This window comes from Geotrypetes seraphini, chromosome 2 (genome assembly GCF_902459505.1).
Source record: "Geotrypetes seraphini chromosome 2, aGeoSer1.1, whole genome shotgun sequence".
Lineage (NCBI taxonomy): Eukaryota > Metazoa > Chordata > Amphibia > Gymnophiona > Dermophiidae > Geotrypetes > Geotrypetes seraphini.
In genome coordinates, this window is record NC_047085.1 from 417,655,182 (window position 1) to 418,231,897 (window position 576,716).

The window sequence follows — 576,716 nt, forward strand, 5'->3', positions numbered from 1 at the left end:
CTTGGTGATCCCCACCAGCCATAGCAAGGGTCAGCAGTACTTCAACACAGGAGAAATAAAAACAAAAATGCATTTCCTTTTCTGCTGAACACAATATAAAGACATCTGCTATTTCCCAAAGCTAACATATTTCAGTCAATAAATTCCCTTTTTTCCCTTTGTTGTCTGGAGATTTATTTTTCCATCAAGTTGGTTCCAGTTTCTCTTTTTTTCTGCTTTCCTACCTTCTGCAAATTCTTCTTCAAGTAGTTTCTGTCCATTGGTTCCTCCTACCATGGTCCAGCATTTCTCTCTTCCCTCCCTCCCATTTTGCAGCATCTTCACTTCCTTCTATCCTGGATCATTCACCTTCTTTTCCCCCTCCCCATTCCTGCACAGCATTTCTTCCTCTCCTCCACCCCCATGTGCAATATTCTCCCTCTCTCTTTCACTTTCCACCATCTCTCTTTCTCTCATTCACTCCCTAGCTGCAAAGGGAGTGGGGAAAGAGAGGGGGTCGATCCAGGGTGCATCTAACCCACCCCCTATACTGCCACATCCAACATTTGTTGTTCTCTCATCCCCAATGTTCAGCATCTTTTGCCCCTACCCGCTCATCATCTCCCCCTCTGTTTCTGTATACATCCCTGTGTCCCCAGCTTTTCTCCTCTCTTCCTTCTCCACACTAATATGGTCTCTTTTTGACTCTAACCCCACCTCATCTAGCTTCTCTCCTTGTCTCTTCACTCCCTTCCAGCATTTGGTTCTCATGCCCACCCATCCTACCTGCCTCTCACCCTTTTTCCTTCCCACTATGGATTCAATATTTGACTCCCTCTTCCTTCATCCTTTTGGTCCTGCATCTCTCTTCCCCTTCTCCTGCAGGTCCAGGACCTCTACTCCTTCCTTCCAGATCCCCTCCTCCTGCAACTCCAGATGCCTCGAGCCCCCTTCCTCCCACAGGTTCAAGGCTTCTCCGCCCTCACCTGCGAGTCCAGAACTTTTCTCCCTTCCCACCAGCTCCTTACTACTGCATGTTCAGGAGCTCTGTTTCTTTCCTCCAGCCCTCCTCCTCCCACAGGCACAGCTTCTCTAACGTTCCCCTCAAGCTCCCCCTCATCTCGTAGGTCCAAGACCTCTCTCCATCCCCACCCGTTCCCACAGGTCCAGCACCTTTCTCCCTTCCCTTCTGGGTGAGAGTTGCATATCTACTCCGGTCTGGCATATGCATATCCCCTCCCCCAGCCACTCCTTTCCCTCCCCCTTCTTGCGGCTCTCTCACATGCACCCATCTTCTTTACCGGTTTGTGGTGCGGGATCGCGCTGCACGTTGGCCGCCGCCCCCCCCCCCCCCGGGCCTTTCTTTTGCCTCGTTCCGCCCTAGCATAAACAGAGGAAATTAGATCAGCGAGGGAGCGACCATTGTGCAAAGTAGACGCGCCGCGGGGGGAGCTGGGCGCATAAGCGAGAAATGTACAGCGCTGCGTACGCCTGTCATTGCGTCATAGGGGGCGGGACTTTACAGAGAAATTCCCCACTGAAAAGACAGCCTGTTGCTGTCATTAAAAATGAGCATTCCATTCTTAAGGTGGTCTGCCCTACATCCTGGAAATCCTGAGAATCCTGCAAATCCTGGTTATTTTACCATGTTCCAAAGAAGTCGGACGTGCAGGCTGCAGTCCCTTTATCAGGAGTCACATCTGGGTGGGAGGGGGGCGAGGGCGGCCTCTGGTGGACGCTAATGCGCAGCCGCTTTTCTGCACAGCTGGAGAAGTAGCGGTAGCCGCGGCCCTATTCCCTTCCCGGGAGCCCGGCGGACCAGGATGAGCGGGTCGGCGGTTCTTGGCACCTTCCTCCTAACAGGTTCGTGTCCGCACCCTGGGGCCGATAGCCGTCGTATCGCCACTGCTCTCCAGTCGGAGAAGAAAGGGGGCGAAATCGCCCCCCCCCAAAAAAAAAAAAAGCCAGAGCGCCATGCAGAGCTGGGGGATGGGCGCAGCTGTGTTGCCTCTGGGCAGCGCGTGCGTGGGAGCCAACCCTCCGTGGGTGAGAGAATCTGGGGGCCCGGAGTGGACGCTGCCTGCTCGGGGGGTCCCAATCACCTGTGAAAAGATCTGGACGTGGGATGGAAAAAAAAAAAAGGAATGCAGATGATAGAACATTAACAAGCCCTCTTGTTTTTCTCTCATCGGCTTGCTGTTCCAATGAAAGCATTTGTCATCTAGATGGGTTGTATGTAGATTTGTACAAACCATATCCTCAACAAACCAAAGAAGCATTGATTGTGGAACTAGGAGAGCATAGGTGCTCGGGTACTGTGGCTCTCGTTGCAGAAGTGGGGATGCTTGGTACACTGTGGAAACTTAAAACGTAGTCATAGATAAGGTCAAGGACCATGAGGACTCTTTAGTTTGCCCATACATCCCACCTGATCTCTTGCTTCCCCCTAATTTCTCAGCTAAGGCTTCTCATTCTTATGGTATGTTTTCTTGAATCCCCTTACTATTTTTCTTTGCTCAGTAATTCCTTTCATGGCTGGATTTTGGCACCATGGGCCTGCCTTCACATCTAAATGAGAACGTTTCCTGTTTTAATAGACTCCATCACTATTGCTAAGCCATCCATTACAGCAGTGCTGCTGAGAAGACTGGAACTGTGCATTAGACTCTTCCAGGAACCCTGTATCACCGCTTTAAATTTGACTACCAGGTGTCATTCATAGTGAGACAGGGACTCCCAATACTTTTGCAGCATTCCTGGCCATTCCTGGGATGCAGAAAATCTGTCCCAGCAATCAAACCAGGAACCTCTGCATGGCAGCATTCTACTGGGCCCCCTGTTTTTGATCCATTCTCTCCTTTGGGAGGCTATTTAATACACCCTTCTCCCTTTCCATAAAGAAATATTTTCTGAATTTGCACCTGACCTGGAACCTCTTGGACTTCATATTTTGATTTTTTGTTTTGGATCATGTTTACATCTGTAAAAGATTTGGGTTGTTCTTGTTCATGCCTTTATGGTATTTAAATATATCTTATATCGCCTCTTGTTTCCTCTCCCTTTAAGTATACTGTACATGTCTGTTGTATTCTATTCATACACTTATGAATGGCTTAATTCCCCAAAATGGGAACCTGAAGTGTTCCTTAACTCCCATATCAAACGGGCTTTCTGCTGTAGACCTTGCTTCAGCCTGGTAGACTCTCTGTGTGTCTTCTTCACCGTTTCTTGATCAATTTGGAGGCATTTGTTTGTTTATTCAATTTTCTATACCGTTCTTCCAGGGGAGCTCCGAACAGTTTGCATGAATTTATACAGGTACTCAAGCATTTTATCCTATCTCACAATCTATCTAATGTAGGGAGATTAAGTGACTTGCCCAGGGTCACAAGGGGCAGTGTGGGTTTGAACCCACAAACTCAGGGTGCTGCGCACCCCTCCCCCAAATTTTATATTGAATATAGAGATTATAACAGAGCCACACAGGATGTTCTCAGTTCTAGTGATATCATAGAAAAGGCTATATCAACACAATTTTTTCAAAAATACCTGCAGGGGTGTGCATGTATGTGCTGGCATGTACAATGTGAACAGCCATTTAAAAAAATATACAAGTAGATAACAAGAATAGCATGAACCCAGCACTTCAGATAGAAGTACTGATTTTGCAGCTTCCATATTTAAATGGTACCACTTCATATGTATGTGTCCCATTTTACAAACCAATGGCATATTGGGTACCATTCCATTCAAACAGTTTTTCTCCCTATCTCCTCAGTATCTAGAACTGTCTCAACCATCAGTGCTTGTTTACTCATATAAGTCTGGACTTATTTTACCAAAATTTTGATCATCTGTACTCATTGCCTTCTTGATATTTCTTGCTTTGTCTATGTAGCTCCTCTCCCCTTCAGGAGGTTCTCACTGGTTTTCTCCATTTAGCTCATCTGTTTGATGGGGTGACATTCTAGTGTAATTAGCTTCAATCTGCCAGCTCAAAGATATATGCATCATTGTAAGATTGATGATATTTATATGAGTGAGACTAACATGAAGTTCTAGACACAAGCCTTGCTGCCTTTAATATGGTGAGACTGGAAGTGAGTTTCCCACATTTTCAGAAAAAAAATAAGGATATTCTTACATGCCTTGTTGTTATTGTTTTGTTTGCGGATAGTTTAAGTGATGTTTTTATTTTTGATCAAAGTTTACTGGTTTTGTTGTGTGTTTTATTATTTGTGTACACTTCTCCCTCTGTATTCGCGATTTCAGCATTTGCGGTTTTGATTATTTGCGGTTTTTAGCTTGCTGACTCCCCCTCCCCCCCCCCCCAAATGGCATTAGCTTGCATAGAGAAATCGATGATTCCAAGCGTTTACAGAGAAAAAATCGCCGATTCCCAGCATTTTCTTCACTGTGATTTGCCTCTCCTTCAGGAACAGGCCAGATCTCCCACCATGTTATTCGCGGTTTCAACATATTCACGATGGTTTTTAATAGAAAACAGCAAATAACATATGAAAAAGTTATTTGCGGTTTTTCTGTATTCGCGGGTCTGTTAATTCCCTATCACAGCGAATACGGAGGGAGAAGTGTACTGTATTCTCTGTTTTTATTATATTGGGATGTTTGTATAAGGTAGTATTCAAATCCTGACAAATAAAATTAAATAATGTGGTGGATTGTGGATTACCTTAACAAAGGTGGAAAGATCCTCTTAATATGAGTGGCTTGTACGAGGGTAAATCAAAAAGTAAAGGCAAAATATATTTAACGGCTTTACTTAGAAGTAACTGAGCAATTGAACATATTTTTTCCACATAGTCCCCATGCAAGATGACACATTTGTATCATTCAACTTGCTTCTGCATTCCTGCAGAGACATTTTTCAGTTGCTCCCAAATCCAGGTGAGCACCGTTTCCTTTTACTTCATAATGCTTTGTCTTTTGCTATCTGGGTCGCAGCGATGCACCCGTGTCTTGTCGGCGGTGGCAATTCTCTCCAGTATACTCGGATCTTCTTCATACTGTCTCAGGAACTGGGTCGCAGCCTCCACACACTGTTGCTTGTGCAGATCAGTAAGTTGTTTGGGAACCCATTGTGCACAGCCTTTCTTGTATCCCAAATCATCATGCATTATAACAAATTCAGATCCATAGATGATATCCAAATTTGCAGCTAATTGAGACACCATCATCTGTCAGTCTTCTGTAATCAAGTCATCTGCCCTGTTGATGTTCTCTTGTGTGTATGATGTTGATGGGCAACCAGAACAACCTTCGTTGGTTACACCTGTTCTTCCTGCTTTAAACCTTTTATACCCAGTCATACACCATTTGTTGATTCATAGTGCTATGTCCATACCGAGTCAATATCCAATGGTGAAATTCCACAGATTTCACTCCCTCTGCCCAAAGAAAGAGCACTATTACACGGTCTTCGATGGTGCAATCTTGCAATGGAGCGTCCATGTTTCTGACCTCGTGGCTGCCAACGATTAAAGGTCGATCACTGCACTCTGCGTGGACGAACTATCCAACAGGCAATTTATGAGGAGATAGGGTGCATTTTGCTAGCTCTGTTCCTATTATTGTTATCCAGGAGCTGCTATTTACCTGGATATAGGTTCAGGAGAAGTGCCACAGAATGGAAATTCCTCTCTTAGACAGTAAGAGAAGAACTTCCCGTCCTGAGGCTAAATTGGACACAAAACACTGAAGGCTTCAAGAGCAGAATATTCAAGGTTTATTTAATAAATGCAAAATAAATATAAAATTAAAAGTAATTTTGTGTTCAAGGAAGGAATAAGAAAACGCATTACATTCTGTTCTAATTCCTTTAAAGGCTAATCTGAAGAGCTATACATTTTATCCTTTCCCTGACATCCCTTTCCAGCATTAACATACAATAGCATGATGTCCAGACTTTCCAAACATGTACATCCTGTGGAGCCTGGTTCATTTACAAAAACATATGTTTTCAATGTAATTATTCAGTTAACTCTATATATCCTGGACCGAAAATAAACTCACAATGTAAAAGACAGACCATGCACTTACTCATCAAGTCCCATAGATGTCAGTGTTACTCTCCATATGACTTCCAAATGACTGTTGACCTATGTGACCTGTTCAGAAATCAATCATGTCAGGATAGGCCTACTGCTTAATCTATAGAAACAGAGGCATCCGTGTCTATAGAAATGCTAACATCCTTTAGAAATGCAGGCATCCTTTTTGGTTGTTTGTGATTCCATGTACAAGAACAAATTTCCTGCTTCCTCTGAGAACCTTATCTTTAAATCCCATGGATGTATATGAACAATGGTACATAAATTTACTCTTGTCTTACAAGTCATAAAATTAAACTTTTTCAACTTCCTTAACATAACTAGAATGCAGATACAACAATTTAGACATTTCAATCTGTGAGCAGAGGACTTTTACAATTATTTTAATCTTTAATTACATGGTCTCAGGCTTTTCACTAGATCTCATTCCCCAACCTTTAATAAATATTCAGTTTTGATTCATTCACAAAAACTAGTCCAACAACTCAGTTTTCAAATCATCTGTGACACCTGTCACACCTGTAAATTCCAGGAATTCTTCAACATTGTGTAATTTAACAATTGCTTTTAATTTTTGATTCACCCTCGTATATACAGGAAAAAAACAAGTATTGCTTTTTTCCCCCCAAAACTAAAATAATTTTTATATTGTTCCAATTATATTCTAAGCAGATTACAAAAGCACAACACATAATGCAATAGCTAGATAAAAATGCAAATAACGCCAATACAGAATAAATATCCAAGACCTAAAGCCTCTATTAAACTCATCCTTTGGAAGACCTACCAGAATCTGAGCTCTCTCGGTTTCCCGGGATGTATCTCATCCAATCAGATGAATGATCTCACGAAACAGTCCAAGACCATTAACACTTACCGTATATACTCAAATATAGGATGAAATTTTTGGGCGGGACCTGGTGGCAGCCATTCTGCTAGCGGCGCAGGGCTCCGCAGGAGCTCAAGAAGCTCGCCCCTGTGTGCCTGTGCACCGCGAGCCCCGATCGGCGAGTGAAAGGAGGTGCGCAGGGCAGGAGCGTGGTCCTGCCCATATACCACTGGACCACCAGGGATAACTAAAAAGGTTCCGGGGGGTTGTTTAGCAGAAAAGGTATGCAGGGGGGGGGGGTGTAATTATTTGCATCAGCCAGGACAGGAGATGGGAAGGATCTCTCCTGTCCTGGCCCGGCCTACCACTAGAGCACTAGAGGTGGAAGAGAAGGTGGGACAGGGTGCAGAGCCTAGCAGGGTGCGCTGCATAGCATGGCAGGGAGGGGGCAGGCTGCATAGCCTGGTAGGGCAGGGAGGGAAGGGCTCTGGATGCAGAGCCTGGTAGGGAAGGGGGCTGGGTGAAGAGCCTAGTATGGAAGGGGGCTGGGTGCAGAGCCTGGCAGGGGAGGGCGTGAGGGAGAGGACACTGGGTGCAGGGTATGGCACTTGAATATTAAGCCCCCGTCTTAGAGTAAACCATTTTTCCTCCTTTGGGGGAGGGAATGGGGGGGTCTCGACATATTCAGATCGACTTATATTTGAGTATATACGGTTATCAGAGAGGTCAAGATCTCAGCAACCCTGCAGGCAATCCAATAAAGATAAAAATAAGTCTGCATAACTTGGGTTCTGTTGTCTTTCATTAATCAAAAACCTCTGTTGTCTGTGTATCTAATAGATTTTTATGAAAACTTTTTTTCTTTATGTGTATTTAGATTTAAAGATGGTGGAATACAAAAAAACAACTTCAAACCTGACTTATCTTTGTTGTGTGGTGCACATATTCCCTCTGCACACTCACTGGAATATTGTTTGTGACAAAGAGAGCTGCTTTTCCTTTTTTTTTGGTCATCCATATCACTCCTAAATAGGTTATGTAGACAGGTATGGTGGTATCTCATTCTTTAGACTCTTAGGGCTCCTTTTAAAAAGCCGCGCTAGGGCCTTAACGCGCGGAAAAGCGCGCTCTAAATTGCCCCGCGCACTAGCCGCTGCCGCCTCCTTTTGAGCAGGCGGTAAATTTTCGGCTAGCGCGCGCTAAAACGCTTAGCGCACCTTCTTCGTAAAAGGAGTCCTTAATGTAATAGCCACAATGTTGTGGTTTGTTACTGATTGGTGAGTTAGGTTAACTCTTTTTGTTTTCTTTTTTATGTAATGCTTTTGCTAGAGGTGACATCCTGACCTTGCTCTCTTCTATCTGCCATCCTGTACCTCTGGTTTAAATACCTGTCCACATATTGCTTGAACTTCTCACTTAACATCATTTTTTTCTGCCCCAGAAAGATATGTACTGACTAAATGTATCTTTATTGTAACCCACCTGTACCCCATACACTGACAAAATGCACCTTGATAGTAAACCACTTGTATTGTAACCCACTTACATCCCAGGTACTGACAAAATATATCTTTAATGTAAACCACTTTTATCCCATGTACTGACAAAATAAATCTTTAATGTAAACCACTTGCATCCTATGTACTGACTAAACGTATCTTTATTGTAAACCGTTTCTATCCCATGTACTGTCAAATGTATCTTTATTGTAAACCGCTTCGAACTTCACGATATAGCGGTATATAAGAAATAAGAAATAAATAAAAATAAAAATAAATAATTCACATTACAGTATAGCTTCTTATTCCATGTATTGCCCCAGCCACCTGTACATTTAACCTGGTTTACACCAGGTTTGGAGCTATGTTAAAACTGGTTGTGCAATCAGCCCCTTCCCCCCTTCTCCCTTCCCATGAGCAGGTAGAACTTCTGAAAATGCTGTGACTATGGTTTCAAGTCTTTCCCCCGTAATCTGGAAGTCTCTTTTTGTTGCTGAGGTGCTGTTTTCAGCTAGGTCAGTTTTTCCCAGAAGGATACCATCAACTTTTAAAATCCTTATTTTCTTCTCTTATAATTTGGTTTGTGTTTCTGTTTGGCAGAGGGATCCTGGGAAGCATTAACTTCTTTTTTTTTTTTTTTTGTCCCATTAACCGCAGTAGTAGTTTTCCTGTTTGGAGCTCTTCTTGGTATGAGGGATTCTAGTGCACTGGGTATCGCTCTTCTTTAGTAACATTACTTTGGATTGTATTCTTGGGACATCTTCATTTTTCCAAGACAGAGAAGGCATGAATCTTTTGGATTGTTCCAGGATTACTGCAGGATATTCCCAGGCTAAAAGCCACCAGTGCCAAATTGGAGCACAGTATACACTGCTCCCTCTGTATTTGCGGGGGGATGCGGGCGGACCATGGCCGCGAATATGAAAAAAACACGAATAACTTTTTATATGTTTTTTGCTGTTTTTTTGTAACAGCCAGCGTTTTTGCAACTGAAACCGTAAATAACTAGAGCTGAAAGTACCTGGGAGTGTGCTGGATACCGAATATATGAGCAGCTCTCTCTCCATCTCGCTGGTTGGGCTGGCTGGGATTTGTGCAGGCTCTGCTTCTGCTCCGTGTCGCAACGAGAAGGTGGGCGGGGCGGGCGCCCGCGTGAATGACGCGTCTGTTTTCAAAGTGCCCGGCATTTGCGTTTCCTGCGCTGTCTTCTTCAGTTCTGTGCTGTGAGAGGCGAGAGCGGCTGGCGAAGGAGACGATGCGCTGGGTTGGTGGAGGAGATGATGCGCTGTTTCTGGGTAGGAACTTTACTCATGATGTAATTTGGGAGGGGGGCGGAGTCAGCAACTGAAAAATCGCGAATAAGTGAATCCGCAGATACGGAGGGAGAAGTGTACAGTGGAGTAAAATAGGTTTTTCTGTGAGCAGGAAGGTGGTGGTGTTGGAAGAGAGGATCAGGTTGGCTTGGCAGTGAGCGGAATAACAGAAGGTGACACAGTGCAGCAACAACTGTGACATCTAAGGCTTCTACTTGCCGTACCCTTCCTTATCAGTATTGTTATTCTAGCTTTAATGTTGTATTCTGATTTCTTCTGCAGCATCGAGTTGGAAGCCAGCAGTGAGAGGCAGAAAGAAAGAAATCTTTTCAAAAGCATGAACGTCTGTTTCATAGTGCTTCTTTGGTTTCTGGTTTTAGTACTGCATTGCATCAGAGCTGGGGGAAAAATTTTGATCTGGGATAGACATTTGCTTTGCCGGACCGTTATTAATGTAACATTAATTCATTTTTTTTTTTTTTTAATGTTTCTTTTCACATTTTATTTTGGAAAGCTATTATTTTAAGCAGTGCTGGTGACAAAAATGACCCAATTGTGTGGACGGCTGAACGACTCAACAATTATATTATCAGCAGAATAAAGACTGCTGACAGAAATAATGGTGAGTTCAGGTTGCAAACCTAAGTCCCTTCTTTGGACTCAGTCAGCTACTGCCTGTTTTTAATATTTGCTCTGCTTTTAAAGCCCTGTGTTCTTTGCATCTATTCTTCAGTATCCCAAGGACAAATAATGTTTTGCTGTTTTCTAATTCTCTAAACCCTTTATCTTCTGGTTTTCAGCTTGTTGCTCTAATCACTCAAATGGTCATAACCTGTTTGTGCCTTACTAAGTCCTGGTTGCTTGAAGCTGACCTAACAGTTCATACATGGCTACATTTTAAAATAGTTCATGTGAATTATTATGTAACAGATACAATCATATGTTGTGTAACCGCAATACACATCTACATACAAGGTGCCTTAAAACATACCACACTTTGCAGTGTGTGGCGCAGTGGTTAAAGCTACAGCCTCAGCACCCTGGGGTTGTGGGTTCAAGCCCACGCTGCTCCTTGTGACCCTGGGCAAGTCACTTAATCCCCCCATTGCCCCAGGTACATTAGGTAGATTGTGAGCCCACCGGGACAGACAGGGAAAAATGCTTGAGTACCTGAATAAATTAATGTAAAACCGTTCTGAACTCCCCTGGGAGAACGGTGAAGAAAAATTGAATAAATAAATAAATAAAAATAAAATAGTATTGAGCCACAGAATGGAAAGTTTTCTGTAACTCCTACTGTACTTTAAAAATATGGTGTCGGTCCCTATGGGGCGATATGTGTTTTACAAACTCTATGTAGTGTAGATAAAACCATAATATCTTTCTTTGGATTGTGTCTGTAAATATTTGTCACTGGCTTTTTTTTTTAGCACCATCATTGTTCTGTCTACACATAATTCTCTTGCAGTGTTATGTACCGTCCTGCCCACCTAGCACGAGCAATGCTTTCTTCTTCCTACTGTGTGCTGCCACTGCTGAAGGCCCAAGCATTCATTTTCTACAGTTCATCACATAAACATACAGTAGGCCTTGTATTTATAGAACAGTATTTCTAGTGCATTAGGCACATCATTCCTGAATTCTTGGGTAGTTGGTCCCTTCCCACGAGTTCTGTGTAGAGAGCCTCATTAGTATTTTCTTCAATCCGCCTCCCATCACTCTGGGCTGTCTTGAAGTTCCTCTGTTTGTCTCGCTACACGCAAGATGGTAGAAGTCTATTTGTTCTGCTCGAGTTTATTTCTCATTTAATTTAGGTATTTTTCGTCTGATGGTGAGGCTTCCAGCCTGGGACATATCTGGCTGCGGAGCGCTCAGACTCTGAGGTCAGAAGTCGGTAGCCAAGGGGCAGACTGCTTTGCAGTGCACCCACTTGGCCTGCTTGCACTAGCATTGATGACAAAATGATATTCAGCCATCATGATATTCATTTTGTCATCAACGATGAACTTAAAGTGACTTCATTTTATCAACGCAGGAGTTAAGTCCAAGCAGCACGAGATTTTCATTGACATTGTGAAAGAATGGACTTTGAAGGGTTGAATACTGATGGACTGATAGTCCAGGTTTTCTAAGTAGCAATATGTTGTTGCATGATGAAATGTTGGATGTTTTATGGATTATAAGAGTGGGGAAACAAGCATATTTATAAAATATAAAAAAGTATTTATGGTAGTAGGGGGAAATATTTAATAAATAGACTTTATATATTAAATTCATATATGAGTTAGCTTCTTCTGTTTTTTGTAAGACATGGACTAACATGCACGCGTAAGCATTTAGCGCATGCATTAGCGTTTAGTGCGCACTAAATCGATTAGTAGCAGGGGACTCTGCATCACATCTGGGAGAATCGGCTCAGGATCTGGGAGAGGATCCGAATCTCTGCAGGCTGTTTAAGCCCTCAGCGCTTCCAGAGATAATTATGGAGACTCGGATGCATGGTGCTCACTTATGAGCAGCACTAATGCTCAGTCCAAGTGCTTCCCCTCACATTAGTCTTCCTAAGATGGTCAATTTCATATATTCATTTATACTCGTGAGTTATGCAACAATCAATTAGTATAGTATATACTCCGAATCAATTCCAACCTTATATAGCTTTAACTTTCTATATTTATTTTGGCCTCAGTTGCACCACCTCTACCGCTTAATCATATTTCTTTTAGCGGAGGACTTCGGCTGTTAAATCGTCACCGGTCTGAAATGTCTTAAACAAAAACTTTAGGATTAACCCTATTTTTCATTTTTTAGAAATATAATTTTGAACTTATCTTAATCTGTAGCTTCATCACTAACAATAATTACGACCTGGGAGACATGAAATCCGACATGTTTTGCTATCGCTTTTTCAAGGACCCCCTAGGATAAAACATAACATTCAAAATTACTTTATGAATATTACCCAACTTTATTTTGATTTATCCTAGAATTTTCTTTCCATAACTATTTAAGAAAGGCAACTAAAAGTTACCTACCAATGCCGCTAATGTCATCCAACTCTCCCTAATCCTCTGAGCAAGATGGCGTCGTCATGCTTACTTCTGTTTAAATACCCTAATCTCTAATGAAAATTTAAAGAGACAGCTCCCATTCAAACCCCCGGAAAAGATCCATGGGAAAACCAGAACAGCCATATCAGATTAGATTAAACTAGCCCAGAGGTAGGCAATTCTGGTCCTCGAGAGCCAGAGCCAGGTCAGGTTTTCAGGATATCCACAATGAATATGTATGAGATGGATTTACATGCACTGCCTCCTTGAGATGCAAATCTATCTCATGCATATTTATTGTGGATATCCTGAAAACCTGACCTGGCTCCGGCTCTCGAGGATCGGAATTGCCTACCCCTGAACTAGCCCATTCCTCCTTAATATTTAACCCCCTCGATCCATCTTTGTTCTTCCAAATTTAAAACTTTCTCAATATTACCTCCTTCCCTCCCTGGTTGTATTTGGTCTATGACCCGCCATCTGATACCTTCCACAGAGTGTTGTTTTAAAACCCAATGCTGGACTATGGGTGCCTGTAAATTTTTGTTTATTATTCGTGACTTATGCTCATTTAATCTTAACTTTACTGGTCTACTGGTGCGACCGATGTACATTAGCTCGCAGGAGCATTCGATTACATAAATAACATGTGAACTATTACAGTCAGTTTTCTATTTTGATTTTATCACCGTCTCTTTATGAGGTACAGTCCAACAGGCTCCTTCAATGGTTTTTGAACACCATTGACACTTCTCACATTGAGAAAGTTTTAAATTTGAAAGAACAAAGATGGAGCTACAGATTAGACACGGTGGAACCAAGGGGGTTAAATGTTGAGGTGGAATGGGCTAGTTTGATCTAATCTGGTATGGCTGTTCTGGTTTTCCCATGGATCTTTTCCGGGGGTTTGAATGGGAGCTGTCTCTTTAAATTTTTGTTAGAGATTAGGGTATTTAAACAGAAGTTTTTGATTAAGATATATAAGGCCGATGACGATTTAACACCCGAAGTTCCCCGCTAAAAGAAATATGGTTAAGCGGTGGAGGTGGTGAAACTGAGGCCAAAATAAATATAAAAAGCTAAAGCTATATAAGTTTGGAATTGACTCGGAGTATATACTATACTAATTGATCCCCTCACATTAGGACATTACTAGGATGTTAATGAACCATTGGAAGTCTCTGGAGGGGCTCCATCGGGTGGCAAAGCTTTACCCAATGGATGTGGACTTTAACCATTTGTCCCACCAAAGGTGGATTCCCTGGTGGTGGAAATTACCAAGCATACCTCTTTCCCCATTGAAGGTGGAGTAGTGTTAAAAGATACTCAGAACCCAGATTTTGTCCACAAGATGCAGTTTGAGGCCGTGGCTAAGGGATTAAAGGCAGTGGCGTTGTATGTAGCATGTACCTGTCACTCCAAGCTTTGCCGTGATCTGAAGGCTGAGGTCGGGAGGAATCAGCAGTTCCTCATATCCGGAGTGGTTTATGTAGTGATTGCTCTTTGTGAAATTTTCGGAGTGTTGAGCAAAGTATTGGCCTATACTAGCGCTACCTGAAGAATGCTGTGGATTAGCAGTGGGCAGGTGACTCTTCCTCCAAGGTGACTCTTAGCAAATTACCTTTCAAAGGACAATTGCTGTTTGGTTTGTGATCCTGCACACTTGCCATGAGGTCATGTAGACCTTTTCCAAAGTCTTTACCTGACAGCAGACCAAGAATCCCTAGGGAATAAGGTCATAGAAACATAGAACATAGAAGATGACGGCAGAAAAGGGCTACAGCCCATCAAGTCTGCCCACTCTGCTTACCCACCCCCTGTCTATGCCCTAATGACCCAATTTCCTTATCTTGACCCTCGTAGGGATCCCACATGGGTATCCCATTTATTCTTAAAGTCTGGCACGCTGTCTGCCTCGATCACCTGCACTGGAAGCTTGTTCCAATGATCAACCACTCACTCTGTGAAGAAATACTTTCTGGTGTCGCCATGAAATTTTCCGTCCCTGAGTTTGAGCAGGTGCCCTCTTGTGGCCGAGGGTCCCTTGAGAAAGAAAATATCATCTTCCACTTCGACACGTCCCGTGAGGTACTTAAATGTTTCGATCATGTCTCCCCTCTTCCTACGTTCCTCAAGAGTGTAGAGCTGCAATTTGTTCAGTCTCTCTTCGTACGAGAGACCCTTGAGCCCCGAGATCATCCTGGTGGCCGTCCGTTGAACCGATTCAATTCTGCGCACATCTTTACTGTAATGTGGCCTCCAGAATTGCACACAGTACTCCAGATGAGGTCTCACCATGGCCCTGTACAACGGCATTATGACTTCAGGCTTTCGGCTGACGAAACTTCTATTGATACAACCCAATATCTGCCTTGCCTTAAATGAAGCCTTCTCCACTTGATTGGCAGTTTTCATGTCTGCACTGATGATTACTCCTAAATCTCGTTCTGCTGAAGTCCTAGTTAAAGTTTCTCCGTTCAAGAAGTACGTCCTGCATGGATTTCCGCTTCCGAGGTGCATGACCTTACATTTCTTAGCATTGAAGCCTGGCTGCCAGGTTGAGGACCAACTTTCCAATGTAAGCAGGTCCTGCGCCATATAATTCTGTAAACTGCATTCACTTACTATATTACATAGTTTGGCGTCATCGGCGAATAGTGTTATTTTACCTTGAAGCCCTTGAGTCAGATCCCCTATGAATATGTTGAAAAGGAGTGGACCCAGGACCGAGCCCTGCGGCACTCCACTGGTCACCTCCGATGTTTTAGAGAGGGTACCATTAACCACCACCCTCTGAAGTCTGCCACTTAGCCAATCATTGACCCATGCAGTTAGTGTCTCTCCTAACCCCATCGATTCCATCTTGCTTAGCAGCCTGCGGTGTGGGACACTGTCAAAAGCTTTCCTGAAGTCCAGGTACACGACGTCCAAAGACTCTCCCAAGACCAACTTTCTTGTTACCCAGTCAAAGAAGCTGATGAGATTGGATTGGCAGGACCTACCCTTGGTGAATCCATGCTGACTGGGATCCCGAAGATTCCCTTCATTCAAGATCGTGTCCAATTTGCTTTTAATTAGTGTTTCCATGAGTTTGCACACTATTGATGTGAGACTCACTGGTCTATAATTCGCAGCCTCTGCCCTGCAACCCTTTTTATGCAGAGGAACGACATTAGCTAATTTCCAGTCCAGGGGAACTTTCCCCTTACTTAGGGAGAGATTGAATAGCTCAGCCAACGGTTTCGCCAGGACATCGCTCAATTCTCTGAGCATTCTTGGGTGCAAATTGTCTGGTCCCATGGCTTTGTTCACCTTGAGTCTTGCCAGTTCACTGTAAACTTCACCTGGTGTGAACTCAAAATTCTGAAACGGGTCTTCTGTGCTTTGTGTTGCCTTCAACTGGGGACCGTGTCCCGGTGCCTCACAGGTGAAGACTGAGCAGAAGTATTCATTCAGTAGTTCGGCTTTATCGGAATCTGCTTCCACGTAACTTCCGTCCGGTCTTCTAAGGCGTACTATCCCGCCTATGTTCCTTTTTCTGTCACTAATATACCTGAAGAAGGATTTGTCCCCCTTTTTAATATTTTTTGCCAGAATTTCTTCCACTTGAAGTTTTGCCTCCCTAACTGCCATTTTGACCGCTGTAGACCTGGTCCTATATTCTACTTTTGCCTCTCTTTTCTCCGTGCGCTTGTAGGAGAGAAACGCTTTTTTCTTCTCCTTAATGAGGTGCGAGATCTCCGCGGTGAACCATTGGGGTTTATTGTTTCTTTGTCGTTTATTTACTGATTTTATGAAGCGGCTAGTTGCTTCATGTATGGTTGATTTCAGTGTTAACCACTTAGCTTCTACATCATCGGTCTCCGCTTGGTCCTGCAGCTTCTGATGGACGAAATCTCCCATGCGTGCGAAGTCTGTGCCCCGGAAATTGAGTACCTTTGTTTTCGTGTTTGATCTAGGGAAGCCTTTCCTAAGGTTGAACCATACTATATTGTGGTCGCTGGAGGCTAGCGTATCTCCTACTGAGACCTCTGAAACGCTTTCCCCGTTGGTGAGTACCAGGTCGAGGATCGCCTGGGCCCTAGTGGGCTCCGTTACCATTTGTTTGAGACGTGCTCCCTTTATGGAGGTTAAGAGCCTCCTGCTACCGCTGGTTGTCGCTGAAAATGAGTTCCAGTCTGCATCAGGTCATGGTAATTTTCGCAGCTCTAGGTGTACTCTCCAGTATTTGGGAAATGCAATAGTCCAGAGATTGTCTCAAGGCACAAGACAGAGATTTGGAGGTGCCAGGTGACATCAGTCATTAGGATCTCACCCCACTCCTGTTCCCAAGAAGCAGTTATGACGTCAGCTCAGTAGCTAGACCTCCCAAAAGTCAGTGGGAAGTTAACCGCCTATTGAAGGCATGGGCAGAGATCACTTCAGACTGCTGCGTACTGTAGAAAATTCAGGAGTGGTACAAGCTCGAATTCTTTTGTCTCCTCCCAGACCTTTTTGTGGACTTTCCAGCTGGAAGACCAGAAAAAGCAGTCAAAAATCGAGCAAAGGCTGCTGGATCTAGTGGCCATGGAACCATTTAATCCATATACTTTATAGTGCCAAAAGAGACTCGGAAAACTGAAGGCCCTCAAAATACCCCACTTCTGCATGGAGATGGTGCTGTCGGTCATTGCTTCAGTGGTGCCCGGGAATTTCTCACCTCACTGGATTTGACAGAGGCCTATCTGCACATTCTCATCTTTCTGGAGCACAGGAGGTTCTTAATGTTCCATGTTCTGGAGCAGTGCTTCAAGGTCTTGGCCCTGCCATTTGGTTTGGCCATGGTGCCACACTAAGGCTTAGCATTTTTTTTTTTTTTTTTGCTACTTCAGTTTGTCTTCTGTGTTCTTTGCTCACGTGTTTAAAGACAATAGACTGTTTTCAGTCCAATGCTTTATTTGTGAGTTTGCAAACCATTGGACCCCTGAGGAAGGTGTGTTCGCCGAAACACGGACCGTGTAGGGTCCAGTTGGATTTTTATCACAGTATTTTTTATCAATGTACTTTTTTAATTTAATTTTCATGGTTTTATATGCCAGTGTTTAATAAATTATCTACTGAACATCTGTATCCACAGTTTTTGTTTTTGTTTTCATCTAAGCATATAGGAAACAATTCTCTAATGGAGTGCTTACATTTGCATATGCATTATGTACATAGATGTACAGAAAACCGATATTGACATTTGCATGCACATGCCTGAAATGTCAATATTCGGGGAATTTTTGAGAGCCAGAGCACAATCGTTGGAAAGATCTGAAGTGTCTACAGCAATTTCTGGCGATACCAAATAAGTTACGCATTTGTGCACATCGGGCGGCTGCCGTTTCACTTAGAGACTACCATATTAGAGATATTTTAAAGTGGAGTTTTTTTGCCTATGATAAGAACAGGCAGCTTTGTTTTATATGTTGTAAAGTGCTGACGGAATACAGTCTTGAGGCTTTTTCTCCACTCAAATGTGATTTCTATAGTCACTAGTGATGGGCCATCCATGAGACACTTCTTATATATTATTCTGTAGTTGAAATATTCTTCCTAAACCAGGGGTGTCCAACCTCAAGGACCGCAACCCAATCAGGTTTTCAAGATTTCCCCAATGAATATGTAAGAGATCCGTTTGCATGCACAGCTTCTTCCATTGTATGTTAATAGATCTCATACATATTCATTATGGTAATAATGAAAATCTGATTGGGCAAAGGATGAGGTTGGACTCCCCTGCCATAATCGCTATTCTGTAAGAGCACACCTAAGGGGTGTGGAGGGCATTTTCAGTATGATGTCTAAATCCAATTTTGGACGTTTTGGAGAAAAAATGGCCAAAAATCCAGTAGAGAAAATGGCCATTTTCAAATCAGAAAAATAGCTATCGAAAATGGCCATTTTCTAGATGTGTTTGTCCTCGGTGCATCTATCCTTTTGAACTATTTTTAAAAAAAATAATGTCCAAATGAAAAACCCATAAAAACCAATGGCCATCTGGTCAGTTTGGCCATTTTTGGGGCATTTGTTATTGAAACAGGTTTTGCCCTGTACACACAGGAGAGGTGATAATCTGCAAGCACGGAGCAGACCAATAGTACTAGGAAAGTTGCACTTTATTATATAAAACCTGACATGGCCATGTTTCGCCTTCTGGCTGCGTCAGGAGTAGATGCTAATAAGGGATAAATACACACCCCTCCTTACAAGCAACATCTTTTAAACACATAGTTTAGGCAGCATTCCAGTACTCAGGCAGCATTTGTCTCATGTGCCAGCTTGACTTTTGAAACAGAACAGAACCAGTTATTATCCAAATACTGTCATAATGGTTTCCCATGCCAGTTTGACATTTGAGAAGATTTTTTCCTCCCAAGGGGCATTCTTGCAAATGAGTCATGCTGATTTCTTACATTGACACACATGTCATGTTGAAAGAGACATATAATCATCGTGCAGGGTACGTAATAATGGGTTAAGCTGTTACGTTTTAATGCACAAATGTGTTAAATTTTTTTAAAGTAGGCAAATAAAATACAGCATCCCATTGGCAAAACATTTGCCAAATAAATGCTGGCCATGAAAGTAGAACCTGCACAGAAAAAAAAAGGCATAGACTGTCTGATATTCAAAGTGATTAAAGCAGACAGCCAGGCCCCTGCCTGCTTAAATCGCTTTGAACTGCCCAGCTACTGATATTCAGTGGCACTAAACCCGAGCAGCACCGCTGAATATCATCTCTAGCCAATGGCATGTTCATGTTCTCTTGTTTTTGAGATTGTCAATTTGTGCAGCAAGGGACAAGAGTTGATTTCCTTAGACTGGGCTTCCCTGTCCTATACTGTAGCACCTTGATTGCATACCAGCTAAGGGGGTAGAGCCACAGCCTTAATTAATAATGGAGAGGGGGGGTGGGACTCTAACTAGCATTCTAGAGCACATTGGCAGAGCCGGGGCTTTTTCAGCTCTTTTTTTTCTGATGAATCTTGAAGCTGTGTGGTTATCTCCACAAATGGAAATGTGTACTGTATGAATTTATATACCTTGAAGGTAGAGATGATGTTAAAGCATCAGCACTTGCTGTTAGTGGAGGAGCATGTCTACGTGAGACTGTGTTTTTTAGGGGTTGATGCGGGATCTGTTCTTCAGTCACAAATTAAAGTTCTTATAAGCAAGAGGTATTTGTTTTCCATCCTTCTTCTGCATCTTTCATCTTAATTTAGCAAGGCCCAGCCCATGTATTCTCTGAGGTCCTGGATATTCTTCTTGGAACGGTTCCTTAACTTTGGTTCATATCACTTGCATACCATATTAGCAAGGGTGTGGAAGGTAAAAATGCCTTATTTATATTTTTTCAGTTTCTTAGTAATTTGTTCCACTCAGAGTTCACATTTATTTACTCCCTTAGGGCTTGGGGGTTTCCTCGCAAGGATGGAATAATCTCAATAATATCCAGGTTTAAATATTTTCTTAAGTACATTTTTTCACAGGGGTGTGCATGCACATATGGCTTGATTGCTTTTCTCTGAAGGCACCTTATCTAAAAAAAAGAAAAGAAAGCTTGCTATTACTACAGTTGATCACACTTCAGCTGGTGGGAGTAACAGTGAACTGAGAAGGATTAATGGATGAAGCCATGGAGGGGCATAATAAAAAAAAAAAGTCTAAGTCCCCTTTTTGGCCTAAGATCTTAAACGTTGAAAGTAGAAGCAGGGAAAATGTCCATTATCAAAAAAAAACGTCCAAAAGGAGGGTTTTTTTTATAATGACCTGCCTCTACGTTCAGCTGTTTAAACGCCCAGACCACCACTACGTCTAAACTTACATCATATAATCAACCTACAAAAAGCCTAAGTCCCAAACGCCCAAAACCCCAAAACAAGGGCTTTTAGGCGAAGGAGGAGCCAGTCCTTGCCTAAAAGCTGGATTCTGTAACTGGTGTCTGTCAAAAACAACACCGGTTACAGAATCCCAACCCCCCTACAACGATCCAGGCAGGAGGGAGCCCAAGCCCTCTTGCCCCAGAGGCATCCCGACTCCCTGACTACGTTCGGGGCAAGAGGGAGCCCAAGCCCTCTTGACCGGCGGCACCCTGACTACCCCTCGCCGAGTCCGATGGGGCCAGGAGGGAGCCCAAGCCCTCCTGGCCCGGTGACACCACCTAAGCCCTAACCCCCACTAAAATACGAGCAGGAGGGATCCCATGCCCTCCTTCCCTCGACGCAAACCCCCCCACGACCGGCCCCCTGATCCCCCCCGCTGACCCGCGACCCCCCCCCCCCAGAATGGCTGGCCATAGGGCCTGATTGGCCCAGGCGGATCAAACCCTGCCCACAGGAGGTGCCTAGGCTGACCGGAATCAGCCCAGTTGTCTTAGGCCCCTCCTGTGGGCGGAGCCATAGGCACATGGACCTAACAGCGATAGGCAGGTTGCTGGGGCCGCTGAGCTGCAGCGATCAGCTGAGCAGCACCTTTTTCAGCACTTATACCTGTTTTGCCTTGGTCTAAGTCAAAACGTATAAGTGCCGACTAGGCAACTTGCCTAAAGTTTTGGTTATACCTGCTGTACGCCTAGGTCTAGGTCGGCCCACCTCCAGCTCCTCCGCCCGTACTTTCCCCTCCTCTGAAAACGCCTCTTTTTTCTCTATGAGTTTAGAGCAGGGGTGTCCAATGTCGGTCCTCGAGGGCCGCAATCCAGTCGGGTTTTCAGGATTTCCCCAATGAATATGCATGAGATCTATTTGCATGCACTGCTTTCAATGCATATTCATTGGGGAAATCCTGAAAACCCAACTGGATTGCGGCCCTCAAGGACCAACATTGGACACCCCTGGTTTAGAGGCAGGGGAAAGGCCTAAGCTGGTTTTAGATATGTCTAAAATCAGCTTTGATTATGGGTACTTGGTCGATCAGGCTTTTTGATGCTAATATTCTGGCTGCATACTGTTCTATAAAATGGTACCTAAATATGATGGCTTATAGATTACAGGTGGGCAGACACATGGATGGAGTTTGGTATGGAACATCTGAAGGGCGCATTGTTATATAAATTTTAAAATAGTATAGTGTACCTTTGTTTCTTAGCAATTTACATAAGCCCTGTTGAAAATGGTTGTGCCTAAAATATACACATGTACTTGTCCTGCTACACTAGTATTCCATAAAGGAAAATAGAAACCTACTTTCCTCAATAGACTAGGTTCCAAATAGGCACCATCTTGACACCTAAATATAGGCACCCTCAATATAGAATTACCTTTGTGTGTCTTGCATTGAGTTCTGTAGTCTTTTTTTTTTTTTTGCAGGAAAACAGTTTACTGTGGCTTTAGTTTTTACAAATATATAACATTCATATCGTAGTATTTTTTTTGTTTATTTTTTTATACTCCCGTAAATAATAAATGTGCTCATGGTTTCAAATATACACGAATTAGCGATATGCTTGCTTTTCTATATGAAAGAGGTGTTTGTAGGTCAGCATGACGTGCTTCTTTCACATGCTGTTGGGTAAAGCTACATGGCAGCCACTCTTAACAAACAGAGGCTGAGCTTCCAAAATCCCTTGCATGTCTTGTGAGCCAGAGCATGTTTTACTTCTGCTGTTTTCTGTCTTCTTTCTTTCTGCTTTTCAGTGTACACCATTCTTTCTAAGGTGCACTCTGATCGGAATGTTTACCCTTCCTCTGGAGTCCTCTTTGTTCACGTTTTGGAGAGAGAATATTTTAAGGGAGAATTTCCTCCTTTTCCAAAACCTGGTATGGGGTGCTTTGATTCTGTATATTTATGAAAGTATTGTTGTGCTAAACATGCTGTTATGTGTATTCAAGAATTTATTTAGGGGTGGTTCCTTTAAAGCTATTTTTCCTATTTAATGTTTAACTTTTGAATATGAAAATAAATATGTCTGCTTTATCTAAGTCTACTAGTTGTTCTGCATTATAGAATGTTAGCATAAGTTGGCATTGGTGCATGCAAAGTTAGGTGCCTCCCACTTATGCAAATAGCAGGTGTAAATGGGCGTGCCTAAATGCAGCACTTAGGGCCTGATTCTCTAAAAGTGCGTCCCGATTTTAGGCAGCTGTAGGCGTCCTACAGCTGTCTAATCAGCCAATCGGGATGCACGTTTTTAAAAAAAAATGCTCCCCAGGCAGGCCGCCTATATTGAAGGCGAGGCCTGCAAGACACCTAAGCCCTGATTCTGAATAGGACGCCCGGGAGAGGCGTCCTATTCAGAATCGGCCTAAACTAAACCCCGATTCTGTAACCGGCGTCCATGTTACAGACGCGGGTTAGAGAAACGGGTTAGATTAGAAACAGCCCGCTACACTTATCACGGCAAGGGATCTCTCTGCCGCTATAAGTATAGCGGGCCGCGGCCCCCTGACCAGGAGGGTGCCCAAACCCTCTGCCCGGAGACGCACCCCCCCCCGACACTACCGACCGCCCCCCCCCGACATTACCGATCCCCCCTCCCCCCCGACAATATCGATAGCTGGCAGGAGGGTGCCCAATCCCTCCTGCCCGAAGACGCACCCCCCCCGGCACTAACCCCCCCCCCCAAACCTCCACTCCACCAAACCTGTTCTTAGAAGGGTCTTGCACGTCTTGAGCCGGCAGGCACGCCTCGTCGAAATGAAGCGGGCCCGCCCCTTCCCGGCCCATCCCGCCGAAGCCTAAGGCCTGATTGGCCCAGGCTCTAGAAGCCTGGACCAATCAGGCCTTAGGCATAGCGGGTCCGCCCATCCCTACTAAGTCTAAGGTCTGATTGGCCAATCAGGTCTTAGATAAGTGGGGATGGGCGGACCCGCTATGCCTAAGGCCTGATTGGTCCAGGCTTCTAGAGCCTGGGCCAATCAGGCCTTAGGCTTCGGCGGGATGGGCCGGAAAGGGACGGGCCCGCTTCATTTCGATGAGGCGTGCCTGCCGGCTCAAGACGTGCAAGACCCTTCTAAGAACAGGTTTGGTGGAGTGGAGGTTTGGGGGGGTTAGCGCCGGGGGGGTGCGTCTTCGGGCAGGAGGGATTGGGCACCCTCCTGCCAGCTATCGATATTGTTGGGGGGGGATCGGTAATGGCGGGGGGGGGCAGTCGGTAGTGTCGGGGGGGGGCGGTCGGTAGTGTCGGGGGGGGGTGCGTCTTCGGGCATCGGGTTTGGGCACCCTCCTGGTCAGGGGGCCGCGGCTCGCTATACTTATAGCGGCAGAGAGATCCCTTGCCGCGATAAGTATAGCAGCCGCGTCTACTTACAATGTAGGCCAGCATTTTGCTGGCCTACATTTTAAGCTTCTCCTCTACTAGGGAGACGCGTAGGGCCGCCTAGGTTCAGCCTAAGGCCCGCCTAAGGCCCTTAGACGAGCTTAGGCATCTTGCGGGTCTCCCTAGGCTCCCGGAGGTGCCTTCAGGCTTGCCTGGGGAGCATTTTTTTTTAAAAAAAACGTGCATCCCGATTGGCTGATTAGACAGCTGTAGGATGCCTAAAATCGGGATGCACTTTAGAGAATCAGGGCCTTAATGTCTGCAACTTACAGTATTCTATAAGTTGTGCTCATGACCCGCTCATGCTTTGCTCTTGCATTTACTCACTAAGGGGGTCCTTAACTGCAAAATAAAAAGGCTTACTGCCTTTCTGTGCACTTACACCATGCACTGAAAATATTCTTAATTTTCTTCTAAGGGGGTGTTAGAAGGTAGACAGTGGGCCTGACATTGCTAATCAGTTAGTGAGTGGGATATTGACGTGGTAATTGATTAGCATGAGGTTAGCGTGTGGGCCCTTAAGGCCATATTTTATAAACGGTTCCCTATTTAGGCACTGTTATGCATCCTAATTGTGGCCGCCTAGCAATGCCTAAGTTCAGTATCTATGCCAAACCTAATTTTTTTAATTAGCTTAATCGGCGTGGTAATTGACTGCCGATTTTCAAGCAATCCAAAAACAAAAATTAAGAATTTGGTGCAAAACTCTTAGGACGCCTAAGTGGAGGCACCATCCATTACCTAAGGATGCCTAACGATGCCTATGTTAAAAAATAGGCGTGGATATGGGCGTAGAAAAGGCGTGGTTGACTTAGGTGTCATGAGGCGTTGACTTAGGTGTCTGACATAGGCGTCAAATTAGGTGAGTGAAAAGCTGGCCTAATGGAGTGCGCCTATGTCTAGGATGCCTAGCGATGCCTGTCTGCTTAGGCGCTGCTAGGCATGATTCTAAAAATGGCGCAGTTTTTTTTTTTATTGAGAACCGAGTTGCGCCATTTATAGAATCTAGCTCTTACTGCCTACAAAATAGGTGTTGGTAAGGGTTCATGTGGTAAAGTTTTTTAATGGGCGCATGTTACATGGGCTAATGGCAAAATTAATATGTGGCTATTAATTCAGAAAATGGGAAAATGGGCCATTTTCCGGCCATGACACAAGTGGTCTTAACATGTGGGAAAGACAAGTATAAAGAATGCGCTAAGCCACCTTTGCCAAGACTTTAGTAAAAAGGGTCCTTTAGGCAGTTATGTGTTCACATTTTAGAATACTGATGAGTGCACTGCTCATGTAATTACACATTATCAGAAGAATTTTAAAATTGCATGCCCAACTTTTGCACGCAATTAAGTAATGAGCCTATTAGTGTCAATACTTGGGTGCTAACAATCAATTGTTGGTGCTAATTGGCCAAAATTTGGATTTACACACGCATCTTACTAAATGCTAGTCTATAAAGATGTGCACGTAAATTCTTTAGTGTGCCACTGAAAACAGGGTGTGGCCTGGTGAGAGGCATCGGCAGGTTGGGGGCGCTCACTAAAGATGCAAACAAACATAAAATTGGGTTATCTGCAACCTAATTTCGGTGCAGGATTTCCACAAGGATTCAATTGGTGTAAATCCTGAAACCTAAAAGTTGGGCACGGGTCTCAAGCTATGCATTATTGTGTAAATGGAGCGTCTTTTATGGAATAGGACTCAACATGCATTTTTTTTCAGCACTTAGATTTACAAATGGTGCTTAACTATAAGTGCCTCGTTACAGAATAAGGGGTGTTCGCTTGTGAATTAATGAATTGTAATTATTAGTGCAGGTTGTTGTTAACAGTTACCATGCTCAGAACAATTTAGTTCTGAAGGGAAAAAACAGAAGGAAAAAAATCTTACATATCCTATTGAAGAACAGAACAGTGAGGAGATGTAGTCCAAAACAAAAATGGCAAAGAACTATGGTTATAGTATGGTTAACTATGGTTTGTTAGTACAAGGGATCTTCAAAAGGTTTCCGCACTTTTATTTTCTTAAATACTACCGTGTTTCTCTGAAAATAAGACCTACCCTGAAAATAAGCCCTAGCCCCGGGATTTGCTGGCAACTCTTCAACCCGCCCCCCCCCTCCCCACCATGCAGTCAAACCCGTGCTGACCGCGAGTGAGCTCTACCTTTAACTGAAGCAGCGTCGGACCGGCATCACTCTAAACAGGCTGCTTCGGCCTTGTCTGTCAGGAATTTCACTCTGCTGCATTACTGATGACATCAATAACGCGGCAGAGTGAAATCCCCGACGGGCAAGGCCAAGCAGCCTGTTTAGAGTGTTGCCGGCCCGACGCTGCTTCAGTTGAAGGTAGGGCTCACTCGCGGTCAGCAGGAGTTTGACTACGCGGTGGGGGGGGCGGTTTGAAGAGTTGAAGGTAGGGCTCACTCGCGGTCAGCGGAGAGGGAAGGATGGAGGGTCAGCAGGGGTTCGGCTGCGCGGTGGGGGCGGAGGAGGTGGCTCAAGGGTTCTGCACAAGGGATGGGGGGAGGGAAGGATAGAAGCTGGGCACGGCTTATGCTGCACGAGAGATGAGAGGGAGGGAAGGATAAAAACTGGGCAAGGCTGCACAAGGGTTGGGAGGGAAGTCTAGAAGCTAGGCAAACTTCTGCTGCACAGGGAGATGGGAGGGAGGAGAGGAAAGATGCTGCACATGTGGGGGAGAGAAAGGAAAGAGGAAGAAATGGGATGAAGGCGATGGAGGGAGAAATGATCATGTACATACCCGAAAATAAGACCTAGTACCTTTTTTGGGCCCCACATGAATATAAGACACTGACTTATTTGGGGGGAAACACGGCATTTATTAAATATCTCAAAAGCAAATGACATCACTTTTCCACATAATCACCCTGTTTTGTCTGACCGACTAGTCACATGACATTATATGACATGCTCTCTTACCACTTCTCCCACCCCAATCATTTCCCACTAAAATATGAAAGTGTGAAAACTTTTTGAAGAACCCTCGTATTAACGAAAAAGATAACTTCCACTTCACTAACATTCATGATATGAAGAATTGGGCCGTTGAAGAACCCAATACAGTCATGTCTTGGCAATGATGCCTGCATCTGGAGTTGTTGTTAGGTGCCGTCGTCTCGTGTTCGAGTCCTAGCAACTTGATGAATTACAGATCCAAAAAAGAAATCCAGTTTTGTGCTAGTTCAGTAAGGTCCTTCAGCATCATCCCCATGGTTGTTTTCAACATGTCACAGGTTGCCCTCTTCGCCTGGTTCCTATGATCTTCTCAAACATGATGTCTTTTTCCAGTGATCTCTCTCTTCTGACAGTGTGAACCAAATAAGGCAATTATCTGATTTTGTCATTTGGACTTCGAGTGACGTAGCCGGTTTGATCTCTTCCAGAATCAGGAGTTAATCTAAAAAGAAGGCATTTATCCCAGGAATGCATTTGCTTGAAATAGATGGTTATTTCAAATAATTTTATTGACCAAACAGAGCAAAACAAGCAGCAGAACAGAATAGAACAGTACAATAATCTGTTTGAACAATTTGTATTAGCAATTCATCCCCTCCCCAACCACCAAAAGAATAATAAAATAATTTTTTTAAAAATGGAGAGGGGAAATTGGAAAATACATACTGAAATGAAGGAGGCGAGACAGAGAGAGCAACCATACCCGAGAATAAAGATCACTCAATTAGATATTCAGAACCTGGACCTGGACTTAGTCATACTGCAAGTATAACCAAAGGTTTAACGAGGCTTCCTGGATGGAACTTGTACATTGTGACTTAGACGATGTAAAAACAGGTCTAAGTGCCCAAAAGGTATCCAAAGTGATACCTGCAGGCACAAAGTACAGACTCCCACACACTCCCCCAGTGATCACTGACCGTCCCACAACACCATAAAAATTTGAAAAAAAAGTACATACCTGCCTCCAGAACATCATCAGTACCTGGCAAAGGAAAGCCTAGTAGAGCAGCACAGAGGTGGCTTAAGTAGTCTGGGGCTATTGGGGTTGTAGACAGGTGGTTCTAGTAGGTTTTGGGGTGTTTTAGGGGCTCATCATGACCTATAAGGGAGTTCTGGTGAGATGTTTATATGGCACCCTTTTTGTGAAGTTTGCAGCAGTGCCCTGTAAGGTGCCCCACTATTTTGCCATGTCTGGGTGTCCAGTCCATCACTTTGCTGGCCCCTCCCATGTCCAAAAGATCTTGTTCTAGGCGTTTTTGACTTGGACAATTTTTTGGACGAGAATGGGGTATAAAGATAGACGACTTAGCGGTCTGGCCGATCAAACGGCTGGACGTATAATTAGATGATTTTCAAAAAAAAAGAAATATTTTGGACGTATTTTTCGAGAATGGACTTTAGACACTCTCGACTTTGGGCGACTAGCGACTTAGGCCCAAAACGGACATAGACGTATCTTTTGATTTTGCCCTTCCACCCTTCTTTGATATATTATTACGTTGATGCTTTACACATTTAGAAATTGTACTTTATGTAATTGTATTGTTACTGCCTACTGTATATTATTTTTTAACTTTTTTGTTAACATGTACTGTATGTGAACATAAGAATAACCCTACTGAGTTTGATCTTTCTAGCCCAGTATCCTGTTTCCAACAGTTGCCAACCCAGGCCACAATACCTGGCAGAAACCCAAATAGTAGCAACATTCCATGCTACCGATCCCAGGGCAAATAGTGGCTTCCCCCATGTCTGCCTCAATAGCAGACTAAAATGTTCCATTGCTGTAAAGAGATGGAATGCCTGCTGGTACATTATATATATTTCACAATGTCAAAAAAACAAACCCAACCTTCCCCCACCCATGAGCTCTATAAAAATAAGATTGTTCTATTCATATTATGGTTTACCTTTTTACAATAAACTTTTCTCATTATGTTCAACTCTTGGTATTGAAGAGTCTGATACAGACAGAAGTCGGCTCCCCCCCCCCCCCCCACCTTCCTTCTCCTTCACTCAGCTGCCCACAGAAGCCCTCCATTCACCCCCCTCCCCCCCCCCCCAAGTGCTGGAGTTCACACATCCATCTCCCCTCTTGCTTACACACTAATATTTTGTTCTTGCTGATGCTGTTGCCCCCCTCCATCCTCTTGCCTCAGTCATCGGAGATGGAGAGCCTGCTGAAGATAGGCAGCCACCTGCCTGAGCCCAAGCGCAGCGACTCGGACCCACTCGCCCGAGCTGAGCCGCTCAGGTAGTTCTCGCTGTTGGAGAGCAAATCCAGGGTCTGGGGTGCGCGTAGTATTTAGTTTTTAGTCTTAGGGCTCCTTTTACTAAGCTGCAATAGCAGTTTTAGCACGAGCTAGACACTAACGCCAGCATTGAGATGGCGTTAGTTCTAGCCGCATGGCGCGGGTTTAGCACGCGCTAAAATTCTGTATGCGCTAAAAAACATTACCGCAGCTTAGTAAAAGGAGACCTAAGTGTTTTTTTTATATAGTTATTGGCTGCTAGTTGTTTTAAATTTTTACTCTATATGTTTTTACACAACTATTTTTTGCAAATGTGTTTATGAGGTAAATCTCTCCTTACAAAGGGCTAGAAACGTTGCAATGCCTGTCAGTAACTATGGGCTCCTTTTACGAAGCTGCGTTAGGGCATTAACGCACGGAATAGCACGCGCTACATTGCCGCATGTGCTAGACGCTAACGCCAGCATTGAGCTGGCGTTAGTTCTAGCCACGCGCAGTGTAGCTCGCGGTAATGTCCTGCGTGCGCTAAAAATGCTAGTGCAAGTTAATAAAAGGAGCCCTATGTTTATGTTTCTTTAAGATTTGATCTACCGCTCCTGCATTTTGCTACCCTAAGTGGTTTACAAAGTATCAAATTCAAATGAAATTAGGTCCTTGAGAAAAACTACCCTGTTTGTCCCGAAGGCTCGCAATCTAGCTAAAGTACTTGATTGGCTAAAAATATGTAATAACAACATATAATACATTTCCAAGATCAAAAATCAAAGAAATAGAAAATAGAAATAATGAAAGAAGATAAAAAATTAAACAAATTTAAGAGATAGAAAAGTCTGAAGCGGCCTGATAGCAAACAGTCACATTTTAGTGCAGGTCTTAATTAATACAACTCCCAGCACAGCACGCTTCACAATTTTTTAAGAATAAATACAATTTATACATAGAACAAGTTAAAAGACATTAAAAAATTTGGAAAAATAAACCCCGGATGGTTTTTTTTAAAGACTAATGATAACTAACATGAAAGGCAATGTACTAGTTGAATCTATTGGCAGAACCTGTGAGCGCTTGAAGTCTTTTTCCCCTCACGGGCAGCAGTTACTGTAGGGCATCGCAACGTTTCTAGCCCTTTGTAAGGAGAGGATTGCAATTTATGAAGTAAATGCCTTCTTTTAAGACTGAGTGACTCCTGACACAGACATCTTTGCCAAAACGTGGCCGAGTCAAGTCCTTTAACTGTCTGATTCTTCATATCATGATCATTTGCAGTGAAATGGAAGTTTCTTATCTTTCTCAATGACACTAGTACCCTCTTTAAGAGCATAGGGCTCTTTGCCATTTTTGTTCTGACCCACATCTCCTCACTATTTTGTTCCTCAAGCGTTGCCATGTTGGCATGACAGTACATTCTAATTCACACACTGCATACCCTGATATGGAATGAGAATTGGATATATATAAGGGCATATATGGGTATATTGGGTATATATGGGCAGCGAATGTATATTGCAGTTAGCATATGTTCAATTTCATGTCACTCTTGCAGGTGGCTCAAATTGCACTTACCGCTTCCTATCTATAACTACACTTGCTCCATGGGAAAGTTTTTTTTTTCTGTGTGGTAACTGTATTTTGAGATGCTGGGAGCCCTGGTGGAGTAAGAGGGGGTGGAGTGAGGAGGGGTGAGCCGTCCCAGGTGCCATCTTCCTCAGGGCGCTGGCACCCCTCCTCCTCTCCACCCTCCCTTCCCACTCCTTCCCCTGCCGAGCGCGCGCCCCTTCCCTTCCCCTGCACCTTTTTAACGTCATCATGAGCAACTACCAATTTACTGCCCGCGTCGGCTTCGGCGCTCTCTCTGACGTTGCTTCTGGGAAGAAAGTTGGTAGCGGCTCACGCTAAAGTTAAAAAGGTTATGGTGAAGGGGCGCGCACACGCGGCAGGGGGCAGGGACGCTCCCCCTCACTACGCCACTGCTGGGAGCGCCTTCAAGTTACTGCTGAAGTTTTGCACTTACCCTTAAATTCTGTATATGGTGCCTAAGGTTGTATATGCAGGCAATGTGTGTGCACAACTTAATTGATTAATTGGCCTAATTGGCACCAATAATTGGGAATTAATACCTCATAATTGGCACCAGTTAAAAGTTATGCACACAACTCAGCATGATTCTATAAAAAGTGTGTGCCAGTTGGCATTTGAAAAGGGGGTGTGGTCAAGGGCAGATTGTGGGCATTCCTAAAAGTTATGTGCTTTGTTATGGACTACGCCCAATGCACACACAACTTAGGGGCAGGCATTTAGGCTTGGTTTTAGCTGACCTAAAAGTTTTGTGATGCATAGGCGCTAAGCACAATTATATAAAAGATAAGCATATCTTTTAAAACTGCGCTTAGCGCCAGTCTAGTTGGTGCTGAATTTTTTTAGGCTCCTTATAGAATCATGTCCACACTGTGTGGTAATTTGAGCACATACTACTGATTAAATGCAAAACTTTACTAGACTTATTCTGTGCCATCCTGAGTTTACTATTTGTTTCTTAATTCTAATTTACCTAAGCTGTAGCTGCTTCCTATTTTTCTGTAGAAGTTGCAGGACGAAATGTCTGTTAATCTTGGCATTTGCACTTTTTGAAAACCATCTTTCTCATTTAGGTGAGATAAGTAATGATCCAATAACATTCAACACAAATTTAATGGGTTACCCTGACAGACCAGGCTGGCTTCGCTATATTCAGAGGACACCATATAGTGATGGGGTACTATATGGATCACCAACCATAGAGAATGTGGGCAAGCCAACTGTCATTGAGGTATCTTTGGTTTTTCTATGGATTCTAAATAATTGTAATTCTGGTCAGCTTCAAAAAGTCCCTTTAAAAACCAATAATGATTATAGAGGTACTCTTTGAAAACATTTTTATAATTTATTCTCCATGTTTTGCAAACAGAAAATGACTAGTATAAAATTGTGGAGTAGTATGTACATTTGCAGGTACAATGGCTATTTCCAGGGTTTTTTTAATTGGTTGTTTGTTTGTTTTTGAGGGGGAGGGAGATAACATTTGGGTCGAGTTGGCTGGAATTGTGAAGTATGTGCATAGTTTACAAAATATGTACACACTCACATAGAACATATGCACAAGAGTGCACCTGCTTAGGAGTAAATGTAAGTTTGCATGAGTACACGTGTGCTAGGGAGCTTATTTTATAAAGAGAGGTGCATTACTATGCTACCATTTTAAAACAAATTATTTTACTGTATGCTGGACCATCAAATCTCAGGAGAGAATTCCAAGAGAGAGGTTATGGCCTTATGACTTTCTTCATCATAAGCCCAGGTACTTTAAAACACTTTACAATATATTTCATTCAATTCAAATAATACAAAAGTCTTAAATGCACTTCATTGTATCCAGGGAGGGTGATTTGCAATGTATTTAGCACACTTAATCATTTTGAAATATTGCGCATCTGTGCTTATTTCAGTAACTGAAATACTTATTTCCAGAATCCTCTATGTTTGATGTAATAATATGTACTTAGCAGGTTTTGGTGAAGTCATCTGCCTTGGGGATTTATCCTCACAAAATAGGAGAGTACCTATCTGCCAGCATATTTCTTATTTCAGTACTGTTAAACCAAACTGAATCACAGCGTTACTTCTAAAAAAAAAAATGGTGATAACATTATTTATCTAAATCATAAGCTCTTACTTTCACCAATCAGCAACAGTCATCAGATCTCTCCAATCATGCTATAGACAACCAATCAGTTTCCAGATTTAAGCCAGCACAGAAAGGAATATAGCAGAAGAAAGGTGATGTTCATGCCTCTGTACTTGGAGTATTGTGTTCAATTTTGGAGGCCTTATAGTGTTAAGGATGTAAAAAAGCTTGAAGTGGTTTAGAGAAAACTGATGAAAATGGTATGAGGTTAGCGCCACAAGACGTAAAGGCAGAGGAGTGGCTTTATACATTAAGGATAATATTAAAGTGACAGAATTGCAAGATATAGGTGGTAAAGAAGCACTGTGGATTAATCTGGAAAGAGGGATGGAAAATGTATTTAAATTGGTGTAAAATATAGGCCTATTTCACAGTCAGAAGAAATGGATGAGTATTTAATTAAAGACGTTCACAAGATAGCTAGGAATGGGAAAGTATACTGATAGGTGATTTTAATATGCCCAACGTTGATTGGACCATCCCTTCTGTGAGGTCAGCTAGAAGCAGAGAGAGGTCTTCCGGCAATTAGTTTCGGAATCCATGTGGGATAGTTCTATTCTGGATGGTGCTTAAAAATGGGGAAATTATTTCTGAGGTCATGGTGGGTGATCATTTGGCATCTAGTGATCACAGAATGGTGAGATTCAATATTAAAATTAGGGTTGAGAGGACTTATTCAAATTTAAAGGTTCTAAACTTCAAAAGAACTTAACTTTGTCAAGATGGGGGAATACCTCAAGGAGGAGTTAATTGGATGGAAACAGCTGAACGAAGTAGAAAAGCAGTGGTCAAAACAAAGGAGCTATTCTGAAGTTGACAAACCTTTATGTTAAGAAGGTACAAGGAAAAGAAGACTACTTTGGTTCTCAAATGCAGTAGCTCAAGGGTGAAGAACAAATATGCAGAAACCGATAAGGATAAGACTGAACTACTTAACAATTATTTCTGTTCTGTGTTCACAAATGAAAGACTGGAGGAAGGACCACAGAAAACAAATGAAAATGGGAATAGATTCTGAGAGAAAAAAAATGATTGACATAAACTTGAAAGAATAGAAGCTAGATGAGATTCAGATTATGCAAACAGAATGCCATCATGAAGGAGAGACTGATTCGAAAGGGACAATTTAGAGTATGAAAAGCATTCTGTATGAAAGGAGTAAGAGAATTAAGAATTCTATAAATTTGGAGAAAATCATTCAGTAGCGTGAAACGTGAAAGCTAGACTGAAGAGAACTGAGGTGGAGGGGAGATGTGAGGGGAACGGCATAGACACATTTGATGATAACCAAGTGTATACTACTTTTTCAATAAGTTTAGAAAGGGAAAGGAGAAGAACGTACTGTAGATGCTGTACTTTTAGCAAACATCATGTTAGACTTTTGTTTATATAGGGCTTACAAGTGCTTTCCTGAAATTGGATTGAAAAATATCCGAAGAACATGAGTTGAGCAGGAGACGGAAGCGAATCAACATAGAGCAGAATTGAAAGGAGAGGGAATAGGGAAGATGATCAGAGCTACAAGTTATGACAAAAGAAGACTCATAGGTCAAGGAGAGGGAAACTGAAACATCCAAGTTGAGAAGTGCACAGTTTTGTGTTTTACAAAAGGCTCTACTGAATATGGACTCTTTATGTTAATAAAAAAAAGGGCATGCAGGAAGGAGTACATGTCCATTTGCTGGCACATCCAGGGGGAGCAGTGATTTTATAAATGAGCAACACCAGAAACAACAGGTTTCTTGCTGCAGATAGTGGGCCCCAAATCAGGCGCACTATGTCTGTGTGTCTCAAACTGTGTGACCCAAAGAGATTCCAAGTGTGCCATGAGAGATTCTGGAATTTTACTTTATTTTTAAGAATTCCCTTCATAAGTATACACTAGAATAGATGACATGTACGTCGCATAAGCAAGAATCTGTCAATGTTATGAGCGCCTGTGTGCGTAGCTTAAGGATACAACCGTCCAGGCAAGCATCATTCTTTGATGTGATTGGTCCTTGAAAACTAATAGCAAGTAATTTTATTTTTATGCAGTAGTTATCCTAACTTGAGCAACATATTCTGCTTATCTTTGTAAACTTGGATTTTCAGCTCTGACAGAAATTAAATTGAAAAAGATAATGACTGCAGATGGTGGATGATGAAATGCGTGTTTGCTTGTCGACTATCGAGCCACGTTTTGAGTTAATTTGCACATTTGCACTCAAAAACAAGTACACCCATTACATTAATTAAGCAGTTTTATTCTATCTACTTTAGTTTCACTGTTGTTACAAATATCCATACATAGCTTAAAGAACTTTAAATAAATAACTCGCAAATTTAATTTTATGTTGGTTTTGCAATTTTATAATTTCAATTATAATGTTCTACGAAAAACATTTGCACGATTTAGTGTGCCAGAGCTAAAAATGTTTGAGAGACACTGCACTATGTGGCAAAGAGGCCTTTAGTGGGATGATGTCCCCTAATCCAATAACTTCACCAGACCTTTCCCATTCAGAACCTGGATCCCCCTTCTATACCATCACAGATGACACCCACCACTCCCCAATTCCCCTTCCTGGGGTTTCCCTAGTGATCTTAACAGGAAGAAGGGAAATCTCTAGTTCCTCTGCTCTGTTAAGCTCTTGGGTTCAAAATGACACCTTCAACACCTAGTGGGAGTCTTGTGGTACAACCACTAGGAATCAAGCTACCAAATAAGAGGTATGCACTATTATTTAGAAGCTTGATCCCTAAAAGTGGTTTCATGAAACTACCACTAGGGGCCAGATGTACCATTTTGAACTCTGACACTTGACACAGCAGGAGTAACTGGGGATTGTTCTTGCTCCCTGTTAGATTATAATCAACTTGCCGAATTTATTGACAAAATTCATGCCCTTCACCCACATCAAACTGGTTTTAGTTCTTCTTACTCCACTGAACTATCATTATTAGGTCTCAGCTCAACTATATATTATTTTCTTGACCACCAGAAATCTGTACTTATCTCCCTAGATCTGTCCGCAGCATTTGATACTGTTGACCACTCTCTCCTCATCAACCGACTCAAAGACTGCGGCCTTACAGGTTCTGCTCTTTTATGGTTTGCCTCATATTTCAATGAACGCAGTTTCAAAGTTCACTCGAAAGAGGAAACCTCATCTCCCGTAGCACAACCTTTGGTGTCCCACAGAGTTCGATTCTTTCTCCCTTGCTATTCAACATCTTTATGTCACCTCTCCTTACTCTAGCCCAGTCAATTATCTTCACAATCTTCACTTACGCAGATGATATTCAATTACTTCATCCCGTTGATACTTCAAATATCTCAGAAATCCAAGAAATTAACAATAAACTAGACAAAATTAGTGACTGGCTTTATGCAAATAAACTCTCTCTTAACCTCGATAAATCTTGTGATCTACTTTTTCCAATCAAAAATAACGAAACAATAACAGGAAAGATTTCCATCAAATCCCACCCCATAAAAATGGAAACTAAAATAAAATTACTTGGAGTAATCATCGATAAAGATTTAACGTTTCATGACCAAATCAGCTCAGTGGTAAAAACCTGTTTTTATAAGCTTCGTCTCATACGTTCCCTTGCTTCTATTCTTGACACGAAAGCAATCACAACCCTAGTCCACTCTTTAGTTATCTCTCTCACCTTGACTATTGCAATTCTCTCTATAATGGACTCCCTCAAAAAGAATTGCGACGTTTACAGCTAATTCAAAACACAGCAATAAAACTAATATACAAGCTAGGGAAATACGATCATGTGACTCCTCTCATGAAAGAAGCTCACTAGCTTCCCATCACACATCGAATCATGTTGGCCTTCAAAATGAAATTTTCCCACCAACCTTCCTTCCTCGATAAGCTTCTCATCCCTTTGCGCCCAACACGGACTCTTAGGTCAGCTGACCAGAACCTACTCTCCATCCCTTCTATAAAGGAATTTTTCTATACTAGGAAATAAAATTTTTCAGTAGTAGCCCCAACCCTATGGAATGCTTTACCATTTCAACTCTGTCAGGAAAAATTAATCGATAAATTTAAGACTAACTTAAAAACTTTCTTATTTCAAGACGCATTCAACTGCTCTTGAATCTTCCCATCTTCAATCAACCAACCGCTTTAATGAAGCGATCCTATCCCTATTGTATTTTCCCTTTCCCTCCCTTTCCTTTCAACCCTTCTTTTTTTTTCACCTCTAATAATTTAACTTTACCCCTTCCCTCCTTTTTAACCCTCACTTTCAAGTTCGTCTCATCAATGTCCTTAACTTACACCTCCCCTCCTCTCTTAAAACATCACTTTTACAAGTGTTACTTTTATCTCTATTTTTAGCATTTTATTGTAAACCGGCTAGATACTCGTTGATGGTCCGGTATATTAAAAATTAATAAACTTGAAACTAGATTGCCAGAGAAGCTCCCAGTAAGGGCCAGGGACAGGTGTCAAGGGTGGGGTGAGGTCATCTGAGATGGCGTCATGGTGGGTCTGGGGTTACAGGTGGTGTGTAGGTGGTACTTGCATCTGTGTCAGGTGAGGTGCAAAAGCCTGTGCGGATTTTTGTTGCTATAGACGTGGCTTCCTATAATAAAATGCGAATTCTACGTCTGTTTGTTAAGCACACTCAAGCCATGCCAAATCAATGCTCTTACCACCTCCCCCCCTTGAAATCTCTGTATCCTTGGGTTCCAAAGTTGCTATTGTCATATGTATATACTTTTAAAATAAGTGCCAAATATTTTCCCCTTTACCTCTTTTAAGGGGTCATGGATTTTATATACTGACTTTCTGTAGTACTGTTTCTGGTGATTATACTCAGTATCTTGCTCTTTGGCATATTTTTTACTTTTAGTGTCCTTTTTCATGCAGATAACTGCTTACAACAGACGTACATTTGAGACAGCAAGACATAATTTAATCATTAACATAATGTCAGCAGAAGGTAGGTGCATAAAAGAATACATTTTGTTTACTTTCATATTTAACCTGTCAAGTTCAGTAGGCTATAACATCCCCTCCCCCCAAAATAATACTCTGTGATGGAAAAGTTTTACCAGTTCACATCCAGCAGGTGGAACCCACTGGGCCTGTATCCAAGTGGTCTAGGAATACCTGACGAGTAGGCCAGTGTACCGTAACCTGCACCAAAGGCCTGCAGCACATTTCTATTTACATTTTCTTAGGGTTACCAGACATCTGGATTTCCTCAGTTATGTCCTCCTTTTCAAAGACATGTCTGGGGGTCTGAACGGCTTTTCAAAACCCAGCACTTTGTCCGGGTTTTGAAAAGCTTCCTTCAAAATTGTGTCGGGAAGGGGCATCCGTGCATGCGTGGATGCAGTGCGGTGACATCAAGTTGTTGCGTCCGCGCGGATGATGTCATGGCGGAATGGGGCAGGCCTGGGGACGTAGTCATGGGTCTGGATTTTCCTTTAGAAAAATCAGGTAACCCTACATTTTCTTTAGTTTGAATCAATAGTGAGGCATCTTGTGATAAATTGTAAGAAGTCCAGCAATCTGACCTAACGCAAGGGCATTAATACAAAAAAATAGAAAATGAGCCATTTTAGGGTTGCAGTAAAAATGACCTTGGCACATGGAAAAGATCCCATGAAAGGGCACACTAAGGCCATTTTCTACTACAGCTTAGTAAAAGGACCCCATAGTAATTTATTTGATCCTGTTTTCAATATTTAATTTTGCTGTTGCTGGTAATTTTATATTGGCTGAAGCAAAAATGTTGGGGGAATATATCACATAAAGATAAGTGAATGAATCGTCCACTTACCTTTCTGTCTGATATTCAGTGATCCTATCTGAATATGTGATCCTAAACTCAAATGCACCCAGATCACTACTTGCCCCTCCTTTCCTTAGGGCAGGGGTACGGCGACCTATATTGGACGCAGTACTCTAGATGCGGGTGCACCATCGCCCGATAAAATGGCAGGATAACGTCCTTTGTTCTGGTTGTAATACCTTTCTTGATAATACCTAGCATTCTGTTCGCCTTCTTAGAGGCCGCTGTGCACTGTGCCGACGGCTTCATTGTTTTGTCCAATGAATATGCATTGTCTAATGAATATGCATTGAAAGCAGTGCATGCACATAGATCTCATGTATATTCATTGGGGAAATCCTGAAAACCCGACTGGATTGCGGCCCTCAAGGAGGGACTTAAAACCCCTGCTCTAGAGGCTGATGCCAGCACTCTGCAGGGCTGAAGGGTCTTGAGCATCTGCGCATGCTCAAGGCCTGCTGGCTTCCGCCCAATCCAGCAAGCCTTGAGAATGCGCAGACGCTCAAAGCCTTCACCTACCTAGCAGAGAGTGTTGGTGACGGTTTCTAGAGCATCAGACCTGTAAGTGTGATGTCAGTCTGGGGCAGGGGGGAGCGGGTAGTGGAGGATAGGAGTGCCTAAGCCACTGTTCTTCGATTCTCCAGTGCTGCCTTTGGCCTCCTCTGTACTTTTCTTTTGCCGCGGTCCACCCAGCTCTGCAGCAACTTCCTGTTTCTGCTTGGGTGGACCACAGCAAAAAAACGGTGCAGAGGAGGCCATGGGCAGTGCAAGAGAATTGTTCCTACGCCAGCAACCTCTTTGTAGCTTTCGTGGTGAGGGGGGCTTCAGAACCGGGTGGAAGAACACTTGGTGGAACCGGGGGGGAGGGAGAAGGGAGAGATGTTGAATGGGAAGGGCAGAGAGAAGAAGAACGGGGATATATGGATAGAGGGGAAAGGAAGGCGATGGTGGTACAGGGATGGTTTTGAAGAGGAAGAGATGGCGCACATGGATGGAGGGAAGAGAGAGTTGTAAAGATAGATTTGAGATGGAGGCAGAAAAATTGCAGAAAAAACTGAATATGAAAATCGGTGTCAAGGATGTAGAGCATAAAGTAAAGGAAAGGAAAGAAACAGCAAATGCATAAGGAGGCCTTGAAAACAGAGTTAAGAGCACATAGGCAACAAGATGATCAGAAAAAAATTACCAGATAACAAAGGTAGGAAAGATTTTATTTTCAGTTTAGTGATGTAAGTTTTTATATTTTGGATTATTCAGGAAAAAAAATGAATTTTTTTTATTTCTTTTGTGATGTACTATGTTCAGAGTCTGGCATATTAGGTTTTCGTTTGTGTACAATAGTACTTTTATTTTGTGAGTTTGTATTTGAAAAGGTTTTTTTTTCTGTTTTCTGCACGTGTGACTGAGGCCAGGTGTTCTGGTGGGGATAAAAGTCCAGAAACTTTGGTTGGTGTTGTGGCCCCCAAGTATGAAAATATCTGTTGGCTTTCCTTCAGCTTTTTTGGACTCGAAACAGCCCCAACTGAAAAATTAGGGATTACTTATGGCATGATCCCTAACAAACAACGCTCATGCACCCAGATTTCTAACCTCGGTTTATATTCAAGTCAACCTTTTTTCCTCCTTTTTTAGGAAAACCGGTTACCTTGGTTTCTATTCGAGTATGTACGGTGATGTTTGACCTTCCATTTTCTGTTTTGTATGTGTAAGAACAAATTGAAAACTTCAGAATGCTTCATTTCAGTTCCCTTGATTTTAAAACAAACACTCTGAGCAAGCGAGCGTCTCAAAAGATATAAGTGAATGGGTAAATTTAGAAACAAATGAGAAGAATGATGAATTAAGGGGGCATAACTTAATGATCATTTATTTCAACTACTTCAGGTCCTATGTAAAATATGCATTCAACACCTGAATTTTTATTTGCTGATAACCATTTATCTTGGTGCTATTTCTGTAGCTACTGTGCATTACAGAGAGTAGCTGTGGTTTTCAATTATATGGGAGTCCAGGGAAGTAGGAAGCTGGAAAAATTATAGAGAAAATTTTAAAAATTCCTTTATTTGTGTTGCTTGAATAAAAGCAACTTAAATGAATCAAAAGAAAGCAAGTAAGTAAAAGTAAGAGAAAAAGAAGGCCGCTTTGGTTCTCAAAAGTAGTAGCTGAGAAGGTAAGGAATAAGAGGTTGGCTTTCATAAACTACAAAAGATTGCAGCAAAAAGAAGATAGACAAAAATATCTGGAAAAACTAAGAAAGCATGTTCGAGTAGGCAGGAAAGCAAAGATGCAAATGGAAGAAAAAATAGCTGATACGATAAAATGGGGAGATAAGACATTTTTTTTAGATTATATCAGTGATAGGAAAAAGTGCAAAAGTGGCATTGTGAGACTCAAAGGTGAAGGGAAGAAATATGTAGAAGCTGATAAAGAAAAAGCACCTAGAGCACTACTTATTACCATGGGGAGATTTTTTGTGACATTGAGGGAAAAATAGCTGATGTGAAATCAAATCAATCAATGATGAGAGATGAAGAATTCTCTGCTCCGAAAAGAAAAGTCCACTGCAGCCAATGGTCAAGCCTAAGCAGACCATGGGAACCATAAAAAAAAAAAAAAAATAGAGAAAAACTTATAATGTGCTGAAAACCCTAATGAAATAAAAGGAGGTAAGGGAAAGGATAGAAAATAATTTTTTTAAAAAGAAAAAAACCTGCAGAGCACGAGGGAAAGCACTGGTTAAAAATGATAACGTTTAATGAACTGAGAAGTGCTCACAAAATGCAAACAAAGTCTGCTAGCCCTATACGCTCACACTGGGTAGGAAGGCACTTGTTCATGCTCAATGCATTGCTGCCAAAGAGTTTTTAAAGTTATAGAATGCTGGGTAGCATCCACACTGGGCTATGTTGGATGAGGTGACCCCCTATGTAAGAAACACTGTCCCGCTTGCCCTCAGACAATAAGACATTCTCTTACTTACTCAGTGAGTGTCACATGTTTAACTCATTGATACATGATAGCAACCTTGTATGAGAGCCACAGATTCTGCTGTTCTTCTTGGTATCTGACAAGAGATTACATAGAGCTCTCTCACTTGGTTTCATGAATTCCACAGTCCATCTTCTACAAGGGCAACAACCATTTGAAATACATACTTGTTTTACGTCTACATAACTTACCTTGAGCTCTGGTTGGAAAGATGGGTAAATCGTAATCAAATAGAAAATCCAATTTCAGTCAATACTCTTTTTCTCACTTTATAATTAGATCTCTTCTTACCGTATCAAGCTGAGTTCTTTATCAAAAATATGAATGTGGAAGAAATGCTGGCAAGTGAGATCCTTGGAGATTTTCTTGGAGCAGTGAAAAACGTGTGGCAGCCCGATAAACTGAATGCGATAAACATTACCTCAGCTCTGGACAGGGGAGGCAGAGTTCCACTTCCCATCAATGATATGAAGGAAGGGTACGAGAACATTTAAATCAAATGTACTGTGAGAGCTGTGTGCACTGTCTATCATTTAGAGACTTTAACCTCTCTTTTTTTTTTTCTTGCCTAATTTTGAGAAATCACAACTATTTCCTAAGGATTTGGAGGGTAATTATTAATGTACATTAAGGGGTCAATATTCAGCGCAATTTAAGCGGGCTAGAGAGGCTCTAGCCCACTTAAATTACCTGTCACTGCCCAGCTGCTGATATTCAGTGGCACTAAGCCAGGCAGTGCCGTTGAATATCAGCTCTAACCTGCCCCCCCCAAATATGTGTGCGATCCTAAATTCATCTGCTTATCTTAGGCAAGTCCCCACTGAATATTGAGCTGGAGCCTGCCTAAGTAGACTTTTGATTTAAAAAAAATCTCCTGCACCCCCTGCCTATTGCAAAGCTCCCCACACCTGCCTGTCTCCAAAGTGTGAGTAGGCCCCCTGGGCCTACCTGCATACCTAGTGGTCCAGCGTGGGTCTTCGGGGGCAGAAGTACAGCTCCCTCACTCCTGTCGCCTTGCAGCTGTCTTTCAAGATGGCTGCAGCAACTTCTCGCAGCACCTTGCTGTATTTCCTATAGTACCATGAGCTGCAGTGAGAGGTTGCAGCAGCAATTTTGAAGGGAAGCCATCCATGAGGGGGCAGGAGCAAGAGGGCTGTACTCCTACTCTCTGAAGATCCTTGCTCAGCCACCAAGTATTCAGTTAGGCCCAGGGGAGCCTATCTACACCTTGGTGGATGGGCATGTGGGAGGGTTTTGCCACGGGAAGAAAAGTGGGAGGAGGGTGAGGAGATATTATTGGGGAGATGGGAAGGAGTGTTGGAGATTTTTTTATTTTTAAACAAAAAAAATCTCCTTTTGTAGGCTGATAATTGTGAGATATAAGAAACAGTATGGTATGATATATTCAGCAAGAGCCAGATAAGCTGCATGTGGCCAGGCTGCCCAGATAATGCCCCCCAATATTCAGTGTTGGTGCCCGAATGTGGCCCAGCACAGAATATCAGGGCATAGCTTAGCTGGTGATGATCAGTGTTTATAAAAATGAATATCAGAGGGGTAAGGGAATAACGCATGATATTTACCCCTTAACTTGTTTTAAATGACAAAATTATTTTACTGTAACGCACATCAGTTTAAGTCAGTTTGCTACATAATAATGAGACAGCTTTTGGCAAGTCCCTTATGAGAGATTCATGAGAAAATGAAAAAGCCATGGGATGGGAGGCAATGTTCTGTTGTGGATTGGGGTCTTGGCGGTCCATTTTGGATCTCAAAGATGTCTACAGAGCTCTCCTTTTACCGTCTTTTCGCATGGCAACCCTGAAATTGGTAATTCTGGCCGTCTAGCCTGGGGAATTTCTGACTTCTCTCGACCTGACAGAGGCCTATCTGCATGTTCCTATTTGGGCCTCTCATCAACGCTTTCTACGCTTTGCGATTTTGGGAGAGCACTCTCATTTTTGTGTGCTTCCCTTTGGGCTAGCTATGGTACCGCGCACCTTCACCAATATTTATGATTGTGGTGGCAGCTGCCTTGCGCAAGGAGGGCATTCTGGTGCTCCCCTATCTGGACGATTGGTTGATTCTAGCGGCCATTGCAGGAGAGTTCCTGGGTCATGGCTTGGGTTGTGGAGATTTCCCAGTTCCTGGGCTGGGTGGTCAACCTGTCCAAAAGCCGGATGATTCCATCTCAGCGCTTGGAGTATTTCAGCATTAAGGGGAACCACACCACGCATGGAACACCACTCTTCAAAAAGATTGCCAGGTCGAGGGATTGAATGCTTTGGTGCAGGCTTGGCCGATGGACGACCTGCTGTATGTCTTTCCTTCTGTGGCTTCTGGTGGGCAGCATACTTCTTCGGATTGCCCATCACACAAGCTGCATGATCTCATGGCTTCGGACTGGACCAGGTGCCTGTGGTACGCTGATCTGGTTCGTCTGCTAGTGGCAGATCCTCTCCTGCTGCCCCTCTCACCCGTTCTTCTGTCTCAGGGACCCATTCCACTGTTCGTTCAGGGTCCCTTTTGTCTTACAGCTTGGCTCTTGAAAGGGCTCGTCTAGGGAAGAAGAAACATTCGGATAAGGTGCTCTCCACTCTCTTAGGGTCTCGGAGAATTTCCACCTCTCGGGCTTATGTCTGTATTTGGCATCTTTTTGAAGAGTGGTTTTCCATGCGTGGTGTGATTCCCCTTCATGCTGTTTTGCCTCACATCCTGGAGTTTTTGCAGGATGATCTGGAGCGAGGCCTTGCCTGGTTTTCCCTTCATGTGCAGATTACCACCTTGTCTTCCTTTTGCGGTGTCTTGTGTGGTAAGCGTTTGGCTCCTTCTCGGGGTGGGATTTGGTTCTTGAGAGCTGCAAAATTGCTCCGGCCACCAGTTCGGCCATCTGTTCCTGCTGAGGATCTCCATCTAGCTCTCTCCATGCTCATGTGTCTTCCATTTGAGCCTCTCGATGCCTGTACATTGAAGGACCTTACTCTTAAGGTGGTATTCTTCGTGGCCATTACTTCCGCAAGATGCATTTTCAGAACTGCATGTTTTTTCATGTAGGCCTCCCTTCCTGGAGTTCTTTAGGGAGCGGGTCGTGCTGCGGCTGGTTCCCTCCTTTCTTCTGAAGGTGGTCTTGCCATTTTTCATGTCAGCCACTCTGTAGTCCTCCTAGTATTGGGTGGTCAGGAGGGCTCATTGGAATAGAGGTAGTTGTGCAAGTTGGATGTCTATAGGGTCCTTCGCCCTTATGTTCAGCGGACCCAGGAGTTCCGTAAGTTGCATTGTCTTTTTGTCCTCTTAGTGGGTCCTCGTAAGAGGGATGGTGCTTCCAAGGCTACCATTGCACACTGGATCAAGGATGCTATTGCTTCAGCATACCTTCTTCAAAAGAAGCCTGTTCTGGAATTTCTCAAAGCTCATTCCACTCGGGGGCAAGCAGCTTCTTGGGCTGAATCTTCTCTTGTACCTCCAGCAGATATTTGTAAAGGTACAGTTTGGTTTTCTCTCCATTCCTTTGTTCGACACTACTGTGTGGACGTTACGTTGGGATGTGGTGTTCGGTGAGTTTTTTCTTGTGGCGGCCCACCCATGATGGGTACTGCTTTGGCACATCCCATCCGTTTCTGTGCCGGTCTGGAGGGATGCTAAAGATGTAGAAATTAGGTCCTTACCTGTTAATTTTAGAAACATAGAAACATGATGGCAGATAAAGGCCAAATGGCCCATGTAGTCTGTCCATCCGCAATAACCATTATCTCTTTCTCTCTCTGAGAGATCCCATGTGCCTATCTCAGGCCTTCTTGAATTCAGACACAGTCTCTGTTTCCACCACCTCTTCTGGGAGACTGTTCCACGCATCTACCACCCTTTCCATAAAAAAAGTATTTCCTCAGATTACTCCGGAGCCTATCACCTCTTAATTTCACCCTATACCTTCTCATTGCAGTTTCTTTTCAAATGAAAAGAGACTTGACTCATGCACATTTATATTATGTAGATATTTAAATGACTCTATCATATCTCCCTCTCCCGCCTTTTCTCCAAAGTATACAGATTGAGATAATTTTTTGTTTAAATCTTTATTGATTTTCAATCTTTGATAGTGCAATACAATTGGTAAATCATAAATGCTGCATAAAACACACTAATAACTATACAATTATTATATTAAACAATCATTTACTCCCATCCTCATCTTAATTATTAGTACAATAATACATATGATGTGATTTCAATATTATAATTAAATAATTTAACTCCTCAACGTTCATTTCCCTTCCCCCACCCTCCCTAGATGTGTAAAGAAATCTAATGAAAAGGGAAGAAACATGACCCTTACTGTAATGCAACAAAAGTAGTCAATGGACTCCATACATCATTAAAGGACTTACTAGTCCCCAAACGTTCCACCATCATTCTTTCATACTTATATGTGGTACACACATTTCCCATCAAAAAGTATAATTAATCCTGTCATGGTTCTTCCAATTAAGTGTGATCAGTTGAACACCTATTCCTGTCATTATCAGGAAATGGCGACTTTTATACTTGTCTAAAGCAGGCTTAACATGAAGTAACGTACCATAAATTACAGCCTCATAGGATAAGGGGATAGATGACCTAAGAAAGAGATTTATTTGTCCCCAAATTGACTTCCAGAAATTAAGTATCAGTGGAAAAAATATAACAGATGATCCAAAGTCCCTATATTAATATGACAATGCCAGCATCTATTAGATTTAGAATTATCTATTTTTTGTAATCAAACTGAGGTCCAAAAAATCCTAAGTAATAAAAATAACCATGTTTGTCTCATAGATTTTGACGCTGTACATTTCAACCTCCAAATCCAAATTTGTGGCCAATGAGACACAGAAATATACTATTTTATCTTGATGCTCCAAATATCTCTAAGACTATTTTTTGGCTTCTTATTTAAAAATTCAGAAATCAATTGGATGCCCTACTAGATCTGTCTGGTAGCAAAGGATCTGCAAGCTGTAATAAGTTTTTAAGTTTTTCCATTCAGGGAACCCACTCTGAATAGCCTGCTTCAACTGCAACCACCTATACTGTTACATTACATTATATTAGTGATTTCTATTCCGCCATTACCTTGCGGTTCAAGGCGGATTACACAAGAGTTGTCAGGAGGTTACAAGAATTGTAACATTACATAAGAATTGTCGAGAACTTAAGAATTACATAAGAATTGTTGAGAATTTAAGGAGCATCATGTTGGGTAATTAGAAACATTTTAGCTTAGATAAGAGTGGGGTGAGTGGTAGGTAGAGTTAGGGAAGGAACTGGTCATGTTAAACGGGTTTTATGTGGTTTTTGAAGAGTAGGGTTTTAGTTTCTTTTTGAAGGTTTTGTAATCTGTGGTTGTATATATCAGATTGGTGATATGTCTGTCTAGTTTAGCTGTTTTGGTGGCCATTAGGTTGTCATATAGTTTTCCTCTTTTGATATTTTTGGTTGGTGGGTTGTGAATAGTGAGTGAGTTATCCTGTGCCTGGTTGAGGTGGATTGGGTTAGTCGGTTGTTCCAGTAGGTTGGGCTTTCTCCATTAATAGCTTTGTATAGTAGGCAGTAGAATTTGAAGTGTATTCTTGCTTGTATTGGGAGCCAGTGTGAGTTGTGGTATGCTTCTGTGATGTGGTCATATTTTTCAATGAGTAGATGAGTCTTAGGGCTGTATTTGTATTTATTGTAATTGCTTTATCATGGTTGCTGGGCAGGGGAGGTATAGTACGTTGCAGTAGTCTATAAGTCCAAGGATAAGAGATTGTACCAGTAGTTGGAATTGTTTTCTGTCGAAGAATTTTCAGATTTGTCTTAGGTTTCTCATAGTCACGAATGATGTTTTTATTACTTTGTTCATTTGTGGTTACATGGTACAGCCTGTCGATCAGTACTCCAAGAAATTTTAGTGTGGGTTGAATGGGATATGATATCGATTTTATTACTAGGTTTGTTAAGGTTGGAGTTTTGCTGTTTTCTTTTTTTTTTTTTTTTTATAATTCTTTATTCATTTTCACAAATTACATTAAGTGTTAATATTTTCATTCACAGTAACAATAAATACATCACTTATAAACAATCATTGGTATATTACATATATTCTTATCCCTATCCCTCGCCCATCCCCCCAACCATATACTCCATTATTGTATGATATATGTAATAATAAAATACCCCCCTCCCTACCTCATAAACTAATAAACATAAGGGAAATAATTTTACTTAATCCTGACAATATTTTGTTAATGGTTTCCATACATCCTGAAATTTCTTAAAATATCCCTTTTGTAACGTAGTAAATCTTTCCATTTTATAGATATGGCATAAAGAATGCCACCAAAAGTTATAATTTAATCTCCTCCAGTCTTTCCAATTATATGTGATTTGTTGAATGGCAACCCCTGTCATTATAAGTAGCAATTTATTTTTGCTGTTTTCTAGAAGAATGAATTTTATTTTGTTAGAATTAAGTTTTAGTTTGTAATTTGTCATCCATGTTGCTACTGTTTCGAGAGTTCTGTGAATTGTGCCTGTCATGGTAGATTCTGGGTGGTCGAAGGGGAGGAGAATGGTGATGTCATCTGCGTAGCTGTATGAGGTTATGCCATGATTGTCTAGGTAGGAGCTGAGGGAGGCTATGTATATATTGAATAGTGTGGGAGAAAGAGGTGATCCCTGAGGAACTCCGCAGGGGTTGGACCATGGTTCTGATTTTTCTTTATTTGTTTTCACCCTGTAGGTTCTGGATTGTAGGAAAATTTTAAACCATGCAAGTACCTTGCCTGAGATTCATATGGAGTCTAGTGTTCGTAGGAGGATGTCATGGTCTACCAGGTCGAAGGCTGCAGATTTTAGAATGCCAAATGATTATTGCAGCCATGAAAAATCAAGCAGTTTCTCATTAGATATAACATCATCCAATGTCCGAATACCTGCCTGCATCCAATTCTTCCAGGCGATCCCAGCATCGCCTACTTGAAGATTGAGATCTTTAAGTCTGTCCCCATACGCCTTATCATGTGACCACACACCATTTTAGCAGCCTTCCTCTGGACCGACTCCATCCTTTTTATATCTTTTTGAAGGTGTGGCCTCCAGAATTGTACACAATATTTTAAATGAGGTCTCACCAGAGTCTTATACAGAGGCATCAATACCTCCTTTTTCCTACTGGCCATACCTCTCCCTATACAACCTAGCATCCTTCTAGCTTTTGCCATCACCTTTTCAACCTGTTTGGCCACCTTAAGATCATCACATACAATCACACCCAAGTCCCGTTCTTCCGTCGTGCACATAAGTTCTTCACCCCCTAAACCACGGGGGTCCAACCTGCGGCCCCGTGAAGTATTTTGTGCGGCCCCGGTCGAAGGTGATTCAGTGTTTTCCTCTGCTGCCTCCGGGTGTTTACCGTCTTGCCGGCTCCCTCCTCTGTCTTGCTGCAGCATTTGCGCATTTATGCGGCCCCAGAAAATTTTTTTTTTCGGCCAATGCGGCCCAGGGAAGCCAAAAGGTTGGACATCCCTGCCCTAAACTGTACCATTCCCTCTGTTTTTTGCAGCCCAAATGCATGACCTTTCATTTCTTAGACGAGAGTGGTTCCATAGGATTGGAGAAGGGTGAATATGGTCCTTCTTCACAAAATTGGTAACAGAGAAGAAGTCGGAAAGTACAGGCTGGTAAGCCTCACTTTGGTGGTTGGAAAGATGATGGATGCTTTGCTGAAGGAAAATAGTGAACTACTTGGAATCCAATGGGTTACAAGATCTGAGATAACATGGTTTCACCAAAGAGAAATTGTGCCAAACAAATCTGATTGATTTCTTTGACTGGGTGATCTATGAATTGGATAGAGGATGTGTGCTAGATGTAGTCTACCTGGATTTCAGCAAAGCCTTTTGACATGGTTCTTCATAGGAGGCTCATCAATAACCTTAGGAAGCTGTGGAATCTGTGGAACCACGGGGTGGGAGGGGATGTGCACAGATGGATCAAGCACTGGTTGTCGGGTAGACTGCAGAGGGTCGGAGTGAAGGGCCAATATTCTGACTGGCGGGGAGTCATGAGCGGTGTGCCACAGTGCTGGGGCCGTTACTCTTCAACATATTTATCAATGACCTGGAAAAGGAGGCAAAGTGCGAGGTTATAAAATTTGCAGACGATACCAAACTGTGAGGTAGATTTAGGTCCAGGGAGGAGTGTGAGGACCTGCAAAGGGACCTGGACAAGCTGGAAGACAGGGCAAACAAATGGCAAATGCGCTGTAACGTGGAAAAATGCAAGGTCATGCATATAGGGAAAAATAACCCGTTGTTCAACTACAAATTGGGGGGGGGGCATTGTTGGGAGACAGCAGACTTGAGAGAGACTTGGGTGTGCTGGTGGATGCATCACTGAAGCCATCTGCACAGTGCGCAGCAGCCTCGATAAAAGCCAACAGGATGCTGGGCATCATAAAGAGGGGCATAACAACCAGGACGCGGGAAGTCATCATGCCATTGTATCGAGCGATGGTGCGTCCACATCTGGAATACTGCGTTCAGTATTGATCGCCACACCTCAAGAAGGACATGGCGGTACTTGAGAGAGTCCAAAGGAGAGCAACGAAACTGGTAAAAGGGCTGGAACACTGCCCATACGCCGAGAGGTTGGATAGGCTGGGGCTCTTCTCTCTGGAAAAAAGGAGGCTCAGGGGAGATATGATAGAGACCTTCAAGATCATGAGGGGCATAGAGAGGGTGGATAGGGACAGATTCTTCAGACTGAAGGGGACAACAAGTACGAGGGGGCATTCGGAGAAACTGAAGGGAGATAGGTTCAAAACAAATGCAAGGAAGTTTTTTTTCACCCAAAGGGTCGTGGACACTTGGAATGCGCTACCGGAGGAAGTGATCAGGCAGAGTACGGTACAGCGATTCAAACAGGGATTGGACGGATTCCTGAGGGATAAAGGGATCGTGGGATACTGAGGGAGGAGCTGGGATGTAACACAAGTATAGAAAGCTAACCAGGTAATAAGTATAGAAACCCAACAGGTCGTGCATGTGCAAGACCGGAGGGTTAGGACTACGATGGGAAGATAGGACTTCAATGAGAAACCAAGGTGGCAAGGGAGCCCCTTCTGGTGATTCAGACAGGTCGTGACCTGTTTGGGCCGCCGCGGGAGCGGACTGCCGGGCAGGATGGACCTATGGTCTGACCCGGCGGAGGCACTGCTTATGCTCTTATGTTCTTAGCAGGCTAAAGTTAGAACCCAAAGTGGAGATGTTCTGGAAGTGTTAAAAAAATGCAAGCATTTGTACTTGGGAATTTGGTTGTAAATTTAGCTTGGGTGTCCACCATTGTCCACACAAAAGGATGACAAGTACAAATTATTTAGACCATTTGAATTATTTCTTAAAGAAACATTTTTATTTTAACTGATCTAAAGAAATGTTAAATGGCCGATAGTAAGCCTGTGCTTAATAAATAATATCTCCTGTGTTATACTGTATCTGTGAACAGTTTCATTTCTTTCCATCAAGGAAGAGACTACAGCTTGCAATGAGCTCCACACCTCAAACGCATTTTGTAGTCAGGCAGCAGTAAGATGTAAATAAGCAGTTGGAAAAATCAGTTCATTCAGCGGACACAATGAGAAGCAAAGTATATCATTACCCACGAGAAAAATTACATGAATCATTGCCTTGAAAATACTGGTGGTTATTTTGAGAATGTACAGAGGTAGTCATTACACTGCAGATGTGCTCACCATCTACTTGGAACCAAGGCTGTAGATTTTTCTTTTGTGGGGACAGAGGGTAGAATTATTAAAACTTTAAAATGAAATGAAAGGAGCAAAATTCTTCTAAAATGTCTGGCAAAATAATCAAAATGAGCTCAGTTACTATGGGCTTGAACTTAATTGTCATGTGTGCTGTTTATTAATGTCTTGTAGAAAATAAGAAACAACTTTTTCACCTCTCATTCCAATACCGACAACAACGATATTACTATTAGAAGGAGGGCATCAGAAAGCACCTCTAAATCATCAGTGTATGTTTCTCTATGATATCATGTCTGATAATTAATGCTGTATCCATAGATGCTGAAGGTGCTTGCCGTGGCTGTAGGTCCAGTGTATAACATTATGGACCTTAGTCTAGTGTTTTCAGCCTTAGGTATAACATAAAAATCAACTTCTAGACTGCATAACCTTGTAGATCTATGCGGTTTACAAAAGTTTACATCAACTTATAACCGAGCGATCACTGAATTTAATTACCCCAAAATCTAGAGAATAAGTAAGTCTTCAAACGCTTTCTAAATACCAGATATGAGCAAGACATAAGAGATAATTGTTTGAATTCTTTGTCCCAACCAGCAGCCCTGATATGAAAGCATGTACTCATGAAATCTTTTGAACTTACAATCCTTCACCGTAGCTAAAACACTTAGGGTTCTTTTTACAAAGGTGCGTTAGGGCCTTAACGCACGGAATAGCATGAGCTAAAATGCCCCCGTGCTAGCTGCTACCGCCTCCTCTTGAGCAGGCGGTAGTTTTTCAGGTAGCGAGTGCAAAAACGCTAGCGCACCTTTGTAAAAGGAGCCTTTAATGGTTAACCATTGTGCCTAAATGTATGTTCCTGGTGTGAAATTCTGTTTGAATGTGCACATTTTTAACTTTGGATTATGGGTTTATTAATGTTTGGTATGAGCTGTGAATCTGTGTCTGTTTTTATTTACAGATGTGTGATTGGAGATATATTTTAATAAAATAAGTTATCTGCTCTTTCTTATTGCATATACCAATTTACTTCTCGATAACTATTCTGTGGTTAAATGATTAAGCTACTTTTGTATTTGCTTTGCATTCGTACGCCATCTATTATGTGGATTTGTATAGTTTCTCTCTGCTTACATGATTTTAAAAGATGCGTTTTCTTGTGGTTTAAACATAAATATAAATGTAATTTTCCATTCATTATACTGTGCAAAATATGAAATACATTATTGCTAAATGTTTCATATCCAGCTGCTGCAGATAAACAGTTTGGATCAACTTCTTTCACAAGATGTTTCATCATTCTTAATTAAGTCAAGCTACCCAAAGATGTATGCAAATTTAGCATCAATGTAAGGTAAAAAGATATTGAATAAATACAGTAAATGAATGAGAAACTTGACTTGCTGTCTTTAATTTTTGTTCTCTAGTGTTTATGTAATGGTTGGTGCAGATGCTTCTTTCTCTTCATGCTTACGGGAAGTGAAGAATCCACAAAACCAATTACGGTGCAGCCAAGAGATGGAACCCCTTATCAGCTGTGATAAGAAATTTCGTGCTCAGTTCCATATAGATTGGTGCAAAATTTCTTTGGTGAGTGTTTTCGTGTTTTCCAATGGCCCATGTACTTAGGAGGCATGTTTAATAAAGTGCGGTAAGTTTTGCATTAAGGGCCAGATTCAGTAGATGGCGCTGATGATCCATAGTGGTTAGTCTCATGGTACTACCTCTAGGAGTCATCTTTTCTTCTTATATGAAAGGATGTCCCCTAGTGGTTGTACCATGAAACTACCACTAGGAGCCATCAGTGCAGTCCTGGAGTGGGAAAGGAGGGGAACCACTCCCACCCTGTGCTGCTGGTCTACCATGGGATCTGTGTGGGAGCAGGGCTTGTTTTCTGAGGTGGGTATTTTGATGAGCAGGGGGAATCGGATGGAGGTGGTTTGATGATGGGGGGGATCAGAACAGGAGATGCCATGGGAGTTTTTGACACTTGACAAGAGGTAGGAATGAGGGAGATTTCAGGAGGGAGGGAGGTACACACCAACTACAACCGGGTTACCGGCTTCCTGATAGCATGACTACACTTAATGTCACCTCTTGGCAGTCATGACAGAACGCAGTATTGATATGCATGCTAGCTGTCACTTTTCTGTTCCCCCTTGTTACACCCATACTCCATTCCTACCTGTGTTCTTACTTTACTGGCTGTTAGCACAAATCCATGTTAACATCTAACGCATGGTAAAAACCTATGCTAGCTGCTTAACATAGCTTTGTAAATATGCCCCTTAGGCAGTACAAGGCATTTAGTAAATAGCATGCATTAATGAATGTTAGTAAGTCTAACCCTAAATGCATCTAATCTAAATAACAAGGAGACGGATTACCCATCAAAGCTCGTCTGTGCAGTAAAGGAATCCTTTCCTAATAATAGTGCAGAGGCTTAGCTGCAGCCTTGCGTAAGATTTGTTGATGTGCAGAAAATAATCTGAATAGCAAAGTGTACCTGTCACTTGGTTTGGCAATAGGCCATGCAGTGAGCCTTCTGTCTGAACATGTTATGGAAATATTAGTGTAGGTATAAAAAAATATAACAAGATGATCAAATATGGACATACGAATATCTTGAGTTAGAGTTGAGTGAAAATGCAAAGCTCTTATACTCCCCCTTTTTTTTTTTAGCTTAGTAATCTATTTTATACCTTTTCAAACATTTGGTAATTCAAAACTGATCAAATGTGACCTGTTGAGGACCTTTTATAATAAAAAGATTATGCTTATGTTCCTTGTTTTCCTCCCTTGTTTTAAAAGCTCAAATTTGGATCTTTTGATATCTTTTGGTTGTGAAATACATGTACCAGAAAGCAATGGTGCCTAGACTTTTAAGTCTGAATCCTTTAATGGGTCTTAGATTTTAAGTCACTGAGCTAGTTAAAATGATAAGAACAAAGCAAGGTATCAGTATCGCAGTTCCAGCATAAGAGCTGCAAATAACTCGACATATGGATTTGAAGTTTGAGATCATTTCATATTATATGGGGCTTGGAATCTTGGATGGAAAAATTTGGGACTCATACTGGCCGATATTCAGTGCTATTTGGCAGGCCAGGAGCAGCTCCTAGCTGGCCAAATAGCATATAGGGAGCTTAGCCACTGATATTCAGCAGGCTGTCCTGTTCCCCAGATTGGCCGGTCACTGCCAGTATTCAGTGGCTGGCCAGCTAAAGCTAGCATCTAGATAGACTCACCTAAAAGGCCAGGTCAACCTTTGGCCTCTAGGCCTTAGCTGGTAAGCTGCTTAATATTGACTTGGTCAGCTAAGTCTGCGGTGGTGAACCTTGACATGGATATTCAATGCTGGTGGCTGGATATGGCCCCAGCATTGAATATCCGGGATCACTGTGGACTGCGGGAGGCTTTGGCTTTTACAATCCTACCTCTATTGGTTCTCCTGCAAGCCCCTTGTTTGCCTAGTCTCTTCTTAGTTTGTAAAATGTTATAACGGCTTCTTCTGTAAGTTCCCCATGTTGTATGGACTCTTGTCTAATTGTAAATTGCCTTGAACCTTTATAGGCACAGAGTGATCCACAAATCTCAGTTTAGATTAGATCAATATTGGGCAGATAGGATGTGTGCGCTTGAAGTTATGGAATTCAAGGACAGCATTAAGATTCACTGAAAATGTCAGTAGCAAGTTAAGTTGACTGATTGATGACTATGGGCTCCTTTTACTAAGGTGCACTAGCATTTTTAGCGTGCGCTGAAGATTAGTGCGCGCAAACCCTGCGCTAAACGAAAAATACTAATGCAAGCTCTATGGAGGCATTAGCGTCTAGCGCGCGCTAAAAGCATACCTTAGTGAAAGGAACCATATGTCAGTTTTTTATTGTATTTTTCACTATTGAAATATTGTACTGCTTTTCTGTGTGCTTTGTATCATCACTGGAATGTCCAGTCCTCTTTATTCTGTGAACTGCCTAGAACAGGGGGTGTCCAACCTGCGGCCCCAGTATTTTGTGTGGCCCCGGTTGAGGGCGATGCAGCGTTTTCCTCTGCTGTCCCCGGGTGTTTACCATCTTGCCGGCTCCCTCCTCTGTCTTGCTACAGCATTTGCGCGTTTGTGCAGCCCCAGAAACATTTTTTTTGGCCAACGTGGTCCAGGGAAGCCAAACGGTTGGACACCCCTGGCCTAGGACTTTTTGGGTGTTGGCGGTATAGAGAAATAAAGTTATTATTATTATAACATCATCTTATTGTGCTTTTTATTTTAAAAAGCGCAAATGTAAAATATCATATGTACACTCTCTCACTGAAATTCTTTAATCAGCCGCCCTCCCTTTCATTTTGCCAGGTCGATAAAACAAAGGAAGACTCCGTCTCCCCAAAAGTGATGCCCAGAGAGGGGATCTTAGCTGATGGCGGCGAGTACAAGCCTCCATCGGACACAGTGAAAAGCAGAGATTATTACTCTGACTTCCTGCTCACCCTGGCAGTGCCCTCTGCAGTGGCACTGGTTCTTTTTATAATTCTTGGCTACATCATGTGCTGCCGAAGGGAAGGAATGTGAGTACACTGCATTTGAACACTGACAGGAGCATCCACATGGGCCACAGCACTCAGGAACACATTAAAACCATACACATGCTAAGGCCAGGGAACTTTAGAAGTCTTTCCCGAAGGAGAAATTTTACTAAACCCCATACTAAAAATGGCAACTAGACTTTAAATTAAAAAAAATGATGCTACCTAGGTGTATTTATTTTTTTTTTACTATGGAATAAACATCTGTATGAAAAACAAGAAAAGATAAGTTAGGAAGAAAATTTGGGAAGTTTATTATAAGTAAAATGGATTACAGTTTTACTGCTTGCTAGTGGCTATCTGCATGAGTGTGAAAGCTGGTCTTTCAAGCCATGAAACGTGACGAATTCTTTTGACATTTTAGTGGAAATAATAATCACTTCTATATGGAGAGATAAGTTGCTTAATAAACTGTGATGATATAATTAAACAAATACCTACTATAGTCACAGTTGCAATCACTAAAAAAATATAATTAAATAAATATTGTGAAAATCTCAGACCCTAAACCCGTGACTGGCGATGTCACCAAACTGGGGTTCATTGGGGGACCATCATCGTTTTTCACTGTCCCCTTACCATCCAACTTTATGCTACTATATGGATCCAGATTGAAAAAACTTATCTGTCAATCGGATGGTTTGAGCCCAATAATGATCCTCAGCGGTGAATAAATTATCTCGTGCTTGGGGGGACATGGACATATTACGGAGGAGTAACAGCAGTTATTTTTAGTACACTACAAGCACGAGATAATTTATTCACCGCTGAGGATCATTATTGGGATCAAACCATCCGATTGACAGATAAGTTTTTTCAATCTGGATCCATATAGTAGCATAAAGTTGGATGGTAAGGGGACAGTGAAAAACGATGATGGTCCCCCAATGAACCCCAGTTTGGTGACATCGCCAGTCACGGGTTTAAGGTCTGAGATGTTCACAATATTTATTTAATTATATTTTTTTAGTGATTGCTACTGTGACTATAGTAGGTATTAGTGGAAATAATAAGAAATTTAATTTGTTATAACAGGTTAAGAATTAAATATAAAATAAAAGATGACAATTTAACCAAGAGCCAGTCAAGACATGAAATTAGTGTTTCTTGACAAGAGGCTAGCAGTAGAGTCAAGGCTACGAATGGGTTGAAAGCAGCACGCACCAATTCCATCTTTTACATGGATCCTGATTTCATTGTTCCATAGACTTTATGTGCATTCCCATTGTCTGTGTCGTTATCTCTCATCATCCATCTCACCTTTTTCTGTATGCGCTCTCGTCTGGGCCTTGCCATGAGCCATCACGGCAAGAGCGGCCGCCCTGCATTTGCTGCTAACAGCGACAGCGCCCTCGCATAGGCTTCGGTTCTCCACCTAGCTTGAATGTTCCAAGCTGTCAATGCTATTACTTAATTCATAAATTTTGTTTTGTTTCTAGGGAAAAGAGAAACATGCAAACACCAGAGTAAGTGTCTTCTCTCCTGTTTTCATCATCATTTTAATTTTCTGTCAGTCTTTATTTGTTTGTTTGTTTTGCTTAATAACTTGTCACGCTTCACACCCATGTCTCTTGCTCTTTTTATTCATCTCAGTTCATGGTTTAATTTATGTACGCGACAGCTGCTGCTAGTACGAGGAGGTTTAACCCAGGTAGCAAATTTTAAATAATAAGGGTTTAAAAGAAACGCCAAGTCCCAACATGACTATAAATGAATTCTTCTGGCCGTCTGCTTGCTTAGGGGATACAAATAATACATGCAAATGTTGTTAATATGCATTATTTGCTGCAGGGCCGATTGTATAAAAATGGGTCCTTTGGCAAACTGTGCACGTTACCTTTTAGTAAATGATCTCCATAATCTTTTAATTTAAGAAAGAACTTTAGTGAGCTGGTAAGCACCTTGCAACTGAAATTGCATAAACTTACAATACACCCTGTCTCTCTCATTAGTACATAAATACAGCACAAGTGCATCATTAGTTGGGTAGATAACGAAGCAGAGTATACCTTAACTCCAGAGCTGGCAATTTCTAGTTATTCTTTCCCAAATGGAATGACTTTAAAATACTTTTAATCTCATTGCTCTAGTCCAAAGATTTGAAATTGTTTTCTTTGTGTATGCACCAATGGCAAACGCTTTGTTGTATTTTTTTTTTTTTAACAAATCTTTCTTTTTTTTGGTAACAGCATTGTAGTGGGAAGGACAGAACATGCATTTTTCAGCCTCTGCTTTTTCCCTTTTAATGTAGCATCCAGCTAGTGCACCACAGCGCTATTCAGAAATCCACCAAAGAGCTCCGCGACATGTCGAAGAACCGAGAAATAGCCTGGCCGCTTTCCACCTTGCCTGTGTTTCACCCTGTGACTGGCGAGATAGTAACACCACTTCACCCCGACAGCTATGACAACACCAGCATGCCGCTAATGCAGACACAGCAGTGAGTATCATCTCCAATCCTATATACATGTAATCATAACTGCACAAGGCAGCTTACCCTACACTCTGTACTAATTTACTTCAAGCCTTTTCCTCTCTGCTAGTTCTCTGTTCCACACAGTGTGAAAGGTCCCAATTGCTGATGGGAAATAGTTAGCATAATTATAATTGTATCTGTTTATTTTTTATCTTGATTTATTGTCTGCTTTTTAAAAGAGAATTTATCCAAGGCAGGATACAACATAAATGAAACAGAACAGCGAGAAAATCCATGCAGTCACATTCACCCTGTCTCTTGTTTTTCCTCTCTCTTTTTAACATTATGTTGTAAACTGCTGTGCTGTGTACACTATGTAGCTAATAGCAGTATCAAAAGCTCATGTAATAAATAAATATATAAATAGGATAAATTATATTTGCAAATATACAGTAGATATTGCCATATGCGGAAAATAATATCACAGATAAATAATGACTTATACTTTGGATTGGTTTTTTTTTAATTCTTTATTGATTTTTCAAACATCAACAGTGCAAAACACAAGTATGTATACATATAATAATTCAAGAAAAGCACATTCATCTTAGTGACATACATGAGCAACCATTTTATAATGACTAACAAGAAAAACACAAAGACATGGATTCTTTGCCAATTTAAAATAGTAGTGCATTCCCACCCTGGATGTGTATACTCAAAGGGCCAAAATTAAGATCAATTATCAGTCCTTACAGAATTTTGTCAATACAACTTGAATCATATCAATAATTTCCAAAGGAAAAAGAAGACAAAATAAATATTTTTTCAATTATATAAATCACAATACTTTGAGAGCGGACAACAGGAAATTAATTTCTCAAAAAGAATATACAATTATTCAAACGAGAAAACAGCAATACCCCATTGGTCCTAGAGCTGGAATTAGGACAAGTTATATAACTTTAAGTTACAGATTCTATGCCCTTCCTAGATTCTACAAATTCTAACAGCTCTTTAGGCTCCAAAAACAAGTAATTCTTTGTCTGATATGTAATACATTGGATTGTTTTATTATGCTGTTAACTGTCTCAAATGAATTGGCTCAGGTAGCTAGTATATAAATTTTTAAAAAAAATAAAACAAATACTTAGAATGCATGCATACATACATTTATGGGTACTGTTAAATGTTCAAGTGTGCAGCAAAGAGATTACTGAAACATGCAAGGTTGTCCTTTCCACTAGGTGGTCTGGGTGTCCGTCTAGGGTGGCAAGCATTTGGTGGTGGTCGTAGGGGGGACAGTGGCATGGCAGGAGCAGCGTCTGATCCCCCCTTGCACTGCTGCTACCCTGCCTCTTTCAGCACGAAAGTTGGAAGAGTATTCATTGTTGTTGCAGGGACTTTAAAGCCCGCAGTAGCTTTCTGCATGAACCATAAGAAAAGCCATACTGGGTCAGGCCAATGGTCCATCTAACCTAGTATCTTGGTTCATAGACAACGGCGCGAAAGACAAAAGCGCGCGCCGCCGCGCCGCTCTAAATTACAGTTTTTAGGGGCTCCGATGGGGGGTTTTGTTGGGGAACCCCCCCAGTTTACTTAATAGACATTGTGCCGGCGTTATGGGGGTTTGGGGGGTTGTAACCCTCCACATTTTACTGTAAACTGAACTTTTTCCCTAAAAACAGGGAAAAAGTGAAGTTTTCAGTAAAATGTGGGGGGTTACAACCCCCCACACCCCCCACAACGCGGCGCGATCTCTATTAAGTAAAGTGGGGGGTTCCCCCCCACGCCCCCCCATCAGAGCGCTAAAAATAGTAATTTAGAGCGGCGCGGCAGCGCGCGCTGCGCTCAATTGTCTGGGCGCGCCTTTGTCCCGGCGCGCTTTTGACCTGACACCAGTATCTTGCATTCAGCAGTGGCCAATCCAAGTCACAAGTACCTGCCAGAATCCCAAATAGTTTCAAGAGTCAATGCTACCGACCCCAGAGCAGCAAGCAGCCCCTGGAAGAGAGACTAGCTGTGGGGCTGAGATATGCGTCAGAAAAGAGGGAGTTGTAGTGGAAGAAGAGGCATGAAGGTGAGGAAAAGAAGGAAGAGGTCAGACTAGAAGAAAGTGAGGAAGGATAGCCTATGGAGAGAAAGATACATGCTTGGAGAAAAGTGAAGAGAACCAGAATTATACAGAAAAGAGGGAAAAAAAAGGAAAAGAATTGTTGAATGTGGATGTTAAGAGGAAATATGCATGTACTTAGCAAGTCCACTGCTGCTTCTCCTAAACCATGCCTATGTGCAATTCATTTACTTTTCCCATGTGTATACTCACACACTTAGGGTTACCAGATTTGGTAAGTCAAAAAAGTGGACGCCTGACCCCCATCCCCAGGCCCACCCATTCCCCAGCCTACCCACAGTGCCCTGCCCCCACCCCTGTCTCTCCCAAGTCTCACCTCTAAACCTCCCCACCCCTCAGCGCAGCCACTGTCTGGGTGTCCAGACAGTTTCCTGGACTGGAGGGAGTTTGTGTGGGTTTTGGACTCACTCTCTCCAGTCCAGCCCCTACTTTGGAATCAGGGATGGCTCTTGAGTCTGCCCTGTCACCATGTACCTCCTCCAGCACTGCTATCTCAAAACTTCAGGCAGCGGGCAGCGTTACTGAGTGATTCTGCCGCTGTCAGCCTGCCCCGGAAGCCTTCGTTCTGCAGCACTGTTCCCATGTAGGTGGGCGCTGCAGAGTGAAGGCTTCTGGGTCAGGCCAAAGGCAGCAGGATCACTCGCTAACCCTGCCGGCTGCCCAAAGTTCTGAAATTGCAGTGCCAGAGGAGGTACATGGGGACAGGGAAGACTCGCGTGAGCCATCCCTGACTCCAAAGTAGGGGCTGGACTGGAGAGAGGAGTCCAAAACCCAGACTATCTCCCTCCAGTCCAGGAAACCGTCCGGACACCCAGACAGTCCTCTAAAAAGAGAACATGTCTGGAAAATCCACACATCTGGTACACATTTATATAAAAGGCCTTTTTTTGCATGCAAAATAGGCTTTATTCATGGAAATATCTTTATAAAACTACCCTCTCAAAACAAAACAAAAAATGTTCAAACACCTCAGTCCCTTAATTTGCATAATAGAAATATACTCTCAGCTCTTAACATAGTGATTCCCAAACTGTGGGTAGGAACCCCAAATGACGTCACATAGTCAGTGGTTGGAGTCATAGAAAGAGGGCTGCTTCGGCATCCTCTGGACCTCTGCTATGACTTATGATCAGTAGTGGCAGTCAACTTGGGACCTGCAATTCAGTGGCTGTTTACAGGCCCTGTTTGCCAGTCTCTATGGGCTTCCTGTTAGACTGGAAACCATGCAGAATTTGGGGGGTCTGTGAACAAACGTGGGCACACAATGCCCTGTGCTGCTGCTGTTGCTGCCTCTACTGCTGCTGCCTTCATGCTTTGGACAAGTGGGGAAGGAATAAATAGATGAGGGAATGAAGGGCGGGGAGTGCAGGTTTCCTAGTTTGGTTTCATCATACCTCCAGGGACACATGAATTTTTAAGTGTTAAAATGTGTTCTTATTGGATAATAGTTTGGGAAGTCCTGCCCTAACTGATAAACCAATCCACCAATAAGCATATCCTGTAAAGACTGCATGTACTTTCTTTGTAATGAGCTGACTATGTTCTTGGAACTATTTTCCTTTCTTTTATGTCACGGTATGTCAGTAATTACTGTATAAACATGCTTAGTATTGCTTTATTTGTTCATTGCACCCCTGCTCCAGCAACATTAGGTTAAAACAAAGATGTAGCTACGGGTGGACTTGGTCCCCAAACCCAGCCAGCTGAATACATTTCCTAATCGTGCCCAGAACGCTGCTACCCATCTTGGCAATTGGTGGCAACTTCCTGAGTTTTTGGTACATAGTGCAGCTGCATCGCACGAGGTGGAGGCACATGGCATCACCGTGCTGTGCACCCCCTCCACACCTGCATCCCCTCTATCCTGCATTCCTTCCCTGCCGCGTGCCCCCCCCTGTGTACCTCTTCAAATGATTGCTATCAGCGAGCAGCATCTTTAACCTGATGCTCATGCCAGCCTCAGCTCACCCTCTGATACTCTTCCTGGTCCCGTGACTAGGAAGTGATATCAGGCAGGCTAGTGCAAGCAGCAAGTTAGAGATGCTTCTCGCTGCCGGCGATCATTTGAAGAGGGATGTGTGTGGGATGAGAGGTGCCAGCATCCCTGCCAAGATGATGCCCGGTGCAGTCCACCCCCTTGCTACGACACTGAATCAGCGGGTGAGGGCATCAGGAATTCAGGGAGCTGGGCAGCAGAGTGCTGAGTGCTGTTCGAGGGAGGTCTTCAGCTGGCAAAGCTTTGAGATTCCCATCAAGTCAGGCATTTGTATTTTATAAAGTTGAAGGGTATTGAGTGAGGAGGGAAAGAACATATGGTGTCTACCCACTTTTCTCTAGGCTTACCCAAATCTGCCATCTAGCTATGCTTCCTGTGCAGATTAGGAGTTTGAGTAATGCCAACAATTCTAAAAATTATTGAAAACATTTGTGTATGGAAGCTTTCTAATGCAAGGTAGCATGGCCATATGTACTGACATATTTTATGGAGTGTATGTTCCAAAAGGGTTGGCATGAAGTAATGTTTGGGTATATATATATTTGTTTATATTATGTGGTCTGCATGTTGGTTTTATTATTATGATGATGTTTGTATGTGGTGAATTTTATGATTATGCATGTATTTTTGGAATTTGCCTAGTTAATAGGAAAAATCTAGATGAATAAACTAAACAGTACTGGGTTAAAGTATGGAATATTACCACTGAGAAAGAGTTTTATCTTCAGAGAATGCAGTCTGGAGTGTTGGAATCCTGTTTTAAAAGTGATCCATCTTCACTGAGTTTCTCAACATTGCGACATCACAGAGTAGACTGATCAGCCAGTCGGGTTTCTGCTGACATCAATAAAGACCATGTTATAACCTATATTATCATTTTACAGGAATTTACCACACCAGACTAGGATTCCACAACAACAAACTACAGGTCAGTATTATTGCAAAAGGGCAAAAGTCATTAATATTGTATTTTGTTGAAGAGATCAAATTTGATAAGGAATTATTATGCTGTTTTTATAGAGTGCAGCCCAAAATTAAGATGGATTACATATATAATAAAAAACATTAACTTAAATCATGAGCTAATCAGGGGCATTTTTGATATGAAATCCAAGTACGGACATAACCGGTTCCTGGAAAACTTAAAAAATTAAAGGCCATAATCAAAGAAATAGGAAAATGCTTCCTGACATTTGAAATTCCAACTAAAAAAAGTTTAAAAAATCAACATCAAACACAATGGCGTATAAATGTCTCTGCCTATTGGAAATGCACAGAGGAAAGCGTCCTTCAGCACGGTACTGGGCTTCGCATGCAGGAAATGTCCACGGCAATGCCCCAACAATCCTTTCATATGCAAAACATGCATATATATAACACACTGCGTGTGGAACAAAGTTCCCCAGTGTGCAGTAATGTCTCTTCCAGAGATGGTGCACCTGGTTCTCCTGTGCCTGAGGCACAGGAGAGAAATCTTCAAGCACCACCTGCCACCCCATCATGTCTCCATGAGGGCCTGGAGATCAACGAGGAGCAGACTGGAAAGGTGAGTGTGCATCTCTGCCTCCCAGGATGTCCTCATCATTCATGTGCAAGTATCTCAGGTTCAGAAAATTTGTAAAAACATTTCTATATCAAGACAGGGAGCCAATCTCGAAGTAACTGAAATGGTAATTGTAAAAGCCCATTTCTAAATTGTCTAATGCAACTCCTGGGACAACGATGAGCCAAGGATGACCTACATGAACGTATAATTATGTATTTGTAACTATGACCTAACTGTATAAATAGTTGTACTGATCTACCTGTACTAGCAACCTTATTGAATGCCCATGTCAATCTGTCCTTTGTAACTTCCTGGGTAACTGACCCAACTTCTTGTAATGTAATCCGACCTTGAACTGAATAGGTAAAGGCAGAATAGAAAACCTTATTAACCTAACATAACACCAACCATAGGCAAGGTCACATATAGTGAGTGTCTCTTGCTGTTACCACACAGCCTCTGCAGTTCTGGGGGTCACAGAAGAACACAACATTGCAGAAATCACAATGTCCATAACCAACCAATGACAAAACTTGAGGGGCTTCACTGATTTGATCTACCCCCTACCAAATGTAGGCTTACCACTACCTGCTGCTATGAATGTCAGCATCACCTCGCAAAGGTATATGCAGACACCCAAAAGCACATCTGCTGCATTCCAGTGCCTATTCCCAACTCCCCCAACATTGAATATGCTCCACACCAAGCCCACCATACCATCTTCTGTCCCCTTTGACAGGACACATCATCAGCGCTTGGGTATAGCATACCCACCCCCAGCCCCCCCCCCCCCCCCCACCAGCTGTTACCATTGGTCCCAGGCTCTGGAACATAGCACAACATGTTCTGTGAATTGTAATGATGTGATTCATAGAAAGCCACTCACCTGAATTTTATCTTCACTAATTGTGTCTTACAGGTGCTTTGGTGTACACCGAGATCTCAAGTCGCTCTGGCACTGGTACTGGCACATATGCCTGGAAGATCCTGCCCTAATCCGGTGGTGCATGAGGAAGCACCTCGGGTCCCAAAATAAGTACCGGTGATATTGAATCCTCATAGCAGTTCTGTCTCCAACCAAGGCCTAAGTATGCAGCTGTCTTCATTACAATGTGCTCACAATGTGTGTCCTGCCAACCTCATACCTATGAGATGACATGGAAAGGGAAGGGGGAGGAGTGAAAGGATCCTGGACAGCACCTGCCTGTGACCCATAGAAAAGTAGCTAGCATGTCACACATAGCCACCTAGCACATTGTAGCAACAATGGCCAGATAAAAATACAGTACCAGAAGGAGTCATAGTGGGAATCAAACTCCAGTCCCCTGCTTTCAGATTCCACAGCCCTAACAACTACACCACACATGTACCTGATAAAGGACTGAACGACTGTGTAAGGATGAATGGACACTGACTACAGAGGACTGTGAGAGCACTAGTTGCCCCACCCTCAAATGGCTGGCCTGTCATATCCCAGATTCTACACTCCTCGTACAAGGCCCAAGCCCAAGTTAGGTATGGTGCCCTGTGAAACATGTCTCAAGGCCAAAGCTAGGGTCCTCTGAAATATCTACATGATAGTGACACACAAACTCTTCCCCAGGAAAACAGCTACCCAGCTATACTCTACCTTCAGGTCTTCCCAGAGTATGGCCATGAGTCATGGGCTGATGTGCAGCCACTGCCATAAGTTAGCATGAGGGGCCCACAGATAGAAGCTCCCAAATCTAGGCTTCTCAACTTGATGTCTGTAACCTGCCATTCCTACTGGGGTTTCCAGCAGAGATGGTCAGTAGGAGGGTAGAATCTGATATGATCCTTTGCCAGCCTTAGACTATATAAGCACACACATAAATGACAGAAACTGAAACCACGGACCCTCCTTGCACTAACACAGTGGTTGCTCACCCAGGCCACTCCAGCAGAGCCAGGACCCATAGGCTGAAACCCCTCTCGAGTGAGAAATGTGTCTCATATCACAACCTCCAGGGTTCCCTGCCATGTCATCTCAATGGTAGTCCACATCAGCCATGTGGCCTTGGTAACAACAATTTCCCCCTGTAGTCTCTGCCTCCCCATAGACAGCTGTCCCACTATGCAAGTCAGGGAGGATGTGCTGATCACACTTGCAATTTTTTTCAACACAAAGACTACGCTCCAGCTCCTGACCAGCCTGCCCAGGACCTACCTGCCCTGCAGAAACCCACCCAGCACAAGCTCACTCAGGACTAGCTTGTCCTGCACCATCCCAGGACCTGTTCAACCCGGACCATGCTACCCAGAATGTCATCATTGACCTTGGCCATGGAAGATGCATGTGACTCCACAGCAGGCCCACCTCACAGAGGATGTGGTAGCAGAGGGAGAGGAGGAGGAACTTGGGTGGATGGACATAGGCCCAACTGAAGCTGAAGAGTAGGCAGGAGAACAGCTACCCCAGCAACTATCCAGGATACTCTATCAGTAGATGTGTGGCCTGAACTGGTAGGCTCACCAACTGGTGGGCCCCTCCTGCGAAACACCCTGGTCCAGCTCCTGCTGCAAGTCTCAGCCTTGAGCAGGGACTTGTAGTAGGCACTGCTGGTCCAAAGCAGCATTCTGGGCCAGATACTGAGCTGAAGATGTTCCGTGAGGAGTGACACCAGCCTCAATGAGGCTAAACAACCACCTGTTGTGTTACTGGTCCACCATTTTTATTAGTTCAGATTAAAGAGTTTAACATTGTTTGTTCCATTATATGCACGGGTGGCAAGTGCTGTGGTTCACACACTGTTACACAAGCTGTGAGAAAGGGAGACTATAGAACCTAGAGGGATGAGAAGTTTCCACAATCAGAGCATCTCCCCCTGACTGTTGAGGGCCCGACCAGCGGCTATGCTGAGAGGGATCCAATGGACTCTGCAGCAGCATTGCAGGCCCCATAAGACAAGAGTGTGAATCCCAATACCCACCTCCCCCTGCATCTCAGCCATAGTACAAACCATTATCCTGTGCCCCCAGTACACAACCATTTGGTGATGGCCAATGTGTTAGGGACCAGTGGTCACAGTAAAGGTATATTTCACACAGGTGTGGAATATATGGGAACTGCTGCCTAGGTCCCCAAGGCGGGACAGGGAGTTCTTCTGTAGTCTCCCTTTCTACTTGCTCCTCCCAGGTCCTGGTTGCAGGCCAGCTGGAAGTGTAGGTCATCCAAGCTGAATCCAGAAGCCAACAATTGGGCAGTCATGGCTTCGGGCACACAAATCAGTGAGGAGACAGGCAAGACGTCTATGTGAGAGACATCGGCAGGTATTGTTGGCAGCGCCTACACATATCTCTCAGACATGTCCCCCTATCTCCACAAAATTGGAGGGCATGCCTTGCTCCTGGGACATAGCTACTTGATTGTTGGTCTCTGGACTAAGCTGGGGAAGGCCAACACTTCCATCTACCCTGCATTCCAGGCACTGTCCCTGCAGAGAATAGGGAAAGGCTGCGAAGATGAAATGAGCAAAGCAGGTTATCCTATTATTATTAGATGCTTTTTTAATATATCGTCTATCAAGGTTATCTAAGCGGTTTTACAATTAGGTACTCTAATATTTTCTCTATCTGTCCCAGTGGGCTCACAATCTATCTAACGTAGCTACATTTACCTGGAGATTAGAAGATAAAGCAGTTTACAGAAACAGTATTGTGGGCCACAGTATGGTGCAGACTGCCCACCTATATCAATATTTTAATTTGTAGCCATCTGTGAGCCCCTAGGGAACAATCTACCCATGACCCTATACCAAGAATGCTGTTAAGACAGCTGCTCTGAGGGAAGGCTGGAATTGATGGGGCTCAATGGTGTAAGAACATAAGAAGTTGCCTCCGCTGAGGCAGACCAGAGGTCCATCTTGCCCAGCGGTCTGCTCTCTCGGCGGCCCATCAGGTCCACTGCCTGAACAGTGGTCTCTGACTAATTTTACCATATACCTCTAATCCTATCCCTATAACCTTACCTCTACTCTTACATTAGAAGGGAAGAGTGTGGCGCAGTGGTTAAACCCACACCAGCAAGTCACTTAATCCCCCCATTGCCCTAGGTACATTAGATAGATTGTGAGCCTACCGGGACAGACAAGGAAAAATGCTTGAGTACCTGAATAAATTCATGTAAACTGTTCTGAGCTGTCTTGGGAGAATGGTATAGAAAATTGAATGAATTAATAAATATATACAATAGGGAAAGTATACATGAGGAAGGAAGGGACCTGTTATATAAAGTCATGTGAAAAAATTAGGACACCCCATGAAATATTCAGTTCTTAAAAAATGTTCACATATCGATGTCAAATCTTTTTTTTTATTTATCTCTGGAAAAGAAAGTAATGTAGGTAACAACAATAAATTTCCTCGATTTACTCATGAAACAAAAGATATCCATAAAAATGTATATTCTAACAGAAGAATAAATTAGGACACCCTCATATATCCTCCCACTTAAAGTGGCTCAAATCACACACAGGTGTATCACATCAGGTGTACTTAATTATAAGAATATTGTTACTCAGCATTTTAAAGGAGGTTTACCCTACTTAAACCTCAGACATTTAGTTTGTTGTGCTCATGACTGCTGTGGTGACAGTGAACACCATGGTGAGATCAAAAGAGCTGTTTGAGGCCTTCAGGAAGAAAATTGTAGCAGCTTATAAGTCTGGTAAGAGATTTAAAAAGATTTCAAAAAAGAATTTGATGTTAGCCATTCTACGGTCCAGAAAATAGTGTACAAATGGAGGACTTTCCAAACAACTGCCAACATACCCAGGTCTGGCTTTCCAAGGAAGTTGACCTCCAGAGCAGACTGCATGATGCTAAAAGAAGTCTCCAAAACTCCTAAAATGTCATCATGGTACTTATAGCAATCTCTTTCTACTGTTGATGTGAAAGTATATGCCTCTACAATCAGAAAGAGACAGCACAAATTTAACCTTTGCTTTCTAAGAGAAACATCTAGGCCAGACTGAAGTTTGCCAGAGAGAACGTAGACAAACACCAGGACTTCTGGAATAGTGTTCTATGGATAGATGAGTCTAAAATTGAATTATTTGGACACCAGAAAAGAGGACGTGTTTGGCATACACCAAATACAGCATTCCAGGAAAAGAACCTCATACCAACTGTGAAGCATGGAGGTGGAAGTGTCATGGTTTGGGGATGCTTTGCTGAAGTAGGACCTGGCCAGCTCACCATCTTAGAATCCACCATGAATTCTACCGTATAGCAGAGGGTGCTTGAGGAACATGTGAGACCATCTGTAAGAAAATCAAAGCTGAAGTGGAACTGGACCCTGCAACATGACAATGACTCAAAACATATCAATAAATCCACCAAGGTCTGGCTGAAAACTAAGAAATGGAGAGTCCTGGAGTAGCCGAATCAAAGCCCTGATCTTAATTCCATTGAGATGCTGTGTGGTGATTTGAAATGGGTTGTACATGCAAGAAACCCCTCAAACATCTCATTGCTGAAAGAATTCTGCATTGAGGCGTGTGCCAAACTTTCCTCAGACCGATGTCATACTGGTAGATGGTTACAAGAAGCGTCTCGCTGCAGTTATTTCAGCCAAAGAGAGTAGCACTACTATTAGGGTGTAGGGTGTCTGCAGTCAGAATACACATTTTTGTGGATATCTTTTGTTTCATGAGTAAATCAAGGAAAATTTTTGTTGCTTACCTACAATTACATCACTTTCTTTTCAGATAAATAAAAAAAGATTTGACATCGATATGTGAACATTTCTTAAGAAAGAACTGAATATTTCATGAGGTGCCCTAATTTTTTTCACATGACTGTACATGTCTGTGTTCTCAGTGTGGCAATCTTGTCAGGTACCAACCAGCAGGTGTGCTTGGCTATGGCAGAGTTTACCGTTTACTCTGTGTTTAGCAGGCCAGAGAACAGGGGAAGAGGGCAGGCCCCATGCAGGGGACAGTTCTGGCAGGCATTCTCCCCCTCATTTGGAAATTGTAGATAATTAGGGGGAGGGGCCCCCCCCATCATAGTCTAGTGAACAGGACATGGAGACAGTTAAAAGAGGGTTAGCTTATAAGGTATGACATAGAAAAACATACATAGTTTCAACAGGAGGCTGAAATGGAGACTGTTGTAGAGGGAGTTCAGACACAAAGCTGGGGCCAAGCTGCAAAGTGCAGACAAGATCATCCTGACCCCTCTAGAATGTATGGAACACAGAAGTATTCATGATGTAGGAAGCCAGGACACCTTAGGCCAGGCTCAGACCTATAGCCACAAATGGGTGTCTCATCAAGGTTCCCTACTGTATAGGGTTGCCAGACTTTCCTTTTGGAAAATCTGGACCCCCCTAGCCACACCCCCAAGCCCATCTAATTCCGCCCATTTCTGCCCTAATTCTGCCCCAAGCTTGCCCTAGCCCTGCCCCCCCCCCCTCCGCTGCCTGCTCTTGTCGGGCAGGGAGGAAGAACGCGCATGCGCGGACGCTACGTGATAACGTCACACATACATCATCACATGACGGCCACGCATGCGCGGACTTCCTCCCTGCCCGACACAGCTTTTCAAACCCGGACAAAGTGCCGGGTTTTGAAAAGCCATCCGGACCCCCTCAAAAGGAGGACATGTCCGGGGAAATCTGGATTTCTAGTAACCCTACTATTGCACATATTCCCACAGTGCCTTATCTCCTTTGTTCAAAGATAATAAAATAAATTGCATTAAAACAGTCAGTATTGTAGTCTGTTACTATCCCTTGTGTTCCTGCTGATCAGTACTTTTGCCCTATCTTGTCTTGCAGCCAGATCTTGCAAAACAGCAAGAAGTCCTATGTTAGCTGAAACATAAGGCAGATCAGGTCTCAGCTCAGGTCCCTATCAGAAGGGGAGGGGGAGAATAGGGTCCAAGGTCTCTGCTTACCTGGAGATAGTAGGAAGGGGGACTTCCAACTGACTCATAGTCATGGTTTCCAGGGTTCAGCTGCCTGATGCTGCAGAGACAGAGCAGAGAGCTAATGAGGGTGTTTCCCAGGTGTGGAAGATTCCAGGCTTAGAAGGCACCTTCTCCTTAGCAATGTTAATGCAACATCAATGGTTGAAAATAGTGTCTTAAGTTGGAAGTCAGGCCCCCCCAATATTTCCATATATGAACCATAATCAAAAGAAAACTGTTTATATGCATAACGTCTACGTGACCACAGGTGAAATGTTTCGGGTGCCCCCATATAAAGGTCTATCTCAGATTTTCAACCCTGCACATCCCACCATTGTCATGGCATCCAAAAATGAAGCCCTGAGCAGAAGATGCAACTTCACTGATACAGAAGTTGAGTGCCTTGTCAAAGAATTTACGGCACACCATTCCAAGTTAATTGCTCCCAAGGAGCAAGCATCATGGACCAGATTCTATAAATGGTGTCTAACCTGATAGGCGCCTAGGAAAATGGCATCTACCGCATGTCAAAGTTAAGTGCCATTTGTAGAATCGTGCCTAGGGGCACCAAAAGCAACTTGAGCATCAGTAGGCATCATAATGTTAGGCACCAATGTATTAAGCCAGGGTTTTCTTGGCCTAATATACCGGCGTCTAATGCAATCCACACCCAAACTCCGCCCCTAAGCATGCCTACTTTCCAGATAGACGCCTCTTTGTAGTCACCTACCAAGTTAGGTGCCTACTGGCTAATTATTTTTTTTTTAATATTGTTTTTTTAATAGGTTTCTAATGCCACTTTCAATTAGCGCCAATTACAGTAACCAATTTTTTAAAAATTAGGCATTTAACTCAGGTGCCTTTTTATAGAATCAGGGCCTGTATGCCTACACCAAAGACAAGGAATGGTGGACTATCTGCAACAGGCTGAATGTGGTCTACTGTGCAAACAAGGATGTGGAGGTATGCAAGCAAAAATGGAGACAGTAGAAAAAGGAGGTCAGACACAAGACTGGGGGTCAGCCTGCTGGGTGCAGACATTTTCAGCCTGACCCCTCTGGAATGCATGGCCCCACAGGCTGCTTTCCCCAGAGGGCATCCATGGCAAGGGAAGCCAGGACACATCAGCAGAGGAACCCCACTACACCCCAGCCCAGTGGACCTACTGCAAGGCCAGATTCCTAGGCCATAACAAATTGCCTTCATGGTTTTTTGCAATGGGCAGTAAAGTAGGCAGCAATCCACTAACATGGCCTAATTTCCACTACTGATGATGGGAAGGATGGTGGGAGTCCCACAGGGGAGGACTCTGAGACACATTCTGCTCCTGCAAGACCTGGCCCATCGCTTGGAGTGCAGAGTCAGGGTGGGAGAGGTGGCTCCGTAAGGGAACAGCAGAGAGGACGGGGAGGGAGAAGAAGAGCTAGGGCCATGAGCAAAGTAATTCACATGGGGTTTGTGTGTGTAGGAGGGAGAGGTATGTGTGAGGGGGTAGGGGTGTGAGGAGGGAATGTAGGAAGGTGCGGGGAGTGGGGGTGGGATGTGAGTGCTGTGCACAATTAAATAGTTCACTTACCTTTACTGGAAATTGATCTGTATGAGTCTATCTGGTACCGACCCTGTTGTGCTCTCTGGTCAGCTCTGTGTGCAGTGGGGAACGAGGAGCATCTGGTGATGGCTGCTGCAGCTTATCTGGTAGGGCCTGTCTTCTTTTGCAGGGCCAGATTATGCAGCAGGCTATGAATATTTTTGCCACCTTTTCAGGGATGTTGAGAATCTCCCCCCCAGCATGGTCTAGATATTGAAGCGATTCTTGAGCTGAACAAAGGTGCTTTCTATAATGATATGGGTTGTCTGATGCCTCATGTTGTATTCCTCCTCAACCTCATTTTGGGGGGTGGACTATGGTCGTCATGAGCCAGGTTTGCTGGGGGTTAGCAGAGGGTGTGTGTTGGCTGGTAGGGTGAGCATCTAGAGATAGAGTACTGGTTGCTGTTCTGCAGTCATGTGATCATCTAGAGGGAGGGACTATATTGAAGGTTGGGAGGGGGAAGTAGGTATGGGGTTTGGTAACCCCTGTACTGCTTACCTTGGAGCCAGTCACCAGTGATCTCCCCTAGGGCAAACCTGTGGTAGATTCTAGAATGCTGCAGTTTATAGGTATCATAATACCCAGTGTACTTTAATGCAACTCATCTAAGCTGTTCTTAGCTGTATCCTTCAATGCCGCTGCCAATTCCAGACTTCGTTCCTTTCATCTAACTGCTCCCTATGCCTGGAATAAATTACCCAAGTTTGTCTGCCAAGTCCCTTCCCTTGTTTAAAAGCAGACTGAAACTCCACTTTTTTTGATATAACCTTCCATCTATAACCTTGCTCCCCGCTGGCCACCAACCCAGCCAGCAGCTTAACCGTTCCCCTTAACTGTATCCATGACATCCTGCTTCTCTGTCTTGTCTGTTTCAAGCAGGGACCATCTTTGTGACTCTGTACAGCGTTGCTTACGTCTGGTAGCGCTATACCTTACAGATCAGAGCGGTTTACATCCAGAGAATCTGCCAAATGCAGAGGAAATACATTCAATAGGAGTAGTAACTCGCCATGAGCTACTACTGAAAAAGGTTTGAGCAAATCTAAATTAAAAATAAATAAATTGTTTAAAAAAAGAATCATGGGTGGTCCCTGGGTAGTGAGCACACACATCCACAATCTCCCCCCTTGGCATCAGATGTCACCTGCATGTCTATTGAGTGGTATGACTTCCTTTAAGTGTCCTTGTGTGTCTGGGAAAGGGTGTGTGAGTAGGACATATGTGCAGAAAATAAAGAAGAAATAATTGAGATTGATAGAAAGTTAGTGAAGGTTAAGCAATGGCTTAATTCCAATATGTTAGCCCTAAACATTCAGAAAACAAAAGCATTATTTTTCCCATGGAAAAAAGATATAAGCCTGAGTGCCCCATTCACCCTAGATAATATCCATTTAGAGTCGGTAACATCTTTAAAAATACTGGGTGTCATCATCAATGAAAGTCTCTCTTACCATGAACATGTAAGCAACACTGTTAAATCTTGCTTTTATAGGCTACGAATGATTCGCTCGGTTTCTAAGTTTCTAGAGCCAAAATCACTAAATATATTAATTCATTCTTTAATTATCGCTAAACTTGATTATTGTAATTCTTTATTAATAAATATTACAGAAAAAGAAAAGAGACGTCTTCAGATAATCCAAAATATTGCCGTTAAACTGATTCATAAGGGCAAAAAAATATGATCATGTCACTCCCTTTCTGATCAAATCCCACTGGCTCCCAGTTAATCACCGCATTACTTTTAAAATCTTACTTTTAATATTTAAAACTTTGTCTACTAACAAACCTCAATTCATTAATAAATTACTTATCCCTCACAATACGTCGCGTTCCCTTCAGTCCACTAATCAAAAACTTATAGCAGTCCTTTCCTTGAAAGTTATTGGAACTCGTCGACATGATATGTTCTCAATAATGGCTCCGCAACTATGGAATACCTTGCCTCAACATATAAGTGAGGAAAATGATTTGAGTCGTTTTAAAGTAACTTAAAGAGTTTTCTTTTTAAAGATGCTTTCAATCTTTAATTATGTTCAAAGTTTATTTTAGCTTTTCCTCAGTTTTCACTCTCCCCTCCCTGATGTTCTTTCCATTCATGTTCTCTTTTTTTTTCTAAAAGATTGAATTGTAGTTCTGCCCTTTCTTACCTTATATTTCTATTAGTCTGTAAGTCTGTCAGTCTAACCTATTATTTTAAAAATTAAATGGTATATTTTATCACATATCTATACTTTTTATTAAAGTTGTATTTCGCTTAGTAAATTAAATAAGCAATTCATCAAACCAAAATAAAACTTGAAACTTAGAACTGAGCTGTGTTGTTCTGGAGGGCCTAGGCAGTGGTAGGGAATATCATAAAAATCTGAGGTGTGGGTGAGGAACAGGGCTAGACAGTTGGAGATGGCAGGCTGGGTGAGGCCTGCATTGACTGCCAGCACTGACTGGAAGGAGCTGGTGTCCAGAAAAGTGAGGGAGGCGGTGACCTTCGTATGAGCCAGCACTAGATTGTTCCTGTGGTGCATTGACTGCCAGCACTGACTGGAAGGTGCTGGCATCCCTGTCATGGTGGTACCTATTCAGGCATAGCTGGTCAGTGAGGTCCATGACATTGGTCCTGAGCCTAAATACTCTGGGATAGGGGTATGTCATATAGAATCTGCCCTCCAAACTCTCCTCCATTTCAAGCAAAGCATCAGCTATTATAACATTCAGCACATCCCTGATTAAGGTACATATATCCCATCACCACAGGTTCAACCCACTAAATCCTGTATACCATTGAGCACTCTTCCACGCACTGGACTCAGTAATACCCAGCACCCATTCTTCCAGCACCAACAGACAATTCCGACACACAGCAGCAACACACAGCACAGTCTTCCTTAGCACAGACCACACACAGAGTAGCAACACAAAGCAAAGTTACAGACTTGGAGTGGAGAGACAGAAGACAAGTAAGTAAAGGGTTGGAGGTCTGGAGACAGTGAGGGTTGGGGAAAGGGGGCGAGATAAAGAGAAAGGAATGGGTATGACTGAGGGGCTTTGAGGGGATGAGACAAAATAGGCAAGGCAGAAATGTGAAGGTCAAAAGATTCAGACAGGGCCACAGAAACAAAGGTAACAGACCACTCCAACTCTTCACTCTTTCACAGAGCAGCACTTCCACCTCTAAATCTACTCGATAAAACTCATAGTTGGGTCCAAAGACAGGCTTGTGTTTGAGCTAGTCACTTTTAAAGGACGTCTAATTCACAATGTTTTTCTTTCAGGCACAAGGAAATAATTTTGCTATCAGTTATGGCACAAAAATTTTCAAGATGTAAGACCACCCATATCATGCCCTTGAACTGCTCCCTCCTGGAACGTTATCTTTTCATCAACTAATGAACTTGGACACATTTTTTTCCTTGGTTTAGTTATATACTGTGGACTGGACAGCTTTCTGTGAGAAAAATGTAGATCTGCCGGTTAGGATACTTTTTGGATGTCTTACTCTTTTGAAAATGAGCCCCAATACCACACAAACAGCTAATACAAACAGTATAAAACACGAGCCCTTTTACTAAGCTGCGGTAAGCACTAATAGGTTCTTGCCACAGGTTAAAAGGGCACTATTATGAGGTGTGCTCAGGTGTCCTATGGTAGTGCCGGGACTAAAAAAATTCTACACTAAAAAAATAGAAGTTATTATTTGGTGTGGGTGGGGGGGCATGTTTGGAGGCAGAGAGCAGAGTGTGCCCTATGCTAATCAGGTTTATGGGTTTGAGCCCAGTGCTGCTTCTTGTGACCCTGAACAAGTCACTTAACCCTCCATTGCCCCTGGTACTTTAGATAGATTGTGAGCCCACAGGGACCGATAGAGAAATATGCACGAGTACCTGAATGTAAAAACTGCTTAGACACTCTCCACTGATAGGCAGCATATAAGTAAAAAAAATAAACTTGGGACAGAATTTGTCCCCGTGGGAAACCCGTATCTATCTCAATCTCAGTCCTTCTACACCGGCATTCGTCAATGAAAGGCTTGAGGGTCAGTGGTTGTGTCCATTCATACTCTGATTCTTCCCTCTCTCCTTAAAAGAATGACATACAGCACGTTTGGAAACTTGGATTAGCGCACCTATACCACCTACAAAATAGCGCATGAGCCTTTGCTGCCACCTAATGGCCACAAGTTTTTTTCAACATTAGTGCATGATCAATAACTTGAAAATGAAAATTGCAGCCATTTTAGAGCCATGCTAACAAGTGATCTCGGCGTGCAGAAAATTCATGCGCTAATAATAGCGCAGGCCACTTTATAGCACAGCTTAAGAAAAGGGCCTCATAATTTGCAGTTAAAAGTAAAATAACGTTGAACTTAGGATTCAAAGTATTTCCCAAATAAAGCAATAAAATCTTTAAGGTCCAGTTTTATTGTGACCAAGTTTTATTGCATGAAGCATGTATATTTAATGTTATAAGTTGCCAGCGTGTCAAAGATATTCTTGCTCTGCTCATACAACTTAAGGGACCATTACAATTATATGACTGCAAAGTAGGTTACCCAACTTGGAAACAAAAATGCTACTTATTAAATAAGGTTTACTCTGGCTTGCATTAGACATATCTTTGGTGCTTTTCATTCAAAATTCTTCCTCTTTATTATTGCTTTCGGGAACTAAAGGAGAATTTCGTATGACAACATTTCAGAGATTTGAGGCAAGTATAAATTAATTGGTTTGTGTATTGTGATTGTGGAAAGGCTAAACAGTGATACACCTGTGGAGTAAGAAAACATAGCTTATTGTTCTTATACTTGTGGACATTATAAAGTCTGTGGAAATAATCAGTGAACATAAAAATGTAATCCATCTTGGGACGTCAGAAGTTAAAGCCAGATAATTTAGAAATAAAATGTTCAACTACTTTCTAGGAAAATGGGTTTTCAAGTTGTTTGCTTTGGCACAACTACATTTCTGCAGTATGCAATAATGCAATTCTAGGAGAATCTAAATATATGATGAACACAATGGAGTCTTATTCTCAACTCAGAAAGGTTGTGTCCTGCTCTCATTACTGTATATACTCAAATATAAGATGAGGTACTTTTCCCCCCCCCCCCCAAAAAGGAGGAAAAAAAAAAAAAAGGTCTTGAATATAAGACGGGGAGGGGGAGGGGAAGTTTAATATTCATGTGCCCTTTAACCCTCCTCCCTCCCCTGCCAGGGTTTGCATTCAGCCCCCCTCACTCCCTGCCATACCTAACTTTTTTTTTCTAGATTTATGTAGCATTTTTGATCCAAAGTATTTACAACTGATACGACATTTCACAAAAAATATTTTCTATTAATTTGGTGGGTTTACAAGTTTATATTTGTAGATCAGTTATACAGCACAAAGAAACAGATGAGAGAGCAAGATGGAGCATGATAACTCTGCAGACTGAATTCAAGACACATGGATGGATGATTATAATCTAACTTTAAAAGTTACAACAAACAAACAAAAAAAACCCCACCTGTCCTTACTCCCTGCCAGGCTCTGCACTCAGCTTCTCCCTTTCTGTTCTCCCAGGCTCTGCACCCTGACCCCCCCTCCCTCTCTTTGCCAGGCTCCTGCGTGCCTTTTTGAATCCCTAGTGGTCCAGCGACGTACCAGGCAGGAGCGAGCTTTCCGCACTGCTGTCCAGTACTGAGCCCCTCCCTGAATGGCTGCCTTGAGCAGCATAAAGTTTTACCAACCCGAGTGGCATAAATATTCGATTTAACACCATATACAGTAATCCACTCAATCAGAAAAGTACATATATTCCAACATTAATGTGTCATCTCTTCTTAATTCAGGGAAAAAAGGCCTCAGAAATGGAGCCTACGCACAGTCTTATCATAGACTGAGATAGTCAGCATAGTTTACAATGCTCCCTGCTCCAGTCATAGGCAAAAAAACCTGAATTCTTTCCTTAATCTTTTTGCTAAACTATTTTTTATTTTATATTTTTTTAAATAAATTTTATTATTTTATAAACTACAACAGTGTAATACATTTGATTGAATACAGAAAAATATTACAGAGATTACACCATTACACCTAAGCCCTAAACGTTGAAAGTAGAAGCAGGGAAAATGTCCATTATAAAAATAAAAAAACGTCCAAAAGGAGGGTTTTTTAAAATAATGGCCTGCCTCTACATTCAGCTGTTTAAATGCCAGGACCACCACTACGTCTAAACTTACACCATATAATCAACCTACAAAAAGCCTAAGTCCCAAATGCCCAAAACAAGGGCTTTTAGGCGAAGGAGGAGCCAGTCCTTCGCCTAAAAGATGGATTCTGTAATCAGTGTCTGTCAAAAACAACACCTGTTACAGAATCCCCCCTCCCCTACAACGATCCGGGCAGGAGGGAGCCCAAGACCTCTTGCCCCGGCGGCACCCACCTTCCCTCGACTTGATTGGGGCAAGAGGGAGCCCAAGGCCTCTTGCCCCAGTGGCACCTCCACTCCCCCCACCCGCCGATCACGATCCTGCCCAGCGGCACCCCCACCTGCCGATCAAGATCGGGAAGGGATCCCAAGACCTCCTGCCCAGGTGAACCCCCCCCACTCCCACTAAGATACGGGCAGGAAAGATTCCATGCCCTCCTGCCCTCGATGCAACCCCCCCACGACTGCCTCCCCGAACCCCTGATTGGCCCGACCCATGAAACCCCCCCCCGCCAACCCCCCAATCCCCCTCCCCGTATCTTAAAAATCGTTGGTCGGATGGACAGGTGCCAAGCCCGTCCATCCGACAGGCCAGCCATCACCGGAATGGCTGGCCTTAGGTCCTGATTGGCTCAGGTGGCTCAAACCCCGCCCACAGGTGGGGCCTGAGGCACCTGGGCCAATCGGAATCGGCCCAGTAGCCTTAGGCCCCTCCTGTGGTATCGCTATTGCGGCAGGGGAGATGAGCTATATCTCCTGCCCCGATGGTTGCGGTGGGGGGTGGGTAGGTTGCCGGGCCGCTGAGCTGATATCAATTTCTCAATTACCTCTCCCTCCCCCACCCCCCACCCCGGATGTGTAAGGAAAAACTTAGAAGAAAAGTACATAAACCATTAATGTGAAGCAGCAAATAAAGCCAATGGACTCCATACTTTGTTAAATGAAACACTGGACCCCAAACATTCTGCATTCATTCTCTCATATTTGTATGTATTACATACATTTGTCGACCAAAGTGTGTAGTTTAATCTATCATGGCTTTTCCAATTTTTTGTGATCAATTGAACAGCTATTCCAGTCAAAACCAGGAAAAGACGGCTTTTATATTTATCAAGGGGAGGTTTAATGTGTAACATAGTACCACAAATTATGTCAAGGGAATATCAGATTCTAAAACAATATTTATTTGTCCCCAAATTGACTTCCAGAAACTAAATATCAGTGGACAAAAAAATAACAGATGATCTAAAGTTCCTATATCAGCATGACAGTGCCAGCATCTATTAGATTTGGAACTATCTAATTTTTGCAAACGAACTGGGGTCCAAAAAATCCTATTTAATAAAAATAACCATGTTTGCCTCATAGATGCTGATGCTGTACATTTCAACCTCCAAGTCCAAATTCGTGGCCAGCGAGATACAGAAATATACTGTTTAATCTCGATGCTCCAAATATCTCTGACACTATTTTTAGGTTTTTTATTCAAAAATTCAGAAATTAATTTATAACACTGGGCAGCCTGATGTTCTACTAAATCTGTCTGGTTGCAAAAGATCTGCAGGCTATAATTTTAAAATTTTTTCCATTCAAGGAACCCACTCCAAATGGCCTGCTTCAACTGCAACCGCCTATACTGTTGAGATTTCAAAATGCCAAATGATTGTTGAAGCCGTGAAAATTCCAGCAGTTTCTCATTAGATATAACATCATCCAATGTCCGAATACCTGCCTGCATCCAATTTTTCCAGGCAATCCCAGCACCGCCCACTTGAATCTTGGAGTTTAACCATAAGGACTGCAAAGTAGATTTTATTATAGGAACATCTGTTAGTTTATCAATAAATTAAATTGTTTTCCATGTATTCAATAAAATTTTGTTGGCCCTAGCCTAGCTGGGTAATCTGATACTTAATGCATTGGGGACATAACTTTCCATTCCAGGTGTAGCTAGTCTGGTAGATTCTCCATGAGCTCGGGGAGGATCCAATACATTCCCTGGAACATAATATAGGCCTGATGTTACCTATAAAAATTGAGAAAATTTACCCCACCCTCTACAATCGGCTTTTGTAAAGATACCATAGCAATTCTAGCATTTTTACCCAGCCAAATAAATTTAGTAAGAATACTATTCAATTTTTTATAACAAGACCCCTGAAAGTAAACCGGTATCATACCCATTTGGTAACAAACTACAGGCAGAATCATCATTTTTACAGTTTGAACTCTCCCCCACCAAAACAAATGTAGTAGGTTCCAATGCTCACACATCTCTGAGACCTTTAGCAATATGGATTTTTCATTTACCTGCATCGTTTCTTCCAACATTTTCTGGATCCAAATACCTAAATATTTAATACCTCCTTCCTTCCACAAGAAAGATAATTTATCAAATAATCCCTAGGAACAGTGAACGTTTAGAGGAAGGACCTCTGATTTACTTCAATTTATCTTATATCCTGAAAATTTCCCAAATCTTTCAATCAGCTCAAGTAAATATGGAATGGTTGTTTCCGGATTCCTCAAATGAAGCAAAATATCATCTGCATAAGCAGAGACTTTATATTCCCGACCTGCTTAAGGAATACCCTGAATCTCCCCTGCCTGTTGAATAGCCAATAACAAGGGTTCCAAAACAATATCAAACAGCAGAGGAGATAACGGACATCCTTGCCTAACTCCCCTCCCCAAACAAAAACGTTCTGAAAAAGTATTATTAATATATAATCTGGCAGAGGGGGAGCTATACAAGGTTTGAATCATTTGAATAAATCCAGAACCAATACCAAACCAATTCATCGCTTGATAGATGAAGGTCCACTCTACATGATCAAAGGCCTTCTCTGCATCCAAAGATACAGAGAAGGCCGGATCATCCATATCTTTTGATAAATTTAACATATGTAATGCCAATCTAGTGTTATTAGAAGAATGTTTTTGAGCAACGAACCCCGTTTGGTGCATTCCAATGATATAAGGGAGAGCCTTAGCTAAGCGTAAAGCCAATAACTTAGCCAAAAGTTTACCATCTACATTTAGCAAAGAAATAGGCCTGTAATTAGAAACCAACATAGGATCTTTATTTGGCTTCGGCAAAACAATAGTTAAGGATTCTGCCATAGTACCTAATATGCAACCTTTAGTTAGTTGAGCCTGATATAGATTTAACAAATAAGGTAATAGGGTAATTTGAAATGATTTATAAAATTCCACCGTGAAACCATCACCACCTGGAGCGGATCAAACTCTAAGGGACTTCAATGCTGTTTGCAATTCCTTTATCAATATGGGCACTTCGAGATTACCTTTTATATGCTCAGGAATTTTAGGACCCCTAATTAATTTTAAAAATTCTATACCATCCTTTTCTTTATTTGAATAAAGCTCAAAATTATTTTTGAATATTTCCAATTTGTGAATGAGTGTCACCTTTTTCGTCTTTAATCGCAATAATTTTTACTTTCCTTTTTTTCACTTTGAGGTAATTAGCCAGTAATCTTCCTGCTTTATTCGAGTGTCCATAATACAGAGCTTGTTGAGAAAACAAATCTTTCCTTGCCAACTGTGAGGAAATCTCATTATATTTATATTTAACTTTTAATAAGACTTGTAAAATATCATATTCCCACTTTATTGCTAATTTTGCCTCTAATTCCTTAATCTCTTTTTCCAAATTAGCAAATTCCATATTAAGTTTTTTCCTAACATGTGCCGCAAATGAAATAATCTGCCCTCTTATGGTTGCTTTAAATGCATCCCATAATATTTCCTCTGAAATTTCTTTTGATACATTGATTTGAAAATATTCTTCCATCTTTTGTTGAATATCTTCAAAAAAATTTGAATCTACAAGCAATGTATTATTGAATCTCCAGACTGGTCTTCCCATATCAACTTCATCCACCCTAAATTCAAGCCAGACACTACCATGATCTGATAAGATGATTGGATCTATGTTAGGTTTTATCACATTTTGTACTAACAAATCTGAAACAAAAATATAGTCTATTCTTGAAAATGAATTATGAACATGGGAACAAAATGAAAATTCCCGAGCATTAAAATGAAGAATCCTCCATATATCTTTTAATCCACAAGATTGTACCATATTATCTAAACCCATTGACTTTATTAATCTACTAGGATTTTTGTCTGTCAATGGATCCATTACAGCATTAAAGTCTCCCGCTACTACTATTTTATAAGTAGCCAGTGGCAATAGCAACTTTTGAAGAGATACAAAAAATTCTGTTTGATTAGCATTAGGGGCATAAATATTCATAAGCATCAAAGAATTTTTCCCCAAGCTCATTTCCACCTGCACCCACCTACCTGCGGGGTCTATAGCCTTTAATGTAAATACCACCATACATTTTTTGTGAACCAGAATAGCCACTCCTGCTTTTTTCCCTACAGCCGGAGCATAAAAACAGTGCTTTACCCAACCTTCTTCCAGTTTTTTCGACTCTATTATCAGACAGATGTGTCTCTTGTATAAAGCATATATCTGCATTCTGTTTTTTCAAAAAATTAAGTGTTTTTTTCCGTTTAATAGGGTGATTTAAGCCATTGACATTTAAAGAAAAAATTTTAAGAATCATCTATGGTTATCATTAACCTCAACTTCAAAGAAAAACTACATAAATTCATTTTCATACATTCTATTTGTTTGATCCTTACACATTTATAACCCCCTACTTATAACCCATTAAGTCCCCCACCCCCCACCCAAATAAATACGATTGCTTGAGAACGCCTATATGGACAAGTGATTTCAAATCTCCTCCAAGGCTTATCCACAACTATTTTATATGCTATTAATGACTTTAGGTGTTGTAAAAAGTACTTTTTCTAAAATATATTATCTTATCCAGTCCACAAAGCCAATTATCTTAATCCATATATATATTTTGTATATGTAAATATAACAATTATTAAATGATTTATTTATATACTAATGAAATTAATGCTCCTTCATGGCTTATCCAAAAAAATTATTATACATTACTAATGTCTTAAGATATTATAAATATAACTACACATAAATTTATTATCTTATTCAACCCATTTATCTGCTTTCATTTACCCATATTGTATTTTGAGGTGAAAATAATCCATACACACATATTATCCTTTATCTTATCCATTCAATTTTAAAACAATTATATTTAATTCATTAGTGTTACAAATTTAAGATTCTTATGTATATTTATATTTTCATTCATAAAAATACATCCCCAATTCCTCCTCTATAAGTCCCTATTAAATAATGATCTAATAAATCTCCTTTGCTTTTTCATCATATAACTATATCTTATAACCCATCTCTAGCCATCTTATTTTTACTACCCTCCCTCAGTTATCGTTCTTATTATTTGATATCTATTAATAATAATGTTAATACAATATATACTTAACTCTATATATCACAAACTTATATTTTTCCTTAAAAGAATCTTCATCTTCCTCTGTCAATTCTTTCATATATTGGGCCACATTTTGGCCATATATTTAGCTGTGGTGCACCTCGGCTTTGAACTCTTTGCTCTTTGCATAGTAGCCATGGAAACGCTTGGTGCTATGAGGGATGACAAGACCTCCATCCACAGCCCCTTTTATAACACTAAACACACGATTGCCAGTGGTGTTTCTGACTAGACCAGTGTCCAATTAACAGGAAAAGGCACTCGGCTGTGAGTCAATACTCTCCACGCTGAACACTTCACATGTGATCTCTACCTGCCCTGCATAAATTAATGTAATCCAAACTTAATGAGTAGCCTACAGGCCAGCAGGAGTCCGGTGCAGTATGCAGCTGCATAATTGGTTAGCCCAACTTTCACTCCATATTTTAGGAATTCATGAGAGTATGTGGCACATATAGTGACATCTCTCTCAATTCTGGCATACGCTGCTTGACTCACAAAATCCCGGTTCGCAGTGCATACAGTCAGATGATACTTTGGAGTGTAGTATTCATTCTTATCCTGAATCACTAGGTGCTTCTGATCATAGTGATCTGACTTCCCCTCTTTCCTTCTCCGGAACTTGACCTGATAACTCTTGGAGTAGGCTTTGTTTTCAACAACTTTCACAAACCACATCTCGGCTATTTCAACTCTATCTTTCACTCAGATAGCGATTTCAGCTGCGGATCCATGAGGGGCGGAAAAATAAATCCAAATGTAATTTGCAGTCTCCTTTCATGTATCTAACTAGCTCCGCCTTCATACTATCCACTTCCACTCTGAGTGAACCAGTTATTTTTGTAGTTTCAACTGGCAGACGGTTCAGCCAGTCATACACATCAATAGCATTTTCCATTAAAGTCAGTTTCTCCAAGTGATTCAGAAATGTACAGTTCCCTCAGATTACTTATTTCATCATAACTTATTGATATGCTAATATAGATAAGTTCCCTCTTTTTTCATTTGCATTTTTATAAAACCAGACACAACTGGCATGTATTTCTGTCAGATCTTGTAAACACTGCCCTCTTATTCCTTCTTTTCCAATCAGAGACATCCTATTATGCTTAATAGACATACTTGACAGATGATTCGGCCAATCCCCAGCCACTGGCTTCTCCTTCTATTGAATAGTCACATAAATCTTTTTCAGTTAAGAGTTTTGAAAAACGTTATACAAAATCACACATTGAACTCATAAACTTACAAATAGCCAGATAACTAAAAGAAAACAAACCAAACAGAAGTTCAAAAATACCGATGTACAATCTCTCCATTGCTCTGTGAAAGTACTCACCAATCCTATGTCATCGGCTCTACCTACATATTAATATATTGCTTTAACTGTACCGGATCATCATACTGTAAAGTCTTATTAGTATGAGTTACTCTCATAATCGCTGGGTATAGGAGACCAAATTGTGCCCCGATCTGTCTGAGCTAAAAAGGCTAAAAACTCCTTTCTAACACCAGCAGTCTTCTTTGCAAAATCGGGGACAAAAATTATTATTTTTTCATTATATTTCAGATCCTTCTTGTCTTTTGATAGTCTGATTATCTCCAGTGCATGTTGAAATCTTAACACTTTGAAAATTAAAGGTCTAGGATATGTTTGTGCTGACCTTCTCCTGCTTGGGATCCGGTGAGCTCTTTCTATCTCCAGGGGATGTTTTTTGTAATCGGGAGCAGCTTTGGAATTAATTATATACTTCTTCTCTTAGTTCAGTTAATTTTTGAGAATTTCCCTGAAGCAATAAGTTAATTTGTCTTAATTCCTCCAGTCTTTCATCATTTTCTGATTCAGGCAGTTTAACCTTTGAAGATGTCAGCTGTTCCTGCTTCTTTCTCTTTGACTTTAAACCACTAGTAGGCTTGCCTGTTTCACAGCAGCCATTAGTAAGGAAACTAATAAGCTGATAACACCAACACCAAGAATGAAATTTCTTCAATAAATTTTTCAATTACATCCTGGATGCGTGGAGCTCCTCAATCACACATCCATCTGCACTCTCAAGTTCCGGAATAACTATTTCATATTTTTGATTTTTAAAAAATATTTTGATTTTTCTTTAAATAGTTCTTTAAATAGTTTTATTACTTAATTTGTATTCTAGAGCAGTGATTCCCAACCCTGTCCTGGAAGAACACCAGGCCAATCGGGTTTTCAGGCTAGCCCTAATGAATATGCATGAGAGAGATTTGCATATGATGGAAGTGATAGGCATGCAAATTTGCTTCATGCATATTCATTAGGGCTAGCCTGAAAACCCAATTGGCCTGGTGTTCCTCCAGGACAGGGTTGGGAACCACTGTTCTAGAGTGTCATTCAGTTCTTTTCAAAAGTTACTAGAAATGCACTTCTCCTTTAATTTGAAAAAGATTGATAGCTATTTACTTATCTTAATCAGTATTTGTTCTGAACCATGCCAATGCAGGCTAGCATTTCACAGGATTAATTTTTTATCCGCTGCTTCAGGGCCAAAGTTAAAGCATCAAGACATATTTCTGCTACCGACTGTCAATGATTTTCAGCAGCCATTTAGCAAACTGCTCAGAGCCGGACAGGAGTGAGGAAAACTCACTTATCCCTGGTACACTGCTGGACCACCAGGGATTCAAAAAGTTATGTTGGGAGGGAGGTAAAAAAAATTGGCAGTCGACCTGCACAGGAGACAGGAAGAATCCCTCCTATTTCAGCCCACCCTACTAGGCCATACGGCTGACTCGGTGGAGGCCTGCAACAAGTCCGGGAGGTGGGTGGGGGGGCAATGACTCGAATATAAACTGAGACCACCATTTTTGGACCATTTTTTGGCCCAAAATCTTGGTTTATATTCGAGTATATATGATACTCAGAGCCTCAAACCAATGATGTGCTAGAGAGGCTTCTGGTAATCCCCTTGAAAAAACGAATTGTGAAAAGGTCTGGCATTGGGTTCCAGAACAGAACTAAAAAGAGCTCCTTGATAAGAAATTGAGAACATATCACTGTTTGAAATCTTGAATACCTTGTATATGAAAAGTTCTAATGTTAGTTCAAACCCAGTGACTTGATGGATTCACATTTTAACGAATGACATCTTTATCTCAACCAAAAAGGATCTCTCAGAACTGCAATCTCTATTCTAGTACAGTGGTTCTTAAACCTGTACTATAAACCTCCAGCCAGTTGGGTTTTCAAGATATCCCTAATGAATATGCATGAGGCAGATTTGCACGCCTGTCACCTCTATTATACGCAAATTTGCCTCATGCATATTCATTAAAACTTACAAAATGCATATAGAAAGTCTACTGTATAATTTAAACAATTGCTTTATTATCAACCAATCACTTTTATAAATAACATCCAACTTTAAATAACATCCAAGAGAACCACTCCCTATTTCTGAACAATATCAATCACATAACAACTCCTCATAAAAATTCAATGGGATACATTCCCACTGAACTGGAAAACTTGGAATGGATTAAATTGTTTCAACCACTGCTCCATTCATACGATCAAAACCAGATTTTTCAAAGTCCCAGTGTCACTTGCTGTATTCAAGATGTAACTGAAGTTTAACAGACATAGCCAAACTAGATGAAATCCTGGCAATGCAGTTGATCTCTACACAATCTCACCCAGCTGGCATATTCATTAGGGATATCTTAAACTTAACTGGCTGGGGGTCCCCCAGGATAAGTTTAAGAACCACTGTTCTAGTGCAATAAGTGTGTCATTTTGGACAGTAGAGTCCATGATCACATCTCTCCGCTCCTGCAAAAACTTCATTGGCTTCCAATAATTTCCAGGGTTTATTTTAAATGTGCCTGTTTAACATTTAAGATCTTGCATGGCATCCTTCCTCCTTTAATTCCCCTGTCTTGGAATTCTGTAAGATCTGACATTACTAGATCTACTCAAAAATTAAAATTGTCCTTTCCTACGTGGAAAGGCGTTACCTACATTGGCAAATTAGGGAAGTCTCTACTTTTCAAAATTACTGAGCTGTGGAATAATTTTCCTATTCAACTGCACGATCTGGGCTCTATCCAACCATTTCAAAAACATCTGAAAACTTGGCTATTTTCAAAGTTGTAAATTCCATTCCTCTCCATACTATTCCAAAACCATATTGTATCTGTTCTCCTTTCTAATTCCTTGTAAACCGTGCTGAGCTCTACTGTTATAGAGAAGATGCAGTATATAAGCCTAAGGTTTAGTTTAGTTTAGAATCCATTCCAGGTATTCAACTCCTCCTTCTCCAGAGGATTCTGCTACCCCCTTCAGTTTTTCCTTCAGCACTTGAGCTGGAAGGTGTCTTTCTGATCTGCTCTGTATATTTATTATTTTTGGTATTTTTTGTGGTTTTTTGCAGTTATCGGTGCACCGGAGCTCTCCAGTGCAAGGGAAAGCTCTGCTTGTGTGGAGAAGAAGCAGACTTGGATCTGCAGCTGTCAGATTAATCCCTTGGGGACCTGTTTGGCCAGCCTGCAGAAAACTGTGGAGCTCGGGGCTTATCCCTAGTAGCTTAGCTTGCCTACTGAATCGCAGGGGCTGGAGCGCAGGCTGTTAAGGCATCTGCAGGGGATTGAGCGAGCCTCTTTAGGGTGCTGGCTCCCCCCTTCACATGCGCGGTTCCATGGGAGTTGAGGATCAATTTGACTTTGGTCTTACTGGCAGCCCAAAGATCTCAAGAGTTTGGAGGACTGGCTGATTGAGACCAGGATTCTTCTCTCAGATCTAGCCATATCTTAGCGCCGAGGCAGGCAGATCATATATCTTTCACACCTTTTTGTCAATGTGCTTTTAGATTCCCATAGGGTGAGTAGCTGCTTTTTTCTATTAGTCCTTCACAATTATACTTTAATTAATGGGTACTGGTTAAGCCGTGTGCTTCTCTCTTCTCTCACTTTTTGATAGGCAAATAGACTCTGTGCCCTAATTGTACTTCTCTCCACTTTTTCACTATTTTGTGCTACTATGTTCCCCAGATTAGGCAGGTCAAGCAGCAACCAAGTCTTGGCCTCTATCTCATTTCTCTCTCTCTCAGGACCTCAGCATTCACCAGCTCCACTATCTCCAGCTTCAAAATTCTTCCCCTGATAAGGAGGGTAGACCAGCTTCAACTTCCCTCTGTTCCAGGGGCGTAGCTAGACACATTTTGGGTGGGCCTCAGTCCAAAGTGGGTGGGTGCACAATCCTCTCTCCCGTGGTTTCTGCCCTAGTGATCCCCAACAAATAAATACCTGAGCCAGCCACACCGGCTGGAAGAAGTACTCTGGCAACCAGAACAGACCATTCTCCTGTTTGCTGCAGCCAGTGGCACTGTCCACATGCTGCTGCTGTGACGGTCTCTCTCCTCCCGCGCATGTTCAGCTTTCATAGATCTGTAAAAAAATGAGTATGTTGGGGAGGGGGGGGGGGGCGGCATGGTGGCAATGCATGGACAGTAAAGCACACCTGTTCCTCTTTCTTCTGAAGGTTAGTGTTTCTACACACTGCGATAAGTGTACTATATAGTGTTTCAAAATGTCCTCAAACTTATTCAAAATAATTTAAAAAAAAAACAATTGTCCATAATATTACAATGTATCTGCTTGTAACTCTCGTTACATACACGCTGTCCAATGAAGTGCCCCGTTTCAGTTTCTTCATCAGCGACATTATAGTGCTTTCATAATCCGCTAGCAATAAATTCCAACTGCAGTTGCTTGGACAATTTTAATAAAAAGCTCCCTTTCATATTTTGGCAATCTGCCACAGTTGACTGTAGTCTTGTTTTTTAAAATTATTTAATTTATTATATTGTTTTTTTGCACCTGCTTATTCGTATTTGAGTGTTTGGGGTTTTGGTTTCTTTTTTTCGTAATACTGCTTAGACTTGTGTAATTTGCAGGATATAAATATTTTTAAATAAATTATGTTTGATCCAGAGGCAGAGCATAAAGGGGATTTCAATTGTGGCTTCCCTTTGGCTTAGCCCATTCCTCTAACTCAGTGTATCGCAAACTGTGTGCTGCGGCACACCAGTGTGCCTCCTGAGATTTCTGACGTGCCACGACACAATGGCAAGGAGAGTCATTCACGCTGGCTGCCTGCCTACAGGACGTGCCTCCCGTTGGCGAGAGGCAAGTCCTGTAGGAAACCAGCCAGTGTGGATGACTTTCCTCCTGGCTGGCATCTCTCCTCTTCTCCCTGCACCTCCCGGATCCCTGTGACGGCGGGGTCACGGCAAGACAGGCCCTCTGCGCAGGCGTGGGTGTCAACGTGATGATATCATGCATGCATAGAAACATAGAAACATAGAAAAGACGGCAGAAAAGGGCTATAGCCCACCAAGTCTGCCCATTCCAAATTCCCGCCCCTCTGATTTTACTCCCTTAGAGATCCCATGTGAACATCCCATTGTCTCTTAAAATCTGACACGCTCTTGGCCTCAATCACCTGCAGTGGGAGTTTGTTCCAATGATCCACTACTCTTTCAGTGAAGAAGTATTTTCTGTAGTCGCTATGGAACTTCCCTCCCCTGATTTTTAACGGATGCCCCCTGGTGGTCGAGGATCCCTTGAGGTAGAAGATATCTTCTTCTGACTCGATACGGCCCGTGATATACTTAAATGTTTCAATCATGTCTCCCCTCTCTCTTCGTTCCTCAAGTGAGTACAGCCGTAGTTTATTCAGTCTTTCTTCATACGTGAGATCCCTGAGCCCCAAGACCATCCTAGTGGCCATACGTTGAACCGACTCGATTCTCAGCACATCTTTCCGGTAGTGTGGTCTCCAGAATTGAACACAGTATTCCAGATGAGGCCTCACCATGGACCTGTACAGCGGCATCACTACTTCAGGTCTCCTGCTGACAAAACCTCTACGGATACAACCCATCACTTGCCTTGCCTTGGAGGAAGCCTTCTCCACTTGATTAGCAACCTTCATGTCCTTACTAATGATCACCCCTAGATCACGTTCCGTCGTGGTCTTGGCCAAGGTCTCACCATTTAGTATGTAAGTTCTGTGCGGGTTTCTCTTTCCCAGGTGCATTACCTTGCACTTTTTAGCATTGAAGCCTAGCTGCCATGTTGCTGACCACCGTTCTAGCAGCAGTAGATCCTGCGTCATATTATCAGGCAAAGTGTTTTTACCTACTATGTTGCAAAGTTTGGCGTCGTCAGCGAACAGTGATACCCTTCCTCTAAGGACTTGGGTCATATCTCTTATGAATAAGTTGAATAGAATCGGGCCCAAGACCGACCCCTGCGGCACTTCACTAATCACGCCTGACGTTTTGGATGGGGTACCATTTACCACCACCCTCTGAAGTCTACCACTCAGCCAATCCTCAATCCATGTAGTTAGAGTGTCCCCTAATCCTATCGACTTCAGCTTGTTCAATAACCTTCGGTGTGGGACGCTATCAAAAGCTTTACTGAAGTCTAAATATACTACATCCAGTGACTCTCCGGCATCAAGTTGTCTAGTAACCCAGTCAAAAAAGCTGATTAGGTTAGATTGGCAGGATCTGCCCTGGGTGAATCCGTGCTGGTGGGGATCACGTAGGTTTTCCTCGTCTAGGATTGTGTCAATATTTTGTTTGATCAGTGTTTCCATGAGCTTGCACACTATAGACGTGAGACTCACCGGTCTGTAGTTTGCCTTCTCTGTCCTGCAGCCCTTTTTGTGGAGTGGGATAACGTTGGCGGTTTTCCAGTCCAAGGGGACTCTTCCTGTGCGTAGGGAAAGATTGAAAAGAACAGATAGTGGTTCTGCCAGGACTTCTCTCAATTCCCTGAGCACTCTGGGATGTAGGTTGTCCGGTCCCATGGCTTTGTTTACTTTGAGTCTTGATAGTTCGTAGTAGACGCTACTGGGCGTAAACTCGAAGTCATGAAATATGTCCTTATGGCTGTCTCCCATTTGAATCTGTGGACCAGCTCCCGGCGCTTCACGGGTGAAGACTGAGCAGAAGTATTCGTTTAGTAATTCTGCCTTGGCAGAATCTGATTCTACAAGATTACCGTCTGATTTCTTCAGGCGTTCTATCCCATCTTTGTTCCTTTTCCTGTGACTAATATAGCTGAAGAAGGATTTATCCCCTTTCTTAATATTCCGTGCTAGATCTTCTTCCATTCTGAGTTTGGCCTCCCTGACTGCTATTTTGACAGCTTTTGACCTGTCCAGATAGTCTTTTTCCGCCTCTTGTTTTCCTAGATGTTTGTAGGTGATAAATGCTTCTTTTTTCTTTTTAACGAGGTCCGAAATTTCTGCACTGAACCATTGGGGTCTTTTGTTCCTCCTGCGCTTACTTACTGTTCTTATGTGGCGGTTTGTTGCTTCATGTAGGGTGGACTTCAGAGTCAACCACATATCCTCCACATTGTTAGGTTGTGCTTGTTTTTGTAACTCCTGATGGACAAAACTTCCCATGCGGTCGAAGTCTGTGCCTCTAAAGTTGAGAACCCTCGTTGCTGTGTTTGACCTTGAGAAACCTTTCTTGAGGTTAAGCCATACCATATTATGGTCACTGGAGGCCAGTTGATCTCCAACTGAGACATCCGTGACGCTGTCTCCGTTGGTGAGTACCAGGTCTAGTATCGTCTGGTCCCTGGTGGGCTCCAGTACCATTTGCTTGAGTTGTGCACCCTTTATGGAGTTCAAAATTCTTTTGCTGCCACATGTAGTCGCGGAGAGTGTGTTCCAATCTGCATCGGGCATATTGAAGTCTCCTAACAGCACTGTGTCTCCCCGTAGAGTGATGTTCTCTATGTCTTCGATTAGTTCTATGTCTTTGTCTTCCTGTTGTCTTGGAGGTCTGTATAATACCCCAAGGTATAGGCATTTTTCATTTCCTCTGGCCAGATTCACCCAGAGGGATTCCCCAGTGTATCTAATATCTGTGATTCTGGTAGTTTTGATGTTATCCTTAGTGTATAGTGCTACCCCTCCCCCTAACTTGCCCTCTCTGTCGCGACGTAGTAGGTTATAGCCTGGTATAACCATATCCCACCCATGCGAGTCCGTGAACCAGGTTTCTGATATTGCTACCACGTCTAGGTCAGCGTTTATTATCTCAGTCTCTAATTCTAGAATTTTATTGCCCAAGCTGTGTGCATTGACGTACATAGCCCTCCATATTTGTGAAGAGATTACCTTTTGGGTTAGAGAGATTCCTAAATTTTTATTGCTAATTCCCTTTAAATTATCGTGAATACTTACCTTTGACTTAGAAGTGTGGGTGTGACTCGCTTCCTCAGGGTGGTTTCTTACTGCTCTGGGATATAAGTATGTACCCTCCCCCAACATACCTAGTTTAAAGCCCTGCGGAGTAGGTGGGCCAGGCGATATCCGAATACATTCTTACCTCTCCTGGTTAGGTGGAGTCCGTCTGGTCCCTGTAGTCCCTGGAGTGTCTCACCGTGGTCTAGGAATCCAAAGTTCATTTCTTTGCACCATTTGCGGAGCCAGTCGTTAGTCCGTTGGATCAGCTCTTCTCTAGCTCTGCCTTTGTTTCTTACTGGGAGGATCGATGAGAACACCACCTGTGCTCCTATCTGCTTCAGCTTCTTACCCAGTACTCCAAAGTCGTTGGGAATGGTCTCCGTGGTACTCCTGGCAGTGTCGTTTGTGCCTACATGGATGAGAAACATTGGAAAATGATCAGTGGGCTTTATAAGCTTGTCTAGGCTGGTGGTGACATCCCGGATCCTGGCTCCGGGGAGACAGCAGACCTCTCTTGACTGCAAATTGGGCCTGCAGATTGGTCCCTCGGTGCCCCTTAGCATGGAGTCTCCAATGACCACCACTCTTCGTTCCTTCCGGGGGGGATGATCTGTGAGCCCTGGATATGAGGTTTTGTGCTGGGTATTCTCCTGAGCCCCTTCTGTTATTTCCTCGGTGTTTCCATCTTGTAAAATCTGAAATCTGTTTCTGAGAGTGAGTTGTGGGGTTGTTGAAGAGTTATCCTGTTGGAGGGAAAAAGAAGAGGAAGAGAGTGAGAATGAGGTGGATTTTCTTTGCTTGCCCGTGCATGTGACATCATTGCATCGACTTCTGGGTGCTTTCCGGCCGGGGTACTGCATTTAGTGTGCCGCCAGGTAGAAAAGTTTGCGGGACACTGCTCTAACCACTAGGCTACACTTCCATATTAGTGTTAGCCAGCGTCTATGGTGCATGATTTCTTGTCCAAAAAGACAGGAAAAAAAAAATCACTCATGATTACTTGTTCTATGACTCCAGCATAAGCAAAATTAATGAATCACTTGGTATCTGAAAAAGGGCCAAATGGGTGATTGATCTAGAAATTCATAGTTGTTGGATTTGGAGGGGAGGCCTCACCAGAATTTTCCCACTAGCTTCCCCCTTCTTTTACCTGTAAAGGATGGCTGAAATTACACTTCTCCCTCCGTATTCGCGGTTTCTGCACTCGCGGTTTCACATAATCGCGATTTTTTTGTCGGGTGACTCCGCCCTCCAAAATTACATCATGATTAATGTTCCTTTCCTTTTGCTGTAATGTAAAAAAAGTTAAACTTTTAACAATATTCACTCAGCTTCCATGATTTCTCCTACAAAATCGAAGTTCATAAACTTTAACCCTGAAAATCGCTGGTTCACATCGTATTTAGTTGTACTGCAGTCCCTTCCATAAACCGCGAATATGAATTTTATGTTATTCGCGGTTTTATTAACAAAACCACTATTTTTTTTTACAAAAAACCGCGATTAACAAATACATTTCATATTCGCAGTTTTTCCATATTCGCGGCTATAGCTGAAACGTATCCCCCGCGAATACGGAAGGAGAAGTGTACACTATAGTCACAGGAATTGGAACGAGGGCCTCTCTCCTACACACAAGGTCCAGGCATCTGCCCTTGTTCTGCACTCCTCTCAAACCTCAGGCCCCTTTACAGCCTCTCCACTGTAGCTGTGACATTGCTAGCAACAACAGGACTACTTAAGTGGCAGCAGGCGCTTTGCAACTGTTTATAGTTTATTAAAAATTTGATACAGCTCCTATTATTCCTATCTGAATGGTTTACAATAAATAAGAGAGAAAGCAAGTTTTAAAACTAACATAATATGAAGGAGAGTGAAAATAATGCTCTGCAGGCTCTACCCCCTATGCCCTATGATGCACACTTCCTGCAGCTGGTCCTTTTGTTGCTAGCACTGTCTTGGATGTGCTGAAAGAGCTGCAATGGGGGACCAAGGTTTTAGAGGACTGTGGAAGAGGGGAAGGGTTAGATGCCCAGAGCACAGGGAGGGGGAGAGAGAGGTGAAGAAACTGGACAATGGAGGAAAGGAATGGAGAAAGGAAGAAATACTAGACTATCGGAGGGGATAGAGGGGAAAATAGTGGAAGCAGAGATAGAGGGATACTAGACCATGGAAGAGGGGTGATGGGTCTATATTAGGGATGGGAAGTGAAATGTGGGAGAAGGGCTGGGGCTTGGATGATAGATCTTATGTAGGGGCTAAGGCTGGGGGAAAGGAGCTGGCGATGGGAAAAGGGGGCTCATGTTAGCAGATCATAGGGGGTGGAAAAAGGGGTCAACCTGGAACAAGGGGTAGAAGGGGGCTGATAACTAGGTTAGGGAGAAGGGGGCTCAGAGATAACACAGCAAATGGGGATGGGGTTTGAGGAAGGAATCTAATAATGGGCCTGGGAGAAGGAAGCTGGTGTCATGGTTTGAGCAGAGCGAGGGGCAGGATTGAGGCAGAGCTTGGGTCACCCATACAAAAATGTATTCTGCTGTTCTATGAAAACGAACTGCACTGAAAATGTTTCCTGAAAACCCTCCACCAACTAATCCATCTACTTTTACCTGATTGCAGAGTGCATTTTTGCCTAGGTGGGTATGTAAAAATGTTTTATGAATTTCTCTTCATAGAAAAGTAACTAAAGAAGGTGATTCCCATTAATTTATTTGCATACATCTTTCAAGATCATGAGGGGCATAGAGAGGGTGGATAGGGACAGATTCTTCAGGCTGAAGGGGACAACAGGTACGAGGGGGCATTCGGAGAAACTGAAGGGAGATAGGTTCAAAACGAATGCAAGGAATTTTTTTTTCACCCAAAGGGTCGTGGACACTTGGAATGCGCTACCGGAGGACGTGATTGGGCAGAGTACGGTACAAGGATTCAAACAGAGACTGGACGGATTCCTGAGGGATAAAGGGATCGTGGGATACTGAGAAAGCTAACCAGAAAATAAGTATAGAAACCCGACCAGGTCGTGCATGTGCAAGACCGGAGGGCTAGGACTTTGATGGGAAGATAGGACTCAATAGGAAACCAAGGTGGCATGGGGGCCCCTTCTGGTGATTTGGACAGGTCGTGACCTGTTTGGGCCGCCGCGGGAGCGGACTGCTGGGCAGGATGGACCTATGGTCTGACCCGGCGGAGGCACTGCTTATGTTCTTATGTTCTTTTCTTGGTGTGTATCTGGTAATAGCTGTTTTTGCTCTTTAAAATTTGCTTCTACTTTGTCACTTGGAATGGTGGTATGCAAAATAACTCTCTGAAAAATGAACAAAATGGGTTGAAACTTGACATGAGGGAAAAACCAGTAAAAAGACATACATTCAAAAATGGACCAGATTAGACTGGGATTCCAGAGATATAAGCCCAGCACCCCCCCCACACACACACACATTCTGTGGGAGGAGTTCCAGCTTCTCTATCATAGAAAAATTAACAGAATGGGATGAACTTGATGTGGTTTAAATAATAAAAGTTAAAAAGAGTTTGAAAATGGGCCAAATAGGAATAGGGGTTTCAGAGAGATGAGCTCCAAAAAATATGGAAAAGAATTTCAGGTTTTGTAGTATAGAAGCTTAGAGTGAAATGTAGTCATTAGAAAACAGGGCAAGACAGTTTAAAAGGTAGAATTCTTTACCAAACTCCCCCCTCCCCCCACAAGTCTGCCACACCATCCCACAAACCGCCCTATGTCCTAAAACTACCCCCTGCAACTGCTTAACCACTCTGCAAAAAACTATCCCTTGCAACTGCCCTGAACCATTTGCATTGGTTGCCAAATGATTTCTGTACACGGTTTTTAAAGTTGTGACAAAACAAGTCTCAGTCATTATTGCATCAAAATTGCATATTTATCAACTGCCTCATACACTGAGATTGAGCAATCAAATGCTATTGGAAGTTCCTTTGTATTCATAGGTGCTCAGTGCCTCAGCTGTTTGGGGAGGCTAAAGTGGGCAGGGCTATAGTAAAGTATAGGGTGGGGCTACACAGAACAGTGAGTTGAAACCTTTATGGTACAGGCAATAACTGGACGTGCCTACAGGACGTGCCTCTTGCAGCGAGAGGCATGTCCTGTAGGAAATCAGCTTGCGTGGACGACTCTCCTCCTGGCCGGCATCTCTCCTCTTCTCCCTGCACCTCCTGGATCCCTGTAACAGCAGGGTCACAGCAAGATGGGCCTCCGCGCATGCACGTGATATCATCGCATCGACTTCCGGGTGTGTTCCAGCAGGGGCACTGCATTTAGTGTGCCGCCAGCCAGAAAAGTTTGCGGGACACTGCTATATGCTGTTGTCGGCTAACCTGGAAGCCTGCCCTCTGACGCATTTGCGTGTTGTGTCAGAGGAATTTTTCTGGCTGCCAATCACCTGGAGAAAAACACATCAGAAGAAATGCATGGGCTGGGGGGGGGGTGGAAAGGGAAGGAAACAGAGAAGCTGTACAGGCTGATGGCGGTGGAAAGGATAGGATAGGAAAGGGAAAGGGAAAGGCTGCATGGGCTGGGAAGGGAGGGAAAGAGGCTACTACACAGAAAAATTTGTGCCCACGCACTTTGGACTCAGGCCTGCCCAAAATTGGCTGTCTGGCTATGCCACTGGGTGGGAAGCTTGGGGGGTGAGCACAGAGAGAAGCAATATGGGGAAAGTCCCCGTTTTGGCACAGGAGGCTTAGCTTCCCCAAGCTCCACAGCTTCGGAACTCACTGCCTCTGAGACTGAGAGAAATAGAGTATGAGTCTATTTAAAAAGGAACTTAAGGCTCTACTCTTCCGCCAGGTCGTTGATGAACACTGTAATTAAAATCAGAGCTTGGCTAGGAAGAAGTGATGATGATTTAGCTCTCTCTGTTTTTAATTTATGTAACCAGAGAAAAATAGAAAGAAAAATGTTCAAAGCTATTTGAGGGGAGATTAACCTATGCCTGTAGCTTTAAGAATCTTTGTGTCACCTTTAGAATCAGCTACTGGGCCTATTCCAGTTGGCCCAGGCGTCTCAGGCCCCACCTGTGGGCGGGATTTGAGCCGCTTGGGCCAATCAGGTCCTAAGACCAGCCATTCAACGGATGGCTGGCCTGTTGGACGGACGGGCTTGGCACCCATCCATCCGACCAATGTTTTTGAAGGTACGGGGAGGGGGGGTGGAGGTGGGGGATCGGCAGGAGGGAGTCGCAGGGGTTCGGGGGGGCCCTTGCGTCGAGGGCAGGAGGGCTTGGACTCCCTCTTGCCCGATCCGGTTAGGGAGTTTGGGGATGAAACGGGGCAGGAGGGCTTGGGCTCCCTCCTGCCCCGATAATGTTGGGGAGGTCGGGGTGCCGCGGGGCAAGAGGGCTTGGGCTCCCTCTTGCCCCAATCTTCATCGGGGGTTCGGGGGTGCCGCGGGGCAGGAGGGCTTGGGTTCCCTCCTGCCCTGATTGTTGTCGGGGTGGAGGGGGGGTGGAAGGATGGATCATGGCAGGGGAGATGAGCCATCACTCCTGCCGCGATCATTGCTGTAGGGGGTAGGCAGGTTGCTGGGGCCGCTGAGCTGATCGCAGCAGCCACGATCAGCTCAGCGGCCCCTTTTCGGCACTTATACCTGTTTTAACTTAGTCTAAGTCAAAATGTATAGGTGCCGACTAGGCAACCTGCCTAAAGTTTTGGTTATACCTGCTGCACGCCTAGGTCTAGGTCGGCCCACCTCCTGCCCTTTCCCCTCCTCTAAAAACACCTCTTTTCTCTCTGTGCGTTTAGAGGCAGGGGAAAGGCCTAAGCTGGGTTTAGATACGTCTAAAACCAGCTTTGATTATGGGTACTTGGACGATCAGGCTTTTTGATCGTCCAAGTATCCATTTAGGCCACTTTTTGACGGTTGTTTTTTTTTTTATTATGAGCCCCTTAGGGTTTTTCCTTAATGATTAATTGCAAGACAGAGTAGTAGCTATCATCTGGAACTTCAATCAAACACTAGCCCACGTAAGCAAAAAGAAGAGGAAGAAAAAAATAAAAGGTACTTACCTGTTATGTGAAATCATCTGGCGGGGAACCTGTAAGAAAAAAATTACACACAAAGAATCAGTTCTTAGAGACATTAGACAGTATTGAAACAGTATATATTCATTAACAAAAATGAATAGAAATAACTTATCTGATCGATTTCTGTGCTTGAAGAATTCTATTCAAAAGACCAGGAACTTTTTCTGAGCTGAAACTGTGCTAATTGTGAGGCTTATATTATATTGTTGAATGCATATTCGTAGAGGTACTGTTGTTTACAGTATATGTTCATTAAACTATTTTACTGATTTAAAGCTAAAGTTAAAATTTTTCATTTTAATTGTACCCAGTTACTAAAAAATACGTATATGGTGAAGGAAATTTTTAAAGTGCAACTCTATTTCTCCTTTGGTAAAATCCCAGTGAGTTCCTCAGCTACTTCTTTGAAATTTTAGTTCCTGGGATTTTGCCTAGTAAGGAAGTACGGGTTACATTTGTATATTTTAGGGCAGATTCTATAAATGGGCATCCCAATTGTAGGCAGCGGTAGCCAATCAGGATGCACGTTTTTGAAAAAAAAAACCAGGGGCAGGCCACCTACATTGTAGACGTTTGTTGCAGTTGAGGGAGACACGTCAGGACATTTGAGCTCGCCCAAGGCTGGGTGTGGGTGTCGCTTTACCTGGAACTGGCCTTGGGTGAGCTTAAGCGGCCCTAGGCATCTCCCTAGGGCCGTGACAAATGCCTGAAATACATTTCAAATAGACACAGCTGCTGAGCTGATCGCAGCAAGGGAATCCCCCTGCCACAATACCCAATCTCTCCTGCTGGACAACCCCCCAGAACTTCCCAAAAACCCCTGAAGTACCCCAGCAGGAGGGATACCCACACCCTCCTGTCCCCGAACCCCTCCTGAAGAGCCAGTCAAGAGGGATGCCCACTCCCTCCTGAAGAACTGTTGAGGGATGCCCACTTCTTCCTGCCCCCTAACCCCACCCCAAATTGGCGGGACGTTCAACTCCTCCCCAGTGCATCCCAGAAAACATCGGAAAGGGGAAGGCTTGCCATTTTGCAGTGGTGGGCCTGCTGGCCAGGGGGTGTAAGCAGACTTTCTTCAGGAAAGGTACAGGGGGGTCTGGGGGTGTGCCAGTGGGAGATCTCTAGGTGTGATGGGGTCAGGAGGGGTAGTTTCAGTGGTTGGTGTGTGTGTGTGTGTGTGTGGGGGGGGGGGGGGGTGGGTTGGAAGTTCCAGAGGGGTAATAGCAGGCTACTGGGTGGGTGGCCACTGTTGGAAACAGGATACTGTGCTTGATAGACCTTCGGTCTGTCCCAGAATGGCAATTTTTATGTTCTTAAGAATGCTTGATGGGGAGAGAGCATTGAGACAGGGACATTGCTTGAAAAGGGGTGATTCTGACAGAGGGATGATGGATGGAGGGGAATGGAAGGGAACACAGGGGAGAAGCTCAGGATAAAGATGAGGGACAGATGCTGGACAGGACAGATAGGGACCAAATGTAAAATGAACAGGCAAAACCCCAAAAAGAAAAGCAGAAAAGGGACTCTTGGACCTAAGTGAATAGGAAAATAAACTGTTCAGATAACACAAAAATAGAAAAAAGATTTTATTGAAATATATCAACTTTTAGAAATGTTTTTCAACAGCATAAACACAAAGTGAAGTACAGTAAAACCTTGGTTTGCGAGCATAATTTAGAACAATCACTACACTCAAACAAACGTCACTAAGCTAGGCGTTTACAAAGGGGGCTGCTAGAAGAAAGTCTCTAAGCGAGAAAAACTTAGATGCTCTGTTTTCTCTAGTATCATTTATTGAAAATACTGAAATTCTGGATAATAATTAGCAAAAAATATTGTTAAAATGTCAAACTTGCAGAATTTTGAATTTTTTTGTGTAGAATTCCACCAGGAGTAATACATACACAGATCCATTTACATGCAGGGGGGCTGAAATGAATTCCATGAGCCTGCATGCTATCCCCACTTGTTTCTTTAACAATATTTCTAACGTGCTTTCCCAATGAAAATTTTCCAAGATGGTTTACAAATCAACACAATAGAATGACATAAGAATGAATTTATGGTGCTTTGTTTTAAGTTTAATAAAATTATAGGTTTGCCTTGTATTATTAAAATTATATCGTGTAGCGAGGAGTGAGATTGGGCATCCCCTTCCGGTCCAGCACTCATGGTCTGGCATCCCTCCCCCCCCCCAATGCTCAGTTACTTACCTGCCTGCTGAGTCCTTCACAGCTACAGCATCAGAGATGGTTTTAAAGGCTACCTCTCTGGCCAGCAGGACCATTCCTCTCCTGCATCCCACCCACAGGAAGTTCCATCAACATGACGGGATGCAGCAGAGGATAGGTCCTGTCAACTAGAGAGGCAGTCTTTAGCACTGTCTCAGACTTTAGAACTGTAGCTGTGGAGGACCCAGTGGGAAGGTAAATAGCTGAGCATGGGGGGCGGGGAGGTATGGAAAGGAGGGTTTAGCTGCAGGTGGCCCCTATCATTAGGCGGCCCTGAGCATTTTGCCAGGTTTGCTCAACAGTAACTTTATCCCTTATATAATGAATGATGGAAAGCAGAATCAAACTAAGATCTCCAGGTTTCTTAGCTCAGTCTACTTGCTCCATGACCTCTTCTACTGCAGTGTGCTGATGCTAACGTATAGTCATACTTTTGTGAATGAGTTGTTTTATACCTATGTTTATACTGTGAATCCACAGTAAAAGAAATAATGTCAAATCTTGTACTTGTTCACAGGTAAATGGTATCCCTGAAGAAAGAAAATTGACAGAAGCGATGAATTTGTAATTAAATGATGCTCTTATTTCACAAATTACTGCATGGTTTTTTTACAGCACAGTATAATGTGCATGCCAGTATTGCAGCATTAACTATTTCACTGCCAGGCACAGTCCACAATTTCTAATACACTAACTAGTAAGCTGCATTTTTTGTATTTTGAATAGTATCTCATTTATACACAGAATTAATAATAATAAAAAATACCTCCCTGGTGGTTAACTTTATATATTTATTATATTGTGGTCTTTCAGAATAAATATCTTATTAAACAATTAAATGTATGTCCATAGATCTTGTAGAAAGTACTACATATTATAAGACCATTTTCAATATGATGTCTCACTTTAAGTTTAGATGTTTTGCAGAATACACACAAAAATCCAGTACCAAACATGCCATTTTCTAAACTACAAAATGTCTCTTGTTTTTTCAAAACTGGGGGCTCCTTTTACAAAGGTGCGTTAGGGCTTTAATGTGCGGAATAGCGCGTGCTGAATTGCTATGCCCACTAGACCTTAACGCCAGCATTGAGCTGGCGTTAGTTCTAGAAGCGTAGCGCGGGTTTAGCGTAAGCTAAAATCCTGCATGCGCTAAAAATGCTAACGCACTTTAGTAAAAGGAGTCCTAGATGCACTAAGCACAAACACATCTATCTTTTTGAACCATTAAAAAAAAAAAAAAATACACATCCAAAATAAAACGCACAAGCCATTGATACTTAGTAGAATGGCCACACCAACATCTCAGCAGAGCAGTGGGGAATCCTAGGGGGCACTGCAGTGAGCCTCACATTAAAAATCGAAGGTACACATCTCACCATCGCCCCTTATATTTATGGTGAACCCTCCAAAATTCACAGAAAACCGCACCAACAGCTCTTAAGCCAGCAGGTAATACCTATATATAGGTACAGTGGAATTAGGAAGGGTTTGGAAGACTCACAGATTCCAGCATAAATGTAGTGGTTAGAGTAGAGTATGGGCCTGAGTCCTTCCCCCATCTCTATGGCTACTACCAGGCTACAAGCAAAAAACAAAAGGAATTGACCCCAAAATATCCACAAGAAAATCCAGAGAAAACCAAAAAAACTCTGTGGAGTGATGATGTTCCCAAATGGACTTTATTTGAAAGTATCAAAGTTCCAAAGGTACACTAAAATCATCCACATAAAATTGTGTGGTGAACCGGAAGTGAGACACTGCTTGCTTTCCATTACAAATGCAAGCAGTGTCTCACTTCCGGTTCACCACACAATTGTTTCCCACGTACTCACCTTTATAGGACCCCCCAGGAACCCCTTAAGAAGACTTTTTGTCGAAACGCAGACCGTATTGGGTCCTGTATCCCTAGCGGACTAGGTCCTTTAAGGCTCTTATGTGGATGATTTACTTTTATGTGGATGGAATTATTTTATGTGGATGATTTTAGTGTACCTTTGGAACTTTGATACTTTCAAATAAAGTCCATTTGGGAACATCGTCACTCCACAGAGTTTTTTTGGTTTTCTACTACCAGGCTACTCCAGGAACTTGCTTGCTGCTCTACTAGGACTGGTCTCAACATCAAGCTGTCATACATGCAGGCATGTACCGTTTCATTTACATCTGGGGGGGAGGGGGTGCAGTGGAGAGGGAGACAGTGACTACTGTGGAAGGGGGGGGGGGGTGTCATGCTTATATTGCTCCAGTGATCTGGTCAGTTTGGGCACATTTTTGACACTTATTTTGTGTTAGAACAGGTCTAGCCCCTGATGTCCAAATTGTGCCCTGGACATTTTCCTAAGTGTTTGATTATGACAGAAAAATGTCCAACTCACAAGCCTGCCCACACCAAATCACACCACACCTCTAACACAATTAAAGGGTTACTATACAGTACAGAAGGCTGTAAAAGTAATAGAGTAGTAGAGTAATAGATCACTACAGGTCATTGACCTGGGGGGCCACCGCGGGAGCGGACTGCTGGGCGTGATGGTCCTATGTTCTGATTCAGCAGAGGCAATGCTTATGTGCTTATCCCTTTGAGATAGATGAACTGCAGCTGAACAACATAGAGATCCATCTAGAAAATAGGTTTGAAAATAACAAATTGGAAAGGTTTGGTGAAAAAATAACACTTTTTGAACGTTTTTCTTTTTTGAAAATAAGCTCTTAAATGAGTGAGTTTCTAATATAGGTTATGGGGTGAGCTTCTCACACCACAACCTATCTTAGAAGCAGATTTATGCACTTTTTTTCTTCTGTTTCCTCATCGGATACTATTTATAACAAAGTTCAGACATGCATATATGATAAATTTTTTCCTTGAGTCATATCTGACCAATCCAGGTGAATGGGTTATACTGAATGTCTCTTGCTAGCAAAAGGAAATAGTCTGGGCCAAGAAGTCAATCAGAATTCATGTGTCAAAGATAGGAACTGTTGAACCCTTTTAAATGATGCTTCTATGGGACCCCAATCATTGTTAAATGACAGTCACTAAGGGATAAGTAACTACAGTCTCACTTTATTATTTAATAACTAGTCTTTAAGCCCTTAATAACTAGTCTTTAATGGATGCTAGAATAGATGTGTGTCTGTCTTTCTTTCTCTCTCCTTGGCTGCTTTCTGCCTGTCTGTCTTTCTTTCTGTTTCTCTCTTTCCTCGGCTGTCCATCACCATCCCTTGCCTGCTCCCCCTCTCCAGCACCTCTTCCCTGCTCCCCCTGTCCAGCAGCAGCCTTTCTCCCTTTGTTTTACATCTCCCCTGTCCAGCAGCAGCCCTTCTCCCTTTATTTTACCTCCCCTGTCCAGCAGCACCTCTTCCCTGCTCCCCCGTCCAGCAGTAGGCCTTCTCCCTTTTACCTCCCCCCTGTCCAGCAGCACCCCTTCACTGCTCCCCCTGTCCAGCAGTAGCCCTTCTCCCTTCGTTTTACGTCTCCCCTGTCCAGCAGCACCCCTTCACTGCTCCCCCTGTCCAGCAGCAGCCCTCCCTTCATTTTACCTCCCCCCTGTACAGCAGCATCTCTTCCTTGCTCCCCCTGTCCAACAATAGGCCTTCTTCCAAGTTCAAGTTTATTAGAAATTTGATGAATCGCTTATATGTGAAATACTAAGCGAATTACATTAAAATCCAAATATGCATACATTAAAAATACAGAAAAAAATAAATAAAAATAAATCAGAAAAGGGGTTAGACCTACAGACATAACTGGATGTGGAGGGATGAAGGGATAAAGTTACAATATTAATAATTTTAAAAAGAGGAAAACAATAAAGGGAAAAAACGTTAGGAAGGGTATCTTTCTTTTACCTCCCCCCCGTCCAGCAGCACCTCTCCCTTGCTCCCCCTGTCCAGCTGTAGGCCTCCCTTCCTGTTACCTCCCCCCTGTCCCGCAGCACCTCTTCCCTGCTTCCCCTGTCCAGCAGCAGGCCTTCCTGTTACCTCCCGCTCTGTCCAGCAGCACCCCTTCACTGCTCCCTGTCCAACAGCAACCCTTCTCCTTTGTTTTACCTCTGCTCCTGTCCAGCATCTCTTCCCTGCTCCCCCTGTCCAGCAATAGGCCTTCTTCCTTCCTTTTACCTCCCCCCCTGTCCAGTAGCACTTCCTTGCTCCCCCTGTCCAGCTGTAGGCCTTCTTTTCTGTTACCCCCCCCTGTCCAGCAGCAACTCTTCCTTGCTCCCCCTGTCCAGCAGGCCTCCCTTCCTGTTACCTCCCCCTTGTCCAGCAGCACCTCTTCTCTGCTTCCCCTATCCAGCAGTAGGCCTCCCTTCCTGTTACCTCCCCCCTGTCCAGCAGCACCTCTTCCCTGCTTTCCCCGTCCAGCAGGCCTTCCTATTACCTCCCCCTTTGTCCAGCAGCAGCTCTTCTTTGCTCCCCCTGTCCAGCAGCAGGCCTCCCTTCCTGTTACCTCCCCCCTGTCCAGCAGCACCTCTTCCCTGCTTCCCCTGTCCAGCAGCACCCCTTACCTGCTCCCCCTGTCCAGCATCCGGCTTCCTGGTCCGTTCTCATCTGCCCTCCTCTTCAAAGCAGCCTGCTGAGGATTGCGGCCGGCTGTAGAGAACCTCGCAGGCCACTCTGCACGTCGGTAGCACATTCCCTCTGCTGCGATCCCATGTGTCAGAGGGAACGTGCTACCGAAATGCAGAGCAGCGGCCGCGAACCTCAGCAGGCTGCTTTGACGAGGAGCAGCGTTTGGTGAGTGAGGGGGGGACACAGAATGTTGGCAGGGAGCACGCCGTCCTAAATGTGCATGTTCGCTTAGGATTTTATTATAGAGGATGCCCCATAACAAGATCATTGATGCTTTGGATTCCCATTTTATTTATCCAACCAAATCAGTACAAACAGGATGCAACAAAGCCATAGAGGAGTCAAATAGACTCAGTATGGTATCAACCATTTTACTGGAAAAAAGCAATCTGACATTGCCACATTTTGGCTAAAGCCTGCATTATCACAATAGGGAAGTTCCAGTGAATTACCTAATCAATAATGAATAGATGTTACTTCTTGCATGGAAGAGAAAATAGATTTAGTATTATGGAATCTTTTTTCATTTATATGGCTCATGAAACAAAAGATTGCCACAAAAATGTGTATTCTAACTGAGGAATAGATTAGGACACCCTACACCCTAATAGCTAATGTTAACCCTTTGGCTGAAATAACTAGCGAGACGCTTCTTGTTGCCATCTACCAGTCTCTGAACAAAAAGAACCAAAAGTCCAACTTCGTCTGCAGTAAAAAACAGACCAGAGTAAACAAACCGAAACTGCAGGCTTGTACACGATGCAGGCAAATTTTACTGTGACGGACTTTTACTGCACTTTGGCGATTTTTTTGGCGTGCCACCAAACGCTATTTTTCCAGGCTTTTTTTGACATTTTTCTTTTTTCCTTTATCACTATGGACCCCTGATGAAGGTTGTCTGAAACACGGACCATGTTGGGTCCCCTGTCTGGTAAAAGGTTTTTAGTTAAGATTTATTTGTCAGTATCTACCAGTCTCTGACATCGGTCTGAGGAAAGTTGGCCCAGGCCTCAATACAGAATTCTTTCAGCTATGAGATGTTTGAGTGGTTTCTTGCATGTACAACCCATTTCAAATCACCTCACAGCATCTCAATGGAATTAAGATCAGGGCTTTGACTCAGCTACTCCAGGACTCTCCATTTCTTAGTTTTCAGCCAGTCCTTGGTGGATTTACTGGTATGTTTTAAGTCATTGTCGTGTTGCAGGGTCCAGTTCCAGTTCAGCTTTAATTTTCTTACAGATGGTCTCACATGTTCCTCAAGCACCCTCTGCTATACGGTAGAATTCATGGTGGATTCTAAGATGGTGAGCTGGCCAGGTCTTACTTCAGCAAAGCATCCTCAAAGCATGACACTTCCACTTCCATGCTTCACAGTTGGTATGAGGTTCTTTTCCTGGAATGCTGTATTTGGTGCATGCCAAACATGTCCTCTTTTCATCTATTCATGGAACACTATTCCAGAAGTCCTGGTGTTTGTCTACGTTCTCTCTGGCAAACTTCAGTCTGGCCTTGATGTTTCTCTTAGAAAGCAAAGGTTTTCTCCTTGCACACCTTCCACGCGAATTAAATTTATGCAGTCTCTTTCTGATTGTAGAGGCATGCACTTTCAGATCAATAGTAGCAAGAGCCTACTGTAGGTCTCATAATGACATTTTAGGGTTTTTGGAGACTTCCTTTAGCATCTTGCTGTCTGCTCTGGGGGTCAACTTGCTTGGAGGGCCAGACCTGGGCATGTTTTTTTGGAAAGTCCTCCACTTGTACACTATTTTCTGGACCATGGAATGGCTAATGTCAAATTCTTTCGAGATTTTTTAAAATCCCTTACCAGACTTATAAGCTGCTACAATTTTCTTTCTGAAGGCCTCAGACAGCTCTTTTGATCTCACCATTGTGTTCAGTCTCACTGCAGCAATCATGAACACACCAAACTAAATGTTTGCGGTTTAAGTAAGGCAAATCTCCTTCAAAATGTTGAATAACGATGTTCTAATCATGTGCACCTGATGTGGTACACCTGTGATTTGAGCCACTTTAAGTGGAAGGATATGTGTGTGTTTATGTGTGTGTGGGGGGGGGGCGGCGGGGGTGTGTGTCCTAATTTATTCCTCAGAATACACATTTTTATGGTTATCTTTTGTTTCATGAGTAAATCAAGGAAAATTTTGTTGTTTACCTGCAATTACATCACTTTCTTTTCCAGAGATAAATAAAAAAAGATCAATATGTGAACATTTCTTAAGAAAGAACTGAATATTTCATGGGGTGTCCTAATTTTTTCACATGACTGTATCTCAAGGTACTGAAAGAACTCAAACATGAAATTGCTGATTTGCTGTAAGTGATCTGTATGTAACCTATCAAATTGTCAGTAGTATCTGAAGATTGGAGGGTGGCTAATGTGACACTGATTTTTAAAAAGGGTCCTGGATGAGTCTGACTTAGTTGAAACCATTATAAAAAATAAAGTTACAAAACACAGACAAAACATGGTTTAATGGACAAAGTCAACATGAATTCAGCCAAGGGAGGTCTTTCCTCACCAATGTGCTGCAATTCTTTGAAGGTGTGAATAAATGTGTCGGACCACCAGATGGAGACGTCCACCGAAACCCTGACAGTGAGTACCAACATATTTAATCTTTCACACAGACCTTTGTCTCCACAGTTAGCTATTTTATCTAAGGGGTTGTCTTTTGTGCCTTTTGCAAATTACAACCCTTTAGATACCCGGATCAGTTTATATAAACTGGTGAGGAAATGCAATTTGACCTTATTTTTTCAAAATCATGGTGAGGCCATGCAAGCCCATCAGGGCTTCATAGACCTTCCACTTGGAATCCTCCTGGTAATTTGGACCCACATTTGCAGGTCTTTCAAACCCTGATAGAACAAGACATTGAGAGATTGGAAGCTAATCCGGGGCGTATTAGACTTAATGTACCTATCCAGTTTATGCACGCTATCCATGAGCTATCAAAGGATACCAGTATTGTGATATGCTCTGCTGACAAAGGTGGGGGTATTGTTGTCATGGACACTGTAGCATATGTCACCAAAGCCATGCGGCAATTAAATGACACGCAATTTTATGTGCGTTTACCAAGTGATCCAACTGTGGAAATTTCTGGACTTATCCAACATGTTTTATTACAAGCATTAAAGAGTGGTGTCATCACAGACAGAGAATTTCATTTTTTACGTCAGGATCATCCTAGTATACCTGTTATATATTTTGTTCCAAAAATACACAAGAGTTTAACATCTCCACCTGGTCGCCCAATAGTATCAGGCATTGGTTCCCTTTTGGAGCCACTGTCTGATTTCATTGATTTTTATTTGTAAGATCAAGTTATGCAAGCTAAATCTTACATCAAAGATACCACGGCAATGCTACAGTGGTTACAAGAATCCTCCTCTGTCCCTCAGGGGGCATTGTTGGTTACCCTCGATATTACCTCCCTGTATACCAACATTCCTCAACGTGCTATCGAGGTTATAAGTGCACATCTCAGCGTTTTAAGTTTATCTTCAGCCAGATTGGAGTTTTTGGTGGCTATTACTCACATAGCTTTGGAAAAAAATTATTTCCAGTTTGATACTGAGTTTTTTCTACAGGTGAAAGGTACAGCAATGGGAGCAACTATGGCCCCCTCACTAGCATGTTTATATGTGAGCAACTTCGAGGAGCAATTTGTGTATTCATCAACTTTTCAAGCAGATATTTATATATGGAAACGTTTTATTGATGACATCTTTATAGTTTGGACCAACACGAAAGATCATTTCTTGATGTTTTTGCAGTGGCTCAATGCTTGTGATCGTAATTTGCAGTTCAGTGCAGCTATGTCTTATACACAGATCTCATTTTTAGACATCCAGATCCAACTCATCCAGGACCATTTTGAGACAACAATATATCGCAAGGAAACGGACAGAAACAATCTCTTATGTTTTGATAGCTATCACCCCCGGCATTTACGTGAAAATCTGCCAGTGGGACAGTTTTTAAAATTGCGACGTCTATGCAGCACAGTGGAGGAGTACAGATTGCGCTCAAAGGAGATGTGGCAATGGTTTGCAGAGAGGGGGGTACCCACCTAGAGTCATCAAGAAAGCTTACAAGTGGGCATTGTTTGCCCAACGAGTTCATCTTTTGGCCAGTTCTGCTGCCCCTGTTGAGCCTCGGATAGTATACACGCTGCCTTATTCTTATAGATCTTTTGCAATCAAAAAAATAATTAAGTCCCACTTTCACATTTTGCAGACACTTGAAGGTTTGATCAATTTCTCATGTTTGCGTATTCCAGGGGAAAGAACCTGCGAGATTGGATAACTTCTTCTCAATTTTTGAGTATGGTCCCCTAGTTCCTCAGTGCCCCCCAGCGGCCACTTCAAGTGTGGCCATTGCAGTATATGTCTATATGCCATGGAAACGCAGCAAGTTGTTCACCCTCGCTTGTCTAAGACACATACTTTGAAACAACATACAGATTGTGAGACTCAAGGGGTCGTGTATATGATCTCCTGTCCATGCAATTTATTATATATTGGACACACAATCAGGAGTGTTCGAGTCAGGATCACAGAACACCTCAGTAAGATCCGCAGGGGAGACACTGGGGCTCCACTGGTTCAACATTGGCAGATCAAATCTCATAGGTTGGAAGATCTTAAATTTGTGGTCTTGGAAGTTCCAAGTTTAAAGAGAGGTGGGAACAAGCAGGCTTGGCTATGGAAGAGAGAACAGTCATGGATATTTCACTGGCAGACAGTGACCCCTACTGGTTAAATCGGGAGGTGGAGTGGTGGGCGTTTCTACACTGATGATTGACACCCAGGCATAGTATTTAAACCGGGGGATCAGCTGCTTCTGATGTCAACAGGAAATGCAATCGATTTAGAAGTGAAGATTCAGGTATCCAGCCAGCAGCGTCGTGAGTTTGTGAGAGCATATGGGGCTTGAATTCTTACAATGATTTGTCTCTGTCTTCTTTCGTTAGGAAGTTGTTGAACTTGATGTTCCATCCAGCATGGGGGTTCTCTGAAGAAGCCTGTCGGCGAAACACGTTACAACCCTCCTGTACCTGCTGTAGCAAGTTGGCTTCCTAAACTCTCACAGCTAAGTTTTGCCTATTTTGAGGATCATAGTTTTCACTTAAGTATTGGACACTTTAAATGGACATTTAATAGAAAAAAGAAAAATAATATAAAAAGACACTCACCAAAATTTAAATACCTTTCTACCGCTTGAGGATGGTGCTATGATAGACTCTTTGAAAGTCCTTACCAGGATTGCTGCCCTGGTTTGGTCACTTTCTTACCATGCAATGGTTCCGAGCACCTTCGTGGTTTAAAGGCATTTTCATTTTGGTTTTTGTTCCCTTTTTTGTTTTTGTTAGTTCATAGTCTTTTGGGAACTTTTTCTGTTTGAATTTCACCCAGTTGTTATATTGGTGCTCTGAAATATTTACATAAGCCTTTATGTGCTAACACAGACATCTGTGTAGCTATGCTCCTTCCGTTGATGTTATCCACATTCATTTTTGTAAAATGGATGCTCCCGCTGCACATCACCAGTGCATACACATCTATTCTTCTGTGTATCTAAACAGGTTCTACGTCGTAGCTCCTTTTCTAAAACGCTAGCAAAACGTGACATGTCCAATCCTGGTTGTCTGAATTCCAATTTGTATGTCTTTTCTAAAATGCATTCAAACTCCTTCTTCAAATAAAAATTAAAAAAGAAAAAAAAAAGATTTAAACATATGCATGCACTATACATATGTACACATGTATTTTATAATACATGAATACATCACAACTCAGCTACCCCTCTGCCACAAACTCCACCCCTGTGAACATCTATACACAGGTCATATAAACATATGTACATACATTCCATATGTATATGATTTATGGATGTGGTTGAATGGAAAACATGTACAGTATTCTAAAATTACGTACCTCAGATCTATAACGCCAAAAATATTGATATCACAGCTAGGACAGTGGTTTCAACCTTTCTTCTATTGTGACACATTGACAGGCTATGTTTGTGTGTATAACCCACTGAACACTACAAACTACAGCAGAAGAGCCCAAATATCCTTTTAGCATAATTAAAAGTGATGCAAGGCAAATATAAACTATTCTTAACAGAATTTAGTTTTTTATGAATTGTTATTGAATTAAAGCTATTTTTTTCTCAAAAAATATTCTGGTACTGCTGTGCTGCAGACAATTTTTCAATATGTGGTTGAATAGTAAACAAATTCACACTAAACTTATATCAACCTCAAGAATACCGCATTTCGAGCCTGGGCTGGTGGCAGCAGTAATTGTGGTGGAAGCATATGTAGGTTTAGGATGAAGCTGGGGGGTTGCCAGGCAGCACGAGGGGGAAGCAATCGTGAGTATTTCCTACTTGGGCTGGTGGCAACAGTGAACATTGGAAATGCAGAGGAAGCCGAGTCAGAGAGCAGTTATATGACTTTCTAGTACCTAATTCTCTGCTTTGCACTTTCCTCAGCCTGCAGGCACAAATGTTTCATGAGGAAAGCATGGGCTTGCTGTCTATTTCAAATGTTTGGTGACACCTCCCAGCTCTTTGTGATACACTGGTAGAGACCCACTGATTTAAGGAGTTAGGGCTGATATCTGTTTATATGTAAACCAAAAAGAGGAGAAATTTCTTAGAAATCACAGCAGAAACAGACTTGTTAGTTTCTGCACTGGTCCAAAGGTTTGTTAGAAAAATAAGTATCCAGGAAACTTTTATTGAATCTTTAAATTAAGTAATATTTTACACAATCATAACCCAAAATACAATATATTTTACCACACATACAATAATAGCACAAAGGTACATTTGAAAATATTAAAAATCTTCAAACAATATTTATAACAGATAAATAATATTTATAGAGTATAAGGCCAACAATAAACCCCAAAACAAAACCATTAAAAAAAAAAATCATTCACAGATACATACCCATTCATGGAAACTCACGCAACTCCTTATAATGCTCAGACATACAGAAGGCAATTTTAGCATTTATGTGCCAAATACGTAAACACATAAATGATTAGAATCCAGCACATACAAATGTAAATGCCTGTTCTATAAAAAGGAGTGTAAAGGCAATAATGTTTATTTGGAAGGCATGGTTGTAACATGGACGGTGCAGTTACACAAGTAAATTGCAGAATACTATATTTCATGCACGTTTCATCAATTTAGGTGTGTGAGCACTTAGACTTGCTCTATGGCTGATGTTGAGTGCATGTGCCTAAATTACAGGCTGTTACACTAGAATTTTATAAAATTGCCCTCATAATGCATTATGATTTGAGCAGATTAACGTTGCTGATGTTCTAAATGAGCTAAAGAATTTCCCAAATATGTCCAGCTAGTTCACTTCCTAGCAGTACACTAAGCTGCTAAGACCAGTAGATTGCAATTCACACAGAGAACTAATTCTATAGCACCTCCAGCTACCGGAGATTTTTTCTACTCATTACTTACTTTTGTTTATAGATTCACAGCTCTGATGGGTTAAGGCAAAAAATTTAGGAAACAACATGATCAAGTTAGAATTTGTATGGTTTATCATTGCCCATTTGTTCAAAGAACATACGTGAAGCATTATCCGGAAACAGAGAATTATATTTACACCACAAAAAACACCAGCTAAACAAAAATTAGTAAACATTTGTCAAGGAAACTTCTTTAAGTTACAATTCAAATCCCTAATTTCTTTTAAAACTTTGAAACAAGTTTTGTACCCCAAAACACCTTTGCTACAACATGGCTGAATGGGTCACTGCTGTTTTTTTCTAAACTGGGGCTATATACACAGTATATTTCTCTTGAAGCTAGTTTAGAAAGAATTTTCCTAAGGCTATTTTCTTGAAGATTCTTATAGTAACATAGTACATGAGTAAGTGGTCAGGAGTCGATGATTACTAATTCTAGACTTTCTCAAGTAGTATACTAGGAAACTATATGACCTCTTTTCACCATGCAATAGTGTAATATTTGGTTTGAGATACAGAAGACCCTGTTTTCTCCAGCTTTTAATTGTACAGTTTTCACACCCTTTCTATTTGTTTTCTGAACCAGGTTTGTTACCATCAACTGCTAAAAAGTCCTATTTATTTATTTATAATATTTATATACCACTTATAGCCTAAGTGGTTTACATTCAGGTACTCAAGTATTTCTCCCTATCTGTCCTAATCGGCTCACAATATGACTAACGTACCTGGGGCAATGGAGTATCTCCATGGTCACAAGCATCAGTACTGAGATTGAACTTGCAACCTCAGGGTCCTGAGGCTGCAGCCCTAACCATTAGTCTACTCCTCTACTCCATAAGCAAGTTTTTCTCAAAGGCTTTGTAACAATAACTCCAAAGAAGTTATATTGGCTTTACATCTGAAATAATCCCAGCTCAGAAATACTAATCAATAAGCAATAACTTAATAAACCTTAAATTATAAAATTACCCCAGTTACCAGTAAAATTACATTTATAACATATACCAGTACAGATACATCATACCAATTGCACTTACAGTCTCTGATATGGTTCCTACATGAACAATCAAATGATAAACACGCTTAGAAACAGCCATCTGCCATACCCTAGTAAATACAGTCAAACCTCGGTTTACGAGTGCTGCGGTTTGCGAGTTTTTAGCAAGACAAGCAAAACATTTGCAAAATCTGTGCCTCGGAAACTGAGCTTGACTCGATTTACGAGCACCCCCCTTGCGATCCGGCATCCCCCCTGCTCGTGTCGCTTCCTCTCCCCACCCAAACACATTCTCTTACCCCTATATGGCACCAGCACCAGCACAATGCACAGGACGTGCCGGTGCCCAAAGATCTTCCCTCTTCCTTGTGCTGTGCCTTGAGCACATGCACATGCTCCAGGCCTTCTAGTTCTCACCCTCTCCGAGATTCTGTGCGTCCTGTGCCATATAGGGGTAAGAGAATGTGTTTGGGTGGGTTGGGTGGGTGATGCCAGATCACGGCGGGGGGGGGGGGGGGGGGTGATGCGAGTGGGTGGGATGCCGGATCGCAGGGGGGGGTGGAGCAGCGCCGATGGCCAAGGGAAGGGGGGAGGAGGTGGAACGAATCAAGCGAGTTTCCCTTACATCCTATGGGGAAACTCGCTTTCATATATGAATAAATTGGTTTACGAGCATGCTTCTGGAAGGAATTATGCTCATAAACCAAGGTTCCACTGTATTCACAAATGCTTGCACACAACATTAAATTCCTTATCTGTCAATGACACTGGCCAACCAACTTCAGTATTCTGTGCCTTCATAAGAGAGTTACTTCTAAAGAAACAGGTAAACTTTAACAGGTACCCTATAGAAAACAAGGGCTTGCTACTAGTACCACTTTACAGTCATTTGATGAATACAAATTCTCAGAAAAGGAATGACTGGATACATTTATATGTTGGGACAGTATGTACAACTTCAACAAGATTTCATCTTGGCTTCTTCTTCTGCTGCTTTTTATTGATTATTTCTTTACCTCCAGTAATTTTTTCCAGTCAAATATATATTAGGCCTGCAGATCATTTTTCTGGCTTCCTTTTAAAGCTAATGTCTTAATTGCTCTTGGGCTGCTGAGAGTAGTAGAAGTCCAGAGAAAAATCCCACTATGCACAGCAACCTTTTCAGAAGAGTAGGGCTATCCTTCGGAATCATAACTTGTGCCAGATCATTGGTGATCTGAGAAATTTCATGTGACACACACACAAAGATAAAAGTGCTCACGATAATGTTGAACATCGGATTTCCGGGAATGAGTACCAAAATCCCCTTTGTATCAGCTGCCAACCAGATGTGGTACTGGCAAATAAACAGCTATAACAAAAAAGAAATGATAAAAAAAGTTTATGGTTTTGTATCATGTTCTATTACTGAAAAGAGACACAACAATGATTTCTGAGACAGACAGTTACTTAACATAGAGATGGGAAATTACTTTAATTCCATGGCAATGCTCTAAAAAGGCCAATACAAATTAGATATTACTATACTGACAGAAGATGGCTGATATCTGCATATCACTTTGAGCCTTTAGAAATGGTATTAATGTACAAGATAAGATGTTATACCCCCGGCAGCCTTACCCTGGTTGTGACAGGGCTCCAAGATATGCATTATGTAATTACAGAACTTTATTGCTGTAGTTACTTCCTACCAGGATATGTGAGCTAGGCATTGTGGGCAATGTAGTCTTACACATCCTACAGTCATTCCTGATTGCCTATAAAAGCTTCTCTGCCAGTGGTCTTTCTCCTAAGACCAGTTCCTTTTCTTCCTTCATCTAAACTTGAATCCTTTGTCTCACTTCCTGGTCAGCAAGGTATGACCTATTGTCTGCTACCTGGTGCTAGGTTCTGGTCTTATTGGTCTCTCTTGCACCCCCCTCCTTTGCCTTGGATGCTCTTCTCTGTCCCTTTGTTCAGGGACACACTCGTGCTTCTGCTTACATCAGCTAAACATGGCTGACTCCTCCAATTTGATTAAGGACCGTCTATTTACCATCAACATATGCACATACACATTCCTGAGCATTTGTCTTCACGCAAGAATAATTCTGCATCTTTTTCCCGGCATTTGGAATACTTTATTGTTCTGCCTTTTCCTCATTCCTGCTCTTCTACATTAGATTGAAACCAAGAAGCCTTTGCCCAGATGCTATCCTCTGAGAAAACCTGCTAATTGTGAATACAACTACTATATTTACTCATTAAAAAATAATTCAGAAAATTATAAGGACTTTCTGCATGTATTAGTATTCCAAAGGTTTAACTTTCTGATAAGTATATCCTAACGTCTGGGACATGGCTATACAAGATCAGTAAAATAAGGAGTATATATTTGCAGCTTTTTAAAAATATTAAACCAAGAATTATAGAATACCAATGGATATGAAATTTGATGATTCTCTACAACAAAGGATTAAATATACAGGGAAAGTACAATGTTATATCAAATCACCTATGTGTCTCGCAGAATTCTTAAGAGGATTCAACTAAACCTCACCTCGATAAAAAAATCTCAAGTACAGATGAATATCCCTATACATGCTCACCTTCCTGGGAATCAAAATTTGGAATGACCTTGCAAAAACAATTAGAACAGAACACAGCCATGTCCTATTCAGGAAACAAACTGAAAACCCTACTCTTTGATAACTGACATCTACATGATCACTACATGTAACTTTCAAATTTTTATGCTTAGTATGATTAGGTCCTTCTCCTTTTTCTCCCTTTTCTCTTCCTTCCCCCTTCCCTCCCTTCTATGCCTCAAGAACCCTTTTTCCACTGCAAGTCGCCTTGAGCCTGTTTAGGTTTGCACAACGCACAAATATTAGATTAGATGTCCAAAAAGATGTCCTATCTCCAACAATTGCATTGGCTGCCTGTTGTTTTTAGATCTCAATATAAAGCATTAATGATTTGCCATCAGTTCTTGTATGGAACCATACCCGAACTGTTTAAAAGCAAGATGTCAAACTATTTACCATCTAGGCCTCTGAATTCCGAGAATTTAGCGTTTTTAAAAACAAATGCTAATCCAAAACATGCTGTGACCAGTAAAATGGCCTTTTGCTGTGCGTGGGGTCAAATTGTGGAACTCACTTGTCAGTCAATTATGAAAATGTTATGACAAGGGTAATTTCAGAAAACTATTAAAAACACAGTTATTTGTTAATGCATTTTTTTAGGAACTGATCTTTGCAACTGTTCTTTTGAAGGGCATTTTATGTGATTTTCTGATGATTATATGCTTATGTTTATTTTATTTGTTTTACTAAATTATGTATGTAACGATATGTAAACTGTTTAGGTTTAAACAGTATATACATTTTTAAAATAAATAAATAAAATGTCCATTATAAAGGCAAAATAAGTGCTTACATATCTTTGGATAACAGACTATCAGAACTATTTCTAACAGTGAGCAAATTTATACCTGCTCTGAAGAAAGTGCAAATGTATGTAAACTCTGCGTTTCATAAAATATGCACATTGCAACATTGCCACAGCTCCAACCAAACTACATCCTCAGAACAGCTAGTAAAGATAGCTAAAAGTACATGTCATGTACAAGATTTACATGGAAAGACCCTCTTATGAAGAAAAGCTACAGAAGCTAGGGTTCTTCAGCTTGGAAAAAAAGATGGCTGAGGGGAGATATGTTAGGGCTCTTTAAATCCTGAATGGAGTAGAATGGGTAAATTAGATTAACTCTTTCAAATTACAAAGACTAGGGTATATGCCATGAAGTTACACAATAACACATCTAAAACAAAACAAGAGAAAATATGTTTTCACTCAATGTATAATTAGAAACAGGATACTGGACTTGATGGACCATTGGCCTGTCCCAGTATGGAAACTCTTTATGTTCTTATTGCTGAAATGTAAACCGCTAACACAGTATATATAATCACTACAAGAGAAGATTAAAATAGATATTATGAACAAGACTTCTATACTCTCTACTTGCTTTCTTAAAAGGAGATTAGGCTCTTGCCTTGCTAATATCTTTTCTAGTAGATAGGTGTGTTATACTGGATGGAGGGGTAATATGCCCATGCTTACAAGCTGTGCAGAAGGAATCCTCTCCAGCTTTAGAATCCTTCCTCCTTTACTAGAGGGCTTTGCTGCCCCCTTTAGTTTGTACCAAAGCAGGCAATAACCCAACATAGAAACATGTGAAGGAGGGGTACGGAGAAACTCCCCGAAGTACAACTCTGTTCTGCTCTGAAATCATAATAAACATAGTAAACATTCCATTGAACAATCAAAACAGAAACATTTATGGTGCACAAGTATAACCCCCAATGTTTTATAGCAATAGTTAATTTTTTTATTCTCCTAAGGAATGACTGACATCCAAATTTCAGTTTGGACTGTAACTTTGTGATTAAGATAGTAGGTAGGCACAGGAGATAACTGACATTTGTGGGGCTCCAGAGTGACATATCTATCTACTAGAAAAGATATTAGCAAAGTAAAATCCTAATCTCTTTTTCTAGTGCAATAGTGTGCCATTTTGGACAGAAGGGATGTACAAACACAGTCCTAGAAAGCTAGGGTAGGACCACTGCGCCAGCCCACAACACTGAGGATCCAAAGGCGGAGTCCTCCCTTGTTGCTACATTCACTCTTTAAAACTTGGAAAAAGTATGTAGAGTGGATCAAGTCGCTGCCCTACAAATCTCCTTGGGGAAGACTGTCCGAGCTTCTGCCCACGAAGAAGCCACACTTCTAATTGAATGTGTCTTTATGGAGACTGGTGACTGTTTACCACAAGCAATATATGCTGATGGAATGGCCCTATGGATCCATCTGGATATTGTGACCTTGGAAACTAAACTAACAAAACTAAACCTTAGGTTTGCATACCGCATCATCTCTACATTCGTAAAGCTCGACACGGTTAACAGGAGTTAGGGTAGAAAGGAACTCCAGAGAAGGGAAGGATGAAGAGGAAATTTAGAGGACTAGAATAATCAGAGAGGGAGGAAGAGTTACATTTTTGAGAATAACCAGGTTTTCAGATGTTTACGGAAGAGTTGGAGGGAGCTCAGATTCCTAAGAGGGGAGGTAAGGTTGTTCCAGAGCTCAGTGAATCTAAAAGGGAGGGAGGAACCTAGTTTTCCTACAAGGGAGACGCCTTTTAGAGAGGGAAAGGAGAGTTTCAGTTTTTGGGTGGATCTGGTGGAATTGGGGTTAGAGGAATTCCAAGAAAGAGGAATAAAAGGGGGGAGGATGCCGTGTAGGATCTTGAAAGTAAGGCAGGCACATTTGAAGTGGACTCTGGAGATTATCGGAAGCCAGTGGAGCTTGGACAAAAGCGGTGAGACGTGGTCGAATTTGCTTTTTGCAAAGATAAGCTTAGCAGCGGCATTCTGAATCCGCTGGAGTCTTTGAAGGTTTTTCTTTGTTAGGCTTAGGTAGATAGAGTTGCAATAGTCCAGTCTGGAAAGGATGGTGGATTGGACAAGGACGGCAAAGTGTTTTTGATGGAAACAGGTTCTCATTTTCCTCAGCATGTGAAGGCTGAAGAAACATTTTTTTATTAGGGAGTTGAGGTGATCATTGAAGGAAAGTATAGAGTCAATGATGACTCCCAGAATTTTACTTGAGTATTCAAGATGTAGAGTGGGGCCAGAGGACAGAGGGATGGAGGTGGGCAGTTGGTCCAATTTTGGGCTGAGCCAGAGAAGTTTTGTTTTGGATTCGTTCAATTTCATCTGGACAGTGTGGGCCCAGGATTGATGATTCGATATACATGAGGATATGTTCGCAGAGAGGTTGGTCTCAAGGAGGACAAAGATGTCATCTGCGTAAGTGTAAAGTGTTTCAAGGGGGGAGAGGTGGAAGAGTTTAAGAGAGGACATATAAATGTTGAAAAGGATAGGGGAGAGAGGTGAGCCTTGTGGGACTCCACAGATCGGGTTCCAGGGGGAGGAAGAAGTGCCCTTCATGTTGACTGTGTAGGAGCGGGAACGTAAGAACTTCGAGAACCAGTCAAGGACTGTGGAGTTAATGCCTATCTTGGTGAGTTGATAAAGTAGGATATCATGATGGATGACATCAAAAGCTGCAGAGAGGTTGAATTGAAGAAGGACGGCAAACTTATGAGAATGGAGATGTTGAACTTTTGAGATTAAGGAGGTCAGAAGGGATTCGGTGCTGAAGATGGGACGGAAGCTGTATTGGTAGGGTAGCAGAATGGTGAATTTTTCAAGGTAGGAAGATAGTTGAGTGGATATGATGGATTCTAGCATCTTGGTAAGGAGAGGAATGTTTGCTATTGGACGGTAGCTGGATGGTGTAGAGGGGTCTAGATCAGGTTTTTTCAGTAGTGGGGTTAAGGAGATATGGCCCATTTATGGGGAGAATAGACTCGAATGGAGGGCAGAGTTTATGAGAATGGTAAGAGATGAGATAGCCTGAGGGGGAGTGTTCTCGTAAAGGTAGGCGGGGTATGGATCCAAGGTACAATTGCAGGATTTCAATTTGAGGCAGAGATTATGGACCAGGGATTCAGAAACAAGTTCGAAGGAAGACCAGGATCTGTCAGCTGGGATAGGGTAGGAGTCTGTAAGGATAGGGTTGGGGTCGATTGGAATCAGAGATTTGTAGGAGATTGCAGGAGGGAAGGAGCGCCTAAAGGTGGAGACCTTGTTGCTGAAGAACTTTGCCAGAGAATCAACTGAGGGGGAGGAGGGGAGGATGGAGGCATTATTGGAGGTTAAGGAACGCCAGATGTTAAATAATGTGCTACTCTGGTTGTTGGATTTGGAGATTTTGTCACCGTAGAAGTTTTTCCTTGCTTTTTTTAGAACAGTATTGTAGAATTTAATATTGACCCTCCAGGAGTGGCTGTCTGTAGGGGATTTAGATTTTTTCCATTTTCGTTCCAGAGCTTGGCATTTCTGTTTCAGTTCTCTGTGGTATGGGAGGTACCAAGGTGCCTTGTGGGAATAGGAGATGGTTTTAGTGAAGAGAGGGGTGAGGGAAAGGAAGGTGGACTCGGAGAGGGCGACCCAGTTTTGCCAGTTTGTTTCTGGTTCTGCAGGTTTAGGGATGGGGGAGAATTTGTCAAGAAAATTGATCCAGAACAGATTGCTTGAGATTTTTTTTGCGGAAGGTAATAGAATTTGAGGTGCAGGATGGGGGCCCAAAATGTGACATGAAGATTGGGAGACAGAAATCCCCTAGGAAGTGATCGGACCAGGGAACGATTTCCCAGCGAATGTCAGTGGTTGAGGTTTTGTGAGTAGTGAGATCCAGAAAACTGATGAGGTCTAGTGTGTGGCCTTTTTCGTGGGTAGGGGAGAGAGTGGGAGGGGGAAAGCCTAAAGAGGAGAGGAAGCTATTAAATTCGGATGCGTCCTTGTTGGTGACATCGTCAAGGTGGAGACTGATGTCTCCGATGATCAGTAATCTTTGAAATTTGAGGAAGGCGTTTGTTATGGTTTCAAAGACGAGTTCGGAGGAATTGTTCCAAGGGGTAGGTGGGCGGTATAGGAGCAGGATACCCAGTGGATGAGGGTGGTATTCATCGTTAACTGAGGCTAGCATGTATTCTAATGAGGAGAGGCTGCCCTTTTCAAGGAGCTGGACATCGAAGAATGATTTGAAAAGGAGAACCAGACCGCCTCCTTTTCGGTTAGTTCTGGGAGAGAAGAGGCCTTGGTAGCCGTGGTTGCAAAGTTCGTTTTGAGTAAATTGGTCATCTTATGTGATCCAAGATTCTGTGATGAATAGGAATCCAGGGTCTGAATCCTCGAGTAGGTCCTTCAAGATTTGAATCTTATTACAAGCAGATCTGGCATTGCAATAAAGTGTCGGGATTGGGGTGAGAGAATCAGAGGCAGGGTTGGAGAGAATGGACGCGGGGACAGGTTTTAGGGAGGCGTGGTTGACTTTACGAGGGTTTTTATAGGATGGGTGGTGTTTGGGGCGTATCAGCGTGGGAATTCTGAGGCCAGGGCAGGTACTGCGAGCATTTGCAGTGTCGAGGAGGTTGGGGGAAGGGGTGTCAGGCAGGGGGAGAGTTTGAGAGAAGAGCAGAGTAGGAGAAGAAGGAGCCAAGAAGGTGGCTTCATGATGAGAGTTGGGGGACCTATGGGCTAGACGGGCCTGTTTGGGGCGTGTGAGAGGTTAAGGATAGAGGAGCGGCTGGATAATGACGTACTTGGTATTAGCACCGACGATGTTAGAAGAAAACTAGTAGAGCGATTCTAAATTTGGAAAAATTCTGAGATTGATCTAGTGGAAGGTGAGTGAAGATATTCCAGCTATTGATTCAATGCTCAAATTAGCATAGATTGTTAGATACAATAGGCATTTAACAGATTATTTAAGAATCGACAACAGTTATCAAATGTTAAGAAAAACAGCAAGCATTTAACAGATTATAAGCGTCAACAAGTATTTAGCACAATTTTTTTTGCTTTTGCCTATTATATATATATATATTTTTTTTTTTTGAGAGCTAGTAATTATACTTTACAGTTGAATGAATTTTTTTTGAGAGCTAGTAATTATACTTTACAGTTGAATGAATTCATGCTAATACTTAACAATTGGAAAAGTTTTCCCTGCTGGCTCAGGGGATGGGCGGAGCAGTGTTCCCACGCTCTTCTCCTCTATGGATGCCTCTGTGTTCCCAGCAGCCCACAGGTATCGGTGTGGGGGCTGAGAAATGTCTGTGTGCCTCAGGAATCGCTGATTTTTCAAAGGCAGAGGTCTCCTGTTGGATCGGGGAGAGGCGGAGCAGTGCTCCCACGCTCTTCTCCTCTCTGGATGCCTTGGAAGCTGAAGTGCTACGGCTAGCCTGACTAGTAAGCACCAAAAGATGATCAGAACTTCTATCTGAATTCATTGGAGACCTCAAGATATCGTAGAAGCACTGTTCTCACATTCAAATTTTTCATAATCTGCCCTTCTATTTCAAACCGTGGACTAGAATGCTGGCAATCCAACTTCTTGATTGACTTAAGAAGCCAAAACAATCTTCGGCAAAAAGGATGGAATAGAGCACAAAGAGACACTGGCCTCTGTGAACTTGAGGAAAGGCTCTCTGCATGAAAGAGCCTGTAGCTCCAAGACTCTTCTCGCTGAGATAATAGCCATAAGAAAAAAAGACTTGAGCATCAGAACCATTAATGATGCTTTCTTCAGTGGCTTGTATGTAGCCTGATTGAGGCCTTGCAAAACCACAATGTTCCATAAAGGAAATGGGCGCTTTACCTGGGGCCTGAGCAGCAGCACCCCTTTAGGAATCTGGCTATGTTGGGATGGGATGCCAACAAAGTCCTACGCTCTTGAACCCTGAACAAGAGAGTACTGCCACTTGAATTCTCAGGGATGCCACTGTAAGCCCCTTGTGTCAAGGCCTGCCTGGAGGAAGGCCAACACCAAGGAGATCAGAGAAGAGAAAGGCTCTGCCTTCTCTTTAAGGCAACAGTGCTAGAAAGTTTCCCATGTCTTAGCATAAGCAGAGAGACCTTCGTAGGCTTTTTGGCTCTGAACAGGATATCAATGACCACATTTGAGTATCCTTTGTGTGCTAATGCCATGAGCTCAAGAGCAACACCATTAAGAGCAGAGAGATCCGGAATGTCTGTGACCACTGATCCCTGAGAAAGAAGGTTCAGCTGTATTCACAGTGTGAGACTTGCGACCTTTTGAAGACGCACTAGTTCTGCATACCACGAACTGCGGGGCCAATCTGAAGTTACGAGAATGACCATTCCCTGAAAGCTTGCAATCCTGTGGAGTGTTTGGCCTATTATGGGCCACAGAAGAAATACATACGAGAGCTCATTCTTCGGCCATGGCCGGACCAGAGCGTCCAGACCAGCACTTCCAGGTTCGGACCGCCATCAAATCGAATGGGCAACCCTAGCACCAAAGGATTGGAAGGCTACTGCAGACAGCATCCATTCTCCTGGAACCAGTGCCTGTCTGCTGGGGAAATTGGGCTGGACATTGTCCACTCCCACTACATGCACTGCTGAAAATATTTGAAGATGAAACTCCACCCACCTGCATAATAAGCGGACCTCCAAACACAGCTGTACACTCTTAGTGCCTTCCTGGCGAATGGCATACTCCACCGCAGTAGACTTGCTCCTCCAGATTCTTCTCCAGCCTCTGCAATGCCAATCTGTTGATTGACCTCTTCTTTCTGGAGGCTGACCAATGCCTCTGATCAGGTATCAATTGCAGTAAGTCCCTTAGACAAACAATTACCCACATGGCTATTCTGAGGGGCATACCCTTTGAGGTGACCACCTTGACAATAATACACTCTGGAGAGTCTGCATGTGGGCATTTGCCCAAGGGATCACATCTGTCGTGGCTGCCGTGGAGCCTAACACTTTGAGGTAGTGAGACGTGAAGGGAGCTGGTGAGGTCAACAAGCTTGTTATCTGGGAGCAAAGCTACTGTCTGTGTGTCTCTAGAAGGTAATCATGAGCTTCTGATGTGTTGAAGATGACTTCCAGGTATTCCAGGGATTTGGACGGAACCAGTTGGCTCATTCAGAAATTCACTATCCAGCCCAGGCTCTATAGGACCTGAAAAATGTGGGCTACTGCTTGTTCTCCTTTTGGGAATGACAGAGCTCTGATCAGCCAGTTGGTCATGTATGGGTGAACCTGGAAGACCGAGTTAAGTAGATGGGCAGCTACTACCACCATCCTCTTGGTCAGTGTCACACAAACTTTCTCGAGCCGTGGCACACTAAAGATAGTGGCCGTGGCTCCTGGAAGTGCGTGAATATCGCCATGATGACATCACATGCATGTGTGACATCATGTCAATGTTCGCGTGTGTGAAGGCCCTCCAAGCGGGCCCTGAGACATCAGTGGGGATGCCAGAAAGGAAGAGGGCCAGAGAAAAGGACAGGTGCTGGCACCTACTGGGTGCCTACAGGATGTGCCTTGTGCCACGAGAAGCACGTCCTGTAGGCAGTCAGCTGGTGCCGGCACCTCTCCTCCCCAGTGTACCATGGCACACCTGAAATCTCAGGAGGCACACAGTTTGAGATACACTGCTCTTGGTAAAGGTCCGAGGAACTGTCGCCAGCCCAAAAGGGAAGAGCCAAGAACTGGTAATGATTTTCTAAGACATGAAGTCTCAGAAACTTTCTGAATTCTAGAAGACGGGAATGTGCAGGCAGGCCTCCGTCAAATCCAGTGAGGCCAGAAAATTCTCCTGGTTCCTCCATGAGAAAGTGCAACACTTTCAACACTGCAGTGATGTGTGAAAGATCCAGAATGGGTCTCCAGTCGTATGAGCCTTTCTTGGGCACGACGTATCTGCTTGAGCCCGAATCTTCAGGCGATACAAACTCCATGGCCTGACTATTTAACAGCCTATGAACTGTGACTGCGACCTTGCTTGTTTTCTCTGGTCGCCCCACCAGGGAGTCCACAAACCAATCTGTTAGGGGCTGGGCAAATTCAAGCTTGTAACTGCTCTGAATGATCTTCTCTGAATGATCTGCAGCCAGGCCTCCACATACTCCAAGAGCCATCCGTCTATCATCAGGGGAACTGTTTGGGACCTGGAATCATTATGCTTTCTTGTAGGTTGGAGCAGAACAAGAACTGAAGGCTTAGCTCTGCCTGAGGCCTGAGAATCTCTGTCTGGCTCCTTGGAAAGATCTCTGAGTGGAGACTACCTGCCTTGAGCCTTGAAAATTAGACTGTCCTGGGCCTCTAGAGGTTCACAGACTGCTGTCAGATACAGATTTTGGCTGTCGATCTGCCACACCGTGCAGATCGTCCAATCCTTTTCTAAACAACATTTGTCCCTTGAAAGGAAGTCTGCTGAAGATAGCTTTGGAGGAGTAATCTCCAGCCCACTGCCTGATCCAGAGCATTCTGTGGGATGAAAATGAATATGCTGAAACTTTGCTCGTGACTGCTAGTGTTGTAGAGAACATCAGCTATATAGTCTACTCCAGCTCAACAGTGAGGGGAAGGGAAGCCAGATCATCCCCCTCACTGCACTGGAACACCTCAATCTTGCAGCTTCTTAGGCAGGAAGCCCCACTCCCTTCTTCCCTGGAGCTCAACCAACCGGCTTCCTCTTCAGCCTTCAAAGGGCTAATAATTTGCAGCGGCGGCCAGTATCCTCAGCACAGTGAGGGGAAGGGATGCCAGATCGACCCCCTCACTGTACTGGGACACCACCATCTTGCTGCTTCTTCGGCAGGAGGCCCCATCCTCTTCTTCCATAAAGCTCAACTGACCAGCTTCTTCTTCAGCCCTTTAAAGGGCTGTCAAGCAGGCGGGCCTCTCCCGCTGGTGGGACCAAGTAGAACCAGGCCCTGTGCGGAACAAGTAGACCCAGGCTCAAAATCATGTCCCCACAACACCCCCGGAAAGTCAAATACACCAAGCCCTCTCTTAGCCATCACACTCATATTTCTCATGATGGCACTGCACATTCCTGCTATCACAGGCCAGGGTCGATATGGAGATCTAACATACCATTTTCACATGAAGCCAACAGCAGGCAGAACCCCCAATCTCAAAAAAATTATGACCAATACAGATATGCCCAAAACCAACACCATGCTGGCAGCTCTAGTAAATGCCAGATCTGTAAATGGCAAAGACCTCATCCTAACAGATGCCATCATGAACAACAGATGGGATCTCCTATTAGTGATGTTAACATGACTAAAAGAAAATGATGGGGCCATCTTGGGTGCACTATGCCTTCAGGGTTACCAACAGTGGCATGTTCCTGCCTGAAAAAAGAGGGGGTGGGGTGGCAGCGATCACCAAATCCAAATTAAACTCATGCCAAATAAACTCCATCTTACTAAAAGACTTGGAATGCCTCATTTTCTCTATAGGCCACGAGAAAAAAAATCATATTCATCCTAATCTATAGAGCCCCTTCCTCTCCGATGTCTATTCTTGACCAACTACTAGCTATTGTAAGCAACCTGTCGGTTAACCACAAATAAATCATCATCCTAGGAAACTTCAACTTTGCGGATTTCCCAGAAATCACTGGTGCCCCATGAGACTTTACCAAGTCACTGTCTGATCTTGGATTCATCCAACAAATGCACTCCCACACACATCCCTCCGGGAACAAACTAGATTTGATTTTCATCTCAAAAGACCTGCTAATTGACCACAAATCAAGCCCACAAGCCAACATTCTGGTCCCCTGGATTGACTGGAGAAAAACAGAACAAGACGACCCAATGTTCCATAGAAAAAAGGAACAATCCAAATAAAAACAAACTGTGGTAAACACAATGTTCTTGACTGTCCTTTTATTCTTTCCAAAAGTTTTCAAACAATATTAGAAGCTTGTCCACATTGATCATGTTAAAAAACAAACAGACCACTGGACTGACCACCACATAATCACGTTCAATCTACACAAAGGCCAAAGGGACTGCAGACCAAACAACATCATAAAAAACAACCACACTCGACCCAAAGTCGGTCAACCTTGACCCTTGGCATTTCCAAACTAGACCTAAACGCAGGTCCGACCAACTCCCTAGAGAAGGCGGTACTGGCATAAAAACACTCTACGAGAAATTAGAAAAAAGTCAAAGAAACCAAAATGAACACAAGATCCTTCTCATCGCCCTGGTTCACAGAAAGTCTGAGAAAAGAAGAGGCAGGACAGCAGAAAGAACTTGGTACAAAACACATAACGCTGAGGACAAATCCACCTGGAAAACCCTCCTGCAAGAGTATAAACTAGCAACACTTGAAAAAAAGGGTACATTTTGCTAACCTACTTTCCAAGATCCTGAGCAGGTCAAAGGCCATCTTCATACTATAGAAAGACTTATTCACCGCCTCCCAAGGGCCACACCACGCCCTACAAACTTAGATAGCGAATCCCTCTCGACTTTCTTCCACAACAAGATATCAAAGATACATGAAACCCTGGACTCAGAGGCCAAAGCTCTGTCGAACGTCCCAAAAGTTATACAACACGACAACCCACGCAAGATAGAAACCCTTAACAGCTTCAAACCAGCTGCCCACGAAGACCTAAAAAGTATAGTAGACTCCCTATACACCACAACATCGGTCATAGACCTGTGCCCATCCACTACACTCCTAGCAACCAACAAAATTTTCTTTAACTCCATCTTACCTTTAATAAATGAATCCCTATGCTCAGGCATAATACCACAGAGCTGGAAATCTGCTGTGGTGAGATCAATCCTAAAAAAAAAAACCACATCATGGATCCGGATAACCCAAACAGCTTCAGACCAATCTCAAAACTCCCATCTGTCTCAAAAATACTAGAAAAATAGTGCTCACACAACTACGAGACTTCATGGAAACAAACGCCACCCTCTCCAACTTCCAATCTGGATTCAGACAACACCACAGCACAGAAACAATGCTACTAGACATTGTAGAAGACTGCTGGAAAATCCTGGACCAGGGAAAAGTCTCATTAGCATGAGACTCATTGCTATTAGACCTAAGTGCTCCCTTCGATACTATCGACCACTCTCTTCCCCTAGCCATTCTATCGGAATTCACGAATTGGCACTGGTATGGTTTTCCTCCTTCCTAAATGAAAGATCACAGAGAGTATTACTAGGATCTTCCTTATCAGAGCAAAGGGGAGGCTAAACCAACCACTCCCATCCCCCCCCTTCACATGCTATGTGGCATGTGATGCAAGGGTGCTCTTTTGGGCACCCATCCAGTGCAAACCTGGCATGAATTAGGGGTAAAGGAGCCTGAGGACTTTATCCCAGCCAATTTTGAAGCAAAATGAGGTGATTTAAAGGTTCTGGAGAACTTTGAAAAAAAGAATTGGGAAATCCACGATGACTGTCATGGCAGCATTTTGGTGCCAAAAAACCAGCTCAAAAACACTTTAACTAAAATAAAAAACCCAGCAATTTTATGATTTTGGAGGTGGAGAAACCTAAGGGGAGGAGCAGAAACCTGAAAAAAAACGTTTTAAACATCTCCCTGATTTTTACCATAGGCTGTAACAGCCTTACTGAGAACTGTGATGGAAATGTGCTTCAGCATGCCTCAGCTCCAAAGGTAGTTCGAAGTAGGAGAAGAAATCACTGCCTCAAATGGAACACTTCTCCAACGCCAAATCATCGGACTGGTGTCCAACTGAGCAGCAAAACCCCATTGTCCCAAGGGGGGATGGGGGGGTTAAAATGCAGTTGGCACTCTGCGGGACCCCGCTGAGCCCCCTATGGATGCCGATGGCCAGTGCTCCAGCCCATGCAATGCAGTAGGTGAGCGATGCTACCAGGGAAATGGACCCCCAAGCTCCAAAAAGGATTGGCCTATCAGCTGCAGACCTCAGTTTATTTCTTCTCCATGCAGGCAGAGCTGAACCCTCGATAAGGAAAGCTCTGAGCACCGAAAGCTATCCAAAATTTGTGAAAAAGACCAAAAGAAAAAATAAAGAAATATACAGAGCAGATCAAACACACTCCTTCTAGCTCGCACGCATAAGGAAAAACTGAAAGTGGTAACAGAGACCTCAAGTGAAGGTGGAGAAATTCAAAAACTGGAATTGATTCCTTCTGCATGACTTGCAAGCATGGGGATATTACCAGTTCGTCCAGAATGACACAACAATTGCACTAGAATATCTACTTAGGTGCACTTTTTCACATACATCAGTGTTCTCCCTAGCGTGTTTTAGCCGGGTGCTGCGCCCAGCTAATTTAGGCGAGCGCCCGGCTGCCATCTTGCATCCACACCACCAGCATCAAAGCCGTGCTCCAATCCTCTTCCCTGTCCTTACTCCAGGGGTGTCCAACCTGCGGCCCGACAAGAAGTTTTGTGCGGCCCAGCTTCTATCTCCCTCCGGCGTGTAGTTTTCTGGCCGGCTCCCTTCTGCAGTTGACTGTGGGTGGCGTTGGCTCCTCGCACGCGATCTGTGGCTGTGTCAGAAGCGTTCCCTCTGATGTCACGACGTCAGAGAGAAGGCTACCAAATCAGCCATGAATCACGCACGAGGAGCCGACGCCATCCGCAGCCGACTGCAGAAGGGAGCCGGCCAGAAAACTACCGCCGGAGGGAGAGAGAAGCTGGGCTGCACAAAACTCCTTGTCAGGCCACGGGTTGGACACCCCTGGAGTAGAGACAGGGAAGAGGATTGGTGCGCGGCTTGCAAAAAAAAATGTGTCCCAAGAACCAAAGTGGCTGTAGGAGTCATGAGACTCTGACTGGAGTTTCTGAATTATTAATTGGTGAGTATTTTGGGGGTATTTCATATATGTGGTCTTGAATAAACTCAGAACTTTGTATAAGGGATTGAAACCTTCATATACAGTACAAAATGGGAACAGACCAAAATAACTTGACCCGTTTCTTTAAATTTATTTCTAATTTCTGCACTGGCAGCTATGACTGTTTGAATGACAATCACTCTATCCAAAAGGAAGAAGACTAAAAATTATTCCCAGAGACTAGTTCCTCATGTAGAGGGATAAAAGTTCACTGCACACAGCTGGTGGAAATGCCCAAAACCAAGTGCTCTAGAGCAGTGTTCTTCAACCACCAGTCCGTGGACTGGTGCCAGTCCACAGAAATTTTCTGCCGGTTCACAGGGCCGTAGTCCATCGGGCCCAAGACAGTGTTCTTCAGCCGCCAGTCCACGGTGTGCTCAACGCGGCGTCTTCGGGCCAGCTTTCTGAGGGCTGCAGTGCACAAAGCTATGGGAAAAGGCTCCTCCACGCGGCCTGCCCTTGAACCGGAAGCCTTCTCTCTGACATTGAAACGTCAGAGGGAAGGCTTCCAGATGAGGCACGGGATGAATGCGAGGAGCTGCTGCCCACAGCTTTGTGCAATGCAGCACTCAGGGAGCCGGCCCAAAGATGCTGCATTGATCACAAAGTAGACCGTCCCAAAGATACACCGGGGGGCAGGCCAGAAGGCAAGGCACATGGAGGGAGAGAGACAACAACGGTAGGGGAAATGCTTTTATTTTTTTTAATTTAGTGATTGATTTGTCTGTTCAGGAAGAAATGCATTTGTTTCTTTTCCTCTGGGGTTGTACTGCTTGCAGAGCCTTGCATGTTAGGGTTTGTAAATATTAGTACTTTTAGTTTTTGGTCCTGCATTTGCATGGGGTTATCTGTTTTATGGTAGGAATTAATGTTAAAAAGCATACGGTGTGCTTTGTGTATTTTAATTTTGTGGTTAACCATTATGTGCTGTTAATACAATTATATTGTGTGTTTATATGAAAAATGAATGGAACAAATGGTGTTACATTTAGTACTATTATGGGGGCGGGGTTTGGGGCAGAGATTGAGTGGAGATGGGCATGACTTATCCCAGTGTTCTTCAACTGCCGGTCCGTGGACTGGTGCCGGTGCCCAAATAATTATTTTATTTCCGCCGGTCCATAGGTGTCAAAAGGTTGAGGAACACTGCTCTAGAGATCCAGATCAATTGTAGATACATTTGATAACTCTTCAAAAGCATTCTAGAAATGGTCTAGTTCATCTTACCTGCATAATCCTGATACCCTGCACAGAATTTATAGCATTGATGAGGAGGAAGAGGGAAAGAGATATTTGAAGGGAGAGAACTGTTGGGAAGAGAAAGGAAGAAATGGTGGACCTGGGGAAGGGAGGCAGGCAGGCAGGGGGAGAGATGGGATGGGGTCAGTTGGGAAGAGAAAGGGAGAGAAGTTGGATCTTGGGATGGGAAGGAGGGAGAAATGTTAGGTCTGTGGATGGAAGGCAAAGATGCAGCATCTCTCTTTTTTCCCCCTCCATTTTATTATTCAGCATCAAAGGGGGAGGGAAGAAGAAAACAGAAAAGAGAGGGAGCAAAATGTTGGACCATGGAGATAGAGGAAGAGAGATGGACCCATGGGAGGGCAGGAGGGAAGAGAGCTGGGATAAGAAGATGCTAGGCAGGAGATGGAAAGAAAGGGACAGGAAGTTACAGCCTGACCAGTGGAGAGAGGGAGGGGGATTCTGAAAGTGGTGAGCCATGTGGATGAGGTCAAAAGGGAGATGACAAGATGAGTGAGAATAGTGGTAGAAATGTGGTAATGGGGAGTAGATAGAAGGAAATAGGAGGCTGGGAAAGGAATGAGATGGGAAATGGGAGAGCTAGGGACTGAGAGAAGATGGAGAATTGAGAGGTAGCTGAACATTTATAAAGAAGAAGGGTGAGAAAGAAGGCAAGATTTAAGTGGACAGAGGCAAAAAAGAGAAAAAGTTAAGAAGGCTGAAAGGGAAAAATCAATACATTGGAGAAAGGCATAAGGAAAGAATGGAACAGTATTGAGAGGAGAAAAACTGGACAGCAAACATTGGAAAGAGAATTGGTAGAAGATCGACAAAAAGCAGAAAGAGAAACTGGGACCAAGATGATGGAAAAACAAAACATCCAGACGATAAGGTAGAAAAAATTGTTTTAATATGAATTTATTAACTGGAATATGTTAGCTTTGGGATATGTGCATCACAATTATTTTTGTATTCAGTGGCGTAGTCATATACAGCTGATTTGGAAGAGGGACTGGAGCCCAAAATTAGTGGAGGGGCACCAAAGTTTCTCCCTGCCTGAGTGCAATTTATGAATACTTGAGCTAGTAGAGATTCCCAAGCCCTGCCAACTGAAGACATCTTCCTCCAGTCTGGCAACTCAAAATCTCCAAGCTTTGCAGCCAAAGGCAATATCCTCAAGCTGCCCCTGCTTTCATGCATACATGAAAACCAAGGGGGGGCAGGGAGGAGGCCCAAAAAAGCAGTAATATTTACCCTGATTAAACGATCCTCCACGTGCGCTGCTGACAGCTGATTCAGCATCCCCGCTCTGATAAGGCTCACCTCTGAAGAGGCTCACCATAGCTGTAATAGAAGTGAATGGGAGAACCAGGAACGCGCATCCCTGCTCATCAGAGTGGGGATGCGGAAGCCTGTGGCTGCTCCCACTGTCAGCGGTGTACGTGGAGGATCACTCAGTGTCCCTTTAATGAAGGTTTATTATTAGATACGTACATCTTCTATATTAGTGATTGCAAATTTGGGACCTGCTCAGCCTTTTTTTTTGCTCATCAGCTAGTGTTAGTGTTGGTGTTTGTGCGGCCCCAGAAAATATTTTTGTCCAATGTGGTCCAGGGAAGCCAAAAGATTGGACACCCCTACCCTACTCCTTCACCGTGAGCAGAGAGGGGTAACTTTCATAGCGTTCCAGGTCGTGGACCAACCCTCTTCCCCAGTCCTACTCCTTCACTGTAAGCAGGGAGGGTTAATTTGCATAGCATCAAATTTGCACCAACTTATTTCCCCGTCCCGCCCCACCCAGCTATTTTTTTGTGCCACCCGGCTAGAAAAAATTTCTGGGGAGAACACTGTACATACTTAAATGGAATTTACTTACCTCTAAAGAAATTTTGCCAAACCATGAAAAAAAGGAGCTATATACAGAACGTGCATATCCGGGGATGTTCCTGATGAGGATAAATGCTAATATCTAAAAAGAGAAAATAATTATGCACCAATGAGTAAGAAATCCTTACAAGTTAAAATATTAATATCATACTGCTAAAAACTGATTTTCTAATTAATAAATGGTAGAGGTGTAAAGATAACATTTGCAAGTGTATTTCGAACTGACTGAAGATAAATCAACACCATTTCACAAATAATAAATATATACACAGTCAAGTCATTTTATTATGATCACCTGTTACTATTCAGTAGTACTATCTGATTTGCAGATTTGAATCGATTCACATCAGTGAATCAATTTGCTTTCTTAAAAAAAAAAAATAAATAAAAAAATCAGACTAACCGATTCAGTGAGTCCTGACACCTCTGGGTCTCCTAGCAGCAGCAGTGGTGGGAGGAAGAGGCAGTGCTTGGAATAGGCTGCTCCTGGCCTGCCCCGCCGGGGCCTTTTCTCTGCCGTGTCACTGATGATGAGGAAAGCCCTGGTGGGCCGGCCAGAAACAGCCTGTTCAGAGTGCTGCCTCTTCCCACTGGCCAACGCCAATGCTGCTGCTGCTTTAGGAGGCCCGTATGTCAGATCTCACTATAGAGGGTGTCGGTCAGGAGGTGCTTCACAGGAGGATAGAAGGATGGAAAGCTGCTACACAGGAGAATGGAAGGGAGGGAGCAAAAGTTGCTGCATAGGAGGATAGGAAGGATAGAAAGTTACTGCACATGCGGGGAGAGAGGAATAATTGTTGGACATGGGGTAGAGGAGAGGAAAGGAGAGATGTAACAAAGAGGTAGAAAGGGTTAAGAGGGAGAGATCCTGCATATGGTGGAGGGGAGGGAGACACACATGGATAAGAGAGAGGGAGAAATGTTGGACATAGGGTAGAGGGCAAGGAGAAATGGTGCATAAGGAGATAAAAGAAACGTTGCACATGATAATGGAGGAGAGGAAGAGAAAGATGCTGCATGGAGGGGAATAAAGAGGTTTGACCCAGGGCACAAGGCAAGAAGAGAGACAGATGTGGGAAACTATTGGATACGACAGTGGAAGGGAAGAGACAGAGATGGATGGTGAGCACGGAGAAAGAAGAAAACGTCAAATGGGCAGGAGACCCTGGCAAGCGAGTTAACAGAAGACAAACAGAAAACAGAGCCTGGGACCAACATGATTTGAATAATAAAATAACCAAACAATAAAAGGTAGAAAAAATAATTTTATTTTCTATTTTGTGATTACAATATGTCAGATTTGAAATGTGTATCTTGCCAGAGCTTGTGTTAAGACAGCGAGCATGAGGTAGGACCTAACAGAGAGGAAAAGTCTTTTTTGTTTACATTACAGTGCCAGCATGGGGTTGGAGAGGGCAAAGGGAGGTGGAGTGGGTGAAGAGGCTACAAAATAAATCCACCAGAACGTTTGGGGAAAAAAACTAAACACCCGATTGAGCAGGAAAAGTCAATCAAATTGAAAAATCAATTCAATGGGCCAAATCAATTGAAATTTTTTTTCCTGAATTAGGTAGCACTAATAACCAGAGTAACTGCCTCTGGTAGAATGGATAGCAGCCATACACCATGGGAATGGCTCAATAAGATGCTGGGTGGTTGCTAGAGGTACTTGAAGCCAAGCAGACTACAGTGCATCCAACAGTTGCTGACGGGTGCATGGTGGTGGATTCAATTGTTGACTATGTTGATCGAGGTGGTCCCAAATATGCTCGATTAGGTTATGGTCTGGGGAATTTGGAGGCCAGGGAAGTAGTTAGAAGTCTCAGTAGTGCTCTGTGAACCACTAGCAAACAGTTATGGGGGGTATGACAAGTCGCATTGTCCTGATGAAAGATCCCATCGCCAGAGGGAAGACCGTCAACATGTATGAGTGTACTTGTTCGGCAAGGATCCATATCGGCTGAGAGTGCTTTCCAGAGCTATCAAGAGATTCAGATCATAACACTGTCGTCACCAGCTTGTGTACGTCCAACTGTGGTTTCTGGGTGTTTGTTCTCAGCGGTTTCTTGCTTGACACACCAAAGTCCATCCATTCAATGAAGATCAAAACATGACTCATCGAAGGCAGCAACCCTCTGTCAGTCAGTGGAAGTCCAATGTCAGCACTTCAGTGCAAACTGCAAACTTTTTGTGAAGAACCCTAGTGAGCAAGGATGCAGTCACTAGCCATATGCTCCAGAGCCCCATTCGCAACAGGGTTTGCTGCAGTCATTTTGGACACACATCTAGTAGCCCCCTGGTTCATTTGGATGATGAGTTGCTCCATGGTAGTGTGCTGATCAGCCTGTACCAACCTGTTCAGCTGATGTTCACCTCTCGCATCAATGGCTTGTGCTGCCCCCCACTCCCCCAGTTACCACATTGGGTTGTCAAAAAGGTTCCATTCATCTACTCAAGCTACTTTTTAACCATCGCAGCCTGTGAACAGTTCAGAAACTGCTGTTTCTGAAATTCTGCCACCCTTGAACTGGTATCCGATAATTATACCTTTTTCAATGTTTGATAAATTGTGCTTATTCCATATAACATAACAGCTCTTATACTACATTCACCTGCTAAGATAAGTGCACATCACCCTACTTTGTTTAAAGATTAGATTCAGGAAAAAGTCTCAGAAAAGGAGCCTACGCACAGTCTTGTAATAGACTGAAGTGGTCGGAGTAGTTTTGTATCGCTCCAAGCTCCAGTCATTGGCCACAAAAAACCTGAATATATTGTTTATTGTCATTTATTCAATTTGTTTTATAAGCTTATATATTTTTTGTTTTTTATAATTTCTTATCACTTTTTCATTTAAAAATTATTTCACAGTTATTTCATTCCAAAACATGCTGTAAATTTCATTCCAAAACATGAGGTGCACTTCTCTTTAGTTTCGAGAGACCAGATAGTTAATCATTTCTTCAACTTATCTTAGTAGCTGGTGCCTCTCAGTCTTGCTCTTTATGCCAGTTATTATTCACTTATGCCGACGCAGGCCAGCGTTTTGCGGAATCAATATTATTTCCGCTGCGTCAGGCATTAATGCACAATACTACTCGCAACTATCATAGTCTCCCATGGGAACCCCTCTCTGGCCCATGGGACTCCCATGGGGACCCCCCTCTAGCCAACGGTACTTTGGAAGCAGTGTTCATCCATATAATATAATGGACACATCAACCTTAGTAAAAGAGGGGGTTTATAAGTTAATTACCTGAACAGAAAACAAAAAAAAGGTTCCACCAAAGAGATTCCACAAGAAAAACAGCAACACAAACACAAAAGAAACCGTGGAATTGATGATCCTGTCAGAAGTAATTGCTGCTTTTTATGGGGACGGGTGGGGATGGAGGTAATTCCTTGCGGGGATGGGTGGGGACGGAGAGGAACCTGGCGGGGATGGGTGGGGACAGAGAGGATCCTGGCGGGGACGGAGAGGATCCTGGCGGGGACGGGTGGGATTTCTGTCCCTGTGCAACTCTCTACTCTTAACTGCACTAACGAAATAGACTGAAGTCTTATTAAATTTTCTTATATAGAGCTATGTGATGCTTACTCAAACAGCTCATTTGTCAGACATAAGGAATGGAATTTTGAAAGCCATTCTATAGGTAAAACAGGACTTGAAATATTAAAATGAACTTTTATAAAATTACCTTCCCTATATGTGGGTAAAAATAAGAGCACAGTGCCATTTTTTTTTTAGTCAATGTTTTTTTTATTGAAAAAATATTTTGAAAGTAGATATACATATAGAGAGATGAAAAACTAGAGTTATACAAGTTGCGCAGGTAGGTATATATATAAACCAGCAATGAAATAAAGCAACCTTAGCACAGTAAATGATATAGACAGCATTTGTATAACTCATAATCATACAACAAGTGAAAATACAATTCAACAGCATGAATCAAGTGAAAATGTGGGAAAGAGGAGGCAAAAGCAAAAGAGAAAAGGGGGCCAGAAAAATCAAAAAGCAGGAATATGAAGGAATAGTCTCAATGAGTTCCATTTGATTTTAAAGCGAGGGAATCTATAGGTGGATTTAGCTAAGTAAGCTTCAGTACGATAGGTAAGACAAACTGAGTTCCACCATTGGGAATGTGTAGCCTGAGTAAGGTCTTTCCAAGAACTAAGGAGAACCTTGAGAGCTAAGGAAAGCAAAATGTCCATCAGGTAAGTGTCGAACTCGGTAAGTAAAGGTTTCAGGGCAGTAGCATTTGATAAGTGAGAGCTATATTAATGTGAAAAATGGAACAAATGGTGTCCCAAACATCATTCCTAAAGGAACGTATCGTGGAGCAGGAGAAGAGAAGATGTTTTAAAGAACCTTCTTCTTTATGACAGGTCCAACAGTTCTTGGAATAGGAGGGATTTATGTTATGGGATTTGATAGGAGTCCATTGGGCCCTTTGCAAAAGAAAGAACATGCTTTGGAGAAAAGATGCTGATCTGGAGGTGTGAAAGGTAGATCGGAAAACGTGTGACCAGTCGTCCTCAGAAATGGTCTGTGCTAGGTCCAGTTCCCAGGTTTTTAAAAGAGGGAGGGTTGGATTGAGAGAATAGGACATGAGAAGTTTATAAAAATGTGAGGCAGTGTGGCCAACAGCTAGATATTGGTTGGAGAGGGTAAATAGTGTTGGGATAGAGCTGGAGACAGAGGTGTGGAAACCTGATTTTTTTTATGGAGAAGCGTAATTGCAACCATTGGTAAAATTGTGAATCTGCAAGTGAAAAGGCTGTCATGAGTTCATCAAAGGTAAGCCAAGAGCCGTCAGAATGGCAGATGGATTCTATAGACCAGATATGCTTGGTAAACCATGTAGGCCATGCAATAGGTTTTTTTATCTATCAAAAATTGGTGGTTATGCCATATAGGACAGTAGGCAGATTTGCACCAAGGTATGTCAAGATTTTTGTCAAGTTCTGTGAGAGTTTTATGAGAGTGGTCAGAATGATAGGGTTGTGGGGAAAGTGTTGAAGAAGAGTGGAGCCCAAAAGTCTCAACAGCGAGTAGGGGCGCATAAGTGCCATTTCTAGAGAGAGCCAATTGGGAAGGTCGGAGGCATTCAAGGAGGAAAACCACATCCCTCCCTGCCTCAGGATGAAAGCTTTATGATAGCAGCGAAGGTCTGGGAAATTGACCCCTCCGGACTGTTTGGGAGTTTTCAACTTTTGGAGGGAGATACGATGTGGTTTATCATTCCAGAGAAAGCGGAGCATAAGGCTTTCTAGTTGTTTATAGAGAGAAAGAGGAAACATAAGGGGGAACATGTTGAAGATATAGGTAATTTTAGGTACCACCATCATTTTTAGAGTATCAAGTCTCCCCCACCAAGAAAGGTGTAAAGGAGACCAAGAGGCTAAAGCATCTTTAAGCTGAGAAAGTAGTTTGGTGGCTATGGCGTGAGAAGAGGATTTGATATCTTTGTCAAATGGTAAACCTAGATATTTTATACCAGAGGAAACCCAAGTAAAGGGATATGATGAGTTAGAAAAGGGAATGCAGGAGTCATTGAGGGGCATTATTTCAGATTTATCCCAGACATCGTAGAAAAGAAAGAGATGAGATGGACTAGAGAAGATAAAGAGGATTGTGGATCAGTTAAATACAAAAGAACATCGTCAGCATAAGCTGAGATCTTGAATTCCACATTGGCAATTGTAACACCTCTAATACACGGGGATTGATGGATGGCTGCAAGGAGAGGTTCAAGGGCAAGGTTGAACAATAGTGGGGACATTGGGCAACCCTGTCTTGTTCCTCGGTATAGTGTAAAGGGTGCTGAAGCATCATCGTTAACTATCAATTTAGCCATGGGGTTATGGTACAGCAGAGAGATCATATGAATAAACGGTTGGGGGAGGCCAAAATGAGATAATACACAAAAAAGGTACTTCACCCTGTCAAAGGTGTTCTCCGCATCTAGGGAGACTATTACTGAGGCTTGAGCGTCCGACAGGGCGGAGTGGAGAACATGACATAGGAGTCTAGTATTGTCAGCACCATATCTCCCTTTCATAAAGCCCACTTGGTCCCTATGTACCAAGCTGAGCATGACTTTTTTCAATCGCAAAACCAATAGTTTAGCAAAAATTTTATAGTCCAAATTCAGAAGGGATATAGGACGATAATTCTTCACCAAGTGAGGATCACAATTCTGCTTGGGCAGAATGATGATGTTCGCTTCCAGAAAGCGATGTAGACTGCCAGGAGAGTTGATTAGGTGTTGAAAATAGGTAAGGAGGTGTGGCGTCAAAAAAGAAGAAAGTGTTTTGTAAAATTCAGAAGTAAGTCCATCAGGACCGGGTGCTTTAGCAGAAGGCATCGAAGAGATGGCTGTGGCGATTTCTTCTGGAGATAGAGGTTGCCTTAGGGAATGTTGTTGAGAAGTGGTGAGGGAAGGTAGATCAAGAGATTGGAGAAATTCCATGATACAAAGTTCAGATGAAGAGGATTCGGATGTGTACGGATTTTCATAAAAGGTGCGGAAGTCTTCCAAGATGTCCTTTGTGGTAGTATGAAGTTGACCAGCTGAAGTTTTGATGTGAGTGATCCGATGTTTAGAGCATCTACCTTTAAGATACGTGGCCAAAAGGTGACCAGATTTATTAGAGGATGCATAATATGTTACAGAATGTCTAAATAGTGAGGCAGAGGCAAGGGAACTAAAGATTTCATTATACTGAAATTTCAGTTGCTGTAACTTCTTATAGGTGGAGGAATCAAATCGGTGGTAAAGCTGGGATTCAAAAACATGAATTTCAGCTTCAAGTTAGTGGAGAGATGTTTTCTTTTGTTTAAGGCGAGAAGCTGATTGATTCGCCTCGCAGCCAAGCCTTATATGATTCCCAGATGATGGAAAAACCGGAAACAGAGGAGAGGTTATTGAGGAAAAAGACCTGAGATTCATGCTTGATGTGTGAGATGAAAGAGTCATCTTGCAGAAGGAAATTATTCATTCTCCATTGTCTTGATTTGGGGAGGATAGACCAAGTCAGAGAGCAAGAAACTGCTGCATGGTCCGAGATGGTAATGTCATGAATTTTCGTGGATGTGATGATATTGACAATGTCTTTAGAACCCAGAATGTAGTCAATCCTGGAGAATGAGTGATGAGGCACAGAGTAGAATGTAAAGTCCTTTGAGGTAGGATGTAGTATTCTCCAAATGTCAGACCATCCATAAGTTGTCATCAGGTTGGAGACCGACGAACGGACTCTGAGTTTGGAAGGACGACAGGAGGAAGATCTATCAATGAATGGATCTAAGGAGAAATTGAAGTCTCCAGCTATTATGGTGTCCGTTGACAAGGAGGAGTTGCAAATGGTATGGAAGGAGTGGAAAAAGGAGGGGTCGTCAGCATTTGGAGCGTATATGTTGAGAAGTTTCAAAGGTTTTCCATCAATGGATCCATCAAGGAAGGACCAGCGACCATTAGGGTCAAATTTGTGAGAGGAAAGTTGAAAATTGAGGGACTTGCTTAGCAGAGTTATAACACCATTTTTCTTCCCTGCAGCTGGAGAGGCGAAGCAATATTGAATCCAGCCTCCAGATAATTTCTGAGCTTCTGCCAGACTAAGATGGGATTCCTGAACGAAGCATATGTCTGCTCTAAGATGCTTGAAATAATGAAGTATTTTTTTCCTCTTTATGGGGCTAGAGATGCCCTTAACATTAAGGGAAACAATATTTATATTGACCATAGGAGGGTGAAAAAAACATCAGAGAGCAGGATGAGGAGCTCTGTGCATGTAGACGCAGACGACGGATCAAGTCCAAGTGTAAAAGCAAAATGAGGGATATACTTCAAAGCAGAGAAGCAAAAAAGGAAGAAGAAACACAAACAAAAAGTAGAACGATGATTCATGCTGAATAAGTTCAAGAACAAAGAACAAACGAAGATCCAAAAATGGGATCGCATGCTGACAAGATGCACTCAGTTAGCTCACTCCCCAGCCCAAGAGAGTGTAGAAGAAACAGAGAAACTGAGCCTCAAAAAGAAACATGAGATAGCAGCGTAAACAGTTCAGGTCATATCGCTGGCATTGTCATCCAGAAATTTTTGCAGCTCCAGAGGATCATCAAAATTTTTTGTGGTATTGCGTTAAGTTATTTTCATTCTGGCCGGGTAAAACAACCCATATTGCGCGCCAATGATCTTGAGATGGGGCTGCATGGATAGAAAGGTTTTGCGTTTCTGCGCTGAAGATTTAGATGGGTCAGGAACAAACAGAATCCGTTTGCCCTCCACTGTTAAGGAAGGGTTAGCCTTTGCAGCTTGTAGGATCTGTAGTGTTTGTGGATTTCGAAGCACTTTAAGGACAATGGGCCTTGGTGATTTGGAGGGAGCTGGAGGACCGGAAGGCACTCTGTGTGCACGCTCTATTTCTAATGGAGGAGCAAATTGAAACTTCAAAATGGTAGGAATAAAGGTGTGAAGGAATTCCAGAATATTTTTACCTTCTGTATTTTCCGGAAGGCCTATTATACGCACATTGTTCCGGCGCATGCGGTTAGAGATATCCTCCAGGTCATGTTGAAGCAGGGTTATTTTGCGAAGTTCGCGCTGGATTTCCAGGTGCTGGGAGTCGTGGGCCGCCAAACGCTCCTCTGTGAGATCAATTCGGGCATTATGCTACTTGAGCTGTGCCATGATGTTGCCAATTTCGTTTTTTATATCAGCTGTAGGGGCCAAGTTCTCGTGCATGAGGCTGCGGAGAATGTGTAGGTCGGCTACAATGGAGGCGCTATGCTCTGCGGAGTCAGGTGGGCAGGCCTTGATAGGGGACGGTGGCTCGTGCTTAGACCGCTTAGACGCGGTGTGTACAGCGGAGGTGCCCGCAGAGGCGGCGTTTTTGGCTTTAGTCGACTTGGAGAACATTCTGGCAGGTAAATTGGTAAAATACTGACCGGTATGATTCCGATTGAGGCAGAAAATTGTATTTCTCGCTGTGGGCTAGATCGGAGCAAGATCGCTAAGCAATCATCTTGAGAACAGGCACGTGACGCCCCCCCCCCCCCCCCCCGAGCACAGTGCCATTTTATATATGGAGGCAGGGAAGTCTGCACTGGGAGTAGAACTGTAACAGAACTGTGGCACGATTTACATATTTTCAAAGTATGCAAGTACAGTCAAACCTCGGTTTGCGAGTAACGCGGTTTGTGAGTGTTTTGCAAGAGAAGCAAAACACTCCCGCAAACCTTAACTTGCAAAACGAGTGTTGACTTGCTAAACGAGCTCTCAGCTATGTTGGCCAGGGGTGGGTACCTGCCTTTGGGTGCTGCAGCCTTTTCTGCGTGGTGGCTTCCTTCCCTCGGGGTCCCCGTGCGGCTGCCCTCCCGATTCAGCCGATGCCTCTGCCGTCCACCAGCGCCTCCCGGCTTCCGATTCAAGCCAGCTGCCATCCTGCAGAAGCATGCATAGGACCTCTCAATTCCCGAGTCAAGCTGGCTGCCGCCCCGACAACACGTGCACCACGTACAAGCACGCAGGACGTCCCAGAGGGAAGGAAGCCACCAAGCTGAAAGGGCTGCAGCACCCACCCCTGGGCCACCATAGCAAATTTTAGTTGTAGAAAGAATCTTCTGAGTTTGCATTATGACCTATGGGGAACTTTGCTTTGATATACAAGTGCTTTGGCTTAAGAGCATGCTTCTGGAATGAATTATGCTCATAAACCAAGGTACCACTGTATTTTTAATCTGAAAATGCATCTGTATAATGGTCCGGCATAAAATCTATGCAGGATACCATGTAAGCATGTACTTTCAACTCTGAAAATATACATACTTTCAACAATAAGAGCAGTTATCAAATTACACCCTTAAATTATGGGGGGAGGGGTCAGGTTTGGGCATCCTTCCTCAAAATCAAGTATCCATTTATTCATAACAAAAGATGCAATGAAGAGTTACAAAGCAAATAGAAGAAACCACAGAAACAGAAGGGGCTCTTTTTACTAAGGTATGCTAGCGTTTTTAATGCGCGCTAAAGATTAGTGCACGCTAACCACGCACTAAATGAAAAATACTAACGCAAGCTCTAAGGAGGCATTAGCGTTTAGCTCGTGCGGTATTGTAGCGCGCGCTAAAACTGCTAGTGCACCTTAGTAAAAGGAGCCCAAAGTTTGTGACACACACAAAAAAATGACACTCAAGAAGTTCATGTTATCCTAAAACTGAGCCAGCAGACCCTAAAAGATCTTCCAATTGATCTTTTTTATCACAGCAATTACAGATAAAACAGAAGGGACCCCCATTAAACTGAAGGAAATGATACTGTTTTATTCAAAGATTCTATTTTCTCTTTCTATGCCTATGAACAAAAAAGCTTAGTAAATTCAGGCCCAAAGAGTGATAAATTTATGGAATGTTTTGCCAGTGAAAGTAGTAATGGTTAATAATAAATCAATTCAAAAGTAAATTGGTCAAGTTGGTAGAGGAAAAATAGTGGTAAGTATGAGAACACTTTGAATCTAGCAGTTCAGAGCCTACTTCCACATTTAAGATTACTAAAGATTTTTTTATTCACTACTAAACTATGCTCCTATGCACAATTACAGTATTACAGTACAATTACAAAATTATTTACAAAATGTATTTTTTTTGTTTGACTTGGGTTGCCAACCCAGAGCTAGCTGTTAATTTTCAGAATATGGTTGGGTCAGACATGTCTCCTGGTCTTTTTTTTTCCAACTCAAACCAACTGTATATCAAAAGGTAAATCCTGCCTATTCCGTAAATTCCGAATGTACAAGATTAATGAGAGTGTCATACATCTAAGAGTTTGCTATTGTTGATAAAGAATCAAAGACTAAGGGGTCTTTTTACTAGGGCGCGATAGTGCATCTTAGCGCGCGCTAAATGCTATCCTATGGACACGTTGCCATGCATTAGCATTTAGCTCACGCTAAAACACAGTAAAAGGACCCCCTAAGTGTATTGTTTTAATATACCATACATTACTACCATAAAATTACTATCATCTAGTAACAATAACACAAAAATATCTAAAATTTAAAACACGGTCAATTACCTGTATCATAGAGACAGATGGATGCAGCTCATTGCATTCAGTTTTGTTTTTACAGCTACTAGCCCAGATTGAATATGTCTGAAAAACAAAAACAAAAGACATGGAACCCATTGTATTTGCACCATAGTTTTTTTTAAATGATGTTTTATACAGGGTGGCTGTGAGATATCATTTCTATAATAGTCATTTGTCAAATGGGCACACCATAGACCACTCCATCATACTTAGGGTTTTAGATTTTAAGTTTTAGCTGAAAAACATCAATAAAACCCCAATGATGCAAAAATAAAAATATACAGTGGAAAAACACTTCTTGTTCTAATACTATTTCATCTCTACCCTGGGCTTGTCTTACATATTTTTTGTGCCTTGTCTGTGCTGATATCAGTGACACGATAGCACCACAAAAACACTGACAAACACTGATTTTTCAGTACTCTTACCCACCCCTTTCACAAAGCTGCATTAGGCTTTTTAATCACTGGCTGCACCAATATTAGCTCTGATGCTCATAAGAATTCAATGAGCGTTGGAGCTAATACCGCTGTGGCTAGTAATAAAAAAGTCTAATGTGGCTTTGAAAAAATGGAGGGGGGGGGGGAGGATGTTTAATTAGCTAGTAAATAAAAACCAAAATTTACAATTTATAAATTGGAGCCCTAGTTATAATTATAGTACTAAGATATTCTATTTACTAAGAAAATCCCAACCAACAGCTTGGCTTTTTCAAAGACTGTTCTGTTTAAAACCAAGGAGAGATAGAGAAGAAGAATGGTTTGCCTGGGTGAACTGCATCAGTTAAGGGACTTGCCTGTTACTTGTATATATTGTAGGTGTGTGCCTGTTGTAGGTTGGGGACAAAAATCTGAGTTACCCTCTTTTTTTGTCTAACATGCTCATTCAATATTCTCCAGCTCCGGTGGATATGCAGTTTATGAGAGTGTTAATGGTTAGAGCAGGCCTGCACAACTCCGGCCCCCGAGGGCCAACCAATCAGGTTTTCAGAATTTCCCCAGTGAATTTGCATGAGATCTATTTGCCTGCACTGCTTCCACTGTATGCATATTGATCTCATGCATATTCATTGGGGAAATCCTGAAAACCTGGCCTGGCGAGGCCAAAGTTGGGCACCCCTGGGTTATAGCGAGGTGAAGAAAGCTATTAGAGCTAAAAGTGGAAGAAGAATCTGACTGAAAATAATTGTAAACAGCACAAAGAATGGAAAGTCAAATGCAAGGCACTAATAAGGAAGTCAAAGTGAGACCTTGAAAAGAAGATTGTGCTGGAAGCAAAATCACATAGGAAAACCTTTTTTTAGGTATATTAAAAGCAAGAAGCAGGGAAGAGAATTGGTTGGACCGCTAGAAGACCAAGGGATAAAAGGGGCGCTCAGGGAAAACAAGGCCTTAGCGGAAAGATTAAATTCATTCTTTGCCTTGGTCTTCACCGAGGAATATGCAGGGATGTTACCAGTGCCTGAAACTGTATTCAATTCTGATAAATCTGAGAAATTTTTTGTTAGGCAAGTAAGTAAAAGTAAAAGGAAAAGAAGGCTGCTTTGGTTCTCAAAAGTAGTAGCTGAGAAGGTAAGGAAAAAGAAATTAGCTTTCATAAACTACAAAAGATTGCAGAAAGAGGTAGACAGGCAAAAATATCTGGAAAAGTTAAGAGTAGTGTAGTCAGGGGGGGTCACGTGATGAGTCTGGAGTGAGAGGACGTGTTTTTTGAGCTCTCTGACCTCGGGTCTCCTAACACCAGCTTAACTCCCTTTAAACTACTGGCTGGCTATCTTAGCCCCCACCGGATCTTTTGCTATGGTTGGGAGTGTGCGGGGGGTGTCTCGCAGGGTCGCTGGGACCCGGAATGCCGGTACGGTTAGCAAAGACACCAAAGCAGAAGTCGGCCCTGTCTGGGTCTAAGATGGCAGCGTCCCCGACTCCCATTTCAGCACCGGCACAGTGGGGTGAATGGGCCCAAGAAATCTCCCGCATGGTAACAGCGGCCCTGGAAGATCGCTTGCATAAACTGCAATCTGCTGTGGAGGGCATAAATCGCTTCGAGTCCCACTCTACCCGCATTGCAGCGGCAGAGCAACACATATCAGATGGGGAAGACGCGGCCTCACAAGATCGGGCAAGTGTGCTCGCCCTGCAGGCTCAGGTGGCCACCCTAACCAGCCGTCTAGATGATCAAGAAAACCGCCAGCGGCGGAACAACTTACGGGTGGTGGGTCTGCCAGAGCTTCGGGCGGATCAAGATCTGCATACTTTTATCCAAGTCTGGCTCCCGACGCGGCTGGCTTTCTGTGCGAAAGGGCTCATCGCCTGGGGCAACGCTCGGGGGATTCCAACCGTTCCTGAGCTGCAATAGCGAGGTACCTGAACTGGAGAGAGAAAGAGCTCATCCTTCATGCTTACAGGAAGACCGGTTTGCTGGAATATGAGGGGCGGAAGTTGCTGTTGTTTAATGACTACTCCCTCCACGTGGCTTCCCTCCGCACAGAAATGGTGCCCCTGTGCACAGCGTTCCATCGGAGAGGAGTGCGCTTCGCGCTCGTTTACCCGGCGTCTCTGTGTGTTTGGCGGGAGGGGAAGCCTCATACCTTTCCTGATCGAGCGGAGGCCCAGCGTTATTTGGATTCCCTGCCTGCGACCGATAATGGAGGAGCCCCTGCAGCAGACCGGGTGGTTTGAGCCACTTGGTTGGGGCGGTCTGCAACCAGTCTTTGTCTCTGTGGCCTTCTTGACTTTCTGACTGCTGTTAGATGGCCGAGACTGTGATTTCTGCGCTTCCTGGTGCTATGCTGGCTGGGCTCTGCTGGCGTGAGCAGGGGAGGATGGCGGGACTGGGGACCGGCAGGGCTTGGGGATATCGTCGTTCTCCCCCTCTGTTGTTGGGCCGAGGGCTGGACTGGTTTCCAAGGATCCCAGCCTTCTTTATTTTCTATCTCTGGTTGCTGTTTGATTTTCTAGCTGGGATTGTATGTGCATTGTTTTTCCTCCAGTGGTGTGTGGGTTTCTTTGTTGCTTATCTGCCAGTTTTCCTTGCTTTGGGGGACCCTGGGATTCTGAGAGATATGTAGGGGATTTTAAGTTGTTCCTGTTTTTGGGCGAGTTGTTCATTGTTTTTTCCTTTTTCTTCTTCCTTTTTGTCAGGGGTAGGGATTTGGGGGATGCCTCCGGGGATAGTTTACTCTGGGGGAGGGGGTGGGGCTGTTCCCAGTTTTTTCATTCTGTGCTGGGGGGTACTGGGGATGGCTCTGGGATAGTGCTTCTCAGGGGGGTGGGCTGTGGTTGGAGGGTAGGGGGAGGTTGGGGGTGGGGGGGTGGCTGTTGTGTTTGCTTGTGGGTTTGGATGGTTGTGGTTTGTATGGGTTGAGGAATGGGCTGCGTATTTGGGGGTGCAACGCTCCCGGGGGTGGACGCACCTGACTTTTTGTTCTGTGTTCCTGCATGGGGGGTTTTGGCTCCAAGGGTTCAAGAAGGGAGGCCTAGCTGGGGGGCTGCCCATCTCTACTATTTCCATGTCTACTGCTATTACACTTGGGACATTTTTTTCATCATGACTAAGTTGACCTTATCTACTTTAAATGTAGACGGGATTCATTCCCCTATTAAGAGGAAAAAAATGTTATCTTGGTTCCGCAGGAGGGGGACGGATATCGCTTTTGTGCAAGAAACCCATCTTTCAGTTGCGGAGCATCTCAAGCTGCGGCGAGATTGGGTGGGCGAGGTCTGCTCGTCCTCCTTTGGTGCCCGGAAGCGAGGGGTTGCCATTCTTATTCATAAACAGTTGCCCTTCCATACTCATAAAGTTCTCCAAGATCGGGATGGCCGCTATGTTATTGTTTTGGGGGAATTGTGGGGGCATAAGTGGTTATTGTGTAATCTGTATGCTCCTAATGTGTATAATCATAAATTTTTTTCAGCTTTGATTGCCAAGATAGCCATGTATCCTGAGTACCAACCGGTGGTAGGAGGGGACTTCAATATTACCGCTGATCCCACCCTGGATTGTAGACCGGCCAGGAGTGGGACCAGGGACCATGGAGCCAAGGGGGTAAACTTTTTGCTTAGCCAGTTGCAGTTGTTGGACACTTGGAGGATTTTGCACCCCGCGGAACGCACTTACACCTTCTACTCGCATCCCCATAATGTATATGCAAGATTGGATTACTTGTTGGTGTCGCCATCTCTGCTCCCCAGAGTGTCTGGGATTGATATCGAGGAGGTTCCTCTGTCGGACCATTCGCCCGTAGTCATGGAGCTTCAGTTCACACCGGACCCCGAGGAACGCCATTGGAAATTTCCGTGCTCCCTCTATCGAGATCTCGACTTTCATAAATATCTACGGGAACAGTGGTCGGAGTATAGTTCTCACAACAATACAGACGATGTTGGTCCAGTGACCTATTGGGAGGCCTCCAAGGCGGTTCTGCGGGGGTTCATTATTGCTTATCTTTCTCGCAAACGGAGGTCCCTAGATGTGGAGTTGTTGACTCTATCGTGGGAGCTTCGACAGTTGAGGGCACGCCACTGTACTTCTCTCTCGATGGATGACAAACTTCGTTTATTGAACGTCCGGCGGCAGATTGATGCCATCTTGACACAGCGGGCTTCTCGCGATATTTATTTTCAACGGTATAAATTGTATGCCTGGGGGGGTAAGACAGGGAGGTTGTTGGCTAATTTGGTCCGGCCTCCGCATACCAGGCAGGTTATCCTGTCCATCAGGGACCCCAAGGGTACTTATTACACGCAGGAGCGGCAGATTCAGCAGCAATTTGTTCACTTTTATGAATCTCTGTATGCGAATAGACCATTCTTGGACGCTGACTGGGATGCTTTCTTTCAGGGGCTTCGGCTCCCTCGGTTGACAGAAGCCCAGTTGGGGCAATTGAATGCCCCTATTAGTTCGGAAGAAGTTCAGATTGGTATCAAGCAGCTTAAGTTAACTAAGGCACCAGGCCCGGATGGGTTTGGATCTGAGTATTATAAGATTCTGTCGGATCAGATCTCTCCTGCTTTGGCGGGAGCGTTTAATGCGCTCTCTGAGTATCGAGGTTTGGGGACTCCTAATATGGCCCATGTGGTGCTGCTGCCTAAGCCTGGCAAGGACCCGGCCCAGGTGGGTTCCTATCGGCCTATCTCCCTCCTTAATCAGGATGCTAAACTCTTTGCCGCACTCTTGGCGCGTCGCTTGAATGCCTTTTTGCCGCTATTGATCCACGAGGACCAGGCAGGATTCGTGCCGGGCCGCTATGCGTCGATGAATTTAGTTAGAGCTTTGATGGCCCTTCATTCCAGGCGGGGCCTGGATGGCGAATCGGCTATTGTAGGCCTGGACATGGAAAAGGCCTTTGATAGTATCTCCTGGCAATATCTCTTCTGGGTTCTGCGTCAGTTTGGCATAGACGGTTCTATTCATCATTGGATCAGTAGTTTATACATACAGCCGCAGGCCAGGCTGTTGGTCAATGGTCAGTTTACTGTACCGTTTGATTTGGGAAGGGGGACGCGACAGGGCTACCCGCTGTCCCCGTTACTTTTCGTGTTAGCTATTGAGCCACTGGCTGCTCGGATTTGAGGTGATCCGGATATTCGGGGCATTCATATTGGGGACCAGGAGAGTCGCATTAATCTTTTTGCCGATGATATTCTCCTTTATCTGGACCAACTCAGGAGGGATTTGGGGTGGGTACTCACTTTGGTCCGCTCCTTTGGAAATATTTCTGGTCTGCGCGTTAACTGTGATAAATCTGAACTTCTTCCATTGCGGTCTACCAGGGTGGAGTCCTGGCATGCGAGCCTTGAGATTCCTCCGGTGAAGGGGCCGATGCGTTATCTGGGTGTATATTTAAGCCCAGATCTAAAGCTTCTGTATCGCTATAATGTGCTACATCATTTGGAGGAGATTCGGCGTTTGTGTGAGAAATGGAGAGAACTTCCCCTGGGGGTTTGGGGTCGTGTGGCTTTGACTAAGATGGTTCTCCTTCCCAAGATTTTGTATCCGTTGCAGGCTATGCCGCTTTGGGTTAATGCTAAGGAGGTGCGTCTGTTTCGTTCACTTATCTCCTCTTTCGTTTGGCGTCATAAGCGGGCCCAGATTAGCTCTGCTACCTTGGCCTTGGATAAATAAAGGGGTGGTTTAAACCTTCCTGATCTTTGCTACTATAATGTCGCCGCTCTGTTTCGCTTTATTCATGAAGGATGGTCGGATTGTTATAAATTCTCTTCCCAGAGTTGGGTGGAGTCTTGGTGTGCCCCTCACTCGGTTTTGTCTCTTTTGCATACCCCGTTGTCGGCTATTCCGGGGGGCGGGGCTAAGTTTGCGTATCTTTTACCTCTGCGGCGTGCGTGGCGATGGTGGAGATGGCGGCAGGGGAAATCTCCAGCCACATCCCTCTTGTTGCAGTTGTATGGGAACTCCGACTTTCCACCGGGTGTGGGACACGCCTGGTTCCGGCAGTGGGAGCAGAGAGGGGGTAGAACTCTTCATGATATTGTCTCCGGGGGGGGGGGGGGTCATTTTCCTTCTTTTGCACAGCTGCAGACACACTTCTGGGCTTACCTTCAGGCCCGGCATTATTACTTATCTCTCGACCGTCGCTGGGGGGATGCTTGGTTCTGTGGTCCCTTGGATGTTCAGTTTTTTCAGGTCTCTCCCGCTTCTAACAAATTAGCTACCTGGTATCGGATTCTGAAGGCCGCCTCGGATTTGGGATCTATTGACCGACTGGCTTCACGGTGGCAATCGGAGCTGGGTATTGCCTTGGATCGTAAGGCCTTTCTTGATCTCTTTGCCACTGTGCACGCCCTGGGGGGTTCCACGGACTTTAGGGAAATGCAATTTAAAATTTTGCATCGGGCTTATCTATCTCGGGCTCAGGGAGCTCATATGGGCCTTTGGGAGGACGCCATTTGTGTTAAATGTAAGCGTTTCGTGGGTACCCTCACACACCATTTTTTGGAGTGCCCTTCTTCTGCAATATGGCTGCAGGCTCTCCCTTTTTTGGAGCGCCTTCTCCAACAAGCTGTACCATGGTCTTATGGTTTTCTGCTCTTGGGTGATCAGTGTGATTTGATTGAGGGGGGGCTCACGCTTCCTCAATGCAGGGTTCTCTACATGGCTGTCTTGGTAGTAAAAAAGCTCCTGTTGCAGCATTGGGTGGACGATTCAGTGGCATCTTTTCCGCATTGGCTGGCTCGTTTGGCTGTGGTGGGGAGCTACGAGCTTCAGCGAGTCCCTATGTCTGGGAATTTGACTCACCGATGCTATCGAGATCTGTGGCAGCGAGCGTTGAAGCTCTATTCCGGTTTGGAGACAGAGGGCATGACTTCCTCTCCTTGATTTGTTTCCTAGAGGGGGCTGTTGCTCTTTCTCCATCTGTCTTTCTGTTTTTGCTTTTGTTTTTGCTCTTTCTCGGGTGGCTGCACCTGTGTGGATGTAGGGGGTGAGCATTGGGATGTTTGGATGTTTGGTTGTCTAGCGGTATGAGTGGGGAGTGATTGTTGTGGTTTGGGTTGCGGGAGTGGGACTTGCGTGTGTTTGTGTGGCGGGGTTTGATATATTAAAATGTCAATTGTGATGGGACCCCACCCATGGGGTTTTTTGTACTGCGATCATTTGTTGTTCTAGTATCCAGTGCTGTTTCTGGCTGCTATGTTTTCTGATTGTTTTCCTCGTGGTTGTGTGTTCCTTTGCAGTTGTCAATAAAGATAATTGAAAAAAAAAAAAAAAGTAGTGTAGTCAGGAAAGCAAAGATGCAAATGGAAGAAAAAATAGCTGACAAGATAAAATGGGGAGACAAGACATTTTTAGATATATTAGTGATAGGAAGAAGTGCAAAAGTGGCATTGTGAGACTCAAAGGTGAAGGGGAGGAATATGTAGAAGCTGATAAAGAAAAGGGCAAATTGCTTAACAAATATTTCAGTTCTGTGTTCACGGCTGAAGCGCCGGAAGTGGGACAGCAAAAGACAAACGTGAATAGGGATGGAGGAGTAATAGACCCTGATCGATTTTCAGAGGGTTGTGTTCATGAGGAGCTAGCTAAAATAAAGGTAGACAAAGCAATGGGGCCAGATGGTGTACATCCAAGGGTGCTGAAGTTCTGGTAGCTCCAGTTCTGGTAGCTCCGCAGACTGACCTTTTCAACGAGTCTCTAGAGTCGGGAATGGTACCGGAGGACTGGAGAAGGGCGGTTGTGGTCCTTTTCCACAAAAGTGGAAGTAAGGAAGAAGTAGGGAATTACAGGCTGGTAAGTCTGACTTCTGTGGTAAGCAAATTAATGGAAATGCTTTTAAAACAGAGAATTGTCAAGTTTCTGGAATCCTGTGGATTACAGGACTGGAGGCAACATGGATTCACTAGAGGTAGGTCTTGTCAGACAAATCTTATCAATTTCTTTGACTGGGTGACCAGAGAATTGGATAAAGGATATGCACTAGATGTGGTGTATTTTGATTTTAGCAAAGCCTTTGACAGTGTTCCACACAGACATCTAATAAATAAAATGAGTGTCCTTAGGATAGGTCCCAAAGTGATGGGCTGCGACAGGAACTGGTTGAGTGGAAGGTGACAGAGGGTAGTGATCAAGGGAGATCGCTCTGAGGAAAGGGATGTTATCAGTGGTGTGCCTCAAGGTTCTGTTCTTGGGCCTGTTATTTTTAACATTTTTATAAACGATATTGCTAAAGGGTTATCAGGTAAGATTTGCCTCTTTGCGGATGATACCAAAATCTGCAATAGAGCAGACACGTCGGATGGTGTGGATAATATGAAGAAAGACCTGGCGAAGCTTGAAGAATGGTCTGAAATTTGGCAGCTAAAATTTAATGCTAAGAAATGCAAAACCCCCAAGGGAACAGTACAGTTTAGGGGGTGAAGAACTTATGTGAAAACAGAAGAGCAAGACTTGGGTGTGATTGTATGTGATGATCTTAAGGTGGCCAAACAGGTTGAAAAGGTGACGGCGAAAGCTAGAAGGATGCTAGGTTGCATAGGGCGAGGTATGGCCATTAAAGAAAATGGAGGTATTGATGCCTCTGTATAAGAGTCTGGTGAGACCTCATTTAGAATATTGTGTACAATTCTGGAGGCCGCACCTTCAAAAAGATATAAAAAGATAGGGTCGGTCCAGAGGAAGGCTACTAAAATGGTGTGTGGTCTTCATGATAATGCGTATGGGGACAGACTTAAAGATCTCAAACTGTATACTTTGGAGGAAAGGCGGGAGAGGGGAGATATGATAGAGACATTTAAATATCTACGTAATATAAATGTGTATGAGTCGAGTCTCTTCCATTTGAAAGGAAACTCTGCAATGAGAGGACATAGGATGAAGTTAAGAGGTGACAGACTCCGGAGTAATCTGAGGAAATATTTTTTTACAGAAAGGGTGGTAGATGCATGGAACAGTCTCCTGAAAGAGGTGGTGGACACAGAGACTGTGTCTGAATTCAAGAAGGCCTGGGAGAGAGAGAAAGAGATAATGGTTCTTCTTCACCCAACGTGTAGTGGACACTTGGAATGCGCTTCCAGAGTATGTTATAAGGCAGAGTACGGTACTGGGATTTAAGAAAGGATTGGACAATTTCCTGCTGGAAAAGGGAATAGAAGGGTATAAATAGAGGATTACTGCTCAGGTCCTGGACCTGTTGGGCCGCCGCATGAGCGGACTGCTGGGCAAGATGGACCTCAGGCCTGACCCAGCAGAGGCATTGCTTATGTTCTTATGTTATGTTCTTATTGTGGATGGGCAGACTGGATGGGCCATTTGGCCTTTATATCTGCCGTCATGTTTCTATATAAATCTCTGTAACACTGGATGATGTAATGGGTGAATTTGACAAACTAAACAGTAGCAAATAACCCAGAGTACTGCCAGAATAGAAAAAATGAACTTGCAGAGCTATTCTTAGTAATTTTTCTTTAGAATCCAGCATAATACTGGAAGACTGTCAGGTGGCCAATGTGATGCTAATTTTTAAAAAGGGATTTAGAGGTGATCTGGGAAATTAAAGACCGGCAAGTCTGATATTAGTACCAGGCAAAATGGTAGACTATTATAAAGAACAAAATGACAGAACATATATATAAGCATACATTAATGAAAGAAAGCCAACATGGATTTAGTCAAGGGAAATCTTACCTACTGCATTTCTGTGACGGGGTGAATAAACATGTGGATAAAGGTGAGTCAGTTGATATTGTGTATTTGGATTTTCAAAAGGCATTTGACAAAGCACCACATGAAAGACTTATGAGAAAATTAGAAAGTCATGGGATAGGAAGTAATGTCCTATTATGGATTAAGAACTGGTTGAAAGACAGAAAACAGGGTAGGCTTAAATGGTATGCCTATAGTATTCACAGTACACCTCTTCTCTTCATATTTCTCTAGCATTACTTCTTACATAGATACTATAATTAGATTGTGAGCCCACTGGGACAGAGAGAGACCACTTAATACTCATACAAGTGGTATATGAAATATAATAAATCCAATATTCTCAATAGAGAAGGGTACATAATAAGGTTCAACATACATATAAAACCCCATGGCTTCCAAAATTGAACACCCAAAATGTACAAAAAAGCTTTGAAATAGCAATAGACAACAGCCAGTATATTTTCAATATGGAGGAAAAGCCTCAGAATCCCATCAGGGAGGAAGCCCTCCTCTAACTAGAGAGGGTTAGTTACTTCATAGGCAGAAAACCCTCCATTTTCACTTCAATGTCAAAATAACAAATCACAAAATAATTTTGACTTGTCTTATAGCATGTGACGCAAACAACCTGGCCAACGATGGTCAGCATTTCACTTCATGGTTGTGTCAGGGCAATGAAGGGACTGAGCTTGTCGCACATATTTTCATCTTGATACAGTCGCACAACTGACATCAGTAGCCCCTTATTCAAATGGAACTCTCAAACCCACAAATGAAAAATTAACCCACTTCAAAAGTGTCTCATTTGATGAACTTACCAATATTGTCAACTCCCTTCACCCATCCGGCTCCATCTTAGACCCCTGCCCATCACACCTATTTACAGCAAAAGATGCTTTTGTATGCCCAATCCTTTCTCTTATCAATGTCTCTTTACAAATGGGCTTAATACCTACAATCTAGAAATAAGCAATCACCAGACCACTTTAAAAAACCCACACTCGACCTGACACACCCAGCAACTTTAGGCCCGTCTCTAACCTACCATTCATTTCAAAGATCCTAGAAAAAACAGTACTCAACTACACTCTTTCAATGACAATCAAAAAGCCCTATCCACCTTCCAGTCAGGATTCCAGAAATTTCATATTGTTGAATCTGTCCTCCTTGATATCATTGACGACTGCTTTCTATTTACTGGCCAATTCAATTTAAATGTGCAAATGTAATTTTTAAAATTTTACATGGAATTTTTTCACCTTTATTATTGCTATCATTTAACTCTCTTCGGTTTCACACTACCAGAAATACACATAAATTTAAATTACTTTTCCCTTCTGTTAAAGGGATTGAAACCTAAGATAAATTCTCACATTCTTTAGCCTATTCCTTGGTAAAAGTTTGGAACAATCTTCCCTCGACTATCAGAAAGTCATTATCTCTGTCACTTTTTAGGAAAAATCTGAAAACTTATCTCTTTCTAACTGAGGACTGATCTAATTTATTTAAAAAGTTTTTATTACCTTTATTATTATTTTATATTATATTCTTTTAAACTTTGTTAACCGGCTCGAGTCCTTGCTTGAATGATCCAGTATATAAGATGGAAATTAGATTAGATTAGATAAAGGAAATTATGTTCTATTGGTACTACTAGACCTCAGTGCAAGCTTTGACTCCATTGATCATCCTCTCTTCCTCACTTGACTCACAGAGCTTGGCCTCCAAGATAAGGCACTACTCTGGTTCCTAAGCAACAGATCCCAATGTGTGCTACTAGATACTACCCTATCAAAACCAAAGCCAATCAAGTACAGCATGCTACTAGGAGTACTACCATCCCCCTTTTTTGTTTAATCTCTACATCGTACCTGTCCTGGATAAAGCCCATAAACACCAAATCCAGATTCACTCCTTTGCCAATGACATCCAACTATATCTTCCACTTGGAGAGAACCGCGACTCCCAGATCGCAAAACTTCATAACTGTCTCTCAGAAATCAAAATCTGGAAGTCTACAAACTACAACTAAACACCTCAAAAACTGATCACCTTCAGATTCACAAAGAGCACTGTACCTACAACTGCCCTTCTCTTCTTTGGGAATTATCTACCATAACTACCAAAGACCAAATACGCAGCCTAGGAGTACTTCTCGATTCTAACCTACCACTTACCAATAATCTCTCTCAAGTAGTTTCCTCTTCATTCTACTATCTCCGACAACTCTGAAAAATAAGAAAGTACTTCTTCAAACCCGACTTTACTCAACTTCTCTATGCCTTCATCCTCTCCCTTATGGACTACTGCAACGCACTATTCAATGGACCGACAGCAAAAAATCTTCAGCCTCTCTAACATGTTCAAAATGCAGCAATTAGACTTCTACAGGACCTCCTTGCCCATGATCCAGTATCCCAAGAACTAGTGTCGGCTCACTGGCTACCCAAAGCCAAACGCTGCATCTTCAAAGGCTTAGTGTCCTGCTACATATCAGCCAAATTCCATTATGTCCTGAACAGACTCCCTTCACTCCCAGGAGGAAACACATCTACAATTACCCCCAGTCGGCACGCCTCTGACTAGAAACTGGCAGATGCAGATCCTACTCCCATTTCTTACAAAATACTGGAATCAACTGCCTCCACACATCAAATCCCTCAACGGATTTTTGAGCTTTAGTAAAGCAATAAAAAACTTAACTTTTCACCTAATTCCCTTAGCCTAGTATCCGTACAATATAACACCTAGACTACAACACCCTCTGCACATAATCGTTAAACTGTCTACCAGAGCATCCAACCCACTATCTTCCTCCTTCAGCCATACAGTCTGTAACGCACAAACTAATGCATTCCTCACATGTTGAACTAGACTCTTTCTGTGCATACTTCAAAATGATCCAACAATATGTGAAACTAACCTATCTTTGGAATTGCTAATGCAAGATGAACTATCTGTAGGTTATAAATCCTCGTTCTGTATCTGCTAATATAAGATGAACAACTGTATTAGATGAATATCACTGTAGACTGTATTGCCTTGTCTGTATCTTGTTTGTTTAATTATTATGTAACCTGTTATGAGCTTTCTGGGGAGGATGGAATATAAAACAAATTAAATAAATAGTAGTTGGACAACTTGCGCCACTGATTTCTTGTTGTCTGCCTTGGATGAAGCTCTGATCAGCCAATTGTCCAAGTATGGATGCACCTAGATTCCTGCCTTGCTGCTGCAACTACCATCAACCTTGGAAAAGATGTGAGGTGCTGTTGCCAGACCGAATGGGAACGCCAAGAATTGGAAATGTCTCTTCAGCACATGGAATCTCAGGAACTTCCCGTGAGCTGGAAAAATGGGACTATGCAAGTAAGCCTCTGTAAAATCCAGTGAGGCTAAAAATTCCTCTGGTGTCACCAAAGTTATGACCAAACACACAGTCTCCATCCAGAATTGGGGTACTTTCAGTGCTGCATTGACTGACTTCAGATCCAGATGTCTGAGCTTTCTTGGGAATGATAAAGTATCTGCCCAAGCCTGATTCCTTAGTTGGTACGGGTTCTACTACTTGAACATGCATGAGCTGTTTCACCAATGCTTGGACATTGGCAGCTTTCCCTGGTAATCCATTCAAAATCCACAAATAAGTCCAGTAGAGGACATAAAACTTCGAGCTTATAGCCCTCTCGAATGATGTCTAGCACCCAGTAGTCTAAGCAAATCCTTGTCCAGGCCTCCCAATAAGCCAACAACTGCCTTCCTATCCATAGGAGCTCAGTGACTGGCCTGGCATCATTGGGAATTATTGGAGGCTGCTGCTGGGCAGAAACCTGAAGGTCGAGCTTGCCTGGAGCCTGCAAACCATTGTTGAGAGCCAAGAAGTGATCTATGAGCAAATGACCCTGCTGAGGAGTGACAAAATCGCCAAGAACCATGAAAAATACCATGACCTGTCACCCCCAGGAGCACATGGTCTACTATCTAGCAAAGACTTAGGGCAACAATCTGCCGCACTGGTCATAAGATCATTCAGTCCTTTGCCAAAGAGCATTTGGCCTTTGAAAGGTAGCCTGCTCAATGTAGCTTTGGAAGCAGAATCTCCTGCCCATTGCCTAATCTACAGCATTCTAAGGGTGGAGAGACCTTGCTCATGGCCCTGATCCACCCATGAAATCAGTAACTAGGGGTAAGCGTCCTCATTTTCTGATGGAGCCCGATGCAATATAGTTATGGCAGGTGCATGCAACAAACGAAGTCGCTGCTTCTAAGACTTCAAACTACTTTTGAGGACTAAATCCACCCTGCGGTTTTGCACATCCTTCAAAATCACTCAGTTTGCTAGGCAGAGAAGTTTGTTTGGCAACCTGCTATCAGCAAATCCACTTTAGGAGGAACAAACAGCTGTTGTAAATCAAGAACAGTGGATACAACCTTGTCATAATCTTGACAACCCGCAAGGGACCCTCTGGAGCTTCCCAATGCTCCATTAGCATTATTGTAATGTCAGTATGTGAAGGAAAAAAGGTGCTTTGAGGCTTAGAGCTGCTCATGATAGAACACTGAGCAGCAGAGGTGTGTGAGTGTGTGTATGTGTGGTGGTGGTGGGGGGGTGTCAAGCTTCAATACCCACAAAGATTCTGCGATGACCTCCAGCAAAGCCACCGGCTTAAAAAAAGGTAGCATACCATCAGGTCCATCCCTTGGTCTAGAGCTGTGACAGACTCCTTTGATCATCAGCCTGAGATCCTGAATCCTCCACATTTAGAGGGAGTAAACACATCGATTCTGATCCCGTCATCCCAGTCTTTCTCCGACTGGAACTCTGATTCCTGCAGGTGAACTTTCAGAAGTGGAACTGTGCTGTGTGAGGGCAAACCCCCATGAACAACAGCTGGCGTGACCCCAGATAGTGCAGCTAGACGCTGATAAGCCATATAGGAATTGAATATAAGACCAACAAAACCAGGGGTAAAGTCCTGAACAGGATGCCTTAAGGCTTTTGGTTTCCTCGTGGGCCCAGAGGTGTCTGTGCATCAGTGCTTTGTTGAAGATGACGTGTCACTAGGGATTTCTGAAACTCCAAGAAGCCTCGAAATCAGGATAAACCCCCGAAAATAACAAACCAAAATCAGAGCAGATTAAGTGTAGAAGGAAAAATTGAAGAGAAACAGCACAGTCCAGTGATGGAGGAGGTGGAGCAGAAAAATGTAGATGACACCTTCTACACAAACTCGCAAGTAGAGGTGAATAACACATCAGTTCAAGACTCGTATGCCTTTTGAACTAGAAGCATACATGTTAAAACATAGTAACATAGTAGATGACGGCAGATAAAGACCCGAATGGTCCATCCAGTCTGCCCAACCTGATTCAATTTAAAATTTTTTTTTTTTCTTTTTTTTTTTTTTTTTTCTTCTTAGCTATTTCTGGGCGAGAATCCAAAGCTTTACCCGGTACTGTGCTTGGGTTCCAACTGCCGAAATCTCTGTTAAGACTTACTCCAGCCCATCTACACCCTCCCAGCCATTGAAGCCCTCCCCTGCCCATCCTCCTCCAAACGGCCATGTTCTAGTAAGAATAAAAGCAACAGCATGAATTTTATAAAATATGAACAGAAGTGCTAATGCCATTCCCTGCTCTGTCAATTCTCCATCCTTGGGAACACCTGTATGAATGTTCTGTAAAAGTCTCTGTACTTATTTTTTTTTTAACATACAAATATATACCTCTGGGTAATTTTTTAAAAGCCTATTTAAGCATATTAAATATTCTATATGCTCAAATTCTTAAAAAAAAAAAAAAAATTACCCCTAAAGTGATCTTCAGGTCAACCAGCACCATTCTGAATTATGGTCTAGTGTAGTTACATGCGTAACTGCAAATTAGAGCCAATTAGTACAGATTACTGCATCTAATTAGGAAATCAAGTTATGTAAAAAATAGCCAAGGAAGTGAAAAACTTCAAGCTATTCTTTCGATTTATTAAAGGGAAACGACCCACGAAGGAAACGGTGGGACCGTTGGATGACCAAGGAATAAAGGGAGCGCTATAAGAAGACAAAGCAATTGCCGACAGACTGAACACGTTTTTTGTGTCTGTTTTTACTGAAGAGGATATACACAGCATATCGGAACCCTTCAGACTATATGCTGGAAGTGAAAACGGGAAACTGACAGGGTTAACGGTCAGTTTAGAAGAGGTATGCAGGCAGATTGATAGGCTCAAGAGTGATAAATCCCGGGAAACGGATGGCATTCATCCAAGGGATCAAGGAACTGAAAGGGACCATAGCTGAACTGCTTCAACTAATAGCCAATCTGTCGATCAAAACGGAAAAGATTCCAGAGGACTGGAAGGTGGCGAATGTTATGCTGATCTTCAAAAAAAGTTAGAGGGAAGACCCGGGAAACTAGAGACTGGTGGGTCTGACCTCTGTACTGAGAAAGATGGTAGAGGCGCTGATAAAGGACCGCATCATTGATCACCTTGACGGACAGGGTCTGATGAGGACCAGCCAGCATGGTTTCAGCAAAGGCAAATCTTGTCTGACAAACTTGCTGCACTTCTTCGAAGGAGTGAACAGGCAGAAAGACAAGGGCGACCCGGTCAACATTGTATATCTGGACTTTCAGAAGGTGTTTGACAAGGTTCCGCATGAACGACTACTTCGGAAAATTGCGAGCCATGGAATCAAGGGTGAAATACTCACGTGGATTAAAAACTGGCTGGAGCATAGGAAACGAAGAGTGGGGGTAAATGGACAATACTCGGACTGGAAGAGTGTCACCAGTGGAGTGCCGCAGGGCTCGGTGCTTGGACCCGTGCTCTTCAACATCTTTATAAACGATCTAGACATAGGTACGACGAGCAAGGTGATTAAATTTGCGTGAGTTATTGAGCGTGGTGAAGACGCAGGGGAACTGCAAAGATCTGCAACGTAACATAATCAGGCTCGAGGAATGGGCATTGACATGGCAGATGAGGTTCAAAATGGACAAGTATAAAGTGATGCATGTCGGTAACAAAAATCTCATGCAGAGGGGGGGGGGGAGAGCGCGTTTGTTGGGGAGGGGGTGTTTTTTTGACAGGTCTGCCTGTCTTATTCATAATGGGGCAAAATATCTGTGCCATGGAAAAAAAAAAGAAATAAAAAAGACAGGTAGACCTGTCAAAAAAACAGCAGATCTGTCGGTACCACAGTTACCAACTGATCTGCAGCAGTCGGGTTTTAGGATAGTAAACAGTATTCAAAATAGCCAAGCAATTGTTACTGAATCAATCGCTTAGCTATTTTGCATGGGGTTTTACTTATTTGCATGGGTGGATCAGATGGGATCGTAAACTAGGTGGTGAGCCGTTTAGTGAATCAGGTCGGGGAAAAGGAATTGGTTTTGCAATCGTCATTACAGGATCGTTAAGTTTAGTGAATCTAGGCCATAGTTTGTCTCCTTGTAGGGGGGCATCTAAGTTTGATAAGAGTTTAAAGCATAATTACCTCCCTGCTCCAGTAGGAAAGGGTCAGAAAAAGCTCCCTGTTGCTAGGCTGAGACAATCAGCCAGAGAGCTAGCACCCTTCCCCCTGCACAGCTGAGAGGGCAGGGTTTAGAGTAGAAAATGACACGGGGAAAAGGTCTGTCCCCGTCACTGCCCCGTCCCCGGACCACCATCCTCTTCACCGCCCCATCCCCGTCGTCCCTTTCACTGCCCCGTCCCCCTAGCATCCATACAAGCCTCAGTACTGCAATATTTAGCTCATTCCTTCCTTATAAATCAAAGTTCTGGCTGCTGAACTAGAGAAAGAGATGTTGAGCAGGCAGGGCTTTGTTTATAAATTTTTATAAACACAATTAATATACTACTTTATCCTAAAGCAAAATAAATAGAAAATTTTTTTCTACCTTTGTTATCTGGTTTCTGCTTCCCTCATCTTCTCATTCAATTCCTTCCATCCACTGTCTGCCGCCTCTCTGCGTCTTCCATTTGCTCTGTTACTGTGCCTATCCCTTCACCATCCCCCCAATTGGTCTGGCACCCATCTTCTTCCCTCCACTCCCCCATAGTCTGGCAACTCTGTCTTCTTTCTTTCCAGCGTCTTCTCACCACTCTCTCTTCTCCATTTCCTAACATCTTCTCCTTACTCTCTCTTCCCCATTTCCCAGCGTCTTCTCCCTACTCTCTTCCCCATTTCCCAGCGTCTTCTCCCCACTCTCTCTTCCCCATTTCCCAGCGTCTTCTCCCTACTCTCTTCCCCATTTCCCAGCGTCTTCTTCCTACTCTCTCTTCCCTATTTTCCAGCATCTTCTTCCTACTCTCTTTTCCCCTTTTCCCAGCGTCTTCTCCCCACTGTCTCTTCCCCATTTCCCAGCGTCTTCTCCCCTCTCTTTCTTCCCCAGTTTCCTTCAGGCTGCTTCAGCGTCTTCTCCTCTCCATCCCCCACCCCCCTTGATTAATTATTGTGGCTGGAACTGTGTTAGGAACTACAAACCTGGGTGCCTTAAATCTGGAAAGGACTGTTTTTGCCTTTTGTTTTCCTTCTATGAAGTTTTGTTCTGAAGAAAGTTTGGGCATCTTTTGAGAGACTCTGAATTATGCAGTTTGTGAACTTATTTGCTATTCACCTGTGAGAGATGTTTGCTAGCTGGAATTCATGCAGGCTGCAGTACCTAATTAAAAATGCTTGCTAGCAACTGTGACCAGGAGCTACTCTACAAACGGCAGAGGGGCAGAGAACGTGAGTGCTATATGTGAATACTTACTTTTGTGCTGTGTTTCTTTGAATTGTGCTATTTTTGCTGAGCAGGGAAAGAACTGAGCTGGACATCATTATTATAGAACTGTGGCTAACAGACAGGAAGGAAGAGGAAATCAAAGCAGAGACAAAGCAGTAGATTCCTGTAAGAAGCCATTGGAAGTTCTGGGGCTCTTTTTCCCCTTTGAAATTTCTTTGAGCAGAAAACAATGTGATATGTTTTGGTTTGAGGTTTTGATTTTTCCTCTTATACTGTTTCCAGGTGTCTATGTTTTGTTGCTTGCTGGGTCAGCAGCAGAGGTTTGCTGTGATCCATAATAAAAGGTTGGAAACTGAAGCCATTCTGACCATTGCACTTTATTACCAAGAAAAGGTTACTTACCAATATTATCCTGTAAACCACAATAAGTAAACCTGGTGAAAAGAGACCTGAGAGTTCCCCAAGTTATAGGGGAAACGCCAAACTAAGATCTGTGGGAGACAGCCCGGACCCCGGGTGTCACATTATGTACAATGCAAAAGCATTACACATATTTGTACCTGTTCCAGAGCAAGTGTAAATATACACATAGTGCTCAAAATTCAAAATGATTTAAATGGCCATAAACAGCCACTGATTGGTTAAATTGCTTGTTTGAGGCAATCTGTTAATTTTCAGTGGCACTTAACTGGCTATCACACCTAAAAATTAGCACTTAAGTGGAAGCAGGCTATTTGGGGGATAGGGGTGGGTTACTTGGCCAGTTAAGTGCTGATATTTAGCACTTAACTGACCAGGGCAATTGCATAAATGGGATTCTATAAAATAAAATCATATCTTTATGTGGCAATCCATGGCTGCTTAAGTTCTGAATATTGATTTAACCATCCATGTTAGCCAGAACCGCATAAACCAGATATTCAATGTCAAAGCTTGACAACAGCATGTTTCACCCTTGCCACAGACTGCCTTTATAAATTTATTAACAGAAGATATATATATCTGGTCTATTTTCAACTTCATCTTGGAGCTTGTGGACTGTTTGCCTTCTTGTTTCTTAGACCTAATAATGTTACACAGTTTCGGCCTGGACTCAGAATTGCATCCTGTGATAGGTTCTCTCATATAAATCAGTCATTAGAAAACTTCTTAACAACCCAGAAATAGTACCTCACTTACAACTCAATTTATTTTTTACCAGACATACCAAGATTCATCTATTCCTACTCTATTTTCAAATGCAGATTCCCAATTCTGGTTTTTGGTCTGCACTGTGCAACATGCTATGTCAATACTGGAACCTACCAAAAACGAAACAACGGAAATAAATAATAAAATATTGGACACTTTGTTGGAGAAGAGAGATTCCCCTTTCCCTTCTGAAAGCATGTGCCGCTTCTGCAGTGCCAGATAAACGAAAGCAAACAACATTCCATGAAAAACAGCCTGAAAGAAAACAAGAAAGCATATTATGTAGCAATGACCTTACTGCTCTCTCCAAGCTTTAACATTCAATAAGATATATGACACAATAGTGCGCACAATAGAAGCACCACAGAACCCTCATCAACATGTGAGCACTGTTGTGTTGCATTTTGTTGGTTGTGCGCAGTCTTTAAATAAAGAATTACAAATAATAATAATAATAATATGACAATGAAAACGAACCTTTCTAATTTAGAGTGGTAAACAAATCTATTCTTGCAAGAGGATTAATGAGAAATTTAAAAAACTGAACTGAAAACATTAACCAAAGATGGCTTTGCAAAATATAACATACATAACGGTCCAGCTTCCATCTGAACCACCATTCGTAGACATTCCCATTCAGTTGGAACAGTTTGGAAAGAGGCCAAAGAGAGAATATCTTCTCAAATGAAGCCTGTGAAGCAGATGAAAAAAAAACGCAGGGTCAAGGCAATTTTAATTAAATTACACATTTTAGATGTGTTTTGCTCAAGCAATAGTGCCTGTCTGAGGTTTGTCCATCTGTATACATAGGTTTGCTTGCACTTGTGAAAATAAACCTGTGTGGGTAGATTAAGGCAGGAGGAGGAAGCAGAATAAAAAATGAGGATAGAAGGGAAGTTGGTAATGTGAGGACCCCAATTCTTGTGGCACCTAACAATGGTAAAAACTGTAGTGACTTAATTATCAGCATGCTGATGAGACTCAACTCTTCAGCAGAATAACCACAGCCATAGCCATGATGAAAATGAGATGATTGCCGCCAGGGACCCAACAGTTAATGAGAATGATGGACCCAGCCACTAAATAAGGTAGTGAGAAATAGAGGGAGGGGGAAGGAAAGGCAAGTGCAAGGGAGAGGGGGAGGGGAAGAAGGATGGAAGGAGGATGAGATTTTAAGAGGGAAGGGATGACCGGGTTAATGCAGGAATGGAGAGAAATAGAAGTGTGGAGGAGAAGGAAGAAGTGGCAGGAAAGGAGAGTGCACAAGGAAGAGGAATTCAAAGCAGAGACAAAGCAGGCATTAGGTGCTAATTTTGCACCCAACATTTGGCATGGAAACGCATTCTAACGGATGCAAGGCGTTAAAATGGTAGATTGGCGCAGAAATACACTTATAAGTCTAGTTATAGGATAACATATAAGTGTATCTGTGTGCAACTGCAAAAGGGTCATTCCCATGGAAGGAGCATGAGCAGCTCTGGGGTATTCTGAAAAATTGTGCACAGTATTATAGTATACCACGGATGCATACCCAACTTGTGTATCAGGATTTACATGATTTACACCTGGTTTCAGTGATGTAAGTCCTTGCAACCAATATATTTCTGGAATACTCTTTATAGAATAGTGTTGGGATGCCATTTACTGTATCAGGCCCTATGTCTCTTTCTTCCAAACACACCACCTGTGTGCACTTTTCAGCTTAACAACACTAGCTGTTATTATAGGTGTTACTATAAATAAAACATACAATGGTATGTCAAAAATTATATGAAATGTCTTCATGCAGTGTGACAACGAACAACAAGCCTGATTGTACAGAAGTCTATTCTTGGGGGAACATTTTGGGATTTCAGGCCAGCTATTAGTATAACTTTGAAGAAGGAGGGGATATTAGTATTCAGAATGAATGTCTATGATAATCTTTTAGCTGCATGCTATAGAGGCTTCTGACTAGAAACTGAAAATCACTGATTGCGCAAGGAAAGATAAGTGAGAAAAGCAAAAGGTATAGAAAATGGCAAAAAAGCATTTGAGTATGAAAAGTTGGCAGTAGTAAAGAGAAGAGATGAACTGTTCTGTGACAGAATGAAATACTACAGAAAGTGTGCCCATCTGTTAAAGCAACTTTTCTTTTAACTAATCCCACTATTATTAAGCAAAGAAAACAGGATGAGGACCTTTGTCCAAATCAATTGTAGATATGTTTTGGGGTTTTGTTTTGTTTTATTATTAAAATTTTTTTTTTTACACTGCCAAAAGTCTCAGCGGTTTCCAAAGTAACATACATAAAAGCAGTGTTCACACATAAAGCCAATCTGGTAATTTTTATGAAGGTTTTTCCATATAACTTTATTTTTATTTAACTGAACGGCTGCATATGCACATAAAATTAGGTTCATGGATAGCATGTGTTACTTTTACTGTATATGTCCCTGAGGTGAGGGTGGTGGTAGCTTGGTCGGAAGCAGAGTTGTCCTGTGTATACATATTTTAAGAGTGTACAGGTACGCAAACGTATTTACACCTTTTCAGAGCTACCTCATAAGCACATTATTCCAGCAGCCCAGGAGCATCAGCCTTCAAAGGCTCAGCACAATATTTCCACCAACATCTCCATTACCCATCAAGGTTCCCATTCACCTGACGACATCTTCCCCACCATCATTCCTGGTGGTCAAGTGGTCTTCAGGCAAGAGTGATCCCTATTTGCTCCTGCCCTACCAGCACCATCTCCAAAATGGTACATCTAAAGGTTGTCTTGTGCTGGGGACTGCTCCTTCTCGACTACCTGACCATCAGGAATAATGCTAGTAGGCTTTAGAAGATGGTGGGGACCCTTTGGGGAGAGGGGGAGAACATTAGACCTTTTGGCTGGAATTATTTCAACTCTGGGAGGCGGTCTTATGTAAGCACTTGATGCAAGGAACTGGAGGGCTTGAAGAAGCAAGTCAGACATCTAGAGGGCAGAATACTGGAACTAGAAGCACATAAAAGCAGTGGAGGAAGAGGACAACCACAAGGAAGGAATAGGTGACACAGCAGTGAGACCTGGAAACAGCGGAGGGAACCCACAGGAAGACGAGTCCGGTGCAAGCCAACGCCAGGATGAGGGAAGATGGAAAAGCACAGAGGACACGGACCTACGGATGGAGAGATGGACATACACCGGGGACACTTACCTGCGGTTAGAGAGACAGGAGAAGATAGAGAGGATAGCAATCGTTGTGGGGGATTCCATCATCAGGCAAGTCGACAGCCACATAGTGGGAGGAAGAAAGAATCGGCTGGTGACCTACCTACCAGGAGCCAAGGTAGAAGATATAGTGAGCCGCATCGACAGGAACATCAACAGCGCGGAAGGGGATGATATGGCGGTGGTGATCCACGTGGGGACAAAGAACATGAGCAACAAGAACTACAGCAAGGAAACATTGAGGAACGGTTCCGGATTCTAGGAAGGAAGCTGAAGACCAGAACGCCGAGGGTAGCGTTCTCGGAGATCCTGCCGGTACCCAGGGCTGACGGGAAGAGGCAGACGGAGCTGCAAGCAGTCAATGCATGGATGAGGTGCTGGGGTGAGGAAGAAGGATTCCACTTTGTGCACAACTGGACGATGTTCTGGGGGAAGAGCAAGCTATATAGGAAGGATGGACTCCACCTCAGCGGAGATGGAACGAGGCTACTTGCAAGCAACATCAAGCGAGAAATTGAGAAGTTTTTAAACTAAGAAGAAGGGGAAAGCCGACAGTTGACCAAGAGTCGATGGTTCGGCAAACGGTATACCCAGAGGATACCATGCAAGAAGATTGCGGGGAAGACTCACCGGATCATAGGCAAGATAGAAATCCTGACGGATTGAAAGGGACACAAGAAGACTCATCGGATCATAGACAATATAGAAATCCTGATGGATCGAAAGGGACACAAGAGGGAAGGAAATACAAGAAAGTAACAGGCTGCAAACTCAAGTGTATATACAGGAATGCAAGGAGCCTAAGGAATAAGATGGGGGAATTGGAAGCTATGGCACAAAAAGATAACCTTGACATCATCGGCATCACAGAAACATGGTGGAACGAGAAAAATGTCTGGGACACTGTGCTACCGATATACAAACTATACCGCAGAGACAGAGTAGGACAAAAAGGTGGGGGTATTGCCCTATTCATCAAAGAGGGAATCGAGTCTACCGGAGAGATCACGCTGGAAACAAAAAATAAGGTAGAGTCTCTATGGGCCAAATTACCGGGAACAAATGGAACAGAAACGAAGATCGGCATCTACTACCGACCCCCAGGGCAGTCCGAAGAAACTGATGGAGAAATGACGGACAAGATTAAACACAACTGCAAGGGAGACAGCACAGTCATCATGGGCGACTTTAATTATCCGGGGATAGACTGGAACCTAGGCACCTCCGGCTGCAGTAGGGAGACCAAGTTCCTGGATGCTGTAGGCAATTGCTTCCTGGAACAACTTGTCAAGAAAAATACGAGAGGAAATGCAATTCTGGACTTAATTCTAAATGGACTACGAGGACCAGCACAAGGTGTAGAAATAGAAGGGATGCTGGGAAACAATGATCACAATATGATCCACTTCAACCTGGACACAGGGACAAAACATCGATCCAGAATGACAGCCATGGCACTGACTTCCGAAAAGGGAATTATGAAGGAATGAGAATCATGGTGGGGAAGAAGATTAAGAAGAGGATTAGCACTGTAAAAATGCTAGAACAGGCATGGTCCCTTTTTAAGGACACAGTCGCCGAGGCGCAAAATCTATATATATCGCATATCAACAAGGGATCCAAGAGGAAAAAGAACAAGGAACCGGCATGGCTCACTGTAGCGGTGAAGGAAATTATCAGAGACAAGAAGACTTCATTTAAGGAATAGAAAAAGTCAAAAACGGACAACTGATAAAAGCACAAACATCATCAAAACAGGTGGTAAGAGGGGCCAAAAGAGACTACAAGGAAAAAATAGCCAAGAAGGCAAAATACTTCAAGCCGTTCTTTCTATATATTAAGGGGAAATGACCCGCGAAAGATGTGGTGGAGCCTTTGAATGACCATGGAATAAAGGGAGTACTAAAGGAGGACAAAGCCTTCGCCAATAAACTGAACACATTTTTTGCATCTGTATTTACTGAAGAGGATATTTACAATATACTAGAAGCCGACAGGTTATATGCAGGAAACGAAGACGGGAAACTGACAGGGTTGACGGTCAGTCTAGAAGAGGGACCGAATAGCATCCATCTGAGGTTAATCAAGGAACTGAAAGGGGTTATAGCTGAACTGCTCCAACTAATAGCCAATCTGTCGATCAAATCAGGAAGGATTCCGGAAGACTGGAAAGTGGCAAATGTTATGCCGATCTTCAAGAAAGGTTCGAGGGGAGATCCGGGAAACTACCGGTGAGTCTGACCTCGGTACCGGGAAAGATAGTAGAGGCGCTGATAAAGGACCATGTCAATGATCACCTTGAAGGACACAATCTGATGAGGACCAGCCAGCACGGCTTCAGCAAAGGAAGATCTTGCTTGACGAACTTATTGCACTTCTTCGAGGGAGTAAACAGGCAGATAGACAAGGGTGACCCGGTTGACACTGTATATCTGGATTTTCAGAAGGCGTTCGACAAGGTCCCGCATGAACGACTACTTTGAAAAATTGTGAATCTTGGAATCGAGGGTGAAATACTCACGTGGATTAAAAACTAGTTGGCGAATAGGAAACAGAATGGGGTTAAATGGACAATACTCGGACTGGAAAAGCGTCATGAGTGGAGTGCAGGCTTTGGTACTTGGGCCTGTGCTCTTCAACATATTTATAAATGACTTGGAAATTGGTACAAAGAGCGAGGTGATTAAATTTGCAGACAATACAAAGTTATTCAGAGTAGTGAAGACACAGAAGGATTACGAAGACCTGCAACGTAACATAAATACGCTCGAGAAATGGGCCGCAACATGGCAAATGAGGTTTAAAGTGGATAAGTGTAAGGTGATGCATGTCGGTAACAAAAATCTTATACACGAATACAGGATGTCCGGTGCAATACTCGGAGAGACCCCCCCAGGAAAGAGACTTGGGAGTACTTGTAGACAAGTCAATGAAGCAGCGGCAAAAAGGGCAAACAGAATGCTAGGAATGATTAAGAAGGGGATCACAAATAGATCGGAGAAGGTTATCATGCTGCTGTACCGGGCCATGGTACGCCCCCACATGGAATACTGCGTCCAGCACTGGTCGCCGTACATGAAGAAGGACATAGTACTACTCAAAAGGGTCCAAAGAGCGACTAAAATGGTTAAGGGGCTGGAGGAGTTGCTGTAAAATGAGAGATTAGAGAAACTGGGCCTCTTCTCCCTTGAAAAGAGGAGACTGAGAGGGGACATGATAGAAACATGCAAGATAATGAAGGGAATAGACTTAGCAGATAGATACAGATTGTTCACCCTCTCCAAGGTAGAGAGAATGAGAGGGCACTTTCTAAAGTTGAAAAGGGATAGATTCCGTTCAAACATAAGGAAGTTCTTCACCCAGAGAGTGGTAGACATCTGGAACGCTCTTCCGGAGGCTATTATAGGGGAAAGCACCCTCCAGGGATTCAAGACCAAGTAAGACAAGTTCCTGCTGAACCAGAATGTACGCAGGCAAGGCTAGACTCAATTAGGGCATTGGTCTTTGACCTAAAGGCTGCCGCGGGAGCGGACTGCTGGGCACGATGGAACACTGGTCTAACCCAGCAGTGGCAATTGTTATGTTCTTATCAGTTTATGCCCAGAAAGTAACTTGCTGAATGTAACTGATGCTCACTGTGAGTCACATTTTGTTGTTTACATAATAATGAGCTGCTTTACATACATTTGCATATTTTGCAACTCATTGCTATGTAATGATGTTTTTATGTTGCTTTCAACTTCTAACTCCCATTTACCATAAAATTACATATGTCTATCCTATTCTTCTCTACAAGAAACTCCCCAACCCCCCATATATCCTGTCTGCCCAAATTTGATTGTAAGCTCTTTTAAGCAGGGACTGTCTGTTGCATGTTGAATGTACAGTGCTGTGTATGCTTTTCAGTGCTATAGAAATGATAAACAGTAATAGTGGTAACCCACTGTGACCTAAATATTACCAGGATAAAGCAAGACAGGCTGCATTAGTCCTTTAAGTTGTGATAAGGGGCAAATAATACAACTTAAGGCCCTAATGCAGTTTGATAACTTCCCTCCTTAAGTTTCTATGTTTAAATAGTAGCGCTTACTTGAGCATATTGCATATACATGTAAACAGAGATTCTAGAAAGCTGCTATTTATACAGAGTTCCTAGATGCCAATGAGTCAGTAGATCTACAAGGAGATGCAGAGATTGGCTGGGAGCATGAAGCTCAGTTGGAGACTTCAATGATACGAACCAGAGCTTGGCAAATGATATAGGAGACAAACATCCTGTGAAGGAGAGGCTGAGTAGATGCAGTCTCATGACAGATCTGTGAGGGCCAAGGAGAAGGCTAGATGGTTCTCTGACATACAACATGTAGGCAAATGTAGAACTTTTTGAGACAGAAACAGTACAGATTATAGGACAGTACTTTACTGCACACTTCTATTCCTAAAATATAAAATGAAAAAAATACATGCTAACCTGAGAGTATGTTAGAAAACATATGCACATAAGCAAGAAAATAAGTTTCAGCAGCAAGCCAAAATGCCAGAAGCAATTTCCTGTGGAAGATGAAAGCAGAACAAAAACAAAGACATTTGATTATTCTTTTCAGTTTGTTAAATTAAATTCAGTGGAACGCATAATGCATCTATCCTGATAAGGTAGGAGAAATTAGGTTCTTACCTGCTAATTTACTTTCTTTTAGCTTCTCCAGACCAGTATAGGAGCTTACAAGCAAGTATATATCTCATCATGACCAGCAGGTGGAGACTGAGACAAAACTATGGAACTGTACATATCATGTGACCCCTCCCTAATTACCTCAGTCTGCCGAATAGCCAAGTAGAAGTAAGAACTATATACAGAAAAACAAACAAGACTCCGAACATGAGTATCAACAAATAAAAACAGAAATGCTGTTGGAAAATGCAAAAGAACAAATGCAAAGGTCCCCACCGCTCGCCGCTATGCCAGCCAAGCCACAGCTGCTGTTCTTAATCTCCCCGTCCCTAGAAAAATACTAGAAACCGATCGAAAAATGAAAATCTGCACAGAAGAACAAGACAATAGAAAGGGTGGGTTCCTATACCGGTCTGGAGAAGTTAAAAGAAAGTAAATTAGCAGGTAAGAACCTAATTTCTCCTTCTTTTGCACTCTCCAGACCAGTATAACAGCTTTCAAGCGGGACGTATCAAAGCAGTCCCTATCATGGGTGGGATCCCAAAGGGCTAACACCAGAACATGCGCACCGAATACCGCGTCCCGACGTCCACACGGTAATGTCTGACAAAGGAATGCAGAGAAGGCCAGACCTCCACCTTACAAATATCCACAGGAGGTACCAGCGAAGACTCAGCCTAAGAAGCTGCCTGACCCTGAGTAGAATGAGCCTTGAGAAATTCTGGAACAGTCTTTTTCTGAAGAAGATAAGTGGAAGCAATAATTTCCTTGATCCAGCATGCAATGGTAGCCTCGGAAGCGCCATCCCCCCTACGAAGATCCGCTAAAAGGACAAAAAGATGACCTGATTTTCTGATCTCCTGGGTCCTGTGCAAGTAGGCGCAAAGGACCTGACCAACATCCCTGCCCATCCAGCCTCCTACTGTCCACAGAAGACGCCATGGCAGAATCTATCCTCCCCATCATTAACTCTTCCCTCTCCACAGGGACAGTAACTCTCAGCTGGAAGTCGGTTATTATCAAACCCACTCTCAAAAAACCCACCCTCGATCCTAACGAACCCGGCAACTACCGCCCAGTCTCCAACCTCCCATTTGTCTCCAAACTCCTAGAATGAATAGTGCTCCACCGATTACACCCTTTCATTGAAGAACAAGCTGCCCTGTCCCCTGCTCAATCCGGCTTCCAAACAGGCCACAGCACATAGTCAGTACTCCTGGATATCATCGATGAAAGCTGGTCGATACTCGACCAAGGCAGCGATGCCCTACTAGTCCTACTTGACCTCAGCACTGCCTTTGACACTGTCAACCACCACCTCCTCATATCTAGACTCTATGACCTTGGAATAAAGGACTCTGCCCTCCAGTGGTTCACCTCCTTCCTTCACCAAAGAACCCAAACAGTCCTACTAGGGACGCACAAATCTAACCCCTAGCCTATCAAATACAGCGTTTCCCAAGGCGCCCTTCTATTCCCCTTCCTATTTAATCTCTACATCAGACCTGTCATTGATAAAGCCCAGAAGTACAATGTTAAAATCCACTCCTACGCCGATGACATCCAGCTACTCCTCCCACTAGGCGAAAACTGATCATCCCAAATCGCCAACCTCCAACACTGCCTCTCTGACATGAAAACCTGGATGACAAACAACAAACTACAGCTAAACGCCTCCAAGACCGAACTTTTATGGATCAGGAAAAAGAGTACCAAATACACATGTCCAACACTATCTTGGGACTCCACCTTACTAACTGCAGCAGATCAAGTACACAGCCTAGGAGTAACGTTAGACGGTCACTTGTCCCTGTCCACCCACATATCTCAGGTAGTCTCTACCTACTTCTACTACCTCCACCAACTGAGAAGGATCAAACCCTACATCTCCACACCTGACCTAGCCCAACTCCTCTATGCCTATGTCCTCTCCAGGATGGATTACTGCAACTCCCTATTTAATGGAGTAGCCAAAAAAAGACCTCAAGCGCCTCCAGTGAGTACAAAATGCAGCAATCCACCTCCTACACAATCCCATCTCCCCAGCCCTCCGTGCTGAACACTGGCTTCCAATTAACCAACGCTGTGCATTCAAGGCCCTGGGAATAGCGCATAAAAGAATTTACGCCACCATCCCTACCTACATAAAATCCAAGCTAACCCTGTACACCCCCACCCGCCCCCTCCGCTCAGAAATGGAGAAACGCCTATGCACCCCCCCAGGAAGGTTCCTACTGTCAGAAACCACCCACAAACGCTCCTACAGCCACTTCATCCCCCAACTCTGGAACCAACTCCCCCCACAAATCAGACTACAGAACTTAATGATGACCTTCCGGAAAGCGGTAAAGACCCTCCTCTTCAACTAAAATTCAACCACAGTCTACGATTCACTCCCCTTAAAACCCCTCCCCTCTAACCTCTCTTCTCCATTCGAAACTTCTACTTAAATTGCTGTACAGACCATTCTTGACCTGTACTTAAATTACTGTATAGTCCTTGTATTTTGTACTGTCCAAATGCACTCCACTGAATGTTTGCTTGTAGACCATTCTGAGCTACTGGGAGGACGGGATAAAAATCTAAATAAATAAATCCAATTTGCATAACTGTTTCTGCTCAGAAGAACCTGCTTGACTACCCAGGACCGGGAGAACCACTGACTGACATGAAAAGGAGAAACTACCTTTGGCAAAAAGGAAGGAACAGGCCACAACACTATCCGCTTCCTAGAAAACTCGAGGAAGGGAGACCAACGAGAACCTACAGCTTCAAAACACATCTAGCAGAAGTAATAGCCACCAAGAAGACTGCCTTAAGAGTAAGGTCCTTCAATGTGCAGGCACCCAAAGGCTCAAACGGGGGGAGGAGGGGGGCGCACAAGCCCGGACAGGATCAGATTCAAATCCCAAGAGGGAACAGATGGTCGCACAGGAGGCTTGAACAACTTGGCTGCCTGCAAAAAGCAAACGACATCAGGAATGGCAGTCAGACGCTGACCCCATAATAATCCACGAAAGGCTTAAAGGGCCGCAAGCTGAACCCAGAGAGAAGACCCAAGCCAGGCCCCTGTCCAGGCCATCCTGCAAGAACTCTAAGATGTTAGGCAGGGAAGCGCGAAAAGCAACCACTCCTCGCGCAGTATACCACTCCTCAAATATATGCCAAACTCGCACATAAGCCCGAGAAGTAGAAAGTCTGAGGGACCCCAAGAGAGTTGAGATCACTTTGTCTGAATATCCCTTTTTACCTAGTCGAGTCCTTTCAAGAGCTAAGCTGTAAAACAAAAGGGACTCAGATAGAACATGGGAATGGGGCCCTGAGTCAAAAGATCGTGCAAAAGAGGCAGAAGAGGATCTGACACCAGATGCCTCACCAGATCCGCGCACCACGGTCGCCTGTGCCATTCCGGAGCTACCAGAACCACCAGGCCCAGGTGACGAACAATGCAGAGTAGAACTCTGCCCATAATGGCCATGGAAGGAATACATACAACAGCCCCTCCATTGGCCATGGTTGAACTAGAGAATCCAGACCTTCGGCCTGACTATCTCTGCGATGACTGAAGAAGCGGGGAGTTTTGGCATTGACTCCTGTGGCCATCAGGTCCATTAGGGGCTGAACCCAAGGCTGCACTATCAACTGAAAGGCCACGTGGCTTAGACACCACTCTCTGGGATCTAACATGTGACGACTGAGGAAGTCCGCTTGAACATTCTCTACTCCGGCTATGTGGGAGGCCGAGATGTCCTGAAGATGCGACTCTGCTCAGAGCATGAGCAGAGCCGCTTTCTGCGCCACCTGAGTGCTCTTGGTGCCCCCTGACGATTAACATAGGCCACCGCCGTGGCATTGTCTGACAGAACCCGGACCGATTTGCCTGTTAAGAAGGAGTGGAAGGATAACAGCACCAGACGGATGGCTCTGAACTCCAGAACACTGATCGACCAGGCCACCTCCTCAGTGGTCTAGGTGCCCTGAGCTGAGTGATCTAGACACTGAGTTCCCCAACCGAGAAGACTGGCATCCTTGAGAAGCAGTCCACTGTGGCTGATCCAGACTTGACCCTTGAACAATATGGGAGTTCTGAGGCCACCAACAAAGACTGTAGCGAGCCAAGCCCTGCAGAGGAATAGGGTGAACTAAGAGCATACTGAAGAAGATGCATGTGGGCCCGAGCCCACCTTACCATGTCGAGGGAAGCCGTCATCGACCCCAAAACTTGGAGGAATTCCTGCGCCCGAGGACACCGGGATGCCATAAGCAGGCAAATCTGAGATTGTAATTTGCTTACCCGGGCCTCTGGGAGGAAGACCTTCCCCAAGGAAGTGTCAAACACAACCCCAAGATGCTCAGGCGCTGTGAAGGAGCCAACCAGCTCTTGGCAAGGTTGACGACCCATCTCAGCGACTGCAGGAACTCCACCACCTGAGCCGAGACCTGGGTGCTCTCCTGGAAGGATTTTGAGTGAATCAACCAGTCGTCCAGTTAAGGATGCACCAGAATGCCTTCTGTCCGCAAGGCCGCCGTGACGACCACCATAACCTTGGTGAATGTCGGGAGAGCTGTGGCCAGACCAAAAGGGAGCGCACAGAACTGAAAGTGCAGGCCCAAGATCGCAAAACAAAGGAAGCACTGATGGGAGGCCTGGATTGGAATGTGCAAGTAGGCCTCTGTCAGGTCGAAAGGTTAGATTCTCCCGCGGCTGAACCACCAGAATCACCGATCGCAGTGTCTCCATACGAAAAAACGGAACTGAGAGCCCTGTTGACCCCCTTCAAATCTAAGATGGGCCAGAAAGTCCCCACTATCTTGGGCACCACAAAGTAAATTGAGTACCTGCTGGTGCCCGACTCCTGAGGGGGCACTGGAACCACAGTTGTGAGATCTAGAAATCTTTGAAGGGTCTGGCAAAAAGCCTGCTTCTTCCACTCGGCACAAGGAGAAGCTAGAAAATGATCTAGCAAGGAATAGGAAAACTCTAGAGCAAAACCGTCCTGAATCACCTCCAAGACCCACTGACCGGACGTGATCTCTGATCATTTGTGAGAAAAGTCACGCAGCCGTGCACCCACTGGAACCAGAGGGGCGCCGGCAAGGAGTCACTGGGCAGGATGGGCTGTAAGGGAAGCGGTGGGGGGATTTACAGCCCCCCCAATGGGCTCTCCAAAAGGACTGAATGCAGTAAAAGAAATGTCCCCGGGAAAACTCAGAAGACAGGAAGTTAGCAGCCCCATGGCCAGTGCAAAACCTGCGGAAATCCAGCAGACATCCCCTAGCAGTGCCTCCTCTAACCACCTGATGGGCATGATCCACAGGCAGGCAGGCAGGCAACCTAGAGTCTGTCAAAGTCTGAACCAACTTATCTAAATCCTCTCCAAACAAAAAAGACCCCTGAAAGGGAAATTTTGTGAGTTTAGTCTTGGATGCCGTATCCGCCGACCAAGCGCGCAGCCACAAGGTACGACGCGCAGTCACCCCAAAAGCCATAGTCTTGGCAGAGAACCGCACCAAGTCATAGAGGGCATCGGAGAGGAACGAGGCCACCATTTCAATCTTCGTGACCTCTTGATCCACCAAGAGCCAATCATCAAGAACACGCTCAGCCCACCAAAACATGGCGCGAGTTATGAGCCCCCCACAAATAGCCGCCTGGACTCCCAAGTCAGAGACATTAAAATTCTGTTTAAGGAGAGCCTCCAATTTACACTCCTCAGAATCATGTAAGGCAGAACTGCCCTCTACGGGCACAGTATGCCGCTTTGAAATAGCCGAGATTACCGCATCTACCACTGGCAACTTCAAGGTAGCCCTATCCACCTCCAGGATTGGAGTATTCCACTGCGCCAGAACAATATCCCAAATATCCTGATGCATAGGAAAAGAGTAGGACGCCGGGCAGATCCCCCACCCACGGGGTCTCAGATGGCAGCTCCTCAAAACTTAAAACCAAGGAGACCTGCTAAATCAAAAGTGGGAGCTCGTCTCTGTGAAAAAGGCACACTGTGGACGCCTCCTCACCAGTACTCGGAAAAAACGAGGCCCCGCTACCAGTGGCCGTCCCCTCAAGAGGATCCTGGAGGTCCCCTCCAAGGGTCCAGGTCCACATCAAAATCTGCACACTCCTCAGACCACAAGTCTTGGTTCCAAACCACCCACGGGCGCTTGGACAAGGGAGGTGGAGGAGGGGATGTGAAAGCAGTAGGTGGGGCCAAAGCTGCAGAGGGTGCGAGGGGCACAACCTCCCCCAAAACCCCTGACCACCTGAAAATAAGCTCTGCATAAATGAAAAAATAAATCAGGGGAAATAAACCCTGATAGCCCCTAGATGACCCTGCCCCTGTTTTTCCTAAACAGGGGGAAGTCACCTAAGGTGACAGAGCAATTGGAGGGTTTATTTTGCAAAAATGATGAAGTTCCCGCCAAAAATAAACCCTGTAGTGGTTGGGAAGCCTGAACTGTCCCAGCCACTAAAGCAGGCAAGCCGGAATCAGCTGTTAAAGAATCAGCTGAGAGGGAATCCCTCCGTGGATGGTGGGGGAAGACCAGGCTTCCCTACTGCTCCATGCCGACTCATGAGGCATTAACAGTGGGAAGCCCTGGATGCTTGTAGCCGTTGCTGACTACACTTCCACAACCGCACTGGCCCAAACAGCTGTTTTCAGGCCAGCCGTGAGTGCCTCGTGTCTGGACCAAATTGTGCACCTCTTTCTCTGAGAAGTGCTCAATTGGTCTATACGCGACCTAGCTAGGAAAAAAGTGCTGGTTAGTTAAAAAATACAGCAAATTTAAAGGGAAAGCAACCCTTCAGACCGGAACTACCTCAGGATTTTTTTTTTTTTTTCACAGAACAGACTCCACTGGCTCTCTAAACAATATGCCTTACCACCAGGGGGTAAGGCTTACTGTTGAGGCATCGCTAGAAAAAGGTTGGTGAGGTGGAAGAAAGGGGGGGGGGACCCCGCTTGAGACCTGCCGGGTTTGACACCCCCGAGGTTGGACAGACCCCCAAACAGGGCCCACCCAAGCTCAATTCGACAACAAAAAGGGACAAAAATTCCTAAACAAATTCCAACAGACCTACCAAGGGAGATGGGTACAGCTCACCACACCTGCTGGAGACTGAAAGAAGACTGAGGTAATTAAGTTCCAAAATTTTGTCTCAGTCTCCACCTGCTGGTCATGATGAGATATATAAACGCTTGTAAGCTCCTATACTGGTCTGGAGAGTGCTAAAGAATCATGATTCTTCACTCTAATAAGTCAAATAAAAGTTTTTATGTCATTTAAGATCTTAAACTCTGCCCTTTGTGACTTTGGACAGATCACTCCACTTCCCAATCACCTCATATATAGCTCTCTGAGGAAGGGACATATTATGCTTGTATACTTATCACACTGTACAATACTATATATGCAATAGCAATATAAACATGATAATTGTTACTATTACTATAAAACATTGGGAGATACTTCAGTAACTGTACAATTTTTTTTTCACATATAGATCAGTGGAGTATTATTAATTCCTGCGAGTAAATTGTTATAGACATTTATACCCTATAATGTGACCAGAGCTACAATACAATCCTTTTGCTAAGTTGTGTTAGGCACTAATGTGCGCCTAATGCAGAAAAAACAATTAGTACTGTGGGACAGGCTCAGGTGAAATCTGTGTGCGCTAACCGCATGTTAAAAATTTTCTTTTGAGGGGGTGTGTCATGGGCACTTCTGCAACAATAGAAGATTAGGTTTTTACCTTTGATAATCTTCTTTCTGTTAGTCCATATAGGATTTCATACAATTCGGGAGTTGCAGAAATCCAGACACTTTTCTAAGCATGTCCTCCTCTTACCTTAGAGCAGACATGTCAAACTCTGGCCCGCGGTGTCATAAAATTTGGCCCGCCAGACAATTAGCAATTTGCACAGAGGCTGGCCCGCCGGAACCACTGCTGGGAGTTGCAGTCACACGCTACCATGAGTGAATTGACACTGGAGTTATTACGGGCAGATTGGCGGCCAGCTTTCGATCCTGCAGTGAGCGGCAGACATTTTTATTACCCATCAGCGCCGCATCAGCTGGTTGAGCCGGAAAGGGGAGGAGTGAGAAGACAAAGAAGCTGGAGCTGCTGCTGGGAGTTGTGGTCGCACACTATCAGGACTGAGTCAACACTGGAGTGAGTATGGGCCTGTACCCTGCAGTGAGCGCTGGGTAGATTGGCGGCCAGCTTTCGATCCTTGCTGAAGTGTCTGGCCTAAGCTACAAGGTTTTCTTAAAAATACGTAAAGACAAATCAAATTATTTCATCGGCTTGAGTTTCATTTTATGGAGTTCGTCAAGGCTCACCATTATTGCCTATCTTAACACTGGCTTTAAACTGAATTCTTTTGGCTTCAACCCATTTATATTTGCAGATATTATGTTTTATAAACTTTTTAAAGGTGATATTGCCCAAGTAACCAATAGAATTTGCAATGGATTAACAATAATGGAGAACTGGGCATGTCAAATTAAACTAAAATTTAATAAGGAAAAAAACAAATTTATGGTGATAGCAATTTTAGTCAACTAACTAGTAAGGAACTTATTAGGTATTCCCTATAAATCAGAAAATGAATTAAAAATCCTAGGAGTCAAAATTGACAATAGTGTTCCTCCGGTCGTTCGCGGTCGGCGGTTCACGGTCCTGGTCATTCGTGGTATTTTCCGACCGCGAACCGCCGACAAGGAGAGGGCAGCGGGAGAGAGCAGCCGGAGCGCCACGAGTGCAGGAAATCACTCGCGGTACGCTCCAACCGCCTCTTCCTGCACTAAGTCGGGCCTTATACAATTAGGAGATGCTTTGACAAGCAGCTCCTGATTGGATAAGGCCTGACTTAGTGAAGGAAGAGGCGGTCAGAGCATACTGCAAGTGATTTCCTGCACTCGCGGTGCTCCGGATGCTCTCCTGCTGCCCTCTTCAGGCTCTCCCATGAAAAACTGTATTCGCGGTTTTTCGAGATTTACGGAGGTTCCTGGAACAGAACCCCCGCGAATATCGGGGGAGTACTGTATACTATCTTTTGAACATCAAGTGAAACAGGTATCAAATAGGGTGTTCAAGGTTCTCTGGAAATTGAGAAGAATTATATATTTTGACTGACTCTGCTGTCTTTCAATTAATAGTACAATCCTTGATATTAACAACTTGGATTATTGTAATTTGATATACAACTTTTACAAAATACAGCAGCAAGATTGATTTGTCCAATAACATGATTTGAATAATGACCAGATTACATTATGTCAGATTTGAAATATGTATCCTGTCAGAGCCGGTGTTGTAACCCTATACTTCTACTAAGACTAAGGGGTACTTGTATTAAGGTGCGCATTTAGGGCACACTAAATTGATTAGCATAACTTAATAAAAGGACTCCTAAGTATCTTAATAAAAAATTCAGTCTACGACTTAGCCTAAGTTTTAGATTTTGGCCCCTTATGTGATTGAGTTTGACACCCCTGCCTTAGAGAGTGAGTTAGAGCCTCTTACAGGTCAGTCCCAAAGCCAAGCAATCATACCAATCCAGAGCAGCTCTGCAAAATATAAAAACAAGTAACAAACAGGCAAAATGCAATACAAAACTAACCTGTGCGCAACAACACCCATGAGACATCCTTTAGTTAAGCATACTCACAGAAGTGGAAAACTCTCCACATAGGATCCAACCGGGAGCGCCCTGAAACCTGGGGGATTTTCATTCAGGATGCATACAGTCTGCGCTTAAACCCCTGACAAGGTCAACGGGCAAGCAAACTCCCAGGAGAATGGACCCTGAGTCCAAGAATGGTAGCACACGGCAGGCTAGCTCCACAGATCCACCAAGGTTTCTTCATGAAGCAGCAGTCCAGACTCGAGGACTGCGTCCTTTTCTCTAACAGAGTCACCCCAAAAAGGCGAACTTTAAGCGAAAAAGAAGCAGAGCAATCCAAAAGACTTTTGCACGGATTGCTTGCAGAAATTAAAACTGCAGGGGGCTCTAACTCGCTGGTAGGAGGAGCACATGCTCAGAAAAGTGTCTGGATTTCTGCAACTCCCAGATTGCGGGAAAGGATTACATAGAAAATAGAAAATGACGGCAGAAAAGGGCCACGGCCCATCTAGTCTGCCCACACTAATGACCCACTCCCTAACTTCCTCCATGAAGAGATCCCACATGCCAATCCCATCTTTTCTTAAAATCTGGTACGCTGCTGGCCTCAATTACCTGTAGTGGAAGATTATTCCAGCGATCAACCACCCTTTCGGTGAAAAAATATTTTCTGGTGTCGCCATGAAATTTCCCTTCCCTGATTTTCAACGGATGCCCTCTTGTTGCCCTGGGTCCTTTAAGAAAAAAGAGATCTTCTTCCACCTCGATACAGCCCGTGACATATTTGAACGTCTCGATCATGTCTCCCCTCTCTCTGCGTTCCTCGAGTGAGTATAGCTGCAACTTACCCAGCCGTTCCTCATACGGGAGATCCTTGAGTCCCGAGACCATCCTGGTGGCCATTCGCTGAACCGACTCAACTCTCAGCACGTCTTTTTGATAATGTGGCCTCCAGAATTGTACACAATATTCCAGATGGGGTCTCACCATGGATCTGTACAACGGCATTATGACCTCGAGCTTACGGCTGACGAAGCTTCTACGGATACAACCCATGATTTGTCTGGCCTTGGATGAAGTTTTCTCCACTTGATTGGCAGTCTTCATGTCTTCGCTAATGATCACCCCCAAGTCACGTTCTGCTACAGTCCTTGCTAGGATCTCACCATATAGGGTGTAAGTCCTGCATGGATTTTTGCCGCTAAGGTGCATGACCTTACATTTTTTGGCATTGAAACTTAGTTGCCAAGTTTTGACCAATGCTCCAGCAGGAGTAGGTCCTGTGTCATACTGTCGGGCATTGAGCTTTTGTCAGGCACTGTGCTTTTGTCTATTGTGCTTTTGCCTACTATGTTGTATAGTTTGGCGTCATCGGCGAATAATGTAATTTTACCTCAAAGCCCTTTAGCCAAGTCTCTTACGAAGATGTTAAATAGGATTGGGCCCAAGATTGATTCCATAGCGTATGAAATCCTGAAGGGACGTAACAGAACTAGAAAGCACATTACCAAGTGATAATTGGTTGGTGAACGGATAACATTAGGAGCCCTTACTGCCTACACAATAGGTGGTAGTAAGTGCACATGTAGTAATTTTAAAAAACAGCCATGCCCTAATAGCAACATCAGTATGACTGCGGCTTCAGCGTCTTACAGCATAATGCCTCATTTTGTAAAATCAATGACAAAATAGTGCACTGAAACTTAATTTATAAAAGTATAAGACTTAAACTAGCCACCAAATAATACATTTAAATAGAAAGTGTTGAAAAAACTACACTCAAGTTCCTCAGTTTGCCACACAGTTTTTGACGTATGGTAGCTGTCCTCATAGGAACCGGTTAACGTGTAATTTTGTTTTTTTCTTTTTTTTGTATATAAATAAACAACTTATAAAGTGCTTGTACTTAGTTTTTCATGATATAATTGCAATAGTAGCAAAAGTAGCAATTACTTATCTTTTTTATGTTTTACATAGCAACTGGGTCTGGCTCAATCCCCACCGACGCGTTTCATTATTTCATCAGGGTCGGGGAAGGAGTACGCTGTGAAAAACACACAAATATTAATACATGACCCAGTGAATTTAAGTAGTTTCAAATATGAAAAGTTAAAAAGTTGCTATTAAACATAAAAAAAAAAAAAAAAAAGTTGCTATCAGGCTTACCAGAGCAGTTGAATATCTTAGCAGAACGCTAAATCCATAGGTATTGAGCCGGAAGTGAAAAACCGGCGAAAATGAGGCTATTAAATCCAAAAAAACCCCGGTCATGTGACTCAAAACTGGCCAATGAACTCCTTAGAAAAAAGCCTTTAACACAGAGCCCTGAATTAAATGCTTGCTGTTAACCAATCGCTGGTCAGATTCAGACCATGAGGATACATAGTATTGAGTTTAAACATCCACCGAAGCTCTTTGATGTTTAGATTATGTTCATAATTACCTCCCTCCCACCCGATGTGTACAGTATCAATGATGCGCCATTTAAGGTCAGTGATTTTATGATTCATTAAAGCCCAGTGGCGAACTAAAGGGGCAGTTTCAACCCCAGTGTTAACACGAGACTTGTGTTCGTTGAGCCTGATATTCATAGGTCTAGTAGTGCGCCCTATGTAGATTTTGGGACAAGGACACATAATCATGTATATAACATGATCCGTCTTGCAGTTGGTTCTGGCTTTCGCGGTATAAATTTGACCAGTCTGTGGATGGCTCCAAGTTTCCCCTTCTAAAGCATAGTTACACCATTGGCACTGACCGCACCTATAATGGCCCATCACCATAGGGGGGTCAATTTGTTTATGTTTATAGTGACCAATAAGTTCCCCTAAGTTTTTGGCTCTCTTGAAAGCAAAGATTGGAGAGTCAAATTCAGCTCCAAAAATCAACTGGATAATGTGCCAATGTTTGAGTATAATCTTCTTAATGTCATAAGCTAGGTGGGAAAATTGTTGAACACACACCAACAATTTCTCATCTTCGGATTTTTGTTTATATTGAAGAAGTTGATATCTATGTGCATATTTGGCTCGAGTGTATGCTTGTCGTATTATATATTTGGGATATCCTCGCTGTTTAAATCGGTTCTTCAATATCCGAGCTTGAGATTTATATTCAGCAATGGAATGGCATAGTCTCCTTAGACGTAAAAATTGGCTATGGGGAAGACTGTTTTTGAGTTGTTGTGGGTGGAAGCTGTGATAGCGAAGGAGGCTATTCCTATCGGTGGCCTTACGATAAATTGTTGTTAATAATGATCCCTGCGATTTGAAGATAATCATATCCAAGAATGGTATCTCATGCTGATTGATGGTGGCGGAAAATTGAATATTAGGATCTACTTGATTCAACCACATGAGAAATAAGTTGAATGTTTGGATGTCAGATTTCCAAATGCAAAAGATGTCATCCAAATAACGTCTCCAGACAGTGATGTTACGAAACCAATGGGAAGTATATATATGCTGTTCCTCCAACTGGGCCATATATAGAGTGGCAACAGAAGGGGCTAAGGAGGCCCCCATGGCAATCCCATGGGTCTGTAGATAAAACTCCCCATTGCACCAAAAGTAGCTCTTAGTAAGAACTAATGTTGCCAATTCCATCAAAAAAGAGGAAGAGACTCTTTGGCAATGAGTTTGGTTTTCAAATATCTTTTGAAGTAAAGACAAGGCACCTTGTGTAGGAATCATAGTATATAGTGCTTTGACATCTAGTGTTATCAACAAACCCTCGGTTTGCAACTGTGGAATACTATTCAAAATATTGATCATGTGAGTACTATCCTTCACATGAGATTTAATCTTCAGAACTTCTTTCCGTAAAAATAAATCCAAAAATTTTGAAAGGGGTTCGAGCACAGAATGAGTCATAGATACGATTGGTCGTTCAGGGGGATGAGATAGAGATTTGTGTATTTTTGGTAAAAATCTGATACGTGGAGTGTTATGAAAGGGAGGACAGAGAAAAGCCGCCTCTTTCGTTGTTAATATTTTTTTCTTGAGGGCGCCTGACACTATGACAGAAATGTGCATTTTAAGATTGTTAACAGGATCCTCCAGCAATTTTTTGTAGAAACGGGCGTCATCTACTTGTTTAACGACTTCCAACAGGTAGTCAGTATGAGATTGAAGTACTATGGCACCTCCTTTGTCAGCACGAGAAATTACCATGTTCTGGTTATTATGTAATTCCTTCAAAGCTTGTCTTTGCTTCTTAGTGAGGTTGTCGGAAGAAAAGATGGAGTTTTCTTCCAAAATTTCTACATCGTGGAGAACCAAATCCATCCAGGTGGTTAAATTCGGATGAAGGGGCAAAGGAGGATGCCAACCTGATTTGTTTGATATCAAGGAAGCGTCAACCATAGGTTCTTTATCCAAAAAATAATGCTGGGTATGTAATTTGCGTAAAAATTTATAAAGAGCCAAACGGGTTTCAAAGGGATCATAAAGCTTAGTTGGAACAAAGCCTAGACCCAAGGCTAATAAAGACAACTGGTCAGGGGTGATCCTAATATCTGATATATTAATTATGGCTGAAAGGTCTTCTGGGATCTGGTCTGTGGGCCTTGATGGCCTTGTGGTTGGAACGCTACCCGTCTTCCTCGATTGCCGCGATATTTTTGGCGGCCCCGACTTCCTTGTGGGTAGTAGTTTTTTGACCCTGAAATGGAACCAGAACTATCACTACCAGAAGACAAACTAGAGGATCCCTGATCATCAACATATGGTTGTTGAGGTCGTGTAGCATTGGTTGATTTGAACATCCATAAGTATACTTTATTATTGGAATAGTCCCTTTCATCGCGTCTGTATTTCTTTATTTTCGTTTGTTTGATCTTATTCTTATATGTTTCTAAAGAGATACGTTGATCATCTTCTTGTTTTGTGAATTCCTCCTTTGCCCCTTCATCCGAATTTAACCACCTGGATGGATTTGGTTCTCCACGATGTAGAAATTTTGGAAGAAAACTCCATCTTTTCTTCCGACAACCTCACTAAGAAGCAAAGACAAGCTTTGAAGGAATTACATAATAACCAGAACATGGTAATTTCTCGTGCTGACAAAGGAGGTGCCATAGTACTTCAATCTCATACTGACTACCTGTTGGAAGTCGTTAAACAAGTAGATGACGCCCGTTTCTACAAAAAATTGCTGGAGGATCCTGTTAACAATCTTAAAATGCACATTTCTGTCATAGTGTCAGGCGCCCTCAAGAAAAAAATATTAACAACGAAAGAGGCGGCTTTTCTCTGTCCTCCCTTTCATAACACTCCACGTATCAGATTTTTACCAAAAATACACAAATCTCTATCTCATCCCCCTGAACGACCAATCGTATCTATGACTCATTCTGTGCTCGAACCCCTTTCAAAATTTTTGGATTTATTTTTACGGAAAGAAGTTCTGAAGATTAAATCTCATGTGAAGGATAGTACTCACATGATCAATATTTTGAATAGTATTCCACAGTTGCAAACCGAGGGTTTGTTGATAACACTAGATGTCAAAGCACTATATACTATGATTCCTACACAAGGTGCCTTGTCTTTACTTCAAAAGATATTTGAAAACCAAACTCATTGCCAAAGAGTCTCTTCCTCTTTTTTGATGGAATTGGCAACATTAGTTCTTACTAAGAGCTACTTTTGGTGCAATGGGGAGTTTTATCTACAGACCCATGGGATTGCCATGGGGGCCTCCTTAGCCCCTTCTGTTGCCACTCTATATATGGCCCAGTTGGAGGAACAGCATATATATACTTCCCATTGGTTTCGTAACATCACTGTCTGGAGACGTTATTTGGATGACATCTTTTGCATTTGGAAATCTGACATCCAAACATTCAACTTATTTCTCATGTGGTTGAATCAAGTAGATCCTAATATTCAATTTTCCGCCACCATCAATCAGCATGAGATACCATTCTTGGATATGATTATCTTCAAATCGCAGGGATCATTATTAACAACAATTTATCGTAAGGCCACCGATAGGAATAGCCTCCTTCGCTATCACAGCTTCCACCCACAACAACTCAAAAACAGTCTTCCCCATAGCCAATTTTTACGTCTAAGGAGACTATGCCATTCCATTGCTGAATATAAATCTCAAGCTCGGATATTGAAGAACCGATTTAAACAGCGAGGATATCCCAAATATATAATACGACAAGCATACACTCGAGCCAAATATGCACATAGATATCAACTTCTTCAATATAAACAAAAATCCGAAGATGAGAAATTGTTGGTGTGTGTTCAACAATTTTCCCACCTAGCTTATGACATTAAGAAGATTATACTCAAACATTGGCACATTATCCAGTTGATTTTTGGAGCTGAATTTGACTCTCCAATCTTTGCTTTCAAGAGAGCCAAAAACTTAGGGGAACTTATTGGTCACTATAAACATAAACAAATTGACCCCCCTATGGTGATGGGCCATTATAGGTGCGGTCAGTGCCAATGGTGTAACTATGCTTTAGAAGGGGAAACTTGGAGCCATCCACAGACTGGTCAAATTTATACCGCGAAAGCCAGAACCAACTGCAAGACGGATCATGTTATATACATGATTATGTGTCCTTGTCCCAAAATCTACATAGGGCGCACTACTAGACCTATGAATATCAGGCTCAACGAACACAAGTCTCGTGTTAACACTGGGGTTGAAACTGCCCCTTTAGTTCGCCACTGGGCTTTAATGAATCATAAAATCACTGACCTTAAATGGCGCATCATTGATACTGTACACATCGGGTGGGAGGGAGGTAATTATGAACATAATCTAAACATCAAAGAGCTTCGGTGGATGTTTAAACTCAATACTATGTATCCTCATGGTCTGAATCTGACCAGCGATTGGTTAACAGCAAGCATTTAATTCAGGGCTCTGTGTTAAAGGCTTTTTTCTAAGGAGTTCATTGGCCAGTTTTGAGTCACATGACCGGGGTTTTTTGGATTTAATAGCCTCATTTTCGCCGGTTTTTCACTTCCGGCTCAATACCTATGGATTTAGCGTTCTGCTAAGATATTCAACTGCTCTGGTAAGCCTGATAGCAACTTTTTTTTTTTTTTTTATGTTTAATAGCAACTTTTTAACTTTTCATATTTGAAACTACTTAAATTCACTGGGTCATGTATTAATATTTGTGTGTTTTTCACAGCGTACTCCTTCCCCGACCCTGATGAAATAATGAAACGCGTCGGTGGGGATTGAGCCAGACCCAGTTGCTATGTAAAACATAAAAAAGATAAGTAATTGCTACTTTTGCTACTATTGCAATTATATCATGAAAAACTAAGTACAAGCACTTTATAAGTTGTTTATTTATATACAAAAAAAAGAAAAAAACAAAATTACACGTTAACCGGTTCCTATGAGGACAGCTACCATACGTCAAAAACTGTGTGGCAAACTGAGGAACTTGAGTGTAGTTTTTTCAACACTTTCTATTTAAATGTATTATTTGGTGGCTAGTTTAAGTCTTATACTTTCATTTTGTAAAAGACAGCTGATAAGAAAGTAAGCAACAGATAAGTAATTCAGCTGTTAAAAATGATTTTTTGAGCTGATGATTGTTAAAAATTACTGGTTTGGGACTTTATGACTTACTGAGGCTACATAAAGTCTAATTAAGCACAAGGACAACACAATCTAGTAAAATATTAAAAAGAAAAAAAAGAAACAAGCTAATTAGATGAATAATAAATAAATGAAAGGATAGGTAGAGGGTTTTTGCCTATGAACTAATTGGGAAGTAGTGACTTGATCATGTTTGAAAACCCAGCTGGGATAACTGCTCCATGCTCTGAGATTTTTTTTTACCCCTTAAGAACGTAATTATATAAATATAATTATTATAACAACATGGACTGATTCTGCTAATACAATAAGAACAAGAAGTAGATATCTCAGAAGTACATAATTCCACTGAGGATTTTTCTAGTTTATAGTAACTTTGGACCATGTAGTCAGACAGTTACATAGATTTAATGGTTATAAACATTAGTATGTGGCCATTAATACAAAAAAGTAGAAAAAAAGCTATTATAAAGTCTGCAGTTACAACAGCCTTAGCGTGCAGGAAAGACCTGCATAAGGTCACTTTTCACTGCAGTTTAATAAAAGGACCCCATAGTAAAAGATGGCGGATAAGGATCAAAATGATCTATCCAGTCTCTTCATCTGGTTAAATGCAGATATAAATTCCTATTTGCAACCCAACACCAGCTCACCTTTTTCCATGTCTTATTTGACCCCCCTCTACTACCAATGTTTGTAGGGAAATCTAACCAGGTTAATTGCCAAAAACATTAAAAGTGATGGATGAGGTATTACTGGTAAGTAGTGCTGCCTGATTCACGATGCGAATCAGTTCACCGATTCACTTCGGGTGAATCGATTTGAATTGGTTCAAAACAAGAAAAACCCAGCTTCCCGATTCGCCTGACCCTCCCCTCTCACCCCCTAAAGCAGGAGTGGCAGATCTCCCCCGAACTGTTTACTTTCCAGCCAGAACAGCCTGCAAACAAGATCGCGGTGTTAGCGATCTTAGTACCGCTTCGGAGATGGTTCCTCCGTCGCGGTCCCGCCCCTCCTCTGACGTCAGAGAAGGGGCTGGACAGCGAAGGAGGAACCATCTCCGAAGCGGTACTAAGATCGTTAACACCTCGATCTTGTTTGCAGGCTGTTCCAGCTGGAAGGTAAACAGTGCGGGGAGGCCAGGGGGGGAAGTGGAAGGCCAGGGGGGTGGAAGCCGGACGCCGGGGGAGGGGGGGAGTGAGCAGTCTTTCGGGGTGGGACATGCAGAGAGGCCTTCAAAGGGGGGTGGACAGGCCTTCAGGGGTGGGATAGGCTTTCAAGGGGGGGACAAGCCTTCAAGGGGGGAGGCAGGCCTTCAAAGGGGGGGACAGGTCTTCAAGGGGGGGGGGACAGGCCTTTAGGGGGACAAGCAGGCCTTCAGGGGTGGGATAGGCTTTCAAGGGGGGACAAGCCTTCAAGGGGGGGAGGCATTTGATTATGTATACTATATGACTACTCAAACATGAAGTATTCATAGTAGATCTGAAAATCTTCTTCGTATCAGGATGAATCGATACAGGACCCAATAAGGCTTGTTGACACCACGGTTCTTGTGCAAAGCTTTGGCCATCCTCAATTGTTCTAGTTTCAGATTTTTCAAATTTTTGTGTAGATAGTACTTCCCCCATAGTTTTTCCTCTCTTATATGACACAATGGGATATTGTCGAAAGCATGGGCTTAGCTGAAGCACTATCCAATGGTGTTTAATACTTTGAAATAATTTACTACTCACATCTGTAAAAGGAAGTACACAGAGCGAACATTCCTCTGAATTATCTTCGATCTTTTCTTGAATCAGTAGGGGTTTCTGTGCATATTTTGCTCGGAGGAAGGCTTTCCTAATAGATTTTGCTGGATATCCTCTTTCTCGAAACCGTTGAGTCAGCAATTTCGCATGTCCCTCAAATTCTTCTTGAACTGTACATAGGCGGCGTATCCTCATAAATTGACTGACTGCAGTGTTCTCCCTAGCGTCTTTTAGCTGAGCGCTCCACCCAGCTAATTTAGGTGACCGCCTGGCTGTTTCCTCTGCTGTGGTCCCACCCCTGGAATAGTATTGTTATGTGCGTAATAATATCTGACCAAACACTAATATTGCTGTTAATAAGATGTCCGATTATGGGGTAAGTCTGTGATCAAGCATCTTAGTGGCTATTATTGATACAAAACAAATCCGAGTCACAATTGTTTTGAGCACCACTGCACCCACCTACCTAAATGACCGCCTAAACCGTAACCTTCCAACCAGAACAAGAAGAACACTGACATCATTCACATACCCACCACTCAAGGGTACTCACCGCAAAAAGCTTTATGATAGCCTCCTGGCAACACATGCTGCAAAACTCGAACCTTCCATCACCAGATTGTTAACCACAACATCAGACCTCAAGACATTCCGTAAAGAAATCAAAACACTGCTGTTCAAAAAGCATATACAATCTACCTAACCTCCCTCACCCCATCCCCTAAGAAACCAAAACACTGCCGTCCAAAACATCTTCCGATGTTATTAAGTCTTTACTATCATTCTGTTATTAAGTCTCTATCCTCAAACTGTATTCTCTATTGTCATGTACCATCCTGGAAATGTCCAGTTCTCTTCTTATGTAATCCGCTTTGAACCGCAAGGTACAAGCGGAATAAAAATCACTAATGTAATGTAATGTAATGTAAGGTTAAGTTGATCGTCTGTGTGTGTGTGGGGGGGGGGGGTCTTTTCTCATTAGACTTGATCCGCTTGGTGCCCAGATCCTGCTCCGTCATGACAGCCACCCTCCCGCTGGTTAATGGCTCAGGCTGTGGGCTGGTGAGGAAGGAGGGATGTGGCCGAAGTTCAGAAACAAAGCACAGAAGAGCAGAGTAGCCCCAGGCTTGCATCTAGCCCGGATACCGCTGCCCTCCGTCGGCCATCTTTACTCACCACTGCCGGCTTCAGGACGCAAGCAGTCGCTCAAACTTTGAGTCATCATGGGAGTCATAGTTTCTCCCTTGTCTGTTGCTTTTTCAAGTGGCCCGTGGCTCTTGAGCTGGTCTCATGAGATAAGACTTTGAGAGTGACTCAAGAAAGGTAGGGGAAGGGCGAAGCTCCACAGCGTGCGTGGTTTCAAATTCCTCGTGTGAGGCAGGTGGTGCTGGATGGCGGTGAGGTTCATTGCAAGATGAGGTGAATGACTTGACTGGGAAGCCAGCGAGGGATGAAATATGCAGTGACTCCAGGTTTTGTTTATTTTATTTTTGACTCATGCCTCTTTAGTGTTGTAATAGGTATTCTCCTGAGCTGTGCCTGGAAAATGTTATAACAGAACATAATGGTTCTCAGCCCAGTCCTCGGCACACTCTTAGCCAGTCGGATTTTCAGGGGCTAGTTAGGTCTACGCGTTTTGAAGGTACTGAAAGCAAAACTCTCACATGAGTTGCCATTTTCATAGGAGCCAGCTCACAGGTGGCAATGGGTGCTGATGATCCCCAATATTGAGCAAGCTCCTTGTATTGGATCTGGACAACAGGGGGGGGGGGGAAGAGAGACAGAAAAGAACCTTGAGGAGGAGCAGGAAAGCAGATTTGAACCAAAAGGGAGGGGGAAGAGGGGGGTAGATGTTGGATTTGGGGGTGTATAGAGGGAAGAGAGAGAAAAAGACTGCAGAGAGGTGGAAAGAATCTGGACCAGGGAGGAAGGAAGGAGAAAGAGAGCGAGAGATAGAGAAAGACCTGGAAGAAAAGAGAACAAATGCTAGACGTTTTGGGGGGGGGGGGGGGGGGTTTGTAAGCAGAAGAAATCCAAAACCCAATAAAAAAGAATATCTAAATATGAAGCTGATGAAGAATTCTTCATATGCAGCCGGGTATATTGGGAGATCTGCACATTAAACCTAATAAGGCAATTAAATTTATGAAAAATTATTAATCAATTGTGTGCAAGGTCCTCAGTTAGCACAACTAAATTGTCGGGATGAACCCTGGATTGTTGAGTTGAGAGCTGTGTGAACCCAAAGGGGTTATTTAAGCGTGTAACATCCCCAGACCTTTATGTGCAATCGTGTTTAACATAAAGTGCAAAAATATACGAAAATAAAAATGTGCTGTAAACTCTCCAAAACACTCTTAGTGCAATGAAAATTGCTACAATTTCATATTTAATTAGAGGGTCATCAAGGAACTGAAAGGGACTATAGCTGAACTGCTTCAAATAATAGCAGATCTGTCGATCAAATAGGGAAAGATTCCAGAAGACTGGAAGATGGCAAATGTTATGCCGATCTTCAAGAAAGGTTTGAGGGGAGATTCGGGTAACTAAAGACCAGTGAGTCTTACCTCGGTACCAGGAAAGATGGTAGAGGCGCTGATAAAGGACAGCATCATTGATCACCTTGACGGACACGAGCTGATGAGTACCAATCAGCATGGTTTCAGCAAAGGCAGATCATGTTTGACGAATTTGCTGCACTTCTTTGAGGGAGTAAACAGGCCGACAGACAAGGGTGAACTGGTCAACATTGTATATCTGTATTTTCAGAAGGCGTTTGACAAGGTTCCGCATGAACAACTACTTCGGAAAATTGCGAGCCATGGAATCGAAGGTGAAATACTCATGTGGATTAAAAACTGGCTGGAGCATAGGAAACAGAGAGTGGGTGTAAATAAGCATCACTAGTGGGGTGCAGCAGGGCTCAGTGCTTGGATCCGTGCTCTTCAACATCTTTATAAACGACCTGGACATTGGTACGAAGAGTGAGGTGATTAAATTTGCGGACAATACAAAGTTATTCAGAGTAGTGAGGACGCGAGGGGATTGCGAAGATCTGCAATGTGATATAACAAAATTTGAGAAATGGGCATCGACATGGCAAATGAGGTTTAATGTAGATAAGTGTAAAATGATGCATGTCGGTAACAAAAATCTCATGCACGAATATAGGATGTTCAGGACGGTACTTGGAGAGACCTCCCAGGAAAGAGACTTGAGAGTTCTGATCGACAATTCAATGAAGCCGTCTGCGCAATGTGCGGTGGCGGCGAAAAGGGTGAACAGAATGCTAGGAATGATAAAGAAGGGGATCACGAACAGTTTGGAGAAGGTTATCATGCCGCTGTTCTGAGCCATGGTGCGCCCTCACCTGGAGTACTGCGTCCAGCACTGGTTGCCGTACTTGAAGGACACGGTACTACTCGAAAGGGTCCAGAGAACATCGACTAAAATGGTTTAGGGGCTGGAGGAGTTGTCGTACAGTGAGAGATTGGAGAAACTGGGCCTCTTCTCCCTTGAAAAGAGGAGACTGAGAGGGGACATGATCAAAACGTTCAAGATACTGAAGGGAATAGACTTAGTAGATAAAGACAGATTGTTCACCCTCTCCAAGGTAGAAAGAACGAGAGGGCACTCTAAAGCTGAAAGGAGATAGATTCCGTACAAACTTGAGGAAGTTCTTCTTCACTCGGAGAGTGGTAGACAACTGGAAAGCTCTTCCGGAGTCTGTTATAGGGGAAAACACCCTCCAGGAATTCAAGACAAAGTTGGACAAGTTCCTGCTAAATTGGAACATATGCAGGTGAGGCTGGACTTATTTAGAGCACTGGTCTTTGACCTGAGGGTCGCTGTGTGAGCGGACTGCTGGGCAGGATGGACCATCGGTCTGACCCAGCAGCAGCAATTCTTATGTTCTTTTGGTTCAACTTCCCTGATGTTCTCACCTCATATCCAGACATTTTTTTCAAAAGTAGACGAAAGAGAGAGAGGCCTGGCCCAAAGGGGAAAGACAGGAGACAGACTGGACTTTGGGAGGTGAAGACAGAAGAGACAGAGGGGGAACAGAGAGATGCAAGATCATAAGAAAGAGAGGGAGACATGTTGCCAATAGGGGTGGAGGAGAGAGGAAGAAAAGTTGGACTCATGGAGGGACAGAGAGAGATATTGGTTGGGGAAAGGAATGAGGTCTGAAGGAAAGGAAGCATGCAGGAGGCAGAAAGAAAAAAATGTTGGATGCACAGTCAGAAGGAAGTCCAACCAGAAACTAATTAAATCAACAGACAACAAAAGTAGAAAAAATGATTTTATTTTCAATTTAGTGATTGAAATGTGTCAGTTTTGAGAATTTAATCTGCTGTCTATATTTTACACTATCTTTGTCAATTTTTCTATACTTGTTACTGAGGTGACATTGAAAAATAAAATAAATATAAATGATAATTAACATTTTCTCTGCATACAGTGTGCTTTGTGGGTTTTTTAAATTTTATGGCTACCATTATGAATTAGTAAGATTATATTGTGTGTACATGAAAAATTAATGGCAGAAATTGCACTACAATTAGTACTATTATAATGGGGGTGGGGTCAGGGGTGGAGCTTGGGTTGGGGGTACTCAGTTGGCATTTGTTAGACTTAGGGGGTACTTGGCTTGAAGAAGTTGAGAAACACTGGTCTAGGTGACTGAAGTTCACTCAGTAAGGGCCCCTTTTACAAAGCCACAGTAGCGATTCTCCCATGGCAAATGCACCAAAGTCCATTCAATTCCTATGGGCTTCAGTGCATTTGCTGTGGCAGAATTGCTATCGCAACTTTGTATAAGGAGTCCTAAGGCAGGAACTACTGTCTCTGTGCTATGTCAAACAAAAACCAGATTGCCAGGGATACAAAACATTAACTGATTCAACATGAGTTTGAAGTTGGTTGAATACTACTCTCTCAAATACAGTAGTTTTGAAAGAAATGGTAGGTTTCATACTGGCCAGTAGTTATTCGGAATAAGAAGATCTGTATTACATTTTTTCAAGGGTGGCTTAAATGCTACTGAAACACTGCCTAAGTGTCAAACCTTAAAAAAGAAAGTCATATTGAGCATTGGAAAATAATTAATAACAATTAACTAATAAGAATAGTGCACATTTAATTTTCCTCACCACCAAATTTCCCCGTCCTGCCCCACCCGGCTACTTTTTCGTGCCACCCAGCTGGAAAAAATTTCTGGGGAGAACACTGGACTGCTATATTATATTTCAAATGGTACGGATGATGACTCGAGAAATGTAGGAAATTATTACGCACCACCTCTTTCCTATATAGAGTAGTTTTCATGTATTAATCTTTAACTAGCATAAGGTCCTACTCTATATAGGAAAGAAGTGGACCATAATAATTTTCTACATTTCTCGAGCCATCATCCGTACCATTTGAAACATAGTCTATGTCGGACGAATATCCCCTTTGCTATGCTCCTAAAGAGATGAGTATTAAAATACTATTTAACAATATTAAATGTTATATTTTTAAAACATCAAAAAATAAAAGACCAATGACGATTTTGGTGCTATTTGATCTGTGTGCTTAAGTTTTTGTCACACAGCAGTACCACTGAGGTCTATAAGGTGGAATTCTTAAGGTACTTATTTATCATTGAAGAAAACTTGGAAACACCATTATTTATCCTCCAGTGGGAAAAGAAATTGGATGAATTGAAAAGATGAATAGACCAATGCATAATACTTTTATCTTACCATTTGCTTGTTTCTGGAGTATTTGAGGCCATACAACCATTGTAGTATAGATAACAAAGAACCAGAATGTGACTAGTGGCACAAAATAATAGAATTGATAAGGTCGATCCATAACTATGCACAATACCACGACCAGGAAGTTGAGACGAAATATCACCTGAAGGGATAGAAAGAACATCTTTTGGGTTTATGACCAGCTCAACTTAGAACCTTAGAGAAAGTCTTGTATTAATTAACACGAATGCTAGACACTGCACTAAACTGGGTTCCGCTGACTATGAGGAATAGCCTAGTGGTTACAGTGCTGGGCTTACAATCAGGAAAGACCATTTAAATTCTGCTGCTGCTCCTTGTGATCCTGGGTAAGTCTCTTAACCTATATAAGTGGTGCCTTAATTGAAATTAATGTGCACAGGTGAAATTCTAAGCACTATTCTTTAAGGCAGTGTTTCTCAACTTGGCCCTGGAGTGCCTCCTTGCTAGTCAAGTTTTTTTTAGGATATTCACAATGAATATGAAAGAAAGAAATTTGCATATAATGGAGGCAGTGTCTGCAAATCAAGTTTATGCATATTCATTGTGGATATCCTGAAAACATGACTGGCAAGGAGGTTACTCCAGGACCAAGTTGAGAAACGTTGCATCTTATAGAATACTATAAACTGTATGCACTGCATGTAGCAATTAGGCATGCCAACCTATGACAGTCATAGACCTGCTTAAATGTTGGTGCCTTGATGCCAACTTATGCTAGTATTTAATAATGGAATCTCAATAAAGAGATTATGTACTTACCCTGATAAGCTCTTTTCCAGTAGATATGTGAGACATTATAGACCAGGGGTGCCCAAAATGTCGATCACGATCGACCAGTAGATCGCAAAGGCAACACAAGTCGATCGCGGAGCCCATCCCGGGCTCCATGATAGACTCGTGTTGCCTTCGCGTTCTATTTGCTTTCCGACGCCGTAAAGAGGAAGCTGAAGCGCTGGGCTGACCAACCTTCCTCACCTGACGTCAATTCTGATGTCATAGAGAAAATTCTGGGCCAGCCAATCACTGGCTGGCTGGCCCGGAACTTCCTCTCTGACGTTAGAATTGATGTCAGGTGGGGAAGACTGGTCCCAGCAGTCCTGCGTCCTCTTTACGGCGTGGAAGCAGGGAGAGGTCAGAACGCAGCGTCGGTCTGTTCCCCTATGGCAGCGGGGTGGCTTGGGGGAGGGAAGGGAGAAAGAAAGAGAAAGAAAAAGAAAGAAAGGGGGCAGGGAGACAGAAAGAGAGATGGACAGAAAGAAGGGGGCAGGGAGAAAGAAAGAAAGGGGGCATGAAGAGAGAAAGACAGGGAGACAGAAAGAAAAGGGACATGGATAGAGAAAGACAGGGAGACAGAAAGAAAGGGGGCATGGAGAGAGAAAGAGACAGACAAACAGAAAGGGGGATGGAGAGAGAAAGAAAAAAAATGAAGGGGGTATGGAGACAGAAAGAAAGACAGACATACAGAAAGAAATGGGGCAGGGAGACAGAAAGAAAGTAGGCATGGAAAGAGAAAGACAGATAGAAAGAAAGAAGGGGGAAGGAGAAAGAAAGAAAGAAAGGCGAGGGGGCAGGGAGAGAGGAAGAAAAAGTTGGAGGAGGGAATGAGGTCTGGAGGAGAGGAAGCATACAGGAGGCTGAAAGAAGGGAAGAAATATTGCATGCACAGTCAGTAAAATAAAGTGCAACCAGAGACTCATGTCCATGGAGAAGCAGGTAGAATGCGAAGGCCTTTGCAATCACCGAGGAATGCGGAAGACAGAGCACATACTCCACACATAAAGAGGAGGTAGAAAGAGCTGGCTGCGGGTCCAAAGGGAGCTTGAAAAGAGAAACAGTAAGGCAGCAGACTGAAAAAACTGCATAACATAGGATCGTCACCAGCATGGAAAACCATAAAAGGATCCGCAGATCAGGCATGCTGGCGCAGGGCCTCAGCCACAGGAAAGGCATCATTAGAAAACAAGGTGTCAACAACTGATCCCCAACATGTGTACCACAGAGAGGAGGCTCTGCTAATAGGACATGCTCTGGAAGGCAAAGTCGGGGAGAGGCAAGTCCGATAAATGTCAGAAATTTGAGTGGGCATCCTGACGGAGCCACTCTCAGATGACTAAAACTTGTGTTTTCCAGGCTGTGAGGTGTCTGTGTCTCTTCACGTGGAAATGGTAGCGTTTCTGGGCCCCGAAAACAGAGAAGGCCACTCCAATGGTTTAGCTACCCTTTGTCACCTACTTAAACAGTGGAGAGGCTACGCTTTGTGCTCCCGCCTTTCTTGGCCACACCATGTAGCATGTGGTGCAAATACACTTCTGAATTGCACATTTTACGCAATTCTAAACTAAACTAAACTAAACTAAACCTTAAGTTTATATACCTCATCTTCTCCATGAAAATAGAGCTCGGCACGGTTTACAAAAGTTTAATAAAGGAAGAGAATAGCACATTGAGTTTAGTGGATTGAGAATAGGGGGGAGGAGAGCGTTACGTTTTTGTGAAAAGACTGGTTTTCAGATGCTTACAGAATAGTTGGAAGGAGACCTGAGTCCGCAGTGGGGTAGTAAGGTTATTCCAGAGCCCTGTAATTCTGAAAAAGAGAGATTTTCCCAATTTTCCCGCATAGAGGATACCTTTTAGAGAGGGGAAGGAAAGTTTAAGTTTTGTGTGGGCCTGGTATTGTCGGGATTCGGTGAGTTCCAAGATAGAGGCATTAGAGGAGGGAGGATGCAGTGTAGGATTTTAAAAGCTAGGCAGGAGCATTTAAAATGAACGATTATTGGGAGCCAGTGGAGTTTGGACAAAAGTGGAGAGACATGGTCAAATTTACGTTTTGCGAAAATTAGCTTGGCCGCAGTGTTCTGAATTAGTTGAAGTCTATGAAGACTCTTTTTTGTTAGACTAAGGTAGATGGAATTGCAGTAATCTAGTTTGGAAAGGATGATGGATTGAACAAGGACGGCAAAGTGTTGTTGGCGGAAGCAGGATCTCACTTTCCTCAGCATGTGGAGGCTGAAAAAGCATGATTTTACCAGGGAGTTGAGGTGGTCATTGAAGGAAAGAGAAGAGTCGATGATGATGCCTAGAACTTTGCTTGAGAACTCAAGCTGCAGCATGGCACCAGAGGGCAGTGTGAAGATGGTGGGCAACTGTTCTAATTTTGGACCGAGCCAGAGAAGTTTCGTTTTGGATTCGTTCAGTTTCATTTGAACAGAGAGGGACCAGGATTGGAGTTTAGTTATACAGGCTGTTATGTTCTCAGAGAGGTTGGTAAGGTTCGAGTCTGTCTTGAGAAGGACAAGGATGTCGTCAGCATAAGTGTAGATTGTTTCAAGGGAAGATTGATGGAAGATTTTCAGGCATGAATTTGGAGCAGAGGAGCCCAAAGACCCCATCCCAATAAGTATTGAGGCAAAAAATGCAGTTTAGGAAGTAAAGGGAACTTCTGAATAAAAGATCACTATAAATCCAAGATAGCCACCACTAAGAAATTTGTGCCAAAATCGCAATATTATTCATAGTAAGCCAAAATCTAAAAACAGCAATTTTAGGATTTTTTTTTCAGGTGGAAGAACATAGGGAACATGCAGAAACTTCCAAAACAGTGAAAATCAGACCCCACAACCCCCCACCCGAATCACCTCACAGGCTGTGACAACTTTACTCACTGTGACCTGTACTGGAAATGTGCTGCAGCCTGCCTCTGCTCTCTCACTGTAGCTGGATAAGAAGAAATCACTGCCTCATGCTGGAAATGCCTCCTCTACGCTGACCTTCAGGCTGCCAGTCAGACATGGTTATATGACCGTACCTCCACCCTCGCAGACCAATGGTCATGTTACTTGGACAGGTAGAGATCAAAACGCAGCTGGTACCCTGTGAGACTCCGCTGAGCCCCCAAAGGACACCTAATAGCCTGTGCACGAATCCTTGCTTAACAGAGGTTGAGAGAAAAGCGGGAACAGCCCAGAGCTTCACAGAAACTAATGCAGGCTGACCAACAGGTACCATCACGGATTGGCCTGTCAGCTGCAGACAGGAGTCTGCATCTTCTCTACGCAGGCAGAGCTGAAGAAACCACTCCAAGCATAAAGAAGACCTAAAAAAAGATGAAAGCATTGAAATAAAATAAGAAAGGGAGAGCAGAGCAGAAACACTCCTTCAGGCATGAGCGCAGAAGGGAAAAACTGAAGGTGTTGGCTCCCAGTGAAGTACAGGAGAGTCACAGAAATATCCAGAGTGTATTCCTTCTGTATATGGCACAAAGCCATTGGGATACAACCCACTTGTCTAGAATGTCTTACCTATTGCACTGGAAATACCTATCTACCCTTTTGGCCAAATTGCCATTTCTGATCCAGAGACTGTGATCCTGAGTGCTACAAATACATCTGAATAGACTTTTATGCCTTATGCATTATTGCTGGTTTTCTTTACATTATTGTTGTTTTACCAGTCTTAATTTTCCTGTGAATTTTACCGCTGTGTTAATGCCTTCACCTGTAAATACCATTATGTATTTCTCTATGCTTCTGTGTGTATTCTAAGAGTTCAAAACGTACACCACTTTTTTGACTCTGTACAACTAAAATTGTTTCTGCTTAAGTTTCCTGTTCAGTTGGTGGGAGACCTCGTTGGATTGGGCATAGTAGTAATGTCACCTTCATAGGCCTTTGTTGATTTAGTAAAACATTTTGAACTCCATAATAAGGGGCTAAATTCCTTCATCTTTTCAGTAACTGCAGCCATTTTGGACAATTTGCGTTCTTTGTTCAGCAGGGGCCTTAATGCCTTGATCATGCAATTTGTTATGAGTTCTACATTAGATTTAGTGGACCATGGGAAATTGTTACAATGCTTGGATGCTATTGCCATCAGAGGAGAGGTGTTGGACTGGTTTCGGGGTTTTCTTGTGTCTCGCACCTATCAAGTAATATCTTTCTGGTACTTCTGGTGTTCCGCAGGGGTCTCCATTATCCCTATTGCTTTTTAATGTTTATATGTCATCGTTAGATGTGCAATTGTCCCAGCTGGGGATAAAGTTATTTAGTTACGCAGATGATTTTATGATCATTATTCCATTTGCTACCTCTCTCTCTGAAGTCATTCCTAAGGCAACAGAAGTGTTAAATTTGATAGAGCAATGGAAGACTGAATTTAGACTAAAGCTTAATTCAGAAAAAATGAAATTTTTTGTAGCTTCACCTCACCCGTTTGATACTAAAACATCAGTGTGTATCAATAAACTTAGCTATCCTATTCAATCTACTATGAAGGTTCTGGGTATAATACTGGATCAGCTTTGACTATGAAGGACCAGGTGGACTCTTTGGTTAGAAAGGATTTCTTTACTCTTTGGAAGTTTCAGTCCATTAGAGCGTACAGTGGAACCTTGGTTTACGAGCATAATTTGTTACAGAAGCATGCTCGTAAACCAAATTGCTCGTATATCAAAGCAAGTTTCCCCATAGGAAGTAAGGGAAACTGCTTTGATTGGTTCCACCTCCTCCCCCCCCAAGGCTACCGGCGCTGCTCCATTCTATCCCCCCTTGAGGAATCCGACGCTGTTCCAAACCCCTCCCCGCGATCCGCCTCCCCCCCCCGCGATCCGCCTCCCCCCCCTGCGAACCGGCATCCTCCCCCCACTCACATTGCCCCCCCCTCCACCGCGATCCTACTTCCCCCCTCCTGAGCAGTCAATGACACTTCCTTTACCCGACTTGGCACCAGTGCTGGTGCCCGAAGATTCTCCCTCTTCTGGCGCGGCCTGGGCTGGGCGGTGTGTCAGAGATCCTCCTTCTTCTGGTCTGGGCTGGGCTGGACTGGCTTTGAGCATTTGCGCATGCTCAAAGCCTTCTGGTCTCACTCTCAATTTCGGAGAGAGCGAGACCAGAAGGCATTGAGCATGCACAAATGCTCAAAGCCAGTCCAGCCCAGCCCAGCCCAGAAGAAGGAGGATCTCTGATGCACCGCCCAGCCCAGGCCACGCCAGAAGAGGGAGGATCTTCGGGCACCGGCACTGGTGCCAAGTCGGGTAAAGGAAGTGTCATTGACTGCTTGGGGGGGGAGGAGTAGGATCGCGGTGGAGGGGGGGGCAAAGCGAGTGGGGGGGGATGCCGGATCGCTGGGGGGGATGCCGGATCGCGGGGGGGGGGGCGCTCGTACAGCGAGGCAAGCTCGGTTTACGAGGCACCAAGTTTGCGAATGTTTTACTCGTCTTGCAAAACACTCGCAAACTGGTGCACTCTTAAACCGAAGTACCACTGTATTTTGATGTTTCATCATTTAGAATTTTGATACAATCTCTTATATTAAGTCAACTTGATTACTGCAATATTGCCTACTTAGCAATTTCTCAGAAGAATATGCAACGATTGCGAATGGTGCAAAATGCAGCAGTCAGGTTAATTTTCAGGTTGAAGAAATACGATCATGTAACACCTTCCTATCAAGTGCTGCACTGTTTGCCGATGGAGGTGTGTGTGAAGTTTAAGGGCTCCTTTTATTAAGCTGCGATAGCGGTTTTAGCGCACGCTGCCCCCCGTGCTACGCACCAAGAACTAACGCCAGCTCAATGCTGGTGTTAGCATCTAGTGTGCGCTAAAACCGCTATTAGTAAAAGGAGCCATAAGTTTGGTTGTTTTTGTTTTAAGGTTTTATTTGGTTTAGCTCCTAAATACATAACTGAGCTGTTCTCTTTTGCAACCAACAAACATAAGAGAAGCTCACACCTGAATTTTGTTTTTTTGCCAGTTAGAGAAAGCAATGTTACTTACCGTAACAGTTGTTATCCAGGGACAGCAGGCAGCTATTCTCACTAGTGGGTGATGTCATCCAACAGAGCCCCGATACGGACGTCTCACAAGCATGTCTTGCTTGAAGAAACTTAGAAGTTTCGAGATGCCCGCACCGCGCATGCGCCAGTGCCTTCCCGCCCGATGGTCCGGGCGTGTCTCCTCAGTTCAGGTAGCTAGCCGAGAAGCCAACCCAGGGGAGGTGGGTGGGACGTGAGAATAGCTGCCTGCTGTCCCTGGATAACAACTGTTACGGTAAGTAACATTGCTTTATCCCAGGACAAGCAGGTAGGTATTCTCACTAGTGGGTGACCTCCAAGTTAACCTCAATGGGATGGTGGGAGAGTTGGCAACTTAGGAGAATAAATTTTGTAATACCGTTTGGCCAAACTGTCCATCCCGTCTGGAGAAAGTATCCAGACAATAATGAGAGGTGAATGTATGAACCGAGGACCAAGTGGCAGCCTTACAAATCTCCTCAATCGGTGTCGATCTGAGGAAGGCTACAGAGGTTGCCATTGCTCTGACCTTATGGGCTGTGACCTTACAGGGAAGGGATAATCCAGCCTGGGCATAGCAGAAAGAGATACAAGCCGCCATCCAGTTGGAGATGGTGCGCTTCGATACAGGTCGTCCCAACTTGTTTGGATCAAAGGAGACGAAAAGTTGAGGAGCAGTTCTGTGTGGTTTGGTGCGATCCAGGTAGAAAGTCAAAGCACGTTTACAGTCCAGAGTATGAAGAGCTGATTCTCCAGAATGAGAATGAGGCTTTGGAAAAAACACTGGAAGTACAATAGATTGGTTGAGATGAAATTCAGAGACCACCTTAGGCAGGAATTTCGGATGAGTGCGAAGGACTACCTTGTCATGATGGAACACTGTGAAAAGTGGATCCGCCACTAAGGCCTGAAGCTCACTGTCCCTGCGAGCAGATGTGAGGGCCACCAGAAAAACCACTTTCCAGGTGAGAAACTTAAGAGGAGCCTTGTTGAGAGGCTCAAAAGGAGGTTTCATAAGCAGAGAAAGGACAACATTGAGATCTCAAACCACTGGAGGAGGTTTGAGAGGAGGGTTGACATGAAAAAGTCCTTTCATAAATCTGGAAACCACAGGATGAGCAGAGAGAGGTTTCCCTTGTAGAGGCTGATGGAAAGCCGCAATAGCATTCAGGTGGACTCGAATAGATGTAGACTTGAGACCAGACTGAGACAGGTGTAGAAGATAGTCCAATACAGAGGATAGGGAGGCTCGCTGAGGCTCCTTGGAATTGGAAACACACCAGGAAGAAAATCTAGTCCATTTCTGGGAGTAGCATTGACGAGTAGCAGGCTTCCTGGAAGCCTCCAAGACATCCCTCACCGCCTGGGAAAACTGGTGAGGAGTTACGTTGAGAGGAACCAAGCTGTCAGGTGAAGAGACTGCAGGTTGGGATGAAGTAGTGATCCTTGATGTTGAGTAAGCAGTGAAGGAAACACTGGAAGAAGGACCGGCTCCCTGCTGCTGAGTTGAAGTAGAAGGGAGAACCAAGGTTGCCTGGGCCACCGAGGAGCTATCAGAATCATGGTGACCCGGTCGGATCTCAACTTGACCAGAGTCTTTTGAATTAGAGGAAATGGAGGAAACGCATACAGGAAGCGATTCCCCCAATCCAGTAGAAAGGCATCTGCCTCGAGGCGAAGAGGGGTGTAGATCCTGGAGCAAAACTGAGGCAGTTTGAAGTTGTGGGGGGCCGCAAAGAGGTCTATCTGAGGCGTCCTCCATTGTGCAAAGATCTGATGAAGGAGGTTGGAATGGAGGGTCCATTCGTGAGGCTGGAGGAGACGACTCAAGTTGTCCGCCAAGACGTTGTCCTTCCCCTGAATGTAGACAGCTTTGAGGAAGGCGTTGTGGCGAACCGCCCAATCCCAGACTCTGAGAGCTTCCTGGCAGAGGTAGGACGAGCCCGTGCCCCCTTGCTTGTTTACATAGTACATGGCGACCTGGTTGTCTGTGCGAATGAGGACCACCATGTCGTGAAGCAGATGTTGAAAAGCTTGAAGAGCATAGAAGATGGCCCTGAGCTCTAGAAGATTGATCTGATGGAGTCGGTCCGCATCGGTCCAGAATCCCTGAGTGCGAAGCCCATCCAGATGAGCCCCCCAGGCATAGGTCGAGGAATCGGTTGTGAGAACCTTCTGGTGGGGCAGAGTGTGAAACAGCAAACCTCTGGATAGATTCGAAGAGGTCATCCACCAAAGTAGAGACTGCCGAAGAGCAGGAGTGACTACGATGTGTCGAGACAACGGGTCGGACACCTGAGTCCATTGAGAAGCCAGGGTCCACTGAGGAATCCTGAGATGGAGTCTGGCAAAGGGCGTCACATGAACTGTAGAGGCCATGTGGCCCAGGAGGACCATCATGTGTCTCGCTGAGATGGTCTGGCGAGAAGACACAGACTGGCAGAGATGAAGAAGAGCATCCAGGCGCTGAGGAGGAAGGAATGCTCGAAGCTGAATGGTGTCCAGGACCGCCCCGATGAAGGGGAGAGACTGGGAAGGCTGTAGATGAGATTTGGGGAAGTTGATCTCGAAGCCCAAATTCTGCAGGAAGCAAATCGTGGCCGAGGTCGCCGAAATGACCTCTGGGGCAGACGGGGCCTTGATGAGCCAGTCGTCGAGGTAGGGAAACACCTGAAGACCCCTGTTCCGAAGTGCAGCGGCCACCACCACCAGACACTTCGTGAAGACTCTGGGAGACGAGGACAGGCCGAATGGAAGCACTCGATACTGCAGATGTAGATGTCCCACCCGAAATCTGAGGAACTTGCGGGAGGCCGGATGAATGGGAATGTGCGTGTAGGCCTCCTTGAGATCCAGAGAGCATAGCCAGTCATTCTGCTCGAGTAGGGGGTATAGAGAAGCAAGGGTCAGCATGCGAAACCGCTCCTTGACCAAGAACTTGTTGAGGACCCGAAGGTCTAGAATGGGACGGAGGTCGCCCGTCTTCTTCGGGACGAGAAAGTACCGGGAGTAAAAACCCCGGTAGTGCTAGTCCACCGGGACCGGCTCGACGGCCCGAAGCCGGAGCAAAGCCTGAGCTTCCTGAAGAAGAAGGGCGGTCTGCGTCAAGTTGGAAGGATACTCTCTTGGAGGGTGGTCCGGAGGGACCCGATGGAATTGAAGAGAGTATATCCTTCTCTTACGATGGAAAGGACCCAGAGGTTGGTGGTAATAGCCTCCCATCGATGATAAAAATGGTGGAGGCGACCCCCGATGGGAAAAACAGGAGGATGCAGAACGAGGTCGGTTATGCTCCCTGGAATAGAGTCAAAACGGCTGAGTAGCCTTCGGTGCAGCCGGCGTCTGGGGTTTCTGCTGAGCCTTTTGGGGAGGCTGTCTCTTCGCCGGTTGCCTCGCAGCAGGAGTCTGCCGTGGAGTGTAGCGCCACTGATAGATCAAGGGCGGTCTAGAAGGTCGAGACTGTTAAGGCTTTGGCTTAGGCCGAAGGATAGATTGGAAAGACTTCTCATGGTCTGAAAGTTTTTTGGTAACAGTCTCGATTGACTCGTCGAACAGATCCGCACCCGCACAAGGCACATTGGCAAGCCTGTCCTGGAGGTTCGGATCCATGTCAATCGTTCGAAGCCATGCCAAGCGACGCATGGCCACGGAGCAGGCGGCAGCACGTGCCGAGAGTTCAAAGGCATCGTACGAGGATTGCATCAGTTGAAGACGCAGCTGGGAGAGTGAGGCTACCATTTCCTCGAACTCGAATCGAGCCTGAGAATCGATGAAGGGAGTAAACTTTCGGAGCACCGGCAAGAAGAACTCCAAATATGAAGAAAAGAAGAAATTATAATTGAGAACTCACGAAGCCATCATCGAGTTCTGGTATATTCTTCTACCGAACTTATCCATTGTTCTGCCCTCTCGTCCCGGTGGCACAGAGGCATAGACTTGGGAGGGATGAGAACGCTTCAGGGAGGATTCGACCAGCAGGGATTGATGGGAGAGTTGAGCCCCCTCAAACCCCTTGTGATGGACAATGCGATATCTTGCATCCAATTTGCTCGGGACCGCAGGAATTGAGTACGGCGTCTCAAAACATCTCATAAATGTCTGATCCAGCAATTTATGGAGAGGAAGCCGAAGAGACTCAGCAGGAGGATGAGGCAAGTGCATGGTGTCGAGATACTCCTTCGAATACCGAGACCCAGTGTCCAAAGTAACATCCAAGTCATCTGCCATTTGACGGAGAAAGGAAGAAAAAGACAACTGGTCTGCCAGTACCGGCCTCCGAGACGGACTGGATGAAGTGGAAGCCTCAGGATCCATAGAGACTTGGGAGTGACAAGGAGAATAAGAGGTAGATGGTTCCTCGTACTCCGGCCCCTCCGGGGGCGACAAATCAGAGGAAGAGTATCCCAGACGTGGCAGCTTCTTCTGTGACGAAACCTCAGAATGGTGCAAGGAGTGCCGAGATGAGTGCCTGGATCGATGCCCCTCCCGGTGCCTGGAGGGAGAGCGAGAATGGCGATACTTCGCATGGTCCCCTGAAGCTTCCAGGGAATGAATAGGACTGGAAGCAGTAGAGCAAAGGGGTGGGATGGAGGCCGCCTCACGTGATGCAGCCCAGGCCTGGTATGGAGTGCGGAAGAACTCTTCCTGAGATTTACTATGCCCAGGACTTCGATTATCAATCGGGGGAATAGCGCTTTGTTGGCGCGGAGGCATAATGGGCTCTAAAGGAGGCATGTCGCTAATGGAAGCCCACCTCGAGGGACCTGCCGCCCTTCGCCGCTCCTCCTCGGCAAGCAACGAGGTCGATCGACGAGGAGGAGGCGGTCCGCTCCCTGGGACCGGGAGGTCACTCTGGATGGAGGCCACCCGGATGGTCTCGGGACTCAAGGATCTACCATACGAAAAACGGCTTGACAAATTACAGCTATACTCGCTCGAGGAGCGCAGAGAGAGGGGGGACATGATCGAGACGTTCAAGTATCTTACGGGCCGCATCGAGGCGGAGGAAGATATCTTCTTTTTCAAGGGTCCCACGACAACAAGAGGGCATCCGTTGAAAATCAGGGGCGGGAAACTACGAGGTGACACCAGGAAATTCTTTTTCACTGAAAGAATGGTTGATCGCTGGAATAGTCTTCCACTACAGGTGATTGAGGCCAGCAGCGTGCCTGATTTTAAGGCCAAATGGGATCGGCACATGGGATCTCTTCACAGGGCAAAGGTAGGGGAGGGACATTAAGGTGGGCAGACTGGATGGGCCGTGGGCCCTTATCTGCCGTCTATTTCTATGTTTCTATGTTTCTATGAGGCGATTAACCTGGGTCCCATAGTTTGCATGAGCTCAACAAACTGAGCTTCAAGCAGGGACCGAAGCGAAGCTGATATGGGGGGTTCCGCACTGAAAGGGGGTCCCCCAGCACGGTCTTTGCGCTCCTTCGTGGTCGAGTGCTTCTGCTTGGAAGCTTTCGGCACCTTAATGACCACAGGTGGGATAGTGGAAGGCAGTACCTGAGTCGAGGAGACGGGGACAGGCACCGGCGCCGAACTCGGGGCCGAAACCGGAGTAAACGAAGCCGGCTTCAGAAGGCCCGGAGTAGCGGGAGCAGCAGCTGGCTTCGCATGGACAGGCGAAGCGGCCGATGACGTCGAAGCCGAAGGTTCTTTAGCAGCTTCCATCTTAAACATCGACTCCCACAACAGACAGCGCCGCTTAAACGCCCGCGCTGTAAGAGTGGAACAAGGCCGGCACGATTTCGGGAAATGTTCTGGCCCTAGACACTGCAAGCAGCGTCGATGCGGGTCCGTCAACGAAATCGCGCGCTGGCACTTGCTACACTTTTTAAAACCGGTGATTGGCCGGGACATAGGCCGAAAAAGCTCTACCGCAAGATCAAAGGAGCTGGGCCTGAGCCACGTGGCCGACCCGGCCGACTCGCCGGAAGAAAAATTTTTTTTTTTTTTTAAAGAATAAAAGAAAGAAAATACACGATAAAGAGTAAAATAAACCCAAAATCGCGGCAATTAGAAGGCAAAAACGGGAATTCAGTCAGCGCAGAATTGAAGTAAAACTTCTCAGCTCCGCGGAAAGAAAAGAACTGAGGAGACACGCCCGGACCATCGGGCGGGAAGGCACTGGCGCATGCGCGGTGCGGGCATCTCGAAACTTCTAAGTTTCTTCAAGCAAGACATGCTTGTGAGACGTCCGTATTGGGGCTCTGTCGGATGACATCACCCACTAGTGAGAATACCTGCCTGCTTGTCCTGGGATAATGTAAACTTAAAAACATCATCAATATCTTTTTTCATATCAGGCAGCATTATGGGGCAAAGATCTAGAATAATTGTTTCTGCTTACTGATACTTATGGGGAATTTAGGAGACATCTAAAAACATATCTGTTTTTGAAGTACTTAGCTGATTTGTAGAATTTTATCATGCAATAATCAGATTTTTTTTAGGGTTTTTTTAGTTATTGGCTTTTACCTTTTTAATTTTATTCAATTTGTTGTATTTTTAACTATTGTAAACCACATAGAACTTTACGGCCTTGCGGTATATAAACTGTTATTATTATTTTTAATAAGATGTTATCCTATTTTCTATTAAAGTAAATGTATTGCTTGTACAATTATTTGAAATTTTTAATAAATAAAAAGTAAAAAAAAAGGTACAAGCCTGTAAAGACTTTTGAAAGGCACTATATTTCTAGGTTTCAGACTATCCTTCCAGCTTCAAAATGAAATTTGGTAACCAAATTCAGTTTTTATTTACTACAACCTAAAGAGTTATTTAATCCTTATCAAAATTCTATCTGGATTTTCTGAGGCAGGCTGTGGGCTACTAAATAGTTAACAAAATATGACAAGAAAAAGCCTTTGAAATATTATACCTGACATAAGCGGTAGATTCCAAAGTCTCCTTTAATCCAAAAGAATGAGAAGTGACCATATCCTGTCTGGAAGAGGTATGCAGCAACCAAGACCCTGATATGCATGTACACGGGCAAAAACTATTAAAAGAAGAACAGATTTTACTTTTCACACATGGTCCAGCTGAAGATGCATAAACATAACTGCATAAATAAACATAACTGATATGTTTGCCAACAAGTGTAATCCCTTTCAATCTGGCTGGTGTTCTCTGGTGCCAATCTAAAATGTTTCAGAATATCTAATACAGGGATTGACAAACCCCAGGTGCCAGGTCACCATAGCAACTAAAAAAATTGGACCTAGAACCTAGGTTTTGTTGGCAGAAACCTATGGCAGCGAGCAGCTTGACTGGAGCTGCAGAGTAGAGAACTGCATAAGGAAAAAAATCAAACCTGTTCTCATTGAGATCCATTCCATCCCCGCATATCCCCATAAATTTCAGAAGTAGTTATTTCATTTAATTATATTAATGAAGTACATTAGAGGCTCTGGTAGATACCCATTTACAAATGACACTGGTCAACAAGCATTTTGTAACTGGAGTTCTGTCACCTGTTTTTAAGTTGTGCATCAGTTTGTGTTTATACCATTTTCATCAATAACGCTACCAGCCGAAGGGAGACTGTAGGAACTGTGCCTAGTCCTGAGCACATGATAGAAAAGTCCTGAGCACATGGCAGAACAGTGAGCGGAGCAGAAAGTGTGCTAGCAGGAAGGAGCGGAGAGAGGAGCAGAGAAGGCGGTGCTAGCAGGGGAAGAGGCGAGAACTAACACCGCCCACCCCCGACGTCACCAGCCAAACTCCCCCCATTAAAGGGGACGAGCCAACGGCGCGCAGCCGTTCGGTGCGCGGTGAAGGCGAGCGGCAAAGGCGCTCGCCTTAGCGAGAGCGCCTTTGCGAAGAGCCTAATCTTTACCCTATTCTTTAAACTTTATTCTAAACTTTCACCCTAACCCACAGGCAGACACCCTCTCAAATACCCTAATCTTTCAAACTCTCTCTCTGATCTTTCAACCTCTCACTCTGACTCACAGTCAGATATTTCTTCTAACTCTATAACTTACTCACTATCAGGCAGACCTCAGCTACAACTTGGTTATGGCAGGGAGAACAAGAAGCGCCATGTCTGCAATCAAGACCAACTGTCCGGTAACTGGGGGGACCCAGGGGGCGACCACGGTATGCGTACAGAAGGAGGAGGACCCCAGGACTGTGGACAGAGGTCTCCGTGCAGACCGAGATCATCCCCCTGGCCCCCCCCCCCCCCGTTCTCCACAGTCTCTACACAGACAGAGGAGGTCGACCAGCTAGACGGAGACATCATGCAGGAACTTAGGAGTCTCAGGGAGGAGGTGAAACGCCTAAGAAGCATCCAAGAGGATGAGGCCTACATTGACGGAGTCGTCCAGGAGGTGTCCCAAATCACCGAGCTGGCCCAAGACATGTCCTCCCTCAAGACACCCAAATCACCAGCTTTGAAACCAACAATTGGGGTACAGAAGATGGCTGGAGACGCTGACTCCTGGCAGCTGGTGACCTCCTCCACGGGTAAACACCGGAGATCCCACCCCCCTCTTTCAATTTCTTCACCCTCTTCTTCTTTTTCTCACCAACAGGGCAGCTTTACATCCACCCCACAACTCACCCTGAGGAACAGATTCCAGATCCTACAGGTAGAAGATGTCGACAAGGAGTAGAAGGATGCCAACAAGGAGCAGGAGGTAGTCCAGCGCACGGCTCCAATTCCGGGGACAACTGATCGGCTCCCCCCAAAGAAGCGCAGAGTAATAGTCATTGGGGACTCTATGCTGAGGGGCACCAAGGGACCAATCTGCAGACCGGATATGCAGTCAAGGGAGGTTTGCTGTCTGCCTGGAGCCAGGATCCGAGATGTCACCGCCTGTCTTGATAGGCTTCTCAAGCCCCAAGATCATTTCCCCATGGTCCTCATCCACATTGGCACAAACGACACTGTTAAGAACACCCTGGAGAACATAACTAGAGACTTTGGAGCCCTGGGTGAGAGGCTGAAGCAGACAGGAGCGCAGGTGGTCTTCTCCTCGATCCTCCCAGTTAGAGGCAAAGGAAGTGCCAGGGATGAGCGTATACTGAGGACTAACGAGTGGCTTCAAGGTTGGTGCCGGGAAATGAACTTCGGATTCCTGAACCATGGAGAGGCGTTGCAAGGACCAGACGGACTCCATCTGACCAGCAGGGGTAAGCACGTCTTTGGACACCGACTAGCCCGCCTGCTTCGTAGGGCTTTAAACTAGGTAAGTCGGGGGAGGGTACCCACTCAGATACAAGTGCAGTAAGGAACGATCCTGACGAAGTGAGTCAAAACTCCGATTCTAAGTCCAAAGTAAGTGCCCCCATTGCAAACAATTCTCTAGGAGTCACACTACCCCAGGTGGGAAACTCCCCACAGGGACTTAGCAATCACGGGGTATGGAGGGCTATGTATGTTAATGCACACAGTTTAGGCAATAAGATTCTAGAATTAGAGACCGAAATAATGAATGCCGACCTTGACGTGGTGGCAATATCCGAAACTTGATTCACAGACCCTTATGGGTGGGATATGGCTATACCGGGATACAACTTATTTCGTCAGGACAGAGAGGGAAAGTCAGGGGGAGGGGTGGCACTATACATCAAAACTACCAGAATCACAGATGTCAAGTACACCGGGGAATCCCTCTGGGTGAACCTGGCCAGAGGCAGGGAAAAATGCCTGTATCTTGGTGTAGTATATAGACCTCCAAGACAACTGGAAGACAAAGACTCCAAATTAATTGAAGACATAGAGAATATCACTCTACGGGGAGACGCTGTTCTGCTAGGGGACTTCAACATGCCTGACGCAGATTGGAACTCATACTCAGCAACAACCAGCAGCAGCAGGAGACTGTTAACATCCATAAAGAGAGCACGACTCAAACAAATGGTACTGGAACCCACTAGGGCACAGGCGATCCTGGACCTGGTACTCACCAACAGGGATAGCGTCTCGAAGGTCTCGGTAGGAGATACGCTAGCCTCCAGCGACCACAACATGGTGTGGTTCTACCTCAGGAAAGGTTTCCCTAGATCAAACACGAAAACAAAAGTACTCAACTTCCGAGGCACTGACTTCGAACGCATGGGAGATTTCATCCACCGGACATTGCAGAACCAAGCTACGACCAATGATGTGGAAGCTATGTGGTCATCCCTGAAATCTACCATACATGAAGTGACAAGCCTCTACATTAAATCAGTACACAAACGGCGGAGAAACAACAAACCCCAATGGTACTCAGCAGAAATCTCGCACATCGTCAAGGAGAAGAAAAAAGCATTTATTTCCTACAAACGAACGGAGACTAGGGAAGCTAAACTAGAACATAGGGCGAGGTCTGCAGCGGTCAAAACGGCAGTCAGGGAGGCCAAACTTCGAGTGGAAGAGACTCTGGCAAAGAACATGAAGAAAGCGGACAAATCCTTCTTCAGGTATATTAGTGATAGGAAAAAGAACACAGACGGGATAGTTCGCCTTAGAAAACCAGATGGGAACTGCGCAGAATCAGATTCCGATAAAGCAGAACAACTGAATGAATACTTCTGCTCGGTCTTCACCTGCGAGGCACCGGGGCACGGTCCACAGTTGCAGGCAAGGCCCAGCGTGGAAGACCCGTTTCAGAATTTCAAGTTCACACCTGGCGACGTCTACTACTGAAAGTTTGACCACCCATCCCAGCGACCACAGAAACTCCACCACTCGAGCCGTAACCCTGGTGCTCTCCTGAGACAACTTCACTCGAATCAACCAGTCATCCAGTAAGGGATGCATCAGAATGCCCTCTGTCCGCATGGCCGCCGCGACCACCACCATAATCATGGAGCCGTGGCCAGATCAAAAAGAAGCGCACAGAACTGATAGTGCTAACCCAAGATCACAAAGTGAAGGAAGTGCTGATGGGAGGCCTGAATCGAAACATGCAAGTAGGCCTCCGTCAGATCATTAGAAGTCAGATACTCCCCCAGCTGAACCTTTAGAATGACAGACTGCACTGTCTCCATGCGAAAAGATGGAATTTTGAGAGCCCTATAGACCCCTTTTAAGAACATAAAAACATAAGAATTGCTGCCGCTGGGTCAGACCAGTGGTCCATTGTGCCCAGAAGTCTGCTCACGTGGCGGCCCTCTGATCAAAGATCAGTGCCCTAATTGAGACTAGCCCTACCTGAGCACGTTCCGGTTCAGAAGGATCTTGTCTAACTTTGTCTTGAATCCATGGAGGGTGTTTCCCCTATGACAGATTCTGGAAGAGCATTCCAGTTTTCTACCACTCTCTGGGTGAAGAAGAACTTCCTTACATTTATATGGAATCTATCCCCTTTCAACTTTAGAGAGTGCCCTCTTGTTCTCCCTACCTTGGAGAGGGTGAACAACCTGTCATTATCTACTAAGTCTATCCCCTTCAGTACCTTGAATGTTTCGATCATGTCCCCTCTCAATCTCCTCTGTTCGAAGGAGAAGAGGCCCAGTTTCTCTAATCTTTCACTGTGCAGCAGCTCCTCCAACCCCTTAACCATCTTAGTCGCTCTTCTCTGGACTCTTTTGAGTAGTACCATATCCTTCTTTATGTACGGCGACCAGTGCTTAACGCAGTACTCCAGGTGAGGGCGCACCATGGCCCGGTACAGCGGTATGATAACATTCTCTGATCTGTTTGTGATCCCCTTCTTTATTATTCCTAGCATTCTGTTCGCCCTTTTCGCCGCCGCCGCACATTGCGCGGACGGCTTCATCGACTTGTCGATCAGAACTCCCAAGTCCCTTTCCTGGGAGGTCTTTCCAAGTACTGCCCCAGATATCCTGTATTTGTGCATGAGGTTTATTTTAGCACTGTAGTTTTGTGATTAATTTATATCACTTAATTATTTCATTCACTGATTTGTGATTAATTTGAGCACACCAGAGGGGTACAGTAATGGTGTGCAGGTGGAGGTTATTATATCTTTACTAGTGTGTGTAAAGCACTGGAGAATTTTCTCCCTTCGCTTATCCTTCACACTGAGGATCCCTCCTTCACATATTATATTTTGTATTAAAGATTTGGTGCTTGAGACAGAGTGGGTCGCCCTGAAAGTCTATTAGACCTTTCACTGCTTTATGTGGCTTCTGATCAGAAACTAAAGCATCTAAAAAATTGATTAGATGTTTTTGAATCTGCCTCTAAATGAATGGATAAAGACATCCAGACATCTCCTGGATAATGTAGTAAAGGAGCTGCCTGAGAAGAAAATCGAGTAGAATTACCCCCTGAAGGAACATAAGAACATAAGCAATGCCTCTGCTGGGTCAGACCTGAGGTCCATCATGCCCAGCAGTCCGCTCAAGCAGCGGCCCAACAGGTCCAGGACCTGTGCAGTAATCCTCTATTTATACCCCTCTATCCCCTTTTCCAGCAGGAAATTGTCCAATCCTTTCTTGAACCCCAGTACCGTACTCTGGCCTATTACGCTCTCTGGAAGCGCATTCCAGGTGTCCACCACATGTTGGGTAAAGAAGAACTTCCTAGCATTTGTTTTGAATCTGTCCCCTTTCAACTTTTCTGAATGCCCTCTTGTTCTTTTATTATTCAAAAGTTTAAAGAATCTGTCCCTCTCTACTCTCTCTCTGCCTTTCATGATCTTGTAAGTCTCTATCATATCCCCTCTAAGTCTCCTCTTCTCCAGGGAAAAGAGACCCAGTTTCTCCAATCTCTCAGCGAATGAAAGGTTTTCCATCCCCTTTATCAGACGCGTCGCTCTCCTCTGAACCCTCTCGAGTAACACCATGTCCTTCTTAAGGTACGGCGACCAATATTGGACGCAGTACTCCAGTTGCGTTCGCACCATCGCCCGATACAATGGCAGGATAACTTCTTTCATTCTGATTGTAATACCTTTCTTGATTATGCCTAGCATTCTGTTTGCCTTCTTAGCGGCCGCTGCGCACTGTGCCGTCGGCTTCATTGTCATGTCCACCATTACCCCCCAAGTCCCTTTCTTGGGTACTCTCATTTAATAACATCCCTCCCATCGTATAGTTGTACCTCGGGTTTCTGTTTCCCACATGTAATACTTTACATTTCTCAACCTTGAACTTCACATGCCATCTCGTCGCCCATTCCCCTAGTTTGTTCAAGTCCCTTTGCAATTCTTCGCAGTCCTCTTTAGTCCGAGCTCCACTAAATAGTTTGGTGTCGTCCGCAAATTTTATTATCTCACATTTCGTCCTTGTTTCTAGATCATTTATGAATATATTAAATAGCAGCGGCCCGAGCACCGAGCCCTGCGGGACCCCACTCGTGACCCTCCTCCAGTCCGAGTAGTGGCCCTTCACTCCTACCCTTCCGCCAACCAGTTTCTGATCCATCTATGTACGTCTCCTTCCACCCCATGGTTCTTCAGTTTCCGGAGTAGGTATTCATGGGGCACCTTGTCAAAGGCTTTTTGGAAATCTAGATATATGATGTCTATGGGGTCTCCTTTGCCCATCCGTTTGTTAATTCCTTTGAAGAAGTGCAATAAGTTCGTTAGGCATGATCTCCCCTTGCAGAAACCATGTTGGCTGGTTATCAGAAGTTTGTTTCTTTCAGCATCGGAGAGCAAAAGTTCCTGTTCAGAAACCCCCTAGAGATCTGAATCTCTAGCAGTATGGGACGGTGTCGAACAGACGGTACCGAAGGTTCCAAATGCTTTGACTTGCGGAGAGCCTTGGTAGACTGCACCGAATGGTCTCTGGTGATATCTGTAAAGAAGAGTATCAGTGATGGGAGGTCATCGATGTCGGTTCCCGTACCAGAATTGGTACTGCTACTGAAGACTCCTGGGTAGGGACAATCGGAGTCAAAGGCTCAGACTGAACCGGCACCGAGAGTAGATGTCAACATGGGAGTCAGTATAAGCAGCCGAAATTCCTCCCGTGAGTCCTCTTGCAGCAATTCTGTTATTCGCTGCATTAGAGAAAAGCACCAGTAGTGTTGGCCTTTTAGCCAGTACCTTTGGCACCGCTCTAAGCTCCGGAGATGAGAATGCCGGTAATGAGGCACTCTTCGATACTGGAGCGGAACTATAGTTGGGGATGTTAGAGGTTGGCAGGACTAGACTCACTGCTACTATGACTGGAAGCCCAGAGGGAGGAGGGTAAAGGTTGGCAGCCAGCTTACTCACTGTGAGGTGCGACACCGCAGACAGCATAGGGAGATCCACTCTCAGCACCCATGTGGTTGGTGCGGGCTTGATTAGTACGGTCAGTGTCGGAAATGCGGTGGGCGCCGGATTCCCGACGGCGCGGAGCAGGAGCTGCTGCTAAAGTGGAGTGGGAATGCGCTGCTGAAGAAAAGAGCAGAGGAAGCAGAAATCGGCAAGGTTGAGGGCCAGACACTGCAAGAAGCAGCGGTGGATGGTGGTGACCACAAGTGCCCGAGCACAGCGACTGCCCATGTTGAGAACTATCAGTGGGAGGGACAGTAACAGTAAGACAGCCATAGGAAAAACGAACTCTAAGCGATCCATAAGGGCTCGCTGAACCCAAGCCCACCACAAAAGTAACTATAAACTCTTTTTTAGTTGTTGGGAGGTTTTTTTTTTTGGTTTTTTTAAAACTAAAACGGAAAAGAAAAGAGAACTGACTGAACAGTCAGAAGCTGCGAGAGTGGGAAGGCAGCGAAACAAAAAAATTTTCAACAGCCGATAAAAATGCGACTTCTTAGCTCCGCGAAAACTAAGAAACTGAGGGACCTTGCTCCCTACATTGGGCGGGAAGGCACTCGTGCATGCGCGGTTCGGGCTATGGCAAACTTTCTAAGATCTTAAAGTGGCGATGTACTTTTAAAGTGGCCCATACAGGGGCTCCGTCGGTGACGTCACCCATACATGAGAATATGCTGCCTGCTTGTCCTGGGATAACTCCTTTTTCCCACAATGCCCTAAGCCACAGATGCTGATAACTCAGTGACTGCCACACTTGGATGACACACGTGTCCTCGGGAGACTCTTGATACAGCACTGTTGGGTGCAAAACATGTCATGTCGGGTCAGACTCCCAGGCGTTGGCTGATGGAAAAGCTAAGTACATAGACAACTTTTAATAGAAAAAATTATATTTTAAGAGATATACATAACGCAGAGATTAATATAATAGCACTAATTTGGTGGAATAACACACATGGGCAGCCAATGATGAAGTGCCATGTTATTCTTCCCGCAAGTATGAATTAACACAGCAGTGGAGTGGTGAGGCTGAGGCTTCCTTTAAAAAGTAACAGGATTCTTTATATGTTCAAGTCCAACTGATGAAATTGATCTATATGTGAGTGGACTTGGGATAGACATATATTAAACTTTGTGCCATAGATTTCTGAACACTTGGCAGAAAGGCATTCCAGCCACTAGTGCTGCCTGATTAAGGAAAAAAATTTCAATTCAATTCAGTTTATTAAATCGATTTTTCGATTCGATTTCCCTGCCTAAGTGGGTGTTTTTTTCAAACATCCTGGTGGGTTTATTTTACAGCCGCTTCACCTCTTTTGCCCTCTCCTATGCACACTATAAACAAAATAAACAAACTAAAAAAAGACTTTTTCTCTCTGTTAAATCCTAGCTCATATTTGCGGTCTAACACCAGCTCTGGCAGAATAACATTTCAAATCTGACATATTGTAATCACAAAATAGAAAATAAATTAATTTTTTCTACCTTTTGTTGTCTGGTTATTATTCAAATCATGTTGGTCCCAGGCTCTGGTTGTCTTCTGATCAGAGTCTCCTTCTTTCTCTGTGCTACCCATCCATCTTTCATCTATGGCCTCCCCTTCCGTTTCCGTTCCCTGGAGGTCTGGCATCTTCCCTTTTTTCATCTCCATCCCCGCAGCTGCAGCGATGGACCCCACCATCCCCAGATCCACCATCTCTTCTTTTCTCAACTACCCAACATCCAGCATCTCTCCCTCCTTCCCCAGTGTAATATTTCTCTTTTCCTCCTTTCTGTCCTCCCCATCCATCTCGCTCTCTCCATGAGTCCAACACTTTCTGCCACCTGCATGCTTTCTCTCTCTGTCCTTGTCTCTTCCCACCCCCCAATCCAACATGCTCTCTCCCCATGCACCATCTCACCTTCCCCTCCAGTGTGTAGCACCTTTCCTTTCCCTCCCTTTCTGCCAGGTCTAACATAACATAATAGCGAATTTCTAGACCACATAACCCTTAGTTCAATGCGGTTAACAAAAGATTATGCTATAGGAAAATACAAGAATAATGTGATTTACAGAAATTTAGTCAACTAAGAATTTGGAAATAAGAAAATCGTTCAAAAGTTTTCTATAATGTTCATAAGGTGTGGATTTAGTCAATAATGGACGGAAATCTTTATCATAATAAGCTGCTTGATTGGAACGATAATGCCCATGATGTTTCTTACTTTTACAGCTCTGAAAAAACAGTCCCAGTCATGCTCTACTTACAGTACTGGCTCCAGAGATGTGATAGATCAATATAACAAGCTGCATCCACCCTTTCCATTCATCTGTCTGCTCGCGATTTAACACTTTAGTCTATAGGAAAGGCAAAATATAAAACATGCTGAATGTAACACATCTATAATTTCTCCCCATGGAGCATAAATAAACTTTAATGAAAAACCAAGGAAAGGAACGTTTTACAAAAGACCCCTAAAAAAAAAATCAATCGTCTTCCATAATAGCTCAAATCACAGCTTAAGTAAAAACGGTCAAAATAAAAACATCCTCAAAATATTTGTCAAGATTTGAGCTTTCTTTTACAAAAAAAAAAAACATCCAAATGCAAAATATCCAAAACCAAGCCATTTGGATGTAGGCAGAGTCATCATCTATACTAGACTGGACACACAGATATGCCAGCAGAGCAGAAAGGAGGACACTGCTCTGCATTTCACATAAAGCGTGCCAGGTACATATCTCACTAGAACCACCTTACATTGTATGTATGACCTTTATGGCTGCAGTTGTCACCTATATGTAGGTACGGTACATTTTTGGCAGGTTTTAGTCAGTTCACACTGTCCCCTACAACTGTACTAGTTAGGTTGGGGTATGGGCCTGGGTCCCCTTCTCTGGAGTCCACTGCACTGCCCACCAGGCTACTCCATATACCTGCTTTCTAGAGAATGACATGGGGACAATTTTTTCTCCGTCCCCATGGAAACTCATTTTCCTGCCCCCCCCTTCTGGCGAGTTCTATTCATTTCCCTGCCCCATTACTGTGAGCTCTGTCCTCATCTGTACAAGCCTCAAACACTTTAAAATCATAAGTGTCCAAGGCTTGTGCAGTTAAGGCAGAACTTACAGGAATGGAGCCTGGACAGGGACAAAACTTGCAGGGTCAGGACAGGGAAATTGAGTTCCTTTGGGGACAAATTTGGCCCTGTGTCATTCTCTACTGCTTTCTGCTGTACTAGGACTGTCCATGCTATCTGCAGCTGTCAGAGACAGATATGTACTGTTTCGATCAGATTTTTAGGGGGTGGGAGGGGGCCAGGGACCACTGAAGGAGTACTTGTGTATGTGTGGTGGTAGTGGGGGGCATGCATTCATTCCTCCAGTAGTCATCTGGTCAGTTTGAGCACCTTTTTTGCCCTTACTTGTTTTCAAAACAGGTCTAGCCCCAAACATTTGATTACTGCTGCAAACATCAAAGTGCTAAGCCTACCCAAATTCCATAACATGCCTCCAACATGCTGCTTTGAGATTTAAGCACACTTCAGATAAAAAGCTTAGCAAAATGTCTAGAAAGTTGGTTTCGAAAATGGTGACTTGGACATTTTGACGATAAAAACGCCCAAGTGCTGTTTTTGGATGTCTTTCTGTTTTGAAAATGAGGCCCATAAGCACTTATGTCTTTATGTAGTAGGCTAGGAACAGATACCTTCTTGTCCTCTTAACTTAAGACAACTTATTTTAAAATAACTCTTCATGTGGATATGAATTCACAATTTCAGAACAGATTCACATTGATGAATATATATCGTGCAGTAACAGGATTTCTGATCATGTGGCCCACTGTTGAAAAACATAGACACTCCTGCCCTAGTGGTTGCAAATATATGACAAGAGCAGCACCCAAAGGAACCCCATAAGGAAAAAAAATGCAATGATGTCAGACTCAGAAGAACAACAAGGAGATTGAAGCTGCTAAACAGGAATGTTTCAGCTACAAAAGAATCAGTTGTGAAGGCTCTGTAGAGAGATGTAAATGCAGTGTTTTATGACTGATCTGTAGCTCTCTTGATCATTGAATTAGTATAAAAATGGAATCCTCTTTTTTCGTAGATATAAGCCTAGTGAGGAACCTTGACCCTAAAGAAAATATTCTGAAACATAGTCAGGAGTGGCAATCCTTACAACGGCCTAAACAGAGATAAGTGCAGTTATATAAAAAGATATGAAAATTGGAAATTAAATTGTTGTAAGGATTAGGAAAATTGGGAAAACTGAATGAGAATATATGAAAATATGATCCTATGAAGAAAGTGGCTAAAGTGCTGAGTATATGAAAATTTTGTGACTCTGAACAGCCTGCTGAGGACCCATTTCAAACAATCTTATTGCTCGGGCTGGGCTGGTACCGGTTGTGTCATTGCAGTAGTTTGAACTGGGTGAGACTACAACATGCCCGCCAACTCATTTTGTAGTTTCTCCCTGATTTGATCTTGAAGGGAAGGCTCCGATACAGTGGTAGCCGTCTGTAGAGATGGTGCAGATGGTACTAGTTGTCAAGACATTGATGACCTCGAAGAGGCATGCGTTCTAGGAGACACTACCAGCAAAGATGGCAACCTTGTTCCCATGTGTCGATGATTTGAATGCAACAATGGTGTGGATGCCTGGGAAATCACTGATGCATATTTGGAGGGGAAAGCATGCCTATGCTTTTTAGCCTTTTTACTGATACTACAGGGATGATGTAGATGTTGAGTGAAGCATCAATATCGATGCCGGCTTATATGCTGAAGATGGAACTTGTGTGTCTGTGTCAGAGGTTACGGACATTCTCGATGCTCCCGAAGTTGTCCTGAAAATTTTTTCAAATTGGAGCTGTCTAGCCTTCAGTGACCTCTTTCAAAGTTGAGCGCAGTGCTGATAAGTGTCTATATGGTGGTCAGGGCCAGACACTGAATGCACCAATTATGTGGATCAGTGATTGAAATGGTCCTTTTATACTGACTACACTGATTGAATCTACTAGAAGGCTTTCACAGAGGGAAAGACTGCTGATGCGAGATCAAAGGTTGAGTAAAAATGAATTAAAAAATGGTTCAATACTCCCGGCATGAAGGAAGGCTTGGGGTGGGCCTAAGGCCCAAAAAACAAACCTTGCAAAAAATTAAAGTTTTTAAAAGAAAAAAAAGACTTAAAATGAAATAAAATAAACTAATGAGGAAAAAAGAATTGGGAACAAAAATACAAGTGTGACGTGCCACGAAAAACAAACTGATGGTCCCGAAAGCCATCAGATGGGAAGGCATTGGCACATGCATGGTATGGGCAGTCTTGAGACTTGCAAAAAGTTTAAAGTGACAGCATACTTTTGCACTGTCTGTGCTGGGTTCCGTGGATGACATCGCCCACATATGAGAATATACTGCCTTCTTATCCTAGGATAAACAGACCATACAAGTCTGCCCAGCATCAGTCTTAGCACTTTACAGCTAGAGTTGCCATCTAAGAGTTATTGGACACATCAACACACATGCTGCCATTTGAGTTTTGATTTTTTTTTTATTTTTATTTTTTTTATACCATCCATTTTCTAATTACACTGGACAATAAAATTTTTGCTTCTTCGACACTTTCAAGTGTATCTTACAGATTCTTGGCTGCTGATCTTAAAAATCATGTTTAAAATTACATTATCATGTTCCCTTTTAAGAAAAAAGTACATTTTTACAATTTCTCATTATACTTTCAGGCTAATGCAATTAATTCTTAGCCTAATTCTTAATATAAGTCTATTGCTCATGTTATACCTTGCTGGATCTAGTGTGGGCATGTCCAGGCAAACATTCAGGGCAGGATACATAACGTCCATGGAAATGATGCAGTCTGGGCATGCTTGTACATGGGATTGATGGATGCTGCCTGAAAAGGCAATATAAAAGCAGTTCGCATACAAGGATAATCTTCATTACATGTCTGTCAGTTTGGGTGTATTTTGATGCTTTAAGGCATAGTATTGTCTATGTAAGTAACTTAATTAGTAAGCCAGTTAATTATTAATTGCTATAGGACGATTTGTGACAGAAGAAATGTTTCACCGATGTCACAACAGTTGTGATACATTCTGCTACATTTGTGGCGAGTACACACTTAAGCCTCAAAGATGCACCATGACTCAACTTGTTAAGAAAACATATGAGTTGTACTTTGGTTGCAAGATTGGTGATCAAGACAAGCCATGGGCTCCTCACACTTGTTGTGCATGATGTGCCACTGATCTTAGAACTTGGTTCTAAGGTACTTGGAAGTCAATGCCATTTGCTATCCCAATGATATGGCGAGAACAGAAGGATCACTTGATAGACTGTTACTTCAAATGTATCTGGTTTCTCTGGTAAAAATAAGAAATCAATTGAATACCCCAATCTTACTTCAGCCATGAGACTAGTGCCTCGTGATGACAGTCTTCTGGTACCGAAGCCACCAGAGAAATGTTCACAGCTTTGGGTTGTACCCATGACCCAGAGGAGTGGGATCTTTTTATTGATTCGTCAGTGTTAAGCCTCAAGGCTGTTTTGTTACACAATGGCAATGCCTATCCATCGATACCTATTGTCTATGCTGCACACATGAAAGAAATATATGAAAACATGGAACTGTTAAAGCATATTCAGTACACAAAGTACACTGGAACATCTGCGGTGATCTTAAAGTAGTATGTCTGCTACTTGGAATTCAGCTTGGATATACCAAGTACTGTTTTATTTGTGAACTAGTATTTTAGCCCTTACATTAACGTGTGCTAGAATATATGTCTGTCTGTCTTTATTTCTGTCTCTCTCTCCCTCCCTCCCGCTGTCTTTCTTTCTGTCTCTCTCCCTGGCCCCCTTTGTCTGTCTATCTTTCTGTGTCTCTCCCTGCCCCTATGTCTTTCTTCTTTTCTTTCTGTCTTCCTTCCTCCCGCTGTCTGTCTTTCTTTCTATCTATCTATCTCCACAGCAGCAGCATTCCCTCCCCATCCATTTCCTTCCCCCACACCACTTCCCTGTGCAGCAGCATTTCTCCCCTCTCCCCCACCCCAGTTTCCCTTCTCGCGGTCTGGCCAGCTTCCTTAGTCCCTTACTGCCCCCTTCCTGCGGTCCCGACAAACCTGCTAATTCCAGCAGCGTCTGCAGCACTCTACAGATGCTGCTTTGGGGCCTTCTACTGCCCTAATTTACTCTGGCACGTCCATGATGACATCATCAGAGATGCGGCAGAGCAAATCAGGGCATTAGAAGGCCCCGTAGCAGCGTGTGTAGAGTGCTGCAGATGCTGCTGTAGTTGGCAGGTTTGTAGTCGGGACCATGGGAAGGGAAGGGGGGCGGCAAAGGACTAAGTGAGCCAGTCAGACGTCGGGAAGGGATGGGAGTCTCAGACCGCGAAAAAAACTTACGGAGTGAGTGGGGAGCCGGCAAAGGAGCCTTTTTGGTCAGCGCTTCTCTTCCTGGGCCGCTATTTGGGTTCTGCTGCCACGAGCGTGGGGTAGTTTTAAGCGTGTATACGCACTCTTGCCGGCCATGGACATACGGATTAGGGAACATGCGGTAAGAGTGCGCATGCGCGCTTAGCGTTTTATTATATTAGATGAGACAGCCGTGCTAAGGAGTTGCATTACATTCAAAAGAATGTAGTTCCAGGACAGAAAAATATGGTACATGAACCACTTGTTGACTTGACAAAAATATTTTTGCCTCCTCTTCACAAACTTGGACTGATGAAAAATTTCGTAAAAGCAATTAACAAGGAAAGCAAATGTTTTCTTTATCTAAGACAGATATTTCCAATAATAACCAAAGTCAAGATTAAGAAAGGCATTTTTGTCGGTCCACAGATCAGACATGTCATCAATGACGAGAGATTTGAAGATCAATTACCGTATTTTCACATAGATAACGCACACCCGTGTAAAACGCGCACACGGGTATAGCGTGTGAAAAACACAAATTTATGTACAGAAATTTTTATATACCGCGCCCACCCGTATACCGCGCATGCTACCCGTATACCCGTCGCCGCCTGACTCTCCTTTCGCCCGCCCCGACTCTCCTCTGGCCACCCCGACTCTCCATTCGCCCGCCCGACTCTCCTCTCCCCCTTGAAGTCCTGTCCCCACCCTGAAAGCCTGATGCCCCCCCCCGACGTCCGATTCACCACCCCCCAGGACCGCTCGCACCCCCACCCCGAAGGACCGCTTGCACGCACCCGCACCCCCACCCCGAAGGACCGCTCGCACGCACTCCCACCCGCACCCGCACCCCCACCCTGAAGAACCGCTCGCACCCCCACAGCCTCCCGACCCCCCATCATGTAGAAGCTCCTACCGGTGTCCTGCTGCTTCCTCTTAGCGGTCCCGACTCCCCGACACGATCGGGGCAAGAGGGAGCTCAAGCCCTCTTGCCCCAGCCAACCGCGGCACCCCTGACACGATCGGGGCAAGAGGGAGCTCAAGCCCTCTTGCCCCAGCCAACCGCGATTCCCCGACACGATCAGGGCAAAAGGGAGCCCAAGCCCTCTTGCCCCGCCCGACTCCCCAACTCCCTGACAATATCGGGCCAGGAGGGAGCCCAAGTCCTCCTGGCTCTGGCGACCCCCCCCCCGCTAGTTGTTCGGGCCAGGAGGGAGCCCAAACCCTCCTAGCCACGGCGACCCCCTACCCCCACCCCGCACTACATTACGGGCAGGAGGGATCCCAGGCCCTCCTGCCCTCGACGCAAACCCCCCTCCCCCCAACGACCGCCTCCCCCAAGAACCTCCGACCGCCCCCCCCCCTGGCCGACTCCCACGACACCCCCACCCCCCTTCCCCGTACCTTTGTATAGTTGGCCGGACAGACGGGAGCCAAACCCGCCTGTTCGGCAGGCAGCCAACGACGGAATGAGGCCGGATTGGCCCATCCGTCCCAAAGCTCCGCCTACTGGTGGGGCCTAAGGCGCCTGGGCCAATCAGAATAGGCCCGGGAGCCTTAGGACCCTCCTGGGGGCGGGGCCTTGGGCACATGGTCGGGTTGAGCCCATGTGCCTCAGGCCCCGCCCCCAGGTGGGACCTAAGGCTCCAGGGCCTATTCTGATTGGCCCAGGCGCCTTAGGCCCCACCAGTAGGTGGAGCTTTGGGACGGATGGGCCAATCCGCCCTCATTCCATCGTTGGCTGCCTGCCGGACAGGCGGGTTTGGCTCCCGTCTGTCCGGCCAACTATACAAAGGTACGGGGAAGGGGGATGAGGGTGTCGTGGGGGTCGGCCAGGGGGGTCGTGGGTCGGCTGGGGGGGCGGTCGGAGGTTCTTGGGGGGGGCGGTCGTTGGGGGGAGGGGGGTTTGCGTCGAGGGCAGGAGGGCCTGGGATCCCTCCTGCCCATAATGTAGTGCGGGGTGGGGGTAGGGGGTCACCGTGGCCAGGAGGGTTTGGGCTCCCTCCTGGCCCGAACAACTAGCGGGGGGGGGGGGGTAGCCAGGGCCAGGAGGACTTGGGCTCCCTCCTGGCCCGATATTGTTGGGGAGTCGGCGGGGAAAGAGGGCTTGGGCTCCCTTTTGCCCCGATCGTGTCGGGGAGTCAGGGGGGCAAGAGGGCTTGAGCTCCCTCTTGCCCCGATCGTGTCGGGGCCGCCAAGAGGAAGCAGCAGGACACCGGTAGGAGATTCTACATGATGGGGGGGGGGGTCGGGAGGCTGTGGGGGTGCGAGCGGTCCTTCAGGGTGGGGGTGCGGGTGGGAGTGCGTGCGAGCGGCCCTTCGGGGTGGGGGTGCGGGTGCGTGCGAGCGGTTGTTTGGGTTGGGGGTGCGAGCGGTCCTGCGGGGGGGGGGGGTGAATCAGACGTGGGGGGTGAACTATGTAAAAAAATTTTTGTACAACGCGCTCACGCGTATAACGCGCAAGGGTGTGCGCGGTACGTAAAAACCACGTATAACGCGCGCGTTATATGCAAGAAAATACGGTAGTTGGGCCAGAGAAAATCACCAGGAAGGCATTCAAAGATGTCGTTGAAAACTTTCTTGGCAGTTACAGAGCACCAGACTATATTCAACCGGTTGACAAACTTCTTAGAGCATACAAAACCATGAAATGCAACATGTCACTGAAGATGCACTTTCCACATTCACACTTGTACAATTTCCTGAAGGAAAAGGGGATAGAAGGGTATAGATAGAGGGTTATTAACAAGTCCTGGACCTGATGGGCCACCGCGTGAGCGGACTGCTGGGCATGATGGACCCCTGGTCTGACCCAGCAGAGGCACTGCTTATGTTCTTAAATCTTGGTGCAGTCAGCAATGAACATAGTGAAAGATTTCACCAGGACATTGCCACTACAGAAAAAAAGATATCAGGCAACTGGAATCCATCAATGCTGGCTGACTATTGTTGGACACTGCAACAGGATGCACTGGACACTGAGTACAAATGAAAAATCAGCAGGAACACACTTTTAGCCATGGTGAACTATCACAGCGTATCAGAAACTTTGTGCATTAAAACATATTATAGTCAATTAAAGATACCATTGTGTTTCTCAAAATTCTTATGTGATACAATCAGTGGGAAAATATATTTATGTTTATTTTGAAGGGGTCTATCATAAGCACCAGTTTGTTTTAAGGAAGCAACACTTTTGGAAAGAATTGTTGTCCAGTGTTAAGAACACAAAGCAAAATGACCCAATGTTCCACAGAAGAAGGAGCAATCCGAACAAAAACAAACTGTGGAAAATCACAATGTTCTTGACTTTCCTTTATTTCTTCAAAATAACTTCAAACAAAGGTAAAAATATGTCCACATCAAATGTATAAAGATTAACGGACCCGACACGGGCCGTGTTTCGGCTGGCAAGCTTTTCTCAAGGGTCCAGTCATAAAATATGTATGGATATGGTGGCGTTGGAATTCCAATTCTGAAGATCCTTAAATAAGGAAAAGTAAAAAATGAAACAGACACCTGTACACAGCAGTATTACTGTGGAATAGAGTTCAGCTCTCAGCTTGTTCTTCACATCAACTTGTTTGTTTCATTTTTCAACTTTTCCTTATTTAAGGATATTCAGAATTGAAATTCAACTCTACCATATCCACACATATTTTACGACTGGACACTAGAGAAAGCCTTGCCAGCCGAAGCCCATGTTGGGTCCGTTAGTCTTTATACATTTGATGTGGACATATTTTTACCTTTGTTTGAAATTATTTTGAAGAAATAAAGGAAAGTCAAGAACATTGTGGTTTTCCACGGATTTGTCCAGTGTTAGAGATCTTCCACACCTTTTTGAATTCCATCACTGTTTTTGACACTACTACCGCCTTAGGGAGGAATTCCAGGCATCAAACTTCATGAATTTCCTGTATTTGGATGCAGATGGTTATAGCAAAATCCCAGACTCTGGCTGCTTCTTGATAAAAGTATAGAGAGCCTATGCTCTACTGTCTGTTCACATAATTAACACCATTTGATTTTCTATCTGAATAAGTTTAGAGCAGGGGTGCTCACACTTTTTTGGCTTGCGAGCTACTTTTAAAATGACCAAGTCAAAATGATCTACCAACAATTTAAAAAACCACAAAGCACTCTGTATGCAGGGAAAATGTTAATTATAATTTGTATTATAATTTGTAATTATATAATTTGTAATTATGTGTATTATAATTTGTAATTGTATAATTTGTATAATTTTTTCAGAGGTCAACACAGATAACTTTAAAATATGCAATGTCATCTCAGTAACAACTATACAAAAATAGACACATATACTCCCTCCCCCCTTTTACTAAACCGTGAAAGCGCTTTTTTGCGCAGAAAGCTGCGCTGAATGCCCCTCGCAGCTCCTGATACTCATAGGCTCCCTGTGCTAAAAACCACTATCGCGGTTTAGTAAATATAGACAGAAGTTATAAATTCTCAAAATGGATACATTTTGATCACTAAACTGAAAATAATTTTTCCTACCTTTTTGACTGGTGATTTCATGAATCTCTGATTGCACTTCCTTCTTCTGTAAATCTTTATTTATATACTGAAAAAGCCTTTTGGTTTTAGGTAGTTTACAAAAGAGGTAGGCTAAGTAGAGTCATAAGAACATAAGAATAGCCTTACTGGGTCAGACCAAAGGTCCATCTAGCCCAGTATTCCATCTTCGCGAAGGCCAATCCAAGTCACAAGTACTTGGCAAAAACCCAAATAGTTTCAGCATTCCAAGCTACCGTCCCATGTTTGTCTCAACAGTAGACTATGAACTATTCCTCCAGGAATTTGTCCAAATCTTTTTTAAAACCAGCTACATTAACTGCTTTCACCACATCCTCTGGCATGCATTCCAGAGCTTAACTATTCTATGAGTGAAAAAATATTTCCTCCTATTGGTTTCAAAAGTATTACTCTGTAACTTCATTGAGTGTACCCTAGTCTTTGTAAATCCTGATGCAGTAAAAAAAAAAAAAATAAAAAAATAAATCCACTTGTATCCGTTCTACACCACTCAGGATTTTGTAGACTTCAATCATATCTCCCCTCAGCCGTCTCTTTTCCAGGCTGAAGAGCCCTAACCTCTCTAGTCTTTCTTCATAGGAAAGGTGTTCCATCCCCTTTATCATCTTGGTCGCTCTTCTTTGAGTTTTTCCTAGTGCCACTATATCTTTTTTTAGATAAGGAGACCAGAAATGAATGCAATACTTAAGGTGAGGTCGCACTATTGAGTGAAACAGAGGCATTATAACATTCTTAGTCTTGTTAACCATATCCCTTTTCTAATAATTCCTAGCATCCTGTTTGCCTTTTTGGCCGCTGCTGCAGATTGAGCAGGTTACATGAATATGCAGACTGATAAAAAGAGGTTCACAATGTGGTAAGAAAAAAAATTGTTTATCATTTATTATTATCATTTATTACACTTGATATACCACCTTAGTTGCAGCACAATTCAAGACGGTTTACAATAAAATAAAATCTAATCTTTTCAAGAGTTCTATGTGGCGGATGTGAAAAATTGTCTCTATTCAGTGTTTATGGTTGCCTTTAGTTCAAGGTATCTGCAATCAGGAATAAATTATGTTGTCATGGTGCAAATAGAGCACCCGCTACTAGGTTCAGTTTGTACATCTACCACAGCAACATAAAGCAGAATTAAGGTAGTGTGTAACATATAGAGAAGATAAATTGATCACGCTGATACTATTAGAATTTAAGATTTCACTGAGGACAAAACATTTTTAAATCGGCTAAAGCATAGGTCTTCATTAATTTTTAACCTGGGTGCACTTTATTTCTAATGAGCTGTAGGAGAGCCGCCAAATATTTTCCCAAGCAGAGCCCCAACACTCCAGACCAGTGTGTGGATCAGTGACTTCCATCCAAATTAGCCCACCTTCAAGTTCTGAGGTGGGGGTATTCTCAAGGTTATGAACATTTCCAAATGAATTCTCCTTTAATGAAAAATGCCTTGTCCTTCAAACATGTGGATCTTCCCTCATCCACTTTCCCCTTTCTGTCTGGAGTCTGGATAGAGAGGCAGAAACCCCTCCCCCCCTGAAAGACAATGAGGGCCAAACCAGAGGTCTCTAAGGGCCACCACTGGCCCTTGGGCCTTACATTGAAGAACACGTGGCTAAGGGGATATCATGAACAGCCGAGTCATCTGCAAGTACAATGTGGATTTCAACTTGGGAACTGACTGTATAACGCAAATATGGGCTATCAGCACATAAATTCTGTTTTCTGGGAGAAAATCTGGTTTGAATGCTGAGCAATACTACATTATTAGTTAAATGTACAGTAGTCTTTTGAAAGTTGATAAAAAGTCTCAAGTCTGAAAAGCAATTTTTTTGAGAAAGTTAAAGCCTAAGACTCTGATTAAGTCATGAGAAGCCAGTTGTCTATATATGGAAATATATTAGATGCCCTTGTTTGTGCAGTAGGCAAACACCATCACAAGGCACTTGGGGGCCAATGAGAAGCCAAATGTACTTTGTACTGTGAATGACTGGAATGAAGAGTAAACTTGGAGGTACTTTTTGTTAAGATGGAAAATCTGTTTTACTACACTTGGGATCTAGCTAGGTACAGTACTTGGAACCTCGGTTGGCCACTGTTAGAAACAGGATACTTGGCTTGATGGACCTTCGGTCGGTCTCAGTATGGAAATTCTTATATTCTTATGAATATGGAGGGATGCATCCTTGAGATCTAGGGTTCACTTTTTTGAGCCAAGGAGTAGAAAGATGTAAGGAAGGAAGGGATAGAAGCATGTTGTGCACCATGCAAAGGTTCTGCTGCACAGGGGAATGGGAGGGAGGGAAAGATGCTGCAGAGAGAAGGCACAAGGGGATGGGTGAGAGGGGAGGAAAGCAAGATTGCTTACCTGTAACAGGTGTTCTCTGTAGACAGCAGGGGAATGCAGTCACACTTGATGGTGAAGTCTCTGACTGAGCCTAATGAGGTCGGTACTCTCCCCTAGCTATAGTAAGCTTTTGAGCTTACTGAGCATGTCCAGGATTGCCCTACTCCACGAGCTCCCTCCCTTCCTCTTGTCAGTTTTGTTCCTAGCTATAAAAGAGGAGATTAGGGGATGGTGGGCGGACAAGTGTGACTGCATTCCCCTGCTGTCTACGGAGAATACCTGTTACAGGTAAGCAACCGTGCTTTCTCTGGAGACAGGCAGGGGATATGCAGTCCCACTTGATGGTGAGTCCCAAGCTGAAGAAGTGTATAGGAGGTGGAAAACAGTCTATAATGCAAATAGGTTACGCAAAACTCACTGTCCAAAGCGAACATCTTGAGCTAAACTTTGGTCTAAGCAGTAGTGTTTGGTAAAAGTATGTAAAGACAACCAGGTAGCTGCTTTGCAAATGTCCTGGATTGGGATGGACCTCAAGTTTGCAATTGAGGTTGCTGCAGCTCGTAGCCTGAGAGCCCCAACTGAAGCAGGGGGCTGTAGCTGAGCTCCTGTGTAGCAAAAATGTATGCAACGTGAAATCCAAGATGAAATGGCTCTTTTAGTTGCTGGTTGACCACAGGTAGGTGGATTGTAGGAAATGAATAATTGAGAAGATTTCCAAAGATGGGAAGTTGCTTTGAGGTAAAAAAGCAGTGCTCTTCTGCAATCCAATGAATGAACCTTTCCTCTGCCTCAGTCATCTGACAGTGGAAAAAAGGAAGGCAAAGTGATGGTTTGATTAAGATGGAAATCTGAAACCATTTTAGGCAGGAACTTAGGATGAGTCCGTAGCTGTACCTTGTTTGGAAAAAATTGTAAATAAGGATAATATGTGACCAAGCCTTGGAGTTCGCTTACTCTTCTAGCTGATGTGAGCGCTACCAGAAAAAAACAGTTTTCCAGGAAAGGAAATTAAGAGAGGCAGAACCAAGTGGTTCGAAGGGCTCTTTCATCAATTGATCGAGGACTACATTGAGGTCGCAAGCTGGCCTAGGGGTTTTCAGTGGAGGTCTAAGATTGTGAAACGCGCCATAAGAGGATGCTGCGAGACTGGTTTACTGTTAACCAATGAAAGGGAAGCTGAAATTGCTGAGAGATGATATCTAACAGAGTTTGTCTTAAGCCCTGCGTCAGACAAATGCAGGAGCTATGTGAAGATATGGTCCAGTGGACACTGGATGGGTTGCAAACCATGACCCTGAGCCCATACTGAAAAATGTTTCCATTTTCCTTGATAGGATTTCTGTATAGCAGGACGCCTTGCTGCTAGGAGAACAGACTGCGTAGATTGGGATGCAGTAATTGGCCGTTGTGCTGAGACAGAAGGGAAGCTGTGGGTGTAGATCTAACAGATCTTGCAAGGGAACAGAGTTGTCACAGTCAGGGCATTGCTAAGGATTTAAAATAGGAATGGAAGGTGCAGAAACTGGTTATTGATAAAACCCTGTATGATCCTGCATAAATTTATAGAACAGTGTGAAAAAATTTGCCATCAAGTGAAAAGATTGGGTAGCAGGAGCAGGAGAGCCTGGCACTGTAGGAGGCAGGGCTAATCTCTTCTCAGGCACCTGTTGAGTGTCCACAGTCAGTGGAGGAGCAGCTCTCTTAAGATTTGAAATTGCCTTTACCTGCTGTGGGTGAAATGCTGTAGGCAAATCAGTGAGAGTCAGCAGGGGGAGGAACGCGAGGCTGCTGTCTGGCCTGTGGGAATCCTCTTTGATAGAGACACTAATGAGATGTTGGTCCCTGAAGCTTTTTCAGCGGGACATGGCAATGCAGCCATCGACGGTGGAGAGGGGATGTTCAGCCTCTGCACCGTCGGGTTTTTCTTCTCTTTTTTCTTCCGTGGTGCCACCTGTGCTGAGTCTTTCTGAATTGTCAGCTTAGGCGGTTGAATGTTAACCTCCCCGCCAGAGCCAAAGCAGAGCCCTGAGGGGAGGTAGCTAAAATCAGCTATTTTGCCGGCTTTTTTGTAATGCCGTCACAGAGCAGCATTGAAGGGGAACTGGCTGACATCACGCCGGTAGGAGTCTTCGCGGTCTGTTTGCGGCTAAAAAGTTGAAAATCGAGCAGAGCATGTCAAAGTTAAAAAAAGACTCGCTCGCTGTCCGATATGCTAGCGAAAAATCTTGTTAGGAAAAAATGCTGAACAAAAAATACTGCCATTTGTCAAGAAAAATTACTGTTGAATTAACTGCCGGTTTTGTGCTGGTCTGTGAGGCAAGTTCGGTTGGTTTTTTTAAATTATTATTATTAATTAAGGGCCGGAAAGCCAAGCTGTCCTGACAAAAATACAACAGTTCTTTTTTTTTATATAGCAAAAATATTTGCGGTTAGTTGAGACAGGCAGAAGTTTTGACGGTTTGAAGAGTCAGTTACCCTGTCACTGAAGAGCTGCTATGACAGGAAAGGAATTTACAGCTCTCATTTATTTATTTATTTTTTTCCAAACTGCCCTAAGGGCTAGAAAGCTTAACTTTCCTGACTAAAACTACTTTTTACTTTTAACCTTTTGTGATTTTTTTTCTCTGAGAAGGGGAGAGCCACGACTGACTAAGAATGGGTCAGAAAAAAACTGACAGGAGGAGGGAAGGGGGTTGTGGAATAGGGCAATCCTGCACATGCTTAGTAAGCTCAAAAGCTTACTATAGCTAGGGGAGAGTACCGACCTCATTAGGCTCAGTCAGAGACTTCACCATCAAGTGGGACTGAATATCCCCTGCATATCTCTGGAGAAAATGCTGCACATGTGGGGGAGAGAAAGGAAAGAGAAAAAATTGGGGTGAAGGAGAGGAAGGGAGAGATGATCATGTACATGAAAAAATAAGACCTACTCCAAAAATAAGCTCTAGTGCATTTTTTGGGCCCAAAATTAATATAAAACAATGTCTTATTTTTGCGGAAACACGGTACTTCAGAAAAGGCTACAGTCCTTACCAAAAACTTTAACATAGAAACATGATGGCAGATAAAGGCCAAATGGCCCATCTAGTCTGCCCATCCGCAGTAACCATTATCACTTTCTTTCTCCGAGAGATCCCATGTGCTTATCCCAGGCTCTTTTGAATTCAGACATAGTCTCTGTCTCCACCACCTCTTCAGGAAAGCTCCCTGTTTTCTAGAAACATGTTATTTTTGGCCAGGTCATTTGTCAGCAGGTGGATTACAACATTAATGTTAGAAACATTTACTCTTTGATTGGTATTCCTAGTAGCCAAAGATCCTAGCAGGCATTTTTCATTGTTTCCAAGTTAACGCCTTTGATAATGGAGCTCCCTAGCAACAAGACTTTTCTGTTTTTAACTGTTTTGTTAGTACTTTAAGGGTGCCTTTTGAATCGAGATATCTTTGTCTCTGACTCCAACTCAGCATATGAAAATCATAATGCCTCTGGCTCCAACTCAGTTTTGTCATGAAAATCATAATGCTCCAATGCAGCAAAAAAATTATGTAAAATGCTTCCATGTTACAGGCTGTAATTTACCTGAGCCTAATGTGACTCATCTAGTTTTGGGTTGTTTTATTCTCTGTGACAATGCTGGTAAACTAGCCGGATGCTGTGTAGTCCTAGAAGCTCCTTTAATTTCTTAATTGATTTTGTTGAAAGCCTCCAGACAGTCTGCTTTAGGATTAAGGCATTTCTTTACAGTTAGAATGCAAAAATTTAAATATTAAATTTCCATGCAAATTGAAGTTTCAACCAAAACTATAAAGGCACACGAGTAGTTTACAGACCAGGACCATTTCTATGTTATGTTATGTTAAAAAGCACAGCCAATAAGACTGATCCTTGAGGCATTCCCAATCTGTGCTTTCCCATGCAGAGCTACCTAAACCCTGCCACACACAAAACTGTTAGTTGCTCAACTGATGTAAGCACACTTCCTGCAAACCCAAGATTTTTCAGGTGGTCAATCAGTATTACATGATGGTCTATGATATTCTCAAAGAACAGAGTAGTCTCAAGCTGTCACCATTAAACAAAAAACAAACTAAGTAATATTTCAAGGGTGTGTCTTGCACTTGGAACCAAAGATTTCATAGCAGTCAAGAAAAGGTCTGTTTGATGCCAAGATCTAAAACCTGCCCAAATATTTAAAACAATCAGGTACAAAAATATAGGTCAATATTCTGATCTGGTTGCAAAATGCCAACTGCAATGTTTAAAAAATTCAATATCCACTAACCTTAGTGCCTAAATGTAGGCATCATTTGCCTGCGAAGATTATAGAATACTAGCACTTATGTGCATGAATGTAATATTCATGGCTAAGTGCTAGAAGCACACTCAGCAGTATTCTACGAGTGTGCTAGTCGCATAAAGCAAAATGCAAAGGGTGTGCACAGCGGGAGGGCAATTGGTGTGACAAATACATATATGAGTAGGTTATGGAATATTGCCATTTACATGCTAAAGTATTAAATTTAGGTGTGTGCATTTACACCTGCTAGCGACATGGACCATTCAAGCAAGTTGACCCCCCAGAGCAAAACCGCAAGATGCTAGAAGTTGTCTCCAAAAACCCTAAAATGTCATTACAGGACCTACAGCAGGCTCTTGCGACTGTTGATGTGAAAGTGCATGCCTCTATAATCAGAAATAGACTGCACAAATTTAACTTGCATGGACGGTGTGCAAGGAAGAAACCTTTGCTCTCTAAGAGAAAGATCAAGGCCAGACTGAAGTTTGCCAGAGAGAACATAGACAAACACCAGGACTTCTGGAATAGTGTTCTATGGACAGATGAGTCTAAAATTGAATTATTTGGACACCAGAAAAGAGGACATGTTTGGCGTACACCAAATACAGCATTCCAGGAAAAGAACCTCGTATCAACTGTGCAGCATAGAGGTGGAAGTGTCATGGTTTTAGATGATTTGCTGCAGCAGGACCTGGCCAGCTCACCATCATAGAATCCACCATGTATTCTACCATGTATCAGAGGGTGCTTGAGGAACATGAGAGACCATCTGTAAGAAAATTAAAGCTGAAGTGGAACTGGACCCTGCAACACGACAATGACCCAAAACATACCAGTAAATCCACCAAGGACTGGCTGAAAACTAAGAAATGGAGAGTCCTGGAGTGGTAGAGTCAAAGCCCTGATCTTACTCCAATTGAGATGCTGTGGGGTGATTTGAAACGGGCTGTACATGCAAGAAACCACTCGCATCTCACAGCTGAAAGAATTCTGCATTGAGGAGTGGGCCAAACTTTCCTTAGACCGATGTCAGAGACTGGTAGATGGCTACAAGAAGTGTCTCTCTGCAGTTATTTCAGCTACTGGGGTGTCCTAATTTATTCCTCAGTTAGAATACACATTTTTATGGATATCTTTTGTTTCATGAATAAATCAAGGAAAATTTTTGTTGTTTACGTGCTACATCATTCTTTTCCAGAGATAAATAAAAAAAAGATTTGACATCAATATGTGAACATTTCTTAATAAAGAACTGAATATTTCATGGGGTGTCCTCATTTTTTCACATGATTGTATGTGTCCATATAACGTGTATCTGCCTGTATTCCACCTAAGCTCTATTGTGTAAATATGCATAACACACATCTGCAAACATATGGGTGTGCACCTTACAGAAAACTGGAGATTACATGCATATCTCCAACATTTAAGTGTAACCATTTACACCAATTCTGTGGGTGGCATAAAGTAGGCATCTTATTTCCTTTATGGAGCAGGCATCTTATTATATTGCTCTTTTATGATGATGATATCCAGCCACTAAGTTCAGCTTGCAAAAAGCAATTCTCACTTAAACCACTAAGCTACCTGTATAGCGGGCAATTCTGTAAAGTGCGCGAAAAGTTAGGAACCAAAATGCATTGCACTGAGCACATATTACGTTAAAAACACTATTACGTTAAAAACACTAGTGTTAAATTGGTATTTACACGCAAATGTTTAGATGAAGAAAGGATTTTTCTTTACTTCTTCATCCTTTCTTCACATATGAGTACAAGACTTTTTCATCCAAATCGTGCTGCAACTAGTTCTTTAACAAGTAAATGTATAAGCCAGTATTCTTTACATTGACAAGTATAGTATAGCTAATATCCTTTCGTCAATGTCTTTTCAATCTCAAAAGAGTTCTCCTCACTACCTTTCTGGGGCGTCAGACATGCCATTTATTCGCCTCCATTCTGGCGATATAAAAGTCTTTTTGGCTATGACTTCGGCTGTGGCTTCTTCATTCGCCCACTTAAAACAATTTTTTTGTTTTTTGTTATTTTTATTATAAAGTGCTAGTGCTTATTTTCTATATTTTCATAAATATTGAAGTGAAATTATTTATCTTAAAAAGACGTTGTTTCTTTAGTATGATCGGATCAGGGACCTGTCAAATCGACATGTTTCGCCACCAAGGCTTTTTCAAGATTAAGTCCCCCTTTTCTTTTTTATGTGACCATCCCGATACTAAAGTGTTTCTGATCTACCACACTTTAGTATCGGGATGGTCACATAAAAAAGAAAAGGGGGACTTAATCTTGAAAAAGCCTTGGTGGCGAAACATGTCGATTTGACAGGTCCCTGATCCGATCATACTAAAGAAACAACGTCTTTTTAAGATAAGTAATTTCACTTCAATATTTATGAAAATATAGAAAATAAGCACTAGCACTTTATAATAAAAATAACAAAAAACAAAAAAATTGTTTTAAGTGGGCGAATGAAGAAGCCACAGCCGAAGTCATAGCCAAAAAGACTTTTATATCGCCAGAATGGAGGCGAATAAATGGCATGTCTGATGCCCCAGAAAGGTAGTGAGGAGAACTCTTTTGAGATTGAAAAGACATTGACGAAAGGATATTAGCAACTAGTTCTTTGGCATTTAAGTTGTTTATATCTTTTCTTGGGTTCCTTGAAAAAGACCCTCGAAACATGGTCCATGTCGGGACCTGTTGAAACATCTAAAAGCTAAGTGGGAACTTTTTCTCCTTCTTTTGCCATCAAAAAATAAATTTATTGTTTGAATAGCATGTTTATTTAAGCTTTTTCACTTAAGTCATACACAGTGATGGGACGGTGGGTTCGGCTATAGGAGCCAAGGCTCTTGGTTGGGTCACACAATTCTGAGTGTATGTGAAAATTCTATTTACTTGTTTTTCAAGTTCCAAATTCAAATTATTGACCTTGTATTAAGGAGTCTTTATCTAGCAGTATTACAGTTTATCTTTTTGACTTCTTAAGCTTTTAACATTTTGATATAACATACCTCCCTACTATTTTTTTGTTACTCATTCTCTTGGCTTTGCCACGAATCGATTTCGACTACATGCGGGCGAGCGGGTTGTCAGTCGGGTTGACGTAGCCATCGTAGCGCAAGCGGGCACAGGGTATGGCTCTCAAAAAAAATCTTAATCGTTGTACTACTGATTTTGGCTCTTTTGACTAATGAGTTTGCCTACCACTGCCCTAGTATAACAGGAATGGAAAATCCTTTCATATCTATTAGAGAATGACACGGGGAGCGATCCCCGCAGGGAGCTGCGGCGTGGCTACGGTTTGGCTGCGGGTTATGGAGACTCCAAAGCCAAATCGCCGCAGACACGGGGACAAAAGTTTTCACCGCCCGCAAAAACGGTGAAAAGATTTGTCCCCGCAGGCCAATGTACCCCCTTCTAGGAACCGCTATTTACCTGTGTTTCACCGTGCTCCTCATTTGTCAGATCAACCCTTCCTGCCAATAGAACCCGCCCCCCCCCCCCCCCCGACGATCGCCGGCAGGAAGGTGCTCAGCCCTTCATGCCGACAGAACCAGCCCTCCCCAACGATCGCGGCAGGAGGGTACCCATCCCCTCCTGCCTACCCCAACAGCCCCCCCGACGATCGCAGCAGGAGGATATCCAACCCCTCCTGCCAGCTCCCCAACAGCCCCCCTATGATCACTGGTAGGAGGGTGCCCAACCCCTCCTGCCGGCCCCCCCAACGGCCCCCTATATCGCCAATAGGAGGGTGCCAAACCCCTCCTGCCGGACCCTCCCCCAACAAACCCCGCCATCCCGAAACACCACCCTTAGTCTTACTTTCCAAGTTGGACCGGACAGCTCCTCGCTCGTCTGGCCAGCAGGCCTGCCTCCGTCCAAATGAGGCGGGCCCGCCCCTCCCCTCCCAGGAGGGGAGGGGCAGGAGGGGTTGGGTACCCTTCTGCTGCGATTGTCGGGAGGGCCGTTGGGGGGGGTCTACAGGAGGGGTTGGGTGCCCTCCTGCCGTGATCGCTGGGGGGAGGGGAGACTTGCAGCCGTAGCCGCGGTCACTATGCTAATCACGGCAGGGAGATCTTTGCCGCGATTAGGTACAGCGGCCGCGTCTACTTACCATGTAGGCTAACATTGTAAGCATTAAAAGTACATGTCGTGTTTGTTTTTGTATAGTTATTAACTAATATTTAACTAAGTTTTAAAGTTTTAAAGAATGTTTCCTTTATACGTAAATAAAGAAAAGTATATAAAATCGTACCCGTTTGAGGCTTTTATGTATGCAGCGGTGACGGTGACGGGGCGGTGAATGGGGTTGCAGTGGCGGTGACGGGGCGGTGAATGGGGTGGCAGTGGCGGTGACGGGGCGGTGAAGGGAATGGCGGTGACGGGGCGGTGCAGAGGATGGTGAGACGGGGACGGGGCGGTGACGGGGACCAATTTTTTCACCGTGTCATTCTCTAATATCTATCTCCTTAACAAATTCTCACACTTGTTAAGCACCATATTAAAAAAAGCATATCCTCAAGCCCCAGCCCACAAGATCAATATAAAGATATTACAATTAAGAAGATTTTTTAATGCATCTCATGCCACTGGGGCAAGGGAGTAGGTAAGACCTAATGAAGTGTTAACAATACTGTGTCACACTCAAGCCACAGATTCAGTGCTTAAAAGTACTGAAAGTCATGAGGTACTTTTTTCAGCACTAGGTAAGCAGCTCTTTGAAGGCATCCAATATGTCAGTGAGGGCAACAAGCAGGGGGAGATAAAAGGTGCAGCAAAGACAATTATGCTTCAATACACTGAACAGAGGCTCCTGGCAACAAACGGCTACCTCCATTATATACAAATCTTTCATTCATTGTGCATATCCTGAAAACCCAACAGGCTGGGTGTCTCCTGATGACTGAGCCAAAACTCACTGCCTTATAGGTGAGCTCTTTGTATGAAAGCATGGATCATTAATATTTGCATTTGAATGAAGATTTATTTTTAACTCCTGATGACAAAGAAAAGAAAAACCATCACCTTACCTCCTTAGTGTTTTCAGTATAAAATATTCCCAAAACTAGGATGTAGATAAGCGGTATGAAGAAAGAAGAATGTGTATAAAATTTATTTTCTTTCATAAATAAGTCTGCTCTGTCACATAGGTAGAAATAGGCCATGATAAGACCCAGCTTGCAGAAAGACAACAGAAATATTTCCAGCATAGAGATTGTTGGCGAAACAATACTGGGTTTCTTCTCCTCTCCACATTCTAAATCCATGCACAGTTTATTCTTATGATGATTAATGCGATGAATTATACTGAGAATTATGAACCCAAAAATTGATGCAGCAAAAAAACAAGCTGTTAGCTTCTGTATGATGGTGAGTGGAGGCAGAGGCTGGCAGCAGGAGCCATCCACAGGTTTCAGGATTTTATTGCAGTAGGCATTCATGAGCACCATTGCACTCTGTTAAAACAATTGAGACATTTTGTTAGTTATGCATTTTACACCAAATGTTTTTTAAACTGTGGGATGGAAAATCAACATGCCATTTATTAGTGGGTCAATAAATAGAAATATAACAAAAAGGAAATAAGATTATACTTTTTCAATGGACTAACTTAATACATTTTTTGATTAGCTTTCCAAAGCAATAGCTTCTTCAGATCAAAAATGTCAAAAAATTGAGAGGAATAAGATATTTTTTATTTAAGTAGAGACCGAAAACCACACCTGATTTATGTGAAAAACCAAACAGCTGTAACAAATTCTTAGTACAGGCATGGTAAGAGGTGACAAGGATATGGTGGTGAAAGTAAACACAGCTTAGGGTTACCACAGGCAATGAGGTGCCCAGACCAATATTGGCAGGTTACAAGTCGTTAAGACAATGGTTTTCAGCCCAGTATTCATGACACAACCAGACAGACTGATTTTTAGAGTATGCATGAGATAGATTTGCATAAAATAAAAGTAGGGCATGCAAATCTCTCCTGCATATTTACTGTGCGTAGCCTGAAAAATCTGACTGGCTGGGTGTGTCCTGAGGATGGGGCTGAGAGCCACTGCTCTAGAAAACAGTGTTAGTGCCAGCTAAATTGGTGATGGCTTAGTACTGCTCAGTAAGCCCACATTAGGAGAACAGAAGTAGTCTGATGGTTTGAGGAGTAGGTTAGGGATCAGAGAAGGCAGGGTTCAAGTCCATGGAAGACTGGAAGATTAGGTTCTTACCTTCAATAATTTTCTTTCTAGTCCCTGAAAGATTCTACATGCAAGGTGTCCAATACATTTCCACAATCCGGGACTTGCAGAAATCCACACTTTTCTAACCATGTGCTCCTACTACTACTGAGAGAGAGACAGAGCCTCCTGCAATTACCTCAAAAACCAAGCAAGCACACTAGAGCAAAGCAACAACAAAGGAGGAGGTACACAGTACTCCAGATGCGGGCGCACCATCGCACGATATAGCGGCATGATGACTTCCTTCGTTCTGGTTGCGATACCCTTCTTAATACCCAACATTCTGTTTTCTTTCTTCAAAGCTGCTGCGCATTGTGCCATTGACTTCATTGTTGTATCCACCAGCACACATAAGTCTTTTTCAAGGTTACTTTCCCCTAATACTAATCCCCCCATTTTGTAGCTGAACATCGGGTTCTTTTTCCCTATATGCATGACCTTACATTTCTCTATATTGAAGTTCATTTGTCATTTATTTGCCCACTCCTCCAGTTTGTTTAGGTCCCTTTGTAGGTCTTCACTTTCCTCCACAGTTTTAACCCTGCTACAGAGTTTAGTGTCATCCGCAAATTTTATAACTTCACACTTCGTCCCTGTTTCTAGGTCATTTATAAATACATTGAACAGCAGCGGTCCGAGCACCGACCCCTGCGGAACACCGCTCGGGACCCTCCTCCAGTCCGAGTAGTGACCCTTCACTCCAACCCTTTGCTTTCTGCCTGCCATTCTCCTGAATCCAGGACCTGTCGACTAAGAAAGTCCGCTTGCACATTTTCAACCCCAGCCACATGAGCCACTGAGAGCCAGAAGATGCACCTCTGCCCTTCGGAACAGCATTCGAGCCTCCTGGCCCAAGGGAGCGCTTCTTGTGCCCCCCTTGTCAATTCACATATGCCACTGCTGTGGCGTTGTATAAAACACTTGCACCACTGTCCCTTCCAGAGTGCTCTGTAGAGTCTTTAACACCAGACATATAGCTCAAAGCTCCAGGCAACTGATTGAACCACACTTCTGAGATGTTAGTCCACCGTCTCTGAATGGTGCGATCCCCACAATGAGCACTCCAGCCTGCAAGGCTGGCATCCATTATGATAGTGGTCCATTCCATGATCCGAAGATGACTGCCACCAGCGAATTCATGCCAAAAATAAACAATTTTCAAAGATAAAAAATAGCTATTTGGGGTTTGGGGAGGTGGTAGAACCCTACCCTCAGAAAAGCCCACCCCTGAAGCTCCCATAGGAAATAATGGAAGTGTACACAGTCACTGAAGTGCCTTGCGTGTCAGCTTTTTTCACTTTAGCTGAATGGAGGAAAAGGATATTCTGCCTCAGAAAAGCTTCAAAAGGACCAAACTTCAAGATCTTTGGACTACCAGTTGGACAGACCCCGACCGAAATCTCCACCCCCTTGGAGCCTCTCCACTCAACCAGGGCGGAAAATGCAATCTGTGCCCTGAAACCCCACCTGGCTATTACTCAGGACACACCCAGTCTGCACTTAAACCTCTGACAAGCTCAGAAGGCAAGCTAGCTCCCAGGGGGATGAACCCTGAGCCCGAACAAGGTGGCACACAGCAGGCTGGCTCGACAGGTCCATCAAAATTTCTCTGTGAAGCAACACTCCAGCTTCGTGGACTTTCTTTCCTCTGGCAGAAGAGCACCATAAGGGGTCTCACAGTATCCCAAGCCACCGAAAACAAACTTTTCATTGAGAAAAATAAGAAAAAGATGCAGAGCAGACCAGAAAGACTTCTGAACAGATCGCTTGCAGAAATTGAAACTGCAGGGGGCCTCCATCTTTCTCTTAGTAGTAGGAGCACATGGTGAGAAAAGTGTGGATTTCAGCAAGTCCCGGATCAGAGGAATGGATTGGACACCGTGCAAATAGAATCCGGAAGGGATATTTCAGAACTTCTATTACCTTCAAGTACAAACTCAGGACTAGTATTTACTTAAGTGCATTAATGCTAATGCACATTTAACATGTGTTATTTACTGTGAGTCCCACTGTTGTCAATGTGACCCGATTTATAACTAAGTACCTATACAAAGGAGACACCTGGAACTAGCCCTACTAGCACACAAATTCTCAGGCACAACTTTATACCTGCTGCAAAAGCAAATTTGTGCTTGTACTATAATTATGTACTCACATATTTTATAAAATATGCATGCATATTGCAACGTCACATCTGTTCCACACAAACTACATCCTGGGAATGCCTATGAGCATGAGCCAGAGCCACCTCCTGCACCACCAAAGTGCTCTTGGTGCCCCCCCCCCCCTGATGATTGACATAGGCCACCGCCATGGCATTGCCCAAAAGAACCCTGACTGACTTGCCCATCAGAAAGGACTGGAAGGCTAACATCGCTAGACGGATGACTCTGGTCTCTAAGACATTGATCAACCAGGAAGCCTCCTCCATGGACCAGGTGCCCTTAGCTGAGTGACCTACACACTTAGCTCCCCAATCGAGGAGATTGGCATCTGTGAGCATCACCGTCCACTACGGCTGGTCCAGACTCGTCCCTTGCACAAGATGGGAGGTCTGTGGCCACCAAAGAAGACTGCAACGAGTCAAACCCCAAAGAGGAACAGGATGATCCAGACTGTGCCTCTGAGGCGACCACCTCTGAAGAAGAGGATGTATATGGGCATGAGCCCACCTCATCATGTCTAGGGAAACCGCCATCGACCACAAGACTTGGAGGAAATCCTGCACTCGAGGACACCGGGATGCCATAAGCAGGCAAATCTGAGATTGTAATTTGCTTACCCGGGCCTCTGGGAGGAAGACCTTCCCCAAGGAGGTGTCGAACAGAACTCCTAGATACTCCAGGCACTGAGATGGAGACAACCGGCTCTTAGAAAGGTTGACAACCCATCCCATCGACTGCAGAAACTCCACCACCCGAGCTATGACCCGGGTGCTCTCCTGGAATGACTCTGCTTGAATCAACCAGTCGTCCAGATAGGGATGAACCAGAATGCCCTCTTTTCGCAACGCCACCGTGACAACCACCATAACCTTGGTGAAATTCTGCGGAGCCGTGGCCAGACTAAAGCGAAGCGCACAAAACTGACAGTGTTGCCCCAATATCACAAAAAGCAGGAAGCGATGATGGGAGGCCCGAATAGGAATGTGCAAGTAGGCCTCTGTCAGATCGAAAGAGGTCAGAAACTCCCTAAGCTGAACCGCCAGAATCACAGACTGCAGAGTTTCCATGCAGAAGGTTGGTATATGGAGAGCCCTGCTGACCCTTTCAAATCTAGGATGGGCCGAAAAGTCCCTTCTTTCTTTGGCACTAAAAGTAAATAGACTACCAACCTGTGCCCCACTCCTGAGTGGGAACTGGAACCACCGCTTGGAGATCCAACAATCTTTGAAGGATCTGGCGAAAGGCCTGCTGCTTCCACACCCCCTGCAAGGGAGAAGCAAGAAAATGATCTGGCAAGAAACAGGCGAACTCCAGAGCATAACCGTCCCGAATCACCTCCAGAACCCACTGTTCTGATGTGATCTCCGCCCACTTTGGATAAAAATCTTGCAGCCAGGTGCCCACCAGAACCAAGGCTGATGTCAGCAACGAGGCATTGGGCAGGACGGGCTGCAAGGGACCTGGCGGGGGCGCTACCCGCACCCCAGTGGGCCCCTCGAAAGGACTGCATGCGTGGAAGAACCTGCCTCTGGAGAGCCCAGAAGACTGAAAAGAGGCCCCTCGACCAGAGCGGAAGTGGCAGAAATCACACCCATGCCCAGCCCCACCCCAAGCCAGCGGCCTAGGCCTATCCTCAGGCAAACGAGACACTTCAGAATCAGTTAATGTCTGAACCAACTTGTCCAAGTCCTCACTAAATAAGAAAGACCCCTTAAAGAGAAACTTTGTCAACTTAGCTTTGGACCGACCAAGTGCAAAGCCACAAGGTATGGCGTGCTGTCACTCCAAACACCATAGACTTGGCAGAAGCTCGCAAGAGGTCATACATGGCATCTGAAAGATAAAAAGCACCCATCTCAATTTTGGCAACTTGCTGCTCCACTAATTCCCAATTATCAGACTCATGGTAAAGAATGCGCTTGGCCCAGCGAAAACACATCCAAGCCACCAGCCCGCCACACATCGCTGCCTGAACTGCCAGAGCTGTCACATCAAAACTCTGCTTAAGGAGGGACTCCAACTTATGCTCCTCAGGGTCCTTCAAGGCAGCGCTGCCTTCAACAGGCAGCGTATGCCCCTTCGAGATGGCCAAGACCACTGTTTCCACTACTGGCGACTTCAGGGTGTCCCTATCCCCTTCGGGGATGGGATAAATGCAGGAGTGCGAAAAATGAAAAGGCGCCTCTGGCACCTGCCACTGTGCGAGCATAACATCCCGAATATCCTGATAAGAACATAAGAATTGCTGCTGCTGGGTCAGACCAGTGGTCCATCGTGCCCAGCAGTCTGCTCATGCGGCGGCCCATAAGAAAAGAGCAGGAAGCAGAACGGATCCTCTTAAGCAAGGGGTCCACCATAAGCAGGGGCTCCGACACGGACTCCTCAAATTTTAAAACCGAGGAGACCTGACGAATCAGCTCCTGAAGCTCATTCCACTGAAAAATTTGCACCAGACGCATCTTCGCCAGCAGGTGGGCTCTCGAACCCCCCGCTTGCGGAATCCATCTCCCCAAGAGGATCCTGGAAATCTCCCCAAAGGTCCAAGTCCTCATCAATCACATCCTGCTCCTCATCCTAAGAGACCCTTGGCCGGTTGGACAAGAGAGGAGTAGAGGGGGCAAAACTGCCGCTGTTTGGGGCCGCTACGGAGAAAACAAATAGGCCAACCCCCCCAACCCCCCCCCCGAGACCCCTGGATTGGAAACAGAACATCCAGCCACCAGCACATAAGCTTTACAAGTGCTAACATAAATTCAGGAGGAAAAACCTCCGGTGGTCCCAAGGTAAAATTATGTTCTTACCTGTTAATTTTCTTTCCTTTAGAAGCAGCAGATGAATCCAGAGACCAATGGGAATAGCCCACATCTACCAGCAGGTGGAGATAGAGAAACTGATTAACAGGTGGTTATATTGGCTGGCAATCCTCCTGTCTCATTAGTATAGCTCCTTGCCCAAGCACACGTAACCAGCAATAGGCATCACATGTAAAAAACTTCTTCCCAGGAGAAAAGGCAAAGATATCGAATACAACCATCAACCACAACAAACCGCGTAAGTTGCATAAGACAAAACCGATAGACAACTACCAGAAAGGGAGGGGCTCTGGATTCATCTGCTGCTTCTAAAGGAAAGAAAATTAACAGGTAAGAACATAATTTTACCTTCCTTAGCAAAGCAGCAGATGAATCCAGAGACCAATGGGATGTAGCAAAGCAATCCTTAATTTGGGTGGGAAGCAAACGCCACCTTCGCAACGACCGAAGCATCAAAAAACCCCTATCGCATGTGCCCGCACATCCATGCAGAGACGCGGAGAGAAGGTACTCTCGGAAGACCTGTTAGCCATGAGACAAATCTCCTCCAAGGCAAAAAACCTCTGGGCCGATCCCAAGAAGCAGCCATCGCTCCAGCGGAATGGTCATGAAGTTCAATCGCCACCCGCTCCCCCTCCAGTAGGCAAGCATAAAGAATGTTCTCCTGGACCTAATGAGCGAAGTAGGCATCGGACACTGCCATACGCCTGAGGCGTCCCTTGAAGAATATCAAAAGGAGATATAAACACTAACAGTTGATAGAACCGAGCTCGCGGATAACTCGACATACGTATCAAAAAATGCAGTGAATAAAAGCACTGCTACCAAAATCCCGTCCCAGGAAGAAGGAAGGAAAAAGCGAGCCTGATGGAAAAGAAAGGATGACACCCTCTTAGAAAGAAATAGAGTTACCAGCCGAACTGATACCCCATATTTTGGAAATCAGAAATAGGAATACCCGTTGAACAAGGCATGCCACATAGAAGATTGCAGAGCTGAGGCCATGGCCACAAGAACACCCTGTTCAACGGCACAGCCCTTTGGAATCCCCAAAAGACAAGGAGGAAATAAAGCCTTCGGTAAACTGCGAAGAAATACGTGAGGAATGTCCTCCAAATCGTACTCTCCATGAGGTGCCTGAACATACCACACTCTGTTTAGGGACTGAACTACATAAAGCTGAGAAGGAAACGAAGAGCCACCTACCCAGTCCTTGTAACAAGCCAAGAAAGGCTCCAGAAGCGGAAGGGAATTGAACGCTAAGCCCTTGGCAATACACTTGTGTCAAAAAAGGAACTCTGGAGTGGTTCAAACGATAAGAAGCACCCAAGAAAGGAAACAAACAACCTCCAAAAGGAAGTAGAAGCCACAATCGAAGATGTCCATAGCACCCAGATAAGCGCAGAAACAACCCGCTTTGCCTAACCAGAACAAGTCGGCCAAGACTTCCAAAAAGCTAGGTCTTAATACTATAGTAGTCCCAATATCCATGATGATTGGACCCCAGGTGAGCAACGACAGAGATACCCGGAAACATCTGTAGCCCAGCTGTCGAAAGACTTAGTAAATCCTTCTAATAAGGATGGGGCCGCTCATCCAGAGAATATACAAATACCGCTCCCGGTAGTCGAGCTCGAGATGGCCAATCCAAGCCATCCTCAGCAAGAGGCCACCACTGAAACAGAGAAGGCGGAGGCGACAAAGGAGCCACGCATCAACCCCCTATCACTGCCCCTCCCTGGGTCCGCCGAATAAGTAAGGAAGCCTAGAATCGAGAGACGAAGCTATGCGGACTAGACCCAGGAGATATCACGTTCGTAAACAGAGCAAGAACGCCTGAGCCACAAATCTCACTATCCAGGATGCAGAAGATAACACTAGTACTAACATGCCCACTCTCCAGAGTGCACCCAGCACTCTGTAACATACAAGAAATGGTCCATGCTCAGAAATCATGGAGAGTCTATCTAAACTTAGACCTAGATCTACGAAAGGATCAGCCAACAGAAGATGAAGAAGAGAGAGCACCCAATGGAAGCCGAACAACTTCGCCTGCCAACTGAGTACAACGGCTACTGCCCCAGCTGTAGAGAAATACTCCCATTCCAAATACTGATCAAAAGGACCCCCAGCGTCCTTCCTGAAGAAAGATCTGATGCTCTAGCAAAGTAGCCTGACCCTGCTCAAGAGTAGAAGAAAGAACCACTACTGAGCTGCCTCCGAAGACCTGACTCCTGGAGCTGAGGACGGAAGTCACCGAGCCGCCCCAACCCGACAGCCCAGGATGGGCGGTGGGCATAAGCTAGTTCAGTAAAGAGCCAGGCATGTCTCGAAAAGAGAAATCGCGCCGAGCCACTAAAACAAACCGAGTGAAGCAGGAGGAGCATACCAAATAATTGGAGCTCTGAGATACCGGAACTCACCAGAACAACAATCGACTGCTGTAAAGAAAGAAGGGAAAAGCAAGCCGAAGTTCCTAGTGTAGTCAGCACTATGGATCCTAGAAACTGTACAGAATCCCTTGCTCATCGTCCTGGAAAGCGAAGAAGAATGCCAATCTGAAACCGAGACCCCACATCTAAGTCTGCGGAAGAAACACCAGAGTTTCCAATATGAATAAAAACCTCATCCTGATATACATATCAATAGTACCAGAGAAAAAAACGCTGTAAATACCTCATCTGTACGTGTAACGAACTGAGGAAAAGAAAACACCCTTTTCGCATCCGACCAATGTCAGGAAGTCCTCCGAGACCAGAGGCAGACTAGAAGAAATTGGATGAATCGTCTGGTAGCGTCAAAACGGTACCACCGTCCACCTCCACCAGCGATCGTGAAGCCAAAGATAGGTGAAATGGCAAGTGCCAAACCCGAAAGCGCTGCTCCAGGAGAGGTAGGCAAACCTAGTGCCGATTCTGAGCTCATAGAGAAAAGGTAAATCGACTCTCAGGTAGTCAGCAGAAAAGTATATAGCTGCCCAATGCCCCCCGGCTTGGCCACCATGTAGGTAGTGGAAACCCAAGCACTACCAGAACCGTCCAGAGGACGCGGAAAGCTTCAGAGAGAAACATAAAACCTGAGGAGGAGGCAAAGGTGCAAGCAACCTGAAAAGTGTACACAGCCCCCTGACGTTGAAGGATAGAGACTACTCCCCCATGAGACCTGACGAAGCCCGGAAGAATTCAGGATCCCCACAGAATGCTATGCAACAAGTCAGCAAATGGCAGGATGAGGAATGGAGGAACCTTAACAAGAAAGAAATTCTCTTAGGGGGAAAAAAAAATCAAGGTGCTTAAAGCAACCCATGAAATAGCTCTAACTTCATATAATGTGAGTGAAATACCTATGGCCTCTAAAGGGAATACGTACTGGATGCAATCAAGACGCTGTATCTAGTGGCCTTTGAAAAACAACAGCAACGCAACAGATATGAGACAAAAGAGTTGTGCACTGCCCTTAGGACAGCTCTTTGTCCACGAGAAAGCTTAAAAAGCTGACAGCAGAAGAAAGGATCCTCACAAAATACAGCCATGGTCATCAAAACTTAGCTGGAGAAGAAACCGAATTTCAGCAAAGTAGACCAAAACGGAATGAATAGAATAAAAAACTGCGGCAGGCTGCAGTAACTGAAACTGCGTGCCAGGAGTTCCAAAAACCAAACGCAACCAAAAGGCAACCTTGATGTGAGGGTAAAAATTTTGTACCTGGGGCAATGAAGTGGTAAGTGGCTTTCCCAGAGTCACAAGGAGCTGTAGTGGGAATCAAACTCATGACCTTAGAGTGCTGAGGCAGCTGCTCTAACCACTAGGCCACTCATGGGCTAGGGTTTTTTTTTTTTTTTTTTTACATCACAGGGACAGAAAGCAGCTCCGCAGCATTACCATACACACTGCGCTCCCAAACTGCACTCCAAGAAGAGACACCGAAGGACGAGCAGTAGAGCTAGCATGAACATTAGAAGCCGCCGAAGTAGAAGGCAAGGAAACAGGCAGTGACAGCACACTCAAAGGCTGGGCAGACTGCGAGCTCTGCAACAGGAAAGCCCGGTGCATAAGCATCACAAATTCTGGCAAAAACGAGCTCAGCCCGAACGCCGCCGACCCTGCCTGGTCCGTGCCAAAGAATGGCGCCACCCCGCCTACTGACTCCCCGACCGCCGCCGAATTCCCTTCAGCCGTCGAAGCACCCTGCAACAGGGCCGAGTCAACCGCGAGTGAAGGGGAAGACGGACGCCTTTCCCCAACGCGGGCAATGGCTAAGTCGCATGCTTGCAGGAAAGAATCTTCTGTCGGTGCTTCCGTACAACCGGCAGAGCAGAATCCCGCCAGTGTTCTGCGCTTCCCACAGCTCGAACACCGCAGACCAGCCTCTGCCTCCATGCTTCGTGTCTTTTTTTTTTTTTTTTTCAAATGAGAAAGCCCGCGAACAGCCGCCGATTCCGCCCCCCAGACACCAAACAAAAATCGGCACTCGGGAACGAACAAGAGTTAACTAAAGTATAATTTAGCCATAGTACTCACCACCAAAACTCACAACTGCCCCAAAGGAAGAAAGGTAAGGCTGGTAAGTGTCACTGCAGGCCGACTTAATAAGGCACAGCACAGACAAGGCAGGCTCTTGGTTCTTCTCTTTTTTTTTTTCAACCTTCCGAGCCAAAGTGATAGCTGCAGCTGCCGCGACGCTACCGCCCGAGAAACTAATCCACGTTCGCGCTTCCGCGAGCGGGAATGGCTCGGACCTAAGTTAGAGGAGCCTCCACCAGCGCCAAGGAAAAAAAAAAATGCGTGCTACTGGCCCGTGGCAAAAGCAAAGCTACTACAACCTCCAGCCACACACCCAGAGGGTCCCGAGGTACTGCCGCTTCCTGGGCCAAACATATCATGGAGGCCACCAGCACTTGAACACAGCTTCACCCCCGCGATAGCTCACAAGCTCCAGTGCGCCTCCAACCCAAAAGAAGCATACTCACATACAGAGGCTAGAGCCCATCAGTGCCGGTATATGCCGGTAAAAGCCAGTTGCTCAGTACCATGAGGCCCGAAGAACCCTTCATAAACTGTGGAGTCCTGATTTTTTTTTTAATAACCATGGGAAGAAGAAAAAATAGGGACTCAATCAAACCCTCTATCAATGGAGGGAGGATGAGGCAGGGACAAGGGGGGGCCCAAGTGTAACCTCTAAAGCCGGCACCGTTCAGCCGGACACCCCTGTCTCACTGAAGAGAAAATCTCAACAGGAGCAACTGAAATTTCCAGCCAGAATCCAGGAGCTATTGAAATAGCGACTTTCCCCTGCTGGGAGATAGAGCATACTAATGAGACAGGAGGATTGCCAGCCAATATAACCACCTGTTAATCAGTTTCTCTATCTCCACCTGCTGGTAGATGTGGGCTATTCTCATTGGTCTCTGGATTCATCTGCTGCTTTGCTAAGGAAAGGACTCCTTGCCACAGCAGGGGACCCAGAAACATCTTGCCCCTGCTTCTCCAATACAGGGGGAAGGTCACCTGAGGACACTGAGACGATGGAAGTGTTTCCTGCCGAGGTATGCACAGGCCAGCCGTGAATACCTTGCGTCTGGAGCACAATGAGCACTTTTTTCCTTTCAAAGTGTTAATTGTGCTGAAAACAGCCTTAGCTGCAAAAAAGTGGCTGTTAGATAAGAAAATACAGTAAAAACAGCAATTTTAAAGGGAAAGGAGGATTTTTTTTTTCAATCAGAACAGACTTAGCTCCGCCCACCCCCAAGCGTCAGCGAGGTCAGAGCCCGAACTCCCCCTTGAAAGGGGGGCGGAGCCAACGGCGCCCAGCACATGCTGACCTGAACACCGGCTGAAAAGCAGGCAGAAGGCAGAGAGGAGGTAGGAAGACCTTAGGAGAGAGACAGGAGGCAAAAGGCAGGGAATAAAAGCGATCCACAGCAGGGGCAGCGGCGAGAGTTAGCTCCGCCCACCCCCAAGCGTCAGCGAGGTCAGAGCCCGAACTCCCCCTTGAAAGGGGGCGGAGCCAACGGTGCCCAGCCGTTCGGCGCGCGGCGAAGGCGAGCGGTAAAGGCGCTCGCATTAGCGAGAGCGCCTTTGCGATGGGCCTTGCAAGGGACGAGTATCTACTATCAAGTATCTACTATCAAGAACACCGAGGAGGACTGAACGGTAAAGAAGCGACAAACACAGAAGGTAAGGAAGAGACAGACGCCAAGGAAACAAACCCACACATACAATCAAGGTGAGGTAGAGCGGAGACAGCACACACAAAAGACACAGCAAGGCAAGCAACATAAGGAAGCAGCAGGCAAGGAACACAAGCACACACGAGGGAAGCAAGAAATGGAAGCCCAAGGAAGTCAGAAGGTGAGCTTTCCGGTCTTCTGTATCGGCTGCAATATGTATGACTACCTCCCTTCGGGGATCCAGGCATACATTTGCAATCGATGCATGGAGATGGATAGCTTGAAATGTCAGGTAAGACTATTGGAAGGAACAGTGATGGAACTCGAAGACAGAATCCGAGCACAGGAGAAGATTCTAGTGGAGTACAGCCCAAACGACGAGGTCAAGGAACTAGAAATGTTCATAGAGGAAGCTCATCAGCACCACGTAGAGATCCCAGGGCTGGAAAACTGTACTCAAGAAACCCATGTGAGGAGAGAAGACACCCATGCAAACACAGAAGAAACCGAAGACGAGGTAGGAGACAACCGCACACCAGGAGGAATAGTGAGAGCACAGGAAGACATCCCCCCACCCAAAGAACAGGAAACAATTTCAAGAGTATCAGTGGAGGAAGAAGACTGGCCCTACTCCAAGGACGTGGACCTACGCCCCCCAAGGAACTCCCGAATAAAGAAGATGGGGATCATCGTAGGCGACTCCATTATACGACATGTGGACAGCCACACCGCAGGAGGAAGAGAGGACAGAGTCGTCACCTGTCTGCCTGGAGCAAGAGTGAAGGATGTGACCAACAGGATCTCCAGGATCATAGATGGCGCAGGGGGAGAGGACACTGCTGTGCTTATCCACGTGGGAACAAATGATGTGAGCGGGCGGAAGTATGACAGGGAAGAGCTGAAGGGCCAGCTCCGCTCACTCGGAAGACAACTGAAGATCAGGGAGGTGAGGGTGGCCTTCTCTGAGATCCTCCCAGTACCAAGAGCGGATGGAAAGAGACAAGGGGAATTGCAAGTAATCAACGCCTGGATGAGACGATGGTGCGAAGAAGAAGGCTTCGACTTCGTGCGCAACTGGACGGCGTTCTGGGGAAAAAGCAAGTACTACAGAAGGGACGGACTACACCTCAACAAGGAAGGAGCACGAGTTTTGGCAGGCAACATGAAGAAGGCAATCGAGAAGGCTTTAAACTGAAAGATAGGGGAAAGCCGACAGTCAACCACCGGTCGATGGCACGGATAGCAGGATGCTCCGACGAAGAAGCCAAGGACTACTACTCCTACACAAGAGAAGACGACCCCACAGCCAATAAGGGAGAAAAAGCAGGAAGGGACAACTCAGACACAGGAGAGGACGACCACACAGCAAACAAGGGTGATAACACAGGAGCAGTAAAGGATACCGTATTTGAAACTATAGGGACGGCCAAGAGTAGAAGGTCCAAAAAGGTAACACAAAGGGAATTTAGATGTATGTATACGAATGCTAGAAGTCTAGGTAACAAAATGGGGGAACTAGAGACAATAGCGAGACATGACATATTGGATATCATTGGCATAACAGAAACATGGTGGAATGAAGAAAACAAATGGGACACAGTACTACAGGGATACAAACTGTATAGAAGAGATCGAGTAGGGCAGAAAGGTGGAGGTATTGCTCTATATGTTAAGGAGGGAATAGATTCTGTTGAAATGGTTACAACAGAAATGAAAGAGAAGCTTGAGTCACTCTGGATCAAAATTCCTGGTCAATATGGTGCAGATATGAAAATTGGCCTTTACTATCGTCCCCCAGGACAGGCGGAGGAAACTGACTCAGAAATGATGGAGGAAATCAAACAAGAATGCAAGACGGGCAATGTAATTATATTGGGAGACTTCAATTTCCCAGGGATAGACTGGAAACTAGCAACCTCCAACTGCGGCAAGGAGGCCAAGTTCCTGGAGGTGCTAGGGGATTGCTTCCTGGAACAAATGGTAAAAGAGCCGACAAGAGGCAACGCCACCTTGGACTTGGTCCTAAATGGCCTCACGGGACCGATAACAGAAGTGGAAGTCGTGGTTCCACTGGGAACGAGTGATCACAATGTAATCAACTTTAAACTTGACATTGGGAAAGGGAAACATGCCAAAACCTTAACCACCACCTTAAACTTTAAAAAGGGTAAATACGATCGCATGAGGGCCATGGTAGAAAAACGACTAGAGAAGATGGTGGACAAGCTTGAAACGGTAGATCAGGCATGGTCCCTACTGAAAAATACTATCACAGAAGCACAAGATCTCTACATTCCGAGGATTTCCAAAGATCGGAGAACAAAGAGCAAAAGAGAACCGGCATGGCTTACCATACAGGTGAAGGAAGCCATAAAAGAAAAGAAAGACTCTTTCAAAAAATGGAAATGCATAAAGACAACCGAAGCCTGGAACAAACATAAAGATGATCAGAAGAAATGTCACAAGGCGGTGAGGGATGCCAAACAGGATTATGAGGAAAAAATAGCCCAGGAGGCCAAAAACTTCAAGCCCTTCTTTAGATACGTGAAAGGGAAAAAACCTGCAAAAGAGGCAGTGGGACCCCTGGACGACCAGGGAAGAAAAGGGTACATCAAGGAAGATAAACAAATCGCAGACAAACTAAATTCCTTCTTTGCGTCTGTCTTTACGAAGGAAGACACCTCAACAATACCTGAAGCAGAGAAAGTGTTTCCAGGAGAAATAGAGGACAGCCTCACCACAGTTGAAGTGGACTTAGACCAGATATACTATCAGATCGACAAACTTAAAAGTGACAAATCCCCTGGACCGGATGGAATTCACCCGAGAGTCTTAAAGGAATTGAAGGTTGAAATCGGAGAGTTATTGCACAAACTTGCAAACCTGACAATCAGAACTGGACAGATACCGGACGACTGGAGGATAGCGAATGTCACGCCAATTTTCAAAAAAGGATCGAGAGGGGAACCGGGCAACTATAGGCCTGTGAGTCTTACGTCGGTCCCCGGCAAGATGGTTGAAGCACTGATCAAGGATAGCATAGTCCGGCACTTGGACGCACACGACTTGATGAAACCCAGTCAACATGGATTCAGGAAAGGGAAATCATGTTTGACGAATTTACTCCAATTTTTTGAGACCGTAAACGAGCAAATTGATAGTGGGAAGCCTGTGGACATAATATACTTGGACTTCCAGAAAGCGTTCGACAAAGTTCCACACGAAAGACTTCTCAGGAAACTACAAAGCCATGGCATAGAGGGAGATATACAAAGATGGATAGGCAAATGGCTGGAAAACCGAAAGCAGACTGTGGGCATAAATGGGAAGTTCTCCGACTGGGAGAAAGTGACTAGTGGTGTACCCCAGGGCTTGGTACTTGGGCCGATCCTTTTTAATATTTATATCAATGACCTGGAGGAAGGAACATCCAGTGAGATCATCAAGTTTGCAGACGATACAAAACTATGCCGGGCGATCAGATCGCAGGAGGATAGAGAGAAACTCCAGAGCGACTTGTGTCGGTTAGAAACATGGGCGGAGAAATGGCAGATGAAGTTCAATGTGGAGAAATGCAAGGTAATGCATTTAGGCAATAAAAATAAGGAATACGAGTATACAATGTCAGGTGCAACTCTGGGGAAGAGTGAACAAGAAAGGGACCTGGGTGTACTGATAGATAGGACCCTGAAGCCGTCGGCACAATGCGCGGCAGCGGCAAAGAAGGCAAATAGAATGTTGGGCATGATAAAGAAAGGAATCTCGAGTAGATCGGAGAAAGTTATAATGCCGCTTTATAGGGCAATGGTCAGACCACACTTGGAATACTGCGTCCAACATTGGTCTCCCTACCTAAAGAAGGATATAAAACTGCTGGAGAGGGTGCAGAGACGAGCAACAAAACTGGTGAAGGGTATGGAGAGACTGGAATATGAGGATAGACTTATAACACTAGGATTGTTCTCCCTTGAGAAAAGGAGAATGCGTGGGGATATGATCGAGACCTTCAAAATACTGAAAGGAATCGACAAAATAGAGCAGAGATTATTTACACTGTCCAATTTGACACGGACTAGAGGACATGGAATGAAGCTAAGGGGGGACAGGTTCAGGACTAATGTCAGGAAGTTCTGCTTCACTCAGAGAGTGGTTGACACCTGGAATGCCCTCCCAGAGGAGATTATTGCGGAATCGACCGTCCTAGGCTTCAAGAGCAAACTAGATGCATATCTCCTTAAGAGAGGCATATAAAGATATGGTGGACTATAAATTACGCCAGGTGTACACCTGGCGGGGCCTCCGCGTGTGCGGATCGCCGGACTTGATGGACCGAAGGTCTGATCCGGAGATGGCAGTTCTTATGTTCTTATGACTCCACGGCTCTCAAAGCTGGAGGCCTGACCAACTACGGGGTCAGGCTGCCGGCTGAGGCACCTCTAAAAAAATTAGGGGAGATGGAGGAAGGGAGTAGAGAGTTGCGCGGGGACAGAAATCCCACCCGTCCCCACCCGTCCCCGCCAAAGTCCCACCCGTCCCCTTGAGGAATCCCACCCGTCCCCGTGAGGAATCCCTCCGTCCCCACCCGTCCCCGCGAGGAATCCCCTCCGTCCCCGCCCGTCCCTATAAACTTCAGAAATAGTTATTTCATTTAATTATGCTACTGAATTAAAGGCTCTGGTAGAAACCCATTTACAAATAAGCAAAAAGACTTTATTAATTTGAAAATATTAATTGGGAAGAATACATACTTTGCAAACGAGCCTCTAATGTTTATAAATTTTTATCGAATTAGTATATCTGGCTATATATAATAAAGTGAGTTTTTCCCAAGGACCAGGTATCAATAGTGCAACCCAGGTGAAAGTATTAATTCACCCTTGCTTCCTTGTGTGAAATAAGCTTTTCAATAGATTGTTTTTGCCCTCAGAGATGCCACCAGAAGATCACCATATCATATCTTCTGGCTTTATGCACCCAATCGTCATTGGGTCAATATATAGTATGTGTCTAAATTTCTTATTTGTTTTTCAGTTATTTTAGTCTTAAAACAATAAATACTTTAAAGGAGTATTTCATAAATAGAATACTTAGCTGGCTGGTGGTTGGTGACTAACAAGGGATTAATGAGCCAACATGTTTCACCCTTAGAGGGGGTTTCCTCAGGGCTACTATCCCTTTTTCTGTCAATTGTTCACGACATGACCACCCAGTGATTTTCACTGGGTGGTCATGTTTAAGCCCTTTGTTTAAGCCCTCCCTCCCCTCCGACGTCAGCGCTGACGTCGGGAAGACTTCCGTTCGGCTCTGTGCTGCAAGCAGAGAAGGTAGGGAGAAGAAGAGCCGCGCGACTGAGTACATCCAGCCCCGCAGGAACCTCACGACCCTCGGAGGCGTCCCCACGGGATCCCCGCGACCCTAGGGGGCGTCCCCACGGGATCCCCGTGACCCAAAGGGGGAACCCGCGGGATGCCCGCGGGTCCCCCGTCGTCCCCGTTCAGCTCTCTAGAAGGGAGTGAGGGACCCAGCATGAGAGCCGCCGGCTTTAACACCCCCAAGGTCAGATGGATCCATCAAACAGGACCCGTCTAAGCTCTGTCCGGTCAAAAAGGGAACCCAGGAGTCCGAAACAAATTCCAACAGCACTAAGAGGGGAGGCAAATTAGTCTTACCACCTTCTGGAGACTGAGATAGACTGGATTGGTAGTGGGGAGTCTATCCTAATATATAAGTTTTGGTCTCAGTCTCCACCTGCTGGTCACAGTGAGGTATAAACCATTTGTAAGAACTATACCAGTCTAGCAGGTGATACAGAATGTGCATTTTATAGAGGTGCACACACGGACAGTCTAGGCAGAGTATGGGTGAGACTCATAGGTGCATAACTTGTAGAATATTGTAAGTTACGCATGAAATCTCTTGACACTTAAGCACAAACATTTACACCACCTCTATGGCTAGCTTAATTGCTCTAGAAAATAAATACCTGCTAAGTGCCCAGTTATAGAATTACCCACTAAGTGCAGTTTGCATTAATGCATGTCTGTGCATCTACAGACATTAGATCTGGCCCTTAGATTTCTTCTGTGCTCTGTAATTCACTAGAGCTACCAAAAAAAGGTATGAGCTAAATCCAAATAAATAACAGACTGGTTGCTTAGATCTACAGTTCTTTACATTATTATGAAGATCAATATAAAACAAGGTAGGGGGTAAGGAACAGGGTGTTGAACTGAGGATGAAATCGTTCTCTTGGGTCCCACAAAATGGTTTGGCAAGACTGGCATGAGCTGCAACTCCAGTAAGTGGAGCCTAAAGACAGTGCTGGGTGAAATACCAAAGACAGACAATATAATCATGAATTGATAATGAGTGTGACTGTTGGGCAGTTCATTTACTATGTCATCATTTACTAGGTTTATTATGTATTGGATAGCAGGGCACTTATAAGGAAGCAAATAAAAGCTGTTCAGGCAAAGGAATTATGACCCATAAGCTTCTATAGCTTAAAACACCTGCAGTGGACAGGGATAACTGCAAAGACTGGATGGGTCTGTGAACCAACAGATCTTTTACCATCCACTGATGTTACTATGATTTTCTGTTATTCTACTCTGTAGTAGTTATTCAAGTGTATTTAGCATTTCAAAGCAGATCCTGAATGGGTAAAAGTAAGGGAAACCACTGATCTGCATCAAAAGAAATTTATCTTAGAGAAAAGAAATATACAAGGTTAAATTAAAAAGTAAAGGTAAAATACATTTAACAGCTTTAATAGAAGTAACTGTGAGCAACTGAACACATCACTTTTCCATATAGTCCCTAGGCAAGACGACACATTTGTTGTATCTTTCAACTAGCTTCTACATTCCTGCAGAGAAGTTTTTCAGCTGCTCCCAAAGCCAGGTGAGCACTGCTTTTTTTACTTCATCATCAGAGGTGAATCTGCAACCTTGCAGCGTCTCCTTCAGTGGACTGAAGATGAGATAATCACTAGGTGCCAGATGCTGGCTGTAAGGAGGATATGAAAGAAGTTTGAACCCAAACTGTTGACTGTCTCTTCTGTCACTGCTGCTGTATGAGGACTTGCATTGTCACAGTGCAGCAAGACTGTTGTGGATAACATTCCTCTTCTTTTGCTGTGAATAGCAGGTTTAAGTTCATTTTGTAGCAATGCACAGTAACTTTCACTGTTCGTCCGTGCTACGTCTACACGAGTAAATATCAGATGGTGAATTTCCACAGGTTTCACTCCCTCTGCCCAAAGAAAGCACACTATTGCATGTTCTTCAATGATGCAATCTTGCAATGGAGCATCCATGTTTCTGACCTCATGGCTACACACAACTAAAAGCCGAGTGTTGCACTGTACATGTACATCACTTTGTCTACCTTTGTCTACCTCTCACAAACACAACCTCGGAAAATCGATCAGGGTCTACCACTCCTCCATCCCTATTATATTACCTTACAATATGTCTGGTAATGAATTTTGGATTTGGATTTATCTCATGCCTTTTCAGTTGTAGCTCAATATAAGTTGCAATTAGGTACAGTTGGTATTTTCCTGTTCCTTGAGGGCTTACAGTCTGTTTGCACATGAGGCAATGGAGGGTTAAGTGACTTGTCCAAGATCTCAAGGAGTTGCAGCAGTGGCGTACCAAGGGGGTGGGGGGAACGCCCCGGGTGCCAGCCATGAGGGGGGTGTTCCCGGCCTGGAAGTCATGATCCGGGAACTTCCCTTCCCATGGCTCGGTGCCAAGGCTTTGGATAGTCCCCATGGCCCAGCATGTTCCAAGCCTTCTCTCCCTTTACCTTCCGTGAAGCTGAAAAAACTGCCGGTCTTGACAGTGATTCAGCTATGTCGCCTGCGGCTCCCCTTCTGCTTTCCGTGTCTGCCAATGACGCAACTTCCTGATTCCGCCCGGGTGGATTGCAGCAGAGGCAAACGCGGAAAGCAGGAAGGGGAGCCGCGGGCAACGTAGCTGAATCACTGCCGAGGCTGGCAGTTTTTTCAGCTTCATGGAAGGTAAAGGGAGAGAAGGCTTGGAACATGCTGGGCCACAGGGACTATCCAGAGCCTTGGCACTGGGCCATAAGAAGGAAAGTTCCCGGACCATGACTCCTAGGCACCTGGGGGAAACATTACTAAAAATATTTTTTTTACATGGGGGGGGGGGTGTCAAAAAACAATGGGCCCCGGTACGCCTCTGAGTTGCAGTGAGATTTGATCCCTGGCTTCTCTGATTCCCAGATTGATGCTCTAAGCCAGGAGTCCCCAAAGTCACTCCTTGAGGGCCAAATCCAGTCGGGTTTTCAGGATTTCCCCAATGAATATGCATGATATCTATGTGCATGCACTGCTTTCAATGCATATTCATTGGGGAAATCCTGAAAACCCGAATGGATTCGGCCCTCAAGGAGGGACTTTGCGGACCCCTGCTCTAAGCATTAGTTACAACTAATACAGGTAAAACATATCCAAATATGTTCAGAAACTCAGCAATAAACTAAAGATCAGCAGATGTGAATCATTTTATGGCAGCCATTTAATGACAGAATTTCTGTTACAGTGCTGATGAACACCACTGTCCACATGGCCAACTAGAAGGTGCTGATTGGGAGCCAAGTCTTTAAAATACTTGCATACCCATATATTTCCAGAATACTACAAATACTGTTTTATTTTATATGTTGTATTGTTTTTTGTGTGCATTATTTTGATTTTTTGGCACATAATTCTGGAGTGTATTCAGGTTTCATATTACTATCAGTAACAGGGGTACCGGGGGGGGGGGGGGGAGGGGGAGGGGAGACAGCTTCTGTAACTGCACCAGAGCCAAACAGTGAGGGATAGGTTCCTTGTTGCAATCAAAAGTGTCCCACTATTCCTTTCCTGCTGACATACGTATTGCCACCACCCCAAGAGCTGTAACTTGATCTGTTTTGCCTATATCTCACCTTAGCCCTGCCTACTTTAGCCTCCCCCAAACAGCTAAGTCACAGACAACCTATGAAGGTTCCTATCCTGTGAGAATCGAGCAGACAACAGACTATCCTAATGGTTCATGTGTTCTGATTATCAATTAAACTAAGTTGATATACAAAAATCCACTGGCATGGTCTGCTGCATTATTTCAACCTCACTTATTGTACTTACAATATCTCGACTTGCATCTGGGAGATGCAAGCCATCCACAGACTCCTGAATAGTTTCCTCTGATATAAGTTTTGAAACACCGAACAGCTTGATTTTGGATTTGGTGTTTCTTGTGCTGCTGTTTAAAATCCCAATTGCCACCTCATTGTACGCATCAATCTTCTTATTTGTGATCATTTTCCTATTGTCACTCAGAAGAGGTTCATATACGGGATCTAAATAAACAAAAAAACAAATAAAAAGACAGATAAAAATAAGTTATTCCAAATTACCCCTATCAATTGAAATTCAGGTCGTGAACAATTAAAAAATAAATCTAGGACGGGGATGTATTAGTATAGTTTTTGATATAAAGTATTTAGTATCAAGGAATTCATTATTCCCTTTTTTCCTAACAGGGACTACAATTCAAATTTTATTGTTTGGTTTATTTTCTTATGCATATGTTTATCATTTGTTTATGTATATATTATGAATTTATTGCTTTTTTCTTTCCTTGAATTTTTCTTTTTAGAATGTGTCACAAAATTACTTATAAAAAAAAGTCTTTGAGTTTTCTTTATTTTAATACCAGAGGTCAAACAATTGGAGAGTTAAAATATGACTTGAATTGTGCAGTTAATAAATATTAGAAAATAAATAAATATAAATGTATGGCTGTAAGTGAAAAGAAGGAATACAACTAATGGAATGCCATGATACAAGGGTAAAAATAATATTGATAGGGTTGAACTATAGGTTAAGGACAGCATAAAGTTAAAAAAAGATAAAAATTCTGCAGGAAACAAAATACAATGTGGAATCTTTACAGACAGAAATGTCATGCATGAAGGGAAAGAGCATATGGTGGGATTATACTATAGTCCACCTGAAGGGGATGAAGAAACAGTGAAATGCTAACAGAAATTAAGAAGGTTAATAAATTTGATAACACAATAATAGGAGACTGTAGTTACCAACAATCCAATACAAAATTTTCTCCATGTGTTGAATCTTACCCCTTTTATAAAACCATAGTGTAGTTTCTAGTGCCAGCAACGGTGGTAACAGCTCCAACACAGAAGAGCTCTAACTTTTTTTGCCTTTCCATCCCTTAATCATTTTGTTTGCCTTTACCCAGTTCTGCTGTATCACGAAAAGCAACTGCACACAATACTCAATGTGCAGGTTTCTGCCACAATCCACCTAGGCGGAAAAAGGAAGTTGCGTCATTGGCAGACACGGAAAGCAGGAAGGGGAGCTGCGGGTGATGTAGCTGAATCACTGCCGAGGCCGGCAGTTTTTTCAGCTTCACGGAAGGTAAAGGGCCATCAGACAGGAGAGAAGGCTGGGAACATGCTGGGCCACGTGGACTACCCAGAGCCTTGGGACTGGGCCGTGAGTAAGGAAGTTCCAGGCCGGGAACACCCCCCTCATGGCTTGCACCCAGGGCGGACTGCCCCCCCCACCCCTTGGTACGCCACTGACTGGGACCGGTACTAAATAACATTTATAAATGATCTAGAAATTGGAATGACAAGTAACATAGTAAATGACGGCAGATAAAGTCCTGAATAGTCCATCCAGTCTGCCGAACCATACATGCTACATAAATTAATCATTTAATTTAAATGGTCCTTTTTCTTAGATTTTTCTGGGTCAGAAACACAGAGCCCTGCCCGTTAGTGTGCTTAGGTTCCATCTACTGGAGACTCCGTCAAAGCTCACTCTAGCCCATCTTAACCATCTCAGCCATCGAAGCCTTCCACAGCCCGTCCTCAACTGAATGTCCATATACAAGACCCAGACCTTAGTTCCTTCAATGTATACCCATTATTTTCTGATTAGAGATCCTCTGTGTTCATCCCACGCTTGTTTAAACTCTGTCACCGTTTTCTTCTCCACCACCTCCCTCAGGAGCGCATTCCACGCATCAACTACCCTCTCCGTAAAGAAGAATTTCCTAACATTACTCTTGAGTCTACCACCCCACAACCTCAAATTGTGCCCTCTGGTTTTGCCGTCTTCCTTTCTCTGGAATAGATTTTGTTCTACCGATCGAGTACAAGCAATGGCTTCACTCATGTCTCTCTCAATAATAGACTACGGACTTTCCCTCCAGGAAATTGTCCAAACATTTCTTAAAATCAGATACGTTAATACCTTTCAAGTATTTGAACGTCTGAATCATATCTCCCCTATTTCTCCTTTCCTCTAGGGCAGGGGTGTCAAAGTCCCTCCTCGAGGGCCACAATCCAGTTGGGCTTTCAGGATTTCCCCAATGAATATGCATGAGATCCTGAAGACCCAACTGGATTGCGGCCCTTGAGGACCGACTTTGACACCTGTGCTCTAGGGCAGGGGTGCCCACACTTTTTGGGCTTGCGAACTACTTTTAAAATGACCAAGTCAAAATGATCTACCAACAATAAAATTTTTAAAAAACACAAAGCACACTGTACGCATAGAAAATGTTAATTATCATTCCTATTCCAGGGTTTTTCAAAGAGGTCAAAGCAGATGACTCTATGCACTATCACCTCAGTAACAACCATACAAAAATAGACAAATATACCCCCTCCCTTTTTACTAAACCACGATAGCAGTTTTTACCGCAGGGAGCTGCGCTAAATGCCCAGCGCTGCTCTCGACGCTCATAGGCTCCCTGTGCTAAAAAACCGCTATTGCAGTTTAGTAAAAGGGGACCACAGTGTAAAATATAGACAGCAGATATAAATTCAGACACATTTTGATCACTAAATTTAAAATCAAATCATTTTTCCTACCTTGTTGACTGGTGATTTCATGAGTCTTTGGTTGCACTTTCTTCTTATGACTGTGCATCCAATCTTTCTTCCCTTCTTTCAGCCTGTATGCTTCCTCTCCTCCAGACCTCATTCCCTCCCCCAACTTTTTCTTCCTCTCTCCCTGCCCTTTCTTTCTCTCTGCCTCCCTTTCTTTTTTTTCTGTTTCTCTTCTTTCCTTTTGTCTCCCTGCCTGCCCTTTTTCTTTCTTTCTCCCTGCCCTCCCCCAAGCCACTGCCATCGGGGACCAGGACCCAAACTGCCATCAGGGACCAGGACCCTAACCGCCACCAATAACAGGCCCGAAAGCCGACGCCAATAACAGGCCCGAAAGCCGCCGCCGCCCCAACCTCTCCCTGCTTCGACCGACCAGCATCACGATCGAGCTGTTGGGGGAAATGCTGCTGGGTCCTGCCTTCGCGGAAACAGAAAGTAGGCAGGACCCGGCAGCAAGAAGAGGAAATGCTTAATTAACATGTCTCCCGCCTTAGCCCGTAGCGAATGCTTGCTTCAGGGCTCTCAACATGTGCGTGCCGCTTCCCTTCTTCCCCCCCCCCCCACCCGGACATAACTTCCGGTTTCGGAGGGAAGAGAAGAGAAGCCGGCACGCACACTTTAGAGCTCGGAGCATAAGTTCGCTACGGGCTGAAATCTCCAAGCCGGTTTTTTTTTTAATGTTCAGCAGCGGCGGCAGCAGCTAAAAGGCCCTAGGGAGAACACCGAGGAAGGCTGATCGGCCTGGTAGATCAGGACGGCAACACTAGTCTATCATGGAGCCCGGGATGGGCTCCGCGATCGACTCACGTTGCCTTCCTGAGCTACCGGTCAATCGCGATCGACGTATTGGGCACCCCTGCTCTAGGGTATACATATTCAGGGCTTCCAGCCTCTCTTCATACATCTTATGGCACAAACCTCCTACCATTTTCGTCGCCTTCCTCTGGACCGCGTCAAGTCTTCCTATGTCCTCTGCCAGATACATTTTCCAAAATTGAACACAATACTCCAAGTGGGGTCTCACCTTCTTTCTTCTACTGGTAACTCTCTATAACTTCTACTCTCTCTATACAGCCTAGCATCCTTCTGGAAACAGCCTCCGCCTTGTTGCACTGTTTCTTTGCCTTTAGATCTTCAGACACTATCACCCCAAGGTCCCAATTGTATTAAAATTTGATTGAAAGCCTATCTGTGCATACCAGCCTCTCACTTCTCAGCACATATGACTCCTTCTGATTTCTAATCCCCAAATGCACTTCTTTGCATTGAATTTTGCAGATCCTTTTTCATGTTTTCCACTCCCTCCTCAGCGTCTACTCTGTTACAAATCTTGATATCATCCATAAAAAGGGAAACTTTTCCTTCAAACTTTTGGCAATGTCACTCACAAAACATATTGAACAGGATCGGCCACAGCACCAATCCCTGAGAGACTCCACTACTCATCTTTCCCTCCTCCGAGCAAATTTCATTAACCACCCTCTGGCGTCTGGTGAACAGCTTCTAATCGAGTTCATCACTTTGGGTCCTAACTTTAGCCCTTCAAGCTTGTTCAAGAGCCTTCTATGAGGAGTTGTCAAAGAAATCTAAGTAAATTACATCTAGCATATGCTCTTGATCCAATTCTCTGGTCACCCAATCAAAATTTCAATCAGATTCGTTTGGCACGATTTACCTTTAGTAAAACAGTGTTGCCTTGGATCCTATCACCCATTAGATTCTGGGAATTTCACTATCCTTTCTTTCAGCAACACTTCCATTATTTTTCCAATAACCGAAGTGAGGCTTACCAGTCTATAGTTTCCCGCTTCATCTCTGCAACCACTTTTGTGAATTGGCACTACATCCGCTCTTCTCCAATCCCCAGGAACCACACCCGTCTCCAAAGATTTGTTAAACAAATCTTTAATAGGACCCGTCAGAACCTCTCTGAGCTCCCTCAATATCCTGGGATGAATCCAGTCCAGTCCTATCGCTTTGTCCACCTTCAATTTTTCAAGTTGCTCATAAAAACTTTCTTCTATGAATGGCACGGTATCTACTCCATTTTCGTGTGTAACTTTGCTAGACAATCTCAGTCCTTCTCCAAGATCTTCTTCCATGAATACAGCACAGAAGTATTTGTTTAACATGTTTGCTTTTTCCTCATCACTCTCCACATATCGATATATATAATCTTTTAGTCCCGCAATTCCATTTTTCATCTTCTTCCTTTCACTAATATATCTGAAAAAGTTTTTGTCTCCCTAAAGTGCATCACTTTGCATTTGTCCATCTTAGATGTAAGGCTTGATTCTGGCCTTACAATGAAGTTGAAAGTAACCAAGACCATACAAGTATGATTTGCACAAATGCACTTGTTACATCGATTAAAACCAATGCTAGCGCCATATGATTTCTGTACTGTAGTTCAGACTATGGTTTTATCGAGGCTTGATTACTGCAATGCTCTGTACCTTGGAATAGCAAGGTGTAGGGCACAGCAGGTTATACAAAATGCAGCAGCAAGATAATGGGATTGTCTAAATATGACCACATTTCGCCACAATTGCAATGGTTACCAGTCGCTTTCAGAGTACAATATAATGATCTGCCATCAATTCTTGAATGGAAATATTCCAGAATTGTTTAAAAATATGCTTAGTTATACACCAAACAGATCATTACTTTCTGAGAATCTACCATATTTCCTCGAAAATAAGCCAGTGTCTTATATTAATTTTAGGCCCAAAAAAGGCACTTGGTCTTATTTTCGGGGTATACACATGATCATCTCTCCCTTCCTCTCCTTCACCCCAATTCTTCCTCTTTCCTTTCTCTCCCCCTCATGTGCATCTTTCCTCCCCTCCCTCGCGCAGTAGGACCCTTGCCCAGCTTCCATTCCCTCCCTCCCGTCCCTTATGCAGCAGGACCCTTGCCCAGCTTCTATCTTATCCTCTCTCCCATCCCTCGTGCAGGTGGACCCTTACCCAGCTTTCCTTCCCTCCCCTCTCTCCCCTCCTTTGTGCAGCAAAACCCTTGAGCGAGCACCGCCCCCCCAGCCACATCCCCATCCTTCCCACCCTCCCATCGGAACCCTGCCGCGAGCCCTACTTACCTCCCTAAGCAGCGTCGGGCTGGCAGCACTCTAAACAGGCTGCTTCAGCCTTGTCCGCCTATGAATTCACTCTGCAGTGTTACTGATGAATTCATGGGAGGACAAGGTCGAAACAGCCTGTTGAGTGCTGCCGGCCCAACGCTGCTTAGGGAAGTAAGTAATGCTCACAGCGGGGTTCCGATGGGAGGGTGGGAAGGATGGGGATTCAGCTGCGTGGCGGGTGCGGGTGCTCTGGGGGTGGGGGTGCTCACTCAAAGGTTCTGCTGCACAAGGGATGGGAGGGAAGGGAAACTGCTGGCGAATCCCAGGACTAGGGCTTATATTAAGACCTACCCTGCAAAGTCTGTTAGGGCTTATTTGGGGGGTAGGTCTTATTTTCGGGGAAACACGGTAGCTTTACTAAGGATGAATGTGAATCCAAGGCTTTTTGAGACTGGTAAATGACTTTTTGTTGTACAGGAGTTAAAATATGGAACGCCCTTGTGGGCCAAATACAAAATTGCCGTGAAAAAGGCATGTTTAGGAAATTGCTCAAGATGCAATTATTTGTAGATGCCTTTTTCTAGACAATAATTTTCCTCTCTGGCAAAGCTGATGAACTATTCGTGATCTTCTTTTAATATAAGCCATGGTATTAGTTTGTAGATATGATTTCTGAGGATTGTTTGTATGCCTATTTTATTGTGGGGTTTTTTTAAATTATGTATGTAAATTATGTAAACTGCAAATTTAATCACCTCACTCATTGTTCCAATTTCCAGATCATTTATAAGTTAAACCGCACTGGTCCCAGTACAGATCCCTGCGGTACTCCACTATTTACCCTCCTCTATTGAGAAAAATGGTAATTTATTGCTACCCTCGCTTTTTCAATCTAATAACCAATTTCTAATCCACAACTGAACATTGCCTCTTATCTCATGACTCTTTAATTTTCTCAGGAGCCTCTCATTAAGAACTCTGTCAAAAGCTTTCTGACAATCTAGATACACTACACCAACTGGCTCACCTTTAACCACATGTTTATTCACACCTTCAAGGAAGTCAAGCAAATTGGTGAGGCAAGATCTTCCTTGGCTGAACCCATGCTGACTGTCCCATTAAATCATGTTTGTCTACGTGTTTCACAAATTTCCCCCCTTTTATGAAACCATGTTAGGCTTTTTTTTTTTTTTTAAATTATCGATCGTGATGGTAAAAACTCCAACCATCATAGAAATTCTATGAGTGTTTTACCGCTGCAGCCGGTGATAAAAAAAGTCTAAAGCGGCTTCATAAAAGGGGCCTTTATTTTTTATAATTGTTTCCACATTTTGCCCGGCACTAAAGTCAGGCTTACTGTTCTGTAGTTTCCTGGATCTCCCCTAGAAACCTTTTTAAAAATCAGCGAAACTTTGGCCACACCCCAATTTTCAGGTACTACAGACAATTTTAGCGATAGGTTACGGTCAGCAGTTTCATGTCTGAGTTCTTTCAATACACTGGAATGTATACCATTTGGTCCAGGTGATTTATCACTTTTTAACTTGTCAATTTGGCTTGGTACATCTTCCAGATTCACCAAAATTTTAGTTCCCCTGCATCATCACCCTTGAAAATCAGGTACATCTCTTACATCTTCTTCCATAAAGACCAAAGCAAAGAATTCATTCTATCTCTACACTATGGCTTTATCCTACAGATTCCCTCACAGGTTTTCTGCTTCTGATGAACCTAAAAAAACTGTTACTACTGTGTTTCCCTGAAAATAAGCCCTAATATGATTTTTGGATCTGTACTTTTGGAGTAGGTCCTAATATAAGCCCAAAAATAAGCCCTAGTTGGATCAACCCCCGAAGCACCTCCCAAATGTTCCCAACATGCTTTCTCCCCCACCTTCTCCCTCATGCAGCATCTTTCCTCCCCTCTCACCCATCCCCTTGCACATCTTTCCATTCCTCCTTCCCATCCGGTACAGCAGAACCTAGCCAACCCTCCCTTCATGAGGCCGACATACCTCCGCTTCCAAACAGCGGAGGCAGCAGCATTGAATAGGCTGCTTTGCGGCCTTCCAGGCTGGGGCCTTCCCTGTGCCGCCATGTCACTGATGACATCAGTGATGCAGCAGAAGGAAGGCCCTGGCGGGAAAGGCCGCAAAGCAGCCTGTTCAGTGCTGCCGTCACTGCTGTTTGGAATGGAGGTATGTGGGCCTCGCGGTGGGAGGGCCGTTGGGGTTCTGCTGCATGGGGGGATGGGAGGGAGAGATGGAAAGATGCTGTGCAGGGGGATGGGTTGAAGGTGTCATCAGTGTTCTGCTGCACAGGGGGTGGATTGGCGGGATTGTTGGGGTTCTGATGCACAGGGGGAATGGCTTCATATTATCTGTTCCACAAAGATCTCAAGACATTTTTATTTCAGAAATGTTATGATATCCGAAATTCAGTTTGCTTAAAGGATGATCTGTAATTTGTTTATTTGTTAACCATTTAAAGCTCTATTTTATAGCGAAGATGTGGCATACAAGAACAATTAGATCTAATGCAACATAATGAAATTGCTTTCGGGGTTCTGCTGAATGGGGGGGATGGGAGGGAAAGATGTTGCACAAGGGGATGGGTGAGAGATGATCGTTGTACACAAAAATAAATAATAAGACATCGCATGAAAATAAGCCCTATTTCATTTTCTTTGGACCCAAAATTAATATTCTTGGGGAAACACAGTATGAGTTTTTGCCTCTTTGGAAATTTTCTCTTCATATTCTTTCTTAGCTTTCTTTATCAATGCTTTGCATCTACTTGCCAGAGCTTATGCTTCTTCTTATTTTCGTCATTTGGATCCTTTCTCTATTTTTTAAAGGATGATTTTTTTTTTTTGCTCTAATAGCCTCTTTCACTCCTCTATTTAACCATGCCAGCTCTCATTTTCTCTTCTTTCCACCTTTGTTAATATGTGGACTACATCTGGTCTGGGCTTCCACAATAGTATTTTTAAATAACATCCACACCTGGTTTACAGTCCAAACCTTTGCCACCAATCCTTTTAGTTTATTTTCAACCATTTTCTTTATTTTATGATAGTCACCCTTTTGAAAATAAAATGCCATGACAGTAGTTTTCTTTAACGATGTCATTCCATATATCAGCTCAAATTTTGATCATTCCTAGGTGAGACCTCACCTTGAGTACTACACTCAGTTCTGGGTGCCATATCTCAAGAAAAAGATATAGAATTAAGAAATGTTCAAAGAGTGACTAAAATGAAAAAGGTGATGGAATCTCTCCCACAAGAGGAAAGGCTAAAGAGGTTAGGGCTCTTCAGCTTAGAAAAGAGATGGCTTATTTGGGGGGGAGGGGTATATGACTGAGGTCTACAAAATCCTTAGTACCGTGTTTCCACAAAAATAAGACACTGTCTCATATTAATTTTGGGCCAAAAAAAGGCACTAGGTCTTATTTTTTTGATGTATAATGATCATCTCTCCCTTCCTCTCCTCCACCCCAGTTCTTCCTATTCCTTTCTCTCCCCCACATGTGAATCTTCCCTCCCCTGTCACCCATCCTCTTGTATCTTTCTATCCCTCCCTCCCATCCCTTGTGCAGCAGAACCCTTGCAGCTTCTATCTCTCCCTCCCATCCCTTGCAGCTTCTATCCCTCCCTTCCTCACCTCCCCCGTGTAGTATCATTCTATCCTCCTTATTTCTTAGCGTTGCTAGAGATATTTTCCCTGACGCAGCGAGGAGGTAGTGTATCCCGTGAAACGCAGGCTGTGACAGATGTTTAAAAGTTACAAGCAACGGCCTTTGTTTTCTACAGCAGGAGATATGTACTCTAAGCTTTACAAGCAGAAATGAATTAAAGTTTACAGCACAAATGCACTTTCCAATACAGCACTTTAAAGCACCAGTGCACTTCTTCAAGATAAGTACTTTTTTATGTCGGTTCTGTGTTCCAAAATGAATTGTTAGGTGATTGAATAGTGAATTTAGAATGAATTAGAAGATTTACATCAAATTAATTTTATGAAATTTTTTTTTTTTTAAGAAAAAGGAATGAATTAAAGTATTGTAGTATTAACTGAATTTAAAAGGTAGGCAGGATGGGTTCAAGCCAGTGATGTAAGCAGGAGTAAGAGAACAATTTGGTTTGTCTCTTTTAAGAGATAGGTATTGATTCCACAGTCTTAGACTGGTTCTCAAAATTCTTACGATCTCGCTCATATACTGTTAATATGAACGGCACCATGTCATCCTCTTGGAAGCCTTTATGCGGAGTCCCACAGGGCTCACCTTTATCACCTATACTTTTCATCATCTAAATGACTACTTTGAAACTTTTCCGTTTATCCCTCTGTGAAACACTATTTACGTATGAAGACGACATCTTTGTTCTCCTTGAGATTGACTCGAACCTCACTAACTTCGTTGGGAATATAATAGAATGTATAATGAAACTTTAGTCTTGGGCCCTCACTATACAAATGAAACTAAACGAGTCCAAAACAAAGTTATTTTGGCTTGGCCCAAAATTAGAGCAGCTACCTTCGTCCATTCTGTTGCCTTCAGGATCCTCACTACAGATTGAATTCTCAAGTAAAGTTCTGGGTGTCATTATAGATTCAACACTTTCATTCACCGACCATCTTAATTCTCTGGTAAAAAAATGTTTTTTTAGTCTCCATATGTTGAGGAAAGTGAGATCCTGTTTCCATCATCAACACTTTGCTGTACTTGTTCAATCAATCATCCTCTTGAGGCTGGATTATTGTAATTTGTTCTATTTAGGCTTGACCAAGAAAAGCTTTCAGAGACTTCAACTGATCCAGAATACTGCTGCTAAGCTGATCTTTGCAAAAAGTAAATTTGATCATGTCTCTCCCCTCATGCAAAAACTTCACTGGCTTCCTATAATTTCCAGGGTTTATTTTAAATGTGCCTGCTTAACATTTAAGATCTTGTATGGCATCCTTCCTCGTTTAATTCCCCCGTCTTGGACTTCTGTATGATCTGACATTAACAGATCTACTCAAAAATTTAAATTGTCCTTTCCTACGCTGGAAGGCGTTACTTACATTGGCAAATTAGGGAAGTCTCTACTTTTCAAAATTACTGAGCTGTGAAATAGAGAATGACAAAGTGACAAAATTCATCACCGTTCCCGTTCCCGTCCCCGCGGATAACCGCGGAAAACCATCTTCATGTCATTCTTTAAGGAGAGAGGGAAGAATCAGAGTATGAATGGCCACAACCACTGACCCGCAAGCTTTGCTTTGAAGAATGCTGAAGTAGAAGGATTGAGATTGAAATAGACACTAGAAAATGACATGGGATTATTTCCCGCGGTTATCCGCGGGGACGGGAACGGTGATGAATTTTCTCACCGTGTCATTCTCTGCTGTGAAATGACTTTCCTATTTATCTGCGCGATCTGGATTCTTTCCAATCATTTCAAAAACATCTGAAAACTTGGCTATTTTCAAAGTTATAAATTCCGCTCCTCTCCATACTATTCCAATTCCATATTGTATCTGTTCACCTTTCTAATTTTCTTGTAAACCGTGCCGAGCTCTACTGTTGTAGAGAAGATATGGTATATAAGCCTAAGGTTTAGTTTAGAGAAAACCCGGGATGGGTGTAACTCCATGATCTGAGGCTTGTACACTCATTAATAAAATCCTTTCAGTATCATTTTGATTATTGGTGGTTTATATATTTGATTTCATCTAATAGAAACTCATATCTTAAAAGAAAAGTAGAAATAGCATATAAATATGTTCTTGCATAGCAAAAAAACAGAATGAGTGAGGTATATAAAAGAAAATGTGATACTGAAACAAGCTGACCTAGCCATACAGTGGAAGATAAAATCATGTATCAACCAAAAGTTGAAACAAGTTAACAAGGCCCTGCGTCAAGGACAAGAAAAAACTGAAGTAATAATCAATGCAACTAAAATCTCATTACATTGCTAAAAAAACAAGAATGGGTGGGACATATAAAAGGAATATAATACTTAAGGAAAAGGAAAGTGGAATGAAATAAAAATGGTGTGTGAGATGAAATCATATATAAGCCGATTACATTGTGGACAAAACCGTGCTGGGGAAAAAACAAAGGAGCCAGAAGGATATTCAAGGTGAGATGTATGAGAGGACCAATAAGGTATATATAACAGAGCTCGAAATCTTCACGGGGCAAAAAGTGCGTAAAAAGTAGAATAAGAGTAAAAATGAGTGTGACTTACATAAGAGGGCAATGATCAATGGATATCACTTTGAGGAAAGGGATGTTACCAGTGGTGTGCCTCAAGGTTCTGTTCTTGGGCCTGTTCTGTTTATAAACGATATTGCTGAAGGGATGATACCAAAATCTGCAATAGAGTAGACACGCCAGATGGTGTGAATAACCTGGCGAAGTTTGAAGAATGGTCTAAAATTTGGAGGCTAAAATTGAATGCTAAGAAATGCAAGGTCATGTATTCGGGCTGAATAACCCGAGGGAACGGTACAATTTAGGGGGTGAAGAACTTATGCGCACGACAGAGGAGTGGGACTTGGGTGTGATGATCTTAAGGTGGCCAAACAGGTTGAAAAGGTGACGGTGAAAGCTAGAAGGATGCTAGGTTGCATAGGGAGAGGTATGGCCAGCAGGAAAAAGGAGGTATTGATGCCGCTATATAAGAGACTTTCGAGAGACCTCATTTAGAATATTGTGTACAATTCTGGAGGCCGCACCTTCAAAAAGATATAAAAAGGATGGAGTCAGTCCAGCGGAAGGCTACTAAAATGGTATGTGGTCTTCATCATAAGATGTATGGGGACAGACTTAAATATCTCAATCTGTATACTTTGGAAGAAAGGCGGAATAGGGGAGATATGAGATGTTTAAATACCTATGTAATGTAAATGTGCATGAGTCGAGTCTCTTTCATTTGAAAGGAAACTGCAACGAGAGGGCATAGGATGAATTTAAGAGGTGATAGGCTCTGGAGTAATCTAAGGAAATACTTTTTTATAGAAAGGGTGGTAGATACATGGAACAGTCTCCCAGAGGCTCCGGAGTAATCTAAGGAAATACCTTTTTACAGAAAGGGTGGTAGATGCATGGAACAAGTCTCCCAGAGGCTCCAGAGTAATCTAAGGAAATACTTTTTTACAGAAAGGGTGGTAGATGCATAGATCAGTCTCACAGAAGAGGTGGTAGAGACAGAGACTGTGTCTGAATTCAAAAGGGCCTGGGATAGGCACGTGGGATCTCTCGGAGAAAGAAAGAGATAATGGTTACTGCGAATGGGCAGACTAGATGGGCTATTTGTTTCTATGATAAATAAAATCACATATTCAAAACATAACAAAAAAATAACTAACCAATAACAAAAGGAGATAGGGAGGAACTAAAATTCTTAATAGGATCGAAAACATGTAAGGTAATAACATTAGGAAGGGGTAAAAAGAAGGAAATAAAAGAAAAGAAAGAGGGCCGAGTTAAACATCCTGAGTACAATTGCTGATCAACTGACTTATTAGTCTCCAAAAGTGATTCTAAAGAGAAAGCTCTTCATTGAACATTTAAATCTTTCTAATGAGGATTCCTCTCGTAGGTAATTAGGTAGTAAGTTCCAGATTTGAGGGGCTGTAACCAAAAAGATGTCCGTGCATCTAGTGTTAATAACTTTCAAAGAGAGATGGATATTAGGTATTGTTCATTTGATCTCAGGGATTTTAGAATATTGTAAGAAATTAATAATTTATCTAGGAAGGTTGGCATATTTGAAGCTCTGACTTTGAAGCTTATTAGGGCTATTTTATATGTTATTCTATGTGTGATCAGGAGCCAATGTGCATTTTTCAAAAGAGGTGTAGGCAGTACTTCTGAAAAAGCTGCAGTCTTTACAAAAGTTTTTAAACCCTCCCATAGTTCCCAAAAGGCTTTCTGCGCTGAAAATGGGGAGTTTTTGGCCAGGTCATTTGTTCCCAAATGGATAACATCAGCTTTAGAATTCTTAGTTTCTTCCCTGATTATAAAAATATTTGTTTGGTACTCCTAGTAGCTGAGGATCCTGGAAAACACTTCATTATTTTAGGCTCCTTGACTTGTGTTCCAAGGTTAATGCCTCTGATAATGAAATCCCCTAAAAGCAATAATTTTCTGAATTGAGCTGTCTTACTTTTCCTTTGTGGGTGCTTTTTTTCATGAGTTACCTTCACTGATTCCAGTTCCATTTCAGTTCTTTCTTGAGCACTGAAATTCTCTAATGGAGCAAAAGAATTCTGTAGGTGCAACTGTGAGGGTGGATGTTTCTGTGTCACATGTTGCAGTCTACATGACCCTACTGTGATCCATTTATTCCTTGATTGCATTACTCTTTGAGACAGTGGTGGTAATTTGGGATGACTCTGCAGACTGATGGAAGCTGCTTTGATTGCATCCAATTCCTGCTTAAGATTACTGAGTTCCTCTTTAATAGTAGAAATCTGAAGACAGTTGGAATGATTCTGTGGAATGATGGAAGCTGCTTTGATTGCATTCAATTCCTGCTTAAGATTACAGAGCTCTTCCTTCTTACTAGAAAGCTAAAGACAGATTGGGCAAGACCTAAGGCTCCAGATAGCGTGCCTTGGAACTAAAGCACTACAAAGCAGTTACTTACTGTAACAGGTATTATCCAGGGACAACAGGTAGCTATTCTCACGTATGGGTGACGTCGCTGATGGAGCCCCGGTACGGACAACCTTAAAAGTACGTCGCCACTTTAAGATCTTAGAAAGTTCCCGATAACCCGAACCGTGCATGCGTGAGTGCCTTCCCGCCCAATGTAGGCCAGTTAAGATAAGCCAGCTAAGAAGCCAACCTGGAGAGGTGGGTGGGTTGTGATAATATCTGCCTGCTTTCCCTGGATAACACCTGTTACAGTAAGTAACTGTGCTTTATCCTAGGACAAGCAGGCAGCATATTCTTACGTATGGGTGACCTCCAAGCTAACAGAAAAGGGATAGTGGGAGAGTAGGCCTTAAGAATAAATAAATGTTGTAATACATTGTAAGAATAAATAAATGTTGTAATACATTGTAAGAATAAATAAATAAATGTTGTAATACAGATTGGCCAAAGTGCCCATCCAGTCTGGAAAAAGATTCCAGACAATAGTGAGAAGTGAATGTATGAACCGAGGACCAGGTGGCAGCTTTACAGACTTCCTCAATAGGAATAGATCTGAGGAAAACCACAGAAGCTGCCATAGCTCTAATTTTGTGGGCTGTGACACGACTCTCTAGTGACAGGCCAGTCTGAGCATAAGAGAATGAGATGCAGGCAGCCAGCCAGTTGGAAATCATTCTTTTGGAAACAGGATGCCCCAACTTGTTTGGATCAAAAGATATAAACAATTGGGGAGATGTTCGATGAGGCTTTGTCCGGTCAATGTAATAGGCTATAGCTCGTTTACAATCCAAAATATGCAAAGCGGTTTCTCCAGGATGAGAATGAGGCTTAGGAAAAAACACTGGTAGAACAATTGACTGATTGAGGTGAAAGTCAGTGACAACTTTTGGAAGAAACTTTGGATGTGCATGCAGAACCCCTTTGTCATGATGAAAAATGGTGAAGGGTGGATCTGCTACTAATGCTTGTAACTCATTGACACTTCTGGCAGAGGTGAGAGCAATAAGGAAAAATACTTTCCATATAATAAACTTAAGATGAACTGTGGCCATAGGTTCAAATGATGGCTTCATTAAACTGGAAAGGACAGGTGGAGGTTTGAGAGTTGGTTTCACATTGAAAAGTCCCTTCATGAATCTGGAGACCAAAGGATGAGCAATAAGAGGTTTACCCTCGACTGGCACGTGAAAAGCTGTAATAGCGCTGAGATGCACTCTGACAGATGTAGATTTGAGGTCAGAATCAGAGAGAAGAAGCAGATAATCCAACACTAAATAAACTGATAATGAAGTTGGATCATAATGATGAAGACGACACCATAAGAACATAAGAATTGCCGCTGCTGGGTCAGACCAGTGGTCCATCATACCCAGCAATCCGCTCACGCGGCGGCCCTCCGGTCAAAGACCAGCGCCCTAACCGAGACTAGCCCTATCAGCGTATGTCCTTGTTCAGCAGGAACTTGTCTAACTGTGTCTTGAATCCCTGGAGGGTGTAGACTCCAGAAGAGCGTTCCAGTTTTCTACCACTCTCTGGGTGAAGAAGAACTTCCTTACATTTGTACGGAATCTATCCCCTTTCAACTTTAGAGTCCACTTTTGTTGATAACATTGTTGAGTGGCTGGTTTCCTGTATGCATCAAGAATTTGATGAACAGGCTGAGAAAGATGTAAGTGAGATGGATTCAGCCCAAGCAAAACTAAGCTGTTACGTATAGAGATTGCAGGTTGGGATGTAGAAGTTATTCCTGATTCTGAGTAAGTAGAGTAGGAAATACTAGAAGAGGTATAGGCTCCCTGGAGCTGAGTTGAAGTAGAAGGGAGAACCTATGTTGCCTGGGCCACCATGGAGCAATGGGAATCACGGTGGCTGCTTCTCTCTTGAGTTTGAACAGAGTTCTCAACATGAGAGAAATTGGAGGGAATGCATATACAAACAGGCCCGTCCAATCCAGGAGAAAAACATCTGCTTCCAGATGGAGAGGATAGTAAAGTCTGGAGCAAAACTGGGGCAACTGGTGATTGTGAGGAGCTGCAAACAAGTCTATTTGAGGAGTGCTCCATTGAGCAAAGATGGACTGGAGAGTTGCAGAGTTGAGAGTCCATTCGTGAGGCTGAAGAATTCTGCTGAGGTTGTCTGCTAGGGAATTCTTCTCCCCTTGAATGTAGAAAGCCTTCAAGAACAGATTGCGACCCATCGTGGTTCACTAGCCCTGAAGGACATGATGTGGCTAAGCATGAAGCTCCCGCCCCTCCCTCGAGTGCACTGTAGCACGTGGTACATGGATGTTCCTCTGCCGAACAACTAGCACAATTTTTACAAGTAATGATGTCCTCACACCCTGAGGACTCCATCCCAGTCAATTAAAATCAAAATCAAAAGGGATTTTGAAGCAGCTAGAGCTTTTTGAAAAAAAGATCAATTGAAATCCAAGATGACCACTGCCAGTAAAATTGAGCCAAAAACGGACTGTGGAGAATTATTTGAAAATTCAAAAACACAGAAAAGGGGATTTTGGCGATGGGAGACTTAAACCCTAACCCCAAAAACCCTCAAAATTGAGATTTTCAAACCCATCCCAATTTTCTCATAGGAAATAATGGGGCTGCACTCAGTTTTGTGGAAGTGCCTGCCTGTCAGCTATTTCAGTGCATCTTGACAGAAGGAAAGGAATTTCTGCCTCAGATCCTTCCAAATCCAACTCCAAACCAAGAAATCTTCGTGCTGCTAGACAGACTGACTCCAACCGAGACCTCTACCCCCATGGATCCTTGCAGCACTACGGTGGGCAAACTACACAGCTGGTACCCTTATATACCGAGTGTTCTTACATAGGGTGCCCACAGCCTGCACTCAAGCCACTGAAAAAATTCAGAAGGTGAGCTGGCTCCCAGGAGAATGGATCCCAAGCCCTGAAGACACACAGCAAGCTGGCTCCCCAAGTCCACCCTAAGGCTTGTCTTATGGAGCTGTAGTCCAACAGAGCAGAAACTGTGTCCTTTTCCAGGCAGAGGATCCCAAGAATGAGGTCATGGGGCACCAAAGCCTCAGACAAAAATTAACTTAGGCCGAAAAGAAAAACAAAACTAAGCAGATCAGAACATTTCACTTGCAGAAGAAAAACTGAAAGGGGACACTGGCCTCCGCCTCCATGTGGGAGGTGCTCGAAACTAAATATCACACTTCTGCAAATCCCATTTGCAGTAATGGAATGATCACATACGTACAGACTAATGAGTGGATGAAACAGAAGAGGGCTTTATTTATAAATATTAATTTGAAAAAAAGATTCTTTTCATTTATGCCATGTCATCTTTCCCTTCTGTAAACCTTATTTCCCTTCTAAAATCTGTTTTTGAAAACACTAAGGAGAGCTAGTCCCAGGATTGGCACACTGCTGGTCACCCACTTCATTTCAGAATGGACCCAACTTACAGCACCACCACTACACAACCAAATATTTATATCCACACATATACACACAAAAAAATATTTGTGAGAGATAAGGATGATCTAATTCTTACACCACTTTAAATAAAATTAATGTTTACATTGACTACTGATAGACATTCATAGCAAATTCTTTTTACCTTGTAAGGCCCAATACACTTCACTATTTTCTGCTAACATTTCTAAAATGGGTGCAATAGTTGTGACATTGTTCTTGTACTGTGAGAGAGCCTCACTGCTTCCATTGTGTATCTTCATAGACCACTGTAAGATCAAAAAAGTTAAAAATTAAAAATGAGTTCATTGTCATATATAAAACATGTTTCCACAGCTGAAATACTGCAGGTTCAAGTAAACCATTTATGTCTATTATTCTACAGTAGTAGTCAATTATGTGCCATCATGTCAATGTGCTTACTTTTATACTGGTTTGAGGTTTTTGTTTTTACATGCCGCATATACATGAAAAATACTTTATAAGATTCTTTTCAAAGTGGAGAAGCTGTGTTAAGAGTACAGCTCTGCAGAAGGCAGAATGCAGAACTCAAGGAGCTCAAATTGAGCTTTGACACTCTAGCAAAGGGGTAAAGTCTCTCCTCGAGGGCTGCAATCCAGTCGGGGTTTCATTGTATGCTAATAGATCTCATGCATATTCATTGGGGATATCCTGAAAACCCAACTGGATTGTGGCCCTCGAGGAGGGACTTTGACACCCCTGCTCTAGCACATAATAACTACTCTATGCTAATACCAATGAAAATGTAGCAATGCAGCAGGATACAAAGTTAGGTGTATTAACCTAAAATCCCAGTGCTGCATACTACATCAGGTAGAAAAAATATTATGTACCGTATTTTCACGCAGATAACGCGCACCCGTGTATAACGCGCACACGGGTATAGCGCGCAGAAACCACAATATTATGTATAAAAACTTTTGTATACCGCGCTCACGGGTATAACGCGCATGCTGCCCGACTGTCCTTTCGCCCGCCCCGACTCTCCTCTGGCCACCCCGACTCTCCTTTCGCCCGCCCCGACTCTCCTCTGGTCACCCCGACTCTCCTTTCGCCCTCCCCGACTCTCCGTGCGCTGTCCCGATTCTCCGTTTACCCGCCCTGCCCTGCCCCCCCCCCCCCCGGCAGGACCACTCGCACCCCCACCCCGAAGGACCGCCGACTCCCCGACAATATCGGGCCAGAAGGGAGCCCAAACCCTCCTGGCCACGGCGACCCCCTACCCCCACCCCCACCCCGCACTACATTACGGGCAGGAGGGATCCCAGGCCCTCCTGCCCTCGACGCAAACCCCCCTCCCTCCAACGACCGCCCCCCCCCCAAGAACCTCCGACCGCCCCCTCATAAATGCTTTTATTAGAAGCTTATGGCTTGCCCACTAAATATCCTCCCTTCTGGAAGACACAGCAGAGAGTCTAATAAGAGCCCACGAGATACAAAAGTTTTTCTACATAGTTCCCACCCCGCCCGACGCCCGATTCACCCCCCCCAGCAGGACCACTCGCACCCCCACCCCGAACGACCGCTCGCACGCGCTCCCACCCGCACCCGCGATCGGAGCAAGAGGGAGCCCAAGCCCTCTTGCCCGGCCGACTCCCCGACAATATCGGGCCAGGAGGGAGCCCAAACCCTCCTGGCCACGGCGACCCCCTACCCCCACCCCGCACTACATTACGGGCAGGAGGGATCCCAGGCCCTTCTGCCCTCGACGCAAACCCCCCTCTCTCCCTCCAACGACCGCCCCCCCCAAGAACCTCCGACCGCCCCCCCAGCCGCCCCGCGCCCCCCCTGGCCGACCCCCACGACCCCCCCACCCCCCTTCCCCGTACCTTTGCTAGTTGGCCGGACAGACGGGAGCCAAACCCGCCTGTCCGGCAGGCAGCCAACGACGGAATGAGGCAGGATTGGCCCATCCGTCCCAAAGCTCCGCCTACTGGTGGGGCCTAAGGCGCGTGGGCCAATCAGAATAGGCCCTGGAGCCTTAGGTCCCACCTGGGGGCGCGGCCTGAGGCACATGGTCGGGTTGGGCCCATGTGCCTCAGGCCACGCCCCCAGGTGGGACCTAAGGCTCCAGGGCCTATTCTGATTGGCCCACGCGCCTTAGGCCCCACCAGTAGGCGGAGCTTTGGGACGGATGGGCCAATCCGGCCTCATTCCGTCGTTGGCTGCCTGCCGGACAGGCGGGTTTGCCTCCCGTCTGTCCGGCCAACTAGCAAAGGTACGGGGAAGGGGGGTGGGGGTGTCGTGGGGGGTCGGCCAGGGGGGTCGCGGGTCGGCTGGGGGGGCGGTCGGAGGTTCTTGGGGGGGGCGGTCGTTGGAGGGAGGGAGGGGGGTTTGCGTCGAGGGCAGGAGGGCCTGGGATCCCTCCTGCCCGTAATGTAGTGCGGGGTGGGGGTAGGGGGTCGCCGTGGCCAGGAGGGTTTGGGCTCCCTCCTGGCCCGATATTGTCGGGGAGTCGGCCGGGCAAGAGGGCTTGGGCTCCCTCTTGCTCCGATCGCGGGTGCGGGTGGGAGCGCGTGCGAGCGGTCGTTCGGGGTGGGGGTGCGAGCGGTCCTGCTGGGGGGGGGTGAATCGGGCGTCGGGCGGGGTGGGAACTATGTAGAAAAACTTTTGTATACCGCGCTCACGCGTATAACGCGCGAGGGGTATGCGCGGTAGGTAAAAACGCGTATAACGCGCGCGTTATATGCGTGAAAATACGGTACTTACCTTGATAATATCTTTTCCAGTAGATAGGTGAGACATTCTAGACATGTTGGTTATCTCCCAATGGCTGCGTGCCATATCCAGAAAGAATCAACGCCAGATTTTTTCTGTGACTCTCCTCTACTTGGGAGTTCTAGCACCACCTGAAGTTAGTATCCAAGCACCAAGAGCTCCAACACAGAACATGAAGTAGGGACACCAACAGGAAAAATGCAGTAGTCCAAATGTTGTGTATTACATAAGTGTAAAGTGAAAACAGCTAGACAACTTGTGAAGACACATGGTGTAGAAGTAAAACAATAGGCTAGTGGCATGAGCCGAGAACAGTAGTTAAAGAACCTGAAAAGAAGGTAGTACCAGTGGATGGATGGATAGGGATGTGGGTGCAAACATTTGTAAGGTGTAGAGCAGTCCGGAAGTCTTCAGGTGTGAGAAGGAGCTAGTTTGGGAGTGAAAACACACTGAAATTTACTTTATTAATTTTTTTCTTTTTGACAGAAGCCTTTGTTTTCTGATATTCAGATACTTTCTGTACTGTTTTGTTTTGAAAATGGAATGTGATGATAAGGGGTAGAAGTAGGAGCCCAAGCTATATTATAGTGGGTCCTATCTATGCAAACTATTTATTTATAGAAATAGAAGGATGGGAGTTTTTATGGCCTTTAGATACAGTAAGAGATTGGCTGGTGAAGGGAGAGAATAGTAAGGCTAAGACTGTGCTCTCGAGGAACCTTCCTTGATGTATGTAATACTTCTGACTTCAGAGATGATATCTTGGCTGAAACTCCATGTATATGTTTTACTTTGCACAGATATTACAAGTGAAAAAAAATGGAGATTTTTCTGTAGAAAGATAGGAAAAACTATATTGTAATAAGAATAATACTTATTCTTAGAATTGAACCCATTCAATATCAACCTCTTCATAATTTGCCCTTGCTGAAAAATGTACTTGAGAGGTTCTGGACTTTGCTGAAGAAAAACAATGTATAATGGTTATAGCAGTAAAATTCTTGAAAATGAGAGAAATGACGAATAGAAAAAGGAAGGTACATATACAGATATACTTATATATAGATAGGTACTATAATCTTAAATACACAGTTATGACAGATATATATTATATATATCTAGCAGAATCTGCTGACTTGAGCTTTCTGGTTCATGAACAGTGAACATGCAGATTAAAAGTGTAGAGTGTATACACAGAATAAAAATGAGAGTGTACTGAGTAGCAAGTAAGAAATGCTCAGTGACTAGGGTAGGGAGTAAGATAAACCACCATTACAATGAAACCTAGTTGTTGGTCTAAAGCAGCGGTCTCAAACTTGCGGCCTGCGGGCCGCATGCGGCTCTCCAGGGACTATTTTGCGGCCCGCGGTCTGTCCTTTCCACTTCAAAAGTTTTCCGATTGTGGAGAGGACTATTGCATACAGACCGCGACTGCTTTAATAGGACTTGTGTCTCTCTGGAGGGAATGTCGTCAAATGGCTCGCGGCTTGCCTAAAGCAGGGGTCCCCAATCTGCTTCCCTTCCCTTCACTGCCCTCCCCCAAGCCACTGCAATCGGAGAACAGGCCAGCGCCGAGATCTTAGCTCTCCCTGCTTATCTTCCCCAGCTCGGAGCCGACCAATTCTCGCCACACGACGTCAATTCTAACGTTGGAGAGGAAGTTCTGGGCCAGCCAATCCATGCCTGGCTGGTCCGGAACTTCCTCTTGGATGGCAGAATTGACGTCGGGTGGTGAGAATTGGTCGGCCCCACGCTGGGGAAGATAAGCAGGGAGAGCTAAGACCTCGGTGCTGGCCTGTTCCCCTATTGCGGCGGTGGCGGCCTGTTCCCCAATGCCTTAGCACGCGCCTTCGCGAAGCGGCCAAGCGGAGCCCAAAGCTACCTCTCCACCCTATACCATCCACATCCAACTCTCCAGATTTGACTCCCCAAAACCACACCAGACAGCCTCCTGCCGACGATTGCTTCCAAACTTCCAACCTGACCAGATTATTCCAGACCAGCCTAACAGCTAAGTATTTGCATGACTACCCCCTCTCACCTATCTGCACGCTTTATCATTCACTCTCCCCCCGCATGGCCCAGCTCCCCAACTGCATGCCACAATTGCATGCCCTAATCAAACAAAACAACTCTTCACTGTCCTACCTGACCTGAGACAAACCACCTTCAATCCCAAACCAACTGAAGTCTCAGATAGCCGGACTCCTCCATAACTGGCCCACCAAAGTACCAACAAATCCCACTTCAACTACTCCCCACTATTCACACAATGGATACAAACACACCCAAACTCATCCTTGCGCTACTACTGCTATCCCTCTTCATAGACAAATGGAAAACAGCAGGATACCACACACAGCCAATCCCAATCATCACAGTACCACACAAATCTGTTTTACAAACCAGGAAACTACAAACCCCTAGAAACTTGATCCTCTGTTCACCACCCGACCAAGTAAGCATTCCCACAACCTGGGGTAAAAGACATACAACAAAAGCCAAGACAAGCTTACAAAGACCTCAGACATCATATAAAATACTATCAAATATAACTACTACCCCCATCCCCCTCAAAAAAACCACAATAGCATGTTCATACTTAAATATACGATCGGTAAGTCCAAAAACAGAACTAATCAAAGACTGGCTGATAAAAGATGATCTAGGATGCCTCTTCCTTACAGAAACCTGGCTCACATCTGATACAGACCCACACATTATAGAACTCTGCCCTAACGGATACAAAATTGAACTAATATGCCGAGCTAATAGAAGAGGAGGAGGGCTAGCAATCATAGTAAAAAACAACTTCAACATCAAAGTACTAGCCAAGCACTCCACCCCTCATTCAGACCTTCTAGCCTGCCAACTTTCTGATTCCACCCTTACAGGAAATCTAAACTGCCTTCTATGCTATATCACCCCAGGAAAATGGAATACCACCAAACAAGATCTAGAAGAGTTCATCCTCCAGAACTCTCTTTCCTCTTCAAATAATCTGATCCTTGGTGATTTAAACCTCCACCTAGAAGACCACACCTCCAAACAAGTAGTAGATATTCTATCATACCTCAATACCCTATCGTACCAGATCCTCAATCCTGAACCAACACACGAAAAAGGTCATCAACTCGATATTGCAGCATACTCATCCCTAAACCTCAATACACAAAACATCCAAATAACCAACGGCGCTTGGCAACCCACCCTATGGTCGGACCACTATAAATACAATTTCACCATCAAATGGCAGCAAAACAAAAAAAATATACCCACTCCTCCCAAAACAAGCTTTATGACCAGACAGAAAATCGACCCCAACACATTCTGGAGCGCAGTGGACCCAGCATTAGTTTCCAGTAACCCTAGTGAATTCATAAACACCTGGCGGTCTCTCAGCGAATCGACCTTGAATAAACTAGCACCACTAAAAGCAAAAAATAAAATATGTAGACAATCAGACAAATGGTTTGACATCGAACTCCTACAACTAAAAAGGAAATGTAGACAACTAGAAAGGGCATGGTTAAAACAGAAACAAGATAACACTAAAACAGAATGGAAAATCCAAATCAAGCAATACAAAATCAAACTGAAGGAAAAACGTAAAGACTATTACTCCAACCTCATAGGCACCGACAACCCAGACACAAAAAAACTTTTCAACCTAGTAAAAACCCTTACCGACACCAAACTATGTCTAGCCACCCAGGGAAACCTAACACCTACAGCCTCGCAACTAGCAGACCACTTCAAAAATAAAATCATCTCAATCAGAACAACATTCAATAACTCACAAAACAACATAGACGAGATTCTAATAAAACCCATAACAGATGAGTCCATATCAGCAGACAGATCCTGGACCGACTTCCCCACAATCCAGTGGTCTGATCTGGACAGGCTATACAGAAAATATTGCAAATCCTCATGTGATCTGAACAACTGCCCACCATACCTACTAGCAACAGCGTCCACCAACTTCAGAGCTAGCTACATATTATGGCTGCAAACAACACTCAGGGAAGGCCAGTTCCCACCTGACCTTGGTGAAATCATAGTTACGCCTATACTGAAAGACCCCAAAGGTCTAATAGACAGCCCATCGAACTACAGACCAATCGCTTCAATCCCAACATACGTCAAAATAATAGAAGGGCTAGTAGCACAACAACTGTCCATGTACCTAGATGCCCACAACATCCTACATCCATCCCAATCCGGATTCAGAACCAACCACAGTACAGAAACTCTTCTGGTATCTTTACTAGACATAGCTCGAAGACACCTCAGCCAAGGACACAGACTGCTAATCATCCAATTTGATCTCTCGGCTGCATTCGATCTGGTGGACCATTCCATACTTCTCCAGATACTAGACGCAATTGGAATTTCAGGAAAAGTTCACAATTGGTTCCAAGGCTTCCTTAAAACTAGAACATATAGAGTCAAATCAAAAGACATTCTATCAGAACCATGGACCAATCCATGCGGAGTGCCACAAGGCTCTCCCCTCTCTCCCACACTCTTCAACCTATTCATAGCTTCCCTAGGCACCACCCTGGACACCCTAAATATTACCTCCTTCAGCTATGCGGACGACATAACCATCCTCCTTCCTTTCGACATCCACAATCCAACCTCCACAGGACGCCTGAAAACAACACTAGAAACAGTAGAAAAATGGATGACAAATCATAAGTTGAAGCTGAACCCAGACAAAACTAAATTCCTAATGCTAGAGAAGGACAAAAAACCATCCCTAACAGAACTGGAAGTAAACTCAATCAAGTACCCAATACAAAGCTCCCTCAAAATCCTGGGTATACATCTAGACAGATGCTGCACAATGCAAACACAAATTCAAAAAATCACCCAAAAAGCATTCTTCACAATGCGAAATCTAAGAAAAATCAGAAAATTTTTTAATAAAGACCAATTCCGAATCATTGTCCAATCTCTTGTGCTGAGCATTGTAGACTACTGCAATAGCCTTTACTTACCTTGCCCTATCAACACAATAAAAAAACTGCAGACCATCCAGAACACAGCCCTCAGACTCATATACTCACTCAGCAAACATGACCACATTACTAATGCATACTTAGAATCGCACTGGCTACCAATAAGAGCAAGAATACAATTCAAACTCTACTGTCTCATTTTCAAAGTAACCCACGGCACGGCACCTAGTTACCTAAACAACCGCTTCCACTACTACCTCTCACCCAGAAGAAGGAGAACGCAGAACATCTTCACCTTCCCACCTCTCAACGGAACTCGTCGTAAGAAACTTTACGACAACCTCCTAGGGACACAGGCAGCTAAAATCGACTCTGACATCTCAGAATTACTGATCAAAACAACAGACATAAAAGATTTCCGTAAAGAAATAAAAACACTATTGTTCAAAAAATATCTCCCATCACTCTAACCTCCTCCCAACGAGTTCCCAATCAACACCTTCAGAAACACCCACCTATAGTATCTCCTTGTCTGTGATTTAGAAGGTACTGTAACCCTTCTACACTACACCTGATCTAACTTGATTCAATCGATATATAATATCTCCTGTGATATGTATTATCTTCTGTGACATGTATTATCCTCTGTGTTATGTACCATTCTGTTAAATTGTTGTATCATAATTCTACTGTTCCTGAAATCTACTCTTATCCTGTAATGTAATTCTACTGGAATTGCCCAGACATCTTCTATATTGTAATCCGCCTAGAACCGCAAGGCACAGGCGGAATAGAAATCCCTAATGTAATGTAATGTAATGTAATGGTGGCTTGGGGGAGGGCAGGGAGAAAGAAAGAAAGAAAGAGGGGACAGGGAGACAGAAAGAAAGAAGAGAGATGGGACACAGACAGAAAGGGGTATGAAGAGAGAAAGACAGACAGAAAGGGCGGGCATGGAGAAAGAAAGAAAGGGGGCACAGAGAGAGAGAAAGAAAGAAGGGGGCAGGGTGAAAGATGCCAGACCAGGGGAAAGGAAGGAAGGAGGGAGGGAGAGAAAGGAAAGAAAGAAATGTCAGACCATGGAATTAGGGATGGAAGAAGAGAGAGATAGAAGGGAAGGTAAGAGATAGAAACGTAGATTTTGAAAAGAAAGCAGAAAAATTGAATATTAAGTTAATGCCACAGATGGATGCAAGGCAGAAAGTGAAGACGGAGAGAAAAACAGTCAAAGGACAAGAAGGCCCTGGAAACATAGTTAAAAGCACAGAAAAATAAAGTCACCAGCCAACAAAGGTAGGGAAAATGATTTTATTTTCAATATAGTGATTGAAATGTGTCAGTTTTGAGAAAGGAAAGATATTAAACTTTAAATGTGAGGGCTGCAGAAAAAATAGGGTAATTGGAGGGCCGCAGAAAAAATAGTTAATGATAATTTTGCATAAGATAAAACTCTTTTATAGTTTATAAATTTTTCCTTCAACTGTTAAAGGAAATATTTATCGTTCAATATATTTTATTGAGCACAAAAGAGCCAATAACAAATAAACAATATTCAACAAGATCAGCTCAAAAATTCTCCCTCAACTTCAAATTATACTTCTTACAAATTCACTCAACTTCAAATTTGTAAGAAGTATAATTTGAAGTTGAGTGAGTTTTAACATTCTATTGTTTGATTTAGTGCGTTTGGTGAACTTTGTTTGGTGTGGTGAGGAGAGTGAGTGACTGGGTGTAATTTTGTTTTGTAGTACCCCTCCTGATGAAGCCAACCGGTGAAACCTTGGTTGGGGGGTCGGTGAACATGCATTTTGTGCAGCAGTGGTGATTAAGAATGTACCCGGAGTAGCTGTAAAGACTACAGTACCACCTTACTAAGATAAGTAGTTTTTGTTCCTTTTTTTAGGAGCTGTGGATGCAGTTAGAACTTATGTTATATAGTAATGGTGGGTGAGACTGTGAACAAGCAATGATGGTCTCTTTACACAGCTTCTCTGTGATATTTCACTGGGATATAGTTGTGGGTCTGAGCGTTCACTATTAAGCACATATCATATTTTGTGTGGTCATTTTTTATATATAAAAAGATTTATAGATTGCTGATGGGTGACTAATCAAAGCAGTACAATTATAGCTCATCATGACCACAGAATTGAAGTAGAAAGCAACAGAGCATTCAAATCAGAAGAGTAAGTGGCTTACCGTAGCTGCTCCCACCATAATTATATTTGGCCTTGAAACAGAACTCTAAAAACACAAAAACAATGCAATTACATGTTTTTTTAGGAAACTTAATAGAAAAGGAACTCTTCTGATGATCATGCACAGTGAATTTATGCAGCACTCTCTCATAAGAAATATTGCGTTTAAGAAGAGATTCACCCAATGCATACTGCATTATACCTTCATCTACATCAGGGATTCTCAACCCAGTCCTTGGGACACATTGAGCCAGTCTAGTTTTCAAGATATCCACAGTGTATATATACAAGATAAATTTGCATGCACCGACTCCATTATATGAAATTTGTCTCATCAATATTCAGTGTAGGTATCCTGAAAACCAGACCAGCTTCATGTGTCATGAGGAATGGGTTGAGAACACCTGATCTATATTAAATGGATAAATCAGCTGCAACCCTGCACAAAGACAGGTATCAGCGAAAACGGCTGACTGGCCCATCCAGTCTGCCTAGCTATTCGTGTCCATACTATAAAGATATATCCTCCTCCTCTTACTACTACTACTACTACTACTACTACTACAGAGAGTCCCCGAGTTATAGACGCCCGACTTAAGTACGACTTGTACTTAAGAACAGGGCTGCGGCTTAATTTTATTCCACTGAGCAGTATTTCCTGTGGCATAGACTCCTACACTTCTCTTATAGCAGATTCAGGAATGATGCAAGGACACATTAAGAACAGTGTGTGGTTGGTCATGCTTGGAGTGAATGCTGGTAGGGACAGTTGGCCCTTTTGTCAGCAGGGAGCAGAGGTAAGCAGCAAGAATCTTAAAATCTACAAGTTCTGAGTTACATACAAATCCAACTTAAGAACAGCTTTAAAAACATAACTCGTTCTTAACCCGGGGACTGCCTGTACTTATTTCTATAGCGCTTCTAGACAGATGAAACGCTGTACATAAAAAAAAAAAATAGAAGAGCTTAAAATCTAGTCAAGACAGACAAACTGGATGAAAAGATGCATCTATTAGTGCTGCCTGATTCGCATAGATTCACTGATTCACTTTGGGTGAATTGATTCGAATCGATCTGGTTTTGAAGAAAATCGGACTTACTGATTCGTCGGCCCCCTTGGTAGAGACCCTTTCAGGTTTTCCCTCTGCCACCGGAGTCCTTGCTTCTGATGTAACTTCCAGTTTTGCAAACCGGAAGTTACATCTAAGCAAGGACTCCAGTGGCAGACACCTGTCTTGCCGCCATGTCAACTCTATAGAACTTGGCAAATGTGTGAAGAGAAGACCACATTGCTGGCCTGCAAACCACAAGAGCCCACAAAGCAGCCCACAAAGAGGCCACACTTCTGGTAGAATGCACCTTGACAGAAATAAGAGACTGTTACCGTGAGAATGTAAGCTGATGAAATGGCCCTAAGGATCCAGCTGGAAATCGTGGTCTTAGAAGCGGGAGCACCCCGCTTAATGAAATGAGTCAGCACAAACAATGGTCAAAAAGACAGAACTCATTGGTGACCTCCAAGTAACACAGAAGAACTCTGCGCACATCCAGTTTCTTCAACAGGTGATTCTATGACTGGGAACTTGTTGACTGAAAGTCAAGCAAACAAACATCCTGATTGACAGAGAAAAACAAAATCATGTTCGGCAAGCAGGAAAGAATTGTTTGAAGGAAAACCCCCATCTCCGAAATATGGAGGAAAGGGTCCCTGCAAGACCAAGCTTGCAGTATTGACACCCAAGTGCCCATGTAATGGCGACTAGAAAAAAAGGTTTTGAGCATCAAGTCCAACAGGGTAGCATCGTGAAGGAGCCTTAGTAAGGCTAGACATACCCGTTTAAGGTCCCAGGAAGGGAAAAGGTGCTTAACCAGTGGTCAGACATGAAGAACTCCCTTAAAGAATCTAGCAACATCAGGATGAGACATCAATGAAGACCAATGTTTTAGGGATCTAAAAAAGGACTCAAAGAGTCCAGCCACATGGACTCAAAGAGAAAGCACAATAAAGCCTTTAACTAAATTAGCCTGAAGGTGAGAATTAGTGAGATCGGAGCTGAATAAGGGTCCACCTGGACCTGTGCACACCAATTGTGGAAGGCCTTTCACCCATGTAACATAAGCAGACAACTTTATAGACTTCAGAAGAATATCAACAACCAGAGCAGAATATTCTGTCACTCTTAAGGCTGCGTGCTCAAGAGCCAAGCCGGAAGAGCAAAGTGACCCGGATCCACCATGAATATCGGACTCTGCGTGAGGAAGTTCGGAGAGACACTCAGCCAAAGGTTGTGACCTCTGCACAGGCGCAGAAAATCTACGCACCATAGACTGCAAGGCCAATCTATAGCCACCATAATGAAGCAGCCTGGAAGAGCCACAATCCTCCAAAGGACTCGGCTGAACATCAGCCAAGGAGGAAAAATATACAGAAGACTCTCCGGAGGCCATGGCTAAACCACAGCACTGAACCCTCGATTCCGGGCTCGGATCTTCGACTGAAGAAACAATCTGTTTACTTGTTTCTTGCTGTGGCCCCAAGGTCAAAGCGGTGTCTTCCCCAGCACCCCACTATCACTTGAAACACCTCTGGGAACAGAACCCACTCGCCTGGATCCAGAGTCTGTCTGCTGAGGAAGTCTGCTTGAATGTCATCTACTCCCGCCAACAGCACTAGGACACTACACTCCGTCCAATGAAAAAGAAGATGGGCTTCTGGAGTTAGAGGAGTGCTCTTGGTTCCTCTCTCTGGTGAGCAACAGAAGTTATTGTTAAACTAAACTAAACCTTAAGTTTATATATCGCATCATCTCCACAATCGTAGAGCTCGGAGCGGTTTACAGGAGCTTAGTAAGAAGAAGGAACTCCATAGTAAGGGATACAGGAGCTTAGTATAAAGAAAGTTTAAAGAAACATAGTATAAAGAGGGAACACCATAGTAAGAGTTAGAGGAGGAATATAGAGGGAAGAAAGTGTTATTGGAGAAGACCGACCTCTTGGCCCACCATCGTCTTTTATAACCTCAACAGAGCTAGTTGAATGGCTCTGAGCTCCAACCGGTTGATTGACCACTGTCATTGAGAGGGTGTCCAACACCCTGAATAGGACAATTACAATGAGCTCCCCAGCCCCAAAGGCTGTCATAACCACAATCCAGGAGGAACGTCCCTTCGGGGTGATTACAGGAGAAGCAACCAGGCCATGCTTGCTCAGCTTTCAGAGTCCAAGGTAGACGGGTCTGCAAGGCATTCCTGTGTGGAGCACAGCAAGCAAGAAAAGCATGTTATAGAGGATGAATGACTGCCCTCGCCGAAGGAATCACATCCAGCGTGGCAATTATTGATCCCAGAACCTGAAGAGACTCCCATGCTGAATAAGTCAGCTGTTCCAGATGGGAAATCTGAGCACAGTGTCTGCCTGCGGGCTTCTGGTAGAGAAAAGGGCCCGCTGCCAGATCAAAAGAAAGTCCCAGGTAGCCGAGTGATTGCGTGGGTGTCAGATGGTTCATTTTTGTCCCGTCCCCCCTTTTTTTTTTTAAGCTGATAATCCAACCCAGGTCTTTCAGCACCTGGAGCACCCACTCCAGCATGTGGCGTACCTTGGTCAAAAAAGGAGCTCTGATCAGCCAGTCGTCCAAATAAGAGTACACCTGGAGACCCATCTGGTGCAGGTAAACCAATGCCACTACCATTACCTTAGTGAAGGTCAGGGGCGCTAAAGCCAGCCCACAGAGCAGGGCTGAGAACTGATAACACTGTCCAAAACATGCAACCGCAAAACTGCGGTGGACCAGAAAAATGGGATGTATAAGCATGTCTCTGTATGGTACAGAGAGGCAAGAAACTGTCCTGGAGTCACTGCTGCAATAACCGAACACAGGGTCTCCATTCGGAATCATGGAATCTTGAGAGCCACAGTCACGTGCTGAAGATCCAGAATAGGCTTCCACTCTTCAGAGCTGTTCTTTGGCATGAGAAAGTATATGGAGTAGCTGCCTGAGCCCAAGAGGTAAGGCGGTACGGGCTCCATAGCTTGAATATCCAGCAAGCGCTGAACAGTAGCCGGAATCCTGAGTGCTTTGTCCGGGCAATCTGAGCAGAGCCCACTAACCAATCTGTCAGAGGTTGAGCAAATTCCAGTTTGTAACCTGACCAAATAAATTCCAAGACCCACTGGTAGGATGTAACATGCATCCAGACAGGCAGAAATGTTGAGACGGCACACAATCTGCAGTGGGGCATCCCTCAACCTGGCGCCATTGTGCCTATGCATCAGGAGGCACAGCACTGGAGTCGGGAGGTTAGGAATGTCTGTAGCCATCATACCATCATTGGTAGCCCTGAGCAAACACCTGCGACATGTCACTTGCACACGGTTGGAAGTAGAGAATGACAAAAGGACAAATTTATCCATGTCCCCGCAGGAACTCAATGTCCCCATCCTGTCCCCATGAGTTTTGTCGCTGTCCCATTCCTGTAAGCTCTGCCTTAACCACACAAGCCTCGGACAATTATGATTTTAAAGTGTTTGAGGCATGTGCAGATGAGAACAGAGCTTGCAGGAATGAGGCAGGGACAGGAAAAGAACTCGCAGGGACGGAACGGGAAAAAATCTATCCTTGTGTCATTCTCCGGGAGGTCGCACTGTGCGGACTACAAACTTATCCATGGTGGAAAGGGGAAGTGGAGAGGACTCAGAAGGGTAAGTTCTAACTTTCGCCTTTCTTTTACCCATCAAATTCAGTCTTTCGAGCACTCTGGCTCGAAGAAAAAGTTGCAAAACAGAGCCCAACACAACGTTGAGGCTAGCGAGACGCCATCTTGAATCAGCTCTCCCACAAAACCTTCTAATGATTTATCATTTTTTAATATGTCGATTTTGTCCCATCTACAATTATTTATTTTTTTCAATTTTCTATACTGTTCTTCCAAGTGAGCTCAGAATGGTTTACATGAATTTATTCAGGTACTCAAGCATTTTTCCTACGAGCTGACAATCTATATAATGTACCTGGGCAATGGAGGGATTAAGTGACTTACCCAGGGTCACAAGGAGCAGCTTAGGTTTGAACCCACAACCTCAGGGTGCTGGCTGTACCTTTAACCACTGCACCACTCTCCCCTCAGCTAAAGGTAAGTTGTATTATAGAAAGGCATTAGTGTAATATCTATGCTATCTGAATGTTCTGATTTGTGCTTATTAGATGCTGCATAAGTGTTATGTTTCCCTTTTGGTATGCATTATATCTCTCATTTGAATTTTAGTGCTGCTAATAAGTATATCTTTTAAACTGTTTCACTGTAGTTCAATTTACTGGGATTTTGAGCTGGGATTCTAACTTTACCTCATTCATTGTGTCTATGTATATATTTAGTCCTTTTACTACTCTTATGCTGTTAACAAAATTGTAAGTTTTATGTTGAGTAAAACCCGCTGTACACCAGCTTGGGTGAATCTCTTCATAAAAGTGGTTAATAAATCCCAAATATAAATTCAACAATCATAATGTGCACACATACATCAAAAAAAAAATACATGTTGCAGGTCACTGTAGTTGCTTTTTGCTGAATCCCCAGAAGCTTCTTTCCTAGGCAATTCCTAGGCTTGTCTAATGACCTGGCTGCCCTGCAGTTATATTCATGACTCTAAAGTCTAGAACAGGGGTGCCCAATACGTCGATCGCGATCGACCAGTCGATCGGGAAGGCAACGCCAGTCGATCGCGGAGCCCATCCCGGGTTCTGTGATAGACTCGTGTTGCCGTTCCAATCGGCCGGCCGATCAGCCTTCCTCTCCTCAAGGTTCCCCACCGGAACCTCCCCAAGGTTCCCCACGCACACTCATTCTTGCTGCGCCCTTCCTGCCCGACTGCCAGAACCCATCTTCCGATTGGGGGATGATGTCACTTTCTTCGGGAGAAGGCGGGAAAGAGGTCTAGGGAAGTCACGACCTTTGAGAGCTGAGCGCCGGCTGCCCCTGGCGGAATTGACAAGCCAGACTGGAGAAAGGCGGTCGGGAGCAGGAGGTGCTCTGCCCAAAAATGCCGGAGCTGCTGCTGCTGCTCTAACGTCTTGAGCCTGAAAATGGGAAGTTAAGTGTCGTGCTAAAAAGAGACTGGAATGGCTCTCATGGAAGACTGGCTTTTTTTCTTTTCCTCGGCCCTGGGGATCCAGAGATTTGGGCCTGGAGAAGCCTCACGCTGACCAGCATTCCTCTCCCCGACATCAATTCTTACATTGAAGAGGAATTTCTGGGCCAGCCAATCGCTGCCTGGCTGGCCCGGAACTTCCTCTCCGACATCAGAATTGAAGGGGAGCAGAATGCTGGTCAGTGCAAGGCTTCTGCATGCAGAGCTTGGGGGGCGGTGGCTTGGAGGCCTGTTCCCCGGTGGCGACGGCAAACCTAGTGGCTTGGGGGAGGGCAGGGAGAAAGAAACAAAGGGGGCAGGGAGACAGAAAGAAAGCGGGCATGGAGATGGAGAGAAAGAAAGAACAGGAGGCAGGGAGAAAGAAAGAAAAAGTTGGGGGAGAGAATGAGGTATGGAAGAGAGAAAGCATATAGGAGGCTGAAAGAAGGAGTGGGCTGAAATAAGAAGATGTCAGAAGAAGAAAGTGCAACCAGAGACTCATGAAATCACCAAACAAAAGTAGGAAAAATGATTTTATTTTCAATTTAGTGATCAAAATGTGTCTGTTTTGAGAATTTATATCTGCTGTCTATATTTTGCACTATGGCTCCCTTTTACTAAACCGCAATAGCGGTTTTTAGCGCAGGGAGCCTATGAGCGTTGAGAGCAGTGTGGGGCATTCAGCGCAACTCCCTGCGCTAAAAACTGCTATGTGGTTTAGTAAAAAGGGAGGGGTTATATTTGTCTATTTTTGTATGGTTGTTATTGAGATGACATTGCATAGAGTCATCTGCCTTGACCTCTTTGAAAAAAAACTGGAATATGAATGATAATTAACATTTTCTCTGCCTTTCAGTGTGCTTTGTGGGTTTTTTTAAAAAAAATTTATTGTTGGTAGATCATTTTGACTTGGTCATTTTAAAAGTAGCTCGCAAGCCCAAAAAGTGTGGGCACCCCTGGTCTAGAACTTTAATCTCACTTTAATTGAAGGTCACAGTCTAGATCACAATCCAAAACCCCAGCATTCATCCAAAGATCTAGGGAGAATATGCATGATGGAGAGAATGGAGTGAAAATGTCGAGCAAAGTATGTTCAGACTACTATAAACTGGCAACCTATGAACAGGGTATAAACAATTACAGCCAACCTTATCCCTTGAAGTGACTGAATCTTAAGCACTAATTCCCGGATTCTCTATATATGGTGATCAAAACCGTGCATGCAAATTTGAGTCCATACCTAATTTGTGTATGCAATTTGTAATGAGCCAATTCGTGCCAATAATTAGGCACTAACAATTACTGAAGTTCATTGACAATAATTTGGATTAGTGTGCATCTCGCTAAGCATTATTCTATAAAGATGCAGGCAACAGAAAAGAGGGCATTCACTAAAGACGCACACAGTATTATATAATTTGAGAGATAAGAACATAAGAACATAAGAACATAAGCGTTGCCTCTGCCGGGTCAGACCATGGGTCCATCGTGCCCGGCAGTCCGCTCCCGCGGCGGCCCCCCAGGTCCATGACCTGAAAGTGTTCCCTACCTAACTTAAAATACCCATACCCTGTTCACTCAATGTCCTGTAAGGTAAATCTCTATCTGTACCCTGTTATCCCTTTCGCTTCCAGGAAGTCATCCAGTCCCTTTTTGAACCCCAGAATTGTACTCTGTCCTATCACCTCTCCGGGAAGCGCGTTCCAGGTGTCCACCACCCTCTGAGTGAAGAAGAACCTCCTTGCATTTGTTATGAATCTGTCTCCTCTCAGTTTTTCTGAATGACCTCTTGTTTTAGTTGTCCCTGCTAGTCTAAAAAATCTGTCCCTCTCCACCTTCTCTATGCCTTTCATGATTTTATAGGTTTCTATCATGTCCCCTCTCAGTCTCCGCTTCTCCAGGGTAAAGAGCCCCAGCCTGTCCAACCGTTCGGCATATGAAAGGTTCTCCATACCCTTTATCATCCTCGTTGCCCTCCTCTGGACCCTCTCGAGTATTGCCATGTCCTTCTTGAGGTATGGTGACCAGTATTGGACGCAGTATTCCAGATGTGGGCGCACCATTGCTCGATACAGTGGCAGGATAACTTCTTTTGTTCTGGTAGTGATACCTTTTTTGATAATGCCCAGCATTCTGTTCGCTTTTTTAGAGGCCGCTGCACATTGTGCCGCCTGCTTCATTGTGTTATCCACCAATACCCCCAGATCTTTTTCTTGGCTTCCTTCCCCGAGTACCCTCCCTCCCATCGTATAGCTGTACATGTAGTTCCCCTTCCCTATGTGCAAGACCTTACATTTCTCCACATTGAAGCTCATCTGCCATTTTTTTGCCCACTCACTCAGTTTGTTCAGGTCGCTCTGCAGTTCTTTGCATTCTTCAACAGTTCCGGCCCTGCTGGAGAGTTTTGTGTCATCCGCGAATTTGATAACTTCGCACTTTGTCCCCGTTTCTAGATCATTAATAAATATATTGAACAGCAATGGTCCCAGCACTGACCCTTGCTGGGACCATTGCTGTTCAATATATTTATTAATGATCCGAACCTAATTTACGCATGAAGATTGACAGCAGATTTCAGTCATTGTATTCTCATGCCAACAGTTGGGAATGGATCCCTAGTCTATAAATGATGCTCAACTCGGAGTGCCATTTGTAGAATAGCAATCTGTGCATAATTTTTCAGTGCCCACATCTGGGTGTCATTTACTTAATCTACTCCTAATTGTACATTATAATCCACTAAGCACCTCTGAGAAAGTACTGCAAGAGTACTGAGAGGAAGAAGAAAAATTCTGAATTGGATTCAAGCAAATCTGATTTTGGACATCTCTACACATTTGCCAGTATTGTTTTTCAGTACACCTACCTCAATCCAAGATCTGAAGCATTGTTTCATGGAGTTGTTAACCTCTGGATGCCATAGAAAATCCTATAAAGAAAAATGAATGTTAAGTTTTCATGGGAAATGTAAAAGATCAAAAATGAAGCTTCAGATTAAAAACAGAACAGATTCTGAAATACTATTTATTGTTTTATCCTACCTCCCAGCAACCAAGCTGCTTAGAATGGCTACAATCATCACAAATAAAATTTATAATCAATAAAAGCATAAATCCATTTAAACCCCCTTATCCTCTCCATATCCCCTAAAAGCATGGGTATAATGTGGAGAGGGGAGATAAGGAGGGATAATAGCCTCCCCAAATGCTGCAGGGAATAGGAATTGGGTACCTCTGTCTTGCTTCTGCTGCCATGGTGGCATCCCGCTTTTAGTTATTTATTTAGCTTTCTATGCCGTTTTCCCCAAATAACCCAAAATGGGTTACAGGTTAAATTATAATTTACAGTTACAGTAAACAGGTTACGGATTTGTCAGATTCAGTACAAGTTTTATGATACAAGTTTTAATCCTAACTTGACACATACTAGGGATCTAATACCAATATACTTAATATACAGTTTACAGGTTAAATTTGCCATAGTTACAGTGCAAAATTTTTTTAATACAAGTTTTTATCGTAATTTGACACATACCGGGATCTAGTACCAATGTACATTCCTTTGTAATCCTTTGGTCATGGGCAGGGGAGTTAGGTGAAGAGGTATGTTTTTATTGCTTTCTTAAAGTTAAGGAGTCCTTCAAGGTATCTGGTCTGCAGGGGCAGTCAATTCTAGTGGCTCGGTATGAAGTGGGAGTAGGAAAGTCATTTGGCGGTTTGCAGTTGAAGGGCACGACCAGAGGGCATTTTGAAGCATATTTAATCCTGTGAGCAAAGGAACCTGTTTGGCATGTATGGAAAGAGCTTGGTCATCATGTAATCTGATATCATATTGTGCAAAGATTTGAACACTAGCATCAAGCCCTTGAAGACACGTTTGGTTACGAGCAGCCAGTGAGCAACTAATTGAGTTTGGTTTTTAGAAGTCTGATTGCTGTGTTTTGTACATGCTGGAGACGTTGTACATTCTTTGCTGTGAGACCATTGAATAGCACATTGCAGTAATCCATGAAGAGTGTAATAAGGCATAGAGTAGTTGGGTAAAGTCAGACTCTGAAAAATCTTTTTCAGAGTTGTCGCAGGTAGTAAAATGAGAAAAATATCACCAGAGAGATATGGTTGGAGAGCGACAGGTTGGAGACAAGGAGTATTTCTAAGCTACGTACTTGATCTTTTGCAGTTATGGTAGTCAAGTCCCAGTGCAGCGAGGGAAGAACGTGGTTGCAGTGTTCTTTGTGGATCCAAAGGAGTTCTATTTTGGAGGCGTTTAGTTGCAATTTGTTCACAGTCATCTAGTTTTTGATTTCCGAGAGGCTGTTTAGGAGTTTTGTGATTTGGGTATCCTGTTTTTCTCCCACCGTTAGGTATAGTTGGATATCATCTGCGAAAGAGTGACTCTGTATTTGGTGTTTGTTGGCTAGGTCCAGGACAGGTCTAATGTAGAGATTGAATAAAAGGGGGGATAGTAGAGCCGTTTTTGATCGGTTTTGGGTTTGATAGCTGATCGCTGAGTAGTACGCTTTGGGATCTACTGTTTAGGAAGGAGGTGAACCATCTTAACACAGTGTCTTGGATTCTAATTTCAGAAAGCCATGCAACGAGGTCAATAGTGTCGAACACCGCGCAAAGATCCAGCAGCCCCAAAAGGATACCATCACTCTTACCCATGAGATTCCAGCAGTCGTAAATAGTTTCAGTACTGTAGAATTTCTAATCTAATCTAAGATAATCAGGGATTTATGAGTTGTGCTATGGCTACATAGGTTCAAAGCGACTTACAAAAACAGAATCCCAATTTCCTGAATCCCAATTGGAAGGTGGATTGGGCTCCTTGTTTGTCAATGAAGGAGTGCAATTGGTTTAACACTGTTTTTCCTTTCCTTCTCCCCTGATCTCCCCCATAGTACAATCTCCTTTCAAAGCTGCTACTCTGTGATAGCTCCTAGTACTAGTAACTAGTAAAACTAGTAAAAACTAACTAACTAGTAAAAACGAACTTGTTTAACCGATTTGTAACCTAAGTACTCTTAAAGCCTTATCTCTTTATTCTGCTTACATGTATTCGACGACTTTACATTGTGACTACTTCCCTGATTGTCCAGTTCTTATTGTAAACCGCCTCGAACTATTATGGCTTTAGCGATATATAAGAATAAAATTATTATTATTATTATTATTCATGTAGTTAGGCTATGGAGGCAAGGAGAACAGTACTAAGGAGCCTCAGTCTTCCAGCACCTGTGCTTAGATAGGCTCTTCCAACAGCCTTAAATTTTCTCTTAGTACTGTCATTCTTGCCTGACCAAATGAAGGAACTGTCAATGGGAAAAGGGAGAAAGAGAAAAAAAGTGAAGATACTGGAGTAAAAAAATAGAGAGGGGGAGGAGATAGCAAAGAGAGCTAGAGATGTTGGACCACAAAATGGAGGGGGAGAGGAAAAAGATAAAGATTCTGGACTGGAAGGGGAGGGGAAAGGAGAGATACATTGAGATGTTAGATTGGTTGGGGGAAGGGGAAGGTAGAGCAAGGTAGAGATGCTGAGCCACAAAGAAGGGAGGTTGAAAAGGAGATGAATATGCTAGCCTGGTGTGGAGGAAGGGATAAAATGAGAGCAGACTGGGAGGGAGGGAGAGAGAGAGAGAGAGTGATTGAGTGGAGGGGGAAGTGTATTCCAGGAGGGAAAGATTGACAGGAGGAAAGGGAGTGAGACAAGAAAGTGCTCAGTAGATGGAAAGTGAAAAAAGGAGAGTGAGATAAAGAAGCAAGGGCATAAGGAAAAGAAGGGTAAATATTAGAATAAGAAAAGGTGGAAAGAAGAGAGTTGCAAAAATGCAAGAGGAAATTGAGGGTGAGGAAGGGGCAGAACTGGAGAGAGAGAAAAGGAAGCAGTGGAAGAAAAAGTAAGAGAAACAGGTGGGACAGGGTGAGTGAATGGGGATGAAGAATATATGTAGGCAGATGAGGAGCAAAGGATGTGTGAAGAGCAGTACAAGAGAGAAGAGAATGGAAGAGTATAAGGTTAAGGAAAAGAGAAAAAGAAGGAAACAAAAAATGTATAAAACAAAAGAAAGAACTGGATGGAAAAATCTAACGGAAATGTTGAGAAAATGAGTAACACAAAAGAAAGGAAAACTTAGAAATTAGAAGGCAGAGGAAAGTGGTAAAAGATAAAATGAATTAAAGAGAAAAGGCTATAAAAATGAAATATAGTTTAAAAAAAAAACAACAAAACAATGGAAGATAATAAGAATAAGAAATAGAGGGCTCCTTTTACGAATCCGCGTTAGCGGTTTAACGCTCATAATAGCGCGCACTAATTTGCCGGCCGTGCTAGCCGCTACCGCCTCCTCCTGAACAGGTGGTAGTTTTTCGGCTAACCAGGGGTTAGTTCGCGCTAAAAAGGTGCATGAGATAAAGCCGCTAACGCGGCTTCGTAAAAGGAGCTCTTAAAGGTTTGAAAATATTTTATTGTATTACCCTAATGCAGCTACAATTGAACATGTGGGGAAGGTTGAAATGGTGGTAACTGCCCTGGGAAAAAGAGTAGAAAATTGATAGTGTGTATGTGTGGAAGGGGAGTGAGAAGAGAAAGTTAACTGATGCCAGTTTGGGGGGAAAGAGAAAAATCTCAACCCCTCCCAACCTGAGATCCACAACTCTTGCCTCCCATCAACAAAAACGATGAGAAAAAACAAACCTCCATCCCTCGTCTACTCCCAAATATACACTTCCTAAACCCACTCTTCCTTTACTTTCTTCAACATCCTTCAACCCATAATCAGCCCCCATACCTCATAGTTCCCTAGTCCCTACTCCCCTTACCAAACTAATCTCATCCTAAAAAAGCTATGTTTTTATTTTTCATAATTGACATAATTCTAATTTACCCTTATTTCCAGAGGTAAGTTGTTCCACAATTCAGGCCCTGTTACAGAAAATGCATGCCTTCTCAATGTCAACTTATGCAATATTAGCATTTCTACATTAGCCAGCAATTTGGAGACTTTAAATTGCTATGTTTATCCCATATAACCTGTTTGTGCAAATTCAGAAGCTACAGCACAACATTCCTATCTCCTTGAAACAGCATACCTAGCATGCCACTGGCATCTCCATCTCTACTTTACTCCACAGGATCATCTGTCTCTCAAGCATATAGGACAGAGCTAACCTAATTTAATCAGGATTTCCTAATCGCACTTTTCCAGTACAGGTTCAAGATGATTTACAGGTTAAGAGGTCCATGCAGCATCATGGGGAAAAGGTTATATCACATCATAGAGGAAGGTTACACTCTTACAATAGGGGAAAATGTTGCAACACATTAGAGGAAAGTTACATTGGTGGAAGAGGGGAAGTAATTACATCATGTTGAGGAGGACTGCTACATTGCCATGGATAGAGGGCAGAGTTACTGAGCTGCGATGAATTTATCAAATAGCTACATTTTCAGTCTTTTCCTGAAGGTCCTGAGGTAGTTCAGTTCTGATGTTATAGACCAGGGGTAGGGAACTTCGGTCCTCGAGAGCCGTATTCCAGTTGGGTTTTCAGAATTTCCCCAATGAATATGCATTGAAAGCAGTGCATGCAAATAGATCTCACGCATATTCATTGGGGAAATCCTGAAAACCTGACTGGAATACGTCTCTCGAGGACCGGAGTTCCCCACCCCTGTTATAGATGTTGGAAGGGTGTTCCAGGCTCTTGTAATGACATACGTGAAAAGGGTGTTGAATGTTTGCTGTAATGTATGTAACATATTTAGCACAGTTACTTACCGTAACAGGTGTTATCCAGGGACAGCAGGCAGATATTCTTGACTGATGGGTGACGGCACCGACGGAGCCCCGGTACGGACAATTCTAGAGTGATCTCACTCTAAGAACTTTAGAAAGTTCTAGCTCGGCCGCACCGCGCACGCGCGAGTGCCTTCCCGCCCGACAGAGGCGCGCGGTCCCTCAGTTAGTATAAGCCAGCTAAGAAGCCAACCCGGGGAGGTGGGTGGGACGCAAGAATATCTGCCTGCTGTCCCTGGATAACACCTGTTACGGTAAGTAACTGTGCTTTATCCCAGGACAAGCAGGCAGCATATTCTTGACTGATGGGTGACCTCCAAGCTAACAAAAAGAGGGATGGAGGGAAGGTTGGCCATTAGGAAAACAAATTTTGTAAAACAGATTGGCCGAAGTGACCATCCCTTCTGGAGAATGCATCCAGACAATAATGAGATGTAAAAGTGTGAACTGAGGACCAAGTAGCAGCCTTGCAGATTTCCTCAATAGGAGTGGAACGGAGGAAAGCTACAGATGCTGCCATTGCTCTGACTTTATGGGCTGTGACGGAACCTTCCAGTGTCAGTCCGGTCTGAGCATAACAGAATGAAATGCACGCTGCTAGCCAATTAGACAACGTACGTTTAGAAACGGGGCGTCCCAAATTATTCGGATCAAAGGACAGAAAAAGTTGGGGAACTGATCTGTGGGGTTTCGTACGCTCCAGATAGTAAGCAAGAGCCCTTTTACAATCCAAAGTATGCAGAGCTTGTTCCCCAGAATGAGAATGAGGTTTTGGAAAGAAAACAGGTAGAACAATGGATTGGTTGAGATGAAATTCAGAAACAACCTTAGGGAGAAACTTTGGATGTGTACGCAGAACTACCTTGTCATGGTGAAAAACCGTAAAAGGTGGATCTGCAACCAGTGCATGAAGCTCACTGACTCTCCTGGCAGAGGTAAGAGCAATAAGGAAAAGTACCTTCCAAGTGAGAAACTTGAAAGGAGAGGTAGCCAAAGGTTCAAATGGAGGCTTCATTAAAGCGGAAAGAACCACATTGAGATCCCAGATAACCGGAGGGGCTTTAAGAGGTGGTTTCACATTGAAAAGCCCACGCATGAACCTGGACACCAAGGGATGAGCTGAAAGAAGTTTTCCATGGACTGGCTCATGAAAAGCTGCAATGGCACTGAGGTGGACTCTGATGGAAGAGGACTTAAGGCCAGAGTCAGACAAAGAAAGTAAATAATCCAACAACGTCTCCACTGCTAGGGAAGTGGGATCAAGATGATGAAGAAGACACCAGGAAGAAAATCTCGTCCACTTTTGATGGTAACATTGTAGAGTGGCTGGTTTCCTGGAGGCATCCAGAATGGAACGAACGGGCTGAGACAAAAGAGTATCAGTCGAAGTCAGCCCGAGAGATACCAAGCTGTCAGGTGTAGAGACTGGAGGTTGGGATGTAGAAGGGTTTCCTGCTGTTGCGTAAGCAGAGATGGAAACAGAGGAAGAAGAAAGGGTTCCCTGGAACTGAGTTGAAGTAGAAGGGAGAACCAATGTTGCCTGGGCCACCTCGGAGCAATCAGAATCATGGTGGCTCGTTCCCTCTGGAGCTTGAACAAGGTTCTCAACATGAGAGGCAGAGGAGGGAAGGCATACAGGAATAGATCCGACCAGTCGAGGAGAAAAGCATCCGCTGCCAGACGGTGCGGAGAGTAAAGTCTGGAGCAGAATAGGGGCAGCTGATGATTGTGAGGAGCTGCAAAGAGGTCTATCTGAGGAGTGCCCCATTGAGTGAAGATAGACTGCAGAGTTACAGGATCGAGTGTCCACTCGTGAGGTTGGAGAATTCTGCTGAGTTTGTCCGCTAAAGAATTCTGTGCCCCCTGAATGTATATAGCTTTCAGGAAGAGATGGTGATCTATGGCCCAAGTCCAGATCTTTTGGGCTTCCTGGCATAAAAGGCGAGAGCCTGTCCCACCCTGTTTGTTGATGTAGTACATCGCAACCTGATTGTCTGTGCACAACAGAAGGACCTGAGGAAAGAGAAGATGTTGGAAGGCCTTGAGGGCGTAAAACATCGCTCTGAGTTCCAGGAAATTGATTTGATGCTTCTTTTCCTGGGCTGTCCAAAGACCTTGAGTCTGGAACTCGTTCAAGTGAGCTCCCCATGCATACAGAGAGGCGTCGGTGGTGATGACTAGTTGATGAGGAGGTTGATGGAACAGAAGACCTCTGGATAGATTTGAGGATACCAACCACCATTGAAGAGACCGACGAAGAGATGATGTCACAGATATGTGTCGTGAGCAAGGATCCGTCACTTGGGACCACTGAGTAGCAAGGGTCCATTGAGGAGTGCGCAGGTGAAGACGTGCGTGAGGTGTGACATGAACTGTGGATGCCATGTGCCCCAAAAGTACCATCATGTGTCTGGCTGAGATGGAAGGTAGTGAAAGCACCTGCTGACATAGAGACTGAAGGGTCTGAAGACGATTGGATGGTAGGAAAGCTCTCATTAGGAGTGTATCCAGGATCGCTCCAATGAATTGAAGTCTTTGAGTGGGGATGAGATGAGATTTGGGTAGATTGATCTCGAACCCCAGAATTCGTAGAAACTGGATGGTTTGGTTGGTGGCCAGGAGAACTGCTTGAGCGGATGTGGCTTTGATCAACCAGTCGTCCAGGTAAGGAAATACATGAAGGTGGTGAGAGCGTAGAAATGCCGCTACCACAATGAGACATTTGGTGAATACCCTTGGAGAAGAGGCTAGACCGAAGGGTAGCACCTTGTATTGGTAATGACAATGATTGATCATGAATCGGAGATATGGTCTTGAGGTTACATTGATCGGTATGTGAGTGTAAGCCTCTTTGAGATCGAGGGAGCATAGCCAGTCGTTTTGATTCAGAAGAGGATAAAGGATGGCTAAAGAAAGCATTTTGAATTTTTCCTTTACCAGATGTTTGTTGAGATCGCGAAGATCTAAAATAGGTCTGAGATCTCCTGTTTTTTTGGGGACTAGGAAATAACGGGAGTAGAATCCCTGCCCTTTTTGATCTAGAGGAACCTCCTCTATAGCGTTCAGAAGGAGTAGGGATTGGACTTCCTGAATAAGGAGGGCAGATTGATGACTGTGCAAAGCAGACTCTTTTGGCAGGCTTTGAGGTGGAAGAGTCTGAAAGTTGAGAGAGTAGCCGTGGCGGATGATGTTGAGGACCCATTGGTCCGAAGTGATTACTTCCCACCGGCTGAGGAACAGAGAAAGTCGACCTCCTATAGGCTGAGGCAGGAGAGCAGGAATAGGGATACTGGCTATACTGTGGAGAATGAAGTCAAAAGGGCTGTGACTTCTGCTGAGGAGGTTGTTTCACAGATTGTTGCTGCTGCTGCTGTCTGGGAGGCTGACGTTGTTGTTGCCTCTGACGCCTGGGTTGCTGAGCAGTGGCAGGTAATGGACGAGCTGTGAAGCGGCGTTGGTAGGCCGACTGCTGTCTATATGGTTTTGGTGGAGGAGGCTTCTTTTTATTTTTAAGCAGGGTATCCCAGCGCGTCTCATGAGCAGAGAGCTTTTGTGTGGTTGAGTCCATGGAATCCCCAAAGAGCTCATCCCCTAGGCACGGGGCGTTGGCTAACCGATCTTGATGGTTAACATCAAGCTCGGATACCCGAAGCCAGGCCAAACGGCGCATAGCCACCGACATTGCTGTCGCTCTGGATGTAAGTTCAAAGGTGTCATATATGGATCTAACCATAAACTTACGTAGTTGGAAAAGAGACGACAAGCAGGTATGAAATGATTGATGCTTTCGTGAAGGAAGATACTTCTCGAAAGAAGCCATGGTGGTAAGGAGATGCTTTAAATAAAAAGAGAAATGAAAAGCATAATTACTAGCCCTATTTGCTAACATAGCATTTTGGTAGAGCCTCTTACCAAATTTATCCATGGCCCTTCCTTCTCTGCCAGGAGGGACAGATGCATATACACTGGCTCCTGAAGTCTTTTTAAGGGTGGATTCGACAAATAAGGATTCGTGTGGAAGTTGAGGTTTGTCGAATCCAGGAATGGGAATTACTTTATATAGAGAATCCAGTTTACGTGGGGCCCCTGGGACAGTTAAAGGAGTCTCTAAATTCTTATAGAAAGTTTCCCTCAAGATGTCATGAAGGGGAAGTTTCAAAAATTCCTTTGGAGGCTGGTCAAAATCAAGAGCATCCAAAAAAGCTTTAGACTTTTTGGATTCAGCCTCCAAAGGAATGGACAAGGATTCACACATCTCTTTCAAAAAACAGGAGAAAGAGGAAGTGACCTGTTTGGAGGATGGGTCAGGGACAGCCGAATCCTCCTCCTCTGAGGAACATTCGCCTTCAGAAAGAAAGGGTTCCTCTGAGTCTCCCCACAGATCAGGGTCCCTGACATGGGAAGAATGGTCCCGAGACTCAGGTGTCGACGTTTGTAAGTGTCGGGTCTTGCGCACCGACTTACCCGACCTCATCGATACCGAGTCAGGAGATGTTATCGGTCGCACCGGTGCCGAAGTCTGTACCGATTGATGGTGAGCTCTCGGCTCCGGTGCAAGGACTGGCATCGATACCGATGAGGTTAGGTGATGCGGCACCGAAACAGTGGAAGCGGGTAACACGGGTTCCACAATCGGTATCGATACGGGTTGTTCCACAACCGGTACCGATAGCTCGGTGCGGGCCGGCACCGGAAGGTTCGGTGTCATGATAGCAGGAAGGAGCCGTTCTAATTGCTCCTTAAGCTGCGCCTGAAGGATGGCCGTAATGCGGTCATCAAGGGATGGCACCGGTACCGCTTTTTTCTTCTGCGGTACCTGCGGTGCCGCTCGACGCCCCGGAGATGAGGAGCCCGATGTCGAGGGACTCACCTCTATAGGGGCGGAGCGCTTCCGCTGGCGTCTTACAGGCGGCAGGATTGGACTCACTGCACTCGAGGCCGGGAGACGTTCCAGCGGGGAAGGCTTCTTAGCCGGCTTACCTGACTGTTGAGACGCCGGTGTGGAATCACGCGGCGTCGAAGACGAGGGTGCCGACTGAATCGGTGCCGAAGCCGGAGTCGAAGGAACGGGGTCGGACATCTCGGCACCGAACAGTAATCGCTGCTGTATTTGGCGATTTTTTAAAGTCCGTTTTTTTAGAGTAGCACAGCGGGTGCAAGTAGAGGCCTGATGCTCAGGACCCAAACACTGTAAGCACCAGTTGTGTGGGTCCGTGAGAGATATAGGCCTAGCACACCGCTGGCACTTTTTAAAACCCGGTTGAGGGGGCATGAAAGGAAAAACGGCTTCCGCCAAATCGAAGGCCGAGGCTTCGATGGTGGCAGAAGGCCCCGCCGGGGAAAATCAAATTAAGAAAAAGAAAAGAAAAATTTTTTTTTTTTTTTTTTTACAAAAAAGAAAAAAGAAACCAAATAAGGCCAATTAGCCAAAAGTTTACGCGAGCGGGAAGGCAATAGAAAAAAAGTTTCAACAGCCGTTGAAAAAACGCGTCTTCTTAGCTCCGCGGAAACTAAGAAACTGAGGGACCGCGCGCCTCTGTCGGGCGGGAAGGCACTCGCGCGTGCGCGGTGCGGCCGAGCTAGAACTTTCTAAAGTTCTTAGAGTGAGATCACTCTAGAATTGTCCGTACCGGGGCTCCGTCGGTGCCGTCACCCATCAGTCAAGAATATGCTGCCTGCTTGTCCTGGGATAACTATTTTTACCTTGCAGTTCTTCACTCACCCTCAGTTCTTCATTTACCTCCTCATTACTATACAATTAATACTACAAAATACAAAAAGCTATTCACATAATTTATACAAATTATTGCACCATTTTATTCTTAAATATTAATTCTAAAATGTCATATAAATCATCTAAATCATATCGCATTTTATACATCTATCACATACCCAGTGCCCACCTGTTCATCCAACTCATTAAAAAAATCCTTGTGCAATTTCCATTAAATATTCACCCATATAACCATAAGTTAGCAGTATCCAATATGCCTTGCACTTGATGTTTCTTTGTTACGTCTATTCATCAATCAATTTGATTTTCATGTGTCAGATTGTCCTTTAGCATTCAGGAAAGATATTGATAAGTCCTACTGGGAATTGTATATTGGTTTTCATTACTAGACAGAGACATCAGTTAGGTAATGAACCAGTGGTTGTACACAAGGAGTACAGAAAGGACTACCAGGTGAAACTGAAAGAAGCCAAGAGAGAGATATGTCTCACGAAAGCACAAGCAAAAGAGCAAATGTCTAGAAAAAAGGGAGACAAAATTTTTTCAGATATATTAGTGAAAGGAAGAAGATGAAAAATAGAATTGCAAAACTAAGGGCTCCTTTTACTAAGCTGCGCTAATGGTTTTAGCATGCACTAGACGCTAACGCCTCCATTGAGCTGGCGTTAGTTTTTCCGCGTAGCGCAGGAAAAAGCAAACATGTTAAACAAATACTTCTGTTTTGTGTTCACAGAAGAAGATCCAGGAGAAGGACTGAGATTGTCTGCCAAAGTTACACATGAGAATGCCATTCACGGAAGAAAGTGTTTATGAACAACTTGAATAATTAAAAGTAGACAAAGCAATTGGACCAGAAGGGATCCATCCCAGGATATTGAGGGAGCTCAGAGAGGTTCTGGAGGGTCCTATTAAAAATTTGTTCAACAAATCTTTGGAGACAAGGAGTGGTTCCTGGGGACTGAAGAAGAGCAGATGTGGTCCCTATTCACAAAAGTGGTTGCAGAGATGAAGCGGGAAACTACAGACCAGGAAACCTCACTTTGGTTATTGGAAAAATAATGGAAGTGTTGCTGAAAGAAAGAATAGTGAAATATCTAGAATCTAATGGGTTACAGGATACGAGGCAACATTGATTTCAAAAAGGTAAATCGTGCCAAACAAATTTGATTGAATTTTTTGATTGGGTGACCAGAGAATTGGATCAAGGGCATATGCTAGATGTAATTTACTTAGATATCAGCAAAGCCTTTGAGCCTCATAGAAGGCTCTTGAACAAGCTTGATGGGCTGAAGTTAGGACCCAAAGTGGTGAACTGGATTAGAAACTGGTTGACAGACAGACGCCTGAGGGTGGTGGTTAATGGAAGATGAGTAGTGGAGTCCATCAGGGATCGGTGCTGGAGCCAAACCTGTTCAGTATGTTTGTGAGTGACATTGCCAAAGGGTTAGAAGGAAAGTTTTTTCTTTTTTGTGAATAATACCTAGATTTGTAACAGAGTAGACACCAAGGAGTGAAAAAAGGATCTGCAAAAGTTAGAGGAATGGGTAATATCTGGCAACTAAAATTCAACACAAAGAAGAGCAGAGTAACGCATTTGGGAATTAGAAATTGTAAGGAACCATATGTGCTGGGAGGTGAGAGGCTGATATGCACGGATGGGGAGAGGGATCTTGGGGTGATAGTGTCTGAAGACTAAAGGCAAAGAAACAGTGTGACAAAGCGGTGACTTGCCAGAAGGATGTTAGACTGTATAGAGAGAGACATAACCAATAGAAGAAAGAAGGTGTTGATGCCCCTATACAGGTCTATGGCCCTATACATTATGAGACCACACTGTGTTCAATTTTGGAGATTGAATCTGGCAAAGAACATAACTGGTCCAGAGGAAGGTGACGAAAACGGTAGGAATATGTATACCCTAGAGCTGTGTATCTCAAACTGTGTGCTGAGGCACACTGAAATCCTGAGATTTCAAATGTGCTGCAGCACACTGAGGAGGAAGAGAGGCGCCTGCCAGCTGCTTCCCTATGTAGTACAGTGCCAGCACTGCTCAATTGCTCCATATGTGACCTAGCTAGAAGAAAAAGTGCCGGTTAGTTGAAAAATACAGTAATTTACAGCAAATTTAAAGGGAAAGCAATGCTGTAGACCGGCACTAGCTCAGGATTTTTTTCAGAAAAGACTCCACTGGCTCTCAAAGCAGTATGCCTTGCTTGAATTAGGCAAGGCTTACTGCTGAGGTACCTTTAAAAAAAAATGTTCGGGAGGTGGAAGAAAGGGGGGGAGGGACCCAGCACGAGACCTGTTGGGTTTGACACCCCTGAGGTTGGACAGACCCCCAAACAGGGCCCACCCAAGCTCAATCTGGCACAAAAATGGGGACCAGGGTCCCTAAACAAATTCCAACAGCCCTACCAAAGGAGATGGGTACAGCTCCTCACACCTGCTGAGACTGAAAGGAATAGGAAAAGGAACCTATTATGTACTATTCCACAGTTCTGTTTTAGTCTCCATTTGCTGGTCATGATGAGATATATACCTGCTTGTAAGATACCAATACCGGTCTGGAGAGTTGCTAAAGAATTGGTGGTAACAAATTCACCTCTGGAAATCTTCTGGCTACTGATCAGGATCTGACCAAGAACTCCGAACCCTGATAATCCATGTAGCGCAATGGGGTGAGAAAATTTGCAGCTGGCTCACTGATACCCAGAGGGTTCTTACACAGGGGCCCCACAGTCAGTGCTCAAGCCTCTGATAAATCAGCAGACGAACAAGCTCCCAGGGGAATGGACTCCAATCCTTCAATTGACCACAAAGCAGGCTGGTTCTGCAGGTACTCCAAGAGACTGGCCTGTGAGCCTTGGTCTGCATACTTTCCCCAGCGGAGTAAGCCCAAGAAGAGGACCTCCAAGCACCAAAGCCACACAGGAAAAAAGAACTGATGGCCAAAAATACCAAAAAAATAATAAAAAGAAAGCAGAGCACAGCAGAACACACCTTCTCAGTTCAGTTGCAGTAGGAAAACCTAAAGAAGGAGCAATTTTCTACTGGTGAAGGGAAGGAGTTGAGAGATTTGAGTGACACCCTTCTGCAAAGTTCATGACTAAAGGAGGACGAAAGCTTCAGTACAGAATACTATGTCTTCGCAACAGAACTGCACTTATTTGCTTAGGAGAGGCATAAACTTCCAGTTTGAAAGATTAGTAAATAAAACATATATTTCACATAAACCACAAATATAATCTGCTCAACAATAGCTTCCTAATAGCAAAACAGAAGTGCACAAATACTTACCACTCTCACCAAAGCCACTTTGTCTTCAAACGGAATGTTTTCATGCTGTCAACGTAAGAGCAAGCACACACAATCACAAACTTTCCATACCATATTTGCCTTGGCTATAATTTTACAATCATGACATGAACTTCAAAGGCAAAGGGAGACTAGAGCCAAGATAAGATTTGTAGTAATTTATCAATTCAGATCAGAGTTAGCTCTATGCTACTGCTAGCAGACAGGTCACCAGATCCTGGACAAGCTTAATGAGTGCTTTAAACGTAATATCTTTAAACATATATCTTACCTGCAAATTTTCTTTCCTTTAGCCACAGCAGATGAATCCAGAGACTAGTGGGTCATGCCCATCAAATACCAGCAGGTGGAGATTGAGTGCACTGAATTGACTGTCCTATTAGATGGAAAGCCTGCTGGCCAATTAGTATGCTCTTGCCAAAGCAGAAGGAACTGGATACCCAAGGGGAAAAAAATTTATTTCCCATATAGGTCAACTTGAACATATAACTAACCACCAACATATAACTAACAACCAACTATGAACTCCGACAGTGCGGAATACTACGAAACCTCTAGTGAGAAAAAACAAGTGCTGAATTACCTTAAAGGGTAGGTCTCTGGATTCATCTGCTGTGGCTAAAGGAAATTAGCAGGTAAGATATAATATTTCCTTCCTTAGAAGGGGGGACACAGCAGGCTGGCTCCACAGGTTCATTAAAGTTTCTCTGTGAAGCAGGGTTCATAGACAGTAACGCGGAAGACAAAGGCGCGTGCCGACAACTGAGCGCAGGACGGAAGCGCGCGCCGAAGAAAAAGACTGTTTTTAGGGGCTGCAACGGGGGGTTTTGTTGGGGAGCTCCACCCACTTTACTTAATTCAGATCGCGGCGGCGTTGTGGGGGGTTTGGGGGGTTGTAATCCCCCACATTTTAGTGAAAACGTAACTTTTTCCCTAAAAATAGGGAAAAAGTTAAGTTTTCAGTAAAATGTGGGGGGTTACAACCCCCAAACCCCCCACAACGCCCCCACAACGCGGCGCAATCTGTATAAAGTAAAGTGGGGGGTTCCCCCCAAACCCCCCATTGTAGCCCCTAAAAACTGTCTTTTTCTTCGGCGCGCGCCTCCGCACTGCGCTCAGTTGTCTGCTCGCGCCTTTGTCCCGGCGCGCTTTTGACCTGACACCGTGAAGCAGCAGTCCAGCTCCGTGGGACTGCGCCCTTTCCTCTGGAAGAGGACCTCTGAAAGGGGTCTCAAGGCACTTGAGTTATCAAAAAAAAAAAAAATTACTCTTAAGCAACCAAAATAAGAAAAAGATGCACGGATTGCTTGCAGAAACTGAAACTGCAGGAGGTTCTAGCTCTCTCTCTGTAGTAGGAGGAGGAGATGCTCAGAAAAATGTTTGGATTTCTGCAATGCTCAGATTGCGGGAAGGAATTAAACACCTAGAGCAGGGGTGCCCACACTTTTTGGGCTTGCAAGCTACTTTTAAAATGATCAAGTCAAAATGATCTACCAACAATAAAATTTAAAAAAACACAAAGCACACTGTACGCAGAGAAAATGTTAATTATCATTTATATTCCGCGGGTTTTCAAAGAGGTCAAGGCAGATGACTTTATGCAATGTCACCTCAGTAACAACTATACAAGAATAGACAAATATACCCCCTCCCATTTTACTAAACTGCGATAGCGGTTTTTAGCGCAGGGAGCAGCGCTGAATACCCTGCGCTGCTCTTGATGCTCATAGGCTCCCTGCGCTAAAAACCACTATTGCGGTTTAGTAAAAGGGGGCCTAGTGCAAAATATAGACAGAAGATATAAATTCTCAAAATGGACACATTTTGATCACTAAATTGAAAATAAAATCATTTTCCTACCTTTGTTGTCTAGTGATTTCATGAGTCTCTTGTTGCACTGACTGTGCATCCAATATTTCTTCCCTTCTTTCAGCTTGCTGTATGCTTCCAGACCTCATTCCCTCCGCCAACTTTTTCTTCCTCTCTCCCCTGCCCCCTCCCTTTCTTTCTGTCTTGTCTTTCTCTCTCCATGCCCCCTATTTTTCTGTCTTCCTGTCCCCCCTTTCTTTCTTCCTTCTTTCTGTCTCCCTGCCTGTTCCCAAGCCACTGCTGCCGCCATTGGGGAACAGGCCTCCAAACCAACATCACTGACATCAGGGAACAGGCCTCCAAACCACCACAGCCCCAAGCTCTCCCTGCTTCCCCACACAGAAGCGTCAGGCCGACCAGATTTCCTCTCCCTGACGTCATTTCCTATGCTCCCTCCATGCTCTGCATCTTATCTCTCCCCATATACAGCTTCTTCTTTCTCTTCCTTACCTCATGTATCCCCTATCCCAGGTACAGGCTTTCTCCTACTATCTCTCCTGCCATCCTGCACCCTGCCCACCTACTTTGGAGGAGTATCTGTCCCTCTTGTACCCTTCCCCTTGTGGTCTTGCATTTCTCTCTCCATTAGTCCAACACCTCTCCTCTGCTCTTCCTCTCCCTCTGCACAGGCCTTCTTCCTGCTGCAAAGGCACTCTTCCTCCTCCTCCCTCTGCACAGGCCTGCCTCCTACCGTGAAGGCACTCTTACTCCCCGCCGCAAAGGCATGCTCCCCCCGCAAAGGCCCGCTCCCCCCCACCGAGAAGGCACTCTTCCTCCTCCTCCCCACCGAAGGCCTGCTCCCCTCGCAAAGGCCTCCCCCCCCCCCCCCCGCCGAAGGCACTCTTCCTCCTCCTCCCGCCACGAAGGCCTGCTTCCCCCTCAAGCCTGCATGTTCCCCCAGTTTCTCCACACTTACTTTAAGCAGCTAATACAGCAGCCTGCAAGATCATTGGTGCTATAGCGATCCCTGCAGCTGCCCATCGTCCTCAGCAGCACGTTCTCTCTGCCACGATCCTGCCCCTGACGTCAGAGCAGGGGCAGAACCGTAGCAGAGAGAACATGCCGCTAAAGACAACAGGCAGCTGCAGGGATCACTATAACACCAGCGATCCTGCAGGCTGCCATATTAGCCTTAAGGTAAGAGCGGGGAAGATGCAAGCCTTTCTGATTGACTCTCCCCCCTCAAGCAGGAGCAGCAGCGGACGGCCAGCAAGTAGCAGCATTGCCGCTCCTGCTTTAGGAAGGCACGGGGGAAGGGTTGGTCATCGAATCGGGAGGCCAATTTTTTTTTTTTTTTTTAATTGAATCGATTCACCTGATTCGAATCAGTGAATCGGGCAGCACTAGTCTAGGCACATTTGCCTGTTTCAACCTGCCCTTTCTCTCCCCATTCCTTATTAAAAAAAAATGTCAGTCTAGACACATTTGCCTGTTTCAGCCAGCCCTTCTTTCTCTCCCCATTCCTTATTCAAAAAAAATGTCAATCTAGACACATTTGCCTGTTTCAGCCAGCTCTTCTTTCTTTCCCCATTCCTTATTCAAAAAAAATAAGTAAAAATGCTATACTTCCCTTTAGAGAAAATAGTACGCTCCAGTCTTGCTACTGGAGCCACTCTGTCACTACAGTTGCAAGTGTTTATTCTCTGGCTCATTCCCTGTAGGGACAGAAATGCCACTTGAGCACATTATGTTACTATAGCCTTTAGAAACTAATTTGACTGCTCTTCTGTATAATACACTCTGGGGCTCATTTTCAAAAAAACATAGATGTCCAAAAGACGGAATAAACTGGCACTTGGATGTCTTACTAGTCAAGATGTCCAAGTGGACATTTTCAAAACTGATTTTAGACAGCTTTCTGGTGTTTTGTCTCTAGTACATCTAAATCTTAAGGGGGCATGTTAGAGGCATATTTTGGGTGGGATTAGGGTGGGCTTAGCACTTGGATATTTTACGGCAATAAACATTTACAAAACATCCAGGGCACAATTTGGAAATTAAGGGCTAGAACTATTTTTAAAATGAATAAGGGCCAAAATGGTACCCAAACTGGCCATATGACCACTGGAGAGATAAAAATATGGTTCCCAAACACATCCCCAATGGTCACTGACCCCCTCCCACCCACCCCAAATAACTGCATGAAACTGTGACAGCTGCAGATACTATAGCCAGGCCTAGCACAGCTGCAAGCAGTTCTCTGGAGTAGCCTGGTGGGCAGTGCAGTGGACTCCAGAGAAGAGGACCCAGGCCCATAAGACACCTTAACAAAAGGAAAGTGTGAGCCCACCAAAACCCACTGTTTTGCCATATAGGTGACACCTGCAGGCATAAGGGCTATTGGGGTGGTAAAAAGGAGGGTCCAGTAGGTTTTGGGGGAGTTTGAAAGGGCTCACCATATAATGTACGGGGGTTATAGTGAGATGTGTACCTGGCACCCTTAATGTGAAGTTCACAGCAGTGCCCTCTAGGGTGCCTCATTGTTCTGCTGGCATGTCTGTGTGGCCAGTCCATTAAAAATACCGGCCCCTCCTACATGCATATGGCTTGTTTGGACGTTTATAATTTGATTGGTTCTTCGTTAATGGCCAAAAAAAAAATTAGATGTCTAGCTAGACAAAACGTCTAGTTGGGCCATTTTCAAAAAAATTAAAAAAAAAGATAGATATCTTTTGGGTTCGAAAATAGATATTTTCTACACCTGATATCTGGACATTTTTCTCAAAACATTCAAAGTCGGACTTAGACATCCTATTGAAAATGCCCCTCTACATTTTACTAAATAATAAAATATGAAAAAAATACAAAAGAAAATAAAATTTTCAGAGAGGCAATGAGAGATCAGAATGTCTCTATTGTTATGAAAATTACAGTGGCTATCTGTGGCATTTAGGTTTCTGTTTGAAGTCATTTGGTTTAGAGTGTATTATTTAGGAGTCAAATACCTTATCTAGCTGATAGGCACACTTTTGATTATGCCCCTCCAAGTCTAAGGGCTCCTTTTACTAAGGTGCGCTAGCGTTTTTAGCATTTGCAGCATATTATCGCACGCTAATCCCGCGCTACGCGGCTAGAACTAACGCCAGCTCAATGCTGGCATTAGCGTCTAGCACGCACGGCATTGTAGCGCGTGCTATTCCGTGCGTTAATGCCCTAACGCAGCTTAGTGAAAGGAGCCCTAAGTCTGAGGTTGGACGTTTTGTTCATAACGTCCACAAACCCAATAGGAAAAATGTCCATTTTTAAAGCTGCCAAATTTCTATCTTATTTTTGAAAATGAGCCAGGTATAAGTTTTGGTCCTTAGGACGTTTACCTTTTTTTCCCATTTTCAAAAATAAAAACGCCCATGTGAAAAACACAAGTTTTCTAGACGTACCCACCAACTACCTTGTCTGATCGCAGCAGAAGGAATCCCCATCAGCTGAGACAGTTTTAGGGATTCTTGGCGGCTCAGCTGATGGAGATTCCCCTTGCTAGGATCAGTTGAGCCGCAGAGCCCTACACCCCTCCCCCTGAAATCTCTGACTTCCCCGGACATCCCCCTATCATCTCCGCCCCCTCCCTCACAACATTCCTGGGCCCCCTCCCACATCCCCGGATCCTTAAATACCTTCAGTTGTGGAGAAAGGGAGAGATGTCGGGGATTCCAGGGAGAGCGGTGTAGGGCTCCGTGGCTCAGTTGATCCTGGCAAGGGGAATCCCCATCAGCTGAGCCATCAGGAATCTCTGAAACTGGCTCAGCTGATGGGGATTCCTTTGCCAAGATCAGCTGATGGGAAGCCTATCAAATTTTTTTTTTTGGGGGGGTGTTGCTCTTTGAGTGGTGAGAGGAAGTAGTGACCACAGGGGAAGTAAGGGGGGGGGGTCATGCCTTAAATCTTCCAGTGGTCTTCTTGTAAGTTTGGGCACCTTTGTGGAACTTAGACGCAACTCAAACATCTAAGTTCCCTCTATGAAAGCTTTGATAATAGCTGGGGTACATCCAGGTTGAAGCACGCCCAATTCCCGCCCATAACACACCTCCCAACACGCCCCTTTGCTCTCTAGACACACAGCAGCTTTGCTGCACATCCAGAAAGTTGATTTTGATTATTGGCACTTGGGACGTCCCTGCTATTAGGATGTCCAAGTGCTGACTTAGGCTGGTTTTTGGACGTTTTAAAGTTTTGATTATGAGCCCCTTAGCCTCCATCTAGTCCCTTGTGTTCGGACTGCAAAGGTTTGTTAACTTTGTCATCTAAAGATGAGGCAGTGTTGATCTCTACTTCATGAGTGTTTAAGGTATAAGGGGCCGTTGTGGTAGAACATCCTCCTCATGAGATAAAAGGAACTTATTAACTTAAGATTTGGCTCTTTATCCAGGCATTTGGAGATGGAGTGAGCTGAAGGGGCACTTGTGGATTGAGCCATATGGGTTACAGAGAGGAGTTGCAGAGAGGATGCTGAGATTTTAATTTAGAGATTTTTTGTATTGTAATGTTTTTATTTGTTGTAAAACAGCTTGATGTTGTGCGACTTTTAAGTGGAATACCAATTTAATCAAATCAGATCTTACCTTTTTTCCTTCTTCTTTGACATGAGGATTTATAGTTTTGATAAATGAATAGAACAACTGACGAATTCTGGAATCTCCTACAAATGCAATATGTTTGTTTGCAAGGCATTCTTTTGCTTCACTGCAATTAGAGAAAGCAACATTGATTCCACTAAATAAGCACTCTGCAATCATGCAACTTTCTGTTGAAAAAGCAAAATTAACAGAACATCCTACTTCTGCTGTTTTTCTTAGAGGTCAGCAAAAGAACAGTTACTTACCGTAACAGATGTTATCCAGGGACAGCAGGCAGATATTCTCAACATATGGGTGACGTCATCCACTGAGCCCTGATGTGGACAGCTTCACAAGCAATCTTGCTTGAAAAACTTCAGAAAGTTTGCGACTGCCGCACCGCGCATGTGCAAGTGCCTTCTCGCCTGATGTTCAGATAGCTAGCTAAGAAGCCAACCAAGAGAGGTGTGTGGGTTATGAGAATATCTGCCTGCTGTCCCTGGATAACATCTGTTATGGTAAGTAACTGCTTTATCCCAGGACATCTTATCAAACTATAACTTCTGCTATCTTCTATTACTCCAAACCTTCACATTCAGACTCGTGGCAGAGTGTCAACTTCTATAATGGTATTGCCTTGGGATATCAGACTGTCCCTGGAGCGCTCTGGTTCCTCAGGAGATCGATTCCTCATGTTTCCCAGTCCAGCTTACCTATTACTAATTTGCTTTAATATTTTTAATATCTTTTTTATTTTATACTTTTTCTTTTGTTATATACTTTTTCGATTTTCCTTATAATTTAAATAATTTATTCATTCCAATATATCCCATTTCATTTCAATGCATAATTTGGATTAATAATTTAATAACTTAGCTTTTCAGTTTATGAATCATGCGTCCCCTTTACCAACGTGTTTCGCTCATTCTTTTTCAAGGCTGGGGAACTACTACTATTCATCTCCTTTACATGCCGTCGGCTATCCCAGGACAAGCAGGCAGCATAATCTCAACATATGGGTGACCTCCAAGCTAACCAAAAAGGGATGGTGGGAGTGTTGGCATTTAGGAGAATAAATTTTGTAAAACTGTTTGGCCAAAGTGGCTATCCCATCTGGAAAAGGAATCCAGACAATAATGAGAAGTGAAAGTATGAACCGAGGACCAAGTGGCAGCTTTGCAGATTTCAATAGGAATAGATCTAAGGAAAGCTACAGAAGCTGTCATAGCTCTAACTTTGTGGGCTGTGACTTGACCTTTTAGTTGCAGACCAGCCTGAGCATAGCAAAATGAGAAACAAGTAGCCAACCAATTGGAGATTGATCTCTTGGAAAATGGATGCCCCAACTTATTTGGATCAAAGGAGACAAAAAGTTGAGGAGAAGATCTATGTGAGTCAGTCCGGCTGTCGAAAGACTCATCAGATCCGCTTAACAAGGATGGCGCAGCCAATCCAGAGATTCTACAAATACTGTGCCCTGAAAGCGAGTTTGAGATGGCAAATCCAAGCCATCAACAGCCAGGGGAAAACACTGAAAAAAGAGAAACCAGAGGCGAGAAAAAAAAGCCATGCTGCTACCCCCCTTTTGACTCCCACTCCCTGTGCCCGCCGAAGAAGCTAGGAAGCTTAGAATTTTGAGACAAGGCCATGAGGTCTAGTTCCAGGAGATCTCACTTCCATAAAAAGAGCTGGAACGCCTGAGCCAAAATTCTCAATATCCAAGATGTAGAAGATTTCACTAGTACTAACATTTACACTTTCTAGAGCATACACAGCGCTGTACACTGTAACATACAATAAAAGGGCCATGCACAGATTTCGCGGAGAGAAAGTCTATCCAAACTCTTTTCCTGACCCATAAAATGATCTGCCAACAGAAGAGGAAATGAGGGTCCACCCATTGAAATAGAACCACAACTTTACCCGCCACCTGAGTACATCACCTACTGCCCAGGCTGTAGAAAAATACCCCCATCATAATACTGACTGAAAAGACCTTCAGCGTCATGCCGGAAGAATGGTCTGAAGCTCCAGAAACGGTAGCCTGACCATGCTCCAGAGTAGAAGAATGAACAAGTACTGATTCGCCTCTTAAGATCAGACTCCTGGAGCTGAGGATGGAAGGCACCGAGCCCCCAACCCGAAAGCCCGGGATTATTGGTGGCCATGAGCTAGTCCAGCAAAGACCGAGGCATGCCTTTGAAAAGAGAAATCTCACCGAGCAACCAAATCATACAGAGCGATGCTTAAGGAGCCTCCCAAATAATTGGAGCCCTGAGATACCGGAACAAAAGCGACTGCTGTAGCATTATAATGGGAAAGCAAGCCGAAGTTCCCAGTGGAGTCAGCAACATGGATCCTATAACCTGTACAGAATCCCATACTCTGGGACATGGTGACCAAAGAAGAATGCAAACCTGAGACTGTGACCCATCGCCCTAGTCTCTGGGAAGAAACACATTTCTCTCCTATATGAATAAAAACATCTCTCCAATATACCTATAAATAGTACAGGAGAAAAGAGCGCTGTGCAAATTTGAAGATTCACATCCAAAGAACTGAGGAAAAGAAACCACCCTTTTTGTGTCAGTCAAATGGCCCAATTGGAAGTCGTCCGAATCAAGCAGTCAGTCAAGAAGAAATTAGGTGAATCGCCTTGTAGCGCCAAAACGGCACCACTGCCCACATTTCCTAAAATGTTCGTGAAGCCTTGGGTAGGCGAAATGGCATGTTACAAAACCAAAAGCGCTGCTCCAAGATAGGCAAGCAAACCTAGTGCAGATTCAGAGTCCATAGTGAAAATGTAAATATTCTCCCAGTTTTTCTGCAGAAATGTGTAACCCTGAGAAACTAATTCAGCAGAATGGGATCCAGCCTGCCCAATGCCCCCGTCTTGGGCACCATGCAGTAAGTGGAACAACGTCCCTTAGTTCCTGAAGAACTACAAGAACTGCCCTGAGGACCAGTAACACTTAAAAGGGAAACACAAAACATAGACACTCCAAGAACAAACCGGAAACCTGAGGAGGATGCAAAGTTGCAAGCATCCTGAAAAATGTTCACAGCCCCCTGACCTGACATTATAGCGTCTTCTCCCTCATGAGAAAGCCTGAAGAGTAATTGGAAGAAATCAAGATCCCCTCAGAATGAAGTGCAGAAGGTCAGGGAACGGCAGGATGAGAACTGTAGGATCTGTAAGAAGAAAGAAATTCTCCTAGGAAAAATCAAGTTTCGCAATATAAAGAGGAGTATACTGGAACCATGAAAACAGTACTAATTCCATGCAACATGAGCGAAATACATATGTCCTTTAAAGTGAATACGTACTAGAGGTAATCAAGATGCTGCATCTACTGCCCCATGGAAAACAGCAGCATCCTAACAGGTATCAGACAAAGCTCACATCGCTAATGAGAGCTTCAGGGATGAGGGTAACTGCCACATAGCGCACACTCCTCCGCGGGTTTAATAGAATAGGTAACTGGCACCTGGTTAGAAGGAGATGCACAGCCCTTCCTGTCTGGTCGGGGGGGGGTTCCGTCTAGCATGTGCCTAAAGCTGGCACCGTTCAGCTGGACACCCCTGTCTTACTGAACAGAAAATCTCAACAGGAGAAATAGCATTGCCAGCTCACTGAAGAGAAACCTCAACAGGAGAAAATAAAGTTCCAGTCACAGCCAGAATCCAGGAGCTATTCAAATAGCGACCTTCACCTGCTGGGAGATAGAGCATACTGGAGATACAGGAGGAGTACCAGCCAATAGGACCACCTGTTAATCAGTTTCTCTATCTCCGCCTGCTGGTAGATGTGTGCTATCCCCTTGGTCTCTGGATTCATCTGCTGCTGTTTCTAAGGAAGGGGCTGATCCTGTTAGCAGTAGACTTCTGCCGCCTGCATCTTTTCCCAGGCAGAGGTCCTAACAAGTGGGAATCTCTGAGCACCGAGCCTATAAACAAATACTGAGACAAAATACCTGAAATAATAAAACCCCAGAGCAAAGTAGAAATACTTCTAAATAACCTGCATGCAGAAAACAAAAGGGGGAAGGGGGCAGGAGCAGCTCCAAGGAAAGGAGATGGAGTTGAAAACATGATTGACAATTTTCTGCAAGCAACTTGCGGGTTCAAATACAAAACCTATGATTCAGGACCACTAGACACATTGCACTAGAATATCAGTTGCCAGGTGCCAATTTCTGAGTACCCCAATGACCTGGCACCCAAGAAGTTCCATCCCCGTTAGAGTAACATTTTAGATTTCTGAAGTCACACTTTATGGGCTATATACACATATGTCCAGTTGAGATATCATCATTAAAATAACCATTACTATTCCTTGTTTCAGATTATATTTAATTTCTGAGTAACTATTAGTGTTTATTAGAAAGCTTCTCCAGTTTAGAGACTCCCACCATTCCAAATGTAAATAAATTGAGGCATTATGGTTGTGATTCTCATCAAAACCCAAGTGGGCAGCTCTGCATAACTGCAGCTCACTTTACCAGTCTCCAGAGTAGCAATCCTGTTCATTCAACACACACGCTGGTGGCACCTTACAAACAGATTTATTTAGGGATGAGCTTTCAATGACAAGAGATCCCTTAATCAAATGCAATCTTCATTTTCTTCACTGCTATTAATGGAAGAAAAAAAATGTCATCCCCTTACCTATTCTTATACTTATGCATCATACAGCTGTGCGGTTGCCAGACATTTTCTCCAAGAAATCTGCCACGAGAAAGGAGATACTCACAAGTATCATTATCTAAAATAAAAATAAATTCCATATTAGAATTCTGTACATTAAAAAAAAAAAAAAAAATTCACCCATAGTAATTTACAACCACAACACACAGGAGGCAATTGTAATATTAAATACTATAAGAGATCCACAATAATCAGTACGGACATAATTCTGTGTAGGTCACCAAAATGTGAGTGCTAAGCACTATTCTATGATGGCAACTATGCAGTCAGAGTCCTTTATACAATAACAGTATAAATCCATGTTTACGTGTCAATATTATGCCTGGTCTATGGCAGACATATATACTCACATCTAAATGTTTATTAAAGAAGCTGGATCATCAGCAATGTTTCTTATAATCTAATAAGCTTACATAAGATTACTTACACTTTCATCGCCATTAATCATGTTTCAAATGACTTTAATCTCTTAGATTTCTCAAACAGATTTTATTTCTCTCTTCAAATTCCATACCTATTTAATTATTATAACTAATCTTATCTTTAGCAATGTCAGATGGGAACTACTATCCAACATGTTTCGCCATCAGGCTGAATTCTATTAAGGACATCCTCTTTAACAAAAAACTTCCTTATATACCTTTTTACCACTAAGATTCAAAACAAATTTCAAGCTACAGTTACTATTGAAATTCTAAAATTACTCCTTACCCAAATTTACCAAACAGTGCCATCAAAGTCTTATCCTTAATGCCAAGATAGTGGCAGCATTTTTTACTCCTCCTTATATCCCTCCTCCTTAGAATCCCAGATTCAGGGCAGCCAATCAGATTAGAATAAGGACTGCGTTTCTAAATTCAACCTTGACAGAACTACTGTGGATAGACTGAACATTAAACATGTCAGAAGTGTATGACCCAATAAAATGTACACTGAAACAATCACTTCTCAAATCCACTGCACCACAGTCATCTTAGAGGCTGCGAACCACTTGTTCCTACCAAAGAACAGGACAACGAGGTGATCAGACCTCAAATCATTGAAGGAGGACCTGACAAATGCTCAAAGAATTGAATTGTCCATAATCCTCCTCCTCTTTTAAAACAGAGGATGGTCAAGTTTCTGGAATCCTGTGGATTACAGGACCAGAATCAACATGGATTCGTTAGAGGTAGGTTTTGTCAGACAAATCTGATCAATTTCTTTGACTGGGTGACCAGAGAACTGGATAGAGGATGTGTGCTAGATGTGGTGTATTTAGATTTTAGCTAAGCCTTTGACAGCGTTCCATACAGACGTCTAGTAAATAAACTGAGTGTCCTTGGGATGGGTCCCAAAATGATGGGCTGGGTCAAGAACTGGTTGAGTGGAAGGTGATAGAGGGTAGTGATCAATGGAAATTGCTCTGAGGAAAGGGATGTTACCAGTGGTGTGCCTCAAGCTTCTGTTCTTGGACTTGTTATTTTTAACATTTTTATATACGATATTGCTGAAGGGTTGTCGGGTAAGATTTGCCTCTTTGCAGATGATACCAAAATCTGCAACAGAGTAGACACGCTGGATAGTGTGAATAACATGAAGAAAGACCTGGCGAAGCTTGAAGAATGGTCTGAAATTTGGCAGCTAAAATTTAATGCTAAGAAATGCAAAGTCAGGCATTTCGGCTGCAAAATCCCAAGGGAACGGCACAGTTTAGGGGGTGAAGAACTTATGTGCACGGCAGAAGAGCGGGACTTGGGTGTGATTGTATGTGATGATCTTAAGGTGGCCAAACAGGTTGAAAAGGTGACGGCGAAAACTAGAAGGAAGCTAGGTTGCATTGGGAGAGGTATAGCCAGTAGGAAAAAGGGGGTATTGATGCCCTTGTATAACTTTGGTGAGACCGCATTTAGAATATTGTGTACAATTCTGGAGGCCGCACCTTCAAAAAGATATAAAAAGGATGGAGTCGGTCCAGAGGAAGGCTACTAAAATGGTATGTGATCGTCATCATAAGATGTATGGGGACAGACTTAAAGATCTCAATATGTATACATTGGAGGAAAAGTGGGATAGGGGAGATAAGAGATGTTTAAATATCCATAAATGCGCATGAGTCGAGTCTCTTTCATTTGAAAGGAAACTCTGCAATGAGAGGGAATAGGATGAAGTTAAGAGGTGATATTCTCCGGAGTAATCTAAGGAAATACTTTTTTACAGAAAGCGTGGTAGATGTTTTTGAATTGTATTTAATCTACTTTTGTTTGCCTCCCTTTTTCAAACATATTATTTTATTATAATTAGTACTAATTGTCCTGTTTTTTTTTAATTTTTATTTTAACCTAATTTTTAACTAAATGTAAATTGCACTGGATTTTGCGATCAAATCAAATATTTTAAATAAACTTGAAACTTGATGCATGGAACAGTCTCCCAGAAGACGTGGTGGAGACAGAGACTGTGTCTGAATTCAAGAGGGCTTGGGATAGGCATGTGGAATCTCTCATAGGGAGAGAGATAATGGTTACTGTGGATGGGCAGACTAGATGGGCCATTTGGCCTTTATCTGCCATCATGTTTCTTTGTTTCCTTGAAGGAGGGCATAAACAGGGATTCCTCTCTACAATTCAAACAGCAAAGATTACTGTACTCACAATAAAACAGAGAACTTCAACTATTAACTGGTGGGATGCATTTAAGGCTTCTATTAGAGATGTTACCAGGTACTATATTAAAAAAGGCAAAAAAAAAAAAAAAAACCCACCAAAGAGCAACTTTGGACTCCCTTGACTCAGAAATTAAAACTCTTGAGAACCAATATGTTGCCATGTTCAAATAGTCTATACCACAGTTCTTCAACCGCCGGTCCGTGGACCGGTGCCGGTCCGCAGAAAATTCCTGCCGGTCCGCGCAGGACCGGCGAGATGGACGCCATTAAATTTCCTGCCCCGATGGTGTTCGGAAATCTTCTGTTCCTCCCAGCCTCGGGCGATCAAGACAGGCTGCCGACGTCGGGCATTCCCTCTGTGAGTCTCGCCTATGCGGAAACAGGAAGTTGAAACAAAATAGGCGGGACTCAGAGAGGAAAGATCCCGACGTTGGCAGCCTGTCTTGATCGCTGCCCCTGCCGAGTCGCCAAAGAAGGCCGCAGGGAAAGTGCAGGCAGAGAGGAGATGGTCAGCGTGCATGGGGAGGTCAGCGTGTCGATTGGGGCCATCAGCAGCGTTTGTGCTGAGAGTCTGCCCACGTGCAGGATGCTCGTCTTGGGCGGCAGGGCCTGCGGTGCAAAGTTGTTTTTGCCGGCTTGGGGGGGGGGTCGCGAATGTGCAGGGCACAGCAGGAGTAAGATCATGGGGAGCCTTCAACAGTGGCTGTCTTCTCTCCTAGCAGCTCTGTACTTACCAGGGCAGTGATTCACTTCGGCAACTTCCCCTTTCCTCAGAGGCAGCAACGGACCCAAGGCTGCCTAAGGAAATCACTGCTGCAGGCAAGTACTGAGAGCTACTGGAAGGAGAGGAAGCCACTGTTGGAGGCTGGGAAGCTAATGGATAAAGGGAGAGTTGCTACTGCACCTGGAGGGAGATAGAAAGAGAGATGCTGCTGGGAGGGGAAGAGGGGAAGAGAGCTACTGTTGGATAGGGGGGGAGGAGGGAAGGGAGAAGGAAAAAAGGAAGAAAACAGCTGGCAGGGAGATTAGAGGAGGGAAAGGGGAGAGACAGGAATGAGAAAGTAGAGAGAGATTGATGCTGGAAAGGGGGTCAGCAGAGAAATGAGAGAGGGATAAAGATGCTAGATCTGGTGTAGGAGAGATAAAAATGAAAGAAAGCAGTGAAGCTGGAATGAATGATGTAAAAAGGAGAGAGGAGGCACAGGCTGGATGGAAAGGGGAGAGGGGCATAGAAAGAAGTCAGATACATATGGAAGGGGGAGAGGCCAGACAGTGGATGGAACGGGCAGACGCTGGAAGGAAGAGTGGAAAGAAGATGAAAGCAGAGACCACAAAAGGTAGAAAAAGCACAGTTACTTACCGTAACAGGTGTTATCCAGGGACAGCAGGCATATATTCTCACATGTGGGTGACGTCATCTACGGAGCCCCAGCGCGGACAGCTTTTCAAGCAAACTTGATTGAAGTTTCAAGTTTGCTACACTGCACCACGCATGTGCATGCCTTCTTGCCCACTAGAGGGCGCATCCCCACCTCGTGGTCCTCAGTTCCATAACCAGCAAAGAAGCCATCCCCGGGGAGGAGGGCGGGTTGTGAGAATATATGCCTGCTGTCCCTGGATAACACCTGTTACGGTAAGTAACTGTGCTTTATCCCAGGACAAGCAGGCATGATATTCTCACATGTGGGTGACCTCCAAGCCAACCAAAAAAGGGCAGGTGGGAGGATGGCAATTTAGGAAAACAGGTTACGTAACACCGACTGGCCAAACCGGCCGTCGCTTCTGGACAAAGTGTCCAGACAGTAGTGGGAGGTGAACTTATGAACCGAAGACCAAGTGGCAGCTTTACATATGTCCTCCACAGGAGTAGACCGGAGGAAAGCAACAGAAGCTGCCATAGCCCTGACCTTATGCCCCGTGACTCAACCATGGAGCGTGAGACCAGCCTGAGCGTAGCAAAAAGAAATACAAGCAGCCAACCAATTGGACAAGGTGCGCTTGGAAACAGGATGTCCCAACCGATTAGGATCAAAGGACAAAAACAATTGAGGAACCTTCCGATGAGACTTGGTACGTTGGAGATAAAAGGCCAACGCCCTCTTACAGTCAAGCGTGTGAAGCGCCGCCTCACCAGGATGAGAGTGGGGCTTCGGGAAGAACAATGGACTGATTGAGGTGGAAATCAGACACAACCTTAGGCAAAAATTTAGGATGGGTGCGAAGAACCACCTTGTCATGATGAAACACAGTAAAAGGTGGATCCGCAACCAAAGCCTGCAGCTCACTAATCCGACGAGCGGACGTGAGCGCAAGCAAAAAGACCACCTTCCAAGTGAGAAACTTAAGATGAGATTTGTCGATAGGCTCAAAAGGAGGCCTCATCAGTTGAGCTAAGACCACATTAAGATCCCAAACTACAGGAGGAGGTTTCAGAGGAGGGTGAACATTCACGAGACCCCTCATGAAACGAGTTACCAGAGGATGAAGAGAAAGAGACCGACCCTCGAGATGCCGATGGAATGCCGCAATGGCACTGAGATGCACCCGAATGGAAGTCGTCTTCAGCCCAGACTTAGACAGATGCAACAAATATTCCAGCACCGAAGACACTGGAACTGAACTCAGGTCCAGATGGTACGAGGAACACCAGGATGAAAATCTGGTCCACTTCTGGGAATAACAAAGCCTAGTCGAGACCTTGCGCGAGGCTTCCAAAATCTCCCTCACCGACTGAGAAACAGGAACCGAAGTCAAGGGAAAAGGAACCAAGCAGTCAGATGTAAAGACTGAAGATTGGGATGTAACAGCGAACCCCGACTCTGAGACAGCAGAGAGGGAAAAACAGGCAGAAGCAGAGGTTCCCTGACACTGAGTTCAAGGAGCAGGGAGAACCAGTGCTGTCTGGGCCAACGAGGCGCAATGAGAATCATAGTGGCTCTGGTCGATTTTGAGATGTACCAACGTTCTCAAGATTAGAGGAAAAGGAGGGAACGCATAAAGGAACCTCCCCCCCCCCAGTCGAGAAGGAAGGCATCGGCCTCGAGACGGTCCCGGGAGTACATCCGAGAACAATAGAGGGGCAGTTTGTGAGTCTCCGGGGAGGCAAACAGATCCACCTGAGGAGTCCCCCTGCGATCGAAGACCTCACGCAGAACCCGGGAGTTCAGCGACCACTCGTGCGGCTGGAGAAGACGACTGTGTTTGTCTGCCAGACAGTTCCTCTCTCCCTGAATGTAAACCGCACGTAGGAAGATGTTCTGGGAGACCGCCCATTCCCAAAGGCGCAGGGCTTCCCGGCACAGGGACCAAGAGCTCGTTCCGCCCTGTTTGTTCACATAATACATTCCCACCTGGTTGTCCGTCCGCACGAGGACTACCTGATCGTGTAGCAAGTGGCAGAACGCTCGAGCCACCAGAAAAATGGCCCGAAGCTCCAACACATTGATGTGACAAAGACGGTCCTCTGCCGACCATAGACCCTGAGTCCGCAGACCGTCGAGATGAGCCCCCCACGCGTACTCCGAGGAGTCCGTGGTCAGGACCTTGCGATGCGGAGGAACGAGAAAGAGCAAACCCCCGGAAAGATTGGAAGAGTTGGTCCACCAACGGAGCGAGCGTCTCAAAGAAGGAGTCACCGTTATCGGACAAGAGACTGGGTCGCGATCCTGACGCCACTGCGAGGCCAAGGTCCACTGAGGAAGCCTCAGATGCAAGCGAGCGAACGGAGTAACGTGGACCGTCGATGCCATGTGGCCCAGAAGAACCATCATGCGCTGAGCCGATACTACGGGCATCAGCGAAACCTAGCGACTCAATCGAAGCAGGGCCTCCAACCGAGGGGGGGGGGAGGAACGAACGAAGGCGAACCGTGTCCAGCACGGCTCCGATAAACTGAAGGGATTGAGTCGGGCACAATTGAGACTTGGGAAAGTTCACTTCGAACCCCAGACGTTGAAGGAAGATGATAGTCTGTTGGGTCGCTGAGATAACCCCCTCCCTGGTCGATGCCTTGATCAGCCAATCGTCCAGGTAGGGAAAGACCTGTAGCCCCCGAGATCTCAGGGCTGCAGCGACTACCACCATACACTTCGTGAAGACTCAAGGGGACGAAGCCAGTCCGAAGGGGAGGACCCGATATTGAAGGTGCGACTCCCCCACCTGAAACCGTAAGAACTTGCGGAAGGCGGGATGCACCGGAACATGAGTATATGCTTCTTTCAAGTCCAGGGAGCACATCCAGTCCCCTTCCTCCAAAAGAGGGTACAAAACCGGAAGCGACAACATACGGAACTTCTCCCGGACCAGGAACTTGTTGAGCTTCCGGAGGTCCAAAATGGGCCGTAAGTCCCCGGTCTTCTTTGGGACCAAAAAGTAACGGGAGTAAAACCCCCGCCCCCGCTGGTCGGGGGGTACCGGCTCCACCGCCCGAAGGCTCAACAAGGCCCTGGCTTCCGCGAGGAGTAAAGGAAGCTGGGCTCGATTGCACGGAGAAGCCCCCGGCGGATGTTCCAGCGGCGTGGCTAAGAAATTGAGCGAGTAGCCCTCGGAGACGATCCGGAGCACCCAAGCATCTGAGGTGATCCCGGTCCAGGCCGCATGAAAGGCCCACAGCCGACCCCCGATGGGAAGGGGGTCCGGCGAGAGTGCGGAGGGGGCCCGCCCCCATCCGCACATCACGTCAAAAAGACGGTGCCGGCTTGGACGCCCCCTGCGCCTGAGGTTTTGGTTGGCCCGCTCTACCCTGTTGCAGGGGGCGCTGGGGCGGAGGCCTAGAGAATGCCGGCGTGGACTTCTGCGGGTATCGCCACGGGGGAGGTCTGAATGGCTTCTGCGGCGGGGCCCGAGGTTTAGGACGGACCAAGGAGGCGATGGAGCGCTCATGTTCCAACAGTCGTTTGGTCGCCGCCTCCAGGGACTCGTCGAATAATTCCGATCCAACACACGGTAGATTGGCCAGATGCTCCTGCAAGTTCGGGTCCATATCAACCGTACGGAGCCATGCCAGCCGGCGCATCGCCACTGCAAAGGCGGAGACCCTCGAGGCCAGTTCAAATGCGTCGTAAACTGCGTGGAACAAGTACAGACGCAATTGGGATAAGGTGGCCATGAAAGTAGCAAAACCCTACTTATGGGAATCTGGCATGACCCCATAATAGCGGGGCAAGTCTTTCACCATGTGTCGAAGATAGGAGGAAAAAGTAAAGGCATAATTGAGGACTCTAGTAGCCATCAATGAATTGGAATAGAGGCGGCGACCAAACTTGTCCAGGGTCCGCCCTTCCCGTCCGGGAGGGACGGCCGCCGAGACCTTGGAGGGCTGCGATTTCTTCAGCGCCGACTCGATGAGCAGCGACTGGTGAGGCAGTTGTGCTTTCTCGAAGCCTTACATGGGATGGTCCGGTACTTGGACTCCATCTTAGACGGCACCACTGTGACTGTAAGAGGGGAGTCCAAATTTCTCAGGAAGGTCTGGTGTAGGACCTTATTGAAAGGCAGATGAGGAGTTTCTCTCGGGAGAGAGGGCAAGTCCTGCTCCTCCAAAAACTCCTTCGTATAGTGAGACCCTGCGAGTAAGTCCAGGTCCAAAGCACGTCCCATATCCTGCACGAATTTTGAAAAGGAAGAGGGCTTGGAAGGCGGGGAAGGAGTTCGCGAAACCCGTGCCGCCAAGAAAGAGGGGGAGGCCTCGGGGAATAACGAGGCTCCCTACCAGACCCCGATCCCCAGGAGGCCACACCCAGCGACCTGGAGGGGGTCGGGGATCGCCTATGCCCCGAGGAGCCCTTGGGGGAAGTCCCCGGGGTACGAGGCACCGAGGCACGCCCCCTCCGTCTCGGCGAGGAGTCTCTCGAACCCCTTCCTCGGAGGACCGAAAAAGCCTCGGATTGTCGAGGCGGAGCTCCGAGACACGCAATGTCTCACCCCCGGTCGGCGAGGAGCGACTGTGTCTCCGAGGAGAACCCCGAGAACGCTTGGGCTTCCTCGGCCGGCGCCTCGCCCGAGGCCGACCCGAGGGCGAGGAGCCCCGGGAGGACCTCGATGAAGAGGAAGAGATCCTCCTAACCTGACGCACCTTGTCCCGAGGCCGCACGTCAGGTTGGTCGACTGAGGCCGAGGTCGAGGGCAAGGTCGGGGTCGAGGCCAGGAGGACCCCGGGGGCCGAAGCCGAGGGCACCGAGACCGAGGCCGCCGACGCCGGGGCAGCCAAGGTCGACGCCAGGGCAGCCGAGGCCGAAGCCTGCTGCAGGTGCGAGAGGGCCCCGGACAGCTCCGAGGCAATCAGCGCTCGGAGCAGGTCCTGGAAGACCGGAACCCCCATCATGGCGAGTAGGTCCGGGGCCGTCGGGTGCTCCCTGGAGGGCGACCTCGGTCTCGAGTATTCCCTCGGGGTACCCGACTTCGGCACTCGGGGCGGGGCCGAGGACGACCCACCCGCCGTCGAGGAGCCCGAGGATGGCTTCTTCGCAGATCCTGGAGTCGAGGAGGGAAGCGAAGACTTACCCTGGGCAGGCTTCGTCGAGGTAGCAGGCTTGGACGAAGTCGAAGCGCGCGGCGAGGTCGAGGGACCCGAGGCCGAGGTCAACGCCGGGGCCAAAGCCGAGGCCGACGTCGAGGCCTTCCCCGCCGTGGGGTCCACAGCGAAGAGCTCCGCCATTCGGGCACGGCGACGGCGGAGCGCTCTAGTCTGAAAAGTCGAGCACCTATCACAAGTGTCCGTAGGGTGCTCAGGACCAAGGCAAATCAAGCACCACCGGTGTGGATCGGTAATCGAGAGCAACCGATCACACCGGGAGCACTTTTTAAAACCCGTCAAGGAACGGGACATGAAATCAAAAAAAGGCTGGGAACGAAAGAGGTCCCACGGCTGCGGCTACCGGGAGCCCCCGGAGCCGAAGGAAAGAAATTTTTTTTTTTTTTTTTTTTTTTTACGAAAAACAACCGACAACTAATAAAAACAACAAGACAAGCACAGCGACCGAGCGAATACACTCCGCCGCGGTGTCAGAAGGCAAATTGCTAAGAGCACGATTTCCACAGGGCTTCTGGCTCCGCGGAAAAAACTGAACTGAGGACCACGAGGTGGGGATGCGCCCTCTAGTGGGCAAGAAGGCATGCACATGCGTGGTGCAGTGTAGCAAACTTGAAAATTCAATCAAGTTTGCTTGAAAAGCTGTCCGCGCTGGGGCTCCGTAGATGACGTCACCCACATGTGAGAATATCATGCCTGCTTGTCCTGGGATAAAAATCATTTTATTTCTATTTTGTCATTACAATATATCAGATTTGAAATATATATCCTGCTAGAGACATATCTGGGGACTGCAAAGCCTAACACTATTCCTATCATGTGTGACTGTGCAGTATTCTGTTAGCATGATATTTCTGTGTAACATTCTGTAATAATTTGGCTTGTTCAGTTTTTTGTTTTTTTTTAATTTCTTTATTGATATTTTGAACTTGACAATGTATACATTTGAAAAATCGAAAAAAAAAAAAACAAAAACCGTTCAGTTTTCTTGATAGTAGAGGGGATATATGTGAAGGGGAGGGGAGACAGGGGTTTTGTTGGTCCTTGCTCTGAATATTTATATTTATAAAATGACAATTGTACAAAATATTGTTTTTTTAATACTTTAATAAAATACTTTCAATATAAAATCATAACTGAGGCTTGTGCAGATGGGATCAGCACCTTTACACTGACCTGCACCTTGTTAGAGCTTAAGTTTGTTTTCTGCTAATCCTGTGTTATTGTTTTTACCATTTAGTTTTATGTTACTTCTTGTTTTATTTTAGTTTACCTTCTTCATTGTTCCTCTACCGCCGCGAAGCAGCGGCCCGCCGAACTCCGCCCCCCCGCCAGGTCAGCGCATGCCCTATTTAGTGGGACTCTCTGCGGCGCGCGCCAAAGGAACAATCAAAAGGAGCAGGACCTGCTCCTTTGTTCGCTCCTTCGTGCGCGTTCCAAGTGCGCTTGCTTCTTTAGTTTAATTTTAATGTTTTTAGTCCTTCTTAGCCACACTTACAAGCTACTAGTTTTTAATACTATCGGCACTCCAGTCTTGCTTTTCTACACTCTTAACCCGCACAATAATACTAATTTAGTTTACACTATGTCTACTGCTAACAACAACATTCCAGTACATTGGGGAAATAGACCCATTAGACCTATTTCATATAAACCTACTAAATCCTTTCCACAATCTATCCTTACAATCCAAACTTTACCTTTGGGCTCAAATGACCTTCCAGTATATCTTCTACTTCCTCCTATAGACACTCTTCTCCTAACAGTGAACCCCTAAAAATCGGCCTTATTAACTCAAGATCTATCAGAAACAAACATCACCTACTGAAAGATGTTATCCTCCATCAAGGCCTACAGATCTTATGCATTACAGAAACATGGCTTACAACCGGCGATGAGGCTTTTCTGTCTTATTGTTGCCCTCCCGACTTTGATTATTACTGGAACCATCGCCAGAATCGCAAAGGCGGTGGTGTAGCTATTATTTTTCAAAAAAATTTAGTCAGGATTCGTGATCAATCTATCAATAACACCGCTGTCAAATTTTTACATGTTCAAATTAATCTGAACCCAAAAATTGATCTCCTTTTACTTTATATTCCCCCCCCCCTTTGGACCATACCAAGCTACTCTCTCTTCATAATTTATTATTTGATTTTTGTTCTGCTTCTACTTGCCCCATTATTATGGGGGACTTTAATATTCATTTTGATAATCCTAATAATTCATTTACAACTGACATGTTACATTTCATTAAGACCTTAGATTTGGTAACTCACATTAGGGAACCTACTCATTCTTCAAAGCATACACTTGATATGATTATTACATCCAAATCCCAATTTTTATCCTATTCAGTACCCCTTATTTCCCCTGTACCATGGTCAGACCATTACTTCATCTCTTTCAATTGCCATTACTCACGTCCTATAGAAATAAAAAATCCTTCTGAACCTTTAAAAAATATTACATTTAGAGACCTCTCAAAATTAGAAACTAACGATATTACTCCTTTTTTCAGCTCCTCTAAAATCATCCCTAATTTTGAATCTATTGATGATCTATTACTTTACTGGAATTCCTCATTAGAATCTTTCTTGAATGAAAAAGCTCCTACAATCTCAAAAACTATTCCTTCCCGCAAACTGCGTAACCCATGGTACTCAGATGAATTATCCCTTTTAAAAACACAACTCCGGTCTTTAGAAAGAAAATGGCGTCTATCAAAAACACCCACTAACCTTCAAAGATATAGAGAACAGGCACACTTTTATAAAACAAAAATTAATCAAGCAAAAAAAAACTTTTACTCTAAAAAAATCTTTAAGGCTAAAAATAGCTCGGAATTATTTTCTATTCTCAAATCCATTACTCCAGAGTTTAAAAATAATAACAACAATTCGGAATCTGTTCCCAAAGCTCAAGATTTGGCCGATTATTTTTGTGAGAAAATTGCTCTCATACGAAAAACTTTTGCTATAAACAATCTAGATGAGCCCTTATCCAGTAACTCTTATTCTTCCATACCAATGTCCAAATGTACAAATTTTACAATCCCATCCTTAAAAGACATAGAAGGAGTATTCCAAAGAATTAAAATAAAAAGTTTGCGTTCTGAACTAATCCCCTCATTTTACCTGAAAAAATTTTTTGCTTGCTTTGGCCCCTTCATTCATTCACTCATTAAAAATAGTTTGCTTACAGCCACTGTCCCTACCAACTGGAAAAAAGCTATAGTTACTCCGATACTGAAAAAACATTATCTTAACCGTGAAGATGTATCCAACTATCGCCCAATCTCTAATTTACCCTTCCTAGCAAAACTCACTGAAAAACTGGTTTTCGAACAGCTTTCTGATTTTATCGAATCTACAAACGTATTGCACCCTAATCAAACGGGATTTCGTAAACACCACAATACAGAATACTCTTTGTTAGGCCTTATAACTAATATTCATTATTTTTTAGATCATCACAAATCGGTTTCTCTATTTTCTTTAGACCTATCTGCGGCTTTTGATACTATCGATCACACTCTTTTACTTAATCGTTTGGAATCTTTCGGCATTGGTGGAAAGGTTTTAAATTGGTTTGCTTCTTTTCTTTCTAATCGATCTTCCACGGTCATAATTAAAGATGATCATTCTACTTCTTATTCTTCATCTTTTGGAATTCCCCAGGGATCTATTCTGTCACCTCTTCTATTTAACATCTTTCTTTCTCCTCTGCTTACTATCTGTCAATCTTTGGGCTTTACCTCATTTTCCTATGCTGAAGATATTCAACTTCTTCACTCATTTGACCCCGAAAATGATGAAGAAGTTAAATCAATCAATATCAAACTGGACACAATAAAAAACTGGCTTAGTCTTAATAAATTGTCATTAAACATACAGAAAACTCAATCTATGTTCTTCACTTGGAGAAAAGATATTCTTCCAACTTCTTCATTTGTAATTGATAACACCCCTATTGAATCAGTATCTAAGCTGAAAGTTCTAGGTGTAATTATTGACACTAACCTTTCTTTTCATGATCACATCAAGTCACACTGTTAAGTCCTGTTTCTATAAACTCCGACTGATTCGATCTATCTCAGCTTTCTTAGAACCCAAATCCATCAATATACTTATTCATTCTATGATTATTTCTAGATTAGATTACTGTAACTCTCTATTATTTAATATACCGCAAAAAGAAAAGAAGAGACTTCAAATAATACAAAATACAGCAGTAAAACTTATTCACAAAGCACAAAAATACGACCACGTAACACCATTATTAATTAAGTCTCATTGGTTGCCCATTAATCATCGAATTACCTTTAAAATAGCATTTCTGGTATTTAAAATACTATTATTTAACGAACCGCAATTTTTATCTAGAATGATCACTCCGTATCATTCATCTCAATCTCTTCGATCATCATCTCAAAGTTTATTATCGGTCCCATCCCTAAAAATTGTGGGAACAAGGAGAAATGAAATGTTCTCTGTCTTAGCTCCTCAAACCTGGAATGCTTTACCACTTTATATTAGACAAGAAAAAGACCTTATCTCTTTTAAAAAACTTTTAAAAACATTTTTATTTAATGACGCTTTTAATAACTAAACGACTAAACTAATGTGCTTGTCTTTTAAAATTACTTCCCCCCCTCCTTATGTTTTTACCCTTTTATGTTTTTTCTTGCTTAAAATATTGTAACTTTTCCCTTTTTCCCTTTTATATCATGTTTGTCACTAAGCCACATGTAAAAAGAAACTCTCTAGCACTTTGACTTTTTACTTGTCTCTTAATAACATTTGTTGTCTAACATATTGTCTTAAAATTGTTTTAAAATTTGTTTGTTTCCCTATATTTTGTTTTAATATTGTTCATCGCTTAGAATGTTTTTAATAGGCGATTTATCAAATAAATTTGAACTTGAACTTGAACTTTTGGGGACCAAGCTTGCGGAGACGGGGCGAAAATGTGTTTTTTTATTTCGGTCTTAGTAGTTTGCCGGTCCACAAAATAATTATTTTATTTCTGCCGGTCCACGGGTGTAAAAAGGTTGAAGAACACTGGTCTATACCACTCTCTAAGTGAATGTAGGAAAAAGTACACTTTTATTTACTCTAAATTTGCTTTCCAACAAACTGCTATCATTGGAGCACATTATTATGCTGAGCATAAGGCAGGTAAACTACTTACAAATTATTTGAACTCTTGGTAAATGACAAAAAACACAATATCATCACTGAAAATGTCTGATGTGCCATACTGAAAAATTTTTCAAACTTTTTATGAATCCTTATACGAGGTACGAGCCAAAAGTTCCTGGAATTTATTTATTACAAATTATATTCTTACATAGTACGAGAACTGACAGAATCTCCTTCAAAGTAGTTCTCTGCTGCATTAATACATCGGTCCCAGCGTGATTGTAATGTTTGGAAACATCCCTGGAAAGTCATTTTCATTTTCTGTCATTTCCTTCAGTGTATCCTGTGTTATCCTCAATCTCATCTACCGCCTCAAATCTTTTTCCCTCGAGTTTCATTTTCATTTTTGGGAACAAAAAAAAAATCACAGAGGGCTAAGTCAGGTGAGCAAGGGGGATGGGGAACGACAGTCGTGTTTGTAGAAGTCAAAAACTGACACACAATGAGTGAAGAATGGGCCGGTGCATTGTCGTGATGCAACACCCAAGATTTGTTGCTCTACATGTCAAGATTTGTTGCTCCGTCAAATCTGTTCTCTAAGATACATCAGAACATCATCCCATTCACCGCCTGCCCTTGTGGGACAAATTCCTTGTGAATAAGCCCTTTGATGTAAAAAAAAAAAAAAAAACAAAAAAAAACCCCAAACAGTTCAACATTGTTTTCGCATTGCTCCGGATTTGACGTGCTTTTTTCTGTCTTGGTGAATTTGGTGATTTCTACCAAGACGATTGCTGTTTCGTTTCAGGGTCATAGCCATATACCCATGTTTCATCTCCAGTAATGATCTGAGAAATTAAGTTTGGGTCATTTTCACAATGTTGTTTGAACTGCATACATACCTGAACTCGATGTTCCTTTTGCTCACTTGTCAGGAGACAAGGCACAAATTTTGCTGCAATGTGGCACATTCCCAGTTCATCAGTTAAAATTTTCTGGAAAGTCCCAAATGACAAACCAAGGGTTTCACAAAAGGCCATTAATTGTTAAATGGCGATCTTCGTAGATTTTTTCACAAACTCTTGCCACATTTGCTTTGGTGATCCCAGTTGAAGGGCGTTCGGAGAGTTCATCATCATCCACGAATGTTCTGCCATTTTTAAACCACTTGAACTACTCGCAGGTTTGCAAGTGACCCATAGCTTCATCCCCAAATTCTCTTTTTAACATTTAGTGGGTCTCCGCTGCCATTTTTTCCAGTTTGAAACAAAATTTCACACAAATTCTTTGTTCCTTCAAGTCAATTATAATGCCGATCATGAAACAGCTTCAACACAAGGTACCCGGGGGTGCCTGCCTTTGGGTTGGCTGGCTTGGGACTGGCTGGCTGGCGGGGTTGACTGGGAGCTGGCTGGCTGGCTTGGGGTGGGCTGGCTGGCTTGCTTGGCACTGGCTGGCTTGGAGTTGGCTGGGAGCTAGCTGGCTTTGGGGTGGGTTGGCTGGCTGCCTTGGAGCTGGCTACCTTGGCACTGGCTGGGAGCTGGCTGCCACTAGACGAGCCTTCCATTAGACTTGCCCTGTACCCTGTCCCAGCCTACTACTAGACCACCATTTGGTTCAGAATTTTCCTCCTCTACAGGTGGGTGCGTCTTATGGTCAGGTACGTCTTATGGAGCGAAAAATATGGTAGATCTCAATGGACCCCAGTCAAATCCCTAAGATGTGATTTATCACTGAATGACCTTTGTTGGTCCTGCAATAATAAATTTGGTACAAGATCCTTTATCTGAAATTCCGAACACCAAAAAGCTCTGCAAACCAAAATTTGACACTTCATTATGTTTGAAGGTATTGCTCCAGTCCCATGTTTGTGTTTAAAGTGCTTGAAGTGTTTAATGTTTGCCGTATTTTGACAGTGTGGTGTGCAGTTCATCCTCAATGATTCAGTGGGTGAGGAGGGCACTGTGCAAACTGTTGACTCGAAAGGTTTATGGTACATGCAGCGCCAGGAAGATGGCGCCGGGTAGGTAGTTGGAGAGAGAACCTCCGTCCATGTTTTGCCTTGTTCTGATTTTATTTCCAGTACCTACCCCATCTGGGACTAGTTTTGTTCGTTTATTTACTGCTCGTTCATTTCCGTCCTGAATCCGACGACCAAGGCTGGATTTTCGATTTGTTTTATCGGAGCCGACCGTCAGTTTTAACGAAGGGAAACTCCGGGCAGTTCGGCTGCCTTCCCACACCGTTTCCAGCGGCCCTGCCCATCTACAACCCTCCCAACTGGCAACCTTCGCTTCCCACACCACTCTACCGCCACTGTACCCTGCAATACTCGCGGCTCCGCAGAGGAATCCTGGCAAGGTTACTCTAGCGGCCGAGCAGAATCCACAAGCTGCAACACATGCCCACTGCTTGCCTGGCTGAGGAAGATCTCCTGTCAGCTGCAGTAGATCGCCCAGGAGGTCCCTGGAATCACGTCCCAAAGATCCGGGCAGGAGAAAAGAGCGGAACCGCGCGCCTGGAAGGAACTTTTCAACAAGCCAACGCCCAAGCGCATGGCTGAACATCTCAGAGCCAAGCTCGCCCTCTTCAGCTTGCCGGTGGATATATCTGGCCTATTTCTTGGCAACTGCACTCTCCCCCGACTGTGGTTCTCCTATTCTAGCCTGCACTCGCAGTATGAGACAACATATGGGGTACATAACTTTTAAACTGTTGCCACTGAATCGGATTTAATGCCACCTGATTTACCGCTAACTTAACTATTTTTTTTTTTGGTCAGTTTTTCCAATATTCCCAAGCATAACATCTTGTACAGTAAGATTGTAATTAAGAGCTAAAAAGAAAGCAAAAGGAAAAATATACAGTATGAGAAATATTAACATATTCTCCTTAAAGAAGCAATCTATAGTCCACAATTATTATTATGATCCAAGACTTCAATAATGATCTTAAGAAAATGTAAATGACTAAGGTCGCAGGGAGTAATTAACTATGGGGGTAATAATTTAAAAAAAAGTCTATTCTGTTTGGCCCAGGCGCCTTAGGCCCCACCAGTAGGTGGGGCTTTGGTTAGCCTGGGCCAATCCGGCCCCATTCGTCGGAGGACTGCCTGCCGGACGGACGGGTTTGGCACCCATCTGTCCGGCCAACTTACCTAAAGGTAAGGGGAAGGGGGGGGGGGGGGGTCAGCCGGGGGATCGAGGGTCAGCTGGGAGGGGGGCCAATCGGGGGTTCTGGGGAGGGGGCGGACGTTGGGGGGGAGGGGGGTTCGTCGAGGGCAGGAGGGCCTGAGATCCCTCCTGCCCGTAATGTAGTGGGGGGTGGGGGTAGAGGATCGGCTGGGCCAGGAGGGCTTGGGCTCCCTCCTGGGCCGAATGAGTCGGGGGGGGCAGGATCGGCGGGGCAAGAGGGCTTGGGCTCCCTCTTGCCCCGATGGAGTCGGAGGGGGGCAAGAGGGCTTGGGCTCCCTCTTGCCCCAATATGTCAGGGGTGCTGCAGTTGGCTGGGGCAAGAGGGCTTGGGCTCCCTCTTGCCCCGATGGAGTCGGGTAGTCGGCAGGGCAAGAGGGCTTGGGCTCCCTCTTGCCCCGATGTTGTCGGGAGGGGGGGGGTCGCGGTTTGACATGGCAGGAGGGCTTGGACACCCTCCTGCCTGGATCGTTGTGGGGGGGGATTCTGTAACCGGTGTTGTTTTTGACAGACACCGGTTATAGAATCCAGCTTTTAGGCGAAGGACTGGCTCCTCCTTTGCCTAAAAGCCCTTCTGTTGGACATTTTTGGCTTAGGCGTTTTTTTGTTTCATTATGGCTAAAAAGTGTAGACGTGCTGTGGGGGTACTTTTAGACGTAGTGGAGATTGGGCGTTCAGGCAGAGGAAGGCCATAATCAAAACATGGACGTTTGTTTTGGTTATGGACACTTTCCCTGCTTCTGGGTTGAACGTTTAGGGACTTAGGCCAAAAGGGGACTTAGACGCTTTTTTTGATTTTGCCCCTCCACGTGTCTCAGTTATTACTTCCATTGTTTCACCTTTCTCAAGACGTTTCAAAGCTACAAACTTTGTTAGGTGTGTCGGATCAAAGAAAACATATTTATCTGAACCATAATGAACAATACATTTACAAGGAAATTTAAGAAAAAATTTTCCCCCCACTGAAATTACTCCAGACTTTAATAACAGGAACTGCTTTCTACGTTTTTGAGTCTCTTTGGTTACATCTGCAAAGATCTGTACTTTCTGACCCAGAAACTCTTTAGTTCTATTTTTAAAGAACATCTTCATTATCCAGTTCTTATCTGGCACCAATGCCACAGTCACCAACAATGTTGCCAGTATAACCAATTCACTTATTGAGGTTTCCAATAGTGTAGTAACATCCAATTGTGGTTCCTGTTGTCCCTCATTAGTCAATTGCTGATCCAATTTTCTAACAGGCAAGTAGAATACTTGTGTAAAAGGTGGAATTAATTCCTCTGAAACTGAAAAAATCTCCAGGAAATATTTCTTTAACATTTCCCTGGGGGACACAGAAGAAACCCTAGAGAAATTTAGGAACTGCAAATTGTTGGCATGATGGCCATTTTCAATCATTTCCAGTTTCCGCCTAATATTCATACTATCTTTAATCACAGTTTCTTGTACTTGTTTGACCCCTGTTATTTCGGATTCATTTTTTTGAGACATAATTTTAACTGAGGTCATTTCTAATTGTAATACATTCAGTTCTTGCTCCTGTTTGTCAATTTTTGTTTCCAGCACTTTAATTTGTGGATTCAGTGAATTTCCCAAAGTCCCAGAGAGACTCCATTGTGATTCCGGTGGGTTTTTCAACCATAAAGAAGGAAATCTCAACTCCCAAGTTTGTAGATTTTTCATTCTGTTGTGCCTCCCTCTTCTTCGATGTTCCAGCCGTAGTTTCACTCTCCAGACTCAAAAAGTCTTTCGGTAAATCCGTATCATAGCTCGCAGATGAACAAGCCTTCTGGGTTACAGGGACTGCCTCGTTGGAAGCACCTGGTTCCCGCGGCGAGCTGGTACACCGCGATTGGGGGGGAGTGTCTCTTGTTTCAGGGCTCAGTGTGACCTCTAGCGCAGGGATTCTGGCGGCGTCACTCTGTGCCGCTGAGTCCTACGGGCGATTCCCGGAAGTTATCGACACCCTCTGGAGATGGTTCAAGAGCTGTTCGATAGTGAGGGGAGAAGGATTTTCAGAGCGCCACGAGGCTCCAGCGGCACTTCTCCCTCTCCTCTTAGGCATGAGGAAACTCTCAATCAAAACTGAGCAGGTAAGGTAAAAATTCTAATTCTACCGAACACTCGAGAGATGCTTCCCGATTTCAACCACTCGCGGCCATTTTGGATCCAAATTCTCTCTTATCAACTTAACTATTATTTTAACTGTGGCTTTTGAATCTGATTTGGTGATATCTGATTTACTGATCTACTGCTAATTTAACTTCTAAACTGTTGCCACTGAATCGGATTTAGTGCCACCTGATCTACTGCTAATTTAACTATTAATTTAACTGTTAATTTAACTGTTGATACTGAATCCGATCTAATGCTATCTGACTCACTGCTAATTATTCAATCTAGAAACTGGGAGTAACAGAAACATCAAATAGCCATTAGGTCAAGAAGGAGTCATTCTAATCTGCAAGAATGAATTTCCTACTGATTTTACTAATCTATTTAATATGCGACAACATTAAGGATGTTAAGTCACACCTACACCTACACCTACACAGCTATACCTAACCCATTATCCTGATCTACCCATCAGGCTTATAATTAACCAACAGGAAGACAGAACAAACCACATCAAGGTAATCTCGAGCAACGGAAGACATCAACGTACTCTAAAAAACAAAAGGATAAGGGAAGTAAAACCTATCAGAACCACTACATCTACCAAACCTATCACATCCACATCCGTTCCCTGTGCATATCAACACCAGATCTGTCAGGAATAAAGCATTCTTAAAGACTGGATCATCAGCAAAAAAAATAGCCTGTCTATTCCTAACAGAAACGTGGCTATTGTCTGAAGATGACCCAATAATAAATTATCTTCTACCAGATAATTTTAAAATTCACATGCTAAATCGTTGCTAAGGAAGGATTTGTAGTTGAACTATTGGATTCCAAAATGGCCAATCAATTAGAAATATTAGCCTGTAAAATTAGCAATAAGGAACTAGAAGATTCCCTTTCTTGTATATTATTCTTTGTTCCACCAAAAAGCTGGCCAAAAGCTAGAGAGGATTTCTGCGAATTTGTCCTACATAACTCAATCACTTCATCACATAATTTAATTGCAGGAGACATAAATTTACATTTAGATGAAGTGGACAATCCAGAAGCAAAAGACTTTAAAAACTTTCTATCATTACTCAACTACAATCTCCCTTTACACATGAAAAAGGCCATCATTTAGATGTGGTAGCGATGTCCACAAAGCAGACCTTTCGGTCGATACTTGGTGTCACATTATCTGGGCCGACCATTTCACTTATTATTTCAATCTAATCTGGACTCAACTAAAATCTAAGACACACCCACGGACAAAAAGAGAACACTTCACAAGAGGCCATATCAACCCTGAGGAATATTGGTCACATTATGATCTACAAGCGAAGATAGAAGAAGGAGTTGATTTCTATGATCACTGGATGAAAACTAGCACATCCATTTTAGACAAAATTGCCCCTAAATGAAATAGTAAAAGCTGCTCAAATAAGTACAACAAATGGTTCAACATCAAACTCCTAACAATGAACCAATCAGTAAGACGATTAGAAAGAATCTGGAAAAAACAGGAAAGCTGTCAGACCGGGACAACTGGAGATCCAACATAAAACTCTACAAACAACAGATAAAAGAAAAACGTAAAACATTTTACTCATCCAAAATTAATTCATCTAACACTAATAGCTCAAAAGGAACTAATACAAAAGAATTGTTCAACATAGTTACGAATTTATTTGACACCACACGCTACACTCAACCCATGCATAACATCAAGTTACCCTCAGCAAATGATCTAGCACAACATTTCGATTCAAAAATTAAAAACTTAAGAAATAACTACTCGATAATTGCCGCATATGAACATCAATCAACTGATATACAAAGAAATGAAGTACCAGCGGACATGATTTGGAGTTCCTTCCACAATTTAGAATGGAATAACTACATCAAGTTATATAACAAATACTCTAAATCATACTGTGTCCTGGACTCATGTCCCCCAGAAATTATAAAAGCAGTTCCATTAGACTTTAAACTATCTCTATTGAATTACCTAACAAATAACCTAAACCAGTGTTCTTCAACCTTTTTACACCTATGGACCGGCGGAAATAAAATAATTATTTCGTGGACCGGCAAACTAATAAGACTGAAATTTTTAAAAACCCCATTGCCGCCCCGTCTCTGCAAGCTCGGTCCCATTAACCATCTGATCCCATCTGCACAAGCCTCAAATAGTTATGATTTTATATTGAAACAATATTCTGTACAATTGTCATTTTATAAAAATAATACAGGCAAGGATCAAAAAAACCCCCGTCTCACCTCCCCTTCACATATATCCCCTCTACTATCAAGAAACTGAATAAGCCAAATTATTACAGAATGCTACACAAATATCAGGCTAACAGAATACCGCAGTCACACATGGCAGGAATGGTGTTAGGGGGAGTGCAACTAGGGCAACTGCCTCCTGGTCAGAGAGAGCCCTAAGCCAGCTGGAAGCTAAAGATGCACTGCCTGGGCTTTGCACTACCCAGGATACATAGCAGGATACATATTTTAAATCTGATATATTCTAATCACAAGATAGAAATAAAAAATTTTTTTCTACCTTTTGTCGTCTCTGGTTTCTGCTTTCATCGTCTTTTCACTCTCTTCCATACAGCGTCTGCCCTCTGTCTCTTCAATCCAGCATTTGCCCCTTCCATCCACTCCCTCTCCCCCTCCCATATGGTATCTGTGTTCTTTCTATGCCCCTCTCTCCTACACCAGATCTAGCATCTTTGTCCCTCTTTCCTTATTTCTCATCTGACTCCCCTTCCCAGCATCAATCTCTCTCTACTTTGGCATTTCTCTGTCTCGCCCCTTTTCCTCATCCTCTCCCCTCTCCATTCCATCCTGACTCCTTCCCTTCCTCTAATCTCCCTGCCAACTGTTTCCTTCCAATGTTCCTCCTCCCCTGTCCAGCAGTACCTTCTCCCTTTCTTCCTCCCCTTAACCAACAGTAACTCTCTTCCCTTCCCCTTCTCCCCTGTCAGCAGTATCCCCTTCCCCTCCCTTGTCCAGTAGTACCCCTTCTCCCTTCCCTCCTTTCCTCTCCAGCAAATGTTTCCTCTATGTAGGCTAGCGGCAGCTCTGTGTGCTTTTAACTTCGGCACACAGCTGCCCCTAAGTAGTATTTTAGCCGCGGTTTCATGAGGCAGCCTCGGGGCCTTTGGTAGGCCGGCCCACATCGCATCATCGAAGCTGTCTCATGAAACCACGGCTAAAATACTGCTTAGGGGCAGCTGTGTGCTGAAGTTAAAAGCACACAGAGCTGCCGCTGCTTGTCTGGGGGTGTGGAGACAAAGGCTGGAGCAGGAGACATACACGGCAGGAGTGCCTATATAGCGACGGCAACAGTAAGTTGCATGTCAGCTGACGCCGGCACCTTTTGCTGCGGCGGGGACCCGAATCCTTCACGGACTGGCAAGATTTTTTTGCGGACCGACACCGGTCCGCGGACTGGCGGTTGAAGAACTGTGACCTAAACAATGGAAAATTCCTCACTAATAATGGTCATATTATAATAACCCCAATTCCAAAAAATCGTAAAGAATCATCAATATTAGTAACCAACTATAGACCAGTAGCATCCATTCCATTTATTGTAAAAATCATGGACGGAGTGGTACACACCCAACTGATGGAATATCTCGACCAGTTCTCTCTTTTGCACGAAACTCAATCTGGTTTTAGGCCTCTGTTTAGCACTGAGACAGTAATTGCGGCTATCCTGGACAATTTGCGCTACTTATTTAGTAAGGGCCTCAATGCCCTGATCATGCAATTTGACATGAGCTCTGCTTTCGACTTGGTGGACCATGGGAAACTATTACAATGCCTAGACGCAACTGGAATCAGAGGAGAGGTATTGAACTGGTTTCAAGGTTTCCTTACATCACACACCTACGAAGTCGATTTTAATTATGATCTCTCTGATACATGGAACAATCCCCTTTGCTCTTCAATGTTTACATGTCCTCATTGGGTGCACAATTGTCCCAGCTGGGGATAAAACTATTTAGCTACGCTGATGACTTCACGATAATTATCCCAAGCAACAGAAGTACTAAATCGGATTGAGCAATGGATGACTGAATTCAGACTAAAGCTAAATTCAGAGAAAACAAAATTTTTTATAGCATCGCCACGCCCACTTGACACAAAGCATCATTGTGCATCAATAACCTTAGTTATCCCATTCAACCCACTATGAAGATATTGGAAGTAACACTGGACCAGAGCCTGACCATGAAAGACCAGGTAGACTCCCTGATTAGTAAGATCTTTCTCACCCTCTGGAAGCTTCGGTCCATCAGAGCTTACTTCGATGTCTCATCATTTAGAATTCTGGTACAATCCCTCATACTGAGTCAACTCGATTATTGTAACATCGCCTACTTGGCACTCTCCCAGAAGAACATGTGGCGATTGCAACTGGTACAAAATGCAGCGGTTAGGCTACTTTGTGGACTGAAGAAGTTTGATCACATGACACCTTCCTATCGACTTCTACACTGGCTGCCGATGGAGGCACGTGTGAAATTCAAGTTTGGTTGTTTTTGCTTCAAGGTACTTTATGGCTTAACCCCTAAATATATAACAGACCTTTTCTCCTTTACAACCAACAGATTTAGGAGAACCTCACATCCGAACTTTGTTTCTCCACCGGTTAGAGATTGTAAATTTAAGCAACATTATGGGGTAAAGATTTAGAACAAATGCTAGTGCCTACTACTTATAGGGAATTCAGGAAGCGCCTAAAAACACATCTGTTCCTGAAATACTTAGGTAACCAACCTATACAACCTTAGTCCTCAACAAATGATCTCTAGTACTGTTAATCACTAATTCTGAACTTTGTTTATTCCACTCAACCTGTAACCTCTTTAATCATTGTAAACCGCATAAAAACTTCACGGTCCTGCGGTATATAAACTATTATTATTATTATTATTTTGAAATAAAAACGTCTGGTGGCAATTTTATGGTCTTATGGTCTGTATTTTTCTGACTTAACATTGCCATTCCAAAATCTGAAAAGTTCCAAAAACCAAAGTATGCCTGGTCCCAAGGATTCAGATAAAGGATCTTGTACTGTACTCTTGAGCACTTGATTTAGGATTGCACAAACACTTTCTTACAAAAATATCATTAAGAAATCTATTGCATTAACATGTAATTTGTCTAATGAAGACATGGCTTTGTTTGATTTTCTGTTGTCCATTGCATTAAAACTGATTAATTAACATTGGAAGAATAATTCAAATATTTTGGTATATTTGAGGTGGAATATTATTTTATTATTTAAGAAATATGAAGATACTTATTTTCATCCTCTACTTGTAAACTGGAAATGTAACTGGAGAACTTACTCTCTTAAGCAATTTCATTACCTAATTTAGGACTCCTTTTACAAGCCATAGTAGCGGTTGGTGCTGCGGTAATTGCTCCAACGTCCATAGGGATTTAATGGGAGGAATAATTGCTGCGCAACAGCCACTACTGTGGCTTTGTAAGGGGAGGGGGTGATTATGGCCGATTTGATTATTTTCACTCAGGTTGTTGTTTTTTTTGGAGTTGTTGTTTATTTCTATATTTTTACAATCTATTGATTTATGCAGTTGTATACTCCATATACTTTTTCAGAAACCTGTTATTGTTTATATATATTACTGTCAAAATTTAATAAAAAAGTATTTGAAAAAAAAAAATGTTGGTTAATTTTATGTGGAGAACGCCAGCAACAAAATATCAAGTTTTGCAAAGCAAGGCACATTTAACCCTAAAAACCTAGAAGCACCAGCCTACAGGTACCTAGAAGGTCTAAAGTAGAGGTCTGCATGGGAACGGGGATCCCCCCTAGGTCAACGGGACTCCCACGGGGACCCCTCTCAGGCCCACGGGATGCCCACGGGGACCCCTCCAAGGCCAACGGGATTCCCACGGGGATGGAACTGGGGTTCCTATCCCGACTCAATGCCTACCTTATTTCCGGTCCGGCGCTGCGCTGAGCTCCGAGTCCCGACGAATCAGCAGCATGTCATAGAAACATAGAAATAGACGGCAGATAAGGGCCACGGCCCATCAAGTCTGCCCACTCTAATGACCCTCCCTATTTATCTTTGCGGATAGATCCCACATGTCTATCCCATCTGGCCTTAAAATCTGGCACGCTGCTGGCCTCAATAACCTGGAGTGGAAGACTATTCCAGCGATCAACTACCCTTTCAGTGAAGAAGAACTTCCTAGTGTCACCGTGCAGTTTCCCGCCCCTGATTTTCCACGGATGCCCCCTTGTTGCCGCGAGACCCTTGAAAAAGAAGATATCTTCCTTCACCTCGTCACGTAGGCATGGAGCTCATCACGTAGGCAGTAAGCTCAGCACAGGCATACATTGGTTCAGCTGCAGCACAACAGGTCGTGGGGGGGCTGTGTTGGGACAAGAGGGCCTGGGATCCCTCCTGCCTGTATCTTAGTGGGGGTGAGGGCTAGGGGGATCATCTGGGCAGGAGGAGTTGGGCTCCCTCCTGCCCGGATCTTGTCGAGGAGGTGTTGCCGGGCAGGAGGGGTTGGGCTCCCTCCTGCTCAGATCGTTGTCGGGAGGGGTGGGGTGGTTGCCTGGGTAGGAGGGCTTGGGCTCCTTCCTGCCCGGAACGTTGTCGTGCAGGGTGGGGGGGTCACCTGGGCAGGAGGGGTTGGGCTCCCTCCTGCCCGGATCGTTGTCAGGGGGGGTCACTGGGGCAGGAGGGCTTGAGCTCCCTCCTGCCCGATCCGATGGGGGGGTGGATTCTGTAACCAGTGTTGTTTTTGACAGACACCTGTTACAGAATCCAGCTTTTAGGCAAAGGACTGGCTCCTCCGTCTAAAAGCTCTTGTGTTGGGCGTTTGGGACTTAGGCTTTTTTGGGGTTGATTATATGTTGTTAGTGTAGACGTAGTGGTGGGCTGAACGTAGAGGCAGGCCATTATTCTTTTTTAAACTCCTTTTGGACATCTTTTTTTTATAATGGACATTTTCCTTGCTTCTACTTTCAACGTTTAGGGCCTTAGGCCAAAAGGGGACTTAGTTGTTTGTTTGTTTTTATTATGCCCTTCCACATCTTTAAAAAAAAAAAAAAAAAAAGATTAAAACTTTCTGAAGTAATTGTTGCATTTTATGGGGACAGGTAACTTTTATGGAAGGATGGGCACGATTTCTGTCCCTGCACAACTCTCTAGTCTAAAGCCAGTATAAAAGATGCCCAAATAAACAAAACTAAAGAAAAGGAACAAAAGATCTAAACACAACAGAATTCTGGACCACTTCACCTATCCCTTATCTTTTCCAAAAGATTCTTCCTCACACCTCAACACTTCCAAAGCATTACCACAATAGAAGTAACAACAAAACTCCAAATCTGTGGAACAGGAGCATAACTGAAAAGAAAGAAAGCCACAGTTCAGGGAAGACTGAAGACAGCTCTGGCTTCAGAATAGTTAAGTGGTGAGCACCAAGGAACTTACATGTAGAGGAGCCAGCCAGTGCAATTATACACCCAGAGAGCTGTAGAGAACACTATGAACCATGCAACACGTACCTGAAGGGGTGCTGGGCAAATTTCAGGTGCTTTAACATAAACAACTTTTACAAATTCACCCTTATTATGCATATATCGTAACAGTTTACTTTGCAGAGAAATAGGGACCTGGAAATTAACTGAAAGAGTACACAGCTGAAGGCTGGCCTAGGGTCCCTAAACCATTTGCCCATCCCTGCAGGTGCACACAGACATACATACAGCGCGCTTTTATGCCTTCTACAGCAACAGCAGGGGTGGTATTACAGAGATCTGGAACCGCAGTTCCTTTCGGGTGCAACGCAAGGGACTTTTCTTGGTTGTGTTTTGTTGTTGTTTTTTTAATATCTGAGAAAGGGAATTAAATATAACGTTTCACAAGTACTGCGGTGAACTCCTCACGCACTCATTCCCGCAGTCTGCGCGGCGCTCTACCCCCAGCCCAGCCCAGCCCAGCCCCACTCCCTGCAAAGCGCTCAAGCGGCAGCCACAGCCCTGCTCTTACCTCGGTACGGGCGGGAGGCGGCATGGCAGGCGGCGAGCAGCACCACGGCTCCCAGAGCCAGAGCCTTGGCGTTCCTCATACTGAAGTAGTGGTTGATCTCGCGCTTGCCCCGGTTGTAGGCCAGGGCCGCCATCTTGGCTCCTCCATGACAACAGTGCGCGATGGGGCAAGCGAGCGCCGAGGGGCAGCACTGGGTCGCCCAGAGCTCGCCCGGCGGCTTAGAGGGAACGTCGGTGGGAGACGACGGCTGGGACTCGGCGGGATCCCCGTCCTTGTCCTCTGGCAACAACAGCGGCTCTTCCCCGCGCCGCTTCCTGTTACTCCCGGCAGCGCCCCCCTCCTCCTGGCTGTGCGGTTGCCCTTCGCCGTTGTTCTCTTTCCGCTTCAAGCCCTCGAGGCTGCCGCTGTCCTGCGACATGGGACCGAAGAGGCCAGTCGGCCCCGCAGTTCCCGCCCAGCGATACTTCTCTTTTCAGGAAACTTTCCTTCTCGTCCTCTCGCTCTCTAGTCTGTTGTCAGACTTTCGCTGAATGGCTTTGGCACAGAGAAAAGTTGTGTGTGCTTATTTAAGTTAGATCTTTTCAAGGGTTTGGTTTTGTTTTGTTTTTTTAATAAAATTTACTTAGAGTTGGATGGGGAGCTCCTCATCCAAATGAGACAGAGTTATCCTGCCTCAGTCGGGGTTCCTGCTTGTGGAGTTTGTCAGGAAGTTCAAATTCAGTTCAGTCCTTTACTCCGGAGTGTTCTTATTCTTGCAAAGTTCAGAAGTATGTTCAGATGAACTCGGATGGTCTCATTGGTTTATGTAAGCTGCTCTGTACAAAAAAAAAAAAAAATCCACCCAAATACTAAAGCTAGATTTGCAAAAGCTTATCGTTCTTTCTCAGTTCTGAAAATGTCCAGGATATAAGCTGGATAGGTCCAGAATACGTTTTTTAACACAATATAATTGAAGGTGTGGTGCCATAAGACCACACCTGGTATATTATTCCACGTAAGCCCTGGTCCTTTACTGGTTCTGGTTTAAATATTTACTTTCTAAATTGACTTTCCTTTTAATTATATTCCATCTTGAGGTTCTGTTGGCAAAGAAACCAGGTCGGCTTGTTTTTGCTTTTCTTCTTTTTCCTTCTCTTTCCAGCTTCTTGCTATTTCTCATGCCAGATTCGGTTTAGTGTCGGGGTGCCTTGCTTTTTAACTTCTTGACGTTTAGCAACAATACTGTACCTTCTTTTATGGCACATATATAAAGACTGACTTTCTGGCTAATTCTTTGGCATTTAAAAACTTTTGGACTGAGTTATAAAAGTTAGTAGTGAGAAAACATTGCAAACCACTTTAGGAGCAGGGAACCTTCCCACTATGGTATTGTTTAGGATTAAAATTGTTTAAAATATTCGAATTTTTAGGCAGTACAAATATTTTAGCCTGTTATAGCTTGATTTGTACAGTAATTTTCAAATTATCTTTTTTTAAATTGCTGATTTCATATGAGGGGGTGCTGAAACGTTCTCAGCCCAACCAAGAAAAGAACTACATGGATAACATGACCGTTTATTTTTTTCATCAAAACGGGACATCTATTAATATTCAGTCCTGCCCCCAATCCCGCCCTAGCCCCACCCCCAATTTCTTCCATTCAGTTTTCATGTACACACAATATCTTATTATTTCATAATGGTAACCATAAAATTAAAAAAAAAAAAAAAACAAAGCAGGGAAAATGTTAATTATCATTTATATTTGGGGGGAGTTCAAAGATGTCACCTCAGTAACTGTAGAAAAATAGACAAATATAGGGTAAAATATAGACAGCAGATATAAATTCTGAAAACTGACACATTTTGATCACTAAATTGAAAATAAAATCATTTTTCCTACCTTTGCTGTCTGGTGATTTCATGAGTCTCTGGTTGCCTTTCCTTCTGACTGTGCATCCTTTCATTTCTTTCTGCACTCAGGCCCAACAATTGTCCCTTTGTATTCCCTCCCTCCTTTCTTCCTATGTCCTAAGTATCCCTAGTGCCTCCTTCCTATGTCCTTAGTGCCCCCAGCGCCTCCTTCCTATGTCCTTAGTGCCCCCAATGCCTCCTTCCTATGTCAGTGCCCCCAGATCCAGTGTCATTTCTCCTTTGTACTTTTGTTCCAGGTCTCCCTCTCTCTCCCTCCTCTGTTATAATCTTGCCTCTCTCTGTTCTTCCTCAGGGTTTCTCCCCCACTGTCTGCACCTCCCATAGTCCTGCTTCTGCCTCCTGTCTTTTCCCCTTTGGTCCAGGCTTTTATCTCTCTAGTCTTTCTTTTACTTACAACCCCCCTTTCTCTCCTTCCTTCCTCCCTCCTTCCTATTACCCCCTCACTGCCTTCCAGCCTTTGTCCCACCCCTCCCAAAAAGCCTGCCTGCCTACCTCCCCCAAAACCTGCCTGCCTGCCTACCTTCCCCAGAGCCAGCCTGCCTGCCTCCCCCAAAGCCTGTCTGCCTACCTTCCCCAAAGCCAGGCTGACTGTCTGCCTACCTACCTCCCCCAAAGCCTGCCTGCCTGCCTCCCCCAAAGCCTGTCTGCCTACCTTCCCCAAAGCCAGGCTGACTGTCTGCCTAACTACCTCCCCCAAAGCCAGTCTGCCTGCCTTCCTCAAAGCCTGCCTGCCTACCTCTCTGTCACGCCAAAGCCAGCCATCTTGCCTGCCTAACTCCCTCCTTCCCTCCCTGCCATGGGAAAAAAAACCTCCCTCCAGGCCCGATTTAACTGCCTCCCCCCCCCCGGTTCCGCTGCTGCTCTGCTTACCTCCCTGCTGCTAATCGCGCCCAGAAGCCTTCTTCCCGACGTCAATTCTGATGTAGGAGAGGACGTTCTGGGCCAGCCAGGCAACTTTTTGCGCTCCTGTCCTGAGCCGTTCCTCTATATGACTGCTGCCAGTTCTCACGAGTCCTGCAAGAACTGGTGGGAGCCATTCAGGGAGCAGCTCAGTGACGGGCAGGAATGCAAAAAGCGCACTCCTGCCCAGTGCACCACTGGGCCACGAGAACACAAGGCAGCCATTCAGGGAGGGGCTCAGTGCGGGGCAGGAGTGCGGAAAGCTCGCACCGCTGATGCACCGCTGGACCACAAGGGATTCAAAAAGGTACACAGGGGAGGCAGGAGGGAAGTAAAAAAAATTGTCAGAGTTCTCCAGAACAGGAGATGGGAGGGATCCCTCCTGTCCTGGCCCACCAGGTCATAGGGCAGGCCGTCGGAAGCCTACAACAAGCCTGGGGGGGCGCTGACCCAAATATAAAATGAGACCCCCTTTTTTTGGCCATTTTTGTCCCAAAAATCTCATCTTATATTTGAGTATATATGGTACTACTATTAATTATTTCTAGAGCGCTATCAGACATATGCAGCGCTATACAGAGTCACAAAGGAGACAGTCCCAAAGAGTTTACAATCTAAACAGTCAAGACAGACAAACAGTTGGGATGATTAATATGCTGGCTAGGGTGGTGAGCAGAGGGCAGTAGGGAGTAGTGGATTGATTTTTTACTGCATCAAGATTTATAAAGACTAGAGGACATTCAATTAAGTTACAGAGTAATGCTTTTAAAACCAATAGGAGGAAATATTTTTTCACTCAGAGAATAGTTAAGCTCTGGAACACGTTACCAGAGGATGTAGTAAGAGTGGTTAATGAAGTTGGTTTTAAAAAAGGTTTAGACAAGTTCCTGGAGGAAAAGTTCATTGTCTGCTGTTGAGATAAACGTTGCTTGCCCTGGGGAGGGTTTTTGCCAGGTACTTGTGACTTGGATTGACCTCCGTGAAGACAGGATACTGGGCTACATGGATCATGGGCAGATAGGGGAAAAATGCTTGAGTACCTGAATGTAAACTACTTAGGCTATAAGTGATATATAAATACTTAAAATAAATAAATTTGTCGGATCCAGTAAGGCTATTCTTATGTGCTTATGGATTGAGGGCTAACTCTAAAAGGTGAGTTTTCAGTTTGCTTTTAAACAAGGGAAGGGATGTGACGGACGAACTCGGGTACAGGCAGTCCCTGGGTTAAGAATGAGTTCCATTTTTAAAACTGTTCTTACTGGGTGATGCACAGGGAGGGGCCTATGGCCCTGATTGGCTCAGGCACCTCGAGCTCCTCCCTTGAGAGGGGCCTGAGGCACCTGAAACAATCAGGACTTCCTTAGGGAGGAGCCTGAGGTGTCTGAGAAGGAGCCCTTATGGAAGAGCCTGGGGAGGTGCCCGCATTGCTAATGGCAGCACTCCTCCTGCTCCTGGCTTAAAGATACAAGGGGGGGCGATGGCAAGAGGGAGTGGGCATCCCTCCTGCCATACTTGGTAGGGGTTTAGGGTACATTGTCTGGTGGCAGGAGGGAGTGGCCATCCCTCCTGCCATATTTGCTTGGGGGGAGCTTCGTGGGGGAGTGTGTGGTGTTGCGGCAATTGTCGGGGGAGGGGAGGCGTGTGATTGTCAGCGGGTCATAGGGGAGGGCCGGCGGTGGGGGATTTTTTAAATGGGACAGATATTTTGCATGTGTAATGCACACAAAATATCTGTGCCATTAAAAAAGAAAAAGGCAGTCGGGATTTTAGGATCGTAAAACCTGATGGAAAATAGCCAAGCAATGTAAGTGAATCAATCGCTTGGCTATTTTGCATGGGGTTTTATTAATTTGCATGGCCGGATCAGAAAATGGGCGATCGAGGGAGAAAACACGCAGTGTGCTATTTTGTGAATCGGGTCAGTTAACAACGATTGTCGCTAAACCTGTGAAAACAGGTTTAGCGACGATTGCTGACTTTAGTGAATCGGGCTATTGCCATAGCACAGGGGTGCCCAAATGGTTGATCGCGATCGACTAGTAGATTGCAAAGGCAACGCAAGTCGATCACGTTGCTTTTGCAATCTTTTTCTCCCTGCTGCTTCCCAAAGGCAGGGCTGATGCGTACAAGCGCGAGACTTACAAAACTTCACCTCCGACATCAATTCTGGGCCAGCCAATCATTGCCTGGCTGGCCTGAAACTTCCTCCCCAATGTGAGAATTGACGTCGTAAGTGAAGTCTTGTGGGCCCTGCGCTTGTACGCGCCAGGCCTGGTTCGGGGAAGCAGCAGGGAGAAATCATGTTAGGGATGGGGGTAGGGAAAGAATCGGGGAAGTGGAGAAATCTGCATGATGACTTGGGGGGGCAGGGGGAGAGAGAAAGAAAGGCAGAAAGAAAGAGGGGGGCAGGGGGAGAGAGAAAGAAAGGCAGAAAGAAAGATGGGGGCCAGGGGGAGAGAGAAAGAAAGGCAGAAAGAAAGAGGGGGGCCAGGGGAAGAGAGAAAGAAAGGCAGACAGAAAGAGGGAGTCCAGGGGGAGAGAGAAAGAAAGGCAGAAAGAAAGAGGGGGGGCCAGAGGGAGAGAGAAAGAAAGAAATATTGGCTTTACAGAAAAAGGAAGTGGAACTAGAGACTCATGAAATCACCAGACAAAAAGGTAGGTAAAATGATTTTTTTTCAATTTAGTGATCAAAATGTGTCCGTTTTGAGAATTTATATCTGCTGTCTATATTTTGCACTATGGCCCCCTTTTACTAAACTGCAATAGCGGTTTTTAGCGCAGGGAGCCTATGAGCATCGAGAGCAGCGCAGGGCATTCAGCGCAGCTTCCTGCACTATAAACCGCTATCGCGGTTTAGTAAAAGGGGAGGGGATATATTTATCTATTTTTGTACAGTTGTTACTGAGGTGACATTGCATATTTTAAAGTCATCTGCCTTGACCTCTGATAAAAACCCTGAATACAAATGATAATTAACATTTTCTCTGCGCACAGTGTGCTTTGTGTTTTTTTAAATTTTATTGTTGGAAGGTCATTTTAAAACCGTTCTATTCGACAAATTCATCGCCTAAACAGATGACCTTCACTCACTATGTTATTTCCCCTTTGCAAACCTGATGTAATTTCTCATGCAATCCCTATTTCTTATGTAACATGTCTCTTTCATTCTGTAATTCGCTGAATGTCCAGCCTTCTTTCAATGTGAACCGCCTAGAAGTCATTTGACTATGGCGGTATAGAAGAATAAAGTTATTATTATTATTATCCCAGGACAAGCAGGCATGATATTCTCACACATGGGTGACGTCATCTACGGAGCCCCAGCGCGGACAGCTTTTTAAGCAAACTTGCTAGAAGTTTCAAGTTTGCACACTGCACCACGCATGTGCTAGCCTTCTCGCCACTAGAGGGCGCATCCCCACCTCGTGGTCCTCAGTTCATTTTCATCCGCGGAGCCAGAAGCCCTGTGGATAAATTTGTGCTACTATTGCCTTCTGTCGCCGCGGCTGTGTTCGGATTTTCGACGCGGTCGCTGCGCTACGTTTATTTTCTTTCTTTGTTTTCTTTATTTCTCAAAAAAAAAAAAATATTTTGTTTTTCCTTTTCGCTCCGGGGGCTCCCGGTAGCCGTGGCCGAGGAACCTCGCTTGTTCCCGGCCTTGTTTTGGGCCCATGTCCCGGCCCGTAACGGGTTTTAAGAAGTGTGGTAGGTGTGATAGGCTTTTGTCCATCACTGACCCTCACAGGTGCTGTATACGGTGTTTGGGGCCCCATCACCCGACAGCATCGTGCCCTAAGTGTGCCACCTTCCAGAAACGGGCCCTTACTCGTCGCAAGGCCCGCATGGCTGATCTCTTTGCCGTCGATACCCCGACGGGGAAGGCCTCGAGCTCGGCCTCGGCTTCGGCCCCGGCCTCGACCTCGGCCTCGACATCGGACCCCTCGGCTCCCGCGAAGCCGGTTGCCTCGCAGAAGCAAGCCCCGGGTAAGTCTCCACTTCCTCAGTTTCATCTAACAGGAAGCCATCCTCGGGCTCTTCGTCGGCGGGACCGTCGACCTCGACCCAGCCCAAGGTGTCGAAGGGGTTAGCCCCGAGGGAATACTCGAAACCGAGGTCGCCCTCTGCGGAGCGCCCCCAGGTGTTGCCTCCGGGTCTCACTATCCCGGCGTTCCAGGAGTTGCTTCGCGCTTTAATCTCCTCGGAGCTTTCCGGGGCCATTGAGACCTTGCAGCAGGCTTCGGCCTCGCCTTCGGTCTCGGGGGCCCCGCAGTTGGCGACCTCGGCCTCGGGCACTGGCCTTTCAGTGGCCGAAGCCCCCTCGGCCTCGACCTCGACGCTTCCCTCGGATCCGACCCCGGTGAGACAGCCCGAGGTCAGTGTGCGGTCCCGAGACAAGCAGCGCCGGGTACGCCGGATCTCCTCGTCCTCGTCCCCGAGGTCTTCGCGGGGTTCCTCGCCCTCGAGCAAGCCTCGGGCGAAGCACCGCCTTAAAAAGGCTAAGCGGGCTCGAGCCTCGCCTCTGAGGAGTCGTCGCTCGACCCCGCCCGAGACCGGAGCTTTGAGTGTCGAGGAACTCCGCCTCGACAACCCAGATCTTTTGCGGTCCCCGATCCAGGAGAGTTCCCGTGCCTCCTCACCGAGGCGGAAGGGACGGGCCTCCATTCCCCGTACCCCGGGGGGTTCCCCACGGGGGTCTCTTCGGCGGACTGTGTCCCCGACTCCTTCGAGGTCACGGGATCGTGCCTCTTGGGGTTCGGGGTCCGGGGGACAGTTCGGGTATTCTCGCCAGGCCTCTCCCTTCGGCTCCGTTGAGAAGTCTCGGTCACCCTCCCCGCCTGCACGGACATCTTCTTTTTCTAAGTTTGTCCATGACATGGCGAGGGCTTTGGGGGTGGACCTGTCGGCAGGGTCACACTATACCAAAGAATTTTTGGAGGAACAGGATTCTCCTGCCCCGCAGCGGGAATCCCCCCGCCTCCCGCTTAACAAGGTCCTCCTTCAAACCTTGCTACGGAACCTTGAGACCCCTCTTACAGTGGCGGTAGTGCCCACCAAGATGGAATCCAAATACCGGACTCTTCCCCCTAAGGGGTTTGACAAGGGGCAACTCTCCCATCAGTCGCTCTTGGTGGAGTCGGCTCTTAAGCGCTCGCAGCCTTCTAGAGTCTCGGCTGCTGTCCCCCCGGGGAGAGAGGGTCGGACCCTAGATAAATTCGGCCGCCGTCTGTACGCGAATTCCCAGATGGCCACAAGGGTCCTCAACTATGCTTTCGCCTACTCTTCCTACCTCAGGTCCATGGTCAAGGATCTGCCGGATTTTCAAGGGGTGATCCCGGAGTCACACAGGGATAAATTTGCCACTTTTGCGTCGAACCTGTCCCAGCTCAGATTCTATCTGTTTCATGCGGTATATGACGCCTTTGAGCTTGCCTCGAGGGTCTCGGCTTGTGCGGTAGCCATGCGCCGGCTGGCGTGGCTACGGACCCTCGAGATGGACCCCAACCTGCAGGAGCGATTGGCCAATCTACCCTGCGTCGGGTCGGAGTTATTCGACGACTCCCTGGATGCGGCTACCAAGAGGCTTTCTGAGCAAGAGCGCTCTCTGGCGTCTCTGGTTCGTCCAAAGCCTAAGCCGCCGGCTCAGAGGCCTTTTAAACAGCCGCCTAGGCGGTATCCTCAAAAATCAACACCAGCCTTTTCGAGACCTCCACCCCGTCGCCCTAACCAACAGGGTAGAGGGGGGCCCGCCAAGCCCGCTGCGCAGGGGGCGTCCAAGCCGGCGCCGTCTTTTTGACGGGATGAGCGGCCGGGGGCTGGCCCCCGCCGCGAGGTCGCCCAACCCCCTCCCCATCGGGGGTCGGCTCACGGCTTTTGCCAGGGCTTGGTCTGGGATTACGTCAGACGCATGGGTGCTCCGGACCGTCTCAGAGGACTATTCGTTAAACTTCTCCAGGCAGCCTACAGACATGCCCCCCGGGGCGTGCCCGTCCAATCGAAGCCAGTTGACCCTTCTCCGAGAGGAAGCCAGGGCCTTGTTGAGCCTTCGGGCGGTCGAAAGGGTGCCTCTCGATCAGCGAGGCCGGGGATTTTATTCCCGTTACTTTTTGGTCCCGAAGAAGACCGGGGACTTGCGCCCCATTTTGGACCTCCGGAAGCTCAACAAGTTCCTGGTCAGGGAGAAGTTCCGTATGTTATCGCTTCCGATTCTATACCCTCTGTTGGACGAGGGGGACTGGATGTGCTCCCTCGATTTGAAGGAAGCGTACACCCATGTTCCGGTGCATCCCGACTTTCGGAAGTTTTTAAGATTTCAGGTCGGGGACTTGCACCTACAATACCGTGTACTACCCTTCGGTCTGGCTTCGTCCCCTCGGGTATTCACGAAATGCATGGTGGTGGTCGCGGCTGCTCTGCGTTCCCGGGGGTTGCAGGTCTTTCCCTATCTGGACGATTGGCTGATCAAGGCCCCGACAAGGGAAGGAGTTATTTCAGCGACCCAACAGACTATCACGCTTCTTCAGGGTCTCGGGTTCGAGGTGAACTTTCCCAAGTCTCACTTGCAGCCGACTCAATCCCTCCAGTTTATAGGGGCCGTGCTGGACACGGTTCTCCTCCGTGCCTTCCTTCCTTCTCCGCGACTGGAGGCCCTGCTTCGCCTGGGCCGGCAGGTTTCGCAACTGCAGGTAGTGTCGGCTCAACGCATGATGGTGCTTTTGGGGCACATGGCGTCGACGGTCCAAGTGACCCCATTTGCTCGGTTGCACCTGAGGATTCCTCAGTGGACCTTGGCCTCGCAATGGCGTCAGGACCGCGACCCGCTATCTCGACGTTTGACTGTGACTCCGTCTTTCAGACGCTCGCTCCGTTGGTGGACCAACTCTACCAATCTGTCCGGAGGTTTGCTCTTTCGCGTCCCTCCGCATTGCAAGGTCCTGACCACGGACTCTTCGGAGTATGCGTGGGGAGCTCATCTAGACGGTTTACGAACGCAAGGCCTATGGTCGGCCGCGGATCGTCGGTGTCACATCAATGTGTTGGAGCTTCGTGCCATTTATCTGGCCGCTCGGGCCTTCGGTCACCTCCTGCACGATCGAGTGGTTCTCGTTCGGACAGACAACCAGGTGGCAATGTATTACGTCAACAAGCAAGGGGGGACGGGCTCTTGGCCTCTGTGCCAGGAAGCCCTGCGGCTTTGGACATGGGCCGTCTCTCAGAACGTTTTCTTGCGGGCGGTTTACATTCAGGGGGAGCTGAATTGTCTAGCAGACAAACTCAGTCGTCTCCTCCAGCCGCACGAGTGGTCGCTGAACTCCCGAGTCCTACGCGAAGTCTTCGACCGCTGGGGGACACACGGATGTACTCCCGGGACCGTCTCGAGGCCGATGCTTTTCTTCTCGACTGGGAGGGGAGGTTCCTTTATGCGTTCCCTCCTTTTCCTCTGATTTTGAGAACGTTGGTTCATCTGAAATCGACCAAAGCCACTATGATTCTCATTGCGCCTCGTTGGCCAAGACAACACTGGTTCTCCCTGCTTCTTCAACTCAGTGTCAGGGAGCCTCTGCTTCTGCCTGTCTTTCCCTCTCTGCTGTCTCAGAGTCGGGGTTCGCTGTTACATCCCAATCTTCAGTCGTTACATCTGACCGCTTGGTTCCTTTCCCCTTGACTTCGATTCCAGTTTCTCACTCAGTGCGGGAAATCTTAGAGGCCTCTCGCAAAGTCTCGACTAGGCTTTGCTATTCCCAGAAGTGGACCAGATTTTCTTCCTGGTGCTCCACCAACCACCTTGACCCGGGTTCTGTTCCAGTGTCTTCGGTGCTGGAATATCTGTTGCATCTGTCGAATTCTGGTCTGAAGACGACTTCCATTCGAGTGCATCTTAGTGCCATTGCTGCATTCCATCAACATCTCGAGGGTCGTTCCCTCTCTCTGCATCCTCTGGTTTCTCGTTTCATGAGGGGTCTTGTGAATGTTCATCCTCCTCTCAAGCCTCCTCCTGTAGTATGGGATCTTAATGTGGTCTTGGCTCAACTGATGAAACCACCTTTTGAGCCAATCGATAAAGCTCTCCTTAAGTTTCTTACTTGGAAAGTAGTCTTTTTGATTGCGCTCACGTCCGCTCGTCGGATTAGTGAGCTACAGGCTTTGGTTGCGGATCCTCCTTTCACTGTGTTTCATCATGACAAGGTGGTTCTTCGCACCCATCCCAAATTTTTGCCTAAGGTTGTGTCTGATTTCCACCTCAATCAGTCCATTGTTCTTCCGGTATTTTTTCCGAAGCCCCATTCTCATCCTGGTGAAACGGCGCTTCACACGCTTGACTGTAAAAGGGCGTTGGCTTTTTATCTCCAACGTACTAAGTCTCATCGGAAGGTTCCTCAATTGTTTTTGTCCTTTGATCCTAATCGGGTAGAACATCCGGTTTCCAAGCGTACCTTATCCAACTGGTTAGCTGCTTGTATCTCTTTTTGCTACGCTCAGGCTGGTCTCCCGCTCTCGGGTCGAGTTACGGGGCACAAGGTCCGGGCGATGGCAGCTTCGGTTGCTTTCCTCCGTTCTACTCCTATGGAGGACATATGTAAAGCTGCCACCTGGTCTTCGGTTCATACGTTCACCTCCCATTACTGTCTGGACTCCTTGTCCAGGAGTGACGGCCGGTTTGGCCAGTCGGTGTTACGTAACCTGTTTTCCTAAATTGCCATCCTCCCACCTACCCTCTTTCTGGTTGGCTTGGAGGTCACCCATGTGTGAGAATATCATGCCTGCTTGTCCTGGGATAAAGCACAGTTACTTACCGTAACAGGTGTTATCCAGGGACAGCAGGCATATATTCTCACAACCCGCCCACCTCCCCGGGGATGGTTTTTCTTTGCTGGATATGGAACTGAGGACCACGAGGTGGGGATGCGCCCTCTAGTGGCGAGAAGGCTAGCACATGCGTGGTGCAGTGTGCAAACTTGAAACTTCTAGCAAGTTTGCTTAAAAAGCTGTCCGCGCTGGGGCTCCGTAGATGACGTCACCCATGTGTGAGAATATATGCCTGCTGTCCCTGGATAACACCTGTTACGGTAAGTAACTGTGCTTTTTGACTTGGTCATTTTAAAAGTAGCTCGCAAGCCAAAGAAGTGTGGGCACCCCTGCCATAGCACATAACTACAAAGGGGGCATGTATATGGGCAGATCAGGGGTAAGTCTTGGGTGTTATAGAATGCTATCACATACATGCACAACTGCCAAATTTATGCATAACTATTTAGATCAGTCTTTAACACAGCAAAAGTGCTTGTGCCTAAAATTAGTTGTGCACATTCTGACTTTCACTTTGTTCTATAACAGCAGTTTCACATGCAATTACAATTATAGAATTAGCACTTAGCATCCATATTTTTTGTTTTTTCTTGACTGTACCCCCTTATTCTCAAGAAAAAAAATGATATCAACAACTTTCTCTCTTAAGTTCACAAAACCTTATACCAGCATCGCTATAATTTCTTCAGACCCTCAGTGCCACCATTTCACCGCTCAATAAACTTTCATAGCAGTGAGCTTTATGTGTCAGATCATCACTAGCTCCATTTATTTTATAATGGACTTTTCAATTTTGTGCTCTCAATTAGAAAAACTTTTTGTATATGTCTTAAGAAAAAAATGTCACATAGAAAAGTGCACAAATCCAAGGACAATAGATGATTAAGCAGTAAATTTTAATTTATCCCATCTTCTCAGCTCTGTGTTAAACTGCCTCAGCTTTAAATACCTGCATAAAACAGTTTACTTAGAAAGGATCCGCAATGAGATAGCATATGTATTTGTGAATACCTCCTACCTCCCAACAAACATCCACACAATGATTTACAGGATTCTCAACCTCTGACAATAGATTTTTTTCAAGTGTTCCAATTCTTTCAATGGTTATTTTCTTATTCATGCTTTCAATTATTTACTTGCTTGCATCTTTTCTAGTAAACAGTCAGTCAAAGATTAACAATAACCTGACCTTAACAGTCTAATAACTCTGCTCTTATCTCTTCAACAAACAGACACAAATTAGAAATTGATTTGGTTTCTGGAGACAAACTTTTAGTCAGTTTCTATTTTTGAGATTACATAAACTATGCATTATATTTGCCCCCCACCCCCAAATCTGCTACAAAAATGAATCAAGTGTCTATCCAGAAGGCAAGTCACAACAGCTAAAAAGAGAGGTCAATAGGTTCTTTCCTTTGTTTTAGTTGCGGATAATATCTTTATTATGTTTTTTTCTGTAAACATTGCTGCAAAGTCATGCTTCTGTTAGCCGTTTGTAAGTACTAAGTCCAGTATGGTCCCATTCCATGCGGGTTCCATTACCAACTGCTGGAACAGTTCTCCTTGTAATGAATCCAAATTGCCCTACTTCTAGGAGACCCCACAATAGGGATAGCCCAATCAACATCTGGCATATTAAAATCACTTATTAGTAGTACTTCCCCTTTTACAGCTATATTTTGAATATCTTATATTAAAGCTCTGTCAACTTTTGTCTGTGAGGGAGGCCTGTATATCACACCAATATACAGTCATGTGAAAAAATTAGGACACTCCATGAAATATTCAGTTCTTTCTTAAGAAATGTTCACATATTGGTCAAATCTTTTTTTATCTATCTCTGGAAAAGAAAGTGATGTAACTACAGGTAAACAAAAAGTTTTATTGATTTACTCATGAAACAAAAGATATCCACAAAAATGTGTACAGAAGCCAGAAAGCAGCATTTCCCACAGGAACCAGGGAGAAAATCACAGGACTGAAACTTGTAAGCACTCTTCTAAAGGTAACAATACTTGTGAGATAGAAATGCCAGATGAAATGTGTACAATTGATTATGAAATGGAACCTGAGAATTCCTGTTTGTCTGAAGACATGCTTATTGAGTAAAATCTTAGGGAAAACCAAATGCTGTTTTGATAAGGTGGAATTGCCTCACAAACCCTGATAATAAAAGAATGAAGAATCACTACTTCTGATTAAAGTAGGGAGACAGAAGAGTGGAAAGCACTACTTCTGATATTGTACAAAGCACAGAAGTACTGTGAGAGGACCAGGCAGAGCTGTCCCAGCCGGTTCCAGGAGTTTAATATTGGAAGTTTGGTTTTTGTTTTGTGATATAAAGACTAGCAGAGCAGAGCTTGCTGAAAGCACATATTTTGGGGAAAATTGCCAGCTTGTGGAACTGTAAACCTGCTGAAGCCTGGTTGGGCTAACAAGCTGTGTAGCTACCAGGGCAAGTTTGTGTTTTGTTTTTCATTTCACCAAAGTATAAGCAAGAAAATAAAGAAATAATAATTCACACTGAAACACTTTTGCTGGACATTTTTATTTGATACAGATACTCCTCAACCCTCCATGCCTCACTCGGCTGAGGGTTGGATGACCCAGGTCAGGACTCTGGTTGATCCAGTCCAGGTCTTACTAAATCACTTTTGATACATTCAGAGTGGTATCTAGCAGTATCGTTAGTCCCCAACTCTTCCACCCTACCAAGTTCCTGAGTCCTCATCCACAATGTCAACAAAGCCCTGAATCTCAACTTATACTACTAGTGCCCAGCTAATCTTAGATTGTCACTTTGTCTCTTTCCCAATCCTAGAACTTCTGAGTCCTACAACCCCATGATCCCAGTATCCTCCTCTACCATCCATTGCTTCTGCTGTCCTCCCTACCACTTCTTCACCTTCCTTATCACCCACCAATCTGCATTCTTCAATATTCATTTACCTCACCTTACATTCTCCTCTTTACCCATGCATGGATTTTTCTGCCTCTTCCTACCAACTCATGAATACTTCATTACTCCACCTCCCCTCCAACATCATCAGCAATGCCTCCTCCCATGCCGCCAGCATCAGTTCCCCCACAACCTACTCCAGCCCCAGCTTTCTCCCTTCTCTGAACCACAGCATGGAAATCCTCAGTGCAGCAGCAAAAACTTGTGCCTTTACTCCTCGACGACCACTCTCTCCATCCTTCTCTGCTGCTGGCACTGCGAGAGTATTTGAAATTCAAGAACAGACATTTATTCTCAAGAATATACAGAAGTGCTTGTTCTCACATTCTAAACCCAGTGGCAAAGTAAAAAAAAAAAAAAATGCAGCATGGAGTAAAGGCTCAAGTTTCTCACTACCTCGAAGGGCAAGGTACTGAGGCAAGCTTTTCATACACTTAAGCATCAGTGCCCTGAAGCAGTGCCTCACTAGGCTTGCCCCTTAAGCCAGCTCTGGCTCCCAGAAGTAGAACAGAGAAAACACCTAAGTCGGGACCTAAATCTCATCTGTCAAGTAACTGTACATTTATCTACTCTAAAGTATTTATATTTCATTGTAAGCTCAGTAAGCCATACGAATATTCAGAAATTTAAAAAATTCTTAAATCTTCATTATTTTTAGAAGCATTTCAATAAATCTGAAATGTTGAATGCTGGTTTTAAGATGAACAGTACTGTGAAGATCTATTTAAGATGCGATTATTCAACTGTAACCCAAGATGTTTGTAAAAGTCTTGTTTGTTATATTCTCTGCATGTGATTATTGTAGATATAGGCAGTTGATAAATTTTTTAAATAAATAAATTTACAGTTTGGCATTTTCAAAAATGTCAATATTACTATTTATCCATTCTTCCTGATCACAAAAAAAAGACAAAAATAGTGATCCATGGAGTGTCTGATTCTAGTGAGAGTATGTTTTAATTATATCATGCTAATACGTTCCTTCAGCCAACCAAAAAAGGATATTATCCCAGGACAAGCAGGCAGCATATTCTCACATGTGGGTGACGTCATCCACGGAGCCCCGACGCGGACAGCTTTTCAAGCAAACTTGATTGAAGATTCAAGTTTGCTATGCTGCACCACGCATGTGCATGCCTTCCTGCTCCACTAGAGGGCACATCCCTACCTCGTGGTCCTCAGTTCTAAAGTTTCCGCAGAGCCAGAAGCCCTGTTCTTGTGTTTCTCCTTGTGAAGTGCCTTCTAGCACCGCGGCTTTGTTATTTTCTTCGGAGTCGCTATGCGGTCGTTTGTGTGTTTTGTTCCTGCTGTTCAAAAAAAAAAATTTTTTTTTGATCGTTCGGCATCCGGGGCTCCCGGGTTGCCGTGGCCTGCATGGCCTCGTTGGGCCGCAGCCTTCTTTTTCAAGTCCCGGCCCTTGTCCGGTTTCAAGATGTGATCGGCTGCTGTTGATCACCGATCCTCATCGGTGGTGCATTTTGTGCTTGGGGGTTGATCACTCTACGGATTCGTGCCCCTGGTGCGCGACTTTTCAATCCCGGGCTCTCCGCCGCCGTCACGCTCGCATGGCTGACCTGTTTGTGGTTGAGAAAGCCTTGGTCCTGGCCTCGACGTCGGCCTCGGCTTCGGCCCCGGCCTTGATCTCGGCCTCGTCATCCTCGGTCCCGCATCGGCTGTCCTCGACGTCCAAGCCCTCTGCCTCGACCTCGAAGGCTTCAGCTCCGGTTAAGTCCCCGCTTCCCTCCTCAGGTTCGATGACAGCGAAGAAGCCATCCTCGGGGACTCTGGCTGTACATGGGGGGGGGTACCCCACCCTTGGCCTCCTCTAAGTCCTCTAAACCGTCTGTGCGTGCTTCCACCCCGCGGGAATACTCGGTGTCGAGGTCACCCTCAGTGGAATGCACTGCGTCCTCGGAGCTGCCGTCCATGGTGGCGGTGCCTGTGTTCCTTCCAACCGGGCACAGTTGGATCTGCTGTTGTCAGAGGCCCAGGCTCTTCTGTGCCTTCGGGCAGTGGAAGTTGTTCCCCCTTGCCAGCAGGGTCGGGGGTTCTATTCCAGATACTTTTTAGTTCCCAAGAAGACCGGGGACCTTCGTCCGATCCTGGATCTTCGACGTCTCAACCGGTATCTGGTTCGGGAGAAGGTCAGGATGCTCTCCCTTCCGGTTATGTACCCCCTGCTCGACGAGGGGGACTGGCTGTACTCCCTCGATCTGAAGGAGGCTTACACCCATGTCCCGGTGCATCCCGCCTTTCGCCAGTTCCTGCGCTTTCAGGTGGGGGAGTTGCACCTTCAGTACCGGGTCCTCCCCTTTGGTCTGGCTTCGTCCCCCCGAGTCTTCACGAAGTGTCTTGTGGTTGTCGCGGTGGCCCTGCGGTCCCGGGGCCTTCAGGTTTTTCCTTACCTCGACGACTGGTTGATCAAGGTGCCGTCGAGGAAGGGGGTTATTGCAGCGACCCGACAGACTATTACCTATCTTCAGTGTCTGGGGTTCGAGATGAACTTTCCAAAGTCCCAGCTGTGCCCCTCGCAGTCTCTGCAATTCATCGGAGCCGTTCTGGACACGGTTCAGCTTCGGTCGTTCCTGCCTCGTACTCAGCGGGAAGCTCTTGTCCGACAGTGCGAGCAGCTTTCCCTGAGGTCTTGGGTCTCGGCCAAGCAGATGATGGTCCTATTGGGTCACATGGCCTCCACCGTCCATTTCACGCCGTTTGCCTGGTTGCACCTTCGGGTTCCTCAGTGGACCTTGTCGTCCCAGTGGCGACAGGATTGGGATCCGGCTTCCCGTCTCATTGCGGTGACTCCTTCTTTGCGGCGCTCGCTCTGTTGGTGGACCGACTCTTCCAATCTTTCCAGGGGTTTGCTCTTTCTCGCTCCTCCGCATTGCAAGGTTCTGACTACGGACTCTTCGGAATTTGCATGGGGGGCTCACCTTGATGGTCTTCGGACCCAGGGCCCTTGGTCGGCGGCGGATCGCCGCTGTCACATCAATCTCCTGGAGCTTCGGGCCATTTACTTGGCAGTAGTGGCTTTTTGTCATCTGCTTTGGGACCAGGTGGTCCTCGTACATACGGATAATCAGGTAGCGATGTATTACGTCAACAAACAGGGAGGCACGGGGTCCCTGTCTCTTTGCAGGGAGGCCCTTCGCCTTTGGGATTGGGCGTATCGCCACAACATCTTCCTTCATGCGGTTTACATTCAGGGAGAACGCAACTGTTTGGCGGACAAACTGAGTCGCCTCCTACGGCCGCACGAATGGTCTCTTCATTCTCAGACATTACGTCAGGTATTCGAGCGCTGGGGGACTCCTCAGATAGATCTGTTTGCTTCCCCCCTCAATCACAAGTTGCCTCTCTTCTGTTCCCGGATATATTCGCCAGATCGTCTCGAGGCGGATGCCTTCCTCCTGGCTTGGGAGGGGAAGTTCCTTTTTGCGTTCCCTCCTTTTACTCTAATTTTGAGAACGCTGGTGCATCTCAGATCGACTCATGCCGATCTGATCTTGATCGCGTCTCGGTGGCCTCGGCAGCCCTGGTTCTCCCTGCTTCTTCAGCTCAGTGTCAGGGAGCCTCTTCTTCTGCCTGTTTTTCCTTCTCTGCTGTCTCAGAGTCGAGGTTCACTGTTGCATCCCAATCTGCAGTCTCTGCATCTGACAGCTTGGTTCCTTTCCACCTGATTCCTTCTGTTCAGTTGTCCCAGTCGGTGCGGGATGTTTTGGAGGCCTCTCGTAAAGCTTCTACACGGCAATGTTAATCCCAGAAGTGGACTAGATTCGCTTCTTGGTGTGCTTCGCATCATCTCGAACCTTTGTCTGCTTCTTTATCTTCGGTTCTGGAGTATTTGCTTCATTTGTCTCGTTCTGGTCTTAAGACAAATTCTGTTCGGGTCCATCTTAGTGCGATTGCTGCCTTCCATCAGCAGCTTGATGGGAAGCCCATTTCTGTCCACCCTTTGGTTTATCGTTTTATATGAGGGCTTTTGAACGTCCATCCTCCTCTCAAGCCTCCTCCTGTGGTTCGGGATCTCAATGTGGTTCTTGCTCAACTGATGAAACCTCCTTTTGAGCCTCTGGATAAATCTCACCTTAAATTCCTTACTTGGAAGGTGATTTTTTTGCTTGCGCTCACTTCTGCTCGTAGAATTAGTGAGCTACAGGCTTTGGTGGCGAATCCGCCTTTTACTGTATTCCATCATGACAAGGTGGTTCTCCGCACTCATCCCAAGTTTTTGCCCAAGGTGGTGTCTGATTTCCATCTCAATCAGTCCATTGTGCTTCCTGTCTTTTTTCCCAAGCCCCATTCTCATCCTGGGGAAGTGGCGCTGCATACTCTTGATTGTAAGAGGGCGTTGGCTTTCTATCTTCAACGCACTCAGCCTCATCGGAAGGTTCCTCAACTGTTTCTGTCTTTTGATCCTAATCGGTTAGGTCGCCCGGTTTCCAAGCGCACCTTGTCCAATTGGTTGGTGGCTTGTATTTCCTTCTGCTACGCTCAGGCTGGTCTCGCGCTGCATGGCCGGGTCACAGGGCATAAGATTCGGGCGATGGCAGCTTCTGTTGCTTTCCTCAGATTTACACCTATCGAGGAGATCTGCAAGGCTGCCAATTGGTCTTTGGTTCATACCTTCACCTCACACTACTGTCTGGATACTTTGTCCAGGAGCGATGGCCGGTTTGGCCAGTCGGTTTTGTGTAATCTTTTTTCCTAAATTGCCATCCTCCCACCGTCCCTTTTTTGGTTGGCTTGGAGGTCACCTACAGTTACTTACCATAACAGGTGTTATACAGGGACAGCAGACAGATATTCTCGCAACCCTCCCACCTCCCCGGGGTTGGCTTCTTTGCTAGCTATGTGAACTGAGGAACACGAGGTAGGGATGAGCCCTCTAGTGGAGCGGGAAGGCATGCACATGCGTGGTGCAGCATAGCAAACTTGAATCTTCAATCAAGTTTGCTTGAAAAGCTGTCCGCGTTGGGGCTCCGTGGATGACGTCACCCACATGTGAGAATATCTGCCTGCTGTCCCTGGATAACACCTGTTACGGTAAGTAACTGTGCTTTCAGACCACCCTACTAAAGGCCAAGAAACCATCTACTCTTTTGACATATGTCAAGGCATGGGATACTTTTCAGCGCTGGTGCAATAAAGAGAATCTAGAGTCCAACTGGAAGTTACATCAGAGACTACCTTTCCTGCAGCCACACGCAATTTCAACGCCCCTGCTGCTCATAGGAAGCAAATTTAGAAATTGCCTATCATGAAGGTAAGGGGCAAGGAGGGAGAAAAGGAGGAAAGGTGGGGTGGAGAAGAACAGACGCTGAAGGGACCTAGGGAAGGTGGAGTGCAGAGGAACAGACGCTGAAGGGAACTGGGGAAGGTGGGGTGCAAAGGAAAAGATGCTGAAGGGAACTGGGGAAGGTGGGGTGCAGAGGAACAGATGCTGCAGAGAACTGAGGAAGGTGGTCTGGAGAGGAATAGACACTGAAGGGAAATGGGAAGAGAGAGATTCCAGACTATGGGGGGAGCTGAGGGAAGAAGATGGGTGGCAGACCAATTGGGGTGGGGGTGGAGGGAGAGATGGAAGGGAAAGGCAAAGTAACAGAGCATTTGGAAGAGACAGAGAAGGCAGACAGTGGAAGGAAATGAATGAGGAGAAGATGAAGAAAGCAGAAACCAGACAACAAAGGTAGAAAAAAAAATTATATATATATTTATTTATTTATTTATTTAGATTTTTATCCCGTCCTCCCAGTAGCTCAGAACGGTCTACAAGTGAACATACACAATGGAGAGTAATTAGACATATAAGAAGTACAATAGGTTTAAGTGTTTGGACATATGAGATTTACATACATAATTTAAATACAGGGAGTATACAGCAAATTAAGAGCAGAGTTTAAGAATAAGTAGTTTAGTTTAAGTACAAGTTATTTGAGTTTAGATACGATTTGTCAGAGTATAGACTAAGAGAGGACTATACTGAAATTTATGGAGAAGATAGACAGGGGAGAGAGGAGAGAGGTGGGCTTAAGGGGGGGGAGTAGACTGAGTGTGATCTTTAGCTGAAGAGGAGGGTCTTTACCATTTTACGGAATGTTAATAATGAGTTCTGTTGTCTGAGTTGAAAGGGGAGTTGGTTCCAGAGATGTGGAATGAAGTGGCTGTAGGATCGATTGCGGGCAGTTTCTGAGAGGAGGGACCTTCCGGGGGGGGGGGGGGGTGCATAGGCGTATTTCCGATTTTGAGCGGAGGGTGCGAGTGGGGGTGTAGATGGGAAGCTTGGATTTTATGTAGGAGGGGGTGGTGGAGTAAATTCTCTTGTGGGCTATTGCCAGGGCCTTGAAAGCACAGCGTTGGCTAATTGGGAGCCAGTGTTCAGCACGGAGTGCTGGGGAGATGGGATCATGGTAGTTGAGGTTGTGTAGGAGGCGGATAGCTGCATTTTGGACCCGTTGGAGGCGTTTGAGATTATTTTTGGTTAGTCCATTAAATAGGGAGTTACAGTAATCCATTCTGGATTACTGTAACTGATATATATTTTTTTTTTGCTTTAGGATAAAGTAGTATATTAGTTATGTTGATAAAAATTTATAAAAAAGCCCTGCCAGCTGAACATAATTCAGCAGCCAAAACTTTGATATATATGAAGGAATAAGCTAAATGTACTGAGGCTTGTATGGATACAGCGGGGATGGGATGGGGACCAGGTCGGTGGTCGTGGGGACGGGGCAGTGACGGGGACAAATTTTTTCCCCGTGTTATTCTATAAATAGAATCTCAAGAAATAATTGAGCTCCACTAATATTCAAGCTGTTGCTTTAATTTGATTTTTACTGTTCAATGATAATGTTTGTTCATTTATGCATTATAGTTTCATTATTGACTGTTATAATGTTATATGGCAGATCAGAACCTTGGTTTGGGGGAATTCCTCATGTCCCTCCTTCTGTCTTTTATTCTAGTGTTGGTGCATGCTTTGGAATGACCTGAAGGGGGCAGCAGACTCCTGAGAGAAGGAAGAAGTTTCAAAAGCTGTGACTGACATCTTTCTGCAGTTTGCTCATGACAATGGACAGAGTACCCTAAGGTTCAGCCTATGATATTATCAAGGTATGAACAGTTATTTTCTAACTCTGATCTTAGATGCTCTGGAATAATGATAATTGTACAAATATTTCCAATCAAATATTGTTTATTAAAAATGAACGGAGTAATCTTGTTTCAAAAAGCATTTGTACAATGGAGACACATTACAGTCAGAAGTGTAAATGCAGCTTTCTGAAGAACGGTCTCAAATGCTGTTCTGCTGCTTTTATATACCTAATATATGACAACATTCTTCTACCTGCATATAATTGCTCAAAAATATATGATACCATATAAGGCTCCTTTCTATACATTCATATGGGGGTGTGGTTTTTCCCCTTACAAAGAATTCCTAAAAGTTACTAACTTAAATCCATTATAAATATACTTACAAAGAAAAATATTCATGCACATAGCTGTAAATCATCTTTCTTTTGTGTTCCTTAAAAGTAAAATGCTTCTCCTCCCATGCTACTTGAATAATCTGACAGAGTGCATTGAAAAGTCCTTTGTCTCACAGTGAAAAAGGTGAGTGGATAACCAACTCCAAAGAACTCAAATTTTTCCTATTTAAGTCATCTGATACATTTTTAGGTAGCTACATTCTAATCTAAGGCATTTAAATGAAAGTTCCTACATATCTAAGTAATAACTTATACAGTGGAACTTTGGTTTACAAGCATAGTTCGTTCCAGAAGTATGCTCGTAAACCAAATTGCTCATATATCAAAGCAAGTTTCCCCATAGGAATGAATAGAAACTCGCTTGATACGTTCCCCCCCTCGAGGCCACTGGCGCTGCTCTGTTCCCCCCCCCCCCTCGAAGCCACAGGCACTGCTCCATACCCTCCCCTCGCGATCTGGCATCCCCCTGGATGTTGGTGTTGTATACAATAGTAGAGTCAATGCCCCAATAAGCCCTGATTTGTGGTATGCATAAAAAGCAAGGCAGAAAGTGGTTGAATTAGTATAAGTTTAAAACTTGTGAGCAGTAGCAGCAGTCACAAATTTCAGGGTTCTAAGTATTTCTGTGTTTTGTTATGATATATTCAATATATGCACATCCAAATTTTATATGAAAACAAGAAGTGCATGTCAAGAATGCCATCTAATGGTGAGATGTGATACTTCAATTATTACAGCTTGAATGGACTTGAAGTAGAGAGTTGCGCGGGGACAGAAATCCCACCCGTCCCCACCCGTCCCCGCCAAAGTCCCACCCGTCCCCACCCGTCCCCGTGAGGAATCCCTCCGTCCCCACCCGTCCCCGTGAGGAATCCCTCCGTCCCCACCCGTCCCCGCGAGGAATCCCCTCCGTCCCCACCCGTCCCCGCGAGGAATCCCCTCCGTCCCCGCCCGTCCATATAAACTTCAGAAATAGTTATTTCATTTAATTATGCTACTGAATTAAAGGCTCTGGTAGAAACCCATTTACAAATAAGCAAAAAGACTTTATTAATTTGAAAATATTAATTGGGAAGAATACATACTTTGCAAATGGGTTTCTACCAGAGCCTCTAATGTTTATAAATTTTTATCAACACAACTAATATACTACTTTATCCTGAAGCAAAATAAAAAAAAAGAAATATAATTCTTTTCCTACCTTTGTTGCCTGGTTTCTGCTTTCCTCATGTTCTCATTCAATTCCTTCCATCCACTGTCTCTCTTCCTTCTGCATCTTCCATTTGCTCTGTTACTGTGCCTCTCCCTTTCGTCCCCCTTCCAAATTGGTCTGGCACCCATCTTCTTCTCTCCGCTCCCCCATAGTCTGGCATCTGTCTTCTTCCCTGCCAGTGTCTTCTCCCTACTCTCTCTTCCCCATTTCCTTTCAGCGTCCTGCTCCCCCCCATCTTCCCCATGTCCTGTCAGCATCCTTCTCCCCCCTCTGTCTTCCACATGTGCTTTCAGTGTCCTTCTCCCCCCTCTGCTTCCCCATGTCCTTTCAGCGTCCTTCTCCCTCTCTGTCTTCCCCATGGCCTTTCAGTGTCCTTCTCCACCCACCCCCCCGTCTTCCCCATGTCCTTTCAGCGTCCTTCTCCACCCCTTTGTCTTCCCCATGTGCTTTCAGCATCCTTCTCCCCCCTCTGTCTTCCACAAGTGCTTTCAGAGTCCTTCCCCCCCCCCGCCCTTCCCATGGCCTTTCAGCGTCCTTCTCCACCCCTTTGTCTTCCCCATGTGCTTTCAGCATCCTTCTCCCCCCTCTGTCTTCCACAAGTGCTTTCAGATTCCTTCCCCCCCCCCCCCGCCCTTCCCATGGCCTTTCAGCGTCCTTCTCCACCCCTTTGTATTCCCCATGTGCTTTCAGCGTCCTTCTCCCTCCTCTGTCTTCAAGTGCTTTCAGAGTCCTTCCCCCCCTCCTCCCGTCTTCCCCATGGCCTTTCAGCGTCCTTCTCCCCACTCCTTCTCTACCGCCCCGGGTGCAGTACAGCCGGCCAGGTCCCCTTACTTTTGTGGCACTTCCCAGACCGACTGACAACAGCCCCGGTCCGACAAACCTCCCTGCCCTTAACTGCGAATCTAAATTACCTTATTACAGCTGCTGTAAGAAGATAATTTAGATTCGCGGCTACAGGGCAGGGAGGATTGTCGGACCGGGGCTGTTGTCGGTCGGTCGGTCGGGGAAGTGCCACAAAAGTAAGGGGACCTGGCCGGCTGTGCTGCAACCGGGGCGGGGTGTGGCGGGGCGGACCGCCCCCTCCCTTGGTAGCCACTCGAACCGCGAGGCTACTCTCCTCCTTACCTGCACTGCCTGCAGCACAGAGCCAAACGGAAGTCTTCCCGACGTCAGCGCTGACGTCGGAGGGAGGGAGGGCTTTGTTTAAGCCCTCCCTCCCCTCCGACGTCAGCGCTGACGTTGGGAAGACTTCCGTTCGGCTCTGTGCTGCAAGCAGAGAAGGTAGGGAGAAGAGCCGCGCGACTGAGTACATCCAGCTTTGTTTAAGCCCTCCCTCCCCTCCGACGTCAGCGCTGACGTCGGGAAGACTTCCGTTCGGCTCTGTGCTGCAAGCAGAGAAGGTAGGGAGAAGAGCCGCGCGACTGAGTACATCCAGCTTTGTTTAAGCCCTCCCTCCCCTCCGACGTCAGCGCTGACGTCGGGAAGACTTCCGTTCGGCTCTGTGCTGCAAGCAGAGAAGGTAGGGAGAAGAGCCGCGCGACTGAGTACATCCAGCCCCGCAGGAACCCCACGACCCTCGGAGGCGTCCCCACGGGATCCCCGCGACCCTAGGGGGCGTCTCCACGGGATCCCCGCGACCCTAGGGGCGTCCCCACGGGATCCCCGTGACCCAAAGGGGGAACCCGCGGGATGCCCGCGGGTCCCGCGGGATTCCCGTCGTCCCCGTTCCCGTGCAGCTCTCTAACTTGAAGCGGATTTTCAGAGGATATCCTGCCAATATGTATTAATGTGCCAAATTTTACAAACACAGCTACAGTATTTATAACTGGAGCTTCTGATGTTAGTGTTTTATTTTTAACTAGCTGATGCCCCGGCGTTGCATGGGTATTTAATTATAGCAATAACACAGTAAATGGATTCAAATAAAGATACTTTATAGTGGTGAATGAAATTATATTTTTACAGCTTTATAAAAAGTACAATATTCAAATTATAATGTGAAATATTTGACAAAATGAATACAATACAACAAACACAAAACTTGATTATAAACAACATTTTTAGTTTCACCTCCAGGAGCAAGAACATATAAATTATTGGGTGAAGAGACCCCCAGAACATATCACCCCAGGTAGCGAGGGATCTGCATACCAAGGTTCGTTCAAATCGGTCAAGCCGTTTTTGAATTACTGTGAGAAGGGCAGCTTTTAACATTTTTTCCATTGACATGAATGGATGAAATCTGATGTTCTGTTTGTAGCTCCGCCCATGTGTGCAGGTGGGCCGCGAGACCCCCAGGACATATCACCCCAGGTACTGAGGGATCTGCGTACCAAGTATCGTTGAAATCGGTCAAGCCGTTTTTGCGTGATCGCGGCACATACACACACACACATACATACCTCCGATTTTATATATATAGATTAATTAAATCCATACAAGTATATAATAATAGTAGCAATAACAGAGAGGGTCTGTCTGTTTTTCCTTCAGCTCCCCCTCTCATATAAGAAAGAGTATAGTTAAAGCTAGATTCTCTAAGCTCCAACACCATGGTAAAAAAAACAAAAAATACCGTGATGGAAGCAATTTTTTTTTACTGGTGATTCTCAGCACAACAGCATGCAAATTATATGCATGCTATTTGTGTGGAAAATTGCTGTTAAAGGGGAGGAAGACCTGTGCTTGGTGCTTGCTCAGAAGAGCAATTGCTAGCACAGCTCCTCCTCCTGTCTGCCAATAAAAAAATTAAAAAGCAGTCGCTGCTCTCCCTGCCTAAACCAGCAAGCAGGGGCTGCTTTTTTTTAATGGGCACAGCTGTTGTGCATGCACAACACACACACGAGCTGTACCTATAACCCCCCCCCCCCCACACACACACACACACACACACCAGATGTTGGAAGCCCCCCACACCCTGATATCAGGGTACTTTTTAAATAAATAAAAAAAATTGATAGGAGAGTCCCAACCATGCCAGGGGACCCATGCCCCTGACAGCAAGCTCCCCCTGACAACCCCTCACCACACTAAGCTCCCAAAACGAAACCCTGGTGGTCTAGTGGGCTGTCCTCCCTTCAAATCCCCCTTAATACACATACACACACCGACTCCCCCATACCTTTTTTGGAAGACCGACAGGAGTGATGCTCACTCTCTCCAGTCGGCAGGTCTGCCTTTTCAAAATGGTGGTCCTTCCCCTTCCTGGAGCATCCTGGTATGCATAAAAAGCAAACCATTTTGAAGAGGTGGGCCTGCCAGCAAGAGGGAGTGAGCATCCCTATTGCCAGTTTTCTAAAAATGGTACGGGGGGCCAGAGGGGGTTGGAGGGAGGACGGCCCCATAGACCACCAGGGTTTCATCTTGGGGGTTTGGTGTGGTGGGAGTTAGTCTTCAGTCATGGAGGTGTCACTGACTCTGTGGCAGGAGGGAGTGAGCATCTCTCGTGCTCATCTTCCACATGAGGTTCAGGGGGACAGCAGGGTGGCAATGGCGGGGGCAGTAGGCTTGTTTTTGGGCTCTGCATAGGGGGGTGGGAATCAGGGCTATTCGTGGTAGTAGGTCTGAGCTGCTTTATTTTCCTGTCCTTGCCTGAGCCAATCAGCGCTCAGGCATTGACAGGAAATTAAGGCTATGAAGGCTTAGATGCTGATGAGAAATATCAGTCCAAAAGAAATATCAGTCCAGAAAAAAGAAAAAACAATGATAAGTAATAATAGTAAGTAAGTAAATACAGTTCAGTACTGTTATCATAAAAGGGAAGAAAGGGTAAAGAGAAAAGGGAAAAATAATAATAAAAGAAAATATATAAAATGATATGGGTGACCAAGATGGCGGCGATGTAGAGAAGCTGCGAGAGACGCAGTTAACAATCTCCTAGCCTGCACTATCTCACTCATACCTTGTGCCGATGCCTCATTCTAAGAGGAAAGGGGTGCTTAGGGTTTTTTCCTCGTCGGCCCTGACATCCACCCCGATTCAGCAGACAATGGATCGTTTCTTCGTGCCTTCTCCGGCGCTCACATTTGCCGGAGTGGAGAGCTCGGCGTTGGGCGGTGACAGGAGGGAGTCACTGGCCCTTTCGGGCACTGAGATATCATTATCTCCTCCTGCTCACATGACGCTCCTGTGTCCGGCAATAGCCGGAACGCTGTGGTGAGAGACACATGCTCCCGGAAGTGAAAGCGTGGGGTCTCCCGGCGAGGGCACAGCGTTGACGGCGGAACGGCAGATGGAAACAACAGCAGAGAAAGGGGAACTTTCTCTCTCCCAGACGGAGGTCTCTATGAATAGCATCTGGCAATTGCTTCAGCGGATGGAAGGAAAAATTGAAAAGTCAACTGATGAGGTAACAAAATTAAATGAAAAATTGGAATTATTGACTGGGACAGTTGAATCTATGAGATTAGAATACACAGGCCAAGCCAAGCAGATGCAGGTGGATATACAACATTTGCAACAATTTAAATTGGCTTCAATTAAAGATAGCTCCATTATTCATAAGAAATTAGAACAATTTAAAAATTTTAATAGGCGTTTGAACCTCCGCTTTCTAAATTTTCCTCAAACTTCAGGTGTGTTACCTATTGAATTGTTGAAAAGATACTTCATTGAGAATTTGGAAATTTCTTCAAACTGTATTCCTCCAATTAACAAAATTTATTACCTACCAAATAAAAAGATGCCTAATGAAAATGTAACTGGAAACGAGATTGGAAAAGAAAGGGAAGGAGAGACAAATGTGATAGACTTTGCAAATGTGACGGTTTTACTGGAACAAACAATAACATCTGAGACGGACAGAGCAATGTTACTAGTATCATTTGTTTTTGAACAGGATGTGAATATGATTATGAAATTTTTAAAAATTCCCAAAAATTATTTGGGGGACGGAAAATATGGATATATCCTGATGTTGCTAAGACCACACAAGATTGGAGGAAAGAATTTCTTTCAATGCGACGACAGACTATAAATATTGGAGCAACATTTTTATTGGTGTATCTCTGCAAATGCCTGGTTAGGTACTTGGGTGTTAAATATGTTTTTTTCTCTCCTAACCATCTGAAGGAATTTCTAGATGTTAAGCAGATCATCAAGGATTAAGGGATATTGGTAGTAATGGGCGCTTGATACATTATGCCTTTCTTTTTTGGTAGTATTCCTCTAAATCGCTCTCTAATCTATGTTTTGGTCACCCCCTATTATTGTTGTCTAAGAAGGGGTTAATCAGTATGATGATTATTGTAAGAGTTCTATTGCTTTGTAATTTTCTTCCCTGTATTTAATGTAACAAGAATTAATCTAGTAAAATTAGATTGTATAATTATAAATAAATAATAATTAAAAAAAATAAATAAAATGATATGGATATTCCTATTATTCATATTAATTCATTAATAAGAAATCAATTTGATATGGTAATGAATGTATGATTTGAATGAATTTTCAGGAAATTTATGTTAATTATTTATGTGATTTATATACTTTAGTAAATATTTATCTTCAAATATGAATTTATAAAACTAAAATGTATATGACGTATTATATAAGCAATATTTAATTATTTTTCATGATTGGGGCAAACATTTCTTAGATTTATGAATTATTCTATTTGGTAAGTTTCAAAATTGGATAAATTGTTACATTGAAAGGGAAATTGAACAGATTATTCTTCTTAAGTAAGATTATATATTTAGTGATAAATCTTATATTCACAAAAGTTGATTAATTTTTACAGGATAGAGGAAATATTGAAGTAAGATGTATGGGGGAGGGGAGGAGCTTCCAGTCTGATTTTATGTCTTCAAGTTATCGCAATAAGAGAAGGGGGTGGATATGGGCGGGAATAGATATGGATTTTGGGGATTTTAAAAATATAGTGTGTAAGAGTTTAAGGGAGGGAGATTTGAGCAGGGGATGTTTAAGAGAAATAGATATTATATTCCACATATTAATTTAAGGGAAATGAGATATATGCAGGAAAATCAATGCTTAAAATATTTGATGAGATTCATGTGTTCTGTACATAAATTCTTTCATGGAGCTTAAAATATTTTTGTTAAATGTTAATGGCCTCAACCATCCAATAAAGAGGAAGAAAACATTGTTGTTTTTAAAACAACAAAATGTAGACATATGCTATATTCAGGAGACTCATTTATTGGCCTTAGAGTCTCAAAAACTAAAAATAGGTTGGGTAAAACATTGCTTTTATGCCCCAGCTGTGAAGAAAAAAGCAGGAGTACCAATATTGGTGAATAAAAAATGTAATGCTATCTTTAAGTTGATTGCTGCTGATCCTTCAGGAAGGTAGACATGAATCTGGGAAATACTACAATGACGCTTTTCAATGTATATGCACCTAATTCGAATCAAATTGAATTTTAAAAATCTCTACAACAATTATTACTTCCACTGGCTGCTTCTAATTTAGTTGTGGCAGGGGATTTTAATGCTGTTATAGATCCTTTAATGGACAAAAAACCTAGCAGAATTATGAAATTATTAGGATTAGATAATTTGGTACAAAATTGTGATTTGAAAGATATATGGCGAATATTTCATTTTAATAATCGGGAATTTTCATTTTGCTCCCATGTTCACAAATCTTTTTCAAGAATAGATTATATATTTATTTCAAACACCTTAGTTCAACAAGTAACACAAGCCTCCATAGATCCAATTATTTTGTCTGATCATGGAGGGGTGTGGATTACAATTAAAATAATTGATTAAGATAATAGTAGATCTGTATGGAGATTTGATAATGCATTGCTTGCGGAACCAAATTTTATTGAGGAAATTCAGTTAAAAATAAATGATTATTTTCAAATTAATAATACTGAAGATATCTCCTTAGAAACTCTGTGGGATGCTTTTAAGGTAACCATGAGAGGACAAATTATTTCTTTTTCAGCATATATTAAAAAACAATTAAAAAAAACAATTTTCCAGTTTGGAACAAGACATTAAGATTTTAGAAGCAAAATTGATTGATAAATGGGAATACTCTACACTACAGAATCTCTTGAAAGCTAAAGGGAAATATAATGAGATTTCTTCTAAACTAATAAGAAAAGACTTATTTTCTCAGCAGGTGATGTATTATGGAAACTCAAATAAGGCGGGAAGATTATTGGCAAATTATCTAAAAACAAAAAACAAAAATAGTGATGGTGAAAGATGGACAACGGAATAATTATTCTCAAACTGGTCCTATTCTAGAACAATTTGGCTGTGGCAGCCCTAATGATCTATGTGCACATTCAGTTTCCAGTTAGTAAACCTTGCCAGCCATATTTGCTTGAATTATTGCTTGACGGCAGATTTTAAGAACCAGCTCTGTGAAACTTTTTTCCATGGCTGATTCAGGTACTGCCTTGAAAGATTAGATGATTTTAGTAGTAAAGATTTTCAAAGGTCTCTTCTGATTGGGCCTCCAGTTCACTCAGCATCTCTTCTGATTGGGCTTCCAAATCACTGCAGTACTTTTGCAGATTCAATATTTCATCATTGTGTTCTATGACTTTTTCATGAAAGTCCTAAAAAGTGTTGTTCCATCTTTGCTATACTTCTCCAGCTAAGCCTGTTCGTAGCTTGCTTTTCCTAGACACAAAAGTGATTTTACTTTTCTCCAAACCAAAGGAGTAGCCTGCCTCTCGTGGCTGGGCACTCCTCCAGAGCCAAGTCCATCATTACTTATGCTGATTCAGTACTAACTCTTGGCTGGGCACTCTCCGAGGTGGTCACCATCTTTGTCTCATCTTAAGCCACAGGTTCAGTGCTTAGGCAGGTAAATTTCCTCATTTGCCTCCTTTTCTCTTGTTCACCTTACTATCAAATTGTGTTTAAGACCTTATATTCTAATTGGGAAAGTTTCAGGGCCTGGAGCACTTAAAATTTTACCTTATAACCTCAAATGGTCAGGAGCTTTTCTGTGATATCACTTCCTCCCCCTGATTTTAAGTTCTAACCGATAAACACCAATAAAACACACTCAATGCAAAATATTTAAAATTAAGGGCCATATTCTCTATAGGGTACTGTGACAGGGAAGCTCCTGTCACAGTGAAAACTACTGCTAAAACTCCCCAGAATGCAGCACAGGGCTCTGTAAAACCCGGCGTGGAGCCAGGACAGCTGGCTCAGCCAAGAGAATGCAAGCACAGATGAAGAGCCAGTTAGAGAAGGCTCTGAAAACCACTAATTTCACCTATCACTCCTTTCCCCAAGTCAGGGAGAAACCTGAGACCAATTTGGAGAAGGGTGGAGTCAGACTCGGGAGTTTGCCTTATAGGCAAAGTCAGTTGGGGTGGAGAGAGGACACAGCTGACTCTGATGAGAGAAGCCAAACCACTCACGGAGGTTCCAGGTCACAGAGGGTGCCTAAGCCCCAGCATGATCGTATGGCAGGAAACCAGCACCTAAGGAAAGGTGATACAACACTTGGGAGGTACAGTGACTGGCAGCTTAAACCCCAGAGAGAAGGGCTGGGAAATTATCCCCAGGGAAAGGCTGCAGGCATTCTGGCAGACCTGCAGAAAGGGGGATGGGATGCACAGCCTGGGAGAAATGAGGAAATGCTAAGCCAGAGTTCCCATGAGGGTGAATGGGAAATGTGCAGTGTCCTGAGTGATAATGTAAGTGAAGAGGACATGGACCTGGGGGTATACAGTATGTGAAAGTCCTCAGCTAATCTCATGAAGAACGTTCTCCAATTGGTTCTTTGTTTCACCCGGAAGCCAGAGCATTGCTGGCAGAGCTAATTAGGTGAGAAAAGCTTGTCTGAAGATAAAGAGAGCTGGGAGGTGGAAAGGTTTGACACAAGCCGTGCTCAGCTATAAAGCCAGAAGGTGTTGGGGTCCAGAGAGATCAGTAAATCCCAGTGGGGATACGAGTCGAGGAAGGCATTGAACTGATGCAATATTTTGAGTTTATAGTATTTTTCCTTTTGATAAGGAGGGGCAATCCAGCTCCTCAGTAAAACCCCTAAGGCTCACCTGGACTGTGATATAGTAGCGTGCAGGATGCACCCAAAGGACTCTAACAAACCAATGTGAATGTTTTCTTTTTGCTTCTGTTTTCTTTTCTTTGTACTTTGGGACACTAATAAACCTGGTACTGTTTTTCAAGGAATCCGGTATCCGGGTCTTCCTTTCACCACCATATAAAAGGCGTCCTAAAATTCTTGCTTGTGGTCCGAGCCGGAGTTTCCCACCTACTCGGGGACGGGCCCGGCCACAGTACCTAACTTAATTGGCAAAATCCCCTTAAAAGCTTCAATAATTTTTTGAAAATTCAATAAAAGGTAGGCACCAATCGCATGGTGCTTAGCAGCATCTAATGTGTAAATGGGCATTTTTATGGGCAGAGTGTGACTTAAGTGCCACTAAGCACCATTCTACAAAAACTTAGGTGCCTTAAATGTAGGTCTTTAAAACCCTGGCCTACTTTTCAGGTGCCTAAGTTTTTACATAGGCATCACTGGGTGCGATTCTGTAAATGGCGCTTAAGTGTGTTTGACTCATTTTTCTAGGTACCAGATGATTTGGGCACCATTTACAGAATCTGGGCCTACATGCTTACCTTATAAACACAGGAAAGAAGTCCCTGTTTCCCCTCTCACTCCTCCCTTGTCTCATTCTGTAGATGTGTTTCTTGGGTCACCTTTGTGGGCCTGAAGCCTATCTTATGCGTGGAACCATGCTGCCCGATTCACTGATATACATCAATGAATCAATTTGAATCCAGTGGTGTAGCGAGGGTGGGTGGCACCCTACCCCCACCCTCATCTCCGCACCCCACTCTGCCTGCCTGCCACGCACGCCCCCCTCCCTTCCCTTGTACCTCTGGTTGAAGTTGTTGCTCATGGCAGTCAACAACGTGCTTCATGCAACCCCGTCAGCTCTCCCTCTGACATCACTTCCTGTGTGGCACCCAGAAGTGACATCAGTGGGAGAGATGATGGGGTCGCGAAGAGCACATTGTTGACTGCTATGAACAACTTCAGCTAGAGGTATGGGGGAAGGGAAGGGGCACACGCATGGAGGGGAGGAATGGGAAGAGGCTGGGGTGGAGAGGAGGAGAGGTGCCGGTGCCTCCACCAACATGGCTCCCAAGGCAGACCTCCCCCCTTGCCCCTCCCTTACTACGCCACTGTTTGAATCAATTTGCTTTCTAAAAAATTTCAACGTTTCAGTGAGTTCTGACACCTTCGGGTCTCCTAAAGCAGCAGCAGTGGTGACGGTGGGAAGAGGCAGTGCTCAGAACAGGCTGCTCCTGGTCTCCCTCTGCCACGTCACTGATGGCATCACTGATGATGCGGCAGAGGGAAGCCCTGGCAGGGTAGGCCATGAGCAGCCTGTTCAGTCTGAACTTTCTACAAAATTCTATGCTTTGCAGTTTTGTGGAAGATCTGCTGTGCCAGCAAGGATACTGTATGCCTGAATACCATATTTGTCTATTGTTCACTGTGTGAACCTGGGGTGAGAGAGGATCCCGGCCATAGATAGTCTGAACAACTTTGAGAGGAAACATTGTATCTTTACCAATTAGAACCAGTTCTGCCCAGAAGAAAAAAAAAAACAGGTGGACTATTGAGCAGACAGGATGGATTGACTCGGACTCTGGATCAGTGCAATGGACTCAGTCACAGCTAGTCAGGGATGCTGTTCCTTCCTGTTTGTCATCATACAAGTACTCTAAAGAGATGCAAGAAGGAATTAGTGAATTTGCATGTGACTAATTCACTAGACTTTGTGCCCCTTCAAGACAACTACATTCTGAGCCTTTCTGAGAAAGAGTGTACAACCTCAAAGAAGACACTTCATGTACAACATGAGGAGATTTATAGTACATTGCACCCCATATAACAAAAAACTCTGACCTTCCAGGCTGAGAGGAGAAGCTTTTCTTGCATTTTGAACCAACTTGAAAAAACAGCTAGAGCCAGAGAAGAGTGAATTTAATCTTACCTTGGACTCAGTGAACCACAGAGTGAGTTTGGAATATTTCTATGGTTTGGGTTATCTAGAAATATTTCTTTGAATGGAAAAAAAAAAAAAAAGGGAAGTTGGAGCTAATTGGCATGTGTGAGGGCTATGTTTTCATTTGTGCTGCTAAGTAATTTTCCTGCCTGCAGCCAGAAAAAGTGAGAGATCACATGCTGAGTGGAATTTCCTTGGACACAGAGGTGTGCATTCATATCAACCCACTGTTTTCAATCCCATTTACTACAGCTGTAGTAGTCAAAGCAGATAGCCTGGGGAGCTGAAATAGGCTAACCAGTGCCCTTTGCAAAAATGGACATTGGACACCCCTTTGGGTAGTGTTAGTTTTGACACAACATGTTTTTTTTTCTTCCTCACCCTTTATCTGTATCATTATCCCCTACCCCTATTTTTTCTACTTTGACCAGATTAGAGATCCCCTTGGAGGTGGGGCTCAGGGCAATTGCCCTGTTTGTATCCCTTCTCCGAACCACCACCCACTAGCACAGCTCTGCTGCTCAAATTCTGAATCAGATCAGGGACAACATTTGGGGTGAATGGTCCCTGTTACCATGCAGGCATTACCAATGAGAGGATGCTGATATAGTGGTGTCCATCCCCATATCCTTCCACATCATCTGGATATTGCACCACAGCCTAACCAGACACTTCTGATTCTATCTGAATATGCTGAAAATGGCCAGATAAAAATGACCTATGTAGTAGTATTGAATGTCTAAATGTATCGCAGACTGAGGAAATACCCACAAGTAATAGAAAATATGCCTCTTCAGGGTTCTACATGTAGTGAAACAGAGAATGACAAAAGGAAATTGACAATATCTCCGAATTTTAATCAAGCCAAAAGTCATATTGGTAGGCATCAAAAAAATGATGACCATCAACAAACTCATGTAACCAATTATGTTATCAACTAGCAGAAGACTAAACAGGAGCAAGGGTCCAGAATAGTCTCTTAAGAATCATTTGAATACTGCCCTATTTCAGAAAATCTAGTAGAAGGCTTGGGCCATGTCACAAAGAAAATTCCCCTGAAGTTTATGGGCTCTTTTTATCTGTATGGTGTCAAATGCAGAGACAATGTTTCCCAAATACTTATGATTACAGGGTATAGATAGAAGGTTACACTACAGGACAAAAGCGAAAAGCATATGTGAGTTTTAGGGTAGGAGCACTATCAGGTCCTGGACCTGAGGGGCCGCCACGTGAGCAGACTGCCGGGCACGATGGACCTCTGGTCTGACCCGACAGAGGCAAGTCTTATGTTCTTATGTTCTACTGTAACGGGTTAGGCCAGTTTCACAAGAACATTTTCAAGCTTAACCAAACAATTCAGGAGAGGCTATAAACATGAAGATAATATAGAACACAGTCACCAAAGACTATGGGCTCCTTTTACAAAGGTGCGCTAGGGCCTTAAAGCGCATAATAGCGCGTGTTAAATTCCTGAGCGCGCTAGCCACTACCGCCTCCTTTTTAGGAGGCGGTAGATTTTAAGCTACTGTGCGCTATAGCTTGCGGTAATTTTGTGCGTGCACTAAAAACCCTAGCGCACCTTTGTAAAAGGAGCCCTATATCAAAAGGGTTAGAATAAACTTGAAGGCTAAACACAATAGTGAAAATATTATTAAAGCCATCAACATCTGGGCCTTACTTGTCATTAGATACAGTGCGAAAACTGTAAATTGGATTAAGGTAGGACAAAAACTTTAGATTGAAAAACATGAAAAATTAGGACTCTTAACCATGTTCAGCAATAAACAGAGCAGACCAGCGCAATGAAAGTTACACAAAATTTATTATGGACAAGATGAACCATAAAACACACTCATAAAGCCCAACATGGCTATGTTTCAGCCTCACAAGGGCTACATCAGGGGCTGAATAGGAAACCAGCAGATGGATTGTGATATCTTAGTTTTACTTCCATTGAAAATAATGGAAGTAAGGAGGATGGATAGAGATATCTGGGTTTTACTTCCACTGAAAGCAATGGAAGTAAATCCCGGATGTCTCAATCTGTCCTCCTTTTTACTGGAGCCATATGGTAACCTTATATCTGGCAAATATAAAATATACCCAGTCACAGATTCAGTTCATGGCAAGCTGCTCATGTGAGGGCAAAACATGGCCAAGTTAAATTTTCAGAGAATGTTTTATGGTTCTTATCTTGTCTATAATAAATTTTATGCAACTTTCATTGTGCTGATCTGCTCTGTTTTTTTGCTAGTCTGAATCTTACAGACCTTGCAAACCATTTGCCTATTTGTTTTTTGGCACATTAACCATGTTCTGCATTCCTGCAGTAATGTTGACGAGCTTTATTTTTCTCACACTATAGCAGGTGTTGTAAACAATGAAAGATGAGAAATGAGGCCTGGCTGCCTACTTTAACAGAGAAGAGGGTGCAATAAAATTAGTAGATCAACAAGGCTTATGTAAGACCAAAGAAGCTTTGTTTATCTACAGACAGAGACAAGAAAGAGAAAAATGGTACATAGACCACTCCATGGACACTGAAAGAAAATTTGACAAATCCAAAATGTGGCACTGACTGATAAAAAGAACCTTGAAAAGGACTTAGGGCACCACAGAGGCTGAATTTAATAATACATTCACTGACAAGTGCTACTTTTGAAAAGAAGTTAGAGACTGTGGACCACCTAGGCTGCAAAAAGATAGCCATACTGGCTACAAGGTGGGACACAACAAAGTAGTGGCCGTGATACCCTGGAATATCTGCCAAAAGTGTCATTTGTCTCTAGCTACAAACTGATAGGCAGTGGCGTACCTAGGGTATGTGGCACCCGGGGCCCATCATTTTTTGACACCCCCCCCCCCCCCTCATGGAAAAATTTTTTATTTTTTTTTTTTGCAATAACCATGAAATGGAATAAATGGTCAGAATAGAAACAGGCAGTGAAAATTTTCTTTTATTGAACCTCATTTATGTAACCATTATTCCAAACATAACATAACATAAATTATGTCGGAATTGTCATGACATCAGAAGTACATATGGAGTAGTTGCAGGTGATGCTTGGGACAGTTCTGATTATGTTAGTTTGGTTTTATGTGTTTTTTGAATAGAAGGGTTTTTATTTCTTTTTTTAAGGTTTTGTAGTTTGTGGTCGAGGTCAATAGGTTGTAGAGTTGGGGGTCAAGTGTTGCAGCTCGAATGGCTAGGAGGTTGTCGAACAGTTTTTTTCTTTTGACGTTTTTGGTTGGAGGGTGTGTGAATGGTGCGTGAGTTCTCCTATGTCTGTTTGAAGTGGATTGAATTATTTAGCTGAAGAAATTAGTTACCCCCCCATTCCACACACATTAATTCTCTTCCATTTTTGTTCCCATTATAAAAAAACACTGATAAGTTCCCAGGAAAAAAATACATTAAAATAAGAAGTGAAAACAAAGGCCCCTACAGATGAGAACATAACATAAGAATAGCCTAACTGGGTCAGACCAATGGTCCATCATGCCCAGTAGCCCATTCTCATGGTAGCCAATCCAGGACACTAATACCTGGTCAAAACCCAAAGAGTAGCAACATTCCATGCTACCGATCCAGGGCAAGCAGACACTTCCCCCATGTCTTAATAACAGATTATGGACTTTTCCTCCAGGAATTTGTCCAAATCTTTCTTAAAACCAGCTACACTATCTGCTTTTACCATAACTTCTGGCCACTTCATTTTTAAGTTTAGATCTTTCCTTTCAAACAGAGACCTTGCTAGATGTCAAATACAGCACAAGGTAACTTCACATGGACTTAGCTGTGCAGGAAATGTGAATCTCCTCATACACCCACCATATAGTGCAAAAATGTGCAAAGGTCTGTTTTTTTCTTTCGATCACTACATAGCCTAATGCCACACAAGCAGCGCTGTTACAAACATATTCTGAAGGTCAATGCTAAGGTTGACAAAGTTTCCTTCCTTGGACCAGAAGGAGATACTGACAAACCACTGGAAGAGATTCTAAAACAACTACCCAGAAATAACACCCAAAGACCCACTCAGTGTGTGAACCAGTTGAGTGGAGTGGACTAACTGGGGGTGGAAATGGGCCCAGAGTTTGCTCAGCAGAATTTCCCAGACTACCTCTTCCTCTCAACACACTGACATGCTACCACCACCACCAACACTAGGAACACCTCACCGAGTATGCCAGCAATGCTTATAAACTTTATAAAACACATTATTATATTTTCTTATAAAGCATATATTTTAACTGAACTCAGCCTTGCCATTCACAAAAATAGAAAAGTTCCCATTTCAAGCTGTCTCATGTACACTTTTCAAATCTAACATATTGTAATCACAAAACAGAAAATAAAATTATTTTTTCTACCTTTTGTTCTCTGATCAATATTCAAATCTTGTTGGTCCCAGGCTCTTGTTGTCTTGCTTGCCAGGGTCTCCTTTCTCCGTGCTAACCATCCGTCTGCCATCTCTGTTCTCCCCTTCCGTTTCCCTTCCCTCTCCCGGAGATCTGGCATCTTTCCTTTTTTTTGTCTCCATCCACAGATTCACCTTTTCTCAACTCCCCACCACCCCAGGATCCACCATCTCTCCCTTTCTGTTCCCAACTATCCTCCTATCCAGTATCTCTATCCCCCCTCCACACCATCCCCTGTTTCCAAGTTCTCTCCCTTTCTGTTCCTTCCCTCCCTAAATCCCATTATGCACCATCTCTCTCCCACTCCTCTGTTTTTAGACCCATTATTTCTAACTCCCAAAGTCTGGCATATGCACGTATCTTTGAACCCCCCCTTCCCTCTCTCCCTCTGTGTACTTTTACACCAGGACCCCCCCTCCCCCGAAGGTCTGTCCCCCCTCAGAAGGGCTACACCCCACCCCTGAAGACCTGCACCCCCCGAAGGACTTTACCTCCCACCCGAAGGTCTGTCCCCCTCTGAACGCCTAAACCCCACCCCTGAAGGCCTGCACCCTCCCCGAAGGATTGTACCCCCCACCCGAAGGTCTGTCCCCCCCTGAAGGCCTGCACCCATCCCGAATGCCTGCACCCACCCCGAAGGCCTGCACCCACCCCAAAGGCCTGCACCCACCCCGAAGGCCTGCACCCCCGAAGGCCTGTCCCCCCCCCTTGAAGGCCTGACCCCCCCTTGAAGGCCTGCCTGCTTGTCCCCCCTTGAAGGCCTATCCCCCCTTAAAGGTCTGCCTGTCCCACCCCCTTGTAGGCCTGTCCCCCCTTAAAGGTCTGCCTGTCCCCCCCCCTTGTAGGCCTGACCCCCCCTTGAAGGCCTGCCTGCTTGTCCCCCCTTGAAGGCCTGTCCCCCCCTTGAAGGTTGGCACCCCCCCAAAGGCCTGCACCCCCTTGAAGGCCTGTCCCACCCCCTTGTAGGCCTGTCCCCCCCTTGAAGGCCTGCCTGCTTGTCCCCCCTTGAAGGCCTGTCCCCCCCCTTGAAGGCCTGCACCCCCCCTTGAAGGTTGGCACCCCCCCAAAGGCCTGCACCCCCTTGAAGGCCTGTCCCACCCCCTTGTAGGCCTGTCCCCCCCTTGAAGGCCTGCCTGCTTGTCCCCCCTTGAAGGCCTGTCCCCCCCCTTGAAGGCCTGCACCCCCCCTTGAAGGTTGGCACCCCCCCCAAAGGCCTGCACCCCCTTGAAGGCCTGTCCCACCCCCTTGTAGGCCTGTCCCCCCCTTGAAGGCCTGCCTGCCTGTCCCCCCCCTTGAAGGCCTGCACCCCCTTGAAGGTCTGCACCCCCCCCGAAGGCCTGCACCCCCCCGAAGGCCTGTCCCCCCACTTGAAGGCCTGCCTGCCTGTCCCCCCCTTGAAGGCCTGCACCCCCTTGAAGGTCGGCACCCCCCCTGAAGGCATGCACCCCCCCCTGAAGGCCTGTCCCCCCTTGAAGGCCTGTCCCCCCCCTTGTAGGCCTGCACCCCCTTGTAGGCCTGTCCCCCCCCCCTTGTAGGCCTGTCCCCCCCTTGAAGGCCTGCCTGCCTGTCCCCCCCTTGAAGGCCTGCACCCCCTTGAAGGTCTGCACCCCCCCCCCGAAGACCTGCACCCCCCCTTGAAGGCCTGCCTGCCTGCCTGTCACCCCCCCTCCCCCTTGAAAGTCTGCCTGCCCGCCCGCCCGCCCCACCCTGAAGGCCTGATGCCCCGACCCACCCCGAAGGACCATTCGCCCCCCTGGCCTCCCCGCACTACCTATGAAGCAGCCGCAGCAGGATCGCGACGTCAGCTATCTTTGCGCTGCTTAGGAGCTGCTTCCTACGCCGGGCTACCTTAAGCTACTGCCCCCCCCACGCCCGAAGGACCGCTCGCCCCACTGACCTTCCAGCACACCTATGAAGCAGCCCGCAGCAGGATCGCGCCGTCAGCAATCCCTCAGCTGCTTGGGCGCTGCTTCCTGCGCCGCGGTCCCGCCCCCTCCTCTGACGTCAGAGGAGGGACGGGACCGCGGCGCAGGAAGCAGCGCCCAAGCAGCTGAGGGATTGCTGACGGCGCGATCCTGCTGCGGGCTGCTTCATAGGTGTGCTGGAAGGTCAGTGGGGCGAGCGGTCCTTCGGGCGTGGGGGGGACTGAGCGGCAAGGCCGGGAACACCCCCTCAGGGCTGGTACCCGGGGCGGCCCGCCCCCCCCCGCCCCCCCCCTAGGTACGCCACTGCTGATAGGACCACAAAATTAAAACTGTGTTAAGAAATGAAAAAGGCAAAATTTTCTGGGACTCCAAACACTAGCCGCACAATATACCTAATGTTACTGTGGCTGAAAAGAATCAGGTGTGGATCAGAGATGTAGCAATACCAGAAGACAGCCATATTGAAGACAAGCAGTTGAAGTTCATGACTGGAAGACTGAAACTGAGTGACTGGTGAAAACATGTAGTCGTCCCTGTGGTCACTGGTGCCTTTGGAGCAGTATTGAAAGACCTGGAACAACATCTGAGCATTGACAAAATCTCCGTCTGTCAACTACAGAAGACTGTTCTGATTAGAACTGCCCACATTTGGTGCCAATTCCTCTAAATATCCTAGGTTTTTGGGAAGAACTCAATATTTAGAGCACCAAATCTAGCTGAGAGCATCCTGCTAGCTATATGAAGTCACAATAATAATAATAACCTCTGTATGGATACTGCCTTGACAGGGTGGAGGGCTTGTGTGCTCTGAGGACACTAGTTCAAATGCTGTTCAGAAAAGTCTTTACTGATATAGCCTGCATTCTTCACTTCAGTTTTCAGCGTATGAATTATGAAGTTGAAAACGGGCATGGTTTTTGTTTAAACTTGTATCACTATTTCAGAATCTTCAAGACCATGCTGGTCATGTGAAAATGCATCTTTACAATAATGTGAAGTAAGGGCCTCTTCTATTAAATTGTGCTAGCAGTTTCTAGTGCAGGGAGCCGTGCTGAATGGCCCGCGCTGCTCCCGACACTCATAGAGTTTCTATGAGCGTTGGGAGCAGCACGGGCCATTCAGCGTGGCTCTTCATGCTAGAAATTACTAGCGCAATTTCGTAGAAGAGGGGGTTTGTGTTGTAAGGCCAACACATTAGAACGGAATTTGATTGAAATGGCAAATAATGTGGAAGAATTTCTCAGGGAAAATGTAGTTATATTTATTGTAGTTTAACGAAAGGTTAATTGGATAGCTGGTCTTAGCATCAGCTGAAATGAGTAACTATAGCTAAAATCAGGAATTTCTCTTCACATGTCTCTCACTTCCCCCTCTCCCTCTCCTTTTCCCCATTTAATTCCTTTCCCTCATAGAAAAAATTCCTGAAGTTCTATACATTAAAAAAGACCTATGGAAAGTCAATTATAACGGTAGCTGGAATTTATGAAAATTAAAATATATACAAAAATTTCCTTTGATTTCATATGGACCTTCATTGTACTATGGGCCCCTTTTACAAAGCCATGGTAGTGAATTGAATGGGCTCCAGTGCATTTACCGCAACAGCATCGCTACCGTGGCATTATAAAGGGGGCCCTATATTTGGTACCAGAACTGCATTGCATTCTTACCTTTGAATGCATTATTAGAAACTGCATTAACCCATTACATTCATTACTAAAAAATATCAGAAAGAATTTAATGATTCAAATTTCAGTGTATGGTAGACTAAGCCAAAAAAGAACATAAGAACTTAAGAATTACCATACTGGGACAGACCGAAGGTCCATCAAGCCTAGTATCCTGTTTCCAACAGTGGCCAACCCAGGTCCCAAGTATCTAGCTAGATTCCAAGTAGTAAAACAGATTTTATGCTGCTTATCCTAGAAATAAGCAAGTAAAATGTGATACACACTATGAAGTTCAGCATTATGATTTTGAATAATCCCTTTGTTTTTCCTGGCAACAAATAAGCCTATGGAAATAATGCAAATATTTTTTGTGATCTATAAAACAGACAAGTTCTTTACTGATCATAAAAAAACAACCCACCGATAGAGCAGAAGAAATGTCTTTGTACAGTTTATAACCACACCTAAAATGGGATGCACGATAATTCAGTACATAGTGTACAATGTTGAAGAATGTTCATGTATTTCAACTTGTTTTCTTCCAAATATATAATCTGATTTAAATAGCTTTTGAAAGGTTGTAGAGCCCCTGCCTTTGTACAACCAAATATTTGTACATGAGTCAAATGAATCATACCTGCATCGCAATGCATGTCCGATGGTATCAGCATTGTGCTTTTAACTGTGCTTAATCAAAGTCAAGGCCCCCTTTTATTAGGTGTTTTTAATTGCCAGCTGCTGCAGTAAAGGCTCCAATGCTCCTAGGAATTCTTGGAGCATCTGAGCTTTTACCGCAGTGGCCGGCAATAAGAAATCCTAATGTGGGTTGATAAAAGGGGGGGGGGGGGGGGAGGGCCTAAATTATTAATGCAATGCAGGGTCTCAAGGTTGTAGGAATGTAGAACATCACAATATGAGAATATTCCTCTTATTTTTTTAACTTAAAAAATAAGCAGGTAAACTATCAATGCATTATATTTTGGTGCAACTGCATTTAAGCAAGGAACTTTACTCACTAAATTACTATTTTTGGAACACTGGACATGCTTTATTTCAATTTGTTTCACAATTTATTTAAACATCTCACATATACAAAATAGGTACAATTAAATTTTTTGAGAAATGATGTTTCCTTTTTACCCATCCAAGAGGATGAAAATGAGATGGAAAAGGATGAACTCCTGAATTTAAGGAAGAGGATGAAGATGGGGGTGGGGAATGATCCACATGCTTAATCCAGGGGCTAGATGGAATATTCTGATTATGTTTGGAAACAAATTGCAAAGGAACAATACAACTTAATACAGAAAAGTGGTTCTTAAATGCTGCTAGCACCATCAAAGTTCTTCAAGTATCTGAGAGCGATAAGACTGTAATTAGCACCTTTGTATCAGGACTGAAACTGGAAGCACCTTGATTCTTATGTAGAAGTACCTAACAAGGATGTGGATCACACTTGGTATGAGTGTATGAGGTAGTCTAAACCTTTTGGAAGTTGTGGTTTTAAACTTCCTCTTTGGAAGATAGTCAAAGGCCACAAGTGGTGCAAACTTTCACGGTCTTTATTTTTTATTTTCAATTTTTCGTTTTCTTTTACAAAGGCTGACATTTCCCATAACATGGTGTTAAAATCATGGAAGACCTCCGAGTCCTTTTGGGGCTGTATTAAATTGCATTGCACAATGCTCCGATCACTCCTCCTCTTTTGCCCAGAGTTTAAGCAAGTAGATGACAGAAGAAATGGAAGGAGTCAGCTTTCAGTATAAAAACAAAAACAGAAATGGCAGAGAGAGAATATTTCTTAATTTAGTTTTAGTCCATTTATTTGAAGCAGACTGGGCCAATGTCCAAACTGAATTCCTGGTCAGCGCCACCAATGTCCAAAGGTGCAATATCGAGGATGGGCAAGCGAGATGGTTTATTTGTTCTGTATTCAATAACTGTGTTGCCCCATTGGCCGGTATGTTTCTGAAATTGAACAACAATGCATTACAACATATTACATATGGAATACAGTTTGACACATTAACAGCATATTTATTAAGGAGGTGGAAATATGCAAATTTTATCTAATGTGGTTTGCAATAGCATGACTTTAATACAGGGATCTGTGTTTCATTCAAATAATTTTTCTATTTGGGCATTGCACAGACAGAAGAGTTTTGTCCCTCAGAAAAGCCTGAACCTATTCATTTAATTTGACTTATTCTGATATTTCTCTGATGTACAAATCTAGTCTGTCTAGTATCCTTTACTGTTACAGTACTACAGTCATTTATTCTCTGCCCTTACCTTCATTTTCTTTCAAGGATTGCTTGCTTATACCGATGTAATCAAAAGTATAATGTGATGTCTTTTTATTGGACTAATAATCCATTTTACACTAGTTTATGGGAGTTAATACTCCTCAGGCCATACAAGTGACATTTATCAGAAAATATAATTGAATCATAAGAAGAAATCATAAATAAAAACACTTAGCAGAAGGATGAAGGGTGATTGATAACGGGCAATAAAGTCTTTATGGCTCCACAAAGAGTTAAATAAGTTCCGATTCTATGTTACATTTTTTTCTTGTCAGTTCCAAAGCATCTGGTCCTTTTAATTTGAAAAATCCTACATGCCTGGATTGATATTTAAGTATCCTTTCTTGAATTCTGATATAGGAATCGCATCTACACTACCACTGGGTGGCTAATCCAAGTATCCTTGCCCTGAGTCTGTCCCCTTTGGAGTCTCACAAGATGATATCATAGCACTTCTTTCTCTGTGAATAATAATATATACCTACAGAACCTTGAGACTCTTCAATAGAAGTCACAGTATAAACTGAACCACTGCCATCTGCTAAAGGCTATACCAGAGCTTCCCAAACTGTGAGTCTAGACCCTAAATGCGGTCACAAAACCATAGATGTATCAGGAGGTCACACAATTTTATTGAGCAGCCATCATGATGTCACAGCCACAAAAATATTGGGAAGCACTGCTGTACGAGGATGGTTTGAAAAGTTTGGTTAAAAAAAAAAAAAAAAAGCACATTACACAACGTAGTCTCCATCGATGGCTATACACATAGGGCCTGTTTTACAAAGCCGCGCTAGTGGTTGCAGCGCGGTAACGGCCCCGAAGCCCATAAAGATTTAAAGGGCTTTGGGGCTGTTGCTGCGCGGCTTTGTAAAACAGGCCCTTAGTCTAGGTAGTTTCCAGGTTTTTTTTGTAAGCAATTTTTCCTACGATACAAAAAAGCTGGACTAAGAGTATAGCCCTTGAAGAGGACTATGTTATTTAACTTACTTTTTTACTAAACTTTTTAAACCACCTTTGTATAGGGTTGTGGAAATCCTTAGATTGGTCTGAAACCAGTGGAGCTGCTTTAAGATTCTCCTTGCCATTTTGTAACTTTCCAGATCAAAAGTATTCTATATTGACTCATTTCCTCTAGAAAAAAAAATCAGCATGCCATATTACTTACAGTGCAGCTATCTGCAAGAACAGTGAAAGTGAACCTGCTGTTGCCCTCGGCCCGTAGTTCAACATCGTTGGAGCCCAGTAGAATGACTGCCTTCTTCAGATTGCCAGTCTCACCATCCATATATGCAATGCTGTTTTTGCAGTGGTAAGTGATGTTCTGAGAAGCATGATTGGACAGCAGACGCATGAAGGCAAATTGTGTGGCCATGTCCTTAGAGGTCAAACCTTCATCGTTGTATTCAAACTGAAACAACAAAAGGAGTTCTAATGAATTCCACACGTTAATCGAGGTCTCAAAATCTCAATAGACAAATTCATCCTGAATTTTTTTTAGAATATTCTGATCTCCATAATATGGCTAAAAATCCATGGAGATGAATATTTAAATATCACTATGACTACACAGGAAAATAATCACTTCTGAACTGTCCCCATTCTGAACTGTCAACTGTACAAAGAATCATTCTACAAACTGACTGTTGCTTATGAAATGATCCAAGTTTGCTGAAAAATACCCAAAGATGTTGCATTTTAATTTTACTAGTAAGAACGTTCTATAAGTGGATCACCCTCATAGTGCTTCCTCAAATCAATGTTAATTTTGGTTAGTTGAAATAGTTGTCCCCATGATACTAAGTAATCATATTAATTAACTTTGTATTTCATGAATCCTAACTTTTGTAGCTGCTCTAATCTTTCATGACACAAAAAAGGACAATTCTGTAACTGAACACCTCCTGGGTACCTGGAGGATGCCTGCTAGAAGCCTATTTTATAAAAGAAAGTAGTCATCTACTTTCCTTTATAGAAAACACTTTGCAAGCTGGAATAAATACTTACACCACAATTCCAGGGATGTATATGTAACTTATAGTGTGCACACATGTGCTTATATGCTACTAATCTAAACATTTATGCATATACCCCCAGGTTCTATATATGATATCCAGATTTGGGCATCCAAATTTGGGCATGATCCTGAGATGCACACACAACTTAATTTGCTAATGAGCCATTGATGAACAATAATTGGATGCTAACAACCAATTACTGAGATTAATTGGAACTGATTGGGATTTGTATGCGCATCTGGCTGTGTGCTATTCTATAATGCCGGGTGCTCAATTCCCATACCATGCCACTCAAAGGCGGGTATGGTCTTGGGAGGGGCATAGGCATGTCGAGGTGTTCCAAAAGGTTGCAAGAACAATGGATCAACGTGCCCAACTTGGGCGCCAGAATTTATACCTGGTTTCAACAGTCTGGTGCAGAATGTTAGGTTATGGGAATCAGTGCTAGGCGCAATGTTATAATGGGCACATGTCCTTTATAAAATTGTACTTAGCCTTGTTAAATTCCAGTGCCCAATTTTGAGTGCAATTTATAGAATCTGGCTTATAGTGGATATGTAAATGTTAACATTTATGTCATAGAATTGTCCTCTAAATTTTCCTTATCCCTAATCCACTTATCATAAGTTTGTTTACAATTCAGTAATGGTTTTCTCTATATGTAATTCTCAAGAATTTCAGCACTCTATGGTTGAGTTTTACATGGAAAAATGGAGAATCTGTTAAAGCCTTTAAGAAGTCCAATAGAGCAACCATTACATTTCCTTGCAGATTAGTGACTTTCTTTGCTCTCAAGTTTGCTACTTATTTAACCCCCTCTTTTACGAAGGCATAGCGTGGGTTTTAGCACTGGCAGCGGCAGTAACTGCTCTTATGCTCATAGAATTCCATTGCCGGCGCTAAAACCTGTGCTATGGGTTTGTAAAAGAGGGGGGTAAATGAACTGGACAGAGAACTTGCAAGCAAACTTGAGCTTTGCAGATGAACAAATAGAGTCAAACACCTCTAGAGGTACAATTACCGTATCTTTTTTGTGAAGTCAGATCTGCAAAACCTTTTTTTACACGATCTTTCTGCTGCTTTGCATGATTTTGTGTCTAAACAGCTCGTCTCAACAGTTCATTATTTATACATTTTAACTATACATTTAAAAGCAGCAGACTACTCCTGAAAGTTCATTATACCAAAGGCTCATAGATTGTGAATTTTTCACAAAATACTGGAGGTTTTTCTTGCTTTGGGCCATTTTGGGCTGGATCCTGCAAACAGCGCTGTTATCAGTGGCTGTCTATAAAACAGTCGCTGATTACGCGCCATTTGGATAATCACTGCTATATGAAAGGTAGGCGCCGGAAATGTGGACCACGGTTTTAAAGGCTTACATTTCTGGTGCCCACCTTCTACGAGAATCATACAGAGGTGTCTAATAGAGAATGACATGGTGACAAAATTCATCACCGTTCCCGTCCCCGCGGATAACCGCGGGAAATAAGCCCATGTCATTTTCTAGTGTCTATTTCATCCTCTGTCCTTCTACACCAGCATTCTTCAAAGCAAAGCTTGTGGGTCAGTGGTTGTGGCCATTCATACTCTGATTCTTCCCTCTCACCTTAAAGAATGACATGAAGATGGTTTCCCGCGGTTATCCGCGGGGACGGGAACGGTGATGAATTTTGTCACCGTGTCATTCTCTAGTGTCTAAGGATGCCTAAGGCCACTTCCGGCATTAACCACGCCTACAGTGGCCATAGGTACCCTTAGGCCCCTCTTTAATTGGGACACAGGTGCTGTTTTTGGAGGTGCCTAAGGGCGCCTCTGTTTTTTTTAACAATATTTAAATTGGTTTTTAATTGGCACAGTCAATTACTGCACTGATTGAACCAATTAAAACAATTAAGTTAGGCGGCAGTAGGGGACCTTCCATCTGCTAACAGCACCATTTTGAGAATTTGCTCCTTTATGCATTAGCCACAATCTGCAAGGAATTCACAGCTTAGAACACCAGCCTTCATATCAGTTACTTTGCAGAGTTTCTCTGTCATTCCAGTCAAATTACTGTATATGCAGAAGTGATGATGATAGTATTATTAAGGTAATTGGGAGTTGCTTAAAATTATTGTATGACAAATCCTGTGATGGAGAGTGTGGCGCAGTGGTTAAAGCTACAGCCTCAGCACCCTGAGGTTGTAGGTTCAAACCCACGCTGCTCCTTGTGACCCTGGGCAAGTCACTTAATCCCCCCATTGCTCCAGGTACATTAGATAGATTGTGAGCCCACCGGAACAGACAGGGAAAAATGCTTGAGTACCTGAATAAATTCATGTAAACCGTTCTGAGCTCCCCTGGGAGAACGGTATAGAAAATTAAATAAATAAAATAAAAAAATAAATAATTCTTCGTAAGAAATTGAATTATTTTCTAATTAATGACAATATTTTTTTTATCTTTGAAAAGCCACTGATTTACATTTTTGTCAATGGTTGCTGTGTGTTTACTATACTTTATAATGGCCTTCTTCAAAACCTATTTTAATTTACTGTATATCTCATATACTTTCTTTTCAATACTTACTTGGGTACCACCATTCAGATCGTCACCAAACCATTTGTGCTTCTTGTCCTTGGGGTTCTTGTTGATGTACCAGTTCTTGGCTGGGATGACATCTGGATTGGCATGGATGCAAGTTTCACCAGTAGAGAAATCACAGTAGACTCTGATGGCATCCTGGGCACATCCTTGGTTAGGATCAATCCAGTAGTAGCCTATCAATATATAACCAAGACACAGTCAGTAGCAAGTCTTGGATGATTTTCTGTTAACATGATACAGCTTGATTGGCTGCAAGAATGACCACAGGTATTGTTCCAAGTGTGTGGTGCAGTGATTAGAACTATAGCTTTGGCACCCTGAGATCATGGGTTTAAATCCCATACTGCTTCTTGTGACCCTGGGCAAGTCACTTAATGCCCCAGGTATATTAGATAAAGTATGAGCCTACCAGGACAGATAGGGAAAAATGCTTGAGTACCTGAATATAAACCACATGGAGGAACATAATCAAAAGAAACGTCTAAGTCTGTTTTTGGCCTAAGTCCGTTTTTGACCAAAGTCGGCTAAGTAAAATGTCCATTCCCGAAAAATACGTCCAAAATATTTTTTTTTTGAAAATTGTGTAGTTGAACAACCAGCCATTTGATCATCTAGACTGCTAAGTCATCTTTCATTATACCCCATTCTTGTCCAAAACACCCAGAACAAGACCTTTTGGATGTGGGCAGGGGTCAGCAAAGTGATGGACTGGACACCCAAACATTGCACCAGAGTAGTGGGGTACCTTACAGGGCACTGCTGTGAACTTCACAAAAAGGGTGCTACATACACATAGCATCCCAAAACACCCCCCCAGAACCTACTAGACCCACCTGTCTACCACTCCAATAGCCCTTATGGCTGCAGGTGCCACTTATATGGCAATACATAAGGGTTTTGGTGGGTGCACATGTTTCACCATGCATGAAGGTTAGAGTGGCTTATGGGCCTGGGCCCTCCTCTCCATGGTTCACTAGCCCACCTCCCCAGACCACTTAAGCCACCTCTGTGCAGGTGCTGATGTTCTGGAAGCAGATATGTGATGTTTTTATTATGATTTTTAAGGCGGGGTGGGGGGGGGGGCAGTGATCACTGAGTATGTGTGTAGAGGTCTGTACTTTGTCCCTGCAGTGGTTATCTGGTCACTTTGGATACCTTCATATGACTTACACCTGGTTTTAGATGGCCTAAGTCACAACGTCCAAGTTCCGTCTAGGCAATGTTGTTAAACTTTCAGTTATATATGCAGTATGACTAAGTCTAGGATGGTCCACGTCCCGCACAAATTCCACCCTCACCACTCCTCCTGAAACGCCCCTTTTAGCTCTGGGCGTACTGCAGCACTGTGAAGGCCTAAGTCATTTTTAGATATGTCTAAAACCCAGTTCAATTATTGGCACTTGGACGACTTGTCTTGCTGATCGTCCAAGTGCCGATTTAGGCCAGTTTTTAGACGTATTTCCGTTTCAATTATGAGACCCTTAGGCTATAAGTGGTAAATAAATATGTAATTATTTTACTAGGTATACCTAAATTGCCAAAGCCTGGCCATGTTATAAAATCCAATGTAGCTGCAATCTTCCAAGAACTTTGTTCATTTTTTTTCTTTTATATATAAGAGTTCTTTCCTCCATATTGTATCCTACTGCACTCCTGACAGCCTGTTACCTAGTTAACACTATTGGCAGAGCTTCCATAAAGCAGCCCAACCCATATGGTTGCCTGAAAATCAGATGCAGTTATTTGGTTGTTGGTTCAAACCCCATGCTGCTCCTTGTGACCCTGGACAAGTCACATAATCCTCCACTGCCCTAGGTACATTAGATAGAATGTGAGCCTGCCAGGACAGAGAGGGAAAATGCTCAAGTATCTAATTTGTAACCCATTCTGAGCTCTTTTGGGAGTATGGGAAAAAAAAAAAAAATTGAATAAATAAAATAAATAAATTTTGGCAGATTTAAATGTAATTCATTTAACCATTACATATAAAGGCCACAGAGTTCAGAGACATCATACTTAGTTCTCAACCCAACTAAGAAGAGAATGATGTGGAGCCATGGAACCTACAAGTTATTCTACACTTTTCATTTCATCTCATTGAAATGAAAAGTGTCAAGAAAAGTGTGGAATTACTTGTAAGTTTCATGACTCCATATCATTCTCTTCTTGGTTGGACAGCCCCTCATATTATGAAAAAGGATATTAAGCTCCCGAAAAAGAGATCTCCAATGTTGACTTTTCAGACAGTGTTCAGAAGCATCCATTAACAATTTAGTAAACTCATCCTTCCCTTCTCAAAATGTGAGATTTGCTTCAGAAGCACTCCTATCTTAAACTGTCTGAAAAGCATGAGACAGCATGGAAAAACACATAGAGGACTATATATCAGGGATGCCCAATAGGTTGATCGCGATCGACCGGTAGATCGCCAAGGCGATCAAAGTGAATCAATCGCGGAGCCCATCCCAGGGTCCGTAATAGACTCACTTTGCCTTGGCGATCTACCAGGCTGATCAGCCTTCCTCTCCCCGACGTCAATTCTGCCGTCGGAGAGGAAGTTCATGCCAGCCAATTGCTGCCTGGCTGGGCCGGAACTTCCTCTTTGACGGCAGAATTGACATCGGGGAGAGGAATGCTAGTTGGCCTGTTGCAGGGAAGCAGGGAGAGTTTGGGGCGGCGGCGGCTTTGGGGCCTGTTACCCTATGGCGGCGGTGGCAGCTTGGGGGCCTGTTCCCCGATGGTGGCAACAGTGACTTGGTGGAGGGCAGGGAGAAAGAAAGAAAGGGGGCAGGCAGGGAGACAGAAGCAAAGAAGGGAATCAGAAAAAAAGAAAGGGGGCATGAAGAGAGAAAAAAAGAAAGGGAGGCAGGGAGAGAGGAAGAAAAAGTTGGGGGAGGGAATGAGGTCTGGAGGAGAGGAAGCATACAGACTGAAAGAAGGGAAGAAAGATTGGATGCACAATCAGAAGAAGAAAGTGCATCCAGAGACTCATGAAATCACCAGACAACAAAGGTAGGAAAAATTATTTTATTTTCAATTTAGTGATCAAAATGTGTCTGAATTTATATCTGCTGTCTATATTTTGCACTATGGCCCCCCCTTTCACTAAACCACAATAGCAGTTTTTAGCGCAGGGAGCCTATGAGCATCGAGAGCAGCGCTGGGCATTCAGCGCAGTTCCCTGCGCTAAAAACTGCTATTGTGGTTTAGTAAAAAGGGAGGGGGTATAATTGTCTATTTTTGTATGGTTGTTACTGAGGTGACAGTGCATAGAGTCATCTGCCTTGACCTCTTTGAAAAAACCCCGGAATAGGAATGATAATTAACATTTTCTCAGTGTACAGTATGCTTTGTGTTTTTTAAAAATTTTACTGTTGGCAGATCATTTTGACTTGGTCATTTTAAAAGTAGCTCGCAAGCCCAAAAAGTGTTGGCACCCCTGCTATATATATAAACTCATAATGAGTAGTAACACATGTTATTTACTGTGTTACTCAGTATTCTAATAATACAGATCAAGGTTGATAAATAGATGCCACAGTCTTTCTATTTGGTATTTCATAGTGCGAACTATAGATCATCAATATCCTTGAATTGAACCTTAATGAAAAAGTGAATTAACTTGTTGAACAAGGTTTCCTACAATTGACATTATTCTTGATTTGTGCATTGTGTAAAATAGTGGCTACATTTATTTTGATTACAATTAGAAATGACTCCTAGTCATTTACAAATGAAAGCTTACTAAGGTTCTGATCCACTAAGGCTTATCTTCCATTCTGTGTTTCTGAGAAAAGGCCTTTATGAGTCAGGTTTTTGGTTAGTTCAAACAACTGAGACCAGGAGAAACATACAGTCTGCATTCGATACATACCACTGGGCCATTCTGGGTGGCTGAGTCTTAAGTCACGGCAGGTACGAACTGGGTTCTTTCTTGATCCTTCAGGGGTCAGCAGGGTCTCAATTTGGTTGTTCAGAGATTTCAGAGTGGAATCCACTTCATAATCCTTTGGTCTGAGAGAAGGCTGATCAGCTCTGTAGGATTCGCCACCATCAAAACCGTCATAGCCACCTCCAGATGTACCGGGAGGGCCAGGTGGACCAGGTGGACCTGGGGGACCCTACAAACATCATAAAGCAAACATTATGGGACCTGTAGAGGGCACTAAACATTTTCCCCACAGGCACAAAATTGAAAAATCCCTTTTTTACTTATTTTGTTTTGTTCAGGGCATTAATTCTAAACTGCACTGGTAATGAAGATAGCAATTTACAAACCTATCTGATTATTTTATGCAAGTCCTTTACTTTGAATGTAAACATAATATATCTGTATGTGCTCAATGATATCTTATTTGTTAACTATTCTGAATATTTTATTTATTGGTTGTTAATCATTCAATTCTTATTTCCTGATAAATGATTACGAGCATCCAAACCAATTAGCACCACCTGGGTATATTTTAATAATTTGTATTATTGAACATGTTCCTACTTACAGCAGGGCCATGGTGGCCAGGAGAACCACGAACACCAGAGGGTCCAATGGGACCTGGATGACCTGCACGACCATCTTTACCTGAAGAACCTGAAGGACCAGCAGGACCCTAAGAAACAATACATTTCCAGGTTAAATTCTTTACATGCATATACAATTTATAGAAATGTAAAGCTTATAAAAGGTTGCACAACCTGTGAATGTTTCTTTGTAGGTTAACTTACCCTTGGACCTGAGGTGCCAAGATTACCTACAGAGCCCATTTCTCCTGATGGTCCCTATTAATAAATCAGAATTATCCATTATTAATCAAGAAAAAAAAAATCTATACAGTCAAGTTATACTGAGGCACCTAACCTGTGGCCTATGATGGAATTTTGATGATTAAAAACACTCCCATGGTTTGAAAGATAATTTCAGAGAGATTTCAGAGTCTTTCTGTATCTCTCTGTCTTTTGATAAAAGGGACTGCTAAAAATCATGGGATTTTTCTAGTATCCTCAGGGGAATAGATCCAGAAGCAAGTACTTAGGACTTGTCATGTTTCTATTAAGCGTTATTTTGCTGCATGGATCAGGGGCAGACTGACAGTGATCTGGGCCCATGGGCAATAAGGATCATGGGCCCCTAACCACATATCAAAAGTGATTAAACTAAATGGAGGCTAGGGGAAATTGGGAAGCCTTATTCCTGCGGGACATCAGGCACTACCCTATTGTCTCAACGTTCCTTAAAAAGTTTCTTGCTCAAGGACGCATTTGAAAAATAGACAACATAATTTACAATTTATTTTTTTTTGTGTGTTACCCACCATATGTGTTCTCCCCTAAATGTTTCCTTTCTCTATTTACAAATTGTAGTTCATCCCCTTCTCCTTCCATACCAGTCACACATTAGAATGTATAGGATTTGTATGTCATTGTATAAAAGAATTTTGTTGTGCCCCCCATTTTTTAAATGTTATACGCACTGAAGCATTTGATACTTCGTACATAACAAAATTTAATAAAACTTGCTGGTGTTATAGTTTCTGATTGTATCTAAGGTTTAGAAATATTTTCTTAATGCTTACAGCAAGACCGGGCAGACCCTGCAATCCATTGTGTCCTTTCCGACCATCCAGACCTCTTGTTCCCTTCTCACCGTGTTCACCTTTCTCACCACGTGTACCTTGTGCGCCCTACCAAAAAATACAATACACAGAAAGAAATACGGATGAAACATCATATCTCAGAACTGGATTGATATTTAATACATGATGGTGTTCTTGATTAAGTAGCTGTAACCCCCCTTTTACAAAACAGTAGCGCATTTTTTTTAGCGCCGGCCGCACCAGTAACAGCTCCGATGCTCATAGGAATTCTATAAGCATCGGAACTGTTACCACCACTGCCGGCGCTAAAAACTGTGCTATGGTTTTGTAAAGGGAGGAGGGGAGGGGTTTAAAACTAATAAAGATTTCCTACCAATCAGTGCATAAGAGGGGCGAGGGAGGTAAATTTTTTAAGGCACACTAATGAACTGAATACATGCTAATGAATTCACATCCAAATGATTCATTTCTGCAGTGTCAAATTGTCAGCTCATGCAGAGTATTCTGTACTTTACTGTGTCCTTTTCTACCCTTCTGATATAAAGCTTAACTGGGAAGTGGGTTGTTGTGTACAACTGTAACATCAGAAAAACTTAGATATAAGGGAGAGTGTGGCGCAGTGGTTAAAATCTACAGCCTCAGAACCCTGAGGTTGTGGGTTCAAACCCACGCTGCTTCTTATGATCCTCGGCAAGTCACTTAATTCCCCCATTGCACAAGGTACATTGGATTGTGAGCCCGCTGGGACAGAGAGGGAAAAATGCTTGAGTCCCTGAAAAAATTCATGTAAACCGTTGTATAGAAAATTGAATAACTAAATAGATAAATAAGCAATTTTTCTCTTGAGTGGGTTGAATGGATATTTACAACATGCTACCCACATCGTTCTTTAACATTATAATTCTATGGCTTATAGTGAGATGGTTGCTGCCACTAAATACAGGAAGGTGCAGTATCTGCAAAGTTGTTTCATGCCTTCCTGCATTCTCAAGGTATTTAGAACCTGTGATAACAATCATAACGTTAATTCTAGAATTCAGACATAAGAGGGATCTTCAAAACGTTTCTGCACTTCTATTTTTTTTTAAACTCTATTTATTAAATATCTCAAAAGCAAATTGCATCACTTTTCCACATAATCACCCTATTTTGATTGACTAGTCACATGATATTCTATGACACACCCTCTTACCACTTCTCCCACCCCAACCATTTTCTTGCGAAAATACGAAAGTGTGTAAATTTTTTTAAGAACCCTTGTACATCACATAATAGCCGTAACAGTTCTTTAACTTTTTAACTGTTTGTATTATAGAGGTACTGGTCACTGCCACTGCCAGGTCCAGTGATCTGAACTGATGTTTCATGCCTTCGTGCATTCTCAAAGTGTTTAGAGGTCTTTGTACTTCGCATGTATGTGCAATTGGTCATTTTTGTAAGGAAAATGACTCGTTGTGCAGGATTTTCAGACACTGAGAAAGTATAGTTGGTTTTGCTTCAATAAAAAATATTTAAATGCATACTCACAGCAGGTCCTCGTGGGCCGGCATGACCAGCTGAACCTTGGGAACCTTGAGGACCCTGTAGATTGAACAAACAGTTTGTTACAAATCTTGAACAAAACATAGCTTGGTACAAATCTGTGCACTATTGAATACACATGCACATTGCTGCTGAGGATAAGAAGAGTCAGCTTTTCTTTAATATCTTAACAAAAGTTAACAGAACTGTAAATTCACACAGAGAAAAGTGTCAAGAAAAGTGTGGAATAACTTGTAAGTTTCATGGCTCCACATCATTCTCTTTTCAGTAGCCCTCGTACAAAGCATTCGTCTCTGCTATTTGGAGAGAGTAAGAGGAAGGCCCTAAATGAAAGGTCTGGAGGTCATAAGACACTTGAAGAGTGACTGTCATGTAAACTAGTTTCGAATTAGCACAGAATGCTCAAATATATCAGGAAAGAAATAAAAGGAACTTGCAACAATTCTAACTTACATGCTCACCGCGATTGCCTATTTTGCCAGCAGGTCCAACAGCTCCAGGAGCACCAGGGGCACCTGCACTTCCAACATGTCCGGGACCACCAGGATAACCACGTTCACCCTAAAAAGAAAGAATTGTGGAAACAAATTAGATTTTGTTTGAATATAAAAACATAGCTAGCTCAAAATATGTTCATTGGCATCCAAAATTAAGCAAATTTACCTTGGGGCCTGCATGTCCATCACGGCCTGGAGGACCATCATGACCAGGATTACCCTGTCAGGAAACAGAAAAAGAACTTCAGTCCTTAAGTACTGAATGGAGTTTCCCCCATCTTCAAATAAACTCTTTATGCAAATGCAGAATCTCCTGAAATACTAGTAGGGTTTTGCCGAGGCTACTGCTTTAAGGCATTGAAGACAATAAAGGCAATTCTATGACTGGGCATGTGTAGTTTTGCACACTTTGGGCCAGATTCTGTAAAGGACGTCTAACTTTAGGCGTCCAAATAAAGTGGATAATAAGTCCAATTAATTACTTTGACAAGCATTAATTGGAACTTAGACATACAAACGCTGGATGTGATTCTACAAATAGTTGTCCACATTTTTGTGGATGCCCATCAGAAAAAGCTGCGCATCAGAGCATTTACTGTGCAGGCTCGTACTGAAAACCTCTAGCGCAGCTTGATAAAAGGGGCCCTTTGTGCGCTTCAGTTGCAGAACTGAATCTGTATGGACTGCTCTTTAACGAATCCTTGCAGAAGAACAACATGCAAATAGGGCCGGGAGCACAGAATCACAACCTACATTCCCTCTAAGCTGAGCACTTGAGCAATCGCTCATACATTCTAGGAGTGTCACTTACAGATTTTACACGGTTGTACAAAAAAAAACTCGCTAATCTGAAAAATTGTTGGTTTTAAGAACTTGTTGCTCACATGAGAAAAAAATAATTTGCACACTCGGCCAAACCTTAGAGGAAGTATTGATCATAATTATGTTAGTTATTGGTATTTTAAAACATCATTTAGAAATTTTTCTTTTGAAGATATTATGCATAAAAAATGATGCACCAGAATTTTCTCTTCCCAATGGTAAGCTCCAATGCATTCTTTGTGTCCTTAGCATTAATGCATTGGTAGCCCTGATCAGTGGCATAGTAAGGGGGTGGAGAGGGTGGACTGACCCAGGCACCATCTTGCTGGGGATACCAGCACCTCTCTGCCCTCCCCATGCCATGCTTGTGCCCTCCATTCTCCCCTCCCCATACCTATTTAAATCTTCAGCAGCACAAGCAAATTCTCTGGCCTGTTGCTCGAGCCGCCCTGGCTCATCTCTGAAATCACTTTCAGTTCGCGGGGCCAGGAAGTGACATTAAAGGGAAAGCCGATGCTAGCGCAAGCAACAAGCCGAAGAAGCTGCTCGTGCTGGATAGAGGTACAGTGGGGGAGGGAGGCTGCGAGTGTGGCGTGGGGGGCGGAGAAGGAGCAGGGGAGTAGAGAGGAAGGCATGCATATCTGCCCCGGGCGCCTCCTACGCTTGCTATGCCACTGGCTCTGATGCTATTTTCTAATGTGCTGTCTCTCACTCAAATTATGAGCTACAAGCATTACCAATTAGTTCCAGATGATTTCCAGCAGCTAAACTGACTACTGTTAAGTAGCTACGTACATGGCAATACAAAAGAAGTATTGGGAAAGGTTTCACTGTACAATTTTGGGCAAAGTACTCACAATCCCATACTACAAAAGAATTTGACTTACATCACGGCCAGCTTCACCAGGAGCACCATTCAAGCCTGAACCACCAACTGGACCAGAAGAACCACGGGAACCAGAAGCACCTGAAGGACCTGAAGGACCATTTTCACCCTATAAAGAAAAGAAGACAGGATAATGTAAATTCTTTTGTTTTCATTTCTTACTAAAGACAGCATGAGGAGAGAGATTGAAGTTTGTGTTGAGTTTCATATAGAAGATTATGTGTTCATTTGTGCTCAAGTGGAAACAATCTCAAATGGACAGACAGGATGGTCATTATCTGCTAGATTATCATGAAAGAGGCTTCAAGTTGTTAACAGAGGCAGTAGAACAACTCTATGATTAGGGAAGCTAAAAAAGAAAACCCCTATATTTCCTTCTTCTCAATGCTGTATTAAGGCAAAATATTAGCTGGGCCATGGTTCCAAATGGTACACCCCATTCTACTGCTACTAGTTGTAAGACTCCAGAAAGACAAGAAAAAGTGGAGATGTCCAAGGAGATGGCCAATAGATACAAAGGAGTCACACTGAAGAACCTTTATTAAATGATCCGACACCGCCATGTTTGAACATTTGCCTGCCTACAAAAGGGGTCCTTCGAAATGTTATGTATAATAATTACTCTTTTTAACATTAATATAAGATTCAGAGAAGGTCCTCAATCTTAATTTTGCTCCCAGATAGACATTCAAGATTCTTTGGGCCAGATTCTGTATAGGGCGCCTACATTATTTGCCACTAGGTGCCCTTATTGAGGATGCCTAAGGATGCCTAAACTTCGTAATCACACTCAACTTTTTTTTTAAATTGGCATGGTAATTAACCGCACCAGTTTTCAGCCAATCAAAATTTTAAAAAAATAACCAATTAAGAGTTCAGTGCTGAACTGTTAGGATTGCTTAGCGATACCTAAGTGGATGCTCTCTCCAATGGCTAACAATACCTACCTGAAAAGTAGGCATGGTTAAGGGCAGAGAACAGGTGTGGTTCACAGACATTGCTAGGCATCTGAGTCAGGCACCGGCAAATTAGGCCAAATAAGACCTGACCTAATATACTGGTGCCTACCTCTAGGATGCCTAGCAATGCCTAAGCATGCCTAGGCATCGCTAGGTAGGATTATATAAGCGGTGCCTAGCACTTGATTCACAAGCACACCAAGCGGTGCAGTTTTAAGAATCTGGCCCTTTATGTATAATTTCTTTCCAGTATATGAAAAGTTAATTCAAATATAATTTCAACATGGCCTCCATCCTCAAATGTACTTCTGCGTTTAGCTCTCCGAGAATACAATTGAGGATGGTAGCCATGTTGAAATCATATGGGAGTTTGCTTTTCATACATAAGAGTCTTGAATGTCTGTCTGGAAGCAAAACAAAATGTTGAGAACCTTCTTTGAATTCTATATTGATAAAAACGGGTCATTATTATACAAAAAGTGTTTGAAAAAACCCTGATGCAGGCAAAAAGCAGAAACACGGCTGGGACATTGAATAAAAATTCTTCAAAGTGATTCCTGTGCATCTGCAGTCCGTCTACTTGGTCATATCCACTCTTTCTTGGATTCTGTGATCTGTGAAGATTGGATCTTTCTTCTGTTTCTTCAGACTCTAGAAAGATACTGTGCATTACATGATATAAACATTGCAGCCTGAACTGTGAGAGTTATGCTCCTAAATTGGTCTTTTTGAAAATTCACCATTTTCAGCATGTGTTGACATTCAATCCTAATACATTTTTCAAAAATGCCAATCTAGGAGCATAACTCTCAAAGTTAGGAGTATAGATCCTTTGAATATCAGGCCCATAATATTTAAGCTCCTAAGTTAAAAATGAATTGTCAACTGAAAACTTAAGTTCCTAAGTTTGTTGAAAATGAGGAACAAATTTAGGAACGTGTTAGCCTTTTTTTTAATTTGAATTTTGGGATTTTTGTCAATAATATTCTTTTGGCATTCTTTTGAGTCAAGCATTTTCTCTTTATATGTCATAATTGTATCAGTAGATTGATAAGCAGAAAGTGCCCAATATTCAAAATGAATTAACCAGGCTCCTCCTATATGAGTATAGAACTGCATATTGATTCTATTTTACATAAATTCCAGGTATTGCTGATAATTTTGTTTATTTAGTGTCGATGCATGGACATGATCTGGCATTTTTAGCTGCCTTTGAAGAACTGATGAATTTGTCTGTGGAAAGATTGTGTATGTTTTAATATGAGCCGCTTTGGTAAAAGGCAGCGTATAAGTACTGTGAATAAATATCTGGGTCAAATTTAGTCACAGCTTTAAGCATTGCAAAAAACCACAAAGTTCACCATCACTGACCAAACATTGGCTGGAACATTTTAATATTGTTTGCCACAAGTGGGAAAACTTTGTGTAGTATAATCATACTTAATAGCATCAAAAGAAATCTCCAGTTTTCTGGAATGATTGGTTTGTTTTTGCCACGCTACCTATATATCTAGTTTAATCGAATGTACTTACGTTTGCTCCGGGACCACCTGGGAGACCACGCTCACCTCTAGTACCAGGCAGACCAACGATACCACGAGAACCAAGAACACCTGAAGGGCCTGAACTGCCAGGAGCACCCTTAGCAAGAAAGTAGAAAAGAATGCAGATATTAGCTGACACTGTTCAGAACTAGACTTTCTCAAATTTTTTGGATACTGTGATCAACATTTAAGGGCCCTGTTACTACAGTTACATTAGACATTTTAACGTGTGAGTTAGTGCATGGTAACTGTTAGAGCATAAGTGCGGTAACTGTTTAACACACACAAATTCATATGTTAAAAGGGTAGAAACTAGGCCAAGAATGGGTGGGAAAGTGAGTATGGAGAGCAAACTAAAGGTAGAGCTTCTCATGTACTATTATGCTAACTGGCACTGCACAGTTAGTGCAAGTCCACTTAACACTTTCTTATAGCAGGTGTGTTAAATATTCCATGCTGTTTAGTACAGGATGGGATGGGGACTGGGTGGGTTATGGGTATAGATTACACATTGTACTTATCCCCAAATTCTATAAAGTCCGCCTAAAGTTAGGTGCCTAGCCAATTTAATTGATTGAAAGGCTTAATCAGCATTGGTAATTGTTGAAGGTGCCTAGTTAGGCGCCTGTTTTTGACTCGGGCGCCATTGTGCGCTTAACTTAGGCGCACCCATTTAGGCCAAGAAAACCCTGGCATCCATACAGTGCGCCTACACTTAGGGCGCCTGGCGATGCCTAATGCCGTTTAGTCGGGCATTTGCGGGAGGGCACACCTTTTCAAGCTCAAAAAGTTTGCTCTCTGCCTCCAGACAAAATAGTAGCTGTTCCTGATGAAGGGGCGGTCCCGAAACCGAGCTCAGTAGAACCAAGATTCAGTTTGGACGGCCGTGAACATGTTACTTCGGCTGCCATAATATGAGGAAAAGGGGCGTTACAATAAAATGCCGATATCATGCCAGATGCTGAGAGCTCAATAAAGATAAGAAAAGAGTTTCAGCTTCCGTATGCAAAAAAAATTTTAAATTGTGAATTTCAGAGGGACTTAACAGTTCACATTCCGTAGTACTGATTTGTTTATAAATTAAATTCACAGACATTATGAAGTCACTTTTGATTTAAGCACACAAAAGGTGATTCAATGAGGGTGTGCAGCAGACGGCAAGGAGCCGATGCATAGTTAAGCGTTTTTGAGTGCTTTTTTTTGCATTCTATTAGCTTATGCTCTCACACTGAGGATACTTATCACTATTAATATATTTACTTAGAGCTATTTTGTGGATGGTTCAGCTTGCCCCTCTGATTACTCTTAATTCCTAGGAAGAACTATTGTAACATTTGAGTTGGATTGTTTTTCCTTTGGGTTTTCTTGCGTTGATGCTTAGGTAGGGCTATGCATGATTCTATACAGTGCACCTAACTTGTAGAGAATCACGCCTAGCGCCGCGCTAATTGGCGTCAATTTTTTTAGGTGACCTATATAGAATCTAACCCTTGGTGCATAGTAGTGTTTCACTACTGTCACTTGTGCAGGGGGGGGCATTAAGTGAATCTACACTAATGGTGAATTAAGGGACCTTTTTGGGTGGTTTTGCGACACAACACACACTCTTTTCGGATTATTCTTTTCTCATAAGCAGGCTCAAGACACACGTTTGGCACATATAGCTTCTCTTCCCTGTTTTTAAATCACTCGGCACATCATTTATTTCACATGGGATAGAATCAATTATTAGCAGTGTCTATTTTTCAGTTCACTAGTGCCTCATGACAACATCCGGAATATTTCATACATATTCAATTTTGACCCTCTTTGTTTACATAGGTAGATTCAGTGCGCTTGCCTGGCTAACGTGGTTTCCCACTTTTTACATCGGGATGCTGCGTTTCTTCCTTAATGTTTGTACGCATCAGGTTGGATTCCTCTCTAATTGCTTTTTATTTTTTGAATGCTTTTTGATGATGTTGTAGCCTGTTGTTTAAATAATATGTTTATTTCAAGGTTCACAGAGTGCAGTTTCACCATTGCAGTGCTGACCATTAAAGTAATATATACTGTTGGAACAATTGATTCTGCACTGCAATAATAGCTTGTTTTCATCATTTGTGGATTATATGTTCAAATTCAATCCACTGAATATGTTCAGATTCAAATCCCCCCAATTTATTTATTTTTTTTGCCATGAACCGGCTTTGTCTTGTCACTATTTCTATTCTTAAGTTTTTTGTCGCAGTTGTGTCATCAGGCTTGCTACAGATAATGGTTCAATTCATTGTACTTTTCAGTGTTAGGAGTGAGTTTGTTTCACAGTACTACATTTTCTGGTTTAATTCATTGGTAAGCTTGAACTTTATCAAAACTTTGGGGGACTCACGCATTACTCTTTACACATCTTATCGACAAATATATATAAAAAAATTTTTTTTTTGCACATGGAACACCTTCTCAAAGCAAATGGTGATTCATCCTTATTTTGACTTTTCTCTATCCTGGTCATGGAAACTTTACATTTCGTCATCCTCAAATTTGTGTTTGCATTCAAATCATTTTTCTGTATTCCTGATCTTGCACACATACATACTTTTCAGCTCTTTGACAGAATTATGTAATATTGTTGTGTGATTTTATTTGGAATACATGTTTAAAATATACTTTTGTTTATATTCATTTACTGTAGACCCCTAATGCAGGCACTATGCGTCAAAACAGGACTCGTATTGGGTCAATAAAGACTTGTCTCCTTTTCATGGAGGCCTTCTCTTGTTTTTTTTTCTGGTTGCTTGTTTGGTGTACTTTGACCCTCTCTGTGCTGGAAATATTTTGGGCACATCCCCAGCATCGCATAGCCTTTGCATTCCTTTGCATTAGGGCTCCTTTTACAAAGCTGTGATAGAGGTTTTTACTGCAGGCAGCAAGATAAATGCTCCAGTGCTCATAGGATTACATAGCCTCTGCCACAGCTTTGTAAAAGCCAGCATTAATTTTTGCTGTTAAAACCTTAACAAAGTTTAGCAAACAGGACTATTTATGTTCTAGAAACACCTGAGATAATCCAACAAAATTTGTGCAAGGCAATGGACTGCATTTTAATTTCTAGACAGTATTACATGAACTAAATATTTATGTTTTACTAGGTTTCTGTTGCTATAAAGCTATAGGACAGCGTTTCAGTTCTAATGCTAACTTTATATAAAAATGCTTCAGTAATAAATTAAAATTAGAAACAATTGTGTGGCAGCAAAAACAATATATAACAGCCAGGTTTTTGGCTAAGGAAACCATTATGAAACCATCAGAATATATATGAAGTGACTTACAACAGGGCCAGCTTCACCAGATGGACCTTTGTCACCTGCAGGACCCATCAGACCAAGAGGACCTGATTCACCAGGACGACCAGTAGGACCACTGTCACCACGTGGGCCTCTAGGTCCATCTTTCCCAGCATGACCAGCAGGACCAGGTGGCCCAGTAATACCCTAAAATAAATTAACATTATTATTATGCTATATTGGAGTACTTTACATGTGAGGAATTGTCTATGTAATCTAAATATACCACAGCTTATTGAAGAAAATGATTTCTGTTGACAAATTGCCCTTTGCAATAATTTTACTTTTCCAGTGTCATGTCCAAGTAAAATAATGAGAATTTGACCCGATTTCACTGCCTGTATAACTTTGACATTGTTTTCCTGTTAACTAGCAAGAATGGGCATGACATTACCGAATGAAAACAAGCAGAAAAAAAAAGACACCTTGGGCCAGATTCAGTAAATGTCACAGAAAATTAGGTGCCAGGAGAAAATCGTTGCTAAAGCGTTATTCTATAAAGTAACTCTGGGATGAGTGCTCTTTATAGAAGCGCATGTAGCACCGATCCCCAAGTCCAATTTTGGGCTCAAGGACTTATGCCAGCTGAAACCTGATGTAAATCCAGACACACAAGTTGGGCGTACATCTTTGGAATCCTATAATACTGAGTGCAAATTTTCGGACTGCTCATGACTTGCTCATGCCCATTCCGTGGCCGTCCCTTTTCAATTACACCCTATGGGGCTCTTAATTGAAAGAGAAAAACATCCAAAAACCAGCCTAAGTTGGCACTTGGACAAACATTGTCCAAATACATCCAAGTGCCGATAATGAAAACGGGTTTTGGATGTATTTCTAAATGACCTAGGCTTTCATAGTGCCGCTGAATGACCATAGCTAAACAGAGCATTTCAGGAGGAGTGTCGAGGGTGGGAATTGGGCAGGACATGGGCCGGCTTAGACTTAGTCATACAGCATGTATAACCAAAAGTTATACAGCCCAGGATCGACGGAACTTGGACGTTGTGACTTAGACCATTTAAAACATAGTCTAAGTTGCAAAAACCCACCTAACGTCACCAGATAAGCACTGCAAACACATAATAGAGACCCACACACACTACCCCAGTGATCATGGTCCCCCCCCCCACCCCATAAAAATATTAATCACACCTTTAAAATTCAGCCTCCAGACTATCATCACCTGGCCACCTGGCATAGGAAAGCCTAGTCGTCCTGCACAGAGGTGGCTTAGGGACCCATAGAGAGGAGGACCCATACCCATAAGCCCCTGTAATCACTGCATTGATACTTAAACATGTACACTCCCCTATACACCCCCAAAACCCTTTTATACTGCATATAAGTGGCTCCTGCAGCCATAAGGGCTATTGTGGTGGTAGATAAGTGGGTCTAGGGGATTCTGCAGGTGGTTGGGGGGCTCACCATAAGGGAGCTGTAGGGAGGAGAAGACATGGCACCCTTTTTTTTTAAGTTCACAGCAGTGCCCTGTAAGGTACCCCACTATTTAGGTGCCATGTCTGGGTGTTCAGTCCATCACTTTGCAGACCTCTCCTACGTCCAACTTGGACGAAAATGTGGTATAAAGATGGACGATTTAGCGACTTGGACGATCGGAAGGAAGTATATTTAGACGATTTTCGAAAGGGAAAACAATTTGGACGTATTTTTCAAAAATGTGTCATAAGCTGTTTTTTACTTTGGACGACTTGCGACGTAGATGAAAATGGACTTAGACGTTACTTTCGATTATGCCCCTCCACGGAATTTGGGTGCCCTATGTTACAAAATAGTGCACAGCCAGTGAATACACAGATCTTAACAGGTGCCAATTAGCATCCATAATTGATTGTTAACATCCAATTGTTTTATCTTAATGGGCCATTAACCTATTAAGTTGCATGCACATCTTAGGATCATGCCCAAATTTGGACAAGCAAATTTACGCCCCCCCCCCCCCTTTTACAAAACTGCGCAAGAGGTTTTTAGCGCTGACAGCACACAGAATTCTCTGCAATGCTCCGGAGCTCATATGAACTCTATGACCGTTGACGTATTCAATGCACTGGCCGACGCTAAAAACCTCGTGCGCAGTTTTACCTTTATAGAATCCAGGGGTTTATGCTTTGTCATTTACTGATAATAGGGTGCACTATTTGGAAACAGTCCACATTATGGGCTCCTTTTACTAAGGTGCGCTAGCGTTTTTAGCATATGCACAAGATTAGCGCACGCCAAAAAATTACCGCCTGCTTAAAAGGAGGCGGGTAGTGGCTAGCGCGCGTGGTATTTTAGCACGTGCTAAGCGCGTGCTAAAACTGCTAGCACACCTTTGTAAAAGGAGCCCTATGTGGAAAGAGAATGAACTATTTCAGAAAGAGTGTGCAGCCTTTCCTGATAATGGAACCACCACACAGACGTGAACTGTAGGACTCGTGCTCATCCAATTGGGAAAACAACACATCCTCTTTTTGAAATATTGCCCTCTTTTTCCACAGTGGGTAGTATTTCCGAAGAGTGTGCACTGCCATCGAGACTCGGAAAATAACAAAACTTCCAGAAAACCCCAAATACAACAAAAATTCCCATAAATGACATGGAAAATGACACAATGCAAACATTCTGGCTGCCCTTCCTTAATAATTAGTGGCTCCTGCTGTAGAAGGAATGGAGGGGATGAGGAGAGAGGTTTAGTAGAGTTTACATTATTTGGTATATGATAGATTTCATACGGTTTATAGGAGATGTGATACGCTATAAAAATCTATCATGATGAGACAAGCATTTTAAGAAATACGAGGAAAAGGTGGTCTAATTTGTATTTATTTATTGGGATTTGTTTAATACTTTTGTGAAGAAATTTGGGGTAAGTTATAATTAAGTTGAATAAGGAGAATTTAAACGTCTCATGATTTGTTTATAAGAGAGAGATTGTATGTAAAACCATGGTAAAATTATTTGATAGGGAAAGCCTCATGTTTATTAAGGTTGAGACCCCAGTGGGAACAGGCATTCGTGGTACTTCTGTTTCATGCCATGTTCATGAATCCAGGACTGACTCCAAGAAAAAGTTGTCAAAATGCTTTTCACCCAGTGCTCCTGCAGTCAGTAATACGTACAAAAATGGTATAATAATATTTCATTATGAGGGCTTCCTTGAGATCTCAGCTGTTGTTGCCTAATTAAGAAGCTGTTGAATGACAAGCTTTCAAAAATGATCAAACATTCTTGTTTGTTTCTTTTTTTTTTTTTTTTTGCTGCAGGGATACAATTGGTAATTATAATGTTGCCCGCCATGGGATTTTCTGTTGACTTGTAAAAGCCTTCTAACAGTATTTTCAAGTGGTGATTGGTCAGATGGAATGGTGGTAGAATAGTTATGGTTAAGCAACATTATTTATTTATTTTTGTTATCCTTTATGATTATTTAACAGTTTTTGGTGTTTTATTATAATATAGTACTGACAATTTTGACAACATTGTCAATATGATATAAACTGGTTTGGATGGATTTTTGGGATGGTGGTATATAAAAATTTCTAATAAATAAAAAATAATCAAATAAAAATTGTAAGTGTCGCAAATCAGTGACACCAGCTAATTATAGCCCCCTTTACCAAATCGCGGTAGAGATTTTTACCGTGGTCCGGCGAGGGTAAATGCTCCAAAGCTCATAGGAATTCAATTAGCATTGGAACATTTACCATGCTAGCCCATAGTCTAATCTAATCTAATCTAATCCTTAGGTTTGTATACCGCATCATCTCCACGCTCGTAGGCTCGACGCGGTTTACAGTAGGAGAAATAGGAAGGAACTACAACAGAGGGTTAGAGGTAGAAGTGTGAAGAAAATTTAGAGGACTTGGGATGCCAAGATATAAGAGTTTACAGGTTAGGACAGTGTACCGCAAACTGTGTGCCGCGGCACATTGGTGTGCCTCCTGAGATTTCAGGTGTGCCGTGACACACTGGGGAGGAGAGGCACCAATGCCGGTTGAATGCCTACAGGATGTGCCTCTTGTGATGAGAGGCATGTCCTGTAGGCAATCAGCTGGCGCCAGCATCTCTTTTTCTCTCCATGCCTCTTCCCTGCTGGCACCCCCCACTGGCGGCTCAGGGCCCATCTGGAGGGCTTTCACACATGCGCGGACATCAACATGATGACATCACGCAGACAACCACACACTTCTGGATGCCTTGAGCCATGGCTCGACAAAGTTTGCGGGACACTGGGTTAGGATCTTAGAATATCCTTAATGATTATGCATAAGGTAGATTTGCATGGCCTACTACCTCATGAGGGATCTCCTGAAAACCTAACCTGTTTGCAGTCCTTTAGGCCTGACCTTGTGCACCCATGTAAAACAGAATTACTCATTGATCTAAAACTTGGTGCCAAGTCTACAGGATACTTTTCCTTGGCTAGACAAAAAAATATTTATTTCATGCACAAAATATTTAAGTGTAAAGGTAGCTTTGAGGCATTTGCAATTTATCCCCTTTTCTGACATGCCTCAGCAAACAAATTAACCCCCTCCCATCTCTTTTACAAAACCATGGAAATGGCACTGAAGTCCATTAATTCCTAATGGGCTTCAATGTGATTACCATAGGTTTTGTAAAAGAGGTCCTAAATCTTTTAAATGGATGCATGCAAACTGGAAAAATACTTAAAAATTTCATGACAGATCAGTGATATCAAGAATGCAACTTGTGCTAGATGCCACATGATTCATTTCCCTCCATTTCAATCTATTAACCTTGTCATATATTGCTTTCAGTAATATTTCTAAATACTTACTGAGGGACCAGGAGTACCAATTCTGCCAGCAGCTCCAGGGAAACCAGTTGCACCCTGTCAAGAAGCAGAGAAAAGCAAATTCAAATTTCTCATAAGTTAGAGACCACATGAATGAAGAAAATTGGCAAATCATCACAAAACAAAATACTTACAGCTGGGCCAAGTTCACCACGACCTCCAGGAGCTCCTCCAGGACCACTAGGGCCCTAAAGAAAGTAATGAGAACGCAAAGAAAATAGAAAAAATTAGATTTTCAGTATCTTAATCATGCACATCCCTGTTTTTAAGAGTACACAAGCGTCAAATTTTTTAATGAAATCCAAAGTTGACTCTGGAACCTGTTGCTTTTGAAAGCACCCAATGGGGTGACGTTATCAACATGGGTTACTGTTAAGAAGGTTTATTTTTCCCCATGTCGTGCTATTTTAGCACAGGGCCCCATGTTATGCAATGAGATCCTGGTAAAATAACCATACTTAATGGTAGCCCTGCAAAACCATTTAGGATTCTCTTTCTAAATCAGTGGCCCAATTTGTTTGAACATCCTGTTGTGCACATGGCAACACCTAGGTGAAAGCTGCAAATTTCAAATAAATGTCGCTCTCATTTTAAAATGATATTACTTTTGGATTCTTACAGTTTTAACAAATTAAGGGGCTCTTTTACTAAAGCTCTGTACATGCTAATGCACATTAGCATGCACTAATTGCCATGTGGTCCATAGGTTAAAATAGGATGTATAGCATTTAGGGAGGGGAATTCACCAATGGGCGCTAACTGCGTTAGTTTGTGCTCATTAAGGCCCCCCCTTTTATCAAGCTGTGTTAGGGGGTTTTTTAATCGCAGGTCGCTGCGGTAAAAGCTCCGACACTCATAGATTTCCTATGAATGTCGGAGCTTCCACCACAGTGACCCACGATTCAAAAAAAAAAAAACACTAGCACAGCTTGATAAAAGGGGGCTAATATTCCTTGGGCATTTTTAGCATTTAGTGCATGCTAATCGTTTAGCATACGCTAAGCGCGTTAAGTGTGTAGTAATGCATTTAGCGGTCATTGATGAATTCATCCTTTAGGGAGGAATTTATCATTGCGTGCCACTGTTGAGGTGGGTTACTTTACCACAAGTCATGCTATTTTAGCACAGGGGCCCATTTTATGCCATCAGACCTTGTGCTAGAATAGCGTGACTTGTCGTAAAATAACTCGTATTAACAATAGCACACATTTCCCCTAAATGGGGAATTCATCAATGGGTGTCAACTGCATTAGCACATACTGACGCAGCTGCATTGCCGCATGTTAACCGATTATTAGCACATGGTTAGCAAGTGAGCTCTTAGGGGCAGAGTCTGCATCCGCGCCATAATAGGCGGCTGCCACAAAAATGGTGCTGATTGCATGTCAATCACGCCATGGCACCATTTGCAGAATCGCGGCTCCCGTTAAATGTAGGCACTGGTAATGTAGGCCAGGGTTTTAAAAGCCTACATTACCGGCACCTACTTTTAATGGAGAATCACATCTAAGGTTATTTCCTGTCCATACCACTACTACTACTACTACTACTACTATTATTTATCGCCTATATAGCGCTGAAAGGCGTATACAGCTCTGTACATTTTGACATGTAATAGACTGTTCCTGTTCAGAAGAGCTTACAATCTAACTTTGTCCTTACCAGCGCCCTTTCTGTAGGTGCCTGAGATTTTAATTGTTTTTTAATCGGCGCAGTTAATTAGTACACCAATTAAACCAATTAAAACAATTAAGTTAGGCGTCAGTAGGGTACCTACCACTGCCTAACTTACGGTGCCGTTTGTAGAATCTGCCCCTTACTGCCTACAAAATAAGTGGTGCTAGGGGCTCATGCATTAATGGGAAAATTAACAAGTGGCCATTAATTTAAAAAAAAAAAAAAAAAATTGGAAATTTGTACCAATGCAGTAAAAGTGGCCTTAGTGCATAGGAATGACACTTTTTTTTTTTTTATCACAGTTTGGCAAAAGGGTCCCTATATATGCTAATAACATTAAAACCTTAAACATACTAGGCCTGATATTTAACCGTGGCAATCGGTGGATATGGAAAACACCAGGCACCATTGCTGAAATGAAACTGCTTATCAGTGCCAGTACCCAGATACTGGCAGGTGGTGAACATATGGTCTAGTGATGACCCAGAAGCAATAGTCAGACCTTTAAGACAGCCTTTTTTTGGTGCCCCAAGTTTATCCAATTTGTAATCAATCTGAATCGACTGCCAGCGGAATAACCTCCAGGTCTATCCAAGTTCTGCCCATAGATTGCCCCGTCTGGATAGTGTCAAGAAGGGCCAGAGGACATATTCAATTGGCACTGTCCAGTATGTATCATTAACTGAATAAGTGCTTTGAATATCGGCCCTTTTGGGCTTTGTAGAAGCATTAGTGTGTTTCTAATGTTTTCCAAATTCTAGTTATTTGGTCTCCAAAGAGTTGGATCAACACAGTTTGCAAGAGTCTTTCAGAATATTTGATAAATCCATTTAATTTACTTACTGCTGGACCAGTTGAGCCTACAGGACCCACGGGACCTCCTGGGCCAACTTCACCTTTAGGTCCTTTGACTCCTCTTTCACCCTTAGCTCCAGCATGGCCAGCTGCACCCCTGTTCAGTACACAATTTGAAAGAGTTACCAAGGTACAATCGGCAGCAGCACTTAACATAATTTTACGAAGAAGAAAAGGTCTTTTTGCTTGATACGTACAGGAGGGACCAGCGAAGCCAGTAGAACCAGCAGGACCAGTCTCACCACGTTCACCCTGGAGAGGAATAGTAAATATTAGAAGGTAGTAGCTGCAGAAACAGGGAATTCAAATTGTTCTGAATAAATTTTGTGACCAAGAGAAATGGAGAGTTACAGTTGGTACTTACAGCAGGCCCGTGGGACCAGCAGGACCAGCAGGACCAGAAGGACCAGATTCTCCCTAAATGTAATAAAAGGTCATGGTTACCTCACTGAACAATAGCAATAAAATATGACTTTTGAAGCAAATATACCAATCTTACATCCTTGAGTGCAATAATATGCCACTATGATTTCACATTTTAGGTGATGTTCGGGGTGGTCATACATTTCACATTTGTATATGCCCATTGGTTTTAAAAGTATGTTACATTTTATAATAGAGTTTTGAAATTGAAACTCTAGGTGAATAATTTTATTTTATTTTTGTCGTTTGTATAATAAATTGTACTTTATCAGCAAACATTATTACACATTTTGAGCACAACTTTTTTTGTGGAAGCCAAGAAGGCAGGTAGAAAAATGGCACACAAGATCTGATGACAAAAATGTTGCCAAAAAATAAATATATCTACACCTCATTCAAACATATTTTACATACCGGTAATAGTTAATGAGCTGCTTTGCATGAATCTGCATTGCAGCAGGTCACTAACTATATATAGATTTAGATAAAATTTTGGACAAATACTAGACCTGAAGTTTTATTGTCGGTGAAGGAGATGAACTTTTTTTTTTTTTTTAAATTGCAATTTTAACTTTACAATCTTCATAATACAAAATATAATATCCATAGATTAATCCCCTCTTCTACAAAGCCGTGCTAGCGACTGCCACATGGTAACGGCCCCGAATCCCAGTGTGGCTTTGTAGAAGAGGGGGTAAGTCATAAGAAAATACAAAATCAAAGTACTTTTTAAACAGTACTTAGCTCCAGACTCTCTCTATTCTCCCCCTTTTATGAAGCTGTGTTAAGCTTTTTCTTCGCCGGCCATGGCGATATTAGCTCTGACATTTATAGTATTACTATGAGCATCGGAGCTAATACCGCTGCGGCTGGCGATAAAAAAAGCCTAATGCAGCTTCATATAAAGTGTGTGTGTGTAGGGGGGTGGGGGGGATATAATAGGAGAATTAAAGAAATTGGGAGATCAAGAAATCCTTATAGAAATCAATGAAAGAGATGAACTTTGGGAACTCTGATTCACATACTAAAGGTCCCTTTTACAAAGACACGGCAGCTGTGGTAAATGCACCAAAGCCCATTCAATTCCTATAGGCTTCAGTGCATTTACCACAGCTGCAAAGCTACCGTGGCTTTGTAAAAGAGGCCCTAATAAAGGAAATAGTGCATATCATCACAAGTAGCTAAACTTTCCTTGGAAATATATGATAAACTAAGATGGAAATGGCTTATATGCTCTGGGATCCTTCTCAACTGAAGACATTTCTTTTTGTTTAAAAAGTTTTAACCACCCCCCTCCTTTTACAAAACCGTAGTGCAGGTTTTAGCGCCGGCTGCGGCAGTAACAGCTCTGATGCTCATTGGAGCTGTTTCCACCGTGGCCAGTGCTAAAAACTACACTACGGTTTTGTAAAAAGGAGGGGGGGGGTTAATACAGAATAATACTTGAACATAATTTAGAGCTCCTTTTACTAAACCGCGGAAGAGTTTCTTACCATGGGCTTTGAGGTAAATGTTCTTATGCTCTTCCGCGGTTTAGTAAAACTCAGTGTTAGTAATGAATAATCTCAGTAGTTTAGGATAGTTAATTGAGCTCTAATTTTTTATCATATACCTGCACTTTCCCCTCCCCTTTTTACAAAACCGGGAAGGAAAGCGGTTTTTAGTGCAGGCCGGCATGCTGAATGTTCTGCGCTGCTCCATCCTATGAGTGTTGGGAGCAGTGCAGAGCATTCAGTGCGCCGGCTTGCACCAAAAAACGCCTTTTGTGGTTTTGTAAAAGGGGGGTAGGGGGGTTATCTCAATGGCTGCACTTTAGTTTGACAATTAATTGCTAACACACATTCAGATTGTAACTATTCTCTGATGTAGACTTCGATCTGTATTTGTATTCCTTTTGTTATTTTTTTAAATTATGATTTTCCATTTGCTCTTTGTTCCTGCCATAATTGTAAATTTCAAAATCTCAAATAAAATATAAAAGCAAAGTAATATGCACTATTTATCATTTTAGGGCATTATTTACTAAAGCTTAGTCTGTACTGATTGATATATGCACATGTTAAGTGTTGTACAGCCATTTCATTCCTATAGGCCACATGATATATAGTGCATACTAATATCCATTAGTATGCACAAATCTAGAAACAATGGCCCTTATAGAGTGATTCTATGGGTGCTAATATTTACATACTAAATACACATATAATGATTAGACTAATGGTATTCATGCATGTATGTGTGCACATAAAAGCATATATGACAAATTTCCCGAACCTGGTCCTGGAGACATCCCAGCCAGTCAGGTTTTCAGGATGTCCACAATGAATATTCATGAAAAAGATTTGCATTCAGTGAGGCTATTCTATAAACAGGGGCCTAAATGCAATAGTGCATAATTGGAAGATGGGCATTCACAGAGCCAACATTTGGGCAGAATGAAGGCAGGGTGAACAATTACACATATAAATTACAGAATGCTATAATTTACATGTACATTTAAGCAAATTACACCATCACTATGGGCAGATATAAGTGTTCTAATACAAAAGGCCTGCTCGTGTATCTCTTATTTTGCACTTTGAACCATATTTGTAAAACTGAGTATTTGAAAAATGAATGTCAGTTGTTCATCATGGGAGGTGTATCAGTCTGTGGGAATCTCTTAAGTTAGAAAGTTCACCAGGGATATCCCCAATATCAGTGCCTCCTGTAGCGCACTATAGGGTGTTACCCGCAAACATCATTTGTTACCTACCCGGAATTCAAATTATTTTATTTCATTACCAAAGGTGCAATGTGCAAATATAAAATAGAAATATCAAAAATATCACAAAAATCGTTTAACCCACATTTACCCCCTTTATTACAAAGGTGCCCTAAGCTTTTTAGCGCATGCTAAAATATTGGCAAGCGCTAAACGCTAACGCGTGCATGTTATCCTATGGATGCGTTAGCAGTTAGCGCATGTGTTGATTTAATGTGCGCTAAATCCACGCTAAAACGCTTAGCATGCCTTTGTAAAAGAGGGCCTTAATTCACAAGGAGGATTCACAAGGAAGAACTTTCTCTTATCTAGAAATTAAATGCACATTGCACCTTTGGTAATTAAATAAAATAATTTGAATTCCGAGTAGGTAACAAATGATGATTACGGATAGTTTTATTTTGACTATTTCCATTCATTTTGTCACTTATTAATTCGTGATGCTCCAACCCCCCAACCCCCCACCCAGCTTTTCTACTTGAGTGGTTCATGCCACCAAGGAGGTGCTTTCTCTATGGCAGGGGTTTTCAACCCAGTCTTCAGGCAAAACCACCCAGTCAGGTTTTCAGGATATCCACAAAAAGTATGCATGAGATGCAGTCACATGTATTACCTCCATTGCATGTGAACCTATATCATGAATAATCAATTACATATCCTGAAAACCTGACTGACCAGGTGCATCTCAAGGACTGGGTTAAAAACCCCCTGCTCTGTGGTATTCTCAGCATCACTCATGTCTGTCAGACTTGTTCCCTTCATTGAACAACCTCCTTGGCACACCCAACTCCAATTACACCTGTTGGTTAGCCCTTGGTCTGCTTAGTACTTAAACTAGGATTGCCACTCTGCTCCATAACACAGTTGGCAAAGAACAAAATATGATAATTGAATTCCATCTTATTTAACAACACACCTGCTTCAAGACACTTTTTAGAAAGCCATGGTAGAGGTTTCTACCATGGCCTGGTGAGGTAAATGCTCCATCGTTAATAGGAATTCTATGAGCATTGGAACATTTATATCACTGGCCTGTGGTAAAAACCTCTACCGCAGCTTTGTAAAAGCCAGCTAGTTAGGCTAGAATTAGCATTTAGGAAAAGGAAGGGGACATTCACAGTCATGTCAATTTGTTAAGGGGAACAATGGATATGAGCATGTAGGGCTTTGGAAAGGGAATGGACAAATAGGTATAGCAAATATTCTGGGGGAGAGTGTTGCACAGTGGTTAAAACTACAGCCTCAGCACCCTGAGGTTGTGGGTTCAAATTCACAATGCTCCCTGTGACCCTGAGCAAGACACTCAATCCCCCCATTGCCCCAGGTACATTAGATAGATTGTGAGCCCACCAGAACAGACAGGGGAAAATGTTTGAGTACCTGAATAAAAATTCAAGGAAACTGTTCTGAGCTCCATGGGCAGAGCAGTATAGAAAATGGAATAAATAAGTAAATTATATCTTATTGTGCCAAAGAATGTAAAACAGATACTCTAATCTTTGTCAATATACTGTTTTCAAAAGCAGTAAATTAACTCCATACGTACCCTCTCACCAGGACCACCTGCAGGACCGGGAGCACCAGCAGCACCAGTTGGACCCTAATACCAAGAGAGAACATAAGTACAATTTTAACGAGATAAATTCAAGAAAGAAGAATCTAGTAATCGTATTTTATGCCTCACTATTCCTGACTTTCATGCCTTCTCATATATGCATTGCTGGATTATATGCGTACCAGTAAATCCTAATCTAATCTAATCTGGTATTTGTGCATTCTACAATGGTTCAAGCAATTTACAGTATAGAATGGGAGAACTGTTCAGTGCATTGCAAAGTAGCTAAGATAAATATTAGGATGCACTAGATGAGGTATAATTAAGACCTATGGGATTTCTCGAGGTAGAGAATGCCATTCTGTGTAGAAAAAGAAATACAGTAGTTTGGTACTGCTCAGTGGAGCTGCGGGAGGTACAATAAAAGAGCATTTAGAGGTGGAATAAAGTATAGCAAGAAAGTTAATATGATTTGATGAATGATGTCATGCGGTAGATGGAGTCTGTTACAGTCATTAACTGGTGTTTAGCTGAGTACTTGGTTCCAGACTTCATATCAGATGATGTCTTCTCACTTTCTAATTTTAGCATTTAAAATGTTTATCTAATGTGATATCATACCGTAGGTGCAAAGAAAACCTCATGAAGAATGTGTTACAAAAGGCTGTGGTGTCAGTGCAATTAGGGTCTCGTTGTGAATTTGGATACTAGCAGGTCAGAAATGGCTGCTGGATATTGGAAGCCACCAGGTAACTTCATGATTGTGAAAACACCCTCACTATAAATACTAGCTGTCATGGAACAGTATAGATTTATTGAAATCAAATACTTTTGAACATGGTAAAAGTTCCTGGTTGATCAAAGGAAAATGTGCATAACTGTACTTCCTATCCCATCGCCAGAAGCCATTGCAGTTCATCAAACTAATGATTAAAAAATATGACCTAATATACTTACACGAGCACCATCTCTTCCTGAGTTGCCAAAGTCACCTCTGGCACCATTTTCACCCTTGATAAAAAAAAAAAAAAGAAGACACTTTCAGTACATCAGAAATGGAGCATTTCTACGTGCGTTTTCTTTGCTTAAGTAATTTCCTTGCTCCTTTCAAAATCTATTTCATTTTATCCACATACCATACTTTCTATGTATGCTTGAAAAAAAAGTAAAATCCACCATTTAGCTACTTTGCAAAAACATTAATACTTTCAAATGCAAACTCACAAGAATCTCATTTGACTCTCAGATACCCCTTCCCCCACATTCCATTAGAATAGTTTTCTGCAGTGAGACTTTAGTATTCTGGATAACCCGAATGATAATTGTGTTGCTTTGAAAATGACTGCCTTTGTCTGAGGAAACATTTGCATGCTGATTGTAACAGAACTCCAGAACGGTTCATAGACAACGGTGCGAAAGACAAAGGCGCACGCCGACAACTGAGCGCAAGACGGAGGCGCACGCCGAAGAAAATTACAGTTTTTAGGGGCTCCGTACGGGGGGGTTTGTTGGGGAACCCCCCCACTTACTTAATAGACATCACGCCGGCGTTATGGGGGGTTTGGGGGGTTGTAACCCTCCACATTTTACTGTAAACTTAACTTTTTCCCTAAAAAACAGAGAAAAAGTTAAGTTTTCAGTAAAATGTGGGGGGGTTACAACCCCCCACAATGCCCCCACAACGTGGCGCGATGTCTATTAAGTAAAGTGGGGGGGTTCCCCCCCACACACCCCCGTTGGAGCCCTAAAAAACAGTAATTTTGAGTGGCGCGCGCCTCCGCGCTGTGCTCAATTGTCTGAGCGCGCCTTTGTCCCGGCGCGCTTTTGACCTGACACCCTCCAGAACAATACAATTTAGGGGCGTAGTTATTGACATGGTTACAGTTATGACATTATTTTATCACTAACTTGTGCTATTTTAACACAAGTCTCATTCTCCCCCCGCCAACCCCCATTTTACAAAAACCGCAAAAGCGGTTTGTAGCACAGGTCAGCCCGCTGAATGCTCTGCGCTGCTCCTGACACTCAAAATAACTCTATGAGCATCAGAGGCAGTGCAGAGCATTCAGCATGCCAGCCGGAGCTAAATAACCGCTTTCACATTTTATAAAAGGGGGGGGATTATGCAGTGATACTAGTTACTACCAATTGGAGTTAATAGAAGATAAAAACATATTAATAATAGTCCATTAACGATAGTTAAATAACATCCCTTATAGAGATTTATGTTTGATTTTAAGTCTATGTTAATATTGTATTACCCCTTAATATTTAATTTTAATGGTTATTATTTCTGTTCATCGCTTTGAATTGTGATTAAAACGATTAATCAAAAACAATAATAAACTTGAACTTGAAACTTGAGATACATTACTCAGCTAGGGGATTAGTTTTGTATGTGCAGCATTGCATTTTGTGATTAAGGATGAGTTCATGAGCCACGTTGGGTCCTTATTATATCCACTCATCTGGATTTGGCCAGGCCTTATTTTTTTTATAAGTATTTTTAATAACGTGATTTTATTTTGAACCCCTGCTCTCATCCTGGTAATTCGTGATTTTCCACTCTGCATTTTTGGTTTACTTTTTTGTGGTTTGCCACCCTTTTTGTTTTTTAAACATTAGTGCAAGGCCAGAATAAAACAAATAGGAAATAGCCCTTTTTGACAGCCATGCTAGAAATGGACTTAGTGCTTGGGATAGGCCCGCGTATGGTTGTGCTAAGCTCATCTATTAGCTCAGCTTACTAAAACGGCTCCTAAGTTGGAGGAGCATGTCATGTTCAAATTATATTTCCAAAAGTACTTATGCTGATATACACCTTCTTGGGTCTCCAGCATACAATATCAGATGCAAAATAATCGGATGCTCTCAAAACATGTATTTTATACTACTTTTTGAAAAAAAAAAATTATTTATTTTTTGCATTTTATCTTCAAATTCTGGCCTGCAATCAGTTTAAATGCTCAAAAGTATTTTTGAGACATTAATTGGGTACAGTTACCTACCTTTTCACCTTTACCTCCAGGACCACCAGCACCACCCCTCTCACCAGGGATTCCAGCAGAGCCTGCAGGGCCAAACAGCACCAGATGGGCCAGCAATGCCTGGTTCACCCTAGAGATAACAACACAAAACATGATCATGAAACAATTATTTTCCAAAGTATTAGAACAATCTGGGTTCAGTTAGGAATGTGCATGTTGTTTCAAAATTAAATAGGAGACATGAATGATGGATTGGGGTTAGGAATGGCACATATTTTATAAAAAATGCTCATATGCACCTATTTTATCAACAAATAAATACACACAGCTACAGATGCCTGGCAGCTGGTATAAATATGGGAATCTTTTTTTCCTGGTGTAAGCCATGTAGGTGTGTATTTTGCCATCTTTGAAAATATATGCTTACTTTGAAATTAGTCAGGACAATTCTATACGCTGGCATCTAGGGAATGCATGGATGGGAGAACATCTCAGGGGAGGAGACATAGGCATCCTGGGACTGTCGGCCAAGTCTCTTCCCTGAAGAAGCCCTTTCTGGAAACGTCAATCGCTCCTCCTAAACTTACTTGCTCCACTTCATCACTTCATCATGCTTCTATTCCTTTCTCTCCTCTCTTCTACCTTCCAAAGTATTTAGATCAATGCTGTCTTGTTAAAATGTTTATTTTATTTTTATTTTTCCTCTAACTCTACTTTTCACTTCTCTATTACCCTCCAGGTACTTTAGTTAGATTGTGAGCCTTCGGGACAGTAAGGGAATTTTTCAAGTACCTTTCTTATTTCTAATCTTAATGTATATTTTCTGTAAACCGCTTAGAACCTAACGGATGTAGCGGTATATAAGAAATAAATTACATTACATTACATTACTTAAAAGTTAGGCAAAGACGTTTGGATTCAATATGAAAACTGGATATAAAAAAGGCAGCGTAGAGAGCATTCCCTCATGCTGCGGTAAAGAGAGCCACGAAATGCTGCATAGTCGTATGATCTGTGTTTGACTGCAGAGATTCAGCAGAAATGTACAAGCTATGTAATCAGTTTTTCAAAATTATTAACAATTCTATGGGGAGGTTTTTATGACGACAGGGAACGTGTTTGAGCGCAATGCTGGCACCAGATTAAAGTTCCCCTTGAAAAGATTCTGAGGCTTTACCTACCCCAAAGTGTATTTCTTTAGTTTTAAAATTTATATACCGCCTATCAACTAGATGGTTTATATATATATATATGTGTGTGTGTGTTTGTATGTGCATATATATATATATATATATATATACTTCTCCCTCTGAATCCGCGGTTTCAGAATCTGTGGATTCAGTTATTCACGATTTTTTATTAAAAAAAAAAAAGCTAATTCCAGACCTTCCCCACCTCACTCCCACCTCCCTCCCGCCTCCCTCCCGACATCCCAGACCTTACCTGGCTGCCGTGAGTTCCTGTCATAGTCTCGAGAGACTACGGGAACTCACGACAGCTATTTGCTATGAGTGATTTACACGGGGCAGGAGCATAGGAAGATCACTCCTGCCCCGAAAGCCCACTAGACCAACAGGTAAGGTCTGGGATGCTGGGAGGGGGGTGGGAAGTTCCGGAATGAGGCAGGGGTGGGTCAGAGCCGGCTGAAAACATATTCGCGATTTTTCACACCTCCCGGTCCAGCTCTGCACCCAAGCCCCACAAATACTGAGGGAGAAGTGTGTGTGTGTGTATATATATATAAAATTCAAATACAAGCAATTAAGCACCAACATCATAACATATTCTCTCATCATATCAAACCTACTACATTATTACTATAACATTTGTTTCACAGAAAGGCTGAAACAAACAATTGCGTTTTTAACAACTTTTTAAATTTTAACCTATCTACATATAACCGCAACTGACCTAGCAATGATTTCCATAATTTAACTCCAGCAATGCAAAAGGCAATTGCTCTAGTATCAGCATATCTCCCCTTCACTATAAAATCCAATAACTTCTGGTTTTCTGATCTCAAAGATCTATTTGGATTATAAGGCACCCACAACTTTTTAAAAGTACCATGGTACACACCCAGGGGGAGGAAGAGTGGGAGAGGGATATTTATGTTATGGTTTTATTCTCTTGCAAGGTATTGGTTGGGTGGGGTGGGTTTTTTTTTTTAAATCTTGCTGTGGGGATTTTGATTGATTATAAATGCATATATGAATAATGTTGTTTGTGTAGATACTGTACTGCATTTTTGTTAACTTTGGAAAATTAATAAAAGATTTAAACAGAAAAGTACCATGGTGGTTTATGGTTTATTAAGCTTGTTATACCACTCGTTCATTTCACTGGTCCAAGCAGTTTACAGTGTCTGATAGTAGAAAGTTTGATGAACAACAGAAAACATTTTATAATTGAATAATAGCGGTAGCAATAAGAAGTATTTATTAAAGTGCCACTAATTGACAGTCAGGTGCCTGTGTGCACTAGGTTCTTTTCTATAAGGTAGCACCTAAATGCCATAGGACCTATTTGCAAGAGGAGATCATATATGTAGTCAAAGCATACACAGGCTGTAGGCATGTCTTTCAGCTATGTGCATAATTTATATAATACTATAAATTACAAGGGTTACTTGGTGCTTCTAGGTGCGCCAACTTACACCTGCCGTTGTCATGGCATGAGGGCCAACTTACCCTAGTTTTCTATAATGGAATCTTGGTGCCAAGATGTTGTTATAGAATTGGAACTAAGCGCATAGTATTGACATGCCTAGAATGAGGCATCAATTTATAGACTTGCTACAAATATGTACAATATGGCAGATGTAAAGAGATATTTCTCGTTTTATTAGTCTATGAATTTATAGCAAAGCAACTATTGATTTCACCTTTTATGTGCTTTTCAGTATTTTTCTTTCTATAAGGCAACATTTCTATATTATATTAAACAAACATAATTTCTTTCATCTTACAGTCACATCTTCCAAAATTCCTGTCCTGAGTACATCCTTATGTAGAATAATAGCAGGTCAGTTTGTGCGTCAACAGAAGAATATAATTGTCAGATTAAACTCTAGCACCTTAAGAAATAATTAGGTGTCTTACCTTGTTTCCATCAGGGCCAGGTGGACCAGATGAACCGCGGGGTCCAAAAGCACCAGCAGGTCCTATAGCACCGCTTTCGCCAGGGACACCTCGCTCACCCTGTAGAAGACAAATTAGAATTGTTGCGTGAGATTTCCAAATTCAGGATAAATGATCTTTATTTTGATTGGAAGCTTCTATACCGCTACTAGTGACTGGAGAGTCAATTCAGAGCGGTTTTCAAAGGCAACTGTGATGGATTTTAAATATAGATTCAGATGGATTCCACTGTGATTGTTATCGGCCTCCTAGCTACTTGGCTAAGGTAACATGTTTGCATTATTACACTATTATATATGAATGTAGCATATATACACTATGGGGTCCTTTTACTAAGGCATGCTTGCCACTTTAGCGCATGTTAAATGCAAACGCGTGCTAACATGTCCATTATATCCTATGGACATGTTGGCATGCATTAGCATTTAGAGTGTGCTAAAACGGCTACTGCACCTTAGTAAAAGGACTAGTATGTTTACAGAAGATTACAGTTAACCATTCTAAGTATGCTATATTTACACCCTCCTAAATAGGTTAACCATTACAACTAACTGCCTCTTCTATTAAACTGAGCTATCAGTTTTTAGCGCAGAAAGCCGTGCTGAATGGCTCGCGCTACTCCCGACACTCATAGGAGCTCAATGAGCGTCGGCAGCAGTGCGAGCCATTCAGCGCGGCTCACTGCGCTACAAACTGCCTAAATAGCTCTAGTAATATGTATGATATTTGGCCTACTTACTCTCATCTTAATTTATTTTAGTTCTGTTTTACTATATTCATCATATCTTAAACATTTCTGGAAAGATCTTCTTTGTGCATATATTATTGTAGGTTGTTGAAATGTGTTTATGGTTGGGAGACTTCATGGTTGGATTGAGCTCTCGTTGACACATACTGCTCAATATTCAGCGATATTTAGCGGGAGATAGCCGGCTATCTCTCACTGAATATCTTGGTCAGTGGACTGGCAGGTGATCAGCTATGCCACCACCAATATTCATCGGGTTGCTGGTTAAGTCTAGTAGCCAGATAAACCTGCCTACAAATCAAGTCTCTATTTTTGGCTGCTATGCCTTAGCTGGCCAGCTGATGGCTATTGGCTTGGTCAACTAAGCCTCCGGCAGCTGAAATGAACCCTGAAATTCAATGCTGATGGTCGGATACGGCCCTGGCATTGAATATCCATGATTGTTGCTGACCATGGGAGGTAGTAGTGCTGCCTCCCTTGGTCTGAATATCGGGGCCACTGGATTTAGAGAAACCATGCATCATTATAGGTTTGGACTAACAAAATAGTGCCATAATACATGAGCCCCATGATCTTGGATGCTCATGGTAATGAATACCAACCGCTTGTATGAAGCATCATCCCATCCTCCTCTGTTTTCTCCTTGCCCTCTTACCACCCTTTTTTATTTATTTTATCTCAATGTATTTTACTCTTGCCTAACCCTTGATGCTCTTGTTTCTGTACAACTATGTCTTGTCTACTGAATACATATATTTTTATTTATTCATTTTAACCTTCTTTTAAATTTTTTAGTACTGTAAACCGTCTAGGTACAAGTTGATAAGATGGTATATCAAATATGGAATAAACTTGGAAACTCATTTTAATAGCATCTCTTTTGTTGGGTCATTAAAAGATATCATGAAAGGTTTCAATGAATTGAATAAGTTATATTCAGTTTTTTGCAGACAATCTTATACAATTTGACACATAGGATAGCCAACAGTATGAATATATTGGTTGCACATTAATTAAAATAGGGGAGTGTGTGGCGCAGTGGTTGGATCTACAGCCTCAGCACCCTGGGGTTGTGGGTTCAAACCCCGTGCTGCTCCTTGTGACCCTGGGCAAGTCACTTAATCCTCCATAGCCCCAGGTACGTTAGATAGATTGTGAGCCTACCGGGACAGTGAGGGAAAATGCTTGAGTGCCTGATTGTAAAAACCGCTTAGATAACCTTGATAGGCGGTATATAAAAAATCCTAATAAACTTGAAAATAGGTTGCAAACTTACTCTTGTACCAGCAGGGCCAGCAGACCAAAATCACCAGGAATACCCTGTAGGAAACAAAAAAATCTTTGTTAGGATTTATTCAAAGTTTGTTTTATTTTCTTTAGCTACTTTTAAAATATTGTTAGTAAATTTGAACCCCTCCCCCCTTGTACTAAGCATTTTCTCATAGACATAATTATAAACTGTTTTACCATGGTGTTTTGTTATATCTGTGTTTTGGGGAAGAAAGCAGAAGACCCAATACAGGAGAAACCCTATGGTACATAGTGCCCCAAATTAGGTATTCATAGATCCATTTGAAGCCCAATTATGCTAACTGTTATGTTAGTTCTTCACTTGTGTTCTTAGAATGTTTTTGGATGATACCAAAATCTGCAATAGAGTAGACACCCCTGATGATGTGGATAACATGAGGAAGAATCTAGTTAAGCATGAAACAGTGGCGTAGAGAGTGTAGGATGGCGCCCAGAGTTGTGGTGCCCTCCTGTTACTCTCCTCACCTCTCTACCCCCACTCCTTCCCCGCCTCCCATGCAACACTCGCACCCTCCCTCCATATCTCTTTATATCTTTGCCAGCATAAGCAGCTTCTTCTGCCTGCTGCTTGCGCCAATGTTGGCGTTTCCTCTGCCATCAATTCCTGGGACCGCGATCCAGAAATGATTTCAGAGGGAAGCCAGGTCAGTGCAAGCAGCAGGCCTGAGAAGCTACTCATGCTGGAGAAGATTTAAAGAGGTACCGGGGGTAGGGGGGTAGGACATGAGAGTGGCATGGGGGGGGGGCAGAGAGGTTTCTGGCATCCCTACCAAGATGGTGCCTGGGATGGTCTTCACCCCCCCCTTTGCTATGCCACTTGGTCTGAAATTTGGCAGCTAAAATTTAATGCTGAGAAATGCAAGGTCATGCATTTGATCTGCAAAAGCCCGAGGACAGCAGTGCAGTTTAGGGTGAAGAACCTATGTACACAAAAGAGAAAGGGACTTTGGTGTGATAGTATGTGATAATCTTAAGGTGGCCAAATAGGTTGAAAAGGCAAAGGTAAAAATTAGAAGGATGCTTGGGTGTATATGGAGAGGAATGGCCAGTAGGGAAAAGGAGGTATTGATGCTCCTGTATAAAACTCTGGTGAGACCTCATTTAGAATCATTCAAGCTGACTGGTTTCTTTCCCCCTTGTACGAAATGATAAGGAGATACTGATATATGTGAACAAGTTGAGGCAAAATAATACTGCAAAATCATAACATATATGTATGTAATTTAACAGTCTGTAAAACATGTGCAATAGCCCTACCTTGTAGTATCCTATTACCCGCATTTACTGTTCCCTCTAAGCTAGGCATTACTGCCACTGAGGGTCAGTGCTTCAATATTGTGTCTTCTAACACTAGGGTACAGGCGGTTCCCTGAGGTCCTGCAAAGCTTGCTTGTCTCCTGCTATTGAAAATGTGATAGTGAAACAGCGCCCTCTAATGGCAGGAGTATAGGTAGAAGACTCCCGCTCAGCTTAGTGGGATAAGTGCCTGCATCACAGTGCTTTTCTTCTACTCACCCCTGTCTCCTGGTTTGCCAACTTCTCCAGCTGGACCACCAGGTCCAGGAAGACCCTGAATTTAAAGAAGGAAAGAGAGATATTAATAAACCGTGTAATAAGGTCAATACATATAAACTGGATAATTGTTAGTTACACATATCATCAATCATGATAGCATTATGTTTTACTTAATATATAAGAAACCTGTTTTATTTTTTTTGTCTTACAGTTTTTTTCTGTTTTGGACTTCCATCTTTTTTAATCCAAAAGCTCCAAAGTTACAGTATATCCAAATTCAACTGCATGACTGATACTTCCATATTTATTGCAAATAGCCTCTTCCTGGCCACAGTATTATGCCATTTGCAATTGCTGGGGCTTTGTTCCCCATATTCATATCCCTCTCCAAATTTAGTATAGCCACTATAGTGATTGTCCTTAGGCAAGGAGCACAAACCATGGCTTCCTCTGGAATCTGACTAACATGAATCATCAGTCTGGCCATTAGCTATTACTATTGAATTATATGAGATTCTCTCCCTGCAATCAGGGGTTGTGAATGCTGTCTCTGTAGCAACCTTAGCCCTAGCCAACTTGGAAATCATACTCCAGATAACAGTGCTTGTCAACTGGGCTGCTCCTGAAGAATATTAGCTTTAAAATGATGATGTTACAAAAATATATTTTTTACGTACTTGGAAAGCCAGGAAGCACCAGCTGCACCTGTTTCACCTTTTGATCCTTGACCTCCCTATTAAATGAGAAGAATTATTTTTAGCTTGGAAATGAATATTTAACAATAGGAAAATTTTACAAATTAAAATTTAAAAAAGAAAAGAGAGCTACAGCTATGTTATGAATATAGATATTATTACTTACAAGAAGACCAGGGGGACCTTGAGCACCATTGTGGCCATCAGGGCCAGGAGCTCCCTAGAGAGACCAAACATGGGATGACATTTAGTTATCATTATATTATTCACAACTACAGTTATTAATGATATTTCAGAAATGTTATGATACTTTTTGTTTGAATTAATTATTGGTTTCTTTCTATGATTAACATCATATTTTGATTTATGACTGTAAATACCACTAATAATTAAGAAATGGCAGCTGTAATATTTGTATTTGTAGATAAGAGCAATTGAAACAATTCCCATTCAAAGTAGCAGCTCATGGATGTGTGCATTCATTGCTGCAAGGACTCCTTTATCTCACAGGACATACAAGGAATATCAATGCAATAGGGTGAACTAAAATAATAGCCTTGTCTCATAAAAATCAACTTTGGTTATTACAGTAAGTGACTTATTCAACATAGGGCTTCTTTTACTAAGGTGTGCTAGCGTTTTTAGTGCGCGCTAACCACGCGCTAAATGAAAAATACTAACGCAAGCTCTATGGAGGCGTTAGCGTTTAGTGCGTGCGGTATTGTAGTACGCGCTAAGCGTGCGCTAAAACCACTAGTGCACCTAAGTAACAGGAGCCCCATAGTTTTTTCCCACAAATATAAAAATAGGTAGAAAGCCTTTGTGAATCACACCCTAAGCTGGATACGAGTAACTCCTAGAGGCTTAAGATTGTTGTCAACCCTCTATATAAATTAGTCATTGCCCCAGGTACACTAGATAGAGTTTGAGCCCACCGGGATACATAGGGAAATATGATAAAGTACCTGAATGTAAACCACTTAGGATATAAGTGGTATATAAATAATAAAATAAAAATAAATAAATTGATAAGGGTTTATGACTTGATTTTTCATTGGCCCACTGTAAAATGAAATATAGGGAGGGCGTTATTAATGTTGGTGACCAATTAAGATGGGTTATTTAGTTCAAGTTGGGTTATTTTGGCACAGGGTCTCATTGCATAAAAAGGGACCCTGTGCTACAAAAATATGACTTGTAGTAAAATAACCCATCTTAATGACAGCTCATGTTGATAATCCCCCCTCCCTAATTTTTAGCTCTTTTGTCTTTTTTTTTCTGGTCAGGTTATTCCTCCCTTTTACTTTTTTCTTCCAAATTAATCAGAACCATTGATAGGATTTATAACTATTCTTTATAGTTATAAATTTATAACTATTCTAACTATAAATATATATATATTCTAACTATAAAGCTATAACTATTATAACTTATTCTTATAATTTATAACTATTCTTCCTCTATCTAATAGGCTCGCCCTCCCATTATTCCTAGGTTGGGTCATTGCAGCAATGATCCTAAAGTCAGAATCCATGAACCAGGACACCAGCCTGCCAGTGCCACCCTTACCAATTACCCCAGGGACTGTGAAGGCTGCCTCTGCAGCAATGCCCAGCCCTAGCCACATGGCGCTAACCAACTAAATAGGGATAATTGTGGGACCACTTACTGCCTTCTAAATAGAAGGCGCTAAATGTTTCCACATTAACCAGAAACAGGTATCGCATATTAATGAGAATGTTAATGTATGACCGCAATAAAAAATACCAGGAATGCCCCCAGTAGGGGCTGCATTACTTTTGTAGCTACCACACGGTAAAGTCCACGATAACTGTACAGTTAAGCCATGATAATTGTAAATGTTAGCATGACTTACCCCCTCTTCTACAAAACCGCGCTAGCATTTTTTAGCGCAGAGAGCCGCGCTGAATGGCCCGCGCTGCTCCCGATGCTTATAGGAACTCAATGAGCGTCGAGAGCAGCGCAGGCCATTCAGCGCAGCTCTCTGCGCTAAAAACCGCTAGTACGGTTTCCTAGGGGGTTAGTAAAAAGACCCCAAAGGGTAAAGATACCCATAGGAATATAATGGGCATCTTTAACGTTTATCTCACGCTAATGCAACAACAACTACGACTGCTACTACTATTATTCATTATTTCTATTGTGCTACCAGACGTACGCAAAGCTGTACAGAGTCACAAAGAGAACAGTCTCTGCTCAAAAGAGTTTACAATCTAAACACACAAGACAAACAAACAGGATGTCATGGATACAGTTAAGGGGAACAGGGAACGGTTAATCTGCTGGCTGGGCTGGTGGGCTACTGGATTGAAGACTACATAAAAAAGGTGCGTTTTCAGTCTGTTTTTAAACAAGGGAAAGGGCTTGGCGGACAAACTTGGGTAATTTATTCCAGGCATAGGGGGCAGCTAGATGAAAAGAACGAAGTCTGGAATTGGCAGTGGAGGACAAGGGTAAAGCAAAGAGCAGTGTATCTGAGGAACGGAGTTCTCTGGGAGGTGTATAAGGAGAGAGAAAATAGGAGTTTGAACTATGGCCCGGATTCACCAACCTGCCCGATCGGACCCGATCTGGGCCCAATCCGGGCAGGTCCGACGAATTCTGCACAACTAAATATGCAGATGGGGGTGATCGGAGGAACGCCCCCATCTGCAGGCACGGATCGCTGTTGTGCGATCCCCGCGCATGCGAAGACCATCTGTAGATGGTCTGCGCATGCGCTAGACCTCCGGGTCCGGCATAAATTTTTTTTTTCTTTTTTTAACGTTAGGAGCCCGTGGTTTTAAGCCGCTTAAAGCCCACGGGTTAAAACCAAGGGCTTGTACTGTGGGGAAGGGTGGGAGTCGAGGCAGGCAGGCAATCAGGCAGGCAGTTGTTCGGGGCAGGCAGGCGATCTGGGGCAGTGGGAGAGTCGGGGCTGCAGGAGGCTTTCGGGGCTGGTTTATTTTTATCTTTTAACTTTTCTGCTGCTTTTTTCATCGGGGCAGAGCAGGCAGGAGAAGAGCATCGGGGCGGCAGGCAGGAGAGATTCAGGGCAGCAAAGCAGACCATGCAGAGAGCAGGGCTGGAGAGTTGGAAAGACGTTTTCGACTGGTCCCCAGCAGTCGCGACTTGGGATGATCGGCCAGCCCAGTCGGATTGTGAAAAAGTGTTGTGAATTGCGTCCCTGCCTACTTTGCATGCGTTTCGCCTCATTTGCATGCACGGCTTCGAATCGGATCGCAGGAGAGGTTAGAGAATGGGGACCGAGGGAAATCTGGACGGAAAGGGGTCGCAAACCGATCGGTTTGCTTTGTGAATCTAGCCCTGTATGCGAAGGCGGATAGGGAGCCAGTGAAGCGCACACTAACATGGTTAGCACCTATTGCTGAATTCTCCGCATAGTAAAATAAAAAGATTTAAATGTGGTCAGTTATCATAACCCAGGAAAATGATAAATCTTCCTTGAGAGGAACTCATTTATTCTTGCTTTTAATTAATATACTGCCAGCTATCCATGTAGAATCCCAGTATAGTTTACATTCCAGAATATCACGCATTCAAGTTTACTTGTATCTATATGATGCAATAACCTTTCACACCTCATGGCAGCTTTTTAAGGGAAAGTGATGTAAAACAGGACTTGTCTTATTTAATTAAATTTTTCCTCTTGAGGATTTTCTAATTAAAGGCCTTAGCAATAAAGCAGTTTTATTTCTCCCTACTGTAATCAATACTGGTCACACTCGTGATAAGAAGACATCGGTTGGTTCGTTATAACCCTCAGAATTGTAAAACTACATTATAATTTCCCAAGTACAACAGGCGGGAATAGATTGAGGCACAGGATGGATGATGCCAGTTTCACAATCCAAAATCAGTAGAGGGCCCCCACCACAACTAGATTGGGTATGATTATTTCTGTGCTTTATCACACAGACTTGAAATCGAAACTAAACTCTATGAAAATGGCCAGGCCAATATTGCCGCAGGAGGAAAACTATCAAAGAAGGCACGTTTTGAAAAACATCAATGTCCTGATTCTAATAATGGCGTTGTAAGATAGGCGGTGGAAGATACCCTACTGCCCCTAACTTAATTGGTTTTAACCTGCACGGTAATTGCCCATGCCATTTAAAAACCATTAAAAAGTAATTATAAAAAAAAAAAAAATGTAGGCACCATGATCACCAGTGGTATAGGGAGGGTGACCGGTGCCCAGGATGATGGCAACCCTCTCCCGCCCCCCCCCCCACCACCACATGCACCCCTTCCCCATACCTTTTTAACTTCAGTGTGAGCCTGTTTGTTTTCTTGTATTTTAGGAACTATGCTAGAAATGGGTTTAGCACATGGTAATGCCCCACATTAGGGTATGCAAAACCCATTTATTAGTGTCGCTTAGTATAAGGGCTGCCAACTGCACTTTACATCAAATACAAATATATATTTTTTTAATTGCTCCTTGTATCACATATTAATAGTGGAGTGCTGTACCATTTTATAAATAATCATTTTCAAAGTATAAGTAGTGACATTATAAGTGAATATAAAGAACTATATAATTAGATTGTAAACATACCCTTGCTCCAGTGGGACCAGTACTGCCTCTTTCACCATTCTTGCCAGGTTCACCCTATATTTAAAAAAGAACAAATTAAAATGATAAAAATATAAAGTTGTAAGCAGTAGTAGAGCCTTTTACAGTGGGCTGGTGAGGTAAATGCCTCGACGCTCATAGGAATTGAATGAGCGTTGGAGCATTTACCTCGCTGGCCCACAGTAAAAGGTTCTATCGCTGCGTGATAAAAAGAGCCCTAAACTCTTTTTGAACTTGGTTTTCATTGGATGACTTCCATGGCTATTTAAAGAGAAAGTGCCTTATTGCAAAACTGAATAAGCAGAATAGAGTTCTTACACAGAAAGACTTATTACAGTAAGCTAGTAAAGAGTTGAAGCTGGTGATGTTCACAAAATCAGCTCTGATGTCTTCTAACTGAGCTCTGACATCATAATATGATGTATGTTCTTAGCACAATTATACACCATATTAGAGAATTTGTTTGCATGCTCAAATCAAGAGTCAGATTTTCTTGTGAGAGCAGCTTGTATCCTACCTTATTAGGGTTACCATATGGCTCCATTGCTTTTAATGGAAGAAAAACCCAGATGTCTCAATCCATTCTCCTTTTTCTGGAGCCAATAGTAACCCTATACTTTATGAGATCATGTATTGGCGTGGAGGTATTTGGCATATTGATCTTTAATTAAATATGCCATACAAATTAACCCCCTCCTTTACAAAGCCAAATTAGTGTTTTTAGCACTGGCTGCGGCTGTAAGACCTCCGACGCTCATAGGAATTCTGTGAGCGTCAGCGTTCATACCGCCACGGCCGGCGCTTAAAACGCTAGCATGGCTTTGTAAAGGAGTGGGCAAGAGTACCATTTATAAAATGATTGGACCCCTATTCCAAAGGCTTTAGCCAGGTAGGAGAGGGTCTCGCCTGGTTAAACTACACTGAGCAGGCTGCGAATGGAATATCTTCTCTAACTTTACATTACATTACATTACGGATTTCTATTCCGCCTATACCTTGCAGTTCAATGCTAAGGCTAATGCTGGGATGATTCCAGGATGCGGAGGAAGGGTACAATTGGGATATACCCAGTTTGTGGTAATTGTCTATAAACTGGGTAAGTAAACAAAGAAAGTTAGGACTGATCTAAATATTGGTTGGTGTTGGATAACTTTTAAGTATCTGCTCTGACCCAGATATTTAATGCTTTTGTCTGGTCATGGTTCGGTATTAAACATCCAGGCTTTATTATGCCCATAATTGTCAGAGGATTAAAAAACGCTGACTTCCATTGGTTAAGTACCAGCTGGGTTGTTTTTTAGGTTGTGTTTACAAGAAAAATCATAAACAAAATAAGATTATTTCAGTGACTGGCTTTGGCACACACTGCAGTTGTTATAAATAACAGCACATGTGACTTCTTTCATTGGGTCTTGATAGTCTAAAAAGCTTCCATTTTAAAATTTCAGTCGGTCTTATAAGGGCATAATCTCTAGTCTACTTAATCACTTTGTTTGGCTTCCTCTTATATTCGCTGGGTTTTACTAAACTGCGGAAAAGCTTCTTACTGCAGGCCGGCGAGGTAAATGCTCCACAGCTCATTCAACTGAATGAGTGTCGGAGCATTTACCTTGCTGGCCCGCAGTAAGAAGCTTTCTGTGGTTTAGTAAAAGGAACCCTTTATTTGTCATGGAATGTCAAAGAAGAGGTTGACCTTATAGTATAATGACTGATATTGCTTAGCAACAAGAAAACTGAAGCTTTACTTACAGAAGGGCCTGATGGACCAGGGAATCCTGTGCTACCGGGCTCTCCTCTAGGACCAGCTGGTCCTGCTGGGCCAGTACGACCTTCACTACCTTGGGGTCCCTTAAAGCAAAAGTCACAATTCAAAGTCCTGTTCCTTCAAATGGTGTTTCAGTTTACAGCTCTAGTAGTTATAATACAAATATTAGTAACATTGAACATTAAAACAATAGGTTATACTGCAATGTAGAATAAGACATCCTAATTTACTAGAATTGTCTTTCTTTGGAAAAACAGCATATACTTTCAATGTTACTGCTTATCATTCAAGTGGCAAAATAAATAAATAACATCTAAGATAGCTATATCCAAGTATTTTTTATTTAAAAATGTCCTTCTAAAATAATGGCATGAATACTTACAGAAGGACCTTCTTTGCCTGAAGGGCCTGAATGTCCAGGGTTTCCAGGAAGACCCTAAAACAGAAAAGATATTGTCTTTGAATACCTCTCTTTGAAATTGTTATAAACACCTTTCTTGTGAGAAAGCAATTAGTCTAAATCCTAAATGTAAAAGTACTTTAGGATTTAGTGAACAGTTCATATGAAATCCAAACTATGAAAGAATCAGGGATGGGCTGGTCAGATAATCAGAGTCCAACAAGAACAAGAAAGCTGATTCACTGAACTGCAGAATTCCTCTCAGTTATTAGCTTTGTGTAAAATTTTGATACCCATCCAAATGAGCTTGAGCTCTAAAAAAGTAACTACATCTGTGGGGGGGGGGGGGAGAGGGGGTGTCTAGTTTTCATGAGAATGGGCCTGTGAAGGTTTTTTCAGGCCTATTACTTTCAACAGGGATTTGGCTGCTGACTAGACAGCCTGTTGGGGGGCCATTGAAGTCCTGAGCCTCTTTCTAACTTCTCTTCTTCCTTTCTTTTCTATTTCTCTGCCTTTCCCTTTCGTTATATTTTGTTTAAATTGTTCACTACTTTGATATTTGTTGAATTGCAGTCTAACAAAATTGGCCTGATTTCACAAAATGTATCATTAATGTGCAGCAAACAACAGTTTACCAATGGAGAGCCCAAAACGTATACATTTTTTTTTTCCCAGAAATGGGTCTCTCTGTACCTTAAAACCCAAATTTGGGGCTACTGTGCACATTTTGACACATGCGTTTGTAGAGCCCCTCCCTCCCCCATCTTTCAAAAGATTTGCAGCTTACTACATTAGCCTCCAGCTTTGGCTGGATGGACCCCGAGTAACTTTAAATTAGACTCAGGTCTCCATTGCTGCCTGTTAATGGCATTTTGGTGGCATTCAGAGGTAAATATTCACAGTTTCATGTTCAATAGCCTGTGCAGGGCTATTGTCAGTATTCGGCAGCAATTAACTGGATTGGGCCACTGAATATCCCATCTAACCAGCTATCTTGTGGACAGTCCGAGGGTGGAGTCAGGGCGGAGTCAGAACCTATGCAGTTAAGTGCTGATATTCCACTAGTATATTATAAAGGGGTAGACACCTACATTCCTTTATAGAATAGCGGGTAACACATACTCTGGATACCCAATTCTAGGTGCCCTGTTATAGAATTGCCCCCAAAGAGAATGCACATCTAAAATGTTTTTTATGGTTGAGGAGCAATTTTGTGATTTGACTATGATTTTTCTTTTATTAAACAGATACGGTTCTCTAATAGAAAGTACAGAAAGAGTTGCACAGTTAGAACTTACTCTGTGGCCTAATGCACCGGGCTCGCCAGGGCGACCAGCATCACCAGAACCACCTGTGGCACCAGCGGGACCTGAAGCACCACGACTGCCAGATAGACCCTAGAGAAGAGTGAAGTAGAAATTAAAATAAAACATTGCTCTCTGCAAGAATGCCCCTAAAAAAGAAAGAAAGAATGAAGCAGGTTTTCCTAAGAATTTAATCCTAGACAACTTACCATTCCACCAGCTCTTCCATCAGGTCCAGGCAGACCACGGGATCCAGGAACACCCTGAAAGGAGATAAACACAAAAGAGGTCAGACAGTGGATAGGCCATGGCAAGGTGGTGTTTGCAAGCAAGAGGAAATCCTGCACAATAATACGATCAGCCTTTTAGGTCAATCACTTTCCTTAACATGTCTAGTTCATTACATTATTAATTTCCATTATACGGAGCTTTACCTTGAGGGCGTAAGTTTGGGGACATAGGTGGACAAGAGGGGAGGTAGTGGGGATTTTTTCTAGAGTTTTAGTTGGACCTATAAGAGTAGTGGAGTTGGGGGGGGGGTGTTGGGGGGATGAGGAGGGGCTGGGGTGTTCTATGGGATTGATGTTTGGCAATAATGTCGATGTCAGTGAATCATCTTAGCCTAAATGTCTCAAAGACAAAGATTTCTATGGCTTTCTTCCTCTGGTTCTGAAAGGGCTCTGCTGAAGTTTGTATATGCTGGTGTCACAATTTTAATTCAATAGGAAATTAAGAGTTTGGAAGTAATCATAGACAAATCCCTAAATTTTTGTAGTCACATCTTTCAGTTGAGAAAACTGTTTTTTTTTTTTTAAAGATCAGGATGGTTCTAAAAATATGGGATTTGTTGTCAGCTGCAACCTTTAGATTAGTTATGCAGAGCTACGTTCTACCATACTTAAGATTATTGTAATTCTCTTCTGTGTGGCTTACTGAAGACATCACTTAGAGCACTTCAAATAGCTCTGACCGCTGCAGCTAGGGTGATAGCAAGATTACCTCACTACTCCCATGTTACACTTGTACTGGCTGAACTTCACTGGTTGCCGGTCATTTGGAGAATACAATTTAAGATACTAACGTTGGTATTTAAATCTATACGTGGCTTATTGCCAAAGGTGATCGCTTCTTTTTTATTGCAGCTATATGCTTCTTCTCGCTCTTTAAGACCACAAGGCAAAGACTAACTATTTGGTTATTCCTTCAATTCACTCTGTGATCAAAACGGTGAATCGTGCTCACATGTTTCAAGTAGTGGGACCATCGTTGTGGAACTCAGTCCCAGATTGTATTCGGTTGATCACTACTTTTTGGGCTTTCAAAAAAGTTTAAAAGCTCACTTTTTTTTGACTGGCATTTTCAGATTTGGGCATTTTATAGTTTTGTTATTATTTAGTTTATTTATTTGTAGATGTTTTTGAATTGTATACTGTATGGTGATGTTTTATTTTGATTTGTTTAAGTCTGTCTAGCTTTATTATGCATGTAATGGTGTTATCCACATAAACGTTTGATATGCAGGTTACAAATGTTTTAAATAATAAATAAAATGAGGGCATGCATTTCTGTGATTGTTAATGCACTTTCATGATTGCAGCTTGTTTTCTTGTTGTGCTGCTCTGCAATGTTTTGTACTGCTGTGTTGCTCTTCTCTTTGAATAAAAATTTTTCAATTAAAAAAAAAAATTCCATTACACAAGCACAAGAATACTTCTGGGTCAGATCTCATTGAGTTTATAATACACAAAAAGCTAAAAACACAACAGTAGCTAAAATATATTTTTTAAATGGAGTGGCTAAGGCTGTACTAGGAGGACTCAAAGTTTGTGCATGTAGATATTTGGTTTCTATATTATTTGTTTCCTCTTGGAATATGTCTGATGGATTGATGACCCTACCCTCATGCCTGCAGAGCCAGCAGGACCAGAAGGACCAGCTTCACCATTGGTGCCTCTCTTGCCTTCTTCACCAGAGGGACCAGCGGGGCCAGAAGGACCAGCAGAACCCTATTTATAACGAAAAGGAAAGGTTATACCACAATCCTGAAGATCACTCTTCAGCACAATAGATATCTGTTAGAAAATAGATGTTTCTGTAACAAAAACTTACAGGTTCACCCTTTCCTCCAGTATCTCCCTTTCCACCAGCTGAACCAGGATCACCCTAAAAGCAAAGAAAAACATAGACACTGGGTTATATTTTGAAGGCTAGCAAATTAATTGAGCCAACCCAATCATCCATGCCACAAAAATAAGGAACAGTATATTGCTAATTTCTATACCACACAAACTATGATAAATTATTTCTCATTTTTAGTCAGCCTACAACCTAGGTAGATAAAAGTAAAATAGATATTTGGAAATGAACTAAATCAAATCACATCAAAATTTTCACAAGAATCTTGAGATTAAAACCTAAGGGGCCCCTTTTATCAAACTGCGGTAGAGCTTCTTACCATGGGCCAGTGAGGTAAATGCTTCGACACTCATTCAATTTCTTTGAGTGTCGGAGCATTTATCTTGCCAGCCCGCGGTAAAAAGCTCTATCGTGGTTTGATAGAAGGAGGCCTAACAGTGCCTAACAAAATAGACAGTATGTAAAATGCCATAAAACTGTTCACATACAGAAAGTCCTCTTGCACCAGCAGCACCAGCAGGGCCTTGTGGTCCAGGAATACCACGTGCACCAGGTAGACCGGGAGCTCCAGCAACACCAGGAAGGCCCTGTGGAGGAAAGACACCTTAGTAAGACAGAAGCATATGATTAGGGTTGTTTCCTGAGGCACATATTTTGGAATTTGGATATACTCACAGCAGCACCTTTAGCGCCAGCCAAACCATTAGCTCCAGGGTTACCCTAAAAAAAGAGAGAGAGAAAGAGAGAGAGCTCTTATTTTCTTGATTCCATTGATTTTGGAGTGCTTAAAGTTCAGGTACGACAAGTTCTTAGTTCTACTTACTGCAGGGCCAACAGGACCAACAGGGCCTGGAGGACCAGGCTCACCTCTTGAACCAGCACCGCCAAGAAGGACCTGTACTTCCAGGCAGGCCCAATTTCTCCCTGTGTGAAGAAATCATATTGAATCAGGTATTCTATAAACAGATTCCAGGAAGGTTGTGTTCAATAAGGCCTTAATGCACATAGTTGAAGTGCAGAATACTTCTACCTTTTTATACTATAAACTTGATATTAGAAATGGATTTTGTTTTCTATACTGCATAAAGTGAAACTATTTTTTTTTTTTAAAGTGATTTTCGAATGGCATACCTTGACACCAGGACCACCGGGGAGACCAGGAACACCAGCTGAACCAACAGCACCCTAGAGGAATATATGCACAAAGTAGAAAAATTATCACAGATATTACGGTAGTACACTAATGGTGTTATATAATCAAGAAAATGCGGTATAGTTAAAGCACATGTTTGAGTTATTAGGGTTACTGCTGGATTAAGGGAAAATAATTACGAGGCAATACTTCTAGCTGAGACTTTTCAACGTTTAAATTGTGTCTTGAGCACTTAGGGGCAAATTCTATAAGAAGTGCCCAAAAGTTAGGTGCCATTCAGCGCGATTCAAGTACAATTGGCTGCTATTTTGGAGGCACCCAATAAATAGGCCAGCTCTAGGCACAACTAACAGGTAGGCGGCCATGCAAGCGCTTAAGCACGCTTAAGAGCAGCGATTCTGTAACAAGGTGCCTAACATGAAGCCACGCCCATGGTTAACATGCTTAGTGCCTATTTTTTTGAAGACCACCTAAATTTTTTAGAGCCGCCTTGTTACAGAATTGCTCTTTCTTGATAGGCACCTAAGTTTCAAGTATTGCTGATTAAAAAGCTTAATTGGGCTTGTTATTCAATTTAGATAGGCGCTTATTTAGTTGGGCACCTCCAAAATAAGTGCCTAACATTAGGAGCTGGTTACAGAATTTGGGCCTTTACATTGTATTAGTCCTCAGTGCCTTAATTAAAGCCCAGCACCTCAGTCTTTACAGGAAAAAATAAAGGATCTTAAATAGTAAGCATTAACCCATTGATTCCCAAACCTGTCCTGGTAGAAATCCAGTCAGTCAGGTATTCAGAAGATCCACAATGAGATAGATTTGCAACCCAAAGAGGCGATATATGCAAACTGAGCTCATGAATATTCATTGCAGATGTCTTTAAAACTTGACTGGCTAGAGTTCCTCCAAGATAGGTTTGGGAATCACTGCATTGATCTTTTCTGCTTGAAAAGCAAATCAGTTGTATCATGTTATTTCCCATGTCATTTGTAAAAATTTTAATTTTACTCATTTTATGGGTGTATTTTCCATTATGGAAGCAATTTCATTAATGTTGGCTTTTACAAGGTTTTTACTGCAGGCTGGCAAGGTAAATGCTCCAATGCTCATAGAATTCCTATAAACTTCAGAGTATTTATCTATCCAGCCACGGTAGAAACCTCTACTGTGGTTTTGTAAAAGGATCCCTAAGAATATACACATTTTCAGAAAGAGTGTGTACACTTTAGGAAGAATGCTCACTACTGATAACATTAAAACAGTCATGCTTTTTTCTTAATGTTTTCATTTGAATAACACAAGAAACAAGGGAAATGTTGTTTTCATTTCAAACTGCATAACTCTGCTTTTATATGCCTAATGAATGTATTCGAAATTTATTTTGGTAAAAGTTGGAAGATTTGCCTTAATGTTATAGTCTTTCAAATTCCTTCTTATGTTTGTTTCAATTCAGCCAAAGAGTTCACATTGCAATTATAATATTCTTATTGGGAAACAGAAAAGGCTTATCCCATAGGTAGAAATTTTCAAAAGCAAAGCTCTTGTAGTGTAGAAAACATGAACAGGGAAGGAAGTGAAACCATGCTTCTGTACACATTTTCTACAGTTTTTCATATTTGACCCTACACAAAATCACCTCACCCGTAGCAGATTAAGGCCATTTCAAACAGGATTGATGCCTAGCTGCCAGGCATATGCCCCACATTTCCTTCAAGTTGTAAGCTTGCCTGAATGCAGTTGATGTACTCACTTAATTTTACTGTTCCTAAGTTTTTATAAGTTGTCTAGAGACTTGGTAAAAAAACAAACAGGTAAATTAAGCAAAACTAGTTCATGCCTACTTTTGAAATACATCATTAAGTTCCTGATTGGTTGATCAATGTGCCAATTGGTCTGGAGAATGTGCAATGAGTCATTTGAAATATTTAAAAACTTCCATTTTAATGCGGGGTCCCCCCAACCCAATTTTTTTGAAAGATTTCTTCTTCTAAGAACAAGGGAGCCAAAATTGAGACTACATGGTCGGTGTCAAATCTGGGGCTGTGTCTGATCACCAGAATTGAATTTCAGGGTTATATTCAACATTGGCCAGCTAAGGCATAGTGGCCAAAGATAGACCTGCTTTTTAGATGGGTCCATCTGGCTGCTAGACTTAGCTAGTCAGCCGATGAATATTGGTATGTTGCCGGTCAATCCACTGACCAGGATATTTAGCGAGAGATAGTCAGCTATTTCCCGCTGAATATCGGCATTAGCCAGCTTAGCAGTATGTGGTAGGTGTTTTCTAATAACTTTGCATTAAAATATAAATGTGACCCACAGCAGGGTCCATTTGCTGTATTCTACCCACTAAGAAAGTGTTCCCTAACATTATTCTACAGGCACACCTAGCAAAATGAAGGTTCCTGTTTACTCACAATGAATATGCATGAGATAGATTTGCATGCCTCTATAGCATTCAGATCTGCCTCATGCATCGTTATTGTGGCAATCCTGATGACCCAGCTGGCTCTGTGTTCCTCCTGGAAAAGGTGGCAAAACAGATAATTTTCTACGTGGGAAATGCCCAATGAGCATAGCTTTGTTTCAGAGAGAAAACTGTGTCCAATTGGAACACAGTTTATACAGCAAAGTAATTGTGCTCTTTTGTCATTTTGTATGGCAGTTTCCCCATCAAGCAACCGTAGTTGAACAAGTGTGCTGGGAAGAACTTCACAAAAGGGCATCAAGCAGAGTGAACCTTCATGATAGTTACAGATAATTGGGTCGATATTTAGCAGGATTTAACCAATTAAATCCCACTGACAAGCCCTAGAGCAGATATTCTGTGGCTCTTAACTAGATGGTTCTACTGAATATCTGCTCTGATTGCCTCAATACTATCTGGTTAGTGTGGGGGTGGTCCATAAATGGAGTCAGGATGGTCCCCAAAGTTATCCTGGCACTGGTGACATTCAGTGTCTGTGCAAGTGGACTGCATAAATAGTGTTCCTAACTTACCTGGATAGTTATCTGGGTACCGACACTGAGTATCACCAGGACCATGGACAGCTACTAGGAAATGCCAGGTACCCAGATATTCAGGGCCAGTACTTAGATATGAGCCAGCACAAAATATCCAGGCACAAATAATCCCATGGAAGCGAGCATTTATAAAAATGGTGACTGACTTGAGCTGAATTTCTCTCACAATGTTTTACTAGATTAATCTCCTTTGTGCTAAAGAAAGTGACTTAGTGGGGAGGTCATCAAGCAGTGTTATGACACTAAGGTGCACTAAGAGAATTAGTGTACACTAAATTCTAAAAAGCCCATAGGTATAGAATGGGCTTTTATCAGTGTGCGCCAATTCCTTTAACATGTGCTAACATATCAGCTTTTATCAGCGTGTGCTAATTCCTTTAACATGCACTAACATGCGCTAATTCCTTTAACACGGGCTTTTATCAGCGTGCACTAATTCCTTTAACATGCGCTAACATGCACTAATTCCTTTAACATGCGCTAATTCCTTTAACATGCGCTAACATAACACTGTGTAATGAATTCCCCCCCCCCCTTATTGGTATTGCAACTGTTACCAGTGCCATCGGATCTACTTTCTGAACCAATCGGGAGAAGCCTGTATAGCACACCTTGTGACTCTCTGCTGTATATAACCCAGTGAAATCTCAAAGAACTTAAGCATTTTAAAACTAATATTGAAAAGCCCTATTTTCCCTTTAAGGACTTTGGTGCTTATAAAAAGTGGGAGACTGATGGCATTGAACTGTGAAGCTTTCTTTAAATCCCCAGAGCAGGTACAGCCTGAGCAGCGGCAGTTGGAGTGTTCCTTAAACCGCCAATTTGCTTCAACCCATCTCTGGAGGGCCTTATGGAAAGATGACCGGCTTATTCAGTACATCTGTCCGTTTAATTGTTGACCTCTCAGCTGAGTGCATCAGCTATAGTGCCTACTGGTTAAAGCTAAAATGCAGTTTTCTTTTTCTTTACAAGAAAGCATCTCTGAAATTGGTTTTACTGTGTGAGGAGTAACTTTAAGGTGTGACAGGATTATGCATTTATAAAATACTTTCACACAAAGCAAGCAACTCTTTGAGGCAGAAGGATGAATTGCTATCAGTTCTTAGTTCTAGTAAAGACTTTTGTTATTATGAGAAGACTTAAATGGGAAGCAGTGGCGTAATAAGGGGGGTGGTGGATTGCCCTGGGAGCCATTTTCATGAGGGGACGCTGGCATCTCTCCTCCCCTCCGCCTCACCCCCCACTTCCCTAAATGTTCGCCTGTGTGAGCAACATCTTCTACTTGCTGCTCACGCCGGCCTCAACTCCCTTCTGACATAATTTCCTTGTCATGGGAGCAGGACATGACATCAGAAGGTTGCTGAGGTAGGCGCAAGCAGCAGGTGGAAGATGCTGCTTGTGTCAGTGTACATCTCAAGAGGTATGCGGGGGCTGCCTATTTGGCAGGCAAGAGTGAGGGGGCACATGGCGTGGCAATGCCAGGCACAACCGCCCTGGGCGCCACCCTCCATTGCTATGCCACTGATAGGAAGAAACAGATTTCAGAACAGAATGGTATGATAACTAGATATGAATGGGACACCAATCGCTGGAAGCTATAAATCACAGTGAGAAAAGCAAGAGAGAAAAGCAGATGCTTACAGCTGGACCAAGGGGACCTGCACTGCCATCACTTCCACGAGAACCCTGTGAATAAAAAGTGTGAAGATAAATGGACAAGTATTGGATTACGACTTGCACTGTCAGAAAACAGCATACTGTACAAGACAAGTTTCGGGGAACTCAATTTCTGTAAAAAGCAGTCAAAGTTCTGCGCTCCGTGGAGTTTTCATAGAGTTTATGTAGAAAGTTCAAGAATGTCTATAGTATTTTCAAGCTTTTCTATGCCAGTCTACAAAGATGTTTCATAGGCAGCTCGTTGGGGAGGCAGGGTAAAGTGGTAGACATGAAAAGTACTTACAACAGAGCCAGGAGGGCCTATGCGTCCTCTCTCACCAGGGAGGCCACGAGCACCCTAGAAGCAGGAAGAAAAGGAGACAGATGTTAGTTTGTCAAGTATGATTATTAACACTGAAACTCCTTTACTAATGTGCAGTAAGCAGTTAGAGGGCTATTGTATAACATAATACTTCAGTTAGGTGCACTGAGCACCAAGGGATACACCAGGGGATACATCTGCGGTCAGCAACGAAACCATAAATTCAATGTTGGTGCCATATCCTTTGACTGGCATTGAATTTCTTGGTCTTTGTGGCCGGCCAAGTCATAGCTATCTAAGCTGATGTTCATCAGCTGGATGGCTAAGGCCTAATAGTCAAAGATATACCTGCTTTATAGGTGGGTCTGTCTGGCTGCTGAAATTAGCCAGCCAGACACTGAATATTGATGGTAACTGACTATATCACGCAACATTGCTGGTTGTCAGGCCATCAGGTCATCAGTAGGAGATAACTGCCTATCTCCCTCTGAATATTAGCAAAATAGTTGGCTATATACTATTTCACTGGCCAGGAGCCATCCTTGGCCTGCCAAACAGTGCTGAACATCAGCTGGCAAGTATATAATGGCACTGATGCATCGAGATGCCATTGTAGAATATTAATGTACACCCGAATTGGCATACCTAGTTTTAGGTGTGACCATTTACACAGGTCAATGGCAGGCAAAAATTGGCATGCCTAAGAGCAACATACAATACTTGCAAGTTGCAGCATTCTATACGTTATGTGTGTAAGTTGGAGACATGCCCATATTTCCCATGCTCCACCCACATATATGCTTCCTTGCAATTACACACTAAGGGGGAAATTCCATAAAGGGCGCCTAAGTTAATTGAGAAACACTGTTTAAAATGGCAAAAAACACCATTAAAGTTAAAACACCTACTAGCGCCTAAATAAAAGGCACCGGAATCGTGCCTGTACTGGCGCTTTATGAGGCTTAATGCCACTATGGGCGTGGCTAACAATGGACGTGGCATTAGGTCCATAAAGTGCTTATGTAGGCGAGATTCATAACAAAGTTAGGCGCCAGAAATGTAGGCCTGGAAAACCCTGGCCTACATTTCTTGTGCCTATCTTTCCCAGAAGCACGATTCTCTATATGGCGCCATCACATGATTGACACTTGACCAGTGGCTGCTTTTTAGGAAGCCGCCGATATCGGCACCATATAGAGAGTCCAGGTCTAAGCCACTTAAGCACTCCACTATAAAATAGTGCATTGTGAGTGACATGCATACTGTAAGTGCCCAGTTATCTAACTGCCCTTTTAGTGTATGAATTAGTGCTTGGAAACTGTTAGCATGTCGGCTGTGGTAAGTGTCATTGTACTGGCATGACAGCTCACACGCACTAACCCTCAAATTCTGTACATGGCGCCTTATCTTGTGTGCACAAATCAGTGCGCCCAGCTGATTTGCCTGTACAACGTAATTAACAAGCCTAATTGGTGATGATAATTGGCAGTAAACACCTTGCAACTAATACTAATTGGCACTAATTAAAAGTTATGTGCGCAATTTGGTAGGTGTATTCTATAAAGTGCTGCATGCCAGTTATAAGGTTCAAATCCGTGGCCAGCAGAGGAGCATGGATGGATTGTGGACCCTCCTAGACTTTATGTGCACTGTTATAAAATACGCTTGATGCGCACTCAAGTTAGGCACAAGGATTTAGGCCTAGTTTGCTTTGTCCTAAATGGGTGTACCTAAAAGCCATGCAATGCACTGGCGCTTAGCGCAATTCTATAAGGTGCACATGCCTTTCATAGAATTGCGCTAAGCACCATTCTAGTGAACACCAATATTTTTGGCGGCATATACAGAATATGGCCCTAAATGTATACGCTGGGAAATGTTAATGCACGCTTACCCTACTTTGCGCTGTCACCGGTGCACTTAGCTACCTGTTAGTACAATTATTCTCTGTGGTAACGGTATGGGAACATGCTGGGAGCACTGTCAACAGTTACTGCACAGGGTGTAGATTTGGCATGTAGTAATTTGGGCACATTATTATGTGGCAAAACTGTATTGCACTTTAGTTAAAGGACCCCATTGAATCAGATTCACCAAAAGGAGTTGTTGTCTATTCAGTGTTAATGAACTGTAAAAGGGTCACATTCAAAGTGATTCAAAAAGCCAGGAGAGGCTATCTAGGGATATTTTTGTGGCCAGATCAAGTTTAATTGGTCCTGGCTATTCCATGCTGGTGCCTGGGCATGGCCTGACATTGAATATTTGAGGCTAATTCTGCCTCCGGCGATTAGTGTTTAAAAAAAATACTGACTGTTGCAGGCTGAAAATCGACCTGCAAATTAATAAGGAGGAGGCATGCAATGGATTAGCACAAAATGACACAGTGCTATGCATTTCATTTATCAGATGTACAGTGTTCTGTATAGTAAGAATTACTAAACTAAACTAAACCTTAAGTTTGTATACCGCGCCATCTCCGCAAGCGTAGAGCTCGGCATGGTTTACAGAATTAGGATAGAAAGGAACTCCAGAAAAAGAAGGGTAATAGGAAAGGAACTAAGAGGGTCTTGTTATATCTTATGAAGGTTAACTACTTGCCTGTTGTCCTGGACTGCCATTTTCACCTTGGGCACCAGTTTCACCCTGTGAGAGAAGTAAAGGATTAGTAATCGCTTTCTATGTGTTTGAAGATAAAACTGCAATACAGCTTAACATTGTCTAACATACAATTTATAGGTGCATAATATTTATCATATAACATCCATCCGTAAGATTACAAATTACAATAACTTTTTTTTTTTTTACCAGCCAAAAGCAGTGGAATGTTGATGTTTTCTAAGAAGCATTTTAAGGAACGTAGGAAACAAATCTAATTTTTTTGGTCAAAGAAATATCCATGAAAAGGTTTTATAGCAAAAAAAGATTGATGATGCTTCCTATTGTTCTGCTGTGAACTGCATATTTTTCTGTTGAGCCAACTTTTCCTATCCATTAAGGGACCTTCCTACTGGCAGACCTTAAACTGGTGGAGGTGGAGTAGGGACAACTGATTTTATGGAGACCTAAAATGTGTTTGCTTCAGTGTTCTATAGGGGAGCAGAAACCTCTGACATGTTGAATAGTTTTATTGAAACTTTTATATCATTAACATTTTTATGCTGCAATTAGTGTCTCTTAGTTGTGAAAAATAGCATATTAGATACAATAAAACATTTAGCCACGCAGAGTACCTGTACATTTCAAAATGCACTGACTATTAAGATATCAGACTGCCATGGGCAAAACAAACTAAGAAATAAAGGGAAGATGGGAAAAAGCACGTGTGAAAGTAGATATTTAACTAAAGGGCTGCCACCAACCAAAGACAAATAGCGACAACCAATCTGAAGCATCTACTCTATTTGTCATCATCATTAGAAAAATGTCCTTCAGCTAGGTATATTTTACTGTTGAGGAGAATATTCTTGGCACGCAGTTCAGATCATGATGGAAAATCTATCTATCTATCTATCTATCTCATAGGTGTCAAAGTTGGTCCTCGAAGGCTGCAATCCAGTCGGGTTTTCAGGATTTCCCCAATGAATATGCATGAGATCTATTAGCATATAATGAAAGCAGTGCATGCAAATAGATCTCATGCATATTCATTAGGGAAATCCTGAAAACCCGACTGAATTGCAGCCCTCGAAGAGGGACTTTGACACCCCTGCCTATCTACTCAGTGCAATAAATAAAAAGTTAAGGGTAATTCAGGCACTGCTTATGATGCCTATTTTAAGCCTATTCTCTAAAGACAGTAGGCACTCTCATTTTGTTATAGCAGTGCGTCACAAACTTTTTAAGCTGTAGCACACTAATCTCGGGGCTGCAGCTGGAGGACACCCAGAGATGCCCGTACGTCAACATGATGACCTCACATACACGTGTAACATCATCACATTGATGTCCGCCCATGCACAGATGTCTTCCAGCCACGGCCCCAAGGCTCCTATTACAACCGGAGGGAGGGGGGGAGGGGGTTGCTGCAGAACGAGAGGTGAGGAGAAGAAGCAGAGGTGCCGGCGAGGAGGAGAGGTGCAGGCACCAGCTGATTGACTACATGACGTGCCTTTTGCCGTGAGAGGTACATCCTGTAAACAGTCAGCCAGCACCTCTCCTCCTAGCCGGCATCTCAGGGCACATCATTTACGATACACTGATTTACAGAATACTACTGTGATGTAAGAAAACACTTATATATCTATGTGTGAACACTTATACCAGGGCTATAGCTGGTGCAAATGCCTGTGCCTAGCAGTATGCATGAATGCATGTAAATTCTAGAATTCTATCATTTATGTGCATAAATACGTGCTCTGCTCAACTCCACCCATACACATGGCTACTGGTAAATTACACACCATCAAAGCATGGTGGGGCCTTTTCTGCTTGCAAACACATACTTAGGTGCATAAATGACTAGAATCTTGCCATTTATATGCCTTTTCTATGAGGCTCCTTATAGAAATACCCCTCTTTGGATTCATTTTTATTTTGATCTTGGATTGTGATTAAATAAGCCATGATCCAAATCGGTTAGTGCACCATAATAAAAGGACTCCAAAGTTATCAAAATAGGCTACTGTTAAGATGTGTTATTTTATTACTACCGTAATTCGTGCTAATTTAGCACAGGTCCCAAGTTACTAATAACTGGGGTTAACACATGTTAGCCCACATTGATAACATTCTTTTAAAAAAATGTGTTTATTTTAAATCCTGGATTGTAAACCGCTTAGATTTACATTCTGGTTTAATATTTGCAGTATATTAAATAAATTTAACTTGAACTCAAACTATACAAGATTTTATAAAATAGAACTGGATGAATGGCAAAGGAGGTGTACTCATATGATTTTAATTTCTATCAAGGTGACATAGGCCATTCTTTAACTTATAAGAAAATCGTTTTAAGCAATGTGGGATCCATGTATAATTAAATGCTGCATTTGTTCCATAACTTTTAGCAATTGATTTCACATTACAGGCACATAGTTACACTGAGTCATATTAAAATGCCACGAGTTGGAGTTTATCTTTGTATAATGATCTGTGAACATAAGAACAGACTTACTGGGACAGACCAATGGTCCATCAAGCTCAGTAGCCCGATCTCACAGTGGCCAATCCAGGTCACTAGTACCTGGCCAAAATCCAAGGAGTAGCAATATTCCATTCACAGTCCTAAAGAATAGCAAGATTCCGGAATCCCAAAGAGTAACAAAAGATTCCGGAACCCCAAGGAATAGTAACATTCCATGCTACCGACACAGGGCAAGCAGTGGCTTCCACCATGTCTTTCTCAATAACAGACTATGGACTTTTCCTCCAGGGAACTTGTCCAAACCTTCCTTAAAACCAGCTATGCTATCCGCTCTTACCACAGCCTCTGGCAATGCGTTCCAGAGCTTAACTATTCTCCGAGTGAAAAAAAATGTCCTCCTATTGGTTTTAAAAGTATTTCCCTGTAACTTCATTGCATATGGTTCATTTTTTCCATGATCTGGCTCAGTTTTAGCACCAACAGCCAGAAGAATTGTATCAAAGGCGATTCCATTCTGAATCAGATATGAACGGAAGTTAAGAGATCAGAAGCATTAGAAGCTCAACCCTTCAGAAATGGTTACAAGGGTAAAGTGTATTTCGATTTAATCTAGACAGGGTTCAGCTTTTAAGTGCTCCTCTGACCTCCTGAATCAAAACTAGGGACTAGACAAAATTTGTACTGTGCTGCTCTACCCACCTGCTAGTTAAGGCTCAACAAACTGACCAAGTGGCTCACATATCTTAGCAGTATGCATATTTCTTTTTATAAATTTAGTATTCAACCTGGTGTACACATTAATCAAATAACATACTTACGGAAAAATAGGCAAGATCAGAGTGAAGGGCACTGAAATGTTTCCTTGCTGTATGACGGAGTTTGTTTCCTAAATGTGATGAACACCGAGAGAAAGGTGCTCTGCTCCCTTGGCTATGATATTGTTTATTGTCCTGCTATTTGGGAACTATTAATAAAATTACCCCTCCTCCCTCATTTTACTAAGCTGCGATAGGGTTTTTTTACCGCGGCCCGGGACACTAAATGCTCTGATGCTCATAGGAATGAGTGTCGGAGCAGCGTCAGAGCATTTAGCACTTCAGGCCATGGAAGAAACATCTACCAGGTAGTAAAGTGTGTGGGGGCTACATGAACTACAAAAAAAGAGTCAAGGTCAGTGTGCAACTCCATTAGCGTATGACCTGTTCAATATTCTGATTTTAGAAAACGAGCTGGATAGTGTCAAGATTTAACGAGGTGACACCTGTTGTATTGTTTTCCATGATTTATTGTTGTATTCTTGTACAGTCCTCAATAAAAAAAATTGTTTCAAATTAGAATGGTAGAAGTAATTTTTCTGAACTGGTATGAAATTGGTATGACTTACCTTAACACCTGCTTCTCCTGGAGCTCCCTTCTGACCATCAAAACCATTGTGTCCCTAAAAGGTGTGTAAAAAAATAATATTAACAACAAATTCTTCTTTCAGTGCTGTGCTTGATTCCAGTTAAATTTGCGGGATATCAATGAAATAAATTTGCATCATCACAGTGTGATGCACATTCATTAGGAATCTCCTGAAAACCTGTCTAACTATGGGGGGTCATCAGGCCTGTTCTGGGTAATTCTGCTCTAATCTTTACTTGCTATAATTATAAAAGAACTTAAGTTTGATTTTTCTTGCATATACAGTAGTTATATAAACTTACAGCCATGACACAAATTGGCCATACCTATCCCAATGGTCATGCCAGCAAGCTGGCTGTATTCTACAACCTGCTATAATATTCAATTTGATAGTTTATGTCAATGGTTCCCAGCTTGTGTGGGGGGACCTCTAGCCAGTTGAGTTTTCAGCAGATCCAGAATGAGTATACAGGAGACAGATTTGAACACACTCTCTCCTTTGTGTGCAAATTTACCTTATACTCGTACATACTCATTGTGAAATTTCTGTAAACTTGACTGGCTGAAGTTCTCCCTGGAAACCACTTGTTCATAGATAGTTCACGTGTCCACGTTGCCAATCAGCTGGAAGTGCATGCTTCCACTGTGGCTTTATAACTAGAAATATAGCCTAGTGGCTAGTCCACAGACTCATGACACCTTGAGACTTCTGCTAATTGTTCTCCATCTGTCACAACGCAGCCTTGAGTGATTCACTTGAACTTCTTGCACTCCAACTGTGGGCATAAGCTGCTTGGGAAGGGGCTTTCTGTTTACCTTGCAGACAACTGTATACACTGTGATCTCCTTGTAAGAAGCATCAAGATAATTATTGGTACTGTGTTAATAAAGCTTCAACACTATTTGCAACCAGTACCATATCCCTTCTACTGCTTATTAAGATATTTCATTTGCATTGTGCTGATTTTGTGAGTCTCTTGTTTCATTTATTGGAATTGCCTATTGCACTGACATTTGGTCAGTTTACTGCTGTGCACTGCCTTGAGTGAGTTTCTTCATTAAAGGTGGTTCAAACTAAATACAACGTAGAGATCAATACATTCCACATTGTCTAATGCTGGCAAATCTTTTTTTGCTAGTGCTTCACAGATTACCCACGAGTTCTTGTTTCGTTATTGTCTGAGCAGAAAGTATACTCACTCTGATTCCTTTAAATCCAGACAGACCAGGAGTTCCAGGGAAACCACGAGCACCCTGGAAGAGAAACAGCATGTTCAAATAGTTTGTTAGAGGGAAAGGCTATAAAAGGCACCTAAAGATAAACACCTAAATAAGAGGGTGCCTAAGTTAAGCACCTAATTTAATTAGTATATTGACTTCAAGTATGAGCTTTAATAAGTTCATAACAGAAAATAATAAAAATTGGGTGATAGGCACCAACTCCATAGTAGGCGTGTTTAGGAGCAGAAAAGGACTTAGGTGCATGACTCTTAAGTACTTGGCACCTATAATGTAGGCTTTTAAAACCTTGGCCTAATAGACACCTATATTTTAGTTAGACCCGATTCTGCAATGGGTGCCTAAGTGTGATTGACATGAAATTGGTGCCTAACTTGAGGGGTCTGTCTTTTTAGGCACACAATTACAGTCTCTTTCCCTTAGTGTATATAAATGTGTACATTGGCTAATAAATAGTCCGTCGTCTTCCCCCTCCCCCCCCCACACACATAATGGTTTGAGCAGGCAGTGTACATACTAAGTTCATGTAAGTGTAATGTGTCAGATATGTTGTCATAACAGTAAAACACCTGCTTATGATAAATGATGTCAACAGAGAAGAGAGATTAACAACCATCAAGTGATTCGTCATTTTTCTAAAGGCTTGTTTAGGATGGCAGATTGTTTTATTTATTTATGTTTGAAGGTGTGGTTCACCTTCAAACATATATTTGTAAAAAAATTTTAAAGATATGGAGACCGATGGTTGATTTTTGTAGTGAATAGGCATCATTTTTCTTTGATAATATACATAGGGGGGTGGGGAGATTGGAAGATAAGATGTAGCAAAATTGAAATTTTGAAGGAATATGATAGTTTTAATGATTGTATAGAAAGATGGGAGGGGGGAGGGTTTTTAATTAATTTACATATTAAGAATATAATGTATGATGTTCAAGTGTTATACGATAGTATTTCATGTTGTTCTTTTTGTGCACTTGATGTAAGTTTGAAAAAGAATAAAGAAATTAAAAAAAAACAACCCCACATATATTTGTACTGATAGTCAAATATTTTTACCCACCTGAGCACCAACTGAACCCCTCTCACCAGATCTTCCAGGTTTGCCAGAGTTACCCTAAAATGAATGCACAGTAGAAGCAATTAGGCAAAGAGCATTGTGCAGCTATGGGCATTACTCTTATTTATCTCCCCATATTTGCTTTACTGCCTCTCATGTAATTATATCTAGGCTCTTGGATATTTTTGGGATATAGAACATATATGGTTTTTATTTACTATCATTTTCTCTACTTCTATCAGAGCATCTCTGAGAAAGAAGAAAAGATGATAGAGCTTAGTGGCTGGTAGAGACGGGCAGATTGGATAAGACGTAGACTCATTATCTTTGTCTCTATATTTAAAGTGGGGAGATTTTCTCTATTTAGATTAAGAATGGTTTATAAACTTATCCTCCAGGAACTTATCTAAACCCTTTTTAAGCCAACTATACTAACTGCCTTGACCATATATTCTGGCCACAAATTCCACAGCTTATATGTATGTTGAGTAAAAAATATTTTAATATAGTTTTTAAAAATATGTTGTCTTTTAGAAACTGATGTTTTATGCTTGTTTCTTGTCACCACAGGTATGAGCTGTGCCTGTTTGTTGAAGTGAAGGGAAACAAGGAAACTACACCAGGAAGTGTTTATTTGGGGGGATTTTTAAAGTAAAGGTGAAAGAATATGCTTGCAAGTCTTAGCTGCGTTCTGGACGATACCCCACATCTTCCAAACTACTGCAGAATGCACTAATTTAATATGATCTCCATAAAATTTTATTTCGTAATCATACTGTATAGTCTCCATTCAATAGCAGCTTGTTTAAGATTCCTAACCATGTCTCAAGAATTGTTTGTAAAGCCAAACTTACATCTTCACCAGCTTTTCCAGGTGGACCGGCAGGACCTCTGGAACCAACAGGACCCTATTAAGATATACCCATGTAATTTTAATAAGACAATTATTCTTTAACTGAATTTTAAAAAAATAATATTTTGGCAACGCACAAAAGTGGACTTACAGTCTGACCAGGTTCACCGGGCTCACCAGGAAGACCTTGGAAACCATGTGCACCCTAGGAAAAAGTAGAAGAGTTAGGAGTTTTTATACCATAATATCGTAATGTCATACATTGCAATTTGATAAATAACTTTTTATATGAATGTACTTACTGGAGATCCAGGTGGACCTGGTGGGCCTCTTGGTCCCATTATTCCCTATTGAAAATAATAATAAAAATATGTTAGTATTGGAACCCTAAAAAGCTTTCCATGCAAAACAATGGAAAGAAATGAAGGCTGCAGTCCTGTCATAATAATTCAATTTCTAAGTAATAACAAGAATTGTTTTGGTTAACGTTATTGCAAACCAATAAAAACTTTATTTCTTTGTGAGGCCATGTCTTCTTGTTCCTAAGGGTCTCTAGCTTACTCAGAATCAGCTTATTTTTGGATTAGCCTCCCAATTCTGCATAGGTTACCCAAAGTTAGGTGCATAATTTTGGATGCAGATTGTAGATATACATGTAAAGTAATCATCTAAATTAGTGATAATTAATCTTAAGAAGTGCTAATTGGTACTCTGTTTATGGCATATCTGCTCTGTGCCCTGATTGTATAACCTATGCACCAAATACATATCACCCATGCCTTCAAAGGGGGCGTGGCCAACAGAGGGGCATTGGCGGGTCAAGGGTATTTTCAGTGTTTAGGTGTGCAGTTAAAGAATATTTCTATTTCTGTGCCTAACTTACAGTAGCCTGTGGCAGCATAAATGCTCACGTCAAGTTAGGACCCAAATGACATGTTAGTATTTCTATAAAGACAATTCCAGGCGGAACTGCCTTTACTGAATTTGCACTTAGTGCGCGTCATTTTGGTGCCTAACTTTGGCACCCTTAGGTGCTTAGATCATTCACTTGCAAAACTCTGGGTTTTTTTCACACCAGGTGTTTATGGATGCAGCCTCCACTGGACAGGCTACATTTGACTTTAGGTGCTAGGCCCCTTAAGGCACCAAATATAACATTTCAAAATTTGTATTTAAATATTATAATTTATAAGAGTAGGAGACCACTATCAAATGTATATGTTCCGCTTCCTACTGAAAATAAATTCTGGGGCACAAAAGTCACTTAATCTTCTGTTTTATATAATGGTTCCTGATTACCTAAACTTTTTTGTCAAACACATATGTTTCCATAGGCTGGACAGAACTCTACTTCTGAGGGAAGGATGGGAAAGCTGTTTCATAACTTTATAGAGTTAGAAGTGAAATCATTATCAATTGTCCTCCATTAAGCAGGGATAGGCAATTTCAGTCCACAAGAGCCCCTGGCTGGTCAGGTTTTCATTATATCCACTATAAATATGCATGAGACAGATTTGCATAACAATGAGGCAATGCATGCAAACCTATCTCATGCATTTTCATTGTGGATATCCTGAGAACCCAACTGATTGGGTATGGCCCGAGGACTGGGTTGAGAAGCTACAGATGTCTGACAGTCATAGTGTACCTTGTCTATACCTTCTGGGGCTCCATTAGTTATGTCTGCCAATAAGATGTCCAAGGGGAACCCTATCTAGGCACCTACCATACATTCGCAGCATGAAAGATTTGTATACCAAGGAGGCAGTGCATTCAAATCTATGAGGGGGTGCTGAAAAGTTCTCAGCCAGCCAACCAATTTCTTAAATTCTGAGCATTATTTTGCCACTGTAGCTGAAAAGAGTGTTATCTTATTTTATTAAGCGCCAATTTGCAGAAATGAAATTCTGTGTTTTGACATTGTTTCAGATTGTTGACTGAACCATATCCACATCATTCTCTTCTTGGTTGGGCTGAAAACTTTTCAGCAGCCCCTTGTACCTCATGCATATTCACTGTCATTCTCATCATATTCACTGTCATTATCCTGAAACCTGATCTGCCTGAGACTCTATAGCAGTGCTTCTCAACTTGGTCCTTGCCAGGTTTTCAGGATATCCACAATGAATATGTATAAACTTGATTTACATACATTGCCTTCATTATATGCAAATTTCTTTCATGCTCTAGAGCAGGGGTAGGGTACTCCGGTCCTCGAGAGCTGTATTCCAGTTGGGTTTTCAGGATTTCCCCAATGAATATGCATGAGATCTATTTGCATGCACTGCTTTCAATGCATATTCATTGGGGAAATCCTGAAAACCCGACTGGAATACGGCTCTCCAGGACCAGAGTTCCCTATCCCTGCTCTAGAGGACCAGAATTGCCTATCCTGGATTACAGTATCCCATTGTCGGCTGCTTTTTCCTTTTATTGTGTTTTATATAGGTAAGTACAGGTGTCCTTAGTGCAATTTATTGTGTGGTTATACAAATCATATTGTTTAATGTAACTGGTAAGCTAAACCAGTCATCAGCTCCATGATTAATATGTTTATTGTTGTAAGCAATTCAATGAATGGATTGCTGTAAAGTTTATTAATTGTATCTGCAATGCTGGAGAGATGAAATCTTGATGAATTTTCTGGGCTCCCTATGTTCATTTTGCGATGGTGCATGGCAAGGAATAAGAACATCTAAAGTTCTTTCAGGTATGCTCTTATTTCAAACTGTACTTGCATCCAGATCAGTAATAACCTGTTAGTTGTGAAAAGCTGTTTTCTGGATAAATGAACATTTTTCTTTTCAAGAATTCTAGTCAATATAAGAATTTTCTTCTCACTGAATATCCTATACCAGGGGTGTCAAAGTCCCTCCTCGAGGGCCGCAATCCAGTCGGGTTTTCAGGATTTCCCCAATGAATATGCATGAGATCTATTTGCATGCACTGCTTTCATTGTATGTTAATAGATCTCATGCATATTCATTAGGGAAATCCTGAAACCCCGACTGGATTGCGGCCCTCAAGGAAGAACTTTGACATCCCTGTCCTATACCTTACAAATAAAGGCATCTGAATGTCAAGTTGATACACCTGTGGTTATTTATGAAAGCAGTTTGTACTTAACGGGTTTTGGAACTAAGCTCTTCAATTTTAAAGCTGTATAGGGAGAGTGTTTTGCATTTTTCTCTGAAGAGAGTTAGCCTGAAATAACTTTACAAGTCAAATTTCCAATGCTGGAGTCTTATGATATAAATATACAGTATAAACATCCCTACTGATATTGGTATGAGCCCTGTACTATCAGGATACCAACAATATTAGACCGCTGACTGGATACACTTGGGATGACTTTTTGCTTTTTTAAGTTATCTGGATAATAATCTGGGATAAAGGAGCTGAAAAGTGCTGTGACCCAGATGTGTCTGGTCTTCGTCCCCAGGTCGCCCTGGCACTCTCTGAATACCTGTCTTAGTGGGATTTGTTAGGGTAGCAGGGCCTGTGGCCCAAACAAGTCCTTTTAAGAACATGCAGGAATGGGGCAGGGACAGGAAAAGAACTCGCAGGGATCGGACGGGAAAATGAGTTCCTGCGGGGACAGGGAAAAATTTGCCCCTGTGTCATTCTCTAGTCCTGGGCGTGGTGACAGCATTTGGTTTCGAGTCAATGAATGTGGAGACTGAGCACGTACATGCAACACAAGCCCTGCTTCCTGCAGAAAACTCAAGAGGCAGATGAGTGTGCCATGTGGCCTGTGAATATATAGCGATGTATTCCTTGCGCTCACCCTCAAACTAGGCCCTTTAACATCCTTAAGCTGCTTTGGGGGTGAGAAGAAGGGAAGAAGTTGAGAGAGGGAGAACCAAGGCAATCTGGTAGTGAAGCAAGATGTGGATTTAGGAAGTCTGGGAGCTACTGAAACCATATAGAGAGGATCATGTTTACTGCTAGGGATGCAGACCATCAGTATCCCTTGTCTGTCAGCAATTTACCATTCTCAGGTGGGAAACTTGGCATATTTGCAGGTCTGCTTGTGACCTTGTGTCCAGGGCATGTGCCTCATTCTGCCCTGCCTAACTACATATACCATGAGCAAAAGATGGGATAAAATCCCTAAGAATTTTTAGGATATAAACAGAACATGAAAGGAATTTATTTCTGTGAAAATATTTTATGAAGTCATGATAAATAATGTTCTTAAATTAATCTGAAAGTGACTCAGATCTAATTACCTGGACTTATAAACTCACGTCATAAAACTATTTGTCTTAAATACTATTTATAAAGAAATAAAGGACAGACCCAAATGATACTGGATTAAAATAGGTCACATAATTTCCTCGAGGTCTAGTTTTATATTGGGAAATTTGGTACATCATGAAGAAGTGAAAAGTTTATTTGAAAGTATAGCTAGAAAGCTTCATAATATGTAGAGAAGAAACAGCCATCACAGCTGATTTGTGACATATTTTTAGCCTCAAAATAAACCTCTTATGAGAGCTAAATTCATCAAATACATGTATAAGCTGGGCCTCTATAAGGCTCCTTGTTGTGTCAATATATTGCAGTAGTAAGTGAATTCAAATTAAGCCATAAGTGTACTTTATTAATTCTGTTCCTTAAGGGAGACTTTGCTTGAGGATAAACAAACATTCCATGACATTTGGAACAGTGCTTTCAAAATAAAGGAGCTCATGTCCAAATATGTGGGATTTCCCATGGCTAGAGGGCTGTTGTGTGGGAAAATTTGCTACAGCTATAATTCATTTTTTGAATGACATTTTACTACAAGGCCCAGCAGAAATTTTTTTTTAGAAGGGCATGTAGGCCTGTATTCTATAAACGGCGCCCTATCGGGACCTAACTTAAGTGGAAAACACCGGTCAAAAACCAGGTACATTAAATAGAGTGTGAGCCCACAGACAGGTAGGGATAAATTCTTGAGTACCTGAATGTAAACCACTTAGGTTAGAAGTGTTATATAAATACTGAAATAAATAAATAATAGCCTGTCTAATGCCACTGTGGGCATGGCTAGCAATAGAAGATGCATTAGGCGTCATAAAGCACCTCCATAGCCGCCATTCACGTGAAAGGTAGGCGCTGGAAATGTAGGCCTTGAAAACCCTGGCCTATATTTCCATTGCCTATCTTTCACATAAATGGTGCCAATGCGTGATTGACACATGATCAGTGGCCATTTTTTAAGGCTGCGGCGGCAGCCGGCGCCACATATAGAATCTGGGCCACACTGTTGAACTGCTTAACTACCCACCCTCATGGAAACAACCTAAAAATGTCCAATAAGTGGATGAGCTGTTAATTAAATGATTCAATAAGAAAGTTGTTTCTAAATCTAGATCTTGAAAATTACCGCGCTAGCGGGTTTAATGCGCGCGACTTTTCATCATGCCCTAACCCCTGCGCTGGCCAAAAAACTACCGCCTGCTTAAGAGGAGGCGGTAGTGGCTAGCGCGGCCAGCGGTTTAGCACGCGCTATTACGTGCGTTAAACCACTAGCGCGCCTTTGTAAAAGGAGCCCTTTGTCTATTGTTTAGGAGAAAGTATATGCAATAAACCTCATAAATAAATAATGGTCATATCGGCATTTTTAAGTGTAGAAATGGGAACTACTGGTTTAAATTTTTTTCAAATACCATGAAGGCAGATGTTGAACTAATGGAGGATTATACAACCTCTAGGTTTTAGGGAAACATCAACTTTTAATCTTTCAACCCAGAAACATTATCAAAGATGATACAATCAATTTTTTGTTTGTTTTTCTGAACTTTATGGAAATGCCTTTTGGGAGGAAGGCGAAAAAGTTATTTTAAAGCCATGAAACTGAGGTTAATAAATCCACAACAAATGTAGAAAATAGTACTATATGAGTTCATTTGAACCCATTATAGATGTTGGATGGGGGGGGGGGAAGTCCATATTTAATCCCAGTAGATTCTGCTTTCTCTGTTAACAATTTAGAAAAGGCCAGAGCTCTGTCTACTCGTCGTTATATCTCACATAGAAATTAACATGGTTAGCATTAAGGGGAAGGCAAGTTGCTTTATAATTTGGCTTCTGGTTTTAAGATTTAACCAATAAGCCACAATAAAATAGCCCTGGCATAGAAGAAAATATTATTGGATAAACTTCCCTTAGAACAGTCCCTCCTCAAGGGCCGCAATCCAGTCGGGTTTTCAGGATTTCCCCAATGAATATGCATGAGATCTATTAGCATACAATGAAAGCAGTGCATGCAAATAGATCTCATGCATATTCATTGGGAAATCCTGAAAACCCGACCGGATTGCGGCCCTCGAGGAAGGACTTTGACACCCCTGCCTTAGAACCTTCTCATCTCCCACCCCTGATTGGGATTCTTTACACAATCGGTTTGTCTTTTCTACTCTGATGATTCCTAAGAAACATAAATGTTCTTATTTGATCCAAGCAGAAGAGATATCCAGCAACAGAGGCAGTGCATGCAAATCTACCTCATGCATATGCATTGTGGATATCTTGAAAGCCTGACTGACTAGAAGTGTTCAGAGGACTGGGCTGAGAAACTCTGGTATAAAGAAATAGGATTTATTAATATTTTTATAGTACACACCTTATTGCTGGATAACTTCCCTGTTTGGATAAATAAGAACATTTAGGGCTCCTTTTACAAAGGTGCATTAGGGCCTTAATGCACGGAATAGTGCGCGCTAAAATGCTGCGCATGCTAGCCGCTACCGCCTCCTCTTGAGCAGGTGGTAGTTTTTCAGGTAGCACGCGCTAATCCGGTGCGCTAAAAACGCTAGCTCACCTTTGTAAAAGGAGCCCTTAAAGAATCCTTAATTAGCTAAAAAATAAACATCTTAATTTACAATTTATAAAACCTAAGAAGCTCACAGTCAACATTTCATACAGTGAGCACTTTTTTGTTCTGAAACAGTTTGCAAATACATTTTGAGTGCATGAGAAAAAGGAGAATGCATAACTATGAATTCTGACATACACAAGGTCCCAGATTCTATTAAAAGCGTCTAAAGTTAGCCGCCTAACTTAATTGTCAAAATACCCTTAATAGCCTCAAAAATTAGGTAAAATTAATTTACCCCCTCCTTTATAAAGCCACGCTAGCATTTTTAGCGCCGGCCGCAGTGATAAGAATTCTGGTGCTAAAAACACTAGCGTGGCTTTCTAAAGGAGGGGATAAATTGGGTGATAGGTACTTATCTGATTCTAGAAAAGATAGGTGCCTATCACATGGCGCTTAGCGGTGACTGACGCCTAAGTGGGCGTTTCTAAGGGTGGAGCGTGATTTAGGCGCCGCTAGGCATGATTCTTCAAAAACGTAGGCACTTGAAATGTAGGTTTTTGAAACCCTCGTCTACATTTCCAGTGCCTAAGATTTTACATAGGTGCCGCTAGGCGCGATTCTGTAAATGGCGCCTAAACGTGACTGACACAGGGGCCAGCACCATTTTTATAGGCACTGGCTGATTTAGGTGCCGTTTATAGACTCCAGTTGGTTTCAGAAATGAGAGCATTTGCCTACCATGGCTCCGGGTTCAGACATTGCGGATTTGGAGGGATCATACTGAGCTGCAAAGTTCTAAAAAAGAGAAGAAATAACTCAATTAACATTAGTTGATATCACAATTATTACAGCTTACAGATACATGTTATGCTCTATACTCCTTCAGAATGGCAAAGCTGTGTCTTAAATAACTGCTGTACTTGTCGAGCTCAGGCTACAGTTATGCTAAGCAACACAGGCTTGGCCAGCCTTTTAGGAGCTGGGAAACAGTTATATAATAATAATAATAATGTATTTCTTATATACCGTCCTGCCAGTAGTTCTAGGCGGTTCACAACAGTGAAATTAAAAAAACATTTCAATTAATAAATACAATCACATACTCACTGCTAATGAGCAAATTAATATATCATGGTTAAAATACAGTTTCAGACACACAGCTATAAATACCTCAGTTACATCAACCTAATTAGAGGAAAAGGTTACAAGCACAGCCTAATAAAAAATATCTTTGTAAACTTATAATTAAAAAAAAAAAAAAAAATCAACATTCTTGTTTATCAAATAAATGAGGGAACTTTTCCAGATAAGCCCTGCCAAAAAGTTAACCCCTGCCGCCCAAAAAAAATTATAAAAAAGAGGCGCGATGTGTAGAAAGTAAAGTGGGGGGGGGTCCCCCCCATGCCCTCCCCCCGTCGGAGCCCTTAAAAAAATGGTCAACAGTTTATCCTATTTTTTTATAATGTTAAGTTTCATATGCTCTTTTTTATAATCTTTTTTGGGTGCTCCGACGGGGGTGTGTGGGGGGGAACCCCCCCCACTTTACTTTATACATATCGCGCCGCATTGTGGGGCCGTTGTGCTGAGAACTTCACTGGTTAAGGTTGCGTGCGCTGGCAAAAGGTGGTGGGGCTTAACTTTCGGCGCGTCCACTTTTTCCATTAGTGGCGGGGCTTATCTGGAAAAGATCCTAAATGAGTTTTTAATAATTTCCTAAACATAGGGTATGAATGAGCCTGAGCAATCAACGGGCTTTTCCAAGAATTCACTTTCCCCTCCTGATATTCTAAAGTCCTGTCAAAGAATGTTTTATAACGACATTCTCTTGGGGTAGGGAAGATAAACATACCCGAATTTCTGGTATGTTTTTTTTTTAATTAGATAAAATAAAATCAAGCAACAAAGAACACATTTTATATTTAGATTTACATACTGCTTCCGTCAAAAAAAAAAATTGCCATTCCATGCAGACTATCCCAGTAATTCTTTACCAATAGGATGTCAACAGAAATTTGGGCCAACCTGCACAAAATGGTGGTTACAACCCCAACCAGCTGTGGTATGACTGAATTGTGCTTCCAAGAAGATATGAGACAACCATTGTGCTTTCAATAAGGCTAGGGAGCAGTAGTAAACAGTAATATCAATGGGCTTCAAGATGGCAAGGATAAAGATTGTTTCACTACAGCATCAGTATTCTTAGAAGCTGTGTGGGACTATGACAAAGCTTAGTAATATCACAAAGAAGAGGCCATGGATATTAGTTAGATTATGGTCTTCTAACAAGCAAGATGACAAGGCTAGGAGTGGTCTAGATATCATCATCAATGTACAGGCAGTCCCCGGGTTACGAATAACTTATGTTTTTAAAGCTATTCTTAAATTGGGTTTGTATGTAACTCAGAACTTGAAGATTTTAAGCTGACAAAAGGGGCCAACTGTCCCCCAGTGTTCCCTCTAAGGTACATGCCCTCACACTGTTCTTAATGTGGCCATGCATCATAGATTCATAGAAACATGACAGCAGATAAATTCCTGAATCTGCTGCAGGAGAAGTGTAGGGGTTGATGCCACTGCAAATACTGCTCGGGTAAATCAAATGAAGTTGTGACTGCGTTCTTAAGTATGAGTCATACTTCAGTTGGGTGTCTGTAACTTGGGGACTGCCTGTATCAGTTTTTCAGCATGCTTGAAATACTATGTAATATCTAGTCAAAGTTAGTACAATCTTCACTGGGCAGGCTTGTGGGTATTTAGGTCACTTCCTGTATATAGTTACTGTGGTATTATGTTATTAAACCATCACAAATCTTCAGCAAATATCCAGCAATGTAAACAAACAATCACGGTAGCTTTCCCAGAGCTTTTAAGGGACATGAAAGAGTCAGATGAATTGAGGCTGATATTCCTAAGACTTAAAGCCTTAACTGTCCATTTCTCTTTTTTTTAATCACTTTTAGACTTTTGTGGTTTTATATCAAAGGTATTGCTAGTGAGGCCTAATTAAATTCTTCAAATAATGTCTCGATGCACAATGGACCTTTTCCTGTGCCTGAATTTCAAAAGAAACGCCACATTTCCTTTCATAGAACACGATGGACCGAAGGTTTGAAAACAAGGCTTCAAACTTTCTGACTTGAATACGATGCCAACACTATCTAGACCAGAAGGAGGGAGCCTCGGTTCTCGAGGGCTGCAACCCAGACTGATTTTCAGGATGTTCCTTAACGAATATGCATCTTGATTAAAGCCTAAAGGGTAATTTTATATAACATTGCCTAGGCAGGGAATGCACATATTTGCATATATTGCCCCTAATTTCTACAGGCCTCATATGCCCCTATGCATTTTTATAAAACTGTCTTCTCCGAAGCTCCTGAACAAACTTGCACCTGTTTCAAGGCAGGAGTAACTTTGTGGATGTGCTATAAAGAATCATCACTTCTGTATGTATTCTATACGATATGTATCCAAATGCTGATTCCTCCATGCTCCCCTTATTGTCTACTCCTGGACCATCTATGTAGATATTACAGAAAAGCAGGGGCTATGTTTCCCTAACACCTGCTTCCATGTATGTCTATATAGGGTAATTTTATAAGCACCTACTTTAGCACGAACAGTTGCTATACACACTCCAGCGACCGATAAAATTATTCACACTGTGTTAGAAAGCTGTAGAACTTTTCAGCAAACAAGGATGGCAGCACTTTCTAAAGTGGCTTTTATATCCGGAAATAGGAGTCTTGAATGCTTATCTAGTGTAAAGCACTTGGCAGTGATTCATTAAAGGTTTGTGGCAGTGTTTTCCACATTGAAAAAAAAAATAATGGGGTCTTTATTGATAAACCTAACATACATCTTCAATAAATCAGTCCTCTAGTCTAGCATTTCTTAACCCAGCCCAGGGTATACAAGAGGGCCACTGAAAATTCTCAGCCCAACCAACAAAGTTGGAGCAGTCTCCATCAAGAGCTATACACCTACTCCACCTTTTTTCATTCTCTTGGAAAAATTTGGAACAAAGAATGTGGAAAATCACTGGACTACCGGTAAGTTATAGCCCTTGATGGAGACTTCCCTGACTTTGTTGGATGGGCTGAGGACTTTTCAGCAGCCCCTCATACCTAGTTAGTCCAGTTTCATGATATCCAATGCATAATCGTTGCAGATAAAAACTCAACTGGTTGGGTGTGTGCCAAGGATTGGGTTGACAACAATGGCTTTAGTCTATTTATCTATTCTGTTTTAAGGAGTCTATTGGATCCCTGATTGAGATGTTCTGATTGGAAATAATCCACGTTCAAACTATGGAACTGGTAGCAAGTGCAACTGTACCACCTCAGACTCTGATTTGCTGAGTTCTCAGAAGTCATGCAAGAGCCAATCTTGGAACCTATAGCAAAGGGGAACTTCAGCACCACCAGATATAGAGACTGGCATTAGCAGATCAACAATCATTTGGTTGAGGATGGGCTGGGCAGGACTTCAATGGCTGGGGTGGTTTAGATGGGCTGGAGTGAGATTTGATGGAGACTTGAGTAGATGGAACCTAAGCACAGAGCCGGGCAGAGCTTTAGGTTCTGGCCCCGCAATAGCTAAGAAGAAGGAACATTTAAATTAAATCAGTAATTAAAAGAGTGGGTAGGGTTGGGCAGACTGGATGGACCATTTGGGTCTTTAGCTGCTGTCATCTACTATGTTACTATGTTACTAACAGGGTCCATTTATCCTTCTCAATAAGCACAAAAGTAGTTTCCTTATTATACAGAGCTTCTAATGGCAATTTCATTGAGCACTTGGCTAACTGTGGGACAGCAAATAACCTTGACACGTGTACAAAGATGTTCATGTCACTTTAATAGCTGGAATCTGAAAAGGTTTGCCTAACTGTTGATTCAATAAAAATAAGCAGAATACCTAAAATAGTGTGAATTCTAGTTTCTTTGAAGGAAGAGCTGTTAAAAATGACCCAGTACTTAAGATTACCATTTCACATACTGACAATAATTTTATGCAATTTTAAAAGGATTACATATGTTTGCAATTTTTTTCTTTTGTTACTTTATGTCTGTGATTTCTTACTGAGGAACTTTGTTTCAGTTTGAGTCATAAAAGTTTTATCCACTTACTCCGCCAAGACCAGGAGGACCGGGTGGGCCGGGTGGACCATCTTCACCATCTCTGCCTGGTGGGCCTGGTAGACCCTGCAATTAAAATGTGAAAAGTTAATAAAGCATGATGGTTCCTTTATTAACCCATGAAAAATGGCATACTTAGGATTTGTAAAGGTTTGCTTTAATGTTAAAGAGGCTTGCTAAACACCTCTTGAGGGCTACTTTTACTAAAGTAGGCCGTAGGCCAGTGAGGTAAATGCTGTGACACTCATTCTATTCCTACGATCGTCGGAGCATTTACCTCGCTGGCCTGCGGTTAGAAGCTCTTCCGTGGTTTAGTAAAACCCAGTGTTAGTTTCTACTACAACCAAGGCTTTTCTTAGTATTTAAGGTCATGTTCAATTACACTAAATCCATGTGAACAAATATCCAAAGATAGAGACTGATCAGAAGGAATTGTGCCAGTTACTCTGTAACATGCCACAGTATTTTGGATTAAAAAAACTGTCTCCATAGTTATTTTTTCCCCTAATTTCTTTTCTATTGCATCTGAGTAACTTAATCTTCATTTTAAAGTGTATGCAAACCTGATCCCCTAATAAGCATTGAAGATAAAGTATCCATAAATCGGGGTGGATAATGTAGTTAGATAAGACAGCTAATATGAACCAATGAAGGTCATGGTGCTTTAGAAAGGTACCTGGCATTCTCTACTTTAATCATGAAGAGCTTGAGAAACATTGCTACATTATAAAAGCGGAGGCCATAAATCATCCGCATCGTATTACACTTTGAATACCCCAGGTTTGAAAATTAGGAATTTTGATTATTATTAAAAAAAAAGAAATTTAAAGAAATGCCATAGGCCAGGATAAAAACCTCTGTTACTATTTTAGGAGTGAGCTGTGGGCACCAATAAAGATAAACACCTGGAAACATTGTTTGCAATTAACATATACCCCACATAGAAATAGGAATGCAAAATGTGCATTACTGAGTGCATTCAATATCCATAGAGGGGCTGCAGAAAAGTTCTCAGCCCAACCAACAAAGTTGGGACAGTCTTCATCGAGGGCTATGCACTTAGTCCAGCAATTTTCCACTTTTCTCATTTTGTATTTTCCAACGGAATGTAAAAAGTAGAAAATCACCAGACTGTGTGTATAGCCCTTGATGGAGACTGTCCCAACTTTGTTGGTTGGGCTGAGAACTTTTCAGCAGCCTCTTGTATTTATCTAGATTAAAATGTGTATACAGTTCCAAAAAGGATACAGACTCCCTGCACAATTCTAATCAGTCTTTTCTCCTTATTATAAATGTGAACTTATTATTCTAATGTTACTGATTATGATTGACTACCTAACAATCAACCGTAATTCTGCTTTCTGAATCTACTCTATTTTTAATCACTGAGCTTATTATAAAAGAGAGGTTTGGGCGATTCTTTTCAAAAATTATGAATTCAGTCAAATAGCAATAACAGAATGGGAATCGAGTTCCTTACCCTCTCCCCACTTGGGCCTCTGTCTCCTCTTGGACCCTATGGGAAAGCAGATAAAGTTGAAGCAGTTGCAGGCATGACAAAAACAGATCCTACCTACTGCTGTTAAAATAGATTCTCAAGGCATGCAAATATAAAGACAATAGATTTACAAAAGGTAAATCAAATATATTTATTATAAACACAATTTCTTATGGCAGAAGTTATGTGGGGTATGGAGCAGATAATGGTGAAGAGCTACTTTTGGAAATAAGACGTCTAGTAAGATGATAATTTATTATAAAGGGATTTATTGTAAAAGACGTCAATTATTACAGAGTCACCATATTCTTAGAGGGTGCATACAAATGGAATCAAAAAAGCTTTTCTAAATTCCTTCAAAATGTACAAATGTTTATGGATTTAGTACGAGGGAGTGCTGAAAAGTTCTCAGCCCAACCAACAACCTTCCTAAATTTCAAGCGTTATTTTGCCACTGTAGCTGAAATAGTGTTATCTTGTTTCGTTAAGGGCCAATTTGCATAAACAAAATTCTATGTATTGACATTGTTTCAGATCATTGATTGAACCATATCTAAGTCATTCCCTTCTTGATCGAGCTGAGAACGTTTTAGCACCCCCTCATAATTAACAAGTAATCTCTTTAAATTAGGATGTTTTGTGAATTCTCACAAACATATTTGTTCTTTGGCAGTTTTACATTTTGCCTGTTTTTGCTCCTGAATCGTCACAACATTTTATAGCAAATTAAATAATCTATTCCTATCATACAGCAGTAATGAATTAAAATAGGGAAAACATGCTTACCCTCTGAACCTAAAAAAGATAACAAAACAATAGAACAAGGTATTATTTCCAGCAGCCGTATTTAGAATTTTCATATAAATTTGTAACAGAAAAAAATAACAAGCAGAAATAGATGTATCTACCATATCATTTTCCAAGCCCTCTCGTAAAATCAAGTTAGACTTCAAATGTCAGTATTCTGAATTTAAAATTCTTAACATGTACACCAGCTTCTCCAAACAACATATTACTAAAGCATATATGTTTCTAGTCTTATTGGATTTACAGCAAAACGTTAAAGGGATGCATCACACCTCAGTCCATTCTTAAGCTCTTGGAACTACAGTAGACCAAAATAGCTCTCCTTGGCTTTCAAACGTTGTATGACCACCTTCATCTTGCTATAATTAGCCAAAATTCTGATATTCACATTTTGCTCTGATATAATTTTCCTTTTATAAGGCAGTCCTGTGAAAGGCCAGCCCATTCTGGACCTCGGGGAGGGTGCTCTGGTAGGCATTCCCTATTGCCCCCTTGAAAGTCAGGGCCTTCAAATGGCCATCTCTGGGATAAACTGAAATGGGTAAATATTTGAGTTACAGGAATATAACGCTTCCCAGGAGGCTGAGATTTGTGGAAAAGATGAAAAATAATTATACTGACCTCATTTTCAACTGCAGAAGAGGATGGAAAAGGAAGAAAAGTAAAATTAATTAATTAAGGTGATAGTAACACTGGGGCCCACAATAATTATAGATCTTTACATTGAAAGCAGTGTTTAAGGTCTTTGCACATTGACAAGGAAGAGTAAACACAGGATCACAGTTCATTCTTTTAAAAACATATGCACTGTAAGTAGAGTAGGGTAAACAAATTTGTGATATTCTTTCAGATTATAAAATTGGGTTGGAACAAATTGCTTTCTAGTGCTTTGTCAAATAGTTACATCTTTCCCATTAACAGGCAGAGGCCTACTTGGCTCGCCATAAAAATAAATACTGGTGCTAACTCTTTTTTTTTTGCAAGTAGTTTTGACTAGGATACCAAGAAAAACTTCTATAAAAGTCTAGTTTTTCAAGATAGCAGTGCATAAATTCATGCAACAGTACATGTTGCATATTAATCTCTGCCAGCTATGTGCTTTTTGTTTTGCACAAGGAGTGTACGGGCCTTCCTGGAGTTACAAATTATGAATTCATCAAAAAGGAATTGTGCCAGTGACCAAGATAAGCAAAGAGATTAGAGAGTTGTCCCAGTATTTGCTTTACTCCCTTGAAAAGGGTTTATAACAAGCACATTTCAGAATGAGTCACGGCCTGTCTTTTCCTAGATGCTGTTAAATCACTAGAATCTGTGTATAAATTTGTTTATCAAAGTTTCTGTGTCATACAGACTACAAAAGCTGTAGCGCACTTGAAATTTAAGCCAGTGGCTGCAGTTTGTAAATAAATCAATATCAATGAACTTTCAAAATTAACCTGCTACTTTGTGAATAAAAATTTCAGGAAATTATTTTTGTTTAATGTCACTGATTTTACAGTGCATGTACATTAATTATTTTTGCTTTCACTAAGAAAACAGACTCTGTAGCTGATTAATATCACGTATCTATGTCTAATTAAAAAAAAAAATATACATATAAAATTCACCTGCTATATTATTTCTTTGGCAATATGCCGTTACCAGATGCAAGAGGTGAAGCAATATTATGATAGAAGGGATGAATTATGAAACCTCAGATTAGGCCTTCCTTTTTTCTTCCTATATTTTTAGGCACTTTTGACATATAAATATATAAAAATGTCCTCTGTAGGTACGAGTCTTTATAGAAAACTTGCTATTATATTTCTGGGCCAGCAGAGGGAGTAAAAATTCTTTGCACATCAAGTTGCTTTTTAATTACTGAATAGCCACTCTGACCCTAACAGAAAGTATTCCAGTTATGGATACTAAAACGGATGTGTTATAAGAGCCTACACCAACCACCCAACAATTCCAACACAATAATTTAATTTCTCTCTTAATTCTATAGTCCATTACATAGCAAAGCCAAGTGGATCTTCATTCTGTGGGCTACCTTAATGTCTACACTATAATCCACGATCGTTAAAGATACAGTTAGGTCTAAAAGCATTCTCTTTAACTTTAAGATTTGTGTAAGTTCTGATGAGGGCAATTTCCATACTGTCCGCACTGTTGCAAGGGGACATATTACCTGTGGACTTTCAAGCAATTTTCATAGGAAAGTGTGTAGATGCTTTCCCTTTTAGAATGGCCTCAGAAAAAATATCTGTGGACATGCACCAGCACTGTCTTTAGGTATTTCTTTGACTAAAACTGCATGCATATTCTTGAAATTTAAAAAAAGCATGCTATGTCTACTTGAACAGAGGGAAGGCAATGTCCTAAAAGTTCAATTTCATTTAATCTATACGACTGGCCATGGAAATTGCCCTATGTATGAATCACACAGAAGCAGCCATATACTTAAGTACACAGAATTCAATAACAGATGTGCACAGGTAGGCCCAGCTAATCTATTTTCCCTATTGATTGCAATACTGTAAAACCTCTCAGTCCTCATTTTTATCCTTCTTCATCTTCTCTTTTTTTAGTATATATCAATTCAAAGAATAGCCCCACTATTTTTTTTCTAGAGTCTATAATTAGGCCTATATTTCACCTTTTCATCTAGAAATGGCCAGTGTACATCTTAGTAATGTGATTTAATGGGGAAAAATCTATTGTAAAAGTATGCATCAGAGTGCTGTTATTATTCCACAGCACTAATGTAGAGTTCCAGTCATGTTGTAACAGTGACACCTACTGACTAGCTAAAAGTGCACTTGAACTTGATTCTGAAGGGAACAAAAGGGAAATGCCTCTCAGTCAGAAATGTCACTTGGGGTAGGGCTAGGCGGGAGGGAAAATTAGGCAAAGCTCTAGGTAGCTGAACATAGGATTCATAGAAACCTAGATATAGGGGGCTGATTCTAATTGAACACCCCTGACCCGCCAGCACAAAAAAAGCACAAACTTCTGTCAAAAAATTATTGTTGTTAGAGAATGTGCTACCATTTCTTTCTTATTCAAAATAGGAAGTGGCAGACGGAAGACTCTTATTATAAGTGAAATAACACTAAAAGAATGCACCATTATTTATTTGGAGAAAGAAATAAGAGGTACCAAATCTAATTTCCCTTTTAGCATTGTTCTATACATTTCCTTTTTTGACAGTATTTTAGTTGAGTAGTATTATGCAGTCATTTGCTTTCCTGATCATTATAATGTTCTGATTTAGTAAAACAAAGTAAAAACAGTATATTTTGTTCGAGGATTCTATGTGCCATTTAAGCGGTTACGTGTATGGCAGCTTTTATCCACTAGAGGGCACCTCATAAGTAACACAAAAGACAAAAAACGTACAACGCCCTGAAGTTACAGATTTTACAAAGTTGCAGAAAACTATTATTTTCTGCACTGATAGAAGCGATTTAGTCGGGATGCTTCCTAAACTATATTTTAACTTTTTAAACTTTTTTAAATTTTAGTTATGTTTGCTGCTTTTTGATTTTTTTAGATATAGATTGGCTATTTAAAAGTGCAGCACTGACAACTTGACTTTTCTACATGTTCAGTTTCGGACTGGAGAGAATAAAAACTTCTCAGAAGATTGTTATCTCTACTAACTAACCTCCCCCCCACCTCAAAAAAAAAAATTAGCTGGTCCCAGAAACAAAGATCATAAAACAAACAACTCTCACTCCCTCTCCTACTTAGCATATTCAAGTATTTTAAGATCTGCTCAGTTCCCTCTGGGAAATCGTATCTTTAAAATTATTAGATGCTCCAGCCCTGGAGTAAAATAGTGCATTAAAAAAAATGCATAAACTTACATTGGCATGTTGCTAGGTTTGAAGTTACTGCAAGCAGCAACAAAATCCGTGTATCCACAAAGCTGAGCATGTCTAGCAGTTAGACATGCAGACTCCTTGTGAAGTAGAGCCTGGCCGGTTATATTACCTATAGGTTACAGGCATGCAGATGTGATGAGTAACTCCAGACTTAGCAGAAACCTGCTGTCGTGATGCTAAAATAATAAAGCTCGATCAGCCCTATTTATATGGCAGGAGGTTCCCTGGGCTGCATGTCATCTTGCAACCCCCAACCAATGGAACAAGGGGAGAGCAGCTGCTTCACCGCCCTGGAGTCAGAACAGGGGGCATGTGCTCCTCCTTATCTCCTGCCTTCCCCAGCACTGCTGGCAACAAAAACCCGCTGATGACGAAGGCAGTTGTGTTAAATTAGTTCCATTCTTTGAGGACGTGGACACTTTGAGGCTTTAAAAGGAAAATGAATCTTTTTTTTTTTTTCTTTCAGATTTTGAAGGGAGTTAACTCCAGCTACCAAGCTCTCTCTGGATGACATGGCAGAGGGAGCTTTAGGAGAGGGTTTCAGTCTAGGAGCTGTCCAGGTATTACTTCACTGGTGTGACCTCCCTCTGTTTTCTTGCTTCTCACTTTTCTCTTCTCTGATTCCCTCCTTTTGTCTTTCTTTCCTGATTCCTTTCCCCAAGTCCTAAACTGTCCTTTCTTCTGTACTCATTGGGGTTGTTTTGGGTGGTTTTTTTTGTTTGTTTTTTTAATCTCATCTCTTGGTTCTTTGATCTCTTAACCACGATCTTTTCAAAGCCCTACCAGCCATGCTAGTTTCCTAAGTCTATGGCCGTCAACGCTCTCTAAACACAAGCAGTATATCCCCATCCTCATACTTTGCCAAATTTCTGCAAAAATCCCTCTTTCACAGATTAAGAAGAATTTGTTTGTGGAATCAAGTTATTTCTAGTACATTGCTGTCTTTTTTTTAAATCTTGCTTTCATATTTGTGTTGCCTGAGAAGTTCTGTGTAAAGGTGCCCCGGGAAAGCAGTTTTGAAAGCCATTTCCAGTTCACTGGGTATTCTCTCGGGTAGATTGACAGAAATCTTTTTATTCTTTTCCCATGTACGGATGAACAACGTGCATACTTTTTACCCAAAGGAAATGGAGGTGGGAATATGCAGGGAAACCACATCTGCAGAAAAAAGCAGGTGGATACCTTTTCCCCAGGCAAAGTCCACACTAGTAGAAGTACCTGTCAATTTTACAAAGCTACCAGCAGACATTGAAAGTTATTCTCTTAATGCATGAAAACAGAGCCAGGTTGGCTCCTAAAACATAGGAAAACATGGTACTTGGAAAAAAAAAAAAACCCAGCTCAGCAACATCCAGCCCTTTCAGCACTTGTCACTCCCATGTTCCAAGCATCATCAAGGATCACTGGAAATACTGATTTGAATAAGCAAGAGCTGTAGCTTTGTTAAAACCGGCAGGCAACCCAACATACTAACCATCCTTTATCATCAAACATACCTGCTTGCCATACTCAAGAGAAACAGGTCTCCCACCCCAATAGTTTTCCCAAGTACAACTGGGAGGAGGCCCCTAGCTTTATACCTCTGCCACAAGGGTCCTCATTGAGTGTGGCACCCCCACTACAAGCAGATTACCATCTCCTAGTGCAATAGCCCTCAAGCCACAGTGCTGGTTCAATCCATATTAAAGGAGCTAGCTCACTTCAAATTATATAAGGGGTATCTGCCTTAAACTTCCAAACTTGTGTCACATATAACTTTATAAACAACATAGATACATGAGAAAGCCTTACATCCATGGGTGGGTGAGAGTTGCACACTTAACCTGAAAATCCCTCTTTTTATCCTCGGTTGAGAACAGCCCCTCCATTGCATCTTGCACAGCCTCCAGGCAACCAGCAAAGGGCACCAAGCCCACTACGTAGTTCAGATTTCACTGGGTGGGGCCAAAGCATCGCTAGGGATCATTGTGTCCTTCCCACTAATAGTCACAGTATGGAAGTGCCTGGCCTCAAGACCAATGCCCAGGAATCTATTAAACCTGGCAGTTCAGATTTTGCTGAACTGCCTCTCAATTTACCCGGACAATATGTTGTTACAATATGTTGTTCTTTCAGCATAGAGAATGACATGGGGGGTCAAATTTTTCCCCGTCCCCCATGGGAACTCATTTTCCTGTCCTGTCTCGGCGAGTTCTATTTCCTGTCTTTGCCTCATTCCTGCAAGCTCCGTCCTCACCTGCACAAGCCTCAAACACTTTAAAATCATAAGCGTTCGAGGCTTGTGCAGTTAAGGCAGAGCTTACAGGAACGGGACAGAGACAGTAACAAAACTCGCAGGGATGGGACGGGGAAATTGAGTTCCTACGGGGACGGGGAAAAATTTGGCCCCCATGTCATTCTCTATACCAGCACTCTTTGCTGACACATCACAAACACCACCACCACCAGTTCAAAGATCAACAAGGACCATAGCTTTATTAAGACAACCAGGCAGTCCAACACAAAATACCAGCCTTCCCTTATCAAGAGACAAGCCACTCTTCCCCCTCCAAATTAAGTGGACTGAAACGGCCATTGATAGGCTAAATAGTGTTTCAGTGCCTAACTGTGAATATTCAGCATGAGATAACCAATCATCTGATGCTGAATATTTGCAGTCAATGCAAAAAATTTTAACCCATTATATTGTGCAATAATTGGTAATACTCAGGGCTGACTGGCCAAATTTAGCAGCCATATCAGGCCGCCTAAATAGCAGGCCTATCTTTGGCCACTATTATTTGGCCAGCATTGAATATTGGCTTAGAATAGATGGTTAAGTTAGTGCCATCTGAAAAAAAATCCCTATTCAATGCCGGTCACTGGAAATATCCTGGCGTTGAATATCGGGAGTCAGTGTTAACTGCGGAATTTGCCTTCCGTGGTCTGAATATCAGCCCCAAGGAGACTTTACCTGCCATGACAACATGTGAGATGCATGTGGGATCTCTTAGTGGGAAGAAGAGATAACAGATGATGTGGATGGGCCATGTGGCCTTTATTTGTTGTCATTTTCTATGTTTCTATGTCCTAGTGTCCTTGGTGCTCCAACTGGAGCCTTTGGCTCCATTGGGAGGAGTTCTTCCAGCTTTGGATTCCCATCATGTCTTACTAGGGCATGATGTGGAGGGCAGTGCTAGCTCATAAGCCCCCACAATAAAGTATGGCTTTTTGCCTACATGCCTTCCAAGGCCTGCTGTAGACTATTGTTGAAAAATTCAATGGCATTAGTTGACAAATGAATCCTATTGGCCCTGAACTCATTGGCCCTTTCTTTGACCATGATTCTGTTTTTCTATAGACAATTTTATTACTTGTTACAAAGCCGCAGTAGGGGTTTCTATTTCTACCACAGGCTGGTGAGGCAAATGCTCTGATGCTCATAGAATTTCTATGAGCATCAAAGCATTTACCTCACCAGCCTGTGGCAGAAATCTCTACCGTGACATTGTAACAAGCAATACATTTGCCTATAGAAAAACAGATTCGCAACCAAAACTATTCAGTATAGACACTAAACTGGGGTTGCCGTTGGGACCATCATTGCCTTCACCATCCCAAACTGCCATTAAATGTTCTAAAATAACTCATGTTCTCAATAAATGGTGAAGCACTTATCTGATGATCCGTGGCGGGCAGCAAATCTTTGCACTCACATGGCAACCATGCTTCTAACATGCTTCTAAAGCCATTTGTATCCCCCCCTCCCCGACTCGAGTTTTGCACTCTTCATCAGGAGGGGACTCTGTTTACGGCTACTGTTACCAGACAAGCCAACATGATCCAGATTGTAAAAGAACACCTGACGACTACTGATTCAGATTCTTATTCAAACACAAAATTAACACTGACATAATTCAGTACCGCCAACGAGGATTGTCTGATTCACTCTCTGCCCGCTATCACAGCTGAAACCAATCAATTGCACCAAAATGCTCCATCGCTCATTCTATTCTTATGACCGTCGGATCATTTACCTTGCTGGCCCATGGTAAGAAGTTCTTCCGTATTTCAGTAAAACCCAGCATTTGTTTGCACATTTTTGAGAACTGGTGCAAGAATATCAAATGTCTTCAGTCTTAAGGCCAGTCAAGCAGACTTCCTGTCTAAAGAATCTTAGATCTTAAAGATCGGCTGAGGGGAGATATGACTGAAATCTACAAAATCCTAAGTGTAATTTTTGACAGAGTACCCATTCTACGGGTACTCTGTCAAAAATTACAAGACTAAGGGACACTTGATGACGTTACAGGGAAATCTCGTACTTTTAAAATCAATCAATAGGAGGAAATATTTTTTTCACTCTGGAATGCATTACTAGAGGATGTGGTAAGAGTGGTTAACATAGCTTGATTTAAGAAAGGTTTGGACAATTTCCTGGAGGAAAGTCCATAGTCTGTTATTGAGACAGACATGGGGGAAGTCAATGCTTGCCCTGGGATCAGTAGCATGGAATGTTGCTACTATTTGGGTTTTCGCCAGGTACTAGTGACATGGATTGGCCACCATTAAGATGGGATACTGGGCTAGATGGACCATTGGTCTGATCCAGTAAGGATATTCTTATGTTCTTAACTTTTATTTAAGTAAAGTAATTAGTTACATTTACTTAGTTACTATACAACACGGCAGATAACCATTGCAACCGCACATAGTAAGATGACACATGCTCAGGTTTGCTTAGTCCATATAAAAGACGTACCACAGAGTAAGGAGTGTAAGGAGTGAAACCTGGATGTTGGCAAACTCAAGTAAATAACATTAGAATAATCCAGTCCACTCAAAATCACAGCTTGCAGAACCTGTTGAAAATCTGTCACAGGTAACAGAGCTACTACTGACAAAGGTGTGAGCTAAATCCAAATAATACTAATGCTAACATACACAACCATCCTGTTGAAACCCCAGAAGTAAGCCAATGTAATCACAAATCCTATGCTAAGAGGTTACAAGTTGCCATGGATAGTTGTCCACTGGTATTTTCAGCTGCTCTGCTCCTTGTGCTAGTCCAGGGGTGGGTAATTCTGGTCCTCGAGAGCCGGAGCCAGGTCAGGTTTTCAGGATATCTACAATGAGTATGTATGAGATGGATTTGCACGCACTGCTTCCTTGAGATGCAAATCTATCTCATGCATACTTATTGTGGATATCCTGAAAACCTGACCTGGCTCCGGCTCTCGAGGACCGGAATTGCCTATCCCTGTGCTAGCCGAAAATATAACAATGAGAATTACAGGTTCTAACCATGGTCTGTGTCACATACTTGCCCCTTGGATGCTTCCCTTAAATAGGAAGTGAGCTGTGGTCTCTTCCTGCTTTTTATGCTGCTCCCACTCCCAATCACAGCCTGATGATGTGGGTTGCTTTGATTGGTCCTTCAAGAGTGAAATACTGTTCTTTAAGATAATATCATAGCAATTTATATCCAAGTGTAAGAAACAGGGAGAGCAACTAAATGACCACATGTTAGCTTTGATTGATTCTTAGGAATGCACCTTTGCTGGAGCTCCCATTACATGTTGCTCTTGGATAGGTTTCATTTGTGAGTTCAAGAGTGCTTGCTTTTTCTGCTGACCCTAACTTGCTTTTCACCTATGAACCAGGTCTGCCAGCTTGAACCTATCTTGTTTCCTGACCATGTTTTTGCCTTTTATTTAGAATTGTTCCTGTTTTGCTAGACTCTTCTGTTGAGCCAGACTATGGTGTTCCTGCACACTGGCTCATCTCCTGCTGCCTTGCTGGTGACCTGGGTCACTTTGCCTCTGTGGGTTTCGGGGATGTGCAAATGTTACTTTTTTGGAACTATGTGTGATGGTGGTGGCTCTGGATATTTGGGAGGGGGGGTGTTCAACAAATTCTACAAATTGTGAGATGGTGTGGGAAAGACACGTGCTAGGGCTAGGGTTGTAAATCCATAGAATGCTCAATATTTTAGCACCATTTATTCTGAAAACATGATTAGATCCTAATCCAACTCCCAGAAAGAGAGAAAGAAAACCCCATTGAATAAATAACTCACACAAAAAGGATATATTTTGTAGATCATTCAACAAAAGGAATAAAGAATAAGTATCCTGCTGTGAAAAATGAATCAACTGCAACTACATATTTTCTTGTTACACCATTTCAAATTTCAAGTTTTCAAGTTTTATTAGGATTTTATATACTGCCTATCAAGGTTATCTAAGCGGTTTTACTATCAGGTACTCAAGCATTTTCTCTATCTGTCCCGGTGTGCTCACAATCTATCTAACGTACCTGGTGACATCAGTTCTTTCCTGATGATTGACACTTGACCCTTTCTTATCTACTATGGCTAGAAGGATCTGCAGGTCTTTAGATGTTAGTCTAGGTTCTTAATAATTTTGGCCCAGATTCTATAAAAGATGCCTAAAGTTAGGTGCCTAAATCAGTTCGCCTAGCCAATTTAACCACGGCTGTAACAGCTCTAATGCTCTTAGGAATTCTGAGCATCGGAGCTGTTACCATCATGGTCGGTGCTAAAAACTGCACTACAGTTTTGTATTAACTTAATTGATGCTGATAAACCTAATTAGCTCAATTTAAAATTAATTGCTAGTTAGGTGCCTATTGATTTTGGGTAGACACCTAGCCTGAGCTGCCTACCTGAAGGTGGGCATGGTAAGGGCAGATTGTAGGTGGATCTGAGGGTGTTTTCCATAGAGGTGCCTAACTTTGTTTACATCAGGCAGGTACTTATTTTGTTCTTGGGGCAATGAAGTGTTAAGTGACTTGCTCAGAGTCATAAGGCGCTGCAGTGGGAATTGAACTCACAACCTCAGGTTGCTAAGGCACTAGCTCTAACCAATAGGCCACTCCTCCACTCTACTCTTTAGACCAGAAAACCCTGGGGGGTGCCTAAGATGTTGACACCTCCTGGTGCCTGAGTCCAATTTAGGCACAACTAGGCACAATTCTATAAATGCACCTAACTGCAGATTTACAGCTGTATTTCTCGACACCTTTGTTGTTGTTGTTGTGCCTTTTATAGAATCGGGACCTTTGTGTTTGATTTTCTGGTTTGCTATTGGAGTGATTTTTACTGGATGACTGTTCCTGGGTACAGTCACTTTCCATTTGAAGATTATCCATCTGAGAGTAGATAGTTAGAGCTACAAATGATTTTGAAACCATGTCCAGACAGGTGAACATCAATTACTCTTTTTTTTTCTCATTAGCTTTAAGGCGGAAGGCAAAACTCACCTTTTTATAGAACAGTATGCTGAATCCAAACCATGTGATTTACTCTTATGCAATAAGGCCCTCTCTTACTAAGCCACAGTAGAGGTTTCTACCGTGGCCTGGAGCACTAAGTACTCTGACGCTCACAGAATTCCATGAGCATTGGAGCAACATCAGAGCACCCTGGGCCTTGGTAGAAACCTCTACCGCCACTTAGTAAAAGAGGGTCTACATGACATCTCCCTGGTGAAGTTTTTGAAGCAGATTCTATAAGATGACTCTAATTAACTTAATTAGTCGTACAAAGGAAATTAAAGATTCACTCACTGTTTCATATCCACTGATTCTAAATTATTCTTATTGGTCCTATTTTATATACTATTGAATTTCAAGAAATACAGAATTGTTTCATTTAAACTCTTTTATAGCATAAGACAATACTATTTTCAGTTAGAGAAGGGTATTGTCACAGTGAGGTCAAACACCATGAGGAACGCAGAGAACGATATGGGGATAGAATATGTCCCAGTCTCCATCTTCATGGTTAACCGCGGGAAACCAACCCCGTGTCATTCTTTAAGGAGAGCGAGGGAAGATTCAGAGTATAAATGGGCACAGCCACTGACTCTCAAGCTTTGCATTGAAGAATGCTGGTGTAGAAGGACTGAGGTTGAGATAGACATTAAAGAATGGTTTCCCATGGTTATTTGCGGGGATGGGGGTAAGAACAAATTCTGTCCCCGTGCCATTCTTGTCATGCAATTTCACCCATTAAAGACCATTTTTTCCTTCAGTTGTCCTCTCTAGTATTTGGAGGCTACCAAGACCTGGGCTACAAGCCTGAAGGTCTTGGCAACCTCCAAATATTAGAGATCTCAACCTGAAGGAAAATGGGGGCTGTTATGGTAGAAATATGAGACCTGGGGCCTTCAATATTTAGTAGAGAAGGTGAATTTAGGAATATTGCTGATTCTGCACTTATTCTAAGTGGAATAAAAGTCAGGGACAAAAAGTCAGAGAAATAATGATCAACAAACTAGTTTTAGATGATATTTTTGTGCTGGAATAACTTACCATATTTGTGATTGCCTTGGAGAACCATATCTCCTCCCTTATGTCACCTGCATACTAAAATTCATATTAACCGAGGTAGCACTATTAAGGCAAGAAGCACATATTAAGTTTGCCATGCCCATCAAGTTCAACATCCTTCACTACAATGCTAACTATCATGGCTTTGCTAAAAACAGACACATATTTTTAGCTGAAAACTTGTAATAGCATATAATCTTTTTTGTAAATTATAATTCTGTATTTTCCTTGTACTTTGAAGAGCATTTTGATGGCTGGTTAGAGCTGTGGGTTGGCAGATGCTTAGTAAATCTCTCAAGCACAATTCTCGGATGCAATGTTGCACTAGAAGAACCCTTTAGGAATCCAAGTAGAAATAAATCAACCCCTCTCAAAACAGTTTTGCAAATCTCCTGGAAATATTGGGTCTAAAAAGTGACATTTTTACTATTCTGATACATTACATATTCTGATTTGTTTTGAACAAAATGCACACAGTGCAAAATAGGGATTGAGACACTAGAAAGCCACTTTAATTCCTAAAGAGCCACTGTACTGAGAAATGTCAAAAATAGCCTCTTATGACTATATAATCTACTGTATACATAAAACATTAAGGTATAATTTTAAGAAAGGATTTTCCATATATACAGCATGTTTACATATGGAAATTCAGAGGGTGCCTCTAATGAGGGAATCATTTCAGGGAATGTCGGGGAATTGGATATTAGGATAGTTGTTGAGTGGGGGATCTGATGTCAAGGGCATTTATGGGGGCAGAGGAGTGATAGGGGAACTGCTAGGAAGTGGATTTACACATGTCCCTTCAATCAAATATTTAGTTGTTCCTCGGAGCAGATATACTTGTAAATGCTGATGGCTAGATTTTTTTTCATATCGATGCATATTCCTATTGCAAATGAAAGAAGATTTGTTGGTATTTTTGTCCTCTGAAACCACTCCCTCTCCATACTTTAATCACACTTCCTTACAAATGTTGTATAGATTACATGTAAATAGTGGCTTTCCAAAATCATTATTTACTCTTCTCGCCCCCTTTTACAAAGCAGTGCTAGCGGCAGCAGTAACTGCCCTGAAGCTCATAGAGATTTAAAGGGCTTTTGGCATGCAGCAGCCACTAGTGCAGCATTGTAAGGGGGGTGAGGGGGCTTATTAGGTATTCATATTCTACCTATCAAGGTTATCTAACCCCCCTCTTCTCCAAAGCCATGCGGCAACAGCCCTGAAGCCCTTTAAATCTCTATGGGCATCGGGGCCGTTACCACGAGGCTTTGTAGAAGAGGAGGTACGTGGTTTACAATCATGTACTGAAGCATTTTCCCTCTCTGAACGGCTGGGTTCACAATCTATCTAACATACCAAGGACAATGGAAGATTAAGTGACTTGCCCAGGATTCAAGGAGCAGCTTGGGGGTTTGAACCCACAACCTCAGGGTGCTGAAGCTGTAGTTCTAACCACTAGGCCATGCCTTCTTTCTCTTAAGTGATCTATATATTTAAATGTCATTAATTACACTTGGGATGCTTCTAACATATGGGTCCAAATTTGTAAGCTTCCCTAATTTCTATTAACATTTTATTCTGTCACTTCATTCTGTCTAGGTGCATGGTAGTATACTCACACCTCTATATTCTTCTCTATTACATATAGAATTTCTATCAGTAAAGAGTTCATACTACACTTTGATGTATGTTTTCTAAGCTGCATTATACAGCTAGCACGGGTATTACCATGTGTTAAATGCTTGCAGAAGCCCATACTAATAGCTCACACATGTTAAAACATTCAGCACAGTAAAAATTCTGTGTTAACTGATTAACACCGGTAAGGGTAGTGGGTACATGAGATGGTGATGAAATGTTTGTTTCTCTTTACTGTGCATTCTGCAATTGAATCCTAAATTAACATGCATTAAAGCAGTGTATCACATACTGTGTGCCGCACAAGTTTTCAGGTGTACCATGAGATGTCAAGGAGGAGGAGAGGCATCAGCGCTGGCTGACTGCCTACAGGATGTGCCTCTCACAGCAAGAGGCACATCCTGTAGGCAGTCAGCCGCTATCAATGCCTCTCCGCCTCCCTGGCGTCTCATCTCCTCTCTGTTCTTTATTAGCACCTCTCTACTGGCAGCCCAGGGCCCCATCTGGAAGGCGTCCACACATGCACGGATGTCGACGTGATGACATCATACATGCGTGTGACATCATCGCGGCAACATCCATGCACTTCCGGGTGCCCTCAGGCTGCGGCCGCCAGTTTAGTGTGCTGCGACTTGAAAAGTTTGCGAGACACTGCATTAATATAATGTGCATTATTGGTTTTTAAAACCTGTTAAGGGGCAAATCACGTGCCATACATTTTATGTAACCCAACCCTCTTGAGCGACAAGTCTCACTTCTCCACTCTTGTAGTCTGCCAAAATTAGTATACTTATGTGAGCAATGTCTCTCAAAAGAAGAAGAATATATCTCACTCCGACCCAAAGTTTTCGGGTGATAACAAAAAACAATAGTTTGCAAAACTGTGAAATAAATAAGATGTTGTTTTATTATTTCAATTTTTAAGAAAACAAAGATTTTGTCTAAATTTATAATAAAGCCAAATGTTTTTCTCACACATGAACTAGCTAAACACTAAAGTTAAACATTATCAGATAAGTATATATTTTTATTATTCCTTCAATGTGATCTAAACTTTTGAGTTAGGAAAATAACAGCGCTAAACGCTAATGCATCCATAAAATATAATGGACACGTTAGCGTTTAGCGCACGCTATAATGGCTAGCACGCCTTAGTAAAAGGACCCCATGATTCTTTGTGTGCTTTTTGTTCTTACAGCAATTCTGTATAAGATGTCTTCAAATGGACGTCTTTGGACTCCAATACAGATCAAACAGTATTCTTACTTCTGTCTTCTTTTGCTTCTATAGCAGAGTAGCTTTGTTGGGTACCAGCGCTTTTCTTGATGATGATGTCAGAGATGATTTAGGGCCTGTTGACTTAGGGCCTGTTTTACAAAGCCACACTAGCGGCTGCTGCGTGGCAACAGCCCCAAAGCCCTTTAAATCTCTATGGGCTTCGGGGCCGTTACCGCGCGGCTTTGTGAAACAGGCCCTTAAAGAACCCAATAAAGCAAAACCTTATCCTTAAGAGCTTTTATGATTGGAAAATATTATACTATTTTACTGAAACTGGATATAAATAAATCAACAGATAATTAAAATATCCCTAAACTTTATCCCACCCAAGCTTTAATAAAACTTCCTTATTATTAATGATAATTTTCTCATTCACCACAAATAAATGAAAATGAATAGGTGAATATAACCAATAATGATCAACCAAAGAAATGACTCTTCTTACTAGCCAATTTACCCAGTCACTTTATAATTTTCACCAGACTTAAATTACTTTCAAAACCCACTTTAAAATCAAGCAGTAGCATTCAATAACAATTACCAAGTTAACCATTACCAACTCCAATACCTTCTCCGTCAGAAAACTTAAAAATGCTTCAAACCATAAGACAACTCTCCATACACAGCTGTCTTCTCACATAAACAACCCCAAACTGTCACACCGGCAGTTTTATTATCCTTCCTGAAAGAAAGCTATGCTGTGCAGAATTCTAAAGGTGACATGCACAACTTAGAATTCTTAAATCTGCAGAGATACATTTTTTTCTCTACTTTTAACTCCTGGTTACATTTAACTCTCCAAATATACAGTACATATATTTTTACACTTCTCCCTCCATATTCGCTGTGATAGGGGATTAACAGAACCGCAAATACAGAAAAACCGCAAATAACTTTTTCATATGTTATTCGCTGTTTTATATTAAAAACCATCGTGAATATAGTGGAACCGTGAATAACATGGTGGTCTGTTCCTGAAGGAGAGGCAAAACACGGTGAAGAAAGTGCTGGGAATGAGCGATTTTTATCTGTAAACGCTTGGAATCAGCTATTTCTCTATGCAAGCTGATGTAATTTGGGGGGGGGGAGGAGCCAGCAAGCTAAAAACCGTAAATAATCGAAACCGCGAATGCTGAAACCGCGAATACGGAGGGAGAAGTGTATTTCAGATTTTTTTTATTAGTCAACTTCAGCAGATAGTGAAAACATTTGACAAAGAACCAGGGGTGAGGCTATCACTGAGTGAGCCCTGAAAAAAGTGCACACCCACCCAATGGTAGAGACCGCCTGCTGTTGAACCAAGTGGCCTTTTAGCTCAATGGCTCTCTGCTCTCTGTCTCCAATGTCCAACATCTTTCTCCCTCCTTCCTTTCCTCTTCTCCCAGAGGATCCAGCGTCACTCCCCGTAGTCCTCCAAATTCATGGCAGTGGTAACAACAATGAAAACAGATAGCCTCCATCTGGCCCTTTCCTCTGTCGTATCTGCCCACAGGAAGTTACATCAAAGGAGGTGGTAGAGATTTTCAGGTCGATATCCAAAGCTCTTTAATGGCTAGGAATGGCTCCTGGCTGGTTAAATAGGGTTTTACTAACTGCAGATATTCAGTGGTACATAACTGGCTATCTTCCGCTGAATATCTGCAAATAGCGTTTATATCATGTGACATAGCCGACCACAAATAGCATCTATATTGTGCGACATAGCCGACTAGACGAAGATATTCAACACCAAACTGGCTATATTTAGTGGCTAAAATAAGCCACATAAATAACAAGAATATCTTTAACTGCTAAGCATTTAGCTGGTTAGTGTTGAATATCAACATAACTGGTTAAGTTGCAGCGGCCAAAAATGAAACTGGATGTTCAATGCTGGTCGTCAGAAATGACTTTGGCATTGAATATCTGGGCTTAATGCTAGCAGTGGACAGCAAAAGTGCTTCCTGACACTGGCTAAATATCAGGCCCCTTATTTCTAACTTTCATCCAATAGCAAATCTCTGCTTTGTATCTAAGTTTACAAAATCTTTAGTTTTCGATAAATTATCAGATTTTCTAAAGTAGAATTGACTAATGTTCTTCACCCAAATCAAACATCATAGGTTAGATGACATTTTTTTCAAGTTTATTTAGAATCGAAAGATCATAGGCAGCGGAATGCTCCGCAAGCTCCGCCCCAGACATCGCCCAAGCTCCACTCCAGACCCCGCCTCCATAATAGTACTAATTGTAATACCATTTTTCCATTCATTTTGCATATATACACACAATATGATCTTATTAACAATGCATAAAGATTAACCACAAAATTAAACTACGCAAAGCACACTGTATGTTTCTCAACATTTATTTTTACCAGAACACCTGGCCTTAGTCACACATGAAGAACACAGATAACCCCTATGCAAATACAGGACCAGAAACTAAAGTACTAATATATACAAACAAAACCCTAATATGCAAGACTTTGCATGCAGTACAACCCCCAGAGAAATAGAAACAAATGCATTTCTTCCTGAACAGCGCAAAATATAGACAGCAGATGTAATTTCTCAAAACTGATACAATTCAATCACTAAATTGAAAATAAAATCATTTCCCCTACCTTTATTGCCTGGTGATTTTGGTTTTCAAACCATCTTTCCCAGTCTCTGGCTGCACTTCCTTCTGTCTGTGCTCATAACTGTGCATCCAGGACCACCTTATCCATTTGCTGTTTTCCTCTCCTTCACTTTCTGCTATACATCCATCTTTAGCATTACCTTTTAACATTCAACTTTCTTCCATTTTTCTGCTTTCTTCTCAAAATCTACTTTTCCATGCCTTCTCTTCCCATCTATCCATGTGTACCATCTCCTCCCTCTTTCTTCTCCCTTATTCCCATCTATCCATAAGAAGCATTTCTTCTTATCTCTTCCCTGTCGCACCCATTGCTGTGCACCATCTCCTCTCTCTGTCTCCCTTTCCCCTCCATCCCTATGCACCATCTCATCCCTCTCTCATGGTCAGACATCTCTGCCTTCCCCCTTCCCCCCTCATATGGTCTGGCATCTTTCTCCTCTCCTTCCCATAGCCTGGAATCTCTCTCCTCTCCCATGATCTGGCATCTCTTTCTCCTTCCCTCCCTCTTCCCGAGGTCTAACATCTCCTTTTCTCCTTTCTGCGGTCTTGCATCTCTCTCATACCCTTCCTTCCCTTCCATTCTGTGGTCTGGCATCTCTCTTTCTCTCTCTCTCTCCTTCCCATTCCAGTAGTCTGACATCTCTCCCTTCTTTGGGTCATATCTCCTCCCTCCTAGTGTAACATTTCTCCCTCCCTCCTCTCCACCACTATCATGTCCAACAATTCTCCCTCTTTCTTCCTCAATTTGCGAGAATTCGCGGGAGTCAGTCAAAGAAGCCGCTAAAGCACCGAGCAAGAGTGTCAAAGTGCAAAGTGCTCCCACTCATTGCCATTCAGTAGCAGAAGAAACCAGCCATGATCAGCTGGGTTAGCAGCAGGACAGGAGCCAGAAAGCTCACTCCTGTCCGCTGCACTTCTGGACCATCAGGGATGAAGCCCAAAGAGAAGAGCAACTAAGATGGTTAAGGGGTTGGAGGAGCTTCCGTACAGCAAAAGATTAGAGAAACTGGGCCTCTTCTCCCTTGAACAGAGGAGATTGAGAGGGGACATGATCGAAACATTCAAGGTACTGAAGGGGATAGATTTAGTAGATAAGGACAGGTTGTTTACCCTCTCGAAGGTAGGGAGAACGAGAGGACACTCTTTAAAGTTGAAAGGGGATAGATTCCATAAGAAACGTAAGGAAGTTCTTCTTCACCCAGAAAGTGGTGGAAAACTGGAACGCTCTCCCGGAGGCTGTCAAAGGGGAAAACACCCTCCAGGGATTCAAGACAAAGTTAGACAAGTTCTTACTGAACAAGGACATACGCTGATAGGGCCAGTCTCAGTTAGGGCGCTGGTCTTTGACCAAAAGGGCCGCCACATGAGAGGACTGCTGGGCAGTCAGAGAGGCCAGTCAGAGAGGCAGTCAGAGAGGCCAAGCTTCAGATAGAAGAGAATCTAGCAAAGGACATTAAGAAAAGGGATAAATCCTTCTTCAGGTACATCAGTGATAGGAAAAGAAACACAAATGGGATAGTACGCCTTAGGAAAGCAGACGGGACTTATGCAGAATCAGATTCCGATAAAGCCGAACTACTAAACGAATACTTCTGCTCAGTCTTTACCTGCGAGGCGCCAGGGTCCGGTCCACAGTTGCAAGCAAGGCATAGCTCAGATGACCCGTTCTGGAATTTCGAGTTTACACCCAGCAGCGTCTACTGCGAACTATCAAGACTCAAAGTGAACAAAGCCATGGGACCGGACAATCTACACCCCAGGGTGCTTAGAGAGCTGTGTGATGTCCTGGCAGAGCCATTGTCTGTGCTCTTCAATCTTTCCTTGAAGGCGGGAAAAGTCCCCTTGGACTGGAAAACAGCCAATGTAATCCCACTCCACAAAAAGGGCTGCAGGACAGAGGCTGAGAATTACAGACCGGTGAGTCTCACATCCATAGTGAGTAAACTCATGGAAACACTAATTAAGCATAAATTAGATACAATCCTAGACGAGAATCTACGGGATCCCCGCCAACATGGATTTACCAGAGGCAGGTCCTGCCAATCCAATCTGATTAGTTTCTTTGACTGGATAACAAGGAAACTGGATGTGGGTGAGTCCCTGGACGTCGTTTACTTGGACTTTAGTAAAGCTTTTGATAGCGTTCCGCACCGCAGACTATTGAACAAGATGAAATCAATGGGACTGGGAGAGACGTTAACTACATGGGTCGGTGATTGGCTAAACAGTAGACTTCAGAGAGTGGTGGTAAATGGTGCCCCTTCAAAAACGTCGGAGGTGATCAGTGGAGTGCCTCAGGGCTCGGTCTTGGGCCCGATCCTCTTCAACATATTTGTGGGAGATCTGACTCAGGGGCTTCAGGGTAAAATCACATTATTCGCCGATGACGCCAAACTATGCAACATAGTAAGTGAGAACACTTTACCAGACAGTATGATGCAGGACCTACTTCTATTGGAACATTGGTCCTTGACTTGGCAGCTAAACTTCAATGCTAGAAAATGTAAGGTCATGCACCTCGGCAGCAGGAATCCATGCAAAACTTACACACTAAATGGTGAAACCTTAGTTAGGACCAAGGCGGAACGTGATTTGGGGGTGATCATTAGCGAAGACATGAAGACTGCCAATCAAGTGGAGAAGGCTTCATCAAAGGCAAGACAAATGATGGGTTGCATCCGAAGAAGTTTTATCAGCCGGAAGCCCGAAGTTATAATGCCATTGTACAGATCCATGGTGAGGCCTCATCTGGAGTATTGTGTACAATTCTGGAGGCCACATTACCAAAAGGATGTGCTGAGAGTTGAGTCGGTTCAAAGAATGGCCACAAAAATGGTCTCGGGACTCAAAGACCTCCCGTATGAAGAAAGGCTGAATAAATTGCAGCTATATTCACTTGAAGAACGTAGAGAGAGAGGAGACATGATAGAGACGTTTAAATATATCACCGGCCGTATTGAGGTGGAGGATGATATCTTCTTTTTTAAAGGCCCCTCTGCCACAAGAGGCCATCCGCTGAAAATCAGGGGTGGGAAATTTCATGGCGACACCAGGGAGTTCTTCTTCACCGAAAGGGTGGTCGATCGTTGGAATGAACTTCCACTTCAGGTGATTCAGGCCAGCAGCGTGAAGGATTTTAAAAGGAAATGGGATACACATGTGGGATCTCTAGGGGGGTAAATTCAAGGGGGTAGGGTTGTTGGAGTGGGCAGACTTGATGGGCTGTGGCCCTTTTCTGCCGTTATCTTCTATGTTTCTCTATGTTTCTATGTTTCTATGATGGACTACTGGTCTGACCCAGCAACGGCACTTCTTATGTTCTTAAAGGGCTTCGGAGCTGTTGCTGCGTGGCTTTGTAAAAGAGAAGAGGAAAAAAAACGCTCTCAAATATACAAAAATGTCAGCCAGAAAATTGCAATTAATAAATTACATAACCTAACTTTATTCTTCTATACCGCCACAATCAGACAATGTCTAGGCGGTTTACACCGAAGAGAGCTGGACAATCAGCGAAGTAAAAAGTACAAATAGCAAAAGTACAACATATTTCTTAAGAATAGTCAGAGTAGAATTATTGTTATTAATATAACTTTTATTTAGGAAATGAATTTATCAAACAATACAGTCTTAGGAGTCCTTTTATCAAGCTGCAGTAGGGGTTTAACGCGCGTAATACCGTGCATTAAACCGCCTACCATGCTAGCCGCTAATGCCGGCATTGAGCAGGCGTTAGTTTTTTAGCTGGCCGTGGGGGTTAGCGCGTGATGAAATGTCCGATGCGCTAACCCCGCTAGCGCAGCTTGATAAAAGGACCCCTTAATTTCTTTTTGGACTGATGATTAAAATCATACCCCAGTAAGTCTCTCATTGGTGGGTGAGGGTTGGGTGTTTGAGGTCCTCTGTTCCTTATTTTTGCAATTGGATAACACCAACAATATATCACTTCCTAGGCGCAGGTCTCAGAAGTGACATCAGAATGAATGCCAAAGCAAATTGGGCAGCAAGTTGGTGGTTGCTTGTGTCAAAATAAAAAAGGTACAGGGGGAGGGGCGCGGAAGGGAGTTGGTGTGGGAAGGGGGCATAGAAGAAGTGGGGTGCCAGTGCCCCGAGCAAGACGGCGCCCCGAGTGGACCACCCCCTTACTATGCCACTGAGTGTAAGCCCCCTTCTTACATGCGATGCTAGGTGGTTGCCTACACACTGCCTGGATGATGACAAGAGGGGCACACAAGGAATTTTATTTGTCAAGACCAGGGCTGGGACTAACTAGAGCTGGGGGGGCTGAGCAAGCTAGCATCGGATTTTCACTCCACTCACACAATAAAGTCAAACTCCAACTCCAAAGTCAAACTCCACAATAAAGTCAAACTCCAACTTGAAATTTACTCTCTCCCGGTTGATGAAAGATGCAATTCAACTGAAAACCAGTTCCAGCTTATTTACACAGGATATACTTTACTTTTCTCCTCGCCTCCATTCATAAAAAGGTGTTGCAAAAATAAAACGCAAAGTTCCTTTACACAGCTGGTAAAAAGCACAGTTCTTAATTAGCACAGTTCGTATCAGGAGTCACTGCTATTCATACAGATTGTACTTCCCAAAATATAACGCCTTTGCTTTACTATCCTGGTACTAGTATCCTTGTTCTCAGTACCCAATTCTTATAGGTTCCCTTAAGAGACTAATATGGGCTACCTGGATAGAAGTGCTGCACAACCTGATGCTCCCCTTAAACTCCTTCCAAATGAGACTCCACAGGGTGAGAAGGGTCCCCACTCCTTCTCGCTAAAGCAAGCCAGCACCGGGTTTCAGACTTGGTAAATGTCACAGCTTCCTGGGTGGTATAGACAAGTGTGGCGCAGTGGTTAAAGCTACAGCCTTTGCACCCTGGGTTTGTGGGTTCAAATCCACACTGCTCCTTGTGACCCTGGGCAAGTCACTTAATCCCCCATTGCCCCAGGTACATTAGATAGATTGTGAACCCACCGGGACAGACAGGGAAAAATGCTTGAGTACCTGAATAAACTCATGTAAACCGTTTTGAGCTCTCCTGGGAGAACGGTATAGAAAATTGAATTAAAAAAAAAAACAACTCTCTCAGGTGTCAGCTTCAGGCAAGTTTATGTTTATTGAGAGCTTCTATACTGCTACTAATGACTGGGGGAATCAATTCAGAACGGTTTACATGAGCTTCTGTAAAGATGTTACCATACAGAGTAGCAAAGAGCGTCTGTGAGGTGTTACAATACATGGGTTATATAATGAAATACGGAGCACTGTGATGGTGTTACAATATAGAGTTATTAATACCGGTACTTGGGGCACAGAATGGAGGGAGGGAGAGAGAGAGGCGCATTGGAACTCAGGAGGGAGAGGGAGTTGGGAGCGTTGGGACACCTAAGGTAGAAGTCCGACGTAAGTCGGATGTTCGTAAAACGGGAACTGCCTGTACACATATAATACTAGGTTTAGTATTGCAGCTAAATACACTATATTTACACACCTCCTAAGGAGGTTGGCCATTTCAACTAAATGAAATGTAAGAACGCCCCTCAGAGTAGAAGCCCTGCCTAACTTTACCCGCTATAGTTGTAGTCGCTGACCAGGCTGATACCTCAAGCAGTGCTCAATCAAGTAGGAAAATCATGTGTGTGCACACAAAAATAATTCCAGTTCTGCTCTCTCTTGTTGGTCGGCTTACTTCTATTCAGGTCTTCTGAAATGTAGGCTTCCCAGTCTCTCAGAAGTTTGGCTGTGGAAGGAAGCCTGTATTGGACCAACTTTAATATTTAGATATATTAATATTTAGATATATGTCTCAGGTTCTCACCATACTCAGCCTATCTAAAATACTTTATTCAGAATTCCCCAGGCTTTCTGGGGCAAATTCTATAAATGGAATCCCGATTGTAGATGGCGGTAGGCGTCCTACCGCTGTCTAACCAACCAATCGGGACGCATGCTTAAAAAAAAATCCTGAAGCAGGCTGCCTACATTATTGTCATTTTCGCAAGCATAGGGAGGTAAGTAGAGCTGTCTAAGCTTGCCTAAGGCTAGGTGAAGGCGTGGTTTTGCCCAGAAGTGGCCTTAGGTGAACTTAGGTGGCTCTAGGCATCTCCCTAGAGCTGTGATAGGCGCCTAAACTGATCGGGACAGGGAGATTCCCTTGCCGCCATCAGTTCAGTGGCAACCCAATTCTCTAATTGGCACCTGTGATATGGACGCCAGTTATATAGGATACCCATGTGCGATTCTCAAAAGCCACTTAGGTGGCTTCTGAGACTGGGTGTCTTATACGGAATCCGGCCCTCTATGTCCAGCTTTCAACACTCCTGAGGCCTCCCTTATGGTCTTAAGCCCATCCCTACCATCACTAGTGATACAAAAATGCTTTTTTACATTGTGGAAATTAAGAACCATACAAAAATATTTTGATCCTTTATCGTTCAGACTATTGGTGCAGCCATTAGATTTATCTATTTTAGACTATTGTAGCATCATCTATTTAGGAGCACCCAAAAAAATTCTAAGGAAGTTAAGGATAATTCAGAATACAGCTTGTTCGATTGATTTTTGGTTTAAAAAAGAACAACCATATTAGTCCATATTATCATTTACTTCATTGGCTGCCTTTGGAGGCAAGAGTATTATTCAAATTTTCCTGTATCTGCCTTAAACTGATATCGGGATTCTCTCCAACTTACCTTTTTCCTCATTTTGTGTTGCATAGACCATCAAGAGAAACTAGAAACTTCTACTTATCTGCTTATCCAAAGATTAATGGGTGTAGATATAAGACCTTCTTAGATAGGACCCTAGCATTTCATGTTGGTAGGCAGCAATAGGATAACAAGCTATGTTATCCTATTGCTGTTTTCAGAAATTAATTAAGACCACTTTGTTCGATAAGTTTATTACTTAGTGAGTTTTATTATTGAAATTCTATTTTACAAATATTTGTATTTTTTACTGTATTATTGCATTTCGCTGATTGTCCAGCTCTTTTTAGTGTAAACCGCTTAGAACTTTGGTTATGGCGGTATAAAAGAATAAAGTTATTATTATTATTTCACCCTTCAACTTGCACTAATGTTGCTGTTCAGCTATATTAAATACAGTAAACACCCTTTAAGGAAATAACATAAGGAAGATATATCTATATCTTAAGCACTTAAAATCCTCACAAGCCTAATCTGACCTCTGCCAGAGACTATTAACCTCTCGGGCTATGTTTTACCTCAGCCTGCAAAAAACAAAAGGAATTGACCCCGAAATATCCACAAAGAAGAAAATCCAGAGAAAACCAAAAAAATTCTGTGGAGTGACGATGTTCCTAAATGGACTTTATTTGAAAGTTTCAAAGTTCCAAAGGTACACTGAAATCATCCACATAAAATGATTCCATCCACATAAAAATAAATCATCCACATAAGAGCCTTAAAGGACCTAGTCTGCTAGGGATACAGGACCCAACACGGTCCGCGTTTCGACAAAAAGTCTTCTTCAGGGGTCCCTGGGGGTCCTATAAAGGTGAGTATGTGGGAAACAATTGTCGAAACGCGGACCATGTTGGGTCCTGTATCCCTAGTGGAGTAGGTCCTTTAAGGCTCTTATGTGGATGATTTATTTTTATGTGGATGGAATTATTTTATGTGGATGATTTCAGTGTACCTTTGGAACTTTGACACTTTCAAATAAAGTCCATTTAGGAACATCGTCACTCCACAGAGTTTTTTTGGTTACCTCAGCCTGCACCACTAATCTTTATTCTGCTTCTATCCAAAAACTATTCTTCCTTCCTTGTATCACATAAAATTACATCATAGGTGCCAGCTCCCACAGCAACACCTTCTCTGAACCTTTCTAACTCCTAACTGAACTTCCTGGTAGTCTGGAACCCTCCTAGAGAGAGAGCTATGCTGTCCAGAATTCCACAGGTGATATGTGCAGCTCTGAATTCTTAAAGCTACGGAGACAAGCTAACTCTAAACATTTTTCTAAACTCTAAACTCAGATAACTCTAAACATTTTTCTTTCTTTTTTTTCCCCTGTGTTAAAATAATCTATTTTTACGCATTCCTGAAAGTTCCTGCTCTCTCTGTCAACTTCATAATTTCAGTTGAAGTAGTCTGAGAAAAGGATTAGTCTTTAACTCTTTCTTAAAGATCTCAGTCTGTATACTTTGGAAGAAAGGCAGGAGAGAGGAGATATGATAGAGACGTTTAAATACATATGTGGAGTAAATGCGCGTGAGTCTCTTTCAAATGAAAGGAAGCTCTGGATTGAGAGGGCATAGGCTGAAGTTAAGAGGTGATAGGCTCAGGAGTAATCTAAGAATATATTTTTTTACAGAGATGGTAGATGTGTGGAACAGTCTCCTGGTAGAGGTGGTGGAGACAGAGACTGTGTCTGATTTCAAGAAAGCCTGGGATAGGCAAGTGGGATCTCTTAGAGAGAGGAAGACATAATGGTTACTGCGGATGGGCAGACTGGATGGGCCATTTGGCTCTTATCTGCCATCATGTTTCTTGAATTTTCTGGTGTATTTTTCTAGCTTTAATTCCTTCGATAGGGCATTCCACCACATTGGGGCAATTTTGTATTTGATGTCTATGAAGGAGGGTATTTGTAGTAAGGACTTTTGGCTTGAGCGCAGAGTACATAAGGGTGTATCGTTTTGTAGTCTGGCTGTTAGTTATTGCAGTTCTAAGAGGTGAACAGTTTTGTGCGTTAGCAATAAGATTTTGAATGTCACTCTGCTCTCAATGGGGAGCCACTGTAACTCTTTTAGTAGCGGGGTGGCACTAGTCTGTCTCAATTTACCTAACTGTGGCATTTTGTACTGTTTTGATCTGTCTGATCAAGTATTTCGGTAAACCCAGCAGGGTTGCCGCCCGGCCCGCCGCCGGCCCCGGTGTTCCCTCTAAGCTGAGCAGGTGTCCTCCAGCTGCATTGCTACCACTAGGGGGTGGAATATTTTCAGTCGCTAAGGACAGGTATGTTCCCTGGAGTCCTGCAGAACTTGCCTGTCCCTCACAATTGAAAAATGTGACAGTAAAACAGCACCCTCTATTGGTGAGACTGTGGGTGGAGGACTCCTGCTCAGCTTAGAGGGAACCCGAAGTTTGCCATAAGCATTTTTGACTATGCGTTGGATCTGTGTTGTCATGGTTAGGCTTGGGTCCAACCAATACACCTAGGTTTCTCACCCTACTCTTGGATGGTTCTATGGTTTTGCTGTTTAGTGTTATTTGGAAGCTGGGGCTGTTTCCTCCCCATTTGTTTATGAAAAATAGTTTTGTCATTTCTTTGTTGGCTACTAAGCTGTTTGTTTGAAACCATCCAAAGATTTTCTCTAGGCCTGTCTTGATCATGTGTTTAGTTTTCATTTCCTGTCTCCTAAGCAGTATGATCTCAGCATGTGTGGTCAATGGTGGGAGAGATTCCAAAGACAAATTTGGCACCAAAGAGAGCTTAAATCCTCTTTGGGGGTGTTATTACTGCCACTAGCAAACCCCTTAAGAAAATCCAAGAACTACCTTGGCTTCTTTTTTTAATCTTTAGATTTTTCACAGCTGTCAAAAAGTGCAATACAATATACATACCAATAATAATAAACAAATAAGCACTTATAATCAGTCAGTATCAATACAACAATAACTCCCCCCCCATCCAACCAACATTTTCATCAAGGAATCACACTAAAGATATACCCCTCCCCATTTTTGCATGGGAAAGGGTGGTATAACAGATAAAATAAGCATAAACAGAAGGGCAATGCAGGTTTTTTTTTTCTTTTATACTTGTGCTATTTTTTTAACCCCCCCCCCACCCCCTTTGACAAAACCATAGTGCGGATTTTAGCGCCGGCTGCAGCGATAACAGCTCTGATGCTGTGGCTGGCGCTAAAAACTGCATTACGGTTTTATAAAAAGAGGGGGGGGGGGTAATTTTTGGACAATATAAAATCAAGACAACTTTTGATAAAGAAAAAAAAAAGCATAAACTAGGAAATGTACAACATATAAAGCAAAGGAAAATTCTGAAAAAGTAATCTTGTAAACATAACTAGTATTTCCTTCCAAGTAAATGGCAGGTGGAGAGGACCTAGTTATAGACGTTATAGACTTTATGACCGGGATAGCCATGCAAATGATTACTTGCAATTGGAAAAGTGGGATCACCTTAGTTTCTTTTTTGGTGGTTGAGCTTATGTTTAACTTATAAATATGATAAAATGAATGCTGACATGCTGGGGCATAATAAGATATTCAAATTAGGTTGGGGTCCATTGACGTCTTTTGTAGATTTGCTATAGTTGTCCTTTATCTTTATTTTCCGTTGTTTTTCACCCACACATCTGGGGGGGGGGTAGGAGCGGGAGGGGTGTATATCTTTTGTTTTGGTATTATTCCTGATGGTAATGATAGATTGGGGAGGGAATTTTTATCTTTTGTATAGATACTGATTGATTATAAGTGCTTGGTTGATTATCATTATTTGTATATAAATTCTATTGCACTTTTTGTTGGCATTAAAAACTAAATAAAGTTAAAAAAAAAAAGAAAAGTTGTGCTTATTTTAATATGGCATATTATCATGCAGAAAAAGTTGTAAAATATGATCCTGTCAGTGGGACAATTTTTGCCAGCATTCACTTGCAAGCGTCAGAGGGAAAATAATTGCCACAATATTTCCTTAGAGAGTTATACAGCACTTTTAACTGAAGTTCCTTTGCAAACAACCATCAGGTTGATCCAGAGAGAATCAGTCCAAAGGCTGAAGCCTGGAATTCCCAAAGAAGACCAACATCAGTGGAAGATAAGAGTGTCAAAGAGTGAAACGGGAGGATGCTGAGCAGTTGAGAAGTGGGTTGGGGTGGGGGTGGATAGGAACTGCAAATTCTTAAAAGTGAAATTTAGCCCAGGGCAGGGGAGAGGTAGAGATTAACTTAAGAAAGAATGACTAGCAGGAAGGAATGTGCTGAATGGATCAAGAAAGAGAGGGAACATGGAGAACGTCGGGGTGTACAGTAGGTGTAGCCAGCATAATTTAGGATATGATGCTGATTGCCACAGTTCCTCTCTCTTTTAAGTTTTCTAAAAAAAAAAAAAAAAAGAAAAAAAGGTACAATTCTTTCAACTATTTATTGCATTATTGCACAGTTCTTTCCTATCCCATTGCTGCCTGCCTTTTGCATTTTCTCACTTTGTGGCTCTTTCCGACATTACTACTAATCATTTTTATAGTGCTACCAGACGAACATCAGCCAAGAGACTGTCCCTGCTTGAAAGAATTTACAATCTAATTATGCCAAACAGGACAAAAGGGTGAATCTAGACACAGTGCTCAGGTAGGGAATTACAGAGGGAATGCAAAAGCAGATAGGGGACTAAGGGAATGACAAACAGATAACGGTGCTTTACAAGTGGGTTGGAGTTAGGATGTCTTTACTGTGCTGGAAAATAATGCTCTGCAAGGTCTACGAACTGCAGAGAGTATGGAATGTCCTGGGAACCACCCGAAGAAATTAAATCACTTTTGTGGTATTTTGCTGCATCTCAGATCCAGAAATGATCTGATCCCAGATCTGTGATTCCTGGATTACATTTCAAGAGATTCGGCCGTTTTGGCTCAGTTTAGGACTGTGATCCTCTAAAACCCAATAGATCGTAGAAGGCTTATATTTGTTTAAAATAGTACTCATTCCTTTAAAAAAAAAAAGGCAAATTCTGTGCCACGTAATCAAAATGGAATTCATTCAAAACTCAGGCAGACAAGGATCTGCATCAGGAGCGAGAACACGTTGCATAGAAAAATATCTTCTACAGCTGGAATGAATTGCCTAAAAAGCTCCATCAGCTGGTGCCTGGTGGAAGCCTCAGTTTATATACTATAGGGTAGGTGGGTAGCCCATTCTATATTTATCAAGCACTGTTATTATGAGGCAAGCTGAGGTTCTGTGGGAGACAGAAGAACAATATCTAAATATTGTTTTATATTATACTAGTGTTTAAGCATGTTATATTAACGGGTGCTAGAATAGATGTGTAGACTTTTAGCACAATGGGGCGCTGAGACGTTTCTTTCTTTCTTTTTTTCTCTCTTTCTTTCTGTCTCCCTGCCCCTTTTCTTTATTTCTGTCTCTCTCTCCTTGGCTGCTGTCTGTATTTCTTTCTTTCTGTCTCTCTCTCTCCTTGTCCGCTGTCTGTATGTCTGTCTTTCTTTCTATCTCTCTCTTTTCTTGGCTGCTGTCTATCTTTCTTTCTGTCTATCTTTCTCCCTGTCCGCTGTCTGTCTTTCTTTCTTTCTGTCTCTCTCCTTGGCCGCTGTCTGTCTGTCTGTCTTTCTTTCTTTCTTTCTCTCTCTCCCTTGGCCGCTGTCTGTCTGTCTTTCTTTCTTTCTGTCTCTCTCTCTCTCCTTGACCATTGTCTGTCTGTCACCCTCCACCATGTTCATTATGTCATTCCCACCCCCTCCATCCCCACTCCCTTTATTGTGAGAATCAGGCCAGCAGGCTAGCCCTTCCCATTAAAATGTAGTAGGAAAATATTTCATGAATCAGACAATAAACTGCAAATACACAGTTCTAGTTATATTAGCAATTCTCCTTCCATGCTATCATTTTCTTCTTCTTGAAATCTGCAGCCTGAACACATTTCACCATTTTCTATACATTTTCCCTTTTAAAGGCTTTGGAAAGTTGTTGCGTGAGTGAATTTTACAGGATGAGTTTTATTGGATAACTTCTTTTTCACATATTGTTATTAAACAGCTTCGCCCTCTCTGACTGACTTTGTGATTACTGAAATTCCCAAACCCACCCCATCCACTCTCCTGCTGATACTGTTTACCTATCAAAAAGCCGATCTTCGCCGGCAGCAAGCAGCCTGACTGATACATGCTGCTCATGCTAGTCCCACAGCTTCGGAGGAAACTGCCGCAAACACCGCAAACCACCACAGGCTCCACCGCCACGTGCGTCGCAAGCCTCTACTGCGCATGTCTGACCACGGATCACGGAGTCAGGGATCACGGCGTTTGAAGTGTTTAGGGTTTTATTATGATAGATTGATACTATTTTCTCTCTTTGCCATGTTAATTGCTATTTGAGATTACACAGGGAAAATGCTTGAGTACCTGAATAAATTCATGTAAACCATTCTCAGCTCCCTTGGGAGAACGGTACAGAAAACTGAATATCTTGTACAGCTGAAATTGAATATCTTGTAAATCAGAAAGCCTAGACAACAATGTTTCAAAAAATGACCATCACCAGAAGTGATACTGGAATTATTTTCACTCTAGTATTAGCATAAGGAAGATTCTCAAAACTTACTGCAAAAATCCAATGGGTCACTGTCATGGCCATAATTGTAACGATTTCAAAAAGCTGAGTCATTCTCAAAAAATTGCACATGCAAAATGTAGTTCATGGAGTTTTGTGAAGGGCCACTAAATTTATATGTGATGAGTCGCTGGTGATAGCAATCAGCACGCGCAGAATACACCACGAAAAAAAACCTTAAATGTGCACATGTGTTGGGAAAAGCTGTGGGCTTTTTATATTGGATATTCAGTTCTGGGCTATATGCAGATACTGGCTCTGAATTTCAGGTATTATGGAACTGCCAGGACATAACCAGGTACTGACTATATTCAGACTGGTACCTGGATAGGCTGGTGAGGTAAATACTCTGACACTCATAGAATTCCTATGAGTGCTGGAGCATTTACCTCTCCGGCCTTAGCTAAAAACCTCTAGCGCCATTTAGTATACCCAATGAAAGTGAGGATAGCCTTTTTGTTGTCCTAAATATATTTGGATAGATAGCCAGTTAGTGGACTGAATTTTGCCTCAGCTCCAACCAGACTTCGTCCCTAGACCACACTGCCTCTACTCAGATAGTACTGTAGTTATCTGCTTGGATATTCATTGGCTTTAAGTGGGAAGGAATATCCAGGTGGGATCTGGAGACCATGATTTATTTTGTTTATTTATATATTTTTAAAATGTATATTCTGCTTATACCTAGGCAGGTTACAGAATAAAACATATATAAATTATCAATACATAGACATAATCTAAAAATGAAAACATTCAAATCCACATTCATTCTTCATAAGAACATAAGAATTGCCATACTGGTAAAGACCGAAGGTCTATCAAGCCCAGCATCCTGTTTCCAACAATGGCCAACCCAGGTCCCAAACACCTAGCTAGATTCCAACTAGTAAACAGATTTTATGCTGCTTATCTCAATAATGGCCTATGGACTTCTCTTTTAGGAAATTATCTAACCTTTTTTTAATCCCTGCTAAGCTAACTGATTTCACCACATTCTCTGGCAACAAGTTCTAGAGTTTAATCACACATTGTGTGAAGAAATATTTTCTCTAGTTTGTTTTAAATCTACTACTTAGTAGCTTCATCGCATGCCCCTTAGTCCTAGTATTTTTGGAAAAAGTAAACAAGCAATTCACATCTACCCTTTCTACTCTACTTAGTATGTTATAGACCTCTATCATATCACCCCTGAGCCATCTCTTCTTCAAGCTGAAGAGCCCTAGCTGCTTTAGCCTTTCCTCAAAGAGAAATCGTCCCATCCCTTTTATCATTTTTGTCACCCTTATCTGTACCTTTTTTTTTAAATTCCACTACATCTTTTTTGAGATAAGGTGACCAGAATTGCACACAGTATTCGATGTGCGCCCATACCATAGAGCAGGGCTGTCCAAGTCCGGTCCTTTAGATATACTGGCAGGCCAGGTTTTCAGGATATCCACAATGAATATGCATGAAAGAGAGATTTCCATACCAAGAAGGCAGTGCAGACAAATCTCTCTCATGCATATTCATTGTGGATATCCTGAAAACCTGGCCTGCTAGTATATCTCAAGGACTGGACTTAGGCAGCCCTGCCATAGAGTGATACAAGAGCATTATAACATTTTTTTTTCCATTCCTTTCTTGAGAATTCCTAACATTCTATTTGCTTTCTTAGCTGCCGCCATGCATTGAGCTGAGTATTTCAACTTATCTTCAACGATGACACCTAGATCCTTTTCCTAGGCAGTGACTCTTAAAATGGAACCCTGCATCACAATCCTCTTGCAATTTAACAACTTTCAATAACTTTGTGTCATTAGCAAATTTAATTATCTCACTAGTTATTCCCATCTCTAGATCATTGATAAATATGTTAAAAAAAACAGTGGTCCCAGCACAGACCCCTGGGAAGACTCGCTATTTAACTACCAAAATTATATACAGGATGAGAAAGAACATATACTTCTTTGAAAAACACCCTTCTCAAAAAAAATTTCAAAAATCTTAATCAGAATTATTCAGAGGTGTTATTCTACTGTGAAAAGTTCCTAAACACCTTAATCGCTTTCAGTTATTATCAAAGGGGACAGAGCCTCAGATCCCCTTGTGTTGTAAAACCTTCATAATCACACTAGAAAGGGAATTAATCTCACTGGCTCATGCTCCCCCTCCTGCCCTTCTCTTTGTTGTTAAACCATAAATGTTGCTCAAAGTTATTAGAAAAAACAAGGACTTAGCTTCAAATCCCACTATTTACCCTTCTCTATTGAGAATAGTCACCATTTAAACCTACTCTCTGTTTTCTGTCTTTCAACCAGTTCTTAATCCATAATAGGACATTACTTTCTATCCAATGACTCTCTAATATCCTCAGAAGTCTATCATGAGGTACTTTGTCAAATGCCTTTTGAAAATCTAAATGCACAATATCAACTGACTCACCTTTATCCATATGTTCATTCACCCTTTCAAATAAATGCAGTAGATTGGTACAGCAAGATTTTCCTTGACTAAATCCATATTGGCTTTCGCTCATTAATCTATGCTTTTGTATAAGTTCTGTCATTTTGTTCTTTATAATAGTCTCTACCATTTTGCCCAGCATCAGTGTCAGACTCACTGGGCTAAAATTTCCCAGATCACCTCTGAAACCCTTTTTAAAAATTGGCATTAGGTTGGCCACCCTCCAGGCTTCCAGTAATATGTTGGATTTGAGAAAAATTATAAATTACAGCGGTACATCAGAATCCGAATGCCCCGGAACATGAACGACTTGGAATCCAAACTTTTTTTTCCTTCATTTGTGCCCCAGAATCTAAACGGTGCTCAGCCCAAAGCACCCCTCTGATGCAGCTTCAAGGTTTCTGCCTGGGAGGGAAGCTTTGGGCTGAGCACCGCTTGCAGTTGCCATTGCCAATTTTGCTGTCTTTGCCGGTGGGTGTCCCGATCTTGCTGTTTCTGCTGGTGGGCGTCCCGATCTTGCTGTCTTTGCCGGTGGGGGGTCTTGCTGTCTGAGTTTGTGGGATCAAGGAACGGATTAATCCAGTTTCTATTATTTTCAATGGGAAAAATTGTCTTGGAACTCAAATGTTTTGAAACTCGAACGGAGTTCTGGAATGGATTTTCAGATTCCAAGGTACTACAAGCTCATTTTTCAATTCTATCAGCCCTCTGGAACGGGGTTCTGAAATGGATTAAGTTCGGATTCCAAGATACTGTAACTTCATTTTTCAATTCTATCAACATTCTGGGATGTATACCATCTGGTCCAGGCAATTTTCTACTGTTCAACTTATCAAATTCACCAATTACATCTTCCAGTGTTGCAGAGATTTGTTTCTCTGATTCATCAGAACTGAATACCATTTCTGGCACCGGTAACTCTCTCACATCTTCCTTGGTGAAGAATGAAGCAAAGAATTCATTTAATCTCTCTTCTATGGCCTTATCTTCCCTGAGAGCTCCTTTAATCTCGGTCATCTAGTGGTCCAACTGATTCTCTTTCTGGCTTTTTGCTTTTAATATACCTAAAAAAGTTTTTATTGTATGTTTTTGCTTTCAGCACAATCTTCTTTTCAATGTCTCTCTATGCCTTCCTTATTAGCACCTTACATTTGACTTGACATTCCTTGTGCTGTTTACAAAGTTGGATCCTTCTTTCACTTTCTGAAGGATTCTCTTTTAGCTCTAATAGCTTCACCTCATTCATTAATCATGCTGGCTACCATTTGGTCTTTCTTTCTCCTTTTTTAATACATGGAATATATCTTGTCTGTGCTTAAAGGATGGTATTTTTGAATAACATCCATGCCTGATGAAAAATTTTGACCTTTGTAGCTGCTCCTCTCTCCTGTTATAGCCTCCACGGATTATATCAAATCTGATCATTTTATGATAACTGTTATCAAGTAGCCCCAGCGCTGTTACCTCCCGTCCCAATTAGGTCTAGAATTGCTTCGCCTCTTGTTGGTTCCTTATCTAGCTGCTCTATAAAGCAGTCCTTGATTTCATCAAGGAATTTTATCTCCCTAGCATGCCCTGATGTTACATTTACCTAGTCAATATCGGGATAGTTAAAATCAAATTAAATCACAACAATATAAATGACGAAACTTCCCTAATAGTTGCACTGTTCGGTCATTTAAAACTAATTAAAAACCTCTGCTTATCTGGCTAATAGTTTTTCCATAGATACGCACAAATGCAGTAGAAAAACTCATGCTCTGTTCAATTTCCCTTCTGTAAAAGGTTGTAAAAGCAAGAAATTCCTAAATCACTCTTTAGCATCTCAGGCAGCTTCTCATGAAAAAGAATTTTGATCATTGTTGCTCACAGCTGTTTCTTACAGACATTTTAGAAAACAGCTAAAAACTTATCTTTTCTCTAAATACCTAACTAGCTGACTCATTCAAATATACGTTATGTTTAATGTTTATAATCTTTTGTAAACCGTGTAGAACTTTTTGGTAACGCGGACTATAAGTGTAATATTATGTTATGCAGTAGCGTACTAAGGGTGGGGGAAATTCTGCCCCGGGTGCACGCCCTGAGGGGGTGCTCCCGGCCTGAAGTCATTGGCGTCCGTTCCCCCCGGATGTCCGGTTCTTCCCCTCTGGCCTCCCCGCACCATTTAGAGAGCGAAGCAGCCTGCAGCAAGATCGCGATGTCAGCGATCTTGCGCTGCTTCGTGCTGTTTCCTTCGCCGCGGTCCCGCCCCCCTCCTCTGATGTCAGGCTCAAGGGGAAAGACAGGCCTTCAAGGGGGGGACAGGCCTTCAAGGGGGTGCAGGCCTTTGGGGGAGTGCAGGCCTTCGGGGGGTGCAGGCCTTCAAGGGGGGTGCAGGCCTTCAAGGGGGAGACAGGCCTTCAGGGATGAGATGCAGACCTTTAAGGGGGGGACAGGCCTTTGGGGGGGACCCTGGTTTAGAAGTACACGGAGGGAAGGGGGTGTTCAAAGAGACATGCATATGCCAAACCTTGGGGGGGGGGAAGAAATAATGGGTCTGAAAATAGAGGAGAGGGAGAGAGGTGATGGACCAAGGGATTTAGGGAGGGAAGGAACAGAAAGGGAGAGAAATTGGACATAAGGGATGGTGTGGAGGAGGGATAGAGATACTGGATAGGAGGGTAATTGGGAAAAGAAAGGGAGAGATGGTGGACCCTGGGGTGGTGGGGAAGGAGGGAGAGATGCCGGATGAAAGGGTAGTTAAGAAAAGGTGAATCTGTGGAGGGAGATGAAAAAAAGGAAAGATACCAGACTTCCTGGGGAGGGAAGGGAAATGGAAAGGGAGGACAGAGATGGCAGATGGATGGTTAGCATGCAGAAAGAAGAAAGAAGGAGTCCCTGGCAAGCAAGTTATCAGAAGAAAACCAGAGCCTTGGACCAACAAGATTTGAAAAATAACCAGACAACAAAAGGTAGAAAAATTAATTTTATTTTCTGTTTTGTGATTACAATATGTCAGATTTGAAATGTGTATCCTGCCAGAGCTGTTGTTAGACCGCACACGTGAGCTAGGATTTAACAGAGAGAGGAAAAGTCCTTTTTGTTTCTTTATTTTATTTACACCACAGCGCCAGTGTGGCTAGGAGAAGCCAAAGGGGATGAAAAAGCTATAAAACCCACCAGAATTTTTGAAAAAAATCACCCAACTGGGCAGGAAAATTGAATCGAAAAACCAATTCAATAGGCTGAATCGAATCGAAATTTTTTTTCCTGAATCTGGCAGCACTAGTTTGCACTACTGTCTTAGACTTTAGGACCTGGGATTGGTGAGAGATGGCATCCTCAGTACTTTATAATGCAAGTGAAACGAGGATTTGGTCAGACTTTTGAAGGGTCTGCAGAAGAAAAATATTGTATAGGCCGGGGACATGAGACAGCGGGAAATGGGAACTTTTCTTCCTTCTATTTTTGTGAATGGAAAGACTGAGGATGTCAGAGAGTTCAGTTAAAATATGTGCTTTATAAGAAAATATAATAATGTGTTTTATAAAGTTTATAGCATTGCTGGCCTACCCGGTGAGGTGTTCCTAGTGGTGGTGGTTGCAGCGTGTCAATGTGTTGAGAGGAAGAGGTGGTCTGGGAAATTTTGTTGAGCAAACTCCGAGCCCATTTCCACCCCCCAGTTAGTCCACTCCACTCAACTGGTTCACACACTGAGTGGGTCTTTGGGTGTTGTTTTGGGATCTCTTCCAGTAGTTTATCAGTATCTCCTTCTGGTCCAAGGAAGGAAGCTTTGTTATCCTTAGCATTGACCTACAGAATATGCTTGTAACAGCGCTGCTTGTGTGGCATTAGGCTATGTAGTGATCGAAAGAAAAAACCAGATCTTTGCACATTTTTGCACTATATGGTGGGTGTATGAGGAGATTCACATTTCCTGCACAGCTAAGTCCGTGTGAAGTTACCTTGTGCTGTATTTGACATCTAGCAAGGTCTCTGTTTGGAAGGAAAGATCTAAACTTAAAAATGAAGTGACCAGAAGTTATGGTAAAAGCAGATAGTGTAGCTTAAGAAAGATTTGGATAAATTCTTGGAGGAAAAGTCCATAGTCTGTTATTAAGACATGGGGGAAGTGTCTGCTTGCCCTGGATTGGTAGCATGGAATGTTGCTACTCTTTGGGTTTTGACCAGGTACTAGTGACCTGGATTGGCTACCATGAGAATGGGCTACTGGGCATGATGGACCATTGGTCTGACCCAGTTAGGCTATTCTTATGTTATGTTCTCATCTGTAGGGGCTTTTGTTTTCACTTCTTATTTTAATGTATTTTTTTTCTGGGAACTTATCAGTGTTTTTTATAATGGGAACAAAAATGGAAGAGAATTAATGTGTGTGGAATGGGGGGAGGGGTAACTAATTTCTTCAGCTAAATAATTCAATCCACCTCAACCAGACATAGGAGAACTCACGTATCATTCACACACACTCCAACCAAAAACGTCAAAAGAAAAAAACTGTTCGGCAACCTCCTAGCCATTCGAGCTGCAACACTCGACCCCCAACTCTACAACCTATTGACCTCGACCACAGACTACAAAACCTTAAAAAAGAAATAAAAACCCTTCTATTCAAAAAACACATAAAACTGAACTAACACAATCAGAACTGTCCCAAGCATCACCTGCAACTACTCCATATGTACTTCTGATGTCATGACAATTCAGACATAATTTATGTTATGTTATGTTTGGAATAAAAGAAAATTTTCACTGCCTGTTTCTATTCTGACTATTTATTCCGTTTCATGGTCATTACAAAAAATATTTTTTTACATGGGGGGGATGTCAAAAAATGATGGGCCCCGGGTGCCACATACCCTAGGTACGCCACTGATGTTATGTTATTAATTATAAAAAAAGGCACCCCTACATAGCCTTCGAGACTGCCACCTAGGTCCATGGCATCTAGCGACGCACAGGGATGCCAAAGTCTGGAAGTGGACTTGGTTAGGTGTGGCACCAGACTTCGGCATCACTATGTGCCATTTGCTGTGATTCTGATGGGACCGTAGGCACTGGAAATGTAAGCCTGTAATACCCTGACCTATAATTGTGGTGCCTAGGGTCCCATCAAGCCATGATTCGAGAAGCAGTGCCTGTTGGTGACTGGCAAGTGGCAGATGCCCATTGTGTAAGCGCCTGTCATGGCAGGCAACGCTTATAGAATCATCCCCTAACTGCCTATAGAATAGGTGCTAGTAAGGGCTCAAATGGTAACATTTTTTTAATAGCTGCACACCAATGACAAAATTAGCATGTGGCCATTAATTGGGAAAATGGGAAAGACTTTCATTAACAGGAAGACACGTTTAAGCAGTGTGCTAAGGCCACTTTTGCTGCGGCTTTAGTAGAAGGATCTCCTGATTAGCTGCTGAATCTTTTTATATTAGCTATCATCTTTTAGACATGCGTTAACATCATAAATGTCTAAAGATATTCCCCTAGCTTTTCAAACAAATAGATATAATCTAATGACAGTTTTCAATCAATGAATCAGATCTATTCTTTTTATTTTGGCATGGTGGTCTCCTGCTCTGTGGCACCCTGCTTCTGTTGGCTTATGGCACTGTAAATTATATGTTTTTTGCAGTTTTTTTTAAAGTGTTTCTTTAACCTTCCCCTTCATGTAGTCCAGCCAGTAGAGGGTGAGTCTTTAGCTAGGAATTTTGGATCAAGGAGTGGGGGAGTAGTCTAGCTGTGAGAGCAGCCAGATGAAAACCAGGAAAGCCAGTGTTCAAATCCTGCCTCTCTAAACTTCTAATTCCTCTTGACCTTGGACAAGACACTTTCCCTTTATTTGCCTCTAGTATAGACTTAGAAAACTAGGAGACAGGAAGATTTCTACCTGAATGAACAAGAGTGTGCTGAAATGTTTTCAGCCCAACCAATTTCCTAAATTCTGAGCAATATTTTATCACTGATGCTGAAAAGAGTGAGGAAGGTCATTCAACTCCTTCCACTCTTTTAACTCCTTCTGTTCCAAGGTGGACAGTTTACCGAAATGGTGATGTCCCTAAGGAGCGGGTATCTTCAGATTTAAATGCACTTGTTTCAATACAATCACACACTGTTTATAGTGTTAATGGTATGTCCTAATTTGATCAAAACAAATAAGCAACCTCAAGATATTACTTTAAAGAATATTTGGCAAGTAGTAGTAAGGACTGAAGAGTGTATCGAATCCATAGCTTTGTAATTTCTCTCAGCAGACTGTTAAGAAATTTCAAGATATGGATTTGCAATTCAAACTTATGGATACTAAACTGACACAAATTTCTTCTATTATGAATAACTTTCAATCTTTTTCTTCAGCCTTTGTTAAGGACAGTTTGTTGATCCATAGGCAACTGGAATTTCTAAAAACTCATATTTGTTCTAGGATATTATGGGGCTCATAATCAAAACTTAAACACGCCTATTACCCCACCCAAGTTAGCACTTGGATGACCTAAAAGACAGATCGTCCAAGTGCCAATAATAATCAAACCAACTTTCTGGACTTTTTATGCCTCTGAATGCCGCTGTGCACCCAGAGCTGAAAGGGGGGTATCTGGAGGAGTGGTTAGGGCGGGATGTGGGCCGACCTAGACTTAATTATCCTGCAGGGATAATCGAATGTTTTACTAGGCATCCTGGATGAAACTTAAACGTTGTGAGTTAAACAATGTAAAAACAGGTATAAATGGCAAAAAGATATCCAAAGTGACCAGATAACCACTGCAGAGACAAAGTAAAGACCCCCACACACTCCACCAGTGTTCACTGATCCCCTCACACCTCCACAAATATCAGAATAAAAAAGTACATATCTGTCTCCAGAACATTAGCACCTGGTATAGGAAAGCCTAGTAGAGCCTGGGGAGTGGGCTAGTGAACCATAGAGAGGAGGATCCAGGCCCATAAGCCACTCTAACCACTACAATTATGGTGGTACATGTGTGCCCACCAACCCTCCCCCCCAACCCCCCCCCCCCACTATACCCACCTGTCTACAACCCCAATAATCCTTATGGCTGCAGGTGGCACCTATATGGCAGTAGAGTAGGGTGGAGGGGTCACCATAACCTATAAGGGAGTTCTAGTGAGATGTTTATCTGGTGAGGTTTACCCTTTTTGTGAAGTTCACAGCAGTGGCCTGTAAGGTGCCCTACTGCTCTGTTGCCATGTCTGAGTGGCCAGTCCATTACAAGATTGGCCCCTCCCATGTCCAAATGATCTTCTTCTGGACTTTTAGGACTTGAACGAAATTTTGGTTGAAAATGTGGACGAACAATAGCCTGGATGTTCAGATAGATGGTTTTTGAAAAAAAAAATATATATATATATTCTAGACGTAGAAAAATATTCTAGCGTCATACGCCCAAATTGGACTTAGACGTATGTTTTGATTATGCCCCTCTACATATCTTGAATTTTCTTATTTGTCATCTGTTGTCTCCTGAGATATTACTGCGTAGATACTTAAAGGATATATTACTTTTAGATAAAGCACAGGAAATAATTATTTCTGATTGTTGTTATGTTTTTGTTCCTCAATCTGGGGTGGAAGGTGAAGCTGAAAAGAAGGGTGCCAATTTTGAATCCTTAAATGTGACTAATTTTCTGGAATCCTCTCAGGAGGAAATTTCCACAAGGGCTACCCTTCAGGCCACTTTCCCAACCAAATAGATACAAATTGATATACTTAAGTTGTATTTTCATAGGAAAGATGTCCAGTTCACACAACTGCATCCAAAAGAGTTTATAAAATTTAAGGTTAGCAGCATTAAGATGAATGTTCTTTCTACTGTTCCCCCATAAATGTGTGATAACATTAAGGGCTCCTTTTACGAAGCCGCGTTAGCAGCTTTATCGCGCGTGACTTTTAATCACGCGCTAACCACCGCGCTAGCCGGACAACTACCGCCTGCTCAAGAAGAGGTGGTAGCGGCTAGCGCAGCCGGCAGTTTAGCGCGCATTATTACGTGCGTTAAACTGCTAACGCGCCTTCGTAAAAGGAGCTCTAAATTCCATATGATATGTTTACTTTGATCCTACCCAGCTTAAAAGATTACTTATTGCTAAATAAGGATCTTTTGAGGGGTAATTGTATGAGGAGATATAAGTATATTTTAGGAGGTATGTGGAAAGCTAAGGGGGCTAAATTGCATTGAGTGTATTTTATTGATTAATTCTTTCAGTTGCTTCCATTGATGTGGACAATTATTTCTTTGTATTTCATTTTCTGTATATAATAAATGCAAAAAAAAAAAGAAAAGAAAAGAAATGACTTGATCTCTGCTGATGTGATGGAACAAGTAAGAGGAGGCTCTGAGACTTCGGAACTCCAGTCAAATAATTGAGTGAGTGTACGTAGTTGCCTTAGTGTTGATGGATGGTGTTTTCTTGGGTCTCACCTTGCTGTCTTCAAGCTGTGTCTTCTCATCTGCTTCACCTCTGATCGTCAATATCTTCTCCACTGCATCTCTTCTCTCCTGTTCCTCTGCACTGCACAACAAAGTTTGCAGAACAGACTCGCTGTAACCATATCAAGCTGACCTTCTCACTGTAGGCATGACTATGGTTGCCAGATTTTCCAATCGGAAAATCCTGACCTCCCTAGACACGCCCCCAGGCCTGCCCAGTTCTGCCCATCCCCACCCTATAATGCCCTAATCCCGCCCCCAGTCCCGCTAGCTGCTCTTGTCAGGCAGAGAGGAAGTCCGTGCATGCGCATGTGCGAGTAACATCATCGCGTGGCACCCGCACATACGCTGACTTCCTCTCTGCCTGACGCGATTTGAGGAGGCTTTTCAAAACCTGGACAAAGTGCTGGGTTTTGAAAAGCCCTCTGGACCCCCCAGACATGTACCGGGAAATCCGGACGTCTGGTAACCCTAGACATGGCTATCTTCCTTACCTCTTCACACTATTTATTCAACAGTTGTAGCTGGAAGATGAGATGCTTTGGACCTCGAGTCCAATTGCTATTTATTTATATATTGAGCTAGTTTACCATGTAAACCTCAATATAGGGCTCCTTTTACGAAGGTGCGCTAGGGTTTTTAGCGCATGCACAAAATTACCGCGCGCTATAGCATGCAGTAGCCGAACATCTACCGCCTTCTAAAAGGCGGTGGTAGTAGCTAGTGCGCTCGGGAATTTAACGTGCGCTAGTGCGCACGTTAAGGCCCTAGCACACCTTTGTTAAAGCAGCCCATAGTGTCAATATGGGTAAATAAATATAATAAATTGATAATTGAGGAATTGAGGCTCAAAAGGCATTAACTTGCAATGCAAACACTTAAAATCTATTACCCTTCACATGTGTAGCTGAGGTCTAATTTAGGCCAGCTTTTTCTAGGCCTAGATTAAACTTCTTATTATATGGATAGTGGTTAAACATTGCTGCCATCTGAATATGCACCTAATTTGGCCTTATTCTACTCTTCAGCAATTAGAGAGATTCTCACCGGCACTGTGCAGAAAATGCCATGGCAACGGAACAGATTCTACACATATACATTAGGTGGTGGCTGCTAAACTTGTAAGTCTGTTTGAATATAGGGGCTGGTGTGTTGCGACTGCACAGTGACTGAAGGTGCCTCATTTAAGCAGTGTGAACACAGCTTCGCCTCCTTCCCTTTCCCTTCATTCCCAGGTTTCTCTGGTGAAGAGCAGAAGCCAGACTCAGGAACCAAACCCGGGTCTCCTGTATAACAACACAGCGCTTTTACTGGGCTGGCCTTGATATATATTTTTAAAGGTTTATAAAGTTAAAGGAAATTCACATTTTTTCCCCTTGGAAACAGATGGGAATAATTTAGTAAGAGCATTCTTGCTTTATGAGTCATTAGCTATGGAAAAGCTTGCATTTCAGATGAGAAATTTCTGCACTAGGCCTGCTTTTCAAGTAGTTTTAGAGCAGTAAGAACTACTGTAAAATAATTTTGAATATTAAACAAATGATTAATGAGCATATAGGGGTAAATTTTCCAAAGATTGCTGAAATTTAGGCACCAGGACGACATATGCTATGCTCAAATTCTATAACCACTGTTCTGCACGGACCTACAGTTATAGAATACTAGCATAATCCGTAGTTCTGCGCCTAACGTTAGATGTAAGCACTTATGGCAGCAAATAGCTGGTGGAAATGCATGCGCCTATCTATAGGCAGTTAGGTGTGTAACTGCTAGCATTCCGATGTCATGGAAGCTAGGGGGATGGGCTGCTTCTAATGAAGTCAGCTATGGGAGTTACTTCCTTTGAGAACTCCCTAGGAAGCAACCGAGCGATTGGATGTCAGACATTCCTGCATGTATTGTAGACAAGGCGGGCCCAAAGGGTATGTGGTACTTTAGGCTGATCTTTAAACATATATGTACCACCCCACCTGGGGCAGTTCAAGGCCCTATCCACCTCATAGTCAAGCACTTCCCTCTCCCTAAACCCTCCCATGTCCAAAATTCCATCTTCCTTTCTTTAACCTCCATGTTTAGCATTTCATCCTCCCCATTCCCAGGTATAGCAGCTTATCTTTCCTTCTCTCCCTTTCTTTTTCGCCATGTCTAGAATCTCCTCCCTCTTCTTTTTCCCTTGCCCCAACTATTTCCATAGCTCCACTGGCCCAATAGCGCAGTAAGATAAAATCCTTGGCTCCACTTCATCACTTTATAGCTTCTGTGAATTGGCACAAGGCCTTGCAGCGCAAACCCGTGTTCAAGCACTGCCAATTCCCGCCCCTCTGACATAAACAATCCATCACAGGGGACAAAATGCAGCAGAGCTTTCATGTTGGAGTCCTGCTATAACGCTCTATGCCAATTCACAGAAGCTATAAAGGGATGTGACAGAACTGGGTGGACATTCCACAAATTTTTCCTGGACATTCCACAGATTTTTCCAAACCTGGCTGGCCCGGAACCTTTTCTCTGATGTCAGAATTGACGTTGGGGGGATGGCTTGTAGGCCAGCAGCGTGCAATCGCTGCACGCGCCTGGCCCTTCCTTGCCCAGAGTTGCAGTAGCGGGGGGGGGGGGGGGGGGGCGGGATGATTGGATGGAGCATGTTTGGTGAAGCTGGTGGATCGGGGGTGGGTGGTGGATGTAGATACCAGGTGGCAAGAAGGAATCGGCGGCGGCTTCAATAGACAGGCAGCGATCCCAGGCGGTGGTCAGCCTGCGTACCCCCAACAGGCGGCCCACATACCCCCTAGGGTATACATACCGCAGGTTGAGAAACACTCACCTAGTGTACCTAGTGACAAGGCCAGCCATGATTTTAGAAAATAATCTCTGGGCCAGATGCTCTAAAATCACCATTAAACTTCTGTAGGTTGATGTGTTGCCAGTAAATTATCTGATTTCAAATTGGTGACCAATGCTCCCAAAACTTTGCATGCAAATGAGGGTTGTGAAGGTGTTCAGAAATCCCATCTGATCAGTTGTTGGAGAAAGAGGCTGACACATGTGCAGAGCATAGGAGGGGGCCTTAGATATTTGAACTAGAGTCTTCGGTTCTTCCCAGGATGCACAGGAAAGGGGAAGGCTCGCCATTTTGAAAAGGCAGGCCTAAATAAGCTATTGGGGAGGGGGTCCTAGTGGCCGAGGCAAGAGAGAGTGGACATCCCTTCTGCAGATCTTCACGGGGGGGGAGGGGGAGGTGCCTGGACCTTTGGTGGGAGGGAGTGGGCATCCTTCCTGCTGATTTTTTTATTTATAAAGTTTGGAGGGTGGGGGAGGGAGGCCGTTGTCAGGGGGGGTCCTGGTACAACTTTTTTTAAAAATGGGGACAGAAGTGTGTGTGTAAACACATGCATAACATCTGTGCCAATTAAAAAAAAAAGCTACTCTTCCTGTTCCAAACAGCTGAGTGGCAAGGAGGCTGCTTTGGGGCTTCCTTTGCCACTCAGCTGTTCAGCACTTTTTAAACATTACTGGCACCTCCAGACTTGTCGATGATTTCGGAGGGTTAAAATCCAGCGCTTTATTATGTGCATCACCAAGGCATCACTTGGAATGCTCGTTTTAATATTAATGACCTCATTATACAAATTAAGACAGCACTATTTGATAAATGTATCTCTTAATTCGATGTTTTATCTATAACATAATAGTTTTACTGTATTAACTCAAATTTTTATCGACATTTTAGTTAATATGCTGTATTCATATTATTAATATTTTGTATTTCGCTGATTGTCCAGTTTTTTCTCTTTCATGTAAACCGCCTAGAATTCTTTTGATTGAGGCGGTATAGAAAAATAAAGTTATGTTATGTTATGTAACATTTGCATAGCAGAGTTGGAGGCTGCTAGGAAGCACAGAAAAGGCAGTGGGAAGCCATTATGTGCACTAATAGGTAAAATACTTCAACGCTAAACCAGATAAAACTGTTTTAGCATCAATCTTTAAAGGCACTGTATTGAGTATATGGACCTATGTTGGCAGATCATTTCCTAAAATTCTACTGGAATAGTGGAAGTCTCAACCAGGACACCTCAGTTCCGATTTCTAAATTATATTTAGGCCTTCTTAGGGCCTGTTATGCAGGTGTAGAAAAAACAATAGCAGGTGCATTCTATGATAGCAAGGCCTTAGATTTGTGGTGCTTTCCTTCCCAGGATCCAGTGTTTATTCTTAATGTTAGACTTACGCCGTACTTGTAGTAGTTGGATTCCTGCATTGGGCTCCTATAAAGCTTAGCAGAACAACTGTTCCCTTAGGTTCAAATTGAGGGGGAGGGACTCAGGAGAAAAGGCTTTCAAAACTTTGCCACTTCTTTTCTTGGTGGGCTTTTTCGGAAGCCTTTTGCTGTTTGTTTTCTACTGACAAAATCAATAAAATATTTTGAACAAAAAAAAAAAAGAAAGAAAGAATCAGAACAGAAAAGGGGATCTTCTTGCTGTTGATTTATCTTCCTACTGATTTATCCCTTGCTTTACATTGAACTGTAGCAGAACACATACATGTCTCAGCTAGTAAGGGTGTGGCTTTTTTTTTTCCTTGAGTATGGGTAAACACAGTAACTTTGCTTTTAGCTCCATAACTTCTATGCTTACCGGGTCAGCAATTGATATTGTCACATTTCAGATTCCTTTTTTCTTGCTTTTCTATCATATTGGCCTGCTAAACTTTTCTTGGCTGAGTTTCCAGACTCTCAAATTTCTTCTTAGCTCATTCCAAAGGTCTGAGGGCAGGCAGCTAAGACATCCCCCTCTAGGTAATGAAATATATCATCATGAGGTCTGGAAAGCACACAGGAAAAAATGCTCCAGAAGATACAGGAAAGGATATTTGCACACGTGCACTCAACTTTTACTGCTGCTTTCAAAACCATTGCATTTCAGAGGGAAATGATAACTATTATATAGTAGAACCTCAGTTATCCGGCACCTATGGGGATTGATGGATGCCAGATAACTGTAGTTTCTGGTTGCTTGAGAGTTACTGTAAAAATAAGTTTGGTTTCCCTTTCCACCTCACTCTGTCATCCCTCCACCCCCACTTGTAGGTCCAGCATCTGTTCTCCCCTTTTTTATCTCCACTTTCTCTTCTCCCTTCTCCCTCTTTTCCGTTCCCAAAGTAGCAGAGCATCCTGACAAACCCCCCCCCGCCCCTTCCCTCCCTCACTCACTGGAAGCTGGAGCAGCAGCCGGTGAGCAGAGGAAGTGCCAGTAAACAGGCAGCTTCCCACCAGCCCTGGCAGGGCCTTTCCTCTGCTGTGTCAGACATGTATGCATCTACCGCGAGCTTAAGGAGATGCATACGGCTGCCTAGGTCCGCCTAAGGCTACTTCCGGGCCAAGAAGGGCTTAGGCTGGCTTGCGTGCCTTCCTAGGCTCCCGGAGATACCTCCAATGTAGGCGGCCTGCTTTAAGAGGGGTTTTTTGTTTTTTTTTAAGAAAACATGCGTCCCAATTGGCAGGTTAGGCAGCAGTTAGCTGTCTACAATTTGGATGCCGTTTATAGAATCAAGGCCATAATATGAGTCTACTCGATCCTCAGCATATTTTTCATTGCCCCTTTATTTTGGAACAATCTACCACCTATTATTCGGGCTAAGCAATCATTTCTTAAGTTTAAAGCATTACTTAAAACTTATCCCCTCTTTTACAAATGCATAGCATGGGTTTTAGCGCCGGCAGTGGCGGTAACTGCTCCAACGCTCATAGGAATTCTATGAGCGTCTGAGCAGTTACTGCCGCTGCCGGCGCTAAAACTTGCGCTATGCGTTCATAAAAGATGGAGTTACTTTTTCTAGAAAGCATTTCCTATGATGGGGTAGACTGAAAAGAATACCAGGCACTAGTAATTTTATTTTTTTATTTGAATCTTTTTAGTTATTTATTTAATGTTTGTTCTAATTCAATTGATTGGATTTTTTGTCTAATTGTAATATCTTTTCTTTTAACAATGGCGTTCTTTTTTATATGTTTTTAAAAAAAATTATTTAGTAAGCCCTTTTGACCTTTTGCATTAAGCAGGATATCAAATGTACTGTATAATAAACATAAACATTTACTTACCTGGGGGCTTATACTCCCCCGAGGGCTTTGATCACCCTGCCCATCACTTCTAGTTTAAAGCCCTCTTCAGTAGATTAGCCAACCTAAGGGTTGGACATCCTATGGCCAAGATGTCCAAGAAGGAAATTAAAACAATTTTTGGGGACATCTAGCGGTTCAGCTTTCAAATATGCTTCCGACTTTTGCACCTTAGTAAAATGGCCCCTAAGTTTATTCAGCTTGAAATCAATCTAGAATGTTTTGCAAAAAATGGTAAAATTCAAAATACGAGGGTAAATCAAAAATTAAAGGCAATTGTTAAATTTGTGGAGAACCGGAACAGAGCTAGTGAAATGCAACATATGTACTCGTACATTGCCTTTTGGATAGTTTGTCCACGCAAAGTGCAGTGCTCAGCCTTTAGTCATATGGTAGCCACGTGGTCAGAAACATGGACGCTCCATTGCAAGATTGCACCATCGAAGAATAACATGTAGTGCGCTTTCTTTGGGAAGCGGGGTGATACCTATGAAAATTCACTTTTGGATATTGACTCAGTATGGACATAGCACCATGAATTAAAGAAAGATTTATGAGTGGGTAAAAAGGCTTAAAGCGGGAAGAACCAGTGTAGCCGATGAAGGTCATTCTGGTCAGCCATCAACATCGCTCACACAAGAGCACATTGACAGGGTGGATGCCTTGATTAGAGAATTCCAACAGATAATGGTATCCCAATTGGCTGAAAATTTGGATATCGGCTATGGATCTGCATTTGCCATAATTTGCACAAGCAATAGCATGTGGAGGTTGCGACCCAGTTCCTGAGAAGGTATGAAGAAGATCCAAATATTCTGGAGAGAATTGTCACCGGCAACGAGACATGGGTGCTTCACTATGACCCTGAGAGCAAAAGACAAAGCATGATGAAGTAAAGGAAGCGATGCTCACTTGGCTTCAGGAGCAGTCAAAAAACTCAGCAGCTAATTGAACGATACAACAAATGTGTCATCTTGCAAGGGGACTATGTGGAAAAGTGATATGTTCAATTGCTCATAGTTACTTCTAATAAAACTGTTAAATGTATTTTGCCTGAACTTTTTGATTTATCCTCATATCAATGTCCTGGTCACATAAGCAAAGTTTGAGGGGAATGATAGCCATTTTTTATACTTTTGTGGCATAGACAATTAAGAAAGAACACTTATTACCCAGGAACAAAAAAAAATTGTTACTTAGTGATATCAAAGTCCTTCATAAAGACAGTTAATAAATCCCAATAAATAAATAAACAGGCATAAATTAAAAAAACACCCCAGAAATAATTCAACAGTTCTGAACAGTGTTCAACTAATAAGTGAAGAGTGTGGTGCAGTGGTTAAAGCTACAGCCTCAGCACCCTGAGGTTGTGGGTTCAAACCCACGCTACTCCTTGTGACCTTGGGCAAGTCACTTAATCCCCCCCATTGCCCCAGGTATATTAGATAGATTGTGAGCTCACTGGGACAGACATGGAAAACTGCTTGAGTACCTGAATAAATGCATGTAAACCAATCTGAGCTCTCCTGGGAGAACAGTATAGAAAATAAAAGATTTCATATAGGGCTCCTTTTACAAAGCCGCGTTAGCGGTTTAACGCGCATAATAGCGTGCGCTAAACTGCTGGCCGCGCTAGCCTCCTCTTGAGCAGGTGGTAGTTTTTCGGCTAGCGCGGGGGTTAGCGTGTGATAAAAAGTCACGTGCGATAAAGTCGCTAACAAGGCTTTGTAAAAGGAGCCCATACTTTCATGTAATCTTAGGTTTTCTCTTCTTCCTCAGCATATGACTATAACAACTTTTCCTGCCTTTAGTTTCCAATCTGCTCAGGGGATCTGGCAGCAAAGTCATTTTCTGGTGTGTCTTGATGCACTACAGCTGCTGGAAAAGCATTTCTCGGAGACTGCAATTGCTCTTAGCCTGCGCAGCCATCTCCCCTCCCACATATTCTTTTAGATTCTTTAATGGTTCCTTTCTGCTTGCAAAAGTGAGGGGAGGAGGGGGGAGGGAAGGGGAAACATTCAGTGCCGTACTAGCCTCTATCGTTCTAGAAAAGAAAAACCAAGAAATCTAATAGGTTGAAACAGCAATTTACAAAACTATGCTGGTCAACTGCTGCAAAACTGAGAACTGACGTTTTGTGAAGTATTTTCCTGATTCTGCTCTGCTTGCTTGCCTAAACTGTTCCTAATGGAGAAGTCTGAACTAAGAGGGAGAAAGAGGAGGAGAAGGCATGTTAGTCACCATGATTGTCTGAACTTTCTTTGGCAGTGGACACATACGTATTGAAGCCCACAAACCCTAGGAGCTGATCTTATGCATTTTATACTTGGTGTCTTAATGCTATATGGAAACATTTTGCATAAGCACACCTTATTCTTTGCATTAATCAACGCTGTGCATCAATTCATTCAAAGTGAAGTTTCAAGATATAAAATCCAAACAGAGAAATGAAAAAAAAAAAAAAGGAAAAACCTCAGGGACATGGCACACCCTTGGTCAGTATAATAACTATTTAACTTATAACAGAATCCACATGAGTCACATTTTAAATCACACGTTAAAGAACTGCTCTCATAAGAAAAAGCTATTTATAATACCAGTGGATTCAAAATGAGAGAACTGAAGACCTCCATCATTTGCTGTGATAGTTCCAATAATAATCTATGGATGGAACTAGATTTTCCTGAACCCTTGAAGTGCAACATATGGGTCTGTGACATTGCTTTTCCTGTACTTCCTCCACCTCAAAAATGGCAATCTCATTTCTTGATAGAGTTTTAACTAGTTGCCCGTAGTAATGCCAGGCTGCTACTTCCTTTTTGTCTTTCTTTCTCCTATTCCAGATTTTTTGTTCTATGTTCTGATCTTCCATTTTCTGAGCTAAAACCTTTGGGGCTGATATTGCAAGAAAGCAGAAGATGGTTCTTGATGAGTTCAGTTTAGTTTAAACAGTTTAGAGAAATGTGGTTGTGAAAATGGACCCTCTTGAACACAATCATTACATTTTCTACAAGACAAAAATGAAATCAATAGTAATACTCAATTTTACTTTCTGAAGTAACTCTAACGATGTATGAACTTCGCATTTATATGAAAGTTGACCTCAAGTTGCCTTTGAACAAGTTCAATGTCCTTGTCTCTATCCTTGCTTAAAATTTTGTTGTTTACCTGCAATTACATCACTTTCTTTTCCAGAAATAAATAAAATAAAGATTTGACATCGATATGTGAACATTTCTTAAAAAAGAACTGAATATTTCTTGGGGTGTCCTAATTTTTTCACATGACTGTATATGGCAGTAGAGTAGAGTGCTGGCAGGTTTTAGTGGGCTCACACTTTCCACCATAAATGCAGTGGTTAGAATGGCTTATGGGCCTGGGTCCTCCTCTCTATGGTTCACTAGCCCATCCACCAAGTTGCTTAGGACACCTGTGTGTTGCTCTACTAGGCTTTCCCATACCAAGTGCTACTGTTCTATTTATTTAAAATTTATTTTTTATTTTAAATTTTATATACTCTTTCATTCAGATTTTTTGGGAGGGTGAGAGACAGTGAGCGGTGGGGAAGTGTGTGTGTGTGTTATATCTTAATGTATCCAGTGGTCATCTGGTCAGTTTGGTACCTTTTTGGCACTTAGATGCTTGTAAAACAGGTCTAGCTCTGAACATTTAAGTTCTGTAGAGGACATCTTGGAAAAGATTTGATTATCGCAGCAAGACATTCAAGTAAATCCCGCCCAAAATCCACCCAAAGCCCACCCATAACACGCCTCCCAGCACGCTCCTTGGAACTCTGCACGCACTTGCTAGACATCCAAGAAAAGGGTTTTGATTATCGGCACTTGGATGTCCATTTGCCAACTGAGGTGGGGGGTTTTGGGACGTTTTAGTTTTCTGATTATGAGCCCCATACCATATAATTAAATCTTGGTGCCAAGATACTGTTATTGAATTGGCACTATGTGCCCAGCATTGTAGCATCTAGACTGTGGTGTCAATTTATAAAATTGCCCTTTTCATATTTTTATTAACAATAAATAACATTCAATGTCAAATCAATAATATGGCTTCCTTTATAGAACTGTGAAACCGGGAAATCCATATTTAAATTATACCTTTTACATTTAGGCTGTGAGTAACCTATTTAATTTTTTTTTTTTTACAGCTAATCCCAGGATAGTCACAGTATTGGGATAGGCTGATCCCATTAGAATATGCCCAGATAAATATATCAGAGTAGGGTAAAGAGTTAGATGAATTTTATAAAAAGATTTCTCAGAATCAGAATTCATAGTCCGAAAATATGTAGGAGGCTATGATGCATGTTTTGCTTTTGCTTTATCTTGAGAACCCCCCAGTCCATTAGGTGGAGCAGTACATGCAAACCTATTTCATGCACATTCATTGTGGAGATCTTGAGAACCTCACTGGCTGGGTGTCCTCCAGGACAAGTCTGGAATCCAGTGCTTTAGGCTCAGAACACCCCCCCTCCCTCCCCGACTGAAGTCCTTGTCTAGCCTATTATATTTATCATGAATACATTTTGTAAGTGCTTGCTAATGCAAGTAAATCACGGCCACTGGAAGCCAGTCAAGTGTCTGAGTGGTGCTAGTGCCACAGGAAAACCAAATCTGTTATACAAAAGATGAAAGCAAGTCAAGTTTGAAAATATGGAGAAGAAGGGGTAAAAGGAGTGTGGGATCTTTACTTGCAGATCTAAAGAGAGCGTGGCAAGCTTTTGCTGACATTCTTTCCCATATGAGCATGTGCTCTACTTCACAGGCTTGACTGCTAAGCCACGTTTGCTCTGTAACTCTCCAGATGAAAAAATAAAAATCTTTGCAGGGTCCATCCCTAGCAGGCTCTATTCCAGCCTCTCTGCAATGTGGCACTGCTGCTATCCCATATTCCCTCATTCTTACTTCTCATGCCACATGTTCTATAGAGATTTCGAGGGGGGAGGGAGTTATCACTGTGGGCTACCATTAAGACGGGTTATTTTTACCATACGTTGCCCTATTTTAGCACAGTCTCATTGTATAACATGGGATGCTGTGCGCATGATTTTTGGGTTAACAGTAGCTTGTCTTTATGACGCCCTTCCCCCGCTTTGTTTCTTATATATGTTGAGATTCAGGCACAAATTTATAGTATCAAGTAATGTAACTGCAGTAAAAATTAGTGTTGGATTTTTAACACAGTTTAGTGTAAAACAGTTTGGATTGGATTATTACCTGACTTATATGCTGCAATTTTTTTACAAGGAATCATTGCAGCTTACGATGCGATTGGGATCAGTTATTATATTAACAAGCAGATTCTAGGTAGCGGATTGGGTACAGAGCAGTCATTATGAGAAGAAAAGAGCTGTAGCTCATTGGTTGAGCTGCTGCCTCTACACCCAGAGGTTGTGACCCTGGGCAAGTCACTTAATCCTCCAGTGCCCACCACATTGAATGTCAGCTTTGAAATGCCAAAGCAACAAAAAGGCAGTATACAAGTTCCCATTCCTTTTCCCTTTTTCTGAAGCTGTGATAGGTGGGAATTTGATGTAAGTATAGGGGTAGACTATTCCAGACTCTGGGGCCCAGGGATTCAAAAGTGGACTCGAATAGCTTTTTTAACATGTTGAACTGAGAGGAGGGAAAGCTTAAGGTGTTGCATCTTTCTTGCATTATGGAATGAACCAATACTAGTCCACCAGAGATGTCACCATAAATCGCTTTATAGATCATGCAGGCAGTCTCAAAAAGAATCCTATTTTTCATTGGTAGCCAGTGCAGTTTTTCCAAAAGTGGGCTAGCCCTTTCAAATTTGCCTACTCTGAAAATTAATCTGGAGTAGTTGTAATCTCTTGTGTTCCTTTTCAGTGATGCCATAATCCAAGTTTAATAAAAGAATTTGATGCAGCGCTTATAAACTTTCTAAGTGATTTACATAATAATAAAATCAGGGGTAAACCAACAACATGAAATAAATGACATCAACATTACTGACTTGAGGTAGAGGAAGGGAGGGATAGATCTACAAAATTATCATAGAAAAGAAGAACATAAACAGGGCTACAACACAATAGGATAGGGGTTAAAAACAGCTGATTGGAGGCTGAAATACTAATTTCATTCTAGTGACTTATGCAGCCTAAGGATTAGGTGAGTAGTGGATCAGTTCTCAAAGGCGTCTCTGATAAGAAAACTCTTCAGGGAGCGTTTGAATCTTTCTAGTGTAGACTCTTCTCTAATATAGGTTGGTAGAAGATTCCATGTTTGTGGGGTGGTAACCATGAAGATGTCTGCGTGCCTTGTGTTAATTATTTATAAGGATGGTATTGATAAGAGATGCTGGTCTATCGATCTTAATATCCTAGGGGGAGCATACGGAGTGAAACATTTGTCAAGAAATGCAGGCTGTTTTGATTAACAGATTTTAAAGATTAAGAGTGCCAACTGGGGCCCAGGGAGACGATATCTTCTTCCACCTCAATGCGGCCAGTAGTTTCAAGTTTCAAGTTTAATTTTATTTGATGTATCGCTTATTACAAATAAGATACGATGTGAACCATTTCAGAGCTGATCTGGTTATTCCTATTAAAACAGGTCTTTTGAGAAGAAGAGCATGATCAATAGTACAATGTAGGGTTACCAGATGTCTGGATTTCCCTGGACATGCCCTCCTTTTGAGGACATGTCCGTGGATCCGGATGGCTTTTCAAAACCTGGCATTTTGTCCGGGTTTTAAAAAGCTTCCTCCAAAATTGTGTCGAGCAAGAGGGCATCAGCACATGCGCAAATGCCACGCGATATCACACGCATGCATGCATGCGTGTGACATTATTGTGCCGCATCCACACATGCGTGGATACCCTCCTGCCCAACCAGAGCAAGCAGCGGGGTGGGCCTAGGGCGGGGCTAGGGCAGGATTAGGGGCAGGACTTGGGCAGGGAGGGACAGGCCTGGGGGCAGGTCTAGGGGTCCGGAATTTACAATTGTAAAATCTGGCAACCCTAGTACAAGGAATTACATTAATCCAGGTATGGTAGCATGACGGCCTGTACAACAGTTCTAAAATTATCCTGGCTCAGAAGGGATCATATTGTTCTTAGTTGTCTTAGCCTGAAGAAGTTTTTGACCATGGAATAAGGTTGATCTTCAAAAATTAGTTGGGAGTTGAGGATAATGCCTAGTATTTTCAAGGCTTTTTTCTATTTTGAGGATCCCACTGGTGGACAGTACCAAATCTGTGCATAATAGCGAGTTATAGTCTCCAAACTAAAGCACTTTGGTTTTCTGTTTAAGGAAGTTCTTTTGTGTCCATGTGCTCAGGTCCTATAAAGTATCTACTTCTGTTTGAACTGTTTTGATCTTATTGAGAAAGAAGTCAGCAAGATCTTGAGTTTGTTGTGGTGTCCTGTTTTGGAGGTGTTGTTAAACGCCATGCCAGGTGAAATAATTTTTTTGTTGTCTAGAGTTTCGGTTCCTATTTCTTTGGTATAGTAGATTTTTTTGGCCTCTGAGATGTTGTACTTATATTTGTTTATTGCTGTTCTCCATACTGTTCTGTGATCTGGTGATTTGCTCTTTCGCCATAATCTTTCTAGCTGTCTGCACAGTTGTTTTTCAGTTCTCAGAGTCTTTAAGTTTGTTTTATTTTGCTAGTTTAGGGGGGTAAGGCTGTCTAGGGAATTGGTAATGGAGTTGTTCCAGTTTGCTAGCATTGTATTTGTGCAGTCTGATGGGGAAGTTAGGGATTCGGTTACTCTGTTCCAGAAGAGGGTTGGGTTTGTTTTCCCTCATACCAATTTTTCTCTTCTGGTGGTTTTATTGTTCAGGTTTCCTGTTGTGAGGTTAGATTGAAGTTGAGGAGGTAGCGGTCTGACTAGGGGACCGGTGACCATTTGATGTCTGAAGTGAGATAAGAGAGGCATACTAGTGTGCCATGGCACAGTTTGTAATACAATGCCCTAACACATACATGTTCACTAGGGATCATTAATGCATATAATAACAGAATATTCATATTCACTTCTCCTCCCTCACCCCTCATATATATAAACCTTTACTGAAACATGTAACCATTGCTAACAACTATACTTGCAGCAAACATATATAAGACTGTCTGGCCCAGGCCCCTAGATCCCCAGGTCTTTTGATTCGCTCTTCCTTCTTTCCTGAGCTATGCTATGACAGCAGGATCCTTATACCTTCCAGCTGCTTGAGGGTGGCTGTTTTCTCACTCCCTGCATCCTCTTTTCTGCTCTAGTAGTGTGTGGGAAATTCAGGCACAAACTACTGTTGGGAGAAAACCCCAGGAAGTGGGGAGGGAAAAACAGAAGAGAAAAAAGGAAGGAGAGAGAGAACAGGAAAGTCTCAAGGAATGAGAAGTTGCTTGAAGTGGAAAAAAAAAATCAAGAGTATGAGGTGTGCTGTTGGGGGAAGGGAGCAAGAAAGCAAGAAAGCTTCAAGAGAGGCTGTGAGGGGGAGGGAAAGAAGCTAACTATTCTGCCAGATGGAGTAGTACCAGGAGAGACACTGGTGGGAGGAGGAGATTTGTTGCCACATTGCAAATCTAAAGAATAAGAGTTCGGGCTGGAGAAACTGAAACAGAGAGAGAGAAAAAGGGAGATAATATGTGATAGTATTTTATGCTGTATTTAAAATTTATAGCTATTTTGTACATTTGAAATTAAATTCCAGTCACTGAAGAGTTCACAGTAGAATTTATTTATTCAATTTTCTATACCATTCTCCCAGGAGAGCTCAGAGCGGTTTACATGAGTTTATTCAGGTACTCAAGCTTTTTTCCCTGTCAGAATCTCTCTAATGTACCTGGGGTAATGAGGGGGATTAAGTGACTTGCTCAGGGTCACAAGGAGTAGCATAGGTTTGAACCCATAACCCCAGGGTGCTGAGGCTGTAGCTTTAACCACTGCACCACACTCTCCCCACTCTATGTTGAGTTTTGAACGTATCAACATTTCAAGTGGTGTAAGGACATTCGAGCTAAACTTCATCGGTCTGACCCAGAACAGACAAATTAAAAACCATAGGTTCTATCTAGTCTACCATCCATACCAACACAGTACAAAAGTGACCACCGCTCTACCTGAAAGCATTTGTATACTTTCTTCAGTGCAACTTGTTGGATTGCCTCACATTAACTTTTAAGTCATAAGAACAGCCTTACTGGATCAGACAAATGGCCCATCTAGCCCAGTGTCCTCATTGTGGCCAATCCAGGTCACTAGTACCTGGCCAAAACCCAAGGAGTAGCAATATTCCATGCTACCGATCCAGGGCAAGCAATGGCTTCCCCCATGTCTTTCTCAATAACAGACTATGGACTTTTCCTCCATGAAATTGTCCAAACCTTTCTTAAAATCAGCTACACTATCCACTCTTGCCACAATTTCTGGCAACACGTTCCAGAGCTTAACTATTCTCTGAGTGAAAAAATATTTCCTCCTATTGGTTTTAAAAGTATTTCCCTGCAACTTCGTCGAGTGTTCCCTGGTCTTTGTAATTTATGACAGAGTGAAAAATTGATCCATGAATATTCTGTTGGTTTATTTTGTCTAGCTACAATTAATCTGAAGGAACTAAAATGTATTTCTGAATTATATGAGTTTTAATTACAGGATAAAAGACTAGAGCTGGTTAAAATGAGTCTGCAATATAATTGAAGCTGTATACTGATTTAGAGGCATGGTCAAGGGATCACAGAAAATTGCTCAGTTTCTCTGGCAACAGTCTAGCTATCCTTCCTGCTCTCTGGATTTCCATCCAAGTAACAGTACCAAAGCCAAGCAATGTAAAAGACGCAGATAGTGAAAATGAGGGCAGATAAGGCTTGTATGGATTTGGCCTTTACCGAGGCACTACCAAAGAGCCTACCAAAGAGCAATATTCATGTATCTTCATATTTAAGGAATGGCATAGAACCAGTGATCAGACCTCATTTATTCTCCATTGCCTTAGGTTCACTATTAGTGATATATTTACTAAAGCACAGGAACTAATGAGGCAGCCCACATTAGTTAAATCTAGTCCTTATATCAGAGATTCCTAACCATTTTGGTGTGGGAATCTCTTTATAGCATCCAAAAGTTTTGCCCCACCAATCTCTCTATTATTGCTCTCCTTCTCCAGTCTCTCTTTTCTACATCCTCTCTTCTCTGTCCATTCCTTCTTCAGTAATATCTCTTCCTTACCTTGCCTCTTTCTCTTTCTCTCCTTCTCTCTCTCTTCCCCAGCCACTGTCTCTCACTTTGGGCCAAACTCACCATGTATTTAACGAAGTTCGCTATACCGGCTCTAGCCGGTTTAGCGTGCAAGTATTTTACCTGCCAATTCTCAGAACGGCTCAGCATGGTCTTTTCCGAGCTTCCTAGCAGCCTCCGACTCTGCCATGCAAACATAGTACAATGAGGTTGTTACTGATAAAATGGTAGTAAAATGGGGTCATTAATACAAGCACTCCTGGCGATTTTCTATCATCGAAGGGTGATTCTACATATGAAGCATTGGCTTTTAACGACCAAAAATTACCGGCTGGTCTGGGAGTGCCAGTACTGTGAAAAGTGTGTGTCAGGTGCATATTTCTGGCTGTAACTCATAATATAAATTTTTTTTAAAACCCTACCCTATTCACATAAATGATAGTAATATAGTAATGGAAAAAAAAATCTCAAAAGCACATGTTTCAAGCATGTGTATTAAAGGCACATGTACTTGTTGAAAGCTGAGGACTGCACCTCCCCTCCCCCTCCATCCAATAGCACTGGCACGCCTATGATTGACACAACGACGTAGCATTTGCTGTTAGTTCTCTGCCCCTCCTATCCATCTATGTTATCCATGATATGATATATATGCCTACGGCATAGCTTTTCCTGGCACATGCGCACATTTACATCTCTTTCCGTGGACTATTTTGTGCATGTGCTGATCACAATCACCAGCGACTGATTTCATGTAAATTTGGTGACCCTCCGCTAACCTCCTTGAACTTTATTTGCATGCACGGTTCTTTGAGAATCAGTCATCATTTTTGAACCATTAGATTTACGGCCGCTACGGCAACCGGTTGGATTTTACCAACGATATTAGAGAATCCGGCACTTTATCTCTTCCCCAGGTCCCACCTATCAGGTCCTCTTGCTTAGACTCTCCCTATCAGTTTAATCACATAAATCTCTTTCCATCCTATCCTAACCAGTTTTTCTTTTCCTACACCTGCCCACCAATATCACTCTCCCCACCTCTTTCCCTCCCTTCCAGTGCCTCTCTCTTCTCTTTCTCCTTTTCAGATCCTCTCCCCCATTAAGGCTTAGATTCTAAGAACCTTTTACTAGTAATGCAAAGGTGTGAGATATATCCAAATAATAATACTTCTCCTTAACCCATGCTTAGTGAATTCTTTTGCTGTTTTGACTTCCCTCACCTCCACTGTGAGACTGTACCATGTATCCAGCAATCTTTCTGTGAATAATTATTACCAACCTAATCCCTGGAACCTTCTTTTTATGACCTCTAGACAGGTCCTTCCGCTGGAACATGTTTGTCTGTTGTGCATTTTTATCTTTTCAGATATTTGATGGGGCTGGATGATTAATATCTGAGGGTGCTGAAGGAACTTAGGGAAGTTCTGGTGGCTCCGCTGACTGATCTTTTCAATGCTTCTCTAGAGTCGGGAGTGGTATTGGAGGACAAGAGAAGGGTGGATGTGGTCCGTCCGTCTACATAAAAGTGGAAGTAAGGAAGAAGTAGGGAATTACAGGCCAGTAAGTCTGACTTCTGTGGTAAGCAAATTAATGGAAACGCTTTTAAAACAGAGAATGGTGAAGTTTCTGGAATCTGGTGGATTACAGGACCAGAGGCAACATGGATTCACTAAAGGTAGGTCTTGTCAGACAAATCTGATCAATTTCTTTGACTGGGTGACCAGAGAAATGGGTAGAGGAAGTGCACTAGATGTGATGCATTTAGATTTTAGAAAGCCTTTGACAGTTTTTTAGACAGACGTCTAATAAATAAACTGAGTGATCTCAGGATAGGCCCCAAAGTGATGGGCTGGGTCAAGAACTGGTTGAGTAGAAGAGGACAGAGTGTAGTGGTTAATGGTGATCTCTCTGAGGAAAGGGATGTTACCAGTGGTGTGCCTCAAGGTTCTGTACTTGGGCCTGTTCTTTTTAACATTTTTATAAGCGATATTGCTGAAGGGCTGTTGGGTAAGATTTGCCTCGTTGTGGATGATACCAAAATCTGCAATAGAGTAGACACCCCAGATGGGGTGAATAACATGAAGAAAGACAACACTTTAACCCTTTCAGGACCATAAGGATCGTAGGCCAATTTTTGTGGTAAAAAGGGCTTGCAGATGCCAAAAAATTGATTTTTTTTGTGAAATAGCATTATTTTTATTTAAAAAAATCACACTTCTGGCTTATGGACAGTGTGGCAAGTGAATCTTCTCGTCAATCTAGCAACGACGCTAATGAATGAATGTCGGAACCAGTTTGTTTACATAAAGGCAGTATCATATGGAATCCGTACATATCAAATTTAGAACTATAGACTATCCCAATCAAAATTTATAGGATTTTAAAGTTATGGGACAAATATGTCCCTTGGTCCTGAAAGGGTTAAGAGCAGAATGTAAGGTGCAGTAAGTGTAAAGTCTGTGTGGTAAATGCCATGAAAACAATGTACATCTATCTTTTATTTACTGCAAAAGGAAAACCATATGAGACTTTATTTGGGAAGTTGACACCTAGCAGCATTATTATAAGACTAATCTCTCATCAAAACATGGAAACCTATGTCCAGCCAAATAATCAACTACCTAAAAAAAAGAGCAAAATTAGCTAACGCTTTCACCCCCACACCTCTTTTACAAAAGCACAGAAGAGGTTTTTAGTGCTGGCCAGCACACTGAATGCTCTGCGTTGCTCCGACGATCATAGAGTTCCTATGAGCCACCGAGCAGTGCAGAGAATTCAACACACTGGCTGGCGCTAAAAACCTCTTCTGTGCTTTTTTAAAAGGGGAGAGGTAATTCAATCTAATGTCAAAAAAGTCGTATGAGGAAAAGGACCTCAAACACCCAGACTTTAGGTCATTGTCTCAAACTTTTCTTTAGCTCCAGCACACTAAACGGAGAAAATGTTTTTCGTGGCACATTATAATTTAATTTTTTGCTGGTTTTGCAATTTTATAATTGCAAAATTGCAAAACCAACAAAAATTAAATTTGAGAGTTATTTATTTAAAGTTCTTTAAGTTATGTATGGGTAATTGTAACAATGGTGAAACTAAAGTACGTGGAGGGGCATAATCAAAAAAAGCGTCTAAGTCCCCTTTTGACTTAAGTCCCTAAACGTTCAACCCAGAAGCAGGGAAAGTGTCCATAACCAAAACAAACGTCCATGTTCTGATTATGGCCTTCCTCTGCCTAAATGCCCAATCTCCACTACGTCTAAAAGTACACCCACATCACGTCTACACTTTTTAGCCATAATGAAACAAAAAAACGCCTAAGCCTCAAACACCCAACAGAAGGGCTTTTAGGCGAAGGAGGAGCCAGTACTTCGCCTAAAAGCTGGATTCTGTAACCGGTGTCTGTCAAAAACAACACCAGTTACAGAATCCACCTCCACAACGATCCAGGCAGGAGGGTGCCGAAGCCCTCCTGCCATGTCAAACCGCCAACCCCCCCTCCCCTGACAACATCGGGGCAAGAGGGAGCCCAAGCCCTCTTGCCCCGGGTACCCGCGGCACCCCCGTCAACCTCAGGGCAAAAGGGAGCCCAAGCCCTCTTGCCCCACCGACTCCTCGACGATATCGGGGCAAGAGGGAGCCCAAGCCCTCCTAGCCCAGGCGACCCCCCTACCCCCCGACTTGATCGGGCCAGGAGGGAGCCCAAGCCCTCCTGGCCCAGGCGATCCCCTACCCCCACCCCCCACTACATTACGGGCAGGAGGGATCCCAGGCCCTCCTGCCCTCGACGAACCCCCTCCCCCAACGTTCGCCCCCAGAACCCCCGATCGCCCCCCCAGCTGACCCGCGACCCCCCAGCCGACCCCACAACCACCCCACCCCCACCCCCCTTCCCCGTACCTTTTTAACGTTGGCCGGACAGACAGGTGCCAAACCCGTCCGTCCGGCAGGCAGCCCACAGCAGAATGGGGCCGGATTGGCCCAGCCATCTCAAAGCCCTGCCTACTGGTGGGGCCTAAGGCACCTGGGCCAATCAGAATAGGCCCGGGAGCCTTAGGCCCCTCCTGTGGGCGGGGCCTTAGCCACATAGGCCCAACCCGGCTTTTTGATCGTCCAAGTAGCCATTTAGGACACTTTTTAGATGGGTTTTTTTTCATTATTAATAATAATAATAATTTTATTCTTGTATACCGCCATACCCAAAAAGTTCTAGGCGGTTCACATTCATTAATTAAGATCCGCGGTGATACACGGATTTACAAAATTTTGACAAAATTACAAAATTACATAATTTTAACAAAAATTACAGGCAATGAAGAGGGGGGCGAGGGGAAATCTATAACTGAGATTTAGCAGGGGTAATGGTAAGACAGAAGGTAGGGTTGGTAAGCGATAACGAGAGTGAGACCAAGTGTGGAGGGGGGGGGAGGAGAGGGAGCAGAAGGAACGGGGGAGAGTGGGAAAGGGGAGAAGTCGAGGGCAAGGGGGATTAAGAGCCCTGTTCGCGGAAGAGGTGCGTTTGGGAAGACGAACAGCTGGGTTCTGCGGGATTTCTTGTTGGTGAGATTCAGAGTGAAATGGTGATTGAGGTAACTTGGTAATAGGCCAAAAACTGTTTTGTAGCAGAAGCAGGCGAATTTAAATAGGACTCTGGATTCAAAAGGGAGCCAATGCAGTTGGTGGTAGAAAGGCGTGATGTGGTCCCATTTGTTCAGGCCGAATATGAGGCGGACGGCAGTGTTCTGGATCAATTTTAGTCTCCTCATGGTTTTCTTTGTGGAGCACAAATAAATGACATTGCAATAGTCTAGTACACTTACCCCCATAGACTAGAATTGCTACTCAATGCGATGGATGTGCTTGTTTTTGAATGCAAATTAACTCAAAATGCGACTCGATATTCGACAAGGAAACACGCATTTCATCATCCACCATCTGCAGTCATTCTCTTTTTTTCAATTTAATTTCTGTCAGAGCTGAAAATCCAAGTTCTCAAAGATAAGAAGATCCAAATAGTAACAAAGCCTTGTTGCTCAAGTTAAGATAGCTACTGTAGAAAAACTAAAAGTAAAATTATTTGCTTTTAGTTTTCAAGGACCAATCACGTTAAAGAAAGATGCATGCAGTGTGTTGTATCCTTACGCACACAGACATAACATTGACAGACTCTTGCATATGTCATCTATTCCAGTGTATACTTATGAAGAAAGTTTAAAAAAAAAAAAAGTAAAATTCTGGAATCTCACATGGCACACCCAGAAACTCTTTGGGGCACACCACTGTGCTGTGGCACACAGTTTGAGAGACACTGCTTTCGGTCAAACCTGGTGTCTTTAAAGGAGTAATATATATTATCATTGGTCCAAAAACCTCACTATCACTTTTATCTCTTTATTTAATGAAAACTTCAAAAATGAATTTTAGAAAACTGCACATTGATTTAAAGTAAGCAACTGAAATTGCTATTGTTTCTTACCCCCTCTTTTACGAAACGGTGATAGCATTTTCTAGCACAGAGAGCCATGCTGAATGGCCCGCACTGCTCCCGACGCTCATAGGAACTCAATGAGCGTCGGGAGCAGCACGGCCCATTCAGCGAAGCTCCCCGGGCTAGAAACTGCTATCGCAGTTTTGTAAAAGGAGGCCTTAGCTTAACTCCCAACGGAGACTGCCATTTCATTTGAATAGATTTATCAGGGGGTTGTGTTAGCATGTTTGCAGTAGTTTCAAATAAACACTTGTGAGGATTTTTTTGACCAATGATAATATTCATTACCTATTAAAGACATCAGGTTGATACTGGATTATTATGAGACTACCACTAGTGGTCAAATCCCCAATTTTGAACTCATGTGGTATGGGGTGGATAGTTTTTGTGGGATCGTATCTGGGGGCTTGCTCCTGGTGGGGGAAATTGGATCAGAAAGACCCTATGTTCTGTCTGTCTGTCCAAATTAGATTGTAAGCTCTTCTGAGCAGGGATTATCTGTTGCATGTTAAATGTACAGTGCTGTGTATGTCTTTCAGTGCTATAGAAATGATAAATAGTAGTAGCAGTAGAAAGGTGGTTTATTCAAAGGGATTTGATCAGGAGGTAGGGCCTAGGCCACTAGCTTCTTTTATTTCTGGTTTTGAGCAGCAACTGTGGTCCCTGAAAATTGGTGGCATGGTTGCACTTAACGCTACATCTCAAGCTATCAGCAGCAATTACAGTTTATGGTAAAGTACCACATGCTGACTGTCAGTGATCACCACACCCTAGTGTGGGTCCATGCTATTAACATGCACTATCACCCCACCTTAACTAAAATGGTTTAGCAAACAGGCTCCTTAGATTCTTAAGTCTGTAAATCTGTAAAGATATGAATTACGTGAAGAAATGTGTCTTGTGATGTGTGGATTTACTGTGTGTGGATTTATTTAAAACATTTCATACGCTGTTGATCCTATGTTATCAGCAGATTCCATAAAACGTAGATGGAGAGAGGGAGAACGTGAGAAAGACAGAGAGAGAAAATGAAAGACAAAGAGTGTGTGTGCGCGAGAGAGAGTGAGTGAGAATGAAAGAGTACTCGTATAAGAATGAGAAAGAGAGAGACAGAGAGTATGAGAGAGAGGGAGAGGCAAAGGTAGAGCTGCACTATTTTGAAGAGGGGAGGTCCTAGTTTCAAAAGAGTCTTTGCCACATACATAGAATGGGTGTAACCATTTTCAAAAGAGTGGACCTGCAATTTTTGGGGATGACTGCTCGGGCTGCTTTCTGTTGTCATGAGCACTGCAGCCTTTCCTTTCACCCTGCTTTTTGCCTGTGGAACACTTATTTTGAATTCTTCCTAGTTTCTCCTGCAGAGCATCAGAGTCCGTACTCTTAACTGATTGCAAATGTTTCTGCTGTCATCGTTTCCACTCGCCATGCCAGCTGGCTCCACCTCTATTAACCAGCGCTTTCTCCCGATGTCTATAATACAGTACATTAAGTTAATGAACCCGCTAATTAATTCACGCCAGTTAGCTGCTCTGCGTGTTCTGATAAAGTCAAAGCTAGCTGTTCAGGGGAAACAGGTCGAAAAGAAGCATAAGCAATAAGATCTGGGTGAGACTTTAGTGCCCTGTGCTTTTGAACTGAAGCCAAAAGAAAAATGAGAGGTTTCCAGAAACAGCAGGGTAATCAGCCAATCCAAACAAAATATTTAAAGTGGGACTAACATAGCAAGGGACCATTAAGAGTCTGCTGCAAAGGACCATCTGATCTTTTCTGCCTCCCACATGGAAAAGTATATACTAAAAAAACAGAGCACTCGCGTTTTGAACTGGCTAGAAAAAGCTTGATGCTTTACCACGAGCTAGTTGGTGTGCCTTCATGCAGACAGTTCTAATTTTTCTCAAGAATGGCAACAGGGGTTGTGCAAATGCAAACCTTGAGTTCTTCTTAAACAGAAAATGAACTACTCATTGGGTGCTTTCTCCTTCCTTAATTTCTTCTCATTCTAGTTCTATAAAAAAAAAAAAAAAAAATTTTATTTATTGACAGTTTTTTTTCACAAAGAGATTCACACAAAGTGGTTAACAATACATTAAATAGTAGCTAGTAGTCTGATAAATTTTGCAACCTTATAAGGTCTACAAAATCCTGAGTGGTATCGAATAGGTAAAAGAGAATCAATTTTTCACTCTTTCAAAAATTACAAAGACTTAGGGGACACTCAGTGAAGATACATGGAAATACCTTTAAAACAAATAGAAGTAAATATTTTTTCACTAAGGCTCGTGCTATAAATGGCGCCCTACCAGCACCTAAGTTAAGAGCAACATACTATTTAAAAGACCTTTCTAACAAATTTCAAGGTGCCTACTGGTACCTAAAAAAAAAAAAAAATGGCATCAGAATTGCACCTACATAGGTATTCTATAGCGCCTAACATAACTGTAGGCGTGGCTAACACCAGAAGGCACTGTAAAGCGCCTATGTGGGCATGAGTCAAAGGCAGGGCACCGGAAACGTAGGCCTTGAAAATCTTGGCCTAAATATCTGGCGCCTACCTTTCCCGAAGGTGCGATTCTTTAAACGGTGCTGTTACGTGATTGACATGCGATCGGCAGCCACTTTTAAGGCGGCCACCGGAAACGGTGCCGTTTGCAGAATACGTCCCCTGAATGAATAACTAAGCTCTGGAACTCACTGCCAGAGGATGTTGTAATAGCAGTTTGTGTAACTGGGTTTAAAAAAAACAAACGGTTTGGGCAAGTTCCTGGAGGAAAAGTCCATAGTCTCCTATTTAGACAGATATGGAGGAAGCCACTGTTTGTCCAGTGATCAATAGCACAGAATGTTGCTATTCTTGGGATTCTATCAGGTACTTGTTACCTGATTGGCCACTGTTGGGCTAGAAGGACCATTGGTCTGACCCAGTATCTTCTTAAGTTATTGCTTTAACATTTCACCAATGTCTTAAATAGAAATAATTCTTTCTTAATGCAGGAGTGTGAAGAGTATATGTTGCTGTAATGGAGACCTGACTGCATCAATGTTGGCTGACATTCTGTTACCTAAGAAGGAACTTTGCAAAAGGAGGAATAAAAGATTTTTTTTTGTTTAGAGTAGGGCTACAGATGATGCTCTTTGGAGAAATGGGTTGATGTTATTTTTAATTGTAAGAGAAATATGGGCTGCTCTCTCTTTGTATTAAGACATCAGCTAGATGACCCAGTACATACTGTCCAATGGTGGTATTTGCCCTGCGCTTTCTATAATTTTTCCTTACTGGACAACCACCCAAAATGTAAAAGTGTCTGCCAAAAGAAGAACTACTGAACATACTGGACATGTAAGATACACCCCTGGCCCACCCATGCTCCTCCCAAGTCCATGGCCCCCTTTAATTATGCACTTTGAATAAGCAGCATAAAATCTGTTCTACTCCTTGGGATCTTTTTTTTTTTTTTAGTTCATAAAATTTTATTGAAAAAAGATATAATACAGAATGAAAAATAACATGTCCAAGAAGGAACTTGTGACCTGGATTGGCCACTGTCGGAAACAGGATACTGGGCTTGATGGGCTGTCCAAGTATGGCAATGCTTAAATTCTTAGTTTATAGAATATTGACTCGGGACAATTTCACACACAGCGGAAAATTCTATAAAAGGGAATGGGGACTTGTATACTGCCTTGTTTTGTGGCTTTGGCATTTCAAAGCTGGCATTCAAAGTGGTGGGCACTGGAGCGGGGGCGTAGTGAGGGCGAATGGTGCCCCTCTCCCACCCTCTTCTCCGCCCCCCGCTCCTTCCCAATTCCCCTCCCCGATACGCATGCGACCCCTTCCCTTCCTGCATATCGTTTAGATTTTCTAGGCATGCGCAACATCATTAACTTGCTGTCAGTGTCGTGTCGGCTGCCCCTCTGACATCATTTCCTAGGCGCATGGCCTGGAAGTGACATCAGAGAGAGGCAACAAGTTTGTAATGCTGCTCACATGGGGAAATTTTAAAATGTATGAGGGAAGGGGTTCACATGTGCGGTAGAGGGGTTGTGAGGGAGCGGGGTGGAGGGGGGGGAGGGTGGAGAGGAGGATGAATGCTGTTGTCCTTACCAAGACCGTGCCTGGGGTGGACTGCCCTCCTCCCCCTTTACTATGCCACTGCACTGGGTGATAAAATGACTTGCCCAAGGATACAGGGAGCATCACTGGGATTTGATCTCACAACCTCTGGGTGCAGAGCCACACCTTCCCCAGGTGCCTAAAGATAGGTGCAAGATAGCCACCTAAATAAATAGGTGCCTCAGTTAGACACCCAACTTAATTAGTAAATAGGCTTCAGTTATGAGATTTAACAAACTCATAACTGAAAAAAAATAAAAATGAATTGGGTGATAGGCTCTTATTTTCTTAGAAGTGATTCTATAAAAGATAGGCACCTATCTCTTGGTGTCTAATGGCGCCTAACTCCAAAGTAGGCATGTTTAGGGGCAGAGAAGGACTTAGGCACCTCTAGGCGTGATGCTGTAAAGCAGTGGTTCCCTTCCCAACCCTGTCCTGGAGGACCACCAGGCCAATCGGGTTTTCAGGATAGCCCTAATGAATATGCATGGAGCAGATTTGCATGCCTGTCACTTCCATGTTAGGCAAATCTCTTTCATGCATATTCATTGGGGCTATCCTGAAAACCCGATTGGCCTGGTGGTCCTCCAGGACAGGGTTGGGAACCACTGCTGTAAAGTACTTAGGTGCCTATAATGTAGGACTTTAAAACCCTGGCCTACGTTGCAGGCGCCTAAGTTTTAAGTTAGGCATAATGCTTTAATGGGCGCCTAAGTGTGACAAGATATAGGCACCTAACTGTAGGCGCCTATCTTTTTAGGCACCCAATTACAGTATCTGGCCCTTAACTCCTAATTAGCAGCTAATTCTATATGAAGTTATACATAACTGACATTCCGTAACTTGTGCACACAGTTATATATGCTAATAATGTACAAGCAAGTTTAAAGAATTAGGGGGATATTGGATACCATGTAAGAAGAACAACAATAAAAAATGAAATGATAATACAAGATTAATTCCAAAGGATGCAGTGCTTGTGGGTCTAGCGCAGGTGTGAGGGCGCAGTCCTCTGCATTTGATATCTGCCACTACTGCTTATTTTACCTACAGCTTCTCAGTAAGCCTAGTGGAAGGATATTTTATCATTTAATCACTGATTCAGATACAAGGAACACTTAGCACAGGATGCAGAGGAAAGGGTAGGCAATTCCGGTCCTCGAGAGCCGGATCCAGGTCAGGTTTTCAGGATATCCGCAATGAATATGTGTGAGATGGATATGCATGCACTGCTTCCTTGAGATTCAAGTCTATCTCATGCATATTCATTGTGAATATCCTGAAAACCTGACCTGGCTCTGGCTCTCGAGGACTGGAATTGCCTACCCCTGGTATAGCCTGTGAATGGAATAGGATTTATGTTTTGCCATGGTAAAGCTACAGGACAGAGACTTTTCATACAAAATGGTCAATGTTTGCTATTTGATTATGAGTGTACATTAAGCCTAACCGTGTCATCATTTTGGTCAAAATACTTTCTTCAAAATGCAAATCTAACTCATGAGTGGATTCATTGTGGATATCCTGAAAGCATGATTGGCTGGGGATCCCCAGACAGGTCTGAGAACCACTGACCTACATGCACACTAAAGTATATGTATATATACTGTCGTTACTACTATTAATGTTGATACTATCAGATGTACACAGCAATACTCCTTAATTCGTTGTATGTACAGCTTCTATTTATTGTATTTACAGTTTCCCTTTATTGTTAACCGCCTAGAAGTCGCAAGATTGTTGGCGGTATATAAGAATAAAGTTATTATTATTATTATATGGGGGATAATTCCCATATTGGGATTTACATATACTTGTTCAAAGGTATGTTCAGCTTTAAAAAAAAAGTGGTTAGGGCTTTACAGAAGGGATTAAGAGAATCATTATTTTTAACTCCAAGTGGTTTATTTCCACCTTCAAAATGAAATCGTTTAAAAGGTGGCTTTATTATTTCAACATAGGCTAATGTTGAGATGTGCTATTTTGAGGGGCATTTTCAATGTAATCCAAATCTGAATTGGGGCCTAACTCCAAAGTAGGGATGTTTAGGGGTAGAGAAGGACTTAGGACTTTGTTCGTGCCTAAAAAAGTCCATCTTGAAGCCATTTTTGAACAGGAAAATGTATGTGTTTTTGTTTATAAAATTGCTCAAAGATGGACGTTGTAGCACAGAATATGTTGAAAAAGAACACTTTCTAGACTGGCACATCCAACATATAAATGCCAAAAAACGGTCACAAGAATGCCATAATTTTGAGAGAAATGGCCACACAGAAATACCTGCAGGTCAGAGGGGCAGCCTAGTGGTCAATGCAATGGACTTTAAACAAGTATCCACATTGAGATAAACACATTTATTTGTATGGTTTTTTATTTTTAAAAAAAGGGGGGAGGGTGGTTTTGTTTTCTTGTGAGATGTGTACAGTGGTATCTCGGTTTACAAGTGCACAAGTTTGCGAGTGTTTTGCAAGACGAGCAAAAGATTCGCAAAATCGGCGCCTCGGAAACCGAGCGTGCCTCGATGTACGAGCGCCCCCCAGTGCGATCCGCCACCCCCTGCTCACGTCGACCCCCCACCGCGATCCGACATCCTCCCGGTACCCATCACCCACCCGAACACATCACTTATCCCCCATCTGGCACCCGGCACCGGCACCAACCCACAGGACATGCTGGTGCCGGTGCCCGAAGATCTGTCGTCCTTTTTGCTGGGCCTTGAGCATCTGCGCATGCTCAAGGCCTTAGTTTCGAGATCAGGAACTAAGGCCTTGAGCATGCGCAGATGCTCAAGGCCCAGCAAAAAGGACGACAGATCTTCGGGCACCGGCATGTCCTGTGCGTTGGTGCCGGTGCCGGGTGCCAGATGGGGGGTAAGTGATGTGTTCGGGTGGGTGATGGGCACGGGGAGGATGTCGGAGCACAGCGGGGGGGGGGGGGGTGATGCAAGCGGGAGGATTCTGAATCGCGGGGGGATGTCAGATCACGCGGGAGGGATGGCGGATCACGCGGGGGGGCCTTCATGAGCGGGGGGAGCAATGCCGGTTCTCAGGCGGGGGGAGGGGTAGAGCAGTGCCACTGGCTTCGGTGGGGGAGGAACGAATCAAGCGAGTTACCCTTACTTTCTATGAGGAAACTCACTTTGATATACGAGTAATTTGGTTTACGAGCATGCTTCTGGAACAAATTATGCTCGTAAACCAAGGTACCACTATTTCCTTTTTTTTTATTGCACGGAATTAGTGCTCACTTAAAATCTGAGGCTTTTTCCTTCACTACCTTTTATACATTATCAATTAGGTATAAATAAATAGCTATTTTTATATGGAACGGTGGTTGAATTAAATTGAAGAGTATCACCTGGTTCTCCAGTCTTTCTGTTATTAATTGTTGTGGTCAATTCTGATCTCTACATTTATGTAAAACTAGTGTTTAAGCCTGTTACATTAACGGGGGCTAGAAAAGATGTCTGTCTGTCTTTCTTTCTTTCTGTCTCTCTCCCTGCCTCTGTCTCTTTCTTCTTTTCTTTCTTTCTGTCTCTCTCTCTCCCGCTGTCTATCCTTCTATCTCTCTCCCTCTCAATGTCTATCTTTCTGTCTCTCTCCCTCCCACTATCTTTCTTTCTTTCTCCCTCCCACTATCTTTCTTTCTTTCTATCTCTCTGCCCATCTATCTTTCTTTCTTTCTCTCTCCCTGCCCATCTATCTTTTTTTCTTTATTTCTGTCTCTCTCCCTGCCCCATCTATCTTTTTCTTCCTTTCTTTCTGTCTCTCTTCCTCCCGCTGTCTATCTTTCTTTTCTCTCTCCCTCCTGCTGTCTTTCTTTCTTTCTTTCTATCTTTCTTTCTCTCTCTCCCTGCCCCGTCTATCTTTTTTCCTTTCTTTTTTTTTCTCTCTCTCCCTGCCCCTTGCCTCTTTCTTCCTCTCTTTTTGTCTCTCTCCCTCCCACTGTCTATCAATCTTTCTTTCTGTCTCTCTCCCTGCCCAGACCCTCACTGAAACCGCTTTCCAGCTGTGCCAGCTAAGGGATCCCATGCCCTTTCATCAATCCAGCTATGGCCAGCTACCCGCACACACCTGCCCAGATACACAACGGGCAAATGCGTCCCGTCTCCCCTCCGGACCCCGTTCATTTACCCTTGGTGCTGGATACCACCTGATGCTGCTCCACAGGAAGCTTGCAAACTGCTGGGCCATGGTGAGCCGAAACTGAGCCCTAGCGTGCACTTCCGCACTCCTCCGTGCTTTCACTTTACTCTAGGGTGAGGGGGGAAAGGCTTCTTTAGCCCTCTCTCACCGAGGTGGTAATGGCCCACCCCATCTGTGTGCTCTTTCTCTCCTACCTGCCTACCTTGCTGGGGTCCGCTCAGATTCCCGCTGTCTTCAAACTCGTTCCCTGGACCCTCTTCAGCTCTTCCCAGCCCTGGTCTTCCCAGCCTCTTCTGCTCTTCCCGACTGCTGCCTTATCTTCAGCACTGCCAGGAGCCCCTGAGAGATCGCTGCAGAGCCGCGATTAAACCTCCTACCTGCCCTGGGATCGCAGCAGAGCCACGACCCTGCCTTCTGTTCTCCCCCACCTGGAAGTTCTCAGACCCTGACTCCAAAGACGGGAATACCCCCCTCATGCTTCCACCTGGGGTGGTCCTCCCCCCACCTTGGAAGGCCCGGTCGTCATTGGTAGTAGCCTCGCAGCATTGCCAAGGGAGGGCGATGGTGAAACCTCCACAGGCAGAGTTCTATTCTACTGCGCATGCGGAGGCATGGAAGCACGGAGGCATGGAGTTTCAATTGCGTATGCACGCCACAGGTTTTATTATGATTGATGGTGTTTAACATGAAATAAACAAAATTGAAAAACACACAAACCCCCCCCCAAAAAAAAAAAGAAACTATTTTTGCATAGCACATTCCAGCAATTGATAAGACGTATTACGTTCTATTAACATTTTAACAGATGCCTGCTTTTACAGTATTTGCATGGATGAGGTATGATACTGCTACTTGTCTGTAAATGTTCATATATATTATGTGAGACTTTTGAAAACCTATTTGTTTAGACACTTTTGGGAGAATAATATTGATTGTATGTTAATCTGTATTATTTAAATTATGTGCTGTAAATGTACAGTTTTCTCTTATGTGAACTCCATAGAACAACTAGGTGTTTAAGGGATTGAAATAAAGCATTATGTTAAATTTATATGCAAAATTTCACTAAACTCCAAAATTTAGAAGCATAAAAAGTAGGTAGCAAAAAGGGTGGATAAAAGTTAGGAGCTTAGCACTGGTTTTCAGCGTTAGGCTCATAAATTATCGCTCCTAAATCTAGGTAGGCCTAAAATTATAAGTATAACTTTTATGATCTAAACTGAAGTAAATTTTCAGCTGAAAACTTAGGATCCAGAACTTGGCTGAAAATAAGGCATACATTTAAGAGGCTACCTTAGAAACATACATTTAGGAGGTCAGCTTTATTTTTTTTGGGGGGTTGGTATGGGGGGGATATTGGGCCCTTAATAGATAGTCTTTTTTGTGTCTCTTTAATATGAGAAAACTCATCTTTAGAAAATTCAGTTCAGTGTGTTTGGCTTTCTGATGACATGTAAAAATGAAGCTCAGCTGTATGGGGTTTTCTGTCTATGCTGTTAGCTGAAAAATGTAAACATAGCCAGGGATCTGTAGTCCCAGAGAGAGTAAGAGAGAGAGAGAGGTTTATGTCATTCTAGATAATAAAACAGCACAGGAGTGATTACAGCAAACGATGGTAACTCCTGTGCTCTAAAATGTAATTTTATTTTTCTTCACAATCTGATTTGGTACAGATGCATCAATGTTCTATATGAAAATAATACTAAGGGGAACTTTGTAGCCATATAGCCTTGAAACCAAATTTGGGATCACAGCAGAAATGGAATGCAAAAGAAAACATTGAGTTTTGGGCTGCAACCATATGAAGTTCTATTAACATTTTTACAGATGCCTACTTTTATTTGCAAGGATGAGGTATGATACTGCTGCCTGTCTGCAAATGTTCATACATAAATGTTGCACTAGAAACACTTGCAAAGCACTTTAAATTGCATACTTTTAAAGATGATTTTAAAATAGGGTTGCTACTTTTTTAACCTAATTTAAGGATTTTTTTGGGAGGGGTGTGGTATTTATCAGTTCCTCATTTTTCCGAGCTTCTCCAAGTCCCTTCCTACCTTTTCTTGCCTGCTTCTGTTTTTTTCTGTCCATCTACTCCTAAATGTACAAGAGAATGACACAGCCAAACAGAAAAGGAAAGGGATATTTATGAATACTGCAGGATTCTTTCTTGGGGTTTTCTTCATGTCCCTTGGAAGGAGTAGAGTAGTTTCAGAAAAGAAGAAACACCATTTCTTGCATCAAAATTATTGTAAGTTACTGTTCAGATAGATTTCTTTCTTCATTGTGAAGATTTCAAATGTTACAGGGGTCTTTTACTAAGGATTAGTGCATGTTATCTACCCAGGACCAATTTCATTCCTATGTAGATAACATGCGCTAATCATTAGTAAAAGACCCCTACATGATATAAGCCGTGCACAATCACTGCTGTTTGGCCTATACATTCTAAAACCAACATTCCCTCCTAAAGAACTGAAAAAAACATACCTAATATCATCCATATATCTCTGTAGTTCACAGCAATTTCTTGTCTGTGGAAATTTTTATTTTAGAAAATGTAGTTTATTTTGGTAATATGGGCTAGTACTGAAAACTGTAACCACTTTAAACAGGGTAGTGGTGGATAATGTAGAATTACATACTTGGCTAGACTGAAAGGAGACCAGATGTTCACCAGGCTCACCTCCTTCTAAGTGTCTCAAAATTCCCTATGTGGCAATCTAGAGGAAAGGGGAAAAACTGCATCTGCAGCAAATTCTGAAAAATAATTTTTTTTTAAAAAAATGTATTTTCCTGCGAAGAGGATCAACACTTTTCCTGGGAATCTGACTAGATTTGCTTACTCATGATCTCTATTTATCCTGAACGATCATTTTGATTTTATTTGGTGTTTTGTTCAGGGCTGTCTCCAGAATCTGACTTCTCTGTTGCTTCTAGAGTGGAAAGGTGATCTGCAAAGTCCCTGTAGGGCAAGATAGCTTATTTGTACAGTGATACCATTTTTTTTAAATCTCACATCTTTTCATTGGTAGGTCAAGGCAGGATACATTCAAATCTCTTCATACCTGAAAGTAATAGAAATGGTATAAACATTCCATTTCATAAGAAGTTAATATAATTACAGGGGGTGACTTTTATAGGGTGCACATAAAGAAGCTGTAATTAGAAGCCTATTATTTTTTTCTTTAAATGAAATGAGGTGGAGAATGGTTGAGAAGTCTCAGCAGCTATTTTTGTCACTGAAAAAGCATGGGAAGGAACGAGTGGGACTCTCTCCTGCCCCAGCGCACCGCTAGACCACCAGGGAAGCAAGTTGGTGTTGGTTGGTGGTGTCTGTTTGGGGAGGGAGGGGAAACACTGCCTTTTCTTGCCAGGGGGGGCTGATGGTAATTTTTAACAGTCATTATTAAAAGCAAAACAAAAAAATAATGTCCAAGCATCCGGATTTTTGATTATCTGGACTGCTTTCTGCTGAGGTTAGTCTGGATAATCGGCATTCTACTGTATATACAAAGTACATTCTTATAAATCAAATTACAGTTATATCAACTTAAAGTAACAATAACAAATAAATCATTAGAACAAACCCCCTTCTCGTTGTCGATCAAGTCTTACTCAAGATCATAATATTGCAGAATCAAAACAGTCTTCACTAACTTCTTAAAAGTTAAGTAGGACATGCCATCAAAGAATTTGTCAAACCCAGAATTCCAGGAGGCTGGGACAACATACGAAAATGCTCGAAATCTCATTGAAGCAAGTTTAACATTAGCATTAATGCACATATGCACACACATGCATTTTATATTTATAATTGGTGTGTAATTGTTAGTGCCTTGTTTATAGAATTGTCTTGTTAATGACACATCAATAGGTAGTGTAAATTGGAACCACATCATGTGCAATGCACTTACCCCCCTAGTCTATAATGGTGCACTGCCAAGATCCGCTCATCAGATCAGTTTCTCTTATCTGTACCCTTTTCCTCTACAGCCAACTCCAGACTCCGTCCCTTCTACTTTGCTGCACCTTATGCCTGGAACAACCTGCCTGACTCGATATGTCAAGCCCTGGAATGGCGTAAGGAACAACAAAGAACGGTGGTGATTCCAAAGTTATAGAACCAAATAAGTTTATTAATATAATCTAACGATCAGTGGCACAGGTGACTGGATCCGAAACAGCTGTGTTTCAGCAAGAAATTGCCTGCATCAGGGGTCACATATACCATAGGCGTCGGAACGGGGAAGGCCACAGGGGCCATGGCCTCCCCCCAAATTGGCGGTCGCTGGTTGGTGCCCGCCCTCCCACCCATTTCCTGACGTTATACTTTAAGGGCTCCTTTTATCAAGGCGCACTATGGGGGATAGCGCATCAGACATTTCATCACGCGCTAACCCCTGCGGCAGCCTAAAATCCTAACGCCTCGTCAATGGAGGCGTTAGGTACTAGCGCGGCAGGCGGTTTAACGCGCGGTATTCCGCGCCTTTGTAAAAAGACCCCTAAATCTTCAGGGCAGCCACCGCACAGAGTCAATGAGCAGGCCTGCCCTGGAACCCTTTATTCTACTTCTGGGGGCAGGCCTGCTTATTGACGCTGCACGGCGGCTGCCTCGAAGATTTAAAGTACAATGCCAGGAGGAGTTAGAGGGTGGAGCCAGGTGCTGGTGACGGTCTGTCTCACAGGATTCCGCTGGGGCTAGGGCAGAGCTCCTGGGCCCTCCCAAACCAAAAAGTGTTCCGCTGCCTATGACATATACAAACTTGTAGAAAAAGCATACAGCCACAGATGAAATAAGTGAAAGGGTCACAAGGATCGATTTGCATAAAACAAAGTATTCTGCCTGAGGGTAAGTAACATCACAAGGGCCATCACGTATGTGCTGATATGATGTTTCTACTAAGTTAGAAAAACAAGTTTTCTTATTATCTGTTCTATCCTAAGTGTCACATCTCTGTAAGTCTGACAGTGTAAACTGAATTATTTTTCTTGTATCCTGAAAGGAATGATTTTGCCTGATGTATTTTATTCTTTTACACTTAAAGATAAATGTAACACTTTAAAGGTACCATCCTATTCACAATCAATCTCAGTGGTTTAAAAAGTTATGAGGATGCAATTATCATACTAATGTACATCTTAATGTTATTTGAAATAGCACGTCTACATGTCAAAACATTAATGACTGAACAGCTTTTCAAACCTGTATTATTTTTCTCTTTTAAGTGTTTCTATAGGAGCTAAATAAAATCCAGTTTTATTGTGTGCACTGCATATACGGATGTTCCATAACCTAACATATCTTCCTGCTAAATTTTTAAAAGCAGAGTTATCTTACAATGTAATACAGAATGTGAGAATATATAACCATTGGTTGGAAATCCAGAAGATGAAGGCACACATTCTTAGAGACTCTTAAGGGTTTGCTGTGGAGCATTCTTAATTTTATGAAGCTGAAAAATGTCTGTTCCACGTCACCATAGAGCTCTTCACTGCCTGAATCATCCCTATGGCTTTTCCCAATGCCAAATCTTCAAAGCATTTGCTTTGCCTGCACATTATAAAATCATTTGCACATTTGGACACATTTAGGCATTTTGGGCCAGATTCTTATTGTGCCACCATAAGTTAGGTGGCGGTAGGCATACATAGGAAATGCCACCACAAGTCAGCATATCAGAAACAATTTATTCAAAGAGTGTACATTATAAAAAGGCCCCTAAAACTCCAATCAATTAAGCCATAACAAACAAACCAAGAACCAAAAACCTATGGTTCTCATTTTCGAAGCAAATGGATATCTTATGTTTCACAGTGTAGTTTGTCCAAATAGCAAGGGAGTGTGTTGTGTGTGGGGGGGGGGGGGGCGGTGGGCCTGGTTCGGTGGGACTAGGATGGGCCCAAAATAGGATGTCCAACAAGAATTTTTGAATGGGAAGAAATGCCCATGTTTAAAAAGAAGGATGTTTTTATATAGACCTGTTTAAGTGATGTTCAAGGTACGAAAAGGTGCTCTGATTGAGCAGCGGATCACTGCTTAATCCCTCCTTAATCCCCCAGTGGCTGTTGTCCCCCTTCTCTCTCCCCCGAAATTGAAACTGGAAAGGTATTATGGTCATTCTGAACAATGCAGCAAGGAGGCCAGAAAAGTAGCTTAGTGATAAGTGCAGTGACCTGTGCACCACAGGATTTGGGTTCAAGCTATACATATAAATATACTGTATATTGTTTATTGAAAGCTGCTAATGACTGGGGGAGTCAATTCAGAGCTTTGTGATGGTGTTACAATATAGGTCCCAAGCACCTAGCTAGGTCCCAAGTAGCAAAACAGATTCTATGCTGCTTATCCTAGGAATAAGCAATGGATTTCCCCAAGCCATCTCAATAATGGCCTAAGGACTTCTCTTTTAGGAAATTATCCAAGCCTTTTTTAAACCTTTTGAAAATCCAAATACACGATGTCAACAGGCTCCCCTTTCCTTATGTGTCCCCCTTACTTGTTTCTTCAACTTCTATACAAATTGTAATTCTTTCCCATCTCTTCCCTATGTTTCTAGTCCTGTTAAATTTGTCAATAGTCTTGTTAGTCTTATTTACTGTATTATCCCCCTCATATTGTAATTTTATCAACATGTACATCGCTTAGAATTTAGATTAAGCGATTAATCAAATTATTATTAAACTTGAAACTTGAAACTTCATCCACATGTTTCAAGTTCTAGTTTATTACATAGGTGTTGGAACCGTGTGTGTGGGGGTAATCTTGGGGGGGGGGAAATAAACCACTTCTTGTGAGGCTGGGAGTGGCACCTTGCTACCAGCCAGTGTGCCTACTGGTCAGCACGCTCTACCATGCCCCTTCGTCTGCATTTATTCCTTCCCCTTCCTCCCTCCTGCCTGCTCGCTTGCTGTGTGTCTACGTTTAACTTGTTAGAAAGCGCTGCACTGCCCTGCACTGCGGCCAGCCCTAATGGAAACAGGAAGTTGTCAGAGAGGGCGAACCACAGTGAAGAGAAAATGCCAGGGCCAGCGGCAGGGCAGCACAGTGCTTTTCTAGGAGAGGGGAGAGAAGTAGATGCCGGCAGGGGCGCGGCAGAGTGCCGACCATCAGGCACACTTTCTAGTAGCTAGGTGTAGAAAACTGGTAGAGAGGAGCATATGGGACTGGGATAAGGGAGAGATATTGGACTCAGATGAGGGAAGGAGGGAGAAATGTGAGGAATGGAGTAAGGAAAGGAGGAAATGATGTCAGATGTGTGAGGGACAGGGAGAGATGGATTTGTGGATGGCAGAGGGGGTAGAAGGAGGATAGAGAGAGGTGGCAGAATGGGGCAGAAGAAGGACAATAAGAGATGGATTTGGAGAAGGACAGAGGGAGTGAGAGATGGACATGAGGGAAGGCGGGGGGAGGGAGAAATGGATGTGGAGGGGGAAAAATGGGGAGAGGGAAAGAGATTTGGTGGAAGGGACAAGATGGGAAAAGGGAAAGAGATTCAGGGGAGGGAGAGATGGACAACTCGTGGAAAGCAGAGAAGGAAGAGAAGACATGACTAGGGAAAGGCGGAGGGGATATGAACTGGGGGCTGGGAGAGGTGAGAGATGTCATACTTGGGAGTACACCAGGACCTTTGGCCATACTTTGCTGCTGCTGCCTGTGGCTTTGTGAAGAAAGAAGTGCATCTGTAAAGAAGGAGGAGGAGGACGAGGAGACCTACTTGGATGTTTTAGAGCCAGCCAGATCACAGGTACACACTCTTGGGAGGGGGCATGAACTTGGGACACAAAAGGGAGGGAGGAAGAGAGGCACTTTGGGTCACAGGAGGGAGGGAGAGGGGCATGTTGAGACACAGGAGGGAAGGGCACATTGAGACAAGGAAGGAAGAGAGCGTGAACTTGTGACAAATGAGAGAGAGAGGCATGAATTTGGGACACAGACTGAAGAGAGAGGATGTGTTAGGACACAGAAGCAAGAGAGGGGGCACAAACTTGGGACAAAGGCTGGAAAGGAGGGAGGGAGCACTAACTTGGGACACAGAAGGAAGGGAGAGGGCATGAACTTGGGACATAGGATGGAAGGATGGGGGAAAGAGATGCTGAGGTGGGGGAGGGGATAGAAAGGGCGAAGTGTTAAGCATGGTGTGAGTGAGAGGGAAAGAGATGGTGTACATGGGGAAAGGAAGAAAGAGGAGAATTATTGGATATGGTGATGGGAGAAGAGTGAGGTAGAGAGAGATAAGAGGGAGAAATGTTGGATGTGGTGGTGGAGAGGAAACAGTGGAACAGATGGAAATGGATGCAAGAGGGAGGAATGTTGGACATGGTGGTGGAGGGCAGAGGCGAAAGATGCTGCATACAGTCGGGGGGATAATAGAGTGAGAAATATTGGATATGGCAGTAGAAGGAGTGGGAAAGAGGCATCCAGGATCCCTCTCTCCTTCTCTCTCTTTCCCCACTCCCTTTGAAACAAGGGAGGGAATGAGAGAGAGAGAAAGAGACGGTGGACAGTGAGAGAGAGAAAGACGTTGCACATGGGGATGGAGGAGAGAGGAAGAAATGCTGCACAGTGGAGGGGAGGGAGAAAAGAGTGCACTTTGTGTAGTTTAATTTTGTGGTTATCATTGTGTATTATTAATAAGATTATATTGTGTGTATATAAAAAATGAATGGAAGAAATGGTGTTTACAATTAGTACTATTATTATGGGGGTGAGGTCTGGGAAGGAGCTTGGGTAGGTCTGGGGCGGGGTCTAGGGTGGAGCTTTTGGGCCCCCCTAAACAAAAAAGCATTCCGCTGCCTAAGGTTTATTGTAATTTGATATTCTGTAAATCAAAGAATGTCTAAGCAGCATACAACAACTATTAATAGTTAAAAGTAGAAATTATAAAAAAGAACAATGTCAAGACGTAAACACAGAAGAATGAGGGGTAGAACTACAATTTGAAAGAAAAGAAGGAAAAGGATAACACATTAGGGTAGGTCTAGGTGCACTGGCTAATAACATTGAATTATGTATAATATAAGAGGGAAGGTTTAAAAAAATACTAACCTCCTCTTTTACAAAGGTGCACTATGCTTTATAGTGCTCACTAAACACTAATGTGTGCATTTTAACCTATGACACATTCACGGTTAGCGCATACGTTGATTTAGTGTGTGCTAAACGTGCGCTAAAACGCATAGCGCACCTTTGTAAAGAGGGCCTAAGAGTACGCATCAGTGAATAAAAGTGTTTTAAGATCTCCTTTGAAAATGTTAAGCGAAGTATGTAGTCAGAGCTGATTAGGAAATAGGTTCCATAATTCAGGTCCTTCAAAAATGCAGTAGATTGGTGAGGCAAGATTTCCCTTGACTAAATCCATGTTGACTTGTTCTTTATAATAGTCTCTACTATTTTGCCCGGGACCGATTTCAGACTCACCGGTCTATAATTTCCTGGATCACCTCTGGAACCTTTTTTAAAAACTGGCATCACAATGGCCACCCTCCAATCTTCCAGTACTATGCTAGATTTTAAAGAAAAATTACAAATTACTAACAATAGCTCTGCAAGTTCATTTTTCAATTCTATCAGTGCTATGGAATGTATACCATCTGGTCCAGGCAATTTGCTGCTGTTCAGTTTGTCAAATTCACCTATTACATCTTCCAGTGTTACAGAAATTTGTTTGAGTTTCTTTGATTCATCAGAATTGAATACCATTTCTGGCACTGGCAATTCCCCCATATCTTCCTCAGTGAAAACTGAAGCAAAGAATTCATTTAATCTCTCTGCTATGGCTTTGTCTTCCCTGAGAGCCCCTTTTATCTGTTGGTCATCTAGTGGTCCAATCGATTCTCTTCCCAGCTTTTTGCTTTTAATATACCTAAAAATGTTTTTACTGTGTGTTTTTGCTTCCAGCACAATCTTTTTTTTAAGGTCTCTCTTTGCCTTCATTATTAGCGCCTTGCATTTGACTTGCCATTCCATGAGCTGTTTACAGTTTTTTCAGTCATATCGTCCACTTTCTGAAGGATTTTCTTATGGCTCTAATAGCTTCCTTGACCTCAATCATTAACCATGCTGGTTGTCGTTTGGCCTTCCTTCCTTTTATTTATTTTAATTCATATCTAGTCTAGGCTTCCAGGATGGCATTTATGAATAACACCCATGCCTGATATAAATTTTTGACCTTTGCAGTTGCTCCTCTAAGTTTCTTTTTTACTATTCTTCTCATGTTATCATAGTCTCCTTTTTTTAAGTTAAATGCTGTTGTATTGGATTAAATGCTATTGTATTGTTATTCCAGGGATTATATCAAATCTGATCATGTTGTGATCGCTGTTATGAAGTGACCCCAGCACTATTACCTCCCTCACCAATTCATGCGCTGCACTAAGGTCTAGATTAGAATTGCTTCGTCTCTTGTAGGTTCCTGAACCAGCAGCTCCATAAAGCAGTCCTTGATTTAATCAAGGAATTTTATCTCCCTAGCATGCCCTAATGTTACATTTGCCCAGTCAATATCGGGATAGTTGAAATCACCCATTATTATTGTATTACCCAATTTGTTAGCCTCCTTAATTTCTGATAACATTTCAGCATCTGTCCATTCATCCTGGTTAGGAGGACAGTAGTACACTCCTATCACTATCCTTTTCCTCTATACACATAGAATTTCTACCCATAAGGATTCCAAGGTTTGTTTCTGCTACTGTAAAATTTTCAGTCCATTCGCTTCAAGGCCCTCCTTAACATATAACACTACGCCTCCACCAATTCAATCCACCTTATCATGGTGACATAGTTTGTATCTTGGTATGACAATGTCCCATTAGTTATCTCCCTTCCATCAGGTCTCAGAGATGCCTATTATATCTATCTCTTTTCATTTAGTGCAATATATTGTAACTCTCCCATCTTGTTTCTTAGGCTTCTGACATTTGCATACAGACATTTCAAACAATGTTTATCATATCTATTTAAATACAATTTGCTCAGCAGTTGGCATGGATAATTTGTGATCTTAAAATCAGCCTACGCTGTATTTAAGGAAACCTAGTCTATCATGGCCTGTCTTGCAATCTCGTTATCGGGATGCTCTGTCTTCCCTTATATGATGATATCTTTTAAAGATACCTTGCCCCAAACCATACCTTCCCCCAGTTTCTAGTTTAAAAGCTACTCTATCTTCTTTTTAAATGTTGATACAAGCAACCTGGTTCCACCCTGGTTAAGGTGGAGCTCATTTTTGCAGAATAGGTTCCCCTTCCCCAGTATGTTGCCCAGTTCCTAAAACCCTCATTGCCTATTGAGACTCAAGACGTATTGAGACTCAAGACGTATTGAGACTCAAGAGCTCGGCCTGTCTCTTTGGTCCTTAATGTGGATCAGGGAGCACTTCTGAAAATGCTACCCTGGAAGTTCTGAATTTTAACTTCCTACCTAAGAGTCTAAATTTGGCTTCTAGAACCTCCCTACCACTTTTCCTTATGTCATTGGTACCTACATATACCAAGGCAGCAAACTCCTCCCCAGCACTGTCCAAAATATAAAGCCATATTTAACTGAAATTGTCTTTTGAGTTGGATAAGTGCTAGAAGTGCTCACTATAAAACCGTGCATGAATCATATAAAGCAGAACTGCATTTCTTTGCAATGTAGCTGAAGGAAAAAATGTATTAACCTTTGATGCAGCTTGAATAAGTGACAATTGGAAGAGTTTTCCATTCAAAACTATCATCTGGTTTGCATAGCTGTGCATTTACATTTTCATCTGGAATGCACATGTAGATCTGAGAGAGAAGGCTGAACTCAGAGAAAATACTCTGCAAAGCAAGATTGGAAAAAAACACCAGCTTGAATAAGAATTCCTAGGCAGGAGAAATTGTCTATTTCACTTTGGAGCCTTATGCCAAGCTGCTGTAAACAGGGACCTTAGCACACCCTTAAATGGGTCTTTCCTGTGTGCTAAGGCCATTTTTACTGCAGCAATATAATGGCCAGTTTTCTACTTTTTGAACTAATGGCCACGTGCTAATCTTGCCATTAGCACATAGCCATAGAAGTTCTTACCGATATCTATTTTGTAGGCTGTAAGGGCCTGATTCTCGAAAATGCATGTCCTGATGGCAGGCAGTGGTAGGCATCCTACTGCCATCTGGCAGCCAATTGGGATGCACGTTTAGAAAAAAACCTCTCCGAGGCAAATTATCCACATTGTAGACCTCCAGAGCATGTATACAGAAATTTGCAGCACATCTACCTAGAAATGTAACAACGCTTAACCACACTCAAGGTGGAGTGTAGGTGTGGCTTCACCCGGAAGTGACCTTGGGCAGGCTTAAGCATCACTACGTGTCTACAAAGATGCAAGACAAATGCTGTTCTGCCCTTATTTTATGTGGTCATTTTTTCATTTCTTGTTTAATGTTAAGCCTGGCCTTTTTAAAATTCTGGTAGAGAACAGTATCCATTTTGTAAGACTGCATGGCTGGATGAAAACTTGGTCTAGCAATATTTTTCACCAGGTTTTCACTCTTTATTTCTGCTAGCCTAATACAGCTTAGGTTCAATATCTAAGTCTGGAGCACAATGTTATTTCCCACAAGGTGTGTGGACACACTCCCAGCTTCCTTTTGAATAGGATGTATTGGTAGAGTAAGAAGATTCTATAACAGTTGGACTGCCTTGAAATCTTCAAATTGTATGTGTTTATTCTTTATTTCAAGTTATTAAAGAAAGTTGTTCAAGAACTACAGAGTCTGACCGATAACACTAAGGTTACAGAAGTAAGGGTTAACTTAAAGGTATTCGCAAAGAAGTGCCAATATAATTCAGTGTGTTCAGCAGCACATGGCCATGAGGAATCCTGTTTTTCTGTACAAAACCTGAGGAGGTTTCAGTGAAATTCTATGGTAAAGACTGTCTAGTAAAGCTGTTCTCAGCATAGTTGCCTTAAATGTAGGCCTGCATACAGGGAATCGTTTTTACAGAAGCAGGCGGCCATACTTAATAAATGTTCTCTCAACTTGATGGTTTTGATTATGGACACCATTCAGGAAGAATCTGTAGGCATTCAAACTAGAGAATGACACGGTGACAAAATTCATCACCATTCCCGTCCCCGCGGATAACCGCGGGAAACCATCTTCATGTCATTCTTTAAGGAAAGAGGGAAGAATCAGAGTATGAATGGCCACAACCACTGACCCGCAAGCTTTGCTTTGAAGAATGCTGGTGTAGAAGGACCGAGGTTGAAATAGGCACTAGAAAATGACATGGGATTGTTTCCCGCGGTTATCCGCGGGGACGGGAACGGTGATGAATTTTGTCACCGTGTCATTCTCTAATTCAAACCCAAGCCGATGAAGAATTGAAATCCATTCAAGCTGATACAGCTATGGTCCCTTTATTTGATACTACTTTACCTACTTTACAGTTATCACTAGGTCAAATGCATAACAAAATAAAGCAAAATAAAATTATAAAGTTTCATTGTGATACTGAAGACTATTCTACAGGGGTAATTTATAAATGGATGCAGGGATCCCAGAATGTTAATCAAGGGACACAATTTGAGCCATCTACAGATGAAAGTGCCTCTAGGAGTGGTTCTGCTACATCCCGTAGCTGTTCACGATCTCTGGCTTTTTTAGAGAAACAAAACAGAGGCAGGCAATGTCGTCACAATCGTGACGTGGACCCAGACAAACAGGACTGAACAGGGCAGCCGTGCAGGGACATACCAGAGCACAAAATTATATGAATCCCTAGTAGTCAACATCTTTGGGGTGCATTCAACTGTTGCCCAGGAGCAAATTCTAAATAAAGGTTTATCGTGTGTTCCCTCTCAAAAATATAATTATTTTGCAGAAGTGAGGGATATCAGTAAACTTGTTAGGAATTTACAGATTAAATTGTATTTTGACCAACATCATGCTGCTACGGATAATTCTGTTCTGAGAAAGTCTTCTAGATGGATCCCCTCTGGTAATATGGATCCCCTCTGGTAATATGGATCCTGCCATACAAGTGTTTTGGGACTTGTTGATCCAGGACTGTAAAGTATTACGAACTAAAAAAAGTTACATCCCTAACAATCTTTCACGAGTGCAGAGTGAAGCTTTAAATTCTTTAAGGCATAGTTCTGATCTAGTCATAAGATCTGCTGATAAGGGAGGGGCGGTGGTAGTCATGGATCGTGAACAATATAAAGACCAAGTGGCCGCTCACCTCTCCAACAGTGCCTGGTATCGTCTTTTGGATAGTGATCCTACCAAACATCTTCAACAGCAAATTTCCATCCTTGTTTTACAGGCAAGGCAAATGGACCAACTGACTAATGGGGAGGTCAAATATTTAACTCAAGAACCTCAGACAACCCACTTTCTATACTGTTCCCAAGATACACAATTAGGCTCCTCCCGGTCGCCTAATTGTCTCATTATGCAATACTGTACTTAGCCCTTGTCAAAATTCATTGACTACTTTTTGAAGCCTTTTATGAGCCAAGAAAAATCGTATATGAAGGACACAACTCATTTTTGAGTATATTGAGAAATATTGGTGAATGCCCTGCACTGCTCTCGATGCTTATAGGCTCCCTGTGCTAAAAACCGCTATTGCGGTTTAGTAAAAGGGGGCCATAGTGCAAAATATAGACAGCAGATATAAATTCTCAAAAACGGACACATTTTGATCACTAAATTGAAAATAAAATCATTTTCCTATCTTTGTTGTCTAATGATTTCACGAGTCTCTGGTTGCACTTTCTTCTTCTGACTGTGCATCCAATATTTCTTCCCTTCTTTCAGCCTTCTGTATGCATCCTTTCCTCCAGACCTCATTCCCTCCCCCAACTTTTTCTTTCTTTCACCCTGCCCCCTTCTTTCTTTCTCTCTCCATGCCCCCTTTCTTTCTGTATATCTGTATTTCTCTCTATGCCCCATTTCTTTCTTTCTTTCTACATCACCCCTTTCTTTCTTTCTGTCTATCTCCCTTCTTTCTTTCTGTCTCCCTGTCCCCACCTTTCTTTCTTTCTCCCTCCTCCCCTCCCCCAAGCCACCGCGGCCAGGGAATAGGCTGCCACTGCCGCCATCGAGGAACAGGCCGCCGCCGAGTTCTGACTGAGCTCTCCCTGCTGAAGCGCAGGGTCGACCAACTCTCGCCACCCAACGTCAATTCTAATGTCGGAGAGGAAGTTACGGGCCAGCCAGGTAGCGATTGGCTGGCCCAGGACCTCCTCTCCGATGTCAGAATTGACGGCGGGTGGCGAGAGTTTTTCAGCCCTGTGCTTCAGCGGGGAAGCAGGGAGAACTTTTGCAGCGGCAGCAGCCTATTCCCTGGTGGCGACGAATTGGGGAAGGGCAGGGAGGAAGGGAAACAGGTTGGGCACAAGCCGCGAGCCGCACTCAAGTGGCTAAAGAGCCACATGCGGCTTGTGAGCCGCAGTTTGCCGACCACTAGCTTAATAGCCTGGATAAGAACTTGAAATTCACCATATTCTACAGTTTGAGTGAAGTAACGTTTATGGATGTAAAAATCAGTATCTTACCACCACTGTTTTTCGAAAGCCTACTGATAAAAATACTTACCTGGCTTATGATAGTTGTCACCCTGGTAGGCTAAAGCAGTTTCTCAGGATAAGACGTATTTGCTCTACTGACCAAGAATATAAGAAACAAGCTAAAAGTTTGATTTAACGGTTTCGTGCTCATTCTTATCCTGAATGGACCCTATTGCAAGCTTATCGGAGAGCCCTTTATGCTAACCCCATCTTGCTACTGCAGTCTCAATAGCATCCTTCTGTGGAAGAGCAAGTGTGCGTTGTATCCTACTCAGCAAGGCTCCTCAGGTAGTGGAGAGTATCTGCAAACACTGGCATATATTATCAACCCATGCAGTGTTCAGTGCGGGCCCATGTGTGACCTATTCAAGACCAAAAAATCTAGCCAATCATCTCACTACTGTAAAAACATTTAGTGAAGGTCAAGGTCCTGGGGGCCAACAGAGTTATACGGCATGTGAAAACTGTGCTGTGTGTGAGTTATCCTTAAGCGGTGATATCTGTAAACATCCTGCCACTGGAAAAAGCTATAGACTTAAAAGTTGTACCACATGCAAATCTATGGGAGTGGTCTATGTCATCTTATGTCCTTGCCTACTTATGTATGTGGGTTGCACTATGCGTCAGGTACGGACCAGATTGGCCAAACATAAAAGTAGTCTTTTACATGAAGTTACTTCTGCCCCGATGGTCACTCAATGTATGGAGAAGGCACATGTATTTGGTGATCTAAAGTGGTTAGTCCTTGAACAAATACTGGTAACCTGGGTTGGAGACAAAAGTGCTTCTCTTCATCTATGGGAGCAATATTGGATCACTGAATTGGACACCATTAATCCTATGGGATTAAATGATACTATTGAATGGAGTTCCCTGCTGTAATACCATGTGTTTGTCTGTGTATATGTTGTCCATAAAGTTTTCCATTCTATGACACAGAGCTCAGCTGTTTTAAATTGCCATGCGTCTCTTTCATTCCATCTCACCAGTGGCATTTCACGAATTGGCGGCGTGCCATATTTTTTCAAAGATTGTGTCCTTTACAGCTCCTGAAGAAGGTTATCTACCTGAAACTGGACCAATTGAGCTAAGCTATAACTTGGTGTCTGTATTATGCCTTGTTTGGAAATTGAAAAATACTTTTGAAAATAACGGACATGAATACACCAGGCAGCTACCGCAAATAAGTTTACTCATTCCACTGGTTTTGATCTTTACACTTGAAACATTGATAGCACTGCAACCTTTTGCCTTTCTATTAAATTATTTTTGCACTAGCACTTTATACATTATTAAGATTATTATTAGTTGTGCACAAGTGAGGCCCATGATGGTGCACAGCGTGACTTGAGAAAGAGTCACGCTCCATTACGTTAAGCCAAGAGCACTGGTTTCCAGCGCACCATAGCTTTGACTGTTGCACTGAGACCTCACTATTATATATTATATATATTTACTGAAATACGCTATTTCCCTTGGTTGTGGGGTTGTGGGCATTTAATTGTAGTGCTACCCACCTTTCTTGGGTTTTATTTGGGGATTGTGTGAGTTGTGATTGATCAATATTCCCCTCTGGGTTCTTGTGAGTTTTGAATGGCCTACATTTTGGGCCTCTGACCGGTACTGTAGATGCGATTCTCTTTTGGACACCAATGTGTGATTGACAAATGATCAGTGGCTGCTTCTTAGGTGGCCGCCGATGTCAGTGTCCAAAAGAGAATCAGGCCTAAGGGCTCACATCCTAATCAGTTAGTGCATGGCAATGTAGCTACACTTACTGAATACTGCAGAAACACCTACTTTCTGCCTCCAGACATGCACCCTGTAAAAAAAATAAAATTTTTAATGCATAGTTTGGGTGCAGACATTGGACTAAGTTTTAAGTTAACCGTGATTCTGTAATAGGCGCCTAAGTGTGATTGACAAAAGACAGGAACCTATAATATAGTCACCTATCTTTTTTTATGCCATTTCCATAATTTCTCGCTAAGTGTAATTTCCTAATTGCTCATGCCTAATAAGTATAGACAATGTCTGTTATTTCCATAAAACTTTTCTTTTGTGACCAGTATAGTCAAATTCTACAAAGTACCTATTTAAAACTTGAAAATGCTGAATTTTCATCTTTTCATTCTTATAAAATCATAAAAAGCAACATATGATTCACAATTAACATGTATTTATATTGAAGTTATACAAAGATAACCACAGAAGGTTTAGACGTGAATAGTTTTTAAAGATTTGTGATTATATTGTAAATCAATTTCATGAATTAGCCCCCAGATGTAGTCTCCCATCACGTTCCCATTAGATTGTCCTTGGTAGCAGCATTTGAAGTCCAATATATCCTGTTGAAAGTGCTCACCTTGCTCCTCTGCGTATGTTCCCATGTTCTCCTTGAAAGTCTCAAGATGAGCATCAAGGACATGTACTTTGAAAGACATCCTACAGTCCATTTTACTGTAATTTCTCACTAGATTCTCAATCAACTCCACATAGTTTTCAGCCTTGTGATTGCTCAGGAAGCCCCAAACCACTGCAATAAGGCTATTCCAAACCACTTTCTCTTTCCTAGTTAGCTTCTTGAGAAATTCCTTGCACTTCAGGATCTTCTTTATCTGTGGTCTGACAAAGACACCAGTTTTGACCTTTGCCTCAGACAGATTAGGAAAGATGTCTTGAATGTACTTGAAGGCTGCCAACTCCTTATCTAGAGCTCTGACAAATGTTTCATTAGACCCAATTTAACGTGAAGTGGTGGCATCAGCACCTTCTGGGAGTCCACTAGTGGTTCCCATTTGATGTTGTTACTCCCTACAGAGAAAGTCCGTTGTGGCCAGTCCCGCCTTTGGTAGTGCGCTTTTGTGTCCCTGCTGCCCAAAGGCAGAAGTAGCAGGGAAACTAGGTAAAATCACCTTGCAGATCCATTTGGAATGCTACCATTTTGAAGTCTCTGATAACTTCCTAGCCATACTCATCCTACTTCAAGGCACCTAATAAGGTCTTGATGCTGTTTTAATCCTCTTTGATGTGCACTGAGTGAACCAGTGGAAGAGATGGGTACTTATTCCCATTATGGAGCAGCACGGCTTTGATGCTCCTGGCAGGGCAGGATTAACCAATAGGCCCAGTAGGCACGAGCCTAGGGCCCAAAATGGTCAGGAGGGCCCAATGAAGGAGGGTATCAACATTGTTTTTTCCAAACGGCGATGGGCTCCTCCAGCATTGATCGGTAATGCAGGCCCCCCCCCCGATCGGCAACGCGGGCCCCCCCCCAATCAGCAACTTGCGCCCCCCATCGACGGTAAGAAAGGCAACGGGAACTGTAATTTTGCAAGCAGTGCTGCTTGCCCAAAGCTTCCCTCTGATACAGCTTCATGTTTCCGCCTGGGCGCATAGTGGAGTGGAGCAGGGGGCCCAGTGTACTTGTGTGCCTAGGGGCCCTCGATGAATTAATCCTGCCCTGGCTCCTGGATGAACTGTCAGTGAAGAGATGCCTCTCTTTCAGGTTACAGGCAATTCCATTTGCCTCACACAGACTAGTCACATTGTGGCAAAAAGCAGAGCCCATCTTGATGGGTGAAGAAGGTGGAAAAAGCTTGGTGATGCTTCCTCTGACCTGTGACTTGAACACTTTCATCCAACAAGTTCCACTGCTTGAGCCTAAACATCAAAAGGACCCCTATGTTTACTCAGCTTGGAATCAATCTGGAATGTTCTGCAAAAAAAGTAAATTTCAAAATATCAGCGGTCACAAAAGCAAAGTTTGAGTGGAATGATAACCATTTTCTATACTTCTGTGGCATAAGCAATTAAGAAAGAACTCATTACAAAAAAAAAAATTGTTACATAGTGTTTTCTGTCCACTAACCAGCTAAGGAACCACATAAAGTTAAGACATCAAAGCAACTGACAAGTTAATTGGGCACTGGTCTGAATATTGGCTGGTTTCCAGTTAACTTTCGGGTCAGTGGTCATACCCAGATATTCAGTGCTGGGAGTCACACATGCCCCAGCATTAAATTTCCAGGTTATTTCAGTCCAGAACTTTATAGCCACTTACCACAGCAAGCTGAATATTGGGCCCTATATTTATAATTATGTAATAGCATTCATCAGGATACATAAAATAGCCATACTATAAGAAATCTGTAAAAATATATTTTCTAAACACAAAAAAAAGACTGCGGAGGTGATGTTCATGATGTCAGCGTTTATTCAGTCAATAAAATAACAACTGAAGAACCCACATGTGCTTTGAAGGTTGGGGACCCAACACAGCCCGTGTTTCAACTGAACCGTCTTCCTCAGAGGTCCAGAAAAGTTTGGGTTCAAAGAAAAAAGCCGATGTAGATACAAAATAGACGGGAGAATCCTAATCCAATGTTGGTGGAATCATGCAAGCTTTGGTGCCGCCGAGGCTAGAAAGAACTGTGGATTTATTGGGTTTTCTTATGGTTTTTGACTTCAAAATATATTTTCTGACATGGGTTTTATTAGATTCAGTGTTAGTGCTTAGATTAGGGGTCTCCAAAGTCCCTCCTTGAGGGCCGAATCCAGTCGAGTTTTCAGGATTTCCCCAATGAATATGCATGAGATCTATGTGCATGCACTGCTTTCAATGCATATTCATTGGGGAAATCCTGAAAACCCGACTGGATTCGGCCCCCAAGGAGGGACTTTGGAGACCCCTGGCTTAGATGAACATTTCTTTGTATTCTTTGGTTGCTTCTGGAATATGATAAAGCAAGTGATAGGCACACCCTCTTTTTAATGCAAGGCCTCTTTCAGTTTTTCTCATATATTGTCTTCTTCACCCTATCTTTTATCAATTGCCCTCTCTCCTAGTGCTCCTCTTGCCTTTCTCCACTGTCTCCCTTAAAACATTCTTTATTGCGTTTCCGCTTCCTACTATGGTCTTATATCACAGTGATTCCCAACCCTGTCCTGGAGGAACACCAGGCCAATCGGGTTTTCAGGCTAGCCCTAATGAATATGCATGAGAGAGATTTGCATATGATGGAAGTGATAGGCATGCAAATTTGCTTCATGCATATTCATTAGGGCTAGCCTGAAAACCCAATTGGCCTGGTGTTCCTCCAGGACAGGGTTGGGAACCACTGTTATATCAGACATCTCCATTTTTTTAGGTTCCCTTTTTCAGTGCCGGTGGAAGGATATTGGGTGACCTAGGTGAATCTTCTGCCTTTGCCTTTGCCTTTCCCTTCAATTAACTTCAATTAATCTTCCCCCTTCGGTACATCACGGACTGTATTCAGTAAAAGCCACTCAGAATTCAGTGTTGAGAAAAATAGGCGCTAAGCATGCTTCTGTAAAGGGCACACACACGGATTCTTGTGCCTAAATTTAGGCATGAGGCACCTGCTGAAAACTAGTGTACACAAGTTTGGCACATTGAGACCTTATTCTATAATTCTGCCCACTTTTCAGAACGTCTCTGATATGCCCATGGCCATGTCCCTTTTGAGTTACGCACTAGTAGAGTTAGGCACCATGCCCTTTGGAATATGTGCAAATTTTAATGAATTCTAATTAACATCAATAATTGGTTGTTAGTACCCAATTATCAAGGTTAATTGGCTTGTTAATTGATTTGCATGCATATCTTGAGTGTGCACACAAATTTGTGTATGCAATTCTGGGCTTCATATATAAAATTCGGGGGGGGGGAGGGGGGCAGGGGTCTTTAAGTTTGTGTAGCTGCTAGGCTCTATAGAACATAAGAACATAATAGCCTTACTGGGTCAGACCAATGGTCCACCTAGCCCAGTATCCTGTCCTCACGGTGGCCAATCCTGTTTACTAGTACCTAGCAATAACCTAAATAGTAGCAACATTCAATGCTACCGATCCAGGGCAAGCAGTGGCTTCCCCCATGTCTGTCTCAATAGAAGACTATGGACTTTTCCTCCAGAAAATTGTCCAAACCTTTCTTAAAACCAGCTACGTTTGATTTGATAGAGCTGCTTTTTTGTTACCACTCCTCCCCCTCCCCCAAATCTGCCGCTTCAGGTGACTGTCTAGTCTTGCCTAATGATTGGCTCAGCCCTGCCCTTTTTCCGCTGTAGCCTTTGCAGCATCTATAGTCTGGTCAGACTCAGACCTGACAGCTGAGGTGACTCTCTTCTCTCCGCAGCTTATAAGTCCCAGTCTCAGGACAGGACAAGATTAATGGTGCCAGCTAATGTGAACTACCCCCTGACCCTTTGAACATCCTTTCACTTTGCTTATTGTCAGCAGTGGCACAGGCTGGAGTTTGCTAGCAGGGTGTATTTTGCTGCAGCTCAGCTTTCTCTGAGACCTGGGCAGGAATTCTTAAAGCAACTCCTCTCAGTCCCTCTGATACCAGACTCTGCCACTGTAGGATTGCTGGAGCAGCTAAGCCTGATACTTCAAGGATTCTCAGTCAGCAATGATTCTGGTAATACTATTTATCACATGCTATCTATGTGAGCTGGCACCATTCAGGCTTGGAGGGGTGTCCAGTGGCTGATTCTTCCTGCTTTTCTTATATAAACAAGGCCTTTAATTAATGGTTCAGTTGTACTACTTCACCTGCACACCTAGCACCTCTCATTCTACCCTAAAGCTACAACATACCCTTGCCTGTGTCTTAAGCTTCTATCATATTATTCTGAAAAAAGTTCACTATCAGAATTTAAAAAAAAAATACTGCTCACCTTTAAACATCTTCATTGCTTTGCCCCCCCCCCATATCACTCTCCTTTCATCTTTTGTTTGTGGCGCAGTGGTTAAAGCTACAACTAGAGAATGACATGGGGACAAAATTTCCCCTCATTTACCCGTCCCTGCGAGTTTTTTTCCTATCCCTGCCCCATTCCTGCAAGCTCCGTCCTCATCTGCACTTTTAAAATCATACGTGTTCGAGGCTTGTGCGGTTAAGGCAGAGCTTACAGGAATGGGGCAAGGACAGCAACTGCGAGAAAACTCACAGGGATTGGGAAATTGAGTTCCTGCGGGTGCAGGGACAAGTTTGACCCCATGCCATTTTCTCTGAGGTTGTGGGTTCAAACCCATGCTGCTCCTTGTGACCCTAGGCCAGTCACTTAATCCCCCCATTGCCCCAGGTATATTAGATAGATTGTGAGCCCACTGGAACAGACTGGGGAAAAATGCTTGAGTACCTGAATAAATTCATGTAAACCGTTCTGAGTTCCCCTGGGAGAACAGTATAGAAAATTGAATGAATAAATAAATATTCTTCATCTCATACCCTCCTGCTTTAACACTTAAAGCAGACTTCCATTCATATTTGAGCCTTTTCTCCTTCCGCTTTTTTTGGTATCATACTCCTTTCTACCTCTCCTCTCCTACAGCAGTCTGGAGAACCTTTGAAGACCATGTTCGGAGCATTCCTCAAGAATGTGAATGATGTACCACTAATTCCTTCTACCAAGGAGTCACAGCTAAATAAACCATCACAAGGAACAGCAGAAACCCTGGATGTCTTGTATTTTCACCCATAACAGCCCCTTTTCCCTTCAAGTTCAGCCCTCAAGAAACTGCCAAGACTTGGAGCACAAGTGCAAGATTACATACAACTGAGGCAGTGACATGGAAAATTTACTTCATGCATAGTCTGATTGAGGTAAAGCATCTGGGGACCGGAAGCAGTACATGTGTTTTTGAACAAATTTTAAACATAGGTTGTATTTAATTATTTAGATTTGATTCATGCCTTTTCAGTAAATTACACTCGGGTACAGACAGAGGGATTAAAATTGAAGGCTCTCATTTACTAACTTGCATATGTCAATGTTAACATATGTCAATCTGAGCTAATGCACAGTTAGTAAATAGGGCCCATAATTAAGGTTACCAGATGTCCAGTAAAACCCAGACATGTCCTCTTTTTAGATGACTCTCCAGGTGCCTGGAAGGATTCCCAAAACCTGGCAGTGTGTCCGGG

General features: G+C 43.2%; 3 protein-coding genes and 1 pseudogene across 8 annotated transcripts; 1 reads left to right on the forward strand and 3 right to left on the reverse strand.

The window, feature by feature from the left end:
* Positions 1-1,669: 1,669 nt before the first annotated feature.
* SGCE (sarcoglycan epsilon) lies at positions 1,670-102,700 on the forward strand. Of its 6 annotated transcripts, none has more exons than XM_033931098.1 (11): positions 1,684-1,842; positions 22,398-22,520; positions 31,897-32,054; positions 37,850-37,922; positions 42,048-42,246; positions 52,980-53,142; positions 55,904-56,115; positions 57,573-57,599; positions 58,385-58,573; positions 63,564-63,607; positions 65,145-66,367. In XM_033931098.1, exons 1-11 carry the CDS (start codon positions 1,803-1,805, stop codon positions 65,219-65,221), a joined length of 1,305 nt encoding a protein of 434 aa, XP_033786989.1. In that variant the 5' UTR covers positions 1,684-1,802; the 3' UTR covers positions 65,222-66,367. The 6 variants fall into 6 exon arrangements, with proteins under 6 accessions (XP_033786991.1, XP_033786989.1, XP_033786994.1 ...); XM_033931099.1 differs by lacking the exon at positions 22,398-22,520 and adding an exon at positions 10,206-10,313 and having other exon boundaries at positions 1,686-1,842; XM_033931101.1 differs by lacking the exon at positions 65,145-66,367 and adding an exon at positions 102,421-102,700 and having other exon boundaries at positions 1,695-1,842.
* LOC117355846 lies at positions 67,546-85,043 on the reverse strand (annotated as a pseudogene).
* A 12,887-nt stretch (positions 102,701-115,587) lies between the features above and the next one.
* On the reverse strand, positions 115,588-354,854 carry CASD1 (CAS1 domain containing 1). The gene is made up of 18 exons (XM_033931105.1): positions 354,037-354,854; positions 326,318-326,414; positions 321,656-321,776; positions 315,213-315,257; positions 301,253-301,315; positions 292,265-292,309; positions 282,505-282,628; positions 264,399-264,613; positions 242,892-243,317; positions 221,458-221,547; positions 211,922-212,041; positions 198,210-198,366; positions 173,292-173,371; positions 166,214-166,315; positions 165,739-165,879; positions 145,531-145,608; positions 134,439-134,531; positions 115,588-116,365 (listed from the first exon to the last, which is right to left on the reverse strand). Exons 1-18 carry the CDS (start codon positions 354,452-354,454, stop codon positions 116,099-116,101), a joined length of 2,682 nt encoding a protein of 893 aa, XP_033786996.1. The 5' UTR covers positions 354,455-354,854; the 3' UTR covers positions 115,588-116,098.
* Positions 354,855-397,868: 43,014 nt separating this feature from the next.
* On the reverse strand, positions 397,869-485,213 carry COL1A2 (collagen type I alpha 2 chain). Its single transcript, XM_033932880.1, is given in 54 exon segments — positions 397,869-398,295; positions 399,802-400,044; positions 403,223-403,413; positions 407,115-407,361; positions 407,740-407,847; positions 407,963-408,016; positions 408,811-408,918; positions 410,359-410,412; positions 410,827-410,934; positions 411,037-411,090; positions 412,580-412,687; positions 415,071-415,178; positions 418,396-418,557; positions 423,215-423,268; positions 423,367-423,420; positions 425,753-425,860; positions 425,962-426,016; positions 426,129-426,181; positions 430,498-430,551; positions 431,464-431,517; positions 433,515-433,586; positions 433,588-433,623; positions 436,595-436,693; positions 438,635-438,700; positions 440,208-440,262; positions 440,885-440,940; positions 441,069-441,122; positions 445,485-445,538; positions 447,252-447,350; positions 447,650-447,703; positions 448,966-449,064; positions 449,181-449,234; positions 450,870-450,977; positions 451,081-451,134; positions 451,596-451,694; positions 451,783-451,827; positions 451,931-451,996; positions 451,999-452,031; positions 452,239-452,292; positions 456,923-456,967; positions 457,242-457,295; positions 459,858-459,902; positions 463,727-463,780; positions 464,947-465,000; positions 466,049-466,102; positions 466,900-466,953; positions 467,050-467,103; positions 467,201-467,245; positions 474,445-474,501; positions 478,839-478,913; positions 480,328-480,363; positions 481,132-481,140; positions 481,774-481,784; positions 485,007-485,213. Coding segments are annotated over 54 exon segments (4,098 nt in total). The 5' UTR covers positions 485,077-485,213; the 3' UTR covers positions 397,869-398,148.
* Positions 485,214-576,716: the final 91,503 nt, after the last annotated feature.

Coding starts and splice junctions, on each gene's coding strand:
- SGCE (XM_033931098.1), top strand. CDS start 1,803: ATGAGCGGGTCGGCGGTTCTTGGCACCTTCCTCCTAACAG. Junction 32,055..37,849: donor GCAAGCCAACTGTCATTGAG/GTATCTTTGGTT, acceptor TTTTTCATGCAG/ATAACTGCTTACAACAGACG. Junction 58,574..63,563: donor CCGCTAATGCAGACACAGCA/GTGAGTATCATC, acceptor ATCATTTTACAG/GAATTTACCACACCAGACTA.
- CASD1 (XM_033931105.1), bottom strand. CDS start 354,454: ATGTCGCAGGACAGCGGCAGCCTCGAGGGCTTGAAGCGGAAAGAGAAC. Junction 264,614..282,504: donor AGTGTATTGGGCCTTACAAG/GTAAAAAGAATT, acceptor TTGTTTATTTAG/ATCCCGTATATGAACCTCTT. Junction 134,532..145,530: donor CATCTGTCTCTATGATACAG/GTAATTGACCGT, acceptor TTCTCTTTTTAG/ATATTAGCATTTATCCTCAT.